At 37.3% G+C, this 560,434-nt stretch overlaps 12 protein-coding genes, 1 long non-coding RNA gene, 1 other non-coding gene and 1 pseudogene across 18 annotated transcripts; 8 read left to right on the plus strand and 7 right to left on the minus strand.

The window, feature by feature from the left end:
* Positions 1 to 50,125: 50,125 nt before the first annotated feature.
* On the minus strand, positions 50,126 to 460,197 carry LOC125229312 (lysine-specific histone demethylase 1A). Its single transcript, XM_048134117.1, has 16 exons — positions 460,093 to 460,197; positions 459,774 to 460,009; positions 458,940 to 459,129; positions 458,668 to 458,821; positions 457,842 to 457,970; positions 450,069 to 450,211; positions 448,482 to 448,631; positions 446,458 to 446,516; positions 444,996 to 445,220; positions 443,507 to 443,655; positions 63,441 to 63,593; positions 60,487 to 60,599; positions 59,929 to 60,052; positions 52,927 to 53,110; positions 51,953 to 52,083; positions 50,126 to 51,457 (listed from the first exon to the last, which is right to left on the minus strand). Exons 1-16 carry the CDS (start codon positions 460,114 to 460,116, stop codon positions 51,303 to 51,305), a joined length of 2,319 nt encoding a protein of 772 aa, XP_047990074.1. The 5' UTR covers positions 460,117 to 460,197; the 3' UTR covers positions 50,126 to 51,302.
* On the plus strand, positions 136,777 to 136,874 carry LOC125229956 (annotated as a pseudogene).
* Trnak-cuu lies at positions 175,951 to 176,023 on the minus strand. The gene has a single exon. It is a non-coding gene; the product is annotated as a tRNA-Lys (tRNA).
* Positions 232,431 to 237,063, plus strand: LOC125229310 (toll-like receptor Tollo). The gene has a single exon (XM_048134116.1). The coding sequence runs from the start codon at positions 232,726 to 232,728 to the stop codon at positions 236,563 to 236,565; it is 3,840 nt and encodes a 1,279-aa protein (XP_047990073.1). The 5' UTR covers positions 232,431 to 232,725; the 3' UTR covers positions 236,566 to 237,063.
* Positions 338,017 to 338,498, minus strand: LOC125229319. The gene is made up of 2 exons (XR_007177388.1): positions 338,342 to 338,498; positions 338,017 to 338,252 (listed from the first exon to the last, which is right to left on the minus strand). It is a non-coding gene; the product is annotated as an uncharacterized LOC125229319 (long non-coding RNA).
* LOC125229314 lies at positions 450,759 to 456,587 on the minus strand. Of its 2 annotated transcripts, XM_048134122.1 has the most exons (3): positions 455,265 to 456,587; positions 454,722 to 454,820; positions 450,759 to 451,007 (listed from the first exon to the last, which is right to left on the minus strand). In XM_048134122.1, the coding sequence occupies exons 1-3, from the start codon at positions 456,196 to 456,198 to the stop codon at positions 451,000 to 451,002; spliced, it is 1,041 nt and encodes a 346-aa protein (XP_047990079.1). In that variant the 5' UTR covers positions 456,199 to 456,587; the 3' UTR covers positions 450,759 to 450,999. The 2 variants fall into 2 exon arrangements, with proteins under 2 accessions (XP_047990079.1, XP_047990078.1); XM_048134121.1 differs by having other exon boundaries at positions 454,722 to 456,583.
* Positions 460,198 to 461,746: 1,549 nt separating the features above from the next.
* Positions 461,747 to 471,826, minus strand: LOC125229317 (bursicon). 2 transcript variants are annotated; one of them, XM_048134126.1, is made up of 5 exons: positions 471,685 to 471,826; positions 465,211 to 465,273; positions 462,361 to 462,470; positions 462,097 to 462,222; positions 461,747 to 461,971 (listed from the first exon to the last, which is right to left on the minus strand). In XM_048134126.1, exons 3-5 carry the CDS (start codon positions 462,454 to 462,456, stop codon positions 461,837 to 461,839), a joined length of 357 nt encoding a protein of 118 aa, XP_047990083.1. In that variant the 5' UTR covers positions 462,457 to 462,470; positions 465,211 to 465,273; positions 471,685 to 471,826; the 3' UTR covers positions 461,747 to 461,836. The 2 variants fall into 2 exon arrangements, with proteins under 2 accessions (XP_047990083.1, XP_047990082.1); XM_048134125.1 differs by lacking the exons at positions 465,211 to 465,273; positions 471,685 to 471,826 and adding an exon at positions 463,158 to 463,307.
* Positions 465,352 to 466,638, plus strand: LOC125229318 (partner of bursicon). The gene is made up of 3 exons (XM_048134127.1): positions 465,352 to 465,536; positions 465,686 to 465,810; positions 466,327 to 466,638. The coding sequence occupies exons 1-3, from the start codon at positions 465,413 to 465,415 to the stop codon at positions 466,495 to 466,497; spliced, it is 420 nt and encodes a 139-aa protein (XP_047990084.1). The 5' UTR covers positions 465,352 to 465,412; the 3' UTR covers positions 466,498 to 466,638.
* Positions 467,706 to 470,252, plus strand: LOC125229315 (CAAX prenyl protease 1 homolog). The gene is made up of 2 exons (XM_048134123.1): positions 467,706 to 467,907; positions 468,246 to 470,252. Exons 1-2 carry the CDS (start codon positions 467,818 to 467,820, stop codon positions 469,485 to 469,487), a joined length of 1,332 nt encoding a protein of 443 aa, XP_047990080.1. The 5' UTR covers positions 467,706 to 467,817; the 3' UTR covers positions 469,488 to 470,252.
* A 509-nt stretch (positions 471,827 to 472,335) lies between the features above and the next one.
* LOC125229316 (organic cation transporter protein-like) lies at positions 472,336 to 477,302 on the minus strand. Its single transcript, XM_048134124.1, has 5 exons — positions 477,078 to 477,302; positions 476,387 to 476,606; positions 475,587 to 475,752; positions 473,916 to 474,192; positions 472,336 to 472,698 (listed from the first exon to the last, which is right to left on the minus strand). Exons 1-5 carry the CDS (start codon positions 477,288 to 477,290, stop codon positions 472,378 to 472,380), a joined length of 1,197 nt encoding a protein of 398 aa, XP_047990081.1. The 5' UTR covers positions 477,291 to 477,302; the 3' UTR covers positions 472,336 to 472,377.
* An 8,124-nt stretch (positions 477,303 to 485,426) lies between these two features.
* LOC125229313 (ribosomal protein S6 kinase 2 beta) lies at positions 485,427 to 511,585 on the plus strand. Of its 2 annotated transcripts, XM_048134119.1 has the most exons (15): positions 485,427 to 485,615; positions 485,871 to 486,143; positions 486,506 to 486,691; positions 487,079 to 487,363; positions 487,839 to 487,993; positions 492,004 to 492,091; positions 492,332 to 492,462; positions 496,309 to 496,464; positions 497,042 to 497,179; positions 498,724 to 498,930; positions 505,529 to 505,728; positions 505,992 to 506,089; positions 506,580 to 506,658; positions 506,868 to 507,013; positions 508,084 to 511,585. In XM_048134119.1, exons 1-15 carry the CDS (start codon positions 485,562 to 485,564, stop codon positions 508,192 to 508,194), a joined length of 2,307 nt encoding a protein of 768 aa, XP_047990076.1. In that variant the 5' UTR covers positions 485,427 to 485,561; the 3' UTR covers positions 508,195 to 511,585. The 2 variants fall into 2 exon arrangements, with proteins under 2 accessions (XP_047990076.1, XP_047990075.1); XM_048134118.1 differs by lacking the exon at positions 506,868 to 507,013 and having other exon boundaries at positions 506,580 to 506,804.
* A 252-nt stretch (positions 511,586 to 511,837) lies between these two features.
* On the minus strand, positions 511,838 to 513,054 carry LOC125229629 (aminoacyl tRNA synthase complex-interacting multifunctional protein 1). Its single transcript, XM_048134513.1, has 3 exons — positions 512,882 to 513,054; positions 512,264 to 512,752; positions 511,838 to 512,187 (listed from the first exon to the last, which is right to left on the minus strand). Exons 1-3 carry the CDS (start codon positions 512,984 to 512,986, stop codon positions 511,900 to 511,902), a joined length of 882 nt encoding a protein of 293 aa, XP_047990470.1. The 5' UTR covers positions 512,987 to 513,054; the 3' UTR covers positions 511,838 to 511,899.
* Positions 513,055 to 513,893: 839 nt separating this feature from the next.
* Positions 513,894 to 520,595, plus strand: LOC125229737 (polycomb protein Scm). Of its 2 annotated transcripts, none has more exons than XM_048134666.1 (5): positions 513,894 to 515,209; positions 515,742 to 516,036; positions 516,372 to 516,582; positions 517,241 to 517,464; positions 518,314 to 520,595. In XM_048134666.1, exons 1-5 carry the CDS (start codon positions 514,158 to 514,160, stop codon positions 518,446 to 518,448), a joined length of 1,917 nt encoding a protein of 638 aa, XP_047990623.1. In that variant the 5' UTR covers positions 513,894 to 514,157; the 3' UTR covers positions 518,449 to 520,595. The 2 variants fall into 2 exon arrangements, with proteins under 2 accessions (XP_047990623.1, XP_047990622.1); XM_048134665.1 differs by having other exon boundaries at positions 513,896 to 515,209; positions 516,372 to 516,584; positions 517,233 to 517,464; positions 518,314 to 518,449.
* Positions 520,596 to 526,280: 5,685 nt separating this feature from the next.
* Positions 526,281 to 535,327, plus strand: LOC125229740 (organic cation transporter-like protein). Its single transcript, XM_048134668.1, has 4 exons — positions 526,281 to 526,532; positions 533,298 to 533,658; positions 533,960 to 534,367; positions 534,509 to 535,327. Exons 1-4 carry the CDS (start codon positions 526,502 to 526,504, stop codon positions 535,203 to 535,205), a joined length of 1,497 nt encoding a protein of 498 aa, XP_047990625.1. The 5' UTR covers positions 526,281 to 526,501; the 3' UTR covers positions 535,206 to 535,327.
* A 1,915-nt stretch (positions 535,328 to 537,242) lies between these two features.
* On the plus strand, positions 537,243 to 551,018 carry LOC125229739 (organic cation transporter protein-like). The gene is made up of 4 exons (XM_048134667.1): positions 537,243 to 537,547; positions 545,647 to 546,055; positions 548,617 to 549,024; positions 550,223 to 551,018. Exons 1-4 carry the CDS (start codon positions 537,493 to 537,495, stop codon positions 550,914 to 550,916), a joined length of 1,566 nt encoding a protein of 521 aa, XP_047990624.1. The 5' UTR covers positions 537,243 to 537,492; the 3' UTR covers positions 550,917 to 551,018.
* Positions 551,019 to 560,434: the final 9,416 nt, after the last annotated feature.

Genomic DNA, 560,434 nt, shown 5'->3' on the forward strand with positions numbered 1-560,434 from the left:
ATTCATACTAACTATCCGTTAACGCCCCGCACTATACATATATCGTTACTTTTTACCAAACACATACCCAGAATGAATTACATACCGGCAATATTAATGGCAGTACATTCGCCTCACATTCACTGCAAATGTAACACAGAATGAAACTGAATTACCCATCTAATTACTCCCCCGTCCCGAAACAGTTTGTAATTGCTGTTTAATTAACACTCATTAGTATCAATTCAGTTTAATGCTCAAATATATATATATTTCGTCCGTTTCAGTGAATTACGACAATTTGTTCGTAGTTCAATATGAACTAATTAAGATACTTCATTACAGGATTTAAATAGAACCTGTTAATTTTTTATGATATAGGAGACCTACGAGCCTTGGGTTCGCCTTATCGTTAGCGATATACCCTCTGTCTATGAACAGTGTGTGTGTGTGTGTGTGTGTGTGTGTGTGTGTGTGTGTGTGTGTGTGTGTGCGTGTGCGTGTGCGTGTGCGTGTGCGTGTGCGTGTGCGTGTGCGTGTGCGTGTTCGTGTGCGTGTGCGTGTGCGTGTGCGTGTGCGTGTGCGTGTGCGTGTGCGTGTGCGTGTGCGTGTGCGTGTGCGTGTGCGTGTGCGTGTGCGTGTGCGTGTGCGTGTGCGTGTGCGTGTGCGTGTGCGTGTGCGTGTGCGTGTGCGTGTGCGTGTGCGTGTGCGTGTGCGTGTGCGTGTGCGTGTGCGTGTGCGTGTGCGTGTGCGTGTGCGTGTGCGTGTGCGTGTGCGTGTCTGTGGCATCGTAGCTCCCGAACGGATGAACCGATTTCGATGAAAGCTGAGTTAGTCGGGAGTGTTCTTAGCCATGTTTAATGAAAATCGGTCCACTATGTCGCGGTCGGAAGTTTTTTCAAAATTTTAATTTTATGGTTAGGTTATTAATATGCTATTTTTTATTCTGTTAAATTCATGTGTTACCATAAAAGTATTTTAGTTCTATTACACTGTAAGCTTATATAAGTAAACTAAGTATATGTGAAATAAATGATATTGTAAATTGAAATTGAAGTTACTTGGTTGAATTATTTTATGTACAATTATGTTCTTGTTTATTTATGATTACCTACTTGAAGTTTTAGTTCTGTTGAACGTATATGATACCTACAAATATATTTTTTTTTTATTCTGACAGAAACTTGTTTTGTTTACAATATTTTTATTTACATGAACATTTATTTACATAATTATATAAGAAACTAAGAATAAACTTAAAAGCTAGATAATGTCTAAAATAGGTCCTTGAGGCATTGTACTAGCATTGCTTACAAATATATCTCATTTGAATCATTTCATTAAATACCTACACTGGGAAAGGGTTAAATGAAAATAATTGGATTAAATTCATTAAGTAATATCGAAAGTCACGGAAAGTTACGAAGTACGAGTAACAAAGTTTGGTATCTAAATACAACAGCTCTTTTGAACCCTTCGTAAAGAAACTTATTTTGAGTTACATTAATTAATCTAACACAAGTACAAACATACGGGTTTAGCAAATGTTTATTCATCTATTCAAGTAGATATGTAATCAATATTGGTTGTCTATTGGTTATCTAAGTCTTTTTAAATAAAAAAAAAATAAAAAATTTCGTTGCATTATTATTATTGCATTGCATTTTTATCTTCTACTAGCTGCCCGGCGTACTTCGTATCGCCTTATACTTGGAGGCGCAAAACATAGGGCAAGGCAAAGAAGTGACCATTTTTACTTGACACAATTAAGTAGCTACATCATTAATTACATTATAGCGTACCTATTTAATATACACATACCCATAGCTGGGCATTAACTCGTTAATCTGTTAATCGTTAATTAACGAAGTTAACATTTCGATTAACGGATTAACTTTTAAGTTAACTCTAAAAAATGTTAACGGACTCGTTAACTTCCGTTAAATTTCTCCGAGTCCGTTAATCGTTAATTTAGCAGGGCAGCGCCGCGAAAAACACGCTACTGTAAAAGTCCGAAGTACGGAAAATCCTAGGATTTAACCGGTAAATCCCAGCTTTTACCGATTTTGATCGCCAAAAGCCCAAATATTACCTAAAGAATTGTTGTTCACATGGGTTCGCTTTTACCAACGTTGATTCGATGAATCCTAAGTTTTACCATGGCAACTGTTCTAGATTATACTGTGGTTCTAGTGACAGGGCAGCAAATTCGAGCCCAATTTAAGACCACATTCTCTTCCCTAGCTTCTACCCGGCTTCCGCCTGCTGTGATCTTGCAGCTCTCCTGACACAGTTCTTGGCAGTAGCTCAGGCAATCACTGCCTTCCACATGTAGCCTAGAGTTCAATAGGCTTGCTGTAATTCGGGCTTTTACAGTAATATAATACATTATAGTGGATTACTGATACAACTAAATATATACCTACAGTAAAAATATTTTTTTGTCACGCGTTAACGGATTATCGATTAACTTTAACTTACGTTAAATTTGTTGAAATGTATCGCATTAACGATTAACGAAGTTAACTTTTTTAGTAACGGATTAACGATTATCGAAGTTAAATATTTGATTAACGGTGCCCGGCTATGCACATACCTATTGAAGAGATAAGATGACTTACCTTTTTCCTTGTGGCAATCATCCGGTTATTGCGTTGTTTTAGTTACTAACTGTAATACTTTAAATTGCTTTTGAAATCAATTTGGAGTTTTTTTACCATTCATTTAAAATACACCATTTAAGCTAGTTTATTCCAACTACAAAAATATACTATTTTTATTTTATCTCAAAACACAAATAGTATGTACGTTGCTTCTGGAAAGTTATGTATGAAAATATTGGCATAATTAATGGAAGATTTTTTTTGATTGGGATATGTACATTATAGGCCGAAGTTATTTTTCATCAACCCTCCCCATCTCTCCCCCCTCTGCGTCACCCCTCTTCCCCCACTTAAATAGCCGAAAATGCGGTTTTTCGCGATTTCTAACAAAACAGTTGAAGATACAGAAAAAGCGTGTAGAAACAAAGTAATCCTTAATAAATTTACTACAAATCATTCATTGAAACTTTGGTTCTAGCACTTACAGTTTTCGCGTGATCCATCACGAAAGTTGGTCCTTTGCTGCAATTTTCTTTAGTGAATGTTAAGTTTTCTCCCAAATTGCTTACGAAATCTGTTTGATATTACTAAAATATTATAAACTGAAAATGAATTTCAGGGGGAAAAAATCACTACCATGGGTGGAACTTGAACTCACGGCTTCTGGATTGAAACTCCAGGGCTCTACCAACAGCTACCAAAAGCTCATCCCCAGTCATCGATATACTATATGGATCAATGGTACTCCTAGCGACTACTACTGTGAAAATATTACGTCTTAAATAGTTATTGGAATTCCAAGACATATTGGAAATTCCACTCATGGTAGTGATTTTTCCCCCTTAATTTTATTTTAGTCATGTGTTACAATATTTTAGTCATATCAAACAAATTTCGACGATTTCGTAAGCATTTGGGCGAAAACTAAACATTCAATAAAGAAAATTGCAGCAAAGGACCAACTTTCGTGACGGATCACGCGAAAACTATAAGTGCTAGAACCAAAGTGTTAATGAATGATTTGTAGTAAATTTATTAAGGATTACTTCGTTCCTACGCGCTTTTTCTGTATCTTCAACAGTTTTGTCAGAAATCGAGAAAAACCGCATTTTCGGCACTTTAAGGGGGGTGACGCAGAGGGGGGAGGATTGGGGAGGGTTGATGAAAAATAACTTCAGTCTATAACGTACATATTTCAATTAAAAAAAACCTTCCATTAATTATGCCGTAATTTTAGCTAATTTCCCCCTACTAAAATCACAGCAATAACAGTTGACAACGTCTAACAGATTTTTTTTCTGTTATGACAGCTCATTCTCATTCATTTCATTTCAAGCAATATTTTTTAGCCGCATTACCTGGCCGCTACATATTAAGGTGGATGATACACTGGCTCCGGTTGTGCGATGCGAATCGGAGCCAGTGTGACATCCACCTAATCAACTACTTGTTGCACGATTAGAGTGAGATGGAGCAATAGGTAGAGAAGGAGAAACATGTATTGCCTCACTCTATCGCTCTATCTCACTCTAATCGAGCAACCGATCGCCATGTGTGTAGAGATCTTGAGGATTGTGATCGTTTCGGTTTCCTTCGCCTAAGTTTTGCACGGAGCGAATGTAACTATTTATTTGCGATGGTACCGGTTCATCACTACTTTTGTGAAGTATAAAATTAATAGCTGTAACAAACTGTCAGATTTAGTTCGAGTCGGACAGCGGATTTAATTCGCTCCGAACCATATCCGGCCGTCTGTAGAGCACGCGGACCAAATCCGACCGGTCCGGCCCGAACCAAATCTAACCGTCTGTTATATTACAGCTATTAGAGAAAATTTATAAATCTGGCAAGCAATTTGACAATGACAACTTCATAGACTACTTAAAATAGCTGTAACAGACGTGTGCGTTCCGATTTAGTATTATTTCTTATTTCTTTAACGGAATAATTACTAATTTTCACATTATTTTGCCATTCCTTATTTCTTTAACGGAATAATTACTAATTTTCACATTATTTTGCCAAGATAAATTAATAAAATCACAATGCGTTTGGAACGCATCCGTCATTAATGTAAGTTTGGAACGCACCTGTCATTAACGTCACGTCATTGTCAAGTTGTCAGGTAGGAACAATTTGTATGGGAAAAAAGAATCACTGTTTTCTAATTATCATCACAATATTTACGTGTTTTTACACTGCCTAAACCTTCTGCGGTCTAATACAAACATTTCAATACCAAAATTACGTAAATCGGTCCAGCCGTTCTCGAGTTTATAGGTAACTAACAAACGCATTTCATTTTTATATATATAGATAGATAGATAAGAGTGATTTCGCACTACGTTCGATCCGAAATGATTCGAACTGTTAAAATGATTCGTAGTAGCCGTTGAACTATTAATTGTACCTTATGGTAATTTACGAACTTGGTCCGAAGAATAACGGAAAGAAATCGGCTGACGGAGATTTCGTTGATAACGATATGCTTTACCTAACACGGTTGACATTGACAAATAAATAATTATGATGGGACCATCTATATTATGTTCTAAAAGGCTAAGCCACAGCAATTCGGCCACTTACAACAACGAAAATGGAGGGTTAACCCACCATTTGATATGGAATTTGACAGATGACAGACCACTAACCCTGAGTTAAGTGGTTGGTCCAAGTGGGCCTAAGAGTTCAACGTAGTTTTATTTCATGAGCTCTTCTTACTAGGAATTTCCACAACAGCTCGGTGGATACAAAAAAAATAACAAATGAAATTTCCCTTTAAAAATAACGTGTGTGATTGTAAAGCCTGGGATCTTGAGTCTGTTCACAAATAAACCTTTTACCAGCTTACGCAAATGCAAAATAGTATTAAGTTCGTATAATTTCCACTTTCTTATCTGCACAAGCAGCTCAGACGGCGCTGGCAACATTCCCGGGGAATTCGTAAGGACACCTTCAGACTGGGTCGATGTAGTTTGACACTTGATATTTTGAGTTTTACCTTCAATTTGTGAGTTAACGAAATATTATTAGAATAACTATAAATATCCATATCCATACTAATATTATAAATGGGAAAGTGTGTGTGTGTGTCTGTTTGTTTGTCCGTCCTTCACGGCAAAACGGAGCGACGAATTGTCGTGATTTTTTCAGTGGAGATAGTTTCGCCATGTCTGTCTGTCCGTCCGTCCGTCCGTCCGTCCGTCCGTCCGTCCGTCCGTCCGTCCGTCCGTCCGCGGATAATCTCAGTAACCGTAAGCACTAGAAAGCTGAAATTTGGTACCAATATGTATATTAATCACGCCAACAAAGTGCAAAAATAAAAAATGGAAAAAAATGTTTTATTAGGGTACCCCCCCTACATGTAAAGTGGGGGCTGATATTTTTTTTTATTCCAACCCCAACGTGTGATATATTGTTGGATAGGTATTTAAAAATGAATAAGGGTTTACTAAGATCTTTTTTTGATAATATTCATATTTTCGGAAATAATCGCTCCTAAAGGAAAAAAAAGTGCGTCCCCCCCCTCTAACTTTTGAACCATATGTTTAAAAAATATGAAAAAAATCACAAAAGTAGAGCTTTATAAAGACTTTCTAGGAAAATTGTTTTGAACTTGATAGGCTCAGTACTTTTTGAGAAAAATACGGAAAACTACGGAACCCTACACTGAGCGTGGCCCGACACGCTCTTGACCGGTTTTTTTGTCTCTTTCTAACACGAGCGAAGCCGCGGGCAAAAGCTAGTTATATCATAAAATTGAATAAACAGCACATTTTCAACTGTGGTTGTATGTTTGTGATTTAAATAAGTAAAACGACGCTCTAGACTAGTAAGGTTGAATTTGAAGTAGGCTATAAGTTCATATAGATAACTCCTAAACATTTTTATAGTATTCATATGCAGCATTTGATTTGACCGATCGTCAAATAAATTTCTAATATGTATAATATTTTGTAGATACCTACATACAAATTTCAATTTAAATGCTGCGTCGAATGTACGCGAGATATTCTTGACCTTATAATGTAAACATCCCAAAATTGTAGTCATCCAATTCTATAGTAATTTATTCCAAATTAACCCTAATTACGCAACATTATAAAAAAAACATTATTAAGGGTAAGTATAAACTACAGGAAAAACCGTCAGTCTAAACAGACTCTCAACCTGCCAATACACAGCATACACAGCAGCTACCGTGTCTGTCGCAGCCTAAGCTGCCGACTCCCGACTGGTCTCCATTGTTTGCTCAAGGAACCTTTTTGTCAAGATTTCCCCAGGGTCCGCGCGGACGTTTCCCGTCACTCTTGTTTTCAACGGGGACACGAATACGCAAACAGATTTGTATAAAAGAATATTCTTAAAGGAAATATTTATTATGCTTGTGTTTGTCATGTTCGGGACTATGACGTGGCGTTTCATTTTGTGGCAGATCAATGTGATTAGGTAAATATTATATTATATATTATATTATAGGACATTCTTACACAGATTGACTGAGGCCTACGGTAAGCTCAAGAAGGCTTGTATTATGGGTACTCAGACAACGATATATATATACTTAATATATAAATACTTATATACCTACATAGAAAACATCCATGACTCAGGAACAAATATCTGTGCTCATCACACAAATAAATGCCCTTACGATTCGAACCCGGGACCGCGGCGCAGCAGGCAGGGCAGGGCACCCACTGTGCCAGACCGGTCGTCATCAAAAATAATTTAAATTTGTACTCGATTTTAAATGGATACGACATTTAATATGGATATGGATTATATTGCGCAGGTTGTTTACAGGTTTATCATAATGGTGCTCCCACACTTTTAGGTTATATAACATTTATAACAGCCCAGTGTGGGAGCACACCATAAGTATTTTATTATATATATACCGATTATACCGTTTATGTAAAGGTATTGTATTAGTGAAAATATACTGTGTATTCGTCACATTTTAAGAAAAAAAAAACTTAACTATGAACTTATAAAAAAACTACTAAAACTATAACTAAACTAAAACTACCTATAAAATAAAACCCTACAAAATAAAAATATGTATCTAAATCTGAGCAAGTGAAATAGTGAAATACTTTATGTTTGAAAAATAAGTAAAATTATGTGAATGGATAATTTATAGGCGAGACTATTTTCAGCAGACTTTATTTATTTCATACCATGTTTGAGAAAAGCACTATACATACCTCGGCGGGAAATGGGGTTGCCCTATCCGGTCTCTCAGACCTATCCAGTCTCGCTTCGCTCGGCCGTCTCGACCCATAAATTTAATATGTATGTATATTGCGATTTATGCGAACACAACTTACACTTACAGTCTTTATAAAATGTCGATGCATTGCTAGTTTATTTTCTGCAAAAACAAGAATTGTTTTTAACAAGAAAAACAACAACAATTAAAATATTTTCAAACTAACCATCTGAAACGATACAATACTTAACCGTATCTAAGCACCTATTAAGCATAGCAATAACTTGGCATAATAAATGTAAATTGAATTAATATCTTATTGCAGACGCCGTTGAATGAGCGGTGAGTATAAAGCGTTCCTGACTTCTCACACATTCCGGCGCTCCTCCTCGAACCGTGCAATTGGCTGGAAACAATTAGCGCATTTCCTCGATGATGTGCACATTGAGCTTGGTAGTATTGAAGTGGCACCTTGATATTGTACCGTTAATTTAAAATTGTACCAAGGAATCAATTCAGCCTCTGAGGACTTACGGCATTTAATTTACCCTAACAAATAGGGAACTTGGTGAAAATATTCGAATTTATGTAGTACCAGTAAACCGTAGGAAATAAGTAATGAAAACAAGTAAGTAATTGCAATTTTAATAACATAATATCAGCCCTTTTATCCCCAATTGCTAGGCAAATGTCTTTCTTTTAGTTTTCCCACATTCATGTGCCAATTCCGAGCGAATTTTGTCTAGATGTGACCCGCAAGCGCAACCTGCCGAATGTCGTCCACGCAATGCCAACGGACGGCACCTTTCAACCGAAAATGGTCATCGTTCTACACCACTACAATTAGTAGTATTTTTTCTTTTTTAGTTAATACCTAAAGTGATTATTTTGTAGATACAGTTATAAAAAAAAACAACCACATCTAGCAATTTTTCATCCAGCGTAGAATAATTGCTTTTCGATACTACAACGACTGAGTCTTGCGTTCCATACCAGCCGCCTAGAATTAACGCGCTTACCCGCGATAGTTTTTGCCAGCGGCTAGCATCTTAAAGACGATTAAGCTTCATTAGTTTGCCTTAACTACGTGATAACGAACAATCGTCTGCGAACATTAGTGATAGAACTGCAGGAATTCTTTAATAACCGTACTGTAATTATTATGTAAGCATATTTCTTTGTTTAATTTCAACGGCTCGGATGCTTTGAAGATATGCGTGAAGGCATTCACATTTGCTATACTATAAACGTATGTTAAGGAAAAAGGTGTCAGTGTAAGTCATTTAAAGTGTCACGTTTGTAAGAAGTTTATGTCATCATCAAATGGATAATTATCTTTTATGTAATAAAACTTAGAATGAGCAATGAACGAATGTCGTTTGCAATAATTTAAGAGGAGCCTATAAAAAGACTTGATGCACGACATCTGGCAACGAAAACGCTTACTGAATACTTGAGGAACATTCGTTGGTACAAGACTGGTCATATCTCAAAGAGATCAAAGCTCGGTCCAATGTCCACACGATAAAAGACAGAGACCGTAAACCCTTGGCGGGAAAACGATTGCCATAACTCCAAACTGCGGAGCCATAGCGCCGGTCCATCGAAAACACATTTGCAAAGGCGGAGCTAGTCGCATCTTCACCTACACTGCTGAAAATAACCTGAAACCTAGCCAAAGAACTTCGTACGTTGTCTACCTTCAGTTATCTTTTGTCTAAGACAGCCTCTTACAATGTTTACAGCGATCCGAAAAAAGTAGATACTTATTGTTCTAAATGCAAGTTAAAATGCTGCCACAGTATTGAATTCTACTTTATTGTTGATTTTCTAAGAACCCGACTCTAGTATTTAAGAAAAACAATGATTAGCCTAAACATTCTAATTAAACAGACATTCAGCGACAATCGTGTTAATAAGAACTGTAAAACACTATCGATACAACTAGGTACAAAATTGGTACAAATACAATTCGCTTTATATTGACTACAAAAGCGGATGGACTACAACTAGTTTTAATTAAAGAACAAGCTTCTTTGTTCTGTTTTGGCTCGGCACAGAACAGATCCGCAGTTATATCGTGAAACTGCGATCTTTTTATCAGTTAGTAGACAAAACCTCTGGGTGCGTAGCCAACGGCACTATCGCTTACGCTTCGTAGCTAGCTCTTCCCTATCGCTCTTCTGTACTGGCATGACATAGCCAGACTGCGTTTTGAACGCCACATAGAATCAGCAATTGTCACTTCGGCTAATCCCGCAGGAGTTCAAACAATACCAGAGCACTCGCAGAGTCTTTATTGCGATTTGTTTAAACAGGGAGCAATTAAAGAACTAGGAATGAATGAATGAATGACTAGCGCTCTTTTTATTTGATAAATGATAGGGCTTGGGAGTAATGGCAGCGATTTTACCTCCGTAGGTTTAATTTAAACGTAGGTAACTTATTCATTCGAGTAAGTAAAAACAAGTAAATTCATTAAAAATATAGGTATACCCGAGCTGAGTTTAATACCCGAGCTACTTATATAGGAGATAGTGTGTCTCTCTTAAGAGTTGTAACAAAATGTGGCTATCTAACACAATAATGATCTATATTTTTCAAGTGCAATAAAGTTCTAACAGAAATTCCAATAAATAGGTCCTTAGCCCATTCATTGCCGACGTCCGCATCCAAATTACAATTGAGGCTCTGGTGAAAAAGGGTACAAGTCTCGCGGAGCGCAGGTGAAAAAGGGTGTATGTCCCATAATATTAACATATGACTTATGCCGTTTTTCACCTGCGCTCCGCGAGACTTGTACCCTTTTACACTAGAGCCACAGTTTATTAACATGTATCTTCGGCAATGAATGGGTTAAGGCACATGAAGCGAGGAGGACCTAGGAGAAACCTTTCTGTAAATAGGACACAAATATCCTTATTGCAATCGCAAGTATATTTACATATACCCAACATACAGAGTTTTACTTTTAAAATTGAAATCGGTAACTAATTTAAAATCGCCTGCCGCCAAGTTTTAAACCAGAGCCTTAATAACTTATACCTACCTATTTTTGTGACTGGATTAATGGCAGAGCTTCGTTGGCCGCTTGTTAAAAAGAATAAAAGACGTTTAATAAGTGAAACGATGTTGGATTTCCTTTCTCTCTGTAGTCCAATATGCATTATTAAGTAGGTACCTAGTTTTATTAACTACCTTCATTAATATTATAAAGCAGAGTAGCTAACCTTTACGGTACTCTACTTGGTCTACGTTAACAATTAGAAAGTAGATAACCATACAGGCATATACTATACAAAAGATCACATTTTGCAATGTGAATTTGATTTGATATTGTGGTAAATAAGTTTACCATAATAGCAATGTCCTTTGTCCTCGTTTTTAACTTATTTTACTTAATACCTACTATAAGATTTAACACATTTTTGCACTTTTAAAAAGTTGCACTTACCAAGGAGGAATAATAGGTAGGGGGTTAAGTTACGTAAAGGTTACGTATGGCGGTTGACCAAAATCGTACGGACCAAAAACGTTGTCAGACTTAATATAACTGTCGTTATTGATTATAGATTATACATACAACAACAATCATAATGAAACCATAACGATTCTGTTTTGTTTACACAGCCGCGAAGCTCTGTCTGACTTGGATATTAGGGTGGAGCGAATTTAAAAATTTTGGAAATATGCAATTGAATACCACCCAAAGAGTGCCTAATTTTATGTAGATTATGAGAAAAAATATAAAATAAATCTAGTTATATACTTTTGGCCCTCTACCATTAATTTAATAAAAAAATATTAATATTATTTGCAAAATATTTTTTTTTTAATTTTACATATTTTTTTACATTTATATATTAAACACCACCTTTGATATCTGAAATGATTTTAATATCAGTTTTTTTTTACGTTAAAACATTTTTTTTCTGAGACCTAAATTTACTATAAACTTGGAATTTTCCAAAAAATCCTATTTATATATAACTCGTGCTTTAAAAAATATTCTAAGCATGTGACAGAAAAGCTATCCGTTATTATATTCCGTTATGAATTTCTAATTTTTAATTTTCTCCATACAAGCATGCTCCACCCTATTGGATATGTTATAATATTTGGCATTGAAATAAAGACATCAATTTAAGCCACTACATAGATGTATTACTCTTCCTATCCGTTCATTTTAACAGAGCTATAATCATTTTAAAGCCATTGTTTAAGCAAGGTTTAAGTATCACGCAACGCGTATTCATAGAAAAGCTTTTGGGTGGCCGCTTGTTGCTCACAGTCATGTATGAAATAATACACATGAGTACTAACGGAAGTTAAGTAATAAACGGAGAACTATAATAATCATGCTTGTCATGCAATCTTAATATGAGTGCAGGTAAATGCCTATTAAGGTGAAAACGTTTTTTTTAAATGCCGCCACCAAAGGCAAGTAATGAAAGGCTTGTACTGGTTCAAATAATAAATCAGTGCGTATGGTGACGGTACGTAGTTATACAAATACTAATTATTTTGGCTGAGTGAATCAAAAGAATTTTAGCCTCCGAATCGAGAATGTGCCACCTGTCGAGATCCTGCGCGAATTCCTGCCAGTTACCGACGACGTGAAGCTGACGCAGATCCTCCACCACATTGTCATTGTTAAGCTGAGTTTAGACCAGCAAGTTATTGCTGCAAGATTTGAGACAGAATTATATGCAAGAAAGAAATGCAGATATTTGGCACTCACTCTTACCTATAGTCGCGTCTCAAAACTTGCAGCAATAACTTGCTGGTCTAAACTCAGCTTACAATACCTGAGTACCAAGCCAACGTCACAATTGCTTACGCCGTGTCTTGCGTGGACGGACAACGGTCGCGCGACCGTCGCCGTCGCGTCTCATACTTCCATATCGATAAGGTTTGATTTCGTATGCGTCGCATCGCCGTCGCGCGACCATCGCGCGACCGTCGCCGACGCAAGCCACGGCGTTATGCTCATATCATAATCTAATCATACCAGTATCAGAATCAGAACCCTAGACCGACCTACTGCATCGGACGGAACCCAGTCTATTACGCAACATGCATATTTTAAGCCTATTTGACTAAAGAATATTTTGAATGTATAATAATCTAGATTATGTTGAATGTGACAAGGGTTTGAAACTACTATTTTTGCCAATGTTGTGTTTATTCCAGAATACGTTTACGCTGTGAGAGAAAGAGTAGAATAGAACAGAAGCCTACTGAGTTTAAATACGGTAGAAGTTCACTGTGAGAGGGAATACCTATTAGACGAGTATATAGTGGCTGTAACCAATATTCAAACCATGGAACTTGCAATGGCATAAAGTTCCACATAAGTATGAAACGATATTTAACAAAGGTCAAGTTTCGACCATTTCCATCTATTTTTATCCTTATTTGCCGTGTATTTATTTATTCCTGACCTTTTAGGAGTGTTTTGTCTGCACATTTTCCTCTAATGATGTCGTTAGGTGTCGCCGGTTAACAAGGCGGTAGTTAAGGAAGAGCACAAGAGATTTACGACGTCCGATGCGATATCGAATGCTGCTTGGATTGACTTCCTAGCATGGTCAGTATAGGGAATAATTGATCAAGATTTAATTTAATTGAAATGACTACTATTTAGATATGACGACCGGTCTGGCTCAGTCGGTAGTGACCCGGCCTGCTGAGCCGCGGCCCTGGGTTCGAAGCCCGGTAAGAGCATTTATTTGTGTGATGAGCACAGGATATTTGTTCCTGAGTCATGGATGTTTTCTATGTAGGTATATAAGTTTGTATTTAACAAACTTATATACCTATTTAAGTATGTATATTTAGCACCCATAGTACAAGCTTTGCTTAGTTTGGGGCTAAGTTGATATGTGTAAGGTGTCCCCCAATATTTATTTATTTATCTTTAAAATTCAGGGAGCCTCTTGGACAAGCATTTGCAGAAAATGAAAAAAAAAGCTAAGGTAACATTAAAGCACTTATAGAAGAAAAATTGTTTCGTTTAAAGCAAACTTTGCTTGGCTCTTGTGACCAATATTTTTAAATAAAAGGAAACATGGGGTAACACTGAAGGGTTGCGGGGTGAGATGAAACGCCGTCTGTATAGCTTCCTTATACCTACGTAACTCTTTTCATCTTACCCCTCAAGAAAAACTCTACAATATTACAACATGTTGTCTTAACCTCTTAAATTTTGGTGATAAAACTCTTAGGTCTTTAAAATCATGCATTAAACATACATAGTTATACCGTTATAAGTATACTAGCTTTTGCCCGCGGCTTGGCTCGCGTTAGAAAGAGACAAAAAGTAGCTAATGTCACTCTCCATCCCTTCAACTATCTCCACTTAAAAAATCACGTTAATTCGTCGCTTCGTTTTGCCGTGAAAGGAGGACAAACAAACAGACACGCACACACTTTCCCATTTATAACATTAGTATGGATACAGCAACTATAGTAGGGGGAAATTAGCTAAAATTACGGCATAATTAATGGAAGGTTTTTTTTAATTGAAATATGTACGTTATAGACTGAAGTTATTTTTCATCAACCCTCCCCACTCCTCCCCCCTCTGCGTCACCCCTCTACCCTCCCTTAAAGTGCCGAAAATGCGGTTTTTCTCGATTTCTGACAAAACTGCTGAAGATACAGGAAAAGCGCGTAGGAACGAAGTAATCCTTAATAAATTTACTACAAATCATTCATTAACACTTTGGTTCTAGCACTTATAGATTTCGCGTGATCCGTCACGAAAGTTGGTCCTTTGCTGCAATTTTCTTTAATGAATGTTAAGTTTTCGCCCAAAATGCTTACGAAATCGTCGAAATTTGTTTGATATGACTAAAATATTGTAACCCATGACTAAAATAAAATTAAGGGGGAAAAATCACTACCATGGGTGGAATTTCCAATATGTCTTGGAATTACAGTAACTATTTAAGACGTAATATTTTCACGGTAGTAGTCGCTAGGAGTACCATTGATCCATATAGTATATCGATGACTGGGGATGAGCTTTTGGTAGCTGTTGGTAGAGCCCTGGAGTTTCAATCCAGAAGCCGTGAGTTCAAGTTCCACCATTGTGATTTTTCCTGATTTTTCCTCCTGAAATTCATTTTCAGTTTATAATATTTTAGTAATATCAAACAGATTTCGTAAGCAATTTGGGAGAAAACTTAACATTCACTAAAGAAAACTGCAGCAAAGGACCAACTTTCGTGATGGATCACGCGAAAACTATAAGTGCTAGAACCAAAGTGTCAATGAATGATTTGTAGTAAATTTATTAAGGATTACTTTGTTCCTACACGCTTTTTCTGTATCTGCAACGGTTTTGTCAGAAATCACGAAAAACCGCATTTTCGGCTATTTAAGGGGGGGAAGAGGGGTGACGCAGAGGGGGGAGAGATGGGGAGGGTTGATGAAAAATAACTTCGGCCTATAATGTACATATACCAATCAAAAAAAATCTTCCATTAATTATGCCAATATTTTCATACATAACTTTCCAGAAGCAACGTACTATACTTAATTTAACAGGAAATAAGATACAAAAAAAAATTCAAAAACTTTTGAACGTTAATAAAGAAAATGGTCAATTTGCACTTATATTTAACCAAAACCAAATATTACAAAACAACACTAATATTTAAGTCAGACCAAATTCAACCGATCATGTTAGCCTTACAGCACAAACGAAACTATCCACATTTGGTGTCGATAGATATCACTTTGTCAAGGAACAGACTCTCAGATTTACGAAGTCAACAGAAATAAAACTCAACTGTACCTAACTGGACTTCACCTTGTTTTCGTCCGTTTGGTAACGGTTAGTACGGTTCATTAATTATCGATGTACCTACCTAACTCATTAATTATCGATTGCAGACGTTTCTGCTAATCAGAAGTTAAAAATTTAGAACTCCGGTTGCCGTTTAAGAAGTTTAACACTCTTACGGTAGATGTCGCTACGGGTCCCATTGACCCTAGTAGTGGAAAATTTCGCTGGCTTGGTTGAAGTCTTGGTGGCTCAGTTGGCAGAGCGCTGGAATATTGATCCAGAGGCCGTGAGTTCAAGTCTCACCCAATGCAGACATTTTCCACTTTTAAATTTATTCTAAGCCTAGTGGCATCGATTGCAGACGTTTCTGCTAATCAGAAGTTAAAAATTTACCTACCTAACTGGTGATCACAATTGAAGTTAGTTGTCTAGTTGAGTAGTAAAACTACAAAGGAAATTATTATGAACGTATCATCGAACCAAGTGTAATCTTCCTATTTGTAAATGCCGACCTTAAAGATGTGGCAGAAGAAAGAAAACTTGTCGACGATAGTAAATGTAATGGTCTTACAGCTCATATTATTCTGTAGCTTACATATTTCCTTGACATCAGATAATACTTATAGGTATGATATGCATCGGAATATTTAATAAGCTACCTGATAGGTTGAAAGTCCAGTCTCAGCAGATTTCGAAAAATGACTAAGCAGTGGCTGATAAATAAATGTTATTATTATTTAAATGATTTTTTGAATGACAATATGATATATCCACCAGCGTCAATACTATGCTATTAAATGCGTGCGTGTGTGTGCCAAAGCTGCGCGCAATGTAAATTTCGTTAGCGCGCTTGCGCACTACGCAGACCAAACCACAAATCTTGCCAGGGCTCAACAACCATTTCTAATTGCAATCAACCGGTGTAACTTACAACTTGTATAGCGATATGAGCCTATTATTTACGAGAGAAACAACCATAACATTGATTAAGTCCCATTTAAAATTTAGGAACTTACATGAAGATTTTGGAATAAGTATAAAACTAGCAACCTAGGAGTATACCGAAATGCAACCTAGTAGTATGAGCAGAAAAAGACCCGTAGTAGTTTCAGCACAAACTGTTCCTAGATTTCAGCACACTCTACCTGGAAATAGATGTACCTATTTCCGTGAAATGTAACGTATGTATGTATTTTTTCTCCATGGCTCCACGGCCGATTGTTCGCGGCCATTGCAAATGTTATTTTTGAGAACAAGTAAAGTTTTAACTTTAGGGACCCGTACCATTATTTTTAATACAATTTAAAGTAAATGTATTTATTATTCATTGGAATAAAATATTACTTAATATTACCCTCCAAAGGTTTATAAGCCCACAGGAACGCAGAGATTATTCAGTGAGCAAATATTCACGGTAGTCGATTAACTAAGCAACTGTTATTCACATTTAATAATGGTTTGCAATTTTAACTAACTCGTTACATCCAGAGAGACCCCTGCGAGTGCGCTACAGGTTAATTACAAAACTGGATTTAAAATACACCAGCCAGTCACTACATAGACAAAACAGGGAAATGGAATAGAGGAAAGGAAGACAAAACGAATGGATAATCTTAGGAGCTGGGCGGGAGTAGATGTTTAGGCCACTTCAAACTAAACTTATACCGACATTAATATGATATTTGAAAGATATCATTCTTTTACCCTCGCCGAATTGCCGATACAACTCATCCAACTGCGGACAAGCGAGAGCAAAGTGCACGATATCCGAATAACAAAACGGACCCTAGGGTCGCATAAGCTAAGGCAAATGCCGGGATAACGCAAGGTGGATGATGATCTCAGATGCCCTAATGATATCAAAGTTAGGATTGACCTGGCTGCCATGCTAGGCAGAATGGGCTGCTGGTACGACTACCAGACATACATCTGTAGAGGATGATGGTACCTGAAGAAGAAGCAATCACTACAATGAAAATTGCATTTGGAACGGTGGCGAAATTACTAAATAATAACCACAAATTTTAAATTTTGAATAAACCCCGACATAATGGAATTCAGCTTTCAAACAAAAAAAAACTAAATCTAAATCGATCAATCCCTTCAGGAGCTACGATGCCACAGACAGACACACACACAGACAGACAGACAGACACGTCAAACTTATAACACCCCATCTTTTGGCGTCGGGGGTTAAAAACATATTCCCTATTATTCCCTACCTATTACAATATCTTAGTTATTCAAAAACCTTTCTCTACCCTATCGGTATTCGATACACCGAAGCACAGATAATTGCTCATTATAAGTAATAATTATTACAGATACGTAATGCCTATGTACACAAAGAACCTACACCGCCATGCCGTTATTTTGCCTCTTATTTTTTTCAAACGCTCTCAAATTTGCTTAAATTAATTGGGTGTCATCCAAGCTTACGTAAAAAAAAAGGTACAAGTCGATACAAATTTAATACTCTATTACTTGTCCTCAAAAGCTATTTTTCGACTGGCATTAAAACAAGCGGCTTAAATTGAGGCTATATTCGATGGGCAAAGCCGCAAAGAGAGCCCTCATAAGCTTTAATTAAAAGAACATCGCGATTACTCTATATATTAGTTACAATCATTGACCATCGATTGCATGGAGTTGGTATTTATGAAAGAAGTTACAAAATTACAGAATGAACGTGGCATTAAAAGTACATAAGAAGTTATCAAAACTCGGAAAAACGCCTTTATTTTTTAAATAAGTTTTTTTAAGTATAATATTCCGTACAACATAGACCACTTACCAAATCGAATGTTTAAAGACGCGGCTCTACTCGTAGACTGTATAGGAACAATTATCACTCATAAATAGATAGGACTAAAGTAATGGTTATGACTTCAAAAAGACGGGCGTTTTTCCGAGAATTTTTATAAAACAAATTCGCGTTCAAAGCCTAGATAACTTAGGGCTACTTTCCAGGTAAGCGTCAACAGGCCGCCATAATTTATTAACCATACTTGTTAGATAATATGTGTAAAAGTAGATACATTTTTTTTTCGTTCCTTTATATAGCTGTTGTGTTGTGTTGTGGGCGTTGTGCTTATTATTATTACAAAAAACCGGCCAAGAGCGTGTCGGGCCACGCTCAGTGTAGGGTTCCGTAGTTTTCCCTATTTTTCTCAAAAACTACAACCTATCAAGTTCAAAACAATTTTCCTAGAAAGTCTTTATAAAGTTCTACTTTTGTGATTTTTTTTCACATTTTTTAAACATATGATTCAAAAGTTAGAGGGGGGGGGACACACTTTTTTTCCTTTAGGAGCGATTATTTCCGTAAATATTAATATTATCCAAAAACGATTTTAGGAAACCCTTATTCATTTTTAAATACCTATCCAACAATATATCACACGTTGGGGTTGGAATGAAAAAAAAAATCAGTCCCCACTTTACATGTAGGGGGGGTACAGTCACAGACTTTAATTGTTGATCCACTTCTAGCTCATTTTATACTGGAACGTCATGGCTTAACTATGCTTAACTCTGAAATGTCCAGTATAAAATGAGCTAGAAGTGGATCAACAATTTAAGTCCGTGACCGTACCCTACTTACTTACTTACTTACTGCGATGGCTCAGCGACCCGAAGTGGATCTTGGCCTCCGACACTAGATTCCGCCATTCGCTCCTATCCTGTGCAATCTGATGCCACTCAGTCACTTGAAGGTCACGCAGGTCTTTCTGGACCTCGTCGATCCATCGGTACCTGGGCCTTCCGACCGGCCGTTTTTCAGTAGATCGCCACAAGTGAGCTCTTTTGGCCGCACGATCCTCTCCCATCCTCTCCACATGGCCGAGCCATCGCAGACGAGAAGCTTTACTCTCGCCGATGACGTTGGGCTCGCCCACTAGCTCTTCCACCTCCAAGTTCTTCCTGACTCTCCAAGAGCCACCGTACCCTAACAAAACATTTTTTTTTTCACTTTTTATTTTACTACCTACTTTGTCGGCGTAATTAATATACATATTGGTACCAAATTTCAGCTTTCTAGTGCTAACGGTCACTGAGATTATCCGCGGACGGACGGACGGACGGACAGACAGACATGGCGAAACTATAAGGGTTCCTAGTTGCCTACGGAACCCTAAAAAAACTGACAATCGTTACGGCAAATCAAGTATCTTTCCTCCTTATTTTCGTTTGTTTTAAAGAATGTTAATAAAAATCCTACTCCATACCTTTCTCTGTTCCCTTTCATAGCGGCAACCGATCACAGCCATATTAATGGCCTTGTCAATACTATGATGTAATTATTATATTAATGTTCTCAGATCCGAGATAAAATGTTATTATTCCCGTGTGCGAATCTTATTACTTACAGTGGAGGTATCTCTTTTAATTGCAATGTACGCATTGTTTTTTGATTCATGTGCCGGCGGCGCGGTGCGCGGTGATCTAGTGGGCTTGCGCAGACGCAGGTTGCATTATGCTAGGTTTACACGGGCTTAGTAGCTAATGTATTTATTTATTTAAACTTTATTGCACAAAAGAAACACTTAATGTACACACAAAGGTGAACTTAAAGCCATGATGCATTCTCTACCAGTCAACCTAAAGGCAAAGCAGAGAAGATTGTAGCCATTGTAGGCGATGTATTGGAATCCCCCAAAGAACAGAAAAAGAGAATCTAGAAATCTAAAAACACATAACTACTACTAATCTAAGTACTGGGATTTGACATGAATGAATACTGGCCAAATGCATGTATTAAACATATTGTATAAGCGCTTACAGCTTGATATTCGTAAAACTGCTAATGGAAGTAATATAAGTCGGTTAAAATGACTAAAAAGCGCTGCGTGTAACTCAGATAAAAATCTACTGGTACTTGTCACTATTTGAGTGTTGTGAAAGTTGTCAAGTAAAATTACCTTGAAAGTAATAAATACTATTCTCTAACACTCATGTGTATAGAGCGGTGTACTTACCACGGATCACTCTGTCGCTGAATCCCTATCCATTTATACACTAGTGGCAAATACTAATAATTTTAGAACAAAACGGGACTTAATCGCGTAAACACTTACATTAACATAATGTGATGTTCGAAACGTCGGGCCAAATATAAATGTAAGTGTTTACGCGATTAAGTCCCGTTTTGTTCTAAAATTATCGGCAAATACTAAGTTCGTGTAAACCTAGCATTTCTGTAAATCGTTTTATTCACGAAGACGTGCACCTTGACTCGTAGTGCCATATTATTAAAGGTTAAATTTGACAAATCTGCATGTCTTCGTTAAATGATTGAGAGTAGCCATCGTCAGTACAATTAACTGACCATTCGCAAACCTTGTTGGGATAAGAGAGAGTATAGCTGTGGCCATCTTTATTGCTGTTAGTAGTAACTGTTGTAAAATACATAGGTAAGTACCTACTGGAGGAGTGTCATGCATAAGCGAACGGTGATTTAAATCTTAACTTTTGTGTGAAAGTAAGGGAAACAAGCAGCTGGTTATAATTAAGTTAAAACAAACATTATTGAATTTATTTGTTTTTTTATCATTCAGAATCGTCTGCGAACAATATTCCATATTTTTAAATTAAAGGAAAAATGGAGAAATTCACACCTCCGGCAGGACAGGAACCTGCGACCTCTGGCTTTGCCGGAGCCATCAATTTATCCATGCATTCCCTCAATTTTTAAACGCCTTACAGTGGCGTATAGCAACATCTACCCGTGAAAAAACATCTTAACAGCCATCACGGCACCGTAAGGCGATTAAAAATTGAGGGAATACATGGATAAATTCCCACACATTCAGCAGGCCTCCTTGGCGCAGTTGGGAGTGTGATGACTCGGGCAAAGCCAGAGGTCGCAGGTTCGAGTCCTGCCGGAGGTGTGAAATTTTCCACTTTTCCTTTAAGACGATACGATACAGGTCAATTCTCCATGCAAACGCTCTCGACTATTTCCTCCCTGGTTTTTGAAGATAGAGCAATGATTTTTTTCAACACAGATTATTATTATTTTTATCTATGTCGGACCGTTTTGATTCTTTTGCTATTTTTAACTGAAAAGACGCTAGAGCCAATCAAAAATTTCTAAAAACGGCCTTTTTCAATATGGCTCAAAAAAACGTGTGATACTCAAGATCGGTAACAATTAGCCAAAACATCTAAACGGTCCGACACAGATTACTTCATTGTTATTCAGATCCTCAAATTTCGTTCCGTTTAAATAAGCTTTGAAGGAGGAGACAGTCGAGAGCGGAACCTCGATTTTAAAGATTGTTTCGCAATATCTTTCTGAGTTGTTCTTAATGGACATTTTTTTCGATAAATCTAGTTAATAACACTAGTATAATTTAACTGAAATTCCCAAATTGAAAGGGGGACTCCTTTCCATTTTAGCATTTTCGCTCCTGTAGCGTAGCGTCTTAATTTAAAAATATGGATTATTGACTTTTACAAATTATAATATTCAAAAGAAATGACTGGAACGCACCTTCACATTTTTATTATACATTGGCTGCTAACACCTGCTAACAAAAGGTTGTCGTCAAATTGTTAGTTTGAGACATTAAAAGTCAAGAATACCTCTGTCTGAAGCCATTTTACCGAGAAATTCACGATCGAATTATCCATGGACGAATCCGAATTAAGTTGCAATGTGATTTATCTGAAGCATACCTTTTACATCTGCAGTTCTGCACCAGCAATTATATCTTGTAATATATACGAGCTTGAATGCTTCTGAATTATTGGCGTCGTTGCGGCGACCCACTGGATTACTGTCCAGTCCACAGCGCACTGCACATAACGTAGGTACCATGAGTTTTGGGCGTTAGAATACCTACTATTCATTTTTACTTTTTTGTTTTCTTAGGGGGCAAAACCACAAAAAGGTGCCATTTTGTAATTAATTAGTACACATTTTTTTATATTTTAATAATATGTACTAGTGTTTTACGGACGACCCTTCCAGTTTATTTGTCAGTGAATAAAATATGCAGGATGTTTTTTGTTTGAGTATCCTTTCAGTAGCTGTACATGGCATGCTTTATAAGAGTGTACAGGTAAATCTTGCTTAAAACCGTCAGTCAATTTTTTTCCATGTCTATCCATACTAATATATAAATGGGAAAGTGTGTGTGTCTGTTTGAATGTCCGTCTTTCACGGCAAAACGGAGCGACGAATTGACGTGATTTTTAGGTGGAGATAGTTGAAGGGATGGTGAGTGACATGGCTACTTTTTGTCTCTTTCTAACGTGAGTAAAAGCTAGTACTTCATTTCATACAATGAACGTAATTTTCCACGACGATTACGCTATCACGTACATAAAAACCCATGGTGTAGGCTCAGTCTTGCGAACCTGTGAGAAGGTTCTGATTTATATTAACTGAGGTTTTGTGTAAACAGCTTGATGGACCGTATCGGCAGGCGATATTTTACAAATCTCTTGTTGTAAAATATTTGTAACATGTTATTAATTCGTTGGCTATAAAACGCACGCAATTGCGCACTGAGCTTGTAAAATTGTTAATGCCTGAGGCACCACTTTTCTTAGCTGTCTTTCTGCTTTTATTATTTGTGAAATAGATAAACTATACGTAATACTAAACTAGCCATAGTTTCCGCATGTTTATGTTCAACTTTTTTGTATTTTTTTTTTTTTAAGTTAGGTACATAGATTGAATTTAAGACAAATTACACTCTCTTAATACTTACAACATTTTGAGTGTTTTATTGTGATATAAACCTATTTTATTAGTCGTAAATGTAATAACAATCAATGATTATTATCCTCTACATTAATTAAAAATAAAATCCATACTAATATTATAAATGCGAAAGTGTGTATGTCTGTTTGTTTGTCCGTTTTTCACGGCAAAACGGAGCGACGAATTGACGTGATTTTTTAAGTGGAGATAGTTGAAGGGATGGAGAGTGAAATAGGCTACTATTTGTCTCATTGCACAAATAAGAAATAAGATCTTTGAAAATAAAGCTAGTTAAAATAAATCTTTATCTCATTTATCTGTATTCAGTACAAAATAACTAGTTTTTTTACATTTTCGTACCATAAAGCTAAAAAAAGAAATCCATTATCCGCCTCTGTAAAATTTTTAGCCATCTATTTTAAAAGCATTTCAAACTGAATTCTCCAGTAATTCAACAGCCTAATTAGGTCAATTAGTAGGTGAGATGTGGCGCTTTCATAAAAAAATCACACGATCTCCATTAGCTTTCGACGAGGTCCGTTATGATTTTAATAATTACCCATCAGCCGGCTACGACGCCTTTGGTTAAATATTGAAAGGCCAGGGCAGGGCACCTTGCCAAAGTCACAATCGCTTACGCTTTGTAAACGTATCGTAGCTAGCTCTCCCTATCGCTCTTCTGTAGTGGTGCGACAAAGACAGCCTGAGTTTCGATCGCCACGTAGCGTCAACATTTCTTCGGCTAGGCGGCCAGTAAAGATATTTCCGACCCGGCATTCCCTTACCCGTAATTACTGGGAACTGGTAACAAACTTTGATTAATCAAAACTTTATAGAAATAACTACAGAAACGATCTACGAAAATCCAATAAGTCGAGTTAAACAGTTTTGGAATATGCTGACTCACATTTCGCTTAGCTTCTATCAGTTTAATCGTAAGTATAACTAATAACGACTAAAATCATCATTATAATAAAATTATTATTTTTTCATACATAATAATTAGGATTTACCTAATCTTATATCTTATACCTTTAAACGAGCAATTCTTGTATAGGTATATACCTATATACCGACGATCTCGGAAACCGCTCTAACGATTTCGCTGAAATTTGTTATGAGGGGGTTTTCGAGGGTGAAAAATCGATCTAGCTTAGCCTTAGATCCCGGAAAACGCAAATTTTCGAGTTTTCATGCGTTTTTCTTTCGCGTTAGTAAACCGCAAAATATGGTCGTTAATTTCGCCGCGCGCGCATCGGCTGGGCTCAGTCGTAAGAGGTCGGTCTGATGTTCGCAATCACATCGCATGTGTCACGCCGTGTCTTGCGTGGGCGATGGTCGCGCGACCGTCGCGCGACCATCGCCGTCGCGTCTCATACTTCCATATCGAAAAGGTTTGAATTCGTATGCGTCGCATCGCCGTCGCGCGACCATCGTGCGACCGTCGCCCACGCAAGCCACGGCGTCAAAGTTTCGAGTCCCGGCCAGAAATAAAGTTTTTTGTATTTATAAGAGTTTTTTTTTATCTAAAGACATGATATAATAAAATAGAACCGAGCGAAGCTCGGTCACCCAGATATTTGTAATTATATGACATCACTTGTGAGTATGTAACTACATCCTGCCGGCGTATCATGCTTCCAATTTTATCACTTATCCACGTGGATAAAACATCCGTCACGCTTTAGCAAGTATGTCAGTGTGAGAGTGACAGATGTCTTATCCACGTGGATAAGTGATAAAATTGGCAGCATAATACGCCGGCTGACTATCTTAAATAACCATTTGTAAGTTCATGCTAGTAGTAAGAGATTCTACGAGTACTAGGTATTTAATTATTTATTTATTCAATCTTTATTGAAAAAAGAAACATAATGTACAATAAGCAAACTTGATGCCTTAAGGTATTCTATACCAGTCAACCTTTAGGCAAAGCAGAGAAGTTATAGGCGGTGCAAAATTATATGACGAAAAAGAAAACAATAATATATAAGATAAACCGTCAATTTCACTAATGATCCACTATCACTTGCGGTCAAAGGCTAGCTCAACACTGAGCCCTATATAGAGAGAGTATTCGCGTGAGGGTCAAAGAAAATTTGTAATCCATCAATCGACCGCCGATCAACCTTTCATTAGCCCGGCTATTTAAGCAAGCTTTTAGATGATGAGTTGCAATTTTTTACTGCCTCGGCTCTTAAAACATCCCGGCTATTTATAGTGAGCGGCCGTTGTTTAAATAACAAATTCGGAGGATTTTTTATGGCCCGCCACGCCTTTTTCGCACGAAATTTTTGTTGAGAATTTGTAGGTAATTTCATGTAAAGATAATGCGATAATTTATTAAAAGTAATGTAAGACATACTTTAGTTCTGTCATTAAAGCAAATTCCTTTGCATTGATGAAACGGGGTTAATTTTCACGCCTTACTTATGTACCTTTTTTAGGCTTACTTATGTACCTACCTAGCATACGTTATACTCTTATAAACGTACTGACGTATTAGGTATGCACTTATTCTGATATGTGAGCACCATAACAACAACATGTAATTGTAGCATATCAAAACTTTCTCCCGACAAAAAACAACAATTAAAATGTTCAAAAAGCAAGAGATGTTTTAATATCAGTTGAAGCCAAAACCAATACAAAGCGCACTTACACGATTTTGCCTTCGGGTATGTTTCGTGATTCGTTCCATAATAAGGTGCTTACAACTCTGTTATTATGCTGTCTGTGGTCTGGATATAAAAAGCGAAGCCATTAGCAACTGATACCTCCACGTGAGATAAACGGTTTGATAATTATGTACGTAGGTTGATATTTGTGTAGCGATTATAAAGCGCAATCTGACGGCATAATTGCTCATTTCACATATGTACTGAAGCTTACTTCAATAATTTGCTCTGAAGTTTCCTCATCAGCACACTTTTTTGCAGTACCTAATCGAAGCATCGTATGTGACGGTGATCGCAAAAGCTGGTGACTTACCCTCACAACGTATCCTTGCGATACCGCAATAAAATACCGCCAGCATGCTGGATACAATGTCTGAAGGGCCTATGTTAAATTTAAGCTAGTTCTAATGTTTAGTAGGTATCTAGTTATTTCAAGGTCTATGGTAAATCTTAGCCGAATATAAAATTAAACCCACTTATTTTGTTTATGAATCCCTTCATCTTCATCCCTTTCCATTTTTCTCCTCCGAAGTAAAACAAGGAAAATCCCAAAACTGTTTGTCCTGTTTGGTATATGCAAAGCTTTTTTAATAAGAGTTGGGGCTCGGTTTATATCGTTCCTTCGTCTCGCGGAAATGTCAGCAATCTGTGGCAAAATCCTACTTTATTGTTATTGTACCGCATTTTATTCGGAGCTCAAGCGAAAGAGATAAACCTGGGAATCGGTTGAGAGTAAATAAAGTCACTGGCTGGGACACACCCAAAGCCTCTGTAGACGGGTGGATCGGTTAGATAACAATTATTGGTAATTTATAGTACGCTTACCAATCGCCCAATAAAATGGAGCGAGTTAGTAAAGGTAAATGCAGCCGAAAGAATTGAGGCACATGAGCTTCGATGGTTTTTCGGTCTATGTGAGACAATTACTTATAGCAACTTTACTCTTATATCTATTGGCGTTTTTTTTAAAACATGTCTATAAAAGTACCTAACCTGCAGAAACGCATACAGAATATAAGTGTAAATGTGTATAAATTCTAATTCTTATTATAAAGTCAGGGCCCAAAGAGAGACACCGATCGCACCATGTCCAAGATCACCTTCTTATTTACGTTTTCTTCATCTACTTATTTTACTTATTGATAGTTCACATGGCAAAAACAGAACTTGTGCATTAAAACGTCTTCATTAACGTTTATCCATCACTCTTCAAGAGATCTTTCATGATAAATTAAATTGACCTTTTTTCCTCCTCTAATGAAAACACGGACGTTCGAATAAATCGTCTCGAAAATGTCCTCGAAACATCAAAGATGCAAAGTAACATTTTAAATGATTGAGCGAAATGAAGGCAATCACATTTGAATAAACGAAATAATCCTCTTTACGGGCCGAGATTGTAGCTTTTTAAACATCATATTGTACATAAACGTAGAACGTACATACATAAACTCACGTTGGTATTTTCAGAAGAGGTAGACGGAGCACATGAAACTTCTCAAGCTTCAGTGCCACTCTTAGCAAGGGTGGCTGACAGGTAACAGAACTCATATCCCATGCTAGTATGCAGTAGTAGTATTTAAACATCACAAACAATAACAGCCGGCCTAGCCGAATGTCAATCGTTGACGCTAGAGGTCGAACGAAACGCAGTCTCACTCCTATGCGCCAATACGTGAGAGCGATAGAGATAGATAGCTACGAAAGCGATATTATCGTGAGCGTTTGTGCATTTAGCTACGTACACCCTGGGTGGCACAAATGCACACGAAACGAAGCACTCGTAGATATCTATCTCTATCGCTCTTGCGTATGATGCGACAGAGCCAGACTACCTTTCGCGGCGTTTCGTTTTCGTTGCGCGTCGCAGAAATGCCATTCGGCTACGGCGTCTGAGTTTGCTTTGCTACGCCTACTGAAAGTTCCAAAGATCCGGATCTCTCCCTTCCCCATCTTTTTATATTATTGTATCTACTTCTATGTGGTATCCGTGATGTCATTAATTTTAGGTTAGTATTTGGCAAAAATGATGTCCCAGACGTTTCCAACCATATAAATATGTAATGCTTATTAACCTTAAATTATACGCTAAATAAAAACAGGACCGGTAGTAAAATACACGAATGCGCAGGTTTTTGCTGTTTCCGAAAAGGAATCCTCGACATAACTACACTAAGTATAAAATATAATAAAAAATATTATCCTGAAAAGGAGGGTTTTATTCGCTTTCCACGGACTCTCCAGGCATGAAGAAGAGCCGATGCTCACTGCAAGTTTTTCCCTAACGTAAGTGGCTGCGGATGTAAAATTTCTAAGCTTCTAGAAATGCTCTAAATCTATTGTTTGCAGGAGTAAGGCACTGGTCCATCGCGAGCTAGTAAACTATGAGCTATCGGCTATAAAAACGTACAAAAGATAATCACTCCTGCGTAAATAAAAGAGACACGGCGATGTTTCACCGCTAGAGTAACTATAAACATCGCCGTGTCTCTTTTATTTGCACGGTGAGCGACTATCTCGCCCAGCGGTGAGCTATCAATATTGCCGTGTCTCTTTTATTTGCACTGGAATGATTATCTTTTGTTCGTTTTTAGAGCCGATAGCTCATAGTTTACTAGCTCGCGGCGGGACCAGTGCCTAAACAGATATTATAATATGTCAGATGCCCATTAGAATTAGCGTACATAACTAATACGACAACATTGTTTAAACAAGGCTTAGACATTGTTATCAAACATTATGATTTATATTAATTGAAACTCAACAAAGTCAATAAACTACTTATGTACTTGATTTTCTAGCTTAAGACGTAAAAAAAGCTAGCATAGCATAAACAAATAAATAAATAAAGCTTTATTTGTTCCACACATACTTAAAACATTAATAAAAAAAACAATTGACGATAAAAGAATATGAAAATAAAATTAGCTTAAAATAAATATGTGGGCCCCTTTCGGGTAAAAGCCTCCCCCAAGGAATTCCACTCCTCTCTGTCTAGAGCTGTCTTTGTCCATTTTGAACCTGCCGTTGCCACCAATTCGTGCGACCATCTCCCACGTGGACGGCCTCTTTCTTTTGAGCCCGGTGGTAAAAAAGCTAGGTATGCCTTATGTATGTATCGAAAGGGAACTCACTCAATTGTGAAGAAATTTAGAAATCGGAGTCATAATGAAATAATCTGTGTCGGAAAATTTAGCTTTTCTGAGATACCTACCTATCACTTTTGAATATCACTCTTATCTTTAAAAGTACGTAACTATACTTAATTTTTTCCATGTTTACATTGTTGCATCATTAAGTAGTGTCCACTGGTCATATCATATAATTATGGCACGCGTTGTCAGTGGATACATATGGATTAATAGTGTTTTTTATACTACGTCGGTGGAAAACAAGCATACGGTCCGCCTGATGGAAAGCGGTCACCGTAACCTATGGACGCCTGCAACTCAAGGGTCACATGCGCGTTGCCAACCAATTACAAACTTGTACACTCCCCTTTGCTGTGTTAAGTAGATACACAGCAAAAAGGAGTGTACAAATAGGAGTAGGTAGGAGTGTAGTGTAAAAATAAAAATAAAATCGATCAGTTGAAAATTGTCTCCGTCGTAATGTAATATTATTATCATAATATCTGAACCTCTTCCAGCGCATCTAGCTCTCGCCAGGGGGATTTTCAGCCCTTGCATAGCACGAAAGATTTTCATATTCAATTACAAATAGACAAGTGCGTCTCGAGCATCGCCTTTGACGTCTTTACGGTTTAAGGGAATATTAGGACCCTCTGCTCGAGGGTTGGGGCGAGGTGCAATATCTTCGAGTTACTTTCGCAAACTCGTAGTAACTCCTATTGGGTCCCAGCAAACAGAACTTTGTTGTGTAACTAATAAATCATATCTTTCTAAGAGTGACAGACTTTAAGAAGCTAAGTGGAGATAATAGGCGACAAGAGTCGTCGCAATTAGCCTTTCGTTTGATTTCGATTAGCGACGCTTTTTCGAAGATTGGATTAGTTGTCCTTTTTATTTTGATGGTTTTATTAGTTTCTTTGAGTTCTCCCGTCCCTTTTAAAGCTGTAGTACTTAAGCGAAATTTTAATGTGTAAGCTGAATCTGATGCTGAAGTTCCAATGAGTGAAAATGTTTTATACTAGCTTTTTCCCGCAGTTTTATGAGGAAGCGGGGGGTTAGAAAGAGACAAAAAGTGGCCTATGTCACTCTCCATCCCTTCAACTATCTCCACTTAAAAAATCACGACAATACATCGCTCCGTTTTGGCGTGAAAGACGGACAAACAAACAGACACACACACTTTCCCATTTATAATATTAGTATGGATTTCCCTGTGTCGACGCAGAGCTAGACAATTTGCCCTTTTGATGCGATTCATCCATAACCATATTTTAACCGATCAAAGCATCCGATTTAAAAATATAATGATCTCCTTATGATCAGAAATACCTTTATATGAGGCACATTATACCAGCATCAATAAATATAGCTCGTACTGTGGCGCTTGGCTGAAGATCAAACAAATATTCTATGCAAAGGGTGTCCCCTTACGAAACGAGGTCTCCTCACTATGTGCATATAATAAGGGGTTGATAACAGTATTCTATATAAAACAGTAAGTACTTATAAATTTAGGAAAAAGACGATTGAAAAGAAAATTATTCTGCCACCGCTCATGTTTAAAAGACCGAGTCTCTTGGCATAGCATATAATAATTAAGGATGTACCAACTAGTCGGGAAAGCCGAATGGTCATTCGGCCACATTTGTAGTCTGCGATTAGTCGGCGACTAGTCGGCAAGAAAGGCCGATTAGTCGGCACATTATAAGCAGAGATCGGACGGATTTGCGACATTCTTAGTGACTTACATCATTTTAATGACTTTTAGTATGAGATGACGCACAAAAATCCGATCTCTGATTATAAGTGATAGAAAAACAGTACAAACATAAATTAATTAACAGATGATATTGTTGCATTATGAACCTATTCGTTATGCCTTTGTTAGTCAAAAGAACAACTTTGTTAGTCAAATAAATGTCCTACCTAGGACTATCGATTTCATAGGCAGACTTCCTACCCACTGAGGTAAACCGTTTGTTAAAAAAATAGAAATTGTATATCAATATTCCCATTGACCTTTGAACCTTTAAAAAATAATGATAAGCGCCAACAAAGGAGCAATGTCAAATAATTAATTGAAATACGGTTGTACTCACGTATTTCAACCGTATTTCAATTAATTATTTGAATATGTCTCACGGAAGTTTAACGTGTATAAGGAGCAATGTCATTCAAAAATTCTGATAAATTATATTCTGGCCGACTAACCGACTAGTCGGCCGACTAATCGGCCACCCAAGCGACTAGTCGGTAGTCGGCCTAGTCGGCCGAATCAAAATAAATGAAATGAAATGAATTTATTGCAAATTCATTCATCAATGTTTTAAATGAAGTGCAGTGTAACATAGTATTGCAACAAATGAAACCTAATGGTAAAATTAAAGTTAGGGTGAAGTGAAAATACCTATTTTTTCAATATCTACTGCGGTAATAAAATACCAATTGTCTGCCATTCAATTTAAAACTGATCGAGTCTACTTTTACATGACTAGCATTCTCTGTCTTTTGTTTTTGAACGAATATAAATAATCCACTTTAGGGTAAACTCGCCTCATTCGGAGACACGCCAACAACCAAAAATCGTCTTTCGGAATAGTGCTTCAAAGCTTGTATTAAGTTTTTGGTTGGTCGGGTAAGTCGGGTTTATTTAAGCTTTTGACATATGAAGACATTGTAACGCTAATTGCTCCAAAACTTTTTTTTTTTCAATTGAGGTGGCGGTGGTAGCGGTGTCGTTTATGGACTAAAACAAAAGATTGAAATCAGAAATACGTACCAACGTTACCGTACTGCCGAATTTTGATTTACTGGCACTAAGGTAAAGGCAAAATGCAAGCTCTGTGCCCTCGTACGGCAATGTTTAGAATAATTAGCTTAAGCGGTTTAACAAGGGGACGATTTGAATAGAATTTTTAAATTACCTAATGAATGTTTAGTTTGAACGAATTTCGTATATTTGAATTTAGATTGGAAAGGGTACAATACCTCTTTGATGATCTACGCTCTGACATGTGTCCAAATAATGACATTGACTGCGGTATGATAGGGGTTTTGATAATAAAATGTCTATTTTTTTCTTACAAGTACCTACTTATTCGCTATATGCGCGACTGGTGCGGCCCTTACTTTGTAGGACTAAGTTGTAATATAAATCTCACAATGTCAAATTATGTCAAACGGCTGCCGCGTTAGCATTAATGTTTGACATTTTCTAAATTTATGTGACAACAGTGTGACAATCAGCGCCACTCCTTCACGCAAATTACGAATTGTCTTTCTCATAACACAGTAGTCATATACTTACTCGTCTCATAATAGGGATGACGATTACATAAAAAAATGGCATTATGTTTAGTCCGTCAGTAAGATCGTCCAAAAATACTGAACACATATTTTTCGCTTTTTCTAATTAATGAAAAAATACAAAGATATAGAGCATTAAAGTTCCGGAATCCCCATTCCGGGCTTGTGACGTCACTTCTAAGTAAAAAATATTTATTTATTTATTTTATTTGCTAAAATGAAAGTACAGGTACATGCATGCAAATACAGTTTAAAATCCTTATACTAATATAACAAAATTCTTAAAATAAAAACCAGATAACATTAAATAGATTTCAAAAGACATCACAGATACAATACCTACCCGTGACGTCACGCGAAACTTCAACGCACTGTACCGACGTCATTTTTCGTTTACGAGAAAAAAGAAAAAAATGTGTCTAAAATTCTTTGTTAACGGTTCTCAAAATTTTCATTGGAACTTATTATAGATTGCACAGCCAATATGAAATAAGTTAACAATTTAGTACTAATTTTGTATTAATAGTATTTCGTACGATATTAATAGTATTACGTACGATATTAATAGTATTTCGTACGATTGTAACATAATTAAGATTTTAATAAACCGTGTTTAGGCCAGTTTTACTGACTAAACTTATGGAACTTTTTTATCACAATTAATTTCCAATTTAGATGAATTATTCCCTGTATTTTGTCGCGTAAAATGTTTATTCACATTTGTTTAATTCAAATACTACAGAATATCAAGCTAGGTTAGGTTCGGTACATTACGCCATGCAATTAATCCATAAAACTATATGTATTAATGTTAACAAACTAAATAAAATTAACAGTAGTAAACCATAGTTTTTAAAACTGTTTACGTTACTAACTGGATGTATCCCGCAGGAATAACGATAAATTATTAATTTTCTATAAAGCAGAAACGGTTGCCATGGATGTTCTTTAGCTTAGTGATTAATTAAAGATCATGGAGGTAATTATGTAATTACATACGTAATCATTTTATTAGCTCATTTCAGATCCAATTTTTTTTGTATTTAATGAGATGGGAGGCAAACTAGCACACCCAAACCACCAGAATAGGGTTGCGAAAAAACGGTTTTTTTTTCTGGCTTGAAAAAAACATGAAAAAAAACCGGCCAAGAGCGTGTCGGGCCACGCTCAGTGTAGGGTTCCGTAGTTTTCCGTATTTTTCTCGAAAACTACTGAACCTATCAAGTTTAAAACAATTTTCCTAGAAAGTCTTTATAAAGTTCTACTTTTGTGATTTTTTTCATATTTTTTAAACATTAGATTATTATTTTTCAAAAGTTAGAGGGGGGGGGGGACGCACTTTTTTTTCCTTTAGGAGCGACTATCTCCGAAAATATTAATATTATCAAAAAACGATCTTAGTAAACCCTTATTCATTTTTAAATACCTATCCAACAATATATCACACGTTGGGGTTGGAATGAAAAAAAATATCGGCCCCCACTTTACATGTAGAGGGGGTACCCTAATAAAACATTTTTTTCCATTTTTTATTTTTGCACTTTGTTGGCGTGATTGATATACATATTGGTACCAAATTTCAGCTTTCTAGTGCTAACGGTTACTGAGATTATCCGCGGACGGACGGACGGACAGACAGACATGGCGAAACTATAAGGGTTCCTAGTTGACTACGGAACCCTAAAAACCGTGAAAAAAAAACAGTTTTTTTTCTGGAGGATGTTTTTTTTCTAAAGTACGAAATCTCAAAATTTGCAAAATAGTTAATACTTTTATACGGTTTTTTAGACTTAATGTTAACTATTAAACGAATTTAATCAAATCCTTTAATTTCTGATCTTATAAAAGTTACATTTACGAAATCTGTAGTTGATAGTTATCACCATTTACTGTTGGCAACACCACCGCCTCTCCACGCTACACGCAACATCGGGGATTCCCCAATAAACGTTTGTGTACTGAATGTTAATTGAATTAAAATGTACGTTATTGTTATTGAAACACGCTACAACTCACGAAAAACCGTTATTGTCGTATTATTTATTCATCTGAAAAAAAAACACATTTAGAAAAAAAACCATGGTGCTCGGTTTTTTTTCATGTTTTTTTTTCATAATTCTGAAAAAAAAAAACATTTGGTTTATTTTCTATTTACAACCCTACACCAGAAGGATTGGAGTGCACCTCCATAATACTTTTTGTGTAGATAGTTAGATACATACATATTGACACTCCCGGGTCCAACGCAATAAAATTATATTATTTTAACTTTTTTTCCTACATCTGCAATTTTGCATGGATATCATTATAGGCTGTGGTTACGGCTTTTGACGCCCCAGGAAAACGGAGGTACTAGAACAGGTTCACTAGAACAACACTAAATTACCCTGCATTAGCTTATGTATGTTAAACAAAAAATATTGGCTTACTGTTTAATGTTTTTTAGTTAATCTAACTGACGGACTAATTCGTTTTTTTTAGTCGTCTCGCCTATTATGTAAAGTAAGCAAAATTTGTTCAGATCATTTCTTAGGGCTTTGTCTTCAAACTTAGTTCAAAAGTAGGTATAAATACATTATTATAGTTGTGAATATAATTTAATTCATTTGATTAAAATAAACCTCACACAATCAACATTTGAAATGACTTTCTAAGATCAGATCAGAGCAACATACCGTGACTTTAGTTTCTCAAAAGCGTCGTAGGCAGTCTTTACCTGGCAATCCTTTAATCCAATTCTCCGGCACTGAATTGAGATGAGAACACTTTAACAATGTACAACAATACCGCTAAAACAATTTTTTGCATCTGTCAACTAACCGTCACATTAACAAAACCGATTTGTCTGAAGGAGCAGCTGAATTATTAAATTAAGATGACACACGAAGAAAGACATTGCGATAAAGGGTTCCATTTTGTGACGGATATTTTTTTAAGGCCATTGTAACAATAACTTGAACCGTATTTGAAATGTTAAAGCTATCAGATTTTGTGCGGAACAGTTAAATCACAAATACAAAGCGGAGCTGTCAGTTATTGTAACATTCTAAATCTGAAACGGAAGGGTTGACAAAAGTTTTTACAACACGGTCTGTGTGCGGTATTATTATGCGGAATAATGTCAAATATTTATTTAACAATATTTTTCAAAATACAAATTCAAAAATATGTCCTAAAAATCGTGTCTCATTTTATCATTGCAAATTCCATAGCTGCTTGGTACAACTAATTATACCTGTCATTCTAAATCGATTCAAATTACGTACCTACTTATATAATCAAAACTACAAGAATATTAACAAATAATTATCTTCATAAGTCGCAACATAGCTCAATAAACGCCTAATCAAATTCACCGGTGCATATTCGTGCTTGCTTATTGCTACTTGTTAAACTGTAGGCCCTCGGTACTTTCAAATTTCATTTAAATTGACGATTTCTTTAATTTCGCTTTATGTGATAAATGTTTATAACATCAACATCATACAAATATAAATAAAATGACCTATTGAGGACTTGCGGAACCAAAATCTAAATGAGGTTTGAAAACGGCCCATATCCGAATCGAAGGAAACACGCGTCATAGATTCTCGCAATCTGTTTACGTTATTCATAGAAACCTGTTACTTTTTTATTTCATCCCCCTAACAAGGTCAGGTCATGACTTATGTTTACGTTTATTTCATTATAATATTCAATTTAATACACTTAGTATGTTTTTAATGTTTTGACCCCGACTCTGCAATTACCAGTAAGTAGGGTTATTGCAGTATCATTACTTTTAGGGTATAAGCGAAAAACTTAAGTTTTGGATTGTGTGTCAAATTCCTCGCAACTCGTTTATCTCTTTTCAGTATCATAGAATAATCGACATGACATAGGTACATTATATTGATATATTGATTTGCATGACATGATATTATTACATATGATATTATAGAAAACAGTTAAGGAACTGATCCATTCATTAATGCCTTATCCAAATAGTCACTATTTATTTCCGGCAATTACAGCATTACATAATAGACAGTGAATATTATAATTACTGCCTTATGGCTATGACATGGCACAATTTGGTCGCGAAGAAAAATTTCTCTCAATCGGCTACAACTTTAAAAGTGTATAACACTAATGTGCGCAGCTATTGAAAACCTTAATACCCATGGTATTACTAATGTTCCGACAATCATGGTTCTTTCGTGATGTACTTAATTCGTTTTATGAAATCTAATTTTAGTAATTTTCCCGAGCATTCTAGTATACCGGAAATATTCTTGGCCTCTTGGGTATAACCCATACTGAACCCATGTGTAACGTGGTTCCAATTTTATTAACGGAAATAATAATCTGGGCACGTTTGGTAAGTGCTAAAAAAATAATCTAATCATTCTAAAAAGTCTTATTATCATATATTGAGGATAAGCACACTTGTGAATTTTTCATCATTGAAAACTCCTAAGCATAAGATACTATTTTGGGTAAACGAATCTATCATCCAGGAAGGAAGTGTAAGTATATCAAGTAACAAGACTATTGAGGCTTTGTATAAGTATAACTTAGTCATTCGTTATACATTATGAGTATACGTATTAAGGTCATTGAATCCATGTATGAATACAGTCCTAAACAAAGTACCTCCTGTGCAATTGGTAGTAGTGGTACTACAACAGTTTAACTTTTAATTGCCTTGGTTAACAGGCTACAACTTAACCTTAGACTTTTTGTCTGGAGAGTTCTCTCCCAGTTCCCTAATATTTTTTGTTAGTTATTTACCCAATATGTATGTACTTCTTATTAAGCCAAGGATTGGCATAGGCTAACAACGCCTAGGCGGCTAGACGCACATGTGCGAAGCGTTTTATTTGTAATTTGTACACATGTTAAGCCAATGCTGATGATAGAATTATCTTCGTATATAAATGCCTTTTTGTTTTGGGTAACCAGCTTATGAAAGCGCAAGATGTTACAATCAAATATTTTTCTCCTTAAGGATACGTATGTATGCGGGTAAGACCCGTGATTTTCGTTGGAAGCATAAAGATATATAATCATTCCATTATATGGCATGACGTAGCCTTCTGGTTTTGTAATGAAGAATATGATATTGAGGTTAAGGTACCTAGATCTGTAGTTCCGAGATCTGAGGTCCAAACAAAATTTTGAAACACTCATCAAACCCCATGGGTCATGAGCTTATTCGGCATAGCTTTAAAATTGTTTTGACGGTCCATCTTTATATGAGTATTAAAATCATTTTGAAACCACATTAAGTACTTCTCTTGCAAAATATTGTTACCAAAAACAATGATTAGGTATGAAAAATAGTTTTCCGAATACCCCATGAATGTGATATATTTATTAACCATAGAGGTTACTTTATTTAAAAAACAGATTAAAAGCTGTAATATGACAGCGTTTTAAGTTTGTAGTTGGGTTTATTAACCCGTACATTTCATCACTTCTTACGTAGGTGTTCTTTTCCCCTCTTTTATTTTTAAAAACGTGTTATGGCGGTAATCTTAACCTAAAACTCATAATTTAAATACGTATTGTTTCATTCGGATTAAATAATGGGTAGACGAGTCACCCCGTGCTACTTTATGAGGATGTGAACACATTTTAATGTAATGGTTCTTTATAACATTGGTTCAGGTCGTTCCTGGAGCCTCAAAATATGTAATAACATATCACAACTGCATTCTTACATAGCGAAAAACTATGCAAAAATGTTTGCTATTTCATCCACATAGCCAATTCCTTAAAATGTGTTCAGCCCACGTGGGCTTAACTGAACAAATTAATGACCTAAAACAGTCCAAAGCAATCTGATGTTTAGATTATTGGCCTCATGTGGCGCCGGAGCGGCCAGCGGGCTAGATAACTATTTGATTAAAATAAATAGAATAAATAACCCATTTAAGATGTTTGGGAAACGGTTAATATCCTGAACCAAAGAATACTGCGGCCTTGATATGCATCAACAAAACAGGTTTACTTAAATGATTAAATGACCTCAAATCCCACTTTAAAACCTAAATAAGTAGGCTGATAAAACCGTGGTTAGTTTTGAATATTATCGTGTCAACTCACTCCGCGTCAGCGTGAGCTAGGTGTTTCAAACGTCGTTAGCGACAAAGATAAAATATGTAGTAGATAACTATATAGTGGAAAAAGTTTCCACAAAAAAAGAAACCACGTTTATCAAGTCGCCAGCAATAACTGTGATAGTCTTTTTAGTCTTCACCAGACTCATCATCATCCTCCTTGCGTTATCCCGGCATTGGCCCCGGCCTGTGAAGGCCTGGGGTCCGCTTTGACAAGTCTTCTCGAGACTATTTAATGATTACTGGGAAGTGATTCCGCAGTAGAAATATATAACCCCTGTCAAAATGACTTTGTAATTAACAAAGTAAGCACTTGGTACTAAGCTTAGGAGGAGTTATCATATTGTGTTGTTTCCTCCATCACACGTAAGTTTCAAAACGCCTTGCGTAGGCCGACAAAACCCGCTTTAGAACCATGCTAATTGTATTATACCTATTATACCACATCTGCTTGATCTGCTTGTGACGCAGGATATGTAAACACGCGCCTTGCGAAGGCGGCAGGTTTTCAGCAGGCTAAATAAAATATTTAATCGCCTTGCGCAGGCAGAAAATTGAGTCACGAAAATTGCAAGCCTTGCGCAGACTGCAAAATTTTCAGCTGTCTTAACAATCATATTATTCACACACCTTGCGCAGGCGGGAAATATGAAAATGGGAAGATGCACGTCTTGCGCAGACGGCTGGTTTTTATCTAGATAAATAGTAATACTCATAAGCCTTAATAAGCGGGAAATTTATTATCGGTACCAAAATAAATAGACATTGGGGAATCTATTTTGCCAAAAACTGAGGAAGGCTTGTACTATGGTAGCAAGGCGACATATTACTCTTATTATAGACATATGTATACTTAAATACATAATAACACAACCGTAACTCGGGAAAAAATGGACGTAGTAAAAGGAAAAAGATCCAATTCATATAAACATAATTATTTGAATATAATCTCAACGTAAAAAGGGAAAAACCATTCAAATAAAAGGCTATTTTCAGAGGATGGCTCTCTTTCGTTCAACTACGTCCCGCTATTTGTGTGCATTACACAAACATATTCCCATACTGGGATTCGAACCCAGAACCCTAGGCTCTACAGACAGGGTCACTGCCTACTGTGTTAGACTAGTGCTTTTACACCGTCTTAACACTTGATATTTTTTCCACTAATGCCTGCTTCCACAGAATAATAATTATTATACTAGCCTTTAATATCCTTAAGCGGACTATACACAAAATAAAAACGTATTGGTTTGGTTGTAAATTTCTTCACACCTTGCGCAGGTAAGAAGTTTTTAGTAAGCTAGTGCAAGTAGTAGCCAAGTAATCAAATTAATCAAATACTGCTCGCCTTGCGTTATTAAACGCTATTATTATAGTTAAGGATTAAAGAGTGACTCTCTCGTATGCGGATTTTCTCAATTATCTTTAACCGGAACTTATATTTGGTAATTAATACAACTCTCCACATACCTGAGTTTCACTTTGTAATCCTTTACTTCCACTGGCAAGCGGCTTAGATTTGATTAAGGCATAAGAACATTACCAAACTACATTTTTCAGAGGTATCCCTGACGATACCGTACTGTGCATTTAAAATTGCCCATATTTATTTACGGAGCATTTTTCGGATTACACAAACATGTTCCCCAAAGACGCTAATGATATAGGTTTGTTAGTTACCTTTCTTTAGAGCGGAAAGTCGATTTTAAGGCACACATGGATCGGATATAAAAGCCAACATGATACTTAGAATCAATAAATATTTATTGACGCCCTTGCCAAGTCCGGCAGCTATAGGCTTTAACTTTCGACTTTTGATCTATTTCTGAATTCCGTTACAGAATATCGATCTATTTAAAGAGATTGTAAAGGAATTTTATCCCGCAGCACAGTACCTACCACAATGGGCACGCACGGAAATTATCAGGTCACAGCACAGGCTCATCTTCGGCCGCAAGGCAAAACAAACACTAATCGCGTCAATTACGACTTTAATTAGGACTGTTTTAGTCTCAAGGAGGACAAGGAGATCATTTTTCAATTTTTACTTTCTTGACCTGTTCCGTGCTTAAGACGAATCGATTCACTGAAAAAAATAACTGAAAAAGAAATAAAAAATCGCTTACTTACGCGACACGCTGCGCTCAAAGTGAATCGATCAGGTGCTCAGCTTCTAAAACATTTAATTTATAATAGTAAACGAACGGTAAAACCGTTTTCTAAAACGATATTTTTGATTAAACTTACAAAAAATTCCAAGAATTAAAGAATTCTAAGAATTTTTTGTAGTGAACCGAACGTTCCGACAAACAGAACGCCAATGATGAAACATCGTTGCCGTCCCTACGGCACGGGTCGCCTGGTGGAAGGGGAAACCTGAATCGTAAAACTGGAGTTGCAAGTTGTTTACAGGTGTTCAGCTGTAGGTACCTGCTGTGAACCGCTACGCATCTACAAGCAGTATCGCTGTCTCAATATATTAAATAGGCTTCAAATAACGGTACAGAAGCTTAATATGACGCAATATTCACAGTGGCTGTGAATAGTTAATGCCGGTTCTGAAATCCGCGCGGCGCAGCATTAACCTGCGTCACGGGGCTTAGGGCGAGCACACGTCGGCCTACCACGCTTATGGCACAAACGGAATTTAGGAAATACTCAAATTCTATTCTAAACAGCTTATATGATTGGAATTGCCATAATACGGATAATTTTGTGCGAAATGTTTTTCCATCCTATGTTCTATCGTTCGATATTGCCACTGATCTGTATTTCCGTAGATAATCATGGTGGTGGCAAGAATGAGATATGTTGGATAGCCAAAAGTGTTACTTCAGACTCAGACACACTACTGAGAAATTTGACGATGACGAATCAATGCACCTAAAAATAACTATGCCTATATTGAGATTTTATGTCTTCTATTTTTCGTGAATATGATTTATAAGTAGGTAATTTGTTAAGGAGTTTGATGCCCAGGAAACGTTATACCTACATAATTATTAATCTGTCATGTGTAAAGTGAGCTGCAAAAGAGCATGGCGAATTTATCAATTCATTCAATTCATTCATAATTTCTCCATGCGATTCCGCAGCTCACTGTAAGTACATTATCATAATTTCACGCAGATGAATACACGTTTTGAAGCTCGTACGTAGGTAATGTCAAAATCTTTTTTGTTAAACTCAATCTAAAATGCATTAATAAGGTTGAAGAAAAGTCAGTTTTGGGAGCTTATCCTTTAAAACTCTTTATTTTGGTCACAATACATCTCAACCAGCGCTTCTCCACGACCCGACGGAGGATAATACAGGGATTTTTACTAAAACCTCTCTAAGCCAACACTAAAATGCTCAAAATTCAAATTAAATTCACAATAGAAGGGATTAGAATATACGGTGAACTATTTTAAGCATAGCTTTCCAACGGGATTTTTGTTATGAGCGTTCTTTGTTGCAAAACTTGATGGAATTACTAATGAGAGTATAACTTCGTACACAGTGAGTAGAATCTGTTTCGTTTTATTACGCTCTATGTGAATTCTCTACAGTATTTGAAATCTGAAAGCTTTGGCTTGTTCAATTATAATTTTAGGGGCACGTATGTTCGAGTCTTTAAGGCAGATGTGATAAAGTTGCAATTGCAATACGAATCTCTACTTCTAAAATTATCCTGTCCATCTTCGGCTTTTCCGCAAACTATTTTATATGGATTTTTTTTTAGTTTTATGAGTTTAGTCGTTTAAGAGTGAGAGTTATTTTTCCGGCTCACTTGCGAGTTCACTTCTATTCATCAACATTTCGTCAACCTTTTAGCCTAGATACTCCACGTCATTGCACTCGGGAGAACCTTTCCGTATAGGTATTCATATCACCGCGTGTTATTGTCCCTGTATGGCACTATTTGCGTGTATGGACCTTGTGTATTGTCTATACTAAGGGCGATCAACTCCTGCCCACACGACCAACAGGCCCCAATCCGTTCGGAAATCCAACCCGGCTTTAATTAACCACCAACGATACTGGATGTCTTTGTTTAATTTTCTCGATCTCTGGGGTACGTTTTAATTGTGCCGATTGAGTCGCTTTAGGTATAAAGAGTCGACAACGCTTCAGAGGGGATTAAAATTAAGAGAGAAAAATTAAATAGCGTCTTATTTAGTAGTAAGTAAGTAGAGATTGAATAAGTGGCTGGTTCGAAACTTCTCTGTTAAATTTTACAAGCTTTTATTTAATGTACCTATATTAGTTAAGTTGAGTCAAATCTTGGAAGCTAAATTATCCCACGTCACGATCTCATGATAAAGACATGTGGCGGCCTATAATGGGAACTATAAAAGAAAACGAACTCGACATTGCAGATACTTACGTATCAGTGCTATTCAATTTGTATTTATTAAATATTGGAACATCGCTTACCTAGGATCTAATAAATAATTAATAACTAATCAATAAATACGTACCTGATCAAGTAATAAAAATAATAATACTAATTCGACAACATGTATATATATATATATGTACATGAAAACTAACGAACATATTTCTTGAAATATTTCTTCTTGGGATATTTAGCATATTTTATATCTGGCATTGAATCCTTTTCGCGATAAGCCGTCAGCCATTCTTGCACCAAATCCAAGCTCCTGGCTTCAACCACAGGCGTAGGCGTCCGAGTTCTGGATAGCAATCCTTGTATGGCTTGAAGAAGAAATGATAACAGAGACATTGATACCACGATGTTTATAGGATCGAATCCAATCGAGTGATGGTGATATGTCGGCGCTGCATAGTTGGCGTTCCCAGTGTGACCGTGCCCACCACTGGCGCCAGTGTGTCCATAGCCCGTCGTCGTATAATGTGTGTTGAAACTCCTCGCAGACGCTTCTGTGGCTGCCTTTTTAAAACTCTTCAACGGCGGGGATTTTTCAATAGTCGACTCCACTTGGTTCACTTTTTTACTTGCAATATTTTTTAAATCAGCTGTTTTGGAATGTTGTTTAATACTTTGTATAGTTTGCAACATTCTTTGCGCATTTGTCTGTATTTTCTTGAAAAGTGTCTGAATCTTCGAACTTTGCTCTTTTATCTTGTTCGTCACGAATTCTTTGAAGTTTTGTGCGTTTGATTCTTGTTTATTTTGTTGAGTATGCGCATCAGTCTTGACGGTAGTGACGAGTAAAATTATGAGGAACACTATGATGGATAAAAGCGACATTGCCGCTAACACTGCTTTGTTGAAAATTGTGTTCAAAGACATTCAAGTTCGCTGGGGCACTGATATGAAAATGGGAAAGAACGATTGAACTCCAACTTTATATTGTGTGTATGCTGAGGTCTAGTGAGCATCTTAATGGCGTGTCACTGCGACCTGTGGGATGGTGCCTTGACACTTGACCTAGCTGATCATAAGCCATCTCGCCAAGCATTGTGGAGCATTTCTTTTCGATTCATGGTTGCTATTAAGTAAGTTTAACAATAAAGAAAGTTTATTTGTTGTCTACTACCGGAAGTGAAAGCATATCGCATGAATTTACTTATATTAAGTTTATTAGAATGCTTAAACTTACAGCGAGCGCGGTATAGGTTATATTTATCGCTTCATAAAAAATGGACTAAATTACTTAGATAATATAGTAATAGTAATGTCACCTACCTATGTTGTATTATATTTATTAGTGGCCCCATATGCCCACATACTTTCGTTTCGCAGGCCACATATCCACCTCGTTTATGTGACTAATAAATAATGAAAGTTATTAAGTATAATAAATACGGCAGACACGACTTGCATTTAAATAGATCGAGACTAAGGTTTTAACGTCGTTAGTTAAGAGAACAAAGTTTTTCAAAATCTTTCTCTAGGATAGATTTCCTTCGATTCCTGAAGTTTTTGACCATCCATAGAAAATAGCACGAACAATAAGCTACTTGGGCGTTTTCCAAATTAAATCCCGAATATCGAATTTCATCAGATCTGGACGTGTTTGGGCTCATTTTTCTCAGAATCACGAACTGATTCGATCCCGACGATAAAAAAATGTGTCCTAATTTTTTTTCCTTTTACGTCACGATTTTAGTATGAACGAGCGTGACTTATTGGAAACTAGAATTTTGTATGGAAAATTTGTGACACATTTTTTTATCGTCGGGATCGAATCAGCTCGTGATTCTGAGAAGAATGAGCCCAAACACGTCCAGATCTGGTGAAATTCGATATTCGGGATTTAATTTGGAAAACGCCCACTTAGTACCTACTATAAAATATGCTAAAATAAAATATTTACATTTAACTCAGCAGGTACAAATATAAAATTAACCAATTGTTTAAGATCTCTATTGGGTAATTAATTTTTATTTAAATTTAAAATATTCAGATCCTCTTCTTCTTTTCACTATAAATATAATTTTCTCACTTTAGAAAAATTAAGTTTACGATAAGTGTTATTGAAAAAAGCCATCTACAAGAATAAAAGCAACTGAAAGTGAAAAATGTCGTACGCATACGCACTCATTGAAGCGCCATCTATGAATTCAGCCTTAGACTAGTGTGCTTATGGCTCGTGCGTTGAGCTTTCAAAAGCTTAGTCATACGACGCGTAGTTTCGTTGAGCTTTTTAAGATGGCGCCACGTTCTTAGTAACTCTTGCGCCGTAGCATACATTTACATGACAAAACGTAAAGGAATTATTACAAGCAAGAAAACTGACTGCATAAAATGTTTAAGTGTTGTTAACAAGACAATAAAAAATGTAATTGATATAATCACGCCATCTCTGCAAACAAATCGAAATTATTTATTAATTGAAAACGCTAGTTGTTTGTACTCCTCGGCCTCCTCGCACATTGCGCCTGTCTTGTCTTTATTTTATGTTACAGCGCCATCTGCAACTAGAGGTTAAAACTATTCCACCCCTCGGTTATTTCCACGACTGCCGGGTAAAGCTCTCGAAAGCTCAGTGTGTTGATGGGTATTTAAAAGCTCTCATAGGTGGCGCCGCGTAACCAGCAGCGCCTGCGCAGGTTCAAGCATATTGTTATAGATGGCGCTTAATTAGGAGAAGGTTGGTCGTTACTATAACTAGAAAAAACAAAAAAATAATGTAGGCAGACAAAACTACAGAAGTGGACGTATTTTTTTTGTTCAAATATAAATTCTGTTCTAATGTCATATTTAGGTTTACCGAAGGCTATTTTTTACGAAATTGCCCACTGATAGCTCTTACGTTTTTCCCTTCAACAATAATAATTTATATAAGTCAAAAAATCATGTCTTTAGCAAAACATTCTAAATTGGAAAATGTGTAAGTGTATTGAACTCGTAATGGATTAAATTTGTATGTGTTCATGTCTACTTATAAAAATATAAGATTTCTTAGTAGCTACTCCTACCCTACTTCCGCTTTACCTATTGTGATGATAATTAGTATTGAATACAGTAAGCATAAAATTTGAATAAGTAATCAAACATTTCGTTAAAAATCTTTCTCACCTCAACATTACCTTATCATAGAACTCATTACTCACAATCAAACTCAAACAAAAAATCCAGCATAATTTACTCACTGACAAATAAACTTTAAGGGCCGGTAGAACCAAAGACGGAAAAAATATAGACGGAAGTATAGAGTCTGACCAGCGAGTCGCTGCACAAGCACTTTTTCAGAATTCTATATATGGCAACAATTTTACATGTAAAACTGACTGTCAACCTCTGTTCGTATATAACCTCAACCTTTGTCTCAGTGGCTCAATGGCTTAACCGATCAGGAGCAGTGTGAGAAGCATGCTATTTTAGATAATCTGTAACTGGAATCAGGTTCGAAATGATGAAAATGAACGAATACTGAAAATAAAACGAATATTCGCACTATGTAGCGGGTTACCTGTTTTTTTTTTTAATTTGCCGGTTTTTTTTTGTGCAGCGATTCGATGGTTAGACTCTAGTAGATAGGCGGAAGGTTCTAAGCACGATCTCAATAACCTCGTGCCATCCAGTACACTCTCATTATGTGGCTAATAATTTAACAGAGTAATTTCAATGCCATCGCGCCGTCCGTGTCACACAATGTTATACATATACCATTTATAACAGCCAGTGAGGGAGCACTATTATGTCTACCATATAGGTACTGAAAGAGACAGACATATATATAACTACTCCGCTCGACCTTGAATCAGTACCGGTATCACTTTTTTTCCCCAATAACTTAATATTTTTATGAATATTTTATGAATGTTTGGTGACCAGCTGGCTATCAGTCATATATTGCCGGAATAGAAAAGTTTTTTTTTGATTTCAAAAGGCCCCCGTCATCTAATGGTTTCTACAATCTATGGGTGGAACAAAGTGGAAGTAGAATTTGTAAATGGCGGCGGATCTTATATTAATTCCTCGTTTGTCGGACTCGTTGCGTACACGTATTTTTTGTGGAGGTAGCACCGTAGGGTTAATTGTAACTGAGTGGCGAGTGGACAGGAAATCAATGGAGTAGCTTGCGTTGCTAAGTTTAGTTTGGAGCATATTCTGCAAGTAACAAAAATGTTTATTTATGGTATCGAATCTAAGCGGTTCTGAAACTGATTTAGGCCATTATCCGCGTGATGAAATACCAAAACGCACTAATGAATCCGCCATTTAATAAAAGTTTTCCAGCGTAATCTTGAAGAAATTAAACGATTATTGTGGAAATAGCGAACGTCGCGTTCTGGAAGCTATACCTATTTTTGAACGTGTATGAAATAGCAAAATATTTAGGACAGTTAGTGGAATAAAATTTGATCAGTTTTGCGGTACGTAACTAATTTATCTGATAAGCTGTCGCGATTTGACTATACTTTCGTTAGCAATATTTAATTTACACCCGATGTTGCACGATATTAAAATTAATAAAAATGATATTTAGTCAATAAATCTGCGAAATAGACTTCCAATTGTTCCAAAACATTTACACATTTCTAAACTGTGCGACTCCGTTGACTCCATGTGCCCGCTCATCCACTAACAATGTGAAAAAATGCTAAGTATAAAAATACTTCATTATACTAAATTTTATCTTCCGTGTTAATCAATGGGCGTTGGCTAGTAAAATCTGATTGTAGCAATCTACAATGTCGTATGTTAGCCCCTTAGCGCCCGTAAAACAAGTCTTATAAATTATACGATAAAGTTGAAACTAAAATGTTGAAAAATTATGGATTCTCCTTTTGCTGCATCATGGAAGTACGTTCTAAGCAAACTAGAGTTTTATAATACCGACAGTAGATTTATTGGTACATCCTAACGCAATTAATTTAGAATTAAGATGTTGGAATATTGAGTGCTCTCGCCGTTCTCGGGGGTTTCATTTTAATTTCCGCTTTATTTAATGATAAAATTGAATACACAGGAGGAAAGAAAATATGGATAGATTACGTTTAACGTCCGTTTTTAATTACCAGTTAAATTATGTATTGTTTGGCTTAATAGAACAAGCTGTTATTTAGGCAATGATCTGGTAATGGGCGATAAATATTAGTACAAAAAGCGGTTTTCGAGCCATAACTAGGTCCGAGATAAGATCGGTCCGGATCGCGTGAGCTGTTTTCAATTTGCCGGCAGCGTAGTTGTTGAAAAATAATTAAAAATGCAATTAAAAACCACCATAAATCCGTCAGTCGCCCCGCCTAGCGCGTAAACAAACTCAAATTAATGCCCAACTATAAATAAATAAAACGTTATATTGTTTTAGTGTAATCGTATATTGGCGCTCCCGGTTTTAATGGTTTTGTTGTGACGGAGCCCCGTAACGCTATTTACACTGTAGAGTCGGTAAAGTATTTACGACTCCAACTGGAGTGGGTAGTAATTAATAGATTATTGCCTTCTAAGTAATTGATATAAGACAGCGGATCACTTTATTCATAATTGTTGCACAAGTAGGACAAGTCATCAATGACACATAAATATTTAGATAATAAATTCCTGAGACATTTATTATCGAAATAAAATATAAAGAGTGCGTAAAATTGTAGGCAATAAAAGCCCCCATAATGAATTGTCAATACCACCTAGTGAACATAATAGGTTTGGTATTTTATATGCCAGAAGAAACGTTGGTTCAACGGTTGAAAATCGCAACTAAAGCAAAAATTAGCACGAGAAAATAATATAATGACAAGGCTTAGCATTGTACGTACTTATATTTTTAAATATTTAATTAGGTTAAAAATACGAAAAAAGTTACACATTTGTAACATTGTAAATTACTCAGTTGCTCTGAATTTTTCAATGGACTCTGTTATCAAGTAAAATAAAGGTGACAGCTGGTAACTACACCGACAGAGCTACCAAAAGCAACTGAGTGGGTAATGAATAACAAAAGGCAAGTTGATACTAACAAATCGTTGTACTGTTTGTTCCTAAATTTCGTAGAAGTACACTCCCCTAAGTTACCCTTCTCGTGTCAAGGCGTCGCCCACATTTCTCAGTTTTTATCGAGACCGTATAAACGTTACAGGTGCATCTTCAAAGGGCAGGTGTGTTTGTTTAAGATCATCTAAATTGTCCAATTAACATTGACTGAGCCGTCTCTGATCCCTTCGACGATTTCGAAGTGAGAATTTTTGATACTGAAACTACCAGATATAGATTTTCCTTATATATCGTGAAATGTAGTTACCACATTAGTTAATTACATATTGTAAATTCAGATGTCGATTGCAATGGAAATCTAAACATTGATCGATTCTGGCCATCATGGAACTCGAACCAAAATCCTAGGATTGTAGGTCAAAATGTGTTATAAATACCGCGGAATTAAAACTACCATTATTTGAATGTTGTTTTATTGATGAAAAATTATGAAAAAATACGCACAATGTTGACACGACTTATGCAAAATGAGAAATACTTATTGAATATTTAAAACTATGTACTTATATTTAGTTAATTCCACAGGCAGTGCGGTTGACAAAATGTATTAACGTCAGTTTTAAGCACCGGTATTATGGCGGATATGCATACGTCAAAGGAATAAAATAAATACACATAAAAGGCCATATTAATATTATTATGGTATTTTACATTTTACGAATATCATATCTGTTTTCTCATCAAGTTAATAATATTCAGCACAACATTAATGGTATTGTGATTAATATTTAAGTAGGTATTTTGTTCTATTATTCGAACAAAGCGTAAAGTACATTAAAAACCTAGTAAGTAGGTAAATAATTTTACATATTAAGTATTTATTTTGTTAAGACATTGAATATCCAGTGATTGCTTCGATTTAGAAAACCGTTGAGAAAAACTGATCAGCCTTTGATGTACCTACCCAATCCTATAATTTATAACAACTACGAGTATTACTGCTTGCGAGATGTAAAAAATTTCTTTGTTATGATTGGTTATTTCGTTAATGTTATTTTTTATTATAAGCTTAATGGTATTTTATTAAGGCATGCTGGGCAATTTAGTTTCACGCATTAATTATTTTATTTTTCTATTAGTCATTAATTTTATTACAGCATGAAGCAGTTTACATATATTAAAGAAAATTTGCAAGAGACAGTCAGATAATGGCTGCATTTTATCGTCACTGTCCATTTAATTTTAATTTTTATGCTAAATATTGAAATATAGCAAAATAATATTTTGCTGTATTTCAATCTAACTTGACAGTTCCGACTTACATACAAAAAAATACTAATAAATATAAATTACTACAAAGTTCATGAGAATAGTAATGAAATAACTAAAGATTAAGTTATAACTAGTAACTTACATTATAATACTACCCACTTATCTAATGATGATCGAATACCAAATACAGGCTTATGTGAACCTAAAGTTAGTTGACACAATACAAAGCAGTTGACAGCTGAGCAAAACATACCTACTACTGTTGACATTACAGTTAAACCAAAATTAACTAAACTTATTTCTAATTCATTATTCAAATAGAAAACTTATTTAATCTGCAAAAAAATATTTTACCCCAGGATCAATTTTCATTCAATAACATAAAAATAAGATGGTTTTTCACAAAGCGAAACTTAATTATTTCTGTTAGGATTACAAATTGAAAACAAATTTACATTCTAAAATAATGTTCTAGTCTTAAATTTTCAAATAATTATATCTACTTATATATTCTACAATGTAACATAAAATATGAAACATCAGTTCATCAGATTCCCGGGCACTATTTGTCATTCGAACAGATGAAACTCACAGTGGTTTATTTTTCAGGACATTGCGGCGGCGGCGGTATCACCAGCGAGAGTCACGATTGCGTTGGTGGGTTTCAAGTGTGGTAGAAGATCTGCCACGACTTCAGTTCAAGAACGGCGGAAGTAGCAGCAGTCACATTTATGGAGATTACTGAACACTGTGACTTGTGATAGAAGACCTGCCACTTTCGCCACAGCTTTAGTTCCAGAGCGGATGGTGGCGGCAGTAGTTACAACTACCTTCACTTTGGTGGCTGACAGATGTGTCCAAGTTCAGGCAGGTTAAAAATGAATGGATCCGGCTTTAGCACCAGCCACACTGTCATTAGTGGAAGTCGTGTATGGCGGAGGATACCGCACACGATATGATTCGAGTTTAGGCAGCATATGAGTGATTTATGACAGCCGTGAAAACTACTACATTCACTTTGGTGGCTGACGGGTGTGTCCGAAGATCCCACGCGCCACTGTTAAGAGTTCGGGCAGGTCAGCAGTGGTAGCCGCGCTCGCGCTGGTGACCGGTGGATCTACCGCTCCGCGCGCGGCTTCAGTTCTCGTACCTCAGGAATGGTTCGCGGCGGCCGTGGCAGCAGCAACGCTCGCGTTGGTTACTGGCGGCTGCGGAAGTAGCAGGTCGGCCAGACGGCCCGCCTCGCGCAGCCCGGACAGAAACGCGCCGTGCACCGTGGCGGGGTAGTTGCGCATTGTGTGCTCACCTGGTTAGCAAGAATATTTTGTAAATACATTTATAGATAGGCAAATTTTAACAGTTTGATACTAAGTGCAGCGAATATACGAATAAAATGGATGTCGGAAAGAAATGGTACACAATAATAATTGAAGATTTCCCGTATCCGGATTTAAATTTCATCCGACATCAAATATATGAATAAAAAGTTTCTGCGAGATAATAGTGAACCAAATGTTCGCGTTATGAACAGGTACATATTTGTTTAGTTTTCATCCGTCATGATGATGGCTAGTGAACCTGAACTCATTAAAACATCAGAAAAAAGGTTAATTACTTAATCTTAATTAATCGCTTTCGTCCAAATAAATGAACACATAATATTAGTATATCGCAAGTAACTCTAAACACTCCTCGTTATGTTAATGAGTCATGACATTGGCAGTAATAAACACTGCGCATTGGTAACAGAAACCATAACTAACCACAACATAGATTTCCATAAATCGCAAGCACTACTCACCAGCAAAGAAGAGCCTGTTCTCCCCCGGCGTGGCCCCGGGCACCGGCGCGGCGAGCAGGTCGTAGTCTGTGCCCGAGGACCCGACGGCCACAAAGCTGTACGAGCCGCGCGCGTACGGGTCCGCACGCCATCTGAAACACACGGCCTTTGAGAGCAATCCAATGCGTTTTGACTTTAACGCCCAAACGAGCGCTGTTAGTTCTAGCTCGATTTTAGTAGCCGACCGATTGCTCAAAGAACCAAATATAAAGAGGTAACACACCGTTTAGGACTTGAATCAAGTCGGATTAAAATGCGGAATGGCAAAAACAGAATAAGGAAAGGTACCTTAAATACTTAATATACAAACTGATACGAAATATTAAACCCAAAATTTGGTACTATAAAAGTCCTGTGATGTTAAATTAAAATTAATCGCGTGTAGCCAAAACTTAAAACTACTTCAATGTGTTCAAAGTTATTGAACTCAGCTAAGAAAAGATTTTATGAAATTAAAATCCAATAGGTTTAAACTGAGTTTGAAGATTTCAAAGACTTTACCTACCTGGTGATCACACATTCCTCAGGGTTTCGACTTTATCTATACGTACCTAGTGACTAAACACCCCTTAGGCTGCGGCAGGGCCGCATTCCCGAAGATGCTCTTGATCACGGCGATGCAGCGTCGGACGATCACGTCATCCGTCACGACCGCCGCCTCGCCCGCCACCAGCGCCAGCAGTACCGAAGATTCCAGAAGAGAGCTCGCATTCGACCGAAGAGTATCAGACGTACCTGGTAACCACACACTCCTTAGGCTGCGGTACGGCCGCATGCCGGAAGATGCTCTTGAGCACGGCGATGCAGCGTCGGACGATGACGTCATCCTTCACGTTCTCCATCACGACCGCCGCCACACCCGCCAGCAGCGCCAGCAGTACCGAAGATTCCAGAAAAGGAACAGCTCACCTACAACCGGAGAGTAACTGACGTACCTGGTGACGACACACTCCTTAGGCTGCGGCACGGCCGCGTGTCCGAAGATGCTCTTGAGAACTGCGATGCACCGACCGACTATGACGTCATCCGTCACGTTTTCCATCACCGCCGCCGCTTCACCTGCCACCAGCGCCAGCAGCACCGGAGCGCTGTATAGGTTCCAGAAGAGGAACAGCTCGCCTGCAAGCGAAGAACGTAAGCAAGGCGTGAAATCAAATAAGTACGTAACATCGATTTCAAAACCAGCAGACATTTTGTCGCATGTACTGACTGTAGGCCTAGCACATGATGGCCGCGGGAGTATGTCGCCGCGAGATAGATGACACGTCTTTGTCTAATTGTATTAATGACATAAGGACAGGTAGTCTATCTCGCGGCGACATACTCTCGCGGCCATCATGTGCTAGGCCTGCTGAGAGCAACATCCCGAAGCTTCACTAATGCAGTAATTTTAGATAAAGTACTGCTTTATTTCAATATATTTAATATAAGAAGTATTATATGACATTTGATTTGATTAGATTACAGATTAGGAAGGTCAAATAAAACAATATTTTTATAATATAAGTTATCCCCGTCTTTCCAAGATTAAAGGTATCGAAACCTTCAAGATTCTCAAAGTACTTAAATATTTATAAAAAAAACTACAGCCTATTTTCTTCTTTCAATAACCAACGTACCTAATGGATTCGTGGAACATAAAAATGTAACAATTTCTGAGAAATGCGGTCAGTTAATTCTAATCGCGCAAAATACGAGGGAAACCTTAGATTTACTAAATAAGTGCTTTTTCCCTATTTTGATTGTTAACAAGTACCTATCCATTTTTGACTGAATTAAATAGCTACGATGCACGTGAGACAAAACGACCAAGTTCACTGGTGACTTTTTCTTCTTTTTCTTTCCGGTATCGTAGGTATCTATTTCAGTTTAATAAAACAAAACTATAATATATTAACAACATAATTTGATTAGTTCCCTAGTTGAAGATAAATAATAATAAATATTGGGGGACACCTTACACAGATCAACCTAGCCCCAAAGAAAGCGAAGCTTGTACTATGGGTACTAGGCGACGATATACTTATTTACTTATATAGATAAATACATACTGATGTTTGATACATAGAAAACATCCATGACTCAGGAACAAATATTTGTGCTCATCACACAAATAAATACCCTTAACGGGATTTGAACCCGGGACCGCGGCTTAGCAGGTAGGGATACTACGCGCTAGGCCACACCGGTCGTCAAACACAAAAATCAAAGATGAAGTTTCCATTTTAGTAACGAACTGTCATGTGGTCAACCAACCTACTCTGAGCATCCTCGACTAGTCCCGCAAATTAATTACAAGTAAATATTTACATTAACTTTATTACTTGTAACGTTACTTTTTACAGTCAAGACAAAATGTTCGTAACGAGCTACCGTAAACAAGGCGAGCAAGGTTGATGGGATAAAACAATTATGCAAAACAGCGCAGTTGTACAATTGTGGTCGGAGCTGACGTTAAAAGGATCGTTGCGGACGCTATTTTCTCACATAATTCTCGAGACGACACGAGCGATAACAATTTATCAGATATCCAACCTCCTTAAGCCCGAAAATGTTAAATTGGCCAGTATTTAAAAAAAAGCCCGTTTACATTGTTCGGGCATTCCCAGCCGGGGGGTTTAATGAAGTTAGCAGAGCACACAACAAAGACGGTAAGGAGGTGAACTAAACCAGAACGTAAAAAAGCTTGTCTTGACTCTGGAAGTGATTTATCGTCAGTGGCCCTCCGGGTTCCCGCAGGTAGCGTTAATTATTCAGTTTTTAATTCTTTATCACGGCCCCTCCTGTATCAAAGTTGTACACTATTTACACGGTGTAATGATTTACGAGAGGCAGTATGGAGTGGTAGGGTTAATTTACGGAGATTCCTGAGGCGCTGCATTAATATTGATGAGTCGGTTGTTTGTCGCGAACATGCACTTCGGAAGCTGCAGTTCGGAGGATCATGGTGAGTGCGCGTTGAATAAATGCCGATCTGCTCATCTCGTTTATCTGCTGCAACCGTCTCCCGCCTAGCGTTTTAATATAACTTACATGCAATTTACTTATAATAATTAATATATTATGCGTAATTTTATAGTCTTCTACCAGGTCGAGTAAATAAACTATTTACAATATTAGGTGTATTTACTGGTAATTATTGTAATTATGATAAACTAGCTTCCCGCGGCTTCACACGGGTTAGAAAGAGACAAAAAGTAGCCTATGTCACTCTCCATACCTTCAACTATCTGGACTTAAAAAATCACGTCAATTCGTCGCTCCGTTTGACCGTGAAAGACGGACAAACAAACAGACACACACACTTTTCCATTTATAATATTATATTATATATTATAAGTAATAAGTATGGATACGAAACGACTTAACCTCGGCCTCACCTGGGGAGGTCATATAGATACATTGTGTGAAAAACTGGCAACTGCATGTTTTGCCCTAAAAAGATTGGCACGAATACTCCCAACCGAAATGGTCCGTGCCTGTTATTTTGCATCGGTGCACTCGCGCCTACAATATGGCATCGAGCTGTGGGCAGCGGCCGCCGACTGGGAGAGAGTGTTTCGTCTCCAAAAGCGAGCAGTACGCGCGATAGTGCGCTTTCCCCAAACCAGCTCAGCAAAACCTCTCTTCAAGTCACTTGGTATATTAACGCTGCCCTCACTCTTAATATTACAGATGGCAACAAATGTGCGTGATGAAGTGAGCTCAAACCCCATCATAGAGCCCCCGCGAAGGTACGAGACCCGTAGCGCGCGCGCAGGATTACTGCGGCTCGAGCCGCATCGACTAGCTAAGTCTAAAAAACTTACCCACGTCATGGGCCGTAAGGTGTATAATCAGCTACCACACGAAATAAAAAATATGCATAGTGCTGCACTGTTTAAGGCGATATATTTCCGTAGACGCTGCGCGCACTCGTTTTTTGAAGCCGTTAAAAACATAGGAAAACGCAATGGAAAAATCTGAAAACGATATATGTTAAATTTCAGGATCTGGTGAGTATGTTATGGAGTTGAACAACATGAATGTTACAACTTCGCTCGATAGAAAATGACTCCAAAGTTACCTCTTCTCTTAACAATAAATCGTTCCCATGGCTATGATAAGAACTTTTTTGACTTGTTTTTTACATCAATATATAGGTAATAAGATTATCTAGATGAATCTGATGAGTTTATGGGCGTAGCGTCATTAAAATAATATAATATTTACCAAATACTACCAAATCCGCAAAGGAAAGATGGAACAACTATGAACCCAATTTTAAGACCTGTTACTAATCCTGTTTTTGCAAAAAAAAAAATTTTTTGAAAATTGTTTTGAAATTGAAAACATTTTCGATGGCACTTATGGCCTCTTCAGTCGCGCGGCGGCGCTTTCAGAGGATGGACCTGTGTCAGTTTTCTCCGCGTGGTCACGTGACATTAAAACAATGGGGAACAAAGCTTTGAGGAGGCAGAAAAAATAATTGCGTGCTAGAAAACAAATAAATAAAGAAAATTCTAATCAAAGCCCGTGAAAAGGTAAGAAAATGATAATTTATATATGCACGTAAGTATTTCATTTTCATATGATGTTATCAAGTGACATTTACGATATCTAAACATCATAGATTTTAGAAAGCCCTAGATGACGGGTCTGTGACGTCATTACAGCACAACTTTTCCACGTAGAAAATATATGACTGATGTCCAGCTAGTGAACAAACTTATGCAAAATTTTCACAAAAATATTGAATTGTTCGAAAGAAAAGGCGGCGGTAGGTACAGTACTGATTGAAGTTCAGGTACGGTAGGTATTTCTGTCTTTCAAAATTTGGTATAAGGTTAATTAGATCGTGCTACCCTCCGTCTATATTTTTTCTGTGTCTATGCCAAACATGTGGCCAGCCTGACAGAAATTTTGTTTGACAACTATCGCCATTTTTCCACAATAGTTAAAAGATTTCAGTATTTTAACTTCTCAATAAATTTTGATGAAAGTCCATAATCATAGATTGATAAAGCTGGACAATTTTTTTATATTTTTATTTGGTGGGTATGATTACGGTACTTGATATTTAAAGATATTTGTCTAATTTGCAAGATTATATGAATCCTTCAACAAGCTGTCTGACTCCTTTGACAATAGTTGATACTTGATATGAATATTACTTGAGAATTCAAGGTAGGCATAGAATGGTATTGATAATTTATCCTGTGCTGGGTTGTATGTATTCCATTTGGAGGTACGGTAGTGGCGGTAGTGCCCCCGCCAACACGAGTCAAGCGAAGAGAAAAGCTGTTTTCTTGAAGCATTTTGTCGTTCTTCTGAATCGTCGAATTTTGGGTCTGGTTTACAGATAAATATAATTGTCAGGATATGATATCAATATAACTTTATTAAATAGAAAAAGTTTCAATTGCATAGTTTTCATACTTTAGATTTTATTCATATCTTAATATAAATAGCACAGATTTCATCAGTGACTGGCTGAGTGACTTCATCATGTTTGAAGTTGTAGGTTCATAAACAACAAGAATAAAATTCGAAACTTTGGCATATATAAGGTCCTAATTTATTAGTTGCAGATATTTTAACACATGATACTTTACATTAAAATAATTAACTTTAAATATAAATTAAGAAATCTTTTCATGTAACTTTTTTGATTTCATTTTCCTAACAAAAAAATTAATTATAATTTCGTTTAAAAAAAATCATCATGTGCATTATCACATGTCACAATAACACTGTCTGTCATGTCAACAATTGTTTGTAGTAAATGTCGTAAAGGTTCGGCGGGAAAACTGCACATGTCATTGAAGTGGCCAGTTACAGTTAAGTGGTACGTAAAAGAGGTACTAGAATCTGTTCAATGAGTTTTCATTTAATAATCACATAAACAGGGTGTTTTTACGTAGCAAATTTGTTTTTCCGTTTTCTCCAAAAAAACATCGTAAAAGCTATAATGTTTCACGGTTTAATATACTCCAGAGACCGAGTACTATCAGCTGTAAAAATATCTGCATCTAATAAATTAGGACCTTATATACAGCTTAAAGGCTTTCAATATGAAAATGAAAAAGCGTTATTTATTCACGACTGACAAATTTTATGTGTCTTTTTAAACAACAGTGACATGACATAATATCTTTTTACATAAAGTCTATGGTCAAAGAAGCTGATGGTTACTGTGTTCCGTTAACAATAGGTTTATAAGAAAAAACTTCTACATAAAGTAGAAAACACGCCGGGATGTTAATCTTTCCCCTCCTCCCGCCTCCCCATTTTTATGTCCCCATTTTCGTTTTTTTTATATATTCAGGAAAACCGTAAAAGCTACGGTTATGATGTTTAGGAGAAGTAGACCAGGTATATTTCCATAAAATTCTCCACACAGTATTATCTTTGCAGGTAAATAATTGTAACTCGTAATTTTCAAATTATGCTCCTATTTATTATGGGACTAATGGTGAAAACGCAAAAAAAAATCTACTGTATACATTTCGACTGTTATGATACAGCTCATTTCTATGGAACATCTAATTTTTTTTTTCGTGGTTTCAGCATTGGACCCTTAATAAAAGTTGTTCATAATGACATCAAAAGTCACTATGCAAAGTTTGAATGCTCCTTTTCATTTCACCCTGTCGATCTGTAGCTAAGTGCGATTACTAAGAAGTTTCGACGATGGCAGTTGGAGAATCCGAAAAAATCGATAAAATTGATTGTAGCTTAGGGACGTCCTTAAAAGCAACGACAACGCTGACCAAACATACTGTAACTATAAATCATTCGTATTACTTACACAAATGATGAAACCTAATAAAAAAACCGGCCAAGAGCGTGTCGGGCCACGCTCAGTGTAGGGTTCCGTAGTTTTTCGTATTTTTCTCAAAAACTACTGAACCTATCAAGTTCAAAACAATTTTCCTAGAAAGTCTTTATAAAGTTCTACTTTTGTGATTTTTTTCATATTTTTTAAACTTATGGTTCAAAAGTTAGAGGGGGGGGGACGCACTTTTTTTTCCTTTAGGAGCGATTATTTCCGAAAATATTAATATTATCAAAAAACAATCTTAGTAAACCCTTATTCATTTTTAAATACCTATCCAACAATATATCACACGTTGGGGTTGGAATGAAAAAAAATATCAGCCCCCACTTTACATGTAGGGGGGGTGCCCTAATAAAACATTTTTTTCCATTTTTTATTTTTGCACTTTGTTGGCGTGATTGATATACATATTGGTACCAAATTTCAGCTTTCTAGTGCTAACGGTTGCTGAGATTATCCGCGGACGGACGGACGGACGGACGGACGGACGGACGGACGGACGGACGGACGGACGGACGGACGGACAGACAGACATGGCGAAACTATAAGGGTTCCTAGTTGACTACGGAACCCTAAAAATATAAGGCGGTGATCGTTTACTATCAGGCGATACAGCAGAGCTGCTCATTTGCCTCCTATTTCATGAAAAAACTAAGAAAGCCCAGTTAAAATACGGCGATCATAACTTAAAAATGGCTTCTCGAGCAGACGTTTTACGACCACAAGGAGTTATTTAGTTATGTGAAACCAATGGTTTGAAATATTGTAATAAACTAAATGTAAATACGCACTGTAACTATTGACATGATAATTTTAAATTACCAATAAATTTCCATATGAATTTTCTTACCTTCCGTTCCGTTACCGCCATACAAAATGTATGGAAAAATTTGGTAACGGAATGGAAAATTTTTTACGCGATTCATACCTTCGCACTTTTTTTCTCCTATTAGGATTGAAAGAGCTTACAAAATGTATGGATTCTGGGAAAACCACATAAAAAAGAGCTTGCGATTCTGGGTAGAAACCACATAAAAAATTCCAAATCCAAAAAAAAAGTTGGGTGGACAACTTTGAAAAAAATGGTCCATTTGTTCATGACGATCTAAAAACCTACCTCTGCTCGCTGTTGTAGTGCCAACATGGCCAAATAGATTGGCGCTTGGGTCCCAGAATGTTCTCTCGAAGCATAGCACTACTTTGTTGAGGTTTCCGTAACCCAGGCGCTTGATCGCTGCCACCTAGAATACAAAATATAGGATAACATAAAGAATTATAAAAACTTAAGTGTACCTCTAATATAGGTACACTGTGGATTCAATTTGTGTGTTGAAGACAATGTTATTAGCGCTAGTTCTGGCTGCATCTCAAAATCAAAAAATATGTACCTCACGTTCAACTATAATATAATTTATGTATATATATTTTCTTCGACAAATATTTTCATATTTCCTTTGCTTCTCGATTTTCATCTTATATATTCCACTGTGTCTATGTTGCATACAATTTGCAGACAAAAAATAAATATTAACCTGAAGTGTTTTATTCACAAAAAATAGTGTTCAGTTCTGAACAATGGGCAACTATACTTATATATCAAAGACAAGGTAGCAGCCGTTTCTTAACAAAGGCCACAATTAAAGCACTTAATGGAATAAAAAACAAACAGTCTCACCTTCCAATCCGGTAATGGCGGATCAAAATTAACGAAGTTTTGTTGGTTTTGCCCGCTGTTCGCCACAGCCACTTTCAACACTCCGAGAGGCAGAGTGCAGAGAACCACATCACCTGAAATAAATACTCGAGTGAATTTTCTCTTCCATTATCGATTCCACGATTTTCCTCATAAAAAAGGTTCTTCGGAACTAAAGGCGTCTGCTTCAACTTCAAACACTTTCGATATATATGGTGATTTATAAATAATTTTGGAAAAACGTACGCACGTGTAAAGATCAAGAGCTAAACTCATGATTATAAATAATATCTATATACAGAATAGTATTTAGAAGTTTGAGGATGAGGTGTTACGTAATTTTATTAACACCTTTATGAATAATTTAATACTTAATATAGACTTTTTAGAGCCTCCAAAATAATACTTAACGAAAAAATATGTTAATTTACTTACAATAATACCCTTCTCTCCTGGCCAATAGTAAGGGCATTTGGTTGTTTACTAATTCCCGGAATTAAAAATCATGGTTACGATATAAGCATATATTTTCGATACCATACAGAGGGATAGTTTAAATGTTTTATTTTTAGTCTCAAGTCTTAAGCTTACTTATTTAATTTATAAATGTTATCACCGTTTTCTATAAACCACCTCTCTTAAGGATAAGTACTCGTAGTTCCATCAAGGTTTCCACAAACAAAGAGCTCTTAATTGAGTATGTGGCTCTCGTGTGCAGTGCAGGCCAGTCGGGGCTTTCACGCTGATTACTGTGCAGCCGCAGCTTGCTCAAACGTTGCTGGGATTTTATTACACTGTCAAAATGTATGATGGAGCAGTGTGTCAACAGTACGAACTTTTGGTAAGAAATAACCCCCAATGATGTTGGGGAGAAACAGTTCCGTTCGGGCATTCTCGGATTCGTTCGGCTCAACATTGAATTAGGGTTGGTACAACTTGACTTCCCGTTGCTGGGATTTTATTACACTGTCAAAATGTATGATGGAGCAGTGTGTCAACAGTTGGTACTTTTGGTAAGAAACAACCTCGAATTCTATCAGATTTTCAACAATGTAAAGTAAATATATTCAGTGAGGAAAAACAGTTCCGTTCGGGCGTTCTTGGCTTCGTTCGGCGAGCTATTGCTACCAGTTAATAGGGTTGGTACCACTTGACATCCAACTTACTTTCTTACTTGGCTGGCGCGATTTTGAAAACCCTAATAAATTACCAATAGGAATAGTGCTACGCATTAGAAAATTACAACACGATTCGTCCCTGAATCATAGTAAATCTTTGGTTTTTTAGGACGTTTATATTCTATAGGTTAGTAAGTACTATTGTATTAAGTACCTATGTATTTTTGGTAACTATCTTAGAATTTTTAGATCATAAACACGAAGACATTCTTAACTGTTTAAGTCGCACTGCAATACTTCGACTTAATAAATAACGAACTAATGATTCAAACAAAACCTTATGAAGTTATGTCTACGGACTTAAATGACGAAATTATTAAAATATTTTTCATCCATAGCCAATACCTATCGTTCCCTTTGAAATTCATGAAATCGCTCACTTAATTCTCCTCAACCACACGTGCAATGAAAAAAAAGTGTGCACCGCCTCCTAAACGTCTAACTGGCTTTCACAATAGACTCCGCCCGTATGCAAATGTGGCGAACGTGGATTGCCTCGTAGAGACTCCGCATCAGAGATAAGGAGGTGGGGTATCAATGGAAAGGTCTTTTAAAATGAACGTGATAACAAAACTACAAGGGACCCTTTTTTTTGGTTTGATCTTGTTTTTGAGTGTTAACAATGTGAGCTGTAACATAGATGTTGGCCGGTTTTTATTTTACTTGTAGTGTTAACAATGTGAGCTGTAACATAGATGTATAAGTATGATATTATGATATACTATTCCCAGCTGTGATATATTTAATATTATTTTTTATTTGTATTTCATTTTTATTTTCACTGACAATGTTGAAGAAAAGTTTAGTTTACAACCCGATTTTCAACAATGACGAATAACAAGTAAGACTCGGTTTGAAATGCATATTCATATATAAGCACAATTAGGTTGGGTAAGACTAATATTTTATACATAGATAGCATCAAGCAACTTGAGGATTCCTTATGTGTGTGTCATGCCCTAGTATTTGACTTACCTCATCCTACATATCTTGCCCCATTAGCCAAGAGTACAATAATAAAATTGTACGATTACTGTTGAAGTGTTGACGCACCGTAGCGTATCGTAGTTATCTCTTTCACGTATTGGCGCGACAGAGCCAGTTGAGTTTCGACGGCCACGGAGCGTAATTGATTATTGCTTCTACCCTAGCAGGCTTAACTAATGCTTTGTCTAATCGGTAGGTGATCAGTGATGGCGGAAGAGCCTCCGGCGAGGGAGTGGGGTCGGCCGGGCCCGCCGGGTCAACACAGGCCCGACCGTATTTTTGCGCGTCGTCAAAGTGAAATTAACGCGTTAGAATTGCAAATCATTCCACGACAAAGAAATGACGAGGAGCCGTCGGCGCTGTGGATTTTTCTCATAACGCGCATTATCGTGACAACGTGCTCTTGCTTTGTTTTTTACTTCAATATTGAGGGCGCCGGAGTTCGGATTTTTCGCCCGCAATTGTAAACATAATAACACGGCGCCGGAAGGTAAAGTCGATATCAAGTTGCTTTTCATTAACTGTTCACTTCCACCGACCCAATTTTGGATACACGAGAACTAAATTATAAACACCGCAATTCCGTCGGCGTAATGAAAAACGGTTTATACCAAAAAGTCGGATTCAATAATGTATTTGAAGTTTGCGCGCTTTATGAGATTGGGAGTTAATAAACACATTTATTTCGTGGCTATTGAATGCTGATAGAGTTGAATGGGATCGGGTATTTGACCGCAGGAAGTTTTTAACGAGTTTGGCAACTAGGTTTACCCTTGAAGACTTGGGGTTGGCTCTGGTGGCGGGGGTTGACGGCCTTGACAACGACCCCGGGCCCGCCGTACTGGATGTCGGTGACTGCGGTGCCCAGCCTGATGTCTAGTCCCTCGGAGAGGGCCACAGGGACGCACGAGTAACCGTTGCGCACTGAAACAAAACAAAATCACAGCGTTATGACAGTTTTCAATAAATAATAATATTACTTCAACGCAGAAATACTTATGCCTGTTTCACAATGATCAAACTTAATAAAGTATTGATTACGCTACTACCTACCTACTTAGATAATTGACGAATAAAGTCATCAATAGCATTTCCTTTTTGAAATATGCCTTGCCTTTTTGAAATATGCTTAATTGTTTGCTAAGTTTTGCATTTAGTGAATCAGGCCCTACAGCAATATACCAGCTAAATACTTAAGGAAGAAAGGAAGAAACTTAATAAAACCAATTTTAAAGGATTTCAAATTAAACAAAGCCAGCTGCTGTTCTTTCCCTTATCCCCCAGACTACTTAAAGCGGTCCTAGGTAAAGTAATTGATAAGAGTGCATACAAACTGGTACCACAACGCAGCTTTCAATTAACTTGATAGCCGGGACGTACTTCTATTGTGCTTTAATAACTTTAAGTGGATTTCTTACTTAAATTAAATTGGTACGGGCGGAGATGAAATAAATGAAATATTATTTCGGGAGTATTTCACAAATCAAAAGCTTTCAGGTTTATCACATTTATAGATATTTGGATAGATTTACTTTTATAATGAATTGAATTTCTATTTTTAGTAGATAAAAATTAAATAAACTCATTTATTACATTCGATGATCTTGACTAGAGATGGGCCGAATACGGACTTTGCCGAATACGAATATTCGGCCGAACATTCGGTTCAGCTGTTATCGAACCGAACATTCGGCCGGATATTCGGTTCCACCATTTAAATCCTGGCTTAGAGTTAAAAACTTTTCAATGATTGGTAATGGGTATTGTTAATATTAGTAATAATCTATGGAATGTATTTCCGGTAATAAATAATTTTCATTTCATTTTCATTTCATTAAGGTTAATGTTCCTATAATTTAGTGCACAAGAAAATTTTGGTTTTTGTTTCTTAAGATACGTTACTTTTACTTTTTTACATAATTATTGTAGGTAATTTTAACGCATTTTATCTCCCTTTGGTGGTTCCTTAGAATGCTGAAATAGGATGTCATTATCCGAAAAACGAAACAACTTACGCTATTTATTTACTTTGTTTATTCGGTAAATATTCGGAAATGTAACCGAACTATTTGGCCGAATACGAACATTGAAAAAGTTGCCGAATATGCCGAATACCGAATATTTACCGAATATTCGGCCCATCTGTAATCTTGACATTACTGAAATTAAATGAAGAGTCGGCCTCGTGTCTTCCAATTACGTTTGGTATATAAATGACAAAGTTACAGACTGGGCATTAGATTTTGGCGAAAAACTAAAGACTTTTTTTATTCGAAACAGCAAAATAAGAAATAAAACCTTATTATATTGCTTATCTTATCTAGTATAAAATGAAAGCATACGTAACTTAATTTAAATAGAAACTTTTTTTTTAATAAAGGTAACAAAAACTTGAGATTTTATGTTTTTCAGCATTAAAGCATTTTATTTCCTAACCTGACCCTTTCTCTAACCTTAAAGAAAGAAAACTAAATCCGTTCAAAGCTTTCGAAATAAGATACTATATTATATGTCTCTAACGAATTTACGTACCCATTCGACAAAACAAAGTAACGCTGTAATGTAACGTTACTGTCACAGCCGTAACGAACTCAGACCCTCTTAATTTAACTATATCTAGAGCTAATCCCGTTATATTGTTACAATAGGTTGCTTAGTTAGTCTACATACACAATATAAGTGGAAACAGTATCTTGCATTTGGCCAAAATTGCTGTTACAATTTACACTTGCGCTATAAGTATCCAACTAGATTTTAGAAATACCATCACGGCCAATTTACAAAACTACAGTCATTTCTCAGCTCATGTATTTACAATATACGAATAACATAATTGTAACTTTCCAATTTTTAGGTTCTTTTTCACCGAATGTGCGTTTTCTGTGAGTATTTATAACAGTAGCCAGCCACATTGAGTCACTGACAGTATCAACGCTAATATATTTGCTGAAGTCTCTTACTTGTTAATTTTATTGACACATGACTACACCTATGTTTCTAAAAACGCTTTGACTTGCTGAGTCGTATTGATCGTTGCTTTACTTAGTTTTACATTTACAAATAAACATTGTGCAAGTTGCTATACTGTGTGCTACACAGAACCGTGCCACAGGACAGTATACGGGTGTTTTATCGCGGCTCAGTTTCGGGCAGTTTGCGCTTGCAGCCAGTTGCGGCGACAACTCGCCGTCGTTAAATGGTACATTGTTGGCGCGTCCGCTAGGGGAGACAATGGGAATATGTTGGAGAGCTTTGCGGACTACGTATCACGTATTAGCTACATTTTGTGATATACTACCCAAAAGGTACAAATTATAATGAAATGGGGAGTAAAGTACTTTCAAATCAATATCATGTAAATTCTTACTATATCTTTTAAAACGACAGTGGATGATCATCCCGAAACCTAGTTTTCAAACGAAATCTCTCTGTATTATATACTAGAAATAGGTTTACAAAATTTGATGTATTATAATTTTATAATGTCCTCCTGCCGATGCCATACCACGAGAGGGATATATATACTCATACTCATATTGTTAGAAAGTAGTAATTATAGTTAAGTATGTCAATACATTCTTAAATTAAATCAAGGAATATTAATATTAAAATGAAATGAATACAGTATTTCTGAATGTCAATTTGGTAATTTAAATAATGTAAAATTCGTTCATATCATAAAAAGCGTGGGTGAGAAGCCATTTTTTTAAAGTACGTGTGAATCGTTTTAAAGAATTTAGTTTTATATTCGCTAATGACCCCGTTAATCTCTTTATTTAATCATTTTATCAATATGTACCTAAATGTGAATATTTATGTCAGAATTGAGACAAACAATGACGCCTGACAGGACTACCAAATATTTCAATTCGTACAACCATCGCCATGCCTTTTTAGACACAGTCATATAGCTTATATTATCTAGCTAACTATGAAGCTTTTGATCAAACAGCTAATAACCCTCTAACACACTGCAATCAAAGACCATCCAATGTCCAACCATTTAGACTGCAAGAATTAAGCTCGTTCACGGTCGTTAGCAGCATTCGATCCGGTCCAATCCGTTTGGTTAATTAAGGCATATACTCCTGTCTGCCGTGATCAAGGTAACTACTTAGCTTGGCTACTGATGGACCAGTTAGGTTTGAATTCCACGAAAACGCTGAGATTCTTACTATATAAGGTCCTAATTTATTAGTTGCAGATATTTTAACACATGATACTTTACATTAAAATAATTAACTTTAAATATAAATTAAGAAATCTTTTCATGTAACTTTTTTGATTTAATTTTCCTAACAAAAAAATTAATTATAATTTCGTCTAAAAAAAATCATCATGTGCATTATCACATGTCACAATAACACTGTCTGTCATGTCAACAATTGTTTGTTGTAAATGTCGTAAAGGTTCGGCGGGAAAACTGCACATGTCATTGAAGTGGCCAGTTACAGTTAAGTGGTACGTAAAAGAGGTACTATTAGAATCTGTTCAATGAGTTTTCATTTAATAATCACATAAACAGGGTGTTTTTACGTAGCAAATTTGTTTTTCCGTTTTCTCCAAAAAAACATCGTAAAAGCTATAATGTTTCACGGTTTAATATACTCCAGAGACCGAGTACTATCAGCTGTAAAAATATCTGCATCTAATAAATTAGGACCTTATATAAAAAGAGAGGACAGGAGAGGGGACGGGCCGCCGGAAATCGCCTTTTTATAGAAAATTAGTCCAAACTTTTCGCCCTGAATAATAACATTAATGAGAACATTTAAGTAGATATGTTAGGAAGATTAGATGCATGTTCAGCTACATTTGATTGTTTCGATTTTTTAAATTATTTGAAAACGGTCTGTTACTGTGAAGGTTGAATATGCAATCGGCTCATGCTTGACCAATTTTTAAATTTAGAAGCTGTTTGTCTATGTATATAATCTTAGACTTCACTGCGACACTTTTGACTGACACAGATTGGTAAACATGTCTTTGTAATTAATATCAAAAAATAACGGTTATGTTCTGTAATTCAAAGTGCCTTCCTAATTCCTATTGTTCCACGGACCTCCTATATAATAGAATTGAAAAGGGGCATTTACAAAATTGCATGAAAATATTTTTTATAACAACTAATACACAATACTTTTTATAATCAATAAAAGTCGAATGTTGGAGCATAGCTAAGGTTAAAATACATCGTATTGAGTAGGTAAACATATTTTCTGTATGGAGAAGGAATAAAATTCAGAAAGTTATGATTTTAGTAGGCGAACAAAAGTCTTAACACCGCATTTTAGTACCGGACTCCGCCAATTAAAACCATTCAATTCGCATTTTATTTACCTTATACCGCTAACAACCCAGAAACTATAAACCTGTGCATAAATCCGATCATTAAAACAATAATATGACTTCCTACTCAGTAAAAAAAAACGTAAGACACAAATAATAGCTATTAGATTTATACTGACCGGGAAAAAGGTAATAACGGTCTATCACGGTCACTATAAGTTTAATAAAAATAACCGTGAATCATTAAAAACTCTTAATAGCTATTAGCCTATATTTATGTCCTATAATATTTATTTATTATTTATTTATTTTATTTAGGTATTATTTATTTATTTTATTTATTTATTGATTCAAAAAATTTACACAGCATTACAGCGGACTAATACACTGTGAAATTGATAACAGACAGTATTTATACAACTAAAGCATAGTTAACATAGTATTGGCACGCGTTTAGCGACGAATAAAAAAAATATATTTAACAATTAAAAAAAACTGATAATCACATCTTAATTTTAATACGTTGATAACTTTATATTAGAAATTTGGTTGATCTAACTTTTTGCGTTTGTAAGTTATTGATGATGGACGTTGACCGGCGAAAATGCACTGTGAACAAATACGTGAAAAATCCCCTTGGTCTGGGTCAATGATTGCTAAATTGTTGAATTTCCAGAAAGCTACTAGGCAATAATTATTGCCCAAATCATTATTTCATTAAAGGACAATTAAATAATAGTGGCAAAATAATTCAAAATATCAACTCCTTGCGGTCCACACGGAATCAACAGACAAAAAAGATGGATGAAAATCTTGTTCAGAGGATGATGAATACTATTTTCAGAAAAGTCCGTAATTTTGTGCATAAACATACTGAATGATTGAAATATATGTGACACGCTATAAATTAATAAACGATCTTTTATATTCTGCAATAAAAAATATTGTTTACTTTTTTCTTTTCATTTAAAAATTTTATTCCTCCCATCGCGTACCAATTCTAAATTAACTATGCTTTAGGTACATAATACAATCTAAAAAGGTAAAAAAAAAGAAAAACACAGATAAACTAATACAAGACAGAAGATTCACGTTTATCCATCATCTCACAAAACCTCATACATTCTTTACACAGATCCAACCAACCACTTGCAAATACATCACATTCCGGTGCTGATGCGAGTAGCGCATTAATATACCGTAGAGCGCGGACAAGTGGTGATTGGCCATGGGATACAGTACGGGTTTTAGGCACAGCTAAAAGTTGACTACTTCGTGGTCTGAAATTAAATTGGGCCTTAGCTATAGATGGAACGAACAGGCGTACAACCTGTGCAACCAATTCCGGGCAGTCCGAGTTTCCTCGTAAGAAGGTATATATATTTTTCGGTCACTATACTCACTACCGAGCATCTACAAGTTTTTGACGTTTTAAAACGTTACTACAGTCTGACCAAAAAGAGTAGAAATTAAAAAGTGGTAACATTGTAGTATCTTCCCTTTAAAATCAATATGGGTGAGAAAACGGGACGACACTACGATGTTGCCACTTTTTATTTTGGTCAGACTGTAGATAGCGTAACGTAACAGACATTGTGTGTATTTTTTTATTATAGCATTTGATCGGTTTACTTTCACCATACAATGAATGTTATTCTACTGACGTTTACGCTAACGTACCTACTCTAAAACGTCAAAAACTCACGGTATAGGCTTAGTTACGTCTTTCCTTGCAAGAAAGCTTAGAGGTGTCAAAGGTGTTATTCCAATTGGTTGCCGAGCACAAGATTTGATCATTCGTGATAATATTTTCATGGGTGTAAGCACTCTATAACATAATTGACAAGTTTTGTTAATGTTTGGCAGTTGGCACCCAAAGTGCCGATCACGGGATACAATTTGTATCATACAAAACTGTTTATAGTTGTTTAGGATCTCCGGCATCTCCGCGCCGCTGGCAACTGAAATTCACAAACGTTCGCAAATCCAATGATAATGAGCCAGGGTCCCTATTAGCCAACCTCTCTTCTTGACGCGACTGAGCCAGACTGCGTTTCGGTCGCCGCGTAGCGTACCGATTGTCGCCTTGGCTAAGCCGGCTGGCCAATCAAAACACAAGTAGCATTAACAAGACGTCTAGTTCACCGAAAGAGCTGCCAATTTATCGTCCACCTGCACGGTGTCGTGAGGTAACAATGTACAGAATAGCCGCTAAACTTAGGCTTTCGAACCAGTATGGCAATTGCAACATGTGGAAATTCGATCCAGTTTCTATTTCTCATATAACTTGCCTAAGATATTATGTAAGGAATATTACTTGCAGTGATAAAGGCTCATATAACCCGGCAACCTTCAAATCTAGGGTTAACAGGCATCTTTTGGGCGAGCTCACTATCGTAGGCCACGTCTTACAATAGCCTTATAATAGTTATAATTAAAAAAAAGGGTAAAACAGATACGAGAGATTGAAAAAAAAAGTTATCAATTTCGCAGTCTTATTTTCTTGGGATTCTATGTTCATTGCTAGAACAAAGTAAATACCCTCCAATAAATTCATCATCATCCTCCTTGCGTTATCCCGGCATTTGCCACGGCTCATGGGCCCTAGGGTCCGCTTTGACAATTAATCCCAAGATTTGGCGTAGGCACTAGTTTTTACGAAAGCGACTACCATCTGACCTTCCAACCCGAAGGGAGAAAGACCTTATTGGAACTAGTCCGGTTTCCTCACGATGTTTTCCTTCACCGAAAAGCGATTGGCATATCAAATGAAATTTCGCACATAAATTCCGAAACACTCATTGGTACGTACTTACCGCCAGGCTACCAGCGCTTACGCTTCAATAAAGAATGAAACATAGTCAAATGGAATAAAAAAAGTTGATTTTCTTTGATTTTTAAATGAATCATATTCAGTTCTATTTCAAAATAACGGAACAAACCAATTTTTACCAAATAGTGGCATTGTTGCCATTATCTTAAGGGCAGCAGCAGGTTGATTCATTTGCGATTGCACACAATGCCCGGCCCGGTGTGAATAACCCTGTGTGATGCGAATTGGGAATAAAGTTAAACTTAGGTCATTACTTTTGTAGATAAGCCTGTGTGCTCAAAAACGACCGTCGAATTTAACTCAGGAATCGGCCATTAACACAACACGGGGGGGAAATATTCGGCAATTCGTTCCCCAAAGAACATTAACTTAAGCGCAATTTAAATAATTTTACGTGGCGGTGAGCACAAACAGCTGTAATTAAAGGTATATTTCGCGAATGTACTAATAATAAATTACGCAGGGGCCACGCTTAGTGGACAAGATTAATGTAGCGAAAAAACGGAGCGATACGTGTTGCATGCCTAAAGAGTTCTCGTCTCAACATTTCACTTAAGAGAAAGTGAGAGAAAGAGTTCTCGTCTCAACATTTCACTTAAGGTCAATTCGTAAATTGCAAGCAAATAAAATAATAATAGTTTTACAGTGGGTACCGTCACATATTGGAATACAGGGTAATGAGGAGGCAGATCGACTCGCTAAACAGGCGGTTACGGACGGGCTTGTTACTAGGTGGTTACCATGTCATAGTGATCTTTTGTATGGAGTCAAACAAAAGTGCTTTGATATGTGGAAAGAGTATTTTAACGAAAGGTCACTAAGCAAAGGTATCTGGTACCGAACTATACAGCCAAATTTGCTGCGTATTCCTTGGTTTGTAGGTTTAAATATGGCTAGATCAGATGTCGTTACTGCTCTCAGGCTTCGGTCCGGACACATACCGCTAAATAGTTTCGGATTTATAATGGGTAAGAACCAGTCACCAAACTGTACTGAATGTGGGATAAAAGAGGATGTGCTCCATATATTGGCGGAATGTGTCCGAAACGAGGCTGAGAGGATCCATTTCATGCAGAAATATGGATGTGATTTATATAATATAGGTGAGGTTAACACAATTGGCCTACCCACAATCGGAAAAGGCAATAAATTTGTATGAAGTGGTAAATATAGGTATTAAGCGTAGAAATTAAGAGTATACATGTTTTGCTATGTCACAATAAGGGTGACATTTTCATTTGTGAAAAAACCCTTTTTTTTTCAATAAAGATTTAAAAAAAAAAAAAAAAAAAACATTTCACTACTAAATTGTCCTACATTACTAGAATTATCATAAAGTTTCATGATCCGAGACTTCAGAAAATACGAGTAAAATCTTCCGGGACTTACATTCGGTAATTTTGTACAGTCAGAGAGATAACTTCACTAAAATAGTAGTCACAGTAATAGTTTAAAGTCTGAGTGAAATTTTAAATTGGGAATTATAAAACAAAAGCCGTGAATAAAATAATTTTAAACGGATGAACTGAAACAATACACTCCGACGCGCCTCCACGATGAGAAATTAACAATTGAATTGACAAACATAACAATTGGATTCGAGCCTCCATTCGATTGCTAATTACTCAAACAGTCAATGGAAAACTATGGAGTATTTTAAAATTTAATTATTAATTTTTCCAGCCTTTTAACAGGTATTCAATGACGACATTTAATTAACTAGTATAATTTATGCGATTTCAGCAGTTTAACACATAATTTAAGAGTAATGTATTCTTTAAATTAATTCTCTTGGTAATATTTTACTCTTATCGTGATTAAACCATTTAGACTTTTCATAGTAAATATTGATTATGCTAAGCAAACAGTTCTTTTATTGTATAATTCGAACATTATTGTAAGTTTATGAGTTTGATCATGGCTATAATCTTTAAACGCTAATGTATTTTTGATAGGCACTGAATTTTAGTGCTTAATGAGTCGACATACGATCTTTATAATAATGTTATGCTTTAGGTGGAAATTATACGGAGGAGAACGATTTGTCACTCAAGAACGTTCCTAGTTTACGATGTTACTCTACTTCGCGATAATTCACTTTATATAAAAACGTCGGATATTTTACAGTATAAAATTTAATCGTTTGATTTTATGTGATAATCATAAAATTTAATTAAACAAGAATTAGTAAGTTACCTACTCATAGTCCAGGAAAACATTTCCTTAAAATGAAACGTTGCAAGAAAGATTACCAAACGCTTGGGTAGTGTCTCTCTGTCACTTTCTTGAAGATAATCATAGCGTTTTTAGTGCGATTGCGTATCGTTCGCTACACGGAGCGTAAGATAATCGATTAGCATGTTGGGTAATCTTCATGTCATTAATAAAAACTTAACAAAAACAGCACAAAACAAAAAAACCGTCACAAATTAACGTTTTGTCAACAATTCAACTTACATCCATTAATATTCTCTTGGATGTAATCAATTAAATAACCCATCTGGTTTTTTGAGAAGCTCGAGACAAATTCATTAACCTGTCAATTAATATCTTGATACACATCATTATAAAATGTAATGTGTTAATTAGCGGTTTATAATGATCACAAAATCAAATGCCATACTACACTGTCATTTTACGTTGAGTTGGGCCCGTGCCAATGATTAGGGTTGAGGCGAGGGAAGGCTGACAATGGGTAAAAAAATCTTACAACCCAACTCACCGACAAAACAGATATTTTTTGCATAACTTGGATTCTAAATATATCTTTATTACTATTAAGATTTCGAGGCATTTGCATTCATTACAAAACAACTATTTTTATTCGTCGACTGCATAACCTTCATTTTAAAAACCTTTTATACAAAAAGGCATGGTTTTGTAACATAGTTTAGGCTAATCGACTTATGTTTGATGAGGGTCTATGAGGTCGCGTGAGCACGGAGAGGGCACTACAACTTGGCCCATTATTCGGACAGACGCGCTCCGACGCCTTTTAGCCCTTTGACGTGGAAAGGCCCCATTAGCATTGAGCGGCTTGTTGATCTCGACTGTTAATTACTGCCCTCCACTTAAACTAGCAGCCTGTCTAGTTAGCCTTGACAATCTCACTAAGATTATGAAGCACCACTCTGGTATAAATACATAACAAACACAAGAATTTCGAAGAAGAGAGGAATTTTCGACGGGTGCCTCGGTGGCCTGGTAGTCTAGTGGTAATACTGTTAGCCGCGTAATCTTAAGACGCAGGTTCGATTCCTTATGTCCTTGGTCGCCTTTTTTTATTTAATTATTTCTATTACAGTTTAAAGATTATGAGCCGCTCATCAGACCGATAGAATCCGTTTCCAATAAAACAAACAATAAAAATTCAGACACATTGGATTTAATCAGTATCAACAAAGAATCCGCGGCGAAAGATATTCAAATGAAGAACGAGCTCGATTCACGACAGGGATGAAGCCTGGAATCAAGGCAGCGGAATCGCCAAATAAAACTGTTGATTACGTACCGCGCAAAGTTCCGCTCCGCCGATTGGAATTTTATTTACTCGCTCGTACGAAAAACAAATATGATGGCTTTTAATTTATGAGTACCGACGCCCGACGGATCTCTGACGTTTCGGTACGAAGCTGACGGTTGCCAAAAGTGATTTGTGAGCATTTTTTTTTTTATTATTTTATATGCTGTGCGACGATTTGCCAGTCGATAGAGATACCGTACTTACTCCAATCTGAAACATCGTAGGTTTCGTTTGGCAGATTTGTAGTGACCAGCTATTAGTAATAGCCTATTACTTATCGGCTGCAATAAATAGATATAAAAATAATCCGATATATGCTTGTGTAGTCTGGGAAACACAATATGTCAATCAATTCAACAGGACAACTATAGGTACTCATGCCTACTTCCTTTCAGGTGCTAGTACCTATCAGCGTAAGGTTATAGTAATTATGTTTCTCTCTTTAAAGTAAAATAATGATAATGCACAGGGCCAAACTATAGTTTATGAAAAAAAAGATGCGTTTCTAATTTAGATGTTATTTACTTTCCGAAACGACTATAAAATGAAATAAAGCATAAAATGGAGCCCGTCCCTAGTTAGCGAGCGGCAGTGAAGCAAAGCCAAGCCATGTTGTTCTTTTAGGTAATTTGTACCCGGTCGCTCCGTAAATGGTCGTTTAAAAGTAGATCACTCATGCGCGGCCGGCCACTACACATCGTCGATTTTATCCGACTTGACACTTAAGATATCTGAATAAACATATCGCGGACACGTATCTCGGTGCCATTTATCGTATAATGGTACGCATGGACTTAATTGGCTAGCTTAGCGATAAAAAAAATATGATCACTCGTAGAACTCTGACGCAGGCATTAACTTTAAGAGTTTTTAAAGCTAATAAAGACTGAGTGAGTTAACTAATTAAATTCATAGTTAAGTATCCATGAAGGAAAGCACTTGTAGTTAACATGCATACTATCGGAAGCAGAATCTCATCGCTACACAAATTAACGCTGCATCGTCGACATTGTTTACCTAATCAGTTTATACTCCACTTGACGTTCAACTAATTATGTTATTAACTCAAATACAGCGAGGAATCTCCTATATCATGCTACATATAGTTACTAAGCCTTAAGCACACATTAGTACTGTAAACATATCATTAGTTCATTCCAGAGATCTGTCTAGAGTCTATCTATACTGTGATTAGGTACTTAGTTATATTTTACTACATATTAAGAGCCCAATCCAAAGCTGATAAAGTAAAATATTAGATCTAGATACAGTCACCAATTGCCACTGTAGAACCATGTCATAGTGACGTTATAAATCAGATTGTAATTGAGGAGTGTCTTTTCAAAAGGGCTTATTTCCATTTTTTCTTTTTTTTAAACTATGGTTTTAGCAGTATACAAAATTACGCGTTGTTTTGAGATAAAAGTTCAAAAAGTCTCACTTGATCTTTAAAAAAAAGATTGACATCAAACATGTCAAATCAAATTATTTTATTAAATATTTTTTGATTTGTTTTTTTTTTTAAGTATCACTACTATTCATTCTATTCTATTATTTCAGTTTATAATTGACATCACATTTAGACGCATTTTCAAAAACGGATTTTTATGTGGATAAACCAATGTAATTACCTAACATCTAAAAAAAATTGGTTACTAACGTTATACAAAATAAAAATAAAACTATTTTAAAATAATAACATTTACGCTACAAGGCATCTTAATTCCCAAACGAGTTCTGATAAGATCTTAATTCAAAAAATATGGTAATTTATTTATTGGTCTGTTACGTTTGCAAGTAACTCATAGCATTAACGATCAACTTCAATATTACAATTTTGCAAAATAAATATGCTAATTTACAAAATCATTATCTTGGAATTATGTTTTTCTCGATTTCCCAAAAAAAGTTCAAAGTGGAAATAAGCCCTTTTGAAAAGACACTCCTCAATTAGTCTCTTACTGTTTGTCATTTTGACATGGTTGTAGAGTGGCCTAGGGTTCCAATTGGTTGACTGTATATGTCAGTGTATGTATCACTGATATACTGTATCCTATGGCAGTGACATCACATTAGACGCATTGTTCAAAAACGGCCTTTTTATTAAAAAGGAAACCTAAATCTAAGAAATATAGCTAGTTTACAAGTCTGAGTTATATTGTGTCTCAATGTCCGATACAAGGGTTTAAACGGTTTACAGATGCCGAAATCAGATCTGATGGTGGACGTCTCCATCGTGTCGGAGCCGACGACGTCACGGACAAAAAGGTTTTGCCTTGTAAATCAGCGCGTCAGCCAGCGACGGCGGCCGACGGGCGGCGGGCGCGCGGCAGATCTCAGATCTTGCACGCCATCGAGGATGTGACAATCGAAGAGTGGCTAGTGTACTATATCTTATATCTTATACTTTTAAACGAGCAATTCTTGTATATTTATTTATTTATTTATTTATATATATATATTTTATTTACACTGACGATCTCGGAAACCGCTCTAACGATTTCGCAGAAATTTGTTATCATGTAATAGCAGTCTATTACAATGCGTATGTTAACATAATTTTGTCAATTTCATCTCACACTGATTATTTACTACCTCTATAATATTCATTTACTAAGACGTAAGTGTAAACTAAGAATGATTTCATGAATGTATTAAGAGTCCGTCAAAATCAAACAGCAGAAAAACGCAAAATTGGTAGTTTTCTAAGTCCGTTTTTAGACTCAGTATATACTATTGATAACAGTACTTGTTTTAATAAATAGCGCATCTTCTTATTTACAAAATCGATTAACGATATTAAATAAAAAAATAAAAGATTAAATAAATACAGTATAAATAGAGAAAAAGTATGATAAGAAAACGAATAGTAATCTAGTTCAACCAATTTGATTCTTTGGTTGAGATTTGAATCACTCGTAAATGGTGAGGCGTACCGTATTTTTATTTCATAAAATTTGTGAGGTAAGATATCATGAGTGACAACTGACGTATCATTCGCTTTACTTACCTATACATATGTGTGTGTTTAGTAAAACGTCCCACTTTGTCGGTTACCATTAAGACGAGATTTGCTTGTATCTTTATATGAATAAACTGACAAAGCGGCTTTATAGCAATCAAAAAAGTGAGACGTTTTCCCGTGCACACTCACATATCAAGAATAAGCCGAAAACCAAAGCGGAAAATTTTTAGGTAGGTATGTTAAAACAAACATCTAGCGCCTGTTTCTGTGAAAGATCGCTCTTCTATCATAAATTAATATTGAACATTTTCGCCACTCTCAAGTTATTAAATTCTAGATAAGACGCACTTCGATATTATGTAGAGTCTTAGCAAATATTTGCAGCGTCAAGGGAACTTGCGTACTAAAGCAAACTAAGCGCGTTTGTTACATTTATTTCATAAACATTCTCTATTATTTATACCGGAATATTACTCATAGGTAAAGGCCTAAAGGAATAAAGCCAAAGCCTAAAATACTATCTGAAGCATGTAATTTGGTCTGAAGATTACTTAATGTTTGTTTTGGATCGAGTGTTGGTTGTAACAGTTTCGTTAATTTAAGCCCATTTACACGGTGCGAGAACTCGCATGTGATTTTCATTACATTGCGGTGTTTGATTGGTGTGCTGAATTGTATTTATCATTAACAGTCCGCAATGTAACTAAAATTGTATGCAAGTACACGTTCCGTCTTTAGGGTAGGTAGGCGTTTACAATCCTCGTTATTGTTTGTACAGTACTCCTCTAACACGGTGTTATCCTTTACAACAACATAGCAAATGTTGTAACCATACAGGTACCGTATGGTATGACAATGAATCTTGAGTGACGGGACCATTAAAGTTTACCGAAGTCTCAACGAACAGTAATATCCGGCAATATGAAGCTAGATGTGATTGTCGAAACAACGAAGTTTATATATTATAGACTAATAAAATTTGTTACCAAACATAAATGTCAAACTGGCACTAAATTCTACACGTGAGATTAAATTGAATGACTTATTTATACTCATGTCAGATGTATAATAAGATGAAGATGACAATGAAATAAATATGTTTAGATCATTACCTTGGCATACTTTTTTATTAGCTTTTGCCATTTGCTGTCAGAATTTGCGCCCAGAAGATGCCTGTTCAGGTTCACCCTTGGTTTGAAAGTTGCCGCGTTATACGAGCTCGGAAATGTAGCCGCCGGCAAGGAATTCCACTCCTTGGCAGTGCGCGTAGTAGGTAATTTCCATAATGTATCCATTCCTTGAACTAAAATGACATCTCCATTCGCACGCATGACGCAATAGAAGTACATAAATATGCCGCTTTATCTAACGTACAAAATAATTATACTTAATTTGGCATTAGTATCAAGTAACAAAAAGTATAAATAAATCAACTTCGACCTATTCAGAGCGCAGGATAGAAACGTTATACCTAATATACGTGAACAAAACACGGCGATGTATCTCCGCGCCTTACAACTCAAAGCGGGCTTATAAACGAGCGCCTTTTGAAGTATTTTCCATTACATTAGGTAAGTCGCTAATCTCGCTCGTTTTTACGTTCGTGCGATGTTCCTCCGACGTAAGCAAATATTAGCAGAGAGCATTCGAGAAGTGCGGGCCATTTGCGAATTTGATTACAAGCTCTCCAGGTAGCTACTCCGTGGTATTATATCACTTGTCTAGCGAAACGCAATTTAAATTAAGAAATTGTAATTTAAATGGTAGCTTCGGCAATTTTAATGAAGTTGGTTTTACTCCTGATGTCGAGCGACCTCCTGAATTTTTGCCCTTCAATGACGAATTCGCCTGAATCAAAATTTGTTTCGGCTCTGTTGTGTGCACTAAAAGAAAAAAAAGAAATGAAAAGTATAACGAATGCTATCGGTACTTCTTGAACTGATTCTCCCGCGTTTTGTCGAAATCTCATTGCTTTCTAACAAAAATGTGTACAAGTGATGCGAGGAGCACCTTCGCAGCACTTGTTCGTCTTTTGAACCACATGATACCCAATAACCCGTTTAATGCGGTCTATTGTAAAAGACGGGTAACCCTACACTCCACTTGACCTGGCATGCTCTTGAGCGGTTTATAAAGAAGATTTCAAAGAACTACGCAAAGATTGCAGTAGGCTCAGTATCTGATATCTTATCGGGAACTTAATGTGATAAAATAATGAAGCTCTCAAGCAAGCTTATCACTACTTCTTCACTTTGATAACTTTTTTCCCCAATCTAAAAACATAAAACTATGAAGTAGGTGGACCCGTGTCAGTAGCCCGTTAGCCCGCGCCGTTTGCATCGGGGAACAGTCCGTATTGTGTAAATCTGCCAACTAAGCGCGCGGAAGTGTCGCGGTTTATAACTCGTAAATCAGGAGGCTTATCGGTCGGTCACCGGACGCCGCACGCGAAATATGCAACGTGGACGCGAATATTGCGGGACGTTAGGAGCGGTGTTAGAATCTAGGTCGAATACACTTTTGAAGGCAAGACGGCGGTATCAGTTGGGAGATTATTTTCATAAACAAAATTCTGGTACACAATGTTATCATGTAATTCCATATAACAATAGTAATAGATTTCAAAGCTTGTTGCATTTGCGAGCTGTTGGGGATTAGAGGACCCACTTTCCCACAGCCCACAGTGCTTTTAGATAGTACTGTCACCGAAACGGCTTGCCTATCTGGCCGCCGAACTATAGTCAAAGAGGGTAGATGTAGAAAATAAGTGGCGAGTGTCACCTTTCCTTTCAAACTCATTTTTCTGCTTACAGCTCTCAAAAAGACGTTGTTCTTGAACCATCTTAGACGTATTCTCCGTCTGACAGAAATAAGATTAGGCAGGCGTCCAGTTGAATAAAAAATAATAAATATCATATACATCATAGCGAAGGAGTTTAGTCGTTATATCGCCTTATTTAGTTTATCCATTTCATCACATAGACCATGTCTAAGGATTACGTAAGTGTTGACTTCCGTTTGCGCATGCTACTCAATTGTTCGGTATACCGCCCTCCGTACTCCGTGATAAGTAAAGAACAAACATAAAAAAGGAAAATAATAAATAAATCCTAATAGTACGCAATGAAATTTTTGTAGCAAACAGAATACATAATAACGTTTGAAAAAGTCCCAAAAGAGTAATGTTCTGGCGAGGGCAGTACGACAAATTGTACGGCCATTGTGAATATGTGTGCTCAGTGCAATTTCAGGATTCCGTTTTATCATGCAGATTTGTGGCCCGGATCTTGTCGTTTCTATGCGGAAAATAGCCGGAGCTCTATAAAATCAGCTAATGAAATCCTGGAAGGATATTTATGGGATTACTATTAGTGGATAAACAACTAGCCTAATCTCTTATAGGAAAAGAAATAACATAAAAATATGAAACAATATTGTTTTCTCTGAAATGTACCAGAACAGTGATAACATTTTATCTCTAACTGACATTTCAAATAAAAAAAATTACAAATTGGTTCGAACAAAGTTACGTTTTGCATATCCGAACATATTCCGTCCTGTCACAAAACTTGCCCAATACTATATTTCCCTCCACACTGCGCAAATCAAACAATAGAACGTCAAAACTACAATATGGAAAGTGGGCGTCGTATTTACGATTGACCATTAGTCAAACAATATCTGAGCGACATCCGTGTGCCACCGGAATGTAAGCCAACTGACAAATAAAAAATATGTGTCGGAACACGTAGTCTGTCCTTAACATATTCCTAACAGAAGAGTGAGAGCGACACAACTCTAATTGTACAATTTGGTTTTCACAAAAAGTCGAATGTGGACGTTAGATAGTGAATGGCAGTAGGTATTGGACATTCAGCTGCGTAAAATCTATTGCACTGAAAATATCTGGTCGGGATTCTGGAACGTTCAATTACTGACCGTGTTCAAAAAGACGAATCTTTGTTTTATGCATGAATGGGTTGGTAAAGGATATTGAATTAGTCTATGTCTATAGAAAGTAAGCTTTCAGCGGATACTTTGGACTAGAATAGGCTACTAGACTCATATCGAATTTGGGACAATAAATGATTATCTTTTGTAGTATTTGACATAAAAAAAAAACAATATTTATAGAGTTTGGGTATTAAAAGTGTATGATGACTACGTATTTTCGATTAAAAATGTGTGACGGACGGACAGCGATGTAGTGACGTCATCGAATTAAAACCTTAGGTACTGCATGTCAAACCCATCACTAACATATTGAACTTTATGCCTTCATACTTAAAAAGTCAGAAAATGTTGTGACGAGTAGAATGACCTGATGCACAGATACTCTACAGATTAACATGACTGTGTTGTTTTCGCCTGATTACGTCAAAGTATATTTAAAAAATATGTTTTGCTGTTTTTAAGTCATAATAAAATTTGGCAATATTTTATTTCGGTTAATTGGACAGTACATAACCATATAAGATACTTTAAAAAAGGGTCAAGTAGCCTTAACATAAATAATTTTAATTTAATATAATCTAAAAATAATCTGATATTATGAAAGTAGGGACTTTAATACTTACCTAGGTGGTTCAAATAGTGGAATAGTATCAAATATGACTATATAAGAATATTAATTACGTAAAATGTTAGTTATAGTTACTAATTTATTACGTGATTGAAATACATACATAGGTATAATTTGTGGGGAACGATAATTGAAAAGTCCATTCGTAACACGGTTTATATTGTAAATGCAAGTTATAGTTTGTATTCTACGATATCAATTTATAAAATAATTACACTCCTTTTAAAGATAGATCTACGTGTAGATAAAAGACAAATTGTACCTATGAGCGAGATAACCATTACACCGCGATATCTGTAAAAAAAATCAACATCGTAGCCGGTATTACGCATGCGAACGAGATTGACAGACGTCCAGACCCGATTAGATATGCCACGCTATCCGCGGGTCGCTCATCCCGAGGTTTTGTATGTAAATGCATACGTCACGAGCCGTCCCATGCCAGACGGTTTTTGCATGCAACTGACGCCTCAAAAACTGAAATAGGGACAGGATAAATGACTGTCCTTTTTTTGTGGCATTTCGCTTTCATCAAAGAAGGTACATAAATTTACTAGTTTATGGTTTTACTATTTTATATGCAAAATGTTTTTTTTTTCAACCATATCATTTACTCGAACAGATATACACATAATATGTATATCAAACATTTTCAACACAGTTAAAAACAATTGAGATGAGATTGAAAAATGAAACAATAGTTTTCCGGTATAATGACAAGTGCCCGTACTATAGAACTTACAAGTATAGTGATTGATTGATATGAGTATGATATATTTATAAATCACTATAGTTACCTATTAATTTATTTATAAACAACATAAAAATATTGGGTTGGTAAGAAAGTAATGAGCGAATCATAACCAATATTGTAATTTTTATTTAATTTATTATTTTAATCATTTATCAAAAATATAACGGCCTTCGTTATCTACTACTTGTCTCCATCGTTCTGGTAAAGAATGAATAGCATCGGCGAAGAAGTTCTTAGGTTTAGATTCAAAAACTCAGCTATGTACTGTCGTAGATGGGCTTGATCATCTAACTTTTTTTCATTCAAGGCATTGCTTAGCGATCTGAACAATGCGTAATCCGTAGGTGCCAAGTCTGGAGAGTACGGTGGATGAGGTATCACTTTCCAACCTAGCTCCAATAGCTTTAGCCAAGTCACTTTTGCAATGTGTGGGCGAGCATTGTCGTGTAAGAAAAAAACTTTAGCATGCTGTGGACGATTCTGACAGATTTTTTGGTTTAAATTTTCAAGCTGATTACAGTATACTGATGCGGTAACAGTCATTCCACTTGGTAGGAGTTCCCAGTGAATAATACCATGAATATCCCACCAAACGGACAGCATAACTTTTTTCGGGTGAGGCTCTGTTTTTGGTGCCTCTATTCCTTTTTCGTTTGGAGCTAGCCACTGACATTTGCGTGTGTGATTTATATATAAGACCCATTTTTCATCTCCAGTGATAAGGTGGTCCAACCAGTTGAATGTGCGGCGAAAAGACAGAAGTTGTATGCAGATATCGGCACGGCGGTTTAGTTGATCTCTATCAAGTTCGTGCGGTATCCAAACACTGTATTTGTAGTTTTTTTTCCAACTCGTGTAAATGTGTTTCTATGGTGACATGAGAGCAGCCTAACTCGGTAGCAAGAGTACGACTCGTTAGCCTCGGATCTCCTTCAATTAAGGTTTTTAATTTGGCTACATCAATCTTCACCGGTCGACCAGACTTAGGTTGATCTGATAATGAAAAGTCGCCACTACGAAACTGCTGGAACCATCGTTTCGCCGTGGCCTCAGACACAACTTTAGGAGCAACACGCTGACATATATTACGCACTGCTTCGGCGGCTGAATGGCCAGACTGAAATTCATATAGTAAGCAATGCCTTACATGCACTTTTAATTCGTCCATTTTCTTCCTTATATTAGCTCGGCGAAAGCTAGTGAATGACTGACGAGAAACTGTGCGACTCGCCTTTTATATACTTTCGACCATAGAAGATTCTAGAACTCTCTCAAAAATTTTATGTGGAATTCAATCGATCGCTCATTACTTTCTTACCAACCCAATAATATAATAAACACTTAAATTAAAACTTACAATAAAACTTATAAATAAAATATTTGGCCCAGGTCTTGCTCGTTGGGCAAGGTGCCCAGAAGGCTGGCCGCATTGCCCCGCTGGATAGCAATGCTGATCCGCTGAGCAGGGTATTGACCAGCCCTTTGGTCACCAGAAGCGTCTATAAGGCGCTTAGATAGCTCCTTGTAGAGGCAACGCGCACTTGGCCCCCACGGCCCCATGGTTTCGACCCCAAACGCCGCAAATACGTAACTACTGCCGAGGGTGACATACTTCTTGCGACGCTTGAGGTCTTCAGCCAATGATGCAGCCGCCCCAGCACCAACTTTGGTGCCTGGAACACGGGACGGTGCCAGGGTATCTACACAAGTAGCATCCCAGACAAGCGGCCGACCCATACTCCAAGGCACCAGCGTCATTCCGTCAGGCCTCTTGCCGTCAACCCTGGCCAGTCCATTGGGTTCGAGGACGGCCGGCACTTTTGCACTAACAAGGGCCCTCCGGATGACATCGTTGAGGCTGGCGTGGCGAGGAATTCTCCCAGCACTTCGGCTGCATGAAAGGCCGTGGTGGCCAAGATTATCCACCATAACTCCGCACTGACACCGATGGGGCACATTTGTTGATGCCCCTATTCTGAGGCAGGTAGCCAACCGGAATGTGGTATTGTCCAGCAATGTACCTATTGTGATGGATGGTAGTGTCTGCAGCCACAGACCCGACTCCCATTCCGCAGTAGCGAGGAGGCGAGCCCGATCTGTCGAATCAAGAGCCGTCTCTAGGAGGCGGTCCCTTGTTAGACGACAGAGAGGTTCGTCCCATTGCCTCTGCGAACATGGGTTGACAGGCGGGTCAAACATTCTTGGCCTCGGTACAGTGCGCAGCCTCCAGGACCCCAATGGAAGGGGCTAAAATTTTCCCGATGAGGATTTGAGCACCGTGTACCGAAGCCTTAAGCAGGCAGCGCCACACTAGAAATTTTTCGGATGCCCAAGCCGCCCAACCTGATGGGTAGGCTAGCCTGAGTCCATGTTCTTTCGCCAAAGGATATATTGAAGATGGTGGTGAGAGTTTCCAAAACTAAGTTATCCAAATTTGAGATCAAAGAAGGGTGTTTCCAGAGGTGTGAACCACGGAGGATGTATGTAAATTTTGGTACAAATAAACAGTGTTTTATGATGCAATATGCCGAATGTATGTTAATTTGAGCCAGACGATGTGTAGATGCTTTAAAATTTTCGATTTTTGTGTCTATGAAATTATTAAATGATTGGTCCATGATGGGGCAACCAAGGAGGTGAAGCGTTTCTTTGTTAATAGTTTTTATTCCAGGAGCTACTTGTTCGAACTGTTCAAATACTTGCTCTTTGTTTGGACAAGTATCTGAAACAAAGAGTTCGCCTTTCGAAAAGTTGAGGGATAAGCCAATGTTTTTTAAGTCAGTTTTTAATTTTTCTAAATCATCAAGAACTGAAATTGCTTCACCACCGAGGGTGCCGTCATCTAGGCACCATATGTTCAATTTAGAATTTAGATTTTTAATTATGGGATGAATGGCGAGACTGAATATTGCTGGACCGAGAGGGTTTCTGACGGACGATTTCTGAAGATGCAGTGGATGGAGCGGAGTTAGGAAGGATAGAAATAGGCATCAGCAAACTAGTCTTAAAAAGAAAAATAAACTATTTAAAATTAAAATACATAAAAAACTACACAATACTTATAACTAAAGGCTTAAAAGGACAAATAATGTATAAAAACAAAAAATAAAGATTCCCCGTCGCGGGCCCAGGCTAAGCGAACGGAGAATAGGGCCTGGGCCGCCCGCTGTGTGCTGCGCTGCTGCTGCAAGGGTTCTTTGAGGTAAGAGAACCGCTTGTGAATTTCTGTTGATTCTGTTGATTCCAAGGAAGGTTGTATAACTTCGGAACACGTGCAAACTATATATATCACAAGCACGCCCCTTGAATGCTAAATGCGCTTTATAAACACGATATCTAGATATAATATTACTCAGTAAGTATTATTATTTGTTGTTATTTTCTTGTCTGACGTCTGTCATCTCAAGCGGGGCGCGTTGCTTCCTCGTTTGCAACGATTATTTCTGCATGTATCTGCAATTATGATTAATAACTATGCTCGTCGTAAACTAATATGCGATTTTCAATAAAATGATAAAAAAATACATAAAATAATAATTTTCTGGGATCGTTTTCAAGAGTTGACGTTGTCACTTTATTTAGCCATTTTGGTTAATCACTATAGTTGAAAAGGACAATTTAAAAATAACAACCATAATTCACTGAACGTATTTTAACGAAGAAAAAATACTCTCGTGAGTCGTGACGCCAATGATATATGGTTGTCTCGTCAAATCTTGAGTAAAATTTATAGTTCCAATACCGTAGGTTTACCCAGAGTCGCTAGTCGGTAACAGCAATTAATTGGCAGTTAGACCGAGTTGGTGCGACACGTCCTCTGGATGGGCAATAGACGTGTGTAGTATTGAGACCAGTCTCTCCGTATACGGTATAGCAATTACACCTAGCTGAAGACCGGAGCCGTAGGCGAGGCGTCTCCGCAGATTGATATCTCCCGGGACAAAAGAAACGCTTAGAGAATAATAAGGCTTCAGTGCAAGTGAAATGATCTGGTACGCGAGACGGCCGCTTTGAAGTAGCGTTCGCTAAAAGCCTTTCTATGGGCTGGAGAGTATTTCTTTATGTTGATAGGTACTTTTATTTCTTGAAATGTAGATACATTAGCTGCAGTATTATTCAGTAAAATTCTATGATCTCTATTCTATATATTAAGTGATTTTTATCATGAATAACACCTACCTATTAAAAGGAAATGAGACAACTGATACAGGTGTTGTCTTGATTTTCCTCTTTCAATATTTACATAATTGTATCAACAATTAGATATATTTATAAATAAAATAAAATAAAAGTCATTTACTGTCGCAAAATATTTTCAAGATTACAAAAGTATTTATAGCTATCATTTAAAAGCTCCTTCGTTTGACTGTTTTTGATTATCATATTATAAGAAACAGGAAAAACCTACAACGAAATAGACAAGACAAGACTGTATTAAGTATATCTCCAAATAAAACGCGTTTTCCCCCTTTCAGTATATCACCCCTACTTTACTGCCAATATGTAGTCGGGGCAAAAACGAGGGTAGTGGGAAAATCAGGCCATTTTCCGGATGCCGTTAGAGTTAATACTGTCTTCGCAGGCGTTGGTCGATTAATACGAATTCTATCTATACGAGGAAAATCTGGTACAGACTTTCTTGCGGAGAGATAATATTGAAGCATATATAAATATATTCAAGAATAAATACGTGGCCGCAAAACGAAAAATAGGTTGGATAAAGTTACTTTTGGAATCAAAGAGTAAAGTATATTACAAATTATTTGGAATCAGAAAAAAATGTGGAAAACTCGTATACGATGACAAAGTTACTATGTATAATAATTATGTATGTTCATAGTGGAGGTCTGTAGGTACCATAAGGATTTATCTATAAATGTCAATGCATTAAAACGTAGATAAAGATATATATCCCTATCATGGCTTAATTAGATTAACAGGTAAATTCAGACGTACATTTACTTCAGAACGATATCAGAAAAATTTCATTCAGTCATCGTGCATCTCGCAAGGCAATCAAGAGCGAAATATATGATATCCGACTGACATTCTTCAGAAGTCCTAATGGTATCATTGATAAGTTAGAATTGACCTGTAGGAACACTCATAAAATAACTACTTCGCATGAGTAGCAGCAATAGCAATAACGCATAAGTAGCATTGGCACTTCCAGAGTCAATCCCGAGGACGTTCGTAATACACTCGAGCACGTTTCGATGCAAATACGAGCATTTATGCGAGGCGCCTACAATGGTCATTACCACGTTTCAATTCGCCCAGAATTGCTCCGCTCTAAACAGTTGAATAGCGTAAAACGAAACCTACGAGCGAACGGAGCGAGCAGGTCTCCACGCATATGTTGCACATGCGGAATATTCATGGCTCGCCGGTAAATGGAGTAGCGGAGCCAATTCAATAACACGCAACTAACGCGCCGGGAAAAGGCTATAAAGAAATCGGTAAGCGGACATTCAATCGCGAAATATGTACGAGCCAATAAGTTGAAATGCAAAATGGTATGATATTTTAAACGGGCGGCGGACAGCTCGCAGCGGATGCCGACGCAGTTGCCAGTTCCCAGAGGCATTAAGTTATTAGCTAAGCGCTTTGTCCCGATACACGGTCGGACACAGCACCGAACATTTTACTCTGCAATTTGAATTCAATGGACGGAATTAGAGAAACGTGTGCGCGATGCGCGACACCTAACCGGGCTGACCAACTAAGGTAGTACATATACCAACGGGTTATATAACATGAATCCACATTTGGTAGCAGTTCAGTACAAATATAAGGGCAATCATAAATAAAATCAAATGACGAATCATTTAATATGAGATCAAATAAGAGACAATTTAGGTATTTTCATTAAACTGTGATGAATAGCATATATGTCATTTATGTTAGATAATACACTACTAGGTACAAAAACGCAGCAATAAACAAGCTCTTGTTCATCACTTGACAGACTTGTTGACTGATTTATTGATACAGCAGAAAAACTCCACTTCAATATCCATTAGGCCGGCTTCACCGATTCCTCAGAATTATCTAAAATCGAATCACCATTTTTCCAATCAAATCATGTAGCTCCTAAAACGGTTGTCGTGTCGCGGCCGAGCGACGAGCGTAAATCCGCGAGGAGTTGATTAGCTTAATTGACGTCATTAATCGGAGCGACGACGATGGGCGTATCGTGTTTAATTAACTAACGAACGCACGGACATTTGATTATCTTAATGTAGATGCGAAGCGGCCGGTGCGAGCCCGAGTGTCCCTGGACGTTGTAGTATAGGCCCATGCCTGCGTATATCCATATAGTAATGTACGAAAGTGAAAAGCTGACAATGCAAGTTCGTAGCGGTGAAGAAGAGCATATCTACTGTTATGAAATGCTATCATAGGATAGAGGTTTCTGTATAATGTGTAATTAGAATCCTGAGGCTCAAGACAGTACTGTTGTCAGGTTTTTGCACTTTTGGCACCACGTAAGGGTATTTGTAGCGGTGGGTAATTCCTACGGACGTGGTGCAAGTATGCCAGTAAAAATCCGCCTCTTGCTGCGGCCATCGGGAATGCATTTAGTTTTTGCTACAACCGCCAAGGCCGTCGATGCACCGCGTAGATAAGTGAAGATAGCCGGGCCTAGTTCGTAATTAATTATAATAAATCGTTCGGTGTCCGCGTCACGTAATCGCGTCCAGAAGTCGGACGGACGGCGGGTAGTCGACGCAAATTAGCGAGTGCGCGCCGCGATAGCGCTGTTTGTATAAACAGATGTGGTGGAAGGCACAAACTTTTGGCGTTAAGCGGCCCAGTGTGAGTAGCCGAATGCACAAACGCTCACGATATCTCTTTCGTCGCTATCAATCTCTATCGCTCTTGCGTATTGGCGCGACATTTCGGTGGCGTTTCGCGTCGCAGAAATGCCATACGGCTACGGGGCCAGACCTGTAGCTCGTTGACAATTCGTGGCGATTAGCGATTGGAACAACTGGCTTTGTCGCACGAATACAGAAGAGCGATATAAAAAGAGATAACCACGATATTTTGGCTAGGCCGGCAAGTCCACTGTTGACGTTAAAGGCCTGTTAATTATTCGGTTCTGTTACTTGTCGCTTACCTCCGACAGGCCGATATTGTCAGGCAAACTGATGGTGAGTGAAAGCCCTTTCAGATTTTTGTAGGCACCTTTAGATAGTATCCATATATATTGGATACGTATCTGCACGCTCATATGAGATATCGCACGTTCTACATATGTGTACACATCGGCGATGTTAGCAGATTCATTCCACATATATGTGATGAGTGCGAGTTTCGGATGATTAAATTTTTAGATGCAATTGTTTTGTTCGTGTTTGCTGTATGCCGTTATTAGCTATCCGCCTGAAATGAATTACTATAAAGCAATTGAACGAACTGCAGAAACACTATGACACATCATCTTGTGTCATTGCTGCTTAATTTCTTTCAAGTATTCATACCGACATGACCATCAATGCAGAACGTGTAGCAGAGTGTGTATCCGTCTTAAGACGTTGTGTGTAACGCGCCCTTAAGAATCTCTAGCTGTCAATTCATGACATCTTACCCCGCCTCTTGGATCTAGACCGTCACACGAGTAACATACCACTCCTCACGAAATGTATTAATTATAATTAAAATAAGTTAGTTTTCCAATAAATAAACGCACCGTTGAAGACCTCATCAATTGTTTTATTGAAGAACATTACAGAACGGTGTTCCAAAGATTCTAAAAAAGGTATCTAGACCAAACGTTCTCTTACAACTTGCGCCACCCGCGCCGCGTGGCTGCGCATCTCTTGTTCTAATTACGAGCACCCGCCCCATGGAGCTTGAAAACCTACCATAAACTCCTCCAGGAACTCATTCTGCCCAAAGAGCGAGAAACACCGGAAAAATTATCCTTCTCCCTTTCACTCCACGGGAAATTATGCTGCAACGCTAACCTGCCCCAGATAGCTGTATAATTGCCCTTTCACCCCTTTTCTTCGCTCATTTATATTCAGGGTAGCATCTTTAAGTGGTTTATACAAATCGTGCAACACGATTATACTTCGCTCAATGCAAAGAAATAATACATTTTTTAATTTAAAGCAGAATATGAATAGAGATAAATGCGAAATAATTTGTAGGTTCTACAGGCATGGCCACGTTACTAAGTAATAATCAAGAAAGCTTCGTTACAGTAGTTTCAACCTATCGTGCCAGTTTTCCCGTAGCGTTTCTACGCTATCACTTCCTACTATTATCGGTTCGCAACGCAAAGACTGGCCCTAACTAATGTCTCCTTTTGTAACTGTGGGGCCGGTTTAATCAGTTGTTTATATTATTGCCCGCGACCGACCGATTTAATCGGTACTTTACCGTTTCGCATTGTAAGTTGCTATAGCGTTTTCAACAGAAGCGAGATAGGAAATTTATAGGGGAACCGTGGTCGGGTACGAGCGATATTTGTTTAGGATTAAGAGATTCGGCTGTGCGTAGAGTTAAACGATAAACAAAAGCTATGCCGCCACAAACTGGTGTTTGTTTAATTGTACATGCATGATAACGCGTTGACGACCCGGCCCCCGAAGTTGCGGAGTTCACGAAGGATTAATGTTGCGTCCGCTAACTACACATGAGGTGGCTAGGGAGCTTATGGCGAGAGAAAAGTGTGGGGAACTTTAGGGATTAATTAATTTGTTGCGTATTATGGGATCAGTTTAGTTGGGAACACGATAAATAAGGTCTGCCTGTTTTGCCTACTATTTTTCATCAAATTTCACTTTCTAAAATATTTATTGTAGTAGTTTTGTTAATTTTCAACAAATACAGTCACATTATGTACGTTTTGTAGGTATTACACATTGATTTGGTCAAAAGATTATTCATTTAGCAAACTTTTTGCTAACAGATGCATAAACTCAACTTATTAGACAAGTTTGGCAAAGAAGATAGTAAAAGTAGGTTCAGTTTAAGTTAGAACCACGACCTCAACAGAAACTAAATTTTTCCACGGAAGGTAAGAATTGTGATTCTAAGAGAAACGAACTGCGACAAGTATCAAAAATAGGTTAGGTTGCAAATTATTAGATTAATAAATGATATGGCCTTGTTATAACAAACATCCATATGACAAGCGACGTAGCGAAAGTGTTTGACGCACATAACGCATATCACATTTTATTCAAAATTTCTCTTACTCCCATCAAATCAAAGTCAGCCCATCAGCACTATTCCCAAGGTTGTATAACTTAAGTCTTTATCCAAAGCAATGATAATTCCTTCATGCCTTGTTTCCTAACAAACAATACAATTTTCGAGTTTATACTAGTTTTAGACAGTGCAAGCATACAGCGATTGGCTTTGCAACGCTCCACTAAGTGACAAAGAGACCGCTATCGGACACGTATATGTACAGAATCCTACGTACGCACACATATCGTGCCATTCATGATGACGCACTTTGTCAAATCTAACCTTAAATAACATGACTTTAGGAGTCTAGGCGTGCGCCTTCGTAAATGACTCTTTGCATACTCAACTAAGCAAATAATGCTCGGTAGCAATGATAAGACAACAGGGCCGAAGCATTGTTTTTGTTGGCGCTCACCGTGCGGGGGACATGTTAAATCAATTAGTGAACAGATAGCCTAGATCTGCACCACGTTGAGCTTTGGATGTTTGATCCAATTCAACTTTGATTACTTTTTTCTCTCAATGATACTAACATGTGGCTTTGAGAGGTAGTCTATTGATTTTACTAGCTTTGTTTGAGTTATTGTGTACAGAATATCGGACGATATCATTTTCAAAATATAATGGTATTGCATGGTATTAATTAGTAGATTTAAAAATTTCTGCCGAGTGTAATCAGTTTTCGATTTTCTCACGGTTGAATTCAACGATTACTGTAGGTTTTTTGTGATCTTCCTATATGTAGGTTACCTCTTAAATCATCATCATCATGACATGCCTTTGCGTCTATTGCGGACGATTTACACATTGCTGCTTAGACAACGGGTTTGGTGACTGTGGAGGCCGATTCGCGAGCGGCACGACCTGCCAGATTTTTGGCAGAGAAAACTCATACCACCTGAGGTTCTAGTCTCGGTTTGCTTTCTGCGACAACTTTTCCTATCTAACATATTAAATCAGGCTTTGTCGCATTGCCTTCTCCCCTCCACAACACGCTTTTCCATTGACCACGGTCTTCAGCTAAGGTTTCCCAGACTTGATGGTCGCTTTAAAATGTATATCTCCTAAATAAGCGCTGAAAAAAGAGCGTGAGGACATAGGTTTTTAGGTACCCGTGTCGTCTTCTATAACAAATCTACATGATTAGAAAACGCCGAGAAGATTAGTGCGCTTGTATCGTTTGATTGCGCGAGCAATACAAGCATGGACAAATTCAATTATAGGTACATATATTGGCAACTAATATATTATTCGATAACTTGAAATATAAATTAGTTAATGGGATACCAAAAGTCACGCTAGCTCGACAAACATTATAAGAAGATAAAAAATCAAAAGGAACAGTGACATACTAACACTTTACCAACAGCGTGAAATAGTTGCATGTAAAAGCGCAAAGATCCTTTATCCGGCGAATCAGCGGCGACAATCTTGCCCATCTCTCCCGGCGCGCCGGATCGAATCCCGTCCCGCCGTCCGCCGGACATCCTGAACGTCTGCCAGGATTATCAACACGGTTACACGGACACTGTTTTTCCCTCATTGTTTGTTTTTGCCATCGGGGAAATGTAACGTTTGTTAGCTGGAGCTTTATTCCGAGTCGGACGTTGGAGCTTTAGTAGTGGAATCGATGTGCTGTATATTTCTAATGGTAAGTCAAGTTACGTATACAATGGGAAAGAGGTTTAGTTATTAAGAGGTTTACTAACATCACAGTTCATATACATAATTCGTTTATTCCGTTGCCGTATGCCTTACATCTTCAGCAATACCTATGACGCCTCGTACAGAAGCACATAGTATCGAATTTAGTTGTAGTTGTAGTTGTAGAAGAACATTCATATAATTATTAGGTTAATATTTTTGACTAGCACGTTTTTCTATTACGTTTCATTAAAAACAATACATACAATAGCCTAGCACAAGCGAGATGAAACGGTATTCCAATTAATGTAAGACCGACAAGAGAAAACTTATAACGACAGTCACTACACGCGTCTAAATTAGATCGCTTTTGTAACCACTTATTATATCCTTGGCCATAACATTGTCATCTGTTTAGGGATATAAGAAACCGTCCACTTAATATCGCTTGGTGACGGGATCTGTGGGTATTACAGTTTCGCCCAAACGAGCGCAAAACACGGCGGCGAGTCAGCCCGTAGGCGGCCGGACAAAAAACATCGCCTCTCACGACGACGCCGAATCTCGAAACACGCTCTCTTTATATTCAGCTAAAGTCCACTTTTTCATACTTCGCAATAAATGTCGCCGGGACGACGGAAAAACTATAGCAAGCACGGCGCTTCGTTCAGGTCCAAGAGGGAGGTATAATATTAAATTGGGCTATAAAATTTGCCATCTATCGACGCGGTGCGTACCTAAAATAAGGGGGTTCTTGCAGGCCAAGTCACCTGCTCCTTCCTTTTCACACTTGAGTAATTTGCTTTTTGTGTCTCCATTGGTGGTTCGGGACGGGATAAGTGCACGCTCCTTGTTGCGATTTGCAAACAATGGCTTGTTGGCCGCCTTGTTGCTGTCCCTTCACATCTTACGCGCCGAAGATAGGGCGTCAAATTAAACACTGTTCTTATCTTCTACTAGTAATTTGTTAATAAAACCAGCATAATTATAATGGTATTGAATAGACCTTCTATGGGTTTTATAACCGGGCTGCAAAGTAGAATAGAACGTGTTATATTTAGTTAGGTAATTTAGTAAGAATATATTCGATATCGGTTACTAATTAATGGGCGGTTTTGTGCGCCAAATGTACACGTAACAAATAATTAAGACGTTTTAGACGGCTTCCGTTCCAGCAATTGTATTTGAACGAAAAAAATAGTTCTAAATAATAAAATTAAAACTGTTTTACGATTTAGCATGAAGATGGGAATTTGGGATAAACCTTGGGGAATTGGGATTAAAAACATCCAATAAGTATAACAAAAAAATGTCAACTAACTTCTTGCTAGCAAAGAAAATGTTCAAGGCTCAAACACAGTCATCATAAATTCACGGACCTGAATAAGTAGGTAATCATAAGATTGTAAATTAAGAAACTTACAGTTGGCTTGAGCAAGACAAACAAGTGGATAACTTAAGCAACCATCAGATGTTGCGAGATATTGATTCTGGTAAACAAACAATCTATGTTCGGCACCGCCGCATGCCGATGTTCTTACCTTCCCCATTATTAATGCCACCTCGTCGTTTAAGGCGCAGACCCGAGTACGCATTGTTGAATTCTGTACAACGTCTCCTATTGTGGCGTGAACAATAATTTGCAACCGAACCCACCTTAAGCGCAGGTTTAAAGAGGCAGCGAGAGCGTTTGAAGTTCTAATTAGGTTCCCGGCTGACTAATTCCTTACTAATTGTAAAGGCTCTTGGTTAAGGGAGTGTGTGTCTGCACATTTATGTATATCTATCTTTGTTCGAGCGCGTGTTTTTCATCAGGCTAAACGGAGTTTATAGTGTCATGCGTCGATTCATTTTCTTTAAGAGGATACGGTAGCGAAAATGCTAAAATGTAAAGGAGCCCCCCTTTCAACTTGGGAATTTTAGTTAAATATATACAAGTGTTATTAACTAGATTTATCGAAAAAACTCAGTCAAAAGATATTTCAAAAAATCTTTAAAATCGAGGTTCCGCTCTCGACTCTTTCCTCCTTCAAAACTTAATCAATCGGAACGAAATTTAAGAATCTGAATAACAATGAAATAATCTATGTCGGACCGTTTAGCATTTTTGGTTAATTGTTACCAATCTTGAGTATCACACCTTTTTTTGCGCCACAATGAAAAAGGCCGTTTTTGGAAATTTTTGATTGGGTCTAGAGTCTTTAAAAAGCAGAATTAAAAAAAAAACGGTCCGACACAGATAAAAATAATAACAATCTGTGTTGAAAAAATCATTGCTCTATCTTCAAAAACCAGGGAGGAAATAGTCGAGAGCGTTTGTATGAATTGTATGGAGAATTGACCCCTACCGTATCGTCTTAATAGGTAATATGCAAGAAGTGGATTATCATGTTTTTCCCTTTTTGAAGTGAAACTTCTAATGCGACTTACAACTAACAGCATTAAACGTTTGACGCTCAGTGTTGCCAACTCGAATTTTGATATACCCCTGCCTATTTCCACATTACGAAGTTTCACTTCTTCCGCGCGGAGGAACTCCACGCACATTTTTTTTTAAATATTTGATTTGCATTATATGTTGATAAATAAAAAAGATAAAAGCCTCCGCCAAATATATTTGACTCCGGGCGAGCAGTAAATTACTTTTAAGTCTTTTTGGATTCGGCAGTTACTAATTTAAACCACTTAAAATTCCGTAGACCGAACAAATAATTCGTATTTACTTTCCCCCATCAGAAGGTTGAGCTTTGACTCGCCCGCGCCCTCTTGCTCTGTGTTTTCCCTGTAAGACGCGAAAGGATCAAATAACGGTGGTATTAGCGGCAAACGAAGCATTAGACATTCACGTGTAATCCTTTCCTCTAAGCTGGATTACTGGCTCTGCTTGTCTGTACAAAACCCTTTAGTTTACCTGATGTTGTACTATATTCTGATATACATTTAGGTACATACTTCTGAAGTTACATTAGTTCCTACCTAAACAGATACAATTTTACTTTATTTTAAACAAAGTCAAAGCAAAACTGAATTAAAGACATTAGTAGTATTGCTACAGAAGAGCTGATGGTCTTGTGGTCAGATCACGAGACTTTCAATGCGAAGGTCGCGGGTTCAAACCCCGGCTCGTACCAATGATTTTTCGAATTTATCTGCGATACGTCATTTCATATTTTCCAGTCACTTTTCGATGAAGGAAAACAACGTGAGGAAACCGGACTAAACCCAATAAGGTCCAGTTACCCTTTGGGTTGGTACGTCAGGTGGCAGTCGCTTTAGCTAGTTGTCAAGCCAGGATCCCTTAAGCCGTGTTGGGATAACGCCATAGGTGTCGTTGGTTCAGATTATAGAGTTATTGACACATCGCAGCGTTTTTGATCAAAATGGCATCAATAGTAATGGCATCAATTTAATTACCTTTCAATTTCGAGCTCTCTCCCTAGAGATTTCATATTTCCGTACCGAGATTTATCGACTTCCGCTCGATAGAAAATAACCACGAAAGCAGAAACAAAACGTTCTTTAAAAAACAATTTTTACACAATATTACCAAAAATAATAAGAACGGAATATCTAAAGGAAAACAATATTTTGCTTGTACTTAGTTTATACTGACATTATAAAAAAATGTAACATGATCTGGGTATCTCTCACGCTTACACTCAGTGAGATTGACTTAATAAACTGAAACTCTATGTACTCAAACATAGGAACATGATTCGATCAATAAAAAACATTTGAAGGTCAACTCTCAATGTCCTGCTAAACAATTTTAAAACACATGCGAGCAAGATTTATATACTTAAATACTTTAAGGACCACTTGCACCAACGAAAATGGAGGGTTAACCCACCATTATTTTTTTATTTTTTTATTTTATTTTATATAAAATTTGACAGATGACAGCCCACTAACCCCAAGTTAAATGTTTGGTGCAAGTGAGCCTAATATACACTACAATACAGTCATTAATGTAAAAACCCGCTTAGGACCTCATAATTTAAAATTCCGCAATACGTTAACTTTAATTAAAATAATGACTTCATAATTGCGTTGCGTTCATTTAGTTCCCGCTGCGTTTCACATGTGCTCCACCAGTTCGTTATTCCATAAACCGATAATTTGTGACGTTTCACACCTAAAGGATACATATGCTTCATCGTAAGGTCCTTATCTTCAGAATTATTCCCATTCTGTTTTCGTCGCCAAGTTTATTCGTCTCTTTTGTCGGTAGTCTTTATCGTCAGTCATGAGTATATCATAGGAGTTGTTTGCATTTTTATTTTGCGATTCGTTCGTGTTTCGCCATATCGTACTTGGTCTATTCTAAGTTGATACAAGTCTACGACTAGGTAAGTAAAACAAACATTAAACCGCTAAAATGCCAAAACAGTGTCAAAACAAATAACGAAAGAGCTAAAGTAAGAAAACGATGAACAACTCATACACCGACCACTCAACGACCGGTCTGGCTCAGTCGGTAGTGACCCTGCCTGCTAAGCCGCGGTCCTGGGTTCGAATCCCGGTATGGGCATTTATTTGTGTGATGAGCACAGATATTTGTTCCTGAGTCATGGATGTTTTCTATGTATATATAAGTATTTATATATTATATATATCGTTGTCTGAGTACCCGCAACACAAGCCTTCTTGAGCTTACCGTGGGCCTCAGTCAATCTGTGTAAGAATGTCCTATAAAATGTAAAAAATGTATAAATGTATATAAGTATGTATTTATCTATTTAAGTATGTATGTCGTCGCTTAGCACCCATAGTACAAGCTTTGCTTAGTTTGGGGCTGTTGATCTGTGTAAGGTGTCGCCAATATTTATATTTTATTTATTTTATATGGTAAAAGATGACAGAGACTACTGAAGAAAGTGACCAATAAAGAATGGGCAGCGAAAGTACAAAGGAATTTAACAAACAAACGACAAACAATTAATGAGATGATCCAAGAAAATACCAGAATTTTGGATGGAAAGGATTTTATTACACTTAACGTGAAAGTCCTTTAGGTATGGAAAGTCACATTTTAACTCGAACGTAGTGCAGCGAAATGATCACTTCAATTAGACTGCATTTTAAGGAGCTTCGGTTTATGGCGTATCAATATACAAGCATAAATTCGGATGCTGTAATAATGTGGGTCAATCACTATTTACGACTTTTACGGGTATTAAACGTGTTTGGATAATGCCATTCTGCTGTGGATTTGTATTTGTTCCTGCTGAAATTGATACACAGAGTTCAGAAAATTTGATCTGAAGTTCTGACAAAATGATACTTCGCTAGCGGGGTTGTGGACTGTAAAACTAATGTGAATGTTGGAAACAAATATGACACTTATTTTAATGAATTTGAGTATTGTATTGGTAAACAAACAGATAGTTCCGTGACAATACTGACAATAGGCAGACTGAATACTAATCAATGTCATATTTCAAAACAATATAAAAGTGACACAATTTCAAAAATGATTAAGGAGGTCGCGCACCAGCCAGTCGCCAACAATATTCAGTTTACTTTGCTTCACATGTAGATAAAATGCAACTGCTTCGTCCGTTTTTAAACAGTCAAGCGTGTTTAGGTACAGATTATTGTATTAAATATTAATATGCTTCATCATTTTTGCATATTTTGTTGCTTTTACATAGTTCATTAATTTTGGTGTGTTCAAGTAAATGATATTGTATAAATTTGTATATTTCAAGCAAAAAGGTCTGAACGATGCTATTAAGCTATGGATACAATTTAAAGTAGAAAATATACTGTTTTGTGAGAATGGCCACTGGATTTCTAGTCAAGTGCTCTGCTATCTGAGCTACTTACCATAACCTAATATCCTTAGCCAGCGAAATATTTCCCCATATTGCCCAATAGGGACGTACTCTAGCGACATAATAATATACTGCAAGAGTGTACCGGAGTTTCAGAAGAGCCACTAACCACTAGACTACACCGGTCGTTAATGTGAAATGTAAAATAAAATGGAATTATAAAAGCACCAACTCCAAAAAGCAGCGAAAGTATAAATCTAGTTCTACATATATAACACACAAGGTACAAATAGTCCGTGCTTTATCTAGTCACACGACGATACTACTTAAACCTGGCCAGCGTGAGCCACGACACGAGTATAATTAAGGCATTAAGTTCACTTTCGGTAATTTGCAACTTAAAGTACCCTTCGATGTTCCGATCGCCCGCGCGGTATCGGCGCGGTAGCCCCGGGATCTAATCCTGCGCGCGATCAGCGTCGCTCATTAACGAGATTTATGTTCCAAAGAGAGACGTTCCGGCGACGTCGTGTGCCCCGATGCGTTATTTACGACGGCCAGATTGGACTGATAGAGCCACGACGCCCTGGCCCGTGCCTTACTTGGGACTGATGATAAGGTTTTCAAAAAAACACTGCTAATTTCTACGTGGGATATTCAGGACACACACTAACACGATTATTTTATATGGATATAGATAGGCTCTTCTTTTTTATCGAGTCTACATTTATTTAAGATTTTTTTGCACAGATGAATTTCGCATTTAGAATGAATTGCACGCATTGCATGTGATCTAGATTAGATACATTCCGGTCGGTCGATCGACAAAATTCATGGCTGTATAAATTCTTAACCTTCTAAATGGAGCTTAATATGAATATTTTCTAACAGCTACGGCTAGTAGGTATAAAGGAGCTGCTCAAACCATAAGTTCACTCTTTTACCACGGTCGACATAGGATCTCATTGATTGTGGACGGTAATATATTTAATCCTATGGGTTCCTTGACTAGCTTGCAATATATAAAGCATTTTATTTCAATTCACACGTTGCATGGTGGTCGTGCTTTCAGAAGCACTTCTTTATTATAATTTACCTTACCACTTAACAATAAGTATTTCGTGCAGACAAACAAACCGTACCGTATCTATCGCTAAGCTTTATGCTCTTAATATTATATAAATCCTCAGAATAAACAAACACGGGTCAGTATCTAGTCCTATGTAGGGGCAGGGTAATCTGAACACGAGATAAATCGTAGCGGGTAAGAATGCTCGCATATCGCACAGTTCGTGCGAACCGGGCGAGGGCGGGCGTATCTTTATCGGTAACCTTAGATTAATAATTGTATCCAACAGAGTGGGCCGACAAGGCTTTGGATGTGATGAGGAATAGAGGACACAGTTCAAGCAGTCGATGTAGGCGTTTCCAGAAATTGGAACACAAAATTAGTGACAGTTTCTAACAAAAAGTTAATTCGCTGTCCGTTTTGTGACGACATTTTGTTAAACCCTGTCACTAATTTTGGGTAAAAATTTCTGAAAATGCCCGTTGGAGCCTTTTACGGTTTTTTTTAATCCAGAAACTCTAGTGACATTTTCGGATCAATTTGTAGTAATATTGTGGAACTGTGGAACACTATTGTGGCTATTCTATGCCATATTAACTACGTTTTGATACATTTTTCAAGTTTATTAATTGTAAACTAAGCTAAGTTGCCATTTGTACCATTCCGGTTACATTTACGCCCCGAATTTGTATAAAAATCATCTAAGACCGTCATTTACGACCCTATCAACTCTAATTGTTCAAAAAAATCGTGGGTGTAAAGGACATTCATAGCATTTTGACGTGTCCTTTACAACCATCTAACTTCTAAACCGTTTAGATTATCACTACGGTTGCTACACTAGGTTAAGGATACTAAAAATCTACATATTTTTCTATATACGTCACAAAAATAGGTCAAAAAACAAAAAAGATATAAACATTTTTCTAAAAAAAAAGTTGTTTTTTGCTTCTCCTGAAAACCTGCATTTTGTCCTTTACGCCAATTGAACCCAAAGGTATCGATATGGCTTTCCATGGCTTTATGCATGGACTTTATAGTCCACGCTTCAAGTTTAATAAAATCCTTTAAATCCAAAATTTCACCAGAAATTCTAACAATGAAATTGCCCTTACTCTGGTTACACACACAGCATAACGACCCTTTAGACATTGAACTATATACCTACTCTAACAATGTTTTGCAGATTATGCAAGCAAAGCACAGAAATGACATGTCTGTACATTTAATCTTCTATTTTTTTACCAGTAATCCGATAATAATGAATAGAAAATAGTAAGAAGGTTGCCCAGCAGAGCCGGACGCGCACGGACGCCCTATCGCGAGACATAATTCGGAGAGTATCACGCGCAAACACTATCGCTACTAGATTTTCCAAGGGATTCGCTATTCGTAGCACGATGCAGAAATGGAAAACTATTTTAAATTCGAACAACACTTTGTAACAATGGGTATTCAATAAATTACAAGTAATTGCGATAAAATAGGCAAAAGCATTTGTATTGTGTCCTACAATGTTCAAATCATGTTTAGTAATTTCTGATCAATCGAAAATTATTTCACATTGATTACTGACCACGCTTAGCTTTAAATACTGTAGGTAAAAAGACCCAAAACAAAGATTCAATTTAGAACTCTTTTTTACATTTACGTTATCACATAAGACATTCAGCTCAATTCACGAGGGTATAATATCCGAAACAATTACGATGGTTATGCGGCCTTTATAAGACAAAATAAAACGGAACCTGGGTTTGTAAATCCAAAGGTTATAATTTTCATTTAATTAAAAAAATGGAACGACTCTCTGTATTTATTTTTATGAAAATAAGTCCGATTATGAAATAAACGAGGTTTTTGGTCAGTTTTTTTATGGTGCAATTCATAAATAATTTCAGTGAAACAATTAAAAAATGTGAAGTTAAGGTTATACACACAACCTTGTTTTTAAATTGTGTGGTTCGATCAATGTCAGGAGGAATCGAAGATTGTGAAAAAAGCTTTCTGTAAAAATTGCTAATAAACTAGGTACTTATACCCACCAGTAAAGCAGAAGCTAATATACAATGACTGAGTCTTCGTTGTAGTTTTGTAACCAATAACTACTAGATTGACCCAATATCTAGTTAACAATTACGGAAATAGTGAACCCTCAAACGCATATTGAAAAAGCAAAAAAAAAATGTTAATGGGCTCACGTCCAGCAACGGAAGCAACCCTTCATTGGCATTACACCCAATCGATTCCTTGTATTGGGCTACTGCCGTCAGAAAGCAAACCGGCATGTTCCGGCCTTCTTTTGTTCCATTGTGGCCCGCCTTTTGTTCTACCGTCGCGGATAAATTATTTTCTACGATCCTTCTTAGCTCCTATCTCGTTCCATTTCTCCCGTATTAGTTCCACTCGATGCGCAACGATTACGGCCTTTATGTTTGGATGACGCGAAAATCATCCTGTCTGCCCTACAATTTTACGCCTCAGTATTCCATCTTAAAGATATAAATTAGAAATACCGAAACTGGAACTCGAGTAAACGGTACTCAATTCTGAAGCAAAATTTTCATCAGTTATTTCATAATATCAAAGTCGTTCAAGGTACGAAAAAAGTAACTCGGAGAGGTTAAGGGGACATAAATCAACTAACTTAATATTTTTGCAATTAAAATTTGGACGTTTAAAAACTTTACTACACTTTTTAACATAATTTTTATGAGTCGTGAATATGGAGGTCAATAAAAATTTAAAGGGAGACGTTCATTAACGTGTATCATAAAACCTACATAAATATGAGTGATTAAAGCTGGGTTCTTGGCGGGGGTTCTAAAAGTGGAATTATACTTCAGAGAAGAGGATTTTCTTTTCATTTAAATTGAAATAAATAACCGCTGTGCCGTTACGGTCTACCTTATGCCGAATTGATAGGGTATGTTTGGTTTACTTTATGACATTAAAATTTAAGTTTAACGGTGTCATAAAATCCAGCAGACAGAACGCGTCATCGATCTCAAATGAAAGTCGGCGCCGCCGTTACAAATTATAATCTAAAGCAATCCAATAATGAATATGATAAAAGGTGTCGACCACGGACCAACACGATCAATCGGAGCCACTATCCGCGATAGTGTCTTGTCGCCCGTCGCCGACTGCTCTTGATTGATAGAATAAACCTGTAGACCACTTACAATCGACTAAGAGTAAATTAAGACACCCCCGCCGCCTTAATGGAATACGATATCCATCAAACGACCCAAAATTAAGATGGTACCTTTATATTCGTCGATTAGTGTCAGCTAAGTGACAAATGTTTCGGTCGATTTAAATGATGTAGTTATAGTTATCGCCGCTTTTTTTGGTCACACATTCCTAACTTTTTTTATAAGTTGCATATAAAGTTGACTGGTGTAGAAAGCTTTATAGGATTGGAATCGGCCTGTTTTACAAATTAACTTGTTCTTTTTGAAAATAAGATTGATTGATAAATATCCAGGAACCATGCGTCATGCCCGAACCCTTTCTGAACTCATTTTCTATCAACAGTGAAATGTGCGACCTCTAATTCGTATTAGCGACAAGAGCAACAAATGACAAACGGCAAACTTCCCAATGAAGCGAGCTGACGCGACTGCGGATAATGAAGCGGTGCCGCAGCTCGAGGTGCCGCAACAATGGTCGTCGAGTCGAGAGCCCTACAGAAAGAGTGCGGGGCAAGTTACAAGCGATAGCGTTATGGAAAGCAACTAAACGCCAAAGCACCCCAGAGGGTAGTTCAAGTTTAGTGTTTTGTTAACCACTGATCGTTTGAAATACAGAATCTTTCTTATGCACACTGTCGAACCAAAATATTAATAATGTAAGTCACTAATAAGGTGTGTGTAAGGTGTTCTTCTTCAGGCTTTGTTTACATAGTGATATGTTTAACTAGTTTGAAACGGAAAATGTGAAAATGTATTCAACACTACAATTTCCAGTATAACATTACTCAAGTGTAACAGTGTCATAAGATATTTAAACCGTACATAATAAAACCCTATGTAACAATCTCCAACTTAATAGCAGGTACTTTTCAATAGTAGTTCATCGGAAACTAGCACTAACGTCTAAACTACTCGTAACTTAGGCCATCCCCCAACTGTTGCGCCCGCCAGGTGAGAACGACTCCCATTTGTAAGGAAAAACAAATTGCCACGCTCATTACGACATTTGGAAAAGTTCGCCGCGATTTCACAGTTCATTCAATTTTGATGACGTTATTACTTTTCACGTAAGCCCGTGGCGTAAAATAGGTGCTGAAAGCTCAATGTAACCGTATTTTATTGGTTTCATGGACGTTTTACAACATATTGACGTAATGTCTTAAACGTACTTAAATAAAAAAAAAAATATTACAAAATCCTAAATAGCGACTTCTATTACCTTGTTCCTTTTCGCCTTAATATGAAGCGCCAATTACTATTTGTGGGCCGATATCTACATGCAACAATTACCTAAACAATAAAGAGTTATACATTTATACCTAATTCGAATCATATAAATTAAAGTTAACAAAACATGCCCTGAGGACTTGTTCTTTTATTAACTTCGTACTAATACTAGCATTTTACAGTAAGCATTAATCACAACACAATAGTAAAACGCTCCTTAAACTACTCATTATATTGAATAAAATAAACAATCCCGTGACATAATTGTGAGAGCACAATCGACACATAATAGCCGGTCGATTAGAGTTCAAATTTATGAGACCGTTAAAATTCAGAGAGGCGAAGTATTAGATATGTCGCCGCTGTAGTGACAGGAAGCCAGTCCGGAGTGATTTCACACTCGGTCGGGTTTCAATTTGCCGCGGCCGCTGCGCCTGTTTATCGAGGGCCGCGGACTCCTCCTTGTCGACTTACGCTCGAGGAGAATTAAAAAATGCTGTTGGACGAAAATCAGTCACCGCCAAGGCGGTAGACGCTAATTTAGTCGTGACTAAACGGGTTCTAGTACAGCTCACTAGTGCAAGTGAATTGGTTGCATTAAAGTGGACACTTTACTACACACAGTTAAAATATAAATATTTGAAATGAATATTTAATGGTTGAAACAAAAACCGGCCAAGAGCGTGTCGGGGCACGCTCAGTGTAGGGTTCCGTAGTTTTTGTATTTTTCTCAAAAACTATTGAACCTATCAAGTTCAAAATAATTTTCCTAGAAAGTCTTTATAAAGTTCTACTTTTTGTAATTTTTTTCATATTTTTTTAAACATACCTATGGTTCAAAAGTTAGAGGGGGGGACACACTTTTTTTTTCCCTTAGGAGCGATTATTTCCGAAAATAATTATATTATCAAAAAACGGTTTTAGTAAACCCTCATTCATTTTTAAATACCTATCCAACAATATATCACACGTTGGGGTTGGAATGAAAAAAATATCAGTCCCCACTTTACACCCTTAAAACATTTTTTTTTCCATTTTTTATTTTTGCACTTTGTCGGCGTGGTTGATATACATATTTGTACCACATTTTAGCTTTCTAGTGCTAACGATTACTGAGATTATCCGCGGACGGACGGACGGACGGACAGACAGACAGACATGGCGAAACTATAAGGGTTCCTAGTTGACTACGGAACCCTAAAAATGAAGATGCTCGTTACCGTCAAGGCTACCGTTACGCTAAATTAGTCAATGGGAGTTTTAGTGTGTTGGTTGCACCATAGTTACAAAAGAATTAATTATAATAATGATGATAAATATTAATTAATTTGCGGCGTGATGGCGTCTCAACTCACAATCTTAAAGCAATTGTAAAGACAAATACACAAATACTAGGAAATGTAGTAAAATATTTACAAAACCAACCACGTACTTAAACGTACTTAACACGATATAATACAATTAATTCGCAGATACAACGAGGGACCATAGTATTACATACATACTAGCTAAGCAACAGAGAGTGTGAGTAAAGTAGACGAATAAAATTGTTCATCTCAGGTCACGTACAAAATGTTGCCGTAAAATCATATAAAAATCCAAAATATTACATATTTGTGTTCCTGTTTTAAATAAGGGTTTAGATAATTCATTTCTAGTTTACCGATACTATGATACTTAAATACGGAATATGTACCTACACAAAATTTATAAATGCAATAATAAAAAACAAATAATAACCGTTTAAAACGACATGGTGGCTCAGCAAACTTACACTTAAATAAATTACTCAAAATAAACACTGCACTCAATATGGGCAGAATACAATTTACAAGGCAGTAAATATTAAATTGGGAAACAGGACCGACGGAGCCGACGCCGCCTTGTAATCACGACCGAATAAAACCGCGGCTGAGAACGGTGATGATTCACCGCTCAGTTAAATTTACAAGCAATCCCTTATCTCACTTACCGTTTAACAATAGAACATTTTTCATCAGCTATGTTACTAGATATAAACAGATATCCAGGTCACTGTACTAGAAACTACTATATTGTTTCAATTGAATGTTTCAATAAAAATTATCAATAAACCAATCAAACGTCAGAGCGTGGAACATTCGTGGCATTCAAATATTTCTCGAGCAAACGACGAGAGGATTATCACGATGATAAACAAGATACACCGCCGGGACAAGGGAGCCAATCACCATACATCACCGGCTAACGTCCAAATAAAAACAGGTGAAACAAAAAGGTAACAGCTTTGAACAGTGCCAACGGAAAACAAATTGTAACAAGGGAGAGATCATATCGCGCTAGGCGTCTTCAAAGAGGTGAAAACTAATTAAGATCGGACGCTTTTCTATGGCGATAACTTGCCACGGAGCGACGGGCGTGTTTGTGTATTGGCAATCAAAACAATTAACTTTTTGCTGTGTTCACAATCTAACTAGACAAACGGCTATAACTCATATTTTTAAGAGGTCGCTCACCTTCTCATGGGATTTTGGGCGTTATATGCAGGTTCGATCTATTCTGATGTTAATTATTTGAATTCTTAGGAACCTAATACTTGAATGCCTAATCAAACTTTATTGTTGAAATGGGTTTTGGAGTTTATTTGAACTTATGTTTATATTGCAGTAGGAGTGAAATACCTACCCACTCGTAAGCTGCTAACACCATACATTTAATTAAGGTGTATTTTTTATTACGCAATGGCGAACATAAATGATTTAGAGCATTAGAAAATATAGGAATTGTGTTAAAAATAAAGATTTATTTTTCTAAAGTTATTCTCTCACACGAATGCAATAGAAATTTAAAAGCGTCCCGAAAAAACACAACAAAGAGTTTTGCCTGCAAAATAACTGGTGAAAAAATAGCATAAAACTTTCTAACGAAATAAAAATAAGAGCGCTAACTAAACGCCGCGTGGCGATCGAAGCGTGAAATAAATAAAATGGAAGCGCCTCGCAAACGAAAAATAACCGACCAAGTGCGATTCGGACTCGGGCCCGAAGGGTTTCGTACCACTATCTATAAAAGCGGCAAAAAAAAATCATATCTCTTGTATGAGAGTGAGAGTCCCACTTAAATACCTGGCCCAAAAATCGCCAACAAACTGTTTCGTAGTTTGGCGAAGTGAGAATTAAGTGTATTTTGTCTTAGCAACAAACAAAAAAAAAATGTTATTTTATTCAATGTTTAGAGAATTTGTTACTATAGCGGCAAAAAGAAATACGTCATCTGCGAAAATTTAAAATACGTAACTATCACGGTGAGATACAGCCTGGTGACAGACGGACAGCCATACGTATGGACGGACGAACATCGGAGTCTTAGTCAATAGAGTCCCGTTTTACCCTTTGGAAACGGAACCCTATAAAAGGGAGTATAAAATTGTGGCGTTAATTTTCCAGTGAGATTTCCCAGCAGTCTCGGGTCTCGGGGCGTCGCGGGCGCCGCGTGCGACGGACATGTGAATTAAAACGTTAACAATGCCGCGAGCCGAGCCTTAATGAACTTGCGCGGGGTTAGAGCTAAGAACTATCACAAACAAAGATTACTTGGAAATTGTTTATAGGCCAGAAAAATTAGAGATAAAACCGTTTCCAGGAATTAATTTCCAGTAAGCTGAAAATTGCTTTAATACCTTCATATTGTTCTAAATTAGTAGGTATAATCCACTGGGATTCCTTGCTCCATCTTAGAGTTGTAATTTTTTTTGGAAACCGGGAAAAGTCACTTTTTGCTTGGTCTTGCCAAACTATACGAAATAAAAGTCAACAAATATATTAGCCTATATCGACCATTCTAAATTTATTTGAAATGAAAATAAGAATAACTAATATACATGAATAACTAACATAAAAGAAATATTATAAAAAATATTTTTGTTGATAAAATGACACAATACGTTTTTTAATTTTTTGTAGGATTTTTCAAATAAAAAAATATTTATTTTTGCAATAAGTTTTAGAAAATAAATAAACTTCATTGCGATGGTATGCTTTGTTGCTGAAATACTTCAGTTAAAGTAAATACCTGTTGTTAAAATTCTCATCAATTCTCTCAACTTATTTATTGACAAGTTACTAATAATTTTAGTATTTTTATAATAAATTTATTTAGTAAGTATCTGAAGGTTGTAAAATTAAATTTATGCGAAATTGAAACTTGGAATTTCGACGAAGAGCATACCTATCAATTTCGGTCATCACTTTGGTTTGTGGAAAGTGATATTACGTGCTTTGTTCTCTTGAAGCGGAGTGTAGCATTGGAAAATACGTAAGCTTTTGTTTGTAACTTTGTTAGGTACTGCTATGGCCATTGTAGTAGAGATGGGCGCTGACGGGTAAATACCGGGAAAATACCCATATCTACCCAATCTACCCGGTATTTACCCGTATCTACCCAAATGAGCGGGTATAAAAAATAATCTATGAAATTAAAGATTATTCTTAATTTACATGACTGAAATATATTTTTCTACTAAAATAAATATATATATTTGACTAACTAATATTAAAATGTTAACAGAGATTCCAAATATTCCATATATCATGTGTTATTTACCACATTCAATTAAAAAGTTGTATTCCCCAGATGTTTTAGGCCCACTAAGTATTCAAATAACTTACTTAACTTAAACACGGTGGACAGACAAATTCAAATTCATTAGCCAATGAGGTCACAGCTTTGCAAAACGCCAGGTAGTTGCATCCGTATTTAAAGGGTGCAATAAGTCACTTGACCGGTCAGTTACTTTTTTTTTATTTTTATTTATGGGATACTTATACTTTAGTTTGTACTTAGTTAAACAAGCGCCACGTCCATGTGTGATTTTAATTAACACTTGATTTGAATTCGGACTGTAATAATGCTAGTTTAGATTTGTCATACTAAAAAGAAAACAACATTTATTAATACTGTTTAAAAGATCTTTCTATAGTAAAACATTGAAAACAAGTATTGTTTTCTATATAAAGAACTTATAAGTTAAACTGGATCATAGTTAAATTCTCATGCAACCCTAATTGAATCCACAATGGCAGGCTTATGGCAGTGAATGCGTATGATAAGTGATATAGTCGAACTATAAAAGCGTATGTTTTACTTCTTGGATCCATAGTAGAAACTATGGTGCCAATAATTTTATTGTATTAAATTATATTTATTTATTTTATTCAAAACATGGTATAAATCGAGGGCGCATTTAAAATACTCCATTAAACTAATATTCTTTTAACGGTAAAATTTCCATCGCATACCTTTTTGCAGTAATGATGGAAGTATATGAAATCCAAATTATGTTAATTGACACTAAACTTCACAAGTTCACACGCCACTTTTCGTTAAGTTCCTCGTTTAGAACAGTTTTTGTTAAATATTACACACATTAAATTATTTTAGAAATTTCGCATTAAAAAGGACGGCAACTGCTATTATAGAACAAAATAACCTGTATAACGGAATCTCAAATGCTACTATAGCATACATTGATACTATAATAGCGTTACTGTGTCCTCTATGTCAACAAATTAGCACAATAGTCATCATTACATCACCATTATAGACCTTAAACGTCACGGATGATACTGCTATAGGCCTATTATATCACTAAATGGCTGCATAATTGCGCCAAATCGGCTCTACAGTACCAATATAGACTATTTATAGGACCATTTAGTGTGATTTAATTTGGTGTCCTCGACCACTATAGGACCAGAAATTGTTACTTGAGAGGAACTATAATAAGCACACAAAATTTCATCCCCATCGGTTCAGCCGTTTAGGAGGAGGAGGTAACAAACACACAAGCATGTCAATGATATTTAACAAATTCCTTATTCAATACAAATACTTCGATATATGTTTATAGAACTATATTAATAAAATATAAATATATTATACAATACCAAGAAAACATTTTTTCACGATTAAATTCAATTTATGACCCATTTTATTACAATATTTATTTATACCCACCCATTAGGGTAGAAAAGGTAAATATCGGGTAGATTGGGTAAATACCCGGTAAATACCCGATATCTACCCCGGGTATTTTCCCGCCGCCCATCTCTATTCTGTAGTATTCAATACACCGACACCGAATACAAACTTAGTATAACTAGTAACACATGTGACAGTGACAGAACGTTTATCAAACGGTTAAGTTCGAAGCGATTATCGGTGGGAACTGTCACTTGGCGCGACAATTTGTCGATCGAACATTCAGCATTATAGCCGGATAATTACCTTAGTAAATAACGAGCATAGCCCTCATGCCATAAAAGAGCAAAATTTCCGCTGCGAGAAGGAAAAAGCGTTATTGAAAAAGCGAGCTGATATATAAATAAAATACGGGTTTACCTATCGACGGCTTGTTATCGCATGCCTCGATCGTGGCCATTACGGCAAAGTATCGGGTATTCGAGAGGCCGTGGGCACAGTTTGCTTTGCAACGAGCCGTGCGCCGCCAGCTTGTTATAATAATGTGAACTTCGGGAATTGCGACGTCTGAGGAGAGTCGTTGGCTTGAATCAATGTTTAAATACTCGACATTTTTGTAGGGCACGCAGATAAGAACGAGATTCGATTTAGCAATCAAAGTTTATGGGCCGTTTAAATGCACCTAATGGTTTTAAATGCCTACTGTGCGGTTGCGGTGCAGATAAAACTCCAACGAGACTGAGACTTCAAACATAAAAAAGATAACAAACTATTAAGGACTTTAAACTGAGGAAATTGATTGTCCATAACAATAACAATTAAATGATAGTATGGGAAACAAAAATATATAACTCCTAATTCATTTAGATAACCTGATAAAAATGGAGTCGTTCAATAATAAACCGGGAGCTCCGTTGTCCTTTGAGAATGTATTACATTGTGTACACAATTTCATATTATAATATTACAATCAAACAAACAACTCGCCGTCAACTCGAATATGGTTCATATTTATGGCGGCAGCTCGAAAGTCGTCAACCCAAATTAACCAGCAGAGCCAAATTAACTCCCCACGTGTCCACTTAGGTGCGTCACAGTAATTTGATTGATCCAGCAATACACAACTTGGTAATCAGCTTACCATAAACAAATCAATAAATATGTCTGTTTCACACCTTACCCACTACTGCACGTCATTCCTTGTCCGCTGCCAGAAAGAATTTCTTTTACATACATAATAATTGCAAGTTGTCTCGAGGCGTCACGATCCTGATGCATAATGACAAACTGCACAGTGACGTGAAAATTGCTCTACGCGCTGCTTAAGTGTACTTACCTATACCTTGCAACAGGCATAATAACCAAATCAGTACTTTGATGAAACAACTAGAGATTAACGTGAAGAAGGTAAATTTTCGCCCTATACAACTTCCTTGCCCAGCCTCAGTCGCTAGTACAAAATAAATAAGTACAAAATAATTCAGTTTTTCTACCATAGGGAAAATTGATAATTCGAAGATTCCTTAATTCGTTGATGAAACACATGGCAATTAGCTTACCAACATTTCACATTTGGATATTAACAATTTTAAATGAATATGTTGCCTAAAACCGTATTTTTGTAATGACCGCGACATTTCAACGTTCACCGCAAATACCTTGCTATACATAGGCCCTTATTTCGCACCAATTGTCAATTTCACTCACGCAACTTTAATCTATACGCCGATAACATAATTCCTCTAATGGCGTGTACCGTTTTGACGTATCGCTTGTCGATGTAACAATCGTAGCATTATAAGTAGGGAGTGTTTACATACACGTCCAATTTTTTAAAAAGGGATTTATAAGAAATGTACGACCACCACAGCTGTTAATTTTTCAATTGAAACTATTTATGACCGCGAGTTTTATTTTATTTTTATTTTTGTGGTATTTTGGTTCGCTTATTTCTTTTATTAAATACGCCAAATAAAATAGTTAGGCCAAATAGAATCAGTATAAATAGCAAGTATCCATTCTTTCAAATATGACATTTGAAATTGAAATTTTATAAATTTCATTGCATCGTTGCATTATTGCATACTAACTTCTATGCAGGGGTACGTACACTTACGTACAGGGGTAACGTAGCTTTTTTCTAACTTAACTTTTTTTTTTTATTAGTTTTTTTTATATTTTAAATTAGTTTTTTTTTTTTTTTTTTCAGATACATACATCCATGCCAGCAAGCAGGCCAGCCTCAACATTTGCGTAGGTATCTGAATATACCTTAAGATTGAAGAGTGAATTTTTCCCGTATATTTACACGGCCGCACGCAAACGCGCGATTAAGTCCCATTAAAGTTAACGGCAAGTCAAACCGCCTTGAATCTAGGAAGCTACGTGCGAATCCTTTTTAAATAGAAAATCTTGTTAAGTTAATACCACAAAATTAGAAAATGATTTATATATTTATTTCAATGCACGAAGCAAAACATTTCAGCGAAAAATAATCCTAATCATTGAAGAAACAATTTAAAGAAGAAATAATACAGATAAGTAAGTACTTACATAATTAATTGATAAGTGTTTTTTTTTATATTAAGATTTTTTTTACAGAAATCGCGAAGTGTCTAGTTAACGTACCCGGCGACCGAAAAGCTGGCGACATTCTCGAACCAGTCGTACGACATACGTCACGTATCAGCTCTGCGATACAGCGAGGAAATAATGCAAGCATCATTGGTACAATGCCGCAAGACCTGATTTAGATTTAAGCTAGCTATTAAGTTTTACGCTTAGACTTATTTAGTTTCAATATGTAAACAAATATTTGATGTTTTGCAGACATAATAAGTTTCTCGCCTCACCACATCAAATGTAGTTCGAATACAAATCGAACCGTCCGTCAACCGTCACAAACGTTAAAAGCTGTAGGGTCCTCGTTTTAAATACCTATATCATAATACGTAATGACAAGTCCTTAACAACCTTATCTGCCAACGGAACGAGTTTAAGACCAGCCAAGTGCACCGCTCATGAGGAGGGTTTGTTCCACTTACGTTTTATTTAAGCGAGGTATTTTTCCCCAAAATAATACTTTTAATTTAAACTATGCAATTTAAAAACAAACAACTGTCTCCTTTTTTAGTAGCCGGGTCGCCGCTGCTTGCTCTGTGTCATTTTTGAGACGTTGCAATTTAGATTTTATAACAAGTATCAATTTTCAAATTCGCTCAAACCACTACACCGCCCCGACCGCCGAGGTACCTACCCGTCGATATTTTTAGTGTATGTTATCTCTGAAGGCTAGGTTAGGCGCCTTTGACCAACTCTAAGGGCGAGCCATGTGTGTTTGCACCTCCTATATAACATACACTAAAGAAATATCGACGGGTACCTCGGTGGTCGGGGTGGTGTAGTGGTTTGAGCACGTAAGCCGCGATAGCAGGAGTCCCGGGTTCGATTCCCGGCTTCGCCACCAGTGGGCTTGATCGCTTTTTCTTTAGTATATGGTATCTAATTCAGTTTATGATTTATATATAGTAGTGTTACTACTAAAAAAAAAAATAAAATAAAAAAAAATTTGATTTCTTCCCTACATCGAATTATCACCATCAAAAAGGTATTAAGCAACAATAAGATAATTATTTAATTGCTAATACGTAACTCTGACATTAGGCTAATCAATAAAAGTTTATCATAACATACACTTCATAGCATATAAATGTGTACAAAAGAATAATTATGTGCAAAGGCAAAGGGTCAAGGTTTCAGGAACCAAGCGGAGCGCCCGCTCATCACCTCGCCACTCTCGCCAGGCTCCATAATCGTATGCGCGACGCGTCGCCCACGCTACCAGATAACTGGCGGCTAATTCGCTATGTGCTAATCATTATTGACCATTATAAGATGATTAACAGACCGTCATCGTAGCTCTACAACTAACTTACGCCTTTGTCACACGTTATTAATGTGAATTGTGAGGTTGTATGCAGCCGGCGACGTACAAAGGTATACGGTTATTATCGCATTCAGTTTTTGATTTCGATTTCAAGTTATGATTCGTCGGTATACAACTGGAGCGCGTCGATATATTAGGTACTTTTTTGGAACAAAATATTCTAGGGTTTACTGATGAAACCCGATAAATCGAGATAATTTTTATCCTTGAAATAACAACATTGTGGAAATTACACATAGTTCGAATTTCAAACACCAGTTTGCTCTGTATCTTTTGCTAACAAGAAACATATATTAAAATAAATAAATAGTAAGTATAAGTACATTCTAACACACATTGACTGAGTCCAAGGATGTATTCTACATACATATACCTAGACACATATATTGATACTATTGAGCGTAGGATTTCAAGATCTTTTGTGTTTTTTGCCAAATTCAGGACACGTTGTTAACTATTATGTCACTTTCAGCAAATAACCGCAGCGGCGCCGGGTTTTTTAGGAAAATACATGTCCATTCTAGGGCACAATACAAAGGATATAAGTATCTAAAAAACCGGCCAAGTGCGAGTCGGACTCGCCCACCGAGGGTTCCGTACAAACTTTCAATGGTTAAAATAACCATACTACTCATACTCATATTCATTTATTCCTTCAACGCCATTTTACACGTCAAGATTTGATTTAAAAAAATAATATTCATACAACAATAATACTTAGAGAATAAATAGACAGAAGATTGAAATTACAAAAAGTTAGGCAATATTCACATAAAAAATGCACAAAAATATTTTTCTAATTAGGTAATAAAAAAATTGTCATAAGTGTAGAACGGGTGCTCGACCAGCCATTTTTTTAAGCGATATGTACTTAAAGTTCGACACACTAGGCGCTTCGACCACATATTGCGGCAATTTATTATAGACGGCAGGGTCCATCACATGTGTTAATTTTACCGTAAATTGGATTTCGCCAATTTACGGTCCATACCTACTAACTTTCCGGTATTTCGAATGTTGTACTTGGAACACATGTTGTTAGTTTTGTCACAGAATATATGTATAATAGTACAAGTACAGAAGGCTCACTCCTTTGATGTTCACAAAATGACGCTATTCTAAATTCTTACCTACATTAACAAACGGACCGCACGCGAGCAGCCAACATTGAATTTTCCCCTCACTAGCTCGGAAACACGTGTTTTGTCCTTTAATACCAGCAGGTAAAAACGCATTTTATCCACTAGTGCTTTAAAATTGATAAAAGTAGGTGAATCTAGTAATAAAGATCATTTACCACCTGTGGAACTACTGGAAGCAGTGATAAAAGAAAATCTTGCAGTACAAAAGGCGGACTCATGCTTTAAGGCATTCTCTACTATGTTGATCTTTCTTTTATGCGGGGGGCTTCGCCCCCCGAGCCCTCCTTTATATGCTCTTAAGGGTCTCAAGAAAACCCTATCCCAACTAGGGTTTGCAAGATCCGCCGATTTTTCGGATCCGGATATTTCGGATCTTTAGATTTGGCGATCCGGATATCCGGATATTTCGGATAAAACGGATCCGTGTTGAAAAGGTCACTTTTTATAGGGGTTTCGTCAAATCAAAGCTGCTGTTACCGAAATAAAATAATTTAAACTCACAAAACGACATAAATATAGTCTATTATTGCTTCATTAACTTTTTAGACGAACTTTTAACATACAATTGTGTCGTTTAACTTCAAACTCGCGTAAATCGATTCGGTTTTAAGGACGATTATACAAAAAAAGCAGAATGGATTTACCAGAGTTTGAAGTTAAGCGACACAATTAATGTCACTCCCATTGTACAGGCCGTACAGCATACGAGTATAACATTAAACAGTAGGCCAATATTTTTGTTTAACATACATAAGCTAATGCAGGGTAATTTAGTGTTGTTCACTAATACCTCCGTTTTACTGGGGCGTCTATCCGTAAACCACAGCCAATAAATACATCCATGCGAAATTGCAGATGTAGGAAAATAAGATAAAATAATATAATTTTATTGCGTTACACATATTAGACGTGAAAAATATGTTACACATATTTAGTTATCATGTACCATTTTCAATTGTTTTTCTGAACTTATGTGCAAAATGTCATTTGATATTTGCCAGTCGCTTTTCAGTGAAGCTCTAAGGCTGGCAGCGCACCTCCAATCCTCCTGTTGTTTTGGGTGTCCATAGGCGGGAGTGATCGCTTACCATCAGGCGACCTGTCTGCTAGTTTGCCTCCCATCTTATATAGCTTATAAAATAATTACGTATATAATTATATTAATTACTTCCATGATCTCTAATTCATCATTAAGATAAGAAACATCCATGGCAATCGTTTCTTCTTTATAGAAAATTAATAATTTATCGTTATTCCTGCGGGATGCATCCAGTTAGAAACGAAAGCAGTTTTAAAAACAATGGTTTACTGTTCATTTTATTTAGTTTGTTAACATATAGTTTTATGGATTCATCGCATGGCGTAATGTACCAAACCTAACCTAGCTTGATATTCTGGAGTATTTGAATTAAATAAATGTGAATAAACATTTTAGGCGACAAAATACAGGAAATAATTCATAAATTTCATTCGAAAATTCTTTCTGACGTGAATAGATACCCATATTGAACGGATCCGTATTATCCGTTTTATCCGGATCCTTGGAGACCTCGGATCCGGATCTCAAATTCAACGGATATCCGGATAATTCGGATATCCGGATATCCGGATCTCAAACCCTAATCCCAACTTATTTTAAATACTACGTTGATCTTTCTTTTATGCCCCCCGCATTCGCCCTCGAGCCCCCCTTATTCATGCTCTTCAGGGTCACAAGAAAACCCTATCCCAACTTACTTTAAATACTACGTTGATGTTTATTTTATGCGGAGGGCTTCCCCCGATCCCCCCTTTATTTCCTCTTAAGGGTCTCAAGAAAACCCTATCCCAACTTATTTTAAATACTATGTTGATCTTTTTTTTGTGGGGGAGCTTCGCCCCCGAGCCCCTCTTTACTTGCTCTTAAGGGTCACAAGAAAACCCTATCCCAACTTATTTTAAATACTACGTTGATCTTTCTTTTTTGCGGGGGCTTCGCCCCCGAGCCCCCCCCCCCTTTATTTACTCTGAACGGTCACAAGAAAACCCTAACCCAACTTATTTTAAATACTACGTTGATCTTTCTTTTTGCGGGGGCTTCGCCCCCGAGCCCCCTTTTATTTCCTCTGGAGGGTCACAAGAAAACCTTAACCCAACTTATTTTAAATACTACGTTGATCAGTCTTTTTTGAGGGGGCTTCGATCGCCCCTGAGCCCCCCTTTACTTGCTCTTAAGGGTCTCAAGAAAACCCTATCCCAACTTATTTTAAATACTACGTTGATCTTTTTAGTAGTTCCAGTTCATATCTGTTCTGTTTTTTTCTTTTATGTTATCTAAGTTTCGTGACGCATTGGTTTTACTGTAATGTCATGTAAACATGTTTTTACTAATAAAATAAATAAATAAATAAATAAATATCTTCCGGCTCCATCATCAGACCTTGAAACCTAATCGTAGTCAAAGTTCATTACAAGACTTTTCTAAGAAACCCAAAAACTACTATGATACGATGTTCTATCATGTAGTTCCAGTTCATATCTTCCGGCTCCATCATCAGACCTTGAAACCTAATCGTAGTCAAAGTTCATTACAAGACTTTTCTAAGAAACCCAAAAACTACTATGATACGATGTTCTATCATGTAGTTCCAGTTCATATCTTCCGGCTCCATCATCAGACCTTGAAACCTAATCGTAGTCAAAGTTCATTACAAGACTTTTCTAAGAAACGCAAAAACAGCTATGATACGATGTTACATCATGTAGTTCCAGTTCATATCTTCCGGCTTCATCATCAGACCTTGAAACCTTATCGTAGACAAAATTCATTTCAAGACTTTTCTAAGAAACCCAAAAACTGCTATGATACGATGTTCCATCATGTAGTTCCAGTTCATATCTTCCGGCTCCATCATCAGACCTTGAAACCTAATCGTAGTCAAAGTTCATTACAAGACTTTTCTAAGAAACCCAAAAACAGCTATGATACGATGTTCCATCATGTAGTTCCAGTTCATATCTTCCGGCTCCATCATCAGACCTTGAAACCTAATCGTAGTCAAAGTTCATTACAAGACTTTTCTAAGAAACCCAAAAACAGCTATGATACGATGTTCCATCATGTAGTTCCAGTTCATATCTTCCGGCTCCATCATCAGATCAGTTCAACAGTACCATATTATTGTACTGTCATCAGAACTACATACAGCTGCCAATTATCATTACGCTACGATCCTTGGAAGATGGTTAAATTAGCCTCCGTAGATTCCATTACATAGTTAGTTACATACACGACGACCTAATAAAAGCGTGTTAATATTAATATTAGCGCCATCTAGCTGAGCCCTTCTTCTGTGTGGTACTGAGGTAAGTACGTTTTATTCTTAGATATTATCTGTCTATACGGAGTTATATATGTCTTTGACTAGAAGTATAGGTACTAATGAGTATTATTGTATTTAGCACCGTCTCTCGGCAAAATTTACTAAGTAATTTACGCGACTTGAGACTTGTGCGAACCTTTAGGCATGGAAAGTCACATGAAAAGTTGTCGAAACTAATAATAGATGGCGCTGCATTTAAATTTCTTGACTGATAACTCTAATACTAAATTGAATATACTCTAAGGTAGAGCAGAGTCTAATACCTCCGCTTTACAAAAGACCGCAATCAAGTAGCACTAGACTTTACTCATTGTTGTGTTCCTGCCGGTGAGTAAGGCAGCCAGAGCTCAACGAGGGTGCGGTACTCCTTCCTTCCTTCCCCCTCCTTCCTTCGGTCCTTTGAGTCGTCGGCACCCAGGCCCCTTCTAAGTACAGGTTTGTACAAGTTTCTAATGAGTCGAGTCGGCAACGCACATGTGCCACTCCTTGAGTGGCAGGCGTCCATATGTAACAGTCACCGCTTTCCATCAGGCGGACCGTATGCATGTTTGCCACCTACGTGGTACAAAAAAAACTCTCGACGAATTCACCTTAAACATTAAAAACTAAATCAAAATCGATTGATTCGTTCGGGAGCTATGATGCCAGACAGACATGTCAAGCGTCAAACCTATTATTATTATAATATTTTTGCGTTGGTGGTTAAAAACAAGAAACCTCCTTCAAAACTATAATAAAACACAACTTTCTATGAAAATCGGTAAAGTGCAAGTCGAATTTCGACATTTCCATACAAAAAGGTCATGAGCGCCTGACGACATGTGATGGCAACGTGTACACTAGATTTGTACTTTAAAGATTTTGCGTATATTTTGGAAACTATAAGAGATAGAGCAAATAGACTTCAGATTTTGGTTGTCGGTGGCACAATTTTTTTGTTTTCGTATATATACACCATTTTTTGGACCTATTAGGGCAATATTATGGTCAGTGCAGTTCTAAACAGTCGTAAGCGCCTCTTTTTTAGTAGGAACTTAAGTCATTTTGGCAAATGCTTAAAATTTTTAACAATTTCTAAACAGAAATGAATTTCTTTCTACCTGTCCATGGCGCTCACAAAATTTCAAAACATTTAGTAAGTACTTGCAGCGGCAGTGAGTGAAAAATCTCAATTTGAGTTTTTTTCTCTTAACTCCGACTTACGCTTGACTGTATAATAAAGAAAAAAAGCCCTGTCCTAATCCCAAAACCTTAAAGCTATCAGCCTAACCCAATACGCTTACACAAAAACCCTCCCGGACTAATTCGGCGAAAATCAAATTTGCACATAAAAGCTGCAACACAAGAGGTGGAATAAAATTTGTAAGTGTCAAGACAGTTAAATCACGGGCACATAACGAGATCGGGCTTTGAGAAAGCACTCAGAATTAAGTTTCAAACGAATCTGCGGGCGTGACGAAGTTGTGTAAATTTAAATGTGCTTCAATTATTTTTTTAAGGTACAAAGATAGAGACAAAAATTAAGCTTCGTGATATAATCTTGGTCTCTGTGAGAAATAACTATCTGTAGAATATGTAGATGAATATAATTATTTGAATAATTAAGTAAATGAAGTTTACTTACCTATCAAGACTTTTGGTTCACTTAATATTAAGGTTTTAAATAGTTTAACACTTTAACACAGGTACCATCTCGATGATGCCGAAGATTAAGACTCTTCATACGATAATGTAAAAATAATAAGTTTATTTTAAAAACATGATCTGGTTCGTACGCTCCAAACCACGGATAACTGACGTAGCTGAAACAGCCGCCAACCAATTGGGTCCCGCCAAAACGAATCCGGGGTCGCGGCTTTTGAGAACTGGTGGGAAATGGTCAGGACCGGGATACGTGGAAAGGGAAGAGGGAAGCCTTTGCCCAGTGGGACACTCTAAGCTCATATAAATAAACTAGCTTTTACCCGCGGCTTCGCCCGCGTAATAAAAGTATTCTTATAGAAACGTTTACAAAAAATAAGATTTTCATTTGGATCCGTAGGTTTCTTTGTAGGTACATCTGTCCGCGATTATTTCGATTAAGGTAAAGCGGGGCAATTCTCGACTGGGGGGCCACTGATCTATTTGCTGTACGGTCAGCCAAAAAAGTGGTTTACCACTTTTCGACTCTATTGATCGAAAAGTGGTAAACCACTTTTTTGGCTGACTGTACCTTATACATATAACTATTGTTTTAAAAGAAATTCTTGCAATGATTGTAGAATTGTTACACAGCGACCACAGCGTAGGTAGTAGGTACGAATATGTATGTATTTTACCTATATAAATATTTATACTGGGGAAACTTCATACAAACCACATAGCCAGTATCTCGACGCTATGGTCGGTAGGGTAAAAAGTACTTCCTTGCATTATCGCTTATAATTTTTTCCATTTTGCTTATACTTATTGCAAACGTAAACATATAAAAGGCAAGCAAACAACGATCTTCTTACAGCACATTGAATGTAATAGTTATTACGGATGCAGGATACTCGCCGATGCCTACTTACTAATCCATTCCCACTGAGCCACCTGCATTTTACCACAGAATATATAATAGTACAAGTACAGAAGGCCCACTGCTTTGATGTTCACAAAATGCCGCCTTTTTAAATGCCTACAAAATTCTAACAAAGAAACGACCGCACGTGCGCAGCGTCGGACGATAGGGTTGCCTATGGATTAAAAGGAATTAATACTCAGATAAAATGTTATACTATTATAGTCAAGTTTTGGGTACTCTCTAGGTACCTATATTACACAGTATTTTTTTTATGTCCCAACATTGCAAGCCTTATTGAACTTTTCCGTGAGACAATCAATAGTAGATCTGTGTAAGATTGTCCTATTTTATTCATGATGGCTATTTAACTAAGCATTATTAGCCATTCCACATGCGGACTTCCCATATGAACCTTAAAAAAATATTTGCGACGTAAAGTAACAATGGAAAGTACGAACGTGCGTTCCGTGAGAACGCGCGCCACCCTTGATTAGGCCGCGAACTCGCGGCCGCCAGCATGTACTTGTAGCGCGGCGATAGAATCGCGGAGTGGGCCGCCCCCGATTTTACACTGCCTAGATATCGATTGCCGACCGATTATTCCGACCCCAATCTCTATTCTTATCCCCGTCCCTATCTCTATCCTTGTCCCCGTCCCCGTCCCCGTCCCGTCCCTATCCCTATCCATAGGGATAGAGATAGGGATAGCCCTATCCCTATCCCTATCCCTATCCCTATCCCTATCCCTATCCCTATCCCTATCCCTATCCCTATCCCTATCCCTATCCCTATCCCTATCCCTATCCCTATCCCTATCCCTATCCCTATCCCTATCCCTATCCCTATCCCTATCCCTATCCCTATCCCTATCCCTATCCCTATCCCTATCCCTATCCCTATCCCTATTACTATCCCTATCCCTATCCCTATCCCTATCCCTATCCCTATACCTATCCCTATCCCTATCCCTATCCCTATCCCTATTCCTATCCCTATCCCTATCCCTATCCCTATCCCTATCCCTATCCCTATCCCTTCCCTATCCCTAACCCTAACCCTAACCCTATCCCGTTCCTGTCCCTGTCCCTGTCCCTGCACCTGTCCCTGTCCTTGCCCTGTCAAATTATCATGCTAGGAGGTGAACTTTGAAAAATCCTTTCTCAGTGCTCCTCTAAGGAAATTACGTGTCAATTTGAAATCTCTTGAACCAGAAGTAAAGATAAAAACTAAACCTATACTTATGGCTATTTTGGATATTTTAACCCTATTGCACAACAACAGGGGAGAAAATTTCTTTTCCACCTCATTAGATTTTAAAATCGTTGTATTTATCGTGATCAGCGACCTGATAAACCATAAAAACGATACCCATATTGTGTTTTTGACTTTACCCCCTTTGCACCCCTTTAGGGGTCAAATTTTCAAAAAACCTGAAACATGTATTTAGTCATATGTCTTTAGGAATCTTCCTGTGAAGTTTCGAATAAAATAGTCAAACTAATCTTGTTTCCCCATACAAACTTTGAACCCCCATTTCACCCTTTTAAGAGGAGAATTTTGAAAAATCCTTTCTTAGTGCTCTTCTACACTATATAAGGAACATATGTGCCAAATTTGAAATCTCTAAGACCAGCGGTTTCGGCTGTGCGTTGATATGTCAGTCAGTCAGTCAGTTTCTTCTTTTATATATTTTTTTGATATTTAAACCCCATTGCATCACAACAGGGGAGAAGGTATTTCACTTCCGCCTCGTTAGATTTTAAAAACGTTGTATTTATCGTGATCAGCGACCCAATAAACCGTAAAAACGATACCCATATTAGTTTTTTGACTTTATCACCCCCTTTTCACCCTTTTAGGGGTTAAATTTTCAAAAAACCTGAAAAACATCTTTAGTCATATGTGTTTAGGATCCCTCCTGTGAAGTTTCGAATAAAACAGTGAAACTAACATTGTTACCCCATACAAACTTTGAACCCCCATTTGACCCCCTTAGGAGGCGAATTTTGAAAAATCCTTTTTAGTGCTCCTCTACACTATATGAGGAACCTACGTGCCAAATTTGACATCTCTAGGACCAGCGGTTTCGGCTGTGCGTTGATATGTCAGTCAGTCAGTCAATATCTTCTTTTATATATTTTTTTGATATTTAAACCCCATTGCACCACAACAGAGGAGAAGGTATTTCACTTCCGCCTCGTTAGATTTTAAAAACGTTTTATTTATCGTGATCAGCGACCCGATAAACCATAAAAACGATACCCATATTGATTTTTTTACTTTATCACCCCCTTTTCACCCTTTTAGGGGTTAAATTTTCAAAAAACCTGAAACACGTATTCAGTCATATGTCTTGAGGAATCTTCCTGTGAAGTTTCAAATAAAATAGTCAAACTAATCTTGTTTCCCCATACAAACTTTGAACCCCCATTTGACCCCCTTAGGAGGTGAATTTTGGAAAATCCTTTCTTAGTGCTCCTCTACACTATATAAGGAACTTACGTGCCAAATTTGAAATCTCTAGGACCAGCGGTTTCGGCTGTGCGTTGATATGTCAGTCAGTCAGTCAGTCAGTCAGCTTCTTCTTTTATATATTTAGATAAATAATTAGAGTAGGAAATAAAAAATCGGCTATTGTATACTTTAGAAACATAATAATATTTTGTTAATACATAGTTGTCATTAAGAAGTAAAAGTTCAGCAACAAAACACATATTTTTATGACTGTAAGTGACTATCGGTGAGTCAATCATCTTTCCTAGAAACATGCGAGTACGCACATGTGACCGAGTCTGAAAGGTGCAATTTTGTTGTCAATCCTACACAAACATTGTAAGCGTTCGTGATCCTTCCTGCCAAGTATAAAATACCCTTATTCGACTGATTGCTGCAGTTTATACTTTATTATTTGCTATTCATAGATGGTATAATTTATATAAATATCTTGGCGTATTGTAGAAAACTCTGGATGAGAAAATTATAGGTTGCGGAATGAAATCCTCCCTCTGTCGCTGCGAGTGAAGTTTTTATTTTATTTTATTTTATAAGTAGTTAGTGTTGGGGCGTTATTAATAACAGGTTTTACCAAAAGAACGATATCGTTGAAGGTCATAGTATAATGTGTTATAAATACAATTTAAACTGTGTAAATTATATCAGAATGAATGAATATAAAAAGCAGACGGCGAACGCGGTAAATACAATGGCGGGAGTGTAACCTACACCTACAGAAATATTTACACCCATATACAGAATGTTACTTTCGAACGTAGCGGTGTGAGTCGTGCGATAATAATACAACAAAGTCAATTTAGTTCCTACAAACCAATAAGAATACTGAAAACTCATGTCGTGGAAATGGATACGCTAAATTATGCTATACAAATGTTTGTCAACATATATTCACGATTACAAGATTTCGTTATTTATTTACATATCTACCTAGATAATTCGATATCAAAGACAGTACAATATGAAACTACATATATATATATATAGGTACCTTCCTTATATGAGATCAGGGAGTGCTTCAGTTTAATAACAGACTTAATCAATTCATAAATTATGGAACAATACCCTACAAATAACTCCTTATACTAAAAATATTTTGTATTAGGTACCTACGCCAGGAATTTCATATTACGGTTCTTATGAACAGTTTTCAGGCCAGATTTATCCTCAGAAGCGGTGAGAATAAATCTGATTTGTATTGAACATCCTGTATAACGCGTCAAGTGTTGGAATAGCAATTGAATTGAAACGCGAAGCCCGAGGGCGGCAGGTAGATGCGACTTCAGAATGCGCTGCCACCGCTCGCGATGCGCCGCCGATAATTTAATTGGGTACCTGACATTTAATCAATACGCTTGATTAAATTAATTGAACGTTCGCAACCGATGCACTTTTATGGAGCATCGTTACTTTGGCGGTGCTCTTCTTGGCCTTTTTCAGAGCACCGCAACGATCGAGTCCGATACAGCACTCGTCATTGCCGTTCTAGATTCAGAGCGAGGTAGTAGTCGACAAATTCGTGTCATTGAGCAAATTACGTTTATAATACGCCACTCACATGCAATACAAAATTTACATGATTGCACGATCGTAAGGCATAGTTGAGATAATTATAGTCAAAATTATACGTACAACGGTATACTACTGATTTAGGTGAACAAAAAAATTCAATGTAAACTATAAACATACATTACGGTATCATAGAGAATGGACGATTAGTGTCACTCGCATTACAGGTAATGATATCTGGGTGTTCCGTAGATCACATATTATAGAAGTCGCGTATTTGAATGGTTTTTAAGTAGGTACTCCTCGAGCAGCGTGAACTTTTAAATGTATCTGTAATGTGTGAGTGACCTTGCTCTTTTGGATAAGTATTCGAAATAGTCAATATAGTCATGCAATGCGATAAGTACCCAAGTTCTAAACATCAAATAAAATTTACACACTAAGCTAAGTGAATCTTACAAGTATAAAATATACTTCTTACAGTTTAAAATAAACACTTCCAACTAGTGTATCAAGAGTTTTATTTTGATATTTGTGTGGTAATGCGCGTAATGATTTCGCTAGACATACGAGTAGGTACGCGTAGCCACAAACAGGCCTTGGTACGCGCAGAAATACAAATGACTATGAACTGATCATAAAAAAGATAATGTGTGTGCATATTGTAATGGTATGAAAAATATGTCAACATGTTAATAATTATGATTAATCTTGAAATTTCCAATAAAAATCAAATACTTATATCGACTAAGGAGGACTAGTAAATTACGGAACATAGAATAGAAAGAAACTTTATTCAGCACACTTAAACAATAAAAATTCGTCTTTAAGAGGATACGGTAGCGAAAACGCTAAAATGGAAAGGAGCCCCCCCTTTCAATTTGGGAATTTTAGTTAAATATACAAGTGTTATTAACTAGATTTATCGAAAAAAATTATCCATTAAGCCTCCTGAGCGTAGTTGCTGAGAGATGGGACAGTGGCCTCTTGATGAGGCTGGTCCTCTCTCCACTTATCTCTAGTACCTAAGTTAGTTATTTAAGATTATTAAGCCTTCTTGAGCTTACCGTGGGCCTCAGTCAATTTGTGTAAGAATGTCCTATAATATTTATTTATTTATTTATTTTTAAGTTAACCATAGTTTTATGTTTTAGGTTAAGTTATACTAACAAAATATGGACCTTGTTTGTCTGAAATAAATGCATTTTATTTTTATTTTTATTATTTTTTTTTTTTATTTTATTTAAGAACAACTCAGTCAAACGATATTTCAAAAAAATCTTTAAAATCGAGGTTCCACGCTCGACTCTTTCCTCTTTCAAAACTTAATCAATCGGAACGAAATTTGAGAATATGAATAACGCTGAAATAATCTATGTCGGACCGTTTAGCTTTTTTGGTTAATTGTTACCATTCTTGAGTATCACACCTTTTTTTGCGCCACAATGAAAAAGGCCGTTTTTGGAAATTTTTAAAAAGCAGAATATCAAAAAAATCAAAACGGTCCGACACAGATAAAAATAATAACAATCTGTGTTGAAAAATTCATTACTCTATCTTCAAAAACCAGGGAGGAAATAGTAGAGAGCGTTTGTATGGAGAATTGACCCCTACCGTATTGTCTTAAATAACATTTTTTGGTAATTTCCCTAACATTTATGATTAACCTATGCCAAATGTACCTTCCTTAGGTAAATATACTGTCGCATACTCAATTTAACGAATTCGAAACCATATTTACCTCTTCAAAATATAATATTTCGATCGTTATTCCAGCAAACTGACATAACACAACTACACGCTCAATTTCCCAGTGGTAAAATAGAAAGTTATTTCCGAGTATAAAACAGCTGTAAAGCCACTAGACTATCGTAATAGAAAATGATGTGCAGTAAACTTCCTTTATGTTTCTAAACATAAACGGAGTGTTGACTAATGTTGTTGGTAAATGGTAATAACTACTTATTCAAAGAATATACATGAAGCCGTCAGATAGACAGTAACATTTTATTTACAGAATCGTTTTATCAAAAATAAAAGATGAAAAGAACAAGGTAAAATAAGTGAACATTAATAAAGACTACCTACTACGTAAAATATGTTTCAATATTAAAAATTGTTTTTTCTACTCCCGATCTGCTTTTCGCCATTTACAGAAGTAGAAAAAATATTGTATGCGACAGTGTTTAACTGAGTCAAAAAATATTCGTGGCGTCTTAATAACAATTTTCAGTACAGATGGTGCTTTTTTATGCACTAGTGCGAGAAGTGGTTCATTATATGCCGGGTCGAAACTTCGGAGGCTCATCTGCACTGAAAAACGTCGTACGATACACGTGCAAAAAGGAAATTCGTAACTCGTGTCGATTTAAAACACTCCCTTCGGTCGTGTTTTAATTTATCGCCACTCGTTTCGGACTTCCTTTTTTTCGCACTAGTATCATAATGTACTATTTCTCAAACATGCAATGAAATACTGTCTTTACGTTTCTTAAAATGGGCTAGGAAGTATCGCTTTTTGGGCGCAACAACTCGAGAGGAAAGGGAGGGTAAAGGGATTTCATATTATTTTTAGGCCTGCAAAGTAACTTTTTTTTATAAAATATTGTCCTTTAGAGCATTTTTTTTTCTTTCATTGTTTGAGAAAAGCACTATACATGCCTCGGCGTGAAAACGGATTCCCGGCCTCGTATCCCTATCCGTATATACCCACTTGGCCGGAAATCCTCATTTTCCCGGCCTCTGATGTAATGTACTATTTCGTCTTCGCCTCAAATTACTTACCTACGCCACTCGTCTTTTTGGCCTCCTTTAAACGTCTTTTACATAAAATACTTTTAATTTTCATTCTTAGTCGAATAATCTCATTAAATTATTTTTTTAATAAAGTTCTTCAACCTGTTTCCACAAAAGTAGATCAATTCGCTTGAAAGGTCCAACGAAGCACCATATTAAATGCTACGCTAAATTTATTTTGAACATTTGAACAATTTGTTTCCAATACATTGCTTCTATGTTGTAGTTTTTTCACATTTCGCAGAACAAACTTAATTAACATTTTATCCACCTTTTGGGGTCATAAACTAAAATAGATATCATACACGAAGGAAAAAGCAACCAAGTCCACTAGTGGCCTAGCCGGAAATCAAACCTGAGTTTTCATCTTACGCGGCGAAGCGGCGGCTACTGCGAGTGCTGCTAAATGAACTATATTTAAATATCGAAAATGATAATTACTGTTAGAAACCATTTTATTCTTGATTATAGGTACAATATTTGCAGTAGTAATAGCAACAGCGGACACACAGTCAAAGACCGGAGGCAGAAGCTGATTTATGTCTGTTACGAGCCCTATTATTTTGCAATCAGCGGATCTTAACACCACACTAACGGGTCACGATAACACAATGAGTAATCGAACTAGAATTTAGTAGTGATATAAACTGGCATAAATTAAATACATGCCCCGGGTACTGTTCTCTGGTATCCGTCATATTGGGACGGGGTTGAATTTCTTGATTTTAGTTTAAAATGTAGTAAGGCGTAGGCAACAATTAATCAATTACATAACACGTTTATATGCACTGAAATCAAATTGATATCATAATAACTTCGATAAATAGTGAGAAAGAAATCTGTGACGATCAAAAGAAATAAATAAATAAAATAAATAAATATTATGGGACATTCTTACACAGATTGACTGAGTCCCACGGTAAGCTCAAGAAGGCCTGTGTTGCAGGTACTCAGACAACGATATACCTATATAATATACAAATACATATATACATAAAAAACACCCATGACTCAGGAACAAATATCTATGCTCATCACACAAATAAATGCCCTTACCGGGATTCGAACCCGGGACCGCGGCATAGCAGGCAGGGTCACTAGGCGCTAGGCCAGACCGGTCGTCAAAAATAAAAATAAAATCTAAAAGACCGATCGTCAAAAATAGCTAAAAGCTAAATTAGGAATAGGTGTTATTAAAAACATTTCTTAAATTCTAAAAATAATATACCCCATAACATCCCGAATCAACATAGAACAATGAAAACAACATTGTGCCGGTCATGGTATTTTATTTTTACGAAAGCTAATTCAATGGTAATAAATAATGCCAGAATCGAAACAAAGTACGGGTTTAGTGATAAAAAGTGATACAAAGGCGAAGCATGCGATACCTTTTCGTAGAATACGAGGAATTCATTTTTAAAAGTGACTGTGGGTCGCGAAAAATTCAAGAAAATAAAATAGAACAAAAGACAAAGGTACACCGACAGGTTAGATGTTTGATCATGACAACTTTGCGGGAGCCAGATCTGTCACTTTTGTTTGCAACGAAAGAAATTTGATAACCTATATTCGTTATAAATAAATAATAATCACAGAAATAAATATTAATTCATCTGAAATTGAATGCTCTGTGCACAGGATACGGGATAAATTGTCTTATAATATCTGGAGCGTAAAATTTAAGTGAAGGACAACAAACAATTCTGCAGCCAATAATAGAAACGAAAAGCAAACTTCAGAACTCCATTAAAGCGGCGTTCAAAGTTCCTTTTCGGGAAGAAGCAGGCGCAAATCCAGAATCTGTGTATTTATTCATCTTTATAATACATGCCGTGCCTCACGATTACTATTCGATAAAACTTGGCTAAGCAAAAATAAGCAACACGAACAAGTGTACCTGTCACTCGGCCCTTGTTCTTGTTTCTAAAATTTGTATAAAATATTCCAAAGCAGTCGCGACGCGCCGGCTACTCTGTTGCAAAAACAAAACAAACTCGAATAAAACAAAAAGTAACAACACGACACATATATGTAATATTACATTTTAATTTAATACAGGAATACAACTTATTTGTTACTTATAGGTATTTATCATCAGTTTAAAGTGGCCTTTCAAATTACTTAACATTACTTGGAATAATCGAATCTTTTGATCTAGTTAACTTAATACATAATAAGACAGCTTGTGAAATGAAGAGCCGTTTACCGAGAACGTGTTTGATAAATGCCGCCGAATCCCAGATTCCTTACATTTTGAGACACATCAAGATTCCCCGAAATCAGTTCAACAATACGTGTCAGTAATTCCATTAATGCTCGATTTCCTAAAACGCCGCATCTTGGCTCCTTGACGAAATTTTTGACGCTTCAGCGTCCGAGCTGGTTTCTCACGTGGATTTGTTTGTTTTATTAAACCGTGGGAGCGAGGCTTCCTGCTGATAGATTTGAAAATAAAATTTGAGCAAAGAATTAAATCAGTCAAGTAGGTAATTAAGTTTCATCTGATTAGTTAATGGTTCATTGAGTGTGACTGAATGTGCGAAATAAAAAGCGGTTTGTCTATCAGGCGCGGCGCGGCGGCGACGCGAGCGGCGTTGGTGTCCGGCGTCACAATAGCACAATTAAAATGCCAACAAGTCCGGTTGCCAGCCCAATCCAATTACAGTGGACAACGATTCCAACGAGTAATTGGAACTGAAGCTAAACCGTTCTGTGCTTTCGCTCCAAAGTGAAATAAAGTTAGGAACCATACTCTTATACGACTTAGATAACGGGTCAAAACATTTATTGGGAAATAACATCAAACTAAAATGCTCATTAATCAAAGAAGTACTTAGAATGAAAATAAAACTTGTGGCCTTTTTTGGTATTTTCATGAGGACTCCTAGACAAAGTAAGAACTGTGAATCAGTTGTTTGCAATCCTCGAACAGAGACGACACAATGTTTAACTAAAAACAAACTGGTGGCAGCGTACTGAGCGGAAACACTATCTAAATCGTTTTAAGAAAATAAAACAAACTAAGGGTTTAGAGAATGACAACGAAAGAGGGTAAAAGAACACGGTGCAAGGCTCTTATGGGTATTTTTGTTCTTACATTGTATATTTAGATTTCAATGTATCGGGACATTGTACCCAAAGGTAGAGATCACTCAAACAAGCCTACCTACTGTTGTTACTCTTATCCCGAGCAATAACAAATAGTTGTTTGAGGTGGTACAATTAGATACATATATTGTATGATCAGAATTTTAAAAGAACAACAACTGCCGTTTGCTGAGCATAAGACAGACAGGTCATAGCAATATTAAACGGTTCTTTTGTAAGACCGTAGAATCCTAAAAACGAGTTTGTGCCGTCCGATGCGGACTGGAAGCGGCCTTTGTGCTGCATTTCCCAGTAAGGGAATTCGATTGTCGTGAAGAAAAAACTTTCTGCACTACACCCAGACTACAAAGTGAACTAATCTCGAAATCTGAACACTAAAGGCTCAAAATTCGTCTGTGTGAAAGTAAAATAACAAAGAGGGCATCCGTATAAAACCAGCTGTTTCTCTGCTTCGGCTTCAATAACAAGCATTTTACATTAATTTTACCGTTACTGAAAATTTAAACTTATCGTTTCTAAATGTAAGATTTATATAACAATAAATCGTGTGTATCTCTTGCCAATATATTGGATATCTTATACGAATCGAATGGTCATCTTGGCAACATTGTAACACCTCACCGAATAACACTGGAACCGGTTCACGGCAGCACTTGAATTTAATTGATATTGAGATCAATTATCATAATCAAGACGACATATAAATATATGCTCCTTTAAATTGCAACATTTTTGCACACACGTACCTCAAGATAAGTTGAAAACGATTTTGACAGCCTCGCCAGCGCGTGGTGCAAGTGTTATGACTATCACAATTCATCATCATCCTCCTTGCGTTATCTCGGCATTTGCCACGGCTCATGGGAGCCTGGGGTCCGCTTTGACAACTAATCCCAAGATTTGGCGTAGGCACTAGTTTTACGAAAGCGAATGCCATCTGACCTTCTAACCCGAAGGGTAACTAGGCCTTATTAGAATTAGTCCGGTTTCCTCACGATGTTCTCCTTCACAGAAAAGCGACTGGCAAATATCAAATAACATTCTGCACATACGAGGGGCGTTCAATAAGTAATGATAATGAGTATTAAAACATAAGAATGTAAGTATCCTTATATTTTTATAATTAAAAGTAACTCTTTGGTGATTTATTTGACATATTTAATTTTTTCAATTATTATTTTCTTGCCCCATTTAAAAAATAAAATCTTAACGATAGTCTAAATACCATGTCAGTAAGCACTTCACTTCATTATACTTCAGAGTAGCGATTATATTATAATTTTATTTAAAGGTCGGGTATAAAATATTAAGCTTCCTACCGTTATTTGAAGCCTATTTTATTATATTTGAGAGAGCAATCCTGTTAACAGATGACGTAGCGGTTCAAATATTAGCTGACAGTAGTCGCCATTATCCCCACCACCAGTTTTACCTTTCCAGTTTTATCCCCTCACCACCGGGCGGTAGCGCCTGCGGGCGCCGTTTGCCTCATTGGCGTTCTGTTCTTCGGAGCGTACGGTTCGCTACAAAAAATTCTTAGAATTTCTGAGATTCTTAGAATTTTTTGTAAGTAAAAAGATATGTAATATTTTACAAAATATTTCATATTTTAACGGTTTTACCGTTCGATTATAAATAATAAAACGTGACGGACATTCCTTGTCCGTCGCAATATTTTTAGATAAGCTGACATTTCGAGCGCAGCGAAGGCGTCGCGGTAAGTAAGCGACGAGCATTTGTTTTACTTTATTTGCAGTGAATCGGTTCGCCATAAGCACGGATCAGGTCATTGAGAATTGAGACAGTTTAAATTAGACCACGATATCATAAATTGTTCGTTAATTATAAAAAGAAAGACGCATCTTTGTCGTCATAATTTATAAGTTGTTAAGTGGTCGCGGTCTCATTCCTGAATGAGCATATTTTGCAGAAATGTCTGTTTGAGCGGTTGCTAAGTAATTAAACTTTTTGCACAAGCCTGCGCAAGGATAAAGTGCATCCTATTAGGATACTTGATTACTATTTTGTGAGGGACGCTTAAATTTTTAAGAATATATTTATGACCTGATATTTTCCGTGCATATCCCCAGTATTATTACTATGCAGGCTATGGCGTGTAACAGTGATTGCTTTCAAAATTTTGATGGTCTCGCAAGAAGCTAAGATGCAATTCATTAACGATTAAGTAGATAAAACCTAGGACACGTTTAAAACCTTGTTGTATCAACTTTTAAAGGTTCTAGTGTCATATTGGATTCCCTATTGGGGTCCGGTCTACTTTAGGGTTAATGAAGCCCCGCTTGGGCCGGGCTTCTGTTCCCGTCCTAAAGGACAAAAGCAAACTCCAGCATTTATTATTACTATTATGTTATTTTCTTCATTCTTAATTAAAGAGTGCCTACTATTGATGCACAGTATCGTTCTAAGTGTAAGCGTTGAATAAAGAACCCCGCACGGAATGTTCGGAAAAATCCGTTCGGTCGATTTTGCTGAAATTTTGTAAAAAGATAGCCTCTAATACTCTAATTAACTGTGCGAAGATGCAACCTTAATTAATGACTAGTTTTCAAAATATAACGATTTTAGGTTTAACGAAAAATGAAGTAAGTATATATGACGCTAATATGCACTTACTACCTTTTTCCCGAAGTCAATTTTATTACGATATTAAAATGTTCTTGATATATATAAATCGTTTCACAAGGCTTTTAAAATATTGTTGACAAAGTTACTTACACTACAAGACTACGATGAATACTTAGTACTTATATGCGTAGTCGTTTTCCGTAATAAGAACAAACACTTTGGATCATTAAGTCTATGTTTTAAAGTTCCGAGTACCTAATTAGTAATTACAATAAATATATACAATCGTAGGTAATTAATGTAGATACGAGTGCCAATATGTTAATGTACAGAAACGACGGTTTTCACGCGGTTATCATTATCTTCTCTTATCTATGAAGTAGCGAGACCAATGCGAACTTGCGAAGACGTGCGGCAATAAGAACTCATGCAAAGTGTCATAAATAATTAATCAGTGTCATGCTTATATCTTAACCGGAGAAGAGCACGATGGATCCCACTAACTCCTGCACAAATACCGTTATTTCCACGGTTAGACCTGGCGTACTTGCACTCCATCAGATTTGGTACATACCAAGTTAAACTATCTCCAGGATATATTCAAGATAGTACATTGCGTCATATGAACGACCTAGCAGCGGAAGACGAAGACGAACGAGTTTTCCAAATCGATGGAAACTTCAATGAGCCAGGATTTATAAAAATAAGGGCTACATCGCGATTTCGAAACGCAGCATTTTATTATGTGTGGATTGCATTTGACCTAGAACACAATAACGTTGAAAATGAAGACCCAATATTGGGCTATTATTGCACCTGTAAAAGTGGAGCAAGAACGATCGGTACATGCGGTCACGTAACAGCAATCTTGTGGTTTTAGGTTTTGCCCGATATGAAGAGAACATAAAGTACCCATCATTAAGAACACTTTATGCCATTCTTAATGCACAAATGTAGCGTTGTAAATACAATTAGATATAAGCTAATTATTAGTTGTACAGTTTAACATCGTAGTATAAGATCAGTTTCAGTTTTCAGTTTCAGTTTTACCCTTAAGATAGCTTAAACCTTCAAATATTTTTTTTACCCGATATTGAAACGAATATATTTAGATATATATAAATATATTTACACGTTAGATAATTAGGATTTAATACGTCATATTATTACTACTATGAAATAATTTTATCTTAAATCAACCTTGGGAAAAAGGTAGTAAGTGCATATTAGCATCATATATATTTACTTAATTTTTTGTTAAACCTAAAATCGTTATATTTTGAAAACTAGTCATTAATTAAGGTTGCGGCTTCGCAAAGTTAATTAGAGTATTAGAGGCTATCTTTTCACAAAATTTCAGCAAAATCGACCGAACGGATTTTTCCGAACATTTCGTGCGGGGTTCTTTCCGGTACTAATAATAATAATAATAGACTTACTGGAAGTTTGCTACTCTAGCTAAAGTAAAAGATTTTGAGTGAAACCCCTGTATGTGATATAAAATTGTAATGTGATATGCATGCTTTTCTATGTCTAAAAAATGGCTATTTCACCCTATGTCTATAGTGTGAGGTCTGAGATTTACCAGAATAACCATTATTATTTAAAGTAGGTACCTACTCTGTTGTAAATTACCACATACAGGAGAGTCACTATTGATCTTTTGCTTCTATCCAATTAGGATATATAAATAAATAGTAAGTGACTGTCTGCTGATTTAAGTACACAAGTTGTTGTGCAATAAATTTATTATTATTCTGCTGCGCAAGCAGATGTGTTGACTATGCAGTATTCGTATCGGCTCATATCCTAGATTTGGCGTTACAAAGAAAAGACCCGAAAATTGTTTTTTATTCGAATACCTACTCTAATAATTTCCGCTTGCGCAAGGCGTAAAGAGACATCATTATAATAACATTGTTGCTTGGGATATCCATTGAGACGATTTGCGAGGCTGGGCAAATGTTAGCGGGAAATCCGTGTAAATAGGAAAGTTTCCGCCAAGCCTATGTATCTAATCTTAATTACTCGTACTTCCGTCTGCGCAAGACGTGTAAGTATTTCTACTTACCCAACAAATAATAAGCCTGCGCAAGGCCTTTGTTTGTTATTTTTTGTTATTTGACTGCTACACTAGCAGACGAAATAAAAGAAAGGAGCCTATGAGACTATCTATCTAGTGTAATGAATTACCAATAATATAGCAAGCCCGTCCTGGCCTGCGCAATGTAGCGTGATCATAGAACTTGCCTTTTTATAAAATTTTATCTGCCATTCCATAATATTCATAATTTGCCTGCGTAAGGCATGTGAATATTATGAATATATTGTGAATATTCAGCAACAAAACATAATCTCTGAAGAGATTTTGGCCGTCACGGCTATAGCCTCCGCAGGGCGTGTTAAACTTACAACTCGGCTCTCTGCTAGAACTATCAGGAACCGGATATTCTTAAATTAATGTAAACAGCATTCTTAAACTATTTTTGCAGGGTTTAAGTAGGTAAGCAAGATATGATAAAACATATGTATTAGCCTGTTACATATCGCTAAACAAGTGCTTTGATTATGCAAGTAGTATTTGCTTCGGCAGTACATATACTTAAATTGGAATGACAGAATATTAGCATAGCCCCTGCGTAGGGAAGACCCGCAAAGTGGTTAATTAAGCGTCTGGCCATATTACAATAACATAAATATATGCTTCCGCAAAGCAACCACAAGTCATATACTGTGTATTATTGCGTATCGGGCTACTACCACGAAAACGCATGCTATTAAGTAAATATACATTTCAAATACAAATCATCATATTCATGAAATATCTAACCTAACCTAACCTATTCAGCCGCCAGCGACTAGCTAAGCGAACTTACCGGTCAATGGCTCTTTTCAACCACATATGTATTGCCGGCTCCGCTAGCAGCGTGAAGCTCGCACTAGCGCTGAAACCAGCACCACTTGCACTTTTATATATTCTGTGCCAGCACCAAATCAATGATTTTGAATACAAGTCACGTGGAACGGGATGAGCCTAGTTCCTTATTAAAGCAAAGGTTGGATTAGTGGGTGTACTCTTCGTAATCCAGCTTGCCTGGTAAAAGTGGTAAATAACCAAATTGTTCCTATATCTAAGATTGTGGTAATCTATACTGGAACTGAGTAATTGGCTTGCAAAAACCTGACAATTTGTGTTGACTATCAAATTTACGTCATCAAAGACTCAGATCTTTAACCCTTTATTAATTTCCTATGAGTTAGACACTTCACTTCCTTCTGTGGACATAATAATATATAAGGTTGTACCCCGCTGTATGTGAATATAACGTTGAAATTCTTTAACCTTCCACATATAATATATATAAGAACAATTTGGATGTTTACCGTATGTAAATACCTATGACCCACATAGGGTATGATATGATCAGAGATAAATAAAATTTATCTGTACGGTACCTGTCTGAACGACAATAAGCCATGCCATACAAAGCTTTTAAATCAAATGATTGATATCGATTCCAAATCAAGAACCTTCTAGATTTCCTAGACAACTTGTCTAACATCCCACAGAAACCCGCTCTCTGGGTAAGAAGGAGGCTAAAGTTCTTTTCGAGAAAAGGGATGCACCGTAATCCTAAATGTGACGTTAGAAGAATGTACATACAACATGTACCTCTTAATCAGCTTGAATCTGCTCCTAACGCTAAAAGACGGCTCTTTAAGATTTTTAGTATCAAACACTAATTATTCTGGGAGCTTCATTCAGGCAAATAACCGCGAAGGTTATTGCTGCAAGAATACTACCAATGTTCAACAAGAACTGATCGCCGAGTCTGCCTACATTCTTCCCTTGTTTTTGACAAAAATAAGTTATGAATTATTTAGTGTCTTGCTTGGCTACTCGTCTAAAATACATAAAATGTACTAATATTAGAGTTATGCGCCTGTGACATAACTAATTTATGGGGTCAAATCAATGCTAAAATCTATTTTGGAACTATTTTTAGTCTTTTTTTTTTTTTTTTTTTCAAATATAACTAAAACTTCAGTTAGGCCTACAGTCCAAGTTATTTATATATCTTACCATAATGTGTATCCAGCAGATATAGTTGGTACTTATATATATTACAATGATAAGTGAAAACCAGTGTTTTTCTAGCTATACTACAACTTATTAGCAAAGGTAGTGCTGCTTGCTGCTTACCATATCAACCTAACTAATTGCAAATACTTATATGTACAACAAAATGAAACCACTTATAGGGTGGTACATATTAAAAATGGACTGAAACGAAAATCTTATAAATTAAAAGATAATTTATTGACTAAATAGCTGCGCTCTGTATACTACTATTATTCACCTTTAGGTGGGCACAAGAAATTCGTCTTTTATTCGTATATGCCAACTTAAATCGGCCTGGAAATACAATGCATGTACATACTGTGACATCACGCAATGATTACCTTTGTTCAAATTTGTACGTACACACTTGACATTGTTTAGCCATTATATGCTAACAACAAAGTAAGGAAATATTGTAGTCGATTTATATATCTTCAAGGGAGTTCCCGTTGTTTTTGTAAAATGTTGTATAAGTGCACTTGATTCCTCATAAAGACTATAAGAACTTTCAAATAAATATTAATACAAAGGAATAAGCCATGAAGATAATTTTGTGTCTGTAACGTAACCTAAACAGTATTATGCCTTAGTTATACTGAGATCTTTAGATCTAACATATATGCTTTGCTGTGATAAAGACAAATAGGATTGTGGCTTGTAATACCTCAACAAGATTTCACTGTCTTTTTGCGAAGTAGATCGATGCATAATGATAAAGGATCCTGAAATTAATAGAAACAGACAATACCGAAAATTATGAATTGATGGGTGAAATGAAATAAACATATGAACTCGCTTTTAGAAATAAGATTTAATCTTATAACTTGATTCACATTGATTTATTAAAAATACAGTATTCACAAAAATAGTAACATGTATCACTGCAGATTCCACTTAGTTGGTTGAATTGAAATGATTCACCCACACACGCAGATTATTAAGTGCACTAGTTGTTTCCACCAGTTTCACTAATGATGAGGAATTAATCACATTGGCGTTATGCTGGCCACCAGGCGGTCACAGACAGGTCTCAAATATAATAAAATAGGCTTCAAATAACGGTAGGAAGCTTAATAGCAGCGTTTTACCTTACAATAAAACGCATATTAAGCGAAGTACCTTATTTGAAGCCTATAGTTTTTAGGCCGCCAGTGGCAATATAAGTACACCGTTGCAATAAACCACTTTACTTTTATTACACCCATGGAGGGTAGGTTTAACTCACTAATGTATTTTATCACCTTCACCATTCAGGTTGCAAAATCCAACACCTATACACTCCAATGTTTACTGGTATGTCCCTGTTTTTATTTAAAATGTACATAATAAAAATAATTATTGCAACCTTTTTAGTAAATTGTACACTTATTGCAACTTTGTCTTGGTTATAATTTGAGAACCAATGAGGCAAACGGCGCCCGCAGGCGCTACCGCCCGGTGGTGAGGGGATAAAACTGGAAAGGTAAAACTGGTGGTGGGGATAATGGCGACTACTGTCAGCTAATATTTGAACCGCTACGTCATCTGTTAACAGGATTGCTCTCTCAAATATAATAAAATAGGCTTCAAATAAGGTACTTCGCTTAATATGCGTTTTATTGTAAGGTAAAACGCTGCTATTAATGATCCTTATATTGCCTTCAATATTAGGTATGTCACTTGTTAGCTTTAAATACACTAACTTGAGCAGCACCCTCGGCAATTTGAGGGTTCGGCCCTGTCGACTGTTATTTTGAAGGCCAAAAATGTTGATATTGTAACTAATCATTTTTTTAATAATAAAATGATTGTATGTTCTTCTTTAATACTAACGTAACTTTGTTTCCAATCTATATTCTCAATTTTCGTGATAATCTGTAAAAATCGTGAACATGACCAAAAACAGCACCTATATTTTTTTGGATACCATACCGTTTGAAAATGTATCTATACGAACTTTTTTTATTGCTGTTACTAACAAAGGATAAACCCAGCTTTAATTTAAAGTATGATTATTTTTGATATTCATGTCAGAAATGAACTCACGACATGTCAAATATTCATGAAAAAATGCTCTTATTTTACTGAAAATTTTCATACCCCACCTTGTGTCAATTATTTACATATCAAAGAAAAACAAATGAAAGTAGTAAAAATTTGAATTACACTTACACTTTACATTACACTTTAATGAGTACTGCTACATGGACAAGTTAAGAAAAATTAAATCAAGATACAGGAACATATCCATTCTCATTACTTTTTGAACGTCCCTCGTAAGTTCAGAACAACCACAATTGTTGACAACTTATCTTGGTCAGATTTTACCTATGTTAGAGTAAATACTCTTTTTGCGTTTGTTTCAAGAAAACAATATCCGTAATATTTAAAACACACCTAAGCGTTATATACTTACATTATTTATAAATAGCTGAATGTTTCCCAAGCAAACCGATTTCGAGACAGCAATATCCAGGACACCAGACGACAGAAAGCTGCTCAGTAAGTGCCGAATAAACGGCAAATAAATCTGACAAACTGAATACAGAAGGATACGATGAGATAAAAATGGAGATTTGAAATATATACGAGACATGCGTGGCATGGGAGGCGTCGCTTAAAATGTATCTGCGCATTGTTGAATTCGCGCGGGCAGTGCGTAACATAAATACTGGGCACAGTGGGCACGCTCCCGAATGCAATGGCCAGTAAATAAATCGGTGAGCATCTTTCCGGCCGAGCGGTAGGCCCCTGGTGGGCGCCGCGCACTAAATCGCACCGAAAAAGAACGAGCCGATATGGCAGCCGTATCGAACGGTGCTAAGTTACGATCGTCGACGACACGGGACGCTAAGTGGCCTATCGTGTTTTCAAAATTTAAAAACCGGGGCAGTCGTTTTAGAGAAAAATATAGATTTTACTAGCAAAACCTTTTCCCATTAATCAGGATTAAAGAGGTTACAAGGGTTTCCGTATAATACCGTGACGTCGAGACGTTCGGACGGCGCTTATCAGGCGGGCTCCAGCCGTCGTGCCATGTTTTGTTATAGCTGAAGAAATAATACAAATTTATTTTCGCTTTACGGAATTGGAAACTATGTTATTGGGCAAGTAGTTCACTAAGTTATTACATGTATGTAACCATGATAAAATGATGCATGAATACCGTGTACTGTACGGTATAATTTATAACAAGATGCTTCGTTTACTTAGGATCATAAACTCACTCACGAGTCAATTTCAATTCAATTTAAAAAAAAATGAATGTGTTTCATGGTTCACTCGTATGTGTCCATTTATGTAAAAAAAATATCGAATACTCATTTCGCAACACATCTGAATATTATCAATTTCATTTTAGTCTATTATGTATTTCAAATTGCCCTCTCTAACTCCTATCATGTATCAAGCTTACCTTGCATCCAACTGAACCAGAAGTTCGTTAATCCGACGAACGTAACATACAAAGGAGACTGCGGCGAGGCTGAAAATTAAGTTGGCTCGCTCTATTGCCTCTGCATTAAACCAGATCTCTGGACTTCGGTTATTATACAGAGCACTGGCACTAGCAACACTGAAATGCACACATTGATATCCTCTGATGGCATTTTCAACAGTGTATGCTCGCCGCGGTTAATGATGGTCTTAATGAAACTGTATTTGGCATAATTTATAGTGATTAGAAATACAAAGTTGATATTTTGTTACTTTTTTAAACAAATATAAGCTAGGTATAGAAATAAGGCGTAAAAATTATATATAGTTATTCGTTTTTTCTTGTTTAAGCTTGACTTATACATAGAGGTGTTAAGCTAATAATTTTTCTTACTGTACTTGCTTCTTGTGCAGACACTATTAAAAACAAGATTACAAGACAGGCTTTTTTTATTCGAAATTAATCCCATACACCTATCACGCACCTCCAACACTGGTGTTTCGGATGTCCATGGGCGGAAATGATCGCTTACCTACACCATCAGGCGACCGTCTGCTCGTTTGCTTCCTATCACATAAAAAAAAAATGTAAAATGTCCACGGTATAACTTATTAATTCCGAAAAAGATTGCAAATTGCATTTCAAGTAATCATCTGAAATGACTTAATAAATAAACACAGTGTAAGAAAGTCATAATATCCCAAGCGAAGGTAAATATGTAGTAAATTTTTACTAGCACAATAATAAAACGGTGATTTATTGAAAGCATAATTTTAAATAACTTAAAGATGATGAAGAGATACCAGTTTCCTGTAATCATGTTTTAATGGCGTATTTACTATCGTCTGTGAGAAAAACTGCAATTATTCGTATTGCTGTAAAGTTTTGCAATAGTTACTGGCCCCATAAAATAAGCGCAACTAGATTATATCAAAATATTTATAAGTTTGGTGTTAACTACTAGAGCGTAATTATTTTTTGTGAAAATATTGAGCAGCAATGTGTTGCGTGCAAATATTTTGACATCTGGAAGACGCGGAACTAATTGACAGTTATTAACTCAAGTCACGTCGTTCAACAAAAATAAAGTAGCAATACATTGCGTTCTGAATTATTTTGTATGAAACAATAAAAGTAGTATTTTTTAATTAAATCATATGAAAATATGTTCCGTAGGGCTTTTACTAGTGGTAATATCAAAAATACACGCTGACGCTGTAAAAGGTAGGGTTTTAAATATCTGTGCACGGCCTTGTAAATGGCTAATAAAAATAAGCGAGTAGAAAATAGTACATTACGATACAAGTGCGTAAATAAGGAAGGTCGAAACGAGTGGCGATAAATTAAAACACGACCGAAGGGAGTGTTTTAAATCGACACGAGTTATGAATTTCCTTTTTGCACGTCTATCGTACGACGTTTTTCAGTACAGATAGCACTCCGAAGTTTTTTTTTTTTTTTTTTATAAATGGGCTTACTCTTGACCACAGACTAGCCAAAGGCAAAGACGTGGTCGACCTGACATAAATGAACCACTTCTCGCACTAGTGCGTATTAAGATATATTATTTTCAACCGCTAAGTAATGTTAATCGTACTACTGCGTTTAAAAAAATCTATGAGGTTGTAGGAATGCCACGTGGCAGGCGCAGGTTAGAACGCCACCACAAATAAAATTGATATAAAATTGAAAAAAAAAACAACAGGGTGAACAGGGTAAGGTTCGAGATATATTTATTGTTAAATTTAAATATCATTCAAATTTTGAGAATTTAAAGAGACCAAATATGCGAAATATGTACTTCCATAATTGAGACTGATTTAATAACATGCCACTCTTGGCAATCAATTACGAATTTTAAGCTATTGGACTCTTCATTGAATACTTTTAACTATAACAGACACTATACACAGTAAAATAACAAGTATCAGAAGGCCAATTCGAAGATGTCTCATTTTATTATGATTCACCAGTACATCTTACTCGCTTTGGTATAATGCTGTTCTAATCTTTTAACTGAAAAATGTCTAGGTATGAAAAATAAAAAAGGTTAAAATGAAAAAAACCCCCGCGTTACACGTTTTTTTTAACCAGATGCTAATTTAGAGCACGAGTTGAGTTGAGATACAATACGAGAGACTACAAAGGATCTCACGAGAAATTCAGTGCAGTTCCTAGTTTCATTATGCACTAACCTAATTTAAGATGGCGCTCCATTCTATTCATTATGCAATAACAATGGAGTTAAAATTAGAGATACACTCTAAATATTCATTTTTTACTAATAATGAAACCTTTTATTTATTCATGTTCTGTGTGGTGTTTGAGACAAACGATATTACCAATAATATAATAATATCGTTGAATAATCATAACTGAGATACCTATAAGTAAACGAAGTACAAAAAACCAGCCAAGTGCGAGTCGGGCTCGCGCACAAAGGGTTCCGTAGCAGCAAATATAATAAACCAATAACTTAACCAAAATTACAGTTAAATCAACCTATCTCAAAAACTATAAGAGATACTTTGATCAAACCAAAAATCGTTGAAAGAGTTAATTAGCATGCATCACCTCTATTTTTTTTAGAATTTTATACCCCGTAGTTATAAAAATAGAGGGGGGGGACATACTTTTTACGACTTTGAGAGCTGATATCTCAAAAACCGTTCACTTTAAGAAAAATGTTTTTTAGAAAACTTTATATCATTTTAAAAGACCTTTCCATTGATACCCCACACGGGTATGTACATCGAAAAAAAAATTTTCATCCCTCAGTTACATGTATGGGGGGCCCCACCCCCAATTCTTTTTTTTACTATTTAGTGTCATAATTTTGTAGCGGTTCATACAACACATATTCCCATCAAATTTCATCACTGTAGTACTTATAGTTTCCGAGTAAATCGGCTGTGACAGACGGACAGACGGACAGACGGACAGACGGACAGACGGACATGACGAAACTATAAGGGTTCCGTTTTTGCCATTTTGGCTACGGAACCCTAAAAAAAGATGGACCAGATAATGACCCCAGGAATCTATTGTCAGTCCGGTGTTGACCCCTAAAACTAGATACTATGATGAAATTGTACTAACAAAATTTGAAAATACGCATTAGGTAAAAAAAACCGGCCAAGAGCGTGTCGGGCCACACTCAGTGTAGGGTTCCGTAGTTTTCCGTATTTTTCTCAAAAACTACTAAACCTATCAAGTTCAAAACAATTTTTCTAGAAAGTCTTTATAAAGTTCTACTTTTGTGATTTTTTTCATATTTTTTAAACATATGGTTCAAAAGTTAGAGGGGCGGGACGCACTTTTTTTTCCTTTAGGAGCGATTATTTACGAAAATATTAATATTATCAAAAAACGGTCTTAGTAAACCCTTATTCATTTTTAAATACCTATCCAACAATATATCACACGTTGGGGTTGGAATAAAAAAAATATCAGCCCCCACTTTACATGTAGGGGGGGTACCCTAATAAAACATTTTTTTTCCATTTTTTATTTTTGCTCTTTGTTGGCGTGATTGATATACATATTGGTACCAAATTTGAGCTTTCTAGTGCTAACGGTTACTGAGATTATCCGCGGACGGACGGACGGACGGACGGACGGACGGACGGACGGACGGACGGACGGACAGACAGACATGGCGAAACTATAAGGGTTCCTAGTTGACTACGAAACCCTAAAAATGAGTAAAAATTAAAAAGTAATATCGTAATGTCGTCACGTTTTTCTATATTATTATAATGATTAATCATTATAATTAGTCAGAATGACAACCAATGCAAATGCCCATTTTTTATTTCTACTCTTTTTTGGCAAGCTGTAAATAAATTCGAGCTGCTAAAGCGCTCGTAACAGGGCCATTTTTTTTTTTTTTTTTTCAAAATTGTCCACCCCACTTTTTTTGTAACATGGGTATTATTTACGCGATTCATACTCAGAATCGCGAGGTCTTTCGATCCTGATAGGAGAAAAAAATTGTCAAGATTTCCATACATTTTTCAAACCTTCCATTCCGTTACCGCCACATAAAATGTATGAAAAAATGGTAACGGAATGGGAAAAAACCTTGGGACACTTTTTTTCTCCTATTAGGATTGAAAGAGCTCGCGATTCTGAGTGGAAACCAGATAAAAATTTCCAAATACTAAAAAAAAAAAGTGGGGTGGACAACTGAAAAAAAATGGCCCAAAAATCCGAACACACCTCTTGTCAAAGCGCAAGTACGCGATTAGATATTTTGAGCACCTTGGCAGCTTCGATATACGAGTATACGCACGGTATATACGCAGGGAAAGTATTATTTAAATATCGTTAAGAGTGCAGATTTATGCAGTATGTGGCAGCTCACGAAGCGGCTATCGACGCGTGCATCCGCGGCAAGTCCCCAGCTCGTCTCACTAACTCGGCCCAGGCCGATGTGCCTCAATTGACCTCTTCCTATTACGACTTGCTTTTAACTCCCGACGCAAAAACGACGGGATGTTATAAGTTTGACGTGTCTGTCCGTCTGTCCGTCCGTCCGTCCGTCCGTCCGTCCGTCCGTCCGTCTGTCTTCCTGTCTGTCTGTCTGTCTGTCTGTTTGTCTGTGTGTGTGTGTGTGTCTGTCTGTGACATCGTAGCTCCCGAACGGATGAACCGATTTAGATTTAGATTGAGTTTTTTTTTACTAAAAGCTCAAATAATATTTTTTGAAAAAAAATGGACGCAATATGCCAATTCCTTCATATCACAGAATGTTCCTTGAATACGTTAGAAATTAATAATAAGCTCTCAAATTTATCATGTTGTCTATGAAATTTACGCTGCGAGGCCAAATTGGATGGAAATGGTATGAAACTTGTCAAATGTCTTTCTTGCGCTGAAGGCCTTGTACTGCCCGATTCACTGAGAAGAGTTGCAGAAGACAGAAACTAGAATGTAAATTTACAAATCGAGGAAATCTTAATAAATTAGTGCCAAATCAAGAGCGCCCTACGAGCGTGTATGGGGAATGTCATGAAAGCGATGGAAGAGAAAGAGTGTTTACATCAGGATCTTGGTAGGTCCATGTATTTATACTTTCAGTCTACCTCTCAAACAATCACGCATAACTGTTTGCAAGGCTTTTAAATATTCATTTATTCTCGATTGTACTTTTCAATTAATGAAAGATTAAAAATACATTATATTTCTCTAAAGAAAAGTATAATCGAGAATAAACGAATATTTAAAAGCCTTGCAAACAGTCCAACACACAACTTGCAAACAGTCTGGTCTTATGATTAAGGATCATTTAAAGATCCTTAATCATAAGACCAGACTTAAAATTCCGATGATTTGAAAGGTCGAGTTAGGAACGGTACGCTCCACGCGCGACCAAGGCGTGCCAGGGCTGTAAGAATTCGCGCATTTTTACGGCATAATAAAAATCGTAAATAATAAGAAGTGAGGCACCGAGTCGGGTCACGATGCGCCCGCGGCCGGGCCGTCATCGAGACTTGTGAATTTACTGCTGCCACAGTGTTCTCATCGCAGCGCGAATCGCACAGTACTCGTTATGAGCAAACCAGTATTCATGCTCATTTTGCTTCCAACCATTTCATATAGATACCGCGATTCGACTTTACATCAAACGAATTAAAAAAAAAGATGACTTTACCTACAAATGAATGCAAAACAAAAGAATGCAAACATAAATTTACTGCTGGCAATAAGGACCGTCGCGCAACCTTAACCATTGCACTTTTTGATATGAGAAGAATATAGACACAGAATTAGGGCCTCTCCAAACTTATCGGCAGGGAATCGCTCGTTAGTATGAGCATGCGTATGACTGCGTTCAGCTGTAACGCTCGTTAGTATGAGCATGCGTATGGCTGCGTTCAACTGTAATCGTCTTCACACTAACGATCGGTTTTTGGTCGGCTAAAGCCCGATTCCGCGTCGATAGGTTTGGGGAAACCCTTACACTATGTCGCACCCGTCGCGCGGAAAATATTTGACAACGTGATCGGCCCTGACTAGTTTGCTAGTGAGATTGAACTGTGTTGTTATAAAATAGATTATTGCAACATAAATGTACAATTTAAAATTTTATTTATTCCGTTCAATGTACGAAGTATTTGATATTTTTAATATGCAAACCGAATTAAGTTTAAAATATACTGGTTTTCCTAAAAACAGACATCTATTATCGCAATGGGAACAGCAGCCGGAGAGATCGCCTCCTCGATCATACGACGGGTTCAGGCGGAATTATTGGCGATAATTGGTTTTAGAATTTTACGAGTGCGAGAATTACTTCGCAACTACTCTTGAAATTTGATCATCATTTGCAATATTTCTAGAAAATTATAATAACCAAGTTTCTGTCACTGGAAGGATGACTCTAAGTTAAGCCGACTCTAAATTAAGCGAATTACACACTACAATAGTATTTTTATTAATAGAATATTAATATAAAGTTCTAAATCAGCAACAAAATCTGGACCCCAGGATATAAAACACCCTATCCTGTAGGCATCCTACTTAAGACCTTTGTAACGCACATATCGTTCTGTGCATACGAGTATAAAGTGAAGGTAAAAAAGATTTGCTGCTTTTACGGAAACTTATGCAATCAAAAGCAGTTGATTGGCATAATAGCATTCCGACTTACAAAAGCATAAAATATGCAGTCAATCGGAATCCCTTATTTACGAACTGAAAAAAACACTCTTTCGAAATCCATTTACCGAAGAGAATTGAATTTTTGTTTACTCTAGCATAAACAAGATGGAAGCAAGCCAAACCGATGAAGCCGTAAAATCCAAACCTCTCATAAAAATCTCTGACTACAAGGTGCTCGGCGATTTTCTCACCGAGGCGGTCAAACAGCGAAACCTTTCCCTCGCTCGTCAATACGGCACGGAACGGCGAATAGAGGGCGTTACGATAGTTTGAATAGAGTACGCCGCTTGTTTACAATAGCTTCGGGTATTTCGTGATCCGCTCCCCATTTAGATGGGTAGCGCGTAGATACCACGTACGGCTGTGGCCGTCATGCTTACCACCAGCTTTTCAAGACCTCTCCCTTCAGCTAAGACTTGGAGTGGTTTGTATTCGGGAGGAGGAAATACGTAGTTCTTTTTAGATTGGAGTGTTACTGCCGCCCCTGTTATAGGAGTTTATGGAATGAAGTGCGTTCTATACGGGCTTTGATGTTCGGTTTCGCGCTCTTAGCATGTAGTGGCTCCCGAAGGGCGAGCAATAACAACATTGAGGGAAGTGCTCGCGGTCGTAACGTAAAGTTAACGGGCTACGTTGCGTTCATACGCGCTAAGTGATAAGAAAACACGTAGATATATCAACAACTTTAAACGTAGGTATTAAACCTTTAAAAAATGAACGGCTATACCAACAGTAAATAGAATAAGTTTGTTTTATACCACGTCGGTGGCAAACAGGTATACGGTTCGCCTGATGGAAAGCGGTCATTGTAACCTATGGACGCCTGCAACTCGCATCGTACAGGCAATAGAACACATATAAGGAGGCGACGTTTCTCCTTAGACTAAAGAGTTCAATACCGTTTGGAATCGTCGACAATTCGCACAGCGCGTCTCTGGACTGAGTCAAAGGGTCCAACCTGCTCAAAGGTCTGACTTACGATTTGTAAAAGAGCAATCTTTGCCCCGGAGTAGGTAAAGTATACCCTCGCTCTATTGAGCACACCGAGCGTTTTAGATGCCAACGCAGCTTTGTCCTCCAAGTGACAACGTAGTTTTTACTGATTGCTTTCAAAAAATGTCGGCTTGTTGACTAATGGAAACAGAAAAAACGTAATAAATTCTCCCTGTAACCGAATAAGCACACTTTACCTTAACCCTTTTGAAAATAATTTTGATTTCGTTTAGATAAGTTTCATACAAGTTGTAAAAACACATTCCTAGATTGGAGCCCTCGAGAATTTTTACGATTCTTCTGGTATGCTCCACCAAAAATATCTTCTACTAAGCTTTTTCTTAAAGCAAGAGCATTTTAATTATTCACAAATCTTCAACTTTACTGCCGAGTCCTAAAGTTAAAACCTCATGCAATCCAGGCATAAATTTCGAAGGGTGTAAACCGAGTTCCATTATGTTTTATGACTGAATTACTTTTAATCTGCCCCGGATGAAAAATGCCTTACAAATCACAGCTAAATAAATCTCATGAGATGACCTATAAAACGCAGAGGGGTGATCTCGTTAAAATCCTTGTGGGTAGTTAGAGCGAGCGCGGGCAGGGAGAGTCGTGATAAACTCGGCGTACGTTACGGCGTAAATTAATTACTGAATATATTCAATATTTTTTATAGCTAAAATTATGTTTTTGGAACACACTGACTTGGTTGCGTTGTTTTATCAAAGACCTACCTATATGATAACCACATACTGACTCCATGATCTAAGCAGTTCAATGCTGCCATGATTAGGGTTGTAAATAGAAATAAAACCAAATGTTTTTTTTCAGAATTGTGAAAAAAAAACATGAAAAAAAACCGAGCACCATGGTTTTTTTTTCTAAATATGGTTTTTTTTTCAGATGAACAAATAATACGACAATAACGGTTTTTCGTGAGTTGTAACGTGTTTCAATAACAATCACGTACATTTTAATTCAATTAACATTCAGTATACAAACGTTTATTGGGGAATCCCCGATGCTGCGTGTAGCGTGGAGAGGCGGTGGTGTTGCCAACAGTAAATAGTGATAACTACCAACTACAGATTTCGTAAATGTTACTTTTATAAGACCAGAAATAAAAGTTATTTGATTAAATTCGTTTAATAGTTAACATTAAGTCTAAAAAACCGTATAAAAGTATTAACTACTTTGCAAATTTTGAGATTTCGTACTTTAGAAAAAAAACATACTCCAGAAAAAAAACTGTTTTTTTCACGGTTTTTTTTCATGTTTTTTTTTTCAAGCCAGAAAAAGAACCGTTTTTTTGCAACCCTAGCCATGATATTGCGTTGTCACCGGTTACACGTGCACATTTTGAGCTTCATTGGAATTCAGAAAGTGGATCTAATTTAACTAGCAAGATTTTCAAGACAAACAAGTTACATAGCTCACGTACGCTCATTTTTGCAACCGTATACTTACGATTCTTTTGATTCATTAATATCATAATTCATAAGCAACAGTCAGTATCATGAGAGATGATTAAATTCGACTTAAAACACCTTGTTTATTCTGAATTAAATCTCTTATTTAAAACACTGCATATGATTCATTGATATCATAAGTAATAGTCAGTATCATGAGAGATGATTAAATTCCACTTAAAACACCTTCTTTATTCTGAATTATTTCTCTTATTCAAAACACTGCATATACGCGACAAATGTATAAGCTAGTATTACGATAGCTTGAATTGCTCAATCGTGTCCCGTGTCGTGACCAGCACTAATTACGACTGGCCCTTTGTTTCCAATTGACATTTAATTCTTAATTATTGCCGTCTCTATTTGGCGAGAGTATTTAAAGGCGAGGACGAATGCAATAAAACACCTGGCCCTCTAGCCAAGAGTACCATCATTGAAGCTCCTTTAGCGAATCGTAGTTATCTCTCTATCGCTCAACCGTATTGGCGCGTCATAGCCCGCGTATCGTTAACCACGGAGCTTCAACGATTGTACGTTTGGCTAGGTACCCTGCCTTCATTCAAATTAAATTACGTGCGACTGTTTATTTCCTGAGCCTTACCACGTTCGTTGAAAAGTCTACTTTATACTTATTTACGCAATAAGTTCAGTTTTGAAAATTAGTCATGTGAAAAAAGCTGTTAAAAATTTAAGCGATCGATAGCTGCTCAGAGAAGCAATTTGGAGTACGTGTATAATTAGGTAAATTTAAAAATACCAATATAGATAATATATTTACTTATAAAAATTGAGACAAATAGGTTATGACATGTAAGCTTGATTGATAAAAATTGATACCTACATTGTTAAAACAAATGATTCCGCAGAAATTTCACGGTACATTTATTTTTTGACGTAATTTTCAAATATTTTCTCGACCGTATTCAACAATGCTTATCCTCAGATCATTGTGTTGATATCATATTATATCAATTTGCGAGTGTCGGAAGTAGTATTGGTAATAACAAACATCGTCACTTGTCACAGAGATCAATAGTTATTTGTTATACAAGGGGGCAAAGTTGTATTTTAACGCCGAGTGTGGAATTGAAAAACGAGCAAGTGAAAGGATTCTATAGAATCCTGAACTTGCGAGTTTTTTAACACAGGAGAAGTAAAATACATTTGCACCCGAGTGTAACAAAAAACTTTTCCCCTCACTATAGCGAGGAAACTACAACGCAAAAAATGCGTTTATCACTGCCTCCAGTAGTTCCACAGGTGGTAAATCATCTTTATTACTAGATTCACCTACTTTTATCAATTTTAAAGCAGTTATTTGACTTTATTCAAGGTGAAATTACTTTACCCACTAGTGGATAAAATGCGTTTTTACCCGCTGGTATTAAAGTACAAAACACGTGTTTCCGAGCTAGTGAGGGGAAAACAAATAAAAAGAGCTTTTAGAAAATAGCAAATCCCGTACCAAAACAATACAAGAAATATACGATTAAAATCCCGTATCCGTTATCTGACTCATAAAATAATTTTGAAAGCAAACAATTACCAACAATGGATTTATCCAGGATCTTCAGAAAGTTTCCACAATTGAAATTGGAACAGTTATCGAGAGACCACTCGGAGTTCATAACTAACGGAGGGCCGTTACAAAGACGGACTTGGGAGAGCTGCATTCTCTGGGTGCCGAGTTCGCACCTTGGTTTAATAAGCAAGCTTGAGGAATTTGAGTTTTACATCAAAGAACTATTGTCAGTAGCAAGTAGTGGCCGATTTTAATGAAAATAGTTTAGTATTGTTTAATTTATAATTAGTACATGTTGCTGTTTTTTTTTACATGCTAATCACAGCTTTGAGCATAAATTTTGACGTTATGGAAAATGTATGTAATTTTTGGTTCTAGTCAGTTTTGGGAGCGCTGTTTGCTTTCTCCGTCCATACAATTATTTTTTTCCGTAACGTTTACGCTAGCGAGTAACGTATTTTAAGAGGCTACGGTAGCAATAATGCTAAAATAGAAAGGAGCCCCCCTTTCAATTTGGAAATTTTAGTTAAATATACTAGTGTTATTAACTAGATTTATCGAAAAAAATTGTCCATACAGAAACAATTCAGTTAAAAGATATGGTGAAAAAATCTTTAAAATCGAGGTTCCGCTCTCGACTGTTTCCTCCTTCAAAACTTTATCAATCGTAACGAAATTTGAGAATCTGAATAACAATGAAATAATCTGTGTCGAACTGTTTAATTTTTTTGGCTAATTGAATACCACACCTTTTTTTGCGCCATAATCAATAAAGCCGTTTTTGAAAATTTTGATGGGCTCTAGCGTCTTTCAAAATAAGAATATCAAAAAAATCAAAACGGTCCGACACAGATAAAAATTATAATAATCTGTGTTGAAAAAATCATTGCTCTATCGTCAAAAACCAGGGAGGAAATAGCCGAGCGCGTTTGTATGGAGAATTGACCCCTCCCGTATCGTCTTAACACATCAAAAAAGCTTCCGAGCCTTTTTAAACTGACCGAGCCAACAAATGTACTGTGCACCAACGAGATTTCATAGATTTGTTTAGCACGGCCGTGTACACGAGCAAGTGGTCGAGGAAGGCTCAAACTTTGTGTAGTTCAGTTGGTCACCTACGTATGCTGTTTCAAAGTGCGCGCAAACCAGTGTAAGTGCGCCACCTTATAGCGCTTCATTGACACAACTCTTCAAGTGTACATGAGTAGTTTACTAGACCGTTTGACTCATATGAGTCCAGTAGGCAAAGGGAATGCACTGCCAGGGAGGGGCGCAGCACGAGCGCGCCACCTCGTAAATCTGAGGAGCCGGAGGCTCAGACCGGCCCCCGTGTGCTTCGTGGCGCGGAGCTACTTAGCGACTAGAGACAGTATCCAATAAATATCCCACGGTCAAATTTATTACAGGAACAAGTGTTCAATACGGTAAAGTGGTTTACATTGTCAACATTTTATTTGAAAATAAATCAAACTGTAAGTCTAATTCAGAAAATTTATTTTAACTGGGCATTCAGATTATAGACGGTATAAACGTTAAACTATTAGTCATGTCCACGAGAAGAATAATTGAAACGCACCTTAAGCAAATTCCAAGTCAGCGATTCAATTAAAACCATACAAATTATCGACACAATCGCCATTTAGATCAAAGGATTGTGCCTCGGCCGTGTTTACGGCAGAGACTGTACAGAGCAGATTTATAGAGCCTCGTGTCACCTGCCAGCCGCAACACTAGCCGCTCCGTGAACCATGAAATGAAACACAGGAAGATTTCATCTCTATCGTCCTGTTTATAGGGTTTCTAAATGGCTAGTCGATGGTGGAGTCGGGTGCCAAGTGGCCGGCCAGGGACAACCGATACGGCGGCCACCGTGACAGCGGTATTGTTCCAACGCGATACAACACCGCAGCTAATTTATACCGATAGCGGCATCTTGTCCACGTCTATCTTGGCTAAACTTAACAAAGAAGGCAGATATTCCCCGTTTAAGCTCGAATCTACCAATAAAAGTGGATAAGCAATTTCTCCACATCAGTCAAGAACTCAAGAAGGTTTGTTAATGTTTACTTGTTTTATTTAGGCATGGTGATTGGCTCAGCTGTCGTCAGCGTTGCTATATAATACAAGTTGATGTTAATTTATAACAACATCAGGGGCGGCTCACTCCGTGATTCTATCGCCGCGCTACAAGTACATGCAGGCGGCTGCAAGTTCGCGGCCTAATCAGGGGTGGCGCGCGTTCTCACGGAACGCACGTTCGCACTTTCTAATGTTACTTTACGTCGCGAGTTTTTTTTAAGATTCATATGCGATGTCCGCGTGTGGAACGGCTAATAATGCTTAATTAAATAGATATCACTAATAAAATAAATACCACAGGACATTTTTACGCAGATCTACTATTGATTAAGTCATTGAGTTAAGATTCAATAAGGCTTGTGATGTTGGAACTTAGACAAAAATATATAAATACTATATATATACCTAGAAAATACCCAAGACTTGAATATAATAACATTTTATCTGAGTAGTAATTCGTTTTAATCCATAGGCAACCCTATTGCCGCGCACTGCGCACGTGCGGCTCGTTTCTTTGTAAGAATTTTATAGGCATTTAAAAAGGCGGCATGTCGTGAACATCAAAGCAGTGGGCCTTCTGTACTTGTACTATTATATATTCTGTGGCAACATATTGAGTTATTTATAGCGATAAAAAAAATTTCGCAAAAGCACCTATAAACATTGAACTCTGTTTCTGCTGAATATTTAAACATGCTCGCCTAAAATCAAATTTCGTACACCTAACGTGTCTCATACAAATGTCATTTTATTAGTACGACCTCGCATATTATGAAGACATCAAAAGCGGTGTTGTCGTTTGGCATGCGCGGTTTACGTGTGACGAATAGATATCACGAATATCACGACATCACAGGAATGATGAGATCAGAGAAGAAAAGGGTTTACCGGATGGTTAAGGAAATTAGATCATAATTAGTTATTTTGCAATCGATAAGTGATGTTGACTAAAATTTGGTTTTACTCATATGCGGGTGAAACCGGATACTGAAATCTTCAACATTCTTGTTTTTATTTTAAATACAAGTAAAATATATGTTCAAATTTAATTGTTTAATTACCATTTATATTATTCCTTCGGTTATTTAAATGCTCAAATATTCAAAAGCATGGAATTATAAACCAAGACAGCACTTACACATTAAACGGTAATTGTATAATTATTTACGAATACAATTTATTACCAGACGAAAACTAAAAAAAAAAACTATTACATTAATTGAATATGCATTGTACAATGTATTTGTAAGTGAAATACAGAGAAATTGCAATACTGAACTCACAATTCTAAACTGGCTGCGTCAGACCATCAAGAGAGAGTTAGTGTTAATTCGGACATTCGCTAGTTTCAAACTGTGTCCAAACAGTCTAAGTCTACCTATCAATATTTATCAGAGCACTGCTTCTCAGAGGACTCAATTTCACTGCCGCGGATGAGAAGTCCCAACTTCCTCTGCCGATTAAGCAGTGACTAAATTTCGAAACGAAAATTCAATAAGAGTACCTACACGTGCATAAATAGTCTGAATGAGGTATCTGAATATCAACATTTACAAACGCGACATTTTCTTAAAAAATAAAGTAAACAACAGGAGTAAGCTCCAGTTTTAATTCAAACTATAGAAGCTAAAATACACAATAGAAATATGCATGCACACTCGGCTACGTAAAGTTTTTTAGAGAACTTTCAGCTAAAATGGGAAAGTACGGTTACATTTCAGATTTGGTACATTAAACTTTATACGAATGTTGGTAAATTGGGCTTGGTTAGTTTGTTCTTTGCCAAGTTTTTTCCTGTCCAGTCGGGGGAGTGGGGAAATGGTCGTGCACCAGGTAATTGTGTTAAAACTTCATCAGGGAGTGTGAATTGCGAAAACTACGGTATCTACCAACACGTTTAATTTGTTTTGACTTCGTGCGAAACTGGAGGAGCAAGTAAAACAAAGAGCTTTCTGGGGCTATTTTTAGAACTTAATTGTTTAGGTACAAAGAGATTCATGTTCCTGTTTAACATTTTACTTATACATTTTCTTGACTTTACTCTTTTCTTTAATATTTCTGTATTAATTCGACTTAATGGGTTGTTGATGACTGTTCGCAAAGATCAACAAGTTTACTATAAATTGATTTTTATCTTACCTTATATGGAGTAACTTTCTAATGACAATAGGTAATATTCTCCCATGTAAATAATTATTATAAATTGTTATTAACTTTTTTTCTCGACTGTTATTGTACTACATAATGCAAACACAACATCATTACACACCCATTACTTAATCAAAATGCTATTAAATTCGTTACAACCATCATAACATCATGTCGGTCACGAGCCAAACGAATGACATGTCAGTGATACGGTTCCAATTAACAATAAAACACAATAAATAATGCATACTCGTAGTCACAGGGGTACATTATTTTTATTCAATGAGAGGAACACTGTCAGGCACCGCGGCTGCATACAAATGTGGACAGAACAGACAGAACACGTGACTCTGAAGCACAGAGTTCTGGGACCGCATGGCGCCGCAACAGTTCGATATAACAATTCTAAAGAACGTTCTACATTTATCGAGAATTCTGCGAGAACTAGCGAGAAACAATGCCTCGGGCTGCAAACGTGTGTGCATGTAGTATTCGTCCACTTCTCTGTGCTATTAGAGTTGCAACTCAGACGCAAATTCAAAAGCGAGATCATTTGTATCGCTTGCAAATCGAATTTTAAACAAAATCTTAGGGTTTTACAAAAATAATGACAGTATTTTTCAGATTGTCTAAGTATAAAATACACATGCTGGGAGGAACAAATTCATGCATAATATTCTAGATCAGGGCAAACAGATTCCATCTCAGAGTTCAAGACATAATATAAATTTAAACAGAGTTGAGGACAGCAGATGGACTATTAATATTCAGACATGCAAATAATACACATAATTGAATACTTCATAGTTTGTAGCATGTTATATCTACGCTTTTATAAGTATATTGAAACACTTCTAACAAGTGGCATCGTCAGAATATTTACCATTAATTTTACTAATATTAAAATACAAAAAAAAGGTGTTGGGAGCCAATAACAATCGGTCATGAATTATAGATGAAGCGTTAAACGCGTCGGCTCATTACAAGGCGTTATGAAATCGAGCCGGCAACATCCATTACCGAATATCGGAGGCGTCTGCGCATCTCGTGCGCCACACGATAATTATAACGAGCTGTATGGATAAATGCAAAAAAAAAGAGATCGTAGATAATTGTGTCGTTAAGCTTGAAGATGTGTTTTCATTATAAATTACATTGTATACACATTGTGTAGAAATGAACCACACATTTTAAATACAACTTCATCCTCCTTGCGTTATCTCGGAATTTGCCACGGTTCATGGAAGCCTGGGGTCCGCTGTGACAACTAATCCCAAGATTTGGCGTAGGCACTAGTTTATGAAAGCCTTATTAGAATTTGTCCGGTTTCCTCACGATGTTTTCCTAAACACATTTTTAATACATAGGTAGGTACAGGAGGGAAACAAAGAAATGAATAAGCACGTACTTCACTTCTCAAGGACATCGACAACATCAGAGTTTACGATTACAAGTGCGTTGCAACTTTGACATTTTGAATGCCAAAACGGTATTTAAACTCTAAATTGAATTCGAGATGATAAGATGAGAGAATGCTCTCTTCTTAAAGGTATGAAAGTTCATTGTCTGGATTAGATGGAGTTCTTCTTTACATCTCTATTTACTTCTGAATTAAATTATTTAACATCTCCCACTTGACTGACATAAGACGACTAGTAGACTTATTGGAACTCATTCATATGTCCTGACCCTGATCTTGACATATATGTTATTTTAAGAACAACCTAATACACAGTATGACTGGATAGTTAAAGGAATAATTTTATTCTAGATGCTTGATATTTCTACTGCGTGCTTCTTCCAGATATATTATGATAATGAGAGTGATCGGATGTGCTCAAGCTACCGTAGAGCCTTCAGTTCGTGACACGTCCGCCGGCACAAACGGAAGTTGTTATTACGAAAATGTATGCAAATCGCCCGCTCTCTGGTAATATCCCTTAACAGTAGTGTAGCATTTTTCCTTCTTGCCGCCGGACTCGTCATTTGCATCTTAATATTCGAACGTTTGGGGGTTAACACTTCGAATTCAAATGAAGTTTAGCATAGCCCAGGGGCTTGCGAGGTGAATAAAAAGTTAATTCACACGCTGAGATATAAGTATGCTGTGCATACCGGCTACTTATAATTCTAAACATATACCTACAGCTAATCGAAATAGATTAATAGTTATGCTTTGGAATTTAACTGCTTATTAAGAAATCTGTCACAATGGTGAAAATAGATGCTCTTACAAAATGTATTTTGTGTAAGACAACGGCACCAGGAAAGTCAAATTAGATGTATCCAGGATTAAATTCGACTTAATACATATATTTGGTTTTAAATTAGTGTAATCCGTGTTTGGTTTATCGCAGGAGAATGAAATAAACTCATGAACTGTCTCTATTACCTTACACGAGAAACCCAGATGGAATGAGACACTAGAACCTCAATGTAAATACGTATTACGTTGAGATTTAAAACCTCACTTCAATACAAGCCTGTTATTTCTTCGCGGTCGTAAACATTCGTGATATAACTCAATTAAGTTTAGATGAGATAGTTATTCAAACTTATTAAATTAGGCAAGCTAGCTTGGCTGAAATCAAGTTCTATAAATTTGAAAGTCGTGCTACCTGTAATATATAACAATACTAGTAATATATTGCTAGTAAACGTTTAAGATATGAAATAAATTGGAAACTGTATGAATTAAATTGTTTAGTCGTAAGTTGCATTAACTTTCCGTTTTCGGTAAAGCAGACAAATGACGTTAAGTCGACAAATATAAATTTCGTGGGAAGCTCCCTAAACTCAATGAGGCACCTGATAAGATCAAATGATCCTTGGGTGATTTAGGTGAAGGTGTATATTTGTGGGGCATTGTGGTAGCGTGTGTTCGATAATAAAGTTATTGAAAGTGGTAATAAGATTAACGGCTTGTTCGGCGCGAGTAAATCACGATGCATTACGTCGCCGACGACAGGAGGTTCGTATCGCATTACAGTGGATTAATTGTGGCTCAAGCGCAGCCGCCGCGACAACTGGAACCATCAACTACTCCGCGTAGACTGCAGTACGAAGCTTTTACGCACACGAGTTTTCACTACTTTTCACCAAGCTGCAAGACCTTGTTAGAATCATAATACAATTTATTTTCGGTAGCATTCTCATTCTTAAACTCATGATCATATTCAAATAATCTTTAGTCTTATGCATACCATAATTATAATATGGTACTTTCATCTAAGAGGCGCGGTAAATGATCTGTGACTGGGGCGGAGTCGGCGCCCGCGCATTCCACGTTAACGCGTTCAAATTAAACGTACTTACTCAAAATTTTAAACGTCCAAACGATTACGGAGAGAAACGTGCTTATAGGTTTTTCGCTTTAATTTTGTTAAAAACCGCCGGTTACAGACAATATCGATAAGGCGCATGAATTACAGCCTGCACTTGCCCTTTGAGTAAATGGTATGCGTTTATCGGTAACTGTAACGGGCGCACGTCCGCACAAACTCATTCCTGGCGCTCGCTCACTGGCCCTGTCGATTCCTGCCAAAATTAATTTCTCGTAAAATCTCTTTAGTGATCTATCTTTTTCCGAGAAAAACAATATACAGTGCAGGCACACGATAATTTCTTTTGTGCGTAAACGCTTAATCTGCTCGGCGAGGCAGGCTGCCTATCTCGACTGGAATCGACTCACTTGGTTGCGTTGCGCCCTTGAAGGAAGTGGGTAATGTGCAAACAAATTAATAAGTTTCCTTGTAAGGTGCAGAGCAAGTCTCAGGGAGCTATCATCGTCCCTTCATGTATGAAAGGCTAGTTTTTTTTTGCGTCCAATGTAGTTGTTCATTAATAAGAGTGTTATAGACTCCTTATAAATTTTCGTATTTGTCGAATAATTTTAGTTAAGCACCTTTTTACATAAACCGACGTTTGTATATATTTTAAAATTTGAGAATATTTGTTAATTTTTATATAAAGTAGTATCAGTACCATACAAAGCGGCAATCAAATGTTTACATTCCCACAGCGAAAATAATTACTATACTCGTATCGATTTGGTATAAACTTAAAAAATTAACACATATTTTACTTCTCCATTTAGGCATCAAACACATGTAGATGATCCGGCAACAGAATTAACTCTCCCAAATGGTTAGTAATATTTTTTGCGGATTAGTTTAGGCAACTATGTATTTCCCACTCCACTCGGGATAAAAACAGTTAATATATTTCCCTCACATGTAATTCCCTCAATCCAATAACTTGCAATGTAATCCGTGGCTATTTGCAAAGCCAATGACTATCATAAAATAACAAACGCCAATAGAGGCAAATTAGAATATACGCAAATAGTTGAGTACCAATATAGTAATGTGTACAAATGACGCTAGAGCTGGCTTCTCGCGAATATGGGTAACATTCCCGTCAAGTTTACGGCGCTGGTTTCCCGGCTAACGAACGATGCGCATTGGAATGAGACGACAAAAAGTGTCCGATCGGCTATTCTTAGCTACTCGACACGCCGCTCGCTCGATTAGCTCCCGTCGCTATTCCCTCCCGATGTCCAGCCCGGAGGACTTGAATGCATTCGGGACTTGAAAATAATTGCCTCGCTGTTTAAGTAAATAGAATTCTTCGCATGGGAGAATTTTAATGCCCACGACTTGGGCTATAATCCTCGCTAATTAGTTAAAAAAATATCTGGGCGACCGAGCTTCGCTCGGTTCTATTTTAATATATCACGTCTTTAGATAAAAAAAAACTCTTATAAATACAAAAACAAAAAAAAGACAAAAAACAAAAACCTCATTTCTGGCCGGGATTCGAAACCCTGACACCTACGATCTATCTGCGTACATTAGACCGACCTCGTGCGACTGAGCTAAGCGGAATCGATGCGCGCGCGGCGAAATTAAGGACCATATTTTACGTTTACAAATGCGAAAGAAAAACTCATGAAAACTCGAAAATTCGCGTTTTCCGGGATCTAAGGCTACGCTAGATCGAGTTTTCACCCCCGAAAACCCCCACAAAACAAATTTCAGCGAAATCGTTAGAGCGGTTTCCGAGATCGTCGGTATATATAAATAAATAAATAAATAAATAAATAAATAAATAAATAAATATACAAGAATTGCTCGTTTAATAGTATAAGATATAGGTACCTATTACGTGGCCATTAATTTGAACAAACGGTCCACCCGATAAATTCCCGCAACATTATCGGGTTAACAAGTCTCGGAGCCCCGTAGATATCAGTGTGAGCGGTGGATGAACTTGATTTATGTGCGCCAACAACATTAAATTACATCTAGATCGAACATCGCTATAAATTACTGGTCGCATTGTAAATCTGCCGCGTGTATCGATGGTCAAATCATGTAGCGAAATTATATCACTCGTATCATATCTAGCGAACGGGACCAGACGTTACGGGCGCGGGCGGTCAGCCTACCCTCGCATTCTAAATTATGCCACCCCAACTAAACTTAAGGGATATTGTCCTATTTCACAAATAGTTAAGCATAATTATCCCAAATGTAATACAGCCTGACATTAATACAGAACAAGAACAAATGTGCCTATGTTGAATAATGACATGCACCTGTAAAACTTCATTTTGGTATAACCCATATACTAAATAATTTTGAATGATGTACATACTTACAAATATTTTTAATAGCTAACAACTTATCCCTTTTTCATCAGAAAATTGTCAACAGTAAAATAGTTATTCAGCTAGCATCCACCGCGAAAGCTAAAGCTTTCTTTCTGAGCATACACACTAATGGCAAAAAAGCGGTTACTTTCAAAATAAAGGCTGTAAAAATAGGCAGGTTTAGAATTCGCAATGATCGAACCAACGAAAGTCAAAACCTTAGCATCCAAATAAATACATGCTCTAGAAGAAGGCCTCCAGATGGCTAATTAATTTTATGATAGACTTCGTTTTCTGAATCTCAAAAGTCAGCTTAAACCTCGGGTCTCCATACAAAAGTAGTTTCGCTCTCATTTCAAAACAACCGCATACGTTTCTCTGAAACTATGTACTTACAGAAAGATAAAGAGCATCTAATACTATTAAATAAATTCAGTTTTAAATTAATCACGGGTGGTCAAATTTTCACAGAGCGGCTTTACCCACTCTTTGCGTATCGATGGACCGTTAAAAATAAATTATAAAATAACAAGCGACCAATAAACGATCCGTTCACAGGTCGAAGATGCGTGCAGATAAATCACTGGGTACCTAGCCAACGTCACAGTCGCTTACGCTTCGCAAGCGTATCGTAGCTGTCCCCTGTCCCTATAGCTCTTCTGTAGTGGGGCGACAGAACCAGACTGCGTTTCGATCACCACGTAGCGTCAACGATTGTCACTTCGGCTAGGCCGGCTGGACTGCGGTCAAATCAACCAAGCCGAAGATATCGTCGCAATGTCTACCACTTTATACAACCGAAATAAAGCGTATTTTACTTTGAAACCATAGAGTATGGTGGATCTACCGTGCCATAAAATTCAATCGTCAAACAATATGACTTCCTACTAAGGGAATAAAAACGAAACTCGTTTGAAACCAGGTGAATCTAACTAGTGAGTGAGTGTTGCGGATGAGATATGTGATGACCTATGTAAAGTCAAGTACCGATAAATTTCCCTATAATACCTACTTGTCCAAGATAATCTAACTTAATTAATATCATCATTAAAAATGCGCACTGAGTTTTACTAATTAGGTTTCATTCTAATTAGAACAAAAAACTAAACTAATTTATTTTTCTTATGTTAACTTTTTATGGGGACGGAAACTAGTGCATTGGAAACTAGTGCAGACGACGGTTTACTAACGGATATAGAAAATATAATATGCATCAAATATTCCTATTCTCCTACACCATAAAATCAATAAATAAATGTTATGGGATAAACTTCCACAAAATAATTATACATAATTATTAATGTTCTAATTAAACATGTTTAAATATATAACAGAAATCTTACTTAGGAATAGCAGTGTTTATCAAACAAGCCGTTTCAGGATTAACCGCTATGTGTGCTGTAGGTAATGTGACTAACTATATAGTAGGTAGAGTTGATGGTCTCATCGGAAGATCAGCGCTGGAAGTCACCAGCAACACGCTGAGATGAGGCCATTTCGTGGCACTCCATTCGTTTCTGTCTGGTTGTTATTATGTGTATTTTGTCTTGACTATGTTCACGAATAAATGTTTATTCTATTCTAAATATATAAGGCAGCCAATACAAATTAGTAAATAACAAAGTATTAAAGCATACGTTACTATTGTTTATATACATAATATAATCATTTCGTATTTACTTGGCAGCAAACATTTGCGTTTCAACAAAACAGCGTTATTGTAAACAAGACAGCAAATCTGGTAGGCAAACAGAAACGCTGAGGAAAAAGGTGTTAAGTCGGTGTAGTGGTTTCGACACCTACCAATTAGCGCCGATATCTGCACAACGGTTACTTCCGAACAACTGCAGGTTTTTAACTAGAGGTGCCCCAAAGAGAGGTGGACGAATAATAAGACACAAATATTCGGTGTCTTATTTCGGCCGAATACCGAACATGGCTCGCCATGACTTTAGCTATGAGAACTGCAATTTTATTAAATGAATAATTTGAGAACTGTTTACCAAAAAAATTTTTTTATCAAAAAACTGTTTTTGGCCCGAAGAACTAGTTAATATAGTAGCTTAGATCAATCAAATCGAACCCGGCTCAAACATTTTTTTTAAATCATGAAATGCTAAAAGACCTCGTAATTCTTGTTTTTCCAAGACTGCTATTTAAATGATACACATTGTGGTATATGGCTTCGTTGTAATATTTTCCTTATATTTGTAACAGTGTAACAAAGTGGCCGAATACCGAATAGTTACCGGTATTCGCGGCATCTCTAACATTTAACTGGCTGTTTGAGGCATTGTAAATATCGTTATCGGGCTAATCGGTGCTCTTTAAATATGAATGGTTGCGATAAAACAAGAGCAAACACAATTAACACAAACCGCAGTTCTAACATCTTGATTTTTGCTGATTTAGAATTTATATTCACCCTTTTTCTGTCTGGTTTTGCTGCAGCTAAAACTTCTGTGATTTAATTTAAGCGTTCGAAGACAATGTTAAAACTTCATGAACATAATTATTTTCTATAGAATTTAAATGCAACTATAGGCGGAGAAAACACATAGTACGAAAATGACATCAACTGAGACCAAATTTGTAAGTGAATGTGCAATAACTATTGTTGTATGGTTACTACCATAAAAGAATACCACCATATATAATTTTGTACAAATATGATACACCGCACATGAATTGTAAATACTACACACATACACTGTTTTACTTGGAACTGAAAATTTGTTACGCACGCATGTTTGAGTCCCAAAGAAGGAAAAAAGGTTATACTCGGTTGAGTTTGTGTGTTTAGCAATTTTTTTTTTGTAAAACTATTTTTTATGTAACATAAAAATAACACGTTATTGGTATAACTCGAACGTAAAACATTATTTTATACTTCATTTTTTATAAATTGTCACGTATCAATTCCACTATTAATTACTTATATATGTAAGTGTATTTAGACTACACCCATATATCATTGCCATTAAAAAAGCGACTATCGGATAACATTATTTTAATTAATATTAACTCTGAAACTGGGAAAATTCTATAAAGTTTGTTTGAAAAATATTTGAGTAACTGAAGCTGCTTAAACTTTACAAAAGTGAAAGACACATTTTTATTGCAAAAGGTACAGCTGCAGGTGCCGACATGGCGCTATGACAGTTACAATTATTATCAAATTATCGTCACTGGCAACCGGCACTTAAGTAAATGATAGGTTGCAAGCTTTACGCCGACTTGAAAAAATATCGACGCTATTTTACAAGCCAATAGTGTAAATACTATGTGCTGAAACCAGTATTAATCACCCACAGTCTGGCAAATAATTTAGTACCAGTCGCGTAAATTATATGGGATAGTCATAAAATCGTAAAACGAGAATATCTTGCTTTGTAGGTGGATACAGTAGCAAATTATGCAAAATTGCATGTTAACAAATGTCCACATAAGCAATTTATATTACAAAATGTACTATCAATTGCTTTGCTATCTAAGAAAAATTACCACATCAGACTAAGTATAAGTTAATCTGCTTAACAATTTAAAACCTGTTTGTGAAAAATGTATCAATAGAAGAAACGAAAGAAAAACACATTTGTACAGAACTTTGATACTTACCTGAGATATTCTGCACTATAGTATAGCATTCACTACTAGTATAAGTAGTACCCATTGGTCTAAAATGCGTATCTAACTCGCCTTCATCGATTTACTATTTCTCTACGTAGCAACTACTCGAACAAGTCATCACCCTTCCTCCCAATCAAAATCATTAACGAAACGAATCGAGTCCGAGAGAAATGACTTCCGAATGTAAATAATTGGCTCAACAGGTGAGGAATAAATCTCGCGCGAGCGAAGCCGTGATTACGAAGGCCATATATCAAGTGTTAGCGAGACGCCACACGCGATTCTTGCGCCTAGCTATCGACTCATCAAATACAAATCGATATTGAAAGATAAGAAATATGAATTTGTTACGTACTGTAGTAACTTCCTTTTTATCTGTTTTGTAAAAGTCTTATTTGAATATACAGGGCATAATGCTACATAATAAGTAGTTTTTAAGTACCTAGTATCTAAGTAATCCGTATTTTTCATTTGTTATCTGTTAGGGAGACCTGTTATTAGCTTCATTTTTGTATCATAGTCTTAAGCCTATATTTTTCTGTTAAAGCTGTTGGTCTTCTAATAAAATAAAAAAAAAAAATAAATAAAAATAAATTTTGTTATTACCTACAAATTGGCAATTGACTTCAGTTTCGCTCGCCAGATAACACGAATAGTCCACAAGACGTAGCAAAGAAACATTACAAATTTACATGATCTTAATATTGACTATAAACTGCCTAGTGCAGCAGTATGCTTCAGTTTATAATTATATGCAATGTTACTTTTATCTTCATTTACAAAACAAAACAATCCAAATCATAAGAGTATTGAACATCGTCTTCTTAGTAAATAACAACTATTTTTTGGGGCAATTCTGCATATTTCAAAACATCATATTGAATCGTTTATCAGCTATATCAAAGATTATTCCGTCCAAGTATCCTATGATAAAATCAGCGCCGATAGTACGCTCGATCTCGATGCCCGACCACACGGCGACCGACCCAGCACTCCGCTGACACGTCAATTAAATACCACTTGGTTGCAAGTTATAAAGAAATTTATTTCGCGCCCCTTTTATCTTGTATCTTGCTGAATTGTTCTTTTCGTGACAATCGCGGAACGGCGTGTTTACACTCGGCTCTCGAGTGAATTATGTGTGATGTTGTGCCCTAAAAGGAATAACATTATGAATGTTGACAACGTACACGGGGACAAATAAATATAACACAGTGTTTCAGACTATTATGCTACCACCGAATTTATAAGATGGCATTGTTCGTAAGTACTAAAACGTTAAGTTCATAGATTTGTAAATTATTTTAAAATTTAGACGGCATAATTAAATTAAAATCTGATGAGGAACAACGTGGAGAAAAACATAGCCAAATATTGAGTATCAACCTAATATTACCAATCCTTATTTGGCAGTCGTATTAAAATAAATAATTATCTAAATGAACGAGCGCAATAAACAGTTATTACTCTCACATAAATAAGTGCGAGAAAGTGATAAATTCGACAAATGTAACCCCGCGAATGCGCGTATCATTCATCAGAGTCCATCTTTTCACTATAATAAGCAACAGGCTAATTTCAGAATTATTTTAAAGAAGATGGGAATGTATGCACAGAGTACAATTTATTGGCATTCGAGATGGAAATTGTATTTTCTGAAGAGGATACAATAAATATCCAAGAGGTCGCGTTAACGAGCCGACGCGAGACGCACGGAACAATAAAGTACGACTTCAACTAAACACGCATACATGCGAAAGTATATAAAATCCAATTTGGCAATCAGCGAAGGTCTTCTACATCATTCGGACAGGCCGAGTTTTATCTTTTAAAAGGGGAACATGTTGATAATACGGTCGGGCCGCGTTAAATTCGCAATCACGTGTAAAATAAAGCGCGAGGGTGTTATTTCGTGATACCTGCGCGAGCATTGATCGTCTCACAACCCTCCCCGCATATTTAAGCCCACGCCTATCTCCCTAGATCTCGCAAAAAGCCGCTCCGTACCGAGAGCAAGCCGAGGCACGGTAATGATTGGCCGCATATCGAACCTCGGAATCCCTTATAAAATTACCGCCGCCTCATAATACGTATTTTCGGCAAGATTTCTGATTCGCCCTTATCATCTCATTTCAATCTTTCGCGTGTTATGACTCGCTTGCTGCAGGTATTTGTGAGTGATTAACCTGAATCTTGTAAGATTCTGCATGCATTTTTTTTATGTTTAATAAATAAATATTACTCCTACTTTGATACCTACCTACTTGTGCATATCAAAGGGTCAGTTATCAGTAGGTACTTATTTGTTCAGATACTTTCTGAAGCTTTTTTGTATTTTTCTACGATTATTATGAAAAACATACAAAAGCGACTGAAGTGAATTTTGAAGCAACTGCTTTATTCTGCACAATACATTTTAGAGAGTCTAATTGTGTCTCTTAACTTCAAAACTGGGTAAATCTATTCTGTTATAAGGTTGATTATCTTTCAGATCATATTATGTTTTTTATATAGGTATTCAACCTTAAAGCAGAATGGAGGTTTGAAGTTAAGCGACACAATTGGACGTTGAACAATGTTTTTACAAAGTTGTTTCATATCAGATAACATAAAAGTACACGAAATAATACATTTTGTAACATATATTACTTACGTACATATTGGAACGATTGAAAATAGGTATTCGAATAGAAATAACTTGTTTTAATTTTGAGGGTTGAAAAAGTTAAGTTTCGTAACTAGATAAGTTGCATGCAAAAGCTATTGAAAAATTGTAATTATGAATAGAATCCGTTTAAACAGGCAACGCATGATTACCATTTACACGTTGGACGTTTGCCTCTCAGCTTGTTAATAATGCTCTATCGTAATCTCGCCGGTAACAAGTTCCCCGCTATGAAAATCTGATTTAGCTGCGCCACTTGTAATTGAAAAGCGCTGATTATTTATTATTTATATTCGTGGGTCTACCCTCGATAGTTATCGTCAGAACAAACGCCTACAGGTGCGCTCATTAGCCAATGACAAAATAAGAAATTAAAATATAACAATACAATCGGAAAACTTTAATTTGCTATTCGATAGCATAAACGTCACAGAAAATAATGTTTTGTTTTTTGTTCTAGTAACACAACAAGCCGACGCTCTCATTTTTCATACAGCTAATGAAACTTCCTCACGTTTAACTATCGAGTAATGTATTCTAAAATGTCAAACACTTATGCTAGAGGCTCGTTTGGCCTAGCCAAAGTGCCAATATTTGACGCTACGTGGCAATCGAAATGCAACTGGCCCTGACGCGCGACAAATCTTATACTATTAAACGAGCAATTCTTGTATATTTATTTATTTATTTATTTATTTATTTATTTATTTATTTATATATACCGACGATCTCGGAAACCGCTCTAACGATTTCGCTGAAATTTGTTTTGTGGGGGTTTTCGGGGGTGAAAAATCGATCTAGCGTAGCCTTGTTTTTCTTTCGCATTTGTAAACGTAAAATATGGTCCTTAATTTCGCCGCGCGCGCATCGATTCCGCTTAGCTCAGTCGCACGAGGTCGGTCTAATGTACGCAGATAGATCGTAGGTGTCAGGGTTTCGAATCCCGGTCAGAAATTAAGTTTTTGTTTTTTGTCTTTTTTTTTTGTTTTTGTATTTATAAGAGTTTTTTTTTTTATCTAAAGACGTGATATATTAAAATAGAACCGAGCGAAGCTCGGTCGCCCAGATATTAGAGATAAAAAGAACTACTACGATACGCGGCGGAGCATAAGCGATTGTGACGTTGACAAATGCACAAACGCATACGATAATATCGTTTTCTCACCTCTTCCGTTATCTCTGTCGCTCTTCCGTAATGGCGCGACAGAGACAGACTGTATTTCGATCAACATCTAGCGTCAAAGATGGTCATTTCGGCTAAACCGGCAGGTGCGCTCATTACTCTATAACAAAGTAGGAAATTAAATATAGTAATACAAGCGGAAAGCTTTAACTGTTCGTAATAGCAGTATTCGCGCAAAACGAGCCTAGTGAGAATCGTTTTAATGTAATCACGTTAAATTTGAACAATATTCAGCGGGTTGAGCGGAGTAGACGTTTCCGCGAACTACCGTCTTAACGGTTAGCGCGGCAATCAGCGCGGCCGCAGATTGAAATGTAATTTTATGATGAAAATAACACTCCGGCCCGAGGCGGTGTCCGCTATCCAACTTAAGCGTTCACAGTTTTGCATTCACCTGGGATAACGATAAGTACTTAGTCTCATTTTCAATCTTATAACTACATATACACTTTTTATTTCACACCGGTACTTAAAGCCTTTCCTTTGGAAAGTCGGCATTCATTGCTTTTGATACAACACATAACTATAATACGACTTTAAAGACAACTGTTTGCTCTTTACATTGTAAAAATTTGAAATAGATATATTTAATAGATGAACTCAGACGTTACTTTGAATCCATGTTACCCAAAATATAGACGATTACCCACAGAACTTAATTTAGATAGAAGAAACAAATTCATATATTTGTATAGTGAAGTTGATTCTTGCCTGTAATTTTAAATATGTCTCAGGCGATTGTTCATAATTTTTGTGTTGTTGCAATTGAATATCACGTAACGAGGCATTGTTTATGTTTTGGTTGACTACAACTTACAAAAATTGACGCCCGAAAGCTGCAAGCTGCGAGTAAAGACGGACAACTCAGTGGATTTCACTGAGTTCATTTGACACGCTAAGTAGATACGTTTGCTTGATCTATGGTATATATGACATCTGTGCGATTACCTATCATTTAGATTTTGATTATCAAATAGATGTCATACTTACAATGTGTTAGTTTAAAATAACGTCATAATTAGTTTCTTACTGTCCCCTACACGGGTTTTATCGATTTTTACAAGTTTTGAGTTGAAATTCCTAAATTACACTACAGATAGAATTATATCGGATCGGCCTTCGGATCTTCAATCTTTAATCTCTATTCGTAATAGCCATATTTTGAAAAAAAAAACAATACTTATTTTTTTATGAATTTTATAAACATTGTCTAAAAAAACACTTTTATCGAAATTTGATTTTAGTGAAGGTGACTCACATAGGTACATGAAATCGACATGTTTAGATTTACCTTTGACTTTTCTAAAAATTGTAGAGAAACAAAAGTTATAACCAAAAATGCAGTTTTTGACCCTAAAATTGTGAGATAGGTACTATTTTGTTTAAAGACGATGCTGTTAATATGGTAGGTTTTAGAAACTATCATAATATCAATGGATTCAAATCGAAGGTCATTGGCGCAGGGAACGCCCTTACTAACGACAACATTAGACGACCATTAAAAATAATAAAGTAGATAAATACAATACAATACATTGTCACGTTCAAGACTCGTGGCAAGATTCGAGTTTCAGCAGGAGAATTAAAATCATTTCTAGTACATGGCAGTTAAATACAGCTAGCTCATTATCCGAGACTAGAAAATCACGAGTCTGCAACGAGTAGCGCAATTGCAATAGAGGCGGGACACGCGATACTTGTTGTTCGGTATTTATTTTAATACGTCTCTGTTAAAAGTAAACAAAAGGGGAAGTTCAGCTGATAAGGAAAGTAATTTCTGATGCATTTTTTTATTTTAATTACAAACATACATTTACCCATGCCTATATTCCTATAAGATAAACTTGCCGATTGCGAAGAAAACGAAATTGTGACATTGCAGCGATAGCAGGGTTAGCACATGATTGCCGCGAGAGCATGTCGCCGCCAGATAGAATACCCGTCTTTATGTCACTTATACAGTTAGAAGAAGACGTGTGATCTATCTCGCAGCGACATGCTCTCGCGGCAATCATGTGCTAACGCTACTGCCTCTCCCCTTACACCACAATTGAACTCATATCCCACAGCTTTCCAAATTACTTGTAACTGTTATTGGAACTTCTAACAACCATCATCGTCCTCCTTGCATTATCCCAGTATTTGCCGCGGCTCATTGAAGCCTGGGGTCCGCTTTGACAACTAATCGCAAGATTTGGCACATGCACTAGCTTTTCGAAAGCCTTTGCCGTCTCACCTTCCAACCGGAAGGATCCTATTGGAATTATTCCGGTTTCCTCGTGATGTTTTAATTCATCGAGAAGCGACTGGTAAATATCAAATTAGCTTGACAATCTAGCGAGGAAATGCTGCCAGCGTCTTCGGTACTATGCCACAGGGGCCGTTTTTAGATTTACTTTAGTTTAATTTTAGATTTAGTAGGAGGTAGGGCATAGCGAATGATATTCCGCTTTGTGTGGTAGGGCACAGCACAGCGGATATCGTCTCGCTCGAATCTAGAGCAGAGCCCAACTGGGGTAGTACCTCCGCCTTACAGAAGACCGCAGCCAAATAGCACTAGACCGTACTCATAGTGTTGTGTTCCTGTCGGTGAGTAAGGTTGCCAGAGCTCAACGAGGGTGCGGTGTGCTGATGACGGGAGGACTTACGGAACTAACTTGTTCCGTTTATTGTCCTTTGAGTCGTCGGCAACCCGAACCCTCCTTGGAACTTGTACACTCTTTTTGCTGTGTACTTAACACAGCAAAAGGGAATGTACAAGTTTCTAATGGGGTGGCAACGTGCATGTGACACTGTTTGAGTTGCAGGCGTCCATAGGTTACGGTGACCGCTTTACATCAGGCGGGCCGTATACTTGTTTGCCACCGACGTAGTATATAAAAAAAAAAAGATTTATTTAGTTTAATTTCATTTTAATTTTTATTTTATTTTAAGTTTAATTTTAGATTTAATAGTTTAGTTTTATTGTAAGATAATTTTAATGAGAATCACTACATAGTATAAAACAAAAAAAAAATATCAAATGACATTTCGCACATATGAACTCATTGCTACGAATTCGCGTCCGCACTCTCTTACCACTAGGCCACCGGCGATTTTTGAACTTCTAACGACTTTTTGTAGTACTTACGTTGTTCAAGATTCACCTAATACGCCAAATATCTGATATTTTATGAAAAGCAACTGAACGGTGTTTAAGAGATTTGTAATTGTAACATAATATGCTATTTTCACGAAATTGTAGGATGAAAGAAGAAATTTCGGGGCTATTTTTTTGCGGAGACACTGTAGGTAAAGTTAACTAAAAGTGAAGTCTTGCGGATGCGGTGTCGGGTCTAGGTTCAGGTCCAGGTCGGAGCCAATCGGGTAATTTGCTTAACAATCATATAAAAAAGTTTTGATTGAGCTTATCTTTTCCAGTTCATAAAACGCGACTGTTTTATTTAATAAAAATACAAAAGACAATATACGTATACTGTTAAGGTTTATGGAGTTCCCTGGACGCCTCATGCATCCCGTTATTAGAACTCGAGCTTGACAAAATTACGTCGTGAAAACCCAACATGCTTAACAAACATAACGAAGAAAACAAATCAACTATCATATGCCATGTGTCTTTAAGAGTTTCTTTCTGATCATCATCAGCGGTTCCACTTCATCAAATGTCATTATTTTTAATGTAATTCCTTGATTTTTTGATAAAGATACAAAAGTCACTATTGGTGTGCCGTTCAGATTTGAGGAGTTCCCTTGATTCTTCATGGAGCCCGCCACCAAAACACGAGCTTGACCAAAATGTGGCTTATAACCCCAACGTTCTTAGCAAACGAAAATCAGTCACCTTTAAGATTTGAAGAGTTTCCTTGAATTCTCCAGGATCCCATCATCAGAACTGGACACCACTTGATAAAAATAGGACCAAACTGTATATACATTCGATAAAAAAATTAAAATCGGTTCAAGAGTCGAGGGAGATATCGAATAACAAATATTTAAAAAAATACAGATGAACTGATAACCTCCTCCATTGATCTCTTAGAATCAGCTTTGGACACTTGGAGGCCTTGGTAACAGCCGACTTTTACGACACCTTCCTTCGGGAAGAAAAGTGGTGGTGAAATTCTTAACCCGTCACCACAGAGGGCTTTTAATTACTCAGACACATATTCAGAAAATTTCTTTTTAATTTAAGTAAGACAGTAATTTAAAGCAACTGCTTAAATAAATTCTACAGCTGACAAATTTCGCAGTTGACATTTTAGAATAGACACTTTAAACCTTTCATGAAGCATTCAAGATCTAGTCTGACCTACATTTAAACATGACATTGTGTTAAAGTCAGGACAGATCATAAATAGCTCACCGCACGCCAACGGAGAATTCTTGCTTCAGCATTTCTTACCTGAAAATAAACAGACGTTACAATGGAAGGAGTTGTCACAAATAGGTTACTTGCGTACTAGGTTATTGGTAAACCTCGCGTAGGTGTTTCTGCGTATTCAGAGGTGGGAAGTTAATATCCTAATATTCATTCAAGTGACTTGTAAACACTCTATATATATATTTAAAAAAACAAAAACAAAAAAAAAACATTAAATACAAGAGGCAGAAAAGTGAGTAGGTATCAACATTTACGACTACGACACAATCAAATTATTGCTATATTATTATGTATTAGTGTAAGAACCATTTAGTATTTTAGGCGGATAGTACCTATACTTGCATGCAATCTTCACATTGCTGTACTTGTTCAATCAACAAAGTCATTAAACGTATAGAATATTGCATGTAAGTTCTTGATCTGTGCAAATAGATTATGAAATGTATAGTACAGTCAGCATTAAGACGCTACAGGAGCGAAAATGCTAAAATGGAAAGGAACCCCCTTTCAAAAAAAAAGTTAAATTCAGACAACTTATTGGAAAAAACTCAAAAATCGTAACGAAATTTGAGAATCTGAATAACAATGAATAATAATCTGTGTTGGCCCGTTTAGCTTTTTTGGCTAATTGTTACCAATTTTGAATACCACACCTTTTTTTGCGCCATAATCAATAAGGCCGTTTTTGGAAGTTTTTGATGGGCTCTAGCGTCTTTAAAAATAAGAATATCAAAAAAATCTAAACGGTCCGACACAGATAAAAATAATAATAATCAGTGTTGAAAAAAATCATTGCTTTATCTTCTAAAACCAGGGAGGAAATAGTCGAGAGCGTTTGTATGGAGAATTGAATCATACTATATAGTCTTAATAGAGGATGAACAACGCACCAGAAATAAATAAATCTGTACAAATCGCGGTAAGATATGTCAAAGTTAAACTTTTATTAGCGTTTTAATCCGCACTTTTGATGCTGACTGTACTACAAGTTTATGGCAGCAGTAGTTTCACTAGTTTATGTATATAATAGTGTATAGGACAATACGCGGATTTTCTATAAAACTCCCGACTGAGACTCAAACATGTTTTAAAATATTTTAAGCGGATTACTCACGTATTAAATCGATATAACGTTAGTCATGTTTCGATCCATTTCCGAGAATATTTTATTAAAACTACTTAGATTAGATAGAGATAGCGGAGTCAGCACTTAATAAAATAAAAAGAAAAAAGTTATATTCGTATCATCCATAAGTGTATATAATAGAACTTACACAAAGTACCGTTTGGAAAGCATGTGAATAGAAATATAACTTATTGTCCAACAATCTTCAATACTAAATTCGACATCGCATTATAGCACCCATCTACAAGTTCAAGTGTGCATATATGTGACTATGCATCGTGGGAACACTTTACATAGAGCTGTCCGTCCACCCATTGACCCTTTAACGGTACTAAGCGACCGGCCAATCGCGCCTTCGATTGCCTATAGGTAGATACAGTACGAAAACAAACTGGTTTCCAAGAGTAACACAAAATACTAAACAACTACTTTACTCTAAATGTATGTCAAACACTTTTATGGGCCTATAGTAGCTTCAAGGGACAGTAGACCTGAGTAATTGATATAATTTCAAATACTCAACAAAAAACAGACGGACGGACGGACAGACGGACAACAAAGTTCCTATTAATAAAAACTATTTCTATTTCATTATTTGTGACTTTATTTTTAAATATACATATTACATTGTGTGATGTAATTATACTTAAATATGACCTAAGTTCATACTATCATTCGACAATAAAGCAAAAAGAGAGCGCCCAACGTGGGGCTCGAACCCACGACCCTGAGATTAAGAGTCTCATGCTCTACCGACTGAGCTAGCCGGGCTTGATGAAAACATGCGAATATTTGTTTCAATTTGTCCACGTTATTTTAATGACCTATTTATTTTTATCTCGGGTTGACATGAAACTAATAAGTAATAACAAGACCTAAACATTCATTCACCTAAGATTAAGAGATCATGGTCAAAGAGATATGAAACCATCAACATTAAATTATATGTTTATATTATATGTTTTTAACTTTTTAACAATCCTTGTACCTACATGTAGACTATTTTAAAACCATGTCGGTGGAAACAAAAAATACGGCCCGCCTAAGTAGTCACCGTAGCCTGTGGACGACTAAAACTACATACACGTTCCAGAATCTATAAAACAATGTGCACTTCTTTTTATGAAAAACCCCATACTGGATGTCACTCGAGAACTCTGCAGGGAGCACATTCCATAGCCGATAGCCGAAGCGTCCGCGGGAGGAAATTCCTATTAAATCGCACTGTGCGCGACTATTGTAGGAAAGAGTATTTGTTCAGAAAACGTAGCAATAATAATGAACACTTCAGCATTTATGCACTTATTCTTAATTACTAGATGAAAATAAACGTTAGATCAAATTACTCATGACTTTGTAGGTAACTGGAGTGGTGTGACTTGTGTCTAGTGAAGTCTAGTGGTATTGTAACTATATCAAGTAGCTATATTCCCGTGTATTTTCGCTAAAACATGAGGTAGAATAATTCACAGTATATGTAGTAAATCCCCCAATTCATGCATATTTAAGCCATACCATAGGCTACACCGTCTGCTCTTTTGTGATTTGTATAGCATCAGATGGTATTAATTTATTTTCAGAATTTCTATAATAAATTAAGACATTTTGAAAATGTTTAAGTTTTTCGCAATGACAATAACTGATACGACTGTAATGAAAAAAATATATAAATTAATCTTATTCTATGGAATATAACTTTAAATATATATTAACATTATGTAATTAAATGCTTAATCTTCTTAGAGCATTGAACCAATTACCTTAACGAACCGCGCCTTTACTTTAAAGTTTCAGCAAAGCCGCTAAGACTTTCAATCATAAAACATATAAATAAACCAGGGTCAGAACTTCATGTCAAAGCAGACTCATCACCCATTTATCTAGAGTTCTGTCTACAAGTTGATTAAGAGCATTCGTCCAATGAACCAATGTTTGTCGGCACTAAGACACATAGAACGTCTCGTTTGGCGCTGTCTCCTCTGGATTTATGAGATCGTAATGCTTGCCCGTTACAATGCTGACTGGGAGGCTTTTATTTAGAGTCTAGGTATATAATTGTGGCTGGATTGTATCTCGTCCAATACTCGTTGAATAAGAGGTTGTTGGAGGGATAATATTTTAAGTAAGGAAAGGTAAAGTGTAACCTTGCAGGTCACGACGAACAGATCTTGTTCCTTTATATGACTTTGAAAAGTTATATTTAGATTGTACTACAACACCATCTCAATAGCTTTCAGGTAAATGCATAGAACCCAATCAATCATCAAAATCTTCTTATCTGACAGCACATCCCATAGATTATACTGGTTCCAACAAGAATCAAGTGTTGTCTGTCAAGACAAATAGTTTTTTCTCTTTGGATTTGGCAAGGTTTTTAACGCTTGCAGCGGTATCTAGTTCAAAATTTGCGCGTTAATCCTATTTAGCAGTGATCGGAATTATGGGAGCAAAACTTTAACAAAAGCTTAGAGCTGACATAAATTTAAAATAAAACCAAGATCATTATTTTCAGATCAGTGTCAAACTTGATTATATACCTGAATCCAAGACCTCTAATACATTACTACAAGGATATTAATATTTTCATGGCTGTAAGTACTCTAAAATGTCCACTTAGCAAGTTTTGTTAAAGTTTTGCTCCCATAGTTCCGATCACTGCTAATGTAACCAACATTTCTCGATAAGCAATGCTCTTATTGGTGTAAACTTAGTAAGTTTTTCAACCAAATATATTTCCGTTTGATATTAGGACCCTGTATGAGTTTTAATATAAGTAGTTAATCTACAAGTTCATATTGATGCACTAAAAACTTAATTATACTTAGAAAATGAATACTGACTATGACATGTAGAACCAACAGGTTGTTATACTGCTAAAAAAGCGAAAGAACATTAAATCGTTTGGGAAAATAACCAATAAGATGTCGAAAGAAGTATCTACTGTTAAAGTAAGACTGACATAGCAAGAACAAACTCTGATAAGACAAAAATCCAGTAAGATAATCTTCCAACAGTGTCAAGCATCAAGTTGTCAACGAGCGCGGCAGTCAACTGTTCTCGGATGAAGAGTACAATGATGGCGATGGGCGTCGATCGATTATGCTGCTGATAAGGCGGAGATTCGACCGATGAATCGAATTTCGTGTCCAAGCTCCTGTGCGGGTACTGTCCAGCTATAGAGTTACAAGATACGACTTCATTATTTTAATGTGACGATCTTCAACCTGTAACACCAAACGAACTCAATATTTAAAATTTTAATCGCTATTCTTAAGCGGATAAAGTCTTACTAAAAATTTGACATGACAATTTTATTGTTAGAATGTGAATTATCTGTGTATGTAGATGATGATGATGTCATGTACTGTACTTATAATAAAAATTCCAATAAACCCTACTGGTATTGCTTGCGGTGCTTTTTAAGCTACAATTTTCACGGGACTACATTCATCCCAGCTGAAAATGGTAAACAGTAAGTACCTACTTATTGGAATTTTTATTATAAGGTATTTGAATATGGCACATCTAGAAACTTCTAACTCCAAGTTAATGCGCCCTGTCTCAGCTCATACGGGGAATGCGGTTTGCGATGCGATATTAAAACGTGGCGGCCGATGAAAAAGACTCGCGACGCACTGGTGCGGACGCGTCCAGAAAAAGGTTTTAAGTGGAGATATGCAATTAAAGGTAAGGAACAGATGAAATTCGGGGTGTGTAGTGAAATGAGAGGTGTAATACGTGAAAGAACAGAAGTAAATAATATTAAGGATATACATCCACCATCTTTTTGACAATTTTATTGTATTTCCAATACCCAAAGGATGTCAAGAAGAGATCGCCTTTTAGCGATAGGAGCGAATGTTGGTGCCTTTATCAAATAATCAAGCTGTTAGCTGTATATCTTACGGAGGTGTGCCAATAAAGACTATTTTATCCATCCATCTATCTGTCTATAATCTATACCTCCCTAGAAAGTTGCGTTTCTCGCCATGAAAGCAGATGGCGCTAACGCACATTCAAGCCACTTGGGTGAGACCGCGAACCCATATTTTTTTCAGGATGCCGATGCCTCAAAATAAAAAAAAACACACACGCAACTTAAATCGAAATAGTACATTACGATACAAGTGCGTAAAAAAGGAAGTTCGAAACGAGTGGCGATAAATTAAAACACGACCGAAGGGAGTGTTTTAAATCGACACGAGTTACGAATTTCCTTTTCGCACGTGTCTCGTACGACGTTTTGCAGTACAGATGAGCCTCCGAAGTTTCGACCTGGCATATAATGAACCACTTCTCGCACTAGTGCGTAAAAAAAACACCATCTGTACTGAAAATGATTTAACGGCAAGGATCAATCAATAAAAAAATTCCAGTGAAACTTTCTGCCGATACGACAATAATTTAAGACACATTTCTGAGGATGAGTACTTTTTGATAAAATACATCCAATCAGACATGTTACACCTGATCTCTGCCACTACTCTACGTTTTAATAAAATTATTCATAAAGAGTAATAAATCAAAAATGAGTACAAAACACTCCACCGATAGTAGTTACACAGTGGCGTCGCAAACAGAACGCACAGGCCCCGTAGCCGAATGGCATTTCTCCGACGCCAAACGAAAGCGATACGCCGCTGGCTCTGTCGCAAATAGAGATAGATATCTACTAGCGCTTCGTTTCGTGAGCGATTGTGCCATTCGGCTAGCCACCCAGATGATGATATCATTCCCGGCCGTATCGTGCGATCCGATCGTCGATATCGTGTCCGTTCGTCGTAGAGATGTGGACACGCGATCTTAATGTACGACTCATATAAAAATGCTGCACCTATATATGTCTTATATACGTTATGGAGATAAGACGATGTGATAAATAAGATAGACGTGCATATTTAAACGTGTAACTAGTCCATCAAAGCGGTCAACGACTTTTCGCTCTTTCTTTTGTCAAGGTCAAATAAGATCGTTCTATTATTATAATATGATTATAAAGTAGACTTAGATAGAAATATGTATTGAAGTAAATTCTAAGTTGCATAGATGCTTTAAAAGTTAACAACACGAGTTGGGAATCATTTAAATAAATTTCAAAGCGAAATGACAAACTTTAATAAAATGCAATAAGCATGGTGTAATCAGCATCTTCTTATTCATGTTTCATGCCCCGGTATTATTAATGTAGATATCTACATGCTACTTTGAAATTATTCTTATTACACGACAAGAGCATACAGCTTTATGAATTAGCTTATCGCGGGGAGGGAAGTTAATAATAGTTGCTTTGCACGAATATGGAGAGCAAAAAAGAGTTGTACAAAGGGACACGCAATAAGGTCGGGCGTCGCCATAAGTAATGGCCAGATACCGGCGCAGCCATCGATTGCTAGCGTTATCTCAATAAAGAGCAACAGAGTGCGTTCATTAGCTCTCTGACACGGAGTAATCATAAATTGTGGACCCCCGCCGCGGCCCGCACGGCTACCCTTCGCACCCCTGGCGTACCTGCGTTTCTACCACTGCGTCACTGCCCGCATTCGACTTTTTGCCATTGTTTTTGGTAGGATCCCCATAAAGCGTAACGTCTGATCTCCCTGATATGTGTGCAGGTGTTAGCTTTCACGCCTTCCAACTTAATTATACAATTTTTAACAATACATTCCAATTCGCGCTTACGATAAGGGCGCAGCTGCGACAATTAGCCCAAAAGTTTGTTGATTCTTTATCACTAGGCCGCCATCATTTCCCGGAAGATCCGACTTTATAGCGATAAAAACAAATAATTAGTATATACCTATTGTACTTTTTAGTAAAAGGAATTTCGTTTTCTACATAAACATAACGTCGTCTCTACTAAGGTAGTCAAAAAAGATATTAGTCGATTCCATATAAGTTTAAGTATGGGTCTTAAAATCATCATCCTCCCTGCGTTATCCCGGCATTTGCCACGGCTCATACGGAGCCTGGGGTCCGCTTTGACAACTAATCCCAATATTTGGCGTGGGCACTAGTTTTACGAAAGCGACTGCCATCTGACCTTCCAACCCGAAGGGTAACTAGGCCTTATTGGAATTATTCCGGTTTCCTCAAGATGTTTTCTGTTAGGGCATATAAGAAAACACTAGTTTTGAACACTATTTGTAACGATTTATTGATATTTAAACAGAGATGATCTACAATACGACAATCAACGCGAATGACAGATTGCGACTGGTTTAACGTATACATGCATACATATTAGGTACGTATAGACAACAAGCTCACGGTTCTTCGCATATACTTTAATACCTCCCCTCGAAGAAGTGAGCGAATCTGATTATTTACATACATATCATACCGAGATTACGCAAGCATTCATGATGTTTCATAGCAGTCAAACCCTTCGTTAACACATCTGCTGGCATATCCTCTGTACACAAATACTTCAGACAAATAACACCTTTTTCGCACATATCTCGAATAAAGTGGTGCCTTACGTCAATATGTTTGGTGCGGGGGTGAAAATTTCTTGTATGAGCAAGCTTTAACGCCCCCTGGTTATCATTAAACAATGTCACAACCTTGCATTCCATCCCCACGTTCCTCAATACATCCTGCAAATACATAGCCTCTTTGGTGGCTTCGGAAAGTGCCATATATTCGGCCTCAGTGCTCGAGAGAGCGATAGTCTTTTGCTTACGTGCTTCCCAACTCACTGGCGCACCAGCCAAAATGAAAGCAAACCCAGAGTAAGATTTACGATCTATCACATTTGAGCCCCAATCAGCATCAACCACACCAAATAGCGGTAAATCAGTTCTCTCATACACCAAACCATACTCAAACGTGCCTTTCAGATATCTTAACACCCGCTTTGCTGCCTTCCAGTGCTGAACATCATAATTAGTATTGAACTGACTCAGGTAATTGACAGCGTAAGCAATATCGGGCCTTGTCGATACAGCTAAATACATCAGCGCACCTATTAAGCATTGATAAGGATATTGCTTCATAATTTCATTATTCACACTTTCAGGCTTCTTCAATTTTACAAGACTATCAATAGGTGTCATAGCAGGCTTACAATCTTGCATACCAAATCGATCTAAAACCTTTTGCAAGTACATCTTTTGGCACAGATACACCCTATTTTCATCATCTCGATCAAATTCAATACCTAAACAAGTACTAATCTTGCCTAAATCTTTAATATCAAAAGCGGTTTTTAATTGCATTTTCACACACTTCAACCATTCGTCATCATTCGTGGCTAATATCATATCGTCAACATAAACGGCAATCAGCATTATTTGTTCATCTCTTTGTGAGACAAACAAACATGGATCTTGAGGCATTTCTTCAAAACCTATAGACTTTAATTGACTTACCAATTCTTTATGCCACTGAAGACCTGATTGACGCAAACCATACAAAGACTTTCTTAACAAGCACACAGTATCATCACATTCACTCATCTGTTTCTTCCACATCTTAGCTACTTCTATAATTTTCTTATCTTGAATTACTTTCTGGCTTGCTCCAATCTTTTTCTTTGTCAGTATCTTGTTCAATACATCATGTATGTGATCAGGCATAGACAACAAGCTCACGGTTCTTCGCATATACTTTAATATTTTCCTTCACCGAAAAGCGCCTGGCAAATATCAAATGGCATTTCGGACTTAAAGTTCAGAAAACCTCATTGGTACGAGCCGGGTTCGAACCCGCGACCTCCGTATGGGTCTCAAAATATGACCAGGAAACTGTATAAGTTGAATAGCCTGCCAAAGAATGCATTTACCGCAATGAAAACAATCGTAGAAAAGTATCATTGGTCAAGAAACGAGGATAAAGATAAAACTGTAATTGCCAGTAAGTTCGGCAATTCCTGATAAGTGCGGCACAGACAAATAATAGTTATTTGTTATACAAGGGGGCAAAGTTGTATTTTAACGCCGAGTGTGGAATTGAAAAACGAGCAAGTGAAAGGATTCTATAGTTGAACCACGAGCGAAGCGAGGGGTTCGAGAATAGAATCCTGAACTTGCGAGTTTTTTAACACACGAGAAGTAAAATACATTTGCACCCGAGTGTAACACAAAACTTTTCCCCTCACTATAGCGAGGAAACTACAACGCAAGAAAATGCGTTTATCACTGCTTCCAGTAGTTCCACGGGTGGTAAATCATCTTAATTACTAGATTCAATTACTTTTGTCAATTTTAAAGCAGTTAATTTGACTTTATTCAAGGTCAAAATACTTTACTCACTAGTGGATAAAATGCGTTTTTACCTGCTGGTATTAAAGGACAAAACACGTGTTTCCGAGCTAGTGAGGGGAAAAATAAATGGCTAATTACAATAAGATCGATTAGTTTTTATCAGCACACATATAAAATGTCGCATAGAAACTAGCAAACGTAGGAAGTCATTAAACCAAACGGCACGGCACTTAGAGCAACTCTTAGAGCCGTCTGGCCGAGCATAAAGATCGATATCTTAGTGGCCCGCTGCCAGAATCTTTTTAATATCCCACGGACGCATGTGAGGCTGAGGAGTGGACATCGGTGATACAATAACTAAACTTGCGAGAGAGAAACTGTTCTTGCGGAAAATTATCGTCAATTTACGAAAGGAATTGTATTGCGATACCTGAGAAGATAACCTCTATTAAGGCTAAAAGGATATTAAAATAATATATCACGCTTTAAAAAAAGGTTATACATACTTGACTCAACTACAATACACAAGTAGTCTCACAGTATAAATTATCTTAACAAGTTTGCTGCGGTACCGGGCCGAAAGACCTTATACTTTGTAGTATGGTTAGCGTACGTAAATATCCTCATTCAGCATACAGGTTATAAAGAAGGCGCCGAAAATACTTTTGTAAAATACAGTTTCTCTGTTAAATACGAATACGTATTTCGAAGTAAATACACCTATTATGCCAAAATTTAACTCATACTTGACAGAAATCGGGTCATTATTCAAAGTATTTGACCTATCTTATGTTACCTCAAGTTTAATCCTTCCTCTATCTATACTATCAGGCACAATGGGAATCCCATTATGGGATATAATGTTCGGAATAGTTTGCGCGCACTTTTGAACTGGCTCCCGAATTCCAGGGCCGGACCGAAGTTCGAGGGTTCTAGTGGTCGCACCGAACTTTTAACGAGACATGTAGTTGGGTTACAAAGAACCTCTAATAGTTGACCGAGTGTGAATACTGCGATGGTCATTGAAAGGCGATTAAGGTACTAAAATTATTTTTAAAAGATTTTAGTAGATACACTTGTCTTTATAATTTTAGTCAACAAGTAGGTACTGTAAAAATATTCATTATTGAAGAAAAATGGACTGATGACAGGTAAATGAGAAAGTATAAATACAGAACAAGCAATACTGATGATGTTTCCTAAAACTTCGAATATATGGCGCTCATTGCTTATTCAAAGCAAATAAAATCGATACAAATCTAATTACCATATTACGAATATACGATATTGAGTCTAGAACTAACAATCGTACCAATTTTTAGTGAAGTAGCCACACGAACTGTATTGTAAAGAAAAAGAGCATGAATAACCGCAATTCCTTTATACACAATGGAAGGCGAAATCTGACTCAATCTATTAAAAACAACATTAACTCGCTAAATCAAATGTGTCTATAAAAATAAGCGTGAATGAAGGCGTCAAGTTTCACACCGCGCGGCGTCGAGCTCGGCGCTTGAGAGGCGATGAAACGAACACCTATTATCATAAAACAAACAAAGAGACGTACAAAAAATCAACAAATATAAGCTTTAATGATTTGGTAGTTCTTGGGATGAATGCCAACGAACCGAGAGAGGAAACAGCAATAAAATCGGTTTTATTGGGGATCCATTCATTGGCGTAACGACAAGGATGCTTTTGTTATTACGCTTAACGCATAGTAATTAGATGCACCACGTTTATAGCCGCAGTCTACCGAAAACTCAGTATTGAAGTTCAATATAAGCTCCAATGACCATCTGCACCGATTTGAAATAATACTGCTTTTAAAATGTTAAACCATTTTATTATTTGGTTCATTGCAATACACACGTACACACGAATACGGTGTATTATGTATGTATTATTTCAATTTAAAATAAAATGTCGCGGCAAATAAGTGGATACTTACATGTATCATGGATGCTTTAAAAGCAGTTTTTTACCTAAAAACCCTTTACTTCCCAACATTAACATGAACGCGCTGAATACGGTATTACCACCATTTTATTTACAAAAACCATATTAAATTCTCTTAAAATACGATTTAGGTGTCGTCGAGTTATTCAAAGCACACTTAGTACAACAACATCAGAATAGAAATGGGCGATCATCAGTGCAGAGTGCTACTGTAGTACGGGAAGAAGCGTTCTGTAATACGCTCACGGATACCACTGGGGGGTAAGAAAACCACAGTTTAAATTCTTTAACGCTTAAATCAGATATCGGATAAGGATAAACGTACAAACACAATACCAAGAAAAACGGAACTAGACTGACTTAAATTTATAACATTTTTTTGCTCACTGCATTGACTCAAAATAGATATCGCTACTTTGATCAAAATCTGCAACAGAAAACGCCAACGTGTGTTTTATTGCTTCTTTTTGTGAAGCATGATGTATGCATGACTTTATAATCCCAATTTTTCACCCCCGATAGAAGGCTAGGGAACAAAACGTTTAAAAAACATGATACTGACGGAGACAGGAAGTATTCTCATAAAAAAATCGACGCATCCGTTCCAAAAAAGTGTTATAACAGAGCTGTCAGCGCCCATAATGATGAAAAATGTCTATCGCTTCATTTACTTACAAAGGTCCGGCAGACAATGACAGCAAATATTTTACTGTGACGTTTATAGTAGCAACGAAATGTTATTAAACAAACAATTCGCCCAATCGGCGACATGTCGTTGGTTAGAGGCTTGTATAATTGATTCTTTCCGGGGCGGGACGGCCGGCCTTTTGTCATGTTGTGGACTACGCAGTACACGGACAAATAAAATTGTCATGCCGCCAAAGAGGACTCTTTGCGAAATTCTTCTCATTTCCGCCTCTACGCCAAACCTTGCGCGACAATGCTTGTCACGACCACTCCTCAAAGAAGAATAATAAATTTATTCTCATATTTATAAACTTGTCAACACCAAAATATGATTTTAATCACGGACATGCGTATGTAAATGTAAATTACCACACTGGGACTTAACATTGTTCATTAGGTAAGTACTAAAGCAAAATAAAACAAAGTCACGAAATACATGAAAAATGTAGAAATAAAAAATTAAAATTAAAATATAAATTGAAAAATTTATGTACTTAACATATATCTATTATTAAGTTACAAGGCGATCGACCTTCTCTTTTTTATTTAAGTGGGTAATGTTAATGTCAAACTATCTACGAAGCCAAAATGTCAAAATCTAAGACAAAATTGATGTAAATAATCGGTGGGCAAAACTTCGTTTAATGTTTGCTAACCTGATAATAATCGGGTTGGACAACGCAGAAGGGATAACGAATAAAACCAAACTCCTCATAATATGGCAAAATTGTTTACGATTACGAATGGTGTCATTAGAGTAGACCCAAAACCGTCGCACGCGGCTCACTCCACTAATACCGGCCTAAACGCTGGCAGGCCAACTCATTTCGACTCCCGTCATTATAAAATATTTAGCGATGTACCTAATTTCATAAATGATACGGGGTTATTTTAATAGAATGCCCGTAATAACTAGGCACCCGGACGCAATACGCCCCAAAGTTTCAGATAATGACCGGTTCTGACGGACCCACGCGAGATTAATATATCCGAGGGATTCAAATAACAAAAGTAACAACAAAAAACTAAAACGGCCGATAAATGTTTGTGTCTACCTGGTTCCGTATTCACGGTCCGCGGGCGAAGGCCTGGCCTGTAGCAATCGAACCGGCGATAACATCCTCTTCAAATATAATAAATCTAGCCGATAAAATTCTTTACTTTACAAAGAGCTCCGACTAATTGTTTTTGGAAACCTGTTATTAGATCAAACTCGCCCCTCGTTTAAAAGTATTGCTCTAGAAACAAATAAAGGTTGAGTTAATTAAAACATTGATCTAGTTAAAACAATAATAAGAATGTATAATACGTATAATAACTATTGTAGATTTGTTCTTTCCATTCAGCTCAAAGCGCGCCCCGGTGCTCTTATCGAAGGTAAAAGTCCGCTATACACAGTAGCACTGCTTTAATGACATGAATTTAAAGCTCAGAATATTACCGTGAAAAAACAATTTAGTACCCCTATTCGATATTAAACACTTCATTAAAAAATTCGATAAAATTTAATTACGAAAATGCGAGGTAATCGAAATCTCGCGAGATTATGACGGACCTATAAGCGCACCAAAATTAGGCAATACAATTAAAAATGTAAATCTGTTATTTTGTTCTTTACAAATGTTAGGTTATGTAACTGTTACACAAACTTCATTGTCGGCTAAACGCCCGCAATAAAGCAACAATAAATAAGCGAACACCCAGCGCGAAAAGGGGTTCAGAACGGGGTGGCGGGTGGTAAAAAATATTTAAAACTCAACAAAACAATGGACGCAACCCATTTCATGAAAAAAATGAAAGATTCCGAATAACACCCGACGTTGCTCTTTGCCTTACGCCGCAAGAGTAAGTGAAATAATAATGGCTTCACTTTCTTTCTCCTTTGTCAGTATTATTTTCCTACCTACTACTGGAAACCATAATCTTTAACCGTTCCTTTAATACGGTAGGACAAAAGGGTTTATGAAACACCCAAAAATTGTTTGGGCAATTGAATACTGCTGTTTTGAATGTCGAAGTCGGCAAAGTGTTATGATCTACGAAGTACTATATTTGTCTTGAATTTATTTCTTACGAGATATGTAGAAACTACTTATTACTTAAGATATGTACTTTTTCAATATGTTAAATTGACATTGGACTGATATGAGTAGATAATCAAAACATACTCATGTTTTGCCGAATATTGGACAGCTCCAAAATAACTGCCTAATGGACATCTCTTACGCATGCCACCTTAGATTTCTATTTTAAAATTATCTCCCTAATGACATTTAGATAAGATACTCGTAGGCATACAGCCAGAAAATGTTGACAATAGTGGATACAATATTAAAAAAAAAACTAAACCATTTCTTCATATTTATGTCAACAGAAAGAAAGCTGTTATGAAATTAAGACAGATGAAGCCGCCTCATTGGAACAAAAAATGCCACACGTGACCGAAGGAACATGACACTAATGCTTCGTTTATGTTTAAGTTGGGGTAAATTTTGTTCACCGTATGGTGCTCACCGTGTCAACCAAGATGAAGTACAGATTTGTCCAATTTAACCATTAGTATAATATGATGATTACGAGTCAAAAAACGCGTCTTTGTTAATGACACTACCTATAACTTGCCATTCGATGTAACATAAAGGATAAAGCATACTTTTTTAGGATTCTACAAACTTAAATTCATACGACGACAAATCTAAGAATTGAAATTGTAAAGTAACAAATAAAATGTCATCAGTACAAGGAAATAACCAACTCAGATTAGTGAACCGTTATCTAGTCTACATAACAATTACGCTAACTAAAAACAAATTTCTTTGAAGTTGCACTTATCTTTGTTGTTTTAACGCAACATTAGATGGGCCGGAGATGAGAAAAACAAACACAATTATAGGCGGCGGAAAGTGAAAGGACACCAGTTTTTGTAGAGACAATAGAAAAATGATACTTTACGGTCGTACAAATTCCTGATACCGTCTCCAAACAACGTTAAAGAGAATATTGCTCCAGTTTTTTTAGCGCAAGACTTTAGCCGAAATACGTGTGAGTCACTTTAGTTGGAAGTTTGGTGTCTACTTAAAAATGACAATGACAGACATTGGCGAGATTGGTGAAGCATGTAACACGATTTCTCAAACGCAGCTTCTAATGGGCCGAGTAAAGAAGCTGACCGCAAGTTATTATTTAACACTTTCGAAACCGGGCTCTACGCGGCGCTACGACATTTTCGCTACATACGGGGAAACCCATGTAATCGGCTACGCTTCTACGAGCGGTGTGCCCGACAGTCGGGTTCTTGGTAGCGAAAGTGTTAACCGAGATCTAGTCACGTTGCGGAGAACCCAAATATTATGATCGTATCGAAACCGCAAAATATTTTGCCAGCTCCATTAAAAGTGATAGTTACAAATCGGTTTCTGCGGGTCAGTGATAGCAAAACTGATTGAGGTAAAAACCATCTTTATTTACAGGAAATTACATGGTTTCTGATTCATCCTGATACATTCGGAAGATATTTGTGTTTTGTAAAAAATGTTTTGATCGAATTGCCTACGTCAACATGATGTTATAAACAAAAATTAACGTACTTACATTTCAATGGATACGAAAATTCCATTTCCAAATAGGCGACAAGGTAAACTTTACACAAGTAACAAAAACGATCTACTTCAAAAGATGACGTCATCATGTTGACGTTTCGAGTGTGAGGTCCCGCGGAGCGATATGTTACAATTTGTTACCAAAACACTGCGACGTGAAACAGCCACCCACGTCTATCCGTCATTAATTACTCGAGCCACTTCAGGGGGCCCCCCGCGTGTAAATTGTAAAAAATCGGCGCTTGGGAACAATTCCAACAAAATTGCATTCGCTCTACATACGCTTCTAGGAATTTCGCATGGGGGTAACGTAACATGTGGCTTCTATATTGTCTCGGAATGATAAACAGGGATATCGAAATATAGGTGAAATTTTAAAATGTACATTTGGATGATTAAACAACAAAAATCAATGCAAATAAAACAGATACAGCACCGATACCGTGCGATAAGCTCCGAGCATGTAAATTCAAAAATCAATTGTATCATTCAAACGTCGAAGGGGTCAGATAACGGAGTGAGTTTTGCATTGGCCGGCGCGTCGCCGTGTCCTAACAAAACAACGCCGGCCATTGTCAGCTGTGACTATTAGAACGTATTGCCGTACGTGCCCGGGGATGATTTTCCCTAGCTCCTTTATTACCTTTAGTTTCGTGCTACTTTTGTTTGCGCTACACGTAGCCGGCACTGACTACCGTCTGAATGCCAAATTGCTGCTTTAATGAACGTATATGGACAAAAACTTGAGTCATTTCTTGGACGTTTAAATAGCCACAATTAAAAGGCCCATTCATTATATTATAATCGTTTATTGTTTGATTGATTATTAAATTTTATGTGAGTAAAAAAACAAAATTAATTTATAATTGCTCTATGCATTTTATAAATTATAACGATATATATTTAAAACGATTTAGCATACTTTATCAATATTTACATTACTCGAACTCAAACAGATGTGAAATTAGCCAACGAGCCATAAATAAAATGAAATAGAACCATTTAAGGAATGCATGAATAGATTGAAGCAATTTCGTAAACAATGCATTACATTTTATCTTTGTTGGAGACAGTCTGTGGTATACGTCCATTTGCTCCTTTTTTTATGATATCTTTTCGACAATCTTACTTGAGTCATCTGGACTGCAGATACGACTTTATCTATGTCTCCATTCGAAACAATAAAAAGCTTTTAAAATCTCCCGTTGCGACATTTTTGTTCAAAAAATGTGGCGATTATTTTAAACGAGAATCACCACCATAGTCGAAGGGGTTTCTGTCTTATAATCATTAAAAATTAAACTAAAAGTCGTTAATTATAACTGTCTATACATAACTTAGTTAATTTATCTAAGAACGTCCTCAATCGTACTATATAGTTAATCCGCTCACATCGAAAAAATACCATATTTTTCAAGTTATTGTACATCTGCCTCATAATACATTGCCAAATCATTTTAACGGATCGGCAACAAAAGACCCGACAAAGGCCTGAGCAGCCACGTAATATAAATTAGATTCGCATTAATGAAACATGGGCGGACGAACGACTAATCTAACAACCGTCCGACAGTGAACAGCTACACAAAAAGGACTTCAAAAACGTGGTGAAATAGTTCTAGAGTTAACGGCAATTACACGGAATGAGCGCTATCAAAGTCGAGAATAGCGTGAAATAAAAGCAGTCACGTAGTGTTCCGTCCCGCGGGACGTCTCAAACTTCCCGGCCCATGCACCTGTATTATAAACGCATCGCACACCTTTGTTCCGACACAATACCCTCCAAATTGCAACTCGAATTTCTTGTTTATCGGAGAATAGATAACGCATGCAGGTAAACATTTTTTGTATGAAAGAGCTCATATTCAGAAAAGTTATAATCGATTTTTTCACGATAAATTAATGTCTTTTACCCTATAGGTTGTCCATTAAAACAATTTTGAATAAAATATCTCACGGTGCTCATAGATGAATAGTCTGGGCGGGATTTTGTAGACTATTAGTTTAAATTGTAAGGTTATTAATATATTTTATTATTCAAGAATATTAACAATTATTAAAAATACCTATTAAGCTAATTACATTCAACCAATAATGCTTAAAAGTTAATAAATTAAAAACTCGTAAGGTTTTTATGATCCAGTCGAACAACTACTGTAATTAATAGGTAGATTCTTAGGAAGAAAATGATATACATAGTAGTGCGCGGTTTAATAGGTATAAAACGAATACGACCTATGTCACATCTCAGTTCTACCCGTACCTGTATCTTATCGATATTATATAGGTTCTTAATGACAACTCACACGCGCAGTCATCATAAAATAAAACAAAACAACTCTGGCAACACCGACTACTGATAATTAATTGCACACTAAGATATTTAAAAGTATAGATATAAACTAGTGAAATGATCTTTTATATTACCTATGGGTTTCCCCCATTCTCATCTTAAATGTCATCAACGTACTTACAACCGATGTGGCTACGTATGGATGTGGATGGGTTGCAGTAAGCTCAAACCATCCAGCGATTCGTCGACTTGTTTATCTCCAAATCCTTCAATAGGTACAATTTTTTTCTTACCTATAATTGAAATACATCTTCTGTCTAAAAACTATTATTTATGTCATAATTTATATCAAATCCCAGATGTATTAAATAAAACTATACTGCAATGCGTCGATCTGTTACCATTTGTCATTTGACGGACGACATTTGTATAGAACAAAAAATACTTATCACCCGTTACATTGGATTTGTTCGATTTCGCAAAAACTAATGTGTAACATGCCTCAACCACTTCTGAACAAACCAAGAAAAAAAACGGAAAGAGGCAAACGAACATCTCCGGGTATATTCTCCGTTCTGCTTTTATAAATTATACATTTTATGGGCACAACAATCGCTGATCTGTAATTATAATAAGGCTCACGAGTCACGTTCGACGGACGACGCTTTAGATGAGCCATAAGAACCGCAGCAAACATACCGTCCGATAAGTTTTCTAACGCGAAGGGAAAGGTTTATAACATAGCTCCTATACGCATTTCACATTCATTCACTGCTTTTTGCCACTAAATACATAGCTGTGCATAGGTAAGAGACATTAAATAATAATTATATTTGACAAATACCTTTGATTTTAGACTACAATTAAACGACCTTTCTTAAATAATGAATTTCTTCCTAAACTATTTCAATCACTAAGTTCGTCTTGGTATTGCTAACAAGTGTTATTTGATTGTATTGTTTTCTTAATTCAACATTTAAGAGTTCTCCTCAATTTATTTGCTTTACTGATAATAATAATCTTGACTTGTTTTATTAGTTCGGTAGCATGACTCCCAACCAAATAAGTCCATGCAAGAGTGTAATTTATATTTAAGTACGGAAAGCCAATATAACCTGTTTTATTATAAAACTAGTAGGTAGGTACAGAAACAAGCAAGTACACAATAAAATTGTCAACTAGTTCGTTTGAGACTAGACTGAGCATTCGGCAAGACCATTAGCTTAGCAGCTGTGTATGCAAAGACGTTAATGCTGCTGCAGTAACTTAGCTGACTGTACCTCATAGACGACCCATATCAACGCTGTATGTAGCACAGAGTCGTGTCGATACAGTTCCAATCCGGAACAAGAAAGCCAGCACTTTGGCTAGTTCTGAATGCCAAGCCTCATAACGGAGCGGCGAGATGATTGCGTGAATATTGCACTATTAGCGTCCGAGATCAGCGTAATGCACGGATGCCACACGTATCGTACCGGCCATTACAATTAGGTTGTTAGGTGAAACGAGTCCATGCTCTCACCTAGTTTGTTTTCAAGTGCATTCCGGGGAAAAATTATAAGAACCTTTTTAGGGTCGAATTTATTTAGGGTGCCTTTCATAAATATTGGTGTAAAAATGGAGAAACTAGACTAGCTTGCCGTGGTCATCCTTCGGCTTCAAAGAATCCTTCTACTTGTTTCTAAAACAGTTTTAAATTTCATACTTTTAGCTGTTGTACAGAATTTGTTAAGTGCATTTTAGACCTATATTCGTATATTTTTTCTATCGAGTGAATGTCAAAAACTCTAGATTGGAATCGATACAAGTTCTTGAGAAAAGCCTCAAGATTGCTAATAATTTAATACTATGGCAACCGTATTGTGGCTTCTTGAAAAACTGTTTTGTGAACTTACTGCACATTTGGCAATAAAGTTAGTACTCACACATTTTCCACCCATTGTTCGGATTGATAATCTTGACTTCATCCGTTACGTAGAGTACCTATAGCCCTACCTATTGTATAATATAAAATAAAATAACTCGATAATTGAGCTGTTAAAAAGCTACACATGACCTAAGCTAACCCTATGTTACGTGTCTATCGACCGTGCGAGCGCACAAAAAGCCGTGGCGAATCAACCACAATGATACTCAACGGTCTGCGTCTGCGCATACGCCGGTTTGGACATACGATGCTTCCGAAACTATTTGATTTCTCTTGGCCTTCAGTGCCTCGTCAATAGCTGATCAAGTGACCAGTTCAAAAGCCGGAGTCACAACCGTATGATATTGTCGTAAAACTTTTTGTTTATGAAAATAACTTGCGGTCCTTTCTTATACTCTTTGGTTTATAATTTAAGTACATAATTAATTAGTGTTGAGGACTCTATTATTACTGCGTAATAGTAGATCACATTCATGTTTATTAGTTACTAGCTTTTGCCCGCGGCTTCACTTGCGTTAGAAAGAGACAAAAAGTAGCCTATGTCACTCTCCATCCCTTCAACTATCTCCACTTAAAAAATCACGTCAATTCGTCGCTCCGTTTTACCGTGAAAGACGGACAAACAAACAGACACACACACTTTCCCATTTATAATATTAGTATGGATTAGAGACTATTTCATTTGGTTTATTATTGTCAACACACATATTGACGTCATGTATGTAGTACAAGTATATCCCTAATGAGGAATACACAATTACATACAATGGTCAACTCCTTTTTACATAGCTTGTTACGAATAACGTTAGCTCCTGTAGTTAAAATCGTCAACAAGAGACGAATTTTTATATGGCTAATAGGTGTGATGTGGTATGACCAAAACTACCTTAAATTAAATAAGCTTTAAAGTATCAGGTCAGCACTTATACTACCTCAGGTTCATAGTCACACACATACACACTTTTATACACGTGCATAAACACAATATTATACGATATGTAGACAGACGTGATTTGAAACAATTTTCAACTCGGCCGTCTCTAGAAAATTACTAACGCATTCAACAATCATCGGCTATCGCCTATCGTGCGTTGGCGTTGCTCATTTATCTGCTGCGGTTATGGTCGTCTTCTACGTAAGCTGTCATTATCTATACATACAATCTCTTGCAAGCGTGTAATAATTGTTTCGAAGCACACGCAAAAATAATGCGTATTGGGTCTGTATTCGATCAATTATCAAGCGAGATGTACTGACGAAATTAAGAACAATTTGCGAAGCACCCACTCCGCTATTATTGTCAAATATTCATTTAAGTTTATGTCGAAGTGAGTATTAGGAGTTTTTACACTTAACGGAACAAGTCAACACGAGAAATCGAATGGAGTATTTTACGATGAAGAAAGAGGTAAAACAGTCTCAAGTTGTACAAACGCCGTAAATTACAGTTACAAAGACAACGGGAGCGTGGCGTTATCTGGAATTCGTGTGATACGACCACGCAACGCTAAATAAACGCCCCGTGAAGTCATAAAACTGAGCCACAATAATTTCAAAGGACGCCTATAAATTCTTTATTTTATGATGCAAGGCATATATTTAATTCTAAAAGCGTTTTAGTATTTCCTTTTAAGTCAAATAAATAAAGAATTTATAGTGGAATTACGCATACCCGCAATCAGTATAAAAGCATCTGAACGACTTGGTTTCATGAAATATTAAAACGTTAACGAGACGTGAGCATGCTGGACATTGATGTAAATGATGCCATCAATTTAATTACGGACTATTTAAATGGACAAATAAAACGGTTAACATTATTCGCTTCAACAAATGCTCACAGACGGGAATCTTCCTAACCTCACGTTATTCAATTGTAAGCAGACCGCCTCCTTTGAAAAGTTGACAACGCAATATCTTAGTCTTTTGAAAGACTCCCAACGTTTTATTCAACGGAAGACACAATCAGAATAAGGCCCATACTTCCTACTACAGCAAACACGTCATAATAGGATGCCGACAATTTACAATGCGATGAAAATTTGTGAGGTCTCAGAAATTCTTTTCGAATGATTTAATACGCGCGCCTCGATTTTATAGAATACAAACACCTAATTGTTGGCTTGGCAAAGGTAAAAAAAAATGTATTCGGCATGTTTATTTATCCCAGAAATAAGAGTCGATAATGTCCAAGAATACGTGGTTGAATGTAATGCTACGAGTAAGAAGGAATACTTGATACTTTACGGCTATCGCTTACGGCCAAGCACGGTCCGCGTAAAAAGTTCCCGGCAATCATCATCCTGATTGATAGAGAATGCCATGTAGCATTAAGTCTGCCTTTTGTAATTGTATATTTTTATTGTGCAATAAAGCTTAAATAAATATAACACATAAACAATTTATCGAACCGAATTACGCCATGCTTGTTTACTAGGATTCGTGGCGAGACTCAGCAGCTATAACGGACTGCATTATATACTTTACCAACGTAAGTATCAAGACCGTCCGGACTGACATAGTAATATTACAATACGTATATTATAAAGTACACAAAGAACGGCGGAGGAGGCATCAGAGCAAACAGCCCTTGCGGACCACGAACTGAACGAGGCGAGGCACAATGGCGGCCGGTCCTACACGTCAATGCCCGTCATATTGAGCAGAAACACAAACATTCAAAAAATCATCAAGCCCGAAGGAAATAAAAAAGATGTTCTACAATTATGGGCTCTGGAAGCACAATGGTAAGTTTTACAAAGATAAACATTGCCCGTGCCGTGAGCTACGAGGAATAGGAATGATGGCCTATGAAAACACTCATACGGGAAGATTAAGCCGGTTGTATGACAATAAGATATTTGGGATGGAATATTTAAATGGTTAAAATCCAAGTTAAAGTTCAAAAGGAACATTCCTCTACGTATTTTAAAGATTTTAACATTGATTATATTGTAAAATGTTGGCGATATGACTGATCAATTGTCAAATGTATAATAGGCCACAGAAAAAAATAAAGGTACTTAAATGAGAATTTGAAGGCAAATATATAGGTATCTTGAACTTTTTAGTAAATGAATACAAAGTAAAGATTTGAAAATATAAAGTGATTCCTTATTGTGTCCCTAAATATCTTCCCACAGTTAACTTTGAGAACAAACATACAAGGGACAAATGTAACATAGTGTGATGTGTAATTAACTCCTAAAACGTTAAATTACTAGCTTTAACGTTGATAATAGTCGGAAGTAACAAATTGAAACATTTCTGTTTAGCACGGTAAGCAACTGTCTATACAATAGTTATGCGCATAATAGATACGTTGTTGGCTCAGGTGCAAAAATTCCATTAACTATCATCACTAAGTCAACAATTGCAAGAAAGATGTATGTCATAGATCAAATTTCTTAGCGAATAACGCGTTATGCAATAAGCTGTTTACATAGGACTGCTAAATTAAATAAATCATCGATCTTTGAAACGTTTTTGATATTTAGGCACATAAGTACGATAAATTTAAAGACGATCGAAGGGTGTGTTTTAAATCAACACGAGTTACGAATTCCCTCTTCGTACGTGTATCCTACGACGTTTTTCAGTACATATTGCCCTTTGAAGGTTCGACCTGACAATAAATGTAGTATTTAACGAAAGCAAATGCGAACTGTGAGAGAAAAACATATTATTCATTATACTCAGTTAAGCAACAATAGTAAAACTCAGTTCAACACTAACCGTACACCTTTCCCCCACCCTTCCTTATTATTTACTCCCGCACTTACAGTGATATGTCTCAAGTGCACTTCCTTACAGTAAACACGACATTTTATAGATCCTCTCAAGTTTATACCACCAGTGTCAAAGCGTCCGTCACTCCCAGGATCGTCAAATTTAACATTCAAAAATTCCACCGTGTCCGGCCCACTGCATGTCCAATGCCCACGGCGCGACGTGCTACAAGTGGAAATAGTCCACGATTCAATACTTGTTTTACATATCTTCATGTCAGTGAAACATGTCCTGGAGCTCTTTCGGTTGGGTTAGTTTATATATAATAATAACTTAATCGCGTACTTGAGGAAGTGACGGTAAAAGGATAATAACGATGAAAAGTTTTTTTTTAAGAATAAGCAAGCACAAACAATCTAGCAGTCAACACCACTATGTTGTTAGCTGGTATCAAAACATAAACATTCCACAAAATAACGTGTTTCTCCTATCCTGAGACAAGACATAATATTAACTATAACACAATTTCAAAACATTGCTGAGGTTGATTGTCCGTTACCTATTTTTATATCTTGTTTGTTTATTTAATTTCGTTGATCAAAAATTTTTAGTGACAAGAATATTAGAACAGTTGAGTCAAACTAGCTAAGTTATGCATTTTTAAGACCGTGGTAATTATAAATTGAAATAGATATCATACACGAAAGAAAAAATGACAAGGCCCACTGGTGGCCGTAGCAGAGCAGTAGTGTGACTAGTTGACTACTTGAAAAAAAAAGAACAAATAAAAAAAAAATCAATAAAATAATTTGATTTGTTCCCTAGTTGTACCGTGATAATTATTAAATTTACATTTCCGGCGTGACATTTATAAATTTTACAATTCGAACAGTTTAGCACAGTGTTGTAAATGATATAAGAATTTCTCACCAGCTATAATTAATATGATACACAAAGAAGGCTGCAAAATTATTATTTTGACGACCGGTCTGGCGCAGTCGGTAGTGGCTCTGCCTCCTACGCCGCGGTCCCGGGTTCGAATCCCGGTAAGGGCATTTATTTGTGTGATGAGCACAGATATTTGTTCCTGAGTCATGGATGTTTTCTATGTATATAAGTATGTATTTATCTATTTAAGTATGTATATCGTCGCTTAGCACCCATAGTACAGTCGCCATCAGAAATATCGGAGCGGTCAAGGTGCTCACAAATATCTGAACACACTTCTATTGTCAAGGCAATAAGGCGTGTTCAGATATTTTTGCACGCCCCGGCCGCTCAGATATATCTGATGGTGACCGTACAAGCTTTGCTTAGTTTGGGGCTAAGTTGATCTGTGTAAGTTGTCCCCAATATTTATTAAATATTATTTGTAGTGCTATAAGAGCGTGCGTGTCACATATGTTCGCGGCCTTCGAAGAATAACAAATTATTGCAGGTGACTTTACAGTCCAGACATTGTAGCGACACTAGCGACGTATCTAGTTAATGAGCGACACACTACCTCGTTAGGCGTGATACACGCGGTTTCACGGCATTCTTACAAGAATCTCGCGGGAATGTGTCCCACTTTTAGTAGGCTAGCGAGTTGGTGATGGAGTTCTTACGCGTATCGAAGCATGTCGGCACGACCCACCGACCGGCAAGTGCTTTCAGTCACGTCGGGCCGTGGTTGCACAACAAAACGGTTCGGATGGCGACAAAATGGTTGTAACTAGGTACTGTAAAAAACTTATATTGTGATCAATCAGTTTCAATCACCAATAAGTACAGGCAGTAATCAATTAGTGTAAGCACCTTATTAATATAATTGCTACATAATATGATTGTGTCAATTGTGTTGTTTATGAAATGAGCGAATCGATGTTCACGATAAGAATACACAAAGGTTTTAATGCTTATCTAATTATGTCCACTACTTTATCTAAATACGTTTTCTAAGGTCTATGTGATGTGTTCAGGACCAGCATGATAAATGCGACCACCATTGTGGTATTGACCACACCCACACGGTTAAAATTGTCATTTCGTGTCGACTAAAATGTCATCTCGGGAGATATCAGAAATGAGGTCATATAAAAATTATTTTTATTTATTGGCACTTAAACTCATTGACATTTTTATTAATTAATTTATTTTATTTTAATTCACATATGTACATATGTCCCTACTGCTGGTCATACTTTTTGGTGTATTAACACAAATATAAAAAAAAGATAAAGTTAGGATAAATACAATTTGTGAGAAATTCATGCAGGCCATCCAACTATAAAAAAAGATAAAGTTAGGATAAATACAATTTGTGAGAAATTCATGCAGGCCATCCAACTGTTGTTTTATTTGCATCGATAACGATAAGCTTAAAATTTTACTAAAACCCCGTTAAACCCTGAACAAAAAGTATGGTGCTAGACTACTTAAAACTCCGTTAGAACTGATTTAGGTTTATCGCCGAGTTTAAAATATACATCATCCTAAGTAAGGCTTTTAAAATTCGCAAAACTACTAAAAAGGGTTATCGTTAAAAAGTTTGACAATGCATTAGCGAATGATTAGGTAGTATTTAAGAGTGAGATAGTCTGCGCAGTCGTAATCGGCTTAGTGGGAAATAATAGCGAAGACAAATAAAGGAGACAATGGTCCATAATCGTTTGGACGAGCGGTTATGGGGCCGGGATCCGGTGGCGCTTGGAGCAAAATGCAAACTTGCTAATTACCTGTAACTGAACCCGCTGGAGAACTGCCTTTCGGATCAGGGCCTGGAGCTAAGAATGCAATCGTTGACGTATCGTAATTAGTAATTCTCGCTCTCTATCGCTCTTTCGTATTGGTGCGACAGAGCCAGTTGCGTATTATTCGCTAGGGAGCACCAACGATTGTAGCTCACCTAACCTAAATGCAAGAACCTTACAGATACAGTACTATATGCAGACAACTTACATTTTCTTTTCATTCCAAGACACTTGTTAAATTAGTGTCGTTTTTGGCGTTGGTCTTAGAGACACCCTATATAAATGCAAGAGACAACAACGCTTATAGTTACAGTTAAAATCCAAACATTCATACTGAAGCAACTGTCACAGTTAAATTAACATATGTCTCTATTTATATTTGAGCTACTGTTTTGTTTTAGTAAATTATGCTTTTGTAGTTAAAGGCTGATTTATGATCTTTAAGAATCATCTTATAGCTTGCAGTATTCAAGCCTATTGTGCTTGCAGCATTCATATTTTTTGCGGCTTTATCAATGTAAAGCTGCAAGTAAAAACAGGTATGAAGCTACACGATTTGAGGGGTGTCTTTTCAAAAGGGCTTATTTCCACTTTGAACTTTTTTTGGGAAATCGAGAAAAACATAATTCCACGGTATTGATTTTGAAATTAACATTTAATTTGCAAAATTGTAATATTGTAAGTTGACGTTAATGCTATGATTACATCAAACGTAACATGTGTACCTAAATAAATATTTAATTACCATATGTTTTTGAGAATTAAGCACTTTTGATGCGAACTTTTGGGAATTAAGCCCTTTTGTTGTGGCCTCGTAGCGTAAACGTTATTATTTTAAAATAGTTTTATTTAATTTTTGGATTTTGTATTAAGTTAGTTGATATCAATGTTGTTGTACTACATACATTGGTTTATCCACATAAATAATCATTACACATTTTTCAAAATGTGTTCTAAACTTTGATGTTACTCTCTTTTTTAAAGATCAGGGCGAGACTTTTCGAGCTTTAATCTCAAAACAACACGTAATTTTCTATAAGTTCTAGTTTAAAAAAAAGAAAAAATGGAAATAAGCCCTTTTGAAAAGACACTCCTCAATTTTATAGATTTTTTAAGCAATCTTTTATTCTACGGAAAAATACTAAAATAGTATGGCTTACTGACTTTGGATGTACTTTGAACTATTAACCCTCTGCTATGATTTATGTAGACATACTGTACTTGAACAAACATGGAACAATCACAACGAGACCTAGTCTCTGTTCTGAGTTGAAAGGTCAACTGGCATTGACTTTCGTAAAACCTAGTAAAGTTACAATTCTTGGGAGTAGTTTGCCAAGCCGACCCTCCAGCCGCACATCCAAGGAAACGCTACGTAGGTATGTAATTATTTATCACAACATTTAAGGAAGTAGTTACGCAGAAACTTTCCAATTCATCTAATATTGTCATACAAATGCAAGACTTTTGTTTTTCATACAAGGTCTAAAACTTAATGACAATTTCATGTGGATTTGTACGTTTTTGCGAAACTACGTCCCATTAAACTTGTTAAAGTAAATAGTAAGTTTACCACACGTTATATTTGAACCAACAAAGCACTTTGCCACAAAGCAATAACTAACGGTATCTCGCAGAAACTGAGTATTGGCAATGTTTACAGTTCTAGTGGTAAATACCGATACATGATAGTCTTTAAACTATTGAATGGTGATGGTTTTCACCGTTTTAAACTTCACGGACGACAATAGAAAATGTAAAACAGCTTTTAAGTATGGAAATACATATCATTCACATAATGAGATATACATAAAATTATTCAACTGAGATTCTTAAGGTACAGCGGGGCAAATCACCACTGGGGGGCAAATGTAGCTGATCCATTTTTTCCACTATTAAGTTGAGTTCCACATGTATCCACTGAACATTCGTGCCATTCGTGCATAATGCAAACATTGTAAAACATGGAAAAAAATGGATCAGTTTCATTTGTCCCCCAGTCGAAATTGCCCCGCTGTACCTTACACAAATGTCAACAAATGAGTTTTGAAGAGCGTAAGGTACATAAATAAGAAATGTGTAGTCAATGGTTAACCAAAATCAATTCTATATATGTCACAGTTCTCACGTCCCTTGAATAAACCCAGTACCGGTATAAGTACAATATCTCCTTAATATACAGTTGGTCGACCCGTGTCTAGAAGTGATCGGTTAATAATTCCATCGTATGTTTATAAGTGGGCATAAAAGTGTCTAAACAGTGAGTAAAGAAATGAAACAATTTATAATCCGACGTCATTATTTAAATATTAACACGTAGGTTGATTTATGGCGTATCGATGGCAGACGTAATCGATATAAATATGGACGTGTGAATTTCGCTAGATCGGCGGAGTGAGGCGTGTGGCAGTGGGCCGCACTCCACGCGACGCGGTAGTCGCCAGCACTCGCGCTATTAATCATGTAGTTGACGCCTACGGGGCGTGGCCAAAACTTATTAATTCGTATAGAATTATAAAACTTAACTACGGGCAACGGTTATTGCGATACGGGTGCGATTAGTTTTGTGAAGTTAGAACTATTAGCAACCACTTAGTTATTGTTAGACCGCGTTAGGAAAGCCCTGTTCTCCATACAAACGTAGTAATGTGCCATCTTATTAAAAAAAAAAACTATATTTTGAAGCTTTGCAATTAGTACATTTAGATAGTACAGCAAAATTATACCTATTTCTTTTGGTTTATAGGCTGGACCATTTGGTACCTCAATATGTTTATATTATAATTTAAATTCCGGTTTAGATAAATCCCATATCATTGCATATGCAATGTTTCATACAACCCAACACGTAGTTTTAAATTGAAAACGAAACTCCATTAGGAAACATAGGATGATGAAATCTCGTACTTACTAACTGCGGAGTATTAACAACAATTTATAACTTTACAGGTAACAAAGAGTCAGCGTCAGGCTTGTGGTGTGTGTGGGTGCCTCTGAGTTGCCGCAGAAGTTCGCTTACCTCCAGATGGATTTTACGCTTGCTCACCAACATTATAAGATATTAGCTTCTGCCCGCAGCTTCGCTCGCATTAAATTCGAAAATTGCGGATCGCTCCATACCAACTTCCACCCCCATTTTAGGTATGTGGGGGTTTAGAAAGAGACAAAAAGTAGCCTATGTCACTCTCCATCTCTTCGACTACCTCCACACCTCTTCGACAAACACACTTTCCCATTTATAATATTAGTATGGATTCAACTGCGTAGTAAGCCGAATCATCAAGCCACTCGACGCTGCCTGTTATCAAAATGTTCGATCATAAAACAACCTCTGCGTTTAACTGGATCAAAATGGTTGCATACGTAGAAAATAGTTCGACAAATTGATCTTTGTCTATATTATCACACTTCATTATCTCTAACATTATGTAGGAAAGTCGTATAAATAACTACTTATAACGAGACCACATAAACTGCAGACAAAATCAGTTCGAGATTTAAAAATATTACGAGCAAAGATAAACATACCGAAGGTTAGGATAAAATCTTACATGCATTTCTGTTCCCAAACACGTAGATATCGTACATCGATGTTGTAAACCTGGATACATAATGATAAAGATAGAAACAAAAAAGGTAATGAAATAAAAGAATAGTGTTTACTTATAGGTACGCATTCATAGATATTGTATGTAAAGTCAATGTATTGGTACCCAGGCCAATTTATAGCTTCATATTGTATGTTCTATTGAGTATGTTTACTGATAATTCATTGAAGGAAATAATAGTTATTTGTTGTACAAGGGGGCAAAGTTGTATTTTAACGCCGAGTGTGGAATTGAAAAACGAGCAAGTGAAAGGATTCTATAGTTGAGATCCTATGGTTCGAGAATAGAATCCTGAACTTGCGAGTTTTTTAACACACGAGAAGTAAAATACATTTGCACCCAAGTGTAACACAAAACTTTTCCCCTCACTATAGCGAGGAAACTACAAGGCAAAAAATGCGTTTATCACTGCTTCCAGTAGTTCCACAGGTGGTAAATCATCTTTATTACTAGATTCACCTACTTTTATCAATTTTAAAGCAGTTAATTTGACTTTATTCAAGGTCAAAGTACTTTACCCACTAGTGGATAAAATGCGTTTTTACCGTATTAAAAAACAAAACACGTGTTTCCGAGCTAGTGAGGGGAAAAATCTGTTATAATTTTGTTTCTAATAGAAGAATAGAAGATACCTGTCCACAAAATTGAAAACAGTTTTCGCATTTCGTTTAAGTAACAAGTTTAGTGCTACGTATTGATTGATATTCTCTAGGTATATTCGTTATTCAAATAAGCTTACAGTAAGCACTTTTAAATTGTCAACAATATATAATCATAATCTTTGCTTGACTACTAGATAGCTTCACGGGATGTCTTTGCGATAAATCCTGTAGAACTTTTTTACCTATCTAAAATGCAAAATAAAATAATAGAAAAATGTATGCACTTAAAATATGCTTATTGCTTATTGCCCATAGAATAAACGACTAAAGGATTGTTTCAGAAGAAATATCGATGATTTAAGCGCAGCACTTGCCATTCGGTAGCCGCGCCCGCGCACGCCTTAGTTAATTATATCTAGTGTTATTGTAATCGCTTACACTCTGAAGAGACCACAAATCATTATGGATGCACTTTGATGACAAGTAGTTTCTTTTTGTTATGGCGGAGACATTGAGATGGACAGCGCACCATCGCGCTGTCCCTGTCACACCATGTCATATTATATTTTTCAGTCAGTGTGGAAGAACCATTTATTTTAAAAACAAATATTTTTACCAAACAGGATACCTGCCAACTTCACAATAGCTTATGATTCGTAAACGTATCATAGTTAGCTTTCCCTATTGCGCCTGTACAGCCTGATTGCGTTTGGATCGCCAAGTGTCGTCGACGATTGTCTCTTCGGCTAGTCCCGCTGACCACCGGTTCTACAAAATATGCTCGAGCCAACAGATTACTAATAAAGACTGCTTACTACTTAAGCTGATGTGTGCTGTAAGTACGTTTAAGCTTTAGTTCTGATGAACTTCGATTTAATTCAAGGAGTATTTGCAATTCTGGGAAGAGCTCATTCCTAAATTACATTTGCGGAAATTATATCTATTAAACTATATTGTGTATTACGGAAATCAAATTCACAGCCGACCAAGTCCAGTTTACAATCGCCATTGCATCGACAACGAAGCGTGAATGTTTTGTCTCCTTAAGGTCTTGTCTTAGCACACTAAACTTCACACCAACTCGACTCACCTCCCAACTGAGGGGGGACTGAAATCTTTGAGGCGTAGGGTTAGAGCCGGCGTAACTTTATTTGACGTTCATATGCGCATTGTAATATGCCTACTTGAAAAATAAATATTTCATATTTAATTTTCATTTTCACTTTCTATGACACACGTGGACGACGCGTATACCTCATCTTGCATACTACCTAAACAACAATTTTGAAAATCGTGCTGTTATTATACTACATAAGGTCTAAATTTCAATATTTAGCTTTGAATCGCGTGGCTGTTGAGTAGTTTTTAGTGTACGAAGTTTAATCTTTATCACTCTTCCATATACGTGCGAAAGTGACATTTTCTTTTCGATCGCCAGAGAGGAGAGCGACGATTTGCACGTTGTCTACGGTCAATGTTTATTAGTAAGATAGATCGTTCAACTCTCTCGCGATGGCCAGGCAATCGGAATATACACGGTCTAGTCGTAAAGCCGTTTAGCAAGTGCACTATTTATTGGCTGCTAACGAAGGCTAATAGTCCGCTGGGGCGGTGTGAAACTTAATACATTTTTTAAGGTGTTATGTTCTCAAGGAAGCTAAATGTATTGTGTTATAAAGTCACGCCTCTGACACACTTTAATTAGAGGATATAAGCCTATAGCCTAATATGTCAGGTGTAAGTATGACGAAATTATGTAAACAAGAACTTTAATCTAAAAAAACTATCCATTGACAATACTTAAATTACGTACGAAATACCTTTCAGAGCAAAATGATCAACGGTACCTATAATTACTGATTTCAAACTACTTAAGTACCTAACTGGAAAAAGGGTATCTGAAATATAAAGATTACTAAAATATCAGATACGCTTCAAGGTGCAAGAATTCTCATTAAAAAATAAAACAAATGAAGTAAGGGTCATGTCATCCTCGATTTATCATTAACGCTCGTTTTAAACTGCGAATACTACATCATCTTCAACGCGGTATTCCTTTACCTCGATTCTCAGCATATCGAGCACCAGTTCATTGGTAAAAACTCGCGCTGTCCGAAGAAAGATTCGATCGAATCGATCACAGTCACATGCCTAAAATAATGCTCCATCAAGCGGAGAGGCTGTCGGGCCGTCGGGCAGACGCGTATGGAGATGAGCGCAGCCAACACCCTCGCGGCACCCCGCCGCGGCTGCTATATCTGGCGATAAACAATCAAATATGGAATCCACTCACGAGCATAAACTACCTCCGCAAGCCAGTGATAAGGAAAATATTGCGTACAATATTGTAGTAAAGTAATATCCCCGGCAGCAATGTATCGATGTACGATAACGATAACGGCGTAACATACAACGCAGCAAATTTAAAAATCTAAAACAACATTGTTTCCAATATGGCGTCGACGACAGCGTTCCGGGCGGATTAGACTTCAAGCTCCTCTGGGTATAAATTATTTATGTAAATTTTTTCGACCGCTCGAAATTGTATTTCAGCATCGATGTGATTAATGTTGTCAGATTTTTCACTTGGCCTCTCCCTAACGAAACGATCAAACAAACGATGCGATCGGTACTCGGTCGGCTGTGCGTCTACAGGGAATTCATTAGGTACGTAACAATCTTTTTCGGGAGCGGATAAAGTCATGACTTCACCATTCAGAGTTCGCCACGATTTTTTAATACAAAGACCTGTTTCTTACATAATCAGATTTAAATTAGAAATGGACATGATCTGTAAGTAAGTAATATTCGTTCAAATGTAAGTAAAATCACCAAAACAAACTTATGTATGTAAATATTTCAACGAAAAATCAAACAAATCGCGCGTAACATACCTAGTACTTTTCATTTACAAAAAATGACAATATTATTCACAATTGATCTACAACTTGAAACATGATTTTGTAATAAGTAATACTAACCACGCCTATTAAATTTAATCAATCCATTTCATTTAAAGAATAGCCCGTATCATGAACTAGGTACTTCCTAATATGATTATACGCAGGAAACCTCCAAATAATGAGTACAATTAATGGACTCGAGTAAAAAACTATCAGATATTTAATAAAGATTCCACACTGACGAGCCCTATTATGATCAAATTTATAGTGGAATGGCGGCCAGCACTCGAGTGATATTTCCGACAGGGGTGCATGCGTTTAATGAAATCAAAAGGATTAAGAGCATCTGCTTGCTTGTTATTCAAATCGATTGAGAGCTCGTTTATCATTTTAAATAAGCTACTGCTTAGATAAATGCGGGGTGTGGTTGTGTAGCACAAAAGGAGCGGGGCTCGGTAGCCCAATTAACTAACCAGTTATTAAAAGGAGAATTAGAAGATCTTTAAATTAAGCCTATACTTCTTCGACGGCTTCAGAAACATTCCTCTAAATTCTAGAATGTAAACGCTATCTAGGTACCGACAACACTGTCTCGTCTGTCTTTGTAAACTAAACACTTTAAATTTACGTAAACATAAATGTCAACACAATTTATATTCCCCTCTGCATTGAAACTCGGAATGATTACAAAGCATTCAAGTAAATGAATATCGAATGCGAACAGCTTCCAGTACAATGCGGCCGCGAAGGCTTCGCGTGATGCCGTCGTGTTTTCCCAGAGCAAACAATCAAACAGCCAAGAGGATAGAACAAATTACTAAAGCATTGTCGAGGTGCTTAGAAAATTGGGGAACAATTGCCTCACCGAGTTAAATCTCTGATAAAATAATTGTTGTCTTTGGAGTCTCTCCGGCAGTGAGGGGATGAATAAATCTCTCCTAATTGGAACGCGCCGCGCCGTGCGACAACATAATGTGGAGGCATTGTTGCTTCGTACATTCTTCTCCAAGACTGAATACGACGAATCAACCAAACTAATGACGATGGGAACTTTTGACAATCCACTCTGACATAATCAATGTGATGACTGTATATTGAGCACATTATTTTTTACATTATGGACAAAATCATGTCGTCTATCACAACATTGAACTTACTAATCAACAAAAACAAAACGAGCTTTTTCTACTATGTGCTAGTATTACGTCAATGTAAAGATATATCAACCTCATTCCCGTTGTGAAGCCAAAAACTTAAGTAATAGTGAGAAATCTGTGACATGGACTGAATAGTATGAAAAATATTCTTCGTCGAATTTTCCGTAGTCGTAAGATAAGAATATCGGGCATACGCTAACCCGTGCATTCGTTCCGGGACCACTCACTTGTAAAACTGCTTATTTTATTGCCTCAATACTTGCTGTGGAAAAACGAAGTTCGTCGTAGTTGGCCGGGTGAAGCGACCGAAGACTACTTCAGTCAACAAAGAATAGGTTTTATTTAATATCCAGGAACCTTAGAATGAAGTTTTATATCTGCTGTATCTTCTTGTGGTAAATCAAAAAAATACCTAATAAACATAAGGTACTTTTCCAGCCAGAGAAACAAGGTACGTACTCGTAAGCTGAAGAATGAGAGATTTTGATCTAAAAATATCAGGATAATATATCCCGAGGACATGCGACTCGATGATTGGTCTACCCGTCATACTGCAGCTTACTGCGACCGAATACTACACATGGCTTGTTAGATCGAAACATTCGTTGCAGTTGGGACGGTGACGCATACATTAAAGGGTTGAGAGATCGATCGGCCGATAAGATCTGAATGTTAGAGAAATACAAACTAGTTTAATTTTAAATGCCCAACCTAAAAAGAGGAGACCGTTGTAAAACACAGGATGGGCTATTGTTACATATTTTTTTTTACTGTCGAATGAGAGATCCTATTCCGAAATAGTTACAAGTATATTTGGCTTTAATCTATTTTACATTTCAGAATAAAGTTGAAAGATCAACTAGGTACAAAACAAATATGCATTCATTCATAATATAAGAGCGTCTTATCGTTGGTGTAGACGCCGTCCTCTGCCAAGTTCTTCAAGCTCCCCGTGTAAGAAATAATGTAGCATTTGCAATGCACGTAATGGATGAGATTTAAAAGAGTATCATCTCCTTCTCAGACAACAATAAAACCTCAATTACCTCTGGCTACTTAATAGTAAATGCGAAACTTGAACAATTAATCGAGCGAATCTAATTAAGGCGGCGGAGATTACACTCGCTCAAGTGTCTAGGTGTCCGTCTGTATCGGTCGAGCAGTCGGTCAGGCGACGCTAAAGCTGGCGGCAAAAAGACTTGGCGGTCGGGAAGGGGTGTGCCATGCCACCACTAAATCGTTCGGTAAACATTTGGTAAGTGTGCGTGAAATTGTCTATGATAAAGCTGAACCTGAGTTCTTTATGGCATAGCTTACTGACTTGAAAATAAGAATAAAATAAAGTAACTATTCAATAAAAAATCTAATTCAGCAGAGTAGGGTAGGGGTACTATGACATAATATGTATGAATTTACAATATTGTAATTTTCATTCCTGCATTTCACGGTCCATAAAAAGCCTCATAACCAGCAGGGGCGAACGTATCGACATTCTGTTATTATTCAATAACCGAACCATTTAAAGGGACGAGTTGTATTACATGACCCTTTGTTATATTGAAATTGACTGAAACTCCGAGCGATTAAGCGTAAACAAAGAAAATAAAATAATCCTACGTAAATAAACATCAATTTTAAATAAATGGTGCCCGCTTTAATTTAATGCTGACTATGATTAAACAATACAACTTTAAATTATTGACATAGTCTAAAAACTTGAAGGTATGTAAACTTAAACGGAGCAATTTAATAAAACGATATCAATCTGCTTGGAGCTCGTTATTATGTAATCAAAAACTGCTTTGATATTAATCACTCAGACGTCACGATAGAAATACAAACAACATTTTAAACATCATAATAAAATTTGCCTGAAGGGTAAACACGAGACGAGTGATTAAAATCGAAGAATACAAAGCAATTACGGGCGGAAACAACGGAGAACTTAATGACAAGAGATGCAGGCTAAATTCAATTAATTGTAACTCTGAACAGCGGATAAGTAGACGGTACTTGGCGTAAGCGCTCCACACGCAGCCTCTCAGCGCATGTGAGAACTCGGTCGATTATAACTACAAACACTCAACTACTTAAAATTATACTTAAGTAACATAACTTTTCTATGACCTGGTGGGAATCACTTTTGTTATTCAAACCCATACTTGAGGTGGCATTAAATTTACGAACCGTTGCGATGACCGTGACAAAGCCTCCAAAACATCTTATTTCAAGTGGTGCTTAACAGTAAAAAACGTCGGCGAATCTCTCAAAAGGTATTTCGCAGCCAATGTCGATCGATTGTACAAATCGCGAAGGTTTCTTTCAATCCTTTGTCGCGACCATTTGATTAAAGTAAAGGGGCCGCAATCACATGCGAGGAGCTTTGCGCCAGCGGAAGTATCGCGTTCACAAACGGAGCACCGACTGCATTGTGTACCAGAAGCCATCACTGAAAACTCCTAGTATACGCCAATCGAAACCCGATACTCAATAGCTTAAAAAGAATCATAGGATCAGCAAGTTGCCTTTGAGGACGTAACTGCATTAAATCCATGGGATAGTAGCTGACACTATTGTTATGCGAGTGTTCAGAGGGCGGAATACTCGACCTGTATGCCACGAAATTGTACACCTTGCTCTCATGAATCGTTTGTTAAATAAAAGAGAGTAGCGAAACTGGCATATGTGTAAGAGACGGAGTCAGCCTAATTCAAAAAGTAGAGGGCGTGTGAACCTTTTGATCATCGATGCAACTTAATAGATTCTTAAAGTGTCCACTTTTCATGCTCAGAGATAGGTACTCAATATTGTAGACACTTTTTATACCACTACGTTAATTCCGGAACTAGTGTTAAAATCAAATACTTGTCAGGCTGTCTGCTGAACAATTTTGGCAATGATGCATAGTGTTAAATATCCCATAAACTCCAGTAAAGTCATTGATTATAAATCGAAATAACCCGAAAAACCACTTAAAGAGAGCCGTCCATTATGCAAAGCCCACGCTGTACAAAATCCGAAAAAATACATCGCGCAAAAAGTCAACAAGACTAAGCAGTAATTCATCGCGAAACAACGTTTGGATCATTAACGAAGTGAGGATTTACGATCACGCGAGGAAGGGACAAAGACGCGGGAGACGAAGCTGGAAGGTCATCAGCGATGCAAGTAATTAAACTCTTAAACGAGTGTATAACAAGAATCTGTTTTTAAGCGCGCGCGCAGCGGCGTGTTGCTCGGAGCCGGCCGTTACATTTATTTACGACGAGTTTTCGCGGCGGGGGATTCCGCGCCTAATTTTTCGGTGCGATGCAGTCTCGCGCGATTTATTTAAAATTAAATTTCTTTTGGCTCGCGCCCCGCTGTGAGACAATCGATAACGCGGCCGGAGACCTAGAATGGGACAGGCGTTTGCTTGATTAAGTCACAAAACTCCTTAGTATTCAACCAATTAAGGTTATAACGAGCTTTAATGATAGAATAAAAGTCGATTAGTGATCAATTGATCATGCCAATTTTTACGCGCTTTAATCGAATTCTCCCTGGTACTTAAATAATCATTTGACTACAAATAGATATTTTATAGATATAAATGTCAAAAATGCGACAAAGCACAGCCCTATTGTCGACAACTGTTTTAAAACAGCATACCAATGATTTCTATATATGTTTCTGTGATATAAATAGCTATAACATTTGAATGTCTGTTCGTTATGCCTATTGGTGTAATATACTCAATGTTAACCTGTAACAATAAATTCACAATAATTAGCTTCTCTCTTACTATATTCAGGTTTCTCTGACGGCTGACACGTAAACACACTTAAACGATGTCGATTCTACCTCATTTGGGTCCATATTAAGTGCCGTTTTATTTTAATGCATTTTCCAGTTTCATACGCTGATATTATCTCAATAAAATTAGTTTGGAATTTTATGTGTGCGCGAGACGCCAATATGGAAACTTCATTGCAAAATGTATATTCGCATTTAATAAAAGAAATCAACATACGATTTACTGATTTACTGTTTGTAACACTATAAATAAGAAATGAAATCGAGTGCGTTATAATATAAGTCAGTTTAGTAGGAGGACTTTATCGGTTATTAAAACGGAATAACACTAATTATTCTTACGGCGTTAGTGTCGTGCCAACTTGGACAGAATTCATTATTGGTGTGTCACGTGGAGATACTTCGAACAGAGTCGAATGACAAAGTAGTTTATCTTTCAACACTTTCTTCTTCGCGAACAACGCGAAAAAATACAAGTTACAGTTACGTTACGATGCGCCTCTACTACAGCGCCGCTAAAGGATTATATCCTCTTCGAAAAGCTGATCTCAAACTTAAAAAAATTTATATGACAAATGGCTCGAAGCTAAGCTGGCTTTTCATGTTCATGAATCGTCCGAACCCGCCATCTTCCAAAGAGTTCGATTCCGATCATTTCGGATCACTTTCTTCTGTTTGAGATCAGCTCAGGACCGGGACAAGTGGTGTACCTACTGTAAGAGAGGCCTATGACCAGCAATGGGCAATCGACGGCTGATATGATGTGGATGATGATTTATGTGCAACACTCTGGTGCTTATTTCGGCAAATAACTTGGCTTCATCTGAATTAGAGAAAACCCCCTCAGCCCCTCATTAGTATTTTTTTGAAGAGTCAAATAATATATATGTAATTTATTTCCGATCGTAATTCGTCATGCTGTTCTTATTTTTACCCATTCGGAAGTTGTGGAAATCAAGGCCGTTGTCTCGCCATGGAACACTCAAATAGGCTAGGATTTTCTTTAATACACGTACCAAAATTGAATAAGAATTTTAAAACTTCGGAGGTAGATTACTTTCATACTCTATGGCATACTCGACTCAAGTCGATATCCGTCGCGCGGTAATTACGGTCCGTGAACCTTTCGCTCCACAATCGGAGGGTGTACTGTCAAACTTAATCGATTCGCACGTCAGACGAGGCCCGCGGAGGTGTTTTAACAGGCTGTAGCAAAACCATCGCGCTAACGACTTGCGACTTCCTTGTCTGAATTAATTTTCACTTGCGATGAGCCAGCAAACTGGTTACTAGAAGCATAATTTTAGTAATCATTAATTTGTACTTTTAAATATACCGGGTATCGTGAAATGTTATGCTTCTGCAAAATTTGGTTAATTTTTTTAGCAATTCAATATTTTAATTTACAGATTTTCCGATCCATGTTAGTTGATATGCATTGTGCGAAGAAAAAGAACTAACGAACGCCAACCGTCAAGTCAAAATCACCTTTTACAAAAAAATGTGCACTTTAAATTCTACACGACAAAATAACGAATGGATTTTTTTAGTAAAAATAATCACGCCTTAAAGAAGAGACAGCGTTATTATTGGACAAACAAACGTTGGCGAAACGAACGCTGTTGACCTCTCAGGCGAGGTGTCAAAACTTGTGCCGAGCAATTGACACTCGTTCTCAGCCACGCGTGAGAATATTTGAACATTATACCTCAGTTTGTTCTACGCCGGTAATGAATCATAGCGTTAACGGTCAACGGGGAAATTGTAAATAACAAGCATACTATCGACAGACTAAAGAACTGTTCATTTATTTATTTGATCTTAAGGCACACACTTAGTATAAGCACTATTTACTATTTAGGACTAGGAGTATGCAGCTTTGAGATTGTTAAGCAAAATTACCAACTCAGGAGAGATTGAGTGCAAATCTTCAGTAACTTTAGCGTTTCGTTTAAGAACTCCTAAAGAATTCACGTATAAAATGACACTGCTGTTATCGAAATTCTTTCCGAATACTCTAACCTACCTAAGAATGATGTTCCAGTAAACTTAAACATTCAGAACTATTCCGAATAAATTACATGGAGGTTAATATTTGACTTCAATGAAATGTTTGTCTGTTGTCGGAGAAAAGCAGCATGCCGATAAGATCAGGTGTTAAATAAACATCAAGATCACTGTCCTTCTTAATGTCCGGCGACATAATGCGTCATAAACAGATAGGCCAGCTACCTTAACAAGCCCCACACAACGCTCGGGTGGGTAAACTCATAAATTTTCTTATGATATCCACAGTTTACACCTACTTTCATAATGTTTAATTTTGAGACACGACGCGGTAGTTGGCCACCGTAAAATAACATAGTTCTACGTAATTACGACGGCCACGACAAAACAGTTTGGAATTTATGTTCGGCTCTAACGAATTCGGTGGGATTATAAGCGACACACATGTTAATATAACACACAACATACAACAATGAGAAAGAATCGTTATTTGGTAAAAAACTGATGAACAAATGGCACAATCCATACTTCCATACTAATATTATAAATGGGAAAGTGTGTGTCTGTTTGTTTGTCCGTCCTTCACGGCAAAACGGAGCGACGAATTGACGTGATTTTTTAAGTGAAGATACTTAGTTGAAGAGATGGAGAGTGACATAGGCTATTTTTTGTCTCTTTCTACCGCGAGCGAAGCCGCCGGCAAAAGCTAGTATTAAATAACATACAATCATGCCTGTATACGTAAAAGGATTAGGCAAAGCACATGCGTCTCAATGCCACTTTTAGCAATTAAATGGCTGAAAGAAAACTAAACTGATTTTACAGTGACATTTTGCCAGCCTATTGAGCACAATACTAATACAATTAAGCCCATATCCCACTGTTGACTTCTTCACACCCACCGCACCCACGAGAGGAAAGGGGTGGGTAAAATTCTTACTCCATCATCACACGATAAAATCCCTCCCTATTTTTTTTCTTTAACGTAGTCCAATAAAATCAAGTTTTTAGTGTTCTTTTTACATATCCCGCAACTCTTTTGGTCTTCTCTGTTTGGCCCTAAAGTTCATTGGTAGAGAATGCCATGTAGCATTAAGTCCGACTTTTATAACTGAATATTTTTACTGTGCAATGAAGTTTAAATAAATAAATAAAATTTATAATTATTTACAAACCAAACCAAACACTCATTATCTATGACCTAAAAGTAACCACATCTATTAACAAAATAAATTAGTCGAGTGAATTCCGCTAAACAGTTTGGAATGGTATGGTGATTTGTTACGTTGGCAATTAAGATGTCATCGACGCATTTAGATTTATAAGTGGCAATTAGACGGGCATAATCTGGACATGAATATTGAGTAGAAAAGAGACATTTATAAACAGCTTACAATTACGCTACAGTCACGGTGTGGCAATAACGGTTAACAAAAATCCATCACTGTATCGGACGATTACCTACATTTCATGTATAACGTTTGACTATAAAACCGTGTTAATACTTTTAAAGTCTAAAACGTATTCATAGGATTATTAATCATCATTTTTTTTATTTCCGTATGTATTTTCATAATTCAGTCTTTATTTCTTTAATAATTTAAACAAATTTGAAAATTAAGAAACTGTGACTAGCTGTGGTTCTACAAATAACTTTGATATAAGTATCTTTAGTATCTTAGTGGTATATCATTTACTTTCAAAACATTGCTCGAACATAACAATGACAAATTTTCTTAAGTGCCCTCTTATGCTCACATCCCAAATATTTACACAAATAGCGTGCATACACCGCTTTATTTACACGTAATCAGTGGGAACAGGCCGCAGGGCTCAGAGACAGAACTGATTGGGACAGAACAGGCAACATTAACTGAAGTACAGCTTAACGTCACATGTGATGTGTCAAAGTGATCATATCACGCCAAAAAGACGACGTATGCAACCCTGCTTAGAAGTTCCTAAGTACTAAGTTTCTTGGAGCTAAGTTGCTTTGCATCTAGTGAATGAAACTAATATTTGCTTTCCAGTAGCAACAAAGTGCAATTTTTGACTTCATACATAGAGGCACTAACATTTTAGTGTCAATCTTTTACACAGCAAAAGCTCTCTTTGCTTAACTTTTAAGACCATAACACGAAAACAAATAAAGTCAAATTGTTAAGACAACAGCCACGGGCGAGCAACATCAATGATTTCCGTTTACATTGCTAGATTTTCCGGTAACAATAAAAGTGCAGTGCTCCGAGGCAGCAGAGCCCGATACTCCAGGGGAAACGTACGCAATAACGCTCAATTTTCGAGAAAACAACCATAACTCAAAGCACTGCACTTCGTCGTCTGTATTCCTTTCTTCCGGGCAATTTCTATTACCATATAGACGCGCTACTTTTCAATTCTTTTCCATTAAACTTGGTGCATCGTCGTGCGTTTTCCCGCAGCCGACTACGTCTCGGTTGCTATTCTCAAAACACATTTATAAAATGCTCTTTACTTGGCCGACAGTCCCCTGAGACTGACATTCTATTGCAAATTTCAAGTGCATTTTTTCCAGCAGAACATATTTCAGGTCAATAAAAGTTTCATAACTACTTTAGGAATTGCAATCGTGTAATAGAAATGGGCAATTGTGGCTCCATGCATTTTATATTTAAGGACAAATAAGAACAATAAACTGTTTCTGTCACTCATCTACACTGATAAGTTAAACAGTTTATAGGAAAGTCAACACAATGCAGTATTAATCATACATTTCTTATCACATACTTCATAAATCTTAATCACACCTTTAATGCATTTTAATACATTCTGCATTGTATAGCGATCTCAGTGTTATTTTTATTAGTTATTGCTAGTACAGCTCTTTATTAACCTTCCTATAATAAATAGAATGGCATAACAGAAGCTATTCTAAGAACTCCGCTGACGATGACGTTTGTTCCGATATAAGCCCGGCAGATGTTATGAAAGCCAAAGGCTTAAACCCAACTAAACAATTTGTCACTATAACATTTTTCATAACCAAAACACGGCCGCACAATAACGGGGTGCATTCTATTCACTGGAACCAAACAACATTCTTCCTTCAACAAAGACATCTTAATCGGTAGCCTTCATGCATTATCTAACGTGTTTCATAAATAAATACAAATCTTTACGTTTGACAATGGAAGCGACAAACATCTAGTTATATTTTAAACTTTAGAGAGAAACTCTATTTATAAAAAGAAGATTAACGCGTGATAATTTTGTAGAAGCTATTATTAACCCTTTACAATCTATTATAACAGAATAGTATCAATTTTCATTTTGAGTCAAGAACACAATTAAACTATGTTCCATTCTTGTAAGAATATGAGGTGCAATTTAGTCTTTTCACTAAGCAAATGGATGAAATTGTTAAATGAAAGTCATCATTAAAACATGCATGTTCGTTCAGAATTTACTTAATGTAATAACGCGGTTCTCTTACAGTTTCTCCGGCCAACTTTACGTCTCCGATTTCGCGATAAAAACACAATGTCCGAGTAAATGCAGAGCTTCATTTAGCTTTACAAAAACGCCGACTAGGTTTTATCTGTAAGAGTCGTATTTTGTCTCCCGGTGCAAGCAGCCGGCAGGGAAGGGATGCACCGATACGGCGCGATAACATCTCATCACAGAAGTAACTCATGTCCGCGGGAGTTTCGCGTCTCCGCGGCGCACGAACCGAACCTCACGACCGAATCTCATGATCGAAATACGTGTACATCCAGACTCTATTAACATAACGCTTTACCGTATGACAACTCTTTCTGTTCACGTGGAATATTGATTCGTTTGTGTATTACACGAAATTACATACATCTTTGCAAACAAGGATATGTCTTCCTTACGTGTGCACGAGTTTGTAACAACGTGGTCGCATTGTATTCTGATTTTGAATTGTGGTGCGCACTCCTTAAAATGATCAGTCAATATGCAGGGTTGCACTAATCGCGGCAGACATAAGTAAGCTGGCAGGCAGTAAAAGAGCACGCATCATTTGTCGGGTGTCGGGCTCGGTTAGCCGCCGTGCCGTGACACGGGTGTCAGCCGGCCACGTGATCGCACGTAATTATTAATCGAGCTTCAATGAACATTAACTCCGTTCAACGCTGACGCCCCTGCGCATCAATTTGAAATTCAATTCATTGACAGGTATAGTTATTCTCGAATTACCATGTCTATCAAATCACAATTAAATCAGACGGGAGCACCACCACGGAGAATCTATAAGCTAATAAACACTTAGGTTTTTTGCGCTGTACCGAGCGTGGCGGACTCCCGCGGCGTTCAAATAACTTTGAAAGAGGTCGACTATTTGATTCTTGTTTTGTAATAAAGGACACATTGTGTTAGATAAAGGATGGGTAGTAATAGTGTCGCGTCATCCACATTAGTAATGCACCTCCTGGCGAGCGTCTCCTTGGGAGCGTGAAACGTACCGCGTCATTTATTATGTGTTCCAATAGCCGAAAGAAAAAATTACAAAATAAATAAATTTTAAGACTCGGTCGAGCCCAGAAATATTTATTCAAATAAGACGCCATCAACCCGACCGTAAAGCCACGCAGAGGGTTGAGGGCTAGCAGTTTTATTAATATTAAACGAACGCTTCAGCTGACACAAATTGGCGATAATCAAAGCCTAACTGAGGTTTCCCTTTTCTTTTCTTTCGTGTTTTCATTTAGGTACTTCCTTTTGTTTATTTTTGCTAATGCGTTCACAGTTTTTGAGTTATGATGGTCATGCTGGTCACTGAAATTGTTATTATTTTCGTCTTTGATAATGATACCTGAGTAGGTATTATTAGACCAAAAAAGTTTTTTGAAGTTGAGACTTAATATAATAAACCGAATTATGGAGGTGCATACTGCATATTAAGGTTAAGGTTAAGGAATAATAGTAAGTGCCAGGAACTTTTTTTTAACCTCAGGCAATATACCTACCCGTATACATAAATCTAATATGACATCATTTATTGGTAAACGTGTAGGTAAGTAATGTAAGTATACAATACAATACAAATTCACTTTATTGCACAACCTCAGAAATGTACATACTAGGAACACACTACAATACATTTTATTTTTATTTATTTATTAGTAAAAACATATTTACATGACATTACAGTAAAACCAATGCGTCACGAAACTTAGATAACAAAAAAGAGAACAATAATAAAAATAAAATTAAACAATTGATATGGGCGATTATTACAGAGGTAAACAACAGGCGGCCTTATCGCTAAAGAGCGTCAAGTATGTCTGTCTGAGCGTCACTATAGCACTCGATTGCAGTTTTCTATTTATATACATACCTATTATAAATGACTACAGTATATCTAACTGCAACAACAAACAAATCGTAAAGACGATGCTTCGAGTTGTGCGGGTTGCACCCACCAATGTATCGCACCATAAAACAATAGAACTACATAACTATGTAGTACCCTTACTTCAACTTCGTAGACGCCAAGGAAACACAAGAGACCCGTCTCCACTACCACAGCAAGGATTAATTGCATTTACTTAGCCATTGACGGAAGTATGTTTAATTCGTTTAAGCTAAATTCCCAAATACATATTTATACTTAAGTCATAACCATTAAAGTCTGACCATAAAACTAAGAACGTTACATTTTATTGTTAGTATCAGGCTTTATTTGCCCTCAAACTGTGCCGTTTCAACGAATTCACGCGCTCGACCCACAATAAAGCAGTTAATTAACCGTAATTTATATAAATGGGCTCCGTCGCAATTTGGACAACAAATTATCTGCGATAGGCGATCTCTCGAAGCTCGTACCAGTCTGCCAGCATAAATAGATTACGAGTGTGAGCATATTGGGCTCGTACCACAGACTATGTCTGAAAAGGTCTTATTCTCATTATCATTAACCAAAAAAAAAAAACAGAACTCGTTTAATGTGAGTTATTAACACGTTACTCAGTAAACATCACAGAAAATGACCTTTGTAAATATAAAGAAATAAACAGCGTCTCAGACGACAACTTACCAGAATTAAAAAATCGGCCAAGAGCGTGTCGGGCCACGATCAGTGTAGGGTTCCGTAGTTTTCCATATTTTTCTCAAAAACTACTGAACCTATCAAGTTTAAAATAATTTTCCTAGAAAGTCTTTATAAAGTTCTACTTTTGTGATTTTTTTCATATTTTTTAAACATATGGATCAATGGGGGGGACGCACTTTTTTTTTCTTTAGGAGCGATTATTTCCGAAAATATTAATATTATCAAAAAACGATCTTAGTAAACCCTTATTCATTTTTAAATACCTATCCAACAATATATCACACGTTGGGGTTAGAATGAAAAAAAATATCAGCCCCCACTGTACATGTAGGGGCCCTAATAAAACATTTTTTTCCATTTTTTATTTTTGCACTTTGTTGGCGTGATTGATATACATATTGGTACCAAATTTCAGCTTTCTAGTGCTTACGGTTACTGAGATTATCCGCGGATGGACGGACGGACGGACAGACAGACATGGCGAAACTATAAGGGTTCCTAGTTGACTACGGAACCCTAAAAATTACATACTTTCGTGATTTTTAGTCTATCGAGTACCTATCCTAAATCGTCAAACTCCCGTGGTAGAAGTACACGTAGTTTATGTGTGAGCGTGAGGTAATGATAATCACATGAAAATGGAATACGTCTGTTATTTCCACGAATTTATTAAGTGTACGTTAGTCGCTAGAGGAGGAACGAACACGTTGTCAATTACAGAAACCGACTTAAGGAACACGGAGTTCGTGTCAGCAGCACTTGCGAGCGGTGACAGTTTACTTCGCAAAAGCCATAATTTAAAACGATAGTTTGTAAACATGGGTTTCGCTATGATGCAATTTGCAATTTAACGAGCGTCAAACGACATTCGAAACATAGAGCTAGGTAAGATCACATTTCGCATGTTATTGAAATGTCGCATGATTCTCATTCAAATGCTGTGACCTGAACGACTAAGGTCAATACGGATAAGTGTGGAATACGGAAAAGTGTTCAAACTTCACATTTGGGCTGTTACGAGTAAGGCAATGATCAGTGTTTATTAAGAGTTCATACATTTATCACATTTATGACTGGCAAAAACACCTTCACTATGAGTACATCACACTGGGTAGAGTGGGTTGGTACCATGTCAGGTACCAATTTGTAGTTTCTATGAGACACACGAATAAATAATTCTTTAAAAAATTACATTATTAACATAAACGTGTCGCTAATGATTTTTCATTCACGTTAAGTGTCGAAATTGAAGGTGTTTCACCTTTGAAGGTGGCAAAGGCTGTATGCGCGGGCGCAGGGCAGTGCGTCGGCGGGGCCCCGCTGCGCGCCGCTCTCCGGGACCCCGTTTAATTTATCGCGAACAATCACATTAGCATATCACATAATGTAATGTGGACGCATCCGCGTGCACCTTAAACGGTTTTTCGACTCCTTTGTTATCCGAAATAAATTCGGCAAACAATTTCGTATCACGCCTTGCAGTCATGAATTTCTCTGCCGAGCCCTTTTATAATCGTTGTATTACAATCCTTTTTTGCAATAATAAATTCGGAAAGCAAACGCGACGCGAGCCTCGAGGGTTTGCACGACCTAGAGTTGTACACGTGGGGCATAAAGCATAATGCTCACATTCGATCATAGACAAACGCTATGTAATGCTATAAAAAATAACCCCATCATATTGAAGTAATATTCAAATCGAGACACAACAAAGGAATCCCATGCGGTGGTTCAGGTTTCAAAGAATGTGTGTAGCAGAGGTAACACAATATGCACCCTACGCAGCTTGGTCCGGGAGTTAGCGAACACAACAATGCGTATTCAACGTGACAGCACTGTACCAATCCGCACAATCCCTACCGCCTTGTAATACAACCCATAATGGAGCAACAGACTTGCAATGCCACATTCAATCTAGCTGAGGGTATAACTTATAAATTATAATTTGTAACAATTGAAGTCCGCTCCGGTTAACTTAACTGTGTAACAATATGTTTTAAATTGTATATTAATTCTCATCATGGACCGCAAACAGGCGCGTTCATTGATGTGAGATAAATACTTTTTGTAATCGGTAGTCGTAAGTGTGTCATCTCAGTTTGCTTGACTAGCTTGAGTCTTTCTGTGGGTAGTCATATAAAATAGAAGGTGACATAGATATAAGAGTATGGTCTACGGACTAATAGACAGTTACATTTATGTGCAATTACTGGCCACCGTACATGAGTCGGTAGTGAGCCTATAGAATCCCAGAAGCTGGAAATTTCAAGGTGGCTCTCGATCATGGATGGTTGCGAAAGAAATTATTGGTTTCACCTCGTCTACACATATCAAATAGGCACCTACACATTTTGATTTATGAAGGTTTTGGGTGTGACTTGAAGGAAATAGACTTTTATTTCTGGTTAATAATAATTTCATCTTATCAAGGTTTTTGAAATCGTTCCACTGTATACCTACATTACCTGCGTACATACATGTTGTGCATAAAATGGGATTATCTTTTGCGATATCACTTTGATATAATGAATCGGCCGAGCGCACCTTGAAACACGGTTGAAATATCCAAGCTAATTGAATTTTTTCACGTGCTCGAACACTTTGTTCAGTACAATAAAATGGGCGATTCTATAAAAGAAACAGCATACTCGTAACCAGATCGGAGCAGTAGCAAAGGCGCGGAGCACAATACGTGAAACGCTTTTGTGGATCACCCCAAATCGGGGTGCAACGATATGGCCAATGAATAAAATGGCTTTCAATAGAATAACACGGTTCAAGCCCAAATGGTTTATTCCTCATGGTACCTCTAGGCAAGGCAACGAATGCTCAAATAAGGTAGAACGTAATACTTGAACCAACTTTTTGATGTAAGTATTACTTTTAACGTTTTTTTATCAGTTGAACTTTAACCTAGTATCAAGTCAGGCCTTCCAAATATAAGCGATATTTTATGTATGTCATGCCTATGTCAAAACGTGTAGCAATTTAAAACAATAGAAAAAATGCATCAAAATTCTCATAAGTTATATTTGAATAGCTTAATTTGCTATCACTCATTAGTCATTGTTATCTTCTATTAACAAGAAAATACCACAGTTTAAAGATGCTGTAACTTTACGTTCAAAATTAAAATAACGAAACATTTTACAACAGTTCCAGAGAGAACAAACCAATCCTTAAAAAATCTTGATTGACACGAGATCCGAGCACAGTGAATTATGAATCGCGTTCAATTATTTTTTTAGGCAGAAATTTTAATAGGCCTTTATGGGGTTAATATTAATCCGCAACAAACCGGAACATATTTAATAGAGATATTGTACGGTAGGGGTTGTTCATTTTTTAATTTAATAAAAAATCACAATCCATCGTCAGTCGTCGAAATATAAAAACATAATATTTTAAGATGGAGATTCACAATTCAGTAGAGTCATAAGCAATAATATGTTCGAGGGCCGCATAAATATCTAACACGTTCTTATTTTATTTGTAGAGCAGTAAAAGGTGGTCATATATTTTTGCGACCTCCGAAGAGTAACATACTAGGTACTCGTATAACCGCGCGGTGACTGTATTAACAAATTTTGTATGGCAACTGCATTCCGATGCTGCAGTTGGCGTTCAATCGGTCTGTCAGTACTGACCCTAAGTAATGTCTAAGCGTCTTTCCAATTTGTCAAAGAAGCGGTCGCATAATCCAACGTACAAGGACCACCATGTAAATTATTTTAGAGGGTTACAGCCTTAAATTATCAGCATCGCGCAGTAATAAAACTCCAACACGTGAAATTTTATCAACAGAGAAGGAGCGCATTGCCATATTTCAATGGGCCGAAACGGCCGCCAGTGTACCGGCGCAAAAATATTATATTAATCCGAAAAATTACGAGCTTTACATTATTGTGTTCTTTATAGAGTGCGGTATTTATTGCGCGGAGGACAGAGTCGGTACGCACTTAAGACTGACTCATTATCATGGGATATAAATTAAGCAATTTCTAATATACGAGTATTTTAGCCTTTTACAAAAGGAATGGCATCATCCAGACTATTTTGCTAATGTTTTTATGCGTCAAGTTAAAAAAATAAAAACTTGACATAAAGTCTTACATAAATACATATAGGTAAGTACAATTAATTTTCGCCATCTCGTTTTAATAAACTGCGAACGAAATAAAACTTCGCATTAACTTAATTCCCCACAATCCGGTTTAATTTTCTCATGAGAGCACGATACCGACAGCAAACAGCGCCCTTATAATTACTAGAATGTCCTGCAGTAAAAATAAAATGGCAATTGAAGCTACGTCGACAAATAACTGTTTCGTCTCACGATATACATCACGGGCGAAGAATTTAATCACAAGAGTCCTGAGTGTGGTATGCCGATGATATCTAGGGACGCTCATTGGCGAGCCACGGGCCGTACAAATTGGAAAGGTGGAGTGTGCGAAAGCAACAAAAGGTTACAATTGAAATTTTCGAGATGCCTGTTACATTTTTGTTGGCGGGAACACGTACAGCGCTGCGGGAGACGCCACACAAGCCTTGAGTATACGTATACAATGCAAAAAATATTCTTATACAATTTGGATTACAATAGCCAAAAACTCCACATCTGTACGTGACACGTAGCAGTGAAAAACCTAAACATATTCCTTAACGTTTTCTTCCCTTAAACTTCGACTATAAAAGTAATGTACCTACATCGCCAGTTGGTAGGTAATTTATGAATTTTGACGGCTCGTGATCAATTTAACTTGTACGAGTAAAAATATTTCTTGTACCGTACACTCAAAATGTATTCTTCACATTTAAAGTACCTACAGAAAATATTATGATAAAAACTAGCAACTAGTGTAATATTTTGTAATGAGTTTTTATTATCAACGCATTCTTTTAAGTGTTGTCACGCAAAAGCGGAAATCGTAAGATTAAAAATGTAGACTGGCCTATCAACTAAACAATAGAAGTCAATATCGGTATTGTGATAAGTATTGTATGTGAATTTGTGAATGAGTCACTCAATCACTCATCAATCATTAGTCAGCGCCTACGGCCGGCGCTCGGGGTAGACAATGCAGACAACTTGTTAACGAAATAAGGCGCACTGATTTGTAACAATGTCTAACAACGGCTCTCGCTAATGCCGTTTGTTAAGCTAGTTACTAACTTCTAGCGCTTATTAAAGATTTTTTGTTTTCCTTGATGTTCATGTGTACATATACAGTCAAAAACAAAAATATGTAAAAATCGTCTCATAAATACGGTACTACGCTCTTATTACACCGGAGTCACCGGACTAAGATGCTATGGGACATTTTTGAGTAAGATGTGTACACACATATTTTTACACTTGACTGTACAGCAAAAAGGAAAACAAGCAATTCGAATAGAATGCTCACATATTATTGATATTTTATAAACAAGGCTCATCAAATATTAATTCGAAATCTATGTGGCTGTTTGCTTACCTACATGTATGGATCAACTAATGGATTCCTGACAGAAAAAAAGTGTTATGAAGCATTCACTTTTTGTTTTGACTCATGATTACAAAATGTAAAAACATTCTACTTCATAAAAATGGATAGCATAGCACATAACAACTATACGAACACATGAGAAACTCTAGTAGATGAATACTTTGCGTCCATGCGAGTTCTTAGTCCTATTTTTTGCCAAAACTAAAAAACTTAACTTAAACTTATTAAAAAAATAACCCAAAAATAGTTCCAAACCAACCCTAACGCAATTAGTGGAGTCCGTTTGTGAACCAAGCAGTGTCACAGAACAGGCTAAAAGGAGCGCAGAAGCGCAGATGTCACCGTCACAGGCGATTGTTTGCAAATAACAAAGTGAGCGCGAGGCATGCACCTTTGAAACTACAATGCCAAATGTAACTATGACGCCAAAAGACTCGTGCAACGTTATCCCACTGAAGCTTCGCCTGTACGAACGGAGCTGGGCCCGCGACTGTTCCGAACCCATAGAATAGTAATGTTACAAACGACGAGCGTAATATGGTTTATGCGACGTTATTATGTTATAAGTTTTGGGGTTTCTAATTGTGCCACGACAATGCGTAATCTAACTGGTCGCTTTCAGCAGCACGTAGTATGGAACAGAGAATGTATGGAGTTATTCATGTATTTTTAAACAGGCAATAATACTTTAATTGCTAACATCATTCACCCTAGGCTAGGCTCAAAAAAAGTTTAGGACATTTTATAACAGTTCTTCCGAAATATCAGTACATTAGATTTAGATATTATAGGTACTACTAGATACTTTCTTTATATTACGTGTTTTCGAAACAATCAAATTAATAATAATAAGGATGAAAGTAAAGACATAAAGTTACCCAATAACAAGGGCAAACAGAAAAATTATAAGGGTGGTTTCAATGAGGGATATTCAGATGTTGGTGCAAGAAAAAGGTTTATTTTTTTAATTTATACTGTAATTTACCATTATGAAATAAATAAACTAAACAAACTACTCTGCGCCCATGCACATGAATAAGGCCATCCTTATTCATATATGTAAATAAGTTTGTAATCATAAAAATAATACATGGCGTTATGAGAACGACCTTCACTCTAATAACTACCTCGGTACGGAGAAAGACCACGGAGGCACAGACAGATAGACAGACGGACAAGCCGAAACTATAAGGGTTCTTATTTGACTACAGAATCCAAAAACCGGCCAAGAGCGTGTCGGGCTACGCTCAGTGTAGGGTTCCGTAGTTTTCCGTATTTTTCTCAAAAACTACTGAACCTATCAAGTTCAAAACAATTTTCCTAGAAAGTCTTTATAAAGTTCTACTTTTGTGATTTCATATTTTTTAAACATATGGTTCAAAAGTTAGAGGGGAGCGGACGCACTTTTTTTTTCCTTTAGGAGCGATTATTTCCGAAAATATTAACATTATCAAAAAACAATCTTAGTAAACCCTTATTCATTTTTAAATACGTATCCAACAATATATCACACGTTGGGGTTGGAATGAAAAAAAATATCAGCCCCCACTTTACATGTAGGGGGGGTACCCTAATAAAACATTTTTTTAAATTTTTTATTTTTGCACTTTGTTGGCGTAATTGATATACATATTGGTACCAAATTTCAGCTGTCTAGTGCTTACGGTTACTGAGATTATCCGCGGACGGACGGACAGACAGACATGGCGAAACTATAAGGGTTCCTAGTTGACTACGGAACCCTAAAAAGGACTTTTCAGTTGTAATTACGAAGATTTTAAAGGCGATGTTCAGATTCAGAATACATTATAGCAGCATAAGTGAAGCATAACTGCAGTAGGTTTTTATTTTATTTTATATTCTGTGTTTGTAAGTGCAAAACACGATAGTCCTAGTTCTGAAACACATGACAAAACTTCTAAGAAAACAACGTTGCAAGTGCACATCTGCCAGCAGATGTGTCAACACTGCTGGACATCTTTGAGCAAATACATCGTCAAGCAAAAGTAGAGTATCTCTTTGTTAAGTTTATTACAAAAGCTAGTAAACACGGGACCTCATAAATCACAGTTCATCCACTCCTTGCCATTTATAGGCACCCTGTGGCTAGCCAACGTCACAGTCGCTTACGCTTCGCAAGTGTATCGTAGCTAGCTCTCCTTATCACTCTTCTGTAATGGCCCGACAGAGCACGACTGCGTTTCGTTTGCCACGGAGAGCAAACGATTGTCACTTCGACTAGGCCTTCTGGCCCACCAGGTGCCGTGTGCCGAAAAGCCATGACAATACTGCACTTGGAGCTTTGAAAAAACAGTGTATAGTCGCTTGACTTATGTGGTTTGAATATCGTGGTTCTAGACGAATAAACCCGCATTGGCTATCGCGCGCCAAATTGCCCGTGTCGTGATCCAAAGCACTACTAAGGGCTCTGTTCACGTGTAAAATCTCTTCAATTTACACGCTACACTTTAACCCGCCGAGGGGTTAACACGGTAACACAACACTAATATTTAAAGTGCGTATTACGTTTTATTTTCTATCTCGATCGCAAACAGGATTAAGATTTACTTCCACGTTGTTGCACATTGAGCACTATTGTTATTATAAATTTAATACAAATATGAATACTTAAGTTACTTTGAGGAAGTAGGCATTAGTAATTATAAATTGGAATTTTATCTTACCTCGCCGTGCATTTTAATTAGGCATGATAAGAGTACCTGAAATAGAAAATATAAATTTCGTTAGCAAATAAATATTCAATGTATGCATTTAGAAAAATGACATTCATATATTATACTAATAGGCCTAATTCTACGTCATTTCCGTTTTAGTAGATACAAGGCTGGCCCCGCCCGCTAGACAGGACGTTAATTAGAAAATTATGTGGGAAATTATTAATAGGTCCGCCGTGTACCCGATTAGATAACAAACTAGTCCATTAGCCGGGCAGGACACGGCCGGAGGAAGCCGGAACCGAAGGGTTATCGCTTTTGGGCCATTGTTGTAAGGTCGATATTGTATACGTTGAGAATAATTGAAAAGGACTTGGTGGCGGAGTAGGTAAGATAAGGCAGTAGCAAACAATACGGCGTGCGATCGTCCGGGGGCGGGTTTGACGCGTGGTTGAGGAATGATCAGCGGCGTGGAAATGACGACTTAATGGATTATATGTGTCCGCCGACACCAAGATAAGTGTCGCGCCGGTATCGGGCCCGTCCGAGGAGATTAGGCACCGAAATTACAAAAATTAATAACATAATGGAAATCGAGAGAATGATTTTACACCTCGATGAACATGAGCGATAAATTACAATGGATGTCGAATAAGTTATCTCCTTATTTGAAAACTCACTTTAAATTGTTCCGAATACATACTTCAAAATTTTTTCGGGATCGTTTGTGTAAATCCTTGAAAATAAAATAAACCTAAAGCCTCAATTTAACCGTTATTATTGTATTGCGACATCCACACTCATCGCTGAATAAAACCATCCCAAAAAAGTTTCTTTTTTTGGTTTTATTTGCGGCTATCGTAAAATACTGACCCACATCAACCACATGTACCCACGCGAACAACACACAAGACAGTTGCATGATGCCATGAAACACCGTAAATTGAATTCTGCATTGTTAAAACGGACAACGGCGGGCGTGCTGCGTAAGCCCTCGAATGAACATTAAATAGCGTCACAATAACCTCAGATTTGCCGGCAATCTATTCTATTATTCACGCAGAGCGAGAAACGCCTCGCTACTTACGACAAAAAGTGCAAGATCTCGAGCCCTTTGTCCGGGACTTTCTGGGTACGCCTGGACAAACGAGCCGTGGGACCCGTGGTGAAATATTGATGCGGTGTCATAGTGGGACGGACGCGATTCCCATTACAAAGCCATTTGCGCTGTTTACATAAAGGAGGAGGGCCGCAAATGCCGTACTATCGAGTGCGGTGCGATTGCAAATTTTCCGCTTCTCGCGTGTCAAAGGAGATTATTTATTGCAATTGAGATATAGAAGGCGCCTCGGGATCAGCCAGCAACACCTCGCATAAATAGCGCCGCGCGACGGACGCGCCAACCGTCCCTATCATCCCGACACCAAATAAAATTATGAGCAAGCTATTTATTACACTAGATTAAATAGGGTATTCATCTTTAACGAGCCCATAGAAACTCTTCAAGGCACGCGTAATGTTTCTCAAATAGCACAACCGGGGTTGCAGCCGGTTTTCTCATAAAATAATTATTCTTTTTTTATTTTCATGCAGTCCTTAACACTTTCGCTACCAAGAACCCGACTGTCGGGCACACCGCTCGTAGAAGCGTAGCCGATTGGTTTCCCCGTTTGTAAAAATGTCGTAGCGCCGCGTAGAGCCCGGTCAAAGTGTTAAAGAAAAAATGAAGAATTCAACTGTGGTTTTTTCTTATCTTTTCTGAAGACTCAGCCAATACCTAATAATGCCACTGAAGGTGAAACAAACACATCTGAATCTTAATAAGGATAAACAGTTATGTATGATACTTTAATTTATAACCAATTTGTTGCTCACTATAGCCGGTTCGCATAAATTACCTTTATAAGAAAATAAACCAAAATGGTGTATCATTAGGATAAACAGTTATGGTATGAAATTATGATTACTAATCCATAAACGTTTTCACAAATGAGCTCACGCATGAATAGCATGTAGATAACGGCTTTCGCGTTTTTGGTATAAATCAAGAGAACTGCAATCTACGGTTTAGCAAGTCCACAATTTATTAAATCAAACGGCATTTAGAAAATTGGTGGCTGTGCAAAATGTAAAATGTGTAGATGTTTATTTTGATGAGAGGTTCGGGCCCACAGAACTTAATTTAGATAGAAGAAACAAATTCATATATTTGTATAGGGGCCGAAATTTTGTATAAGTCTTGCCTGTAATTTTAAATATGTCTCAGGCTCTTGATTGTTCAAAATCGTTTGCGAGTAAAGACGGACAACTCAGTGGATTTCAACAATATATGACATCTGTGTTCGGGCCGAATGGTGGGAAATTATATCAAAATCGTTTAACAAAACAGAGGGCTATTAGCTAAAAAAATTCTGGAAACCGAAAGCGTTCAGCCCAGATTTTCGACGACCTATTATCTTGCATTCTTTGCCCAGTGCGGGTGCGTCTCATAATATTTACCTGAATAAATGAGAACGTTGGGTTTCATTTTGTTATTATTAAGTACCTAAATAATCTAATATGGACGATTTAACAGACAAATATTATGCAACAATTGTTACATCCCAGTATCTTCTCTAATAGGAGAAATAAACGAACTGAAACATCTCTTGAAAAGTACCTAGGTTAGGGTGATATAATATATTTAACTTACTATTATGGCAATTAACTTTACTTCCCATAGGTTAAGTTATCACAACAAACTGTTGCCAACTTAGGTTTTAGAACTGTAACTAAATAATTTTAACTCTATATAAGTCAACTGGAAACCCTGTACCAACATATCTGAAAGTAATTACATTTATTCATACAATGTCCATTAACTACTAATCTACTTGTAAAGTGAATTAATTCTTTGAACATAAAAGTTTATGGCTTTGGTGCGATTAATGTCATCTTAGGTAATAAGTAAGTATAAGTTACAACGACGATAATCAATCGATAATATCCGAGATGAAAAATTAATATAAATAAAAAGGGTCCTTGAGTATCATTTCGTTAGTGATATGATAACTACTCGTAGTGACAAGTCTCACGTGGTATTTGCAAGTAGCGTAAACTTTAATTGTAAATAACTGATTTTTGTTATTTTTGCTAAAAATGAACTCCCTGTAGGCACTTGTCAGGAGAACGAAAAACATAATTTTAATCCTCCCTTTCCTATCCCTGGGTTGAAGTTTTTAAATGTAACGTGAGCAACGCGCATGTAACATCATTAATATTCGCAGGCATCCATTCCGTACGCTGCGGTAACTGCTTACCATCAGGCGGACCATGTGCTTATTTGCCGCTCCGTGTTATGTAAATTCAGCTTTTAGCAACAGCGAATTTTGGTATTGTACAAATACATTGTCCAATCAACGAAACAGTAGAACTGAAAAAAATAATAATTCCATCGGCGAGTGTTAACAAGCAGGGAATATACCAATGTGCCGGCGCACTACCTGGCCAGCTGCCTCGAGCCCCCACCAACAACTGCGCGCCTCACCCCGCAGACCATACAGCCGTCTCCTTCGCACTTCACAACGAAAGCTCGTCCATGCGCTACAAAAAGCGGTTTTGCTGTGTAGTGTTGTAAGTTATCTATCCATGTGTGCGTAAAGTGTATTTTTCTGACAGGCTGCCTCGTAAAAGTGAACAAGCCCCGCGAGTACCACAGCTTCAGGCGGTTAAGACTTTCTAAATTGTGACTAACGTTTACCTGTTGGAACGCGTGAACCGGCGCGGCCTTGTGCGCGAGCGCAGCACAGGTTTGACTCACAGTCAGTTCCACCCTAGACCTCTGCGCGGGTGCGCGCGTCCCATGCGCTCTGCTGTGTACTGCCGGGCGCACGATCCTGTCCAATTAGTGTTCTCGCGAGAAACGAGTTAAGTGGCCTGTTTAACTAGTGATGTACTTAAGTTTAGCGAAATGAACTAATGTGCGCTGCAAATGCGAGATGTTTGTGCGGCCATAGTGCAAAATTATATCACAAAACTATGTAATAAGTGAAGTTCAGTGAAAGCGAGACATAATGTGTTGTACGTGGTTCACGAGCGCCTTGTTGGTGCTAAGCGCCGTTTTAACGACGTGGAGTGCGTCTTTGTCGGCTACCACGGGGGCGCGGTACCAAGCTCCCGATGAGTGCCGGTGGACGACCGACGACGACGGCTCAGGAGTGGCGCTACAATGCAGATTGCGGACTATAAATAGCGAATTAGAAAACACCAACTTCAGCGCCATTCAACCGCATCTCACTGTGAGATTGCGCTTAGAATGCAGTGATGCACTTTTCTTTCAAAGTTCACTGTCTCCCGGAAGTTTCCGACAGTTGGTTGAATTGCGGGAACTGACTATTGAGTACTGTAAAATTGGCAATCTTTCCGACGGCGCGTTCACGGGCCTTCGAGAATTGAGAAATCTAACAATTAGAACGCATAACACAGACTGGTCATCAATGTCACTAGAAATAACACCCACCGCCTTTTCACGAGATGTACAAAATTTGGAACGTTTAGATCTCAGTGAAAATAATATGTTAGTGTTCCCCGAAGGCGCACTCTGTACATTAAGGAACCTTGAATATTTGAACATGACTGGAAATCGAATGAGAGACATCAGTCATTTTCAGTTCTCTTCAGCACATCGTCATCCAACAGAAAAATGCGGCGATAATATACTGGTATTAGATCTTTCGAGGAATGTTATTGATACTTTACCACCGAATCTTTTATCTGGATTGAAAAGGCTACAAAAATTATATCTACAAGGAAATGCATTAAATTCAGTTGCAGACAGAGCGCTGGAAGGTCTTATTTCACTCACAACTATAAGATTTTCAGATAACCAACTCACAAGTTTGCCTCCTGAACTTTTCAGTGATACGAAAGAACTCAAAGAGATATACCTAAACAATAACACTATAACAGTTCTCGCTCCAGGACTTTTCAGTGACTTATTGCAACTTTTAGTACTGGATTTATCTCATAACGAATTGACATCAGATTGGATAAATACTTCGACCTTCACCGGACTAAAGCGACTTGTCTTTTTGGATTTTTCGCACAACAGAGTATCGAAAATGGAAGTGGCCCTATTCAGAGATCTGCACAACTTGCAAATTTTGAAATTACAAGACAATTTCATAGAACACATACCAGAGAATGTTTTTAGCCCATTGAACAGCCTACATACATTGATCTTATCAAACAATAGACTTACTGCAATTGAAAGTTACGCGTTTTCTGGTTTGCACGGCTTATCAGTGTTATCTATCGATAGCAATCGCATTTCAAAAATACATCCACACTCCCTTCGTAATTGTTCAGCTTTACAAGACTTACACATCAATGGAAATAGACTGGACGAGGTACCCATAGCCCTCAAGGAAATTCCTCAGTTAAAAACGCTTGATCTGGGAGAAAATTTGATTGTGAGCATTGAAAACGCCTCATTTATGACCATGCAACAAATGTACGGATTGAGATTGACTGAAAACAATATCGGAAATATTAGCAAGGGCGTGTTCGATAAAATGACATCCTTAAAAATATTAAACTTATCAAGAAATAAAATTCATAAAATCGAAGCTGGCGCATTTGATGGCAATATCAACCTACAAGCTATTCGATTGGATGGTAATTACCTAACCGACATAGGAGGCCTTTTTGCCAAACTACCGAACTTAGTGTGGTTAAACATATCTGATAATCGATTGGAATGGTTCGACTATGCCATGATTCCAACAGGATTGCAGTGGCTCGATATTCATGCAAACAGGATTGCTGAACTTGGAAATTACTTCGAAATTGAATCCCAGTTATCACTGAGTACATTCGATGCCAGTTCTAACAGATTAACAGAAATCACTGGCAGCGCTATTCCAAACTCTGTGGAAATGTTGTATCTCAATGACAATTTGATTTCAAAAGTACAATCGTACACGTTTTTCAAAAAACCGAATCTAACAAGAGTGGATTTATATGGCAACAAAATAACGAATTTAGATCCAAATTCACTCAGAATATCGGCAGTACCGCAAGATAAATCGGTTCCCGAGTTTTTCATTGGCGGAAACCCATTAGAATGTGATTGTACAATGGAGTGGTTGCAAAAAATAAACACTGGAAACAGAGCGCGAACTCAACCGAAGTTAATGGATTTGGACAGCATATATTGTAAATTACTTTACAATCGTGGAAACGCGTATGTTGCGTTAGTGGAAGCTGCATCCCACCAATTCCTGTGCAAATATGACTTCCATTGTTTTGCATTGTGTCACTGTTGTGATTTCGATGCTTGTGATTGTGAAATGACTTGTCCAAATAATTGCACCTGCTATCATGATCAGTCGTGGTCAGCAAATGTTGTGGAATGTTCGAATGCAGGATACGTCAATGCTCTACCTGAGAGAATACCAATGGAGGCCACACAACTGTACCTTGACGGTAACGACATTAAAATGCTTCCCAGCCACGCGTTTATTGGCAGAAAACGGCTTAAGATCCTGTTTTTAAACTCGTCCAACATAGAATCTATTCAAAATCGAACATTTAATGGATTAAAAGAACTTGAAATTCTACATTTAGACCACAACAACCTGAAAGCTATCGAAGGTCAAGAATTGGATGGATTAGATAATTTGCGGGAGTTGTACATAAACAATAACCAGATTCGCCACATCGGAAAAGAAATGTTTAATCATATGTCCCGTTTGAAAATACTTCATCTGCACAACAACAGGTTGACCATGTTATCAGTGTGGCAAATTAATTCTATTGTGACGGAAATAACACTTTCTTATAATCCGTGGTCATGCGACTGTGAATATACGGAAATGTTCCGAGAATGGATGAAACGCGTGAATTCCGTTACAGATATATCAAACGTTAAGTGCATATATTCTCAAGGAAATAATACTGAAATGGTTGTGTACAGAGAAAGTGCATTCAGTGAACCTGAATCAGGATTTGTTATTGCAAGTGAAAATGGAACAATTTGCACTGGTTTGCCAAGTATTAACAACAGTATCAATGGAAATCTAACCGCAACCAAAACGATCATAAGTAATGAAGATGTACAAGATTATATTCCGCTCCTTGTGGCCACTTTGGGTGCTTTCCTATTGGTGTCATTCGTTAGCATGATTGTATTCATATTCAGACAAGAAATGAGAGTTTGGTTCCATTCAAGATTTGGAGTGCGTCTTTTCTACAGAGCAAGTGACATTGACCGTGACGATCGAGAAAAAATGTTCGATGCGTTCGTAAGTTATAGCTCGAAGGACGAAGCTTGGGTAGCAGAAGAGCTTGCGCCCATGCTCGAGCGCGGTGACCCGTCCTATAAACTTTGCCTACATTACCGTGACTTTCCTGTGGGCGGCTACGTTGCCGACAACATAATACAAGCCGTCGAGTCTTCGCGTCGTACAATCATGGTGCTCAGTGAAAACTTTATAAAATCAGAGTGGTGTCGTTTCGAGTTTAAATCGGCACATCATCAAGTTTTAAGAGACAGACGGAGGAGACTAATAGTAGTGTTGTTAGGTGAAGTGCCTCAGAAAGATCTGGACCCTGATATAAGATTATATTTGAAAACGAACACTTATCTTCATTGGGGTGATAGACTGTTTTGGGAGAAGTTAAAATTTGCGTTGCCGGACGTGCCTAATAACCAGCGGTGTCGAGGCGGGCCTAGTCCGGGAGCGGTTGGAGGTGTGGCGATGCACAGACACCACCACGCCAGGAGCCACCTGGGCGCGCTGCCGCCGCCGCCGGTGCACGGCGCGCACCCGGTGCTGCCGCCGCACCCAGCCCACAACCCTCACCAAGCTCCGCCAAGGGCCTCTCCCCGCACGATATCCGTCCATGTGTAGTGAAAAAAGAGACTGAACTAAGTGCTAGTGACTCGAAAATATAAAATCTATAGTGCAAGTGACTGTTTTACGCAAATATTGTGATGGCTAGTCGGTTAGTGTAAATATGTATGGTTGAAATTGGTGTAAATAGTAGAATTTAATCATGGACGGTTTTATAATGTATTTTACCATTTTAGAAATGCCATTCCTTTTTACAGTAGTAAAGTTAAGACTTGTAGAATGTAAATAGATTTTGTAAATATTAGCTGTATGTAAATTTGTAGGCCTATATTCGGGCTGTGTTGGTTAGGCAAATCTTGCCGAATACTATAAAAGTGACTTACATGGCATCTCTGCCACAATCTGTGATAACATTAGATATAGTAGATTGTAAGGTAGTATTTCACGAATACATATTATGTAGTCATATCCAAAAGAAAATATTTATTGTAAAAATGAAAATTCAACTGTATCAGGCAGTAATAAAAGACAAATAAATGAAAAATACAAATTTAATAACTTTTTCATTATTCCAATCAGCCTAATCCTACAAAAATTACAGAAAAGAACAAGATATTTTGACGGTTAGAATAAAAGTTAATTTAATAAAGACAAGAAGTAGGTAACATAGTTACAATTGTGGACTAAATTTTAAAATTAAACACAGCCCATGCGGCATTCATCAAGATTATACCTAAATTAGGTTCTATTTTGAGTCTAAAAAAAAGTTTGTTGTTATGGGTAAAACCAAGCTCCCAAGCAACAGATTTATGGTTATATTATTAGGATTATATCAGATCTCATTAAAAGAGTTCAGTGCCTACTAATGAAAGGATAATAATTACCTTCAATATACGAATAGTATGAAATAACAATATATAGGGTAAGTACTGTGCGTCGCTCAGTTAATAAAAGGGTTCAGTTACCTATTAATAGTATCAACATTTTTTGCTAAACATTCAAGAATTCAGGCATATAAAAAGGAGAGAATAAAACTGCAATATAAAATCAGAAAATATTCTCAGGCAAGATCAGCGGAGAGCTTCGGTCAGTGACCGAGGCCCTTCAATCTGTGGTAACGAGCGCACTCCCCGCAGCCCTAAGTAGGTGTGAAACAAATGGAGCCGCGAACAAAAAGGGTATCCAGCCTCATTCCTGCCTATCGAGATTGCTTCTACAGATATAGACCGATACTCGACCGGCCTGTTGAGATATTGATGTAAAAGTTCACAAAGATCTCACCTTTCCGCTATCACGGCTATATATATAAAGCGGGATCGTGACTCTGATGTCCTTTAGGTTGCAGTTAGATTCCGTAGTCTTTGTTAGGAGAAAGTCGAATTGGTTCGGAAAATTTTTTCAGCTTTGTAAGTTGAACTAAGAAGTTTTCGTAAGAAAGTTTTATTTGTTAACTTTACTTATGCTTACTTTGAACATGCTTAGAATTGATAGTCTTACTTTCATAAAATACCACAATTTACATTTTTGAAATCGACCAAGCTAATAGCTATATCAAATTATTTTGTTTATTTAACTAACTCTTGCGAACTCTGGCCTAGTCTGTTCCAAAATCGCTGTCATCTTATTTTGGTCTGACTTTAGTAGTCAAACGAACGGAATCGACTAAGACTGGTAATTTTTCCAATTAAACAATCTTTTACTAATTCAAATTAAAAGTATGTATCGGTCCTAATTGCAACAACAACAAAAATATATTACAGTTTCAAGAATATTGAAAGACCTCTAAGTCTTTTTAGTTCCATCTTCGTAGCCAACGCGCACTCGCCGCAAGCACTCGGCTGCGGTCGCCAACGCCAACCAGTTCCTACTTACAGTGCTCAAATTGTATCGACAGGCTTATTTTGTTTAGCTACTCAGCTGAAACTTAAATGTATAGGCAGCTTATTAGATAACCATTTAGCTAAACATGGTATAATTTTATTAGATATGCAAGGAGTATTATCTAATTCAGACAGACTTATGAGAAAGAAAGAGATTAAATATCTTAGCTTAGCTTAAAATGCATTATAGTACTTGCCATAATAATACTTAATAAGATAATATTAATTTCATTAAAATTGGTTGATGATAATGCAAGATAGTGACATCGGCGCAACTATTTAAACATTCTTAATTATAATATTTTCAAGTCTTTATATTAATGAAAAGAATACTTAACACGAATAGAAAAATTCACTATTTGAGCTTTTGTGGTGTAACGCGCTCCATCTCGTGTGGAGTAGTTGTATTGTTAAGACAGAATTCTTTCGGTCGATGTAAGTACTATTTATGAGAAAACTAGATGGCAACACAGGTCAAGGATACAAAATAACAAACATTGACTAACTTATGAATTTTATGATTCGCGGGTGAAAACACTTACGTATTCATTAAGTGTTTTAATTATTATTACGAATTTTAAGCTTCTTGTATTATCTCAGTACTATTTTAAAACTCAATACTTCAAACAGATGTGCTATTACATTCTAGAATTATCCGGAAATAATAGGCACATACCGCCATCTCTATTTGAGCTTTCGTGGCAAAACGCGCGCCATCTCGTGTGGAGTAGTTGAGTTGTTAAGACAGAATTCTTTCGCTCGATGTAAGTACTATTTATGATAAAACTAGATGGTATGGTTATTATATGATAAAAGTGAATTATAAAATCGATTACTGATCATAGATTAGACTTGAAAATGAAATCCAATTAAAATGTTGTCGCCGTATTGGTGATAAACCATTACTCCAATAAGAATATTTTGCTACTATTTGTAAAAAAATATCCCCACGAAGTCTATTATACCTACTTTAAAATGGGCTGGCCGGTAAGTAGCAGTAAATTTTATCAATAAGGTACCTTAGAGAAAGCTCGGATTTTCAAAGTCCTAGTGCTTTATTATATCACAATCTTGATGCCTTTTTCTTCAGAGGAACTTCAGTGATTTGAATCCTGAATTTTGACAAAAGAAAATAAAGTCGTGTTTATTTTCTAAATACCATTCTATAACAATTTTTCTAGCTAGGTCTTTTAATACACGTACCAAAAAATATATTCAATATAACATGATATCTCCCAATTTTGTGCAGTGAAGTGAGAGAAATAAAGCTGTGATCATACCTGATTCTAGTTGAAAAAATACTGGTCAGGAAAATATTACAAACCACTCATACATCATATAGAGTTGATCTGCAATAAATGATGCTTTAAAACTTATCGCGAACACAGCTCTGCTCGCCAAGCCGATAATAATATATTGTGTGACACATTCTACAGTTACTTGTTAAATAAGTACACATTCTCTTTAAAAGTCTATTTTATACTCACTTATTGGCATTTTATTACTAACAGATTATTTTGCATTAAGTGATAGCTTGTTGTATTAAAATTAGTAGGTACCTAAACATGAATAATACTGATATTCTGTTTCAAAAAAATATTGCCAAATGACTCCGCTCAATAAAATCTGACACTAACTAATGGTGATACGTCCAATTGCGTTTTTCTTTCAAATAGTCTGTCCAAACAAAGAAATCACGCCTGTTAGTAGGTACTCACATCTCAGTTCCCGTGCCCCATAAATTAAACTAGAGAATAACACGAAGGTGAAAAAATAAACGCGACGTCGGCCTGTGTAGAACATTAATCAGAGGCGCGGGGAGGCGTAGAGAATTTATTTAACGATTGTTACAGCACCGATGAAACGTTAAAAATGCTGTCGGAGTATATTGAAACATTCGAGGTATTGTTCAACCCGATCCGACCGATAGCGCACCGTTCCGACCCGCGTCGGGCATCAGCAGGGCTCGTGGTCATATCGTACTGATCCTATCGACAAACCATAAACTGGTGAACACGGGCGGTTCGACAAAATTTGACATTCGAATCAGCGTGGAAAATACGTTCCAGTAAGAAGAGAGTAAGGTTATTTCAGGTAAACTGGAGCTGCAAAGTGGAAAAACGACTTCGTTCTGCATTTTCGAACACCTTCAACAAGTTCAACATTTAATCAGTATCAGCCTGTCAGATATTCTTCTAACCAGGTAAGTTGGATCAATTATTCATAGAGTTAAGCCAAGCTAAGTTGAATGATTTGATATAACCGACTGCGCTAGGGTTAATTTAAAACGTAGAACTTATATAAAATTATCACGTAAAATCACATAAAATCGTTGTAAATATAGTTTGATCTCAATATAATTAAGCTTCAGGTACAGTGGGCTTTGGGTAGCTGATATATTGTGAGTTTTTCATCTACTCAGTTTCAATCTTATTGGTTTATTTTTAAATTTCAAATTACTGATCAGCTGAAGCGAAATGTTCTTTTTTAACTAAATACATACTGTATATCAATCCTGACTTGAAATTTTTGCAATATGACATTTTTATTAGTAAGTATTTAAAAAATTGTTTAGGTAGACAAATATTCTTTGCTGTGTCATAAACAGTGTAACGCTAGAGTTATTAGTTTATCTTTGAAATGAAAACTCTCTTTTAGATGAAGCTGGCATAATATTAGGTTTCCCCATAGCAAACAGATAGTGTGATTAGTGGCGTGAACCCAATCCAGCGCCTTGTTGATTTTCAAAAGTAAACTGTCCGCCGCTTACCTACTGTCCATAACAAGTTTCTTTTTTATTAGTACTGGTTTAGAGCAGGACGCAACGCCGTATCGATTGTATGATTAGACTGCGAGATATCATAATCACCGGTCTGCGCGTTTATCGAACTCATAATCGGAGAGCGGCAATAAATTTGTCTCATTTTAATATCCTAGAGCGTGTAATGTTCTGCCATAACCGTTCTGCTTGGACTTGTTTGATATCATTAGGAAAAAACGGGCGCGCGGTACAAAAGAGTTCAACGAGCAAAGTTAATCTCTCTCGTTAAGCGATATACGAGACGCAACCTGTTATTATTGCTGCTATTACGAAACCAAACAAAATCACGTGATGGGCTTTATGTAGCGAGTCCATGCGGTGACTCACAGTACTAACGATCTTCATTGAACGCAAAACAATTTTGACGCAAATTATACGCTGTTATAAACCACGACGTTAATTAAGTTGCAGACGGGAGATTTAAATTATAATCCAATTTTTATTTCAATAACATTAACAAGCCTGTTGTTAATTCAATGTGGCTATTTGTTTATAAGCGTAGTCTAATAAAAATATACCAGTAGATTTAATTACGTTATACAGCTAGTACTGTCATTTTCTGTATGTTTATCATAACTATTTTTTAAGTAGTAGAGTAAGGTACTCTGCCGGCTAATGCTGTGTAATTCTAATTCCTGGTATTCTTTTTTATCTAATAATAGTTCAACACTGACAGCATATATATCTAAATCTATGAAATAATAGTTATTTGTTATACAAGGGGGCAAAGTTGTATTTTAACGCCGAGTGTGGAATTGAAAAACGAGCAACAAACCACGAGCGAAGCGAGTGGTTCGATTAGAATCCTGAACTTGCGAGATTTTTAACACACGAGAAGTAAAATACATTTCAAAACTTTTCCCCTCACTATAGCGAGGAAACTACAGCGCAAAAAATGCGTTTATCACTGCTTCCAGTAGTTTCACAGGTGGTAAATCATCTTTATTACTAGATTCACCTACTTTTGTCAATTTTAAAGCAGTTAATTTGATTTTATTCAAGGTCAAATTACTTTACCCACTAGTGGATAAAATGCGTTTTTACCCGCTGGTATTAAAGGACAAAACACGTCCGAGCTAGTGAGGGGAAAAAATAATTATCGCAGTAAATACAAGCCAATGTTAGTGTGGCTAGCGCTCTAGCCTTCACATTTGAAACAGCCTATTTAAACATTGGTAAATGTTTTATTGTGAGCTTATATGTACATTATATTACAATAAATGTATGTATGCAAAACACAATAAACAGAAATCCATAAGTAACTATATTTGATCATAGAGACCTTAAAAAGATATTGTAACATATATGATTGCTGATTGAAAGCTTGTACCTGTATTAGATAGAATAATCCTGGAATAGCAAAATATTATTTAAAACTCTTAAAATAGTTATAATTTTACGTACAAGAATTCCGAATGCTAATGTTCTAATAAGAGTTGAAATTGCTATAAAACAAATAAAAACGTTAAATAGATACCTAAGCCAGCAAATAAAACCAAAAATTAGTAGTAAGTACATATATCATCACATACTAAATATTAACGAGTTGATAGCCGCTGCAGGCGCGAGCGAGATGGCCGATAATCTACTATAGTTCGTGGTTAGAAGTATTTAACGGCAAGATAAAATCTTAACAAAAGCGATTTGGTTAGCCGTCTCGTTTTGATACTTACTTACGGACATCACTGCATATATATATGTATAACAATCTGGCAGGCACACATCCAGTGTAACCGGAGCTACGCAGCGCGTCGAGGTGTACCGAGGTCGGTGACGGGACATAAAGAATGCGGGAGGCAGAAGGGATCTATCAGTTGTGGTGGTGCGGTAAATGTATTGACCCCGACTGCGTGCCAGCGAGCGTCGGTGCCTCGTCTATGATATGTTAATGATAATTGGTTTCCGAATAGAAAACGTTCTGTTTATGTTGCCGTGAACGATCAGAGGGCGAGCGAGTGCCGATAATTTTAATACGGTCCACGTTCGATCAGAGTAATCAAGCGATAAGATTGTGTCAATATTTCGATGAATATAAAATGCCGAAATTATACATAATTTATTGTTACTATAATATTGGTTATACCGTTTGTTCGAAATAAGAAATCAACTCGTTTTGGATTGGTACTGACCATTTTGAAATAACAATATTTCATTTTTATTTTAGTGCCCACGACCCGTCTGCAAGCGAGACGAGGTGGGCAAATGGAAGTCTTTGTCGCAAACGTCACCGGCTAAATAATGGGAGAAGCTCACAAACGGGTATTTTACTTGTTAAGGGAGTGTTTTATTTGCTCTTATTTAATTTAGCATTTATTCAATCTACCCCCGGCGTGATACGCGTCTGCGTCGGTGTTCTTATTTCGTTTGCACCTTTTGTGACAGGGCTCATTGAGCGCGAGGTGTTGGGATGTGTTCCCGGCTCGCGGCTCGGTTTACGCGCCTCAACTCCGGCGCTTTTCATCGAGCACAAAGCGTAATTGAATCCCACAGAATCCTACGCAGGCTGTAAGATTTAATAGGGCATTTAAACACTCGCATTGGCTATTGTGCGTCGGTTTTGTACGAGATTATTCAACGTAAACCACAGTGCAGCTAGCTTTCCGCGAAACGATCTACACATGTTAGGTAAAGTGCAAATGTTTCTCTACATTCATTAACATAAAGCGGTAAAGACTAGTTCCGCGGAATAGGTACTAAAATAGTAACAATATAACGAACGTGTGTAATATTCAGTCGTAAGCGGCAATTTTTTACGAGAGTTTAAAATATTCTATATAAAAAAACTACAGATGTTATTATGTACTTTGTTATTTTAGGACGTAAAAATCCTTTTGTTTAACCGTGGGACAAGGTATTATTTTCTTCTACATATGTCATTAACTTATTACCGTTTATCATTATTGCAGTTGTGGTAAACGCGTGTGGTGGATAATTTCTCAAATAACAATTCCTAAATCGTAGGGGATAGTGCAGTACCGTCTAACTTACAGGTGTAAATAAGAATCCTATAGGTATCGAACATTTTCAATCGAACTGGAACCTTATTTACTGTGTGTGACTTACCTACGCGGTATTGCATAGGTAATTGCACTATCCGCGACGAAATAGTCATCCTCGAAAATTTTTTATTCTCTTTAAAAGTACAGGTGCTATTTTGTATGGCATCGAAATATTGCGTAAAATTAATAGAACATTTTGTTACTTTGTATACACGAGAATACTAAATACTGCCGTGGAAGACATTTTAGTTAGGTCTAGAAACGGGATTTAATTTAAGAGCACAGTTGTGCGTAAGTTGCGTCGGCGTTCGGCAGCCCCGGGGCTCGGCTCATACTTAATGTAAATTTAACTGGACGTCAGAACTTCACCTAGCTGTAACAACGAATAAGCGCTAAGGTATAAACTTGGATCTATACCGCGCAAGTTGTAGGGGAGCCCATTAAGAGATTTATGTACTAACTCGAGTTAGTACATAAGTACGTTAGATTGTCATGTCTGATAGAAAAGTATTATCTTTCTACTCATGATTTGTAGTAGGATTCTTCTTCTTCTCAGTCGCGCTCTTGTCAGTGGTCGTGGTGATCGAGTATTTCGCCACTGCTTCTGTCGTGATGTGGCGCCATGCAGCAGTATTCTAGATTCTAGTGAGTTGTGTATTACGCTGGAGCGCCACAGATTTAATGAGATCTATCCATCAGGTTAGCGCCAACGACATTTTGCCCTAAACTTTCCCTTGCACCACCAAACGTTAGTCGTTAACAAAAATTAACTCGCTGTCAGGTTTGTGACGACAATTAAGTATAAAATCTGTCTAAAAATTTACTTTTTTCACGTTTGGAATGTAGATTATCGCTTAAAGTTTATGTAATTAACACAAAAACATTATTTTTTATTGAAATTTCATGCTTAATTGTCGTCACAAAACTGACAGCGAGTTCATTTTTGTTAACGACTTACGCTAATTTTGGGTCCCAAATTCTGAAAATGCCCTTATAAGCGGCAAATAGAGCTCTACGACTAACTTGGAACAAAAACCACTAAATCCACAATATGCTTAGCGATATTTAACCTCCGAATCAACCTTCCGAAATGTAGACAAATCTGTAAACGCTTCCCAGATCACTTCAAAAGAAAACGTTTTCTCTTCTACCAAAACTTATAGCTTCACCACTGACCAATATCCAGTAGGTAATCAAAGAAAATATCGGAGTACAAGTTATCCCCACATTAACTATCTGTAATACAAAAAGAAAAATAACTTGCTTCATAACAACGAAGGTTATTAAGAAAACAATAAACAAAGAATTTTCTAATTAGGTTTTATCGCTGGATGCTTATTGTTTTATAATAAAGTTATTCTAAGATTCAAACAGCGTGCCATTAGTAAATGTCTGCATAATATTTTATTCGAGACGCGCATTGTAATGTAATACTACTAGTAGAAGCTCGAAGTGGGCGGTGTATAAATTAACTCGTAATAGGCTAATGTGTGGCCAGTAATGTAAAACACATATCCTACTGTTTTGGAAGGGCGTCTCGTAAATCTATATAGGGAAGAGGAGGCCAGCTTCGACCATAAAAACGCAATATCGGACATCGATCAGGTGGCACACGGTCACAACAATAGCCGGACCATTGTGCTCTGCTATCTAATCGTAATGAATATAAATTTTCAGATGACATTTACGATCGTTGCACGCCGTGATACTGCATCTCTGTAAACGTGTTAGATAGAAATTTTAATACGCGCACATAGCGTGCAGCGTTAGAACTAACTTCGGAAGACTTATATGAGAGGTTACGCAGGAGTCGATGTCAAATCGACGCTGTTGTTTTAAATTTCAATATCTAATTATAATCTATAAGACGCCAAAAAAACCCAAGATTGGACCTGGAATACAGATTTCTTTTGAGCTTATGTACATTATGTGAAGACTATTTTACGATGTGCCTGACTTTTATACATAGACCCTCAGTTTGTCGTATTATTTACAAACCACGGACCACGCGCCACGCCTAGGAATATTACGATACATTAGGATTGCCCCCGATATATAGGTAGGTAATATAAATATATTGCCAGCAAAACTGTTGGCTTAGCACGCCTGAATATATGAATGTATGCTACGGTACTAAGTTTACATGGATTTTACAAGCAGTTCTAATTCTAATAACCCCATTCTATAAAATCTGCTGTTTTATTTTGATATTATGGTGAAACCATGCGAGCACCATTACCGCCACAAATGCATAATAATTTTCAAACCATTAAATACTTACTACTCTTTCTTTGAATTTATAACATTACGGTAACGGTACTGACCGCCTGTATATCAAATCATATTTAAAAATTAGTCGACGGTGAAAAGATGTGATTAATTGTTGTTAAAACAGTGAACTATGACACACGTTGGGAATAGTCTGACACGTGTACGTACAACATGCCAGTCGGGCTCTCGTCCCGCCGACTTTCTCGACAAAAACTGACGTCTCATTGATGTATTGGTTAAAAAGAAGGCTCCTAGACCGTTAGCTAGTTAACAAAACGAAATACCACTATTCATCATGCTACGATGGCTATCTTAATTATAGATATATGTATGTATTTTAAACAAAATGTTAAAACTACTATAATACTGGTTAGATAACGTAAGAAGCTTTTTGACCTTCGGTGGAATAAAGAAGCTGCAAACGCGATAACTATACGCTGCCACGTTATATTTGCATGTAAATGGCCTGACATTATCAAGATAACACATGAGACTCTATAAATTAACGTTAACATGGTAAACTTTGAGAATTCATTCAAATGGGAAAGGTTAATGCTCTTTACGTCTACTACTGTATAAGTAATCCAATTTTAAACTATCGGGACATATTAAAATTGAGCAAACTTTAGATTAAAAGATTTTCCCCAAACATGTCACAAAATGCAAGGCACTACAAAAGCAGGTAATTGAAACAGTATAAATTCCCTTATGTATCCGATTACTCGAATATAAAGAGACTCATAATTAAATTACTATAGTTTGAGAAAGACTGTTGGGAACGTTCTAATTCATATAAAAATCGCAAGGAACTAGGTGACGAAATTTAGTATGTTCCAGACAGGCATCGGCGCCATTAAGCCAATCCGCTAGCCAATAAAGTGGACACTTGATGTATGCCTTTCCATTAGGTCAGCGGCAAGAAATACATCACAGCTGGCCTTAATCAAAGACGCAAAGAAACCCGCCGAGATTAATACGTGAACAAAGGGAGCGCGGTATTGCGAAGATGCGAAACCGGGCTTGGCAAATAATGAAATCGGCTGTCGGAGACCTTATCCTCCTAATGGTGTGAATACCGAGTATATGTGCGAACACATGACTACACATATCGTATGTAGTACCAAAAATAATAACGTTAAAAGCAAAGAATGTGAATTCACAGTAGAAGTAAAAGCCCGGCAGATAATATTGCGAAAGCCATAACGTACCTATAAAGTACACTTAACTGCCGCAAAATATCACCCCTCGTGACAGTATTTTAAAAGTGGAGCAGGGGTTCTTACTTAAAAAGGAACTTTTCTTAATTTTTGTCTTCCAAAGCTAAAGAGAAGCGAGGCGGGCGAGGTCTTAAAGTCTCAAATGGGCGCGCTGTATAACTCCTTATAATTGATTTATCCGTCCTGTAGAAACCAAAAACTTCTCCAATGGCGAAGCAGATGAGACCGGCTGAAGGGTTAATTAAAAAAAATGGACGGTCATCCGCGAACGGAATGACGAAGTTTAGCGGATCACCAATTTCAATGCTTTAATATTGTTACGAAACTCGGTTCCGCGTTTCTTTAATTAAAATTAACGACGCAAAACTCTGACAGTCAAACGAATTATTAGTACGAAAGCAAACTTTTAATTAGTTCGCCTCCTTCGAGCGATACTTTTGTGCATTTACTTGTTCGAAGTAATTTGAATTAATTTGAATTCTTTCACAAGAATAAGGTCTTTCTCTAGAGCTGCTCATATTAAATTACTATGGAACATACTGTGAGTAGACTAAATTATTCGATGTTCACGAGAAAAAAACTTCCACAAAATGTAATCAAATCGTTATAAATAAATTCAAGTGCAACGGAAACAATTATTAATTGAAGTGGATGTTTATTGTAAAATACGAGTAGGTAGCCGATATCGAATCACAGAAATTGATACAATCAACGCATCATCCACAGTAGAGCTAATCGATTATAAGTTCTGGTCCGCATTCATGAATAATGGCGATAATTGGTTGGATTACTAATTTCACGCCGGTAGCGATGCCGGTCACACGAACATATGACAATCGACGTGATCTGACTCCGTTTCGAATCGCGGATTCCTCAACGTAGTATTAAAAACAACTAAATTGTGTAACATAATAAACACAAATTTCAATAGGTACTTAAAGTTAACTTAAAGTTAAAAAAAGAAAAGGCTAGTGCAGTCTAGCCTAGCATCTGCGTAAACCAGCAACTATATCTTTCACTCCTCCATCAACTTTCCTCAAATAGTTTGAAATATGTCATACTATTAAATGAAGACCGCTCAATAAATTTTCGGATAAACAGCCAGATATTTCTTTATAGATTGTTTTAAAGAAAGACAATAAATGTATTTCTAATCTTAATCTTAGGTACTTTTTAATTCCCTAATTTCTGACTGTTTCTATTTTGGCCTATAGTGGGGATCTATACCTGTGTCATCACAGGTTCCAATTATATAATATGTAGAACTTAAAATTCAAACTATGTTCATTGATCAAATATTATATTCACAGCACATTCTTCACTCGAATAATGTATCTATTTGAGTTTGTAAAAACGATGTGTTCAAAATAATTAACTTCAAATTCAATAGTTGTCAATAAGAATGATAGAAGTGCATGGTCGTATTCACACCTCACACCTCATGAAACGCTGCGGCGTAACCGGTCGTCCGCGACTCGTTACGTGCCTTTTACGCCTCGTCCCAATCAGGACAGCAAGCGGAAGCTATAAATATTACCTATTATAAGGTGAGCTATTGAGGACGCTCTGGATTCGGAACTCACAGGTAAATCAAACAATCGCAATAGTAGGGGAGTCTGGGAGACTTGAACAGGTGGGAAGCAGTTGAATCATTCCGAAGTTTAAAAATAAAAAGGTTATTTATTTAGCATATTTGTTACGTCCAGACCAGACAGATAACGCTATTGGCTGATTAATATAATGCTATTTGGGGCACATATCAGAATAAAATGGTTCAAGTTTCCCATCTGGTAAACTACCCCAGGAATCTGACCTATCTACTTATCCTAAAAAACCCTTTTTTGAGGTCATGGACGATTTTTATATTAGGGCACTTCCAAAACCCTTTACGAGTCAGGCACCTACGCACATGGACGTAAACAAATCGTGAGTCGAGATCAATGAATATTAAGCAACCTCCGAAATAATTTCCAGCACCATATTTGAAATAAAATAAATAATTTTCTTCAAATAAACTGAGAAAGAAACTCTGATTGCATCATAAATTGTTAAAATGTAGCCATGTAACAATGAATTTCGCCAGTCGAAGGCAGATAAAATATTCAATGATGTCAGGCAAATTGGTTACTAAATAAGCAGTGGGTATTATTTGAACAACGCGGGCTCGGGTTGATTAATACACTAAAGTTTATTAAAAACATTATTTTTTTTAAGGTTACGCCTTACAAAGGATACATATAAGTATTGAGACTCAAAGAAATACCTACTGGTTTGATAACAATAACCCAAATTAAAGGACTTTACAAAAAGAACAACAAGAGTGAATGATTGAGGGCATTCGACTAGAAAATGAAGTATAAGATTAGTAGCCCAGTGTCCATCGAAGTAACATCACCGGTCGCCACTGACACGATGGACATCGAACTTGACAAATTGCTTACGCTCCTAATATCCAGACACCTCGGCATCCGACCAGATAGTCGTATCTCCGCTTACATCTCGCTGTGTTTAGATTTAGAGATAACTTGATCAACTGGATGTGAGAAACGGTGAACGCTCGCCTTACAACGAGTAGTGATGTTGTAACAGTCAAAAGGAGACCTACCTACCCTAGCCTATACTCTACTCTAAGCACCCCATATATTTAACAACCCAAAACCCATTAAGCTCAATATCTACCCCTGAATTTAATCCCAATGTATTTTGTTTGTTTTTGTTCTGCATTTAAAACGTTTGGCCATAAGAAAAATAACAAAATGTGATCGTTTAGTAAAGGAAGGACGCCTAAGTTGGACGAAGTAACCACAAATCCTTTTCTCAAGTGTAGGAAGTTTCAACACACTAGATATTCCCCTAACATTTAGAAATTCTACCTCCTAGGTAATAATAGTTTCCGCTATTCTGATATTCCCTATAGATGAGTACCGATACATAATTTATTTTATAGAGCAATTACAACCAACATATTCTTTCAATTCTCATAGTCAAATATACACTTTGTGAAGTAGAAAGAAATAAAATTCAATAATTAAGGTGAAAAATTCAATTTATTTGTCAAATTTTTAGGAATTTTATTTTTAAAGGTGTTTTATCCCCAACGCGTCTTAGTATGAATTACAATACATAGTCGGTAATACATACTAAGCTCTGACCATCAACGTAGAGCTATTTGCCAGTTCAATTCTTCTTTGAATCGAATATAAAATTGGAACTCTATTTCTATTGTTTCTATTTTAAATTATCAGTGAGAATCAGCGAAAATGAGAATACAACTTCACTATTAATACTATTCAAAGATAATTTAAAGGAAAACACTGCAATTCAAGAATTCCAAGAACCCCTTGTTTTATTTTGTATTTAGGGCTTTATTTAGGCAAATACCCCCTGGTTTGCGCATGAGGTAAGGTCGCCTATTCTGTCATCTAAAATGCCAGGCCTTGGATCCTTTCTCAGAATCATCTTTTCTGGAATGTGAACCTATCAACCGGTTCTCTTAAAAATTTTGATCTTTATAAACCATAGAACCCCATACTCTCCTCCAACATATTGACAAATGAAGACTACAATTACTATATTTGAACAAGACAATTCCATTTAATGGCCATCATTGTATGTGGTAAGCTTGTACGCATTGCTATACAAAACTTGCCTCAACTGTCACGTTACGCTTAGCTGATATACTCAAGCCTGGACCTCCTGCCCAAACAAGCATCATAACTTCAATGCCAACTAGCAAGAGAAAAGACCTGAGTCTCTTTAATTTATCAAAAACAAATCCGAAATAAAAATATTTAATTCAAACTGGCATTCCCGACAGAACCTAGTCCCTAAGCTCTTTAACTTTATTGACAAAAAAAAGGTAAGAATTGTACCAGGAATTACTCAATCAAAATAATAAAAATAATTTTAAAACCAAACTGTAATATCTTCTTGTCTCATTATTTTTATTCTCAAAACCCAGCTATCCCATAAACTTTAGCAATTAAATTTCCAAAAAAATATAGTCCCCATTAGCAGCTCATTCTAAAGATATAATAAATAATAAAAATATAATATCACAATATTATCAAATATCCAGAAATAAAATAATATTTTATCTCTGAAAAATAAATAAAATATAAATTGCTTCAGTATTTTCTGAAGTTGTTTAAGAACCTTAGTTCATTTAAAAGCAAAAGCTTGTACAGAATAACCATATAATTAACACATAAAATATCATTTAGTTTGCTTCAGAACTCCTTAGAATTAATGTAAGACCCTTGGATCTCAAACACAAAAGCATGCAGTTAAGCATTGTTTTTCTGAAGTTGTTTAGAACCTTAGTCCAATTAAAGCAAAAGCTTGTACAGATAACCATATAATTAACATTGTAATAAGTTCTCATATAAAATAATTTAGTTTGCTTCAGCATTCCTTGGAATTAATGTAAGACCCTTGGATCTCAAACACAGAAAATATGCAATAAGCATTGTAATAAAATTATAATATAATATGCTCTAGAATATCAGAGAATTATTTAAAATCCATAGATTATTCTAAGTGTATAATAAAAACCCTTAATAAATCATTTATGTTTCAAAGTACCACAAAATAGTCATATAACAAAGCACAATAGAACATCATATTGAAATCACAAAGAAAAACAGTGATAAATAATAAAGAACTCACATGACTCCTTCTTATCTTTGGAGAGATCTCCCCGTGGCTGCCTTGACCCGCGACTCGTTCCTGAATGTTCCCCCTGCGCCCCGTGTACTGGCTTATATAGCCCGCTCGGGTGACGGCCCCGCCCGAACCTGCCACGCTAGCGTCCCCCCGGAGCCCCGACGACCCTGCTCGCTTGTATTACCATATATGGGCATCCGACGCGCACCCTCCAGCGCCGACGCGCTCATCTCGATCGTGATTGGCTGCGCACCATCGCCTGACGCCAAGTCGAGTTTCGACCTGTTTCCTAGAACTTTTGCTACCGATGTTTTGAATGATGTTTCTATTTGGAATGAAAATAATATTATATTTATGCATGCATAGGTTTGTACGAAACGAGATGATCGGATCGTCACAATTGCCCCCAACATTTGTCACAGAGAAAAGGTTTTGTAAACCTTGACTCGGAGCACAAATGTTCCCACTCTAAATCAGATATTGTTATTTAACCCTTTGATGTAAATGTGGTGTGTAAAGTGACCAATACTAGAAAGGAAACAAATTATCCGGCATGAAATTATAAACCCACAGAATTATGACCCTTGAGTCCAATTGCTTTCAGACAGAATTTCCACCCTCCATGCGACACTTGGTTGTGAGGCAAGTGAGCCCTATGTAGCAAAGTCCTCGCGTTTCATCCGGAATCTACGACCGTAGCCATTGAGATTCCACCACCTACATTGCCCAGATGTCCAGAAACAACGAAAACCTCCCCATAAAGAATGGAAAAACCTTTGCGGTAACCTCCAACACTTTTTCCCAGTGGCAATAACTCCAGTCAATAAACCACACAGGACAACCGGTTCCTTTCTTTCTTGGCTTGATGTAGTACTCTATTTCCAAGCAAGAAAGCTAGAAGTATTTTGAATTCATATATATTACGTTATGGCTCAAATGATTTCCACTCGATTTTTTTTTTTTTATTCGTGTGGAACCCAAACGAACTCTAGATTCCTTATCTGAGGTTAGCGTCAGGATAGATGGACACGAAGTAATTCAAACATGTGTTTTAATTCACATGCTTGACCACCCCACATCACGTAAGCTCAGGAGTCAGCCAAATGGTCAGTTAAGAAAGTAGAAGACATCCTTAAAAGTATTTGAAAGTCTCGACCGAGTTACTGGTAATACAAATGGACAGGAAGGAACTCCTGGACAGCCTCAGCCTTGCTATTACATTAATAATAACTTTATTTTATTTTGTGGAAGTTATTATTATCATAATCCTACTTATGATGAAAAATTACTATAAAAATTATACATATCTGGATGTATATCGGCTGCAAAATGCCATACTAATCTACAATGCAATTGATTTCAAAAAAATCATTTCTATAGAAAGCTTTTCAGTTAAATAGCAATAACCAAAACTGTCTATCAGAGGCACACATTTCTCTCCAAAGGTAGGACCGCCACGTCACTGCAGTTCAAACACATGGTTCTTTTTTTTTTTCCACGTGCTTGCTGTGCAGCCCGGTACCCCGGATCCCCTAAGATAGGTTAAGCAAACTAAATCAAAACACTCCTTCTGCAAACCCACTCGTTCATAGAGAGTGTGACGGACGAATAGTGATAGCTTCTTGTAGAGTATTGTGTTATCAAAAAGAATTTACCTATAAAAGGTATGACCTTAACCTAACACCAATATTCTCTTGATAACACATCTTTGTTCCCCTTTTCCCCGTTTGCAAATAACAATAACTGTTGTCAATATTTGATGATAAACAACTCTTAATAAACTCTCTCATACAAAATCTTACATCAATTCTTTCATCCATCCTCTCTTACATCTACACATAACATACATCATCTGAGTCGTACACACATATCATACATGTTCCATTCAATCATCTTTTATTCTTCCTCACTCGCTCTTTCATACAGTTTAATACAAAGTTGCAAACAATCAAAATATTGACAGTAAAAAAAGTTAATCCCATTTCCTTTTGAATAAAATATTTACTGCATTGTGCTTTATATTGAAAAAATCTACATAGTATACTATACTACAAAACATAACTTATAATTAAAGTTTACGCTTACGCTTAATGTTTAACGTAATTGGTTGAGACAAATTACGCTAAAAATAAATATAGTCAGAGCAACGTTAGAATTAATTCCTGATAGTCATGAATAAACCCTTACACATACGAAACCATGACTTGCCGTTCAACAAAAAGCCATAGCCCCGCACATGCACTGGCTACCCACAACCACCAAAAACCAATCCCACATTATTCCAACCATAAAAGTTACGCCTTATATGCTCTAAAAATTACGCTTGGTTACGCCTTATATGCTCTAAAAGTTACGCTAAATCATTTACGCCAAATTGCAATTAAATATACGCCAAATGTATTTTACTTTACGCCAAAATAGTTACGCCAATTGCTTTAACCAAAATTATTACGCGCTATGCCACTTAACTTAGGTATTCTAACTACAAAATAGTAACATGTTCATCTTACATTTGACCAGCCACAAATATCCTAAACCAAACGATTACCCACGTCTCATTCTTCATTATCCAGATCCTCTTCAGATGTTTTTGAACTTGTTTATCCTGCCGAAGTAGTAGATCCTGCTGACTGCACAAATATGTTCTTGGAGGGGCTTCAGGCGAAGACAGCCACTCCAATTCGTAGATTTTCTACTGCAACTGCTGGCCCGTACAACGCTGCTGTCCCGTACAACTGCTGCTGGGTCTGCTGCTGGCTCTGTAACTCAAAAGCTCGAAGCACGAAACGCGTCGAGTTAGTGTAATTTACAAACAAAATATAAACCTTGGATTAACCTTTATTTTTAGTTCCCCCAACACAAAATTGCAAAATTAATACTGTTACAGTTACACGATATTTTTAGCTAGGTGGAGGATAAAATGACGGCTTATAGACGGATGACCCTTATATACAATAAGTTTTACTTGGGAATAGAAAAACATGATAAAATCTATGCCTGATAAACAAATAATAAATTTTAGTGTAAGTAGCTAATTGGTTCATCAAGCTAAGGTCTAATTAATAGGTTCTCGTACAACTTTCCAAATAGCGAGACTCGCACATAGTCATTACATTGTAGTTCATTGTTGCTAGGTCCTTGAATAAAATATTTCTATTCATTTCCCATCCACATGATAAGAAACATACTTTAAAGAACAATATTGTCATGTAGCGATGCGTAAATAGATACTACTACGCCACCATAACTAGATATCCTAACACTAAATTTAACGCATGTTACTTATGAAACTTGCCCCCATGTCATTGCAAGTTTTATGCTATTGACTAACTCTGTAAATGTAAAACTATTAGATACCGGTTTCTAACCTTTGCCGAATTATGATGACGAGCACCCTCAATTATTAATTAAGTTAATCGGAAACAAAAGTAACATACACATACACTTACAATTTAATTCATCTGTTGCTTACTCAAACTAATTACAATTATACATACTGGCATACATGCCCCCCTGCGAACTAAACTTTTACATACTCACGGAATAACTCACAACAAAAGTCCTCTTTTACACACGTCGTAATAATTACAATTCTCTTTACTCGCTGGCATACATGCCCCCGTGACAACTAAAATTTAGCGTATTCTAAAGGGTTCAAATTGTGAGAAGCTAAATAAAGGAAACAATTGACCAAAGTTTAATCACAAATGGATAACCTTGAACAATAAGATTAAAAACAAAACTAAAATAAATATAGAGGAAGAACCTTAAAACTAAACTAAAACAAATTAAAAGGAAAAAACTCAAACAATAAAATACACAAAAATATTTCATTGCCGGGGTTCGAACCGGTAATCTACCGCTTCGTAGCCCAATCCACTGAACTAAGTGTGCTGCGGCGACTGTGGTGAAATAGGCAATGTATATCGACGAAGACAGATTGCCTTGATGTTTAATTTTCTTTCATTTATCTTTTCTGATTATTTTACCACCGTAGGAACAATTGCGTTTCGGACAAAATGTCGCACGAAAAATATGAATGAACACTAAGCACATTTAGAACTAGTCCTGTAAATACACGAACAGTCGTATAACACTTACCCCGCGTCAATAACACACTCGCACGTACCGCTTGTACATATGATTACGGTATACACCGTCTTTTTCACGTACGTAAAACAATTAAACTTTCCAGTTTACATTTCTAAAATGACGACATTGACGGAATTTCTCATTGACCTCTCACCTTTCTTGACGGTCCACTTTCCTTCTTTTCTTCGCGACACCCTACATTTTAAATGTATGTTGTCACCAATCTACCCGTTGCCCTCTAAAGTCTACAAATTGAAACTAGATGGCATTATTAGGATCATGTAATGCGATGTTATGCTAAACATCATGTTTCAACCACAAGCATTACCGTATCACTTGAAACAAGCGACTACTAAAATAACATACATACACATACCTACCATTACATTTAAAATACAAAAGTGTTCCTTTACATACTTGTTGGCCTACTTCAGGTCCTCTTTGCGAAACTAACTCTTCTTCATCTATCACAAATTACAGACAAAAATTCTATGATTTAGGTTTTGGTGATGAAAATAGTTTATTTCCCTTTTACTTTAAGCTTTATTTAATTACGTCAACGATTTCAAAAGAAATGAATAGATGAATAGCCCTTAATAGAAAATAAATGACTTCTAAATAGTCTCGTAACATACATACATTACATACCTACATTCAAAAACAAAACTATACATACCTACATTCAAACACACAACTACAGGTACATACATTCAAACACAACTATGAAGATTGAAATTTAACTTTAAGTGTGTTCTCAGTTCTCACACTATCCGATCCGACCGATATCGAATGCGAAAACTCCCTAACTGAGTAGAGTGCACCTTTAACCTCTTAATGTAAGTTTATCTATGTATAATGATGGTAATGACAAACTACTTACGTCTTATTTCGTTAATCTGCTTATAATTAGAATACCTATTGATAATAGTTAGCTTATACATCACGCAAAATACGCGCAAGAAATCGGTTGCGGAAAATCGCCCGTACTACAATACAGTAGAATAGTTTGTACGTTACATTGAGTTGAAATTTGACAAACAAAAATTTTCCTATTTCTAAGTAAATCACATGTAGGTATATTTTCAAAATCAAAATCAAATAGCTAGAAAGTATAAATACCTACGTTTATGAAAAACGTAATGAACTATCCCTTATTTACTGAATCGATGCTATAGAATTGGAATGTAAAATTGGATTTAAACAATTGAATATAATAGACGCAGATTTTACTGAGTAGGTATGAAAAATAATTTTCCTTTGACATGCAATATTATGAATACCTACTTACATACCTACTTCCACAGAATATATGATAGAACAAATACTTACTACTTACTTGGTACTTACTTATACCTATTACTTACTACTTACTTCGCTGGCACGATAACCCAAAATGAGTTTCGTCCTTCAACACAAGAACACACCGTTTCGTTCGGTTTTGAGCGGTATCGTTACCTCACATTCGCCTTGAGAGCATGGGAGAACGCCGTCCTGCTAGTCTCCCTAAATATCGTTGAGCGGATAGAGTGAACGTAGACCTCCGTGAGCTCGGCGTCGACGAAAGCAATACTATGAATACCCGACGATAATGGTAATCTACTAATATATCTAGTAAAACAAGTACTTACCAGTTACCTTGGTTTAAGAAACTAATTAAAGTTAAGAGTGAAACATTTCATAATACTACTTGACTCTATTTGACCTTACTTGACTCTAATGTTAATCTGAAAGTTTACTGATATGAGTGCTTATCAAAAATTTAAAAGACTGGTTAATTTAAGGACTAAAACGTTTAATATACTACGTCTCTAGTTTTGTTCAAGGAAATATAAAAGAATAACACGAAAATCCTTTCTAATTTTAAATAAACGGAGTAATGTTAAAACTGACAATTACGGAGCAACATAATCTACAATAAAACTCAATGAAACTACGGTTGCACTCACGTTGTTATATCGCTACTGTTGCGACATGGTTCGAACCAATAAAGTACCTACCTACCTAATCACAAGAAGATTCGAATTTAATCGAATGCATTATATTGTAGATCTATCTCGCCGAATCTATAAAGTTACATAAGTAAAACACGAAGATTATAATAATTCAGACATGCTCACTTACCTCGACATAATATGAAACTGCTAACTGACTCTAACTAGTCTGACTTCATTTACCATTTTACCAATTTCTTCTACCACGTCGATGACAAACAGGTAATTATACGGGCCGCCTGATGGAAAGCGGTCCCCGCAACAATTTTTGAAACCTTTTAATATCTTCTGGCTGATATTTACTCCATTGTGCCTTGAGTCAATTCACATAAACTTCTAAGTTTCCTAAGCTATAAATGGGAAAACAAAACAATGGAAAAACATAACAGTACATAACAAAAGTAAATAGGATTAGTATAAAATAATAAAAGGGTAGATAAACATCTCAAATAAATGTCCCGTTAACTTGTGAATCTTCATTCCTTCAACTTCGAACTTCCTGCATCTTCACGTGCCCCCCCTTATATTAAAGTCTTGACCCACCATTATACAAGAACAAGACAAGTAGTGTAGACCTAAAAATATAAAAACACAATGTTATAAGAGAAATAAAAAATTATGCAACTCTCATCTACTATTTATTCTGATTTCGAACTTTACTGAAAGGCGTAAAGGAAAACTTTACAAAAACCCGCCTTCAACAGAAGTTTCACCCTAAACGTAATACTTACATAATATCTACACATTATGTGACTATGTTTCGTAAAACATATAACTTTTTATGGGGTAGGAGGCAAACAAGCAGACAGGTCGCCTACTGGTATGCGATCACTGCCACCCATGGACACTGGAAACACCAGAAGTGTTGGAGGTGCGTTGCCGGCCTTTAAGATAGGTGTACACTTTTTGTTTTGAAAATTCAAAGTAGTATCGGTCCGGTCCGAAAATAACGCCGATGACGATTCATTCTATAGTTTAGCTGTATGGGCAGACATAACAATCGAAGACATTTAAAACCAGGTTCGGCTTTGTGAGCCATACTTATACATATTCATAAAAGAAAGTTGTAAAAGTCGCTGACATGGACTATATTTTATTCGCGTTTTAGTGATAAAACTGCCTATTTCTACCTATTTATATACTCTCACTCAACATTATGTATACATAAATGTAATGTGTAATATGGTGCAATAAAGTAGGTTTACATACTTACTTACTTAATATTAAGTAATGATGTTTAATGATATGTACTTAAAGTGTTAGTTCCTTATAACAATCCCTACAAAAACGTTCCTTCAATGTTGTTCTTGAAACCCTTTCATATTTCTACTCATACATACATATAATCACGGCTATATCCCATAAAGAGGTAGGCAGAGCACATGAACTACCAAGTTTCAGTGCCACTATTCATACGAAGAAAGCTGAAGTAATCTTTGCTTTAGTTGCTAACACTAAAACCCTGACGACATATGAACGTCTTATAAACTATATGGCAGCTCATTACAAAAACTGAAGGATTAAAACGAGCTTTGAGACTAAATAAGAACTAATATTTGTTAAATATTAAAATAAAGACTACATTAAACTTTACACTAGCCGTGTATATAAACAATGATATCCTAAATGTTGAGGACGACAATCGTTCACTACGTAGAATTGCTATTACAAAATGACAGGCGTTAAGTTTGTGCCATACTAACTAACAAAATCCAACTCACTAGACTATCCTGTTTGCCGTTGGTAAACACAAATCTATTCTATTTTGACCATCTATCAAATTATAGAACTTCCTACTCTAATGTTGATAACCATACAATAGACCTATACATATCAACACTAAGATTAAGTAAAGATAAAAGTAAATTAAGTAAAGGTAAGTTAAGAACATGTTAAGTTTTAAGTGAGAACCCTTATTCTGTAGGATAAAGTCCTGCTCCTAGGTTTTCCAGAGCTCTCTATCTGAAGCTGTCATCAACCAGTTGGGACTAGTCGGCGACGGCGGGCGGCGGCGGCGAGGCGGCGGCGGCGAGGCGGCGGCGACGGTAGGCAAGGCGGTGACGGCAGGCAAGGCGGCGACGGTAAGCGGTCTGACTAGCCCATGGAGCATGACTAGGCGAGGCGGTGCATGAGGCGGCGGCGACGAAGGCTGACAAGCGCGTGGCGCGTGACGACACGGTGAGTGAGGCGGCGACGGTAGGCGACGAGGCGGCGGCGCGGGTGCAAACCCGGCCGTCCCTCTTCTCGTTTGAATCTCAAGATTAGGCGTAGGCACTAGTTTTACGAAAGCGACTATCGACTGATCTTACTACACGTAAAATACTAAATAAATGCTAAACAAGTAGGTATGTTGAAGTCATTGAAACTAACCTATTGCGGCTATGTACTTACAAAGTAAAACTTACAGAAATAAACTAAAACTACCTAGAAATAATATTTAACCTAGAAATAAAACTTAAAACAAGAAATTTAAGTTGCCTAGAAATATGTGAATATAAATTATGATGTATTATTTTTGGAATTTCCCTTTTTATTCTACTTAAGTAGATTTTTCTTTCTCGCTGATCCAACAACAAAATCTATAATGGTCGTTGGAACTTTAAACTGAATCACTCATTACGTATCGAAACGTAGGTGTAACAATAAATCGGCGACCGACAACCTTACAAACAATAGCATAACAGTATATTCATAAATTCTATAGATAATCAAAATCAAAAAATGAAAAATATAACTGTATATAAATATAAATTACCCAAATATCCTAGAAAAACAGGAAAAGTAAAAAAAAATCAGAAAAATTTGATTATCCCATCGGAGGTTCGAACTCTGGATCCTCGAATCACATGTCCGACGTATTACCGCTGAGCCACTTACACAGTTAGCATAAGTACGAATTTGTTGACCAATATCCTCCCGTGTGACATAGTTTGAAAACCCCACAATCCCTAAATCTTTGATAAATTTTACCTGTAAAAGATTTTAGCTTAAATTTTAGCTCGCTAACATTACTAAACACTAAAACTAACTTTCCAACGCTTTCTTATGAAACATGACTAAGAACACTCCCGATGAATTCAGTTTTCAAGCAAAAATAAATCTAAGATGGTTCCTCCGTTCGGGAGCTACGATTGCACAAACAAACACACACACAGACAGACGGACAGTCGAACAGACAGACAGACATACATGCAGACATACTTACATACATACAGACAGACAGACAGACACACGGACAGTCGAACAGACAGACAGACAGTCAGACATACATACAGACAGACAGACAGACACACGGACAGTCGAACAGACAGACAGACGTACAGACAGACAGTCAGACATACATACATACAGACGTACAGACAGACAGTCAGACATACATACATACATACAGACAGACAGACAGACAGACTTATAGCACTCCGTAGCGCGTCGTTTTTACTCGCTACGCTCGTGGCTCAATACCCTACTATCAACTTTGGCATGACCGGTCAAACAACAAACCACTCGCTACGCTCGCGGTTCAATACTAGAATTCCTCGCTTAAGTACTCAAATATCAACATTGGCACGGCCGATCAAACAACAAACCACTCGCTACGCTCGCGGTTCAATGCTGAAATTCCCCGCTTAGATATTAAAATATCATCATTGGCACGACTGGTCAAACAACAAACCACTCGCTACGCTCGCGGTTCAACACTAGAATCTCTCGCTTACGCGAATATCAACATTGGCAAGTACGGTTAAACAACAACTTTGCCCCCCTTGTAAAATAAATAACTAGATATCTATTATTATTTATCTAATCCTAGTGACAGTACAATAATACTAACTTAACCTACCAAACCCCTGTTTACAGTTTATTGAACAATTTTTTCGAAAAAACGACATAAAACCCTCAAAAAATCAAAATCCGTTTTGTGATGAAATTTTGAATCCCTCGTATATTTTCAACCTGAGCGCACCGTCTAGTAACCACGTAGCCCACCAGACTATACTCGCTCTGTCAGTGTTGCCCGCTAAAGTTTACTGACAGATGGCACTTTTCCTCACTAGTAACAATAGTTCCATAGTTTGTCAAAAAAAAACAAACAACTTTCTCCGTGTTTTCACTTATTTATCAAGTTTTTAACGTAATATTTATTCTATTATCAAGTGAAAATATATTCGCATACATAACAATCAATGAGGTAAACCCCCCGTACAAAAATAAGTGATAATTTAACCGCAATTCCACGACTATTGGAGCCGGCAAAACAACGTAACCTATCAGTGGAATTCATCATTTACTGTGAAACGAAATATAACAAATCTAGTTAAAATGTGTAATGTGTTAGATATTCAGTAACTACCACATGTTGTGTAAGTGATTTGTGAAATAGTGTTAAGTGATATGTGGAAAGAAAATGGTCAATCACCATTTATTGTCTTCAAACCCGTTGAATGTTGTAAGGTTAGTAATCAATTTATAGTTACACTGTATATAAATAAGATGCGTATAATACTACTCAAACTTAATACAATGAGTTGAAACTACAACTTGAATCCTTTTTTCACTGCAACAAATTGTGACATTAAAACATGTCACTTGCAAGACAAAACAAACACACTCTTAAGTATAACAAAAACATGAACAAATGTAAACATATGAAGCTAACAACATTCTAATGTGGCAAACAACCACAACATGGCATACAAATGCCCGTGCTGGTCGCGGCACCAAATTGTAACAGTCAAAAGGAGACCTACCTACCCTAGCCTATACTCTACTCTAAGCACCCCATATATTTAACAACCCAAAACCCATTAAGCTCAATATCTACCCCTGAATTTAATCCCAATGTATTTTGTTTGTTTTTGTTCTGCATTTAAAACGTTTGGCCATAAGAAAAATAACAAAATGTGATCGTTTAGTAAAGGAAGGACGCCTAAGTTGGACGAAGTAACCACAAATCCTTTTCTCAAGTGTAGGAAGTTTCAACACACTAGATATTCCCCTAACATTTAGAAATTCTACCTCCTAGGTAATAATAGTTTCCGCTATTCTGATATTCCCTATAGATGAGTACCGATACATAATTTATTTTATAGAGCAATTACAACCAACATATTCTTTCAATTCTCATAGTCAAATATACACTTTGTGAAGTAGAAAGAAATAAAATTCAATAATTAAGGTGAAAAATTCAATTTATTTGTCAAATTTTTAGGAATTTTATTTTTAAAGGTGTTTTATCCCCAACGCGTCTTAGTATGAATTACAATACATAGTCGGTAATACATACTAAGCTCTGACCATCAACGTAGAGCTATTTGCCAGTTCAATTCTTCTTTGAATCGAATATAAAATTGGAACTCTATTTCTATTGTTTCTATTTTAAATTATCAGTGAGAATCAGCGAAAATGAGAATACAACTTCACTATTAATACTATTCAAAGATAATTTAAAGGAAAACACTGCAATTCAAGAATTCCAAGAACCCCTTGTTTTATTTTGTATTTAGGGCTTTATTTAGGCAAATACCCCCTGGTTTGCGCATGAGGTAAGGTCGCCTATTCTGTCATCTAAAATGCCAGGCCTTGGATCCTTTCTCAGAATCATCTTTTCTGGAATGTGAACCTATCAACCGGTTCTCTTAAAAATTTTGATCTTTATAAACCATAGAACCCCATACTCTCCTCCAACATATTGACAAATGAAGACTACAATTACTATATTTGAACAAGACAATTCCATTTAATGGCCATCATTGTATGTGGTAAGCTTGTACGCATTGCTATACAAAACTTGCCTCAACTGTCACGTTACGCTTAGCTGATATACTCAAGCCTGGACCTCCTGCCCAAACAAGCATCATAACTTCAATGCCAACTAGCAAGAGAAAAGACCTGAGTCTCTTTAATTTATCAAAAACAAATCCGAAATAAAAATATTTAATTCAAACTGGCATTCCCGACAGAACCTAGTCCCTAAGCTCTTTAACTTTATTGACAAAAAAAAGGTAAGAATTGTACCAGGAATTACTCAATCAAAATAATAAAAATAATTTTAAAACCAAACTGTAATATCTTCTTGTCTCATTATTTTTATTCTCAAAACCCAGCTATCCCATAAACTTTAGCAATTAAATTTCCAAAAAATATAGTCCCCATTAGCAGCTCATTCTAAAGATATAATAAATAATAAAAATATAATATCACAATATTATCAAATATCCAGAAATAAAATAATATTTTATCTCTGAAAAATAAATAAAATATAAATTGCTTCAGTATTTTCTGAAGTTGTTTAAGAACCTTAGTTCATTTAAAAGCAAAAGCTTGTACAGAATAACCATATAATTAACACATAAAATATCATTTAGTTTGCTTCAGAACTCCTTAGAATTAATGTAAGACCCTTGGATCTCAAACACAAAAGCATGCAGTTAAGCATTGTTTTTCTGAAGTTGTTTAGAACCTTAGTCCAATTAAAGCAAAAGCTTGTACAGATAACCATATAATTAACATTGTAATAAGTTCTCATATAAAATAATTTAGTTTGCTTCAGCATTCCTTGGAATTAATGTAAGACCCTTGGATCTCAAACACAGAAAATATGCAATAAGCATTGTAATAAAATTATAATATAATATGCTCTAGAATATCAGAGAATTATTTAAAATCCATAGATTATTCTAAGTGTATAATAAAAACCCTTAATAAATCATTTATGTTTCAAAGTACCACAAAATAGTCATATAACAAAGCACAATAGAACATCATATTGAAATCACAAAGAAAAACAGTGATAAATAATAAAGAACTCACATGACTCCTTCTTATCTTTGGAGAGATCTCCCCGTGGCTGCCTTGACCCGCGACTCGTTCCTGAATGTTCCCCCTGCGCCCCGTGTACTGGCTTATATAGCCCGCTCGGGTGACGGCCCCGCCCGAACCTGCCACGCTAGCGTCCCCCCGGAGCCCCGACGACCCTGCTCGCTTGTATTACCATATATGGGCATCCGACGCGCACCCTCCAGCGCCGACGCGCTCATCTCGATCGTGATTGGCTGCGCACCATCGCCTGACGCCAAGTCGAGTTTCGACCTGTTTCCTAGAACTTTTGCTACCGATGTTTTGAATGATGTTTCTATTTGGAATGAAAATAATATTATATTTATGCATGCATAGGTTTGTACGAAACGAGATGATCGGATCGTCACAATGTACCAATCGTATTTTTCTTATAACGTAACCATTTAATTAAAAATATCGTGTCGTTAGTCACCTTTAACATATCAAACATAATGAGGCCCAGTAAGTATACTATCTAATAATTCGCTTTAATGTCCAGGAACTATGTTTGTTGCCATATACGGCCTGTCGTCTAATGGTAAGAGTATCATAAAAGCATATTTACGGTGTTGTAATTTATTTTTATTAGACATACCAAGGCGCAGCCCTATTCGGTGTAAACTAGTTCACGTTATGTGCCACACGAAGTGAAACGGCCGAGTCTGTCTCACGTCGCACATCTATATAACAACCACAATCAATATGTTAATATCTGAGATCTAAAAGCTTGATACGTACTAGTGCACATTAAATTCACCGATGTGAAACAAATCTAATCAGTTTTGCACACAAACCTAACTACCTACGTAATTATTATCCTCTTAAAGAAAATAACTACTAAATAATGGACTATATTTTACGGCATCTTTGATACCATAATCGGTGACAAACAAGCCTGATGGGAAGCAGTCACAGTGCCTATGGACGCCTGCAACTCCAAAGAGCGCATTTTCGACCGTTTTCAGTCAAGAGTCTTGACTCATGACACATAAAATAACGTTATAATGATCTGGGATCCGCTACTCAACACGATTTTTGCTCCGATTTTAATAAACATTATGTTTTGATCAAATCTGTTATTATAGCCATAAACACACGGGACAAATTTAAAAAGGCAATTTTGAAAGTATATATAGATTAATTAAAGACTCAGGTGTGTGTGCCGTAAAATCGTGATTGGCTCCAAGTGAAAACTCGTTATGTCGATCGTAAAAGTCGACAATAATTAGGCGGCCACAACGAAGCACCGATATGAGCTGATTACGAAAGAAATACAGTCGTAGCCCATTGATTTATTGTGCACTGCCTTGAGTTTCATCGCCCTTCCTCAGACGTCTACGAGAAACACATGTAGTTAATGTATAGTTAATGAAAAGAAATTCTTCACATTTGTCTTCTACCTACATGAGAAAGTCTAGTGAGACGACAGAACTATGTTTAGAGAGAAGAAATAAGTTAATCTATTTCTATAGGGGCCGAGCGTGTCACAATTTGTACTGACATTGTTATTACCTGTTACCTGTGATAGGAAATACGTGTCTGACCCCGAATGTTCATAATGTGTGTGTGTTGTTGCAATTAAACATCCTACAAATATTGGCGATAGTATAGGAACAGAATACCTAGAGGTTTTGACTGAGTTTGGGTACGCTAAGTAGATGCGTTTGCTAGATCTACGGTATTATGAAACCTATGAGTGAGATGTTAATTAAGTAATTGCTGTACAAACTCTATTTGCGGCCCTGTGTCGAGCACAAACAAAGTGCACTAGGTATGTTCGCAATTGAAATGCAAAAGTAAACAAATCAACGCATTTACTAATGAACATTTGTGGTGTGGCGTTATTGTGAATCACACTCCACAGTTCGTTTGACACCATTATCTGGTAATAGCGATTTAACCAATGACCACAATAGCAATTCTCGTGTAGATAAAGTGGTAAAATGTAATTTGTTAATTGGTTGTTAATTTTTGAGTTTTGATTTATTTTCAATTTTAAACTATTTCTACAATTGAAGGAACATGTATTTCGTTCCGCGTCAATCATCATAGGGCTTAAGAATTGAATATCCATTAAGGGCTTATGATACATGCGTTATTTGATAAGTCAGCTGAATTGATGTAACCTGAGTGGTCCGCAATGTAACTAAAATCGCATGCGAGCTCGCGCGACGTCTAAATAAGCCTTCCTACTAATATGATAAACGATTCGTTCGAGAAGCCAATTATGACGGTCAGTAGGTACAGATAAAGCAATTTCAAACGACTGTTGTATGTACACCGTGAAATCTGGGAAACCATTAACAGTTCGCAATTTAATATGCGCTGACGACTCAGCCTGAGGTGACCACGATTTGAGTTTATTAACGCTCGACTTCTACAGTTAATTTAATTTAATGGCCATGATAATTCTCGGATAATTAAATATTACACTTTAAAAATAGGTAGACATTGCGGTATCTACATTTAATAAAACATGTAAAATATTGACGTGACAATTAGCAGACAACGCACGTTGTCTGCTGTCAGCTTGTAAACAATAACTACCAATTAAATGAGCAATGACAATACCTATATAGCGAGAAGGGTTACCTAATCCAGCTAGGAAAGTACGCTCTAAAAAAGTTCACGAATATGAACTGAAACGATAATTCAAGGAGTCCACGACTAGGTCAAACGCAGTCATTCTGTCAAGTAGGTATAGTAGGTATTTTATCTCTGAAACGTCTGAACCGATTCCGGACCGCAATGTCGTTCAAGCGCATCAGTCAAGCGAACGAGGCGAAGCACGCGCTCGACCTGGGGTCATGTGGTTGCCCTGCAATAGGTTATTAACATACATTTCATTGGCACTCACAGTGAAAAGAGATTACAATGCCGATGGTCTGTTAATCGGTAACTACTATGGAACTTCCCATACAATAAAAAATTAACGAACGCTTTAACGGTGACAGACGGTTTGATGCAACCGGCCCTAAGTAACCGTTAGGAGTCGCTGTTCATTTTCTCCACGCAATAAATTTCATTTCCCGTGAAGTTTACGCTATCGAACAATGTACCTGCTCTATTAAAACTCACCATGAGTGCCATCACACTGCTCATAGCTCAAGTTATTGTGACTAAAATAAATGTGAGACATAGTATAAATTCTTTACACGAAGTTAACAACACTATTACCCAAACCGGCATCATTAATAAGTAGTCCTTGATTCATTATCATCTTGATAAAAGAACGACGTCCTCCACTGGAATGAGTGTTTACCGAATTCTGAGTAAAAATAAAATTTAATTTAAGTTAAAGTGAAGGACCTTACATTAATATCAAAGTTAAGGTGACGTTTCCGAACTCTTATAAACTTGACACCTTAATCGAAGCGTTATGTTCCCATCAATTGAGTTATCGTGCAATATATAACGCCAATAATGACCTCTTCATTAAATATGTTAAGGAGACGGAATAAAATCAGCCCAAATAATATGCAAATTTGGTCAAACGTCTCTTATAGAATGACTACAGGAGATAGTAAATCTTGCAACCGTAAAAATTTAAATTACTACAGATATAAAACGTGTCTTATTTATTTGATGGCGTTAGTTTCTTTTATACAGCTTCTGAAGAAGTAACATACGGCACAAATTTTACGGCCACTATAGATCAAGCACCGGCAGCCCACGTGGTAAATACTCCGAATAGTTGTGAATGCGTAGACAAGAACCAAGCAAGAGGTTGTCTTCTTAATACTAACCCCATATTAGGAAAGCAGTGCGGGTCACGTCGGTGGTGCTAGAATGCGGCAATAAAAACTGTAGCTCAAATAGAGAACTGCCCGATATCTCCGGCGTGTGAAGTCACGCGCGCTTATCTGATGAGCTTCTACCGAGCCGCCGTGGTACAAGGCCTACATTTAGTACAACTATAAGCGATTGTATCGCACCTAACTTTACACCATTACTTAATTTATACTAGCTTTACACAACGGGTGACTCAATTATTGTACTAAAACTTTACTTGGCCACATACCCGGTAAAGAAAGAATAACGCTACTACCTATCTAGAAACAGTAGATATCTTTATCAGTGTATTGACTGCAGTAAATCAAAGTATCCAAGGCAACTCGATTGAACACAACCGCTGTCCTGATACGTACGATAATAACTATTACACTAATAGGCCAGTAACAGGACGGCGCGTGAAGATAGGTCTTTAGCCGGTAGCCAGGTTAATCGAGTCAGCGGTATCTGAATTATGTCATTAAAACTTCATCACACGCTCACTCAGGGAGTAACTGGACTTCTAACTAAGCACATAGTATCCTACTGTATACTTTGTTAATCAAGTTCCTAGCAAATTGAGCGATTCGTACGATTATCCGGATTATTTTATAGTGAGACGAGGACAGCGTGCGACTAAGACGTGGCATGCCTTCCCATTACCGCTCGCGTTCCGAACGAAACCGAAAAATCAGGAGACAAATTATAAATTAAAATTCCACTAATGGTATGCCACCTTTACTTTGTGTTAACCGAGGCACCGATACAGAATTTTAACATACAGTCATTTATTGAAAATTGGCACTGGAGTTTATTAATGACAGATATTGTTTAAACTCGTACTTTATTAAGCATAAAGGTTTGGTACTTTAAATTAGTCCCAACGTTTATGGTGATCGAAACATAAAATTAAATGAAACAAATCGAAAACCTAAAAGTCGCGTTAAACGCTCATACAAATGACCATCTTTATTATTGATCGCGTGATCAAATTTATTGCCAGGAAACGCGAACGATAATTTTACAAAGTAAAATAAATACGACACAGTGAGCAAGGCCATAATTAAGAATTAAAGTTGGTCTTCCCAAAAATGTCGCGGGAAGCCAGAGCCGGAGGACACTTCTGATTTATTGCACCCGAATAATTATTCCAGAGAAATTGAAAATATTTGCAAGAGTTTTAACGTTGATATTGGTTCGAGAAATGCACTTTTAGTATTTTAAACTGTACAGTTTAAGACTATCAAGATTCTGGCGTGTGTAATCATCGTACAGTATGCTCATAAATGTTATATTTACGAGTATAATTTTACAACTGTCGATTTCGTTTTGTATTCGTAATTGAGGCTGCTACACGGAGGTCGAAAAAGTCAAACTGTCGGGAGCGACATATGTGGGGGACAAAAAGCGCTAGCGTAGCCGCGGCAAGCGGAGCGGAGGGCAGTTTTTGTCGGAGCCGTCAAAGCTCGGTGTCGCGCGACGCGCCTCACTCGAGAGCTGCTCCCGCTAATTGGATGGCTACCTGTTGCTTCTCCTTACTATTTTTTTCCAGCCTCCGAGACACTCAGAGATGAACCCTCTACGTGCAACGTTTCGTAAATGTCTACTAATGCTTCTTGACGACTTTCACGCTTTTTGTTTCATTTATTTATTACCAACACATGTATGTGCGACTGTACGTGCTAAGTTCTACTTACGGACCGATTGAAAAAAATAATAACATTTAATACGATGTGGATAATATTTGTGTCAAAAGTTATCTTATTGTTTGAAGACATTTTTAGATTAACGAATCAAGTATCTCGACTAATCAAAACTGCTTTTTAAGAATAAGAAGAATAAGAATAATTTATTTGCTTTAAACAATACCATTACACAGGTGTTAATGCGATAAGTGGTAAGTTTCATGTTTAACCATTAATGGTATGCAAACTATGTAATAATGTATGCTTTTAAGTCTTCGACGGGTGATGCAGCTTCCTGCTTCCGAATCATTCTTTCTTCACATCCCTACGCGGTTTGATGGGAATAAACTTGCATGCAGTAAAGGATCAAAGGGTCCACCATGGCGAATTCTAACAGGGAATACTCTAACCTACATTGCCGGATAAAGTATGAATGAAGTTACATTTAGGTACGTGTATGTATTAAGTCTGTAATGTTTTGCCCTTTACGAAACGTGAAAACAAAAGAAGAATCGCCTGGCATACTTTAACGACAAATATATTAGTTTCCTTTACAGTGAACAGTCAGGACACGTTATAATCGTCTATAATAACGATGGAATGTCCACTGTGCAATAGAAATACTCTCGCGTAGACTAAATGCTCGGCATACAGACAACACAGACACCGCATTATGAAGCGTTTACTGATAGCGCGCCATCACAAGATATTTCGACAATTTTACTGGTAAAATGTCACGATTTGAGCACCCCAATTGAGGAGCATCTTACGTGATTACACGGGTATTTGTAAACAAATTTGGCTATGCGAGTCACATGCGAGCGCACCAACAAAATGGAAATGAAACAGTCGCCGTAGTCGAAATCGGCCGGGAGAGAGTATGGTATATATATATACGTCATTACATAGTGTAACAGCCCAGGTTCTACCCTAAAACTCTTTTTCTATAAATATTTCAAAATTACACGAGTACTTAATGAATGTAAACGTTTACAAAACTGGAACTAGCGGTTGCTTCCCATACTAAATTATGTTGGATGACTTTGAGTTAGCCTTAATGTTCCGTCTAGTAGTTGAGTTGGTCTGTGGCTCGGCACCATGACTTGTCTCCGTGACCGTAAGCGCAGCGTCAGCGTCCAGCGGTCAGGTGCCAGAGTCCGACGCGTACGCCGATTCTCCACGGCGCCGTGCGACCGAGCCCGCCGGAAACGCAGCGACAAGTCAACAAAAACTTACATTCATTCATGTTTTTTTACACCACTCATTGTAACAGGTTCTCGATATCTAATGGTTCATTGGTTCGGACTGATAACTAAGACGGCACAGCAAGGCCAGTAGAACCGTTGCATTCGGAAAAAGCTGTGAACGAAATCGAATAACTGTCATTGTCATTTGCCTACTTTTTAAGAGCTAAGCCTAGTTGCAAATCTATCTCATTACACAATTGTAGCTTTTTTTTGCAAGTAAAAAAATACCGATGTATTGTGGTGTTGACATAAAGTCGTCATTCGAACAGGACAGGAAAATAATATCCAATACAACTATGTTCATTCCTGTATAAAGTGCGTGAAGTTCGTAAGAATATTAATGCAATTTTTTTGTGTATTGTATGGTTTTTAGGTAAGACAAATCAGTGATTTAAAAGAGATGGCTAGATGTATTGTATGGTATAATAATATCTTGCTTCTCAAATGGAATGCGCACAGATGGAATCAGCACCTAGCCATTAGACAAATGATTTTCACGGAAAGTGTATGTAGGTCCGTCGGTATAAATAAGTCTTGACGATAACCGGCGGGTGGCTGCACGATCGCCCCCGCAGCCGCAGCCGCCATTGTTTTGACGTGCCGTTTGATTTGTGCGCGAGAGTTGAGATCGATCGCCAAACCTATTTATTGCCTTTCCTAGGCTCCGCTTGAGATGGTTCGGGGCGTGTGTCGGTTCGTAATCTATGAATGAACTTAACTTAATAGTAATGCGATTTAGAATTTAGCATTGTAATGACGCCGCAGTAAAACTATAATATGAGTAGTTAAATCCGGCCACTAAAGGTAGGCCCCTATGAGTATTTTATGTTTAATTATAGTTAGATAATTTTTCAGGGACTGAGTCTAAAGATTATTAGAATCAGACCAAGCTAAACGAAGTAATCAGAACCGATATCATGGTCGCGCGATAAACGATAAAACTTAAGGCCGTCCCTATCGCACTTACAAATACTGCTAAAGGGAAGGCCTGATGTTATATCATTTATCGCGCGACCATGCTTGCCTACCTGGATAGCCTAGACAGAGCATGTGTTTATAATAACCTCATAGAAATTTGACGTTTAAAATAGCTTTTTCACAGTCTACTTGCAATCGTTGCCAACTTGGCTTGGTAAAGTATAAAAGTACTAATTCTTCATGTAGACATATCGATAACACTCATCGAATAGAATATGAACTCCGTCCGTAATGAAATGCCCCCAAAGTTTTCTCAACTATTATTTATTAAAAAAACTTTATCAACTTAATTTAAAATGCTTACAAGCGGACTTAAACGCCCCGTACATTACTAGACGTGGCTTTAGATCGCGAGCGGCATTTCCTACAAATAAGAGAGAACGGTCGGCCCACTTTCTGGTGTTGATACAATTAGCTCGAGGTGTGTGACGCTTCCTGAGATCTATGATAACATCTATTTACGAGTACCAAATACCAAACTAATAAAAAAGGTAATATTTTTAAAAGTAACATAACAGTTTAGACAGTTACTCTAGTTAATTCAAGAGATGAAGTCAGGATAGGTAATGTTAGGTACTAAGTAATGTAAGTTACGAGTAAACACACTTATATGAGCAAACCACACTGATAAAGCAAGTAAATAACAATGAGAACACACGTAATCTCGCATGACCCGATAAAGACGAAGCCATAAACTTGGCACTCAAACAGTAATTAATGTAGCAAACATTCATTTAACGCAAAGCTGTTGGCGCTCGATACGAACGAATAAACGTGGTAAACAATCATTCGATTAGTTAATCCGCTAAGCGACGCCGCTACGTTTCAATAACACTGCCAATAACGCTGGGCTCTGATTAAAAAACAGCACAAAAGAGGAGAAAAAATTCATACTCGCGACAGATGCGATTGAAAATCGTAAATATCGAGAGCGGGCACGTGACACAGTGCGCTCGTATATAAACATACGACGTTGGGATCCAATTTCGGTGAAATTTAATGTAAATGCATGAATTTTCCCCGTGCCACTCGTACAATCAGTGTCGAGAGCTGACATTTGCATATGCGCTGCTGAAATTTCAGAATAGCTATTCCGACGAGCTTAACCGAGTTCAAAACTTGGCTAGCACACGACTCGGGGAAATGCTACAGAGATGTGGTAGGATGTATCCTCATGTCTGACATAACAGGGGCGAACAATTCCACACAAGCCGCAATATTAAAATGCCCGTCGCATTTTCCAAGTGCCTTGCGCTTTACAAAAATAGAACAGCAGACTCTAAAAGCAAGTTATCTCTGCGCCAGATGCTACCGAAAAAACCTATAAAGATCGCACACTTCACGACGATGTGCGTACTTGAAGCCAATTTGTATCTAAAAAAGCAAAAGCAGGTGTTTGGTGCAGTTTGAAGTAAATTGGATGGAAAATCTTGGCATCACTCGCGTGCATCCCGGTCGTATGACACCCCACATGTCAATACCTACTGGCGCAAGCTGCATCGCTTTATTCGCTTTATCTACTTTATTTTTATTCATTTGTAATCATAATTTTGATTTCATTTCATGCGATTAACTCATTTCACTTCCAGAAAAGCAACCCATTATCATTCACGAGTGCATTTTTGAGATTAAAATCGATCATCCTGCAAGTTATTGCTGCAAGTTTTGAAACAGAGGTACATGCAAGAAAGAGACGCAGATATTTGCCACTCACCCATAGTTGCATGTCAAAACTTGCAGCAATAACCTGCTGGTGTAAACTCAGCGTTGGATTTGTCGTGAGCGCCGGGTATAAGATATATGTATTTGCTAGTGTCTAAGAGTATTTTTTATTAACCCCCGACGCAAAAACGACGGGGTGTTATAAATTTGACGTGTCTGTCTGTCTGTCTGTTTGTCTGTCTGTTTGTGTTTCTGTCTGTGGCATCGTAGCTCCCGAACGGATAAACCGATTTAGATTTAGTTTTTTTGTCTGAAAGCTGTGTTAGTCGGGAGTGTTCTTAGCCATGTTTCATGAAAATCGGTCTACTATGTCGCGGTCAAGGGTTTTTTCAAAATTTTAATTACATAGGTAGACAGTAAATGTCATCCCTTATCAGGGACTTTTTAACTGACTGTTAACCTTAAGTATTAATTAATTTCTTGACTCCACAGTCAAACTTATACCGTAGTTTTGTGGAGCACTGTATATTTATACTATTTATGTTACCTTTGATTGTAATAATTAAACAAATAAAAAAGGTGTCCATGGGAGGCGATGACTGCTTCCCATCAGGCAGCTCGTCTGCTCGTTTGCTGCCTATTTCATAAAAATAAAAATAAAATGAAAAAAACGAGCTGTCTGATGATTATGCTAAAGCTCTAAATAATACCTTACTATACTTCAAAAACCAATACAAAAACGAATAAATTGTGTAATCGTACATCTTGATGTATGATGTAATTGCCCTGCTGTACCTTACAGACGTCCCTTATATAAGACGATATTATTTGCCTTTCATAATAAGTACGGAAAGTACCTTATTACAGTTGAAACCCTTGAGAATATCAGAATATACGTTTTCTCTTCCTTAAAATATTCTGACAGAAAGACACGACAGAGGGACGGACACCTGATACAATAAGAATTCAGTTTTTCCTTTTGAGGCAAGGAACCCTAAAAACGACATGGAGTAAGACTCGTATGACGCAAAAAGCCCCGCATTATTTAACAGTGGTCCATAAAACGAAGGAACCCTCAAGCGGCCCTCGTAAACGCTTCAGGGCCTTCGGCCTATGTCAGGCGAGATTAATCCAGAGTTCCAGACAAATACCACGTCCGCAGCAAACTTATCTGTCTTATAAAAATGTGGACATTTTCGGTACTGTCTTTAGCTTGGTGTATATTATCCTAAATAATATAAAAATTACGACTTTTCTTACCTATATTGTAAGCGGGCACTGTATGGACGCTTGCAATTAAAAAGGTGTCGTACCTATGAGTTTTTTCCAATTAGAGGCGATCTCACATAAAATACGAATTCATTAGACTTAAACTGCATATAACCTAACCACAAAATTAAAATTTTGAAAAACCTCCGACCGCGACATAGTGGACCGATTTTCATGAAACATGTCTAAGAACACTCCCGACTAATTCAGCTTTCAAACAAAACTAAATCTAAACCGGTTCATCCGTTCGGGAGCTACGATGCCACAAACAGACAGACAGAGAGAGAGACAGACAGACACGTGAAACTTATAACACCCCGACGTTTTTGCAAATTAAAATTTTGAAAAATCCCCCGACATAGTGGACCGATTTTCATGAAACATGGCTAAGAACAATTCCGACTAACTCTGCTTTCAAACAAAAAAAAACGAAATCTAAATCGGTTCATCCGTTCGGGAGCTACAATGCCACAGACAGACACACACAGACAGACACATCAAACTTATAACACCCTGTCGTTTTTGCGACGGGGGTTAAAATACAAAACAGCAATTCAATTAATATAACGATCCTCGGAAAACGGTGCTACGAAACGAAGTTCAGAGAATTTCTCATATCGTAAAGCTATCAAAGAAGACGCGACATGAGTCTGAGACTCTGAGATTCAAATTAAGCCCACGCCTCAGCGCGCGGCGCACATTACAAGTAGGATAGTGTGAGGCCATTTTCAGTAAACTATATTAATAGAGCTAGAGCATTGCTGTACAGCAAAAAGTATCCAATGGCAAAACCTGCATAACATTTGTATACATTTATCTACTAACACAAGCACAGTATTACACGGTATTAGTCTGGTTAACAACAACTATTGCAAAACAAGTCTCGTACCAAATAAGTAACGTGTTGGGAGAACGTGTATTTATTTATATAGGATGTTTTTGAAACTGTACAGTCGACTACAAAGATATGTATCCATTTTTTCACCTTATTACAATGCAATAAGGTGAAAAAGTGTATACATCTCTTTGTAGTCGACCGTACTATACTCGTGTCCTGCGTGGTAAATATAATAAATACATTTGAACTATGGAACGAGACTAATGAGTCTAAAATTAAAGACAATTATTAAAAAACCGGCCAAGAGCGTGTCGGGCCACGCTCAGTGTAGGGTTCCGTAGTTTTCCGTATTTTTCTCAAAAACTACTAAACCTATCAAGTTCAAAACAATTTTACTAGAAAGTTTTTATAAAGTTCTACTATTGTGATTTTTTCATATTTTTTGAACGTAGGGTTGAAAAGTTAGAGGGGGGGGACGCACTTTTTTTTCCTTTAGAAGCGATTACTTCCGAAACTATTAATATTATCAAAAAACGATCTTAATAAACCCTTTTTCATTTTTAAATACCTATCCAACAATATATCACACGTTGGGGTTGGAATGAAAAAAAAAAACCCAGCCCCCACTTTACATGTAGGGGGGGTACCCTAATAAAACATTTTTTTTTCATTTTTTATTTTTGCACTTTGTTGGCGTGATTGATATACATATTGGTACCAAATTTCAGCTTTCTAGTGCTTACGGTTACTGAGATTATCCGCGGTCGGACGGACGGACGGACGGACGGACGGACGGACGGACAGACAGACATGGCGAAACTATAAGGGTTCCTAGTTGACTACGGAACCCTAAAAAGTACAGAGAAATATCTGTATAATTTGCAAAATAATTACATATATTAATCACTAAATGCGATCATTAAATCGATATGTGTACGCTGTAAATTTATCATGGGAGCCAATGAAGTAAAAAATACAACTAGGTACGATTACATAAATGAATGGACATCTTTGAACAGTATCCAATCTAATACTTAGTAGTATGCAATAGCCATAATTTGTGTATGGGTTACCCTCACCTGGCAGAATAATTTTAGTCCGAAACACACTTCGCATAACATGTTTCGCAGAAACATTTTCGGTCGAATGGTAATTTTGCAGAAAACTTAGTTGGCATTATTACTACCACGCATAAGACACATTTGGCAGAATATTGTTTTACAGAACATTACTTTGGTCGACTTTGATTTAGCATAATTGTATGTACCATAATAATCTTATAGCATAATATTACATTAGCAGAATTATTACTCACTATCAAAAAAGAAAAACTGCCCCAGAGTCACCGTTAGGTACGACGACGAGCGAAGCGAGGAGAAGTGTTAGGTATCTTGCATCCCCAACACTTATGCCGCCTAAATATTATGCACAAATATTATCTGCAAATGTATTGTTCGACTAGAAGACTATTAATTATGCTCATCAACATTATGACAACAGACGATTCGGTATTATAAAAATCTGATAAATGATTTGCGCCAAAGCATATTCTGCGTAAGGTGTTTCTGCCAAACTGGACTTCTGCCAAGAACTATTATACGAATCAAATATATGCGTAAAAAGTTTCTGCCAGATAATAGTGAAGCTTTGTGTATAAACACAAACAATACACGGTAGCATTAATCTAGATGTTACTTTGTGCGTTCCTTGCATAAAGACCGCTTAAATTTCCAAAGCGATCAGCCTTAATGCGATCAATAAGTATAAATGGAAGGAACTATAATGGGTGCATTTATACTACTATTACCGGTTATCAAAGAGCAATTAAAGAAGCATCGCGCGAACCGAAGCCGCCGCGTACACTCGCATTTACTTTTGACTTTTATTAATTGTTCTTTTTGTTTGGCTCCAATCTCTTACATTTGCATAAGAATGTTAGCGCTCAGAATGTATTGGTCAGACAGGTTGTGTATAGTTGAACTTTTTTGGCGTCTGGCTTATACTGAATCAACTTAGCAAATATTATTATCTAAGTTAGAACTTGTCATCGTTGCTCTATATTTTAATATGAAATATGAATAATCTGCCAATTCAATTCTTCGTTGGGATCTTTTGATGTAAATCACAGCCGTCTAAGTGCAAAGTTGCCTATAAATAAACATAGCGGAGAATGTAACGTATTTATACAAACGAGGCATTGACGTGTTGACACCGGTGATGAGTCATGACGATGTTGCGCGATCGAATTGCCGGCGCGGAATGACCAGCATCTCACAAAGCATTTCGTTTCTAGTATAACCTGAGCTCGAAGTTTGTAACAACTGAGGGTGCTTGCAGCTGAGAGAGTTTAGAGTGCGTGTGGCGAAGTGATAAGTGTTGTGAATGAACGTGGTTGCGCAACGTCTGCGGTCGCAGGCTTCGACCGCGCGATCTCGGACTTGAACTTCTACAGCCGGTCAAGTGCAATGTTTTCGAGTTCAGAGTGGTGGGAATTAGGTAACATTACACCACTAATAATTAACGAGGCAAGATTAATGAATGCTGGGCTTCAATCACGTGGTAGTATCGAAATATCGTAACAATGTAACGTTAGTTTTAAACGGCATACGTTGATACGATATTTTCGAGTTTGAGTTAGATTAGATGTCTTATTTAGTGACATTTATTTCACGATTAATTTGAATAGGTAGTTAGCATTTAACTATTAATTAGTTTGTTTTGTTCGGTGTTTGCAAAGTCGTTAGCGTAGCGTAGGAACCTACCAATTTTTCTTTTCACTATTCTACATTAAATAGTGCGACCAATACATGCATTGGTGCGTTGTTCGTAATGGAGTTAGGCACCGTGGTCCACAAAACGTGTGTATATTTTTCTTATTAATAAGCTGTTCAAAGGTATGTTGTCTTTTTTTTGTTCAATTTTACTTATCATAGCTATCCCATATCAGTATTATTTCACCTCGAATTATTGAATATAATTATTAATCCTATTTCATACACGAACAATAACTTTGGTCTACAATGAAACACGATCAGTGGTATTATTAATACAAAGATGATCGTATTAAGCGATTATTTAAATTTAAACGCTGTATCATAGCGAACATTTACTTTTCTATTATACATTCGTATGCCATTTAAACACATCAATGTTATCTGATAGGCCCATAAATGATGACTAAATCGCAATTTTTATAGCAAAGCAATATATTAAGCGTCTATGATTTGTGAAGCATCTCATTTACTTTTATATTTTATTAAAATTATACTACTTTTTAACTTATTGCTAACCTGTCTAGATAAATATGAAAAAGGTGTGAAACATGACGCTAAACTAGGTGTGCTTAGCTGCTTAACAGTGTTCGAGAAATCAGTAAGCATTCTTAAACCATATAAATACCGGCCAAGGCTAGGTCAGGTCATTCTAATTTATTATGGGGTTTCCTAGTACCTCGCCCGTGACCCAATAAGTCGTTATGTAGATACTATGGACGTAACCAGTAGAAAAGACATTAGTCCTAGTAGTCACCTACTCGCATCCTATTCCCTATAATGTCAATTTGATACGAAAACGTTACACCGTTTCGTTTTCAAATTAATTGGTTTAGATAGTGTTTCCAATACGTTCCGCTTGGCTCGCTGCTTAAAGTCCCATACAAAATAAAGCTTACGAAACGACTACGTTACGTTTTTGATAAGATTAAGATTTAACACTAAAGGTATAGCTATTATTTTGACTAAGGTACAGCGGGGCAAATCTCGACTGAGGGGCAATTGTAACTAGTCTATTTTTTCCATGATTACACTATGATGTTGAGTTCTACATATTTCCACTGAACACGCCTACCGTATATAACCAGTGGACACTCTATTTAATAATGCAAACATGGAAAAAATGGAAAAAATGACTAGTTACATTTGCCCCCCAGTCGAGATTTACCCCGCTGTACCTTATTCACTTTGCGCTTTACCGATTTTTCTACAAACTGATACACTTTTACCCCAACGATCGTTGTCGGAAGCAGCAAACTGTAAGTACCTGAAACATGAAAAGGTTAATATTAATACTAGAATTATTTAGGTGATTTAGAAGTAGTAAACACACAGATGTCATATATACCATAGATCAAGCAAACGTATCTACTTAGCGTGTCAAATGAACTCAGTGAAATCCACTGAGTTGTCCGTCTTTACTCGCAGCTTGCAGCTTTCGGGCGTCAATTTTTGTAAGTTGAAGTCAACCAAAACATAAAAAATGCCTCGTTACGTGATATTCAATTGCAACAACACAAAAATTATGAACAATCAAGAGCCTGAGACATATTTAAAATTACAGGCAAGAATCAACTTCAGTACAAAATTTGACACGCTCGGCCCCTATACAAATATATGAATTTGTTTCTTCTATCTAAATTAAGTTCTGTGAGTAAACACTTTATTGCACAGAACAAATTACAAGTACAGTGAATAACTCAAATCAATAAATCAGATGTTTAAATATCATTCGGCTATCGAAATATTTGAAATCGGTATAACGGAGATTCGAATAAAGTATACCTATTAAAATTTCTGCTCTTATCTCAAAACGAAGACTTATTTAGTGCAACAAGTACAGTAGATGTCATCCACTATGTCTCGCACATTTCTCAAATTGAACCTTCAATGAAATGACATTACGAGTCACGGCGCGCGTCTTCGTGTTTGACTCGATAAACTCGAAGTGTCCAAACGCAATCGAGTGGAATGCCAGACGGATTGTCTTCTAGCGGGACAAAAAGTTAATTAAGGCTCGTTGCCGGTGACAGTGTGAAGTGGAGATCCGCAGGTGGCTATGGGAAGATCGGCCGTGCGCGACCGGCCGGCACCGCGACCAATCGGCTCTAATTGTGAGCACGGCGGCGCGAGCATCGACACCGGCTTGACCATTGCACGTTGACTATCCTTTATAGACTCCGTATCAGTCGTCGTCTACTTGACTACTAATCAAATCAGCTCCTTTTTCAAACTGTCAAAATGATTTCGTACTGTCGAATTAATATGTAACATAAGACAATGACGTTACGGTACTGACAGTAAAGCTACCTTCTCTTTATACTTTTGTACGATTCGAAAAATAGTGATTGTATGTGAAAATAACTATGTATTTTTTTTCTATTAATATTCTGGTGCTTTATTTTATCATAAATGTGAAATAATTTATTTTAAATACAGTCAATTTTTTATGGCTCGAAACAGTAATATTCGATTATATATGTACATTGTATTTAATTGACACTTTCCAGACATTACCCGTGCAGAAGTAGTATTTGCCATCATCGGTTATATAAATGATACGAACATATAAAAGAGTCGCCAAAAGCCACGCCACGGGTGCACCGTCATCTTGTGACAGTCACTTAAGTCATCAACTCATCATCGCTTTTGTTAATCGATATTTAATTTAATTTACATTATACAACACGTAGGTATGCATCACGAATACAATAATTATATAAACGTAAGAAAACGAATGTGCATATAGGGGACAAGTGATCTGCGCAACAGCAACTAGAAACAGGATATTCTCATAGACAAACGGTACCTATTGAAGCTAACGCCAATAAGCACATTTACTCAAACTAGCTAACAGGGCAGTTTTATCAGCAAAAGCCGACGGCTAGGGCCGCACAGTGTTTCGTCTAGAACAAGCTAGATGGACAAAATTATTTTATTAGGTTTTTGGGTAGGATTATATTCCATAATGCAGTACCAAACATAATAAATACTAATTTGTATATTTTAGGAAATAAAGACCAAAAAATTAATAAAAAAAACTTTTCGTGTATAAAAAAAATTTATTTATTAAAAAAAAAACTATAATTAATGTCACTACAATAAATACAAAATAAAACAGTTATTTTTACATCCAATAAAATATACAGTCTTACAATTACACAAAAAAAAAATACAATAAATTGCTAAATTAATACCAAAAATTAGCTTATTCTACTGTATAATTATAATATTTATTAGTCATCACCATCAGACTCATCCGTCGTATCCGAAAGATAATAATTTTCCTCTTTTGGGAGGATCCGAGGCATGGACTGCCTAGGCTCTATAATAGGAGCTACAAGAAGCTTGAGCACTTCAGATGGAAACTTGTCTATTTTTTTTAGGAACCTCGCGAAGACTGTTGATAAATGGATCAGATGTCACGAGCGACATAGAAAGTAAGTCTTTATTTGTGGCAATACGCGAACATTTTCTTGTATTGTGTTCGCGGAATCTGCGGCAATCTTTATTCCTCGCCTCTTGGGCCTCTTCTGAAAGCTGTCCAATTGGAAGTAGTGCAGTTTTAATTACCTCTGTACTATGAATCAAAATTTTATGTACAGTAACTGGCATATAGTACCATCTATAGAGATGCTCACTTAAATAAAGTTCTCTGGTTTCCAAACAAAATTTGTTGAATTCAACTAAATTTATCTCAAAACCAGACGACAATGTTCTAAGTATGATGTCAAACCTCTTGATCAGTGTAGCATCTAATCCTGTAATCTCTGCATTTAATTCAGGATTTTGCTGTATTTCTGTTTCCTGCTGAACGCGAAGCCACTTCGGCAGCGGTCAAAAGTTCGCCAACACTACGCGATTGCACGAGATCTTCAACCCGGCGTTTTTTCGTTTTGAAGGAAGAACTTTCGAAGTCTAATTTGGGTCTTCCGACCAGATTTATATTGTCACATGATGCCGATGCTTGTGGTCGGGTTGTGTGCACTGTTATTTCAATATTCTGGCCATCTAGCCAACTTTTAAACTTTCCCACAAATTGTTCCATTGATCTTGCCGCACTATTCCACTTGGTATTCAGTTTTGATGAAAAACTAGTCAAAACATTCTTTAGCCGTCTCTGAGATTCTTCAGTCAGGTCTTTTAATTCATATTTTGCTAATATGCACTCATAGAGATGGCTATTTCTGTCATTTTTTCCTTTATTAGACCATTCTTCAAAAAGCATCCATCTTGAAATAGAGAGAACGTGTTCTGTAAAAAAAAGAAAAAAAAATGTTATGCAAATTTCTGCAAAATAAAATATTCACCATCATAAAATAGAATTATGAAAATAAATAATATCAAAAATCTAGACCGGTGTCAAGCGGTGTCAAGTATTTGCTAGTCTATCAAAGTTCTAAAATGAATAAGAAAACACCACGTTTTTAAGTGCATTTTTAATCACTACTTGGATAGTCGAGGCGAGCGCGAAAGAGGCCGTGTTTAAAAATTTTGCGCATATATTTTATCACTGACATATAACGAATGTACGATAAAAATATTATGCTAGGGAATCTGTTATATAGCTATATACTCTATGGTCATAACGAGACTATTAGAGAAACTAGTCTTTAGACCCATATTGGCCAACATTACGAGGTGTCAATTCACTTCCGCTGGCCACAATTATAGTTATCTCGAAAGTATTTTAATAATCGCAAGCCGCGAGCCCGCTCGCCTCAACCGATCCGACTTATTGTTAGGCTGTGTCCACATACATGTCATTGTTATCACTTTAATTATATTGTTTTCTGTATCGCATTCTTTCCGCGAAAACCTGCTACTTGCAACATCTGCTTCAATCACATCACAATATGCGTCCAAGTTCCCTGGTAGGTACAGTGACATATATGTGGAGCCAGCTTTAGAAGCAAGCTGTCCGGTCGCACGTCCCTTTACACTACCATAGCCTAGGTCGACACCTACTTTACTCAGTCCAAAATTTCAGTCAATTTCTTGTCACTAACTGTTATCAACATGTTTTTAAGAAAAATATAAAGTGCTTACCTTCAGTTATAAGATCCATCACCAAAACTTTTCACAAAATAACTTGCACGTTTAAGAGATGTTGTTGAACGCATCACAAAATTGCAACTGATTTAATTGTGCAATTGCACTTACCTCATTAGCTGACTTCTGCACCCCGTGACTCATAAAATTAGAAAGTTAGAAATAATCTATTAATAGGTTTGGGGGTTTAAACATGTTGTTTATCTTATCTAATGACTAATTAGTGATAATCTGATAACGACTTTTGTCCACCTAGCTTGTTCTAGACGAAATACTGTGGGCCGACGACTGACCGTAAGAAAAACAGCAATGTCATTACAGGTAAAATAATGGTATAGTTGTGTCTTTCCGCTTAAACACTAACCTCTCCTAACACGACCTTTACTCTACGAAATGAGCAAGATAATGTATGGAGTTTTATACTGGATATTTATGTAAATTGCTGTTATACAGAGTCAAAACAACCAATGCCTTTTCAATCGTAGAATAGAGATTTGCTAAATTCATACCTAATTAAAATTTCTGTGGAATATTTTTATCGATTCTCTCGAATATTACATTACTGTAAGCTTCCATTCGTTATTAGAGTATTACCTGTATAGAATAGAATAGAATAATTATTCTATTGTACAACTGTGTAGGATAGGTGTTTTTTTTATACAATTAGTATCAACATTTTATTATTTAAGTATCAACAGTTGCCTGCTAGGGCCTGTGAAGTTAGTCTTGGTGAATCCATGGAAAATTGTTATGTAACAATAGTAATGACTACGTACATAAAGTACAGGGGGACAATCTCGTGCACACAAATACAGACCGATTTGGTACTCGATATTCTCCCTTTTTCTTACCTTATGGTACCCCAAAATACAGCCAGAGCCAAAGAAATTCCTAATCATAACAATATCCCAATTTAATTCAACCTTTCTGTTCAGTAACAGTTATAATAAAGCAAATCAATAACTCGACCGCACCGGCAGCGGCCGCAAACAATAGGCTGTATATCCACATGAGAGTGGTGACTAGTGATAAATAAACATCCATAAGTCGTTGTTTATCTCATCGGGCCCGGAATTGGGCGCATCTCGCTCGGGCCATCAATCGTCTCTGTGCACCGCATACCTAATTCACTCCTGGGAATATACCGTCTAGAGCAAGACGGATTACGTATACAAGCCTTACCGTATTGAGCGGATTTACATTTGTTTGCATGAGATACCGATCTTAACTTCGTTTATATTTGAGATGCACACATGGACATGTTTGTTTGTCACAAAACTGATGTTAAAAATTGAATAGACAGAAATTTATAATACATATAATGTATTATTATAAATTTTAACCTAAATCTTTCCCGGTCCTGAGAGTTAAGAGTAACTTAGAGAAATAGATGACTTTTGGACCTGTGACACACAGATGTTTTAATGAATGAAATTGGTAAACATTAGATTAGATAGATATATTTATTTCACGACATTATGATTACAGTAGAAATTACATTAGTGACAATTTGTAAGAACCTGTACCGTGATCGTCAGAAAAAAATTGTATCAATATAGTTAAAATTGAATTTTAAATTCATTATACGCTATTTAATCCGTTTCCATAGTTTTATTTCATGAGTAACTATCGCGGTAACCGAAGACAATATTAGTTAAAATAAGTTAAAGTTACATTATATAAAATGATCACCAAAAAAAAATTTTTATACATTGCTTTATAATGTAAAATTAAATTATATCCTTTATAAGTATATTTTCTTTAACCTATCGAATGCATAGTAGCATATTTTTTTCAACTTTAACATGTATTTATTACTAGCTTTTGCCCGCGGCTTCGCTCGCGTTTAATTCGAAAATTGCTGAATGCTCCATACAAACTTCCACCCCCCATTTCAGGGAAGTGAAGGGTTAGAAAGAGAAAAAAAGTAGCCTATGTTACTCTCTATCCCTTTAACTATCTCCACTTAAAAAATCACGCCAATTCGTCGCTCCGTTTTGCCGTGAAAGACGGACAAACAAACAGACACACACACTTTCCCATTTATAATATTAGTATGGATGACTGATATATGAATGACAAATTTTTGACAGGCGCATACGAAAGGTTAAGTAAATAAATATCGTATATGTATTAGATAGATAGATAGATAGATTTCTTTATTTCATGATAAAAAATACACTATAAATTTGCTACATGTCAAAATTATGTTTAGAAGATAAATAAAATCATGATCGTCAAAAATTACATAATAAATTCCAAATAAAAATAATTGTGTCTCCCAATGAGGATCGTCATTTACAAAGAAAGAAAATACACATGCTAAGCTAAATAAAATTAATAAATCGCAGAACGAAAATAATGTAAAGTAGCAGGCCATATCCGATTGCAATACACATTTATCTTCGTTTGAAATGAAGATCATAAAGTATCTAAGACTTTTATAGACAACTTGCACATGCACTAAACCTGCAGTTAAGATACTTCCTCAATTAGTAAATGCTAGTAGAAGAAATACGTTACCGTTAATAGGCTAGCAATAAACCGAAGCCCTAAAACCTAATCGATACTCTTCATTAAAAGCAAAACTAATTCCTCCGAAACATGTTAGTCAAGACCTTAACTGTATATAAATTAACGTCAGTGCGTTCATTTCGATAGAGTATATTTATCAGTCTACGCCAGATATCACAGCCATATACAGACATCGAATGGACATACGTAGCTATCTAGACGCAGTCCGACCCACTGCCTAAACTCCATAAGGTAATCCCCACTCAGTTATTATCCTTGCTGTAAATCATGCTTACCAGAATTTCAATAAATCAATGTTACTTGATCCCTCTTTGCGCGGTCCGCGAAACAAAGCAAACGGTAGATATAAATCGTAATTATGTGAAACATTAAAAAAAATACTACTTTATCAGGAATGTATCGGAGAGTGAAACCGGCGTGTCGCGTAACTCGTTCCAGCTTGATCAATGTCTTTATAACGAGTCTTATTTGAATATTCAGACGGTGATGTCTCGAAATGTTGTTATTTATGTGCGTTACCTATTCATCCCGACTAATTTACTGTTGGTAGGACGCCGTTTATCTCATGTATCTCAACACTGTATTATAAATTCCAGATGAGAGGTGAGATCTCGCCTGTAACCGAGACTCGGTGAAGCGCTCTCCGATTATGATTATGTTTCATACAAGATGCCTGCTTCACTGTATTATTTTACAACTCTCAGTTCTTAGTTCCGTTATACGTAGAAGTGAGCACCGCTTTCGTGAATTATTTATTTTATTTATTGCACAGCGAATTTTAAAACAATGCCTTTTATGTGAGTTTATTACCTATATTCGATAAAAAATTACACGTTCGAACTACTAGTGCTAACCCTTTTTAAGGCAGAGGAATATATTTCCATTATTTTCCGCCACCATTAAAACGTTTTTAAAAAACTGTCAGTGTTCCATTTTGAATAATTTCTGTTACCTTTATGCCTTATAAAGCCTTTAACAGAAGCAACATTCAAATGGTAAACATAGAAAATACATAATAGCGTCAGACCAAGCTATGTAAGCAGCGATTTTGATAGCCCCGCCTGTATAAAATAGCCCTTGCACTAACTTAGCGTAGTATGACTTATAGGTACCTGTCTATGCCGAGATTTTTTTAAGCTAACCGATTATACTATCATTCATAAGAGCTTGTAACTAGGCCTACATGAATAAAGATATTTTGAATTGAATTGAATTGAACTTTTTCCCCAAAAAAATATCAAAGAAAACGCTTCTCATTATTTCGTGCATAGGTGCGCCTGCACATCTTTCGACGCGGCCGTTAACTCGCAAGATCAATGGGCTTTCGGCCCGTGGGCGGACCATTTCATTAACTATTGTACTAGGAAGCGGTCAAAACTGATTAGGCTGACGTCTAACAATTTTTATACATCGTTGGATATTTGTATAGAAATTAACAATAGCGTAGTGTAAATTAAGAACGAACAAAGACTAAAATAAAGAGCTATAAGTATTTGTTACAAAGTTGCGTTTTTTTAGTTATAAATAATAGATTTCAAATGAAGCTGATCATTCAGTTCCCAAGACTTCGTAAGTTTATGTTTTACCCTCAATCAGTGTAACTAAGTCCCAATAGTAAGCTCAAGAAGGATTGTGTTGACAGCAGTCAGACAGCGATGAACAACTGACACAAGAACTTAAATACATAGAAAACTCCAATGATCAGGATCTGTGCCCATCACACAAAAAAATGTCCGAGACCCGAACCCAAGACTCAGGCCCACTACCAACAGCGGTCGTCAAAACTTGAAAAAGCAGCATATTCAATACATTCACCAATCATTTTATTAAGGCTAGCCAATACAGTTTTATAACCGATATGTATGCGTTTAATTTTATTGCACATTTCGCGATTTTACCTTATTTGTTAAGTCTGATAAATTCTACTGAAAAAGGTATCCAAATGATTTAACTAACGTAAATATTAGTAAACCAATTTTCCACAAATCATAGACCCACCACACACAGCTAAAGTCATATCGGAAATTCCCAGAAACAAAACAGACACGATCGGAAAAAATAAATTAAGCGAATGCGTACATCCATAAATTGATATCACACGACAGCGCCGTGAGTAATGCATAGGCCATGCACCGGTATTGCGTCATATAGCTCGTAAAAATCACATGTGCATTTATTTAAAGCTGGTTTATACGGCATTTTGGATGGGGAGATATTATGGCCGGAGACACGAATTATCCAGTAGCACTCGCTTATCTGATAATAAATATTATAGTCCATTCTTTTAGGCGAGGCGGTCATTAATCCAGCGGTCGATCGCGCGCATATCGCCTTACAGGCCGCATTGTTGCTCACAGTTGTTCCTATTTATCAAGACGCGAGTAATATTGTTCTGGCGCTCACAAAGAGCTCGCTCTCGGCCGGAGCGGGGAACAATGACGACGCTTTTGTGCTTTGACAAGCGACACTGCTATTAGTGAAATATTAATTTAAGATAATCAGGGTTGTATGGAGTACATTCGTTTGGAAGGTCGTACAGTAGTTATCATGATATCTTCAAAGGGAACTGCATTTAACCCTTAAATACATGACCTTGACAAAGATTTATTCAAATTTGAATTTTGACACGCTGTCAATAGAGTCAAAAATGCATCATGCATATATACATCATTATGCATTTAAGGGTTAAGAGAACGACAAGTTGTAAAATAGTTAAACATAGCTTCAATATTGTATGATAATTATAGTAAAAATTACACATACCTACAACAAATTTGCTCAAATATCATGCTACCTATGTAAAGCAATTCAACATCAGTACCTACCAGTGGCGGCGCGTCTATAAAAGCTGATTCCCACCGGCTTGCCTGTTTTTGGACATTTGAGCAGAGTTGTAAAGGAAATATGTAAGCCAAATTAGCCCCGGCTTGCCTATGAATATGTTTGACGCGCCGCCACTGGTACCTACTCGTATACAAGTAAATTGCAAATGAGAGTCATATTCATCCAACTCTTTCACACCAATCACATATCTGTAAATTTGTTACACTACGTACAATATTTAAGATTAAGATTTATTCGTATTGCTCATATTAATCATAATATTTAAACTGCTTTTATCGAAATATGCATTTATGGATTTATTACAGGCATCTTCAGGGCGAGCTCACTCCATCGTAGGCCACGTCTTTGCCTTTGGCTAGTCTGTGGCCAAGAGTAAGCCCATTTATAATAAAACTAGCTTTTTCCCGCGGTTTCGCACACGTTAGAAAGAGACAAAAAGTAACCTATGTCACTCTGTGTGTGTGTGTCTGTTTGTTTGTCGAAAGACGGACAAACAAACAGACACACACACTTTCCCATTTATAATATTAGTATGGTTAAAAAATTACTTAATCATGAAATTCATGAACAGAACTAAAAAAAACTACAACAGGTCGATTATAGAACAACAGGGCATCCTGAAATAAAAATGTAACGTTTTTAATAAATTAAAAAAAAAACATCTTCATGAATGTCTCTAGAATGTCTCTCTTCGTAAACTTTTCTTGAGTTGGTCAAGTTATGTTGAAAATGATAAACTAGTTATTTTTAAAGTGAGACCCTGTCGACCCCCAAATAATACAGTTAATTTAAATAAACATTATTAAAAATGCTTTTGCTTTTAACATTTTCAAAAGCACTTAAATTGATTACCCGCAAATTAAAGGAATCCGAATAAATTTCTTACACATTTTCAGTATTCCATGTAATCAAGCCCCGTTTCAAATTCTAATCATAGCCGGTACATGGTACAGTTACTATCTAAATTCGAGGCTATGTAAGTTCAGAGCATGTCAAGCGTATTAGAGTCAGGGATTCGTCAAAGTTAAAATGATTTGCATATAAATTACTTTCGTCCATGCGTAAATCCACGTGTTGCTCGGCGAAAATAGAGATTAATGTGGTAGGTGTTGGCACAGAAGATGCATGAGCAGAGACTTGACTATGCAACTACAGTTTAAAGAAGAACATTAACTACTTTATCTACAATTTAATGAAAATTTTTAACCACATCCTCAACTTTGACCAACAATATTACAGTTAAGATTGAGTGAAAAGATTTACAATATTAAGAGAGATTAGTTTTTTCATTCATGATATTGACTTTACGTCTGCTGAATTTTCTGTGACCAAATATAAATGTAGCACACACATTCTTTACCTCAAAGGTTTTTTGGGTAAAACTTCAGATTTAGGTACAATAAATAAAGTTTGAATAAAGCTTGAATCACTGCAAGCTAATTCATATTATTTCGGATTTGTGTCAAAATGTATTAGGCTCCGCGCACGCCTCCCAATGGTCCGGAATATCCTAATACCCAACAGTTTCCGTGATGAAAAAAAAATACAATAGCAGTAATAATATATATATTGGTAGCTGCCCTCATCCATTTTTACGTACAAAGTCAAGGTACTAATCATTAGAGTTGTTCTGCGGCGCCATCCGGAGCGGGTGACGGACACGCTAAGCCGACATCCGTCAACGCCGCCGTCTGTAATCGCCGGATCGAAGATCAGTGCTAAGCCCGGCTTATTTAACTCTTCATCGGACCCTGATCGGACTCGTTCCGTGTCCATAGCTCGCGACACAAAGCTTTGCTAATCATTCCAAACGTGATTAACGAGGGCGATATTTTACTGGCATAAAGAAAAAGATACTTTCTTTTCCAGGAATATACAAGTTATCCTACTTCACGGCAAAATACATAGAGAATCATACCTACAACCAACTAACGCATAATGTATAAATTAATTCATAAAAACTACTTTGCAACTACTACGGCAAGCAAAACCTAATGACTGAATGAATAAACTACAAAAAGGCCTACTTTTTAAAGACATCTAACCGTGTATACCTACATCAAATTTCGCTATTGCATACATAATAAATACAATAACCAGAAAGTTGCGTAGATACTTTCAAACTAATTGCGTTATTTCTAAATACACGTGTCCAAGTCGGCCGAAGCAGGAATTCCCAATGCCCAATCCCGAGAGAACTGTGGGCCTTGAGCGGAATTATCACAAGTCAATCATACTATATTTTTGGGATGCCGCCTTCTGATCGAACGAGGGATAATAATATGTACATAGTCCTACTGGGCTCGAGCCGCGCACATAAAGAAGCTAATAAGTATTGTCTTGAGTCTCGTTAAGAACTTCCAATCATACTTTACACTCAGAGACATATCCCTTCAACGAAAACACTAGTCTCATCGGCATCGACACTACGTCATCCACATCAAAGTTAGTGTTTCGATCAATTGCATGTTCCTAAACCCTCGAGTCAGAGTCCCTCCAGGCGATCACTGTGAAACAAGTGGTCGTGAAATTTTACGACAGCTACTGACCCGCGTAACACTGGCCGTAGTAGATGTACGCAATTATAGTAAAATCGACGCACGTAATCGAGTCCGCCTCAGAGAGCACCCTGCCGCCGGCCAACCACGATGTCAACCTTTTATGGGAAGCTTAAAATGAGACACCAAGCCAGGAGCAGGATAGATGGCGAAAGAAAATGGTTATTATCTTAAGTAAAATTTTCTACTGCTGCTTGTCCAACGGAACAATATAGGTACACGCAAATTATCAATTTACATTATCAGTATCATCACTTACCGAATACACTTACAATCATGTCGAAAACACAGCACTTTCCGTGGAAAACGATTCGGAGTGGCATACAGCTACACACCATAAACCTAAGGATATCTTAAACTGCGTCCATATAGAAGAGTGAAGCAACAGTCAGGCGGTCAGCATATGCTGCTGCTACAGCGTGCGGAGGCAACTAATCATTAAGGCGCGAAGGCAGTAATCCTCTGTTGAAGCAACTCGACGACAGCGCGGCTTGCGAATGGTAGCACATAAATAGGGGCAAATTGTGTTTGTAGTAGGAGCACGGTGGTAGGCGGGCTAGCGAGCGAGGAGCTTCGTATTTATTCTATTTGCCGAACGTGCCTCGCCGCCGCGGCCCCTGTTTGACGATGCAAATTTATCGCGACGCTTAATAAAACGCGCACCGACCTCATTGATCCGCAGATGCTGTTCATTATGAGCGACGAACCAACGCCACTGTCGGGACCGTGGACTGCAAAACCTGTTAGCTCCAACAAATTATTATGAATTGTCGCCGCGCCCGACGAAGTATTTATCGACGCTGGCACAGGCATCCTTTAAGGACCAATTGAAGACACACAATGTGTTCTTTGTCGGCGGATGCCTGTACATTATTTTAATTACATTTTTTCTGCGGATCATATACACCAACTGGGGATAATGAACATAAAACGGATATTAGAAGTCGGAATGCCCATAGCAAGCGGTCATGAACTCGAACAGCAACAGTCGTTTAATCCGATAAAAGCTCACATCGGGGGCTCGAACGGCTCGCAGTTACGGCCCATATCGACATATTCGAGCCCTTCCTCCTTCGAGAAACAATGAAGCATGTTTGAATTGATTACCAAGTAGCGGCGCCGAGCTACACATTTTTTGCGAGGTAAAGAGAGCTTGTTTGTAAAAATAGCAATTTTCTTGCCGGTGTACCTCCTTATTCGAAGCCTGCCTCGCTCACTTCTCATGCAAAAACGCGGTCGGGCGAGAAAAAATGCGATGAAGCCTCGCAGTTACCGCCCGCCGCGTGCGTCGCGCCTGCGCAACTGACGGCATGCAACAGTGCGCAATGCACGTCTTTGATAACTACAATAATTAGCGACAGTTTTGACGTACGATGAATGAACAATTCCTTAGTCCTTCTTTGAACGGATATTTCATTTCATGAATTATTCGTGCAATAATATGTTTGAACCGTTGCTGTACTGCACGAACTAAGTGCGTGCTGCGTAAACGCAAATGTATGTATGTATTACGCAGACACACAAAGTTTAGTAATGCAAGATCGGAAACGACTAACCCGACAGATTTTAAAGATAAGTATACATCTTCCTAATAGAGTTCCTAGCCACATTTAGATATTAAAAATATTAAAATGCCATCTAAAGTTTTCTGACGATAAGTTTGTGCATTTTTATTTGTATGATAAATCGATTAAAACGTCACATTGGGTGTAACGATACCACCATGTGACTTGGTTAAGACATACGAGTACCTGATCACTTATGTCTTATGTAACGCGTGGAAAATCCGTCGGGCTAATCGTTCCCACCCTGTGTTTGAGTTAAATAGATAGTCGCAAGCCGGGTGCTTGTTTCTAGTACAACACGAGTTTACAAAGCAGCTCGCCGCCGCAGTACAAACCAGCACAAAGTGTAATGCAGCCACACGAGTGAGGTTTCGCCGCCATCTCCACTCCACTTTGCCTCTTACAAGCGAGATCGACGTAACACTTGCGCGGCCGGTGCAAATTGATGGTTTCATCTCGTTCCATGCAAAACGATGATCGCATCCCGCTTGCACCGCGCACTGCTCTCCAGACAACACGGTAATCATTGTTTTTGAAAAGAGAATAAAACTGAATCCAGACCAAAGTACCTATACGGACGAGATGAAAAACGAAGAGGTGTTCGGATAAGTTTAAGATAAATAACTCGACGAGTCATACCTGCCATTTACTTGAACCTGTTCTTTTTCAAAGTTTGCCATGTTTCATTTTTATCGATATTCTCATTGTTTCGGTATTTATTTGAAATTGGTACTGAAACTATATAGTACTTATGTACTACATTCAATTTCGGAATATAAAAATAATCGCGGTTCCACAATAAGACTTAATTGAATTTGTTTTTTATCCCGCAGAAACGTCTGCGAGCGATATTACATATCCTGCCGGAGGTGTGAATTTTTCCATTTTTCCTTTAATTTAAAAATAAGACTTAATTGATTTTTAGGGTTCCGTAGTCAACTAGGAACCCTTATAGTTTCGCCATGTCTGTCTGTCCGTCCGTCCGTCCGTCCGCGGGTAATCTCAGTGACCGTTAGCACTAGAAAGCTGAAATTTGGTACCAATATGTGTATCAATCACGCCAATAAAGTGGTAAAATAAAAAGTGGAAAAAAAGTTTTGTTAGGGTACCCCCCCTACATGTAAAGGACTGATTTTTTTTTCATTTCAACCCCAACGTGTGATATATTGTTGGATAGGTATTTAAAAATGAATAAGGGTTTACTAAAATCGTTTTTTGATAATATTAATATTTTCGGAAATAATCGCTATTAAAGGAAAAAAAAAATGTCCCCCCCTCTAACTTTTAAACCATATGTTTAAAAATATGAAAAAATCACAAAAGTAGAACTTTATAAAGACTTTCTAAGAAAATTGTTTTGAACTTTATTTTAAGTAGTTTTTGAGAAAAATACGGAAAACTACGGAACCCTACACTGAGCGTGGCCCGACACGCTCTTGGCCGGTTTTTGATAATTCGGACTCATGATTCTGGTTGAGCATATTCACATCGTTTTATATGACCTACATATATTATAGTAGTCAGTATAATGAAATAAATTATCATACCAAGGCGGGCGTCGGCAAGTGCACAAAGCGCATCTCATTTTCGGCAGCAAAGACAAAAGCGGCAATTATCCGATCTAACGGTCCTTCACTCTGTACAGCAATTGGCGTGGGACCAACTCCCGCCTTTAGTCGGCTTTTGGAGTTTTATTTAACATCTCTCATTGCTAACGATACTGCTCTGTGAAATTTTATAGCACTGTACATTATTTGGAGTGGTTTAAACTTAAGCACAATCAACTATTATCAGTTGAAATACATGACGTGATCAGAAAACGATTGCCATGTTTCTTTTTACTGCACAAACTTAGCTAGGAAAATCTGATTTTTTTTTCTGCAATGTTTTCTTTACAGTACAGTACCAGAACTCTTAGTCTCCGTTTAGGCTGTTTCCCATGGATTCTAAAACCACAACTAATTTGAAATTGATTTCACTTCTCAGTGATTCTCGATATTTTATTTCCGGCCTGTCCCATTTCTAATTGGGATCGGCTTCTCTCAGTGATTCTTGATTAGTAATATTAATATCATTGTAAAAAATGGAATACAAAAAGAACACCATCTACCTCTTACAAGAGCAGTAGCCAGAACCGTGTCCGGGGCACGCTTTATAATGCGGAGGTCATGTACTCACGTCGTCAAGTGCACCAGTTCATCTTTACACCGTCCACAATATAAACAGGCCAAAGTAAACTGGCCTACATCGCGGTGTGATAAGGTTCAGGGGATGAGCGGAGGTACGACCATCAGTCTCGTGACAAGCGCGACACGTGACTCTAGGCCACGTGAGGCGCAGCGTTACAATGATGGATAGTTTTGATGCGGCAACTGTGTCATACGGGTACGCTGTTATGAATATGTATTTGGTGTACAGAATTGATAATCGTTTTTAAAAATAAAGCTCAGCATACAATCAATATCACAAGGCGCCATGAATATTTTAAATACGCGGTAGGAAAAGTGTAGTTACTTATCAATAGGTTCTAAATAAGTATAAAAGGACACAACTTAGACGCATCCAATTTTCTTTAGTGTACCACTGATATCTCGTAAACAACACGTCAATACCAAATCAAGTAGAGCTGTACAGTGTACAGAGTTTCACCGCGCTGCGTGGCGTAAAAGCTAATAAATAAGAAAAAGCCTCTTTATTTCCTTAATTATTTTTCATGCAACATTCCGGCATATCATAAGCGTAAATGCTACTTGTGGTCAAATAAACCGAACTAGTTATTAAAACTTAACATCACCAACCCAGACTGTGACGGATGGTTCACCAATAAAAATCAGTCGATGTGCGCACTCACACCTTTATCCCTAAAGCTAATACCGTCCCCGGGAAAAGTTCCGAATGTATTCGATGGTTTCAATGTACGCACGAGTCTCTCCGTCGTGTAACAGTTAATAGGATTTCATTCCAGAGCCACATGTGAATGCGAAGTTTTACTGTGCATTTTAATGATGTACTGGAGTTGACACAGGGCTGTAAATGCGTTTTATGTCCGTAGTTCAGTAGAAGAGGTGTACAATTAACCTTTTCAAGGTTTTCTCAGGCAATCATGTTGAAACGTCTACCTCTTACACGGAGTTGGTTATGGGCGTTATGACACTTGTTGTCAAACCTAAGCTGTTTCAAAAGCAAACAGACGTAAAATAATACATTCACATAAATTTAATTGAGGATAGTTGTCATGCTCTTTAAATTATTTTTCTCACTGCACCCACATTAGTGAATTTTTGTTTTGCACTATTTGACTGGTAGATAATTCCATTAGGCATTAACTTCGCCATTTGTACTTTTTTTATTGTGCAGTAAATAATAATGAATAAAAAAACTGAGAATGTGCCACTTCAATAAAGATTAACATACATACATACCAAGTAAAAATGTCTATTGTCTATTGTCAATTTACCCAAGCAAACAAAGTTAGCTCGTTTATATAAATTTCCCTAGTATAAATCAGGAATCCTATGAGGTCACGATCGCACTGCGCCAGGCGAGCAACAAAAGGGTGTCGGTGTAAGGTAGTTCGCGTGACCACGAACTGAGTTCCTCCTAGGTCATTTAGAGCAACGCTTTTATACGCTGAACCGCTGGTGCAATTTATTTACAGTACCTACGTAACCTAGTTTATGCTTAACCATAGCCAACTTTACGAAGAAAATATGAATACCATGAATTTGACCCAAACATATCATAGCTTGATTCTGTTGCCGATGCCACAAGCCTCTACAACACAAATACTTATTTTAAAGTCAAAATGTTCTCTGTTTCAATCAAGAATAAATATAGGTAAGCATAGAACAAAAACCCTAATAAAACATTGTTTTCCATTTTTTATTTTTGCACTTTGTTGGCGTGATTGATATACATACTTGTACCAAATTTCAGCTTTCTAGTGCTTACGGTTACTGAGATTATCCGCGGACGGACGGACGGACGGACGGACGGACGGACGGACGGACGGACGGACAGACAGACATGGCGAAACTATAAGGGTTCCTAGTTGACTACGGAACCCTAAAAAAGTTTCCATTCTGATCTGACGGTGTGTGAAAATCGATGTGAAAAGCGAAATTTCTATTAATATAGTTATCGTGATACAATTTCAGGCTTTGTGTAAGTTAATGCAAACGAATAAATAAACCGAGTGTGAGGCGTATCACAGCGGAACAATACAATGATTGTTGGTATAACGCCGGCAGATCCGCTTGCTTATCACAGCGTTCGCGTAGTCACGGAACAGTTTTATTAGACCACTCAACGAGGCCTAGCATCAGACGACTATCCTTAGCTATTGTTTATCAATCACCTTCACAGGTTTACGTCCGAGGCGTCAATTTAGCAGATATATATTAGGCAGAATGTTCATTTATACTTCTAGTCTAAAATAATAAAAATAAAAACCATTAATACGTCTTGTTGCCACATTTAAGCAAATTTTCCTACTTCAAATTTCCACAAAGGTATCAACATGTTTGAATTATTTATACTTACCAAAATAAGTCATCATAAAATCATCATCATTGGCCTTATTAACTACCTATCGCAAACGATTTATGGTATAGCATTCGAATAGGAGTATGATACGCTTAGGTACCTATATCAATTGTTAAATATGAGTTTATTTCTTACTTTTTTAAATGGAAAGCTTTCAATAGCGAAAACGCTTCAAAGACAGTGAAAAAACAAATGCAATCTGTTTTTGAACAATCGTGTAAAAAACTAAAAACAACGCGTGCTGGTACAATTACATAGATATACCTGTTCTATTCACCCGGGCATTCCGCGGAGTCGCGGTCAAGTAGCGAGTACGAGGGTCATGCCAAAAGAAATTAGATACTCAAAATTTACATACTTTATTCTTTATTACAGCTATCTACTTTTTCGAAGTATTCACCGTGAACACGTATACACGTTTTCATCCGTCTAAACCACTTAGAAAATATCGATGACCACTTTTCTTTAGACACCTCAGAAATTTCGTAATTATACGCAGCCAACGCATCTTCTTTGTTCTCAAATCGCCTTCCTTTTAATTTTTCTTTAATTTTAGGAAAAAGATAAAAATCACAGGGGGCTAGGTCAGGGGAATATGGGGGGTGGGGCAGAATAGTCACGTTTTTTGAGCTGAAATAGTCAAGTGTTCTAGCGGAAGTGTGCGGGGCAGCGTTGTCGTGGTGCCAGAGCAGGTGCCGGGTTCCTGACTTCGGCCGCTTGTCACACCCAGCTGACAGTACTCTTGGGGCACAAACTGTCACATACCATTCTGAATTAACTGTCTTTTGATCTTCTAGCACTATTTTAGCAATATGTCCCGTCTTACAGAAAAATGAGGCAAACATTTGTTTTTGTGTGCTTCGGGTTCGGCGACATTTTGTTGGCGTCGGCTCATCTTCAAAACACCATACTGTGGACTGTCGCTTTGTTTCGGGATCGTAGTTATATAGCCATGTTTCGTCACCAGTAAGTATATCATATACGTTTTTGTTCTCGCCTGCGTCGAATTTATCTATCATAAATTTGCACCAATCCACGCGACGGTCTTTCTGTAAATCGGTGAGCTTGTGCGGTACCCATCTTGAACAACGCTTATGAAGAGACAGTTTACTATGAATTATAGTTTGCAATGCTGCTGATCCAATGCCCAGTTCACGCTCGAGCTCTACATATGTAATTCGTCGGTTCGCACGAATATTTTTTTCCACAGTCTACATTTTCTTCAGTGACTGCGGTTGGCGGCCGTCCGGTCTTCGCCTCATCTTCAAAGCTCTCCCGTCCTCTTTTAAATTCAGCAAACCAATTGAAAACATCAAATTACCATGGAGTATCTAACTTCTTTTGGCATGACCCTCGTACTATAGTGCTAAGACTAGCAGAGGCCGCTCACACAACACCGCGCCGCTATTGTTAATCATTCACTTTCACGGCTCTCCGACTATTCAACCTTACCTTCCACCACTTATTAACAGAAGTAATTGGATGTAAATATCGCGGCAATTATCATTTAATTATTTTACTAGATATCGTCTTGATGGTTTTATCTTCTGTCTGATATAATAAGTCTTATGTCGATTCTACTGACTATCAGGACGTACAATGACTTTTTGACGTTGAATACGTTGTTTAATACTCTAGATAGCATAAAAGTCACAAATGACTCAATGTATGGAGAAATTAATAGCGCCCCCAAACGGTTACTTACTACTTAGAACTAATTGCTTATATTTTCCGTGACGGTTACCGTATAAAGTAAAGTAAATAAATCAAAAAGTCATTATAGAAACTGGAGATTGACAATAATTATAGTAACTTAGAACTAATAACTTACAATTATAATAACTTTTATTGTTTGTTTTTTTTTCATGTTCTTATTTACTGTTTTTGTTAATTTAAGTTTCATGACGCATTGGATTTATCTGTAATGGCATTGAAATATGTTTTCAAATAAATAAATTAATTACTTTGTCATACTTTGCAGCATTCATAGCGGTCAGAGAGTATTTAATAGCCGCAAGAGTAGTCTGATGAAATAAACCACCGGGTCAAATTGCAATCCAACCTTGTCAACGTGACCATAGGTTCGATTCATCATGAAAACTGCATTAAGCACGCACGACAAGACCACCACAATAAGCGAAAGCTTAACTCGATTCACAGGCGATCGCGCAAATTACAATCTGATCCGAGTTAGCGTGTTACGCAAGACAGTACGCAAACATCTGGCCCGATATGCGGTAAGTAACCCGCCTCATAATGGTGACCGTCGATCATACCCCGATAGCGCACCAACTACGGCAAGCGAGCATGCACTGCCGGACCACGAGACCTTTATCGATTTATGCACTAAACTTTAATAAAAATCTATTATATCTATAGAGTAACATTGTGGTAGGTAAAATCAAAACAAATGTGCAAAACAGATAGCTCGATTGTGCAGTTGATACTTATATAACAATTATATTGTAATGTCAATTCAAGTCAAGTGAGAAATTGCAAAATCTGTTTAATGTCAAAACAAGGACAACCAGATAAAATTCCAATAAAACTAATCATATCGCACCGGACAGGCGTGGCATGTAATGGTACTAGGTGGTCAATAAATCTCTCCGAATGGAATTGTAGGTATCAGACATAAATATCGAATCATGATCGCATTATTCGGCCCGAGACCTAAATCTTAGTGAAAAGTGTTCGGGCACAGGTTAAGCGCAATATTTACATTATCAATTGTATGTCATCGGCGTCGCTGGAGTCGGAGCGATGTTTTCACTCGCGCGCAGCGTGTTACCTTTCGAAAGCGTCGAATCATAAACAAAGCGACCTCTGAACTTAATAACAATGTGAAATGGGCGTGCGAAACGGGAGATGCACCGAGCGACTTGCTATAATTCTTTCTGAGCTCATCGAGCGTCGCTAGAGCTTTATGGTGCGGCGAAATACTTTGCGGCCTGTCCGCACCGATTACTTACCCAGATAATGCTTAAACAAGCTTTATCATTTCTTATTTTACAACCACAGTACTGACCTACATACAATCTTTGTATTACTAATATAGCAATGTTTGAATGATTTTCGCTTTTATGGTTTCTTTGAAGGCTATTTTAGAACACAATAATGGGTTTCGGTAAAGGTTAATGGCATCATAACGCGAGTCTAAGTAATCTTTGTATTTTATGTTGATAATGAGACGACGTCGACCAGAGTTATACCTAATAACAAATATTAATCCAAATATCTGATAAGGTATATTTCGTGACCTGACTGAGGTCACTATCAATTCGGTAGGAGTCATGGCATTCTAAAAGCCTTGCAAAGACTTATTGTCTTAACCTTTAAAGAATATTAAATAACATGTACTAAAGGTAACATCTAACCATAAGTCACACTACACTAGCTACTAGTAATTGTGTAACAATTATTCTTGTGTAATAGAAATATCGATACTCTTTGAATCTATTCATAGAGATTAATAACGAACCAACAAGTAGTAGATCATAATCGACGAGCTACTTCTGGAGGGGGTCACAGCGGCGACCCCGCTGTCGCATGATCTGCCAGCACGCTTGCTACACGTGCATAATACAATAAGAATATAGACCAAAAGATTTAATTGACACAATCGATCAAACTGCACTTCACAGTACAGTTGATCTAGTTTATAACAACACATAATTCGTTTCCCAACCCACAATCTTGATACACTTTGGACTCGGCAAAACGGCACAAATACGTGCGGCTATTGAGTAACAGTTCGATGCTAGCGGCGCTCTCCTACCAAAGGGAAGATATTTGCTCACCGGGACACGATTTACTCGTTTGGTATTACCTCTATTGGGACACGGCATTATTTATAATTAACGTTGATGGCTGTTGCGCAAAAACTACAACTACAATAATTCACTAAACTAAATAAGCTGTAGCTCAATTTTACAGTACTTTCAAACGATACAAGATACTATCACTTATGATAGATAATTGTGCACAGGAAACAATGTATTATATGAGAGGCATGTTAAAGGCGCGAAATACTCACTTCATTAATTTGTTAGTGGCGTTATATATTGTCGGATTCGCCGCTACCGTGTTCGACTTCTATAAGTTATTTATGGCCGCGATATCAAACCGACGCACACTAGGCGCGTGGCTTTACTAGCCGCTTCAGCTTATCACTTTTCACAATAAATAATATTCTTATAGAACGCATTTCATATAAGTTACTACCTACTCCAATTTCAGATCGGAAACATTTATACAACGAATTAGTTTTACATAATCTAGATAAGTAAATCAGACCCATTGAACATTCTAAACATTGAAATTTAATTCGTGACCACGAATAATTTCGAATTAACAACATGATTGTTTGTGTTAACAAATAACAGAACAGTTTCCCACAATTTCCTAGACGATAAAAAAACTGCTGTAGGTAATGGTAACAAAACGGTTTAAAAATTTAATCAACACGCATAGGTGCGCCTTGTCGAGTTTGGTATAATTCGATAATTTACAAGAAGAGTTGGGCCGGGCGCGGGTGCCTTGGGCTTGTTAATCAGATTCTCATGAAATTCGGCGGCAGCCGGCGATCCTATCTCAGGCACGCTATCCATCACGCGGCGCTACTCACGCAACCAAACTTACTAATTATTTCCTCCTAACAGACAATTTGTCATCAATAAAACATCTCAGATAAGCTTACTGTCCACAGATATGACGTATCCCTTTTAAAACAAGTATGTAGTGAATATATTCGTTTAATACATACTGGTATCTTTATAAACATTATTTTTAATGTCGTGTGTCGTAAGTAAATATACTTTTATGTTAATAAAAATCTATGTCAATAACAATTTCCGTTTCGTATTTAAAGCTTCTTTTATATTTTTAGATAGGTAAGTGAGTAAAAAGAAAAACAAAACTGATACTGATAAATAATTATTATTCAATATTTCTTGTTTTGTCTCGCCCAAAATGTTGTGTAACTTACTACTTACTTAACATTTATCAAAATCGACTTTTGTATCAAGTTAATGTCAGAAAATTAGTTATTATAAAAGTCGGACTGATTGCACGGAGTTTTTGCAAATATGTAATAGTCTTCCTTACTAAAGTACAGTAGTTTATATTCACATTTGCTTCTTCACGAAGTTGCTCTTTGGCCTGATTTGTGGCGGCGGGGCAATATAAACGTTTTATTTAGGCCACTACGGTCAGTTTATGCGCCGTAAGCTCCAATCTTCCCAAGTGATGATTCTTAGATAAAGTCGGCCTCAGTAAATTTATAGTTCATCCAGCCAGTCAAATTAAGGAAAGCTATTTCTACAGGACTGTCTAAATAAACTTGCAAAAGAAAATCTAAATCACTGACAGCAGTATTGTGGCTGTTCGGCAGCGTCGGAAAACTAGTTCGTTATCTCGACCAGAAGACGACCTTCAACTTCACACGGCCTGAATACAAAATAGCATAATAACAAGAGACATTGGAAGGTAAACGCTGGACGCTTTCGTATGCAAAAAGCGTTACTAAGTGTTAGCCGACGCGGTTGTACGGGCCGAACATTAAACAAGCGGTTGCGAGCTAAAATAGAAATGGGTTGTTTGAGTAGGGTTCTTTCGCGAACGCAATTGTACTCGAACGTGTCTTGTTAGCGAATGCGCTATGCAAATGCCCCCAACAAAGAGCAAGTACGAAATCTGCATCGGTCGTTCCGAAGCCGTCTTTGAGATCGAGAGGCATCGCCGTTCTCATATTTCACGTGCTGGGAACGCTTACAACGGTTACCCGCGTTTATTGCAACTTTACTGGAGAAAATCATACACCTCTGGTTAAAGAAAACGTTGAAAGGACTTACAAGATATTTTATTGCTTAACTACTAATGCTAAACTTCATACAGAATATAGCAAGGAAACTAAAAAAAGTTTCATAAGTATTGTTCATTTAACGACAACCAGTAATTAAGGCGTCTTTTACTAGACAAAGCTTACGGTGTAGGTAATAAAACTAGACGAATATATAAAGCCAGAAAGAGGGCAGCGGTATCAATGCAAGGACAAGCCACATTCCTGTCTGTAATATCTGTGTACCATAGTTAGGAAATTATGCTTACTTATTTATCTGTAACTATGACAAAAAAACGCTAGGCTACAAATACATATCCTTAGTGTGCCTCGAATTCGGTTATGTGCTTGTAGGTTGCTTATTTATTATCCGATTGAAGAAATTTAAAAAGTAGTTGATAGCTTAATAATGTGGCTAAATTATTTACATAAAACATTTTTTATCTAAGAGCAATCAGTCAATGCAGAAAACCTAGTCATATTCATTTGATGATTGCTTTTTATATTGACAATTGAAACCAATTTATTGACAATTGTGAGTTATTAGTAACAAGATAAATTTTCTCCCTGTATTATTCCGGATATTATGTGGTACCTTCTATTCAGTCTAGCTAAATATTGGCGGATACTTTACATAAATCGACCTAACCCCAAAATAAGCAAAGCTTGGACATGAGTATTTTGTCTCTAAAAAATATGTGTGTTCTTCATAATCTGAGAGAAATTTGCATTGTGAATTTAACAAGTTTCACTTGTTACGGGTTTATCCGTTTGAAACAAAAATATTTTAGTAAACGGAATAAGAGTTTTGAATGATTCACGGTTATTTTCATTAGACTTATATTGACCGGGATATAGACCGTGATTACCTTTTTGATTTTTGTCGAGCTCCCGATATTTCGACGCAGTTGCATGCATCATGATCACGGAAAACTGACGAAGGCGGGTGGATGTTAAAGTTGCATAGACAGCGCGCGATCTACCCTCCTTCGCGCGCGTCGGCTGCGTTCACTTTCAGCGTTACCACTGGTCGCATTCACACTCGATGGTCTGTCCAAACACACTACACTCACAGTGTCACTATTGCCTGCAGAATTAAAGAACACATTGCTGCAGTCAAAAAGAACGATACTCGCAAGTCTGCTATTGCTCAACATCTCATTGAGTCGGGTGCAAATCATTGGATCGAGTTGCATAGTCCTAAGGTAATTTCGACGGAACGCCACTACATACCGAGATTGGTAAGAGAAGCCATTGAGATTCACAAATATAAAAATTTCAATCGTGAGGATGGCTTCAAACTATCTAATGTATGGAATCCAGTGATTTGTTTGTGTAAAAAACCGGTGGAGTCAGAATTGAACAAACGTAGTGACACTGTGAGTGTAGTGTGTTTGGACAGACCATCGAGTGTGAATGCGATCAGTGGTAACGCTGAAAGTGAACGCAGCCGACGCGCGCGAAGGAGGGTAGATCGCGCGCTGTCTATGCAACTTTAACATCCACCCGCCTTCGTCAGTTTTCCGTGATCATGATGCATGCAACTGCGTCGAAATATCGGGAGCTCGACAAAAATCAAAAAGGTAATCACGGTCTATATCCCGGTCAATATAAGTCTAAACGGAATAAATCACAATATTGATAATAAAAGTCGAATTTGTTCAAACAACAAGGTCAAACTTGTTAAAAGATATTTAATTGAATCAGCCAAACATACGTTTATAACAATAGGTATGTGTCATGTTGCTTTTATAAAATCAACTTGTTGATTCAAATATATTTTTGATTCAAATGACGAGTAACTTGTAGAATTTACTAGTTACACTTAACAAAATGTAACTTGTTGTTTGAACCAAAGAGCACGTAGGCGCTATTTTAACCAAAAAAAAAACTTTTTAAACGAACATGAAAACTGGTTGGTTTTTCTCTCAGTGTACAATTAAATTTCCTTATACCGAGATTCGAACCCATGATCATCGGCTTAGCAGACGTGTCCCTGCCTGCTGTGCCAAACTCCTCGTCGAACATGGCGTCGGTATTTAATTACGTACTTAGTTAGAATATCGGGAACATGTGTCGTAGTAAAATTTTAAACATGAAAACCAATCGAACGCTGCCGGGTTAAGTTCTTCGGTTAGACAGGCATTACCCATTCAAGACGCAGTGCCCTCGCGGCGGGTATTGGCAAGGGCGACATCGACGGACAGGGGTCAATACAAACATGCGCTCATTATGCGTTGGACGTGAGCGGCCCGCCGCCCGCCGCCCGCGCCGCTGGCAAACACGCCGCGACCCCACGTCGCCGTTACATACTTACATGCGGCACGTCTGCACTCACAACTACAAAGACTTTAATGTCGTCTAAAACGCCCCTGTCAACCTCTCTCTCGAAAGACGAAGAGGTTGGTCCCAAAAAGAAACATCAATGGGTTCGTTGTTTGTACTTTCATGCCCAGACCGCAAAAATCTTACAAAACCACTTCTTTATTTTGTGCAACTGATACTAGACCAACCTTCCTTCCCAACACACCTTCCTGTAATAATGCGGAATATAACTAAGTTACTCGGAACTCGGTATTTATGCGACTAAATACACCAGTAATGTGCTTATTGAAGCATCAGAGTAAATTGGTACGATATCATGGTAGAGCACTGAAGCCGTGCGAAATGACACACGTAAATCGTTGATTAAGACGATACACACTTGAGTGCACAAAAGCTGCACAAAACGACCGCCGCTAGTGACTGGCGTCATAAATTTCATAATTAATTTTATTATCGAAGCCATAGCTTGCACGTCGACTTAAAAAGAGATTTGCGAGCTAAAGCCACCGCCGCCGAGCGAGTTATCATTAAATGTTCACGATACTTTGCCCGCGCTCCAATTTTATAATGTCTCTTAATGCGCTGTAATTGTTTGTGAATAAAAGATGCGCGTTGGAAAAAGGTTCACCGCTCGACCGAGTTTCGCCACGCCAAAAGTCATCATCGTAATAGAGTTGTCTTCGTTGGTCGCCGCTTGGTTATAAAAGCTAACTTTTTCAAAGTGAAGTAAATGAGAACCTAACTTAGCGGAAAACGGTTGGCGAGGTTCTACTCTCTCGTGAAAGCAGTAAAAGGGAGAAAATATTTTTTGCGTTATTCGCCGGGCGCCGTGATAGTCCTTGTGGCAGCGCCTTATTTAGACTTTGATGCGGAATGGCAATGAGCTTAACGAAACTTTGTGCTCGTAAGGGTCAAAGATTCAAAGAAAATTATGGTACGCGTTTACTTCCGTAATCACCAAGAAATTGAAATGGGCAAGGGAGCGAAAAAATGTTTCTGCAAGGCTTTGAAGGGACTTTATTTAAGAACTTACCACCACACTTCTTTAAAAGCCAACATTTACAATTTTGAGCACATGTTTATATGAAACATAAACGCGAAATATGTAGGATTTAATAATAATATAACTACCATGAGACACTGACATTTTACGTGAGTTACCCGATTTAACATGTTTAATATGTAGGATTTAGTTTAGTTTAACAGATAAGGAAGCGTTAAATTAAATTAGACAATCCTAATAGGCGTTTCATTGTGAGGCCGCCGGTGTGGACCTTTGACTTCGTTAACACCATAAAGGATGACAGCATTGTATCCGCGAATGGTATATCAGGAAAAACGTGACTTTCTTCGTCCAATTATCTCCACTTATCGTTTAAAGTAGCAGTCTCGAGCATGTGCCCATATTGTTAGCAAGTAGGTAACCTTTCAAGAACCTTTTTGAGTTACAAATAACTACTTTTTGCCAGTCAAACCAGTATACATTAAGTATCATCTCGAACTCCATAGTTTACAAGTGGAAATCATTATGGGTATTCAAATAGGTATGCATACATTGAGTGCATCTGTGCAAAAACGTACAATCTTGAGTAGATAGGATAACAAGATAACAAGCGTAGAGCGGCCGACTGAGACGGATAAAAACAAGATGGAGCCTACGGTCGGACGTGTACCTTGTTTACTTAAACGAGACCTACGCTAAGTGCCTGCGGACTATCGGCTGCGCACTCAAAATGGAAATTCGGTTTACACCACACATGGCTAAACTACTAGGTATAAAAAAAATTAGAAATGCATGCACCAAATACCACAAACCAATTTTTACACTCACAATTGCAGGATTAATCAAAAAGTAATCCTTATCAAGAATGCCAAGAATATTTCAATATTCTTATTACAAATGATTTTTTTTTTATTGGTGTGAATTTTATTTTAGCAAGGATTTTATGACACTTACACATTGCTTACACATTCTGTACTTAAAATCAATCTATTTACTGTTAACATCACTGCAGTATTTAAATTAAAAACTCTAGGGATAAGGAGCCATGGCAGAACTGGTTCCGAGCTGCCTGTTCATAAAAGGATGTTTACGTCAAGACTGGAGTAGGTAACAAGACAAGTACCTACTAGTAACGGGCAATGGAAGACGTAGACACTAAGTGATCGCAAGTTTTTACGGATTAATGACACAAAAGCAAAAAGTTTGTTTTTTTCTATGGCTTTCGTTTACCTACTCCAAAAATGTGGGTGTTGTATGTCAAAGCAAAGAATAGTGGATAGTTCACCAAGGGAAGAAAGGCACTCAGAATTATGCCTTTCACTTGATTTAAACACTATTACTTTTCATTTGAATACGTATATTTAAAAGAAAAAAGAATAAAAAATAAAAGAAGCGCATAAGAAATCTTAGTTTTTTAAGGGTATCTATCTGCTCTAAGTTAGTAAATATTTTTTGTAAGAAAACACGGTCTATAAGCAAAATATGACAAGAGAATTTTAAAATAGAATAAGTTGTTAAATGTTGTCTGAAACCTGACTGACACTACAGCGGATGTACAGACTTAAAAACATTTTAAGCTGGAGCTGCCGGCAAGATGAAATTCTTTGTCGTATTTAATGGCGTTTGATTCAACTTTTGAATTTATAACACCCACGCAATATACAAGTCATTTCCGTTTATAAGATAGTATTACGCCTTAGTGACAGTACAATGTTATATCATGCGACTAATCTTATCGGGACTTCAATCTGATCAACACCTCTCAATTACTATTTCAAGAAGTAGCCGAATTATCAATAGGAGTCCAAAATCTCAGGGCTACCAAACTTCATTTATTTTCTCATGAATAATAAAAATGAAATGTTGTGATTAAGTAGTGTTACGAAGAATATAATGTTATTAGTTTAATGTATGCAGCAGCTGCGGCTGTACCAAACTATAATCAAGTAAGTCCGTTTTTGGCGAAATTTTGATTTTTTACTTTTTGAATTCCTGACATAAAGACGCACAACCCAGATTTTTTTCAAAATTTTAGATAGCTTAATTTTTCAGTTATTTGAAAAACACGAATCCAAGTAAGTCGTTTCAGTGACTTAAACCTAGCTAAATGCAAGTGAGTCAGCCGTAACAATCCTAAAAGCAAGCGTGTCAATTCGACTTGATTGTTTTTAACTTATACAAACGAGATACTTGTTTTTATCGTTGTCCGATTGTTGAAAAACTTCGACTCACTTGACTTTCAATTTGTTATAAATGCGACACACTTGGATTTAACTTTGTCACTGTGATCTTAGGCTTAAAATAATGTTGATTACTTGCCCACAATATTACGTATAAACTATAAAGTGCACTTATACCCTGCTAATATTGTTAATAACGAACTGTCACAGTCAGTTTGTTGATTTGTGAGTTGTATCGTTATATCATGTAAAGATAAACTAAGAACAATAAGCGTTTTATAACAGAATAATAGTTGCAAAGTTAAGTGTCCAAAGTCATGGAAAATAATAAAAATAAATTCAGCAGAGGGAGAAAGTTTGGTGGCGATGAGTTTAAATCGAGAAGTGTAAGTACACAAGCAATTATATCTACTGTACTAAAATGTATTATTTCATGTCACCTATCCTTTGTAAAATACTTTCTTACGCAGTTTACGGTACCTAGTATTTTAGTAAACCTTTTTTATTTATGATTCTATTTCCGGATATTTTTATTCCTTAAGAAAGTATTTATAAAGTAAGTATGTATTACATTGTACACATTGTTTGTTTGTAATTATTTACTTTATTGTACTAACACGTACATTTTGAATACCTACAAATTAAAACTAAAAATAGGTATCTACTACTCATATTAAATACAACTTGGTTGGTTAACTTAAATTAAATTAAAACTATTGCGTTAAACTGTCATATATTACTCATTTACAGTGTCCCAAATGGAGAAAATACCATCGAAAACTCATCGTTGTTTACGGCGTCGACACCCTTGCCACCAGAGCAGGATCTTACAAATATAGAAGATTTTCAGTCAGATTTACCGCCAGTCAGCGATTCGTTACTCGGTATTTATCAGGAAACTCAAAACATATTTATTGTTAGATACCTATCCGTTTGAAAACGTCGAATTCGACAGTCGATACTTGACCGAATCGATTTCAATAGATATGACAGAAGAAATTAGTCCCCGAGATATAGAAGATATTAGTTTCGTTGAAAATAGTGACGAAGCCAGTTCTATTCACGATTCGCATAAGGCTAAAAAAATTAAATTTTCAACAAATTTTTTTCACCTTCCAACAGCTTTTTATTATGGTACCTGAAACACCTGAACATTCTTTTGAGCAAACTGAAGACACTATCGACCAGCCAGAGCCATTACCCAGTTCATCAACAGAAATGATCTCGTTAGAATCTGCACCATCGGGGTCAGTTTTTTTTTGCAAATTACTTTACCTTTGTAGTACCAGAGATAGACTTTCCTTTTTTAGCACCACGATTATGTTCGTTTCACTAAAAATCAATCACAAAAGTAATTGTAGGTATAATATATGCAATTTGCATGCATAATTCTGGGTAATTACATGCAATAAACATGTAATACCATAATATGATCAAGGTCAAATATTTTTTGAATATAATTTTATTTTTTACCTATCATTTATAATCATTAATAGTGAAAATTATGATAACGATTATCCAATCTACACTAATTCCATAAACATAATAGTCAACTACATAGGTTTACGGACGTGTAGCCAACGATAGAAACAAGCAAGTCCTGTGTTGCTTGCTTTTAAGATTGATATGACTATTTTATCTTATTTTATGACAAAGTTAAAACCAATTTTCAGCTGGCTACTCGCAACGGCTTCAGTTTCAGGCTTGAAAATTTAACATGTTAAAGATATTGTACTATGGAATCTTTTCCAAAAAACAAAAAATTTATACATTGCATACTTTTGTAGAAAATGAGATTTAAAGTTGAAAATCGTTTTTCGGCTCTCCTGTAAAATTTGCTAAAACGGACTTACTTGTTTTAAGTTTTTTGCAGCCGAGCTACAAATGAAAGGAAAAAATATTACCAACTTCTCTTGAATTTTCCTGGCAGATTTTTATGTATGTTTTAGAATCTTAAACAATAGTAATACAATACATGTATATCTTAATAGATATACCTGTATATGTATATGTCTGTAATTTCAACTAAAAAATTCGCCTGAGCTTGCTACGGACTCTAAAGCACTGAGGACATTATAAGCCGACTAAACAAATCAGTATATTTTTGATGTTATTTACTCTTCGTAAAAATGCAGGAACTAGATATCACAACTCCCCCCCCCCCCTCCCTCCGCCTCGTGCGGCTGTGTAAAGATCTGCCACAAATTTATTCGAGTCGAGTCTCAAAACGCTTATCTTTTGTTCACAGTATCAAGAGATCGTGTCATCACACACGTAGTCTGCCCACAGGCACGCGTTTGACGGCGGAGATCGCTGTCATTGGCATGCCGGCGACAGCGCAAGTCTTAAGCCACCAGCGTTAACCCTTTACCGCATATTGTTCCGTAATATTTGTTCAATATTTGGCCGTAATAAATTCTACTCTACTGACAACTGTTATAGTTGAAATTTGAAGAAATATTTAAGCCACTAAATACTTGTAGGTATACCTACTACATACTACCTTCAGAAAGGGTCTCAAGCGCTTGCACACGTAGTTTGCCCACATGAGGTCGTTGTTATTGGCATACCGGCTGACACAAGTCTTGAGAAGCAGGACATACCTAAAAAGCTCATAGCTCATATTGTCTATTTGTATTGCAGTTTTCAGTAATAAGATTATCACTATCACTATTTGAGTAAGAAGCCTGGGTAACAAGATAACTATAAAAATCAAAAAGCCAAATAAAACTAAAATCATCCGCCAGGCGAGATAGTCCCCCTGTACTTCATAATTGATTTCTAATGTAGTTGTAATGTCAGACTTATAAATAAAAAATATTGACATACGACCGTGATTTTTATTTAGAACACAATTTGCAATTATTTCCTATTGAGCCATTGGAGCGTCTGTTATTTGAAATAATGAACATCAATATTTTATGGTTTTGTTGAAAAAATTGTTTTTAATCGTTTAGACAACTTCAATTCAAAGTCATCGATAGGTCAATAAACTGCTTCCCAGTGAGCAACTAAACTAAAACCTTGAGAGCAATTAACATAACCAAACATTTTTATACCCTTATTACCAAACTAGGTATTGATATCTTTACATATAAGGATATGACTCTTGCCTTCGTGCGCTTTAATTTTCGCTACAGTAGTAAACAAGTTTTGCCTTATATGACAAGTCTCTGACAGGTATCGAGAATGTTATTCTAGTATACCTCGCTATTTTAAATACCTACTGTCTAGATAACGCAAGAGCTTTGGTACGCTAGGTGCCATAATGTTTATGATTTAGCATTCGTAAGGCATAAATAAATAATGTGGATTTTTCTATAATTTCACAAAAAAGGTATTTAATACTAGAAAATAAGAATGGAATGTCGCTGACTCCACATTCTTTCACAAAACTTTATGTTATGTTAAGTGTGTTAGACTTTCGAACCTTGTACCAGTCGGATAGAGCCTTATCGGTCTCGTCTTGTAGCAATCAGATGCGCGCGTGAGAACTAAGGTTTGAGTCGAGAAAAAATGCGTATGACTCAATATGGTGTTAACGCGTCATTTTTGGTTTTATTGTGGCAGCTTACCGTTGTTTCAACGAGACGACAATTACTAGCAGCGGGCAATTACTTGTGAAAATAAAAGACAAATATAATTAAGACCTGCCGTCTCCTATAAAGCACTTGCGACTCATTTGTTTTGGATGGATCGAGTCTAGTTGAGCATTTAATTATTTTAATAGCCCTTATATCTGGATTGCTTCGACTTAAGCAGATGACTTGTAACTGTATAAAGTAAAAGCTTTTCAAGGAAGCCATTCAAATTTATATAAAAGCAGGGTTCACAACTATAAAGATAACTATGATGGTCTTTTGAAATTACCACATAATTTTACTATCAATATCGGATGATTACCTATCCCGGGATGGATCTTCAATCATATATGGGTGAGTGCTGTTATAATATAATTTAATATAACGCGTGTAAAATTAAAAATGCAAATTTCCTAAAATAATTTTATAACTTTATGTGATTGATAATTAAAATAAATATGTACAGCATTATTATCATCGTCAGGCCTTGCACATCCTTTAAATGCATATGAGTAAGTGCCAATCTGTGATACATCTCATCTACACCAGTGTTCCTCGTGGTTATTGTAATAGCCAAATTATTAAAAGTCATAACCGTCCACAGTTCTGACGTAAAATTTGACATGTAAAATGAGGGCCCACAGTGTCACGCAACAAGGCAACACTCATCGGGCATGCACAATAGACCATCTCTCTGTCTCAGTAGCACTTAAAACGAACCTAAAAGATACACAGCATAGAAGTCGTTAAAAAACTCGTCACGCATTAACAAACCATGACATAATAGATTCGGCAAAGTGCTGTAATCAGCCCTTTAATAAGAAGGTGTTAGGGCGCTGCGTATTTATTACTTTAATGGAATATCAGCAATTAGGGTCTGAGATAGAATCGGCGGTGCTGACAAGGTGCAAACGAGAGTGGCTTGACCGGATACATGAGAAAAAAGTTGAGCAAGCCAGTCTCTACGATGGTTCTGTATAATAAAACAGTCCGCAATACTTGCTCCCATTACATTGTGACAAGCGCATTTACGATTTCCATTAACTCTTAAACGAGGAAGATTTAAACAGATTTGCCTGGACTAAAAGATAAAACGTAAAGTGAATGCATGGTTCGTTATTTTTTCAATAAATGGAACCCTGATAAAACAATGCAACCGATGAATTACCATAGAAAATGAGCGGAACGGACGGATTAAGTGAAATACAATCAAACAAGGAGGTGCGAGCGTGCCGGGAATTCAAAATAAACTAGCACGCCGCCCCGCGGCGGCACACGCGGTTTTTCTTTATGGTGCAGCTTCCTGACATTAAATCATAATGCAGATAGCATTGCCTTTGCCGCGATTACCTAAGAGCCTAAGCAGTAGGTACTTAGGTAGGCCTATCAGTGGAGAGCATCCAAACATTTAAACAACGCTTTGAATCAATAGCGAAACCTCTTACATATCCCTCCCCCTTATGTTAGAAGCAGCCATTGTTCACAATACTACACCCTATCCTATCCTATTCTACCCTAACTACCGGTTGGCCCTACCTAAGCCAGGCCCCCCTACACACAAAAAAAAATCTCCTAACACCCAATAGTGACAGCCTCATTCAAGGTAGCCAACATCTAACGCTCTTTGCGTGGTTGCCTAGTCCACGGTTGAGACCGCCATAATTTGGATAGTTGGACTATAGCCAAGGTCCTCGCAAATTAGTCAGATATGGACTATGGTTAGGAAAACCAATGGCAAAAACCTAACCCCTGCCCATCGACTAAACCCTTTTATTTTGAACTTTCTGACAGCTAATTGTCTGTGGCCATGACTAGATGACATTGACATGACAGCTGTTAGCAAATTCACCTAACTTCAAGTAAAAAAAACAAGGCAAAACGTTTATTTCACATGAAAAAACATAATAAATTTTGAAGATGCCGATTCTTGTTGGCTTGCTGCAGCTGCAGTGTGCTGCACGTTGGTGATGACGACGAAGTGGGGGTTGCATATGACCGCCAGCCATCTCGCCACACCGTGAACAGCTGGATCAACTGGTCATCTATCGGCCTTGTCTCATATAAAATTATTTGTTATAAAATTATTGTTTATAAATTATTTGTGCTCCGAATGATCATTTCTCATAATTTTACTTATCATAATTTTATTTCATTATTATCAATAGTACTACTATCACTGTTCATAATAATCATTTAGCCGAAAATTTTTAATCATAAATTCTATACAAATATTTAATAACATTCATAATTTTGTGTTTAAGAAAATTATTTATCATAAAATTATTTAAAAAGTTTTGGGGAAGTTCTATGAAAAACTTGTGCCATTTATAGAAACGCGCCTGGAGCTTTTACAGTGACATATACGATTTACATTAAAAATCGTTTCTGGTTTGCTCACGGTCAGTTCACGCTCCTCCTCGCTACGCTCGTCGTCGCACCTAACTGGACTGTCACATGTGATTTCTGTTCTGTTAACAATCATATAACGATAAATTATATTACTCGCAATCGTTATGATCAATAAGTATATAAACATTAGTATAAAATGTATTTATGATGAATGACATTATGAACATAAGTCATTCGAAGTTACGATAGTTATTATCATAAAATTGTTATAAATAATGATCGTTATAATGTAAAATTGTATGAGAAACATTTTCGGACTACCAATAATCTATATACCAATTTTATATGAACTTTGGCGCACCCAGGAAACCCATACACTACCAGATACCTTAAAACTTAAAACAAATTTTAAGAACATTTTTTTGGAGACCTCTGAAACTGATTTAATGGAAAACTTTGCTCTGAGGAAACCACATAAAAAAAATCGCGGCAGAGGAGAGGTTGATTTAGTTTCATAGAGCTAATTCAATGTCGACATCAAATTAACTGCGAACAACACATATGTGTTCATTGTCCTACAAAACTGCGCTCCCTGCATGGCAGTGACGTGTAGGTATATACATGCGCAAGCTGAGAAACCTAACATCGATTGAAGTTCATTGACTTCACAAATCACAAATCTCCGAAATCCAACAAACTTTCAGCTCGCACTTCAATCATAAACAACCTTTCATTTCCAAAGATAATAACGCTCTAATCAAGACATAAAGAACAAGACAGCATCGTCAACGGCTACCTGAAGGCGTCGGCGTTCAAATAGCCTGACTCAGCAGCGGCACTCCGGCGCATTCGACTCGGCCGCCATTACCGCGCAACTTATCATTAGGTCGCGCGCACTTCGCAGAACCAAAAACACCAGTCATTCCGAAACCAATTTTGACCAATTAACGAGTCGAGAGCAATTTGTAGGAACAGACGAAACCGTGTCGAGATGTCGATAACGTGTCCTTGTTAGTACGATTGTGGTTTGACGGGGTGTTATTGCAATATTGATGTGTATCGTATGTATTGTATGCCTCGCCTCCTAACGGTAACAACGGCTAGAAGGCATCATATGATGATGGTGATAACATACCTATAGCGTCTCAAGTTTGTCTTTATGTTCCGAAAAACAACAGTAAGTACAATTATAATTCAATATCCTTTTAAATATGTTCACACAAATAAATTGTAATATTAGACACTACTAATTTTAAGGAGAAGAACAGGAAACCACTTTGATTTTTTTAAACTTAGATACAATTAATGCATACTTCTAAGGAAATTAGTTATCCACTGTTCAGTCCGCAAACGAGTAATATATTTATAGATAGGTATCTAAATGATTGAAATCAACAAAATCATTTAAAACATATAACTTATAACCAACACATCGTCCATATAACGTTTTAAACGTTCAAATTGTTGTAAGCAGTCGCCGTCAATGACTATTGGATTGGAAATAAAAAATGAATCACACATTCGTTACGCCGTTTTAGAGAATTCAATTAAACAGATACCACTTTGCGGCTCGGCTGGCTGAATGCGTACCTATTAGTTACAGTTACCGTGTTTCTAGATAATCGATCTTTTAAAAAATACACAACAATGAAGCTGCCTAGTTTGTTAAATACCTGCTGGTTATTCACGATTCGTGGAAATTCTGAAATTGTTTAAATTGCACGATCACTTCCTTGGTTTTTATTACGAAAAATCGAGAAAAAGAAAACTAAGGTGTCGACAAGTTTATAAAGTTGTAAAAAATGTATTTTACAACAATTGTACTTTTAGAACGAGTAGTATAATAACAATATTCATATAAGGTGTCATCCATGAATTTCGAGTTTTTCATCTAATTATTTAGTGTCATAAATTCGTAACAATTATTTATTTATTAATTAGCCCACATTGTCCCACACGAAATTTAAATCGACCGAAAGTAACTCTCAATCCAAACCATTATTTGTCTTATCAACATTTCGACCAATTTAAATATAGGCAGATGTATAAAACTAGTTCAGACAACCTTATATTTGCCGTCATAGCTAAAAATATTCATAGCCTTGAGGCATTCACTCCGCCATTTATAGTTTCTTGTATTGAGAGATTAATTGATATAATAGAAAAAAATAAACTCTTCCAGTTATCCGATCTCAAACAACGTTTAAAACCGGCGAAGAGCGTGTCGGGCCACGCTCAGTGTAGGGTTCCGTAGTTTTCCGTATTTTTCTCAAAAACTACTAAACCTATCAAGTTCAAAACAATTTTCCTAGAAAGTTTTTATAAAGTTCTACTTTTGTGATTTTTTTTTAAACATATTTTTTTTAAACATATGGTTCAAAAGTTAGAGGGGGGACGCACTTTTTTTCCTTTAGGAGCCATTATTTCCGAAAATATTAATATTATCAAAAAACGATCTTAGTAAACCCTTATTCATTTTTAAATACCTATCCAACAATATATCACACGTTGGGGTTGGAATGAAAAAAATATCAGCCCCCACTTTACATGTAGGGGGGTACCCTAATAAAACATTTTTTTTTCAAATGAAATGAAAATGAAATGAAAATGAAATATTTATTTTTCAAGTAGGCATATTACAATGCGCATATGAACGTCAAATAAAGCTACGCCGGCTCTAACCCTACGCCTCAGCCTCGAGAAGATTTCAGTCCCCCTCAGTTGGGAGGGGGTATCCACTATGGGACCGGCAAGAAACTCGGCGGGCAACTTCTTTTCAAAACATTACATCTTATAATTAACATGCATTAAATAACAACATACAATTTAACATGCAAAAGTATTCATCAAAGAATATGAACAGACTAGGTACTCTATGGAAATCAATTTCAATAAATTATATTATTGCTTAATAATACGTCGTTCTTCTTCAGAGAAAACATATCAAATTGTCATAGAAGAAAAAGATAATATGAATCTCAATATCATTAAATATGTAATTTACCTACACAACATAAAATATAAAATATTTGATGTGCTTTCTTATCTGAACTGTGTCCTCTATACATAATACAATTATTTTAATTGCTATTCGTTTTTTGTAGTTTCTGGTTCGGGCCATGCATGTTTGTCTGTCAAATAGTCCTCGACTCTGTAATAAGCCTTTAACATCAATGATTTTTTTAAGTAGTTCTTAAGAGCTGGGAGGGTAATCTCAAAGCAGTGTCAGGTAACTTATTATAAAAATGAATGCATTGCCCAACAAATGACTTCTGTACTTTACGGACACGAAACTTCTTTATGGCAAGCTTATTTTTGTTTCTAGTGTTATAATTATGGATATCAGAATTCTTAGTGAAACAGTCTAAATTCTTAACAACATAAATTATACTATCATAAATGTATTGGGAAGCTACAGTTAAGATATTAATTTCTTTGAAGAGTTCTCTTACTGATTCACGTGTTCCTAAGTTGTAAATAGAACGAATGGCTCTCTTTTGTAATACAAAGATAGTCTGTATGTCAGCTGCTTTGCCCCAAACCAGAATACCGTATGACATTACACTGTGAAAATAACTATGATACACTAGGCGAGCTGTCTCAACATTAGTCAGTTGCCTGATTCTCCTAACGGCGTATGCGGCTGAACTTAATTTGCTTGCTAGTTTCTTTATATGAGGACTCCATTGTAGATTTTTGTCCAATGTTAAACCAAGAAACAGTGTTGTATCTACCATCTCTAAGCATTCATCATTCAAAAGTATTTTTGTATCGATTGGTTTAACATTCGGCAGAGAAAATCGAATACATTTGGTTTTCTTAGAATTAAGAAGTAAATTGTTGACAGTAAACCACTGCAGTACATCAGCTAACGTGCTATTAATTACATTGTAATCCGTAGATTTTCGGTCAACATTAAAAAGCAGTGATGTATCATCAGCAAAAAGTACTATTTCACAAAAGTTTTTCACTATACATGGCAAATCATTTATATAAACCAAAAACAGGAATGGACCTAAAATTGAGCCTTGTGGCACTCCTAATTGGACTACAGTCCCGCTAGAGCGAGTTTTGTTAACAACTACTGTTTGTGTTCTATTGCTAAGGTAAGAAGACATAAAGTTTAGGGCATTTATAGACAAACCATAATGTTCTAATTTCAAAATGAGCGTTCCATGATCCACACAATCAAAGGCTTTTGAAAGATCACAAAATATGCCAATTGCATCACAAGAATTTTCCCAAAAATTATATATATGTTTAATGAGTACCGAAGCAGCATCGGTCGTGGAACGGCCCCTTGTGAAACCGAACTGTTTGCTTGTAAGTAATCTATGTCTGTTGAAGTGTCCCAGTAGATCATTTAACATTAGCTTCTCAAAGACTTTACTTAGTACAGGAAGTATTGATATGGGACGGAAATTGGTTATATCACTCGAATCACCCGATTTAAAAAGCGGTATGACTTTGCTACATTTCATAAGATCTGGAAAGGTGCCTTGTGAAATTGAAATATTATATATTACGGCCAAGTAAGGTGCTATTATATCTATGACATGACTAATTACTTTAACTGATGTTCCCCATAAGTCTTCCGTTTTCTTTAAATTGAGTGACTTGAATGTTTTAACAATATTTACAGAGTCTACTTGACTAAATTCAAATGAATTATTACATTTCTTAACATTAGCACAAAGTAATGAATGGGCTTGAGCCGCAGAAGAATGTAAACATTTTGTGGTGTTAACGGCTATATTTGAGAAATAATCTTCGAATGCCGAGGCAACATCGCTGTTCGACACTATTTGTTGATTATCTGATACAATGTTGACTTGACAATCGCGTGATTTACATTTACCAGCTTCTTTATTTATAATACTCCAAGTTGTTTTCACTTTGTTGTCCGACACTTTCAATTTAGAACTAATAAAGTTTTTCTTGGCAGTTAAACACACTTTCTTGAAGATTCTTGAGTAGTTTCTTACATAGTCCAGGAATTCTGAATTCTTGTTCAGCTCTCTCTCACCATAAAGTTCATAAAGTCTTTTTCTACTTTTGTGAATACCTACAGTAGCCCATTCACTAAACTTTGTTTTAACTTTTGACCCACTAATAGATTTCACTTTGAAATTGTTATTAAATTGATTAAGAATTACATTGAAAACATCTTGATACAAATGATTACAGTCATAATGCGAAAATGGTATTATAGACAAACTATGTAGAATTTCATTTTTGAATGATTCCAAGCGAGATCCAGTAATGGGTCTATATGTTATTGTTTGTGGAGTATCATGAATAACGTTTAAGAAAGCTGCCCTTTGGCCGCTGTGATCGGAATGAAAACAGTTAAATAATTTCTTATCTATACATTCACAGTTACAAAAAATATTATCTAGGCATGTTGCACTAGTCACACCTACCCGGGTAGGTTCAAGAAATAAATTAAATAAATTAAATGATTTAAACAAACAGAACATTTTAACAGTATTACTAGATGACTCGAGCAAGTTAACATTAAAATCTCCACATACAATAACATGTTTTTGGCCCTTGCATACTAAATTCAGAACATTTTCCATTGTAGATTCAAATATGCTGAAGTCAGCTGATGGTGGTCTATAAACACATACAATAATATATCTGTCTAATTCAACACATGAAATTTCTATAGTTCTTTCTATGGAATATTTTACAACATCTTTGCGCTCTTTACACTTCATACAATTTTTAACAATAATAAGGGAGCCACCATGAGCAGCAGATTTTCTGGCAAAAAAACTAGCTAATTTAAAATTAACATAATCAAATATCAACTGTTCTTGTTTCAACCAATGTTCAGTAATACACATAACTTCAACATTATTACTATCTAAAAATAATCCTACTTCTAATTCTTTGCTGGAAAAACCCTGAATATTCTGGTGAACAACGTTCATATTCAGGTGTTTTTCCGCTGTCTTACAATCTAGTTTAAATGAGGCATGGGGTCCTTGGCTTTGTCAGCTGACTGAGACTTATATATAACACTATTACATCTATTTGGCTCAATATTGAAGGCCAATAACTCCACTAAATATACAAATAATTTCTTTGGCAAAAATACCTTCCGTGGAGCTAGCATGAAGCGCTCAATGAATTTATTTAAGTCAAAGAAATGGTACTTTTTATTAACAGCTATGGCATGGTACATTAAAGAATTATAGTAAGCTATCTTACAATTATAGTCATATGATACATTTTCTGCATAAGGTAGTGCACATAATATAATTTTCCCCACACCAGATTTTTCAATAACATTTAGTGTGGACATCAATTTATCTATGCTAAGCTTATCTACATTAAGACTATTTCCTAATAAAATTACTAATGTAGTACTGCTATCATAACATCCCTTTGAAATAAGGTCACATAAATGAGACAAAGTAATGTTTTGATAACAGTAATTTGTCACTTGTTGCTCTAACTGGTAGCTTAATAATGGGCCCATTCCTAACCCAATCTGATCTGAAAAAACAACAGTCTTACTGACTGCTCTAGGGGGCTGTTTAACTACTGCCGCATGCCTAGTTGTGTCGTGGGCCACATCGGCTTGAATAATCTTTGCTGGTGGCATTTGGCCACAATTACAATGTTTTCCATTTAATAATGCCTTACACCGCTCCTCCAAATTTCTATTTTCTAGCAGCAATTTATTAAAAGCCTGTATGTGCTCCTCAACTTGTTTTTTAGTAGTCTCATACATGGTGGATACTGCCAAAAGCTCATCTTTCAGCCTGTTAATGTCGGCATTTAATTTCAGAAAATTTGATTCCTTGACTTCCAGCTCTGAATGACAGTCTTGAACCCTATTTTTCATAACTGTTAATGTATGTTTTAATTTACTATATTTTTTAATACATGCCTGGCCTTTGATCAGCTTTTGGGTTCTCCTAATATACCTATTAATCTTAATGTACTTTTTTAACTTATTACTACTATTAAAGAATACTATGTGTTTGGAGTCCCTACTCAATTGTGTTTCACCGCTTACCAACTCTTGGTACACATTCTGTAACTGCGAAGCATCATAGTGCTCCCGCTCTTTCCTAAACAAATTAAGTTCCTCATTAGCCGCACCCAGTTCTTCTTCTAACTGTGTGATGCGGGCCAAGGCCACTTCATGTGTCGAAGCGCACTGGTTGAAGGTGTCTATTGTGCCTTGCAAACGGTCCACTTCTCCGCGGGCATCAGTCAGCTGCACATCATTGTCCGCCAGCTCCCTTTTCAATTCTGAGTTTTTGTTGATTACTTTCTGGAGCTCCACTTCGCTTTCCTCCCTTTCCTCCAACAACTGCTTCGACAAGGCCCTCGACTCTTGTAGGTCCTGTGCTGTTGTTTTTAGCTGCATCTCTAGTTGTCGTGCCGTTGCCTTGCGAGTTTCGGTCGCAATATTGGTGTCCATTGTCACTCGTCTGGCTTTCTGAAAGATGTAATAAAAAAGGATGAGTACTTATCTCAACAGAGATTGAAAGATTTGCCAAGATGACGACAGAGATGAGAGCTGTAGGAATGAATAGTGTGCAGTGTGTCAGTAGTCGGCAGTGTCTGTGGCGAATGTGTCTTGTCTCGTCTTGTGCTTCCACTAGTTCGTCAAGCAAAGGGAAACTGCACGGTGCCAATGTTGTTTGTTTGACGTTGCTCACGGCCGCAGCAATGAGCTTTGTTTGAGTGTAGAAATAAATGATAAATAAAACGGAATACTCTCCCCGTTTCAAACGCAGGTTCCAACGGCTGCGATCACTCGTTGACAGTTGGGTAGTCCTGCCTCAAAGTCCAATAAATACTCGGTGTAACGTTGTCAATTTCACCAAAACTGTATCACTGATAATACTTTACTACTTAAATTAACTAACAATGAGTAGAAGTCCTCTTTAAAGCTAAAAATATAATTAAATTTCAATATTTGAAATCAGCTGGTCACAGAGTCAACTTGACAGCTCGGCGACCGTTCGGAAAAAAAGGAACTTAATTACTATTAAAGCCATTATTTAATGACTCTCGATGTTATGTTCCACGCTTTAATGGACTGGGACATTATTAAGGCAAAAACTAATACCAGTAAGTACCACAAGCGACCAGGACGAGAAACGAGGATTCGATCCCGGGTACGGCTACCGATGGACTTAGTCGCTTTTTCTTTCCCGTGTTTCAGTTTATAATTTAGATATACCTGGTATTAGAACAGGCTTGACTTACTTAATGGTCTATGTGCGCCGCCACCTCGATCGGTCTTGAGCTTCATGCTTCAATTCACTCCAAGTCTTTCCAATAGCCTTAGCCTCTGCAATAATAGTCCGTCGCCAAGTTTGCTTCGGACGGCAACATTTTCTTTTTCCTTGGGGGTTCCAGTCTAAGGCTTGCCTCGGTATATGGTCAGGACCCCTTCGGAGTGTGTGCTCAATCCAACTTAGAACAGGACCATGTATAAACGAAATGATAATAAGTAAGAAATTCGTTTTTTTTGCTCCTGATAAAACTGACTCAAATTAAGAATCCAATTCTCAAATGGCCTAGAATCATGAACTCTATAGAAATATATATGTAGCTGTACTCCTCGGAGGGTCTGAATTTACAACGTGAATGTCAGGGCGCAGTGCGCCGAATATTCCTTATTGTGCTGTCATAGTCCGGACTGACAGTGCGGACGTAATCCGCTATTCATTAAATATTCGTCCACACAATTACTCGCGGAGTGCCTGGATACCGCTGTCATGTTACATACTGTCAGTGGGAACTATCATTTAATTCGCCGTCTTATCTGTTTAAGTGAACAGTTATACGATTATTAATGCCAAGTAGTAAAATTACGATTTACGATATTGAGAAGACACTAATCGAAGTATTTAACGTAATATGAAGTTTATACTGAATGAGTATGAGTAGGTATGAGTAAGAGATAATTTTGTGACTTGTTTGCTTAACGCCTAATATAACACAAAACTTTACTGTCTTAATACTTATTTACATTTAGCATTCTTTATGATTCTTCATTACACTGAGGGGATTTCGATTGATAAAAGTACAAAATATTTACATACTAAAAAAATTATCTAACAACCTAAATAACTCTAAAACTAAAACATACAAAAAAACGTTTCTGGAAGAGGCCATTATTATTCTGCTGAAAATGAACATGCTGAATACCTATTATGAACTGGATAACGGAATTGCAACAAAGCAAATAAGTTTACTATTATGTCAAAGCGTTTTCAAATTTAGAACTATAAATTCAATTACAGTTACTTAGGTACCTAATTAATGAAGTAAAAATTGAGAACATTTGAATTACACATTGCCCACAATATAGACTCTGTTCAATAAAAATAATTACTTAATTTTTTGCGAGGCTTAATAATGGATGCGTAGAATAATAATACACCTTTTTATACCTAATACTCCATCATTATTTCAATCTATCAAACTAGTGAATGAATGACAGAAGTGTTAAAACAATAACATTATTATTAAAATGTATTAGTTATTTAATGGTAAATTATTTTACAATAAACACCATACCGTTTAGTATAAAGACATGCTGCAGATTATATCGTTGATGAAAAAGTACACAGAAAAAATAAGGTAAAATTTTAAACACCAGTCATTATCTGTATAATGAATGACTTTATATGTGATAACTTGATAAGAACTGAAAATCTCAAAAAAAAAACTGTTTCACATTACGAGTAGGTACAGTCATCTTTTCCCCTCCATACCAAAAGTTGGTCTGCATGACCTATAAAGTTATTACGCAACGCATGGGACGCCTTGTGGTTAAAATTTTACCCTGTATTTGATTTAAATGTATATCTACAAAATATTAGAATGTTGAAAATACTTCTTGTTACATACAATTTATTTGCAACCCTTGTACTTCTTTCTCGTTAAAGCAACGCGACTTAGCGTTGAGCCTGAGCAATTTTAAGTGCATTCTAGTTAATTGATAGGTGCGAGAGTGGATGAATGAGACGTCGGGCTCCAAGCATTCAATTTGCCTTAAATCAGCGTGCGTCCGTGCCGCAATTAAAACGAGCCGAATGCGCTGCGGGATATAATCTACGTCAACACTCCGCCAATATTCATCCAATTTCCAAATACCATAGCGGAGATGTGATGAAATGTGTGCTTTGGGTGCAGTTTCTGAAAGTTTTGTTTGAATACTTAATGAAGATATGTGGAGTCTCAGCATTGGATTGATAAACTAACGTCACTGATTTTACAATTGAGCCTTTACCATGGCTTTTTTACGTTTTAAGATATGTGGAGTCTCAGCATTGGATTGATAAACTAACGTCACTGATTTTACAATTGAGCCTTTACCATGGCTTTTTTACGTTTTAGAATAAGTAATTCAATAGGGTAAACGTCACGAAGAATGTATCTAATTTTTTGGTCCAACAAGTAACCGTTTGCTCTGTATCATTATTTACACAAATATAATCTTTCCCCGTGTGGTGACGGGTTAAGAATTTCACCACCCCCTTTCTACCCGTGGGTGTCGTAGATGTCGAATGTGCATGGGATATGGGTTAAATTGTGGCGTAGGCGAGAGGCTGCAACCTGTCACTGCAATGTCATAATTTGGATTTCTTTTAACCCCTTTTTGCCAAGAGTGGCACTGAAACTTAGTAGTTCATGTGCTCTGCCTAGGGTTGTAAATAGAAAAAAAACCAAATGTTTTTTTTTCAGAATTATGAAAAAAAACATGAAAAAAAACCGAGCACCTTGGTTTTTTTTCTAAATATGGTTTTTTTTCAGATGAACAAATAATACGACAATAACGGTTTTTCGTGAGTTGTAACGTGTTTCAATAACAATAACGTACATTTTAATTCAGTATACAAACGTTTATTGGGGAATCCCCGATGCGGCGTGTAGCGTGGAGAGGCGGTGGTGTTGCCAACAGTAAATAGTGATAACTACAAACTACAGATTTCGTAAATGTTACTTTTATAAGACCAGAAATTAAAGTTATTTGATTAAATTCGTTTAATAGTTAACATTAAGTCTAAAAAACCGTATAAAAGTATTAACTACTTTGCAAATTTTGAGATTTCGTACTTTAGAAAAAAACATACTCTAGAAAAAAAAACTGTTTTTTTTCACGGTTTTTTTTCATGTTTTTTTTTCAAGCCAGAAAAAAAACCGTTTTTTTACAACCCTAGCTCTGCCTACCTCTTTATGGGATACCGGCGTGATTATATGTATGTATATGTATAATCTTTACACTCGTCGTACTTATAAGACTGGTTCTAGCCGAATTCACTGTGGGATATTAATCTGCATGAACATTCCGCCCACATTCATCCAATTTCCAAATAACATCGCAAAGATGTGATGATATATATATATATGTTCAAAGTGCGCTTGCAGTTTCAGGAAGTTTGGTGGAGTTTTGTTTGAATAGAGTGAAGATATGTCTCAGCCTTGGATTAGTAAACTAACATCACCAATTTTACAATAGCCCTTTATTGTTATTGAATATGAATAAAAACATATTATTTTCGAGCAGTGACTCGTACTGTTAAGGCTTGTTCTAGCTGAATGCACTGTGGGATATAGTCTACATCAACACTCCGCCCATATTCATCCAATTTCCGAATAATATCGCCGATAAGTGACGAATTGTTGAAAGTGCTATTTGAATGCAGTTTCTGAAAGTTTCGTTTTTGTTGAATGGAGTGAAGATATGTGGTGTCAACACAAGCTTCGTGAACTAACGCCTCTAATTCTATAATTCAACATTTATGAACAAGCATGAGAATGTATTATTTTCACTGTGCCTTCTCGTAAGGCTTGTTCTTTCACGCTGCATTAATATATCTTTCCATTAATAAGACTTTATAACTAGGCCAGTAAAATTCGATTATTTCTAATTCCCGGCAACCTTCAAATCAAGAGTGAACAGGCATCTTCTGGGCGAGCTCACTCCATCGTAGGCCACGTCTTTGCCTTTGGCTAGTCTGTGGTCAAGAGTAAGCCCATTTATTATAGAAAAAAAAAAATCCATTCAAAGGAAACTTTTACTTTCTTCGATTTCCAATTTTTTTCAGCAACATCTGGGGATGGAGCAAACTTGGATTACACTAAAATTGAATAAAGCAATTTTGATTTATATCACGCAGCATCGCTTATTTTTCTAAATAAATTTTAGTGACGTGCCATTCCGCATGCAATATCTTGACAACGTGACCCGAATTCAGGAACAAATCAAAACATTCAGCTGCACCAAATAAAATAAAGCCGAGTTTATTTCTATCCATAAATAAGTCAATACTCGGAAGCAATACGTTCCGGAACGGATAGAATCGCCCGGTGTCGGTGTTAATAACGGAGCAGTGATAACTTGAGACAATGGATTGAGTCGGAGACTTAGACAATTGGACGCGTCGCAGCGTCAAATGAGATCTCCCGCGAGCCAATCTCCGGGTTCAATTTGCTCTAAATCAGAGGCACGCGCGCACCCGGTGGCTGGGGTGCATTGCAATTAAATAACTGCAAGTACATTGCGTATCTATCGGGTTCTGGGTATCCGGTATATTGGGTATCGAGTATAAAGTTCCTTTTTCAGAAATGACAAACATGTCATACTGTTTTAGTATTATTCATGATCACTATTCACTACCAAACCTTTTAATTTTGACATGAATCTTCAATTCATGTCAAAATTAAAAGGTTATATAAACATACTTCAGTAGGTATGCTACCCAAAGAAAGCATTATTCAAAAATTGAATTAAAACGTACAAGCGACAGGCTTGAATGGAGGAAAAGAGGGGAGGCCTGAGGCCTTTACCCAGCAGTTACAGGTACTTAAGTAAGGTAAAAAAATCACAAATTCTATAATTCCATAACACTTTAGCACATAGGAAAGTCCGAACCAAGTGAAGATTTGGGGTCGGTAACGAGCATGTATCGCTCCTGGATTTGCAGATGTAGGTACATACTCGTAGGCAACGGTGAGTGCCTACTAACAGACGAGCCGGCGGGTATTCTTGGTTTGCACTGATGTCGATTTGAAGGATAAAAAATAGACTAGTTCAAAGTAGAATATATGTGTATGTTAGAAGGTACCGTAGAAACTTCGCATACCGTTACTTCATGAGCTGATTTGCGAGAAGCGCTTCTTCAATGTACTTAGCACCACCATTTAGATAAATTCAAATGGCGTTGGATGGGCTAGTCGAATGGATTGTGGAATAACAATCGAAAAGCGAAGGAGGTACGAATAAACGGACAGCATAATGCTTTCTACAGACAATAAGCCATAAAACCGTTACTATAAAAGTATACGTAGAATAGGTACGAGAGAAGGTTAGGAATTAAGTTACGTTGGTTAAGTACTTGTTAGTTAAACGACCGCCCACACTTCCGAAACGAAATGGATAATTTCGTAGTATCTAATATTTTTTCCATTGTCCAGCAACTTGTCCCTAATTATGAAAACTACCTGTTTCTCAAATAGAGGGATATTGTAATGTTCCAAATAAGTATGTCATTACGTTGATTGTTGTTTCAGTTCAAACTATATAGCGCAAATGTCAACGTCTCTAGCGCGTCTCATGTTTGCTCATTATATTTGTTTCACAAATAAGAAGTAATAGCGAAAATTATTGTGTTCAGGCCTGTATGCACAACCAAGCATAACGACCATGATTTGCATTATTATTAATATTTGCAATGAACGCTCGGGACCGAGCAAATTATAGCGTTTAGAAAAATATGTGAAAAGGACGCGTTTCAGAATTCCGTGCCGACCACAAAATGCCGTTGTATAGCAGAGTGCATCTGGAAGGGGAGCCTTGTGGTGGGGTAGTATTTAATTGTCCCGTGGCGGAAACGCAAGGCGGGATCGGGTCGACCCCACCCGCAAACAAAATGGCTGCCGACGTTACAATTACACGCTTTTATCAACCTGCGGAAGTCGCTCCAGAATCGAATTTGTCAGACGTGCTGAAGTTATACATAATCCTTTATGTAGGCGTTGCAACATTGTCGCTATGAATGGATGTAGAACATGTTGCAACCGCTTGATTTTTTGCAACAACGTAAGGTCAATACAATTTATTCAATTACTTGTTGAAATCTCTTTTTGAAATATAATTTCTTCTGTAAAGAAAACATGTTGTGGATTAAAAAGTTTTATTTAAAGTGATGGCTCCCAGGAGGGTGTGAAACATGACCTTATTGTACTTTTATTGTGGTTGATATACAACACAAAACACATACACTTTATTGTACAACCTCAAATTAAAGTTAAAATTAAATACACATAATATGTAAATAGCTATAGCAGATACGTCTGAGAACGATTCTACATTTTTTGTACCTATACGCATTCAATTCCGCTACCGGTGAAACTTAAGACGATACGATACAGGTCAATTCTCCATACAAACGCTCTCGACTATTTTCTCCCTGGTTTTTGAAGATAGAGCAATGTTTTTTTCAACACACATTATTATTATTTTTATCTGTGTCGGACCGTTTGATTTTTTTTTTGCTATTTTTATTTTAGAAGACGCTAGAGCCAAATAAAAATTTCTAAAAATGGCCTTTTTCAATATGGCTCAAAAAAGGTGTGATACTCAAGATCGGTAACAATCAGCTAAAAAATCTAAACGGTGCGACACAGATTATTTCAATGTTATTCAGATTTTCAAATTTCGTTCCATTTAAATAAGTTTTGAAGGAAGAAACAGTCGAGAGCCGTACCTCGATGTTAAAGATTTTTTCGCAATATCTTTTTTTAACTGAGTTGTTCTTAATTGACATTTTTTTTCGATAAATCTAGTTAATAACACTAGTATATTTAAATGAAATTCCCAAATTGAAAGGGGGACTCCTTTCCATTTCAGCATTTTCGCTCCCGTAGCGTCTTAAGCTTGGGAGCTTTTGTAACACCCAAAAACTTAGTTATGTACGGTTTCTGTTAAATCTTATCACTATGACAGGTACACGAGGATAAAGAGGATAAGCTAGTTAATAAAGTTAATGACACTATATCAAAAATCTATCCGTCGAGCAGATCTCAGTGAAAATAAGTTCTATACTTCGAATAGGCTGGAAGTGTACCGTCGCCTGCTGTATTTCATTAAAGAAAAATTAAGTTGAAGAATATTACTTTTCCTGTAAATGTTTGTCAAGGGAGCGAAAATAACTGGTAACAAAAAATAAAATACTGATAATGCACTAGTGCACTACTCTAACAAGCTATGCCAGTTTATGTAATTGGTGTATGAACACGACCAATTCATGTAAAAATAAGATCCTGTACGTGTACGTACAGACTACAACGAACTCGTTTTAATATTCTAAAGAGATGCCAACCAAATGAAACTTTGCAAATGTAATAGGATGAGACACACCGCCGCGTGTAAATTGGTTTTTCTCCGGAAGAAAAAAACTACTGAAGTACAATTTTCATAAGCCTCAGCTGACCTAATTTTATCCGCTATATTTGAACACGAGATTTAAAAATAAAGATTATCAAGAAGCAATGTCTGTATTAATCAAGGCAGTTTCTTTACATTTAAAATGCCATATTAATCATGGCATACCATCATAACACTACGAGTAATTCCAAGGAATCCCACAGTTTTTCAAGCGGCAGCACGCATACCAAGCAAATAGAGCAACCGGCTCAATTGGATTAATAACATAGAAATGCGTGGCATTTATACACGCTCAATTAGTAATATTAAACCCTTCATTCATTGCGATTAAATGTATTTTGCATAAGTAAGTGTAGCGGAATATTGATAATAAGCATAGATTGTAGGTACTCCGATTTTATAGCTCACTCATCATTCTCTTTCCCTTATCCCAGTCACTTGGGGTCGGCGCAGCATGTCTAGCAGCATGTCTGTGGATTTTATAGCTCACTATGGACTGGTATTAAAGATACATTTTATACTTTCAGACTAGCTTGTCCTAATATGTACCTATCAAATAAATTGGTAAAATTTTGAAAAAAAAAATTAGTTTGTGCGGAAAAAGAAGAGTCATAGAACATAATTATAGGGCCCATACATTCCACGATTCTTCTTCTTCCGAACAGATATGTACTGTTATTAGTAGACGAATATATGATCTAGTTCTGGTATTTATCATATATATATTAACTTCATGCAGGGAAATATGTACAGGCAATGGCGGCTCCACACACTCGGTGTTTGCTACGAACACCAACCACATGCCAAACACTACCAAACAGAGACACAGCATCCCCACTTGGCCAACGGCCCAGTTTGCCGAACACCCTTTTGATTTGTGCAAAAAAAGCGACACCGAGTCCGATCACTTGCAAACACCTAACAAAACATGACGCCTATCCACAGGTTTGTCTTTGATCTTTGGTGTTCGCCGTTTGCCACTCGTATGGAGGCGCCATAAGACTGTCTATAAATAAGTATGAATTTCGGTTTATCCCCTGCCCGCGCAGTTACTCACAGGCTCGCTGCCTGCAACCTGACGTGCTCTTATTAAAACTTCAGCTCCGATCTCGCGCTGCCCGTTCACGCGGAGTTGATGCCTGCTGCATAATAATGGCGGACCAGTATTGAAATCATACTGTTATAGTATTTATGACTATTGCAAAGTAGCAGCTTATGTAGGTATTGTAGGTAGGTACTAAATAATTATTTATTTCGTCCTGTAATTTCTTTACATTTGTTTATAAAAGAACTGGAAAGTTCATACAAAACGTTGCTCTACTGTTATGGAGAGGATCGAATCAACGTTCCCACGTATGAAAGCTTTTCCTGATAATTTTAGACTCCGCGCAGGATAACGCAAGGAGGATCATGATGATTGGTTCACGTCAGAATGCTATCATGTACAAATTCAAAATTCAGTGCGTGCTCCAGCTCTGTGATTTTTTCAGCATGTAGTTTTCAGATTAATCTAACCCAAAACGTGACCAGTGCCATCATAAACCGTAACAAAAGGTCTGTTAAGTATACATTTTAATTGGAAACATGATTTAGTAATTCAGTATCATGACAAAAATCTGCATGATCCGTAAAAAATAGTTTTTCTTATTGCTCCAGCTTCTTATTGTACGGGTAAAAAGATGACTAACCTTAAGTAAGTTGGCGTGAATAATTGCTGCCGCCGCAAACGGGCCTCCGCTAGTGATGGGCAGGGGATATAAGAAATATTCACGATATGCTTACTCTCGGGAATATGTAAGTACAATATGACTTCCGCCTGCTTGCCTAATTCAAACGATCTAGCTTGTCTAAAGGAAAAGTTTGACGCTTCGTCAATGAAGTGAAGTTTCCAAAACTATAATAAATGTATTTTTCTGTATTTAGCTTTCTGTTAAGAACAGGTATTTTTTTGTGTAAATTTAGTGAGGATACGTAAATGTCTGACAGACTGAAGACATGAATTTGTCTATGTTCCGGGTACATTGTAGAAAACGCTGAAATATGGAATGATGTTCTTTAGAGAATATTTGAGTTTATTTCAATGGTCTTTGCATAATACAAAATAAATAAACAACTTTTTGGTTTTCCTAAGGTTGGCTATGGCTTAATAGTCATTCATGTTTATGTGCAATAAAGCGGTATTAAATAAATAAATATTATAGGACATTCTTACACAGACCAAGACCCAGCTCAAAAAGGCTTAAGTACCTAATACATTTCGTATTACTCGTAGTCGAACTTATTTATGAATGACACTTAAACGGTAATAAAATCCTTGTATCACCACATCACTGGTCGCCGTTTAAGCAGCCCGCAAATAAAACAAAATCTCACTCTAATTATACGACTCGCGCCTTACACACGGTTCATTTATTTGTTATTGCTATGAGACTAGTAGTAATTCAGGCTCGTTAGGTTCAAGCAGGTGTGCTGATTGGATTGACGGGCAATTTTTAACACGCGAAGGGCACCTGTTTTAGTCAAAATATTGTAATTATTGCGCAAAAATAGTGTATAAGCTTTTTTGGATTGTCAGGAATTTGTCGTTACCCCGTCATTTTGTGCAATAAGTAAGACTAACAAGCTGTTTATTATTTCAATATATGTCAAAAATTACATCTACTGATTCAATAACATTAAATACAATAGTGGATATGTATAAATAATATTTTTCACAAATTATTATAATAACCATAAATATTTTTAGTTTTATGGACTAAAAATATGTATATATTATGTTTATAGCCCGTAAAGCCTTATCGTATAATCGGGAAAAAATCAAACAATTTCGAATAATACTATAATAATAAGTGCAAAAATGTTTTCGGTAATGACAGCATGCAGGGAATGAGGACTATTTTTATAAAAATGAAACAAATTATAATATATGCAACATACACATTTCTCAATGTGTAATACACGCGCGTTGAAGTCTTTTGTATGAATGATAGAGAAAAATGGAACACAGAATTTAATGAAGAATAAAACATTTCGATTCTTCAAGAAATTTAACTAACAGGACGACCTATCTGTCTGGCCCTAGTGACTTTACTTGCGAAGCCTATGGTCCTGGGTTCGAACCCCGTAAGTGAATTTTATTTGTGTGACAAAATATAATATATTTGTCCTCGAGTCAGAAGTGTTACGAAGGTAGAAAATATTATCTGGAATTTCGTCTGCCATGTATAATATTTTTCCCCTCACTAGCTCGGAAACACGTGTTTTGTTCTTTAATACCAGCGGGTAAAAACGCATTTTATCCACTAGTGGGTAAAATAATTTGACCTTGAATAAAGTCAAATTAAAATTGATTAAAGTAGGTGAATCTAGTAATAAAGATGATTTACCACCTGTGGAACTACTGAGAGCAGTGATAAACGCATTTTTTGCGTTGTAGTTTCCTCGCTATAGTGGGGGGGAAAGTTTTGTGTTACACTCGGGTGCAAATGTATTTTACTTCTCGTGTTACATTCCACACTCGGCGTTAAAATACAACTTTGCCCCCTTGTATAACAAATAACTATTGTGCAATTAACTTCAGAATTAAATAAATAAATAAAAATGTATTTTCTCGTTTACATTTAACATACCTGAGAGCCAAATTGATTTAGTGCAAATGTCGCAGCGTTTAAAAAAGTTTTATGGCATGCGAACGAGTCTTATTTTAAAACTGACCTAAAAGAGCATTTCGTATCAATCTTAATTAATTCACGAGAGCAAGACGACGAGTAAATAAATAGGGGTATTAAAGGGTGTATAAGATATTTAATTATGGTAGATTTTGATCTGAGCGGTAGCCTGTTGCGTGACACGGTTTAAAGACCTTTTATAAACATTTTTCACTTTAGCGTACAAGCTTTGTACGAAAGTTACTGGGCGCGATTTAAACTTTTTTTATTTAAATCTGAAGTACAATACTGGTTAGTTACCGTGCGACGGGGGGTCATAATTGTTGAGTTTAGCGTTACTAAGGTTTTGCAAGTAATCAATTTATATCTGCATATTTTATCGGCTTTTGTTTTAGTGTTTACAGAACTATAATTTGAGCTTGAGCATTGTGCATGGGAACGTTAATATTTTTGACAAAAATGTCGACATAAATAGTACATAACAATACAAGTGCGGAAAAGAGGAATTTAAAACACGACCGATGGGAGTGAGCAGCTTCTCTTTAGCGTCGTAAATATTTCGCTAAAATTTAAATTATTTATCAAGTGCTATCCAAATTAGTAATTCCACGCAGAAAAATCGCGGGCAAAAGCTAAATTAACACTTTAACAACACATCCCGTAAACCTACAAAAAAAACTAGTAATAGTATTTTAAATATGAAATTATCCAAATCAATGGCAATGTTATTTATGCCTTCATCAAAAAAATAAAAGATTAGTGTTTAGGCTTAACTAATGGTAAGGGAACCATCGTTACCTTTACAAATAAAACAGCTGTAAATCATTGTAACTAATGCAAAATTATAGCTGACGGACTACAACCTATAGACATAAATTATTGAGTTGTATTATGGTATCTTAGAAAGTATTTAACCCTTCAATGCAGGATATTTTCTTTTTGCGCGAAATTAGTTAATATGCGCAGCTAGGAGTAATGAAACGAAACAGAATAACATATTTATACTGTTTGTACAACGACGGTAAAGGAGAGTAACGTGAATTAATTACTTGATAATTCTTGCAGCACAATATATTTTTTAAAATATACTGTGACTGGTTTAGAATACTGTCAATAACTGCCAGTTAATACATAAAAAAGTTACTATTAAATGATTTTAATATACACGCAATTATAAAATTAAATAAATAATTAGTTAATACATGTGGTATAACAATTTGGGTTCTGACTCTGGGATGAATATATTCCACACTAAAATTCGCCAACATTCGAACGTTTTGTCATAAATATTCGTTTTGAAGATTAATTGACTGCGGTAATTTAAATGGCTTATTATAAAATAGATTAGTCTAACAATTAAAATAATTTATATGAACAAGTTGATTTTATCCAGTTACTTATGCATACAAAATATTATTGTAATGTACGCTGCTTCTTACACTGTGCATTTAGGGCAAGGGTTGAGCTACGTTTATGAAATTAGCAGCAATTATGAATAGGTAAGGTACAGTCAGCAGCAGAAGTTGCTATACACCCAGGGTGCTCAAAGAGCGGTTAGCGTTTAAATTGTCAAAAAGTTGTTGACTGTCATGGTAGCATTTATTTGTGAGCGCTCAGCATGGCACAAATATCTTAACAGTCGCTATTCATTAATTGCTATACTTACAACAAGTCATTCTTACCTGAGCTGTCAAAAAACCATTGGTATCTAAGCGGTTTACGTGTCAAATATACCTGAACAATCTGGAAAAATAAACGTTTAGCGCATACAAATATGGCCAAATATTGAATGAATAGTTCCGGGCAAGCGTTTTGACAGCCATCGAAAGCAGTGCAGTCTTGTCATCCCATACATCCGTCTCACGTTTTTCTCTTCAATAATTTTACAGGTGCAATTTACTAACGTAAGTATTTAATTTACTTTTCAGCATGAACATCGAAACGCCTGACACATAGAGAAAGCTAAATGATGCCGAATTTCGGGACAGTTGTCAAGGCACGTTATGGCCTCATTTAAAGTTCGTTTGCTTTTCAATCCTGAGGTCACTGGTTCAAGTCTCGGCGGAGACACGCGTAAAGATAATAGTTTTTTTGGATTTTATTTTTATTTCGTTTTTTTATTTGTTTTGAGTTTTTTTTTTGCATAAGTTTTAACGATAATTATAAATTATCTTGAACGTACATTACATTACAGCATAGGCAAAATATGCTACTTAAAATATTACCGATATCAGATGTATGGCTTAAGTATACGGCTGAAATATATCGGTATCGGTCCTACATTCGATATCGGATCGGATAATGTGAAAACGCACTAAGACGGAAGTATTACTTTCAGATTATTTTATTGAAAAATACTTGAAAAATAAATATTTCATTTTCATTTTCATTTTATTTTTATTAGTTTAAAAATATTTTACCACAAACAGCTAAGGTACAGCGGGACAAATCTCGACTGAGGGGTTAATGTAACTGGTCCATGTTTTACAATGTTTGCATTATTAAATAGAGTGTCCATCGGTTATTATATGGTAGGCGTCTTCAGTGTTTTACCGACATAATAATTAATACTCCAAAGCGGGTTCTTCGTGCTATTTATTATTATTTTACGAAGCGTCACAGAAACAAAGTTCACTTATTCACGCGAAAAAACTAACTGACAGCCCGCCGTTCGGGTAGCCAACTTACAACAATATATCAATCTTTGGGTAAAATTATGAGATATTTAACACTGCCTTACAATAATTATATCAATAATTTGTGAAGTTATGAGATTCTTAACAAGTGGATACATGTAGAGCTCAACATCATAGTGTAATAATAAAAAAATGGATCAGTTACAATTGCCCCCAGTCGAAATTTGCCCCGCTGTACCTTACATATATATCAGCACGACAGATTCAGATGGCACTATGATCAGAATGAGACAAAAGTTGTCAAACGATTTACGGCTAATTTATCGAGCATTACTTAATCCCACACTCAGCTTGGATTTTTTAAAGTATCGTATATTCTTAATGGGGAATAAAACAATAAATTTATAGGCCAATTTTATTCATCAAATTCTTTGAAAAGTTTCTTGATTATCATGCTAAGCATTGGTACCTCCTGCCAATTGCAAAGTATGCATTATGGCAAATAGTTTAATGTTTTGTGAAGATTATAGGAAATATTGTTTGTTGATAACTATGACGGGAACTATTCCTTTCACTTTTTGTCACCAATAAAATTATCACTGCATTTAGTTTTCGGTGCCTTGGCGAGCTATCAATACTGAAACAGAAACGAAAAGAGATAATTCAAATTGCATTTTGATTTAGATTACTATAAAATACATTACTTAAATAAGGCTTTGTCCTTACTTTCTTTTGACTGCAACTATCTATTTCTTGATTTCCTGCAATTTTCAACTAACTTCTGGAAAGCAATAAATAAATAAATATTCGAAATATTGCTATTTACAGCACAATAACTATTGTGAACCGTTTTTATTAAAGAATACGGCGATTGATGAAAATTGTAAAATAATACGTAAAAATATTTATCATATAATTTGTCAATTTTGACATTTTGGGATTTTTTTTAAATTAAGTTGGAGCATAAGCAAGTAGGCTATCGTCCACGAGCTCGAAAATAAATAAATAATTATATTACGCAATATACACGCACTACGCTCAATTAAAATTATTTCATCAACTCGCTAGCATACCGCAGCAGCTAATAAACGGCTGCAGTATTTTTTGGTTAATCACATAAAATGTTGATGCTTAGTTACCACTGAAATAACAACTGCTTAGCAACTGGTGGCACCCTGGCTGCTGACGTGCGTGATTGACAGGGCGTGTAGGTATTAATGACAGCGGCTTATATTCGACTGCTTAGTTACCACCACAGACCTATCCTATTTCTATGGTTACCACTGACATTCTAACCGTTATTGTCATTGTGATTAAAGAAGAGTGTATGTGTTAAAGAAAAACTCAGGTGTTAAGATATATGTGACGAACTGAAAGCCTACGTGAAAATGACAACTTAGAAGTCACTATTTTTGTGACGGTTGAAGAGTATAGGTTTTCTTGGACACCCTGCCCGCTCAGGTATATCTGCTGCTGACTGTACAGATGATTGAGTTTTTCAGCGATACATTTTATTACTGCAGCAAGGCTGGTTTTCACATAATTTACGCCTATACGACTAGGCTCTACGGTCTTCCCATACGAGCATAATCGGTCCAGCGATCCAGTGATGACATTAGTGTTACTAATTTAATCTGCATATTAATGAAAGTGACAAAATCATTTTATTTCAACGTTAGACGACTCAATAATATTATTCAAATTATAGTTATGATGAGTGTCGTGTCGTTTGAATTGGCCGACTAGTGTAACCATACAAAATTTCGGATAAGATCAAAGTTATTAAACTATCATCATCCTCCTTGCGTTATCCCGGCATTCACAACGGCTCGTGAGAGCCTGGGGTCCGCTTTGACAACTAATCCCAAGATTTGGCGTACACACTAGTTTTACGAAAGCGACTGCCATTTGACCTTCCAACCCGAAGGGATTATTGGGATTAGTCCGGTTTCCTCACGATGTTTTCCTTCACCGAAAAACGACCGGCAAATATCAAACGACATTTCGTACACAAGTTCCGAAAAACTCATTGGTACGAGCCGGGATTCGAACCCGCGACCTCCGGAATTAAACTATAGGAGTATATTAAAAGACAAATAATTTGCGACCTACTTTGTCTTAACATAAATTCCAAAACCACGTTGATTGTACATAGCAGTAGGAATCCATACTAATATTATAAATGGGAAAGTTTGTGTGTCTGTTTGTTTGTCCGTCTTTCACGGCAAAACGGAGCGACGGATTGACGTAATTTTTAAAGTGGAGACAGTTGAAGGGATGGAGAGTGACATAGGCTACTTTTTGTCTCTTTCTAACGCGAGCGAAGCCGCGGTAAAAAGCTAGTGACTTATAATTCTGTTTAAAATGACGCTAGCCCATATCTTTCGGCTTCAATTAATGAGCAAAGAAAAGCATAAAAGTGTTTTTATGGCAATTTATAGTTAGCCCCGTCTAACGTCTTCAGCTGTAAATATAAGGTCTACACGTAGGTGTAGAGTCGTCTAATGTTATTGTTAGTTTGACATTAGCAATTCTATGCGACACATTTTCGCCAGCAAAACACAAGATATTTGGTCTAAGTGCGTGTGCTATTGACTTAATAAACATGATGTAGTAAAGATGTTATTGCAGTATAACTGTGTTGGTTCACTGTTTCCAAGCAACTTGCTCGATGTAGCCCTAATTTAATTCAGTGCCAACGCTAGTGAATTGTCGGCATGTATTGTGTACCTATCTGGTAGACATTGCTGTTTCAATGCAGGATACACCAGATAAATGGAACTCCTAACAAATTTATTTCTTACAGGAGAATATAAAGTACTTGCCCTACACATCACAACGTTATTAATATTACTAAAGTTACGTGTTTCACATGGGATTAAAATAAAAAAAGCTTGGATTTTAGTCTATAGTACTAGTTATGCAGATAAAATGGACGCAAAATTTTAAATTATTAAAGCTCTAGACAGGAAGACAATAGAAAACGGAAGAGGCGTACTAGTTGGACATCTGCTACGACACGACCAGTGGGCCGATTTTTGAGTCTCACGCGTTCGAATTCAGAAAATTGTCACTGAAAATAATAAGCAAGTCACCGTTTTCAACCGGTATTTTAGTAATATTGTCTTCGGTTACCGCGATAGTTACTCATGAAATAAAACTATGGAAACGGATTAAATCGCGTATAATGAATTTAAAATACATGCCGACGTTTCGAACTAGATACAGCGTTCGTGGTCAACGGGTGACTAAGGAAAAATTACAAGACATACAAGAAATATTAACGAACCATGACCCCAAATAATATAGATTTCTAAGGCAGGTTCACACACTATTTATAAAGCTAGTTATACAATATTCAAAAAAATTACCATTACTATGTTAAAAAATAATTAACCAATTAATCTACACAAAATTGACAAAGAACAAACTGCAAATGTCCAACACCATACAACACAAATGCCTCACATGCCTGATTTAATCCGTTTCCATAGTTTTATTTCGGTATTTTAGTGACAAAATCCCATATGCGAGATTCAAAAATCGCCCCCCTGTTCCTCAAACAAAAACATCGTAGAAGGAAAAGTAGAAGGAAAGAGGGGAAGAGGAAGACCTAGGCGAAACTATGTCACCCAAATTAAAGAAAAGGTTCAGGTCGTATCATAACAGAAGGTGAAGGAGTTGGCAGAGGACCGGACGAGTTGGAGATTGCTCCACCGACAAGAAGTTAGAAGAAGAACAAAGTTTGGCACTTTAAACGTTGCTGGAGATATTTAAATGCACCTACTTACTACTACAATTTTGAAATCCAGTTTAAGCAATAAATTCTTACCTGAAACAAAAAATTGCATGTAATATCATGTTCAATATTATCATAATGTTGATCTATATATAGATATACCTAAAGGGTTGCGTTTGGGTACAAAGTTTGATAATGTTTTTTCAACATATTTAATATATTATGTAGGTACTTCTCCTATCATATAGGTTAAGGTGCATTGAGGTACTTTCGAAAGTCGTCTTATTTCGAAAGTGACATAAAAATCACTATTATTTCCATCATATCAAGATTCCCCTTTCGAAATTACCCGAGCATTTCTGTGCTTCCCCAATGCACCCTACATAGTATTTGGAAATACAAGTGCATAGATTTGTGAAGAATCCCTTGAGGCCTACTTGCAGAATATCATACAATTTAATGGCTATTATTGTAATATGTACCTATATTGCGCTGTGAACAAACTTTAAAATATAAACATTAAGCAGAGCATTTTTAAGTCAAATTCGGTCCTATATACTATAACCAAAGACATACGTAACTCCGTATAGACAGCTACAGTCTAAGAAAAAAACGTACCTCAGGACCATATAGGAAAAGGTACGGAGGCCTATATAGATGGCCTATATGTTACACCTTTGGGGGACGCTCGGCTAGATGGCGCTAATATTAATGTTTGACAGTTTAATACATATCAAGCTAAGAACATGGGCCAAATTGTCAAAACTGAGGTTCAAAAGTTTTATTTAAGCCTGTGTCGAGAGATGGCAGTCTAATATGCACTGTGATGACACATTTTACTTTGACAGTAACTCTCTATAATACTTGATCCTCTTTTTGCTATAACTATCGGACTGAATGTCGACATTCAAACAAAGGATTGATCCTCAGAAAACAGCCTAGGAATTCACAAGGCATCAACGCATCTGTATAGCCGGCCTCACAGCTAGGCTACGAATGGTTAGGCGTAGCACCGGAGCGCTCATACACTATTGTCTAGGCACATTCGAGTGACTCAAGTGGAGCGGATTTGCATGCATCACAACACAAACGAGCACCAAACTTGCCTATGCATAAACAGCCTGTTACTAAACTATTCCCTATGTTTCACGTTTTAACGAGAACACAAAGGTTATGAATGCTTATGCTCTATTCATTCCGAAACATTGAAATTTGTGTGATAAAGTTTTCCACATCTCCGATAAAATTAAATTTTATTATGCATGCCACATTCGGAGATTCGGGGCAAGAATCGAATAAATTATAACCCTCGGTGGAACATTAATCTCCATACAGATATCCTTAATTGACAATCCGTGTAATTACAATAATCTAATTGTTGATTTAAATCCCAAAGGGTAACAAATTTAAAAACGCAATTTACGATTTATCAGTAAGTATGTGGCCCTCCTACGTTTTAAGTAGAAACAATAAATTCATCGACACTAATTGGTGGTTTTCTCCCATTTATCAGCTCATTACATCACGGTAGCGAGAATAAAATAAAATATGTGTGCGGAGCGGTCCGTACGCCGTGGGCAGATCATTCGCATGCGATAAGCGTCGGTCGGGCACATCGTAAATTCAAAGGGCAGGCTCGGCTGAACTACAGACCTGATTGTGTGCCTTAATCAGTTGGATGCTTACTCGGGGCACTCGGCAGAGTTGGTCGCCGTCGTCATATACGGGCCGCACTCCCGCTTGCGCTCGCCGAGGCCTCGGCGCGCACCGGGCTCGCCTCACCAACTACTAGCCGCGCTCAGATAACGTGCTCTTTTTGCATCGACTGCATATAAAAATATGATTAATAAGTAGAGTAATAAAACTAACGCATTCCTCGTTAGGCACAGGTTGGTTTTGATTTATTTCTCGAGATAACTAGCACGCAGTAAGTAAGTATGGTGGTACGAGAACGGAAAGGAAATTAATATTGCATAAATGTAAAAGATGTGCTTTAGAGAAATCATCCTCCATTTGAGGCGATAATATTCCATGAATTGAATGTAGGTAGAATGGATGTGTAAATTAATAGCATATTAATAATTTGCGAAGGAAATAACTATAAAATAATCGTGGAAGGTATTATTTGATTACAGCCTATTTTTTTACTTTTAGAGATGAAAACTTGCTAGTACGAGTATCATCCTTCAGATAATTTTAGGTTATTTAAAGCATTCTTAATTTGCAAGTAACTTAATTCACACATTTAATGTTATGAAACCGCATGTTAACCATATTAAGTTTGCAAAACGTAGTAATATTTGTACTGGGTAACAGGAACAAATAATAGCGATAAGTATGTATTAGAAGTTAAGTTCATTAACTTATTATGTATCAAAAGTCAAAACACTAGGCAAAACAAAAGCTACACATATACGCACTAACTACACAAAACAAGCTACACTCACTACACAAAAAACCAAGCATACACCAGAAAATAAAACCCGCATGTACAGTCAGCAATGCTCAATAGCAATAAGCTTAGCGCCTTTGCATACAAATATACTACATTCCTTTTCTCTGAAGCTGATTGTACTAGTTGCCGCCCCGCTTAACTTAATAATCAAAGTCGTTACGAGACTTAATCGATATCGCGGCACAGCAGCGTTTACGATTATCGATATTGAGCACGTGCCTTATAGTACAAATATAACTTCATTACATTACAACGTTCAACTGCATTACAAAATAAAAGGTCAGATTTACATAGCGCAAGAGGGAATTGAAAACAAACGAGCAAATACCATGCCGTCTCTTTATAGCGAGTTATTCCGAGTACCATCGAAAGGAAACCGAAACGAACGTGATAGTCTAAGCGCACGAGTAAATGTCATGCAGAACCAAACACAGTTTCGTTTTCAACATAGGGTCACGTGTTCACGTATGGTTGGCTACTTGTAGCGCTAAGATGTTGGATATTGTCCAGATCGATATTGTTTGTTTTCGTTCAAAAAGTGTTTGTTATCAATAACAATGTATTTAATATGAATAATCTGATATAGATGAAGATACACTACTGGTCGCGCAACGCTACAGTTGCGTTGAAGGTTTTGCCTTATGACTTTTTCCTCTGTATTTTTCTCTCAAATGTGATGAAAAACATTGTGTGTAACTCAGGAGGTAAGGATATTAAATACTCGTGTCTATGTATATTCACTCCAGCCTGCGGCTGTCGTGAATATATCACTACATTCGTATTTAATGACCCCCCTTACCTCTCTTGTTGCACAATGTACTATAACATGTCGTACCACTAAGAAATGATAATTGGATTCAAACTGTAAATGGTGAAAATGTGGCCCAAATTTATCAATGACCTCGACGTGGGATAAAGTTTCTTCAGCTAAAAATATCTTAAGACTGAAATTACATTCTTCGGGTTTTTTGAAGTCTGCATTTTGATTTCAGTTGTAATATGCCTAAGAAATAAATTATTATTATTACAAACTGAGATCAAAATGCAGACGTCAAAAAAATCAGACATCATTTCGTCAACATTAGATTAATCCAACTCATCGTCGTGCCCAATTCAGGGTTTATGTCTAGGTACATAAATGCAATGTTCAAAAAAGCATATAAATTATTTAATCTTATTTTTCATTCATTTCAATATTTTGATCTGTTGTACTCTCCGTTGCTAGGCAACGGTGGGTGCCTCGCGTATGCATGCGGTCAAGCACGAGGAGAGAGCATATTGTCAGATTGTAAATTATAACGATTTATCTGAGTTAAATTTACGAAATAAATACAAAATACACTGAAATAATTGTAAAACATAAATAAAATGCATTTTTCATACCGTATAATATTATCTTTTATAGCTTAATAGTCAAATTTTGGTTGTGCAACAAAAATCCTTGGCTGATTGATACAACCTTTGCCTGAAGTATTGTACAGATTGTATTAATTTTTAAAACTAAATCCATTACTCCCTTGGGAATAAAATAGAACATTATGCTTCAGTATACGTAGACGCAATGAGACCTTTAAACAGCAAATGTGATGATACTATTAAAATTTCAAATCTATTTTCTGCAATGCGACTGTGTTTAAATATATGTCGTCAGCCGATCGTATGATACGGATCGCAAAATTCATAGGCAGGTTTTTTTTTTCACCTTTGGGAAACAAACAGGCAAAACAATACATACTATAGTAAAATCAGATTACACATTCACATGCCACACAGCTTCCACTAATGAATAATAACAGTTATGTTGCTCAGAAGTTGACGTTGTAACAATTTAAATTTAGCACATACAAAACTCAAGTATCTACAATAAAATTATAGAAAACTATATTGTTAACTTTAGGAAATAAGTACTTACTAAAGACATAATTTAAATTTTTATCTTTACGTTTTATTGCAGAAACAAATTGTGCTAATGATAAATGGAAAATGTCAATATCAGAAAATTTCTCATTATAAGTACTACAAGTTCTAGCTAAGAATCTATTGCTTGCATTTGTAGTACGCCCAAAATGAATAGAAAAGAGGTTAGTGGAGCGTGTTCGCCTATCGGGACATCGAATAGAAATTTTAGATAAAAGATCAGGTGAATCAATAAGGCCATGTAGAATTTTGAATAAGAACATCTGATCACGAATTTCACGACGTGTTTGTAGGGACTCTAAATCATCAGTGCGAAAAGATTTAAATTTATATTTCATTCTCCTGATAAATTTACTTTGAATTTTGTCAATTGTATTAATAGGTATATCGTAGTTACAACATGTAAACCATTTTCTCGTTCCCTGAATCGCCGGAGCTCCTAGTTCCAGGTAGCCTATTATATTTTTCAGGCATCCGAATCACCCTACGAATCTATCTTGCCAATCTATTGGGTTCAATTGTTTTGAGCAATTAATTGTCAAAACACTATACGAAACTTTAGATTCTGCCGGGTCTTACGATCGGCCACCGACATATACATTTAAATATAAATTGCGTTACAGAAATTCAACAGCAAATTCAGTCATACGTTAAACTACCGCAATAAGAATAAATCTTATCAATATTCTATTAGCGGCGGTCGGATAACGATGTAATTTGGCGTGAAACTACGCGCTACGCCAATAATAGTTCAGAATAAACTACGATTAGCGTTAAATCCGAACATAGACGTGAATTGCACCGAAACGCATAAGCTAGAAGCTAGACTTGTGTCGCAACTCAATGCAGAATCTGGAGCAAACGTAATGGATATGTAAATTTTAGTGCTCGGACTAAGGGCATCAAGTAGGCTTTGACACTGGCTATAGATTTTATTCGGAAAATTGACGATCAATTCGTGAACAAGATTCATTTTCCCAGATGTTGTCATGATTATTACAACATACCTACCATAATAATATATCTGTAAATTACCAGTGACGTAACACTTAACGCCCCTGTTAAGTCAAAAGCAAAGCGATATAATCTCTCACTTTCATTTTCTCGTTATATAAATCGGCCTAAGTAAGCCTAATGATCATCGTTCGACATATAATAATTATCGCATTGTATCACAACTGTTCAAAGGGTATATGACAAGGCAGACAATGTTATCGTTGTGTCAATCTATAGATCACGTTATTACCTAAGTGTTGCGCAAATGCAGGCGATATTTTAGCGGCCATTAGCCGGTCCTCATAACACATAACCATGGCAATTAGTACTTAGTCCGGTGAGCGACAGCGTGCCTAACCCGATTATATCCAGCTTTATCGCAACATCGCTGCGCGGCTGTTTCACCAACAATACTAGGGAACGGATTCCTATGCCATGACAGGCACCCTGAACAAACCAGATCAACAAACTGCACGACTTACTACGCCTATTCAGGGTTTTACAACCAGTTGCGAAAGATTTTCTAATTCGAAGCTTGGAACCGGTAAGGGACACGACTAAAATCATAACTCATGTAAAACAAGACACTAAAGTATCAGACTAAACACCGGTAATAAAATTGTGATTGATATGTAAGACAGCGCTAAACAACAGAAAACAAGATTGAATAATACGGTCCCTGAAACGTGTAAACATGCCTGCCACAACATTTCATGTAACCCTCGTGTAGGCAAAATGGGATTAAAATTTTTCGATAGTCACCAGTCGACGCGATGACGAGGACGTTTGGTCTCTGCTCTGACAGTGAAAAATTACGACGCCCAGGTCGAGGCGCGATCGTTCGATAGTTCCTAATGTATTGCTGTCAATACCATGTTTTGACGTGCAGAATCACTATCTGCGTGCTCGCAGCCTCACGTAGAATGTTCGCTTAGTCACCACAAGTAATAGAAGCGTCATTCTGCCATAGCTGTTGCAATTTTAATTGCTTGTGAGCAATACGAGTATCGCATATGGCGAGGAATTCTAAAAGCTTTGCATGCGATGTTTATCACTGATACTTGCTATCATAGGATAGCGTACCCTAGCCTGATAATTATACTCTAGGTACATAATTATAATAACAGGCACTCCAACATCAATCTGAATAACTACTCGTATGATCGCGATTAGAGTAAAAAAAGAGATAGAAGCAAAAATTATTTGCAAACCTATTTTTAACCCCCGAGGCAAAAACGACTGTCTGTCTGTCTGTCTGTCTGTCTGTCTGTCTGTCTGTCTGTCTGTCTGTCTGTCTGTCTGTCTCTCTGTCTGTATATCTGTCTGTCTGTGGCATCGTAGCTCCCAAACGGGTGAACCGATTTAGATTTAGTTTCTTGTCTGAAAACTGAGTTAGTCGGGAGACTCGGGAGTGTTCTTAGCCATGTTTCATTAAAATCGGTCTACTATGTCGCGGTCGGGGGTTTTTTCAAAATTTTAATTTTGTGGTTAGGTTAAACTAGATGTTGTTAATAAATTTAATGGAATAAACTAGTTTTTCGAAGTAATATACTCGACGACAACGTCATAAACATTACAGTAAATGTCGTTCTATGGACAATTAACAGACAATATTAAGTAGGCAACATTCTTGATGTTTAATGGTTGGAAAATCTGGTCCATGCACCAGGAGAGTTTAAGTAAAATCTGTGAATAGACACATAAAACAAGTCGTTTGATAGCCTACAGCCGGGCCGCCCTACATGCAAATCAAGTCACGGCTCGACCTAAATTAGCGCTCGGCTACTTCTAGTTGTGATTGACTCGTTGGGCAGAGACAGTCACCGCTACTGCTACATCCAAATAGACGGTGTTATTATGTCGCAATCACTGCCAAATCAAGAGTTCAAAAACACAACTATTATAAAGAGATTTAAGAATACGAAATAACACAATCTTTCGGTTATGTATGACGGGCCATATGTAATTTGGCTGGCAGCAAATAGGTTTTGTGAAATAGATACTTCATTTTCATGTTATTATCCAACAATTACTAGAATACGTGTTCAGATTACGGTCAGTACCTAAGTTATATCATGTTGTTAGTCCCAACGCGTAGGAATTTCAATCACAAATTATGGATTGCTTAATACTTTATATAAATTATTTATTAGAATTACAGTGACTCCATAAATATCAAAGTCTTGAATTGCAGAAAATTTGGTTAACCTTACTATGACGGCTGATTATAATACAAACACGGGGAAAAAATCTGTTGTAAATAGGTTCTAGTACTTTACCATACCGTATACGATGACTTTGCTTGCAACGTAAATGCCAGCGTTATGAAACCGCAACAGCTTTAGAAACATGGGATCAACAACCAGGCCTCATAGACACTCGAGTGTCGACGGGGCTCGCGCAGACGGCTCTCTAGGCGGGAGCCGCGAGAAGCCACCGATGCTGGTGGCGTGTGATGTTAAATTGCCGGCATTACGTTCGCCGAGAGCTCAGTGTGTCACCGTACGCTCCAGTTTCGCGGGCACGCCATCCTAGCCGTGGGAAGTCGTTACCGGCCGTAATTGCGGTCTATGACATCGAATATTCTGAATTAAGTTCGTGCCTAAACAATGCGACAGTTTGTGACGCAACCGAGAAACTGACGGTTATCACTGCGTAATACGTGGTAGTACAAAGGCACTGAGTCAACTCGCTTTTGATTGTGAAAGCCATTGTTGTAAGATATGAGTACTAAATCACAACTTTATAAGCATGATTAATGTGGGGTCGGTAACATTCCTCTCTTTGGTGACATTAATCTAGCTAAAGTTCTCAATAACTCAAAGCATTCCTCGGCCAATCAGCCGCTCAGCCTATATTCGATCAGCGTCGGCGTTGTAGGGCGATACGTTGAGGTGCGCGTGCGCAAATCAATTTGCTCGCAATCTCGATAGCGTGTGATAGTCAATCTCTAACGAGCTACTGACTGACCGAGCGCAGGCACGTTTTATAAAGCTCGCATTAAGAGTTAACATGCTGTAAAATGCCATAAACCGACACAAGAATATAATAAAATAGCGTTGATACAATTTGCAAGCAAACACTAACCACTTTCATTTCTCGCGTGAATAGTCCAGCCCGGTTTTGTGGAATTATCGTTATGAATTGTTTATTCAATTTGATTTGCTAATATTGGTATTTAATTGAATAGATACTATAAATCATTGTGGCTATTTAAAGCCGTGTCGGTATCGGGTAAGCATTCAGTGTTACGTTTCATTCTTGTTTACAAAATGTGTGCAAACGGGCGGGAACGTTAGGGTACACACATGTGTAATCAAGCGACGAAAATGCGTTGTCACGGTGAGTGCTACGGACTAAAGTGTACCAGGGGAACTCGAGGAAAGCGATGATTCTTTTCAAGCGTAATCTGTTTACGGCTGAAATACAAAATTATCTTCCAAACATATGAAGTTTGCCAACAGGCAATCAATCATAGCGATTGAAGGGGCGCGGAAAGCCGCGAACGCCAAAACCGGCGAAAAAGACTGTTATGTATGAAAGCTTCGAGTAATACAGCACAAATCAATCATAGATTTTTACGACGATCCATCACGAGTTTTTCAATAAAAAAATCGTGTTATAATAATTCAATATGTAGGCGCGAAGGGACTCTTATGTGCGTACTTAAGATGATTGAGATGTGTTTTTCAACTTTCTCATCCGATATAAAAGCTGTAGGTAAAATTGTCTTATACTTTTGATCACATTAGATCGATTACTAGTCCGTTCTGCGTGTTTATAAGCGATAGCACTGAACATGGCAAAGGGTCTTGAAACTAAACTTGACAAAGAGTTTATATGGAAGAGTTTAATGGAAAATCTTAAATAATTGGCTTCTGTAATAGTGACAATAGGTGATCTCGCTATAGATTGAACCTTGGCCGTGTCTGCGGCAATCAGGCTCAATGGATCTCGCTTCCGCGAAGAGAGGCAGCCATTCTGAAGCAGACAAACGCACGACAAGCGCACAAAGGGCGTTGGAACGTGGCATTGCAAAGCAGCTTTGAGAAGGTGAGAAAATCTTTTGTCTGGGTATCGATATCACGCTTTTACTTTTCTCTTCCATTGTAAAATTTACTCAATGTACACAGACACCACAGATGTCATATATACCATAGATCAAGCAAACGTATCTACTTAGCGTGTCAAATGAACTCAGTGAAATCCACTGAGTTGTCCGTCTTTACTCGCAGCTTGCAGCTTTCGGGCGTCAATTTTTGTAAGTTGAAGTCAACCAAAACATAAAAAATGCCTCGTTACGTGATATTCAATTGCAACAACACAAAAATTATGAACAATCAAGAGCCTGAGACATATTTAAAATTACAGGCAAGAATCAACTTCAGTACAAAATTTGACACGCTCGGCCCCTATACAAATATATGAATTTGTTTCTTCTATCTAAATTAAGTTCTGTGACAGACACATTTTTAAGAAATAAAAGGCTAAGAACTTTACATAAAGTTTTGCTAAGTTATCGAACTAAATGCACACATGCTGATATTACCGATTCCGGAAATATAAAATTACAATAAAGCCTAGTCGAGCGGGGATAACAAGCCGCGCTAATTTAACTGGGCAAGCTAATTTATCCACTATTTAGTTGGTAAACGTGAGATCCATATCGCGGAGCGCAGTCGGAGTCGGGCGGTGCATCGAAATCGCGGCGGGCGGGCCACTTTCCTTGCACCCGCTAATAGAATTGAATTTACTTTAGTTCGCTGTAATTTCATCTTGTTTATAATTATGATAGAGGAGTTTCTGTCGCTGTCTGGGGTTAATTAAACCTTGTTATTTACTGTTTTGTGCATATTTCATTCCTTCCAAATATTGTTATCGGATGAAAATTGGGTAGGAAACAGCCCACGAATTGACCAAAAATTTAAGATTTGATGTAAATTAATCGTTATCATATTTTGTATAAAAAAATAAGAATACCTATCAATGTCATTACAAGGTCGCAAATTTGAAATAAGATTAAGAGCAGACAAGGTTCAGCAGGACAATAGCTCCCGTCACGCCACATTATGCATTCTCTTAGAAGCTCGAGGCCCCGAAGATCCAGATTAGACTAAGAATTCCGTTTGAAACACACCTACATACATAAACTACGTTGAAGTGCTTGCTTATGTATTAGCTTAGTTGCAAGTTTCGATGAAATTATGATAAATATGTACATACAGGAGTAACTAGGAAAGCGCAATATGTCAAGGCGCATGAATAGATTACGAATTTCAGGCGAGTTCGCATAAAGCCAGTGCTTAATGAATAGTAAATGTAGGCTTATCTTAAACAGCATAGTATATTAGCAGGTAGTTTTATCAAAGCTAGGAAGCCAATCAGTAGAACAGCTTAAGCTTTCCCATAGAGAGATTAAAATATCTCACGCAAACGAACGTTGAGGAAACAAATACTTAGCGTTGATATTTATTATATAATCATGCACACATCTGGCTAACTATTATAAACCCAGAGATATATTTCTGAATGCAAGCAACAGTGATATTTCACATGTAAACACCGTCCATAATTCTATTCAAAATCCTTAGATATAACGTAGCCATAAGAGGAAGTCGCTGGTGCAATCGCAGCATCGCGGCCGTAGTGTGCGAGAACATTTAAATTATCGCGGACTTAGATCCGCGCCCATAATCACACCGTTCATTTGTAAGTCCAGCTAACAGTAACAGTACCGACCGCCCGGCGAAAGTATCGCCATCAGATTAACTACGTTCATGCTCAATATTATTCAGAGCTGAGAAAAACAATCGTGCCTCGTTAAGTTGCGATAGCTGACCGTGATTGTGAGAATCTTGTTGTGTAGATAATAATCCAAAATTTATAGCTTTTCAGCGAAATCCCTCTCTCTACCAGTAAAATCCTAACTTGTAGGTATTCGAGATTTTAATAGTGTTTGATTTTGTAAATCGTGTGAGTCAGTAAATTGGTCATTGATATTCTATATTGGCCAACTCTTAGTAATCTGTTGTTTGGTTTGTTTTGAACACGATTTACCGAAGATGATAATTTGTCGAATAGGGAACGAGCCGAATCGCAATTAACTATTTCAACATTTTAAACGAACTAATTTAAATATCGACTCAACAACAATAGCACAGACCAAAACAAACGATTACGCAAGCCGAAAATTCTTCTAACCGTATAAACTGCTCAATCTATCAAACTTGAATGGTCATGTCAGTCGGCCAGCCCTAATTACAGCCCGCTTGGAACTACTAAAGAGACCTTTACCGTCAATGTATCAATCCAAGGTAGATAGCAACGGGAGATCGAGGGCCATGCTAATGAGACCGACCGGTTAAAAGGGACAATTGGTTGCAACTGTAGACCTATCTTTCAGACATTTAAAGACTATTTCTCGTATCTTGTGGGGATTAAGAATGTTGTTGGGCGTTGATTAATTGCTTTCTATCTCTGAATAGGATTAGGAATTCTGTATGCTAGTTTGTTGCGAATTATATAGAAAATGTTTAAACGAGCTGCTATCAATGTAAGACTATCTGCCTGATTCGAACTTCAAACATTAACTCTAGACATGATTACATATAGAGCAAATTTTAGACGTGTATTAATATTTGTTAGCTGTACATTATTGCTATGGGGGAAGATCGGGCAGTCAAAAGGGCTTACTTGGGGAGACTGAATGGACACCGTCCAGCTGGTCACCCAAAATATCGTTGGGCGGATAGAGTGGAGGTAGACCTCCGCTCAAGACCGAGCAAAGTGGCGTGCTCTTATGTTGGAGACCAAAACTCATTTTGGTCGCCAGCCAAGTAAGTACAATAATGCTAAGAATATCGTTTAGTACTAATACAAATGTAATATTTATCTTTAGTAGCTTCTTCCTAGATGAATCTAGGACCACGATATCTTTCCATGTTTGATGCAAAACTCGTGTTATTGAGTAAGAGTCATTCCAGCCCTTTGACGCAATCTATTGACTGCACTATCGAAGCACAACACAAATAAGAAATTGATTGCGTCGTGTGGCTAGTGACATTTCAGTGCTGGTATGGCGGGGCGAGGGTTTCATCCGCTCTAGACTCTTACATTTGAGACATTTAAATATTAAGATTTGTTTTTTTAAGTCGTGTCTCAGCCTCTACTAATATAGTGGTACGTACGTATGATTACTGTAAGAGTATAAAGTATATCTTAGAACAATTATTAAGTACACTCGGGTGCAAAGAAATCGGACCACCCCAGCAATTTTAACATTTCTTCAATTTCTGTAAAATCTGTAAGCAACACCGCGATGTGTTATATACCAAATGAAAGCTACGGCTTTCCTTTACACATTCATATGCTTTTCAAAAGTTTCTGCCCAACATTTTCAGATTTTCAGGGCTTTGAACGTTGCTGACCTAAAAATGTGTACTGGAGTTAAACTTATGCCTAACGGGAAAAGTGGGGTTGCAGGGAAAATAAGGAAAAATGAAAACAATTTTCAGCTTTTCAATAACGTGTATTGCCTCCTCTAGTCTTACGACAAGCAATCATTCGGTCTTTCATTGACCTTATCAATTTCACCACGACGTCTTGAGGGATGGCCGAACATTCTTCTTCAATCGCATGCCGCAACTGCAGCAAGGTTTCAGGGGCGGGATTTCTGGCCCGAACTCTTCTTTTCAACTCGTCCCATAGGTGGTCGATCGGGTTCAGGTCTGGACTTCGGGCTGGCCAATCCATAACCTCGATGCCGACCTCCTCCAGGTACTCCTTAGTGATCCGGGCCGTATGTGGTCGAGCGTTATCTTGCATCAGGATGAACTCGTCGCCGATGTATCCCGCGAATGGGATCACGTGTTCATCCAAGATTTCCTCGATGTACCGACGAGCAGTCAAACCACCCGGATTTGGCCTGGTACCTGGCCCTGTGATGAAAACGATGTCCGTCTTCGCTTCCAAAGAAATTCCTCCCCAGACCATTATTGATCCTCCTCCATAGGCGACACGTTCTTCGATGCAGAATTGCGAAAACCGCTCTCCAGGTCTTCGGTAGACTTGTGTCCGCCCATCGTTGCCGAACAAAGTGATCCTGCACTCGTCAGAAAAAAGCACAGGCCTCCATTGCTGAACGGTCCAATTTTCATGTTCCCGAGCGAAAGCAAGTCGTGCAGTTCGGTGGTCTGGGGTGAGCTTTGGGCCATTGGCAGGTTTGTGAGCTGTCAATCCCTTCTCTAGCAGTCGTCTTCTGATGGTCCATCTGCTAACAACCACATTCCGGGTGTCTCGTAGCTTCTGCTGAAGCTGAACAGCATTCAGTCGACGGTTTCGCAGCGAGGATGTTACGATGAATCGGTCATCTCTCTCTGAAGTGATGCGATGTCTGCCTGATCCGGGTCTTCTGGAGAGAATGTAGTCGTTGAGGAACCTCTGGTACACACGTTGAACTGATGATTTCGATAGGTTGAGTTGGCGAGCCACTTCACGCTGACTAAGACCATTTTGCAACAGGGCAACTGCTTGGCCAGCTTCAGCCTTGGTGGTATCCATTTTTCTTCAGTTTTTCCGGGGCAATTCGATGAGAGCAGTAATCAAGGTGACGCATCAATCAGGATTGATGCACACACATTGACAATTACTGGTTTTATGCCTAATTGCAAGTTCTTGTCAGTACATGTCTCAACGAGACATTTGGAGGGGGGTTGAATTCCTCGTCCAAATTTTACTCAATATCCACCCCCACCCTTGAATATTGATGTCATTTGATAGGGCAGAAAATTATCTAACACGTGGTATTAAAATTATTTCAGTCACGCTTATATAGCCTTTTTTGGCACAATGTACATCAAACTTGATGAAACGAACAAAAACCAGCAATTAAACAGCCACAGATATTTTTTTTTTTTCAAGCTCCTTCCTTACGAATTAGATAATGTATTAAAAAGGTATGTGCTAGTCATTTCCCTTTTTGATTGGAGATTTCTTGACACGCGAATTTCCACCGATTTTCAAAACTATTAGTGTTGCTAGTTTTTCAAATTTGCCGCCTTTTTCTAGTGACAAGATTTGGTTGACGTTATAGTTTTTACACAAATTGAGTTAAAAATGCTGACAATGTAAAAAATTCGTTTTTGAGTTACAATAAAAAACAAATGAAGTTGTTAAGAAAAGTAAATTGAGGTCAGTTTTGTGACGAGAATTAAGCATTTTTCGAGTATAATTTTTAAGAAAATGAACATTTTGGTTTGATTACCGTTTAGAATATCCCTTAGGTAGGTACTTTATGAAATTAACCTTAGGAAGATCATTGAAATGTAATGCTTGATTATCTATTGCCTTGTGGTAATAGCCAGGATTGTTCCTGACAATGATTGACTTCTCTTATCAACTCGTGTTAATTGGGTAACTAATTATCTGAAAACGGCCTCCTAAAGAATGATCATCCTTTTTTTAATACTACGTCGGTGGGAAACAAGCATACGTTCCGCCTGATGGAAAGTGGTTAGCGTAACCTATGAACGCCTGCAACTCAAGGAGTGTCACATGCGCGTTTCCAACCCATTAGAAGTTTGTACGCTCCCTTTTTGAAGAACCCCATATGTAGTTCATCAGGAATAAGGAATACCTCTGATACCGCACGGAGCGTGACCATTTAGCAGCAAATGCTGCTTTTGACAAGTTACGAGTAAGTTTGACTCTATGCAAGTCGGGCAATTCGTATCGTTGGCGATCCCGATCTCACAGCCGGATCGGAGTTTAGATCCTCTCAGCCTTCGGAGAGCTGTTGGCTCTCTGTACATGTTCTACCGTGTGTACAACGGGGAATGTTCTGATGAACTCTTTGGCTTGGTGCCATCCGTTGCGATTTCATCACCGCACTTCCCGCCAAAGAAACAAAGTTCATCCTCACTTTCTCGACACGTGGCAAACCAAGAACAAACGGGCCTCTCGCTCGTTTTTGCCCAGAACGTGCAAGTTGTGGAATGAGCTAACATCTGAGGTGTTTCCCTTGCGCTACGATATGGGGTTCTTCAAGAAGCAGGTATTTAGGGTTATCAAAGGACGGCAACGCATAAGTGGATCCCCTGATGTTGCTTTTGTCCATGGACGGCGATGACTGCTTCCCATCAGGCGTTTCATTAAAAAAAAGTTAATAGAATTCCAATAAGTAATTAACCTATTTCACGTAAAACTCTAAATTTGATATTTCAACACCAAACTGAACTACAATTTGTGGTCCAATACGGGAACACAGGACGCCGCCGCCGATTTCGCGCTGACATTTGAATAGGGCCGTCCCGTGTACCGGCACCCGACGCCGACGAGTGCCGACATTGTTCCCATAGCGCCGAACCACTGGCCCATTCACTAACAAATTTACTTACTACGTCAACTATATCGATTATATTGATAGTAACAGGTATTTATCAAATATGTGGGTCGAACTTTTCTCGACCAAATCGGGGAAAGAATTCAAAGGCCAGGTGCCGTAGCCGAATGGCATTTCTGCGACGCGAAACGAAAACAAAACGCCGCGAAAGGTAGTCTGGCTCTGTCGCGCCAATACGCAAGAGCGATAGAGCGATATCTATGAGCGTTTCGTTCGTGAGCATTTGTGCCATTCGGCTACGGCACCAGGTCAGAAGTGCTCGAAACCGATGAGCATGTATGAGGAACGTTATGAAAGTGCGTGAAGCGAGTGATTTGTCAGGATCGTAGCAAATGGAAATCCGTGATATCTGCCTACCCCTCTGGGAAACAGGCGAAATTTTATGCATGTATGTACATATGTATCTGGGTTAAGAAAAAAACACCGTAAATCAACAAAGGAAGAAATTTTCAATTAAAAGTAACTGGGAAGTAGATTAGTATAGAGATGTAGTGCGACATGTTTTCTTTCGTATTTTCACGGATGAGTTATGCTATTCCAGTGTATCAGACATCAGTACAAGAAGTACCTACATCGTTGACCGAACAAGCATGACAAATAGGAACGTTTCCGTGATGGAAAACAATTACACTGAGAGAAATTTGCATTGTGAATTTAACAAGTTCGACTTGTTGCGGTTTATCCGTTTGAATCAGCCAAACGTATGTTTAAAACAATATATGTCAGGTTGTTTTTATAAAATCGACTTTTTGAGTCAAATATATTGCCGATTCAAATGACAAGTAGCTTGTTGTTTGAACCAAAGAGCACGTAGGCGCTATTTTAACCAAAAAACTTGTTGAACGAACATGAAAACTGTTTGTTTTTTCTCTCAATGTATGCACATTTGTAACAACACAGGTGTGTAATATTGTCTTCGGTTACCGCGATAGTTACTCAAGAAATAAAACTATGGAAACGGATTATATCGCGATCGCGTATAATGAATAACAAATCATTCGACGTTTTGAACACTTTACAGCGTTCGTGGTCAACGGGTGACTGAGGAAAAATTACAATGTGCAAAAACTACAACTACTTTATTCATTATACGCGATATAATCCGTTTTTAGTTTTAACACAGGTTTTATAAATTACTAGCTTTTGCCCGCGGCTTCGCTCGCGTTAGAAAGAGACAAAAAGTACCCTATGTCACTCTCCATTCCTTCAAGTATATAAAAAATCGACAATTCGTCGCTTCGAGTTGAAAGACGGACAAACAAACAGACACACACACTTTCCCATTTATAATATTAGTATGGATAATCGACACGAGTTGCGAATCTCTGAAACACCCTTCAGTCGCGATTTAAATTATTGCCACTAGTTTCAAATTTTCTCTTTACCGTACTTGTATCGTAATACACTAGTTTTTTTCTAATCAGATGACTTACCTTAAATTTGATTTAACTATTTTATAAACCACTACGGATTCCGGCGTAAATACCGCACGCAATTTATGTTTTAAGCCAAGAATGCTTTTTCCTAGAGTTTATAATACTGAGAACTCAGTTATTAGTTAATATTACGCTGTATTAGTTAATAATAAAATAAGTACAGCTATAAAGTCCTATCCATTGTTTCAAAATATCCAATAGCCGTTGGATTTTACAGTCGCAATCATAAGATAAAGCTAGTATTAAGTTACCTGGATAGAAGGAACTAATTTGTTTCCTGTTTTATGAGGGTCGTAAGCAACAAGTAAGAAGTAAGTAGGCCGTAAACTCCATGGGAATAATAGTAGGAAGAAGCTGGAGCCTGAACGGCAATTTACACTGACCTTTCTTATTGGCTTCAAACTTAAAATGGATATGGCTTATATCTAGCCCTTTAAAATAAAGTTGAACACTTACTACAACGAGCGACGTATTGCACGTGTTTTTTTTATCGAAATACACTTACCTAAAATGGGGGGGAATTTGTATGGAGCATTCCACAACCTTTCGAATTTAACGCAAGGGAAGCCGTGGGCAAAAGAGATGATCGAGATTGAAAGAGACGAATAGTTGGAATGTATGACTTGTATGAGGCCACATACACAAATTCTGTGACGTCTCTTTCTGAGATACATCTAACCTCCAGATTTTTAATTTGTATATTTAAAATCTGAAGCATTATTTTGTCTGTTCTTGAAATACTGAACGACAGAAATCAAACAATCATTTAGAAATCAACTCTTAAGCCGTCTTAATAAAAATGTAATTTCGTTTACTGTTATTGCAAACGTGACCCCACACATTAAACACATCCCAAACAATAAATGCGTCATAACGCTTCTGCATTAGATTATCTGTACGCGAAACGTGTCCTGAAATAATGTTATAGCCCACGACGGCTCTGGGGAACGTTCCAATAAAACTATTGAAATATCGCCACACCGCCGCCGCACGCTCCGTGTTCCGGAATCTTAGTGACGCACTTAGCAGCAACTTATGTGCGTGAACACTGAACACTTAGAACGCCCGTCTTGAAACCTCTTTAGGTGCCAATTCGACCACCAGGTTACGGATATCCCACGTTTGAGCTACACAATTATCACACAGGTCACTGATTAACTTACTCATTCTAGATTGAAGTCCTGTAAACTTGGATTGTGATATGAAAACGGTATGTAATCAATCAGAAAGACTGACTGAACGAATGCATATCTAAAGATATTCTACAATAAAGTAAGAACTGAAATAGCTGCTTTCCAAAAAGTGTTCGTTCATGACATTGTATTGTAGTTGTCAAATAAATCATCTTCGGAGCATTTACACGTATTTGATTAATAACAAAAAGTAACTGAAAAACATTTATCATCTCATCATCATCCTCCTTGCGCCTTGCGTCATCCCGGCATTTTCCACGGCTCATGGGAGCCTGGGGTCTGCTTTGACAACTAATCCCAAGATTTGGCGTCAGCACTAGTTTTTACGAAAGCGACTGCCATCTGACCTTCTAACCCGAAGGGTAAACTAGACTTTATTGGAATTAGTCCGGTTTCCTCACGATGTTTTCCTTCACCGAAAAGCGACTGGCAAATATCAAATGACATTGCGCACAAAAATTCCGAAAACCTCATTGGTGCGAGCCGGGGTTCGAACCCGCAACCTCCGGAACGAAAATCGCACGTACCTACTTACCGCTAGGCTACCAGCGCTTTTATTATATATCGTAAAAACATTTAATTATCATCTTTAAAGTATTATTTTTTGTAACTGTCGGGCGTCATTAGCAGCGGTACTATCATACATTTTCATGTAACAAGTACCCAAATAAAATTAAAATCAAACATGTCTTACTAAAGCCGATAGTGAATCGACAACTTAGTCTAACGTGTTCGCTACAGGTTGAAATATCCACCTGCAATTCGCACAATACAACAAAATAAAGAACAATGACAGAGTTAGAACTATCGTATATCTACGAGCACACAAAATGGACATCTATCCGGAGAACATTATCGCAGGCAGCAAACGGAGTGCAGTAACCTATGTAAATATTCAAGTAGCAACAGCATCCATTCTACTCACTCGCAGTTTCAGGATTCCTAGGGAGCTATGTGAGAACTTTGCCAAACAGACGGCGACTGAGAATTGTTTGTATATATTTGTATAAGAAATGAGCACCGAAGTGGGAAGTGCTAAACTTTTTAGTATCGTTTTAAACTTTGTGTTTATTCAGCTTTATCTGAATTTTAATAGACAGTGATACAATTGCGTCGTCTGTCGTCGTTTTCAGTTTGTATCTCTTAACAATTTTTCAAATAATTATTTGAGCCAACCATTTTCCTTTCAGGCACTTTCCCAAATGAAGCGTAACTCAATCTTGCCATGTAAGTATAAAGAAAGCGTATTCTGAGTCGTCATTGTGTAAACAGGTGTCGGTTCCCATGAGTATTCTTTCGCGGAGACGATAAATCAGGAGCACTAATAGCCTTCTATCAATCACGATTGTATCAATAGCTTACAACTTTGACCCTCCGTAAACAAGTGTTATTTTCCATATGACATACTTTCTCTAAATGCAAAAATCACTCCGCCATTTATTTGGAAGAATTTAAACGGTTTAACGGTAAAGATTGGACCACTTTTTACTTGAAATAATGTTCATTCTCACTTTCTAATTGACAAATAAAATCCTTATTCAGGTCAAGCGGGCACGACAGATGTAATCCTTTTAAGGGTGCACTAACATGCTCGCCACTCGTGAAACCTAAGGCGGCAGCTGATACCAATTAATCCACTTTATAGATCGCGCATGTCATGCTTTACCGTTCGCCATATTGCCGCCGCACCGCACGTGTTCAAGATAACAAAAAACTGTTTTCATAAAATCTACTATCCGTGTGATAAGTTTGACGCTACCAAGATGTCAAAGTATGTTAACATGTGTCGAATAAAAAATGGCACGTATGAAGAACACTCCAACAGCAAAAAATATAACATGTTCATTTCAAATATACCTACAACATATCTTTTTATCTCTAGTATAGCAATGTCCCGTGTAAGCCGGGAATACACACGCCTGTAAAATAGAAGAGTAACCAACATACTATTACGTTTATAGCAAGTAAAAGTGATTGGCACCAACCAATTTTTTGTGCATATAAATGAAATGAACGAATGAATGATTAAATTAATGATATTTGTATGAATAGGTAGCTGGTTGGTTTCATTATTCTGATGAAAAATAAAAACACTGTTTAGTGAAAGCGGGATTAACAGAAAGGAAACTCGTCTATAACCGACGGCCGTCCCTACTGGCGGCTAAGCAAATAAGCAGCTGTACTCGTCATCGCCCCATATTTCCACATGCAAGTAAATGGAATGTTTTGCATTAGGTACATAGTACAATACATACCAACAGGTATGCAAGTTGTCAAAAGTTTTCACTTCAAGATGTAATAAAGCGTGTCAGCTACGGCCATGTGTATTTCCGCCTTAACTACGGTGATCATAGTCGCATACAACATTACTCTATCAAGACCATAATTTGCGAGTGAATCGCGAAACATACTTGTTCCTTCCTGCAAAAGGCCAGAGGGTCGCATTCACCACCTGCACCGCTAATTGCCGCGCCTCCTCTATGCATTCAACAGTTATTCCTAACCCACAATAACAGTATTCAATAATTATTAATATTGTTTTGATCTTCCTGATGCTATTGATATTGGGGTTACCTTGTAAAGGTAGTTTTCCACCTACGCGAGATTAAATGCGAGTTAGCTTCGGAGCGTGACTTACGCAAAAGGATATGTGCAATCGTGAGCGTTAAATCCTAGAAAGGTGACGCGACTAATTAATTTAGTGTACGCAAACATATATTAAACCTTGGAAAACCATAAACAGGGGTAACTGCGACAAGCGGAGTACATAAATATTCCATAACTAGATATTAATTTACAGGGTAGGATACGATTAGGATAGTAAGATTTTGATCGAGGTTTGCTGATGTTATTGTGATAGTAAAAGCCACAGCGAGTGGTATATCTGCTATTAGTGAAACTTATGCATTTACATCCCTAACAATATACGACAGTAGACTTAAAAAAATGTGTTTATTAGAAAAAATGACATAAAATTTTACAACTATATGTGTGGTCCCACACTAGGCGAGGCCTGTGTCGTGGTGACCGTTCTACAGGAATTTCTACATAATATATTTAGGGTTAAAATCATGCTTTGATAATGAAGCTACTACTAGTCTCTTATTATTCTTTGTTTCTCAGGACTGAAACTTTACCGAAAGGAAGAAATTAGGTTTACAACTAAAGGGCACAGACGTGATGTTGCAAGCCAAAGCACACCGATTTTATATTCCATACAACTTGACTAATTAGTTGACAGGCACTTGGCTAACCCATAGCGTTTGCTCATGCTATATGGTAACGGAGAGGTGCGATCTAGCGTCTAAGGGCAAATTGCTATTGTCTATACGCCAATCGGTGGGCTCGCTAACACCTTTCGTGAAACAATGGACGAGGAAGTTACTGCTCATCCAAGAACAAGAATTAGTGCCATATTGGTCGTAAGCGTACAAATGGAAGAAGGTATACCAGAGCCAAACATAAATGGCTGATGGCTAAATAGGCTATATATGAGCCAGAGGTTTCACTTAAACACTATTACTTAACAAATTATTTAAACTTATCCTTAATTAATCTTTATTCTTATATGATGGAATGTGATTTCCTTGAGGAATCGCCTATGCTTTACTAATTACTCGTATTTACCTTAGCCCAAATATAAACAATCACTAGTGGATCTATCCACACGGATTAGAATCCGCATACAACATTTACAGTTGAAACTTAATAGCACGAATGTCAAGAGAAAGTCAATAACGAGATTTCGTCTATTAAAAGTAACAGTTTTAGGGCGGTTCTTGTACAGATTGTTGCTTAAAGAAGTTTCAAATTTAAAAAAGCATAATTATTAGTGAAATCTATACCAAAATCAAAAATTTTACAACCAAAACTTTAAAATAATACTTTACACATGGGTTATACGATAATTAGGTGATTGTTATTACAAGTGTCAACCAGTAAGGACTATCGAACCTCATTAATTTCTATTAGCTCACGACATGACAATTCACCTACCAATGACGTTCCTCCGGTCACGGCTCCGATAAAAGGGATCGCTTTCAATAACGTTTTAAACTCACGAAATACACGCACTCTTTAAAACTTAAGCAGGATGTAAGCAGCTTGCATATAAATTCGTTACAATACCGTTTAGTGTGGTTAGTTCGAGGTTGTGTGCGTCCATTACTTTTCTTTCCGACTGGGCGTGATTATCAAATTAGTAGACGGTGCAGCCATCAATTACCGCATTGTGTGGCTTCACATCCCTTACTCTTCACGTGATTTACAAATTTAACGAGAGCACTTTAACGGACATTTAAACCAGTACATGACCTTTTTGTCTAAATATGACACAACAGTAGCAAAGCGGTTTGACTTTTAATGTATCTTTTTAATAAGTATTCGTGCTTATATAGACGTTAAAAATGAATACGGGTTTAAGGGAACCGTTATTATGCGATAGTCTCTTGTCAGTAATCGATATAAACAAACATACCGAAAAATACTTATGTTATCAATCAGAAAATTTGAACATTTCAAATCGGAGAAATTGGAGTATATATTTTCTCTCTTTATATTATACTAATTATTTTTTCATTTTCTTTCTTTAAAAAAAGAAAAGTATAACGTCGTTTTATCAACTCTTCGGTAACACTATGATGAATAATTAATACAGTTATTAATGAAACAATTGATTAATCATATATAACAATAACTGCCAAAATAGTATCCAAATCACAATAAATTTGATTCTTACAAGCCCCGCTGTCGCCATAAACCTGTGCACGTGGGGCCGTGTTATTATTTAAATGTACCGATTAGACTGGCCGGACAATTACCATCCATATTGTACGAGAAGGGACTGCAATCCGGTCGGATCCGGCACAGTTCAAATACACCTAAGCACAGCATGTTATGCGTTTTAGATGGCATAGGCGAAGAATGGGTATGAATTTAACCTAACAAAAATCATATGAAAAAGTTCGTTCGTGTTTACGTGGAATTGCCATTGTAAATATCAAAAATATTATACATACCACGCAAAAAACTAAAAATATTCTTTTTGATACTAGAAAACCGGATCCGGTCCGTCCGGATCCGACTCTATTGAAAACCAATCCGTTATGCAATCCCTGTACGAGGTTTAGTGCGGGGCGGAGCAACCAACAATTTCTGCGTCGTCGCGGCAGGAGTTACGATGCGGCGAGCTGATGCTTTATTATCTGGTACGTCTCTTCCGCTGTTGCTCTGTGGTGCGATTGATTTCAGTAGGATACCCTTCAATCACGAAGGTAAAGGATAAGTTAACGCAAAAAGATGTCAGTTGACATGTTCTTACTTGGGCCATTTTTTTTTCAAAGTTGTCCACCCCACTTTTTTTTGGATTTGGAAATTTTTATGTGGTTTCCACTCAGAATCGCGAGCTCTTTCTATTCTAATAGGAGAAAAAAAGTGTCCCAAGGTTTTTTCCCATTCCGTTACCATTTTTTCATACATTTTGTATGGAAATCTTGGGACATTTTTTTCTCCTGTCAGGATCGAAAGAGCTCGCGATTTTGAGTAATAATCGCGTAAAAATACCCATATTACGAGGGTCATGCCAAAAGAAGTTAGATACTCCATGGTCATTTGATTGATACTGGCCAGTTATACACCAATGTAAAGGTAGGTTATCTGCTTATAAATTTAAAAATGGAACACTTGGAAATTCTTAGGATTCCTTTTTTAATTATTTTTTTCTAAATAATTTTGGCGGGAATTTTCCGCAACAATGGAGCTTACTCGACGTGATTTTCGTGTTATGATATATTATGACTTTAAAAAAGGTTTAACACCTCAAGAGTGTTTTGAACTTTTAGTCTCGACTCGAGAGTCTGCGTGTTCACGTGCAACTGTTTTCAATTGGTTTGCTGAATTTAAAAGAGGACGGGAGAGCTTTGAAGATGAGGCGAAGACCGGACGGCCGCCAACCGCAGTCACTGAAGAAAATGTAAAGACTGTGGAAAAAAATATTCGTGCGAACCGACGAATTACATATGTAGAGCTCGAGCGTGAACTGGGCATTGGATCAGCAGCATTGCAAACTATAATTCATAGTAAACTGTCTCTTCATAAGCGTTGTTCAAGATGGGTGCCGCACAAGCTCACCGATTTACAGAAAGACCGTCGCGTGGATTGGTGCAAATTTATGATATTAATTCGACGCAGGCGAGAACAAAAACGTATATGATATACTTACAGGTGACGAAACATGGCTATATAACTACGATCCCGAAACAAAGCGACAGTCCACAGTATGGTGTTTTGAAGATGAGCCGACGCCAACAAAATGTCGCCGAACCCGAAGCACACAAAAACAAATGGTTGCCTCATTTTTCTGCAAGACGGGACATATTGCTACAATAGTGCTAGAAGATCAAAAGACAGTTAATTCAGAATGGTATGTGACAGTTTGTGCCCCAAGAGTACTGTCAGTTTGGTGTGACAAGCGGCCGAAGTCAGGAACCCGGCACCTGCTCTGGCACCACGACAACGCTGCCCCGCACACTTCCGCTAGAACACTTGACTATTTCAGCTCAAAAAACGTGACTATTCTGCCCCACCCCCCATATTCCCCTGACCTAGTCCCCTGTGATTTTTATCTTTTTCCTAAAATTAAAGAAAAATTAAAAGGAAGGCGATTTGAGAAGATGCGTTGGCTGCGTATAATTACGAAATTTCTGAGGTGTCTAAAGAAGAGTGGTCATCGGTATTTTCTAAGTGGTTTAGACGGATGAAAACGTGTATACGTGTTCACGGTGAATAAGATAAGATAAGATAAGATAATCATTTATTTGTTTGCTACAATACACACCAAAATTAAACAATTAAAACAAAAATAAACAATAAAAAGTACTAACACTACAGAAAAAACAACAATAGCATACATTAAAATATGGGTGGGTTTGCTGTGTGCGTTGCAGCAAAAACAAAAGGGTCCTGGCTCAGTTATATGCTCCACTCTTTCGGGCGAAGCAACTGGTAATTCTGCTAGAACCCAGGTCACTAACAGATCGTTGTACAAAAAAAAATGTAAAAAATGAATACTTCGAAAAAATAGATAGCTGTAATAAAGAATAAAGTATGTAAATTTTGAGTATCTAATTTCTTTTGGCATGACCCTCGTACAAAAAAAGTGGGGTGGACAACTTTGAAAAAAACGGCCCACTTACTTGAGTTCGCATAAACCTCTATTTACGTAAAAAATGTTTTTCGGACTCAAAGTAAAACTAGCGGTAATTTAGTTATAACTAATGACGTGATCACATAAGTCATACTGAACAATTTTTAATATGTAACTACAGGTCTTGATCTTAATAATAATAATAAGAGACTCTCGCTAGGTGGCTGGATCAAGGGCCAGATGCAGAAGGCGGTGATCTTGGACACAGCGCGGATAGTCCGACGCTTCCTCTCTCTGCAGCCCTAACCACCGGCAGCTTGGGCCCTGCCCCGCTGCTGGCGGCACCCTAGATTAGGTTTTTTATAATATGTTTATATGTTTTTATATTGTTTTGTAAATGTTTTTATATTTTATTTTTATATACGTATTGTAAAATACCTAGCCTAACTAGGAAAATAAATACTGAAAATAATAAAGCCATTTATTCCCACAAAAACATTATAAAACATGCAAAAAAAAATAATAATATTAAGAAATTACAATTTAAGATCGGCAAAATAGAAATTTCTGAAGTCTTGATCTTAATCCTATATAATATATAAGGAATCTCGGGAGTTGGGTCAACGATATTGGCAATTTCAGGAAAACACACAATCTTTGTTTACATACTTTTGCCAATGTCTAAAGTTAGTTACCTACTGTTCTTAAAAGTTTATTATGGACACAGATGATCCATGATCACTCTTGTCCCGAGTAACGGTCTCCTCGGTGATATGAGCATACAGTATTGTAAACAAACATGTCATAACATGTACACACACTGATAAGGCTAATGATATACCTCTCTCTCAATGCAATCAATAACTTCAATTATATACAATTATCGGACACCTGCTATCGGACATGTCAAACAAATCCGCCGTATGTTTATGTATTCACCGTGGCTTGAATGCTCAAACGAATGATAAAAAAGACAGACAAATACACAACTTATGTAGAACGTTATAGAGTTCTTTCACGAAATACTCAAACTTGAAACACTATATTTTTTTTTGGCAGTAATTATATAATCATCAAATTAAATAGGGAATTAAATTTATTTCACGTATGACGCAATTTCACATTTATACAGTTCAGTATTCGGGCTCACGGATTCATTAATATTCTGGTGTAATCACGTAAAGACTGATAAAGTTGAACCCAACTTTTACACGCGCAGTGCGAAGCATTCATTAATATGACCCAGTTATCTGAATGGGAAGCAACAAGGGCAAAGTGCGGAAGGACGGTCCCAGCATTCACAAGTGAGCAGCTTTCGTCGCGCGTCCACGCCCACCGCCATCTTCCGACAGCTCGCACTGTTCACCTACCCTCACTCCAATTATGATAACCATCACTCACGGAGAGCGGAACGAAAGGGGGCAGGCACCAGTTAAAACGTAAAATTACACTTCAATTTTTACTCGACGGCGGGCGCGCAACAAAAAACAAATATTCTCATGGCGAGTATCGACAAAACGTGACCGACCTTCGTCAAAATAGTCGGCTGTTGTCTTATTGGGCGGCATTTTACATCGAGGTGCTAAAGTGTAAGGCGCTGCAGTGAAATTTATAAGCTTCACGTCACGATTATTGAATAATGACTTCAAAAATTATGACTGTCCACATGCTCTTGGCAAAAACTGAGATACGTTACAGGCAATGTTTACTGATGTGTTGAATTATTCAATCGATTGTTATATAATAAAACTGTTTATTTGGCTACAAATCAACGACAAATTTTAAGGTAAATATCAGTACATATAAGCTCGAGAATTTAGGGCTTTCATTGAAAACAGGAATATATATATTCCTGTTTTCTATGAAAGCCCTATTAATATAGGTATAGGGCTATATATGTTGAAAAAAGACCATTTGTAGCCTACTGTTCGGTTGTGGTACTTGTGGTTTACTAGCTTGGAATAACTATCACTATCAGTAGCAGTTTTTGCTAAAAAGACGTTGTGCCACAGCGCGGACCGTTATTTTCTGTAATCTATCTCTCTCAGAAAACTTGCAAATGCTAGTAAATATAGTTGATATTTCAATAATTAAGTTCTAATATATCCAAACGAATTTTACATTTTTTTTACTACATTCATACAATATACGCCTAATCTTACTAAGATGGGAAATTGGGACCGGTTTCAAGGCGTTAGTTAAACACGCCGGTTCCAATCCGGCCTTCCCCACTTTGTAACTTTTTCTATGAATAATATGGATATGACATCTATTTCGGTTTACAATTTATATATGGTAAATAATTTAGGTACTTATATCACAATTCAGAATATTGAATAAAAATAATTTGATTTGTTCACAATATTGTGTATCAATTCACACAATAAATTATTCACCTTTTTAGGGTTCCGTAGTCAACTAGGAACCCTTATAGTTTTGCCATGTCTGTCTGTCCGTCCGTCCGTCCGTCCGCGGATAATCTCAGTAACCGTAAGCACTAGAAAGCTGAAATTTGATACCAATATGTATATCAATCACGCCAACAAAGTGCAAAAATAAAGAATTGAAAAAAATGTTTTATTAGGGTACCCCCCGACATGTAAAGTGGGGGCTGATATTTTTTTTCATTCCAACCCCAACGTGTGATATATTGTTGGATAGGTACCTATTTAAAAATGAATAAGGGTTTACTAAGATCGTTTTTTGATAATATTAATATTTTCGGAAATAATCGCTCCTAAAGGAAAAAAAAGTGCGTCCCCCCTCTCTAACTTTTGAACCATATGTTTAAAAAATATGAAAAAAATCACAAAAGTAGAACTTTATAAAGACTTTGCAGGAAAATTGTTTTGAACTTAATAGGTTCAGTAGTTTTTGAGAAAAATACGAAAAACTACGGAACCCTACACTGAGCGTGGCCCGACACGCTCTTGGCCGGTTTTTATTATAGATATATTCTGACATTAATATATAATTTATACAATGCGATTCCGATCGCGGCCCACTGATGAGGTCCGCCAAAGTTGTAAAATATTAAAGTTGCTTATTTATGTGTTAGCTCGTTAACTTAGATCGCCGAGGGGAGTGGCCATTTGTATCGCGTTGTCGAACCGAGTGTTTTTACACGGGCATCGGGTGTTACAACAAATTCAACAAACGACCAGGGTGCCTACCCAACGTCACAATCGCTTACGCTTCGTAAGAGTATCGTAGCTAGCTCTCCCTATCTATCTTCTGTAGTGACGCGATAGAGCCAGACTGCGTTTCGGTCGCCATGTAGCGTCAACGATGGTCACTTTGGCTAGGCCGGCAGGCGTCATCTATCAAAAACGCTAACGAGCTATGCCGCGGCAATTTACAATCACAACGGCCTAATAATACGACGATGGTTACTGATTAAAATATAGCTTAGTTTATAATAGGAGCATAATCATATTTAAACAAAACAACAGATTATAACGAATCTTGTTATTTTTAAAATGTCAATCGAGTAGGTTTAGTTTAAATAGAGGCATAAGTGTCAGTACCATGAAACGAAAAAAAAATAGCAATAACTAACACAGTGCAATGTTTTCTTCAAATTGTTTCGTTAGTTTATGTATTAAGTAATTATTTATAATTATACAAGTAAACTAACATATAATAATAGCAAGCTGATTTATTATGTTTCAGGAAAATAAATATATTCAAATCGTATTTTTTCGTTACACAATACAAAAAGTATATTCATTTGCAATTTCCCTTCGAATGTTATGGCTGTAACAAAATGAAACGATGTGTTATATTTATAGGTATGTATCTCACTAAGAATACTTAAATTATATTATTGTGAAGTCTAAAAAATAGTCACTTTACATTACACCAGTGGACTTGGTAGCTTTTTCTTTGGTGTATGGTACCTATTTAAGTTTTTAACTAATAATTATTTTTTATTGTCATTTTATAACGCTGGCAATGATTAGAACAAATCTTTAAGGTTTCACCAAGCCAATTTCAAACATGTCCACAAAATATTTAACTTGTTAATGGTCCAACAGAGTCTCGCCGCGAGCGAGAAAGCCCTAATAAACGTAGTACAGGGAGTTAGCCGGGAATACCGCGGTCATGCATAGTTAACGTAGTTGGACAGTGCGATTTCAGCGAGAATGTCAAGCTTTTCCAACTAGATGTTGAATAAGGTTTTTTTCTATTTATTTTGCAAAGCTTGTGAGAATACAGAATGCATTTTCTAGTGGAATTAGATTGCACTCAGTACTGTACCCAAAATATTTTTTTTACACAAAACTAGAAGAGATACTTGAAACCCGATGTATTCAAAGCTGTATTCTTGATTGCCTAAACACGCATGCCATATAATTAAATATATTTTTTAAATAATTTATTTAATAATCATAAAAACTACTCTTCTCTCTCAAGTAATTCTAACAACGCGCGTGTCAATATTTGCGGAAGGACTTATATTTATTGCTTCAACTCTCACTCTCACGTGGCCTACAAGTCGAATATATGGTTTAGTACTTCACTACTTTATGGGACCTCTTTATAATGCCCCTTTACGACCCAAAACTTCAACAAGATATTTTGTTGCATAGTTAGTTGCCATCCTGACTCAACCGGAGGGCGAGTGTCTCATGAAAACTAAACTTTTACGATCGCATTCTAGTCGTAAGGAATCGAGAATTTTATTTCGACACCACGGTATAAATTTAAGCACATGTTATACGGGTAGGAAGAACATTCATAAATAATTCTTAAAAAAGGTCCTCGAGGCTATTGAAAACACGCCATATGCCCGAGTCATTACGGCATTTTGAATGGAACTTTCGTTTTTGTAAAGAAAATTCAATTATCTGGGTGTGTCTACAAAAGACGTTAACTTTATCCATTTTTGAACATGCTGACTCAAGGTAACTTGATGGTTTGATAGTTTTTACATTTACTGTTTATTTAACGGAGCATTGGCAGACCCTCGAAGTTTTTGAATGAGTAGAAAAAAAACACTATTGTTATTTAGTAATTTAGTCACACTTTCAATCAAGCGTTAGAAACGATACACATGTAACAGGTGTATGAAAAGGAAATGATACGCAAATAAAATAAGAAGTAATTATAACGGTTTTACTACAAAACACGATGATAATATTTTCATACAGCTTTGTGTGTATGTAATGCAACAGAAGAGCCGCGATAACTAAAGTTCAGCTTCGGTTCTTCAACAAACCTGGGGAAATTACAACATAGATTACATTTCAAAAGATGTACTTAAGTAAAAATGAATATTGAAAAGTGAATTAAATAGTAATATAATAAAATATTGAAAGCCACGCATCACAGAGAATCTTATCTCACCAACATGCAGAGTTGCAGACCCCCGGCAAGGAATCCTAGTTAATTACGGCGACAGGCAAATGGTTGGATATTCTTTCTCATTACCGTATCGGCGACTCATAAGTAGAGATGCAAGGAATATTCGGTTTATAGCCTATTCGGCCATTTTGTCGAATATTGGTTACTATTCGATCGAATGCCGAAATTCTGTTACACCTAATAAAGCAAAACAACATAACATACTACAGCAAACCACTATTGTTTAATATTTAAATAGTATTCTTGAAAATATATTTAACAATAGTACTGTTTTTATTATTGGATCTATATGATTTACTTTGATATCATCCGCTAGATCTGACTGTCCCGAGTGACAAAAATAAAATCTTAGCAAACTTTGTGCTTTTTAAGGCAAAGCGTTTTCACAGTAAATGTGACTCAAAATTTGATAGCCGAATGTTCAGTATTTGGCCGAGAGAATACCGAATATCCGACATATTCGGTATCCGGCCAAGCCACTATTCGCTCCTCTACTCATTAGAGTCATTAGGTACGAATCTGTCAGAGGCGGCGTGCGGTGCGTAGCGTCGGTTCCCGCTCGTTTGTCCTGTCGCCGCGTGCGCCGGGCATTTTTCACATTGACGTAATAAATACGAGAGAACGCACCTGTTTTGCGCACTAGATGACAAATCGGTTGCGTTCTTGCCCATTGATTGCGGCTTGCAAGAGAAGCTACTGCAACGACTACTGCGTTTATCAAATTGTGTGTCATAGTACTTAAACAGAACACACGCATTACTTTCGCAGGTAGGTGTTTGTCTTTGTTTGTAGGAAGGTTCAGTACCTAAGTAGTAAGAAGTCAGACTAGTAGTAGGAATTTGCCAATAACATTCCGTTCATTTAGTATTCAAGTGTAACTAACTACCTATGACATTTTTAATGGAAATGAAAATTATGTGAAAAAAATTAAAAATTGAACATGCTCAGAGCTGCAGTTTTTAATTTCAGGAGTCTGAACAGACACCAATTAAAAACTTGTTTAGAGCTTAAATAAATATTGACATTAGATTACACACGATGTTCAAGAAAGTTTATCATTAAACCCTCATAGTTAATCTAACTTATAACCGTAACTCACAACTCATAAGCTATAAGCGCGGAAAGCGTATCAAATATCAATTTGCATAATGGTAAAGGGGTTCATAATGTACCGATACTGAAGCGCGGCACATTAACGAGATTAAGTCAACATTACGTGACGTATCTTCTGAGCTGTGTTTACTGCGTCACAACGCCCGCCGTGGATCATGCGAGCTTAGCCCTTACCATGTATTGCTATTTATTGCGAGACCGCGGCGGAGACCCTTTTCATATGCGAACTAGTGTAAAATGATCTCGAAATTTATTAGAGGAAGACGAAATTTGTAAATGCGGGAGATCTACCTTCTTCACAACCGCTCAGCTACTGAAGTGTGTGGGGGCAACGGTGTCGGCGGCGGCGGGTCATATTTGGACTGCCACGAGCAGCCCGACTGTCAGAGTCGCCATGAAGTGTGGGGTGGCAACGGTGTCGACTGCACTGTGGATTTCATCAGCGTAGGTAACATATTGAACGAACTGAGGACAAATCATAAAAGCAATTTCCTTATAAAGCGGTTTTATTACTAAAAGCAGAGGTCTTGTTCCGCGCTACTGATATTTTCAGAAATATTAAAGAAACATTTCATGTACCATGGTTGTTGATATATTGTTTAACAATTGCTTTACGGTCTCTCCTTTTCAGGCATGCTCAATTGCTCATCAACGTGTGGCAAAAATTTTGCCGAATATCTTTTGTTGACACTACTCGTACCGTACGGTATGAGTGACAGCATCCGAAATTGGTTATTCTGAAACTTCGACTAAGCCTCGTGCGCCGTAATGAAGATTGGAATAACACCCGTTAACTGATATAAGGTAATTGTGATCCTGATTAACGATCGTTTATGCAATTACTTACTCTGTCCCGACAGATCGAGATATCACAGACATTGCGATTTCTGCGATGATAGATTTGCGTAAAAAAGTACTGAAATAAGATCTGACCTTCATCATGGTCAGCAAGAAGATTGGGAATAGTGATCTCATTTTAAAAACTTTGTGATGTGATATGTCCATATTGTCCATCAATTTGATAACTGACTATAATCAATTCAGGATTATTGTAACAATGTAAGGCAAAGCCTTGTATGTCACATTATAACTTGAGCACTCACACCCGCGCAACGGTGCGGGTTGGGCGGTCGCAGCGGGCGTCCGGCAGTTTTGCTTTACAATACCTATAATTCAGTGATTCGCGCGAATGTTAAGTGGTACCGCTTATCCGACGCGACATCTGCTAATGCCTGGAGGAAGCATTAAAACAGTGCTTGACTGCGTTATCTAGAAACTGGCTTTCGGTTGGCTTGTCTATATTGAATTGACGATTATGTTCAATCGTTACTTAAATATGGTAATACTTAAATATCGTAAATGAAATAAACCTTGTGAGGATGTGGTGTGTAATGTGTATCTTTGCGTAAACAACTTTTGAAAATGTCAGAATAAAATTGATAAGAGGTATTTTTAGAAGACAGATTTGGGCCTCGGATTCTCAACTAGCACTTGAATTATTTGGGAAGGTCGGTCGTGGAATCTTTTACCGTTTAGGTCTATGAGCTCTCGTAGTAATGCATGTTGCTTTCTGTCGATCCTAACCAAGGCAAGCATATGTAGCTATTCCGCTTAGAGCTCAACAAGAAACCGATGATTGTATATCTAAATACGCAGTCATGATCCACAATACAACCTTAACAGTCAGTAATCGCCAGCAAATTTCATAGCTGATAAATAACCCCGCCGCCGCTAAAACAGTCCGCGACACCATCCAACACAAATTACCTATTCGCTACGACTATGAGTTAATGTAACAATAATGAGCATCCCCAGACATTGCGTGACGATGAATTAAATGACTTTGTGGTAGGTTTCAATTTGCGGTCACGTTCCTTGTTAGGAAGTTCCGAGAGAACTGTGAATAGGATAACGCCTACGAAATAACGTTAGAATGCAAATCCTTTATCATAACTTGCGCCTACATATTTTGCGAGCCTGTGTTAAATATAAATTGAAGATAAGATTTACACGTTAAAATAAATGTCAGATACAATGAGAAGGCAAATCTCTCTCAACGGTCAAGCGAACACTTAGACAAAAATTCTATTAGCAGCGTCATCGTCAGTCAGATATGATAATATACAATACAAGTAGTCACCTAACGACCTAGTTTCAAAAATGTTCAGTTTAAATTTAACTCTATTGCATTGTACAAATTGAAAAATATTCAAACCTTAATTGGGGCTTGTACGTACAGTCAGCATCAAAGATAGCGGCTCAAACAGAACTATCATTCTGTAACCGCTAAAAAAAGAGAATCTGTGTATGTATACATAGAAATAATAATTAAGCTTTGACATTTCTGACCGCGAACATTTTAGATTTATCTATATTTGGCAAAGTAATCAGAATACCAGATAAGTGTCTACTACTACTTTTGGAGCGTTTTTTCATCCACACTAATAATGCAGACTGTACTATGTGTGAGACCGAATTTAATTGTTTCAATACATTTGAATTATTTAACTAAAATGATTAAATAACACAGTTCGCCTAAAGAAACATCGCACAAATACGTTAGCAATAATAACTTAACCGATTAACTTACAAAACAAACATTGTGATACCATCAACAGATGTTGTTTTAATACAGATAAAGCTGATTCCTCATATCATACCTGAAGCATACAGTTTTACTTGTTGCATTAAAATGTCACTTCATTTCATCCCTCCGTAGAGTTTACACTAGTAAATGGACGCTACACACGGTGGCACCGACCACCTACGGCGTGCAACCGTAGTTGACACTAGCTGTTAGCGTTCGAGCTCAACGAATGCAATGGAAGATAACATTGTTAAGCCAAGCTTGACAACGGTTTCTTTTGGACTGGATAAAGTCAATAACTACCAAATAAGTTTGTAAACAAATTTGATGGTAAGTGAAGAGAAAGTAGGTATTATCTTTATTTCTGTGTTTGGATAGGTAAACAAATAAGGGAACACATTATTCATTTTTATTTTCGCACTATTTCGTAAAGTTCTTTGCACATTTGTGGTTTAAATCAAATTTTAGTTAATTATATTTTTTGTAGTAGGGATAACTTAAGTCCCAACACAACGCAAGACTTAACATATTAAAACAAAATAGCAATACGAGTAGACCTTTTACAAATGTAGGTAAATCTTTAGTGCTAGCCACCTTTGCAAGCAGTTTATAGGCGAATATTGTAATTAATTCAAAAGTTCAGCAATTTACTACAGACAGTACAGGACTTAGGCTTACTCCTCAATTAAGCGCATGCTATTACCCACTTAATGAAGGATACAAGACAAACTAGCTTGGAGGAAGCCATCAGAGAGCCATCTCCGCACGAAACCACTTTAATGGAGGATGCCTTGCTAAATCGCTAAGTAGTTGAACTCATTCTAATGTTTAGTGCTTCATAATACACTTAGGAAGCGCGTTTGTACAAGCAGATGCAGTTGTTGAGGCTTTTAGCGAGTACGACGTGAGACTTAAGAAGTTTATAAACCTAAATCGCGTAGCGTATGCGGATGAAGTCGGGAGTAATTGTAAGAAAGTCAATTTAGCACGCTAACGAGATTGGCTGAAAGGCGGCAAGTTGATTAAGCTCTATAAGGAGAGATGTTGGTGCCGCAACTTTCCATAACCGAAGCAGACCGCAACGTCACGCTAGCAAATCGGCGGTCACTGGATGAAGGTGCTGTTTGACATTACGCTCGTAGTGAAACCTAGCTTCTCTTGACCTTAGGTGGGAAGCATTTAATCAAAGTACAACAGATACAGTAGCATCCTCAAAAGTTATTTTCTGACAGGTAATAAAGTAGAAGATAAAGCAAAATCCAAGTGCTGTATCCTCCACGCAGTTATGTTTTGAACTTGAATTAAATGATTATACGTCTTTAAAATAAATTTCTGCGTTTAATTGCCAATGTCGTTATTCATGTGCATTCATACGGTACTTAGGTTTTATTGCAATCTATTACGAAGGCAAAATCGAGACAAACGCCTTAGCACACCACCAGTACAAGTATTTTTTAATGTTTTATTGATCTGAACCCAAGTGTTTTCATTGGTAAATATTTTTTTTTATTTTTTTTTATTTAAACTTTATTGCACCATATAACAAATAAAGTACAAATGGCGGACTTAATGCCTAAAGACATTCTACCAGTCAACCAACAGGCTAAACAGAAAGAGTAGTATTCAAAAAAAAAAGTAACTGAAAATGAAACATAAATGTAGCAAATAATACATACTGTCAATAATAAACTACACACACATATATATATCTATAAAATTACATAAACTTACATATAATATATATATATATATATATATATATATATATATATATATATATATGAATTATGAATGGGCTTATTCTTGACCACAGACTAGCCAAAGGCAAAGACGTGGCCTACGATGGAGTGAGCTCGCCCAGAAGATGCCCGTTCACCCTTGATTTGAAGGTTGCCGGGTTATATGAGCACGGAAATATAGCCGCCTGCAAGGAATTCCACTCCTTGGCAGTGCGCATAAGAAAAGAAGAAGCAAAGCGCTTCGTGCGAATTCGCGGAACATCCACCAAGAACGGGTGGAAACCGGCCGATACTGATGTTTAGTTTTCTAATGAATTTCTTTAGTATCATACACCGTGACCGTTAATAACCCGAAAGATTTAAGCTAACGATACTAGAGCCTAATTAGAGTATATAATGTTATGTAACATATAGTCCAAAAAGTCATAATTAAGGAGATATTAATTATTTACAACAAATCAAAAGTTAAAAAATCTCCAGTGTAACACACCCTAAGGGCGTGAGCATGACGTAGCCACCTACTTCTTTTACACGTAGATGCACTAACTGTATGGTTGTTAGCCAGTTTCATAAAGAAGTTTGGTATCTATCTACAAAAGTTTTTACTACCGAAAATATTTTCATCACGAGATAAAAGGATAACATGCAGTGAAAGATAACAGCACTAAAATACAGTGTAGTGTATTAAAAATAAATAAATAAATAATATTAAGCCGAATAATTATAATATCTTATCTTACACACTTCAATCTCAAGTAGCTTTTTTGTTATCACTGAGAATAGAGATAATTAGGTTTGTTCTGTTCTAAGTCGCGAGAGTGGTTCTTGTTATAACTGGCTAGTTTGAAATTGATTGTCACTAACATGACACATTACAAATGATAACAAATTGTCACGCAAGATAAAAATAAATAACATTGAACATTTTATTGACTGTAATAAATAATATTCGCTATGCCGCAATATCCTTCGGCTCATTTAGCAGATATCCACTTTGTGTACGGATTTTGTGATGGGAACTCGCTCCAGGCAGTCGCCGAATACCGAAGACGATACCCAAACCGTCGTATACCTCACCATTCGACTTTTGCGGATGTCCATCGACAGTTTCGCGAACAAGGGCTTGGAAAAGTTCACAGAGAAAGGGCTATAAATCTAGATGAACAAGCAGAGAACAGAATAATGAACATCATAACAGAAGACCCAACTTTGTCATCAAGAGCTGTAAGCAAGAATGGTCAATGTTAACTATCAGTTCGTATTCTTCGTATTAAGGCTATGGAAAGGTACGGCCTGCATCCTTTTCACTACAGGAAAGTACACGGATTAATTAACAATGACGGGCTAGCTAGAGTTGCCTTTTGCCAAAGGATGAATCAAAAATTAGTGGAAGATCCTGGATTTCTAAATAAGATATTATGGACAGATGAATCGTTGTTCACGAGAGAGGGAGGGATTTAACTCCGCTAGATTTATTTCTATGGGAAACTCTGAAAGATAAGGTTTACTCAACACCTGTGAACTCCAGAGAAGAGTTGTTAATAAGAATTCAAACGGTTTCAGAAGAAATCAAGAACACTTATGTTAACTTGAATCATGAAATCCGTTCAAGATTGAATATTTGTGCTGAAAACGGCGGTACACATTTTGAAAATCTAATTCATTAAATTACCTACTCGTAATAAAAATACGTAACTGTTTCATGTTGTTGTTTATTTTACTGTAGGTACAGGTTAGCATGATCGCTGTTACAACAAAGTCCCTTTCCTGTATGAGGTAAGAGGTAAGTATGATGTAAAAAATAAGTGGTATGATTTCCTTCGAATATTAACATGCCTAACAATTTATGGTTGTGATTGTTAGTCAAAAAAAGATACCTAAGACACAAAGTTTCAATAATAATGTAAGAGCACTTTAATGTCGTAACACCTAATAAAGTTTGGATACATAAGTATTTGTGGTATTTTGTGGTGCCAATAATAAATAAAAATAATTTCAACACAAACATCGTGCTAGACATAACTTGACACTTCTTGTCATTCATGGAATACAAGTCACGCCATTCGCCTTTCATCGTATGATTTCGGAGCGATTCGTGAAGTGTCATGCTCGCTCTCTGTTCTTCAACTTGAGATTCCCACCTAAAGGCTTGTTCACAAAGAAGTGGGCAATTAATAAGATTTAATTCGTACTGAAATAGTAATTTATTTAAGACACATAATTAGACCCATGTTGATATAACATTATTTACTCGTACTCAAAAATATGTTGTTTAAATCTTTCGGGTTATTAACGGTCACGGTGTATAATATAAGCTCTGTCTTCAAAATGTCCCGCTTGGCGAGCTGTTCAAAATTCTATGTATACATACACAATTAGACGAGCCGAAACGTTTAGTTTCTGGTTGTACTAAGAGCGTCAGTCACAATGGTAACGTCGAGCGTTCGACTCAAAGACATCAGTAATATAAAGCCATGTCTGCACGAGTTAGATAAAGTGCTGCGAATAAATAACGTATGCAGGTTTTGTGGTGGTCCTCTGATCGGTGACCAAGGTCCCGTGGGCTGTACAGCAACTTCTTTAATCACTGTAATTAGCTACGCGCCCATCCCTCCGATCTCTACGACTAGGGATGCGCGTGCTTATCTGACAATTATATCGATTGTAAAAATATATCTCATTAGGTACACTTTTTTGAAGCGATTTTAAACTTTCAAACTTTTTTATTTGCAAGAATACACATACCTACTCGTAAATGGGTCGGTACATAAGGTAAAGAAGTATCAGTGCATTCGACCAATAGGAATGCAAAAGTAAAGAGATTCAATTAAATTTATGAAATGTCAACATAAGGTATAAGAATTATCGAATAAAAAAAATGCTGTTACTTTTGTGGATACCTTCAGCTTATATGTAATTTAAGTTTTTTATTTTATTTTATTTATTGTATTGAATAAATAATTGGTGAACTGATACACAATATTATATCATCAATTCATCACGTATGGTATGATAGCGAAATAAGCAAACTACTCCAATGCTCCTAGCCTGCCATGCATGCATACGGTTTGAAAATTAACTATATACACGAATAGGTACATTGAGTTTTTTCCCGCAACCTCAACTTACATTAAATAGGAATATTTGAGGAGAGCGGAATAGTAATGCCGCCGGGATGGTACCTGCAACTCCAACTCCAGGAAATTGAGCTGTTTGAACGCAACGAGCAATCGATAGCCTGCCTGTTTCCGGCCGGGGTTTCTACATTTCGAATATTACCTGTCAATTAAATAAGCAGTTTATAGAGTGCCAATGAAATAAACATGGATAATTGGATGGATTGTGCTTATAAGTAATTCTCTACATAATTATATAACATTAATTTCTCATCCGTAAGAACACTCACGTCAAAATAATCGATATTAATTCACCGACATGTAGGTACAAGAAACCTCAGGGCAACACTAAGAAGAAGCGTGGCGGTTGCGTACTTGCGTAGAATCAACTTGTCGTTGCCGCGCGAACTAGCTGATTGCTATCTCCGCTTGTTAGCCACCATTATGGATGCAAATTTAACAATTATGAACATACTGATCCCGTATCCAGGCTCATCTTTGTTGGTAGAAGATTGCGTGACTCGCACTACAACTTGTAAGGAAAAATGCCTCAAATAGCCGTGGACGTATTTTAATTTATGGGATGGATTTTAATAAATTGCAACCTGTTGATTAAGTTTGAGCAGCAAGAATCTGTAGACTAACAGTAAAAGGAACTGGTTCTGAACCATGCTAAACATTATGTACTGGATATATTAACTATATGCATTAATGCCTAATTGCCTATCCATACTAATATTATAAATGGGAAAGTGTGTGTGTCTGCTTGTTTGTCCGTCTTTCACGGCAAAACGGAGCGACGAATTGACGTGATTTTTTAAGTGGAGATAGTTGAAAGGATGGAAAGTGACATAGACTACTTTTTGTCTCTTTCTAACGCGAGCGAACCCGCGGGCAAAAGCTAGTGTTACTACATATATGCATTGATGACTATCCATACTAATATTATAAATGGGAAAGTATGTGTGTCTGTTTGTTTGTCCGTCTTTCACGGCAAAACGGAGAGACGAATTGACTTGATTTTTTAGGTTGACGACCGGTCTGGCGCAGTCGGTAGTGAACCTGCCTGCTACGCCGCGGTCCCGGGTTCGAATCCCGGTAAGGGCATTTATTAGTGTGATGAGCACAGATATTTGTTCCTGAGTCATGGATGTTTTCTATGTATATATGTATTTATATATTATATATATCGTTGTATGAGTACCCACAACACAAGCCTTCTTGAGCTTACCGTGGCCTCAGTCAATCTGTGTAAGAATGTCCTATAATATTTATTTATTTATTATTTAGGTGAAGATAGTTGAAGAGACTTTTTGTCTCTTTCTAATGCGAGCGAAGCTGCGGGAAAAAGCTAGTATTGTATAAACATACTGCCAATAATAACATTGAACATATGTTATTACACGACTGCCCAAAGAGAAAAGAGTGTATTGTTTTAAGTTTGTTTTTGATACATCAACAATACTTATTACCTACAATTCCTATAAATAAAGCAACAAAAACAAAGCTCGCGTAACTAGCATGCACTCTTAAGAGAAAAACCCTAACCTACTGGTTGATTACCTCCTAGGCAAGTTATTTTATTTGCAACAATACATTCTAAAAAAGCTCCACGTTTTTTCAACAATTCCACTCTGTGAGTCTAGGATACTTTAAGAATTTCACTTGTAAACATCGCATTTAAAAGATCGATGAGACAGACATACACACTGCTTATCAAATTCATCTTATAGATACCTACCTACAAACAGCAAACGCTTTACAAGGATTCAGGATATTACTAAAACCTAGATACATTCTAACGTCAAACGCCAGTAAATAAGCATGTCAACTATAGAATTTGAATATCAAAAGGAATGCGAGATGTCATCTTATGAGGAGATTGCATGTCTGCTGAGAATGGACTTGTTCAATATTATTTTCTTGCATTGTGCGTTTTGGAATACAGTTCGGTTGTATCGTTCAACAGTAACATTACTGTTAAAAATGGCACCGGCGGCTGTCAATGACATTTAATATTTATAGTGAAGTAATTTACAATCGTAAATATTTTATTAGCGTATTTTTAGCGTCCCACTGCTGGGCAAAGGCGTCCACTCATTTTCTCCACTGAACCCTGCATATTATTTGGCGTGGAATGGAGTGTGTGTGTCTTGGTCTCATGAGGATGGCAAAAATGTCTCATCATCATCATCATAACAATATTCGTCATAACTTTGGTCTTACACATGTTCATCTTAAGACCTATTTTCATAGAAGCATGATGTAGGTTTTCAACCGTGTCTTGGAGATCTTCCAGGTTCTCGAATAACAATACAATGTCATCGGAAAATCTCAGGTGTGACAAGAAGACACCAATAACACCATGGATTTTGATTTTGATAGACATTGGGTCACGGAGTCTGTGAAGCCGAACTTGCATTGTTAAAAATGACTACTGACTAGTTTCGCTCAGTAGACATTTTTACCTACCTTTCCGGGAGTTAGTTATCATAACTACCACTTAAATACGAAACAACTGACCCAAAACAAAATTGTATAAAAACGAGAGAGCTGTTCAAAATACATGCGCGTAGTTTCGCAAAAAGTAAAATCATTTCACATGAAACAGATGTGTTTAATTACTGACCTGACAAATCTCGGAAGTCCGGCTTCATTATGAACACACGGCTCAGCCGGTCCCGACCGTTGTAAAATATCAACATGCTAACACTCGCATATTATGAGTGGACGCGTATCTAAACGTGGTTTTCCAACGCGGAAGGATCCTTGTGTTCCAAGTTCAATGAGAACGTTTGCAACAGAAATTAGACTTTTTTGAATAATGAAACATTTACCCTTTAGACATGGAACAGCAGAAATATTAATCCCATGTTTTTCACAATTTTTTTATAAACATACAGAGACTGTAGATAACTGTTTGGGGTGTTTTACAGCATACGGTGGGGAAAAAATTCAACGCTGTTTTATTTCCTACTTCAACGAGATCCCGAGCAAAGGGTTAAAATACTTAAAAACGAAACATATGACGACGTTAATTTTGAAATAAAAGGAAAAATATAGCGCTAACCCGTGGCAATAATTAACCGGGATAAATTGGGACAGACTAATATCCTGACCCTGCGATGCTGTGTCCATATGTAGCAAATTAAAAAGTGGCCCTTTACGTGATTTTTTTATTTCTCGCTTCATACGCTTCTGTGATGATATAGAAAACGTAATTAGTTTCTAAGTGGGTAAAAAATACACAACGTGCACACGAATAACCTAACAAATGGTATAAAATATAGGTATTCTGATCATAATTATTTAGAGACTGAATTGTATTGTCGTATCGTATAATCCTTTATGGAATTCACCTATATATATGGTTTAAATCAATAAGAAACAACTTTTTGAGTAAAGTTACTTATTCATGTAGATTAGGTGGTCATTATCGTCATCTAATTCCACAGCGCAAGCTTCATCAAATGCCTTCGCGTTCGCGTTTGTTAGGAAGACTTCGTCAAAACTGTTTAGAAACATGATTTCCTCAGAAAGTACGGTAGTCTTATAGTTAAATCTTTCGGGTTACTCGTGTGCACCTTGTAAAGTTGCAGAACTATATAATGTCAAGAACATAAAACTACTGCGAATACGTTTATGTAAGTATACGGGTAATTGCGAATGTTACGATGGCTCATAGATGAACATACAGGACATTTAATTACAAATACAATATTAACGTTGATAGAAGAAAGTTGCCCATGTGCTGTGCATAACTTCAAGCAGTAGGTATATTTCAACAGTGGTGCAAGGTGGCGAGTGAAATTTTGAGAATTATACGCAGTTTCGGCCTACGCAACACGGAACCGTGGGCGAGTACGAATATTGATGCGCCTTCCCTGTACGCTGTGGCAAATGTAACACAATTGAATTAGTCATGCCATAAATAACTTACAATACTATTGAATTGATAGCGACTTCATTTACATATCATGATAAAAGAATTTCTAATTGAATCATTGAGTGGTGAATAAGGCGCTAAGATAATGAGTCATTGAATAATTTACTATAAATTAGCTTCGTACCTAAATAGCTCCAGCATGCATCTAGGTAGCATACAAAATATTCATGAAATCCGGGCGTTAAACTAGGTTCCAGATTAATATAAGTACACAATGCAGCTGTAGTATAAATGAGACACGAATTTTCTATTACAACGTATCTGAAATAACAACATTTTAAACAATGTTTCCAAAAGTATTTCATTTTGAATAATTGAGTTACAATACTACAAATGTGAACAAAATGCCTACATTATTCTACACAAGCCATTGAGGTATATGTACTACGTACTAGAGGCGACGTTGCTAAGAAAATTTTTACACACCCCACTGCGGTCCAATGGACCGCAACGTTATCAGTCCTTACCAGGTCCTTGCGGTGCAGTGACGTGGTGTGATGCACATACTTTCCACGTGAATAATGCCTTCTTGTGTGCTTAAAAATTGTACTAATCACTCGAGGAAATCAAATAAAAGCCAAGGTGTGACATTTCATCGGTAAATTAAACAAAAAACTCGTCTATAATATTTTAAGATTGAATATTCTACAAACTCGCGAGCGGGAGCGACACTGCCGCCATTTTGGTGACGCAATCATAGACTATAAAAAGTTAACCGCGCAGATGTGCCATTTACACTGTTCCTACTAGTGTGTTTCACCTCTAATAGAGTTGCGAAATATAAATATTTCTATTTGGAAAATTATTAAGTAACTACTTACTATTTCATTAATTATGTTACTAAAATATAAAAAAGTTTATTTGTTTAATATATATAGTTAATAGTTTTTGAGTAAAATTGTATTTTTAGCACGCTCACTTTTTGCAGTTTTCTTCGGCCTGGTCATGAAAAAAGGGAACAATTGATACGCTTTGTCCAAAAAAATCGTGCTGAGGAAACTTGGTTACCAACTGACCACTATATGTGTTCATTATGTATATTAGAAGAAGAAGATAAATACAGCACAATTATTTTGTATTAATATTTTAAAGAAGATAAATACAGCAAAATTATTTTGTATTAATTTGTATTGTTTAAGTTGTAAATAAATAAATAAGTTTGACTAGAATATCCGTATTTTATTTAACTATAATGTAAAATTCCCGTTAGGCAGAATATAATAATGTGTCACATCTGGTGGTAGACCTACTCTACGCGTAAATAACCGCTCCCCGCACCCCGCGCATTTGTCAGCATGTGCAGAGTTTTCGCTTGGCAACGTCGCCTCTAGTACGTAGTACATATACCTCAATGACACAAGCAAATTTATTTTTGATAAGAATTAAAGAAAACTATAAAAACATAATTTTAATTAAGCCTTCTGCTTGAATCTCTGAAATATATCCAATTATCGCTCGGTTGCTATAAACAATAATCTAGCATTAATCCCTTAAAGAGCTCACTTGTGGCGATCTACTGAAAAACGGCCGGTCGGAAGGCCCAGGTACCGATGGATCGACGAGGTCCAGAAAGACCTGCGTGACCTTCAAGTGACTGAGTGGCATCAGATTGCACAGGATAGGAGCGAATGGCGGAATTTAGTGTCGGAGGCCAAGATCCACTTCGGGTCGCTGAGCCATCGCAGTAAGTAAGTAAGTAATCCCTTACAGATGCCAAAAGTAGGCTCGTTTACATTTTTTTTCCTCGTAGGCATTTTCATTTAAAACGATGGGAACTCTTAATTAATTTAATATTAACGGTTTTGTAACAGTGGCACTGAAACTTCAGTATAGTTACCTGCATAATCTTTTGCGAATACAAGCATAAGTTTTTTTTATACATATATTATATGTGTGTGTGTTTTTTTTTTTCAATAATAAGCATTGTGACATGGACGGGGACACTACCACGATACAATTAAAACTGCACGAGGCCATGGAGCTTGGCGAGGAACGGATGCCTATGGAGGGAGCTGGTCTTCAACTGAATGAGATGATGTCACGACTGAAAAAGAATAACAACAGTGTACCTATAAATTATATCACAATTCGCAGACACGCAAGACATGTAATGTTTTTATTTTTTATTTGTTTTATTTATTACCCACATAACTATTCGTCGCATAAAACCCGTAACAGACAGTACCGTGACACAAATTGTACCCCTGCAACCTGCGCTCCTTACGAATAGCGGCATCTGCGCCTTATTCGTCAAAACGCTACATTTCATACAAGCATAATTCACGAATACAATACTCATACAAGTTTACTGTAACATGTGATGATAATGAATTATTACTATATGTAATATTAGTAAAGCTCGTTATCAAGGTGCACTTTTCGTGGCAAATGGTACGGTTGACAAAAAAAAACAAATACTTAAATTTAATATTCACTGGTGGATTAACCGGAGGGCTTCAGCAAAAATTGCGTGCAGTATTTTAAAGAGTTAAATTACCTTCCTGTAACTTCTGTCAACTTAGAAAGGTCATTTAGTTATACAGATTTTTTCTTATTTCTAAATTTAAACGATTGACAGCCAAATCTGTTGAACAAAATTTTAGTTATTTATTCAATGTAATTTGGATAATTAATTATAAATATGTATAACCAATACTAATATTATAAATGGAAAAGTATGTCTGTTTGTTTGTCCGTCTTTCACGGCACGGATTTTTTAAGTAGAGGTCGTTGAAGGGGTGGAGAGTGACATAGGCTACTTTTTGTCTATTTCTAACGCGAGTATTTCATAATTTGTTAAGTATAATTATAATGCTTCAAATACTTGTGTATTTGTTTGTTTGCCAACCATACTCTGCCACCAATACAGCACGCTGATAACGATCTTTAAATATTAGGATTCAGCAACGTAATAGGGCATTTTCAGAATTTGGGATATATATGGATATGTTATATGCTAATGTTGAATTATACATCTTCAGCGACAAAAATAAAATACTGATGAAGTTGGCTGCCAAAAAGAAGTTAATCAATGATCATCTGATTTATGCCGCTGGAGTAACGAGATGAGCTCTGATTGAAGAGCCGTCTCGTCGTGATTGGTAAAGTCAACGGCATCGAAGCAGGGGCGTCATCCCAATAGCTTGACGAGCACAAGCCACATCAAACGTTATAAGTGAGCGGGAAATACAAAAAACTGATACGAAAGCCCAGGTCACGTGACGGTGGTTCAGTTGAAAACTTAGATTCAACAGTTTCGCCTGTACTCGGTAAACTATTAGGAATAAACCCTATGCTCCAGAACTGTTTGTACAGTGAAACGTCGATCGTGTTAACGTTTTAGATCGCGATGCTAGCAATCACGTGAGCCGTTGATTAGACATTAATTGGTTAGCGACTTCATTAAGTCTCGGTGGGCGCATTCCAATGTATCGAATGCACCTGCAGAATTACTACTGAGAACAGGATATTGTTTTATGCGTTAACAGTTATGCTGCATAAACTCAAATACATAAAGCATAATTGCAGATTTCTTCATAAACTCTAGCCGCTCAAGAAGTCTAGACTCAACACATTCCAAGCCGTGCCGTGACAAATGCAATATTTTATAGATGTTAATTTTATAATTTAATGCCGCAGGATTACATAGACTAAACTTGTTATCAATGTGGAAGAAGTATGGGAAATACAGATTCCGTTCTACATACAATTTTGATGATTGATATTGTTGAATCCATTAGATAGGTACGTATAGCAGTTTTTTTTAAATACATTTTTCGGTCCTTTATTTTGTAGTTTATGTTATAGGAAACAAGTGAGCAGACAAATCGCCATAAGCGATTACGGTCGCCATGTGAGTTGAAGATTTAAATGTTAATTCCAAACCAAACCATATTCCACCAAAAATAAAATTAAATAAATGATCACAAACAACCTTAACAAGTCATAAGGTCACAACCTGTCGATGAATATTTATTTCAGCCAATCCCAAAAAACGAAGTCCTGTCAATGCAGCAGCGGCAAGATTTACGATGCGCGTGCGCGGCCGACACGCGAGCGAGTGCGTGCGCCGTTATCGCCGCTCGCCAAATTAACCCTTATGAAGACATACGGCATGCGACATGCGCCGACGACATTTAAACGGGTGAAGCCTTAGTTAATTACGCTACAAGTGCATAGGCAACATATTTCCAAGTAGGCATGATATAGTAAGACAAGTTTTTCATAATCAAACTAACCTGAATTTCACTTCCAACAACATGATGCCACTTGGGTTGTTTATAAAAAAAAGGTGATAGCACTAAGCTAGTACAGTCGCATATTTGGCTGACATAGGTAACTTGACAACCCTGGTAAAACTTATACACGCTTTATGCAGTTTATGAAATGTACAAGAATTAATGAATTTGAATCTTCGTTAGCACACACATGCCAGCGTACCTATGCTAGCAAACTAGCATATTTTAATAACGGGAACATTTCATTAGAATCAACATAGCTACATTACCGACTCTTTACAAAATCCAGTCATTACATATATTACGCGTAGGCAGTGGACACTGGCACTGCGGGCCGTGTGATCCATTTCGACGCACAATGTATACGGAATAAGAAATCTACGTAACCGCACTTTCCCTAAGCCATTTTCTTTCATAGAAAATGCTTGAGCGTCGCGTCGTAGGAGGCGCCGCCTAAAATATGGAGCGGCACGTTGTTAAATTTTTGTTTAGTGTGCAATTTTAAGGGAGCCCCGCGTATATCACGTTTTTTGGCTATTGGAACGCAACCAAAATAGTGCAATAAATCTAAAAGTCCATTTTCATATAAAAGAAAACCGATTAAGGAGCTTTTCCGATAGCGATCGCTCGAATGAAGCTATATATTTTCATGATCGAACGAATCGAAGATCGCGGACGGCTGACGGCCGGTGCGTGAGGAAATTGAAAAGGAAAACGTTTCCTCTAATAGTATTGTCCTTGAGCGAAAGATCATTTACTTGCATTTCCTGTTCCGGTTTCCGACCGTGCAAACGCTCATTTTGGCACCTCGCTCGCCTCGTTCAAGGGGATATCGAAACTGTATCTGTGTCGCGTTTAGTAATAAAGTTAACTATTCGCTAAAAAGCTTTAGCCGTTCCTTTTGCAGTAATTTTGTTTAGTGTACTTCTGCAGTAACTGTTATATCATAAATACGGGTGCAAAATTCAACTATTATTTAATGATATTGACTAAGCTTGTGGAACGACAACACATCCTTTCCCCTAGAGGCGTAGGTAATTGTTGATCAGGTAGAAACATAAATATATATTAATTTAAAATGTTAGTATATAATATAAATATGAAACAAGCAATTTCCTTAAGAGTTAGGGTCACAAGTGGTTTGCGTCCGGTTGCAACGACCCAGGGGCATTCAGCCTAAGGGACAGACAATTTATTCGTCACTCAAATGTCACTGGTGAAGTTATCACAACTGACGTGGTTAATAAGCGTGCATTTTTTACTGGATGTGAGAGTTTTCCGTGGCTTAAAATGGAAATAAAAATATCGTGCTTACTACTTCAGGTGGCGCCGTTGTCAGACATTTTATCTTCTCACACGCTATTCGCTGCACCCGGTGACGTTACGACACTTAAGTAATTTGCATTCAATTGCGTGGGAAAAGGCAAAGTAGCGAAAATAATGACAATTATGTTTAAAATCTAGTCGACCTTTTGAATTGAAAAATTGTTAGTGAAAATATATCATGTAAGGAATAAATTATATAAATACTGGGGGGGGGAATAAAAACATGATAATTGATAAAACGATCGTTAAAGGAGGATCGCATGCACTGCACTGTCACCAGTCACCAAATAATCACATCTCGTGACTCGTTACACTTTGATTACACAGATTAAAGAGCGATGAAATTGACAAGCGAACGGACGGCGAGCTAATAAAAGGGATTCCCGAAATATTTCACTTCCATAAATACTCAATAAAGCCTCTTTTCCAACGCCCGTTTCGCAATCGACTCCGGGAGCGTGGATCCGCGTTCCGCCACATTAAATTCTTCACGTTTAATCAATTCCGGGACGGTAGTAAAAAATATCAAAGTGAAGTGTTTCCTTCCGTATCGACGGCGCCCAGAGTAGAGCAGACAGCAAATAAATTGTTGGCGTCGTTTCAAAAAGCACGAAAATTGCCAGGGTAGCTTCGCGGACACGCCTTTTATCTGTTACGTCTATCAGGAGCCTTCACGTTCGCCGCCCGTACGTAAATAAGGGCAAAAAATTGTCCGGAATAAATAATAGCACTGAAGAAACAGGAACGAATGCAAACATCAGACCAAGCCGCGGATCTTGTCCCTGACCTACTTTTGCTATTACTATTATCCCACTTAATACGTTTTTATCCCCGGCTTTATTACGAAGCGCAAGTAAAACGTATTTACTCATGCAGCAATGAGGAAAGAACTGTCTTAAAAGCAGTCCTGCTGAACATACCTATACCTATTATGATGAAAGCTATCTTTACAAAGTTTACTTGCGAAATCCTACTAAAACCTGCGGGGCACCTCTGGTTGAGACTATCCTAGGACCGAGATAAGTGGCGTACACGAAAGTAGGCCTATGCTAAGCAGTGGGAGATTAACGGCTGAAATGATGATGATGATGATGACTTAAACCGTAAAATGTCCCCATAGAAACTTTGACAATGAGATTGATTCATAATACGGATGCTATAAAGAGTAAATTGCAATGTAATTTATAGGTCCTGCATAGGATTTATCAACCTAATACAAAGTTACGATCCTCAATTTCACTGCATCAAAATGTAAAGTAAACTTCATGCAAGACTTTAAAAGGCATGAAATCTGATGCACTGATACCTTCATACTAAATAGTGGTTATGGGATGCTGTAAACCGTAACCCGAGAAGCAGAAAAAAATATAGAGTAAATATGGTCGGTCACGATGTTTACCGAAGTAGTTCGAGGGCTCGTTACACTGCTTTATGCAGTGGTGCGGCTATAGTCTCACAACAATGTGCCGGCGAACTCATAAATTCGAAACAATTAGACGATAAATTCCCACTTGAATTAGTATTTTTATTTGCACGTCACGTGCGCAGGCCGCGCTTTCTAACAATTTATGTAGGGAGGCGTCAAATTTAACAGCTCAAAGAAACTGATGGCGCTCTCCTAAGCTTCGGCGCGCCTCGTGATGCCCCGTAATTATGTTTACAATTTATTTGCAGCTGAACAATGGAGTAGATTCGCGTTGCTGCTTTATGACGACGCAACGAGTACCTTTATACGTATATTACTCATACGGTATCCATTTCCGTAGGCCATTTCAATTAATCAATTCTCTTTACATTTGCTTTAAAAATGTAACGCATTTTACAAAAACGAATCGAATTTAGTTTATTAATGCCAATAGGTTGGAATTGATCTTAACCAGAGTAAGCCACTCTGCACTGATCATTGGCATGATTAAGAAAAACGAATAAGAACGGAAGCGTGACACAAGAGCTGTGCGATAACCGAGAAAAACGAGCAGCGAATCGCCTCCGAGCAGACGGTATCTGCGCCCGACCGGGAGTTATTAAATATTAAAATAAAGTCGCATTCCGACGCAAGTCCTTCGCGATATTCCAGATTATAGCAACACAATAAAAGCACTGCCGATCGCTCCCCACCCTTATCATATCAGAGCACGAGCTTACATAATTCAACTGCGGCCGATTTTCGCGCAAGTGATTCTTTATTGCTGATGTAAACTTTTCGCCTGTTAAAATATAAGATAACTGGAAATTATAAATACGTCCTGCATTGCTGCGATGGGAATACTTACAGAAAATAATTGGGGACTCTGCAAAGGGTAAATTTAAATAGTCACGAGAGAAGCCATGACTGATCGTTGAATGTTAATAATCGCATAACTCACGGGCATTGCTTCATCGCATTTCATATGTGTATCGAACTTCTCATCGCTCGGTTGCTCAAGCGGCCCGCCTACTTACCTGAAACAATACATCATTACAATATCACTAACTGAGACCAAACGCGCACATTGTAAAGTTCGACACCTACTATTTACAGCTGGTAATGTCAAGTGATGCACGATCCACACATGTATTAATTTCATCTCGTTCTATTACTTATTGGACTCTGAATGAAAAATTAATAAAGACTTACTACTCTCAAACTAAGCAGTTTCAAGTAAAAACATCAAATTATAAATTCAGCCTCAGTCGCCTGTGTGGTGACGGGTTAAGAATTTCGGCACCCCCTTTCTTCCCGTGGGTGTCGTAGAAGGCGACTGTGGGATATGGGTTAAATTGTGGCGTAGGCGAGAGGCTGGCAACCTGTCACTGCAATGTCACAGTTTCATTTTCTTTCAACCCCTTACTTGCCAAGAGTGGCACTGAAGCTTTAGTAGTTTCATGTGCTCTGCCTACCCCTTTATGGGATACAGGCGTGATTGTATGTATGTATGTATATATGTATAAATTCAGAAAGCATCACGCAGTAAAGAAACACGGTAAGCGAGTACACAAAACAGAATAATTCTTCTGCAATTACTCACTACTGGTTATGACACTTATGACTTCTTGCAGATATAAATGTTGCTTAGCGTTTATTTAGTTCTAAGCATTCAGATCTCATTTAAATAACTATTAAACAACAAACGACATTGCGTTTCAGTTTATCCAGCGATTACCAACAGCAATGAACTTAATTACTTTCCTCTAGCTAAATACGGAGTTGCCCTAGTTTCAGCACTACAGAGTTCAATTTATGTCACCATTAGGTAACTAATCAAATTGGACAAAGCATGTAATTAAACATTGGTATTGTGGTGGTTGTGCCATGCCATATGTTTTCGTAAAGGTTTACCATGAGGTCCATCAGTTTTTGAAGTTTTAGAATCCGTGACTCGATAGCAATACAGTTACGGAAAATATATGTGATTTTGGTTGTAGTAAGCAACCGTTTGGGGGCGCTATAGAATGTCATTTTCCGTGACGTTTAAAAGTCATGGCAAAGGCTTTCGGGAGTATTGTCGGAACCTAATTAAGGCACAAATGTATTTATTTGACTTTAACAGAAATTCCCACTAGTTTAAACACAAAAATAAAAATGAACATACCGACGGCGAAGTAACAAGAACTCCTAAGTACTTAGGAGTTCTTGTTACTTCGCCGTCGATACGTACATGGGTTTTACAAAGGTTGATTCAGGAGACTTGAGCTGAGTCTAGGCTGCACATTCAATAAGTTATAAGCTAAATACTGTTACATATTTAAAATTTTGTGAAATTAACGTCTATATAATTTTGTGTTATAATGTGTTTTAATTTTGAAATGTCATTTGATATTTACCTGTCGTTTTTCGGTGAAGGAAAACATCGTGAGGAAACCGGACTAATTCCAATAAGGCCTAGTTACCCTTCGGGTTGGAAGGTCAGATGGCAGTCGCTTTCATGCCTACGCCAAATCTTGGGATTAGTTGTCAAAGCAGACCCCTGGCTCCCATGAGTCGTGGCAATACCGGGATAACGCAAGGAGGATGATGAATGTGTTTTAATTTACTCGTTAGATTTTATATGTCAGTTTATAAATAATTCCTAAAAAAGTTGAAAAATGGAAAAGTAATATTTTTTTACTTAAATAATATGGTTAATAATATATTAGCACTATTAGTAATGAGTGTGTAGGTTTAGTCCTCCTTACGTATCATGAAGCACCCTGTATAAAAATATGCCTGGAAGCCACTCAGAATGGCCACAATCCAGTACTAGCGATACGGGACGCCGCAAACAGAGATATCGTGCACGGAGCTATGATAAAAATATATTTACGGGTATATTATAATATAACCAAGCGTTATCTGCCTCTGCCACTTGTTTTACTTTGTTTCATACAGTCTGCTTTTAAAGAAACGGGACATAAATAACTTACATACGTTGCAATCTTATCCTATACCTGTGAAGCCACCCACGTTTAATTTGCGATGACGATGAAGCTTTTTTTACAGTTACCACCTCGACGCAGTGCGTATTTCATGCAAAATACATGATCCACGTTGCGGAAGACAAGCGCGCGAGTAAGTACTAATAACTTATACGGACTCTACGTATTTATTTACACCTAATAAAACACCGTTTAATAATAATGTTGTGGTATTATTTATTTGATGACTGGTCCTAGTGACCCTTCCTGCTAAACCGATGGTCCTGGGTCCGAATTATGGTAAGGGCATTTAGTGTATCGATGTCCTGAGTACAAGCTTTCTTGAGCTTATCGTGGGTAATTTGTTTACACAGATCCTTCCGGATGCCTTATGTTGTAATATTGTGGCATATTATGTTGGTTTCGCTCCGAGAGTACAGCCCTAAATACGGGTCTTTTTAATTGACTCGTCGATGGAAAGTGATCAACTGCATAGTTTCAAGTTAGCAGTAACGGAACATGATGTATCTACATGACCTATGACAGTATCACAGTACGCGTGGTCGTAAATTTTCATGTGACCCGTGAAACCTAAAAGCTATTGAGTGGCTGAGACCTCACCTTAGGTGCATGGTTCATCGTTCATCTATAAAAGTGTCTCTCTTGCGTGTACTTAATTCTGGTGAAAACTTTTTGGTATGCAAATGACATCCATATCAAACGGTTTTTTGTTCACATTATTAAACGTATATATATATTAGTCCTTAAGGCTTACCTATGCAATTTAGTTCATTGTTCTCTTTGTAACTGAAGTATCTTGATTAAGCTTTAATTACTTAAATAAGAAACTTTCTAAGAAACGAAATTAAATAACAGGAATAACGAGACTGTGTTTTCAATTCGTTTTAGAGAGTATTTGTCATGTTCGTCTTTTAACATTTTCAATCTTAATAATTAAACATTTTTACTCTTAGCTAGAAGAAAACTAAATTACTACTGCAATATTGTCAGATTGCCACCTGCTGGCAAACCATCTCAATAACGCATACCACATACTTCATTATACTATAAAACTATAATCGATAAACTAAGTTAAGTGGCTATAAACAACAACAATAACGAGCACCATAAACCTGAAAAGCATCCACAAACGTTTCCGTCTTTAAACATTTACTATTGCGGAATACAGTTTGCTAATTTAGACCACTGAGTGGAAGTACTGTGCGGTTTAAGAGGAATTTGCTCCTCGCGGACGCTCAGGCTGAGGAACGAACGGGGCCTACACCTACAGTATGGGGTTCCTTATAAAAGGAGTGAACGCTGTGTACAGTTTTTAAAAGGACGACAACACACATGGTATAAGTCACTGAGGTTACAGGCGTTCATGGAGACTTATAAGGATGGATCAGTAGAACTGTATGCTGCTTGTCACCGACGTGGTGATTAAAAAAATGTGTTATTGTATGTATTATGTACAATACAATACAATACAAATCATTTATTCGTGATAAACAAGATACAAGACATATAAAACAATACAAGCACATTCAAAGTTAACGACAAAAAAAAAGAAATACATAAGGTATAGCGGGGCAAATCTCGACTGGGGGACAATTGTAACTGATCCATTTTTTTTCATTATTACACTATGATGTTGAGTTCTACATGTATCCACTGAACGCGCCTATCATATATATAACCGGTGGACACTCTATTTAATAATGCAAACATTGTAAATCATGGAAAAATGGACCAGTTACATTTGCCATGCAGTCGAGATTTGCCCCGCTATACCTTATGTACGCTGTGTATGTAATTATTCAAAAAATGCCGCTTACAAATCAATTTTTTTATTTAACTACAGTAGAAAACAAAAATGTCTTTCTTTTCACTATGAATGTAGTTCACGACGAACTATTTAACGGAGTTTTCATAAAATAATCTATCCCCTTGTGAATTTTTTGCCCATTTTTACATTGTAATAGCGCCTATAAATCACGAAAAAACACTAAATCCGAGTTATCGAAATCGAATGATACATTTTCGTCACAAACCTAACAATGCTTAACTTTTCGAACCAACTGATGCTAACTGGGTAAACTAATATCTGAAAACGTCAATTCCACGTTACGCAAGCCTCCATAGGTGCACACCCTACTGTAAATGAGAGTGTATGTTCCCAGGTATCGGCGATCTCTCGTCGTGTGGCGGCGGTGTATGGACTAATGTCGTTTAATTAACTCGTATTCATTATCGAGGCACCGGGACCTAGCCGCCGCAGGTGGTAGTAACCTAGTACGCGGAAGCGAGAAAGACCACCATCGATTTGAGGAATATCAGCTATATGGGTAGGTATTCAAATTCCAGTAGCCTATTGCATCTTTTGATCTCTGACATAATTCACTGAGAAACAACAGATATACATTTTAGCTGAATATAAGGAAACTTATTTCTATAAAAATATACAAAGACGTCTTTCGAGATTTTTTTGCAGTTTAATCTTTGAGGACTGGTCCCACCGCGAGCTAGTAAGCTATCGACTATAAAAAGGAACAAAGGATAATCACTCCCGGTCCCGTGTAAATAAAAGAGACACGGCGATGTTTATAGTTACTCGCCCAGCGGTGAACTATCAAAATCGCCGTGTCTCTTTTATTTGCATGGGAGTGCTTATCTTTTGTTCGTTTTTACAGCCGATAGCTCATAGCTTACTAGCTCACGGTGGGACCAGTGCCTTGAGTAGGTAACAAACAAGTCGGCGATATGTAGATATGTATAACGAGTGTTCATATACAGTGAAACCTGGATAAGTGAGACTTCAAGGGACGACAAAATTTATCTCACTTAAAGAGGTATTCCACTTATTCAGGGTCTCAGTTAGATAGGTATAATACAATGTTTGTCTCACTTATAGAGGGTATCACTAATAGAGGCCAGAATAGGTTGATGTGTCAGTTATAGAGGTGATAAGGTGTTTTTCATACAGTTATTATTAGTTGCATACTAAAAGAAAAGGTAAATAAGCCTTGTCTTTAACTAAAATATAAGACTTTTAATGTCATTGTGTCATAGACATTTTATATTATTATATTTTTTTATAAGTTTTATGTTACAAATCGAAATTTTAGTTTTAATTACTTAAAATAACCAAGAAAGCCCTTAAACTCACCGAAACACAAAGAATCAATCGCATAATTTACAAATGGGCTAAGAATTATTAAAAATATGGAAATAGATTTTTAAATTGATGATATGATTAAAGTCCAAGTTACAGAGGTCATAGATTGACTGTATCTCAGATACAGAGGTAAATTTCTATAAAATTCTTAACAAACAATTAAGTGAATATACATTTCAAATATAGTCTCAGTAATAGAGGTAAAATACACACTCTGTCTCACTAACAGAGGGAAATGTGACTAAAAAGTCGAAAAGGCTAATCTCAGTTATAGAGGTCTGTTTTGTCTCACTAACAGAGGTAAATCGGTGCGAAAGTGTCGGGACCGCACCTTGGGTCCCAGCTAAAGAGGTTTCTCACTTATCCAGGTCCCACTTAACCAGGTTTCACTGTAATTCCAAAGAGCAGACTTTTTTATGAGGTAAACGAGCAGACAGATCGCCTGCTGGTAAGTGATCACCGCCGCCCTTGGACATCCGAAACACCAGAAGGGTTAGTGGTTCGTTGCTTGCCTATAAGTATTAAGTAGGTATATATAGACCCATACGATGGAAATATTCGCTGTGTTACTTGGCATCTTGGTAGTTAAAATAGAAGAGCACTAGGCTAGCGATTCAATTCGCAATCGTTTGCAGACAATTCTGCTTGACAGACCATAAAAAATCACTTTTGGTATTTTTTTTTCAACTTCTTCTGTTATAATGTGTCATATCAAAAAAGTCATAATCAGTCTACGTAGACTACACAGACGTCATAAGTATACCCTATACAAATATTTGACATTTAGTGAGCGCTAAACTCATAGTTAAAGCGTCACGGCCTGTCTCCGCTGCAGCGAGAGAAATATTAACGCTATTAATATTCGGTGGTTGCACACGCGAGATAGCTGGACTGTTATTCCCTCGTGGAGCAACCACAGTCAAGCATCGTTTGAGGGTGCCATCGTAATTTTGATACCTATTATGTACTAAGATACATAATGAAGGTACTAGCAGGGAAGGAGGAACCTTCTTTTGTGAAACTGTACAGTTAAATCCACCACCACAACCAGGCACATGGCATCAGAATTTTATCAGAAATGACGAACATTCCTTTCTAGTCATTTTTTGAACGGTAATTTGATGTAGAGGTTTGAGACCACATGATGGCAAACAAGCATAAACCGTGATCGTATCCTGGATGCCTACAACTCCAGAAGGTGTTCCATGCGCTTGGTGACCCAATAAAACCTGTACACTTCTTTTTTCAAGTAAACTGTAGTGTAGGTAGACCCTAGCTTTGGCTTCTTTTAAATATATTTTTAAATATATCTATATATCTATATATTTTTCAGTAGATTAGCGCTATAGACATAATAAGCTTTAAAATGCTCTAAAACCAGAAGAATTTAATATTATATAGTAACATATAGATAAACTGGCCAACATGAGCTGAACACTCGGAGACACTGGTTTGGTGATGAGAACATTGGGCCTGGTTGGGGTCAGGTGACGTAATGCATTGCTTAGTATCTCACATGAGCACTGATACATAGCCCGCAGGCTAACTTTGATGTTTGGCCAGACAAGACTTGTGGAAGTCGAGTGTTGATTTATGCTGCCAGGAGAAAATGATAGCGGTGGTCTTAATTTGAGTGTCAACTTGAGTCATCAATAGCAAATAAAACCACTACTGTGAATATTTAATAAGCGCTACATTTATCTAACTAAGGATAAAGACTGTACACGATAAAATCCGGCCATGCATGACATGGAATATTTTTTCCCGAATCCACATTTTAAAGTAATTTTTGTATTTTTATTAACCAGTATATCTTAAACTATGTAATAATAGTAGCTATTCGTAGTAATGCACGAGTAAGTGAGTTTTCGCCGAATATAGTCCATAGTACAGTCAAGTGCAAAAATACGTATCGATTTTATCCGCTCAAAAATATGTACCGAGACCTTATTCCGCCGACATAAAGTGCTATGGGACATATTTTTGATAAGTTGTACGCACCCATATTTTTACACTTGACTGTACATTTCATTTTTTGTCCAGCGTTTTTTGACAATCTTCACAGGCTTCCTATCCCACTTTTCACAATTGTAGTTATATTTTTAAAAGCCGTTTTACACGCATTAGAATGTCATCTTACCAAAAAAATTGTTATTGTAACTCATTTCGACATTTGGGAGTCAGGAAGACTTTCTACTCCAAGCACTGAATGTTGTTTTTGTATGGAGAGCCAAAAAGTGGCAAAAAGTCGAATTCAGCAAAGTTAGAAAACTTCAGAACTTTCTTAATCTGCATATTTTTAAATTAAAGGAAAAATGGAAAAATTCACACCTCCGGCAGGACTCGAACCTGCGACCTTTGGCCTTGCCTTTGGCTTTGGCCCGGCAAGGCCAAAGGTCGCAGGTTCTATTCCTGCCGGAGATGTGAATTTTTCCATTTTTCCTTTAATTTAAAAATATGTCATATCGCTCGCAGACGTTTCTGCATGATAAAAAACAAATTTTCTTAATCTGATTACAATCTGAAAAATGTTTACTATTGTGAAATCAGTATGTAATCAGGTATATTTTGGCTAATATAATTAAACATTAAAAAATCTTTTTAACAGGAAAGTTTTGTAAAGACTGCCAGAAGACAGTGGACAAAAAAATATTGGTACCATGAGATATACACTGCTAAAATTCATAGACCAACTAACGTTATGGTATGTTTATATCTTTAATTTGTAGGTTGATATCCACAAATTATATGGAAACGATCCTGCTAAAAACATAACTTTCTATTAAAAGATTTGCCAAATTATGTATGGCCGGATTTTATCGTGTACAGTCTTTATTTGCAAAGAAATAGTGCGTGGGAACGTATATGTGGAAATATTTTCAAGCTGAAGGCAAAATAATTAGGATACCTACGATATCAACAAAACCTCTTCAGCGTTTTTGCGATAGTTGTCTGATTTGAGTAAAATAGGATCGTCGCCTGTAATTCTTATAATTTACCATAACAAAACGAAAAAGGTATAATTGATAACTGCCAACTATAATTAGCATGCAGCGTAATCAGGTGGTTGTTTCACGAATACTTAACTGTTTTCACGCAATATTCCTGGTTTGCTTTTACCTCTAATATCAACGTTAATTCCCAGGCAACAAGTATGAACTTCCAAGTAAACGTCAATATTTAATACGGGTTTGTGGAAACAACGGGAGTGGATACTTGTGGGTACTTGGATAGGTATCTAGTAGGAGCCTTATCCCCATTGCGATCACAAACTGATCAGATGCGAGTCGAGCTGAAGCCAACCAGTATAAGTGAACTCCCAAATTACAAGATTACATACATCATACATACCTACCTACGTCTATAATAATCCCAGTTGTAAACTTATTCCCGGATATTGTCATATTTTGCAACGGCTGAGAGTAAGTATGCTCTTATGCATTAGTGCAGCAATATGCTCTCATACAGTAAATCCATACTTAATAAATGGGAAAGTGTGTGTGTCTGTTTGTTTGTCCGTCTTTTACGGCAAAACGAAGCGACGAATTCACTTGATTTTTTTAAGTGGAGGTAGTTGAAGGAACGGAGAGTGACATAGGCTACTTTTTGCTCAGTATGTCTCGGTGCACTACAGTTCTAAGAGACTGAACTACAAATTTTATAAAAAAAATAATAATTTCAAAAGTTACACCTCACAACGTAAATATTGTGTAGTGATTCCGTTTTTTTGCTCGCGAGTGTAGTACATTTCTGATATTTTACGAGGTAGGAGTGATATTTTCAGACAACGAGCACGCACAAGTCTACTGCCCACTAGCAGTACACGTTTGGTATAGTAAGCCTCCACAAGTAACCAAAACCGTACTAATCTCATGATTGCAATCACACTGGTTGACCCAAACCTACAAATCGTTTCTCACATGAGCAATAGGAATACACCGCAGGTTCCCAAACGCCGCAAGCGGTCCCAGAGCGCACGGCACATGCGTGCTTGCCATAATCATGCAAAATACACACCGGATACGCAGATCACTTATTAATGGTTTGCCTAACGAATACGATATTGAACGCCGTGATGATGTTTGTTTTCGTTTCCGAAGAGCTTATACGAGTTTAAAAGTATGCGCGTGATTTCGACTACAGCCCCATCCCTGTTGTATAAGTATTACGCGTCAGTCACCATCGGTAGATTAGAATAAATTTAAAATCGGATAAAATACTGCCTTGATTAAAACTTGAAATCATGGCGTCTGGTTCCAGCCTAACACAGGGCAGTAGGTATCTTTTCCACTTTTAAATTTATTGTAAGCATAATATCAGTTTCACAGACAGTTCTACCCATCCATCATTTCCGTCAATTAAACGATTTTATTAAATGCGGACCTGACCCTTTAGCACAACTTGCCTTGTCGCGCACGAGTCCATACATCAAGCGCGACTTCAAGTATGGACTCGCGCGCGACAAGGCAAGTTGTGCTAGAGGGGCAGAGGTTTACAAAGATTAGACCTCTCTGTTTCCGCTAGCTAAAGGTTCTCTGGAAAATATCGCTTTTTAGCGATAAAACCACCTATTTATCTGCCTCACAATTTAGTCAACTCGTTTATTTTGGTATTTTTAACCCCCGACGCAAAAACGGAGGGGTGTTATAAGTTTGACGTGTTTGTCTGTCTGTCTGTCTGTCTGTGGCACCGTAGCTCCCGAACGCATGAACCGATTTAGATTTAGTTTTTTTTGTCTGAAAGCTGAGTTAGTCGGGAGTGTTCTTAGCCATGTTTCATGAAAATCGGTCAACTATGTCGCAGTCGGGGGTTTTTTCAAAATTTTAATTTTGTGGTTAGGTTAGTTCTACTCAGTTGTTCCAACAAATAGTAAGTACTCTATCTATCAACATGACTGACGGTAATTAAAGTAAACCACATTTGACATTTCCCAACATTTAGTTATGTTCTAAAATCGCAAAACCAACGTCCAACGCGACTGAACTAAATACAAGAGTCATGATGTTGAGCAGCTTAGCGTGCTTTATGAAATAGAGGGCAGATAAATTCTCATTACTACCTGCTTGGGGTTGTAAAGATAGATTTCCCAACATAGTTAATGAGATTACATTTTCTGTTATTGCCACTAACCGCCGATTAGGTATACATAAATAGACATAATTGTAAACAACTTTTTGGAATGAATTGCAGGATAACCAGTGATATAAACAATCATTTACGTAATGTTGTATTCAGGTAATTCTAAAGGATGAGCACTGCAATTGTCGGCTTGCTGCAGAAAACTGTTTGTGTTGCGGTTCAGAATATGCATTCAATTACAAAATGGAATGATTTCTACTTTAATATACCTATACAGCAGCGGCTGATCCATACAAGCCGATTCCCACAGGCTTGCCTAAAATTGATTAAGGTCAGTGTGGGGAAGACCGTCTACCCGGAAAGACCGTCTATTGACTATAACTTTTTTGTTTATATATCTACGCTTCTCACACCTCTGGAGGTATAGCAGTTTTTCATCCTTAATCCATTGGTCTTCAATACATATCCCTAGGACGAACACTAGTTAACAATAAACTTGTTTCTCGTTTCGAACTCGAACATCGAGTTCAACATGGTTCCGCAAAAAAATAAAATAAAATAGAAGCAGTCGGAATATTTGTATATCATGCATGTAACGCAGTCATTTAATAACCGTTATTTTTGACTAGTACTATTATTCTACTCAAAACGCGCTCAATTTCTAGTTTTATGTTCTGAAATATGTAACTTAGAAATTGTGCCTAGTCAGAAAGTCCGGCATAAAAGAGAAAGGCAAGACCGGATATGATGAACAAGGAGTTGCCAACCTTTTTTAGGCTTTATTGGAAATAAGTCGAGTGTAAACAATATCAATACATAGGTACGTTTTTGGCTTATGATAGTTGTACCGTTTTTGATTTTAACTTCGAAATACAGTTTTGATAATGATTCGTATGGTGTTACTAAAATCATTCGAAAGTATTAAGTAAAAATAAAATATATGTGACATGGTTGTGAAGAATGATAAGAGGTGAACAGAAGTAAGCCTACACTGTATTATTCATCATCATATTTAAGTTGGTAGAATTATCGTAAGCTCTAACCGTTTTTTATTATTTTTGTTTAAGTATATTTAGATTGTGCAACATGCGGCGACAAATATTTCAAAAGAGAGTAGGGTTTCCAGTTGGTCATTATTTTTATAATCAGCATTACCCAACAGGGACCGTATGGGTACCCTTTAAAACGGTTTTGACACTTTTGACCGACTATTTTACGGCTACCCAAGCGTTAATTGACATTGCTGGCTGTCACTTTGACAAAAAGTCGTCATGGGTGTCGTCAATATGTTTTCGGGGGTGGTAGCTCAGGTAGGTGGTAACTCTGGTAGTAACTATAGAAAAACCAAGCATTTCTAAGAAATGTTACCAAACCAATTCACGTATCTTAATATCCTATTACCTTTTCTTAATAAAAAAGTTTCAAAAACAGATAAGTAGTTGGATTTATATGAGCCTGTAATATCGTGACTAAATTGTATCGCAGGTGTTCGTTGGAAAAACAGTATTGTCGTAAATAGCCCCAAAATATAGGTAAATAACGATCTCGTAGGTTAGATTTAAGATAATAAATAATAAAGAAATATCGATTTATATTTGTTCGTTTTATTTCCCACCAATCCTAAGCACTTCACTATACGACTGAACTTTAACTAGTAGATTCTTACGTACCCTTAAAAAACCCAAGCATAGTTCAGTCGTAAATACATAACTATATACCAAAAACAAATGGCAATTAATATAAAGTAAGTATCTGGCACTGATACTTACAATCTAATTAGAATATTAATATATATACTTATAAGAATGTATAAGAAGATTGTTAATGTTTATCTCATAAGAATTATATTTGAAAAATAAAGAATTGCTGTTACACGATAGACACACATAACACCAATACATACTTGACGAATGGTACACGAGTCTCGCGGCCGGGAAAGCATATATATACCCGCCCCGACGCTCGGAGCGTCACTTGAACACCGACGGCGAGAGAGCGCGCACGCGCTGCTCCCCCATACACACCACCGCAGCAAATTGAAAATAAAAAACTGGAGTTTTTTCTTCGTAACCTGGTAGCCGCCTCCATCTACAGTCAACAATGGTCCATCGAGCCGCGGATATCATCGTGCCAGTATCCAGCAACTAAGAAGAAAGAAACACATACAGTCATCGATATAAACTAGACGAGTAGCGCTAGCCGCGAAAATTTAGTAGGACTGATTTATCAGTTATCGAGAAAAGTAACGTGGGTAACGTAACCTTAACGGTGGCGACCTGGACGACATTCTCCCCCTCCTCAGACGGTCACCTAACGGTGTCAACGACTGTCGTGAGCCTGGGCAGCGGGTCTTCGTGTACGAACGAGAACGTACACCGTGTCACGCAAGTGATACGTACATACTCGGCTGTGTGTGCTGGCACGCAGTGTATCGAACGGTGGATTCTATGCCGTCTAACGGATTGAAACCAGGCTGTTAAGCTGAGGACATTCCCAGTCATCAGTGGGCACCCGTAAGGTACACTGCCACTACCAGAGCAGTTCCGCAAACCTTATCCTATCCTGATCGGATCCCCTACGTTAGTACCCGGTCAGGCCCTAGGGACGATAGGGACCGCGCACGAGTCAACCTATCAGGGGGTTGACACGTTGCATAGGGACAGTGAAGTGCTAGGATTGCGTTATTGCCAAGTGTAAACATATACAGTGCCACGTACAAATAATGAGTGTGTAGAGTCACGGGTTGTTATATAAGTGTTATGCGTAGTGGTTAAGTCAATCATAATATAAGTGTTAATTTGTTTTGTTCGTTTTTGATTATTTTTTGTAGTTTCCATTGTATATAGTACTAATTATTTGCACTCATTATATAGGGCGTTACCGTGTGATAGAGATTTGTACGATTCAATCATGAGCGAAAGCGGGAGGGTATTACGATCGGGTAAGCACACGCCGTTAGTAGGGTCTCGTACAAATACAGCTTCCGAACAGGAAAGCGTAAGCGGTAGCAAACGCGCGAATAGTACTGAAACGACAAATAAGAACGAACAGGCGTCACCCCGTCAAAGCACAATGTTGGACGACACGGTTGTGCCAGTGGAGGCACCGCGGCCTACGGTCATCGACAATAGTTCTCACGAGAGAATAACCGAGGCTAGGTTACTAATACTCCGCAGCGAACAGGCCGTGCGTGACGCAGAATTAGCACAAGCTAGGGCGGCAGCGGCTGCCGCCAGTAGCGCATTAGCTCTAGCCAAAGCAGAGGCGGAGTTTGCCGAAGTCTGTACTCGTAAACAGACACCTGCGACGATGAACAAACCCGCACAGGTGTCAGACGTACCCCCGGTACAATGTTGGGTTAACGAACAGGCAAAAATAGAACAAAAAGATACTATAAGACCGAGAAATACGGCACCGATGCCGTATGTAGGTACAAGTAATAAAATAGCAAGTAATGACATTGAATTGTTAGCGCAACGATTTGAGAACGCGGTAGGTAAAGGTAGGCGCGACCCGGTAGTACAACGGCACGTTGCCGAGTTACCCAAATTCGACGGTTCAATATCGGAATGGATAGCTTTCAAGGCTGAGTTCAACGACACTGAGGCTATGTTCTCAGAAGTAGCAAATGTAGGTAGGATTAGGCGCGCGCTACGCGGCGACGCCAAATACGCAGTTAAAGCCCTACTATATACTACGTCGGATCCTTTCGAAATTATGGACATGCTCGAGTTGCAATTCGGCAACCCCGAGGCCTTAGTACTAGCAGAAATAGAAGAGGTCAAACGGTTACCTAAACTATCCGAAGACAATCACAATATCGTATCGTTCGCCGGCCAAGTCGCTAACGTGGTAGCCACCATCAAATCACTGCATCAAGAACAATATCTCATGGCCCCGGAGTTGGTCAATAGGCTAGTCGATAAAATGAGTGTTCTAATGCGACATGAGTGGAATAAACACCGCGTACAAAACCCTAAGGAATTAGGTTTAGTGTCATTATCAAAATTCCTAACAGAGGCCAGCAAAGCGGCAGGTCTAACTGTTACCCACGCATCGCGTAGATCCGCACAGAAAAAGCATAGCGTAAACGCGGTAGCACAGTCGCGACACCGTTCACGCTCACGGTCGACGAGTAGGGAATCGTATAGCGAAACGGAATATTCCTACAAACGTTCAAGTAAACCTTTCATTGCACAGGTCAGTAAAAAACCAGTAGAGAAAAAATCCGTGAAAAATAATAAACCTAAAACACATACGAACGCCCCGCGAGTTAGAGAAAGTAATTCAAATAAATGTACGGTATGCAGCGGCGAACATTATATAACGAAGTGCGCCGATTTTTTAAAGCTTAATGTTGACGAGCGATGGACGAAAATGAAGGAATTCAAATTATGCTACAGATGTTTAGGGCCGTATCACAGACGCTTTAATAAATGTAAATACGTACCGTGCGGAACGGGCGATTGCGAGGCGGCACATCATAAATTACTACACGGCACTAGAAAAGAGAGCGAAACCCGCAAAGTGCAGTCGTCCATAAGCCACTTACACGATAAAGATACCTATTTAAAGGTTATGCCAGTCGAAGTAAGCGGGCCATTGGGCTCCGTACAAACATACGGGCTTTTGGATGAAGGGGCGGGGCTTACTTTAATAGAGCGCCATATAGCCGACCAAGTTACGCCTAGAACGCGTTCGTGTGAATTATCTCTAAATACAGTAGGAGACAATACTCTGGTAGATAACGAGTCGTGCGAGGTAAACGTGTCTATTCGCGGACTAAAGAGCGAGAACGTAAATAATCTTACGGCATTTACAGTCGAAAAGTTAGGATTACACCCGCAAGGAATAAATAAAGAAGTGTTAAGTAAGTGCGCTCATCTCGAGGAACTACGAGACGAACTCACATACGCTACGGGTATACCTACTGTACTTATAGGCCAAGATAACTGGCATTTAATTGTTACTAGAGAATTGATAGAGGCCGACGAGAACCTGCCCGCCGCATCCTATACCAAGTTGGGCTGGGTCCTTCACGGCGCGGAAGCAAAACCGCGAAAGTTAATAGCAACAATTAATCACGTATCTCGTCGCGACGAACAAGATACGCACGAATTAATAAAACAACATTTTAACATAGAGTCGTTAGGAGTAGAGCCTAAAATAAACAGATCCGATCCTAATAACCGCGCTTTCGAAATCCTAAACGCAACATGTAAAAAAATACAGGGCGAAGATAGGTACGAAGCAGGATTATTATGGAAAACGGACAACGAAACTCTACCTAACAACAAAGACAAAGCAATGAAACGGCTAGTAAGTTTGGAAAAAAAACTAGACAGGGATGACGGGTTAAAGGCAGAATACTCTCGACAAATACAAAACCTCCTAGACAAAGGGTACGCCGAAAGAATACATAAGCCTAACACGTCTCCCAGGGAATACTACCTTCCACATTTTGCCACTTTCCATCCTCAAAAGGGTAAACCTAGATTAGTATTTGACGGAAAATGCAAAATGGCGGGTAAAAGCTTAAACGAAGCACTATTGGTAGGACCAGATTTACTGCTATCATTGTTCGGTGTGTTGATACGATTTCGCGAAGGCAAAGTGGCCGTCATAGCGGACATAGCCGAAATGTTCTTACAAGTTCGCGTAATAGAGCAGGACAGAGATAGCCTCCGATTTCTATGGAGGGGAGATAGGCGCGAAGGCCCGGCCGATGAATACCGAATGACTTCGCTAATATTCGGCTCCGCCTCTAGCCCTACTATCGCACAGTTCGTGAAAAATAAAAACGCAGAAGAACATAGTGAAAAATACCCACTAGTAAAAGAAACTACGCTAAATAACTTTTACGTAGATGACTTATTAGCCAGTTTTGACGACCCGCATGTCGCACGCACGTTAGTGAACGATATTGTAAAAATACACGCAAAAGCTTCCTTTCAATTACGCGGGTGGGCTTCTAACGTTCCCGAAGTTCTAAAAGACGTAACCGACATCTCTAGCAAAGAGGTATCGGAATTAGGGAAGCACGAATGCGAACGAACGTTAGGCCTATTATGGCATAATAAACAAGATAAACTAGGGTTTAACGTAAACTTTCGCAACACACCTAAAGAAGTACTGGAAAAAGGCGTCATACCTACCAAGCGACAGGTGACCTCGGGGGTAATGAGCTTGTTCGACCCCATCGGTCTTATTTCTCCCATTACGGTAACGGGAAAAGTACTCATTCAAAACATATGGCGTACGCGTAAAGACTGGGATGAAAAAATCACCCCGAAGATCACCAATTATGGTTAGAATTCATAAATAACATGAATAAATTGCGCGAATTAAAAATAGAACGGTACGTTCCCGCGCCGAATCGAAAGGTCGTAACTCATACTTTTTGTGACGCGTCAGAAAAAGTATACGCGGCCGCGGTATACATGGTAGGTACGGACGAAGAAGGGAACAAACAAGCCACTCTAGTAGCCGCGAAGGCAAGGGTTTGTCCTTTGAAACAAGTGTCAATACCTAGGCTCGAACTGCAGTCCGCTACGTTAGCTAGTAGATTAACCGAATCAGTAAAAAGAGAATCTAGTTACGTCATAGAAAAATCATATTACTGGTCAGATAGTTTAACGTGTCTGTCGTGGATAAGGTCGGGACCTCGTACATTCAAAACCTTCGTCGCACATAGATTAGCTGAAATAGAGGAGACTACCTCGCCAGAGGATTGGCGATGGGTGCCTACCTCACTAAACGTAGCCGACGACGCCACACGCGGCATACCTAAAGATTTCGACACCAACCATAGATGGTTTCGTGGCCCAGATTTTATAACACAAGACAGTAGTTCGTGGCCCGTAGAAAAGCCCTCGGCACAACCGTTTCCACCAACAGGAGAAGAACGCGTACAACAGAAGGTAAATGTCGTTAATAAAAACAAAACTTGCGTCTGCTTGCCCGACATAGATAGATTTCCTACCTATAAACGATTATTACGCGCGTCCGCTTACGTACTAGCAGCAGTTGAATCGTTCAAGTCTCTCATACGCGGCATAAAACTTACACTCACTACAATGAATGAAAAACTTAAGATTGCGGAATTGTTATTAATCAAACGAAGTCAGAGAAAATCATTCAGAGAGGAAATCGCCAACATAGAGGCTGGGCGGCCTATATCAAAGGGGTCACCGCTGAAGAAGCTCGCCGTGAACGTCAGCAAACATGGAATTCTACTACTAGATGGGCGCACAGATCGAAACCAGTGCATACCAGTCCTACACGCAAAAGAAGCTCTAACAAAGTTACTCATAGCACACTACCACGCTTTGTTTAACCACGCAAATCATGAAACTGTCATCAATGAGCTACACAAACAATTTCATATAGTAGGACTGCGTAGTGCCATACGGTATATTAGCAACACATGCCAATGGTGTCGCGTATACAGAGGTACTACCCACAAGGTGCCTCTGGGCGATTTACCTGCTGAAAGGCTTACCGCTAATCAACCTGCATTCACAGCTACAGCGTGCGATTACTTCGGACCTATGACAGTTACAGTAGGCAGACGACATGAAAAAAGATGGGGCGCACTGTACACTTGCCTAACCACTAGGGCAGTACATATAGAACTAGTGCCTTCCCTATCTGCATCATCTATGATATTGTCACTCAGACGCATGATGGCTCGTCGAGGTCAACCTACTGTATTATATACTGACAACGCTACCTGCTTCATAGGGGCCGAACGCGAGATAGCTGAAGCATTAGCAGACATAGAAGAAGAAGTGCAGTCGTTCGTAACAAATAAAAACATAATCTGGAAAAAGATACCTCCTGGCAATCCAGAAGCAGGAGGATCTTGGGAACGACTGGTGGGTGCTACCAAAGCTGCTCTTCGCGTTACACTGAAAGAACGGCATCCACCGGAAGAAGTGCTACATACCTTACTTCTAGAAGCCGAACATATCATCAACTCTAGACCACTTGTTCCAGTCCGATTAGATGACCGTCAGACGGCTCTGACGCCCAATCATTTCCTGATAGGAAGGTCAAACGCCATGTCACCATTCGGCGTATTCACCGACATTCATCTCACAGAAAAATCATGGAAAACGGCACAAGCTCTATCAGATATGTTTTGGGATCGATGGACAAAAGAATACCGTCAAACGCTAAGACCAAGACGAAGCCCCAACGATCCCAAGTACGAAAATATAAAAGAAGGAGATATAGTCATCATAGCTGACGGCACTATGCCTCGTAATACCTGGCCACGCGGCAAAGTAGTAAAGACGTTTCCTGGTCCAGATGGGCGAGTACGAGTTACAGAAGTTGAAACCGCTGCAGGAAGAATTCGTCGCCCAGCCTCACGACTTATCGTTATAGGATTTACTCCGTTGTAACTGTGTTAAAAACACGTAGGGGGAATGTCGTAAATAGCCCCAAAATATAGGTAAATAACGATCTCGTAGGTTAGATTTAAGATAATAAATAATAAAGAAATATCGATTTATATTTGTTCGTTTTATTTCCCACCAATCCTAAGCACTTCACTATACGACTGAACTTTAACTAGTAGATTCTTACGTACCCTTAAAAAACCCAAGCATAGTTCAGTCGTAAATACATAACTATATACCAAAAACAAATGGCAATTAATATAAAGTAAGTATCTGGCACTGATACTTACAATCTAATTAGAATATTAATATATATACTTATAAGAATGTATAAGAAGATTGTTAATGTTTATCTCATAAGAATTATATTTGAAAAATAAAGAATTGCTGTTACACATAACACCAATACATACTTGATAGACACACGCTCGGAGCGTAACACCAATACATAAAATAAAAAACTTTTTTTCTTCGACGAATGGTACGACGACTCACGAGTCTCGCGGCCGGCGAAAGCAGGACTGATTTATCAGTATACGGTCACCTAACGGTGTCAACGACCCTGGGCAGCGGGTCTTCGTGTACGAACGAGAACGTACACCGACGCTCGGAGCGTCACTTCACTCACGGAGATCATCCGGAGCATCGGCCCCCCACCGTTTATCGCGCCGTATAAGGAGGAAGACGCCACGGACCGGCCCGGGGCCCCCATCCCGGGCCTCCCAACCAAGCAGCCGCCGTCGTTCACGGAGATCATCCGGAGCATCGGCCCCCCACCGTATATCGCGCCGTATAAGGAGGAAGACATCACGGACCGGCCCGTGGCCCCCTTCCTGGGGGCCGCGGCCACCACCCCGCCTGGACCCGACAGCACGCCCAACGCCGCAGCCGCCCCTGCGGCTCCCAGGCCCGCGATCGTGCCCACGGCCCCGCAACCCCTGCCGCAGGCGAGCGGTGACTCAGTCGCCGCCCCAACGCACCCCGAGGCCCTCAAGCCCAGGACCCCGACCGCCGCCACAACACACACCAGCAGCCCCGCGTCCGCCGCAGCGCCCGCTGTGGCAAACGGACAGCAGGCCGCACCCCCCGCGGCCCCCAGCACCCGCAGAACACGCAAGCCGAGCGCTGGCCCCCGCAAGGGCACCAAACGCGCTCCTACTTGCTCCAAGGCGCCCACACAGGGCACCATGGAACCCGCCAACCCAGCGCCCACCGCAGTCTCCCCGACCGGCCCCGGACCACCGGCCGGCCACTGCCCCCGCCAGCAGTCCGCCGCGCCGCTACACGCGCGCCCGCCGGACGAACGCCGCCACCGCTGCCAGCCCTCACGAGCCGACAGCCCAGGACGACGAGCAGGGTACCTCGTCGCCCCCGACAACCCACGCAAGCCTAGAGGACACCAGCCACCCCACAAGGACGACGGAAATGGAGCACCCGTCGCCCCCACTACGCCGCTGACAGGCCACCTGCCAGCCGCAGACTGGCCACCAACACCAACGGCGGCCAGTACAAGAAGCCACGCCTAGAAGGCACCCGCTCCACCCACTGAGCTTGCGTCAGGCCTGTCCCGGTCAGACGGGCTAGACGCAATCTCGCAGAAGCCACAGCTCTCAACGAGGGCAATGAAAAGACCCGCCCACTGTCGTGGGCGGCGGAAGATCCCGCCAAATATCCTGTATCAAGGATGGGAAGGCCACCGATGACCTAGAAAAGGCACATCGATGAAGACTCGTTCGTCGGAGCGTCACTTGAACACCGACGGCGAGAGAGCGCGCACGCGCTGCTCCCCCATACACACCACCGCAGCAAATTGAAAATAAAAAACTGGAGTTTTTTCTTCGTAACCTGGTAGCCGCCTCCATCTACAGTCAACAAGTATTATGCAATATCTGGACCTGAAAAGAAAAGGTTATGAACCCCATCTACAGGACTTATGCCGGTCTTGCCTTATAAATAGAAAAATGCTTATATGTTCAATATTTTAACATTATTTTATTAATTATCTAGCACATTCTGCCCTGTTATTACGTAAAATAACAATGATCATGATTTTGGAACCTAGTCTCATATGAAATTACGCGACAACAAGCACTAGACGGTCTTTCTGTACTCATCGCGGGGGGACGGTCAACCCACCTTATAAAATGTGATTTTTATGACTTAAAAGTACCTCATTTCACCAAAATATTATAAATTTTTTGTAAAATATAATATTTGCTATCTCATAGGACCATGCTCATTACGCCAGACTACATTAATTATAGAGTATTATCCACTCAAACTTTATTTCAAATAAACTATGCCGGTCTTGCCCGCACTGACCTTACTAGTAAATAAAGTACCTAATATAAAGGTAGGTTTCTTTTGTCTCAGTGTTGCCTAGCAGAAATTTTCACCAGCCGCCACTGATAGGTGGTAGTTATGATGGCGTAGCAGTGCCATATTACGCATCGCGACATGACTTGTCCTTCAAGTCTATTCCTTATTGCGTAGTTGGGAATTGAACAAATATATTTTATTCAAGTACTTAGCAACAATGTAACTACAATGTAACCACATTGTATGCATCTCGTTGTCTGAAAAATTGTACTTCGATCGATGAAAAACCTATTAATTAGACACTTCGTACCTCAAAAATTAACTACTAGAGCAAATTTTTGACGTATAAAGTTAAGACTCGAAAATATATTGAAATTTCGCTCGTACTAACGGTGGGTGGTATTTAGAAGTTTCGTTAATAAAATCAGGAAAATTGGAATGAACGCTGTACGTAAAGTCAGCATGATCTCGCCCGTTACATTGTATTGGCGATGGCGCGAGCGAGATGCACGGTAACTAAATGACATTTTTTTTCTGACAGTTAAGTAGGTTCGATTTGAGCCGTATAACACGGTCAAGCGCGTGAGAACTGCTTTTCAATAAAATTTCATTAGGTATAAATGTAGCTTATAAATAACACAAACATATAGCGCAGTGCGAACGCTATCGCTATTAATTTATGATCTTAGCCGTCACGAAAACTGAATTTCTATTAACATTCAATGTCCGCGCGAATAAAGCAATCCAATCAAAGTGGCAAGCCTTGTTTTATGTAAACAACTCGCTATAAATCACTCGTAAACGGCAAAACACACGTAAAAAATTAGTTGGGTGACAATTATGGACTATTGTGGAGACAAATGCGTAACGCGTTCGACTAGGCGTGGCCTGATGAGGTCGAGATAAAGATCTCTGATACAATTTGGACAGAAATTTACAATAACGGCCAATAATAAAACCATATACATGCCAAGACGAGCGTCCGGCCAACGACCAGTGTTTAGGGTTGTCATTAATAAGTAGAATCTGTTTGTACTCTAGCCCCTTTATTCATAAACGTTCACTAAAGTTATCAAGCCGATAAAGTTCGTTTGTCCCTTTCTATCACACCAATACATCGGAATACAAATAAACAATATTTGATAACTTTAGTGAACTTTTATGAATAAGGGGTACCTAGACGTACGGATTCGTTTCTAGTTATGTACGCAATCGAACAGGAATTAAGATTGCGAAAGAAAAAATATATACTAGGTAATAGTATAGTATAAATAAATAGGTATTAAGTATAAGACTTTCTTACACAGATTGACTATTAAGCCCCACGGTAATCTGAAGAATGGAGAGTACTCGGACAACGAAATATACCTAAACCAATAAGACAAACTGCATGTCTACGAAGACACTCCAACCAACTTAATTATGATTTATGATCGGTTTCTTCTTTTTATTTACTGTTCTATGATCATTTCGTTCGTTGTTCATTTGAGGTTGTTTTTTTAGAAGTTTAAAGACTTACCAGTACCAGCCCTAGTCCCAGACTGGACACGAGGCTCGCTTACGACCCCACTAGTGTCTCGATTTATGATCGTACCCTCCTAAGGACAAGGGTACGACATTTTACAACTTAATTTAAAGCAGGTCAGTTTTTACTGTGATTTTATCTAGCGGACGGTAATTTCCCGCATTGATAGAAAATCACTTAACTTTTAAAATGTAATTCGAAGGACCAATAGGTGACATTTTGTGTGTCTATAAATTTAACTAGCCATTTCTTTTTCTGTTTTTATAAATAACTTTTAAAATAAAATTCTGAACAAAGAACATCATTGATTTGTAAAATACAAAGCAAAGTTGGTTTAGATTGAAGGCGCATTAAACAGTCAATGCAATGTTGCAACACTCAAATGTGACATAAGCATCAATCGTGCTGTGAACGACTCAATCTCGCGATCTTTTCATACGGAAAAGCTCCATTGAAACAGCCGATAGAGCATTATTGTGCCACGCTCGGCAAGTCGTCTTAACTGCATTTTAAAACGCGACAAATTATACGCTTTGTTGTATTGAAATAAGATACAATATTGATAGATTTTGTAAATGTAGAAACGTTAGAGAAGCTTAATGTTGCATTTATTGTGCGAGCGCAGCACGTCAATCATTGGTTGTGCAACATCGCGCAACGTTTTGAGAGAAAGTCGCGCGTGCTCGCGCGAAATGTCGCGCGGTGACGTTATGGTTATGACAATAGATCGGGGAATTAGGTGATCGCTCATATTACAGGCCCACGATCTGGGTCAAAACGGTTGATTCGTTGCCAGAAAATTATCAGTATGATAGCATTTAAGTCTAATTAAGTCCAACTCAGAACACCTAGTCTTATTTAACGTATTTTTTACGCTTGCGGGTTGATATTCTTATTTTATGGGTAAATTTATGAACCAAATTGTCACGATATTATTATTTACAATCATTAAGTATTTTGCTCGAATTTGAATACCATTTATTAAAGAATATTAACTTACTTTTCTTTTTTACTATTTTTGTTCAGAAAAACTAAGCCCTCTTTACGTCTTTACATGGTCCATAGCTCTAACAAATTTTTGCTAGATAATTTACTTAAAATTAAACCGTCCAACGTCGCAAACTACGTGCCTAGTGAGCGCCTCAAAATAGGTAAGCCAAGAATATTCCAATAACTTGTTTAATTAAGATAAACACAGATGCTCGAACCAGCCGTATCATAATATCGAAATAATTTCACACAGTCCCGGTTCCACCAATAACGAGATACCAGCCCTACTAAAAGGTAATTCAAAGTGATAAGCATCAGATAGCAGTGCCTCAGTAGGCATCGTAATATCGTGGTGTAAATATTCATTGGTTGAGATTGTCGTTCGTCTGCACAGACCGCGTAGGCAGTCCCGTCCTCTGGAGCACAGTGAAGATAACGTAATCAGTAATATAGTTGACCATTGTCAACTTTGTAGTAACATAAAAAATATACCTAGGAGGAACTATTTCAAACAAATAAAAGAGGAGGTTCAGGTCGTGTCGTACCAGCAGGTGAAGGAGTTGGCAGAGGACCGGACGAGTTGGAGATTGCTCCACCGACAAGAGCACAGCTCTTAAGTTTGAAAACGAAGAAGATGAAGAAGAGTAACTTAAATGAACCACCAACCCGCTAATCTCGAATGTGCTTTAACACACTGTATTAAAGCACATTCGAGACAGGTTCAATATACACTGAAAGTGTCGAAATTTGGGTTTATGTTTAGAATCTGAACTCGAGAACGCCGAGTAAAGGGAACGGAAGCTAAAAATAGAGTTAAAATTATTGTGATTTATTTGTAATAGGTACTTATGAAGTCTGCTATACAATTTACATAATATTATAGTGAGCGAAACTGTCGGAGAATGAGCCAGGTATCAGGAGAATTCATCTGACACACGCCAAAACATAGCCGCGCTGATTTTGATCCCTGACACCAATTCAAACTTACATTTCGATATCAAACACAATCACTCTGTTATAGTTAAAGTCAAAGTACTGATTGTGTTGACGGTACTATGCCCGAGGCGCGGTCGGGACACGTATTAGAGACAATGAGATTTGCATAGCTGGGCGTTACTAACTGTCAACCAGGGCATTCACATTAACTAATCTAAAGGGAACTAATGTATGCGAAATACCCACTTTCATTATTCACGCAGGATTTGCCTAATATATTCATCACAAAGGTTATGAAGACATCGTTTCAATATGACACGTGTATCTTTTCAATACCAAACAAATGATATTGATATGACATGTTTTACAAAGGCAAACACTCCATTCGCGCTCGTATGCTCTCAAGTTTAAGTAAAAGCCTTGCAACATCAATTGGTTACTCTTATCCTTTTGTTATCTATCCGCATAAACAAAAAGCAGTATATGTATTAAAATAAATTTTCTAGATCACCTTGTGTATCACATGTTCCAACATACATAAACGTAAACCGAGCTGTGAGTGCGCAAGCCAAGCTCCCTCTAATGGTAATTCCCATACAGGAAAGTGGGCCGCTTTTTCCAAATAAGGACCAAAAAGCGGTGTTCATTTCGAATAGTAAAGCACTTATTCGTGAATACGTCCGCCATGCGAGCTTAGAGCACATTGAATTGTGTACATTGGAAACCTCGTACCTTTTACGGAATATTTTCAAATATAAACTGTATGTAAAATATCTGATGGTCGCGTTTGCGTTTGCATGATAAGAAGGTATAGTAGGTTGCGGAAATACACAGTCGACATTGTACATTCGGGAGGCGTCGCGGCGAGGGAGCGTCCCGCCGCCGCCATCGCTTTCTGCAATAATGCGCTTACCGCACTCTCTGGTTACCCTTATAATTCCATTCTTCGCACAATGCCGGTTGGACCCTAAGTCGAAACCCGTGTTACCGTTGACAGACTTATAACAATAGGTTAAGGCGGCAACATTTTTCGCTTCTTAATAAAATCTAGAGATAAAATAACGTTTTCTTGTTCTCTAAAAGTAACAAAGCGCCCCTGGAGTTGAAGCGTGAGTTGTTATAATAAACACCGCCTAACTTCTTAAATAAGATGTTACTTTTAATGATAAGGCGGAAAGGGTTCTCGAAAAATAAAGCGCGACAATAAATCAGTTTGAGAAAGGATAGTCAAGATAGTTAGCAATTAAAGAAAGAATCCGGGCGGACCTATCTATCCACCAACTAATGAGAGAAGTCAAAGAGCAGACGGTGCCGCATACACTCTTATCTCCTTGATAAACAAGTACAAATGGGTACACGCTTCCAACCCCTATTTCTCCTTTAATGTCTTAAGTAAGTCCGTACAACTTTTATCAGCCAGACAAAGAATTCTCTCCCAATCTTCATTAACTAAATGTGTTACCAATGAAATCGAAACACGTTTGCGGTTAGAGAGTTAGCGAAGTTGTTTGGAAATGATAACGGACTTAACACACCGTGCCATAAAGGTGCTCGTCAAATTATACAATGTACCTAAGTAATCCTAATCTCGTTGAGAGATTCAAATGCGTTTGCGTTTTATAGATTTAATCAAGAAAGTTTTGTGATTCTTCGTAATGGGAATAATTTATCTTAAAATTATAGTAATTTTTCAAAGGATGGTTACTTTAATCTGAATGCAAAAGCTGAAGAACACCACAATTGTCGAGTACCAGGATCAAAGTTTAGTAGGCAAAGACTCCCAAAGAGTCACAGGAAAGTAGAAGAGGCATAACATTTTATTACACTTAATTGCCTGAAGCCCGCGAAGAACAAATTCCGTGGATGTTTATGAAGGTCCGCGACGGAGATTTGGTATAACAGAGCAGCCACAACACGCCGGGCGAGTTTTATTGTCATTGTCCCGGGCGCTTGCCTCAGGCGAACTAAATAATCTAGATCTATACGTCTATGTAGTTGTTATGGAGAACCAGTTCATATTTACAATGGTTAGGTTGGTACACGACGAAAATAACAGTCCTGGCCTATAAACGGACCTCGACATGTCCGGATATTGTCCGTAGTGCTTTTATTGCTACATATTTTAGAGAGACGCGTGAAAACGCCTCCATCCGATGGCACATTTACGATACGTGTATATATTTTTTGATTTTTTTTTCTATGCTTTGAATTAATAAACTACCTATTGGATTGGGTTATTTAATGACACATTGTATTATAAATTTGTTTATTTTGCATAAACATGTAACATATCAATTTATGACGTCCTATTAGAAGTCCAACTTTATTAACATGTCTGTATTTGTTTATTAGCTAGAATTTGACGCCTTATTATGCAGAATGTATTATATTCTAAGCGGTTTTTTATTTACTCATTAGGATTTGTTTACCTAAAATCTTGATTCATAAAAAAGAAAAAAATACGTGCTTTCATGGAAGTTTGCGCGCTTATTGATATTCACAACAGAGCCTCATTATGTGAGGTGTTAAATGTAAAAACGCCAATGCCCCTGGGTGGGAGAAGTCCGCCGCGGAAGTCTGGGGCACTATTCAATAGAACAGGAAAACCGCACCGAACGGCGGTGCGCAATGAAAAACGCCCTTAATGAGAGCTCTCATTAGATTTACTGCAATATTTTATTTTTCACAATTTTCACATGGGGTGGTTTGAAGCTGTGATATTTTATTTTATTTCAAATACGTAAGTACTATATCATATTGTACATATATTTTGTAGGCATGTCAGAAACATGTTGGGGTTTTTTTGATATACATGTATATGTAATTCTCCGGCTTATGATTAAATCTGAAAGTCAAACTGCAACTTTTTTAACTGCCTTAAATACTGTTTAGTACCTACACGAAATAGGCTTTGATGTTTACTATGAAACATATCTAAACTCCCAAAAAAACCCGTAAACTTTAGCAACACGGCTCGTTAACATCACGTGACCTACTTTTATTACATTAATAACCGATACAAACTCCACGGTACATGTAAACATTACTCATACCCGATAATCGAGCCGGTGACACCCTACGAATCATCGGCAAAAGTTTAACGTTCATTTTCACGAACCATTAAAACTTCGAGTTTATTGACTTGAACACCGAGACGTTAACACCTCGACTCGAAAAACTGGTTAATTTAAGACACGGTTCAATAAGATGTGAAAATAATGTTGATGTTATCTTCAACTGGCCGTGTACGGCAATAGAAGAACGCAGTTTATGAGTTCTAGCGCGCACTCGGTCCTTACTTCCACCTACTGGGACGATAAATGCATACATTTGTGAAATGAAATGAAATTAAATATTTATTTTCCTAGTAGGCATATCACAATGCGCATATGAACGTCAAATAAAGCTACGCCGGTTCTAACCCTACGCCTCAGCCTCGAGAAGATTTCAGTCCCCCCTCAGTTGGAGGGGGGTATCCACTATGGGACCGGCAAGAAACTCGGCGGGCCATTTCTTTTCAAAACATTACATCTTATAATTAACATGCATTAAAAAACAAGATACAATTTAAAAAGCAAAAGTATCCATCAAAAAAAAAATTAACAGACTAGGTACCTACTCTATGGAAATTAATTTCAATAAACTATACAAAGTACAAACTACTATGATTATGCTAATGTGGTTTACTCAATGGGAGATGTTAGCATTGTGCGAATAATAGTATATTATATAACGGTAACGTTATGAAGGCTATAAAAGTTGAGTACCGCGGTTAGGCCACGAAGGCTTGCCGAGTGGCCTAAGTAAGGTACGAGATTTTTATAGCCTTCATAATGTTACGATTGTATACTATACTTTTTCTACGACAAGACATACATACCTATTCGAGAATAATAAAATGGGTTAGTTACTTACTTCATGTAATGAATGGGAATATTTGTGTGGATCGTCGTAGCATTGAGTATTCTGTCCACAATGTTGATGGCGAGAACTTGTTGCACAATTCTTCAAAATATGCCAACAACGCCGTTTCAGACAAAGTTGAAACATTTTTTTGCAATTTCCATGTCAAAACAATCATAACAAATTGGTACGCTTTATCTGACTTTTCATGTAACAAATTGTCAGTCACTTTGAGCGCCCATAGCCTTGATTTCTTCGGAAGTGAATTTTTCACCAGAATCACTCATAATTACTTATGTTTTTGCACAATAACGTCGAATTAAAACAAACTACACACCACCGAAATAGTTCAAATAGTTTCGTGATAAGTTTAGAAATGTCAAACATACCATAGACAAGAGAAATAGAAAATAAGCCGGTTTTCAATTACGAAAAATGTGGTTGCGTTCAAGAATATTTAAATGTCGAATGTAAAATTATTGGATAAACTTATGATTTTTACCTTTGTTTTGCAATATCTAATATGTAAAACGCATTTAAGTTTATTTTTTCATCTTGATTTAAATTATGAACCTAAATATTATATTATTTATTAAAAGTTACTTATTACTGTAAATGAAAACATACCTGATAAATGGAAGTTGTGCTTTTAAAAAAAAATTAACAGAACTCCTATATTCATATGATTACTGCTAGCAGTAATCCTATGAACCTATAGACAAATAGACTTTCTCATCGTTACTCAAATGAACTTAATTTGGATACCGCTGACAATAATCTAATTGACAGATTTAAGTGCTGGAGTAGAAAAAAACTTTAGTGAAAACGACAAATACGGCACTTGAAGCATTTTATGGATATGATAGGTATGCTCGAATTTTATACCTATTACAAAATGATTATTAACGTTTATATGACTAAAAGCTTTTCTTGCAAAAGCCATGAATTAAGAAGCCATAAGACGGTCTTTTTAGAGGCAATTGCAGGACAACACACTGTCTGACTGCCCACTCTGTAGGAGTAATAGAGCCTTATCAGCGCTTGCACTCGTTGCCTTATCCTCGTTGATAGATGTCAAAAAATAACTACCTAGTAACTCATTGCAAATTAGTATTTTTTTAGAAAAAAATTTAAAGTTTACGAATAACATTTTATCTTTATTTTGCCCTCTGAAATACGTAGTTAAAATCTTTCGATATGCGAATTTTAACACCTTACTTTGACTGCATAAATTATAAGGGGGCTGATATTTTTTTTCATTCCAACCCCAACGTGTGATATATTGTTAGATAGGTATTTAAAAATAAATAAAGGTTTACTAAGATCGTTTTTTGATAATATTAATATTTTCGGAAATAATCGCTCCTAAAGGAAAAAAAGTGCGTCCCCCCCCTCTAACTTTTGAACCATATGTTTAAAAAATATGAAAAAAATCACAAAAGTAGAACTTTGTAAAGACTTTCTAGGAAAATTGTTTTTAACTTGATAGGTTCATTAGTTTTTGAGAAAAATACGAAAAACTACGGAACCCTACACTGAGCGTGGCCCGACACGCTCTTGGCCGGTTTTTTTAGCGGTATAGAATGAATGAACGTTTAAAATAGTTAGAGGTCAGGCTTAATAGAACTCATTCAACGACAAGCAAAGAACTTAGGAATACATCCATCTCTCCATAAAGACGTGTACACTTCATTAGATATTCTGAAAAAGGTCCAGCGTCTGTTATACGGGCCACTACTCGTTTCCTTTTTCGTAAGGAATGTTGAAGACACTTTGCTGCCTTCTATGCTTCTATCCTTTGTTCACCTGCTCATACAGATATTTCTACTTTGTGAAATTTGAAAATAAATGAGAGAATGAAAAGTAAATCCTAAGATTACCTAATTTTTTGTTGGTATTTTTAGAGCGCTTCTACTACTAAGCTACTTAATTGAATTCTAGCGCATGAAAGAGCTCTTGAGACTTTACAGAATAAATGTTAAAAAATAAAATTCAATTAAGGTACAGCGGGGCAAATCTTGACTGTTGCATTATTAAATAGTAGGTAGGTAGGCGTGTTCAGTGGATACATGTAGAACTCAACATCATAGTGTAATAATGGAAAAAATGGATCAGTTATAATTGCAACCCAGTCGAGATTTGCCCCGCTGTACCTTAAGTGCAAAAGTTTAACTTTTATACTAGTCAGCACAGCATAGGTACTTTAGGAAACAGAAACCATAGGAAAAACGACTGACAGAAAAGTTAGAAGCATCATCGTTTTTAGCTAGAGACACAGGTTTGCCCGTTATACTGGAACGAGATTAAAACTTTCCCACTTGAAAGTGCAGTGGCCGCACAGCTGAAGTGAAATTTACTCGGAGCAAAAGTTAATATGAGCGAAATTTGTCCTGCGGCGGGCGGTTTGCGGGACGTCTGTCCACCGTAAGTTGGATGGAACCTTCCCCGGAACGCGAACTAACTCGGTCTTTCACGCGGACACCTGTGCTCCTTTCTACATTAATTCCCACTTCAGCTACTTGCCCTGAAATTGCGGTCAACGTAGATAAAACTTAAAACCCATTCATTATACCGCCTGTTATCTATGACCAGCTTTTTCGACATATTTAAATTACTTGTAATTAGAGTTTGAGTACAAGATTTATTTGCTTTTTTGCGGCGCGTTTTATCTCGATGTTGTGATAGTAAGTTTCATTCCCAGTATATTTTTTCGTCTTTTTTTTTCTTATCAGATGCGCGCTGACTCGGTGAGACAAGCATCCGATGTAATTGCATGAACCTAAGCTGGGCTTTTATGTGCCGCTTAACGGACGTGCACTTGTGCATTTAAAATGGAAAAGATGATATTATGTTATACCTGAACATAAAGGAAGTAAAAACGTAATATCTTTGGAAAAACGTATACAGATACAAATTAAACACCTTATCGGCAAAAGCGCATTAATTACATCCGCGAAGAACCGATTAGTAATGCAAAAGGCCCCAGTACTACGAAAGCATAAATGAAGCACCACAATAACGTGCACAGTCATTTAAAGTGCCGCAATGGAGAAAAGTTTGTTTTAAAATGCACTGAAAGCTTGCTCTCCCTGTATACTTCGCGTAAACAGTAACAAAGCTGTGGTTGCAAATGAGGTCGGAGATAGCAACGAGCTGGGAAGTTAGTGTAAGCATAAATTAAAACAAGCGTTTCCATAAAAAGTTGATAAATGGCCTTCCACAGGAGGCTTGACAAAAAAGGGAACTGACGTCAGCCGAAGCGCTAACGTGTTTCATTTCGCGTTTACCGCCGACATCTGGGCCGTTTTCAGCACGGGCGAACTGTGAACCTCGCATATGGGACCTAGCCCGTTGCTTTTTAGCGATGCTAAAATCAACAATACATTTTCAGCCTGCCTATTGTTTTTGGGCGCTTTTTTCACATCAAACAATACCTATACGCTTTATTAAACGTAATAGACAATTTGTGTTGCCAATTTTAGCTTATATACAAATGCAAGAAACTAATAGTTATAGCTCTGACTCAAAGAGAGAGGAAAAACTGTACACTTATTCTGTTCAGTATAATAAAACTGAAACTATCAAAGCGATGTCTTACGGAAAAGAGAAAAACAAAGACAAGTTAATAAAGACAGACCGAAGTGGAAGCAGTTTTTAATAAAGCACCCTTAGCGGCCGAAAGATTGTCGAGAAATTGGTTTCTTTCTTCGGTACGTGTTGGAACTGGCATCTTTTATGAACCAGGATTTTCGGTTAAGAAATATTTTTTGCTATAACATCAACAGAAAATAGGAAATAAGAACAAGAAAAGAGCAAATCCACAGAGGGAATTATTTTATGAAGACACGTGTATATGAATGTTAACTAATGAAAGACCGCTTAAATATAAAGTTTCACATTTAAAACACGACTAGGACTTACATATAAATGAAATTCGCTACCTTCGAATACATTAAATCTTAAATAATATGAAGTTATTATCTGCATTTACTAAAACTGAATTAATTTTCGCAAAAAGGCAAATTAATCTTAACGTGTAGTAGCAAAATTGGAACGAGCGTCGGCCATTCACGCTGCAGAGGGTTGCCCGGAGGTGCAATCAGATTTTAAAATGTGATATTATTTTGTAATTAATCTTAATGCACTTTTTGACTCGAAGAGACAGGTGAGGACAAGAAGTGTTATGACAATTTTCTATGTTTTACATTTAGCTAGAGTGCCATATTGTGTCCACTGAGCACGCCAGGAATCAGGCAGAACAACAGTTTCCTTGTGATTACCACCAACGTGATAATAATAGTAGGTATACATATTACAATACAAGTGCGTAAAAGAGGAACTTCGAAACAAGTGGCGATTAATTAAAACATGACCGAAGGGAATTACGATTTTCCTCCTCGCACGTGTATCTATTGTACAGTCGAGTTCATAAATATATGTACATTTCATCACCTTAACTCGTTGCAATAAGGTGAAAAAATGTACACATATTTATGAACTCGACTGTAAGTACGAAGTATTTCATATAGCCCTTTGAAATTTCGACATAGGCGCTACGTAAGTTACATAAAGAAAGGTGCATAGGGATAATTTCGAAAGCCGTCTAATTTCGAAAATCACATAAAAATCACCCTTATGTCTATCATATCAAGATTCCCCTTTCGAAATTACGCGAGCATTTCTGTACTTCGAAGTTACCCCAATGCACCCTACCACTTCTCGCACTAGTTGATAAAGTAGCACCATGCTGAACAATCATATTCGCTCAGATGTACAGATGTACTCACTGTAGCTCACTCGACTCACACTAGTAGACTTTTGACTTAATGCCAAAGAGATGCAACTCAAGGCGTTGCGGAATGTAATAGAGGTCGCAACAAACGTTAATAAAACCGCAATGCTACCATTACAGCACTGAGTCCACGGTCGGAATGCTAAGCCTTCTGAAATGCGCAATAAAGCGACGTACGCACCGCAAGCAAACATTTGTAGCAACTATAACGACACTAGGAATCTCTCATAATATTGCAAACCATATAAACCATATTTCATACTGAGCAGTACAAAATTACATTGTGCAATATCATACTGTCAAGTATGACGTTAGTAAACAAGAAGACGAGTAGCATTAAAAGTCGTTAAAAGTTTAAACTAATCTAGTAACCACAAATACATAGGTATCTTACCAGTTTAAATCGACCATTGCTAAAAGCGGCCCTGGTTTCAATCTAAACTCAATAGCACATTAATCAAAATCCCGGGATGGAATATGTAAAACCGAAAACAAAAAATAAGTATGTAAAAGAATGCAGACGAAAATAAGACGATATACAAAAAATAAATAAATAATAATAAATAATGCAGACGAAAATAAGACGATATACATATACATGTCCATGTAATCATTGATTACATACATGTAATGTAGAGAAGCAGGAGATAGAGAAAAACAAAAACCAAAATAAATAGGTTATCAAAATCATCTGCACACTTCTATATTTTAAAAACAATAAATTCTAACCAACTGTCAAAGCGGACCCCAGGCTCCCATGAGCCGTGGCAAATGCCGGGATAACGCAAGGAGGATGATGATTAATAAATTCTAACCAACTAACTCCTAATGCTGACTGTACATGCATCAGAGCACAGAATATGTCCCAAATAATTCCACTTTAATATTAACTGAGTCAGCCAGCAGCGGAATATTTCCATAAAGGATTAGACAAACGTTTAATTTCCCGTGTAGGCAAAGCCCACAAACTATCCGTGTACCGAAAGTTGAGTAATCCACAAACGCTCCCTTTAATTGGTTTACCACAGACCTCTATTAACGAAATAAGATGGGAAATCAGAGTATTAGCATAACAGTGAATTCAATTAGGGTTCACAAAGAGGATTATAACTTTTACAATGAACAGAAAGTAAAGGCGGAGGCCCGAATCCAACTAACATGGAATAATCAAACTTTAAATGGGTGCGATTATTGAGATGAGATTAATTCATATTTAACCAGCGATCCTTTCGGGGGTCAGTGTCTCGAGTGTTACGTCAACGAATTACAATCAACCTACACATGAACTTTCGTAAACAGTCTGTATACTGAATTTTAAACTAATTCTGAAACTGCTAGCTGTGAAGAGTGTAGCGTGAAATTAAAAGGAGTTTAGTTTGGCACAGGCTTTCCAGTTTAATGTACAGTTGAATTCGCCTGTATCCAACAGAAAGCTAGATACTCGTACATATGTAACTTTCAAATATGTTTACGAGTATTTCATTTATGTGTCGTCGTGAAGATCCTTGGTAGAAGACTAATTATCTATGTGTTGATGGTGATATGGACTGAGTAGATTCAGATATAGCAATGTCACTAGTGCCACTACGAGCTTTACAGAGATAAAAGCAGATTTGGATGTCAATAAAATGTTACTAGCATTTTTCACGTCAGCCTGCAAGGCTAGGCCAAGCCGTAACTTACAAGTCACGACCCTATCGGACAATTTCGAAAAAATAAAAGCGTAAAAACAGGACCCGGAGCGACCTACGAGTATGAAAGGTGTAAATCACCGTAGCCAAACGTTCCGGCAGATCTGTGTTTGCGCAGCCAGCAAACGTGATAAGCGCATTGCGAAAATTAGTCATCGGGTAAACTGCGAGAAGCAATATATTAAACAATCTGACGGCTAAGCGTGCAAATGCGCCCCAGTAATGGTCAATTGTTGGCAATAAAACTACCGCTGTACACGATGCAAATTATATTATTGGATTTGGTGCCCAGCGGGCCCAGTTCTGTTTGGACTCAGGCGGATTAACAAAATTATCAACAGCAGCTATCTTAGTTCGGCGCCAGTAAGATTCGTAGATACGGTGCTTATACTCTGGCAAGCCGGCTTTGTAATAGAAAAAAACGGGAAATTTGAAAAATGTACGCGCGAGAACTACCTACTTCTACGGGCTGCAGAAGCCATTAATCATTAAGTGAGGTGGTTTATTATAGCGCTGTCACATAAACTGCAGGATCTGTTACATGAATACATATGCAAAACAAGTTCTTATCTTGCTTTTAGTAAATGCATGTTTCGTTACTCCCATGGAATGCGGAAATCTATGTAGTTCCGGCGGCATGCAATTTAAAAAACGAATTTGGGGTCAAATTATTTTCGTTTCTACAAAATAGCGTGCTTTACATACATCTCCTCAGATATGATCAAACTTTCACATTAGCAGATAATACTTCACATTTCCGGTCACGCAATATTCATATTACAATTTTGGGGAATAATTACAACATAATAATATTTACCACTAAAAGATACATAGGTAAAATCGACGAATTCGGTAGTAAATAAAATAATAAGTATGTATATTTTGGATTTCATGTAAAGTCCAAAGTTGTCCTTATTCAATAGGTAAATCAGTGGGAAACCGTGAGAAATAACTGAACATGTATATTATCAAAGAGGATAGAGTATTATAGAGAGTTACTGTCGAAGTAAAATGTGTAATCACAGTGCATAGGCTGCCATCTCTCGACACAAGCTTAAAACTTTTGAACCTCAGTTTTGACAATTTGGTCTATATTCTTAGCTCGACATGTGTTAAAATGTCAAATATTAATATTAGCGCCATCTAGCTGAGCGTACCCCAAAGGTGTAATGCCATCTAGCTCACCGTACCTTTTTCTGTATGGTACTGAGGTACGTTTTTTTCTTAGACTTTATCTGTCTATACGGAGTTATATATGTCTTTGATATTATGAAACAAATGCGTTTAAAATTGTACCTATATTTTACGTGATTTTGACTACTTATACATATTTTTGTTAGCACATTTCAATTAGTCGTTAGTACTTGTTAAATGAACTGCACTTTCAGTGCCTTCACTAAAAGGCACAACAAGTAAATACACAATCCAGTGGAAATTGTTTTGCGGATGACGCATCAGCATTACCATCTAATTGTGCGATTTAATACCGAAAACGATATTATCTCATTTAATAAAAATTCCATCAAGACGATTATTTTTAAACCTTCAATTCCGCTTCGTCCTTAAACCCAAGTAAAGTGGAGTGGTATTCGAGTGCACCGCGGACTCGTTAGGCGGGTGCCCAGGTGTGACGATCGCTTCCGGAGACTTGTCAATTAGACGGACAAAGTGCCGCCGCACCACATCGCACCATATAAATCCTCGCGCTGACGTTCGCCGGCGAAATAGTCGCACCGAAACGACTATCACGATGAACCACTTCAACAATTTTCTTCCGCTATTGTTCTTTATTCCATTTTCGAAATTGTCTTTAGTTTCAAACCACAAGCGAAATGTAATAGAAAACAGCGGTTGCAACGTGTTACGTGCAAGCAATTTTGCATTCACATTTTACACGCAATATTACATACTCTTTGTCATTGTCGTCTCGTGTCTTTTGGTTATATAAATGCACCAAAAATAAAAGATTTTTGAGAGTACTCTGTAAAAGTTCATGCATATGTTAAACATGTTGTAAGGACAAGAATAAATTGGTTACACTAATGCATTTTGCGTGTCACTGCAATCGGTAAACCCAATAAAATAAACATGGTAACGTACAAATTAATACATACAATGGACCCGTAAATCTACAAAGTAAATTCAAAGCCGTTAATGTCCTATGTTGCTTTATCCCGTAATACGTTTAACAAAATACCGATGGGTTGCGTAAATTATACGGTATTCAAGACTCGGTAAATGCAAATTCAGTTACACGAAAAGCACTTAGTGCTCTAGCGTGATGACGTCACATTGTTCTAGTGAAAGCTACCGCGATGTGAACAATACGTGGTTGCGCAACGGCATTAGGACAGGGTTACCAGATCAATGGATAACGTCGAAGCTGACCTTAAATCGTCTATTAGCTTTATACCGTTCAAGGTACAGTTGACAGTAAGGAATAATGGCATCGATGATGTTGAGTTGATACTGAGAGGTATCGTCGTCGTTAGGTAAATTAAATAAAGGTCAGATGTAATGGTTTCCGGCTTGGTTCTTTTCTAACACTGTAGCATCGTTGCAAAACTTGTAACTACTCGGGCCATAAGGATTGATGTTTAGTAGTAGGTACAGAACTCTAAAAATGCAGATTTCTTTTCTTCCCATCAACACAATGCGCGCAAAACAAGTTTGAGATACAGTATGTGATAATCTTACTAGCTACCAGTCAAACGATAGAAACGTAGACAATACGTAATGTTAAACCTATTGTCGAAGCACAACGATAATGTAACGATAATACTTTCGCAACAGAAACAACTCCAACATCTCGAGATATCAAGGAAATCGCGCCTCGACAACACTTATCAGCTTTAAGATTCGATTAAGCATCTTAGGGCTTAATTTACACACGCAGTAACCCTTACAGAACAATAGCGGTTTAATAAAGCCATTCGTCGGCTCATCGCTTATTCATCCACGCCCTGGACGCCTCCGCGGGCGACGCCAACTCGCAATTGATGTCCTCGTGAGCACACATCCAGCTTGTCATATGCTGCATATGCTAAAAGCATGCGATTATTAATTGAGTGCCACACACGCATTCTAGGTCTCTTCAAGCGAAGAGTGAATGTTTATTCCTGTAACAGTAAAGTGCGTTTGGCTCGGGACACTTCATATCACCAGCGGGACCAGGGATACGAGTATGTGTTCAAAAATTGAATATAGGTAACAATCGTTATCGTTAGTATCGTTCGTTACGTATTCACACGTTCAGGCACAAAAATATGAGTCGGCTTATTGTCATAGTTGTCTGTCCTCTTTCTGAAAACTAAAATCCTATCAACGGCTCCCTAATGATTCTCCGACAATTTTTTAGCCGATTATTGATTCGCCGACAACGATTCGCCGAATGCCATTTAGCCGAATAATCAAACTATCGCTGTCACTTTTGGTCGAATAACGTTACGTAGAATCTTGGTTCGTATACAGTTCAGTTCGCTTCTGTGCAAATTATCCGAACTATTGTTGGACATTTTTCATTTAGCAAAGTAATATTTTCGTTTAGGCCACGATTAATCGAAGAACGTTTCACATTTTATACATTGTTAAAATATGTTAATTCGAAAGAATGAATGAATTATCGCTGTTGTAAAAAAATTACGCACTTAATAGACACTTTTTTTCTTAAACAATGTATAACGTTAAATTCTTTTAGTTGCGGTAATAATGTACATATACTGGCAACATTATGTTGGTGAGTTGGAAACAATACCTAATACATAATTTACTAAGAATATGATGATTAATATCATAAAGTAGTTGAAATAAATGTGAGTTACTCTTATAAACGAGATTTTTGAATCTGAAGAACAGTTTGTACGCAAGTTCCAACTCACCAAAAAAAAATACCAAACGATCACTATGACCTATTGTGTTTCGACCAATTTTTTGTCGGCTAATTTTTACAGTTACAAAATGATTATTCGACGAAAAGTAAATCGGCGTATCAAATTTCTGCTTATCAATACCGTTTACGAACGAATATTATGCGAAATGAGAATTTTCCTTTCGTTATTCGGCCAAAAAAGATGTCGGCGAATCGTTGTCGGCGTACCGAAAATCGGCGTATTTTATTTCGGAATATCAATCGGGCACCCCTATCAACACATCCATTATTTACAAATGGCAGTCAAGACTAGTTTTTCCTGTAAAACAAAAGTTATCAGGTCTCGGTAAAATCCAAGCCCCTAAATCCTCTATACTTTGCTTATCCTACACCTTGGTTTAAAAATTACGCCACGGCCATTTGCTCACAAAATTTGCTTTAAAAAAATGTATGCATTATTTTCACAAAGCAGAAACAATGTAAAGACCCTTCCAAGTATTATACACTTGCTAACAGCACGACTTTGTTAAAACGTGGATACAAAGCGGTAGGTTTCCTTTTACAAGTACTATACCCCCTAGTGGCAAGTTTAGCTGCGTACAAGGTAAAACAACAACTGCCGAGTGTGAATTTCTCCAGAGAGCGCGTACTATTACTGAGCCCTGATGCCTCATTATTACAGCTCAACAAACACAAGCGTCTATAGAACCAGTATAAGCTCGATCTCCGATTGAGCATATTCGCTATAGATTCCCAAATGACGATACACTGGTTTACGAGGGTACCCTTTACGTCTACGCTCACACGGCCAATAGGAATACACCGCCAGATTGTGATCGCTGCTGTGAGCTCTAAGCGTCCCAGCACGACTAGACACTATCCTAAAGGCGCGTCGAGATATTTTATTCATAGAGAGAGTGATAAATGAAGAACGCCAGAGCTGTATCACATTCATTATTGCCTCACGCATGCTCTTATCAAAAACTCGTTGCCGCTTGAGCAGACGATCGCTTGGCCTCGGAACCTCTACGACTCGTTTCAGGTGCCATTTGTCGTCAGTAAACAGCAAGGCGGCATATAAATCTTTGCCGTGGCTTTGTTACTTGTATTTATGATATACGAATACCTTCGTCGTAGGTCCGATGTCGATAAATTATACGGGCTGTTGGTAATTATTACCGGAATCGCCGGAATGTGAAGTCAGAGGTTGTTTAACTGCTTATGTTCCGGAGTTAATGGGTTAGCAAGAGATTGGATTGATATTGGTATAAAGATTATCCATGGTTAGCTATTCAAAGTAATGGAATGTCTATAAATAAATTGATAATTAAGAACAGATTCGTGGGGAATCCATGCATTGATTCCATTCTGGTCATTCACGAAGACAAGTGAGTGAGTGAGTTAGTCAAATTTTCGCGTTCGCGATCTATACCATCAACTACCATGACTATCTGTCCAACAGTGTAACAATTAGCTTTCTTATTGTTACCCTTTTATTGATTAATTGAAGAAAAGGCAGAGTAACCACAAGCTATACAACAAACTATAAATCCGACCTCATTCAGATATTTAGAACCACAAAGACGTGAATGCGGGCAGTAAAGCATTCCGAACAAGAAAGCGCCGTAATAATATCTGCCAAACCAGCGCTTGCATAAAACGCCGTTATCTAACAAAATACGTTATCTCGGTAAATATAATAATTTCGTGACAAGTCACGATAGCAGCGGTTCCATGGAACGGTTAACAATCGTTCAATTTGTAGGGCCAGCGGCGAGGTTCAACAATGGCCGTACACGCGACCGAGGCTCGACATTCTCATGAGTAGAATAACGCACAACAATCAAGATGTCATTTTTCAACTACCCACGCCGCGAACACCGAGCGAACAGCGAGAAATATGGCCGACAACGCACGCACCGTACAAAAGAGGCTGGTTGTAGTGATACATATCTCCGCCGAACAACGGACGCGACAGATTCACCTCGTACCTTTTTATGCTTTATGCGTAATCGACGGACGTAAAGTCAGGATTAATGCGCAAGGGACTTATTAGTGACAGGAACAGCCAAGTGGCTTATTAATTATCGTGCGCGACAATAAAGCACTCGATAATAATTCTGACAATACCGATAAGCGAATGAGAAAATTATGATTAGTCTTCCTAAAATCATGATTTACACCTTAGTAACTACGGCAGCGAGGTATTATTTCTCGACAAAAATAAAGCTTACAGAATTTCAACTACATATATTTATGTATACTTTTTATACAAGCGTATACGGCAAACTTGGTGGTAATCAGTCACTGTAGCCTATGGTAGCCTGCAACTTCAGATGCCACCTGCGCTTTATCGACCCTTCCTGAAGAACTTGTACACTCTTTTTTTTAAGACACCATAATGTAGACTTTCGGGAAAACTGAAAAATTTTATGTTATCTCTCATGCTTATTAGCACATGCTAAGCAGCCAAATAACCTTTCGTTAGCAGTTGGTACCTACACGAGTGCCAAGTAGCTAAGTGTAAGGTTTGAATTTTCTGCAACGCTCATTACGACAATTCACAGGAGTCAGTGGGTAATTTATCGGCTGTGGAAGATGGAAACGCGGCTCGAAATGATAGTAATTATTGACACGAACCAGCGCCCCGGGCTAAAGTCCACCGAGAAAGATCAAAACCTGCCACTAACTCGAAAATTCCACATTCATAACGGCGCGGGCCCTTAGGCACAGACCGCTCGCAATCGCACATCGCCAATTGATGTTATTTGCGAATTTTTATACGCACGATTCGATGAACTTACACATAAATAATCTAAAACTCATACAAATTGTTGCTTTTAAACGTATGAAAAATCCCACCCATTCATAATATCGGTAGCTGTGTGGTAGCTGTAAATTCAAACCCTCAGGGGATGTAAACGTAGGTACCGACCGACCATAGCTACACCTACACCAAAGATAATGTATGAGTATTATAGAGAGGTGTTGTCAAAGAAAAATTTGTAGCTGCAACGACTGCCATTTTCGACACCTTACTCAAATCCTTTTATCGGGTAAGTCGCAAAATGATTACAGCTGTAGTGCGAAAGATTTGCCTTCGTATTGTTACGGAAACGTTTGAACGTGTCATGCTATTTCAGTCAGTCTCAAGTCTCAGTACAAGTGCTATTTCAGTCAGTCTCAAGTCTCAGTACAAGATGTACGTCTGTACTGACATTGACTGAACTAGCATGACAAATACGAACATTTCTGGAAAAATACGAAGGAAACCCTTTTCGCACTACATCTGTAAATGTTAATATTAATAGCGCCATCTAACCAAGCATCAACTTCCATATCAACAAACATACATTTTTCTTTATGGCTTGGACTTTATTTGTTTTATATGTCTTAAACGCCGGTAAGAGTGGGAACAAATAACAGTGCCCGCAAAGCAATCCTTTTAGGGCCAAGTATTTCTATTCGGTGGCATCTTTTGTGTGTGATACAATGGGGCATCGATCGCGCAGAATGCACGGAAATACAAACACTAACGAGTCAGACCTCGGCTAATTGAAGTTATTGCCATAGGTGAATCTACAGGTCGGTAACCTTTGTTATTGCTGAAAATAAACAAAAAAACATCTTAGATTATGTCAATACGACGACCTGCCGGTCTGGCTCAGTCGGTAGTGACCCTGCTTGCTGAGCCGCGGTCCTGGATTAAAATCCCGGTAAGGGCATTTATTTGTGTGATGAGCACAGATATTTGTTCCTGGGTCATGGACGTTTTCTATGTATATAAGTATTTGTATATTATATATATCTTTGTCCGAGTACCCACAGACAAGCCTTCTTGAGCTTACCGTGGGGCTCAGTTAATCTGTGTGAGAATGTCCTATAATAATGATTTAAATTTTCACGATTATTACAGATAATTATTTTTAAAATCGGGACTTAATCGCGTATAACTACAATCGGGACGAAGGTTTTAGGATCTCATCGACATGGAATCCTGTCATTAATAAGTGTAAGCCGAAAATAATATCGACAGTCGTTAAATCGAATATCGTCAGTGTTGTATGTCGACAGAGTAACATCCCTAGTGCGCAAACAGTTCAAGTTGATAATCAAAACCAAGTGCGGGTAGTTCGAAAAACTCGCGCGGCTGTCAGAAGGTGTTGATGTCATTTCAAGCCAGTCTTCTCCGAGACCACGGGGACAACGCCGTCCTTGAAACGTTGGAGGTCAGTTTAATATGTAGTTAGATTTTAAAAATAATTATGTCCTATAATATTTATTTATTTATTTATACGGATAAGTGTATCATAAGGAGAAGTGTGTCTGGCCTTCACATTTGACCTTTTTACTTAAATGTATGATCTCTCAATAAACACTGATCATGGGTTTAAACAGGCCAAGTTTGAAGGCCAGACATACTTTACCTTATGACATACTTACCCGTATTGATTTTATTTAATTTCGTAATAGCACAAAATAAATGATAGTACTTACGTACAAGTGCAAAAATACGTATCGATTTTATCTGCTCAAAAATATGTACCGAGACCTTATTCCGCCGACATAAAGTGCTATGGGACATATTTTTGATAAGTTGTACGCACCCATATTTTTACACTTGACGGTACATAAAGGACACTTCCTACAAAACCGATGTTAGCAGTTCAAGCTCGACTAGTGCTGTCCCATTCTAATGCATTGTATAATGAGCAGCAAATGTGCATGGTGAAAGAATTCATTCATATACAGGTTAGTCTCCATGCAATTCTACAGCTCACTGTACCCTTGTGATTATTTATGGTCGTCAAAAATCAAGTAATTATGTAATATGTGATAGTAAACAGGCATTTTCGCGAGAACAATCTCCAAAAATATTTTTTCTAAGGTAGGTAAATTTATGTTTTTCCTACTCAGAATCACGAGCCCTTTCGATCTAAGACAAAAAATGGTCCCAAACATTTCTATTATTTTGCATACTTTCCACTTTGTAACCGCTGTACAAAGTGTTTGAAAAACCGGCCAAGAGCGTGTCGGGCCACGCTCAGTGTAGGGTTCCGTAGTTTTCCGTATTTTTCTCAAAAACTACTAGAGGCTGAGGCGTAGGGTTAGAGCCGGCGTAGCTTTATTTGACGTTCATATGCGCATTGTAATATGCCTACTTGAAAAATAAATATTTCATTTTCATTTTCATTTTCATTTACTAAACCTATCAAGTTCAAAACAATTTTCCTAGAAAGTCTTTATAAAGTTCTACTATTGTGATTTTTTCATATTTTTTAAACATATGGTTCAAAAGTTAGAGGGGGGGGACGCACTTTTTTTTCCTTTAGGAGCGATTATTTACGAAAATATTAATATTATCAAAAAACGGTCTTTGTAAACCCTTATTCATTTTTTAATACCTATCCAACAATATATCACACGTTGGGGTTGGAATGAAAAAAATATCAGCCCCCACTTTACATGTAGGGGGGGTACCCTAATAAAACATTTTTTTCCATTTTTTATTTTTGCACTTTGTTGGCGTGATTGATATACATATTGGTACCAAATTTCAGCTTTCTAGTGCTAACGGTTACTGAGATTATCCGCGGACGGACGGACGGACGGACGGACAGACAGACATGACGAAGCTATAAGGGTTCCTAGTTGACTACGGAACCCTAAAAATGGTAACGAAGTGGAAAAATTAAATTTGGGACGCTTTTTTTACCCTGTACTAGGATCTAAAGGGCTCGTGATTCTGAGTAGGAAAAACATTAAATTTACCTATTTTGGAAAAGAAAGGTTTTGAATCTTTTTTTGCAAAAATGCCCAAACGCAAAGGGACATTAAGTTGTGGTAACCCTAATAATTGCTACGTAGCAATGCTATCCGGAATCGCTCGATCGGGAAAGCGTCCAACGACTTGTAGTAACACTAACCTACGGATGAAAGTGCCATGGCGTAAATCATTCGCCATCAGATATATCGGAGCGCCCAAGGCACTCACAAATATCCGAACACGCTTCTATAGGCTAGACTCATATCGAATTTGGCACAATAAATGATTGTCTTCTGTATTATTTGACATAAGAAACCAATATTTTATAGATTGGGTAATAAAAATGTATAATGACTACGTATTTTCGATTTAAAATGTGTGTATTTTTTTATTTATTTTGGCCACCGAAAACGATGTCAGCGATGTAGTGACGTCATAGAATACAAACCTAACTTCATGCCGAAACAATCACTGACATAATGACATTTATGCCTCATACTTAAATGTCAGAAAATGTTGTTTTCTAGTCAAATGACGTCATGCACAGATAATTCTATAGATTAACATGGCTGAATTAAAAAAGGGTCAAGTAGCCTATTGTCAAGGCGTTAGAGTGAGTGTTCAGATATTTTTGATCACTTCAACAGCTCTGATATATCTAACGGCGACTATACAGTGTGATTGATGATCGATTCGATTAGATACAAATGTGCTAGGACACAAAAACCCTCATTAGGATTCTAATTTGCAAATTGTGTTGGTTTATGTTGATTTCCCACAGACTATCAGTGGGGTCAGTAATGTTGGTCGTAGGTTAATCAAACACTAATGTATAGAGACATAGTTGAGAATCGGATTGCTATAGAGATACAGATCTCGAGACACAGGCTGGTTTGAAACTTTATTGTGTAAAATAATATTTCGAGTACAGCTGTGGCATACTTTTGTCAAAACCAGGAGAAGTTTATATTGGCTGCAATCACTCCCACTATTTTTAGACAGGTCGGTGTTCAGTCAAGTGTAAAAATATGTGTGTACACATCTTACTCAAAAATATGTCCCATAGCATCTTAGTCCGGTGTAATAAGAGCGTAGTACCATATTTATGAGATGATTTTTTTCGATACATATTTTGGCACTTGACTGTAGTATCAGCAGCAAAAGTGCATGGAGAAATTATGAATTAATTCATTGATAAATTCGCCATGCACTTTTGCAGCTGATGGAACAGTATGGTAGTTCTAAAGAGCGTGGTCCCTATCTATAGAGATGTAATTTTGCTGTCAAACGATTTATTTTAAGACTTTACGTAGTGCACATCATATATTATTATTTATTATCAATGAGTAGCGAATGAATTGAACTATCAGTGTTCTTATCAACTTGTTACAATATTAATGTCTTCGCCCTTCACGTTACCATCACTTATGCGGCCCGCTGGTCCGTCACAGCTGCCTTGTGTCTGGTCCGGGCTAGACTAATAAACCCCAGATATGCATAATTTATGCATAACTATCTGAAACGTTACGGCGGCTGGTCAGATAGTTACCAAATTTGATGGAAATAGGCTGAAGTAACTTTAAATGTACATATACCTATAGAAGAAATCAAATTAATTGATTAAAATTAAAACATTAACGTCAACTATGTTTAATGTTTCTAAGGCCCACTTGCACCAAACACTAGGGTTAGTGGGCTGTCATCTGTCAAATTCCATATAAAATGGTGGGTTAACCCTAGGATTAACTCTCCATTTTCATTGGTGCAAGTGGCCTTAAGGAAAACACTCATATACACTCATATTAGTTTAGAATCTTTCAACCTAGCATGTAATAATAATATAAAATACCGTATGTATTATCAATAATTCTGCTATAGGTACTATAACATTTTAATGTCTTCAGTATTCAAGAGTTCGTTGGACGGAGGATCGGGAGAAGTAGCATGTCCCGCCACTTCTCCTGATCCTCATCATCGGGAGAAGTGGATCATCGGCTAAATAATATGCGCGAAGCCCCTTTAATTGCCACTCACGTTCGCACACGATAGGCGCCAAATTTAAAGGGATAATATTATTTTTGTATGTTCTAGCTTTACGGGAGTGAAAAACAACCTGTCGTCGTCTGTTTCTGTCAAAAAATTGTCTTAAAATAATGAACTTTGATATAAATATTTAAAATCCAACGCCTTATATTAGGAATGTTAGGATCTTTATCAATTGGATAAGAAAGAAGAGATAGAGGTGATCTTATTGAAATGTATAAAATCCTGAATGGACACTATATGACCTCGAAGACTTTAAATCTATACTTAAAAGAGACACCAATACCCGACTGAGAGGGCACCACTTAAAACTACAAAAACTCTGCATGTCAAACAACAACCCACATAGACACTTCTTTGCTAACAGAGTAGTCACGCCTTGGAACAAGCTACCAGAGGGAAGCTACCACATAATAATATGAGATAAACCTAGAATAAGATATCAGGATACAGGCCATATTAGTTGTTTTTTCAACTGCCTGCCTGAATTATATAAAAAATAAATAATATAATAAAATGTCACAGTTTCGTTTTCTTTCAATCCCTTATTTGCCAAGAGTGGCACTGAAGCTTTAGTAGTTTCATGTGTTCTGCCTACCCCTGTATGGGATACAGGCGTGATTGTATGTTAGTCTAGAGCCAATTTGGCCACAAGTCGTCTCCTTCACGATTTTCGTCGACATCTCTTCTAAATACCTAAAACAGGTATGGATATGTTCCTCGTTCTCTCCAGATTACGAATTGACCTGTTTTAGTTTAAGGAGGGGGGACGGGTCGAGAAAAAGGGGGGGAAAGATGGCGACCGACCATCATAGATATTTATTCACATCTTGAGTCCTATGGCACCAATCTGTTCGTGCAAGGTGTCATTTGAAAGCTTATTAAACCTACTTTAATTGTTTTCAAATAACTATACTCATAAAGGTAACCGTTTACGAAATATTTGAAAATATGTGCTTTTTTTTCGCGCATGAATTGCACAAGTACTAGTAAAAAATGCGTCTAACTCAATAAACAATAACTTTACCGCAATTGATGTTATTATAAAATTTTCGCGTCTATTCATGCTCTTTCTAAAAATATAAGTTTCATTGATATATGATAATATATAACCATGTAATTAAGAATTTTGTTTGGCAGGGGTTATCCTCCAGGTCGCATAAACGGGCGCTGACCGTAGTAAAGTATTCAATATTTTTGAGGTCTTATTTTACGGATCCATATGTGAGAGGTATCGTTTGAAAGATAATTAAACCTACTATAATTGTTTACACATAACTATAGTCATAAAGCTAGCTGTTTACAAAATATTTGAAAATATGTGTTTTTTATCGAGCATGAATCGCACAAGTACTGGTAAAAAATGCTTCTAAGTCAATAAACAATAACGTTACCGCAATTGATGTTATTATAAAATTTACGCGACTATTCATGAGCTTTCTAAGAATATAAGTTTTATTGGTAAGTGATTATATAACCATGAAATTACGAATTTTGTTTCGTAGTGGTCACTCTGCCGGTCGCATAAATGAGCGCTGACCGTAGTAAAGTATTCAATATTTTTAAGTTCCTATTTTACGGATCCATATGTAAGAGGTATCATTTGAAAGCAAATTAAACCTTCTATAATTATTTTTGAATAACTATAGTTATAAAGGTAGCTGTTTACAAAATATTTGAAAACATGAGTTTTTGTTTCGAGCATGAGTTGCACATATACAGATAAAAAATGCTTCTAACTTAATAAACCATAACTTTACCGCAATTAATGTTATTATAAAATTTAGGCGAAATTTCATGCGCTTTCTAAAAATGTAAGTTTTATTGATGTATGATAATATATGACCAAGTAATACGAATTTGGTTTAGCAGGGGTCACTGCGGCCTGTCACGATATTGGGTGCTGACTGACCGTCGCCAAATTTTCTACATTACTCAGATCCTATTTTACTGACAAATTTGTGAGAGGTATCATTTGAAAGCATATTATGCGTACTATCTTTATTTCTAATACTTCAAGTCGAAACTGTAGAAGTTTACAAAATATTTGATTAGTAATATGTGTATTTTACTGTGCAAAAATAGCATTGGCATTGATAAGACACGCTTCTAGGTCAAAAAATTATAGTTTTCCGCAATTGATATAATAACAAAATAAACGGAAAATTACTTACACAAAAAATAAGTTTGGTTTGTATTGCATAAATAATTAATTTTAATTTGTTCAGCTCACCTACTGCGCACCATCATATAAATGGATGTCCACCGTCGTTACCTTTTTTCATGATTTTTCAGACTTTATTTCACTGATCTATATTCACAATAAATATACCCAATTTATCACGTATCGAATTTACTTATATACTTAATTGATCAGTAAAATAAAATCTGTAAAATGATGAAAAAATTAAGGCAACGGCGGTGGACATCCGTTTATATGACGATTGACCGTGCGCAGTGGGTATGGTGGACAAATTAACATTAAATATTTAAGCAAAATTAACACAACTCATTTTTTGTAAAGACCATACATTTTGCGATTCATTTCGTTATTATATCAATTGCGGAAAAATATAATTTATCGAGCTAGAAGCATGTTTCACTCGTATCAGTGCGAATGCTATTCATATACAGTAAAAATACACTTTTTGTCAAATATTTTGTAAACTTCTACAATTACGACTAAAATTATTAAAAAGTAACGATAGTACGTAAAATATTCTTTCAAATGATACCTGTCACAAATGGATCGCTAAAATAGGATCTGAGAAATACATAAAATTAGGCGACGGTTAGCACCTATTTACGTCACGGGGTGCAGTGACACCTGCTAAACCAAATTCGTTATTACTTGGTTGTATAATATCATACATCAATAAAACTTATATTTTTAGAAAGCACATGAAATGTCCTGTAAATCTTATAATATCATTATTTGCGGTAAAGTTATTGTTTATTGGTCATGCACTAAGATACAATCTTAAAAATTATGAAAACGGCAACGAAAATGGTCATCCATGTATATAACGGTGTGCAGTGAGTATGATGGATAAATTAACATTAATTGTTTATGCAATACTGACAAAACTTATTATTTGAAAAGGTTTAAGGTAATTTTGGCGTTTATTTTGTTAGTATATCAATTGCGGAAAAATATAATTCATTGAGCTAGAAGCATGTTTTACTCACATCGGTTCCAATGCATATTTTCAAATATTTTGTTAGCTACTACAGTTACAACTAAAATTATTGAGAAATAATGATAGTACGCATAATATACTTTCAAAAGATTCCTGTTCAATAAAATAGGATCTGAAAAATATAGAAAATTTGGCGACGGTCAGCATCCATACGTGGCCGGGCGCTGTGGCTCCTACTTAACCAAATTTGTAATTACTTGGTTATATAATATCATACACCAATAATACTTATGTTATTAGAAAGCGCATGAAATTCCACGTAAATTATATACTAACATCAATTCTGGAAAAGTTGTTGTTTATGGATTAAGAAGCATTTATTACCAGTAGGTACTTGTGCGACTCATGGTCTATAAAACACATATTTTCAAATATTTTCTAAACAGCTACCTTAATGACTATAGTTATTTATAAAAAAATATAGTAGATTTAATTAGCTTTGAAACGATACCACTCGCATATGGATCCGTAAAATAGGACCTCAAAAATATTGAATACTTTACTACGGTCAGCGCCCATTTCTGCGACCGGGCAGAGTGACTCCTGCTACACCAAATTCGTAATTACATGGTTATATATTATCATATACCAATGAAACTTATATTTTTAGAAAGAGCATGAATAGATGCAAAAAATTTATAATAACATCAATTGCGGTAAAGTTATTGTTTATTGAGTTAGACGCATTTTTTACTAGTACTTGTGCAATTCATGCGCGATAAAAAACACATATTTTAAAATATTTCGTAAACGGTTACTTTTATGAGTATAGTTATTTAAAAATAATTAAAGTAGGTTTAATAAGCTTTCAAATGACACCTCGCACGAACAGATTGGTGCCATAGGACTCGAGATGTGAATAAATATCTATGATGGTCGGCCGCCATCTTTCTTCCCCCTTTTTCTCAACCCGTCCCCCCCTCCTTAAACTAAAACAGGTCAATTCGTAATCTGGACAGAACGAGGAACACATCCATACCTGTTTTAGGTATTTAGAAGAGATGTCGACGACTTTTTGCAAAAGAGGTCGTTTGGTCCCTGACTATGTATGTTGTATGTATGTATAATAAAATTATCACACACAGACGAAGGGTTAATATTAGAACATACCTGTTAGATGGTTGCCGGTGAACTCGAAGTCGTCGTCCTGGTCCCAGTGTTTCAGCGACAAGTTGCCCAGCGGCGTGGCGTTGGCGAACTCGAGGTTGGCGAAATGCCAGTCCAGGATTTGGCGATCTCGTACCGACAAGTATACGGAGCTGCAAAAAATTGGAACTGAGATTGGTGCTAATGGGGCGTATAGTTGTATACCAAATACCAATCACATGTAAAAGACCAAATCAAAGTAACGCAGTACCAAAGAACTGGAAGATTCGCTTAAAGGTATATGGTCCCCCTTTCCCCTTTGGGCAAGTATTAAGTTGCGTCATTGCGTGTTATTCTTTTATTGTTTTATGTTTTTTTTTATACAAAAAGTGTTTTATTCTTCAATCAAATTTTGCAATTGCTTTTACGGTTCCAAACGATGTGAACGGTTTTGTGAACCCACACTAGTGCCAGTTCCAACATCCATATTTGAAAGGCTGTTCCATATTACCGAGCGCGCCTCGCTGGTTTACAAGAAAATATCCAAATTAATAAAATTTTGCCATCGCTTTAACGTTGACAGACAGTTTGGGGGTTGCACCAAGTTAGTTAGTTAAGAAAATTAAAGATCTCATAGCATTTGTAGTACTCCATGTCTAAAGGTTAAGATGGCGGAGGTTGAACTCTCGCAAGATCGCGTCCCCAGCAGCCAACTTGACTTAAACTATTTAAAATAGAATGGTAATGAATTACCTTGGTGGATTGGTCTCCAACTGAGTCAACTTGTCTTCAATACTCTGATTCTGAGTGACCAGCGAATCATATTCGTTACACAACTGTTTCATCTCCCGGTTGAGACGGCGTAGGTTTAATTCTTGCAAGATGAGCATCCCCAGCGACCAACTTGACATAAACTATTTAAAATAGAATGGTAATGAATAACCTTGGTGGATCGGTCTCCAACTGTGTCAACTTGTCTTCAATAATCTGATTCTGAGTAACCAGCGAGTCATACTCGTTACACAACTGTTTCATCTCCCGGTTGAGACGGCGTAGGTTTAATTCTTGCAAGATGAGCATTCCCAGCGACCAACTTGACATAAACTATTTAAAATAGAATGGTAATGAATAACCTTGGTGGATCGGTCTCCAACTGAGTCAACTTGTCTTCAATACTCTGATTCTGAGTGACCAGCGAATCATATTCGTTACACAACTGTTTCATCTCCCGGTTGAGACGGCGTAGGTTTAATTCTTGCAAGATAAGCATCCCCAGCTACCAATTTGACTTAAACTTTTTAGAATAAAATAGTAATTAATTACCTTGGTGGGTTGGTTTCCAACTGTGTCAACTAGTCTTCAATACTCTGATTCTGAGTAACAAGCGAGTCATACTCATTACACAACTGTTTCATCTCCCGGTTGAGGCGGCGGAGATTGAATTCTTGCAAGATGAGCATCCCCAGCGACCAACTTGACTTAAACTATTTAGAAAAAAATAGTAATTAATTACCTTGGTGGATTGGTCTCCAACTGAGTCAACTTGTCTTCAATACTCTGATTCTGAGTAACCAGCGAGTCGTACTCATTACACAACTGTTTCATCTCCCGGTTGAGACGGCGGAGGTTGAACTCTTGCAAGATGCTAGCGTCCCCAGCGGCCAACTTGGTTTTCTCTACAAGAAGAGCTTCCTTTTCTATCTTCATTGACTTGAGTAACTCTTGGATGTCAGACATTCTGCACAAAAAAAGGATACATGTTATTTACCATTCTACCTATTATCCGATCCAAATGATCCGATATCGGATGTAGGACCGATACCTAACCCATACATTTAAGCCGCCATCTTTGATTCGCAAACTTAGAAATTAGAAATCCTATCCAACAAAACAATCAGAGGATGAATTGTAAATTCATTATACGCGATATAATCCGTTTCCATAGTTTTATTTCATTAGAAATCGGATATCGGATCGGATAATGTGAAAACGCACTTAACCAGAGATCTTACTTCTTGGAGGAGATTATTCATTGTGTGCAAATACCACTGGTACAGTAACCGCTCCAATTCATGAGAATTGGCCTTAATAAATGCGACAAGTGATCCACAGACCGCTCACTTTCGGCCGGTCGAGCTTACAATTTATAGTCCGTCTGCCAAGTCGTTTCCGTCACTAGAAAAAAGCGACAAATTGAAAAAAGTAGGGGGAATGTTTATTATCCCATAGAAAATGTGAAATTCGCGTCCTTTTCTAGGGACAAACATGTTTGACCAGCTATATTTACCTCAAACATCTCTCGAACAAGAACGGCTTACTTTACATACATTTCTTCAGCCTTACAATGAATAGGTAGGTACTCTTTGCTAAACATTACTGCTACTTATTATTCCAATGACCACAATTTCAACGCATATGGAAAGTACATAAACCTTAAATTTATTCAGTCATAAATTCTTCTTCATAAAACAGACACGGTAATTACACGATGTGGCCTAAACAACATTCCCGCTGACGCACAGAAGTTAATACCTTGGAAATACAGTCATCGGCATAAATAAGTGATGATTTCTGTAGTTACCTTGTCGCTTTTAATCGTTTTACAATTTCGTAAGACATTTCAAACAAGTCGTTAATGTGACAAGGTATAGAAATCATCACATTTTTATGCCGGTGACTGTACAAATGTGTCGGTTCCTTTCCTAGCAAAAAGTCCCACTGTGTCGCTTTGACTTTGACATTTGTGTAGCTAATAGTAGTTTACATTCCTAGGCCAGTAAAGTAAAAAATGTCTCTGATCACATACAATTGTCGTCCAAGGCGGAGACGAGAAAGCAGAGACATGTGATCTGAAGTTTTCTTAGTTACTGGCCAGGGTGTGTATATCTTTCTATTCGACAGAGTCCGGAAGCGGTAACTTCGTTTAGAGCAGCGGCCTGAAAGTAGGCGCTTTCCGGCCGGAGGACAATACTTACTTATTTATGTTAGCCTTAAGCTTCTCCTGTAGAGTAATAACCGCTTTCAGCTGTTGAATCTGTTGAAACAAGATTCATTATTCGATTGTTAAGAGTGTAGTGGACGAGGACGACTAATCGGTCAAGCGATGAAATCTCCATAAAAACTTGGTCCCCATTTTCCCCTGCCGATATCTTCAGACAGCTAATCCCCATTCGTTATTTGATAATTTAAAATGAGATGGCGAGCCGTCGTTCGCCCATCGGGCATAGTCCATGGACTATGTTCCGTCACACAATTTCATCGTATGACCTAATTCCATAAAGGAAAATGGGCTACATTTGTATAGAGAATACATTAATGTTTGTGTATGTAATTTTGAACACCTCACCCGTTAAGTTACTTCTGATGGTGACCATAATAATGAAATTTATAGAGACTAGACAATGTAACATAAAAGAGTAAGAATGTCATAATGTTTAGCCGTAAAACGAAGAATTATTGAGACCTAGGTTCACTGTTAATTTAATGTTCCTTTGTTTGCGAGATGGCATGTCCAAGCAGAGTATATTATTAGGTCTTTAAATTTATTTTCAGTACAGATGGTGTTTTTTTTACGCACTAGTGCGAGAAGTGGTTCATTATGTCAGGTCGAAACTTCGGAGAGCCATCTGTACCGAAAAACGTCTTACGATACACGTGCAAAAAGGAAATTTGTAACTCGTGTCGATTTAAAACACTCCCTTCGGTCACACCTCAGACACTGGCGATCAAATATATGAAAGAGGCGCGTTCCTAGCACACATTCTAAGCTCGTGTAGGTGAACGCATACCATGCTTGTATGAGTGACGTATGACAGGTCGACTGTTCACGTTTTTGATAGGCGGTAACTGTGAGGTAACCGAGAGGGGGTGGGCGGCACTATCAGCGGGAGTGGCCATGTACTATAGCACTCTTTATTATACTGTGTCCTGAGTATATTAGGCCAGTACATTTATATTGATCTTTAATAAAGCTCCGGTAGACCAAGCATGGGATTTACAAAATGAAGCACAGATTATATAATAGTACAAGTACAGAAGGCCCACTGCTTTGATGTTCACGAAATGCCGCCTTTTTAAATGCCTACAAAATTCTTACAAAGAAACGAGCATTAATTTCTATGCACGTGCGCGTTGTCCGGTGATAGGGTTACCAATGGATCCAAACGAATTAATACTCACATAAAATGTTATACTATTATATTCAAGTCTTGGGTACTTTCTAGGTATATATACTGTATTTATATATTTTTGTTCAAGTTCCAACATCACAAGCCTTACTGAACTTTTCCGTGGGACTTAATCAGTAGTAGATCTGTGTAAGAATGTAATATGGTATTTATTTTATTCAATATGTCTATTTAAATAAGTATTATCACAGTATAATAAAGAGTAATACTATCGTACAGTATGGCCACTCCCACTCCCCGCTAAAAGTGCCGCCCACCCCCTCTCGGTTACCTCACAGTTACCGCCTGTCAAAAACACGAACAGTTGACCTGTCATGTCACTCATACAAGCATGGTACGCGTTTACCTACATGCTTCGAATGTGTGCTAGGGACGCGACTCTTTCATATATATTTGATCGCCAGTGTCAGAGGTGTGGCTTAGCTTAGCGCTGATAGGAACGGGTTCAACTAACTGTAAGCTGATTGGTGGATATCAAACACATCCGCATCGTAACGCATCTCCGGCGAAAAGGCGCTCTTGGTCCCTTGGTCAACCACAAAATTAAAATTTTGAAAAAACCCCCGACCGCGACATAGTACACCGATTTTCATGAAACATGGCTAAACACACTCCCGACTAACTCAGCTTTCAGACAAAAAAAAACTAAATTCAAATCGGTTCATCCGTTCGGGAGCTACGATGCCACAGACAGACAGACACACAGACAGACAGACAGACACGTCAAACTTATAACACCCCGTCGTTTTTGTGTCGGGGGTTAAAAAACGATTATTCAACGCAACTATGGGCTATACAAACTAATTACCTACCTGCTTATGTTTCACATTCTTCTGCTGCAGTTTGATGACCCACTCAAGAGCCTGTCCTAGTGAAACGGGCGTGTCATTGTAGTAGTTAAAGTCTACTTGGTGGGAGAGGTAGGATGTAGCATCAAGCAGTCTGTTAAACTCGCGCTCAACCTGCAAATTAAACATATTTTGGTGACAATTGCCCTGAGGGACGTTCGAAGTATTGCGTCTCTGTCGCAGACGTAATTCCTACGTAAGTGTGAGAGGGAGGTAACATTTCGAACGTGGTTCCCGGTAAACCGTTAGTGAGATTAGGTACAGATGTAGTGCGAAAAGAGTTTCCTTCGGAAACGTTCGTATTTTTCATGCTAGTTCGGTCGATGTCGGTACATCTTGTACTGAGACTGACTGAAATAGCATGACACTTTCGTACGTTTCCGTAACAATACGAAGGCAACTTTTCGCACTACATCTGTATTTTAGTGTTGTTTCTGTAAAATGCGTCCCTTTTTAGGGTTCCGTAGTCAACTAGGAACCCTTATAGTTTCGCCATGTCTGTCTGTCCGTCCGTCCGTCCGTCCGTCCGTCCGCGGATAATCTCAGTAACCGTAAGCACTAGAAAGCTGAAATTTGATACCAATATGTATATCAATCACGCCAACAAAGTGCAAAAATAAAAAATGGAAAAAAATGTTTTATTAGGGTACCCCCCCTACATGTAAAGTGGGGGCTGATATTTTTTTTTATTCCAACCCCAACGTGTGATATATTGTTGGATAGGTATTTAAAAATGAATAAGGGTTTACTAAGATCGTTTTTTGATAATATTGCTATTTTCGGAAATAATCGCTCCTAAAGGAAAAAAAAGTGCGTCCCCCCCCCCTCTAACTTTTGAACCATATGTTTAAAAAATATGAAAAAAATCACAAAAGTAGAACTTTATAAAGACTTTCTAGGAAAATTGTTTTGAACTTGATAGGTTCGGTAGTTTTTGAGAAAAATACGAAAAACTACGGAACCCTACACTGAGCGTGGCCCGACACGCTCTTGGCCGGTTTTTTTACTATGCAAAATAATGTGTTTTATAAAAATGCTGTCGCTGTTTGTAAATTAACCAGCCTAGCGGGTTCTCGGTAGCGAATATAACTATTAAAAGCACTTTTACAACACGGAGCTCATTACTTCCTAGTCGTTTAGATAGATTATGACATGCTGAAGTAAATCCGATGAAACAACAATCTTACTAAACAAAACATTGAAAGATTAGTTGGATTAAAAATTAAATAATAATAATAATATATTATGGGCAATTTCAGAATGTAGGTCCCCCCAAGTAGCGTAAATTGTTAACAAAAATTAACTCGCTATCACTTTTGTGACGACAGATAAGCATAGAATCTATCTGAAAATTTACTTTTTTCACATTCTGAATGTAGATTATCGCTTAAATTTTATGTAATTAACACAAAAGCAATATTTTTATTGAAATCTCATGCTTAATTATCGTCACAAAACTGACAGTGGGTCAATTTTTGTTAACAACTTACGCTAATTGGGGGGTCCCAAATTCTGAAAATGCCCATATTTAAGATCATAATAATTAATTACCATTTCATCTTTATGTTTCGGAACTTGATTGCCAGTAGCCTCGTACAGTGGACACTTCTGCTTGATCTTATGCAGTTCCATGTTCATCTGAACTGACAATGTCGTCACTGGATTACCGCCCAAACCGGTCACAACCATGGCACCTGGAAATTAGGAAAATATATAACTTTAATTAATGGAATAGAACATTTTTTAAGAAGTAACAAAGTAATTAATGAATCTACGGTTGTACTCACGTTATTATATCGCTATTGCTGCGACATGTTTCGGGCCAATTCGGAGGCCCCTCTTCAGGCATATGGAGTTCACACATGTTCACGGATGTTCACATGTCGCAGCAATAGCGATATAATAACGTGAGTACAACCGTAGATTCATTAATTATTTGAATATGTCTCACGAAAGTTTAACGTGTATAAGTAACAAAGTGACCAACATGGAGTTTGAGGGAAAAATGAACTAAAAACATAATAATGCTGATGATAATATTTTTTGAGAGGTATTAAATCCAAACTCACAACTTGGGTCTGCTAAGAGGTCATGCTGGATGGCAATCTTCAAGCAACCAGATCAAGGATACTGTGGCTCAGATACAATAGACGTTTAATTCTCTCTAACATATTAATATGTAGTACTTCACGAATCACGACTGTTAGGGTCCTACTGGGACTTATAAATAATAACGCGGACTGTATCAAAATAGGCTGGTTTATTCCGCCTTAATTACAGCTTAAAATCCCGGCCAAACAGTTTATAAATTAATTCGGTATTCGTCCGTTGCCGGTGAGGTAGGTAAAGGTGAGTGTGTGTGCCGCGCGCTGCTCGCAGGCCTGCCGCGATGACGTCGCGATCGCCCGCCGCCCGCGCGTCTCCTCTCGTGCGTATGTCGAGTACTCAACATGCTGCCCGGGTTGAAGTAGTAGAGAAGACTTCAAGAATCTGGAAGGGGACAGATGTTATTGTATGCCCTTCGAATAGTTCCTCTCCTTGTCCTTATTTCAGCCACTCTGCTGATCCCGTCACTGCCTGGGTAGAGCTGAGTTACGCGCCCTAGAGACCATACTAAGGGTGGAAGAGTCCGATCTTTTATAAGGACCAACGATCCGAGTTTTAACTCCTTGCTTGAGGATTGCCACTTCAGCTTTTGCTGCAGTAAACCGATGTACTCAACCGAGAATCGGGACCAGAAATGCTGCCGGATGAGTTGGATTCGTTTGTATCGTTCCAGGCGATTGATGTTCACATCAGACACTTGTGGTTGAGGTATAGACATAAGTGAGCGGCCAATTAAAAAGTGAGAAGGAGTTAAGGCCGTAAAATCAGAAGGATCAGTGGAAAATGAAGTGAGAGGACGACTATTTAACGCTGCTTCAATTTCAGTGAGACAAGTCGCCATTTCCTCATAAGTGAAGTGTGTAGTTTGTAGCAGCCGCTTAAGATGATGCTTTGTGGAGCGAACGGCCGCTTCTGCAAGACCGTTGAAGTGAGGTGTATAAGCAGGTACAAATTTAAATTCGATGCCCTCCTGCGCTACCTGACTTTCGAGATCTGACTCCATAAGGAGTTGTGCCAGTTCATTACAAGCGCCAACGAAATTAGTTCCATTGTCACTTGTAATGGACAATGGTAACCCGCGACGAGAAACGAAACGCTTTAAAGCGGCAATATATGCCTCACTAGAAAGAGCCGTGACGAGCTCGATGTGACAGGCTTTGGTCGAGTTGCAGATGAAGATTGCCAAGAAGGACTTTGTAAGCTTGCAGCCTCTACCTTTCCTGTCTGCTATCAACACTGGCCCAGCGTAGTCGACGCAACAATGTAAAAAAGGGAATTCTAATTGAGTTCGTGTTGAAGGTAACTGCCCCATGATGGGCTGAACGGTGTCATGTTTAAAGCGAAGACATCGTACACATTTATTTACGGTGTTTTTCGCAAGATTTGTGCCACCTAATGGCCAATAAGTTTGTTTTATAGTTCCTAGTAGGAGTCGTGGCGGGGCATGCAAACATTTGATATGATAATGTCTAAATATGATTTTTGTTAAGTGGTGTTTGCTGCATAAAAGAATTGGATGCTTAGTATCATAGCAATAAGGCGAATTATCTAGCCTGCCACCAACTCGCATGATACTATTTGTATCTAAGAAAGGCGTTAATGAAATTAATCTATTTTTGTTAGGTAGTGCCTTGCCAGTTTTTAGAACAGCATATTCGTCAGTGAACATTTCTTGTTGTGCCTTTTGAGTTATTAGAATTAACGCATTTTGAACTTCTTGAACTGAAAGATGACCAGTTAATTTATTGTTCCGATTTTTACAATTATGTATGAATCTTAGCAAATACGCGATAATATTTTGCAAATTTATGAGTCTTGATTTGTCTTGAATTAACTTACAAATACGATCAGTGCTAAAATCATCTACAAGCGCCAAAGAACAGGTAATCAACTCAGGTAGATCATGCTTCGCGTGAGTGTTAGGCATTTTTGGCCATTCAGATTCTGGCTCCAACAGAAATGTCGGACCTGACCACCATAAGGATAAAGCGCTGATTTGGTCAGCCTTCACCCCACGAGAAACAAGATCCGCCGGATTGTCCTTCGACGGTATGTAGCTCCACGTGTGACCTGCAGTGCTCTCTTGGATCTCGTGGACCCTGTTGCGAATAAAGCTTTTTAAATTATTTGGTGGTGTACTTAACCACCCCAGAACAATAGTAGAGTCACACCAGAATCTACGTTGACTGAATTGAAGAGTCAATGAGCTTACCACTTTCTTACATAGCCTTGCAGCCAACAAAGCCCCACACAATTCAAGTCGAGGTGTCGTGGTGGGTTTTATGGGGACTATTTTACTTTTTGAGGTTACAAGATGCACTTGCACCTGACCTGATATATCAATTGAACGAATATATAGACAGGCACCATATGCACGCTCTGAAGCGTCTGAAAAGACGTGGATTTCATGACTCACTGAGTTATCAGCAATCACCCAGCGAGGTACCATTAAATAGTTGAGAAGAGGCAATGTTTTAACAAATGATAACCACATTTCCTTTATTTCCTGCGAGACTTCGTGATCCCATGAACATTTTTCAATCCAAAGTCTCTGCATTACAATCTTTGCCTCCACAATGCAAGGGTTAACTAGGCCTAATGGGTCAAATATTTGGCTAATGACTGAGAGAATGTGCCGTTTTGCGACGATTTCATTAAATTCAATACTGATAGCAAACGACATCATATCAGAGTCACATATCCAGTTTAGACCTAAGGTTTTTGAAGAACTATTTCTATCGGTACTTGCAATATCTAGAATATTATTTGTCTTTGAATTGGGTGCAATTTGTTCAAGAATATACTTATTATTCGATTGAAATTTTCTTAAATTAAACTGCGCTGATTTCAGTGTCGATATGACGCCCTTGCACAACCTAATGGTGTCCTCGATAGTCGACGAACCGCTCAAGTAATCGTCGACATAAAAGTCACGCTCAATCGACTGTTTGACGTCGCTGTCGAGGGCACTAGATCCCAACGAAACCAAACACTTGGTTGCTAGGTACGGTGCCGAAGCTTGCCCAAAGCTGACGGTGTTGAGAGTGTACGTTTTTAAAGGATGTGAGGAATCATATCGCCAAATGATCTGCTGAAGAGAGCGTTGAGAGGGGTGAAGATCAATCGCCCTATACATTTTCTCGACATCACCAGTTACGATATACTTATGCTGTCGGAAACGAAGCAAGATGGAATAAAGATCCTCCTGAACTGTTGGTCCAACCATTTGGATCTGGTTAAGGGACACGCCAGAGGTTGAAGGTGCTGACGCGTCGAAAACCGTACGAAGCTTTGTAGTCTGGCTGGACTCACGAAGCACACCGTGATGTGGAAGGTAGTAATTGACCTTGGATTGAAGACAGCCAGCCTCCTTGTTCTCAGTCATGTGACCTAAACGCTCATATTCCCGCATGAAGTCGATGTATCTTTCCTTAAAAATCGGCTCTCGAGTAAACTTACGCTCTAGAGACAGAAAGCGGCACTTTGCCCTTTGAAACGAGTCTCCTAAGACAGCAGGATCTTCTTTCAGCGGCATTGTGACGATAAATCGGCCATCCTCGTTGCGAGTCGTAGTACGGTAGAAATTTTCTTCACAAGCGCGTTCCTCTGGTGACAAAGAGTGCTTAGCTGCGACCGTGTCTAACTCCCAAAAACGAGTTAAGTCTGGGTTCGGCTCCACCTGTGCAAAATTGCAAACTGGAGCAAAAGACGGTGACGCACGATGGGTAAGATCCCTAACCACCAGCCAACCCAGTCTCGTTTCGAACAACTTCGGTAACTTTTCACCTAAATCAATAGAATTGTGACCTAAGACGGACCAAAATACATCAGCCCCAACTAAGATGTCTATATCTGACGATACATTGAAATAAGGGTCGGCCAAAATGATTCCTTTTGGAATTGGAATATGGTCTATATTAAAGTTTGAAGTTGGAATTTTTTCTGTGACGTGTTGTAATATGTAACAGTCTACTGTGAAACTGTAATTTTCATAAGACGACATTATTGTAAGGCTGCAAGTTTCTGCAAGATGTGATTTTTGCTTATTGACTCCAGTCAACGTGGAGCCCATACTACGCCGTGGCAAACCCAGCTTACCGCAGAGTGATTCCGTTACGAAGTGGCAGAAACTTCCGTTGTCAAGAAGCAGCCGAGCCGTATGCACGTTGCCTGCGTTGTCGCGCACCTTCACGATCGCTGTGGACAGGAAAGCATGCGGCGCAGTAGTACATTGCGGTATTTGCGGTACATCATGACCAGATGCAGCGAAGTTACAAATAGCAGAAGTCGTGGGCTCAGAATGAGCCACTGGTTCATGCAGATGTAAAAGTGTGTTATGTCTCTGTTTGCAGTATTTACATGGCACAAGATTGCAACTTTTTTCTAAGTGCCCAGGCCGTAAACAATTAAGACAGACGTTCGATTCTTTCGCCTTTTGAATACGACTTTCTATAGGAAGGGCTCTGAATGTTTCACAGTTAAAGAGAAAATGAGTTTGATTGCACACGGTACATGTAAATATTTTTTTATTCTGCTTATTGAATGTTTTGTTTGGGGTTTTTTTGTTAGATGAACTACTGTTGTTAGTTGTAACTATACATACATTAGTGCTATTTTTATTTTCAAATTTATGATTTTTACCTTTACTTTCTTGCAAAGTCTCCAACAAGTCTGCCCGGTTGCTAAGGAAAGTAATAAATACTTCTAAAGATGGAGGGTTAGAGAGCGTATTCCGATGCTCCTCCCATGCCCTATGGGTCACACTATCTAATTTTTCCGACATCATATGTATAATTAACGTGTCCCAATGTTCAGTTGGTTCATCCAATGTCGAAAGTGCACGTAGGTTTTTATTTGTAACGTCAATAAGACGTCGAATTGAAGCACAAGATTCACTGTGAATTTGCTCGACGCTAAAAAGTTCCTTAACATGATTATTTACGAGCAACCTTTTGTTATCGTACCTACTGCACAATAACTTCCAAGCAGATGTGTAATTTTCAGATTTAAAATCTAAGTTGTCTATGACAAGTAAGGCACTACCTTTCAAAGACGCGCGAAGATAATGTAACTTATTAATATTATCCATATCGTCCCTGGAATGTATCAATGAGACAAACGTATCTCTAAACTCAAGCCAGTGTTGATAATGTCCTTGAAAAGTAGGCAAATCTATTTTTGGCAATCTAACACAATTAGATTTATGACCACCTGCCTGACAATCCTCGAAACTCGCCACGGATCCCTCGCGTGCAACGCCCAAGGTCGCGGCGTTCAGCGGTCGCGCGCCTAGCAGGTTGCGCGCCCCTGCCACCAGCTCGTGGTACTTTTTTTCGAAATCTTCGCGTTCCGAGTCTGACGATTCCAAAAGCATCTCGATCTCGTCCTGTAATGCATCGAAGGCGGCGTATAAGGCATCGAATTTATTAAATCTGCTTTCTAAATCTAACAGCTGGACTGTGCTAGGCTTTGTTATAGTGCCAAAATCGTCTAAATAATTACTAAAAATTGTCATTTTGCCTTTTATGCAGCTACGCTTCCTAATATGCTGTTTAAGAGTATCTGCAGCCGACATGGTAAAAAAATAAGCAATCAGATGTTACTCTAATGACCCAGTTTAAATAACTATTTATGATAATTAAGTTCAATTATAGCGTAAGCAACCTTATTGCAATACTAATTAAGGAAAAGTTAAATGCAAGCGCCCAGCTGTGCTTGTTGCTAGCCGGCGATAAGAAGCGTGCGAATCTCGTAAACAAATTCCTTTTATATGGCTACTATTTGACTACTTATTGAATTTTAGCAAATTAAAGCTTATAAGCGCACGAAATAATAGCGAAATAAGATTGCAATTTTATTAAAACTAATACTTATGATGAAATACGAAATAATTCACTGAAATCGATTGCAGTTTTAATATTTTAAATATAATGGAAAGAAAGCTTTTTATAAGGAAAAGATATGGAACGAACTCACGTATGTCTATAACATCCACAAGTGACTTGTGATCGAAGATGTGAAATTCCTTTGTTCTCACGATGACTCGCACTTTCAATGTGATGTTCAAAGTCCGTTGCAATGGAAATTTCCGAATCACACTCTATCTCTGGCGCGCGCAGTTGCTAGGCGAAGTACCCGAGGAGACAATGATGATGAGGAGTCTTTGTTAGGTATCTTCTACAGCTGAAGACCACGTCCGAAGAGCCAGGGGAATTTTGAAGGCCGTCGACCGTTATTCTCGCGAATTAAGACGGTGAGAATCCTAAAGGACCAATGTTAGGGTCCGTCAATCCGGCTCGAAGGACCAATGTTAGGGTCCTACTGGGACTTATAAATAATAACGCGGACTGTATCAAAATAGGCTGGTTTATTCCGCCTTAATTACAGCTTAAAATCCCGGCCAAACAGTTTATAAATTAATTCGGTATTCGTCCGTTGCCGGTGAGGTAGGTAAAGGTGAGTGTGTGTGCCGCGCGCTGCTCGCAGGCCTGCCGCGATGACGTCGCGATCGCCCGCCGCCCGCGCGTCTCCTCCCGTGCGTATGTCGAGTACTCAACATGACACAAGAGGGGAAAGAGGAATTTCAAAACGAGTGGTGACAAATTCAAACACCACCAAAGGAGGTTGTTGTTTTAAATCGACAATTAAAGAAATAGAAAACAGAAGAGGCAAAATGATTGGTCACTTGATACAACATGATACCTAGAAGGAAAGGTGAAAGGAAGAAGAGGGCGCGGAAGACCCAGGAGGAGTTTTGTTGACCAGCTCAAGGAGAAGGCCGGTGTCATGTCGTATCAAGAACTAAAGAGGAAAGCGAAGAATAGGGAAATATGGCGCATACTCCACCGACAAGAGCTATATTAGCTCTTAAATAAGAAGAAATAACGAGCAACGAATTCCCTCTTCGCCCGTGTATAGTACGTCGTTTTAAAATGCGTATGGCCCTTAGTACATTACGCAAGTACTTGTGGTGCACTAGCCTTTAGGAACAGTCAACTAAGAAAGTGGTTTACCACTTTTTGACTCTATTTTAAACACATAAGGTCGAAAAGTGGTAAACCACTTTTTTGGCTGACTGTACTACAAATGCCATACAATTTTATTCATCCTTTCAATAGCTTAAGATCGAGAAGAATGGAGGAAGAAGGGGGAGGCCTTTACCCAGCAGTGGGACACAATAGGCTCATAATATAAATATATGATATTTCAATAACTTACCCAAGTCAGCAACATACGGTCCCTTCCTATAAGTGACCACGCGGCCGCCGACGCGGTCCCTGCCCTCCAGTACGACTACCTCACAGCCAAATGACTGAAGCTGACGAGCGGCTGCCAAACCAGAAACACCTGAAAAGATATTTTATATGGAATTTTAGTTTACTGAACAACTAAGGTTAAATAGGATTCCTTGGAGTTGGGCTGGTCAGTCAAACAGGCCCTTTACACAAGTGTTAGTCATCGTATTGCGAAAAATGACTGTGCTTAGGGGCCCTAACTTAGGGCCCATAAAGGTGGACTGCAAACTGCAACTTGGATTGGAACTGCGTTGGTATGCAGTTCCCATAACCGAATTGGTCCTTGAAGTTAGTGCCATTCATGAAGTCACATCCTTTTTCTCACTTACAAGTAGCGGCAAGTAAGTTTAGCGCTGCCTGATATTGCGCAAAGTTAAAAACAGGTCTCTCAGGGGATTACAGAGGGCGAAGGGTATGCGTCCCCATGCCCAGCTATACCCTGCACATTTCACTTACGTGCCTACTTGTATTTGTTGTAATTCATGTTCAAGTATTTCTGCCTATACATATTATTAGCACACAGTCAATTTAACTCCAAATCCAAGTAATGAAGGACTGACAGAATAGAGATAGCCAAATGGATAATTCAGAGTACCCAACAGGAGTAAACAGGTATTTAGTAGAGTGGCAATCTTAGCTGTTGGAGGCCGAGATACTTTACAGGTCACTAAGCCAATGAAAGTCTGTATGCAAGCTAAATTATAGGCTTTCAAGTAAATGTAATAATTAAATCAACATCTTGAGATTACCTGCTCCAATAATGATGACTTTAGGCCTCTGCTTTCCTTTGGGAGGTGATGGTATTGCTGTAAGCCGCTCATAGATTCCATAGTTTATGAAACCATGTCTCTCCAAGAATGCATGTGTCCTGATGATTAAAGCTGGGTCTCCATTATAAGGGGGCTAAAAATAAGTACAATATCTTTGAGAAGTCTTTATACTTTTCAATGTACATATTTAAAATCCAGTAAATACATGGTGTATGTTGTTGACAACAGTTTTAAAAGTTTCAATCACTTACTTCCATTTTGGCAACAGCATGTTCCTGAATAAGTTGTTTCTTGGGATCTTCAAACCACATCTTTAGGATTCTGTTCCGGATTTGAACAAATGCATGGCTACAGGCTCCTTGCAGATCCGAGAAGCACTCGGCTTCCAAAGATGACATTTTGTCAAATGGCAGCCTTGATTGGAATGCTGCTCCTTCCAAACTGAAATAAATACAAATCAATTAGAGCATTAACAATTCATTATCGATTCTATTACACATGGCCATGAGACCCATTCAAGGTTGGGTGAAGGACAGGTGGAAGGGTGCAGATGATGGCAAGAGACAGGAAGCAGTGGAGGACTTTAGAAGAAACCTTTGTCAAGGGATGAGTTTGAGTTGCTAATGTAAATAAATAATAAATAATGTACTGTAACCAAACTTCAATAATAAAGGCTAGTTTCATTTTATTTTATTTTTATTTATTATTTATTAGACATGGTCATACAGAGTGAACAATATCATCAGATATAAGCAGCTCCACACAAAAGTGAGCCATGTCGATAAGCAATGTCCTCGCACAGCAAATGGTCACAACTTGTCTGAGCTATGTCTATGTTGGCAATCAGCTGTAGCTTCTAGACATGGTTCAGACAAGAAAGCACACTCTGTCGAAGGAAAGACACATGCTGCATCAACTTAACAGGAGTATGCAGAAGAAATTACCCTTATAGTTCAATAATTTTTCAAGCACTAACAACATGATATTAACGATAGGATAAACAGGGCTAACCATAAAAAAGGCATGTATCAAAATGGAAGTTATAACTAAAAATTTTCATAAACAGAAAGTTAAGTTAAATGTACCTGTTGAGCATCTCTTTGTAATTAATCTCCTCAATATCTTCACTTTTGGTTTCGTCCAATATAATCGTCGGTTTCTCATCTTTCTTGGTTTCTTTCCCGTCTGTATTTCGGCTTGAAGTAGACTCTCTTCTACTGCTGACCGTGGTAGGGCTAATAGATGTAATTTTACTCTTTTCAGATTGATCAGACTCGGAATCATCTTGTTTTAATTTCTCATCCAAATCCCGGTTGTCGACCTGAGATCAATAAACATAACCTTACTTATTGTTAATCACTCTAGGTTTTAAAGGCAAAATGAATGCAATTTAACATAGCAAACCTTCACACGCTTGCGGCGACTCATTTCGAAAATTATTTGTGAAAAATTAGACGTTAAAAACAGTCAAAACAACTGCAAGCAGAGCACAAGATTCACGAATCGGGAAACAAAACAAACTAACGTTCAGAAATTGAATTAACCAAATGTCAGTGTCAGATAAGTTAGTGATGTACCAATCATAGTTCATACCGGTTAAGGCTGGGCGCACACCAAAGACCTTTACAGGGGACAGCTTAATCACATTTTTTGCCATACGAAATTGAACCTTATCACTGAAATAGAAAGTCGATTGTATCAGACTAGCGAAAACGGTCCACATGAGAGGGCATTGCGCACACGGAGGCGACAGTTGCACGGCGACATCTTTTGTCTCTGTCGTTACTATATGCGTCCAAGACAAAGACAAAATAAAGACGGCGACATCTTTTGTCTCTGTCGTTAGACAGAGACAAAAAATGTCGCCGTGCAACTGTCGCCTCCGTGTGCGCCCAGGGTAAGAGTATTCCATCAAGGGTTCCATATGGAACTACGGACCCTTCATTAATGAAAATAAGACTGGCGCGACATTTTTTTTAAAGTATTCGGACGATTCTTCTTTCAAAAAATTCGGCCAATAGTGAAATGATATTGATTAAATTTGACTCACATGTAATAATTGCATAATGTATTGTATGCTGTGCCAGATAACTTAGCCAAACGTAGTGATTCAATGCTCTTTGAACTTAGCTGTGATTTTAAGATTATTAATGATTTTCTACCGTTAATTTATTTTTTTAACTTTTTCTTTATGTTCCCACGTAAGTTTTATCAGTCATGACTCATGATCGATCTGTGCAGAATATTAATGAAGGGCCTAACCTAAATAAAATAATATTTGCTATTTAGGAGCTTGCCACGTACGTGACCCCTGTCAAAAGTGGAGGGAGTGTTGTGGATTTTATTTAACCACCCTTGGTTAAAAAAAATCGACAACCTAAATATGTTCATACACTTTTTACACAGTATTTTCACAAATTAAAACTGTACCTATCAAACAGCAATTTTCATAGCTTATGGGCCTTTTTAGATATCGATCCTGTATCTATGCCTAAATTATTTCTAATCGTTTGAGATTATACGGTTGCTTAAAACAATGTGTCTGTAGACAGTCAAGCAAGCCTTTCTTGTCACTAAACAAATTTGATAAATGTAGGGCTCACCAGCCAATCGTGATCATAAAACGCATCCCTCTACACCTTGTCGTTGGCGAAATCATCGACGAGTATAGTTAGTAGTAGTAGTATTGTTACTAAAAATGTATTGAAAATGCAGAGGCGAAGGCTTGATTCCCATAGAAAATATGAATTTCACGCCACCTTTTAGTGTCATGATTTGATTGATCGTATATAGTATAGAAAATATACTGTTTTTTTTTGTATAATCCAGCAAGATCTTAATATTCATAAATTTGATTTAATGTAGAGTCTGTCTGTAAAGATTAAAATGTGGGTGTGTTTAGTAAAAATTCCGACTTTGTCGGTTACCACTAAGTCGAGATTTACTTGTATCTTTATATGAATAAACTGACAAAGCGGCTTTATAGCAATCGACAAAGTGGGACATTTTCCCGTGCACATTCAGAAATAAAGAAATTAGTGTTAAATAAAAAATAAGAATTGGTCAAGGCTTTTAATAGTCTCTGAATAATACAACAATAATAAATCCGGCATGAGTCTATACAAAATATAATTTACGCAGTTTTCGTTTAAAAGCTTTTCCTGAAGTGGTTATGGAGCGGTCCCTCTTCAGAATACCCAACCGTTTCTTGTGGAATAATAGCATTTGAATCAATAGTACCACAAGGACGACACATGCATTCAAGTGGTGCTTTTGTAACCACCTGTAATAAAAAAAATAGATTAAGTATTTTGATCTCGAAAACGGACAATGGTGTAACAGTATTCTCATGTTTATGCTACAAATTTCTATGAATTACAAAATATATACGACAACAAACCTACACACCTTCCTGTACCTATTTTCTTCCTTCTTTGCTTCTGGGCAATACAAATCAACCGTAGCTTCCCGCTCACCAGACTCCTGACAACAATTACATGAACGTTCCATTTGCCAAATTTTGCTCCCTGATACCTGAATAAAATGAAAATAAAATTAAGTTTAGTATATAGAGACATCCTAACAAAATCTCACTCAGTGTACTCAAACATGAACATAGAAATATCACCCCCTTTTTTTGGATAGTCGTTTTAACGTTAGCAGATAGTTCACCTGTAAATAGCTGGTGCATTTTCCAACGCAAGCATACGATGGAATCAACTGTGGTTGGCATCCTGGGTGTTTTAATACATGTACCACCGGTGTCATGACACATTCCTGACCTGCGTATAGTACAGAATAAAAAAGAACGAATACATTGATGTAGACTTTAATTCTTTGATGGTAACTTATTTGTTGTAAGACATTTCATATATATTATTTTTGGTAATTAATAGGTACAGTACAGGCAGTTAAAAAAAGTGAAAAAGCTTGAAAGCTTTACGAACGACTTACAGCTCGATTTAAAAATATATACACATACTGGTAACTTTTTTGATACTTTTTAATAATTTTCCTTTTCGTACATACATACAAACGTAAATAATATTTTTCTCACTGGATATTAAAGGGGTTACAACTATTTTAACCATTTGCAGGAGTATAGAAGTTTCTAATGAGTCGGCAACGCGCATGTGACACTGCTTGAGTTGCAGGCGTTCATAGGTTACAGTGACCGCTTCAGGCGGATCGTATACCTGTTTTGCACCGACGTGGCATAAAAAAAATTATATAAACCACAGTTAAGCCTGTTTACTGCTCCTAAGTTTTACAATAAATCTGAAAAAGTTACAGGTAGGGTAGGGCTAAGTAGTAGGGGCATATACATATATTGGCAAGAAATATGAACATTCAAATGATGTAAAAATATCTTTCACGGTATCCAGGAAAGGGAAATGAGGATTATTTTGGTTGAAAAATAGCTGTCTCTTTTCCTATTTAATATAAAACATCATATCAAATATGCTTACCGGGAGGCAGTTCAACTTCTTGGGTAATAAGACTGGTTTTTATTTGTCTTATCTGACATGTTGACAAAAATAATAAACTGAGCATAATAACGTGACTGTGTATCATTTTTTTATTATTATTATTTATTTTACACTCGTTGTTCACGCTCGCAGCTCAGCACAGACATTGTAAATTACCAAGACGAATAAGCCGTATATAAAGGGTTCTTGATCTATACGATTATTTATGTTAAACTATAAAAATCATTTAAGAAAACATAACCCCAGCAGCGCAAGAACGGGTTTCCTGTTGAGCATACACCGTCAGCCTATTTCCTAACAAGTATTTTATCCATTAGCTCCTAGGAAAATTGATCCATTAATAAATAAAATACATTGTAGAAGTACCTAACATTATCCTGAATATATACGTTTCAAGTTTCAACTCCAACCAAAATAAAACTAAGATGTATTAGTAAGTACTGATGGATAAAAAGCAGGCAATTTTGATGTCAATACGGTACACGTGCGAAAAATATTAAATTCTTAACGAGTGGCAATAAATTAAAACAAGAAAGACTCTTTGTTATTAATTTACACTCTACGTCCTACGTGCATGTAACACCTTGCAAGCTCGCAAAGACTATGGAGACTGCTCACCATCAAGTGGATCCTATGTTTGTTCGCCACCGAATTATAAATAATTAATAATTTGATTTACAAAGTGATTTACGACACGATCAAACTAAATGTGCCAATTTTGAACCACAAGCGTAGCGGGTGGTTTTAAAGAATCAAAACAACCTTTATCATATGGTGTGGTGTAAAAAGTTGAAAGTGCAAAGCGTACGACAGAGTCTCTCATACAATATTGTTATCAAAATTACACTATATTGGAATTCGTGGCAATGCATATAATTGGCTAAAATCATATCTCCACAATAGACAGCAGTACGTACAAATAGAACACCACTTTAAAGACTCTACAGAACTGACAAAACTTCAATCAGAATGGCAAACCATCAATAGTTCAATCCCCCAAGGCAGTGTAATAGGATGTTTGTTATTTTTAATATACATCAATAATCTCCCCAAAACAACCAATAATAAATGTTATATTGTTTTTTTTTTCGCCGACGACATCTCCCTTCTCTTCAGACATGACAACAACTCCGATAACTGCATCAAAATTAAAGAAACTTTCACTAATATCTCTGACTGTCTACAGGACCATAACCTTGTAATAAATACAACCAAAACCAAAATCATACAATTTAGACCGTATCAAAAAAAAAACACCAATTTGACACCACTTCTACAAGATCTCAATATAGAAGAGGAATCTGAATGCACTCTACTAGGAATCACAATAGACTCCCACCTGACCTGGAAAAGCCATGTAGCCAGAATGAAATCTAAACTGTCTTCTTTTATTTTTGCCCTATACATTTTAAAGTCTAACACCCACACCGTGTGTACCAGAAAAGGTCCATACTTTCGAGCAATCCAGATTTACAACAAATTGCCTAACAGAATTACGAATACTCAAAAATTGAACACCTTTACTTCAAAGCTGCAAGCACTGTTAATAGACAAAGCCTACTACTCCATCCAAGAATACATGGAAGACAATTTTAAGTAAGTTACCTACTCTCAAGCACATAATAGACATCCTAATTATAAGTAACTATGTACATAGTTTTAAGAATCTTGCCATACCCTTCACAGGGTGCCATGTGTTCGAATTAAAATAATAAATATTATTATAACATCCTGTATGTACCATGGTAGGTACATACAGGATGTTACAATAATATTTATTACCATGGTAAGCAAATAAATGATTTATGATTTATGATTAAAAATATGTGTCAATTCCATAAAAAAAGGAAATTAGTTAACCGTGACGTCACTCAAATCAATTTCAGAACTATTCCATATTAGGAAACCGTTCTTTATTTAGACAGTTATTAAAAATAAGCTGATTTGACTAAGCAGTGAGTAGCGATAGTAGCCTACAGTTACCCTAACCTAGAAAGGATAAAAGTACTCTTAGCTTGATCACTTAACTTACAAGATATTTAACTTATGTGCTCGAACCCCCGCTGATTGTCATGACGCGTTCCCTTGTAACGTCCTGTAACAATCAAAAGGAGCTGCTATATAAGACTTTAATCTTGGTCTTACAACATTAGTTGATTTGTAGCCACCCAAGGCCATTGTAGTAAAATAAACGTTATACAGAAATAAATCTGTGTCATAGGAGTATTCTTAAAATGTCTTTATGTAAATCAAAACGCTTAGTACTACTTGTTTTTGAAATTTTATTTGTTACTTTAGTTACTTGTTCAGCCGATGAAAACTGTGAAACATCACTGAGTGAAATATTGGTCACAAAGGGTAACTCTACGTTAATTAATAATAAACTAAATTTGTGTAAATATCATTCAAAATTAAATTTAGACTCGAATGGATTTGTTAAGATAAGCAGTGTTTTATGCGTAGTACTTGTTGTACTAGTTTGACTATTTTTTTTTCTTGACTTGCAGAAGAGTATGACGAAATGGGAAGACTGGTCAGATCATGTAATGGAGAGGTGACTGTGAACAAATGTGAAGGAATGTGCAGTAGCCAAGTGCACCCTTCTATTGCAACAATAACAGGGTTCTTAAAGGTATTCGCTCTAAGTTTAACCTCCATGACTAAGTGACTGTAAGACAAATAATTAATTTGACTGTTGTCAGCTGCTAAGTGTATGTTTGTATCTTTATATTTTCACCACAACGTGCATTGCCCTCGAGAGTATTTCAGCATTGACGACCGGTCTGGCTCAGTCGGTAGTGACCCTGCCTGCTGAGCCGAGGTCCTGGGTTCGAATCCCGGTAAGGGCATTTACTTGTGTGATGAGCACAGATATTTGTCCTACAGTCATTAGGTATACTGAGTCATGGATGTTTTCTATGTATATAAGTATGTATTTATCTATTTAAGTATGTATATCGTCGCTTAGCACCCATAGTACAAGCTTTGCTTAGTTTGGGGCTAAGTTGGTCTGTGTATCAATATATTTTTATTTTTTTTATATTGTATAATTTGTATACCCATCACATAACGAACATATTTCCTACCTTAATTCTATGTTTGAAATGTTGTATAAAGTACAAGATATTTATAATGTTCCTCATTTCAGGAATGTCATTGCTGTAGAGAAAATTACCTCAGAGAACGTATCGTTACACTTTCACATTGTTACAATGCCGATGGTGTAAGATTGGAAGATCCTAAACACGCTGTTATGGAAGTAAGGCTTCAAGAGCCAGACGAATGTCAATGTTTTAAATGCGGAGACTATAGCCGATGAAAAACTGTTCACATTAAAATTTATAACTGCGTGATACATATGGGCGATGGATACGTGATGACATAAATTTTACGTAATTTTATGCATAGTGTTATTTATGTTCTAAATTTGGTCAAGGTTTTAAAATTAAATAAATATGAATGATGAGTGTTTTTTTTAACTGAACCACACCCAATTCAAATGTATTTAATGGCATACAACTTCACGCCTACATGATTCAAATGTGACATTTTGTCTACTAATAAGCTGGCTCTGTACTTGTTCACGCGTAAGCACCGCGTAAGGCTTCCCACAGACAGTCTTAAAAATTCATAATCTTAAAAAAAAAATTGTATGCAAATTGACACTGACAGATCTGTCAGTGTCTTGTCAGTGTCAGTTTGAACTGTCAGATTGCATACAATTTTTTTTTAAGATTATGAATTTTTAAGACTGTCTGTGGGAAGCCTATGGCCGGCAACAGACAGTCTTAAAAATTCATAATCTTAAAAAAAAAACATTGCAATCTGACAGTTCAAACTGACACTGACAGATCTGTCAGTGTCAGTTTGCATACAGATCTTTTCTAAGATTATAAATTTTTAAGACTGTCTGTTGCCGGCTTAACTTATGTCATGCATGTCCCAGAAAATAATTTCCAGAAAAACCAAAAAACTGAAAAGTTTGTGAAGGTTTAACGTCCCATAGAAAATTAGTATTATATTCTCCTAATGAGTATTAAAATATTCTTTTGTCTATATTATACCGTTATGCATATTTTTAATTATGGAACCACGTTAGCTAACAGTCGACTGTACCGCACCGCAACCGTAAAGCTAGGAACATACTACGCGGACGTCCGTCGTAAAACGACCGCGACCGCGACCTATCAGTGTGCACGGAACAAAACATCCAGAGAGCCAGATTTCGATCGGACGTCCGTGCGCCCAAGGCCACGTCCGCGTCCGTCGACCGATAGTTTGCACGGTTATGTGTAATGTCATTGTCCAGATTCCCGTCCGCGGTCGATTCACGACGGACGTCCGCGTAGTGTGTTCCTAGCTTCAAACTTATCACGTGAGAACGAGAAAAAAATTTCTCGCTCTCACGTCAGGATGGCAAGCGGATGCAGTGCGGTCGTTTCGTGTGTTACTACTGTTAGTAATTACCGGTTTTATCGCATCACTACCAAAATCATTACTTTGATTGACATTTGTCATATTGTCAATTTGTCATTGAGGCAGGCCATGGAGTGGAAATACACAATAATTGTTCATAATTAATCTAACTCAAAATTGGGCTTATATTGCTTTACTTAGTTAAATTAGTGAATCCACAACCATGGAACTCAACGAAGAATATATTGTTTACTTAATACTGCTATTTTCATGGGCAGAATATTTGTGGGAGTTGTATTTATCTTTGCGGCAGGTACGTATTATTAGGTTATATTTTGTAAATAATTATCTTATTTACGGCGATCAGTCTGCCGTAGTCGGTAGTTAAGCCGATGGTCCCGGGTTCGAATCCCGGTAGGGCCATTTATTTGTGTGATGAACACGGATTTTTATTTTGTTCCCGAGTCATGGGTGTTTTCTATGTATGTATTTATCTATGTAAGTATATATATCGTCCTCTGGCACCCATAGTACAAGCTTTGCCTAGTTAGGGGTTAGGTTGATCTGTGTAAGGTGTCCCCTTTATTTTAACTAAGCTTTAACATATAATCATTATAATGCAGCCAACATAATTAAAATTATATTTTTCAGCTAAAAATCTACAAATCAAACAACACTATTCCTGAGGACTTGAAGGAGATGTTAAACGAAGAATCATTCAAGAAAGCTCGCTTGTATGGTATTGACAAATCACAGTTCAAAATTGTAAAGGAATTTGTTAGTATACTATTAACATCCTTAATACTTTCTCGACGGTGGCTTGCTGTGGCATGGTTTAAATCTGAAAGCGTTTCTAAGTCCCTTAATGTATCTCCAGACAATGAAATATTTGTGACTTGTGTCTTTATGACTATTGTGAATCTATTTAACTATGCTCTAATGTTGCCCTTCAAGATTTATGGCATATTTGTTCTCGAGCAAAAACATGGCTTCAATAAGCAAACAGTTGGATTCTTTATTAAAGACCAAATTAAATCATTGGCTCTGAGCCTCATCATTACCATTCCGATAGTATCTATTGCAGTTTATATCATCATGGTAGGAGGAGATATGTTTGTTGCTTATCTATGGTTGTTTACTACTGTGGTGTCTTTGTTACTATTGATGCTGTACCCTACAGTTATTGCTCCTCTGTTTGACAAGTTTGTGCCTCTGCCCGAGGGTTCTCTAAGGAAAGGAATTGAGGAACTAGCATCAAAGCTGAAGTTTCCACTCACACAAATATATATAGTGGAGGGATCTAAAAGGTCTGCACACAGCAATGCATATTTTGGTGGACTTTTCCGGTCAAAAAGAATTGTGCTCTTTGATACATTGCTCGAAAAATATGATGAAGAGAAAAAGACTTTAACTGGATGTAATGAGAATGAAATTCTAGGGATTCTAGCTCATGAATTGGGACACTGGAGTTGCAACCACTTGACAAAGAACATAGCTTTGACTGAACTTAATTTGTTATTGTTATTTACTGCTTTTGGAGCACTTTTTAAATATTCCTTGTTGTATACTGCTCTTGGATTTCCAGCTGGGCAAGAGCCTATCATTATTGGTTTGATTGTGGTTTTACAATTGATACTAGCTCCATACAATTCAATTTTATCCTTCTTCTTGACCGCATTGTCCAGAAAACATGAGTTTGAGGCTGATAACTTTGCTGTGTCTTTGAATTACCCAAGAGAACTCAGGTCTGCACTTATAAAGCTTGGTAAAGACAATTTGGACTACCCCATATATGATAAGCTATACTCGGCTTGGTACCATTCTCACCCTACCTTGTTGCACCGAATAGAAAATATTAAATCCCAATTAGTTGAGGATAAGAAAAGCTACTAAGAAGTTATTCCGATATGCATTTATGACTACCATATCTCTTATAAGTACATTTTTGTATACCTGGTATTTAATAATGCGAAAATAGTATTTTCTAAAACACATTGCATTTATTTTTTTAATATTACTTAATACAAACATGGCTTTTGTATGTGGGTCAAGAGAATTGCCATATTTACAGTAAATACTGTCCCATATACACAAAAGTAAAGTATCATTTTATATTTTAATTTTTGTATTAAGTTTAGATACATTAGTCTAGTGTTTACCATACATATATCACTGAAAAAGTTACCAGCTCAGCTTGACAATTCATGACTCATTTTGTTGCCAAACACCTGTAACCTGTTGTCTCAAAACTATTTGTTAGAGACATTTCTACTTGTTTATAGTGACCTGATATTAACGTTGTGCATTACCAAAAACACTTAATGCGCGTATTCACTACTTATAAACAATTTTATAAACCATGTTTTGAAACAAAAATGTTTATAGTGAATTAAGCACCTTTATGGTTACAAAATGTCTGACCTAGCACAGTTGGACACTGTTTGTCGGACTTCGTCATGGAATGGTATGACTTACTATTCTAGACATAAGTTTTTAATGTTGTGATGATAAAAAGCTAAACGAAGTTTGCACTGATAATTAAATTTATATAACCTTACCACAAAATTAATATTTTGAAATAACCCCCGACCGCGACATAGTAGACCGATTTTTATGAAACATGGCTAAGAACACTCCCAACTAACTCAGCCAAGAAAACTTTCAGACAAAAAAACTAAATCTTAATCGGTTCATCCGTTCGGGAGCTACGATGCCACAGACAGACACACACAGACAGACAGACACGTCACACACGACACACACAACACGTCAGACACGTAACTTATAACACCCCGTCGTTTTTGCGTCGGGGCGGGGGTTATAAACTGTCTATTAATAAAAACATTAAGTACTACTTACCGCGTACACAATATACACATCTTTATACCTACTGAAACTTTTCCCATAATTATGTACCTACGTCTATATTTATATGTATACAATATACCACAGAATATATAATAGTACAAGTACAGAAGGCTCACTCCTTTGAAGTTCACAAAACGCCGCCATTCTAAATTATTACCTACATTAACAAACGGACCGCACGCGTGCAGACGACATTGAATTCTATTGCGCCGCGCGAAGGTCGTCGCCACTGAATGGGCCGCGAACTCGCGGCCGCCGGCATGTACTTGTAGCGCGGTGAAAGGATCGCGGAGTGAGCCGCCCCTGAATATACACATAATGTAAGTATGTTGTATTTCGTGTAGGTATTTTTAAAAACCTACAGTTAGGCCAAGTAGCTATCTATACTTGAGGCTACAGAAAAATAATTGTTGTAATAGGAATAAGTAATATTACTCTAATGAATGTATAGGGTAATTGATTGCAGTTCAGGGTTCGGCATTAAAAACTTATCAGTTGGAACCATTTCATAGAATTGATAAGAGTAATAAAACCGCCATCAGATCACTCCTGGATACAAATTAACATTGTTTCAAATGTTTTTTTTAATGCCGAAACCGAAACTTCACTTTCAGGTTTAACGTTGTCAGTCATGGTATAAACGTACATCTTTTTAATAAATGTTTCAATACAAAGGAAATCGGGTTTATTTTACCGTATTATATTTCAGTGCCTGTGTGGTGACGGGTTAAGAATTTCACCACCCCCTTTCTTCCCGTGGGTGCCGTAGAAGGCGACTATGGGATATGGGTTAAATTGTGGCGTAGGCGAGAGGCTTCGTTTTCTTTCAACTCCTTATTTACCAAGAGTGGCACTGAAGCTTTAGTAGTTTCATGTGTTCTGCCTACCCCTTTATGGGATACAGGCGTGATTGTATGTTGTTGTTGTTGTATATTTCAGTTAGGGGTTTCCCAAACCTATCGACGCGGAATCGACTCTATCCGAACACAAATCGCTCGTTAGTATGAACTTATGAAGAGTGAAGACGCTCACGTCACGCGTCGTCGTCGCTGAAGCCATGCGCACGCAATACGCATGTTCATACTAACGAGCGAAAGCAGACTTCGCGTCGATAGGTTTGGGGAGACCCTTATAGGTCGACCGCCACCGTGGCGTACCATATTCAACTGTACGCCACGTGAATACGGAGAAGCGATAGAGAGAAATATCCGCCGCAACTTACGTGAACGATTGTGCTCTTGAAAAAGACCCACCCCCAGACAGACTACGCCTTTCTATTTCTATGCATATTCGAGAGATAGATAAAGAAATTTCGTTTTCACATCACCCATTCGGAAAGGGTAGTTTTCTTGCGTGAGGAGGGAGCAAAAGCAGTTTTCAGATGGCTTTGTGTTGCCAGTATAAAATATTAACACAACGTCAATTAGAGGGTGCGCCCACGGGCGACTTTTCGAAGCGACTTTTGTCGCGACCATCATAGGCTAGTATGAAAGTGCGCTCACGAAGCGACGCAACTTTTCATACAAATACGTAAGTCGCCGAGCAACTTTGTCGCCCGTGGTCGCGCACCCTTACCTAAGTGCGTAATGTTTTTATAACAGTGAATTCATATTTTGGAATTTCGTCCTCATAGATGATGTGAAAAGCAGTAAGGTATGTGTCACATGGTATGGTAGCAAAATTTCGGAGCGTTTTCGAGAATTCCCCGCTACGCTCAGGATTCAATTATAAAACCCTTAGCTTCGTTCTGGATTCAATTTACGCCCTTGCCGTAAATATGTAATTTTGCTCTCTTGTGACACAATCTACTATTAAAAGACAGCCTTTAAGTAGGTATTAGTATATTAATGTTATTATTAGTGCTCAAAAAAAGTCTCGCGACCGTAATTAATTATAACATGGCAGAATGGGCGTGCTACTCGTTCGTCCTTTGCAAAAAGTTCACTTTTTTCGACAACCACATTGGCGTCTCACTGAGTTGTTCAGCCTGCTCCATGGTGTCAGGCAAAGGACGGTTCTTGGTTTCAGGCAAGGGTACAACCACCAGCATTTGGGCAAATACTAGGACAGCCATTATGTACAAGGATAAATCAGGAAGCAAATCGTTAAGGCCCGCCACCAATGGTGCCACCATAGAGCCGATCCGGGCGAACGTTGAAACACCGCTTACTCCTACGTTTCGTCCCAATGTTGGATACAGTTCACCAGAAAAGAGGTACAGTACAGGAACCGTTCCCTGAAAGTAATTAAAATTATTTATTTATCTAATAAGCAAACATTTATTGATTATATATTACCTTTAAAATATACTCTATGATTATATGGGCAATTTCAGAATTTGGGTCCCCCTAATTAGCGTAAGTATTTAACGCGTAATTATCGTCACAAAACTGACAGTGAGTAAATTTTTGTTAACAACTTACGCTAATTGGGGGGTCCCAAATTCTAAAAATTCCCATATATAACTACGTATATAGCTTATATCTGCGGGACCCCTTCCCCTTACGGATACACTTCGACTTCGACATAATATTATGGGGATTTGGGGTTTGTGCAGTACATTTTTTAAAAAATATTTTTAAGCGGGTTACTCACGTATTAAGTCGATATAGCGTTCGACATGTTTCGGCTCAATTTCGAGAGCCTTTCTCAAGAGTAGCGACACCCCGCCTTTACATGTCGAGAGCGCGACGCATACTGCGGGCGCTTGCTCGGTGCGGTTTTTTTTTAAATATGTATGAGTCTCACGGGAGTTTTATAGTTAAAGTACATTTTTTGTTTATTCTAAGTAGGGGACCCCGCGATTCTAAGTTTGTAGTTATTGAGAGGTATGCACACTACCAATTATTTTCCTCTCGTATGCCGGAACGTGGATCCACGCTCATAGAAATGGAATTCTAATTAATTTTAAATTAGAGTTCAATACCTACGAACGCGGATCCACGCTCCGGCACACGGCGATTTAAGCCACTAGACTATCTAAAGTAAACTTTTTAATATTTCCAATTTGTCCACACATAGAGATATAAGCAAGGATAGAGTCCGCACACAATACGACTTCTTACCAAAATGCTTAGGTACTCTGCATAGGCTATAAGATTCTTGACTACAGCTAGCGTCAAGTACTGGTTTTGTCAGTACCGCTATTTGACACTAGATGTCATAAGTGCCGCGATTGCGAAGTTGCGTAAAATGTCTATAAAAAGGTATTGTTCTACAATTTACAACAAATATCCTGTCCCGCTATAATATTAAGGTGCAATAGTTAGGGTAATTCCGAATGCCAGAAATGCTCGGGTAATTCCGAAGGGGAATCTTGATATGATGGAAATAATGGTGATTTTTATGCGACTTTCGGAATTACCCTAATGCACCTTACTTATTTTTCAATGGTCCACGAGCCATGACTCGGTAAAGAATATATAAATACAATGAAGTAAAACTGTAACATACTGCCATGCCCCCAAATCCTATTCCAGCAAAAACAAGTCTGGGCCAGTCATTCGTAAACACATTTCGTGGTACCAAAAGTATGCATATGAAACAGAGAGCCGTCAGCCCTTCAAATATCGCCAAAGTTATTTTTCGTCCCATCTTCATAATTACGAAAACACAGACAATCGGACCGAGCGAAGAAATTAACCCGCTTATCATTACGGATAGGAAGATATTATCTCCAATCCAGCCAAGATATTGGGCTAATACATAGAAACATAAGCCAGTGCAGAACCTGAAAAAGGTAATAATATAATTACTGATACGTACATCAAGTCAAGATATTAAATAGATTCGGACAAAGTGCCAAAAAAAGTATACACGACTTTATATAGGCTACTTGCATCCTAGTCAAATCAGCTTCTTTTTTAAGAACTGTCAAAACGAATTAAAACTTGCTAATAAGGTATTTATATGAAATTGAATTGAGTGACGTCACGGTCAACTCAGTTACTTTATATATTTCTACCTGACATATATAAAGTAATTTCTGTCCATGTTTTTCGTATAATTATCTGGTGCTTTAATTCGTGCATGGTATAATAGTTATTTGTTTATACAAGGGGGCAAAGTTGTATTTTAACGCCGAGTGTGGAATTGAAAAACGAGCAAGTGAAAGGATTCTATAGTTGAACCACGAGCGAAGCGAGTGGTTCGAGAATAGAATCCTGAACTTGCGAGTTTTTGAACACACGTGAAGTAAAATACATTTGCACCCGAGTGTAACACAAAACTTTTCCCCTCACTATAGCGAGGAAACTACAATGCAAAAAAATGCGTTTATCACTGCATCCAGTAGTTCCACAGGTGGTAAATCATCTTTATTACTAGATTCACCTACTTTTATCAATTTTAAAGCAGTTAATTTGACTTTATTCAAGGTCAAATCACTTTACCCACTAGTGGATAAAATGCGTTTTTACCCGTTGGTATTAAAGGACAAAACACGTGTTTCCGAGCTAGTGAGGGGAAAAATACATTTGCACCCGAGTGTAACGCAAAACTTTTCCCCTCACTATAGCGAGGAAACTACAACGCAAAATAGTACATTACGATACAAGTGCACAAAAAAGGAAGTTCGAAACGAGTGGCGATAAATTAAAACACGACCGAAGGGAGTGTTTTAAATCGACACGAGTTACGAATTTCCTTTTTGCACGTGTATCGTACGACGTTTTTCAGTACAGATGAGCCTCCGAAGTTTCGACCTGGCATATAATGACCACTTCTCGAACTAGTGCGTAAAAAAACGACCATCTGTACTGAAAAATTCGTTTATCACTGCTTCCAGTAGTTCCACAGGTGGTAAATCATTCTTTATTACTAGATTCACCTACTTTTATCAATTTTATAGCAGTTAATTTGACTTTATTCAAGGTCAAATTACTATACCCACTAGTGGATAAAATGCGTTTTTACCCGCTGGTTTTAAAGGACAAAACACGTGTTTCCGAGCTAGTGAGGGGAAAAATATTTTATTTCAACTACAGTCAAGTTCCCTATTATTGCATAGGCGCATATATGTTTAGCGAAGGATTAAAAGTGAAAATAGGGTCTAAAAATGGTAATTTTTTTTCTAGGAACTTGATACAACACCCGCTACTGACTAAACTCAACTCAATTCTATACCAATGAATAGACAGCATCACAGTTCTCGATCGCATGGTCTTTAGTTTTATGAAAGTCCAGAAACTTGGAGGACTTTGTGGACGTCCCTTAGCATTCATTAACATTTCCTTGACTTTGTACTTGTTGAAGTTTCTTTTATTTATACGGGCTGCTTTTTCCAGTACATCTGAAATGACAATTGTCTGTTCTATGCTGCATACTATGCTTGATTTTAAAGTACCTGCCACTATACTAATATAGGTATGACAAGATATACTGAAAGAGCTAAACTGGGAAGCCGTAATAAGTAATTCGCCTTTTCGAGACGCCTTTTACGCGATACTTATATTTTTTCTTTATACCACATCGGTGGCAAACAGGTATATGGCCCGCCTGAGGAAAAGCGGTCACCCCAACCTATATGGAAGCCTGCAACTCAAGGGGTGTCACATGCGCGTTGCCGACCTATTAGAAACTTGTACACTCCTTTTTTGAAGAACCCCATACTGTAATTCATCGGGAATACCTCAACAGAGAGCTTATTCCACAGCCGGAGCGTTCGTGGGAGGAATCTATTTCCATAAGGCGCTGATCGTTCTGAACCGTCCGGACTTCACACGCGGAAGACGAGAACGACCACACCCGAACATTTACGTACATAATAACATAGAGACGCCGCAGACGACGTCGCCGTCGACGGATCAGAACGACCATCGCCTAATCAAAAACAATTTGAAGCCTTTAGTCTAAAAAAATAATTTAGTTTAAATATATGTTTAAGTCGATAAGTTACCTTCAAAATATTCGAGTGTTATAATTACCGTAAGCTTCCTTTACATTTCCGGTGGCCAACAACCATCTCGGCGATTCATAAATACAGAACCAATACCATATGAAAAATGATGATAATGTCGACAGTGCAAATTGTAGGCTTCTCCAGTCTCTGAGCCAGAATGCCAATCCCGTCATGACGGGGTTGCCCAATCCGAACGGCAACTGGTAAAGGACGGGTATTATCGTGCGCCATTTACCACCCACAACCTGTTGACAAAGTGTCTCTGAAGTTATTCAAAGCAAATAATGTGGCCTGACCCTTTAGCACAACTTGCCGTGTCGCGCGCGAGTCCATACATCAAGCGCGACTCCAAGTATGCACTCGCGCGCGACAAGGCAAGTTGTGCTAGAGGGGCTGGTTTAGTCCCCCTTTGCTTCCATGTATGATAGAGGCGAAAGAGACAGCCAAGCGTACTGCTTCTCGAAAGCCAAGATGTAGCAGACTAGCAGAGTACCGATACAAAACACAACACATCGGTCGGGTCTCTACCATAATTAAGTTGAAGTTGTCGGCGGGGGTTGTTGGATTTGACAAAAGACATTTTTCAGTGACAAACAAACTAATATTTAAAGTGAGAGTAGATACTCGTTAAACTGTACCTACCTTGCCTATTGTTTGAGTTGTACAGAAAGCGATAACGTGTAGGGTGTATTTATAAGACACGAAACAATACTTACTTCGATCACTAATACAAATGATATAATCCCTACTCCCCCAGAAGCTAGGGCCAAAACAAATCTGCAAGCAAGGAACAACCAGTATGAGGGCACAACACTAGCGGCGAAACTCATGACTGTTTGAATGACTATGGAAATCATTAGTGGATTTTTTCTACCATATTTATCGGCCAATTTCCCGAATACGACACTACCTATAAGAAAGCCCCACATTAGGACAACCTGTGTAAACTGAAACAAAAGAAAAACTGACATTATTAATTTGTTATCGTATCAATATAACTTTCACGGTACACCACGGCTTCAAAGGGTGTTTAACCCATAGCAAAGAATATAATATATAGCCTGTCATTACCATAGCTGGGCATTAACTCGTTAATCCGTTAATCGTTAATTAACGAAGTTAACATTTCGATTAACGGATTAACTTTTAAGTTAACTTGAAAAAATGTTAACGGACTCGTTAACTTCCGTTAAATTTCTCCGAGTCCGTTAATCGTTAATCTAGTAGGGCACAGGCGCCATCTGCGCTGCGAAAAACACGTTCTGAACGCTACTATAAAAGCCCGAAGTACGGCAAATCCTATGATTTGCCGGTAAATCCTAGGTTTTACCGATGTCGATTGCTAAAAGTCTGAAATATTACCTAAAAAAGTATTCTTCACGTGGATTTGCTTTTACTAACTTTGATTCGGTGAATCCTAAGCTTTACCATGGCGACTGTTGTAATGATAGGGCAGCAAATTCGAGCCCTATTTACGACCACATTCGCTTCCCTATCCTCTATCGCCCAAAGTGCCACAACAGTCCCGTCACCGCCAGCATCTCTCCTGACACAGCTCTTGGCAGTAGCTCAGGCGATCACTGCCTTCCACGTGCAGCCTAGAGTTCAATAGGCTAGCTGTACTTCGGCCTTTTACAGAAATATAATACGTTATAGTGGATACTGATGCAACTAAATATTTAAAGAAAAGTTCATTTTTCTTCACGTGTTAACGGATTAACGATTAACTTTAACTAACGTTAAATTTGTCGAAATGTATCGCTTTAACGATTAACGAAGTTAACTTTTTAGTAACGGATTAGCGATTAACGAAGTTAACTATTTGATTAACGGTGCCCAGCTATGGTCATTACATTAAAAGTAAATTATCTTGCTATCTAAAATATTCTAAATAAAAATGCATAGGTAATTAGGTAGTCAAACAACATACGGTCAATAACGGTCACAATTTTTACACTCTACCGAACATACGAAAGCTTTCCACGTACTTAGATCACTTTGCTGAGTCCGTCCATAACCAGGTAAGAGGCTATATTAAGAGCCTAATGCTAAATATTTATTACTAGCTTTTGCACGCGGCTTTGCTCGCGTTAGAAAGAGACAAAAAGTAGCTTATGACACTCTCCATCTCTTCAACTATCTCCACTTAAAAAATCTCGTCAATTCATCGCTCCGTTTTGCCGTCAAAGACGGACAAAGAAACAGACACACACACTTTCCCATTTATAATATTAGTATGGATAGTCTAGCTAAATATACTTACGTTGACCATCCACTGTCGATCACACACCAAATTCCACTCTACTGTAATAGTGTTAGTGAACACAGATACGTTGTATTCAAAGTTTTCGCACTTTACCAATGGTATCAGACTTCTGCTCAGCGTTGGATAGAGTCGTAAGATCTCTGGGTCGAAAATCATACATGGGTTCTCCTCTACAAGCTAAAAACGTAGAAATCTTAGAAAAATAATTAGGTCGCATAAAAAAAAACCTCGCCTGGTCAGCTTTCGATTTTTCTATGCAATTTGCCAGAATTAAGTCATAACCGGAAAATTACACTGAATGCTCCAAAAATGAGCACATTAGACTTGAGATTTGAGATCATAATATAATTAGAGAGGTACCTAACCCACCTACACAAAGTGATCTCAAATGGCTCCTTGTTACTTATTTATCGTTATTTTCTACACTATATTACGTTTTTCAATAACAAAAGACATTGCAATAGAGTAGGTAGGTATTACTGTTTCTTGAAGGTAAGTGTAAGCTAAGTATTTTATGGTAAAAAAATATGATCACTGACCGGAAGTGAAATTTCTCGCCATTTATCATCCGAAATCTCTGAAAACGTTTCTGGCTTTTTGCACCAAAATTCTGTTGTAGGGGCAAGAAATATTATATCCAGTTGGTACCAGCTAATAGGAAATCTGAGTAATGCCATCATTATAGTTAACCTTTTCTGCCATGTACCGAATTCGCCTATAATTTTTACCACAGGATCTTCGTTTTTAGGCTCAGATGGTGTTTTACGGTCTGTTAATGAAAATTCCAATAATTAAAAAAAAAAAAAAATAAAAAAAAAAAACATTCAGTCGAATTGAGAACCTCCTCCTTTTTTGAAGTCGGTTAATTAAAAAAGCTAAAGGCGGACTTAAGTGTTAAAAGGGTATACTACTCTTGATTTGGTTGCAGATAACTTGAACTACATAATTTTTAAGAAAAAAAAAACCGCCTTCATTTGGGGTTCTGGTGATAAATACTTTCAAATGTTGGATTATGTTATCAATTCGTCTGTATGTATATTTTTTAATGTTTGTTATTCGATATCTCCGTCATTTCTGAACCAATTTTGAAATTTGGACGATTCTGAAGTACTTAGGGTCCCCCCACATCTAGCGTCTCGCGAGCGTCGCGTCGGGCCAACTGTATGGAAAAAGACGCCGCGTCGACGTCGCGTCGACGCGGCGTCTTTTTCCATATGAGGGGACCCTTACAAATGAGAATGATTATCAGAACGGAACTCTAACCAGGGGCGGCTCACTCGAATCTTCATCAGCAGTTCCACTGCACCAAATGTCACTGTTCTGGACGTAAGTGCATGCTGTTCTTATAAAAATACCAAAGTCACTATAAGTGTGCCGTTTCAGATTTGAGGAGTTCCGTTCTGACCATCATGAGCAGTTCCACTGCACCAAATGTCACTGTTCTGGACGGAAGAGCATGCTGGTCTTATAAAAATACCAAAGTCACTATAAGTGTGCCGTTCAGATTTGAGGAGTTCCATTCTGACCATCATCAGGAGTTCCACTGCACCAAATGTCACTGTTCCGTACGTCAATGCATACTGTTCCTTCGATTTCTCCAGGATCCCATCATCAGAACTGGGTTCTGAGAAAAATGGGACCAATCTGTTATGCATATACATTCAATCTAAAAAAAAATTTCAAATTCGGTCCAGTAACGACGGTGATATCGAGGAACATATAAAAAATACAGACGAATTGAGAACCCCTTCCCTTGAGATTAGGAAGGCGGTTAATAATGGGAACCGGAATTACCTATGCTGTCCCGACATACGAACTTCTGCCGGTGATACCTTTTTTCTACATCTAACTTTAATGGGCTACTGAATAAGTTGAGATTGGAATGAGCTCCACGGAAGTCACCGAGAGTTTATTGCCGCCTGGTGCACCATGAAATATTATAAGGACTGTATCGATAAGTATAAGGACAAAACAAACCTCGTCTAAATGTTGACATGTGCATAATTTTATATTATTATGTTCCGAGAGTATGATCTGAAGGTATTGGTAAGCACTATTTGATATAAGAAGGTCTAATTTTTATTTTATTTTAGAGACTTTATGGTACTTTCATTAAGGTCTAGCAAATAAATTTCGGACAACCCCTATCTGGCTTAATTTGAGAATATTTCAATGACTGTTTGCACGATTTCAACAAACAAAGGTTAATATGCTGCCAAAATCTTATACTTTTAAACGAGCAATTCTTGTATATTTATTTATTTATTTATTTATTTATATATTTATTTACACTGACGATCTCGGAAACCGCTCTAACGATTTCGCAGAAATTTGTTATGTGGGGGTTTTTGGGGGTGAAAAATCGGTCTAACTTATCCTTAGGTCCCGGAAAACGCGAATTTTCGAGTTTTCATGCGTTTTTCTTCGCGCGCCATCTCGTGTGCAGTAGTTGTACTGTTAAGACAGAATTCTTTCGGTCGATGTAAGTACTATTTATTGCAAACACTAGATGGCGACACAGGTCAAGGCTAAAACGAATAGAAAATACACTATTTGAGTTTTTGTGGCGAAATGCGCGCCATCTCGTGTGGAGTAGTTGTGTTGTTAAGGCTGAGAATTCTTTCGCTCGATGTAGGTACTATTCATTTTTGAACTAGATGGCGACACATGTCAAGGATACGAAACAGAACCGAGCGAAGCTCGGTTGCCCAGATATTATATTCTTTAAGAGTCCTCTTCATGGTTTTTCAGTTGGGTACTTGCAGAATAAATGCGGTGAATTTATATAATTAAAAAAAACGCTATTTTGAGCAACGTTCCGGATTGTCGTAAATTTTTGATGCAAGCAGGATGAGAGAAACAGATAAAAAAATTAGCCATAGGCCAAAGTCTAATTGACATTCACGGTGTTTGAACAGTGCCTAAACCAAATCGATATAAACAGTGTATGATAGTTAAATTCGACATCAAAGTCGGAGTTAGAGGAAGCACCATGCCACATTCTCTAAATGGCCGCCATACACAGATCCTGAACTTTATTTCTTAAAAATAACTATGGCTAGACTATGTCCAGATATTCTGCTTTGTGGATCATATGTCGTTGAGGTTCACACAGTACAATTTTTTTTCGCAATCGTATCGTTTTTTACGCACTTTGTGAATTTTCTAGTAGCATTTGTCCGGAATCGTAATTGTTACTCGGGAGGATTAAGTCAATACTGTCTAAACCACTTGCTTTACGTCGAGTTTCTAGGACAAAATGTGAACCTTATTATGTGCCTTATTAAGCCTATGTCTTGTTTTAAGAAAAAAATATAATAGCAAATAAATACGGCTACTCAAAGTTGTCCTCATACTTAACGATACAGTCTTTAAGTTATAATGTATATAACTAAACTGTTTTAAAAGTTGTCAGATGAGATGAGACCTTGCCATCTGGCGTCGAGTAGCGGCACCTACTATTAGTCCTGGTATTTGGCTATTATGGAGGTCTCTCTTTCCTTGCTTATATATTTTTTGACGTGATAACGTCTAATAACTCGTTACTACGGGCAGCATGCACGAAAAAGATGACGTCATTGTCCCGTTTCCCAATATAGCTTAAGCGCCATCTATTGGCGCGCGTTGGAACTAAGCGGCTGATCGATGCGCTCGGTATGGTTGTAGCGTGTGGCCTGAGTAAAGCACCACAGCTGTGACAGATGGCGCGCCCGTGTTTATTATTTTTGAGTGTAATTTAAAAACATGAAAGATTGCATTAAAATAAGCATCTTTTATAGAATGAAGTTGTTTGGAAAACCTACTTATTTAGGAGTTAGAGCAGTACGAAGTTGCGAATTTTCCCATAGTATTTACTAAGGCGCCAGAGACTTAATAAATTTACGATGATTTTTTTTACCAATATAACCTATGTTAATATTGATAAATCATATAGAACACGTTTAAATAAGGATGTTTTGTTATATAAACTTTTTCTTCTCCATTAATATTTACTGAGATATTAGGGTTCTAAGATTAGTAAATGGCACTAGCACTTTAATAAAATTAACGCGTGTCTCGCAAACGGTCTAGGATACAAAATGACGACTTTTATATAGGTATAGGTTAGGTTCGTTAGGTATCTTCAAACGGCCGAAGGCTCCTATTCTGTGCAGTTTCTGTAATAAGCGGGGCTCCGTCGATATCGCTTTCTGTCTCTGGCGCCTTAGTAATGCTACGGGAAAATTTTGCAACTTTGCACCACTCTAACTCCTAAATTAGTAGGTTTTAAAAAAAACTTTAATTTATAAAAGATGCTTATTTTAATGCATTCTTTCTAATAAGAACAAAACACTATGCTAGAAAGAGTGCAGAGGAAGTTCCGTAGGCACATTTACAAACGACTGTACGGATATTACCCATATATGTATCCATCTCTATTCGTAACAGGAATGGTTGGTCTTCAAACTCTAGAAACCAGACGGAAACTGCTGCATATTATGCATTACCGCCAACTGTTTCACCATAGAGTAGATGACGCATCCGTGCTTGAGAGAATGGGGCTGCAAGTGCCAAGAGCGAATGTGGTGGTTGGCATAGCTGGGCATTAACTCGTTAATCCGTTAATCGTTAATTAACGAAGTTAACATTTCGATTAACGGATTAACTTTTAAGTTAACTTGAAAAAATGTTAACGGACTCGTTAACTTCCGTTAAATTTCTCCGAGTCCGTTAATCGTTAATCTAGTAGGGCACAGGCGCCATCTGCGCTGCGAAAAACACGTTCTGAACGCTACTATAAAAGCCCGAAGTACGGCAAATCCTATGATTTGCCGGTAAATCCTAGGTTTTACCGATGTCGATTGCTAAAAGTCTGAAATATTACCTATAAAAGTATTCTTCACGTGGATTTGCTTTTACTAACTTTGATTCGGTGAATCCTAAGCTTTACCATGGCGACTGTTGTAATGATAGGGCAGCAAATTCGAGCCCTATTTACGACCACATTCGCTTCCCTATCCTCTATCGCCCAAAGTGCCACAACAGTCCCGTCACCGCCAGCATCTCTCCTGACACAGCTCTTGGCAGTAGCTCAGGCGATCACTGCCTTCCACGTGCAGCCTAGAGTTCAATAGGCTAGCTGTACTTCGGCCTTTTACAGAAATATAATACGTTATAGTGGATACTGATGCAACTAAATATTTAAAGAAAAGTTCATTTTTCTTCACGTGTTAACGGATTAACGATTAACTTTAACTAACGTTAAATTTGTCGAAATGTATCGCTTTAACGATTAACGAAGTTAACTTTTTTAGTAACGGATTAGCGATTAACGAAGTTAACTATTTGATTAACGGTGCCCAGCTATGGTGGTTGGCATGCCGGGCGCGGTGCCGGCGCGGCGGCGGCGGCGCCTGTTCGCGGCGGCCGGCGCACCGCTCGAGCCCGAGCTGCTCTTAACCGCATCATGTTGGAGACAGACGATATTGACATATTTGCTGATAGTGTTGGTGTGTTTTACAGAAAACTCTTAAGGTTCATAGACTCTACACTCCTTAGGTGATTAATGTAATAACCATAGTTTAACTTTTAAGTGTGTTTGCTTTTATTTATGTCAATTTAACATGTACATAATTATATTACCACATAAGTGCTTTGGTGAAATACTGTTAACATTTGGTATTTTTAATAAATAAATAAATAAAAAAACGTGAAAAAAGTCCCAGAATCGGGCCCCTTTTGCTATACTCTGACCGCCCCTGTCAATACTACTGTAATGTTTGACGTTATCACGTTAAACTACCGTCCGTAAACCGACTTTACAGACAACCAATTTTTTCTATGCTGCTGGTGCTGGATATAGTGAACGAATAACATTTAATCGTTGTAATGATTTTTAATTATAATTAGTTACCCGTTTTGATTGCTTCAGTTCTGTAGCTTCTCAGCTGCTGTTTTTCTAAATATTCATTAACAATATTTATACTCGGTGTGACGAATAGATATGACTGGTCATTATCATCTCCGTGCTGATTTTGGGGTTTCTCATCTTCTTTCATTTTCATGCGATTATATTTGTTTTCTTTCCTTATTTTGTCTTACTTAATGCATGAATAAAGTTTTATACTAACCCACATAAACACAGATTATTGATATTGATAGCCTTCAAGATCATTTCAAGAGAAGATAAATCAGTTTTGACTCTGTCAGAAATCAAGACAGATTTTGCTTTGCATGGATTTGGCCATGAAGAATAGAGATAACGGATTGGATTCTCCATGGATTTGGCTCGCCGGCTCCTACCAAAGAGCATTGAATCACTACGTTTTGGTACTTAACTGATTGAGTGATTCAATGCTCTTTGGATAGCATTTGGATAGCATAAGTAGTTCTCGAGATATTTAACAATGTGACAGACGGACAGAGTCGCACCATAAGGGTTCCTGTTGTACCTTTTTGGTACGGAACCCTAAAAACAGCCAATAGCTAAACTTTACATTCTTCACGCATGATTCGAGTTTGCCGCCTCCTTGACTGATAAAACTGGTTTGCCAGATTATAATAGTGAAGGAAAAACAAAGAAAAAAAATAGGAAAACTTCACGAAAACACTGAGTAAAGACAAAATCACACTTAATTGGCTAAATTGTCCGTCATATATTATTTTGACCAATAATAGTCGACAAGCGCATATTGGCCTTGAATTTTGTCCAATGGTACGCTTGAATCTACAGATGGGCTCTCTTGTCAAATGAAACCACAATGAAACCTTGGGACTTTGTAGTTGAACGAAACGTTTCAGTCTGGCAGTTCTGGCACAACCCGCAATGCTTTGATTCGCTCCGTCTCAGTCTGTTTATGAATGAAAAAACATGGTGGTCTAGTAGTTTTTAATCAAATTTGCAAAAACATTATTAGATTTTCCTTTGAAGGTTTATTTGTGATCGATAGTAATTATGCCACTAGCAAACTCCTCAGATCCATGGCGAATGCAGAATGTTGGAGACAACGTAAGTGATCGAACTGTTTGCCTTGTGTTAAAGTTCAATAAATACTTGCTATAATAATCGTGATTACTCACCGTTTTAAAACCGCAGACTATATATTACGATGACGTCTGGCGCCAAATGGTTATCACGAATTACTTGCTTAGGGGGTTCACGATGCATATACGCCCACCCATTCGTTAGTAATTACTACATTAAAAATTCATGAAATATTTTATCACTTGGATTTAGTGAAATAGTTGAGTTTGTAAATTGTAGAGGGGTGTATCACAGACGGCCAACAGTCTTCCAATGGTGGTGGAAAACTCGGCGGAGTCGCGCCAGGCGTCCACAGCAGAAAGCCTGGATTCCAGCGCCGAGATCAGCTGCGAAAGGGAGGTGGAACTCCAGGATGTTGTGAAAGAGGGACATGAGAAAGCAGACCCGTCTCAATTTGAATTGCTCAAAGTGCTCGGAGAAGGTTCCTTTGGAAAAGTTTTCCTAGTCCGGAAAGTAACTGGTGCTGATGCAGGCACACTTTATGCAATGAAGGTAAGCTATTATCCAAAGTGTTGTGTGTCACAGCATAAAACTACAATGTTTAATTATTTGGCATGTTTGAATTTAAAATGATCAGAGGTGCACAGAAAACAATCACTTCAGAATCTTCAAATTAAGGAAGAAGCCTGAATTGAGAAAAGTTGAGTTGAGCCTTAAGTCAGTTAAGTCAGGTAGCTTACTGATTAATTTATTAAAACTTAGTTTTACCACTACAGCTGTCATTGAAAGTTCTGTTGCTGAATATGTTAATACACTACTTTTTAGCATTCATTCTCAAAATGATACAAAATATAATTTTATTAATATTTTACAAACTCCAAAATTTTTCAAAACCTACTTTTAATTTTTTACAGGTACTTAAAAAGGCCACTCTAAAAGTGAGAGACCGAGAACGTACAAAAATGGAGAGAAATATATTAGTTGACATGGGCCATCCATTTATTGTAAAATTACACTATGCATTTCAAACTGCTGGAAAGCTTTATTTAATATTAGATTTTTTACGTGGCGGCGACTTGTTTTCAAGACTAAGTAAAGAGGTAAGATGTATTGGTATTTTTTTATCTTTAGGTATTGTATTATCTGTATTTTTTATATGCATAGGTAATATGTAGTAAAAAGAAGTAAATATATTGATTGCTGTATGAAGTATGACATAACTAATATTATGCTAAATAATGTATCAAATGCACCTCTAATTAAACCCGTTTATATGACACCTAACATTTCATGTAATTTTTTTTACACTAAGCGGGCCTTGTTATTTATCGGAACAATCTTCTATTACCAAAGTTATGTTCTGACATTTGTTAGCACATTGCCTGCTCCAATATATCAAATGTTGACTGTACACTTCAAAATCATACTAAGCGGGTTTATTGTATTTTGTATTCACCTTGCTTTATGCTAATAAACTGCAATTTCAGGTAATGTTCACTGAGGAGGATGTTAAATTTTATTTAGCGGAGTTAGCTTTAGCATTAGAACATGTGCACAAATTGGGCATTATATACAGGGATCTTAAGCCAGAGAATATTTTATTAGATGCAGACGGTCACATTGCACTTACTGACTTTGGCTTGTCTAAACTTCCACCGAGTAGTGATAAAGCTTACAGCTTCTGTGGTACAGTTGAGTACATGGCACCAGAAGTGGTCAATAGAAGAGGGCATACTTTTGCTGCGGATTGGTGGTCTTTCGGAGTGCTTATGGTAAGTAGTAGAAATGTGGTAAATTTGAAGTTTTATTACATTGTAACATGGATTGGTTGTTAAATATCTTAATTAGTAAATTCTTTTTAAATAGTTTTAGTTCAAATTATTGCATTTATAATTACAACTATATTAAAACTTTAAACATAAATTGTTCTTAACGCTTTAAGAATTGGCCTGTGGTATGGAAAAAGAACTTTATGTAATTTATATAGGGATGATGATAGTATTAGGATGTAAAATTGAATAATCCTGCAATTGCAAAATATATATGTGTTTCTTTCTATATATGCAGTATAAATAATCCATTTTGCATAATCTAAACATACCTATAAGCCTAATAAATAATTACATTCCTTCCTCAATATTTTTAAATCTAGGAAAGCAAAACGCAGATACAAATTCCCTTTAAATGCATTTTTCCTTATACATTAACATATTGTATAAATATAATTTGCTTTTGTATTACCCGCAGTTTGAAATGTTAACTGGAAATTTGCCATTCCACGGTTCTACAAGGCACGAAACAATGACACAAATATTGAAAGCGAAGCTGGGTATGCCATCCAACTTAAGTGAGGAAGCGCAATCTTTGCTGCGAGCTTTGTTCAAGCGGACACCCCAAAATAGGTGAGAATTACTAAGTAATTAAATACAGTCGACGTCAGATGTATCTGAGCGCCCTAGACGCTTCGATATTTTTATTGATGACTGTCAACCATTGCGAGAACATGCGCGCCGAAAGTAATGAAGATGTGCCAAATAACTTGGTTGATTAGTTGATGTTATGTTACCACGCGCGCACCCGAGATCTGTCCACGTTCGGAGCATTGCGGCGCCGATGTATCGAATGAACTGAATATGTAATGTCAAATGTGATATCACGATTCGCGGAGTAACATCACGTTTTCTACAAAGTGATGTGGGATAGTGTTACTTTTTGAAACACTGTCTTGCGCACGTCTAGTAGAGCCATAAGAGCGGGCCACATATTTTTGCGGCCTTCGAAGATTAACATGTATGGTGTCACCATCGTTAATTCTTCTATCTATCTATTCTCGTTCTCGTTGCATTTGGTAATAGATTGGGCATACAAGCAATCAATCAACAATGTGACGTCGACGTAGTTGACGGACTAATTTCCACCATAATGTTAACACATGATCAGTTTGTTTACTTGTGTAAATGTATTTAAATACCGGTTTACATAACAAAAATAGATGACGCATACGGCGCCACTTGTCGAGAATTTCGAGATAAGTTGATTCTCAAATGCGCACTCTAATCAAATTGGTTAAGGTCATCTTCTCAACTAAATATTTCAGTCGATTCTTTTTCGTCGACTTTATTGACTAAGCGAGAAGATTCTGATCGAAATATGTGCTTTATGTACCTAGCAGTGGCGTAGCGTCGATACAACTCGATTCCCAATGGGTTCCCTAAAATTCTGCAATACAAAACAGATCCCTAAAACCCCTCCGGCTTTACCAACAAAAAATGTCACGCGTCGCCACTGGTACCTAGTTATTGATTTCAACAATTAAAAAGTAAATCTCACTCCATCGTAGGCCACGTCTTTGCCTTTGGCTAGTCTGTGGCCAAGAGTAAGCCCTTTTATAATTAAAAAAAAAGTTTCGGCAGTTTTCACTTGTTCAGTTAGCCACTAGCCAGTCACAATTTTTATAAAAAAAAAATCTCAAGATGTTTTCTGTTCAGTGTTGCTGTCTCAAATGGGTCGGGCAAGTCTTATTACAAAGACGTAAGGTTTACAAATCAAATCGAGGTAATGAACGCGTATAATGGTTGTAACATCCATAGCTATAGCACAGTATAATAAAGATTACTATCGTACAGTATGGCCACTCCCGCTTCCCGCTGAAAGTGCCGCCCACCCCCTCTCGGTTACCTCGCAATTACCGCCTGTCAAAAACGCGAACAGTCGACCTATCATATTTCACTCATACAAGCATTGTACGCGTTCACCTACACGAACTTAGACTGTGTGCTAGGAACGCGCCTCTTTCATATATTTGATCGCCATTGTCCGAGGTGTGGATAGTGTAAAATTGATAAATCCATCTTTATACAACTATTTCCGGTGACAAGATTGTCACTAAACTCCTCATTCAGGACAGAGATGGGCAAAATGTAATCGACTAACGATTAACGATTAAAATTACAAGATTTAATTGCGACTGACGATTGAAAACCACGAATGATCAATCTTAGTTGTATAGAGCGCGACTAATTTAGTTGCAACTAAATTAGTTGCAGATTGATTTCGGACAACTAAATTTTGTAATCGACTAATTAGTTAGACTTATTTCTCGCAACTAATGTTGACAGACTGATTAGGACATCTTAACGAATGTTTAAACATATCATCATGTATTACCTACTTAAGAAATTTTAACCATTTCTAAGGAGTTAGATCGGTGTTCTAACTATTATTTTGCTACTACAGTCACTTTGAAACTGGATTAAATTTCTCTTATCTAAGGGTAAATAAAAAATGGGTACTTTGTTTAGTGCATTAGTAAAATAACATTAAAAAAACACAATATATAAATCAAACTTTGTAATATATTGATTTAAACTAACACGATCTTCACTCATATTATTAAATTAAAACGGGACTTAATCGCGTAAAACTTACATTTTATATTTAACCCGACGTTTCGGACATGACATTACGTCCGTGGTCACGGGTAGACTGGCTGGGAGTTGTATCAACATCTTCTAGCTGTACGAGTTTTTCGAACTACCCGCACTTGATTGTCATCAGTCACTTTTACGCTAGGGTTGCCACTCTGCCTACATACAACACTCACGACATCCGATGGTATGAGACGGGAAGTTTTCTCACGTTTACACTTGCTAATCACTGGATTCCACGAAGATGAAATCCCTTGCCCTTCATTTTGATTGAAATTACCGGCAACCAAGACGAAAGCCTGCGAAGAAGCATCCGAATGTTGCAAGACGACCGGCATTTGACTAATTAGAAATTATTGCATTTTCAACTAAATCTTTACTAGTAAACAACTGATAAGACAGATGAGTAAAGTAGCTGTCCCTTTCTTTCATACATTGTTCTCTTTCTATTTTTTTACCTGTACTCCTTTTTCTTAAACCCTTATCAAGATTTGCCATGCTTACGTAGAGCCAGTTATAACAAGTAATAACCGTCCAGTGTTTATTTTTTTATTATTTCTGTACATATATTTCCGTAATAAGCATCTAGAATCTAAAATGATTCATAAAAACATGTTCAATAACGAGTATGTAATATAATATGACCTAGAAATCTCAAACCACCTATATTGCGATCCAATATAGCAATAATAAATAAAAGTACCCGGTTGACTGGTTTAAATACATTTCAAAAAAAAAAAAAATTGTTTGATTTATTTTTTGAATAATTCTATAACCGTAAGAGTTAAGTCGCTAGTTTTTTAGAGCAATTCATTGTATTTGACCTAACCTTCCCTTAAAATTAACGGAATTCAATAAAAACATGGTGTATAGTATATACCAAATATCGTGAAATTCGTTGTTGCCATTATATAAATTTGAATGTAGAATGCCGCAAGGAAGATGAACAATAATTAACGCTGAGAGTTCTTTACATTACAAAGAGGTTTAAATATTTTAATGACAACAAAATAGTGCGCGTAGATAATAGATAAACAATATGCAGATGTTTGATTCAATAGAACGTGTTATTTTTAGAAGATGCGTCGGCCCTTGCACCAAAATGAAATTATTTCCAGGTAAGTAGGATTAGTCATTTAGCCCAATGTTTTGTCACCACGTGCCACTAAAAAGAGTTTTACTATCGACAGAGACAGCAAAATACTGGTAATTTCTATGTCTAAGATTTACTCAGTATCGTATAATTCAAAGTATTAACATTGCAATAACATACTTAATTGTTTTGTTTGCTACTTGTGAACACTGCAGTTTTTCGCTATACCCAAACCAACATAGTTACAACATACGAGTACCTCCAATGTTATATACATACCTACTTGTAGTTACAAATAAGATATAAATGCAAAAACGGCCGACTGTGTAGTTTTAATGATTTATTCGTGGAATTTAGTCGATTGAAACTAAAACTAATTTAGTTGTTAGTCGAACATTCCCACAACTAATTAAATCGCAACTAAATCAATCGCGATTGAATAATGACGATTGATATTTTTAGTCGATTGATTAGTTAACTAAAAAATCAATCGATTGATGCCCATCTCTGATTCAGGATTAGATACCAAGATAAGACAAAGATTTGTACTAGTTTGTTATTTATCATCTTCATGGTCAAATAAATTATTCAATTGTTATTGTCTTGGCACAATAGGCATAACATATAGTCGATGGACTGAAATTACTGGCAGGTAGTGCATGCAATATCTTATTATGTCTGATCGCATAGATGTCAAACCACACACATTGTTAGGCAATTTACGAGGCAATTCCTTCGCACGGTCAAATAACCAATGTAAATGTGCTGTGCCTTGTCCGAGACACCACGCTCTGCCGACGCAAATTGTGCGCTGCCTTAATATGAAGTAGGTGTTACCCTTTATATTATCAAAAAATATTTTTAATGATAATAACTATGACTTTGTTAACAGGCTGGGAGCAAGCCCAAACGGTATAGAAGACGTGAAAAACCATGAATTCTTTGCAAGTATAGACTGGGATGCTCTGTTGAAGAAAGAGGTTAGTTAAAATAGGTCTATTTTATGTTATTGACAGTTTGTAAGTCGCCCTATTTGTAAGTGCGATATGGACGCACCGATGCGATAAAGTTTTTCTATCTATATTATGCTACGCCCGCAGATGTCGCAACTAAGGTCTGGATAGTAATGACTAGATACCCCCCATCGGGCGACGTTAATGTGGGCTGTCCTTAAATTACTCGTTCGAGGAGCGGATTTAAAAGTTAAAATTGTTTTCTAGGTAATCCCACCATTCAGACCAGCCGTATCGCGGGCCGACGACGCGTTTTACTTCGACTCTGAGTTCACTTGTCGCACGCCGAGAGATTCCCCCGGGGTGCCCGCCTCCGCCAACGCTCACGAACTTTTCAGGTAATTCATCTGTTTGTTTGCCATTTAATACTAATTTTAACAGCTATACACTTCGAAGTACCTTGAGTGATTGAATAGTGTGGAAGGTGTAAAGAAGGCTAGGCAACTTTGACAGCTAAAGTGGGGGTTGCTGAATCGCAGGCTACGGCATGAAGTAATTGAAGTATGTATTGAAAAACATCCTTATTTCTATGTCAATATTTAACAGAGGCGTGTTATTACAACGCTAGGCGTGTTACTCATATCTTCGTCTATCAATGAAAAGAAAATTATAGTAAGTATGTATGGAATGCATATAGACTTACTGCGTTTTAACTTTGAGGAACAGCGTGAGATACGAAATTTTTTAAAAGTAGTGACGATATGTATTTGTTTCGTCACCACTTTATCACGATCGTCAATTCGTCACTAAACAATCGCAAATAGGATACTTCTGCCTTACCTTAAGACAATTTTGGTGAAATTATACAACTTTGCTGTGTCCAATGACTGTTATTTACAAGGTCATTAGGTTGTTTTTCCAAGTGAAGTCATAGATCGTGAAGGGTTTATCATATATTATTTTCATCTGGAAAGTCCGTCATCCGTCAAACATGTTATTTCCGCTCCATCAAGAAAATACTATCATTGCAATCTTATCAGTTATCACCGAGCCTGGTTCAACGATAACTCGATACGGTTACCTAATATATGGTGAATGCATATAAGTACATAATATTTGTGGAGCTTGTTCGTTAATTTTCCTAAAATATACGTTTCCTTCTGGAGAAGTTAAATGAGTAGGTACGTACGTAAGAAACATTAGTAGGAAACAAACAAGGAAATGAGCTCGCAACCTAATCTTATTTGCCTTATTAACTTACTCCATAGTTCTTACGAAAAAATATTTTTAGAAAGAGGGTGACGCCTTGAATCATTTAGCGAGAAACTATGAGAATTGAGTTTAGGCGTCCATCGCACGCATCAAACGCATCGCATAAAATTTTAGTATCCTTAATATAGAAAGTGATACAAGTGCGTTCATACTTTCATAGATAGGTACGCACTACTTATCGCATTATCTGTGGACGCAATTCGATGCGCTATGGATGGACACATACCTTTCGGCCCCGTCGAGTGGGAAGGGTTGGATTGGCAAGTATTCTAGCGCATGGAAGTGCCTACAATAGTGTAATAAGTGCAATAAGTAGGTATAAAATTGATCAATAATCTCTTCAAGTACCTACCTCAACTGTTATTAAAATGCAATATCTGGGCGACTGAGGTCGCTCGGTTCTATTCTATTATATCACGTCTTTAGATGAAAAAACTCTTATAAAAAAAAATTCTGGCCGGGATTCGAACCCCTCACACCTGCGATGTGCCTGCGAACATTAGACCGACGTCTTACGACTGAGCTACGCGCACCCGACGCGCGGGTGGCGAAATTAACGACCATATTTTTCGTTGACTAACGCGAAAGAAAAACACATGAAAACACGAAAATTCGCGTTTTCCGGGATCTAAGGCTAAGCTAGATCGATTTTTCACCCCCGAAAACCCCCACATAACAAATTTCAGCGAAATCGTTAGAGCGGTTTCCGAGATCGTCGGTATATATAAATAAATAAATAAATATACAAGAATTGCTCGTTTAAAGGTATAAGATTCCGGTTCGACGGATCACGTACATTATACAAATCTTGTTTCATATTAATAAAACAACGTACAAATCGTCCACAACAACAAACATACAGATTAACATATTAAGTGCCTGCGTGCGTGTGTCAATTCCGCAGGGAGCAATGATATGTCTATCAGGAAAATTACTTAACAAAATCCTAATCTGCGTATTCGACTCGAATTTGGACAGTAATTATTTGAATATTTGCCAATTTATAATATAAGAAGCTGGATTTTTAACAAACGGAAAAATTCAAAGATTAAAGGAATGTCTCTTCTAAGTTGGACGTTAACCGTGCGTGCCCATATCCTCGCGATGTTAATTAGTGTTTGCACACATTTTTACAAAGCGAGTAGCTAAATATCAAATGATCAGGGTTCGAAAATATCCGATATTTATAATAAATATCAAAATATCGGATATTTATTATATATATCGGATATATATCAACTTCGATATATATCCATTTTGTATGGAAGGCATATTATTATTTTGTTGCATTATTTATGAATACAACTTTAGATCAGGAAAATTCTACTAAGAAACATAACATTTAGTAGAAAAACAGTAACAAACACAAAAAAGTATATTTTTGACTATGTTACATTTTTTAAAACCATGTTTGTATTGCAATATTTATAAACAAACTAGCTTTTACCCGCGGCTTCGCCCGCGTAATAAAAGTATTCATTAAGATTTTCATTTGGATCCGTAGGGACCGTAGGTTTCTCTGTAGGTATATTTATCTGCGATTATTTCGATTGCACATAATACTTTTGCTTGCAATGATTGTAGAAATATTACACATCGACCACAGCGTAGGTAATTCTATATACGCTGGGGAAACCTTTATAAACATCCCACATAGCCCGTATTTCGACACTATAATCGGTGGGTAAAAAGTACTTTTTTCTATTATCCCTTACAATTTTTTACATTTTGCTTATACTTATCATATTATCCGTATCCGTATCCGTATCGCTATCGCTATCACTATCGCTATCGCTATCGCTATCGCTATCGCTATCGCTATCGCTATCCCTATCGCTATCCCTATCGCTATCCCTATCGCTTTCCCTATCGCTATCCCTATCGCTATCCCTATCCCTATCCCTATCCCTATCCCTTATCAAGATGTTTAATGATATAACACTTTAAGTTCTCGCGCTTTGTACACATATTTAAAGTCACATACAGGTCGAACGCGATTAATTAACATTATTTTTACCTTTTTTCCCAACGTTTCGGCCAGGTTGCACTGGCCGTGGTCGCGGAAGACTGACGTCCCAGCAAAATGTCACCGGAGATGTAAACAACACAAAACTACCCGATATTAATTTATATAAATGTGCGGGGTAGACAAATAAATATAATCTACCCGCTTTTAGTTAATGTTTATTTCCCATTTAAAGGTAAAAACGCGACCTGTATGTGACTTTAAATATATGTTTAATGATTTCTTATCAAGTGCTAAAATATAAAGTTTCATGGTTTTATCATTTAAAATTAAGAAATCCCATACAAACTTTCAACCTCTTTTTCAACCCCTTCATCCCTTTTTTTCGAAATAAAAAGTAGCCTATGTTCTGTCTCAGGGTCTAAAGATTGTCTGTTCCAAATTTCATCAAAATCGGTTGCGTGGTTTAAGCGGGAAAGCGTAACAGACAGACAGACAGAGTTACTTTCGCATTTATAATATTAGTATTATATTATAGTATTAAGTATTATAGTATTATAATATTAGTATGGAAGTATGGATGGATGATAAATATCGGATATTTATATCCATTGATATATATCGTCGAACCCTGCAAATGATATACGTTGTGCACTTTTAGTGCCTTATATAGGGAAATGCATGTAACAAAAAGCGCCTATCACAAAGAACCCGAAACTGAATGTGATACTTATTGCATTGGTATGGTATAGTCAGCCAAGAAAGTGGTTTATCACTTTTCGACTGTATTTCAAACACTAACCTAATAACCTAACCACTTTTTTGGCTGAATGTACGAATCAGTGCTTCAACTCGCAACCCCTCTCTTCATCTATCTCGCGGCGACATACTCTCGCGGCCATCATGTGCTAGGCCTACTGATTGAAAGTTGCTCCCTTTAATTATATGCCACTGGCTCTTCTGTATGCAACGACATTGTATTAAATATGTTTTTTTTTCGTTTCAGGGGTTTCAGCTTCGTAGCCCCTTGCCTACTCGACGATGACAATAATAAAACCGTCACGAACACAACGCAGAACAATGTCGTTCAAAACAATAAAACTTCCACTGAGGAGTTTTTGGCGGGCTTCGTTAATAGGAACAACTTCTTTGATGAATACCGGTAAGTGTTCGAATTTAGCTTTCAAGGTTAATTAAAAAAGAAAGTTTAATTTTCGTGTAAATATGTTTTGCAATTGGAGACTCTTTCTGCGTATCGAATATCGCGCGAGTGTGGAGAGCGCTTAATTGACGTTTGGACATTATTTGACAGAGTACTTTCGCATCACTAAGAAATTCATCATTCAGAGACAATTTCAATATGGCGGTTTGTTTACATTGTTTGGAAGTTCCATTGACGGCGACTTTATATAAAGCTTTGAACTCATGCGATCACGAACGAACGTGATGTAGGGAAAATGACATAACGCTCCGGTAGGCGCATTGACATTTTTTATACATTCTGTGATCGCATGCGTTTATTGGGGCTTTTACGGACAGAACAACCGAATCCAAGTAAGGATTTTAAATCGTTGTAGCTTTCATAGGTCACTTAAATATTTCAAATGTGGTATCCTAACTATATTTACAGCTTTGTTTTGGAGAAAAACGACACCTTTTATTGTGTACCTGTGTTGATGCTCGCTTTATTTTTTTTAAAAGAAGGTGCCTAAATATTTTTGTTACATTTATGTTTTCAGGTTAATGGGTGAATTAGGCACTGGATCGTTTTCAGTGGTCCGTCTCTGTGAACACAAAGCCTCACGAGTGCAATATGCTGTTAAAATTATGGACAAGATGCAATATGATCCGCGTGAAGAAATTGAAATTTTATTAAGGTTTGTTGTATTTGACATACAGATGTTGTGCAGCTTTTTCTCCGATATTTTTCGGAAACGTACGAACGTGTCATGCTATTTCAGTCAGTCTCAGTGCAAGAATAGAATAGAATACATTTGTACTTATGACTTGCCATAGAAGAACTCATCAAAATCATATAAATAGGTCATTTGCAAGAATACAGTCAAGTTGATGTTATCAAACAAATGGAAAGTACAGTGTATTCAACAATTCAGCCAGCTAAAGGCCATGCAAAATCTTACATAGAAAACTAGTTTCTTACAGCATTTCCTATAACTATAACTATGACTATCATGCAGCATGCTCATCCTACAACTACTTATTTTTAATTAATACATGTGTGGATTGTGCGATTTGTGCGGCATATAGTTTAAATATTGGGTTGGCACAAAAGTAATGAGACACTTGGTTTACGTTTTATATTTTTTACTATTATTACAATACAAAAAGCTTAGTCGATGATGTAATCACCATTAGCATCTATGACTTCTTGCCAACGATCCGGCAAAGTTTGGATGCCTTTCGCCCAGAACTCTGATGGCTGTGCCTCGAAAAAGTTGTTCAACTCCACCTGTACATCATGGAAATCATTGAATTGTTTACCCCGCAAATGTCGTTTCAGGGCTCTAAACAAATGAAAGTCTGATGGTGCGAGGTCTGGAGAATAAGGTGGGTGGGGTATCGTCTCCCAGCCCAAGTTCTGCAGCTGTTGGCGAACGGTAGATGCGACATGAGGTCGAGCGTTATCATGTAGTAAAATTACAGTGGCTCGTCTTCGTCGTTTTTTCTTGATAGCAGAAGATAGTTCGGTGAGCTGTGTTGAATATTTGTTAGCGTTTACAGTTTCATTGTGTAATAGTTCATGAAACTTATTTTATAGAGTAAAAGCATTTTACACCAAAACATCTAATAAATATTTCCTAAATAGCGGCATTTAAAAGCATTTTACACCAAAACGTCTAATAAATATTTCCTAAATAGCGGCATTTCAGATTCTCTTATTGTAAAGTTTAGGCGCCATCCCATAAACACTCTTTGCACGCAAGGCTGTTTTAGATTGCTGATATGCAATTTTGTGTTGCTGCCGCGCACTATTGTAAACAGGAAATTGATTTATATTTAACATGTATACATTACTATTTCAAAAATATATAAACACGAGTTAATATTTTCAAATTTATAAAATATATTGATGATATATTGGTAAAGCAAAATGCGTACTTAGGAATATGCCCGTTTATTTTACCTTAATATGTGCAACTAGTATTATTATAAAACAAAGCGCGTTCATACTACGTAATCGATATCGCTGACTGTGCCCAATCCGCCCCGCGTGACTGTCCTGAGCGTCATACATTAGGTGGGCACACATAGGAATGATTCACAATAACGCAACACTTCCCCTTTGTGCTTGGAGACCAAATTTCAGCAAAGGGAATTAAATACATTCTAAATGCCAAGGTTGTCTCGGAATTGAAAGATTCAAATTTAAAAATGTTACTTATAACCTTTACACCAACAGATACAGCCAACATCCACACATAATAACCCTCCGCGGCGTCTATGAGGAAGGCGCTCGCATCCTCGCCGTGACCGAACTATGCCGGGGCGGAGAACTGCTCGAGCACATCACACAGCGGCGCTACCTGCCCGAGCACGAGTGCGCGCCCATCCTGCGCAACGTGCTGCACGCCGTGCACTACCTGCACAGGCACACCGTGGTGCACAGGTGGGTCACGACACCGAATTATGCCGGGGCGGAGAACTACTCGAGCACGTCACACAGCGGCGCTACCTGCCCGAGCACGAGTGCGCGCCCATCCTGCGCAACGTGCTGCACGCCGTGCACTACCTGCACAGGCACACCGTGGTGCACAGGTGGGTCACGACACCGAACTATGCCGGGGCGGAGAACTACTCGAGCACGTCACACAGCGGCGCTACCTGCCCGAGCACGAGTATATTATAAATCCAATGCCATCCAAAGCGGAATCGAAACGAAGAATTTTATCTACTTCGTAAGTTCGTAGTAGAAAAATTGAGGAATCGCTGTCCAATTCTTAAGTAAGGAATGAAGATCTGAGGATTAACCCAGCAGGTGAAAATGTAATTGAAAAGGGTATAGCCGGGTAACCATAGTGAAACTGCCCTAAGCGAAAAAACTGATTTCCTTTTACTGGATTGTATACCTATGTATATGTAGTGCTTTCACCAAATATCAGGCCTCAAATGTATTAGATTTAAAAAAAAAATGCAAAAAAAGGAAAAACATTTTTATTTTATTTTAGTCAAAGTACCTACTTATCCGATTTCTTTGTAATTTGGATATGTTGTATATACAATTAAGGTCAATTTCTAAAAAAAAAATTATTGCGTTATGTCATAAAAAAAAAAAGAAAAAAAATTGAGTTGAAAATTAAAAAAAAAGAAAAGTAATACTTGCGAGATAGCGACAGTTACCAAATTTACATATTTTATGTATAATTTAATAATGTTTAACATATATTTTTTTCAAAAATAAAAATCGGGATTAACAGTGTGAAAAAATCGGATTTGTGACATCCCATACATTGTTTTCATCCAAAATAACTTGTACGTGATTCCACTAGAACGTTTTATTCCCAACGTATTTTGAATTTAGAACGCGAGTAATATAATTAAACTGAGAGCGAACCATAAACTCCTTGGCTGTATGCGGCTGATGGGCGTACGGCATTCGATTGAGTAAAAAAAATAAAAGTCGGGAACCATTGAGGTATAATGTACTAAAGTAAAATCCATAATCCTACGGACCAAATTGACAAGTAAGTGTGAACGAATGTTGCCACAGTTTGGCCAGTGTCGTTCTTATCGATATTAAAATTATTATTACATCGTAGATTTAAGGTGCACCCAGACGGGACAATTAAATTGGCAATTTGATCGGCTAATCAATATACCAACTTTTTCTGTGATTTCGACATATCAAAAGGTCTGTAGGCCTGTAGATTAGAGATATTTTTTTTTATTTCGAAGCAGCAATAATATTATTCGAAAATTATATAGATATTTATGATATACTTGCCATAGCGTGACAGATAATTTATTATCGTCGGACATGGTATTTTATTTTTTACCTACAGGCTCGGAAACTTTTTTATGTTTTAAAACTAGTGGGTAAAAATGCATGGTATCCATCCACTACCTCGAAGATACATAGAACAAACCAAATGTGTACCTCTTATTTGAAACTCATATACTTATTCTTGATTTAAACTTGTCTGTTATATGTACTTTACAACTTGTCGATATATTATTATCGACATATACCCTTCCCTATTTTAATTTTGCTGTTCCTGGTATCATTTTACCTGTCAGTCATTTGTCAATTTAGTCCGTAGGTTTATGAATTTTACTTTAGAGAGGACACGGCGAACAAAAAGTTTGCGCCACGAACATAAGTCCAGTGGACTTATGTTTGCGCACAGACATGACATGTAGGTAATAAGGTATAACAATTGTGATCATATTCTGTTTTCAATATATAATATAAAAATATTTATTTCAATTTATAGTTTTGAATATTACACGGTTCTAATACGAATTTTAGTCGATAATATTATACAATAAGCATGATTTTGAATTATAATTCTCATTATTGACGAAAAATAGTGACACCAAAACTGAAATAGTATTTAATGCAACCGGCGTTTAAGGGAGGTAAAACAAGGTGAATGGCGCGATTATTATTCTGAGCGACAGAAACTTACAAAACTAATTTTATTCAAAGAAAATTAAAATTTATGAAAAAAACAATTACTTATTTTTATTTCACTGAGTAGAAATTAAATAAAACACAATGTATAATAGTGCTAAAAGTAAACTACTTAGTATTTCACACACAAAGTATAAAACAAAGGTCTACACTAAAAGTGTCGCGTCTAGGTGGTCAAGTCTTACTCTATGACACGGTTCGCTTCACGCGCATGCGCCTCGCGCTCGGCTGCCGCCGCTGCCGGTCGGCGCACAGAATATGTTCGAGTTGTCATTTCTAGTACGTAGTACATAGTAGTTCAATGGCGGGAACGGGCAAATAGGCACGAATAGTACCGAGTGCTAATTATCGAAAGATGTCTGTTTCTTTGATAAATAAAAACGAAGCTTTGAAAAAGCTATTTTCAAAACTCCCGACCGCTAAAGATAACGGTAGCGTAGGGGCCGTTTTTCCATTTATCCCTATGGACGTATTAACACTCGCGTTCTAAATTCAAAATACGTTGGGAATAAAACGTTCTAGTGGAATCACGTACAAGGTTATTTTGAATGAAAACAATGTATGGGATTACACCGGTCAAATCTTACATGAAAATCGGCTAAAAAAACAAAGTGTGATGTAAAGCTGGATTTTTGGTATGTTATTTGGAGTCCTTGGGGGAATGTAAGACTATATTTTGCAAGCAAAAAAAAAGTGTGCTAACATCGTAATTTTAAAAAAAAAGTAAAAAAATCGGACTTTTTTTGGTTTTTATTTTTTTATTAAAAAACTATGCGTTTTTGGTCAAAAATTGCTATGTAATGTTGAAAGCGCATTAAATTTCAAACAGTTTGACATCTTTTTTATCAATATCCGTCAAATAGTTTTCGAGATATGAAGCGTCAAAAAGGTTAATTTTTGACGCATTTATAAAATGTAGCGTTTTGCCAATATTTTTAGACAAATATCTGCAAAATACTTCATGATATGATATATATTGCAATATAACATTGTATAAAATTTATTTTGCTTTAGTTTTAGTGCAAATAAAGGTCAGTAAGACGAATAGTTACTTTGGTAAACAAAAAAAAAGCTATAAATAGAGAAGCCAAGAGTCTGGTAGATTGGTTAAGGTAAAATAGTTTACGCTAAAAGTTTTAGGTTGAAAGTGCTATCTATTCGATCTTACTTTCTTTGATATCCGTTTATCTGAAAAAATTGTCTAAGCTAACTTTGCATCGATTTGACTATTACTAATGAAGAAATAAAATACAGTAAAATTTTGAAGTTTAGTAAATTAGAAAAATAAAACAGAATTAGTCACATTTTCCTGGTTCTGCATCTTGATGGCACAACTCCTGTAGTGATAGAAAGTCCACTTGAGTTGTATTTGACCACCAATTGCTGTGGAATAAACTACGGGAACGGAAAGCGCCCACGCCAATTATTAAGATACTGGAGAAGTGGTATTCCCAGCAGAAGAACGTAGTAAGATGGAAGTCAACTCTGTCCACAGCCAGCGGGTTAAACTGTGGCGTGAGACAATCACATCGCATATATGCAGAGGGTCTCTATTGGTTCCCATAATTTTTTAAGTCCGATTTTTACTATTCATAACGTTTTCCGTCATAATTTTTCTTTGTCATATTATCACTAGTCATAAAATTAAACGTCAGAAATTGTAGTTCCGATTTTTGAAAGTCATAATTATTGTTAGTCATAAAATTTATTAGCCATAATAATTAAAGTCCATAGTTGTACAAATCCATAATGTTGAAGGAAATAAACTTATTCGGAATAATTGTTCTAAGGATTTTATCACAAGTCATAATGAATAATAACCATGTGTTTCTTCACTAATAGCATTCAATGGGATCTCTATTGTTTCCCATAAAAAAATGATCCAATGTTTTTTCGTCTGCATTTTCGTAAGTTGTAATTTGGCTTACTTAACTTCCTCAGTATTTATTAAATTTTCATGGCGCCTATTAAACCAATTGGTCTCGCCAAGGAGCTGACGTCGACAACTTCTATATCCGGTTTTAAGGACAAAAGATAACTTGCGAAAGGAAACTAACGAAACTAACTACACGAGGCAAAAGGTTGCTTTTGAAACAATTTTGTTCCGCCAATAAGTCGACGGAGCCCCGCTACGCGGGCCTCCTATTTCCGCTCTAAGGTACTAAAGGAAACTAACGAACCTACACGAGGAAAACGGTTATTTTTAAAACAATTTAGTTCCACCAATGAGTAGACGGAGCCCCGCTACTCGGGGCTCCTATTTCCGCTCTAAGGAATCAAAGGAAACTAACAACCTACCTGAGGAATAGGGTTACTTTTTGTTTTGAAGTCATAAATAATATTTTATGTATAAAAATTTGCTGTGTAATTTTATGTATGTCTGAATTATAATATACTTTAGGAATTTTAGACATTAAATCTATATGCAGAACAATCAGTAGGGCTTCAAAATATATGCTTAATAATATTTCTGAATAATCCTTGTTATACTTTTCAATTTTATACTCATCAACTTTATGACTTTTGAGATTATGATATCCAATATTATGGTTTGTTATTGTTAGAACCATGAAACGTTATTCGTAACAAAAATTATGACTAGTGATGTTTATGACCACAAAATATATGAACAACAACTTCTGACTAAATGAAATTATGAACAATAAGTTTATGGGAAAGAAAGGGATCCCATATGCAGACGATATGGTCCTACTAGCACCATCTGTGGGAGCTATGCGTAAGTTACTTGCAGAATGCGAGAGATACGCCAGCCAGCATAACATGAGATACAATCCGGACAAGTCTGAATTTATGCTCATGGAGGCAGCACATATGCCCACACATGTACCACCTCTTTTGCTTGATGGAGTTCAATTGCGGAGAGTACACGAAGTCAAATATCTTGGCCACATCTTGTTCTCCAGTTTAAAATACCAGGAGGACATAGAAAGGCAGAGGCGAGCCACCGCAGTAAGGGCAAACATGTTGGCTAGAAGATTCGCCAAATGTAGTGACAGCGTAAAAAGACAGCTGTTCCTTAGTTTTTGTACAAGCGTGTAAACTGTCGAGTTATGGTCCGACTACACCTGCGCGGCGGTGAGAGACCTGCGCGTGCAATACAACACATACTATGTACTGATATTTCGTTAAACGGAGAATACTATGATTCGGGCACGTCCACGACAACGCTCGTGAGATTGCATCGATGTTATTGGCCCTCAGTGATATGCTTTATAAACCAGTCCGTACAAGAACAGTTTCGGAATAATCTGATTCAATTAATGAGGGTTTTCTACTCGTAAATATTTTTTTCCGGCAAGCGGCGAGCCTGAGGTCTTTCTGACCGTAAACTTAACTTACTAAATAAATGTTGATTTGATATACGCAAATATGTGTCTGAGTAATACTTGAACAGCCCCCAAATAATAATAATTCGTTCTCCGCTACGCCTCCTGTAAATATATGTAAACTATCCCATTTGGCCATTACCATCCACCGATTATTTCTGATCCAGTTATACTAGACTTATGATATAATCCTATTTTTTTAAATAACTGGCACTCTTTTGGTCTTAAATGAAAGCTAGTGAAATTTTCTACATTTTTATTTTACAATTTATGTAAGTAATAGCCTGAGTTGTTTTGCTGATATCTGTCTCAAAATATTAGCAAAACGAATATTTTCATAGAAAGGGGAAAAATGCTCTTTCTTTGACGCTTCATATCTCAAAAAATATTTGACAGACATTGATAAAAAAGATGTCAAACTGTTTGGAATTTAATGCGCTTTCAATATTACAAAGCAACTTTTGACCAAAAATGCATAGTTTTTTAATAAAACGGCAAAAACCAAAAAAAGTCTAATTTTTTTACTTTTTTTTTTAAATTACGAAGTTAGCACACCATTTTTTTGCTTGCAAAATATAGTCCTACATTCCCCCAAGGACCCCAAATAACATACCAAAAATGCAGCTTTACATCACACTTTGTTTTTTTATTTCTCTTTTTGACCAGTGTAGATGTCACAAATCCGATTTTTTCACACTGTTAATCCCGATTTTTATTTTTGAAAAAAAATATATGTTAAACATTATTATACATAAAATATGTAAATTTGGTAACTGTCGCTATCTCGCAAGTATTATTTTTCTTTTGTTTTAATTTCCAACTTAATTTTTTTTCTTTTTTTTTATGACATAACGCAATAAATTTTTTTTTTAGAAATTGACCTTAATTGTATATACAACATATCCAAATTACAAAGAAATCGGATAAGTACTTTGGCTAAAATAAAATAAAAATGTATTTCCTTTTTTTGCATTTTTTTTTTAAATCTAATACATTTGAGGCCTGATATTTGGTGAAAGCACTACATATACATAGGTATACAATCCAGTAAAAGGAAATCAGTTTTTTCGCTTAAGGCAGTTTCACTATGGTTACCCGGCTAAACCCTTTGACACAAATATCGCCTTCAGTATCGCGATATAAACGATTTGAAAACCTGAACTGGAAGAGTTTGTATACAAAATTCTTAAACAACATTTAAAAACAATGTTTCTTTTTTCTTACAGAGACATAAAGCCATCGAACATCCTATTCGCGACAGCTGAAAAAAGGCCAGAAGACATCCGTCTGGTGGATTTCGGGCTAGCGAAGCAGTTGCGTGCAGAGAACGGGTTGCTCATGACTCCCTGCTATACGGCCAACTTCGTAGCCCCAGAAGTATTAAAACGAGCTGGTTATGATGCTGCTTGCGACATCTGGAGTTTAGGTAATTATTCTTTATAATTATGTTCCAGTAGCAAACCAATTAGATGATAGTTAATTAGTTATACTACTTAGCAATAGATTTCATGCTAGCAAAACAGTTCCGTGCAGAGAACTAGTTACTATTAATGATCCCTTGCTATATAGTCCATTTCGTGGCCCCAGATTATAAAGTGCTTGCTAAAAATGAGTACCATTTTTATTATTGTTACAAAATATATTCCTTTAATCCTATTACAAAATTACCTACAATGGTATTTTGTACAGGTGTGCTGGCATATATCATGTTATCGGGCAGGACACCGTTCGCTTCGACCGGGGACGACAGCCCTGAAGCTATCCTCACGAGGATTGAGTCAGGAAAGGTGAGTTAAAGTAATACTTTTACTATTTTAGAGTAAAAATATTAGTTCTGTATCGTTAATGACGTTAGTTAAGCTTAAGATAATTTATAAATAATGCAATTAAGTGTATCTTGCATACCTATATGGGAAATAAATAAAAAAATAAATAAATATATAAAGGAAGAAACTGACTGACTGACTGAATGACATATCAACGTACAGCCGAAACCGCTAGTCCTAGAGAAGAGATTCCAAATTTGGCACGTAGGTTCCTTATAAGGAGTAGAGGAGCACTAAGAAATAATTTTTCAAAATTCACCTCCAAGGGGGTGAAATGGGGGTCCAAAGTTTGTATGAGAAAGACAAGATCAGATTAGTACGCGGGCGAAGCCGCGGGAAAAACCTAGTTATTAAATAATGCTCCGTAAATTAAATTTAGAGCCTTTTCGTTAATGCGGGCAATTTTCTTTATCTACTTGTTATTCGATGTTAACAATTCGTCCCATCTCAGGTCGAGCTATCCTCGGGCGTATGGCGTTCCGTATCCAGCGAAGCGAAGGCGTGCGTCCGTCGCATGCTCCAACTAGAACCAGCCCACCGGCCTAGAGCTCACGAACTGCTGCGGGAGTCCTGGCTCAGTACCTCCCGAGCACCCACTGAAGTGCAACCACAGCCGGACTTGGAGGACCCTGTACCGCCTGAAGAATTACGCCGCGCTGTTGACCTCACCTTCCAGGTATGTTACTGTAACTAGTGTTAAAGCGAAGGACGTGCGTCCGTCGCATGCTTCAACTAGAACCAGCCCACCGGCCTAGAGCTCACGAACTGCTGCGGGAGTCCTGGCTCAGTACCTCCCGAGCACCCACTGAAGTGCAACCACAGCCGGACTTGGAGGACCCTGTACCGCCTGAAGAATTACGCCGCGCTGTTGACCTCACCTTCCAGGTATGTTACTGTAACTAGTGTTAAAGCTGAAGGACGTGCGTTCGTCACATCCTTCCACTAGAACCAGCCCACCGGCCTAGAGCTCACGAATTGCTGCGGGAATCCTGGCTCAGTACCTCTCGAGCACCCACTGAAGTGCAACCACAGCCGGACTTGGAGGACCCTGTACCGGCTGAAGAATTACGCCGCGCTGTTGACCTCACCTTCCAGGTATGTTACTGTAACTAGTGTTAAAGCCGAAGGGCGTGCGTTCGTCACATCCTTCCACTAGAGCCAGCCCACTGGCCGAGAGCTCACGAATTGCTGCGGGAATCCTGGCTCAGTACCGCCCGATTGGCCACTGAAGCGCAGCCACAACCAGACTTGGAAGACCCTGTACCGCTTGAAGAATTACGCCGCGCTATTGACCTCACCTTCCAGGTATGTTTACTGTAGCTGGCTGTTAAAAGCCGAAAGATTGATTTAGAAGCCCGTCGCATGGTCCAACTAGGGCCGGCACACCGGCCGCGCGCTCATTAACTACTGCGGGAATTCTGGCTCAGTACCGCCCGATTGGCCACTGAAGCGCAGCCACAACAGAGGACCCTGTACCTCCCGACGGGGAGGCGTGTCGCTCTGTTGATCTCGCATATCGCTGCTTGATTTAAAATTAAGGAAGATTGGTGTTTACAGACTTTGGAAATAAACTTACAGTGTGCGAGAAAAAAAGGGATTTTGACAAACTTTTTGATGCCAACCGATTCCAGGATCAAAGGTTAGCATAGGAACAAAAAAAAATTTTTTATACCACGTCGGTGGCAAACAGGTATACGGTTCGCCTGATAGAAAGCGATCACCGTAACCTATGGACGCCTGCAACTCAAGGGGTTTCACATGCGCATTGCCGACGCATTAGAAACTTATTACTCTCCTTTTTGAAGAACCCCATACTGTAGTTCATCGGGAATACCTCGGTAGGGTTATCCTAAGCTATCCTAAAGCCACAAATCGAGAAAAACTTTTCTCATGTTTCTCTTGCCGTTGTAAGTAGTTTATCAGTCATCTCATAAATTGTTTCTCGTCTGTCGCAGGCAATGACGTCGTCGCCGATGACGCCGCAGGTGCTGGGCCCGGTGTCGCAGTCGACACTGGCGCAGCGCCGCAGCAAGCCGCAGCGACGCTTCCCTCCCACTCAGCTTTAAACACGGTATACGAACTATAAACCTACGTGTTTTGTACACCTATTTACCTAGGTTGAAAAGAGACACAGCGATGGGACCTGGGGCCTTTCGTTCGCACCTATGGCGCTCGCCGCCGTTGCCATAGACCAAAGTCGCGGCCGGGCCGTTAATGTCTCCCCGCGACTGAATATCATTTTACCTCTTTCCGACGCTTCTGCCAGTTTGCACTGGCTTTAACCACGGAAGAGAAAAAAATGTGTGGTCGGAAAACGCGTTCCACTCGGGAGTGACATGCAATACGGTATACGAGCTTACCCAAGTCTCTGCCACAAAGATCTCGAGGCGTTCCCTAAACTGCATAATACATTACCTACACCAAAATACGTATTAGATCTATTTTCGACTCTGTCGATGGGTCGAGAAAGAACAAGCGTCCTGCGTACGGTTGTTACCCCGTTAGTTTCGAATTTCGATATATGTTGTATTTTCGATGTTTCTGGATAATATGAGTCATGTGAAGTGTAAGTAGCTTTATTTCAATGAGAATTAATAATCCTAACATGAAAATCATTGTAAAAAATTATCGCCTGAAGATTCTAGCATAATATGAGTTATAATTTTTATTATGTAAAAGAAATTATGTGATTTAATTATTAGTGAATTGAAAGGTAGATTGCATTTTCTTGCAGCATTCCATCCGTTTCCGTTTTATTACTTGGCAGATTTATGTGAAAGTAGTCTTCCCTACAATTTTTTGGAATTAGTATGTAGCAATTTTAACTTAATTTGTTAGTTGTTTTACTTGCCCACCCAATGACATAACTTGTCCCTTTGTGCCATGAAATCTATATGCTACGATTGATTGATAAATAAGATATAAATCTAGTATACACCTATCTTTATATTTTTATGTTCTATTTATGTCACAAACAAAGTACCTAAAGTACAACATTTATTAGTGGAATAGCTTTATTTTTGTAAAGTATTAGTCTTCTCAAAACATTCGCGATACTTCGTCCCTTCCTTTTATTTTACATTTACTCTAATGAGATGTTGTTTATATTTTTGTAAGATTTTGAGTATTCAGTCGTTTTAAGGTATTTAGAGAATTAGGATTAAGTATATCGAAATACTTAAAAAAGGCTTTTTATTAGTTTAACTTTAGTATAGGGTTCGTGTGTACAACACATCACATGCGTCAATATGATTCATCGCATCATATCTTCTTTGTAATCAATAATCATCAATTCACTCATATCAAGGCCTAACTTGCTCACAAATGCAAAATCTTCCAAATTCTTTAAATCTCAAATATTTATTTTATGTTAAAATAAGTACCTATACAAATTGAGTATCGTTTGTTAGATAAGATCATGTTTAAGATATCCATAAATATTTTTGTATTATAATATATTTTCCTTGTAAACAATTCCAATCATTGGTTTTGTAGGACGAGGATAGTAACGATTCCAAATAAAGACATAATAAGTTAATGACTTCAAAACTTGCTTGGCCATGTTTGTGTCAGTAATAGCAACAGTTGTATGAATATAATAAAACAGTCATAATATGTTTAGTACGAATATTGTCTTTGAACTATTTTGTAAATTTTAGGATTAAGAATGATATACTTGATGGATTATATTTTATTACTTCTGGTGATGGTTATGTTTTAAGAAAAATCAATGTGTATACTTACATAGGTATATAATAGTCAAGAAATGGTATTAATTTTATAAATTAAACGTTCTACTGTGTATCTATGTTTATGGTCGGTGTTTTAGGTTTTCTAATTGTATTGGATCTATTACCAAAGATATGTCATAGTCAATGGGTTTTAACAATTATTGGACTTCCTGAGTGTATAAAATGCTACGAAGGGTTGTAATACTACAAGGGCCCACTGGAAAAAAGTATAGTAAATAAGTATATAAAACAATGCTGTAAATTGTTTTCGCCAATATACATTTTGAAAGTATGTGTTATGTGAGTGTTACAACATACACTAAACTACGGAACCCTAAAAAAATATCGAATTATTATGGTCATAAAACATTTGATTGGTATTTAAAATTAACTAGAAGTAGTGTTTTATGTTTTAACTGGTTTCCTGGTTTGTACCGCACTTTATACTTGAATGAAATCATTGTCATGTGTCGGTATTGTACACCAATTTAGATATGCTAAATGAGTTACGAGTCAACGTTTATCAACTCAAGGAATTGATTCAAAATTTTAATAGGCATATTGTAGGTATTCTTAATATTAAGAAATATTAAAAAAAAAGCACTATAGAGATGCTACAGTGTCACAAAATATAATAAGTCATGTTTAACATATCTCCAGCACATTTTTCTATTTCTTGTCATTAGATAACATTTAAAACTCAAATTACGAATAACTAAAGCACTTTTGATCGGATTCCCATACCAGCTTTATATTTATTATTTTAACACTAAGTCTAATCAAAATGTTCTTTATTTTCTATGTTTTAAAACCACACGAATTTAAATGACAGTTTGCCAAAATATAGGTACATCAACGGTGATGCTAGCATGTGTACACCGTGTGATATGAAATATGTTTTTCCTACAATCTGTGTAAATAATTGTTGAGTAGAGTAAGTAGCAAATGAACAATCACTTACTATAAAATATGAACACAACAATGTTCCAAAAATGTTTTTTACCTAAATATAACTGGGATGCACACTTGTTGAGTAATTCTAAAGAAATATTTTCATACTGGACATGGTCTAAATACTAAATTAGATATTTCTATGGTACTTGTGATGTTTCAATCGTGTACAACCGCAAACGTTCGCTATTTACAGTAGAAAGATATTATGCACATGTTTCTCAAAAATAAGTAAATTCTGTTGAAGCTTTATAAAGTGCTACACAAAACAGACTGTTAATTGTAACAGATGAACATTTCAGAAAGAGCTTATTTGATAAGTTGCTGGTGTTAGAATGACAATATGGAGTCCAGTCAATGAATGGTTTGGTGTTTCTTTACATCAGTTCAGGGAAAATATCTCGTCATGTAAGAATATTTTATGAGAATAAGAAATAGTAAAAAACCTGTTACTGAAAAAATCTTCATTGATTGGGCTCATGTTTTACTGGTGCATAAAATGCTGCTATTTCTTTATAAATAATCTAATGATATGCCAATTTAAATCTAGAAATTGGTTAGTTTTTTGTCTAATAAATGTGGGTTAGTTTTTTTACCTGTTAACTAAAGCTAAACCTGTAAGCAAAAATGAAGAAGTCATGAAAGCATGTTAAATGATACACCTCAATTGTCTATTTTTTGACATTTAGATAAAAAAGAAATTGCAGTAAATTGTTACTTATAGGAAAACTCATATTCAATTAGAGATGTAATATATTATTGTTGACATTGCTTAAATCTTGTTTTCATTATTTTATTCTTTCCTGTATACCATTATTAGATCATGAACTTTATACAAAACCACTATTCAAGGCATTCATAGGCTGACATAGAGGCACTTTTAAACTTTGGTCAATTAGAGATATTATTGCTTGATCTCTATTTGACCAGAAGTTTAACTGGCAGAGAATGTTTTCTGGCATCAAGTTACCTTTTTGAACAATTTTTAGTGTGCAGTAATTATACTAAAGGTTAAAAAAAACATATATGCTTGTTCATATTTTATTTGAACAGTAAAATTAAATATAATCACACAAAATAAATAAGTAACTATTTTACATGTACATCTTTTAGAGTGGCAGCAATAACTGGCCCTTTTCCAGGGACTACAAGGGGAGTTTCTTTATAGCAGGCAACTTTATCTGCATTTGTTTTAAGGTCTGGGGCACAGGTTTCAAAGATTTTCTTTTTGGGGTTCAACTGAGCTTCAGGCTCTCTTGGGTAGCCCTCACATGAGACCAGATCCCCAGGCACGGCTCCACTGGGTGGGATGAGAACTTCCACCTTTCCAGGTGATGAAGCACACATTACCATTGCTTCTGAAGTTACACCCCTCATCTAAAAATATGGAGAGATTAATTATTTCAAACACCATCACAAATAAATCATATTTTTGTTTGAATATTTCCCTTACCTTAACTGGTTTTAAATTGCACAGTACCATAACAATCCTGTCTTTCATTTCATTAATAGGAACATGGTTTACGAGTCCAGACACAACAGTTCGAGGCTTCTCTTCCCCACAGTCAATTTGTTCAACATACAATGAATCTGCATCGGGGTGTTTGTTGATTTCAATGATTTTACCAATTCGAAAATCTAGCTTGCTAACAGTAACTGGACTATCAGCAGCTGGGGGCGCAGCTGGTTTAGCCTTTTTAGAAGCATCCTTCTCTTTTTTCTCTTTTTTTGGTGCTGGCTCACTTTCAGGTTGCACTGGTAAAGTATCAAGTTTTACTGTCGAAGATGCTCGATTTGGTATTGGAATTTGCTTTTTACCATTCAATGTTTCCAGTCTAATAAGTTCCAGTTTAGTTTTTTCTACCTTTGCTGCCAGGATACCATTTTCTTGAGTAAGTTCTCTAATTTTTTCTTCGACTTTGATTTTTCTTATTTCTTCAAGCTGAAACAATACGTACAGGGTCAATATTCGATATATTTACTAGATAAGATATACGAAAATTTCAAATCTGTTAGGAATAGTGTGGAAAAAATTAAAATTACAATAGATTGTTTAATCAGTCTACAATACCTTGGTCTTCAACTCGGCGAGGCGCTTCTCTGCTGTTTCAGCATTATTTAATATTTTACAGACTATGTTTTGCGACATTATACGTCTGAAAAATAAGTTTATCATGTATAAGTTCCCGAAATCAAGTCGAGCTTTACGATTATTTTCCTAACCTAGAAAATTAACAGAACAGGAACACAGCACGTCATATGGAGATTGACATTTATATGATTTGTATACTACAGCGTGTTAAGCGATGCCTCAAATAGTCAAAATAATGATTGTCAAACATTTTGTAAGCGACTTAACAGATTACCATTCCGGACTGCGAACTTGGTGAAAATATGTCTGTCTCACTCTTAAAGTTGGAAACAAATTATGGGACGCGTCCGACGGACGCCGTCCATTGCCGCGATCTAGATTGAATATACGACCTTCAAACCTTCAAGAGCGTACACCCATCTTAAAGGCCAGCAACGCACCTCCAACATATCTGGTGTTTCGGGTGTCCATGGGCGGCAGTGATCGCTTACCATCAGGCGACCGGTCTACTCATTTGCCTCCTATCCCATAAAAAAAACACTGAATTATGCAAACTATCGGATCGCTGGATGTTTTTGTCAGCCGCAAGCCACGTCCTGTAAGACTGTGCACTCTTGCCGGACCCGTTCCATAAGTTGTTTCCTGCTGTAAGCTGTGTTCTTAAGCTTGGAACATACTACGCGGACGTCCGTCGTAAATCGACCGCGGACGGGGATCTGGACAATGAAGCTAGGAACACACTACGCGGACGTCCGTCGTAAATCGACCGCGGACGGGAATCTGGACGATGGAAATACACATAACCGTGCAAACTATCGGTCGACGGACGCGGACGTGGCCTTGAGCGCACGGACGTCCGATCGAAATCTGGCTCTCTGGATGTTTTGTTCCGTGCACACTGATAGGTCGCGGTCGCGGTCGTTTTACGACGGACGTTCGCGTAGTATGTTCCTAGCTTGATGCACGGCTATGTGTGGCACGCGCGCCACAAGTTTTATTCGGTGGGTACTCTGTTATAATGTTTAATAACATGACAAAAAATATTGCATTGTTTTTATTCCTGGCAACTTTGATAAAAGATCTATCATGGCCGTTTGTAGAACGGCGTCATAAATAGTATCTGTTTATTTGTGCGAAATAGTGATTTCTACTCATTGTAGTGTTTTTCTGTGGCAAACTTTGATATCATGTGATTAGTGATATATTGTAGAATTGCGAATGTGCGATAATGTATTAAAAATCATATCGCGTAACGATGTCAAACAATACAGTTGGCTCATCGGGGCCAGCTCCCGGCAAAATACGTGGACCTGGAAGACCACCGAAACGCACCTGCACATGGTGCGCTGAAAGTAAGACGCCTTTGAAGTACGTTTGGCCGACAGAAAACAGCAAAAAGGAGTTTTGTTCGGAAACGTGTCTATCAGAATTCAGGCAAGCGTATAGCAAAGGTGCATGTCTTCACTGCGACACGGTTATCCGAGGAAATGCTCCCTCGAACAGTAAGAACTTTTGTTCTACGTACTGTTTAAATAAATATCAAAAGAAAAATGAAAAACGGACGACCTCGCCGCACTCTGGTAACGGACCTAACGGCTCCGAAAATCATTCTAATAACAACACAACTGGAACTTTCTATGATATTTATCAGACTTTTGATTGGGCGGAATATATGAAAGAGACGAATAGTACGGCCGCGCCGCAGGAATGTTTCAAACAAGCACCAATACCACCTGATAACGATTTTAAAATCAATATGAAGCTGGAGGCTCTGGACCCGCGCAACTTGACATCGACGTGTATCGCGAGCGTAGTCGGCGTGCTGGGGCCACGGTTGCGGCTGCGGCTCGACGGCAGCGACAACAAGAATGACTTCTGGCGGCTCGTAGACGCGGGAGACATACACCCTATAGGGCATTGTGAGAAAAATGAAGGCATGCTTCAGCCTCCCCTAGGTTTTCGAATGAACGCAAGTAGCTGGCCAATGTTTTTGCTCAAAACACTCAATGGGGCAGAGATGGCCCCAGCAAAAGTGTTCCAACCTGAGCCGCCAACTCCCAAGACTAATATGTTTGTAGTTGGACAGAAACTAGAAGCAGTAGATAAAAAAAATCCTCAGCTCATTTGCTGTGCAACAATTGGAGCAGTAAGAAATGATCAGATCCATGTTAACTTTGATGGCTGGAGGGGCGCATTTGATTACTGGTGTAAATATGATTCAAGAGATATATTCCCTGTTGGCTGGTGTGCTAGGGCTGGCCATCCATTGCAGCCTCCAGGGCAAAAAAGTGCTACTACACCATCCAGGTATAGAAACATTAATACTATAATAAGTAGAAAATGTGTGTAATGGTGTTAAACCAATTTTTGACTCCTCAATATCCTATGATATGGGGCTGATTGAATTGAAGTTTTCTTATAAACAATTATATAAGAAAACTTTGATTCAATCAGCCTCATTCAATAGGGAACTTGACTGTACTTAAAATAAAATATTTTATACCATGCATGAAATAAAGCATCAGATAAATATATGAAAAACATGGATAGAAGTTATTTTTAATCCAATTTCTATTTAATAAGTCAGGTAGAATTATATAAAGTAACTGAGTTGATTGTGACATTACTCAATTCGATTTCATTAATTTCATATTAGCAAGATGTTGAAATTCGTTTCGACAGTTCTTAAAAGAAAGCTGATTTGACTAGGAGGCAAGTAGCCTATTCATTCAATTCATATATCATAGGATACTGAGGAGTACAAAGTCTATATGTTCAGGATATTTTTTTAAATCAAAAACTGAAAATAAATTATCAAACTTGTTTATTCATCTTTCAGGTTTAAGTTTCGAACCAGTGGAATACCCAATCCAGCCTTACCAGAAGGTGGCTCCACGGGGGCTGGTAATTCTACCACTATCACATCAACACCTGCGGCAACTGTTAGGTTGCATATCCGCAGCGGCTGCTCCGGAGGCAGTAGTTCCTTACCCAGTGTGATCTCAGGCTCCGGCCCATCGGGGGCTGCAGAGGCTCTAGCTAAAGACTTGCTCAGTGTTCATCCTGACCCACAGAGGTTGACGCGGGCTATACTTACAGCATCTAGTAGCTATTCAAATATAAATAATGTACAGGTAATTATTACTTTTAGTAATGTAAAATTGTACATGAGACATAGCTTTTTTAAGCAGAATAGGTTATTAAAACTTCACTCAAAAAACTATGAGGAGTAATTTTTAGTAGGGTTTATTGTTGTATGGATTTCATAAATAAGCTTTTTAGAAAATGCACTGTTAATAATTATGTTAGTAATATTCAAATAAAACATTAATCATCTATGCCTAAAACTATTCAACTCATAATTCATATTGAAATACTTTTTAATTCAATACTAATACTAATACAGAATTTGAAGAATCTAGAGATGGATTATAGAACTGAAAATTAATGACTGTTCAATTGATTTCAGGTGTCAACAGGTAGTAAGAATTACACAGTGAAAGTGCCATCAGAACTAACAGCCAATGAGTTGAAGAACTGGCTCAAAGCTGTGTGCGAGGGACTCAACTGTTGCTTGGGCATGATAGAGATTGACTCGGGGGATGCTGCAGGCCGGTCCTGTCAGTTGTGTGGAGAGTCCCCTTCAGAGAGTGTTTCTACAGCCGTTAAGAGGACTACAAGTGTACGTTTTATTTATATAGTACTAGCTTTTGCCCGCGGCTTCGCTCGCGTTAAAATTGCGGCATCCTCGATTCAAACGCCCACCTCCATTTTAGGGAAGTGGGGAGTTAGAAAGAGACAAAAAGTAGCCTACGTCACTCTCCATCCCTTCAACTATCTCCACAAAATCACGTCAGTTCGTCGCTCCGTTTTGCCCGTGAAAGACGGACAAACAAACAGACACACACACGCTTTCCCATTTATAATGTTAGTATGGATGCTTTACATCGTGACTACAGCCTAGAGCAGTGATAACATGCATTATTAGCATTATTATTCTTTATCACGCTGCCGTATTAGACAAAGACGGTTCTGTATCGTTGACTACATGGCTACAGAACGTTAGCAAATAGCTAGGTTCACACCTTTCCTGCCCGGTCGAGCAACCTGCCTCGACTGAGGCACGTCTACATTGGACGTTTGCCATGCGAGCACCCTCGAGACGTGCTTCGTTCGATGTGGACCTGGCTAATAAACTAGGAAGCAGTCAACATGACCAGTAACATGGGCCACCCTATCTGTGTGGTATCACGCTTGCTACTCCCACTTGTCGAATGTGTGTGTTAGAATTATAGCATGGCCATACTGATATGCCTCGATGGCATTGCAGGAGGAGAGCTCAACAGCCCACGGCAGCGGCGGCAAGGTGGCCCGCGTGTCGGCGGAGCGGGAGCGGGCGGGCGGGCTGCGACTCGGCGGGCGTGGCGTCGTCCACGACGGGCGCGCCGCCGCCGCCGGGCGCGGGCGCGGCGCCGCCCGACTGGTCCGTGGAGGACGTCATCGGCTTCATCGCCGCCGCCGACCCCGCGCTCGCAGCGCACGCCGACCTCTTCCGGAAACATGTGAGTGCCCCGCTTCTTCAACCTAGCGTTTTCCCGGCCTAGCGCCAGGGTCCGCTTTCCTGCTCTGCTCAGTCTTCTCCACTTTGCCCGGTCTTCGGCATCCTGAGGTGTGAGATCGTTCTCTTTAATGTCCCCTGTCACGACGTCCAACCGGCGCTTCTTAGCCCCATTCTACATATTTATTTTCTGTCTGTGAGGGTTTGGGGTAGGTATTTTGTAAGTTTTTTGACCACAAGATACCCTTTCCCCTTAAAAAGGGGGTTTGATAAGGAATTAAAATAATATTGATGCTACCTATTTCGAACTGACAGTGCAATATTGCTTTCGTTAGTTTAAAGTAACGAACCACGCTTTCGTGCATCTCAAGTATCTCAACATACTTAATTCATCATAAATATCATAATCATTCGTCATCTCTTGAATGGTAACTCCTTTCTTAGAGCTACGTCAAATGAACGGGTAAGCAGAGTGACGTAATATTAAAGCTATTCGATAGATGTCCTGGGAAACGATTAATCAAGGACCTATAAATGCCTACATTCTCGACCGACAGGAATTGAGTTTCAGGAATAATACCGTTTCACCTACCACTACCACCCAGTCATCATGTAAACTGTAAGCTTAACACTATGTTAAATAAATAAATAAAAAATGAATAATTTTTTGAGTACATCTAATCTTCATATTTGAAACGCAAAGAAAAACAACACTTATGTGATACGATCGTCAATAGTTACCGTAGCCTATGGACACCTGCAACACCGGGGGTGCTACATATAGTAAGTTTTATGACTCAGATTAGTTATTGAACTGTGTAATATTAATATTTAATAATTTAAATTGTTTCAGGAAATCGACGGAAAGGCGTTACTACTTCTCAATTCAGACATGATGATGAAATACATGGGTTTGAAGCTTGGCCCAGCCCTAAAAATATGTAATTTAGTATCAAAAATAAAAAATCGCCGGCATTATAGCACCTAGACTTTACAATAAGCCACTCTTAGAGTTTGAAACTATGAGTTTCCTAAGTTTTATTAGTATTAAGTACTTACATGCATTTTCAACTATAAATGCTACGCCTAAAGTTTCAGTTTCATCTGAATCTCAGCATTTAAATTATCTTGTGTAGATGTAAAAGACATTGATGCTACGAGATTATACTGACCGAAATATTATATGTACATAGTAGGTTGGCATTTGGCAATTCTGGTTTCAGGGTTACTTTCTGTCTAAGTTGTCTCGGACATGGGCATCTATGGTATCAATGCATTCAGTATTCTGTTCACAGTTTCATTTAAAATTCTATGATAACGATAGGATATAGTAATTACAATGTACATTTTGTTGCGATCTTATTTGAATCTTTCAACACAAAATAACATTTCATTTTTATGATTTTGATAACGTCACACTCACTAACTTCATTTTCGCTTGAATCATCTTATATATTTGTGTTTACGGCGTCATATTCAATACTCTGATACCAAACATACCCATATCCAGTATACTTAGACAAATTACCAACCTACTATGTTAATACAGTTTTGATGGGTATTTCATTTATTAGTAAGACACACTTATTTAATTACGCTACTATTTTACATGTCCAGCCGTAAACTTATTACGATTAAACTTGCAAGATTTTATGTACTGTAAAGGCTTTTTCACACGACAAATGATAGGTTATTCTTATCTGCTTAGCTGTAGGATCCAGTCAAAATGTGTGTACAGGTCTTTGCCCGTAAATAGTTATTTTATAGATGACTTTCGTAATGAATTACTTTAAAATAAAATTATAATTTCTATAATTGGATAGTTTACATTATTGTGTGAATTTATCTATTTAGTCATGTATATAAATGAGTTAAATTAAATGCATTTAATGTAGTTAGACTCATCTTGCATAATCAAAAGATGTATTGCGATGTTTAATATTTCTGACTATTAGGTACTTGAAATTGTATATACTAACTGTTATGTTATTGGCTAGTCGATCGTATGCTATTTGCCAGAATCATAGTTCATGCAGATTTTCAAATTCAGTAAATACAGTGTACAGAAATTCTATTGTAGATTAGGGTCTTAGTGCCTTTCACCATTTAGGTGTGTTTAAAGATATCCACAATGTTGACAATGGGAATTAAAGACATGTAAGCGCTCAAGGACACCAATAAATGTAGCTGTGATTTAATAATACAAATACAGAATTTTCAATATTCTTATTGTGTCAAATAATATCGCTTCCAATGTTCTGGCGCTGAGCTGGCGACTGTATTCCTTTATGTTCCTTCCCGATATCATAACTAGAATGTAAACGACATAATAGTATTTTAAAATTAAACTGTCGTAAGTACCATTACAGATACTATTTACTACTATAGTTTGTTATGGTCTGCGCGGTCACGAAAAATCGCCCTAAAAGTTAAAACCTTAAAACTATAGTAGTGAAACAGTATAATTATCACTAAAAAGCTATGCTTTGTATATCTACGATATATAATTATAATTTGCCATTTCGAAGTTGTAATTAACTGTAATATTTAAATATTTCACCATGTGATATTTCCATGTTATCTGTTATCGTGATAAATGATTAATAATATTAGAATATGTTGATTTATTCATTACGTGATGTATACTTTTTAAGTTTTGTCATGACATGATAACTACTAAGCACGAAACTTTATATATCGAGCCTGTAATGTTGTTGTATATATATATTTGGTAATATAATGTTATTTTCCTGGCGTATAGAAAGTGTAGGAGAAGTCCGATTTATTTTAAGATACGTAGGTATTTCTTTTATTATTTTTAATGGGCAACTGAAAGTATGTGTGATATCCGTGGGATGTGTCGACTGAGTTAACATCCTATTTGGTTTATAAAGCTCTTCATAACATAATGTAGGTAACTAGAAAAGCAATAAAATTATCCATATAACTCAAGGCATCGAGTGTTTGCCTACGATTGTGTGTATATATTAGGACACCATGTAAAACCATAGAATTGATGAAATCTCGAGGCAAATTCTTTTACATATTTTATTACAGTAGAAAGTAAAATTATTTTATGTACATAAGCAAATTAAAAACAACATTGTATAAATGAATAAATCTAAAGTGCGAATACTTTTTCTATTTCTTCTTTGTCCAATACATTAACCTGCATGTCAGATACATAATATGTAAATCTATAAGAACATTACATTTGTGAAAATGGTTTATAAGATATTTATATCACTATCACCTATAAATTATTCATAAACCGTGCAATGAGGTGACAGATGACATTTAGAATTACCTTTTTGAATTTTGGAAATTGTTATTACATTTGATACGTATGTATAAAAAATTGTCGGGCCACGCTCAGACATGGCGAAACTATAAGGGTTCCTAGTTGACTACGGAACCCTAAAAATACGATGACGTCGACGACACTGCCTTAGCCGCAGAATAGTTTTGCGGTATTATATAGATAATTAGATATCATAATACTAATAGCTTCGTTTAAAATTGTATACGGAAGTTATGGTGACAAGCCGATGCCATCACTCATCAGTTTTAATTTGGTCTAATCAAAGTGGCAAAAAACAAATGCCCGCTCTATTTTGTCAATATTGAATCATTGTCTATATTTTATAGTACAGTCGTCGTCAGATATATCTGAAAGGCCGGGGCGCGCAAAAATATCTGACCACGCCTTATCACCTTGATAATCGAGGCGTGTTCAGATATTTGTGAGCACCTTGATCGCACCGATATATTGAATCTGCCTGTGTAGCCGAATGCACAAACGCTCACGATAATATCTCTTTCGTAGTTATCTATCTCTATCGCTCTTTGGGTATTGGCGCGCCAGAGCCAGACTACATTTCTGCGGCGTTTCGGTGGCGTTTCGCGTCGCAGAAATGCCATCCGGCTACGGGGCCTGATGGCGACTGTACAGTCGAGTGATAAATATATGACGTAGTCATTTATAATAGGTACTTACTTGATAAATTGTTATTGATAAATAAATATGTATGGTATCGCAGAAGACAGTTTGAACTTTGCTCAGAATAATTTATTTTGTTATTGTTTTTTATAAGCACTGTGGCACAGGAAGTTATCTCGGGCATATATATTGCATAATACATTCGTTGCTACGTACTGCACTGCACATACATAGTTATACATATATAGATATATATGTTAGAGGAAAATTACCTTTTTGATAGTTAGGTACCTACAGTAGGTACAGTCAAGTTCATAAATATGTGTACACTTCTTCACCTTAAGCATGAAGGTGAAAAAATGTACACATATTTATGAACTCGACTGTACAGGTATCCATACCGAAAAAGAGGAATTACGAAACGAGTGGCGACACGAGTTTACTCTTTGCACGTGTATTATACGACGTTTTTCAGTACATACAGTTCATACAGAAGTTCAAATAACCAAGTTTAAAACCTACGTTTTAGTTGACATTGCTGTGGCGTGTAATCATATAGCAACCTACTCCTACGTGCTTTAATAGAGGTATGCACTGGGTGTAATCTCTCCGGCCTTTACAACAAAAGATTAGCCTTGCACTTGCTCATGGATTGACGTAAGGCGTTCAAAAGGTTAATTTCATTATTTACAGTTACACAATTGAAGGCATGTTTACAAAAACAACATAACTACACTAGACATGAATTTACAGGAAACGAAAAAAACTAAATGTCTTCTTATATATTAGCTATTGGACATAAACGTTGTATACGTTATTTAAGTAAGTGGCCATTAGTTCCGAAACACACGATTACACATCTCAAAGACAATTATTTTTGGAAAAAATATTAAAAATAAGTTCGTCAGTTATGCTGTTTTTGTAAAATTTTGTTAGTTATGTTCTTTTTGTTAGAAAATAAAACAAGTTTAATACCCCTATCGCTGAAAGTCACGGCTGCCTAATGCCCCTTTCGCAAAACGTCCCGTTTGCAAATAGCCAGGTTCTTATGGATTAAAGAGGTAATAATACAGATTGTTATCAATACTGGCCACTTGAATATAGTCCGGTTTCCTCACGATGTTTTCCTTCACCGAAAAGCAACTAGTAAATATCAAATGATATTTCGTACACAGTTCCAAAAAACTCATTGGTACGAGCCATTTTTTACGGGACATTTTGCGAAAGGGACGTGTTGCGATCGGGTTATTTCGTGAAAGGGACTTTCTGCGAAAGGGACGTAATTTATATAAAGGGACATTTTGAGAACGGGATATTTTGCAGAAGGGCCGTTTTGGCAATGGGACATTTTATAAAAGGGACCTTTTGCGAAAGGGACCAAGAGACGTTTTGCGAGTGGGACATTATACGCCTAAACCACAAGTTTCTATAGAAATTATGTTTTGTATTCTATCATTTATCTTACTAAACTAGTGGATCTACTTTAATCTTCACATCCGCTGCTGTTGTCATCGTTATCTACCTCCAGAGACCAGAGACGACGATTCTTGACACGTATTATACAAAATTGATTGGTAGAATTGATGGCTCGATGGTTTGACCAAAACCTGCATCAATTTTCTCAAGTCGCCTACTTTGTGAGGATTAAGGGGAAGTGAAGACTCATAAGCACGACATCATTTAAAATTTTAGCAATATTCTTTAGGGTAAGACTTTTCAACGATTCTGGGGATGAAATGTTATTTCCACTCATTTTTAAGATGTGAAAGAAACTTCTGGATAGGTTACGTACATCAAACGCGATAGTTTTGTTTCCATTTTTAGGGTTCCGTAGTCAACTAGGAACCCTTATAGTTTCGCCATGTCTGTCTGTCTGTCTGTCCGTCCGTCCGTCCGTCCGTCCGCGGATAATCTCAGTAACCGTTAGCACTAGAAAGCTGAAATTTGGTACCAATATGTATATCAATCATGCCAACAAAGTGCAAAAATAAAAAATGGAAAAAAATGTTTTATTAGGGTACCCCCCCCTACATGTAAAGTGGGGGCTGATTTTTTTTTTCATTTCAACCCCAACGTGTGATATATTGTTGGATAGGTATTTAAAAATGATAAAGGGTTTACTAAGATTGTTTTTTGATAATATTAATACTTTCGGAAATAATCGCTCCTAAAGGAAAAAAAAGTGCGTCCTCCCCTCTAACTTTTGAACCATATGTTTAAAAAATATAAAAAAATTACTAAAGTAGAACTTTATAAAGACTTTGAACTTGATAGGTTCAGTAGTTTTTGAGAAAAATACGGAAAACTACGGAACCCTACACTGAGCGTGGCCCGACACGCTCTTGGCCGTTTTTTTTACAATCGTACACTTATTTGCCAGTTACATAACCTAAAACATTACGTAAACTAAAAAGAGTTTGTATATATTTTATTGAAAATTAAGTTTTTTACGTGAACGATATACAGTTATGTTCTTTTTGTAAAAAACAATGTAGATATGTAGTTTTTGCAAAATGGGTAAAAATTTTTGGGACTGAGTGTGGACAATTGGGGTCATTTTTGGACACTATCTTTTGCTCTACGTATAGATCCTGCTTAGACGAATGCTATGATACCAAAAACTCAAATCCGCAAAAAATGTTAGTTATGTTGTTTTTGTAAACATGCCTTCAATTACATTCCATGTTTTCTCCGAAAGAGAAGCCATATTAATTCTTATTTGGTTTTGTGTTTGTTATAATTCCTACTAACTACGTAAATAGTTATTTGTTATACAAGGGGGCAAAGTTGTATTTTAACGCAGAGTGTGAAATTGAAAAACGAGCAAGTGAAAGGATTCTATAGTTGAACCACGAGCGAAGCGAGTGGTTCGAGAATAGAATCCTGAACTTGCGAGTTTTTTAACACACGAGAAGTAAAATACATTTGCACCCGAGTGTAACACAAAACTTTTCCCCTCACTATAGCGAGGAAACTACAACGCAAAAAATGCGTTTATCACTGCTTCCAGTAGTTCCACAGGTGGTAAATCCTCTTTATTATTAGATTCACCTACTTTTATCAATTTCTAAGCAGTTAATTTGACTTTATTCAAGGTCAAATTACTTTACCCACTAGTGGATAAAATGCGTTTTTACCCGCTGGTATTAAAGGACAAAACACGTGTTTCCGAGCTAGTGAGGGGAAAATAAAATTATTCGTTTTGTATTGTAGCTACGAGTGTTAATGCGACCTTGTTCAACGTTCAAGTCTTCCTTGTTAAGTTAATTAGATTCAAATTACACTGCCGCTTTCTCAACGGTCAGCCCAGGAAACATCCGACTCGAAGGACCAGGAAGTTTAGCTTTGTTTGCAAACTCAAGCAACTGAAGGTTTCCTAATCATGAAGATCTCGCTGAATTCTTATAGCAAATATGGCTTCAATCGACAAACTACGATTTGAGCAGAGCGAATAAGTGAAAAAAGTGCATTCGCACGCATGCATGCATGATCGTGATTGAATTGCAGTCGTTATAAAGTACATGAACTTTGACCAGGGAAGGTAAACTTATGCATTCAAATGGAGTACCTGCTCAGAATATCTGTGATAACCATGATCCTTAGTCATGAGGCCTGACCTGTGGAGACGATCGTAGAAAATTGCGTTGGTACAAAGTTTGATCCTTTTCCCCTCACTAGCTCGGAAACACGTGTTTTGTCCTTTAATACCAGCGGGTAAAAACGCATTTTATCCACTAGTGGGTAAAGTAATTTGACCTTCAATAAAGTCAAATGAACTGCTTTCAAATTGATGAATCTAGTAATAAAGATGATTTACCACCTGTGGAACTACTGGAAGCAGTGATAAACGCATTTTTGCGTTGTAGTTTCCTCGCTATAGTGAGGGGAAAAGTTTTGTGTTACACTCGGATGCAAATGTATTTTACTTCTCGTGTGTTAAAAAACTCGCAAGTTCAGGATTCTATTCTCGAACCACTCGCTTCGCTCGTGGTTCAACTATAGAATCCTAATCCTTGTATAACAAAATTTGTTATACAAGGGGGCAAAGTTGTATTTTAACGCCGAGTGTGGAATTGAAAAACGAGCAAGTGAAAGGATTCTATAAACCACGAGCGAAGCGAGTTCCACCTGAACTTGCGAGTTTTTTAACAACGAGAATTAAAATACATTTGCACCCGAGTGTAACACAAAACTTTTCCCCTCACTGTAGCGAGGAAACTACAACGCAAAAAATGCGTTTATCACTGCTTCCAGTATTCCACACATCATTATTACTAGGTTCACCTACTTTTATCAATTTTAAAGCAGTTAATTTGACTTTATTCAAGGTCAAATTACTTTACCCACTTGTGGATAAAATGCGTTTTTACCCGCTGGTATTAAAGGACAAAACACGTGTTTCCTAGCTAGTGAGGGGAAAATAACTATCTGCCTTGAACTTTTATGAACGGACATATAGTATAAAGCCCGATACGCTTTCACAGCGAAGCAATATGTATTGTGCAAGTTAAGATACAAGGTTTAAAATCGACCACAAATACCTAGACTAGACCGTATCTGCCGTCAAATACGTGATTTATGTAAACACTAGCTTTTGCCCGCGGCTTCGCTCGCGTTAAATTCGAAAATTGCGGAATGCTCCATACAAACTTCCACCCCCCATTTTAGGGAAGTGGGGGTTAGAAAGAGACAAAAAGTAGCCTATGTCGCTCTCCATCCCTTCAACTATCTCCACTTAAAAAATCACGTCGATTCGTCGCTCCGTTTTGCCGTGAAAGACGGACAAACAAATAGACACATTTATATATTAGTATGGATATTGAAACCTAAAGTATGTTTTACAGAGCACATAATGGTGTACGTACGAGTAGTACTTGTATCATGCCGCAGTTGATACTGTGACAGTCTCAGTGACAGGTCGTTGATAACCCGCATCTCTTGCGCGCGTGACAGTTGAGTGCCGCGTTCTATGCGAATACGCCGTGGGTCAGCGCGGGCGCCGCACAAAGCCAGTTCTACTGCAACCTCCGACTCGCCTGTATGACTCGTTAACCGAACAATCCAGTGTTTATATTGTGCATGTTGACTTAAACTATTTACAATGGATAAACAGGACCCCATCAAAGAAAACGGTACGTAAAGCGAGGGAGAAAGTTGCGCGAGGTAATGACCCCGATAAATATTGCAAATTGCAATCTTATAGATAAACCTTGGAAAGTCTGTTTTAACATTAGTGAAGGTCCCAGCTGTATTAGGCTTTTGTCTTTTGATAAAATATAAATACGTACTTACGTGCTTATTTTATTTATTATTTGTGGCAATTGTGGTTCAGTATTATTACGTTCGTTCATGCATTTTTATTGTTGTATTGTAAATGATTCATTAATTTAATTTAATAGGACTTTTAATAACTTAAGAGTTACTCAAAAAGATGTAGGTACTTTTTAGCAGGTATTTTGATTTTTACTTTAGTTGTTTATTTTTGTTTCATATTAGTCATATTATAGATACATATTTTTTAGTCACTGACATATTACACATGTAAAATCAGGTAACTCACGTAAAATTGTCGAAGATGACTGAGTCTGCGTCAGGATACCATCGGCATAGCGCGTGCTCAATGAAAATGCTCCTCGTGTCGAGCGATCTTCGACAATTTTTACGTGAGTTACCCGACTTTACATGTTTATTATAGGTATAATTTATTGGGCCACTTGCACCAATGAAAATGGAGGGTTAGCCCACCATTTTATATGGAATTTGACAGTTGGCAGCCCACGAAGTGCGTTTTCACACCGATCCGATATCGGATGTAGGACCGATATACAGTCGCCATCTTGGATTTTTTCCATCCGATATCGGAATAATCCTAACTCCGAATATATAATAGTACAAGTACATCCTGATATCGGATCGGATAATGTTAAAACGAATTAATACTCACATAAAATGTTATACTATTATATTCAAGTCTTGGGTACTTTCTAAGTATATATACTGTATTTATTTATTTTTGTTCAAGTTCCAACATTACAAGCCTTATTGAACTTTTTCGTGGGACTTAATTAGTAGTAGATCTGTGTAAGAATGTCCTATGGTATTTATTTTATTCATGATGTCTATTTAACTAAGTATTATTAGCCATTCGACACGCGGACATCACATATGAACCTTAAAAAACTCGCGACGTAAAGTAACAATAGAAAGTGCGAACGTGCATTCCGTGAGAACGCGCGCCACCCTTAATAATGTACTTGTTGCGCGGCGATAGAATCGCGGAGTAAGCCGCCCCTGCTCTGAGTTAAGTGGTTGGTGCAAGTAATAAAAAAAAAAATGAGTAATTAACCACAGATTAATAATAAGTTACTAACGTAAGTTAAACTAAACAGTGACCCGGCACCTAGATGCCACTTCCAGTCATTGTCAATGAAAGTGGCCGAAGGGCAGCTATTGGACATTAGCGTGTCGAACACTGGTACTTTTACCTTATAATGATAAAACGTGATGAAAGTAATTAGCTAATGATCGTAATCGACGTTAGATTGCGGTATTTGCAACCTCCAACCGCGGTGCTCGCTGGAATTCGCGGCTAGGTTAGGTCGCGTAAACAACCTAGGTAGACAAGACTTATACAAACAAACATAATTGCCATTTTCTTTCCTGGGTAATATTTTGATACAATTTTATGTAAATCGTGACTGTTATAAAGTTAGATTTTAGAATATCGGCAAGTAGAATTATTAAAATGCAAAAAAAAAAATTAAAAGGTAAATGGAAAACCATAACTACCGCCAATAATAAAAAATACCTTTTTGGCACAGAACCCTTAAAATATATAATCATCTAGCAATAGTAGGTACATTACGATACAAGTGCGGAAAAAAGGAAGTTAGAAACGAGAGGCTATAAATTAAAACACGACCGAAGGGAGTGTTTTAAATCGACACGAGTTACGAATTTCCTTTTCGCACGTGTATCGTACGACGTTTTTCAGTACAGATGAGCCTTCGAAGTTTCAACCTGACATATAATGAACCACTTCTCGCACTAGTGCGTAAAAAAACACCATCTGTACTGAAAAAAATATTTGTCAATATATTTTATATTCAGGGAGCAAAAGTGAGGACTATCTTGTATGGAGAATCGGCCGTCTCCTTTCCCCTAAACCTCGTGGCGAGTCAGGGTCGTTACGGATAAAGGCACCCATCTTTGTGCTCATCGTGATCGTGACAGAATCGTTGAATCATGGCAAAAACTGACCCTGTGAGACCAACCCATTCGAACTTTACGATAGGATGTTAAGATACGTCAACTTCTGTATTAATTTGAAGTACGATATACATCCGCAAGAGTGATTCAATTGAAAGTTAAAATCTGAAAAGTTGTTGTTTAAGAGGATACGGTAGCGAAAATGCTAAAATGGAAAGGAGCCCCCATTTCAACTTGAGAATTTTAGTTAAATATACAAGTGTTATTAACTAGATTTATCGAAAAAAAATTGTTCATTAAGAACAACTCAGTCAAAAGATATTTCAAAAAAATCTTTAAAATCGAGGTTCCGTTCTCGACTCTTTCCTCCTCCAAAACTTAATCAATTGGAACGAAATTTGAGAATCTGAATAACAATGAAATAATCTATGTCGGACCGTTTAGCTTTTTTGGTTCATTGTTAACAATCTTGAGTATCACACCTTTTTTTGCGCCAAAAAAAGCAGAATTTTTTGATTGGCAAAAAAAGCTGAATATCAAAAAAATCAAAACGGTCCGACACAGATAAAAATAATAACAATCTGTGTTGAAAAAATCATTGCTCTATCTTCAAAAACCAGGGAGGAAATAGTCGAGAGCGTTTGTATGGAGAATTGACCCCTACCGTATCGTCTTAAGTTACAAGTTGTTCTCGAGATATTTAGTAATGTGACAGACGGACAGATAGACGGACAGAGCGGCGCCATAAGGGTTCCTTTTGTACCTTATTGGTTGGGAACCCTAAAAATGATATGAATATTTTTTTTGGTGCTATGGTTGACTGGACTGGAACAATTGTCAAAGCGGAACCCAGGCTCCCAGGAGCCGTGGCAAATGCCGGGATAACGGAAGGAGGATGATGATGGTTGACTGGTAGAGAATGCCTTTTGGCATTAAGTCCGCCATTTGTACATTTTTGTGTAAATTTAGTGCAATAAAGTTCAAATAAATAAATAAATATTTCAACATTTAAAAGTTGATAATAAAATGTAATTTTTAGCAGTCAACATGAGATCACAACATAGTGTCAGGTTACTATTACTACCCCCCATGAGGATAAAATGCAAGTTTATCATCAGTATTTAAACAATGAAATCTTTTTAAGTAAGACTTCTCTGTTATATTTTGTAAAACTAGTTTTTATTTATTTATTTAAACTTTATTCCACAAATATACAAAAAAAGAGTACAAATGGCACACTTAACGCCTTGAGGCATTCTCTACCAGTCAACCATTGGGCTAAACAGAAACATTAGTTTTTGGGGTACTAAGTCAATAAGATTGTTAAATAAAGGCGTAGGTATTGAATTGAATCGAGCATACCTATGTATTACCAAGTATTACCTAATAGATCAAGGCTAGTGACCTTTTTGATACATTTGTCGAAGCGCGAAGCTATTTATACCTTTTTAATATTCACTGCAACTGGTAACATAGTTTACTTTCCTACCTAGGTTTTCATATTTATAAAACGGATGGACACGGAGTTATTTACGAAATTATCGCGTTCACTTATGAATTTGACGTCAAAGATTCTTCATTCACTTAGCTATAGAACCAAATAATTTTTAACCGTCGCCTCAAATCTCTCAAGAAAAACGGTTCTCAAGTCGTCTGTATGTTTTTTTTAACCGCCTTCCAAATCTCAAGGGAAGGGGTTCTCAATTCGTCTGTATTTTTTTTTAATGTTTGTTCCTCGATATCTCCGTCGTTACTGGACCGATTTTGAAAAATTTTTTTTTGATTGAATGTATATGCATACAGATTGGTCTCATTTTTCTCAGAACCCAGTTCTGATGATGGGATCCTGGAGAAATCGAGGGAACTCCTCAAATCTGAAAGGCATACATATGGTGATTTTTGTGTTTTTAAAGGAACAGCATGCATTTACGTACGGAACAGTGCATTACACACACATTACATACACATACACATAGTACATTTGGTGCAGTGGAACTGCTGATGATGGTCAGAACGGAACTCCTCAAATCTGAACGGCACGCTTATAGTTACTTTGGTATTTTTATAAGAACAGCATGCACTTACGTTCAGAACAGTGACATTTGGTGCAGTGGAACTCCTGATGATGGTCAGAACGGAACTCCTCAAATCTGAACGGCACGCTTATAGTGACTTTGGTATTTTTATAAGAACAGCATGCACTTACGTCCAGAATAGTGACATTTGTTACCCGATTTCTATACAGTCTCGGTAACAAAAAAGGAAAGTTTCATACAATCAACCTAGGACATTTTGGGAAACCTAGTGGATCTTCCTTTTTTTTTTCTTTTTTTTTTTGTAATTATGAATTACTTATGTAAATAATTTATGTGTTTACCATGAATAAACTATTGAATCTGAATCTGAATCTTCCTCAGCATCATGGACTCTATCAACCTACCAATTTTTATCCAAATCGGAGACGTGATCCAAAATTCGCCGGTCCCAAGTAACACTGTCGGATTTGCGAAATGACTACTTTCCATCAGCAGAGCCAATCAAAGTTTTGCAAACAGGTTTTTGCTCTATAAAATTGTCAAATTATGATATTAAGTTATAAAATTTAGGAATAGTTACTATTTTTAGATACTCTTAAGATGTGCATAAGTAAAAATAAGAAAATACTTGAGGAAACCTCAGAAATAGTACAACCGACATTCTTGCTAGGAGATTATTAAATGATTTTGTCGGATGTGTCACATACTACTTTTTTGTTTGGACATGGTTCATATAAAATGGTCGTATGTGTCACTAACGCCTTTTTTTATTGGACAATAGGTAATAATATGGGTCGCATGTGTCATTTACGACTAAATTACCTGTGTTGTGCATTTTCTTCTATAGTGGTGAAATACGACAGCTAGATGTTGTGGTTTGTGTTTAGAGTGTGTGAGCTCGCGAAGTCGGCGGTTATCCATACAATATTGTAGGTAGTGGCACAAACGACCGCGTCGCCCTACCCGCGCTCCCGCTAACATTGTTACAACGCGACATCCGACATTGTAAACTAGACGCTGTGTAAGATACGACGTTCTTGTGACATATTATTTCGGAAAATAGAGAGAAAATGTAAAATTCTGAAAATGTCATATTATAAATTTGGATGTTTTAAGATCATTAATGCAATAAAATGAAAATGACGATTTTGTAGATCTGACAGTGTTACTTGGGACCGTCGAAATGTACAAACTTTTCGGGAATTGCACACCTTTTGCCTTCTTGGAAAAATGCAAGTCATACGAACGATATGACCAAATCACAGATATACAAGTTTTTTTATCAAGTATTAGGTATCTTACCAAGCTCGGCGCGTCGTTAAACATATTGATCTTGATCAACTCGTGGACTAGGACTATGTAAATATACAGGGTAAACCTAAAAACCTAATACGGGCGAACCTCTTAACGGTGGTGAGTATAGGACGTATAAAATGTAATTAGATAACTTTTACTTAAAATTGAAATATTTTTTTTATCCATACAAATTAATTCGGCCCGCAACGTAATGCAAACACACTCCCGTTAAACGCTCGTTGACAGTTGTCATTGATTGTCATCGCAACCACGTTTACAGTACATTGCTGCTGAGATTTTTTTCAAAAATTCATTATGGGGTGAAAATTAAGAGTAAGGTGCTCTCGGTGAGTTTTACTCGATTTTGCGTATAGGAGTACTTATACATGTGTTTGTCAAGCTTTTATTTCGGATCAGGAATCTGTGGTACTCAAACTTTAATGACACATTTATATCCACCATCAATAGTTTCCAAGGGGTCGCCTTATGATAATGTACCTACTTAATAAAAATCCACATATATAAGGCTTAGTCTTTAACCTTTAAAAAAACGCAAGTAATGCACATAACCTTGGGTGGAAGACCTCCTAGACCTTTATCAATCCATGTTGATGACACACGTGCTTCGTTAAAATTCACCGAATGGACCTGAAGGCAAATGTACATATTTTAGAATCGTTATATCCGAATAACAAAAGAACTTAATTTTGTTTGTTTGAGAACCACTGGCTATTACTTAGAGAAAACAAGGTCGGGTAATTCCGGTACACTTTGTGACACGGAATTCCCCACTTCGGGTAAATCTGAAAATGTAATAAAATTCAAGCTAGAATAGTTTAAACCGATTTAAAATGGCTAAAAAATGAAAATCTCTCAAACACAAAGGCAGTCAATTCATTTACTCACCAAAGTACAGAGTTAGCGATGGTCGTCTAATTCCGAATGACAAAAAAACGGGAATTTTTCACTCGCTCACAAATCTGAAGCGCCACAAGCGTAGTTTCGCCGCTAGCGTCTCGAGCCAACTTACGCTGGGAGGGAGATACTTGAACGTCATAGAGTGCGTTGCCAGAGCAAATTATGTAGCCGCATTTAGTAGATATTAGTAATTTTCGGAATATCCCGAATTTCGGAATTAGCCGAGTAAACCTTAAATCAAAAACACCTCTTAATTAATGATAACAATATTGAATTATACGCCTGGTTTCATTTATCGCCCTTATTACGTTTACGCGCTGTATATTTAAAAACTTTATATGATTTTCATCGATATTTCAAGACATTTTTAACAAATGAATGTTCTTACTTCTTGTGTACTAAACATATAGCTAATTCAAGCTGTTTCTCTTTGTTCAGGGGCCAATGTGCAAGAAAAACCTCCTCCTCAGACTGATTTGATACAACGGATAATAGGCTCATTCGGCAGATATCAACTGTTTCTATGCCTCCTTATATTTTTAACGAAGTTTCCCGTCGCATTCCACCAAATGGCGATATTGTTCCTGGCTCCAAAAGTCAGCTACACATGCGCAGACACCGGCGGAGAGGCTACGTGTCCGTGCCCCAATCCAGAATATGACACGTCCATGTTCAACCAGAGCATAATAATGAAGTGGGACTTGATATGTGAAAGGAAATGGTTGACTAGTTTTACACAGACGCTGTTTCAATTGGGCACGCTGCTGGGCAGCGTACTGTTTGGAATGGCATCCGACAGGTGACATTGAACTTGTTAATTGTATAATGTGTACTACTCTACATTCAATAGTATAAAGTATTATAGTACTAGTGGCTACTACATAAAATGCTGCGACGCGAATAAACATATTGCTTAACTTTAGACATAAGTAATATAATTTATAAATAACTGTGCCAATGTAATCATCGTTAAAAGATGATTTCTAAATATTTATCATATTAGATTTTGCCCCATTGAGACACTTACGTTGCGGTTACAGACAGCACGTGACTGGACTTGTGACATTACTTGCGCCTAACTTACTTTTTTCCGCTTTCAGATTCGGGAGAAAGTATCCCTTGCTGGTGGCAATCGTGATACAAGTGACCATGGGAATAGCAGCGGCATTTGTCCCCGGCTACTGGGAGTTCACGTTTCTTCGATTTTTAGTGGGCATGTCCGTCGGAGGTACCATGGTTACTGGATTCGTCATAGTTATGGAATTCGTGGGCACCCAGTATCGTGACGTTATATCGGCATTGTATCAAGTACCCTTCAATATGGGGCATATGCTGTTACCCGTGTTCGGGTATTTCTTCAGGGATTATTCAAACTTCCAACTCGCCATCTCGATACCAACAATAATACTGTTATCGTATTTCTGCCTTGTACCCGAAACACCACGCTGGTTGATAGCAGTTAAGAGAACTGAAGAGGCTGTCAAAATTTTAGAATCTGTTGCAAAAGTGTAAGTATTAAGATAATATAATATGTTAATACTTATCAGATATGTAGATATCTACTTGTGAAAATCGGATAAGTAAGGCAAACGTTTACATTTGTTATGTGTGAGTAATACAATCTATACGGCACATGCTTTTCTTTTCAGAAATAAACGTCCAACAGAAGCTATTCGAACTGACATTGAAAAATACCAAGCTGCACTTCAAAACACGCAGCTTAAAAAGGGGAACATTTTAGACCTCTTTCGAACTCCGAACATACGAAAAAATATTTTAGCCATGGCGTTTAATTGGCTAACGTGCAGCTATTGCTTCTACGGCGTGTCGCAGTACGTAGGACAACTCAGTGGGAACGTCTTCACCAACGTCGCCGCCAGTGCCAGCGTGACTCTCCTCGGCTCGCTCTGTTCCATACCGCTTATGAAAGTTATGGGAAGAAAGACCATTATCATCATCTTTAATTTCATTTGCGCGTTTTGCCTCCTCATTCTGACTGTGATTCCAGAAGGGCCGGGTACAGTAGTCTGTGCAAGTGTAGGAGTAGTTTCTAGTTTTATAGTTTTCGTTGTGGTGTACTTGTACTGCACGGAACTGTTTCCGACAGTGGTGCGGAATGCTGCGCTGGGTTTTTCTTCGATGATGGCGCGCGTGGGGTCTATGATCGCCCCGTTCGTGATCGAGTCGAGCAGCCGCGGCCGGTGGGTGCCGCCCGTGCTGTTTGCCATCTTGCCCCTCGTAGCAGGCTTCGTAGCTTTCTTACTTCCTGAAACCAAAGGCTGTGAATTAATGGTGACCATAGAAGAAGGTGAACAATTTGGAAAAAAACCGGATAGAAGAAATTAGATAGGTACTTTGTCCTTTTCTCATTAGATTAACTTTTGTCGCTTTTAAGTCATATAATTAAATAAGATAATCGTAATATTGTTACCTAGCTGTAAATAAATTATATAATTGTACAGAAAAAACTTTATTTCAGAAACAAAACCTGATACCTATTTAGTTATATGAGCAAAACAAACAGTGACTTATTATAAACAACTTGAACTAAACAATTTAATATGTGTACAAAATATGTGTAAAATACACAAATTAATATATATTTACAAATAAAAAATGCTCCCCCGATCATCCTCGGAGGTGATGGTGCCCAGTAGGCTGGCAGCGTTGCCTTTCTTGAATGGGCAAACTTATTCGCTGGCCAAAGTAGCTGCCAGCCCTCTGGTCACCGGATACGTTAACCCCGCGTTGAGATATTTCCTTGTATATTCTATTACAGTAAAATGATTTTGGCGGAAGATGAGATCTTATATTTATCTTAGATAACTCCATACAAATATGATTACGCAGATGTCTTATAAATTGTTGTCCGACCGACACCCTGATAACCACGAGAGGCGAAAGGATAACATAACAAGATAAAGGGATCAAGATTCAAAATATTCACATTTTTTTATATAAATGTGTACCTAGGCCTAGTAATGATTCATGAATGTTCTATCTAATGTATGACGGCAAGAAGCATTAATATTATTTATCGTATGGCAGCTAAAACTAGTATATACATAATATACATTATACAGCGTGTGGAGTCCATACCTGTGAACAATTTAACTAGTTATAGTATTGACTATTGATCAGACGAATGGTATAGGATAAACATTTTGTTAAAAAGTGTTATCAATGAAGACATATTATTTTTTAAGCGTTCGTTGGGACATTTTTATACAAGTTGATGGACAATGATGATGTTTATAAGAGTAAGTTATACGAGTATGTAATATGTACTATGTTCGGGTGAAATCTTGCGACTCAATTATCGAAGCAGATATCTTTTTAATCATAACTTTGATTATTTTCAAGTTTAACAAAATGTAATAATTAGTGTTGTTTAGAAAATAAAATATACGTATGTACAACGAAGAGCCGACACATTACGATTAACTATTGCAATATACGACTTAATAATTTGACGACACTGATATTTACTTGTTATTGTAAAATGTATAGGTTTTTGGCGCAATGTCGGATATTATTATATTTCACCACATCAACTGGATAACCTTTAGGTTCTCTTGATACTTTTGTAAAATATTGTATTATACTTGGTGTCAAAATTTATTTATCCTACGTACCTTGAAAGCCTCACAGAAGTCACAGTGTTCTAGATTCCATATTCCGAACCACTCGTTACGCTCGCGGTTCAATATTGGAATCTTTCGCTTGCTCGGGTTTTACCCCCTTGTAAAACAATTGACAATACCTTTTTAGGCGGAGGACCTATAAAACAATAGATATTCCATTAGGTACAATAACCGGGTTATTATAGCTGGCATATATTACCCTTGCAGATTCCTAAGGTCCTATTCTCTCTATCGTCTTATCTTTAAATGTTATCTACATTACCCCGATATTACATAGTCCGACCTAGGTTTTCATATGTTCGTATTTGGTTCATATCAAAGAAACTTTTTTTTTAGCTTCTAAATTGACTATTCATTATTTGATACACACCAAAAACGAACGTTTAAAGAATTTAAATTGGATGCTAGAACTAAAAACGTTAAACGGAAACCGATTCTAAAAAAAAATCTTATTTTGGAAATTACTCAAAAACGGTGAACATTTTACTGAGGCCATGTTAGGTTGGTTAGGATCCTATTGAGCTGCCCTACCTCCGGTGTCATTGTGGCGTGGTTCTGGGACACTCTGTATAGCGCAGGGAGAAGGTCGTCAAACTTTATGGGCCTAACGCCGTTTTCACATTATCCGATCCGATATCGGATGTCGGAAGGATTTCCATAGAAAAAATCCAAGATGGCGCCTGTAATGTATGGGATATCTGTCTAACATCCGATATCGGATCGGATAATGTGAAAACGCACTAACTCGCCGCCGCCGGAATGTATGAAAGAAACGCGGAGGTGTGAGCGGAGTCTGACTTTCTATATTTGACAGTTCTTTGTCATCCTACTTCTATGCTAGGAACATAATACTGGTCGGGAGTACCTAATTGTCAATGTCAAATATATTATTCACAATGTCCACACAATGTCAAATACTTTGCTTAGCAAACCCATAGTTTGGACTTTTTAGGATTTTTTACAACTGAATTTTTTGGTACCGCATCAAGATGCTTGGAAATTTGATGAACCTGCGTATGGGATCAGGTTTGGGTGATAGCAAAGGTGCGTCTCCCTTTCATTATATGTTTTTATCATTGCGTCTTTGAACTCCTTTGTCGCGCCTGAAAAGACCTTTGGCCCAGGTAAAGGTACTCCTACTCCTGCGGGCGCAGCGCACTAGTATGATTAACCCTATCGCGTTGGTGCGTCTCTATTTTATATGTGGTTCTAATAAGTAACCGGTCGGGGGCGCTGTTATTTAAAACGTAATTTTTCCGAGTTTTCTGAAAACGTCAAAAACTCATGATAGTCATGATAGATACTCGAGATTGCCTTTCGACGTCAGCAGTTAAGTAGCAAAATTGGTCGCGTGACCGGTAATAAATAGCAAACTAACTAGCTTATCACTGGTTGTTATTGTAGTACGAGTTCTTAACCAGATCTTTAGTCCCGTCTGGCAGAAAGCATGAAACTTGGCATGTATGTAGCTTATAGGGTTATAAGAAAAAATAGAAGTAGAAACACGCCGAGGTGTCAATGTTTCCCCTCCTTCCCCCACTTTTGTATCCCTGTTTTCAGTTTTTTTATATTTCTATGAAAACTGTAAAAGCTACAATAATAACGTCTCAGAGAAGTATATTCTCTATAAAATTCCCTACAATATTGTCTTTGGAAGTATATAGCTAGAACTTATAATTTTCAAACTATGCTCATTTTCCCTTTGCCATATTTGTGTTTGGTGACCAGTAGGATAAGTAAGGCCAGCGACTTTGCACTTTTGCCTGTGGCGATGCTGCTTGTCATGAAATCGCACGTGAATACTCCCCACAAAGAGAAGGGGAAGGGGCCGGTTCCCTCGATGAAATCTACGCAATACCTCTTCTTGCTCTTAGCGACTAGGGCAAATCGTATATCATTTCCGTGTAATGTAGGGACGTGTTAATCGTTTCTGAAAAAATCGATGCACCTTTTCATACAAAAATAACGATTTTATAACAAAATAATGTTTTTTTATGTATTTAATTGTAACAGTTATGGCATTTACAATTAAATCGTGGCAATTATCTCATTAATAAATAAAAAAATAGGACAGGTTAGCCAAAACCCACTTCTGATGATAGGATTCTGGAGAAGTCAAGGGATCTCCTCAAATCTTAAAGGCAACATCATGCATTTACGTGCAGAACAACGATATTTGGTGCAGTGGAACTCCTGATGACGATCAATATGAAACTCCTGAAATCTGAACGGCACACTTATAGTGACTTTGGTGTTTTTATAAGAACAACATGCTCCGTTCCGTTCCGTTCTGATGAACACCAGCAGTTCCACTGCACGAAATTTCACTGTTCTGAACATAAATGCATTATGTTCTTATAAAAATACAAAAGTCATAAGTGTGCCGTTCAGATTTGAAGAGTTCCGTTCTGATCACCATCAGCAGTTCCACGGCAACAAATGTCACTGTTCTGAACGTAAATGCATGCTGGGGCCTTACCATGATCTCTTAACGCGATTCAGTTTAGGACCTAAACTGAACTGCGTCGCTATTTCCTACCACGACATTGTTATTGCGATCAAATTTCGACCGAGCGAGCGATATGCGTCCCAGCCGTTTCATTCACTCATCTCAAGTGTATTTCGTACCATGACATGCCACTTGAGCCTAAACTGAATCGCAGGAATGTCAAATTTAGCGATTCATAAAAAGTTACTCACTTACCGCATTATTCTGAATCGCTTTGTTGTAACACTAGCGATACTAAATAGTTTTGTGTTTTTTATAAGGAGTAGGAGATGGAAAATATAACTAAAGCTAGTTTCATCACCTGATTAGTTTATTATTTTGGTTTTTCGATCCTTACCGATTCGATAATAAAATATAAAGTTTTATGATTTTGTTTAGTAATATTTACGGACCAACTATTCCAACTAACTACACGTTTTTACATTTTTAGAGTGCCCTATGATCTCGCAACTTTCGCAAAAACGCAAATCAAAAAGAGCGAGAAAAAGTCTGATCCTTTTTTAGTCGATATAGTTGGGGAGTTTATTGAAAAACCTTAAATTTTTTGACCAAAGCATGAAACTTGGCACAGTTGTTCCTTATATCAAAATAAGCCGATTAAGATCGGGAGCCTTCGGGAGCCTCCCCCCTGGGGCCCGGGAGGGGGGGTCAAAGTACCGCTTCACCCGGCTTGGTTTGAAAAATTCTAACTTACCCCGTTTAGTTAATAGGTCATGTTTGGTATCGTTTTCGAGTAAATCAATAACGTAGAATTCGTTTTCAGTACTAAAATTATCATTTAATGGTAAATAAAATAAAATAAATTAAAAAATTTGAAATTTTCATCCATGATTTACAAATTGAAGTCATCATAAATGACAAACTGTTTGCTTTTTCTATAAATAAAAAATATGACATGATAGCCTATTTAATATAGATTATAAAAAATATAATTTTTATCCACCTTTACTAACGTTAAGTTCCACAAAAAAATTACTTTAAGACGCGCGGCGTCGGTACGCCGCGTGCGTAATTTTAAAATGCCTTTATTTTAGAAACTCTATTAGACCCCGTTTAGCTATTAGGTCATGTTTGATATCGTTTTCGAGTAAATCAATAACGTAGAATTCATTTTTGGTACTAAAATTATAATTTAATGGTAAGTAAAATTAAAAAAAATTAAAAAATTTGAAATTTTCATCCATGATTTACAAATTCAAGTCATCATAAATGACAAACTGTTTGCTTTTTCTATAAATAAAAAATATAATATGAAAGCCTATTTAATATAGATTATAAAAAATATAACTTTTATCCACCTTCACAAACGTTAAGTTCCACAAAAAAATTACTTTAAGACGCGCGGCGTCGGGACGCCGCGAGCGTAAATTTAAAATACCTCTATTTTAAAAACTCTATTAGACCCGGTTTAGCTATTAGGTCATGTTTGATATAGTTTTCGAGTAAGTTAATAACAAAGAATTTATTTTTGGGTCTAAAATTATAATTTAATGGTAAATAAATTAAAAAAAAAATTATCTATAATTTGCAAATTCAAGTCAACAAAAATGTCAACCGTTTGCTTTTTCTTTAAATAAAAAATATGATGTAAAAGCCTATGCGTATGTCACCAAACACCCAGACAAGTTTGGTGGAAACTTCCTTCACGAAATGCTTGGTGTCTGATGACCATGGTCCAAATATTTCAAATGCAATTGCCGCAAATATGTAGTTGTTTTTAAAAAATGCATATTTGCGCGTTTAAACTGGGCGTTTTGCAGCAGCAGTCCCTGGTTTCTGGGCCGAGCGTTAGACGTTGGACGGAGCCAAGGTATCCACACAGGTCACGCCCCACGCCAAGGGTCGTCCCAGAAACCAAGGCAAAAGCGAGCAACCATCAGGCCGCTTTCCGTCTGCTGCTGACAAGCCGACAGGTTCGAGGGTTGTCGGTATGTTCGCTGTGCCGAGAGCCTTGCGGATTAAATCGTTAAGTGCAGTGTGTCACAAAATTCGGCCAGCAATAGACTGGCAGTGGAGTCCGTGGTGTCCTAATGCGTCGGCAGCAAGGGTGTGGTTGGCATGTCTTTAGCCCTTTAGTCTTAGACAAATGGCAGTATATTATGAAGTAAGGCAGCCTATGTTCTCCAAGTGTCGATCTTTTTTAGTAAAGAGGTTCTTCCGGCACTCATTCACTGTTGCGTAAGGACCCTTGATCTGAAACAATATGTGCATTGTCATTTTATTTAAACAGATTCTGCAACTATCAAATTACAACATTTTGGTGGATCACCTTCACTATTACACATTTACCTATCATACAAAATAATTACAAACTTTAGTAGAATCTGATTAGCCTATCTATGATATTGCTCCATCTCGTAATAGTTTGAAGCCTTGGGTGGCCATGTTTCTCCCTTGTTGATCGTTTCAAGCTGCGTTTATCGTACCTATCCCATACTATGTCTAATCTAGAAACGTTTTCTTTTGGCTTTGAAGCTTAGCCAGGCCACTCAAGGTGTCAAACTATTACAAGATGGAGCAATATCAGAGGCAAATCAGATTCTACTAAAGTTTGTAATAATTTTCTATGGTACGTAACGTAAGTGGGTAAAACTGAAGGTTACGTGATCCACCAAAAAGTTGTAATTTGATAGTTGTAGACTCTAAAATGATAATGCACATATTGTTTCAGACCAAGTCGTTGCGCAACGGTGAATGAGTGGTCGAAGTACCTACCTCTTTAGGTACCAGAAAAGATCGACAATTGGAGAACATACCTCCTTCAGAGGCTGCCTTGGATCAGCATATACTGCGCACAGTGTACCAGGGGCCCATTTCTCGAAGCTACAAGTTACAATTTTCAACTGGTTGTCAATGTCTAATATGACAAGTTGGAAAGAGACTTCCGCTTGTAACTTGTAACTTTCAGTTTTGAGAAATGGGACTCAGGGCGTTCTTGTTTGGAGTCAGGCGTTGGTGCCACACCAAAATTTGCCAAGTCCGTCTTCTTGGGGATGGAAGGAAGAAGGAGACGAATGGGTACCACACTGGTCAGACAACACTGAAGTGGCCAGTATATGCTTAGAAGTTACAAGATGTAAATGTAAATCAGGTTGCAAAAACCGATGCAACTGCATAAAGAGGGTAGAGCCTTCTTTATGCAGTTCCATATGTACCCAGCTATGTTTCTGTGAAGGGAATGTATACTATGAGTATGAGTATGAGTAATCTGTCAATTAGGACACCACAGACTAAACTATAAGTGCTAACTTTTCAGTGTTGGATACTCTATGGCAGTTCCGACTCAATTATAATAAGCTCATTATAATTGACTTTAGTTAACTATAATAATTTCAAAAATAGAACTTCGTACAATTTCTATACTAATTTGCGATACCTGGCAAATTTTCCTGCACCTGAAACACATTTTTTTTATCTGTCGCGTTATCGACCAATCAGAGACGGTTATTACAAACAATTGGTTGCTAGGTAATTCGATGTTGATACAACGGTGAACGACTCTATTGACATTAATTTTAACTTGCATGAATGGTGATACATATTTCCATCCATTGATGATGAAGATGATGACTCGTAGAAAAAGTATTGTATACAATAGTGATATAATTAAGCTTTTCACTCTCGTACCGTACTACACATGGTACTCGACTGAAAAGTTTTGTATTATATCACGATTGTATAAAATACTATTATATAAATTTCTTTCAGGATTCACTACAATGAATAAATAACAGGTACAGTCGGTCTTTAGATCGTGTGGTCCGACCCGAGTGTTGCCGTTGTCGACACCAGAGTCAATAATAATGAATCTTTTTCTATTTATGCATTAACACACCTCTGACACTGGCGATCAAATATATGAAAGAGGCGCGTTCCCCGCACACAGTCTAAGCTCGCGTAGGTGAACGCGTACTATCCTTTGTGAATAGGCTTTAATATCATATTTTTATATTTATAGAAAAAGCAACCCGTTTGACATTTATCGTAACTTGAATTTGCAACTCACAGAAAATTGTTTTTTTTTTTTAATTACATTTAACATTAAATGGTCATTTTAGTACCAAAACTAAATTCTACGTTATTAATTTACTCGAAAACGATACTAAACATGACCTAATAGCTAAACGGGTTCTAATAGAGTTTTTTAAAATAAAGGTATTTTAAAATTACGCTCGCGGCGTCCCGACGCCGCGCGGCTTAAAGTTTTTTTTATGAAACTTAACGTTAGTAAAGGTGGGTAAAAGTTATATTATTCATAATCTATATTAAATAGGCTTTCATATCATATTTTTCATTTGTAGAAAAAGCAAACAGTTTGACATTTATGATGACTTTAATTTGTAAATCATAGATGAAAATTTCAAACTTTTAATTTTTTTTAATTTTATTTACCATTAAATTATAATTTTAGTACCAAAAATGAATTCTACGTTATTGATTTACTCGAAAACGATACCAAACATGACCTATGAACTAAACGGGCTATGTTAGAATTTTTCAAAGCAAGCCGGGTGAAGCGGTACTTTGACCCCCCCTCCCGAGCCCCAGGGGGGAGGCTCCCGAAGGCTCCCGATCTTAATCGGCTTATTTTGATATAAGGAACAACTGTGCCAAGTTTCATGCTTTGGTCAAGAAAAAAAAGGTTTGGCCTCTTTTTGTCGATAAACGTCCACACTAATATGCAAGGAGTCATGTTAACACTTGCGACTAACTATGCCTAGAACTAGGATGGCTAAGGAATCAACTAAGTCTAGTATAACTTAGCGATATACATTAAATTTAGACACGAGTGAGCTACCTATAAATACTAATGACTTACGTATTTGTTAAAATATCATCCAAACACTGCGAGTTCTATAGCCGAGCACAGCACTTCAAATACATAAATAAAAACTTTATTATTAATTACCTACTAGTCAAGGGCGCGATGTTCTAAACATAAGCTTTAACGAACTGTCATTAATGTCATTATATATATTTTTATCATTTATTTATAGTTTTGTTCAAAAAGACACGATATTTTACATAAAATCATTGTAATTATTGTGAATTTTACATTTAAATATTTTAAATGTTTCTTTTTCCAGTTTTAAGAATAAAATAAAATTAAAAATTAGTAATCGTTCCTGGTTTTCGAACGATCAAACGTCACAAGGGGAAAACGAGATAGATTTATACGATTCCTATAGCGTCATCCTTTTCTTGTCAAAACGATTCAGTTGCGAACCAGAGACAATATCGGTCTTTCATTCACTTGTACGCGGTTCAGTTTCGACTCTGAACATTGGACGTCATGGTAGCAAATTGAGACGCTCAGTTTAGGCACCTAAACTGAACTGCTCTGCGTTTGAATCGTTTTTAAAAAGATCGTGGTAAGGCTGCTGTTCTTTTAAAAACACAAAAATCACTATATCTATGCCTTTAAGATTTGAGGAGATCCCTTGACTTCTCTATGATCCCATCATCAGAACTGGGTTTTGGGCTAACCTGTCCCATTTTTTATTTATTGATGAAATAATTGCCAGGATTTAATTGTAAATGCCATAACTGTTACAATTAAATACATGAAAAAAAAATATTTTGTTATAAAATCGTTATTTTTGTATGAAAAGGTGCAACGATTTTTTCAGAAACGATTAACAAATGATTACGGTTGTCATGGAAATATAAAAAAAACTGAAAACAGGGATACAAAAGTGGGGGAAAGAGGGGAAACATTGACACTACCATTCTATTCAATATACTCTATGATTGATTGACACCTCGGCGTGTTTCTACTTCTATTTTTTCTTATAACCCTATAAGCTATCTACATGCCAAGTTTCATGCTTTCTGCCAGACGGGACTGTACATTCATACTAATTATCCGTTAACGCCCCGCACTATTGTATTTACAATGCGAGAAGGTTTGTCGCTGCTTCAGCTAAGCAGGAACAGGCCTATTTAGACCTATTCTACGCGATAATTTCGTGTGAAATGGCTCTAATAAAATTTTTCACGGTCAGTGACCTTATCTAATTACCAAATGTTTTCCATACTTGACCCTTTCCATACTTGCAGCGTTTGAAAAAAAAAAACAACCAGGGGCCTTTTCCGACTCCCAAAGCCTGACGAGGGGAATTTACCTAGTTATTAAATAGTCACTCTATATGTTCAGTCTTACGCCGTGGCTTGCGTGGGCGACAGTCGCGCGATGGTCGCGCGACGGCGATGCGACGTATACGAAATCAAACCTTATCGATATGGAAGTAGACGATGCGATGAGACGCGACGGTCGCGCGACCGTCGCCCACGCAAGACATGGCGTTACATTTAATAAAATATTTCGAAGTTCATTGGTGTAACGAACTTGAAAAGTCGAATCAGCCTCGTAGAGGTAACCACAGGCTTGACATAAAATTACCTTTCGCCTTCTTGGAAGATCGCCAAGATGCAAACTAAATACGATGAGCTCAAATCACATGATATAAAAGTACTCACCACTCCAACTGGTAAACTCTCTTGAATCTTCGAAAACGGATAGTAAAATTGCATTTTATCCACAACAGTGCAATATACCCACTTTCATACAAAGTTTCTCAAACTTAAACTTATAGGTAGCTAATTAAATCGGTTTCCCTTTGTTTACCCAAAGCGCCAAAACAACCTCAGCTTGATGTAATACAACGGATAATGGGCGCATTCGGTAGATACCATCTGTTTCTATGCCTGCTTATAATGTTGACGAAGTTTGCCATCGCTTTCCACCAAATGGCTATATTGTTCCTGGCTCCAAAAGTCAGCTACACATGTGGAGGCGGGGGCGGAGGCGGAGGCGGAAACGCAGGTACAGGCTCAGAAAATGCCGAGTCCCTTCGCGACGGCGGCGCGGCTAATACGTGTCCATGCCCCAATCCAGTATATGACACATCCCTGTTCACCCGGACCATAATAATGAAGTGGGACTTGATATGTGACAAGAAATGGTTGACTAGTTTCGCACAGACGATATTTCAATTGGGCACGCTGATTGGCAGCGTACTGTTTGGAATGGCATCCGACAGGTGACATTGCATTTGTTCATTGTATTGTACTAGTCATACTTGTTATGGAGAATTTTTGGCCAAAAGCTGCACTTTTGGATGGAAGCAAGCCGCTTTGCATGGTGATAGTAGACATCATAGTAAACGATTTTTTCCGAGGATATCGAAATTTCATCCCTTAGGAAGCCGAGCGTAGCGAGGTGTTTTATGAAAATGAAAAAAATTCTATCTTTTTATTGTATCGTCCGATTTTGCCAAAACGTATCTCAAATGAAAGGTATTGATTTGTGTAATTTAAAAAAAAATACAAAGAAAAAAATTTGAAAGAAAAGTAAGAAAAAAATAAAAAAAGTAAATTTACGTCTCGCACTGAATAACTTCAAAGAATGACAGACAAAATGTACAATGTCGATATACGAGTTTTTTTTAATCGAAGACAGATAAATTTTTAGTTGAAAACTGAAGACCGCATCGAAATCAGATTAGCATTTTTTAAGATACAAGTTGCCAAAGTTGGGGAAGATCGCTTTATATGGCCACTTTGAAATTCCTTTGAAAGAAAGTCAGAAATAATATGTTTTTCTGACACAGAAAAATACATAGTAACAGTACACATCAAACTAAATTAAAAATTCCGAGGATATTATAATTTCATCCCTTAGAACGACGAGCGTAGCGAGGTCGGTTACGAAAACCGAAAAAAAAATCTCATTTTTTTGTACGTCGTCCGATTTTGACAAAACATGTTTCATTTGAAAGGTATTGCTTTATGTAACTTAAAAAAAAATATTGAAAAAAATTGGAAAAAAAATGTAAGAATTTTTAAAAAAAAACCTTAATTCTCGTATCACACTGAATAACCGCAAAAAACGGTAGACACGGTGTATAATTTCGATATATGATTTTTTAAAATTAAAGACAAATAAATGCATGATTATAAACTAAAAACCGAATCGAAATCGAATCAGTAGTTTTTAAGATGCAAGTTGTCAAAGTTGGCTTAGTTTGTTTATATGGTCGCTTATAAATTCCTTAGCCAGAAAGTCAGAAACATTATATTTTTCTTACAGTTAAAAGTATGTATAGGTAATAGACATTATTATAAACATTTTTTTACAAGCATATAAAAATTTCATTCCTTAGAAACCCTTAGAAAGACGATCCAATAAAAAAAAAATATAATAAACTGCCTTTTTTTTTGTTTTTCGTAACAGACATCGCTACGCTCGGCTTTCTAAGGGATGAATTTTTAGCGGTTCATATCCTCGTAAAAAAAATTGTTTATTATGATGTCTATTACCTATGCTATACTTTTTTTAACTGTAAGAAAAATATAATGTTTCTGACTTTCTGCCTAAGGAATTTATAAGCGACCATATAAACAAACTAAGCCAAATTTGACAACTTGCATCTTATAAACTACTGATTCGATTTCGATTCGGTTTTTAGTTTATAATCATGCATTTATTTGTCTTTAATTTTAAAAAATCATATATCGAAATTATACACCGTGTCTACCGTTTTTTGCGGTTATTCAGTGTGATACGAAAATTAAGGTTTTTTTTTTAAAAATCTTACATTTTTTTCCCAATTTTTTTCAATATTTTTTTTTAAGTTACATAAAGCAATACCTTTCAAATGAAACATGTTTTGTCAAAATCGGACGACGTACAAAAAAATGAGATTTTTTTCGGTTTTCGTAACCGACCTCGCTACGCTCGTCGTTCTAAGGGATGCAATTATAATCTCCTCGGAATTTTTAATTTTATTTTGATGTGTACTGTTACTATGTATTTTTCTGTGTCAGAAAAACATATTATTTCTGACTTTCTGGCAAAGGAATTTCAAAGTGGCCATATAAAGCGATCTTCCCCAACTTTGGCAACTTAATATCTTAAAAAATGCTAATCTGATTTCGATGCGGTCTTCAGTTTTCAACTAAAAATTTATCTGTCTTCAATTAAAAAAAACTCGTATATCGACATTGTACATTTTGTCTATCATTCTTTGAAGTTATTCAGTGCGAGACGTAAATTTAATTTTTTTAATTTTTTTCTTACTTTTCTTTCAAAATTTTTTTCTTTGTATTTTTTTTTTAATTACAAAAATTAATACCTTTCATTTGAGATACGTTTTGTCAAAATCGGACTACACAATAAAAAGATAGATTTTTTTTAATTTTCATAAAACACCTCGCTACGCTCGGCTTCCTAAGGGATGAAATTTCGATATCCTCGGAAAAAATCGTTTACTATGATGTCTACTATCACCATGCAAAGCGGCTTGCTTCCATCCAAAAGTGCAGCTTTTTTTTCATAACTAGTATGACTATACATTCAATATCATTATTACTAGTGGCTCTTACAAAAAATGCTATGACGCGACACATTGCTTAACTGTAATATTTTTGATAAGTCAATTTTAATAGTAGGACAGAATATAATTTTTACGTTAAAAGATGATATTTCTAAGTATTCATCAAATTATATTTTGCCTCATTGATACACTTGCGTTGCGGTCACAGACATCACGTTGCTGGGCTCGTGACATTACCTGCTCCTAACTCTTTTTTCCGCTTTCAGATTCGGGAGAAAGTATCCCTTGCTGGTGGCAATCGTGATACAAGTGTCCATGGGCATAACAGCGGCATTTGTCCCCAGCTACTGGGCGTTCACGGTTCTTCGATTCTTAGTGGGCATATCCGTCGGAGGTACCATGGTCATTGGATTCGTCATTATTATGGAATTCGTGGGCGCCCAGTACCGTGACGTTATATCAGCAGTGTATCAAATACCCTTCAATATGGGGCACATGCTGTTACCTGTGTTCGGTTATTTCATCAGGGATTACTCAAAATTCCAAATGGCCATCTCGATACCAACAATAATACTGTTATCGTACCTTTGCCTATTACCTGAAACACCACGCTGGTTGATAGCGGTTAAGAGAACTGAAGAGGCTATCAAAGTTATCGAAAATGTAGCTAAAGTGTAAGTATTAGCCCGTTTTCACATTATCCGATCGATATCGGATGTCAGAAGGATTTCAATGGAAAAATTCCAAGATGGTGCCTGTAATGTATGGAATATCGGTCAGACATCCGATATCGGATCGGATAATGTGAAAACGCACTTATCATGCGCATTTGGTAAGTATATAACATAATTGTCCATAACATTAAGTAACATTAATAATAAATACTTATTGCGCATATCAATGACTCTGCATAATATTTTAACTTATAACTATCACTTCAATTGTTCTAACATTACCTACCACAATAAAGAACAAACAGATTAGACAGATCGCACCGATCTCCTACGGTTGCCGCTCCTGCTCCGCGTTTCATCGTCCTCCTTGTGTTATCCCGGCATTTGCCACAGCTCATGGGAGCCTGGGCAACTTATCCCAAGATTTGGCGTAGGCACTAGTTTTACGAAAGTGACAGCCATCCTATAGGATGTATACATGCCAATACGAAGGGTAACTAGGCTTTATTGGGATTAACCCGGTTTCCTCACGATGTTTTCCTTCACCGAAAAGCGACTGGCGAATATCAAATAACATTTCGCATATAAGTTCCGAACAACTCATTGGCACGAACCCGCGACCTCTAGATTGAAAGTCGCACGCTCTTACCGCTAGGGCACCAGCACTTTTTTCCTACTCCACGACCTCCGCGTTTGTTTGGAAATAATTAAACTGAGGTTTTTCTATGGGACACGTTTTTGGTAATTTACACAGGTTAGAATTGCGATACACGGAAACAAACTGCAATTGGAAAACTGGGTTAGGTTAGAACAGTGACACATACCTATTTAAACAAACTGACATTGAAAAAGTGGGATAGGTTAGGTTAAATTAACTCTGTCGCATATTTATACCATTTTATAATTTATGCTAATCAACGTTATGCCTTTTATATTTATCCCTAACTATCGTTATAACAAATTACATTATGGGCATTTAGTTATGCGAAATAATGATATGCGTTCTTAAAGTTACGCGTAATATAGGTACGATATGCCTAATCATATTAAGAGTATTAAAGTATGCGAATAGACCCGTATTAAGATAACTTATTACTCTCAGATACTTGTAAAAACCGGACAATGCAAACGTTTACATCTGTTAGGCTAATAATACAATATAATACGATCTGTATATGACATATGCTTTTCCTTTCAGAAATAACCGTCCAACAGCAAACATACAATATGACGTTCAAAAATACCAAGCGGCACTTCAAAAGACGCAGCTTAAGAAGGGGACCATTGTAGATCTCTTTCGAACTCCGAACATACGAAAAAATATTTTAGCCATGGCGTATAATTGGCTAACGTGCAGCTATTGCTTCTACGGCGTGTCGCAGTACGTAGGACAACTCAGTGGGAACGTCTTCATCAACGTCGCCGCCAGCGCCAGCGTGACCATGCTCGGCTCGATCTGTTCCATACCGCTTATGAAAGTTATTGGAAGAAAAACCATTTTGATTATCTTTAATTTCATTTGCGCGGCTTGCCTCTTCATTCTTGCCGTGATTCCAGAAGGGCCGGGTACCGTAGTCTGTGCAAGTGTAGGAGTAGTTTCTAGTTTTATAGTTTTCGTTGTGGTGTACTTGTACTGCACGGAAATGTTTCCGACAGTGGTGCGGAATGCTGCGCTGGGTTTTTCTTCGATGATGGCGCGCGTGGGGTCTATGATCGCCCCGTTCGTGATCGAGTCGAGCAGCCGCGGCCGGTGGGTGCCGCCCGTGCTGTTTGCTATCGTGCCCCTCGTAGCAGGCTTCGTATGTTTCTTACTTCCTGAAACCAAAGGCTGTGAATTAATGGTGACTATAGAACAAGGCGAACAATTCGGAAAAAAACCGGCTAAAAAATAGTTATTTGTTTTACAAGGGGGCAAAGTTGTTGTTTAACCGCAATTGCCAATATTGATACCCGAGCAAGCGAAAGATTCCAATAAAAAGTGAAACCTTGAGCGTTGCGAGGGTTTCAAGGCACGAAGGTTAAACAAACTTTGCCACCGAGTAAAACACTAAATTTTTCACCACACCAACATGAACAAAATACGGACTATAAAACATCAAACTAAATCAAATCCATCAATTTATTCAATATACATGTAGGTATAATTCAATCATCATTTATAGATAAATTCTACCAGCCCGCTTAAAACATCAAGTTAAAATTTGTATGAAATTACTTTGTACTCTTGTGGATAAAATGAAATTTTGCTATCTGTTTTCCTTCAAGCCTGTACCAGTTGGTGTGGTGGAACATTAGATACTTGTCGTTTTCTAACTAGATACATATTTCTCACGTTACGTTACACAATTATAGGTAGACAAACCTAATATTCTGTGACCTAGATGTAAACAAATTAGGTATATAATTGTACAGTAAAATGATTTTAGCGGATGAGATGTTGTATTTATCTTAGATCCTTACTCCTTACAAATATGATTACGCTGATAAGGATATCTTATAAATTGTTGTCCGACCGATAACTGCGAGAGGCGAAAGGATCATAACAAGATAATGGGATCAAGATTCAAAATATTCACATTTTATTTGTTTCTTCTTCCTCGTTCCCTCAATGCTGAGGATCGCGACCACAAGTAGCGTGTCTCCATTGAACGCGGTCATAAGCCATGTGGACTACACGATATACGAGCCCCACCCCAAGCATGTGCGTTCCCATTGAGGGTCCACGTTAGAATTTCGAGCTTTTGAATGTGTCTGACACATTCAAAAGCTCGAAATAGTAACGTGGACCCTAGTAAAAGTTCTCAAACTATTGTAAATTCAACCAATAATTTGTAAAAGTAGGCACTCAAAAGTTACATTCGGTTAAAGGTGGACCCTCAGTCGTGCATGTCAGGTATCCATATTTCATAATCCACTTCAAATTTAAGTACAACTACTGTAAATGACTACTCTTAGTAAAAGATTTGTAAAACTAATTTCATTAATTGTGATTGTGACTCCTTTCTACTAACTCAATACGAAAACATGGCATGCAGAATGTGGTCCCTCAATCGATCGCGATAAGTTCACATTAAGAGAGAACAATAGTATCATTTAAAATATAGGTGTGACTGAGAGTTAGTAAAAGTACTCGAATCATTGTAACGATTGCACGACTGAGGGTCCATCTTTAACCGAATGTAACTTTTGAGTGTCTACTTGTACAAATTATTGGTTGAATTTACAATCGTTTGAGAACTTTTACTTTAGACATTTAGAACTTGACACATTCAAAAGCTCGAAATTCCAACGTGGACCCTCAATGGGAACGCACATACCCCAAGCGCGTTTACTCGCTGTCATAATAAGTACCTAAGTATTATTGTGTGCCCTTACAGGGTGTCATGACTCACTGTCTTAAATAATGTAACACCTATTATGCACATGACAATGCAATACTGAATAAATGAAATGAAATAATGTGACCGAAAAATCTAAGGGTTCGCTCCTGGCATATTTTGGAGAGGCGTGTGGTGATATTAAGTTCTTCCAAAATAGAGATGTTAGTTCTTCTTGCTGTCCTCTATACGTATCCTATCCTCTTCATCCGTAGCAGTGGCAGTGTTTTATTTGTATACTGTTATATGAATGTATTAATGTATGACGGCACAGCAAGAAGTTGATGGACAATTGTATTCATAACTTTGGCTTTTTTAAATATTACAACTTACAAATTAAATATGTGTACAAAGCGCGAGAACTTAAGTGTTAACTTACAAAATCATCAAACAGGCCATAATAAAAAAATCAGATATAGAGATATGCATTTTTATGTCCGTGTGGATTGAGTGAGCGACCTTCTGAAACATAAAAACCGGCCAAGTGCGAGTCAGAGGGCGAGTAATTAATTTTAAAAAGTGAAATCTCGAAAACCAGGTGACTTTTACTAAACCTTAATGTCGATATTCTGGACCAGTATAAGGTGCCCTCTTGGTGGTTAAAAGGTTGTCCATTAATTACCGGGCACCCGGTATACCTAAGTATATTAAATAATTAAAACAATCTCATGATACTCATAGAACTTGTACGACTTGACTAGATCTATTGTTCCTTTCCCTTTTACACAGTTATCATTGGCAGGCGCCAACTAGGCAGTGAAGCTAGGAACATATTACGCGGCCGTCCGCCGTCGCGCGACCGCGAACGTGGATGTAGACAATGAATATACACTTAACCGTGCAAGTGATGCAAACTATCGGTCGTCGGTCGTGGACATGGCCTTGAGCGCACGGACGTCCGATCGAAATCTGGCTCGCTGGATGTTTTGGTCAGCCGAAGCCACGTCCCGAAGACCGTGCACACTGATCGGACGTCCGCGTACTATGTTCCTAGCTTTATGCGCCACTTGGAGACAAATAAAGAAAAATACTTATTGCTTTTACCTTGAGCGAAGCGAAGAGCCGAGACATTACGATTAACTATGGTTTTTTTTGCAATACAACATGTTTCAATAATCTGGCGAAACACTCATACTTACTTGTTATAGTTGTTATTGTAAAATGTATTGTTTATTTATTGACGTAATGTAGGATATTATTATTTTTCATCACACCAACTGGTAATTCTTACATTGTTCTTCGAAAACATTATAACAAAATTGCATTTCATCCACAAGAGTGCAAAGTGATTTCATACAAATTCTAACTTGATGTCTTAAAATGGCTGGTAGAATTTACATGAAATGATGATTTTGGATCATAAATGTTTGAAAAAATTCTGGATTTGATTTAGTTTGATGATGATGATGATTTTATATAATACTTATGTATATTAATTGTGTTTACCATTGAATAATTATGGTATCGAATCTGATGTTTTACACATAATAATTATTGTATCTGTGTGATGAAAAAATTTGTATTTCACTCGGTGGCAAATTAGTATTTTATACAATCGTGATATAATACAAACCTTTCAGTCGAGTACCATATTTAGGCCATGAAGCTTGCTGAGTGGCCTAATAGTACGGTACGAGAGTGAAAAGCTTAATTATATCACTATTGTATACAATACTTTTTCTATGAGTCATCATCTTCATCATTAATGGACGAAAATATCATCATTCAAGTTAAAATTAATGTTAATGGCGTCGTTCACCGTTGTATCAACATCGAATTACTTGGCAACCAATTGTTTGTAATAACCGTCTGTGATTGGTCGATAACTCGACAGATAAAATAAATTAATAGTTTAAAAAACACAATAAAACACGCTTTTATAAATGCACGTAAAAGCCAAAAATAAATTATGGATCGTTCAAGTTGTCTCTATTTGTGAGCTGAAGTTTAAAAACTATGTGCTTTTAATTATAATATTTGATTGTAAAAGCGTGGGGCGCTGGAACAGGAAAGACTTTTTGTATAATTTGCTGCTAAATCAAATTATGCTATGCTACGGGAAGGAGGTTACACAGATTGACGCTCTAACTGGAGTTGCAGCATGAATAGTAGGTTCTACATTAAACAGTCAAATCAATTAAAAGTCAGTGTTCAAAGTAGGTACCAGTTTGTCGAACTCAGACAAAATATGCGCTAGTAGCGAGGAGAGTCGACAGTCACCGACACTTAGAACGCCGCTTTTTTCTGGTAATCAAAGTACAAAAGGGGAAAGTGTCTACAGTGACAGGATGCAGAGTTCTTGTTCGTGGACGAGATATCTTTGGTTCTTTTTGGTAACCCTTAGGCGGCATATTACACTGGTCAAAAAGAGAAATAAAAAAACAAAGTGTGATGTAAAGCTGCATTTTTGGTATGTTATTTGGGGTCCTTGGGGGAATGTAGGACTATATTTTGCAAGCAAAAAAATGGTGTGCTAACTTCGTAATTTAAAAAAAAAAGTAAAAAAATCAGACTTTTTTTGGTTTTTATTTTTTTATTAAAAAACTATGCCTTTTTGGTCAAAAGTTGCTTTGTAATGTTGAAAGCGCATTAAATTCCAAACAGTTTGACATCTTTTTTATCAATGTCCGTCAAATAGTTTTCGAGATATGAAGCGTCAAAAAAAGAGCATTTTTCCCCTTTCTATGAAAATATTCGTTTTGCTCATATTTTGAGACTTAATATTATCAGCAAAACAACTCAGGCTATTACATAAATTGTAAAATAAAAATGTAGAATATTTCACTAGCTTTCATTTAAGACGAAAAGAGTGCCAGTTATTAAAAAAAACCGGCCAAGAGCGTGTCGGGCCACGCTCAGTGTAGGGTTCCGTAGTTTTCCGTATTTTTCTCAAAAACTACTGAACCTATCAAGTTCAAAACAATTTTCCTAGAAAGTCTTTTTAAAGTTCTACTTTTGTGATTTTTTTCATATTTTTTAAACATATGGTTCAAAAGTTAGAGGGGGGGGGGACGCACTTTTTTTCCTTTAAGAGCGATTATTTCCGAAAATATTAATATTATCAAAAAACGATCTTAGTAAACCCTTATTTATTTTTAAATACCTATCCAACAATATATCACACGTTGGGGTTGGAATAAAAAAAAATGTTAGCCCCCACTTTACATGTAGGGGGGATACCCTAATAAAACATTTTTTTCCATTTTTTATTTTTGCACTTTGTTGGCGTGATTGATATACATATTGGCACCAAATTTCAGCTTTCTAGTGCTAACGGTTACTGAGATTATCCGCGGACGGACGGACGGACGGACGGACGGACGGACGGACGGACGGACGGACGGACAGACGGACAGACAGACATGGCGAAACTATAAGGGTTCCTAGTTGACTACGGAACCCTAAAAATAGGATTATATCATAAGTCTAGTATAACTGGATCAGAAATAATCGGTGGATGGTAATGGCTAAATGGGATAGTTTACATATATTTACAGGAGGCGTAGCGGAGAACGAATTATTATTATTTGGGGGCTGTTCAAGTATTACTCAGACACATATTTGCGTATATCAAATCAACATTTATTTAGTAAGTTAAGTTTACGGTCAGAAAGAGCTCAGGATCGCCGCTTGGCGGAAAAAAATATTTACGAGTAGAAAACCCTCATTAATTGAATCAGATTGTTCCGAAATTGTTCTTGTACGGTCTGGTTTTTAAAGCATATCACTGAGGGTCAATAACATCGATGCAATCTCACGAGCGTTGTCGTGAACGTGCCCGAATCATAGTATTCTCCGTTTAACGAAATATGAGTACATAGTATGTGTTGTATTGCACGCGCAGGTCTCTCACCGCCGCGCAGGTGTAGTCGGACCATAACTCGACAGTATACACGCTTGTACAAAAACCGAAGTACAAAAACTGAGGAACTGAGGAGCTGCTGAAGCTGTCTTTTTAGGCTGTCACTACATTTGGCGAATCTTCTAACCAACATGTTTGCCCTTACTGCGGTGGCTCGCCTCTGCCTTTCTATGTCCTCCTGGTCTTTTAAACTGGACAACAAGATGTGACCAAGATATTTGACTTCGTGTACTCTCCGCAATTGAACTCCATCAAGCAAAAGAGGTGGTACATGTGTGGGTATATGTGCTGCCTCCATGAGCATAAATTCAGACTTGTCCGGATTGTATCTCATGTTATGCTGGCTGGCGTATCTCTCGCATTCTGCAAGTAACTTACGCATAGCTCCCACCGATGGTGCTAGTAGGACCATATCGTCTGCATATGCGATGTGATTTATCATTTGCCCATTGATGGAGCAGCCAACCTCGGTACTGGTCAAAGTCTGCGACAGCCCATCCATGTACACGCTGAAGAGAGCTGGAGACATACTGCCTCCTTGTCTCACGCCACAGTTTAGCCCGCTGGCTGTGGACAGAGTTGACTTCCATCTTACTACGTTCTTCTGCTGGGAATACCACTTCTCCAGTATCTTAATAATTGGCGTGGGCGCTTTCCCTTCCCGTAGTTTATTCCACAGCAATTGGTGGTCAAATACAACTCAAGTGGACTTTCTATCACTACAGGAGTTGTGCCATCAAGATGCAGAACCAGGACCCTCAAAAAGGAAAAATTAAAATGTAACAAATTCTGTTTTGTTTTTCTGATTTACTAAACTTCAAAATTTTACTGTATTTTATTTCTTCATTATCAATAGTCAAATCGATGCAAAGTTAGCTTAGACAATTTTTTCAGATAATCGGATATCAAAGAAAGTAAGATCGAATAGATAGCTGCACTTTCAACCTAAACCTTATAGCGTAAACTATTTTACCTTAACCAATCGACCAGACTCTTGGCTTCTCTATTTATAGATTTTTTTTTGTTTACCAAAGTAACTATTCGTCTTACTGACCTTTATTTGCACTAAAACTAAAGCAAAATAAATTTTATACAATGTTATATTGCAATATATATCATATCATGAAGTATTTTTCAGATATTTGTCTAAAAATATTGGCAAAACGCTACATTTTATAAATGCGTCAAAAATTAACCTTTTTTGACGCTTCATATCTCGAAAACTATTTGACGGACATTGATAAAAAAGATGTCAAACTGTTTGAAATTTAATGCGCTTTGAACATTACAAAGCAACTTTTGACCAAAAAGGCATAGTTTTTTAATAAAAAAATAAAAACCAAAAAATGTCCGATTTTTTTACTTTTTTTTTTAAATTACGAATTTAGCACACTTTTTTTTTGCTTGCAAAATATAGTCTTACATTCCCCCAAGGACTCCAAATAACATACCAAAAATCCAGCTTTACATCACACTTTGTTTTTTTAGCCGATTTTCATGTAAGATTTGACCGGTATGTAAACGTTATGTTCTTATGCAACTTCATTCGCCAGGAAGTTCGGATTAGTATTTGTTTACAAGAAAGTCTTTCCTGTTCCAGCGCCCCACGCTTTTACAATCAAATATTATAATTAAAAGCACATAGTTTTTAAACTTCAAATCACAAATAGAGACAACTTGAACGATCCATAATTTATTTTTGGCTTTTACGTGCATTTATAAAAGCGTGTTTTATAGTGTTTTTTAAACTATTAATTTATTTTATACTTTTTAGTCATTAATAATGAAATACTTTTAACATTTATACATAAATTTATTTCAAGTAGGCGGATTTTACATGCCATTTGTGGCTTAACGTGTACTTATTGCTAATTGCTACTTAATAATAACCAGCGGCTACCTTCTTATTACGGTATTAACATAAAGATGTTTATACCTAGTAAGTTATCCGTAAAAGATAGACCCCCTTTATTTGCTCTTAAGGGTCACAGGAAAACCATTACCCAACTTATTTTAAATACAACGTTGATCTTTCTTTTATGCGGGGGGCTTCGCCCCCCGAGTCCCCCTTTATTTGCTCTGAAAGGTCACAAGAAAACGCTAACCCAACTTATTTTAAATACTACGTTAATCTTTTTTTATGCGGGGGGCTTCGCCCCCCGAGCCCCCCTTTGTTTGCTCTTAAAGGTCACAAGAAAACGCTAACCCAACTTATTCTAAATACTACGTTGATCTTTCTTTCATGCGGGGGGCTTCGCCCCCCGAGGCCCCCTTTTTTTACTCTTAAGGATCACAAGAAAACTTTTTTTTTTTTTTTTTTTTTCGTGGGGAATGCGTTTACGCATACCGCCGGGTCTGAGGTGGTGGGCGACCCGGTCGGTTATGTGGGGCTCGAGGCTGTAAAGAGTCCCCCCTACCCACTAAACCCCACGGTGTCCTCTCACCGCTTTGTGTGCGGGGTCCCGGGAAGCTGTAAAGTGCATCCGCGGCCCCGCAGCGGCCATCCTGGATCAGAATCCCTCGCAGGTCGGGCCATGAGCCGACCGGTCCTCACTGTGGGAGCGCTTCCTGGACACAAGGGTCGCACTCTCCAACTCGAGAACCAGCGTATTGGGCGGGGGCGCTCTCATGCATCCCTCGCCCGCTGGCTGTCTTTAGGGTGGCAGGTTCCGCTCGTGAGCGGCACGTCTGCGACCTATGCATCACAAGAAAACCTTAACCCAACTTATTTTAAATACAACGTTGATCTTTCTTTTATGCGGGGGGCTTCGTCCCCCGAGCCCCCCTTTGTTTGCTCTTAAAGGTCACAAGAAAACGCTAATCCAACTTATCTTAAATACTACGTTGATCTTTCTTTCATGCGGGGGGCTTCGCCCCCCGAGCCCTCTTTGTTTGCTCTTAAAGGTCACAAGAAAACGCTAACCCAACTTATTTTAAATACAACGTTGATCTTTCTTTTATGCGGGGCTTCGCCCCCCGAGCCCCCCTTTGTTTACTCTGAAAGGTCACAAGAAAACGCTAACCCAACTTATTTTAAATACTACGTTAATCTTTCTTTTATGCGGGGGGCTTCGCCCTCCGAGCCCCCCTTTGTTTGCTCTTAAAGGTCACAAGAAAACGCTAACCCAACTTATTTTAAATACTACGTTAATATTTCTTTTATGCGGGGGGCTTCGACCCCCGAGCCCCCCTTTGTTTGCTCTTAAAGGTCACAAGAAAACGCTAACCCAACTTATCTTATACTACGTTGATCTTTCTTTCATGCGGGGGGTTTCGCCCCCCGAGCCCCCCTTTGTTTGCTCTTAAAGGTCACAAGAAAACGCTAAACCAATTTATTCTAAATACTACGTTGATCTTTCTTTCATGCGGGGGGCTTCGCTCCCCGAGCCCCCCTTTGTTTGCTCTTAAAGGTCACAAGAAAACACTAACCCAACTTATTTTAAATACAACGATGATCTTTCTTTCATGCGGGGGGCTTCGCCCCCCGAGCCCCCCTTTGTTTGCTCTTAAAGGTCACAAGAAAACGCTTACCCAACTGATCTTAAATACTACGTTGATCTTTCATGCGGGGGGCTTCGCCCCCCGAACCCCCCTTTGTTTGCTCTTAAAGCTCACAAGAAAACGCTAACCCAACTGATCTTAAATACTACGTTGATCTTTCTTTCATGCGGGGCTTCGCCCCCGAGCCCCCTTTGTTTGCTCTTAAAGGTCACAAGAAAACTCTAACCCAACTAATTCTAAATACTACGTTGATCTTTCTTTCATGCGGGGGACTTCGCCCCCCGAGCCCCCCTTTGTTTGCTCTTAAAGGTCACAAGAAAACGCTAACCCAACTTATCTTAAATACTACGTTGATCTTTCTTTCATGCGGGGGCTTCGCCCCCGAGCCCCCTTTGTTTGCTCTTAAAGGTCACAAGAAAACGCTAAACCAATTTATTCTAAATACTACGTTGATCTTTCATTCATGTGGGGGGCTTCGCCCCCCGAGCCCCCCTTTGTTTGCTCTTAAAGGTCACAAGAAAACGCTAACCCAACTTATTTTAAATACAACGTTGATCTTTCGCCCCCCGAGCCCCCCTTTGTTTACTCTGAAAGGTCACAAGAAAACGCTTACCCAACTTATTTTAAATACTACGTTAATATTTCTTTTATGCGGGGGGCTTCGCCCTCC

The sequence above is a fragment of the Leguminivora glycinivorella genome, chromosome 9 (assembly GCF_023078275.1).
Source record: "Leguminivora glycinivorella isolate SPB_JAAS2020 chromosome 9, LegGlyc_1.1, whole genome shotgun sequence".
Classification (NCBI taxonomy): Eukaryota; Metazoa; Arthropoda; class Insecta; order Lepidoptera; family Tortricidae; genus Leguminivora; species Leguminivora glycinivorella.

Coding starts and splice junctions, on each gene's coding strand:
- LOC125229310 (XM_048134116.1), top strand. CDS start 232,726: ATGTGTTGTACGTGGTTCACGAGCGCCTTGTTGGTGCTAAGCGCCGTT.
- LOC125229314 (XM_048134121.1), bottom strand. CDS start 456,198: ATGTCGGCTGCAGATACTCTTAAACAGCATATTAGGAAGCGTAGCTGC.
- LOC125229312 (XM_048134117.1), bottom strand. CDS start 460,116: ATGAGTCGCCGCAAGCGTGTGAAG. Junction 446,517..448,481: donor AGAATGTGAAACATAAGCAG/GTAGGTAATTAG, acceptor TTGTTTCAACAG/ATTCAACAGCTGAAAGCGGT. Junction 60,600..63,440: donor CCAACCCCAAGTCTTCAAGG/GTAAACCTAGTT, acceptor TATTTATTTCAG/GTGATGTGGTTCTCTGCACT.
- LOC125229317 (XM_048134125.1), bottom strand. CDS start 463,263: ATGATACACAGTCACGTTATTATGCTCAGTTTATTATTTTTGTCAACA. Junction 462,223..462,360: donor AATGCACCAGCTATTTACAG/GTGAACTATCTG, acceptor CATTTTATTCAG/GTATCAGGGAGCAAAATTTG. Junction 461,972..462,096: donor AAGAAAATAGGTACAGGAAG/GTGTGTAGGTTT, acceptor TTTTTATTACAG/GTGGTTACAAAAGCACCACT.
- LOC125229318 (XM_048134127.1), top strand. CDS start 465,413: ATGTCTTTATGTAAATCAAAACGCTTAGTACTACTTGTTTTTGAAATT. Junction 465,537..465,685: donor TGAAATATTGGTCACAAAGG/GTAACTCTACGT, acceptor CTTGACTTGCAG/AAGAGTATGACGAAATGGGA. Junction 465,811..466,326: donor CAATAACAGGGTTCTTAAAG/GTATTCGCTCTA, acceptor TCCTCATTTCAG/GAATGTCATTGCTGTAGAGA.
- LOC125229315 (XM_048134123.1), top strand. CDS start 467,818: ATGGAACTCAACGAAGAATATATTGTTTACTTAATACTGCTATTTTCA. Junction 467,908..468,245: donor TGTATTTATCTTTGCGGCAG/GTACGTATTATT, acceptor TATATTTTTCAG/CTAAAAATCTACAAATCAAA.
- LOC125229316 (XM_048134124.1), bottom strand. CDS start 477,290: ATGTGGGGCTTTCTTATAGGTAGTGTCGTATTCGGGAAATTGGCCGAT. Junction 476,607..477,077: donor CATTTGTATTAGTGATCGAA/GTAAGTATTGTT, acceptor CTTTGTCAACAG/GTTGTGGGTGGTAAATGGCG. Junction 475,753..476,386: donor AAATGTAAAGGAAGCTTACG/GTAATTATAACA, acceptor TTGTCATTTCAG/ATGTACTGGAAAAAGCAGCC.
- LOC125229313 (XM_048134118.1), top strand. CDS start 485,562: ATGCCACTAGCAAACTCCTCAGATCCATGGCGAATGCAGAATGTTGGA. Junction 485,616..485,870: donor TGCAGAATGTTGGAGACAAC/GTAAGTGATCGA, acceptor TGTAAATTGTAG/AGGGGTGTATCACAGACGGC. Junction 492,463..496,308: donor AACGCTCACGAACTTTTCAG/GTAATTCATCTG, acceptor TTTTCGTTTCAG/GGGTTTCAGCTTCGTAGCCC.
- LOC125229629 (XM_048134513.1), bottom strand. CDS start 512,986: ATGATAAACTTATTTTTCAGACGTATAATGTCGCAAAACATAGTCTGT. Junction 512,753..512,881: donor TCGCCGAGTTGAAGACCAAG/GTATTGTAGACT, acceptor GTATTGTTTCAG/CTTGAAGAAATAAGAAAAAT. Junction 512,188..512,263: donor GCAATTTAAAACCAGTTAAG/GTAAGGGAAATA, acceptor CCATATTTTTAG/ATGAGGGGTGTAACTTCAGA.
- LOC125229737 (XM_048134666.1), top strand. CDS start 514,158: ATGTCAAACAATACAGTTGGCTCATCGGGGCCAGCTCCCGGCAAAATA. Junction 516,037..516,371: donor CAAATATAAATAATGTACAG/GTAATTATTACT, acceptor AATTGATTTCAG/GTGTCAACAGGTAGTAAGAA. Junction 516,583..517,240: donor AGCCGTTAAGAGGACTACAA/GTGTACGTTTTA, acceptor GCAGGAGGAGAG/CTCAACAGCCCACGGCAGCG.
- LOC125229740 (XM_048134668.1), top strand. CDS start 526,502: ATGGATAAACAGGACCCCATCAAAGAAAACG. Junction 533,659..533,959: donor TTTGGAATGGCATCCGACAG/GTGACATTGAAC, acceptor TTCCGCTTTCAG/ATTCGGGAGAAAGTATCCCT. Junction 534,368..534,508: donor TTAGAATCTGTTGCAAAAGT/GTAAGTATTAAG, acceptor TTTTCTTTTCAG/AAATAAACGTCCAACAGAAG.
- LOC125229739 (XM_048134667.1), top strand. CDS start 537,493: ATGCTTGGAAATTTGATGAACCTGCGTATGGGATCAGGTTTGGGTGAT. Junction 537,548..545,646: donor AGGTTTGGGTGATAGCAAAG/GTGCGTCTCCCT, acceptor GTTTACCCAAAG/CGCCAAAACAACCTCAGCTT. Junction 546,056..548,616: donor TTTGGAATGGCATCCGACAG/GTGACATTGCAT, acceptor TTCCGCTTTCAG/ATTCGGGAGAAAGTATCCCT.